The following is a 464,589-nucleotide window of genomic DNA, read 5'->3' as shown; positions in this document are numbered from 1 at the left end:
AATAATTATCAATATACTGCCAATCTTGTTTGATCACACACCCTATGCCTTGCTGATTACTATTATTGTTAGTTATAGAGCTTTCTTGAGGTATAATTCACATAAAATTTATCTGTTGAAAGTGTGCAATTCAATTATTTTCATAAATTTAAAGAGTTGTGCCACCATCACCACAAACTAGTGTTAGAATGTTTCCGTCACCCAAAAATGTTGCCTCATGCTTTGTTTGCAGTCAATCGTCTCTTCTACTCCCAAACCCGGGTATCCACTGATCTACCTATCTATTTAGTTACTCAAGAGCTGTTAATTTTCTGCTGCTACCCAGCTGAAAGTCTTGGGATTTCTCTTAACAGTTATTCTGAGTATTCTTTTTACATTTTTCTTTGTGTTGAATATCTCATTTCTCAGATCCCATGTCTTCCTTTTCCTGGGTTTATACCCTCATAAAGATGGGCACCTCTTTCAACAGATTCCTTAGAAAGGGTGTTTGGGAAGGAAAAATAATATTCTCTCTACCTTTCTAAGTTCTTGGCTGAGATCTCTGTAATAAAAGACTGATTAACAAGAGAAAAACACACAAGTTTATTAACATGTATCCTTCATATACACATGGGAGATAACCTGGGAAAAAATGAGTAACTTCCCAAGTGTGGGTCACTTTTCATCCATTGTGCTATGCCCTCAGGGAACCCTCTCAATCTTCTTGGAAATTAAAAAAATATTATTTGGAAATGTTTTCTGCTCCATTTTCACAGTTTACTCGTTCTGGAAGTTCTGCACTTGAGTTAGAGTTTCTCTAGAAACAAACACTCAAACTCTAGGAAAAAATTCAAATTCAAATACAGTTTAAAAAGATTGAATTATAGTAACATTGCCTGTTAGAGATCTGCCCACGTCAGTACAGAAACTTATTTTGGAACACTTATTTCCAATACTTATGTTAAGAAGGTTGCAAGTGGTGTGCTAGTCACACTCGTATGCGAATTTCCATAGGCTAGGAGAATTGCTGGGTCTGAGGAGGCGAATCTACTTTTTTTAGATATACGATCTTTTTGCGTGTTGCGGAGGAGGGAGGCATGATGGGCTGAAGATCACACGCCCCTTGGGGCTCCCTCGCTTCTCCAGCCTAGTGGAATCCTCTGTCTCTCTGTCCCGCCATGCGTCGTCTCCGGGACCTTCCATCACGGCACGCCTTGGACCCGGAACGCAATAGCTATCTCTGCCTCGCTTCCCCTCCCGGAATTGGAGCGGTAGAGACACTCGGCGTTTCCGCTGCCGAGGGGGTGGGGCTGCGGCCGTCCTGCCGTCGCCGTCGCGGGCTGATGACGCATTGCGCCGCGTGCTCCCCCACGTGTGTCGCAGCTTCCCCGGTGTCTGTGGAGCAGCGGCGGCCAGTTTTCCTGGGGGCGTAGTTGGTGGCAGGTCCGGCGTGGGGTCCTCAGCGGCTCGGCGGCTCTGGTTGAGGCAGGGAGCGCTGGTGGGCGCCCCGGGCGGAGGACCCGCGGTCATGGAGCATCTCTTGCTGGAGGTGGCGGCTGCGCCGCTGCGGTTAATCGCTGCGAAGGACGAGAAGAGCCGCAGCGAGCTAGGCAGGTTCTTGGACAAGCAGGTAAGACGAGGAGGGAGAGAGAGAGCGCCCGGCCCGCCTCCGCACGCACGCTGCGGCTCTGTGCGGAGACGCGCTGCTTTAAGGTGGGAGAAAAGCGGCGACTTGTCACTCTCGCCCCCTCCTCAGGGCTGGCCACTGGCGGAGGCGTCCGCGCGTGTTTGAGGAGATTGGAAGGAGCCTTTTGTTTTTACCTGGGGGTCGCTTCCCTCTTCCTCTCCACCAACTTACCTCCACGCAGCGCTCTGGACTGCGTGTGGCAGACGCGGCCTTCGGAAAGAAATGTAGTTTGTTTTACTGTAATTGAGGTTGCATGTCGGCCCTTTTGACATGTGTATTACCCAAGTGTGCCGAGTCCGGCCACCCCTGATAGTTTGGGTGAATGTTTTCTTTTCTGTCCTGTCCCTTCTTTTTCGGCCCATTGACGAGTACTGATTGCGTTTTTGCTGTGAGTAAGGCACAGGGTGGCACTGTGAGGAGACAGATCCGCTACGGTCTCTGCCTCCAGGGAATTTAGCGTCTATTTTTGGAGACAGTTCATAAACACAGGAAAAACCTGAAGAGCAGGGCAAGACAGCTAGTGCTAACTGTATGATATTAACCATAGGAATTATGAGATGAATTAGAGTTTTCTGGGAGATGGGTCTTTGGCCTTTTAAGAGTCTTCTCTCGTTGACTTCCTATTCCCCATCTGAGTTGAGGACCCTTATCAGGCACTTTTCACTTTGCATTTTAATTTCCTACTTTATGCTTCCCCACTCCCAATATCTATGAGCTTCTTTCTTTTTTTTTTAAAGATTTTTTTTTTTATTTTTTCCTTTTTCTCCCCAAAGCCCCCCAGTACATAGTTGTATATTCGTTGTGGGTCCTTCTAGTTGTGGCATGTGGGACGCTGCCTCAGCGTGGTTTGATGAGCAGTGCCATGTCTGCACCCAGGATTCGAACCAATGAAACACTGGGCCGCCTACAGCAGAGCGCTGGAACTTAACCACTCGGCCACGGGGCCAGCCCCTCTATGAGCTTCTTGAGAGTAGAAATTTTTTTTCCCCCTAACTCCAATATCTAGAACTTATTCAGTCACGAATGGATTGTCTACATATATATCCCATTGCTTAGGAAGCAGCGGCAGTATTTTGGGTCTGGAGCAGCAGGGCACTAACATAAGAGGCAGTTCTTTTTGGTAATAACAAATTGAACGTGTGAAGCAAAGCACAGGGAGAAGTCGAAGACATCCCCTGGGGCTTCTGGCCTGTGAGCCTCCGGTAAAGGGAGTCACTAACACAAACGGGGAGGTCTAGAAAGAAAACTGATTTTTGGTGGGCTGGACTAAGGAAAGAGATAATCAGTTTATATGAGCTGAGCTTGTAGTGACAGCCTCCTGAATTATGTATTGTTACTAGAGATATTTTTCTATAAGTGAGCTTTAGAATTTAGAACAGGGTTCTGAATCTAGGGATCATGAACCCGCAACAAGGGATTTATGATTCCCCACCACTGTAATTGGATGCAAAATTGGTGTTTATGTTTTGGGAGTAGGGTGGGGAAATGGTTCGTAGTCCTTATTAGATAAGATTTTAGGAATGTGACACTAAAGTGTGAGAACCCCTCATGGATTCTCAGACTGTCTAGGAATGCTGCTGGACTCAAAAGCTATTAAAAAGTTCAGTTGAATTAAGGAGATTAGGATGCCTTTGCTTCTCTCTTGCCTTCGCCTCCCATTGTCTGTCCAATTCTATCCAGTGTCAGAGATGTCTTTCAGGTTTGTTTCTTTCCATTTTCAGTAATAATTTCAAACTTTTTGCTCAGAGAAGAGTTGATTGTGTTGTCTGTCTATTTTTCTCCTTTATTTGGAAACAACATTATTTTTATTCGACACCAAAGACTTATAAAACGTTGATTCTCATTGGAGCTTGGGATCTGAAATAAGAATTTTTTAGAATTGTCTTTCCTTCTGTGTTCTTTATCTCTGGTGGCACCACCCTCTCTCTAGTCAGTCATTTAGAGAGAACTGAGTGTCCTCAACTCTTCACTCCTTTTCCTTCACATATAGCCAAGTCCTCCTGATTTTACTTCCTTAGTATTGAATCTCTTCCTTCCTCTTCATCTCTACTACCACTGCCATCCTACATTTCTGTCTCCCAATTCCAGTGCACGGATTTTCCAGCACCACCAAGCAATTCTCGGACACCAGGTGGGTGTTCTACAGTTTAACTCAATTCTGCCCCTATCTCCCTGCACATAGCGTCAGATCCCACTGGTTAAGGGCTCAGTTCTGCAATATTGCCCTATCCCACAACTTCAGACACCAATCACAAATCCAGGTTGTTACTTGTGTTTCTGACCAAATGGCTGTAGATGGAGGTTCAAACAAGCCCCTCCATGGGTTCGATAATTTGCTAGAGTCACTCACAGAACCCAGAGAAACATTTTACTTATTAGATCACTGGTTTATTATTCAGGAACTGCCAGATGGAAGAGAAACATAGGGCAAGGTATGTGGGAAGAGGTGCAGTGCTTCCATGCCCTCTCCAGGGACCCTACTGTCACCACCCTGGAAGCTCTCAGAACCATGTCCTTTGGGTTTTTATGGAGGCTTCGTTACATAGGCATGATTGATTAAATCTTGGGCCATTGGTGATTGAACTCAATCTCCAGCCTCTCTCCCCTCCCCAGAGGTCAGGGAGTTAGGACTGAAAGTTCCAACTCTCTAATCAGATGGTTGGTTCTCCTGGCAACCAGCCCCCATCCTTTGGTGCTTTCCAAAATTCACTTCATTAACATAACAGAAGGCACCTTTATCACTTGCATCACAGGAAATTCCAAGGGTTTTAGGAACTCTGCTACAAATGGGGTTGAAGACCAAATATGTGTTATTATAAGCCATAATATCACACATCTTTACCTCCTTGATGACTCTATTTTCAGGAAGAGCAGAGTGCTTAAGAGCATGCTTGGGTACTGGAACTGAAGTATGGCTGAAGATCAGATCCATTCTCTTTTACTTAATTGCTTTTGGGGCCTTGGACAAGTTACTTAACTCCCCCTAAGTCTCACTTTCTTGATATATTGCCTATGGTAGCTGCTAAATAGTTACAGGGAGTAGTTAAAAGCAGGGACTCTGGAGCCAGACTCTGTGACATGGATTCCCAGTTCTGCTGCTGGCCTTGTGACTTTAACTCTTTTTTTACTTTTCAGTTTCCTTATCTGTAAAATGGGGATAATGTTACCTACTTTATGGGTTGCTGTGAGGATTAGATGCCTAGAATATAGTAAGTGCTGTATACAAGAGTCGTTGCTATTGTTATTGCTGTAAATAAGATTGTTGTGAGACCTAGAAAATGCATATGAGGAGCTTACCACAGTGCTTGGCACATAGTAAATATAAATAATCAATGTGAGCTGTGTCAATCTACAGAAGTAGAAACCAGTTCAAGAGGCAAAACATGTATTTGGGATCAAAGAATTGCAGTTTGGGGAGCTCAGATTCGGATAGAAACCCAATAGTGTCCTTATTGTGGCAGAGAGGTCAAAGGCTTTTATGGGGAAAAGGGCGGAGGATGAGGTAAGTTGTGTTAAAAAAGAGTTCCTTGGTACTAGAGGAGGTAAGGCTAGGTTTGTACTTCATAGATTGAATTGAGATTCAGTCATTAGGCAAGAGGCTAGACTTGTACTTCATTGATTGGTTAGCGATTCAGTCATGAGTAAAGCCCAGTTTCTTTAGTCCTTGCAAACAGCATATTCTTGTGCTTACTGACTTCTTGGAGTGTTGGTTTGGTCCAGTTTGGAAGATAAAGAAAACAAGACATGCAAGGCAGTTCTTCTGAAATAGCTGTTCCAGCTCTGTTTTAATGTGGCTCCACTCATGTCATCTTTCATTGTCCCCTTTTGATCAAGATCTTTCTCTGAAAGCATCACTGATCAGACACTGGAAAGCCTTGCCGAGCAGCTGTCAAAGCATTGTCAGTCCCTCGTCACCAGGAAGTCTCATTCTTGGTATGTCATGTCCCATGTAGGAGGGAAAGCAGTTTCCTGTGGAGCTTTTAGGCCGCATTTGAGGAACAAGAGTGCCAGAGCAGAGGAAGGCTCTGTTGTCAAGTTCTTTTAAGGGTAAACATCTTCTGCAGTTCCTTGAAGTTTCTCACGTGAAGTTTCATAAACCGTAGTAATCATTTCAGTGTGCTGAGTGACCATTATCTGAGTGGTGTTTTTGTAACATTGAGCTATGCAGAGGAGACAAAGTTTTACAGCAACAAGAATTCCTGTAATAACAAGCAAAATGCTAAGTTCAAAATGGAGAATAGGGGCCGGCCTGGTGGCGCAGGGGTTAAGTTCACACATTCCGCTTCTGCGGCCTGGGGTTTGCTGGTTTGGATCCTGGGTGTGGACATGGCACTGCTTGGCAAGCCATGCTGTGGTAGGCATCCTACATAAAATAGAGGAAGATGGGCACGGATGTTAGCGCAGGGCCAGTCTTCTTCAGCAAAAAGGGGAGGATTGGCGGCAGATGTTACCTCAGGGCTAATCTTCCTCAAAAAAAAAAAATTGAAAATGGAGCTTAGAGCTGAACTAGGAGGCAGTGCCTGAGGGCACCCAGCTAAAGAGATCAAAGAACCACAGGATGTTACTGCATTTAACCGTTCAGCTTGTGCCTGATTTCTGTCTTGTTCTATGTTGCTAGAGGTGTTTACCCAAGTAAAACAAGAGATATTTACAGCAGTTATAAATGTTACCTCTTAAATCTCTGGAAGTTCAATTGGTTAGGTGAGAAGTTCTAGACAGCACAAGGAATTAGGGGAGGAATAGCAGAGAGATTGATAATTAAATGTACCAAAGGATTCTCTAGATTTCTGTACAAGATGAGGCTTGTGATGACAAACCCAATAGTCAGAAAGTTTTCTCCCTTTTGTAATAGATTGGGAGATGCAGATCAGAGTATTCTTTTTGCAAGAAAGAGGAAGAAGATAAGGTAGAATTTTGTCATTTCTTACCCAGTTCAGTTTTTTTTTTTTAAAGATTGACCCTGAGCTAACATCTGTCGCCAATCTTTTTTTTCTTCTTCTTGCCAAAGCTCCCCAGTACATAGTTGTATATTCTAGCTGTAGGTGCCTCTGATTGTGCTATGTGAGACGATGCCTCAGCCTGGCTTGATGAGCAGTGCTAGGTCTGCGCCTAGGATCCAAATTGATGAAACCCTGGGCTTCTGGAGTGGAGCGTGGGAACTTAACCACTTGACCACAGGGCCAGGCCCCCCAAGTTCAGTTTTATAATGTGAAAGTTTATCAGAAACCTGTATTCTAAAGTAAGTGTCAGAATCCTTTCTGTGAATCTCTCTGAAGATGAGACATTTTTACAAAAGCATCAGAGTAAAAGAATTACTGTCTGTGGACAAGAAAAGACTTAACGTTATAATGCAATTGGCAAAGAAACTTGGTTATCTTTATGACATGCATTTTAAGATAGTGATTATAATTATGACTGACTGATAGTTATACCAAGACATATCAGAATTCTAGGAATGTTATATAATTTTTAGAACACTTATGTGTGTTTTTTTTGAGGAAGATTAGCCCTGAGCTAACTGCTGCCAGTCGTCCTCTTTTTGCTGAGGAAGACTGGCCCTGAGCTAACATCGTGCTTATCTTCCTCTACTTTATATGTGGGATGCCTATCACAGCATGGCGTGCCAGACAATGCCATGTCCACACCCGGGATCAGAACTGGCGAACCCCAGGCCACCAAAGCAGAACGTGCACACTCAACTGCTGCACCACTAGGCCGGTCCCAGAACACTTATGTTAATAACATTCACCCACGCAATATAACGTAAGAAGGTTTATCATCCTTTATTTGACAATGCTTCCCGTGTGATTTAATATTCCAAATAAGCCTACTTAGTTTAATATCTCCCTTTCTATAGGAAAAGAAAACAAATTCTTTTGAGATAAGGTGTTGGCAGGGACCCCCTGGAAAACCTCAGAGTTATTTCCGGGTCAGCAAGACTTCATTTAGAATTTGATTTTGGGAAGTTTGTCAAAAATAGCAAAGTGTTTTACTTACTTACTTACTTATTTATTTATTTTTTGAGGAAGATTAGCCCTGAGCTATCTGCTGCCAATCCTCCTCTTTTTGCTGAGGAAGACTGGCCCTGAGCTAACATCTGTGCCCATCTTCCTCTACCTTTTTTTATATATGGGACACCTACCACAGCATGGCTTTTGCTAAGCAGTGCCATGTCCGCACCCAGGATCTGAACTGGCAAACCCCAGGCTGCCAAGAAGTGGAACGTGTGAACGTAACCGCTGCGCTACCAGGCCAGTCCCATTAAATGATCTTATCTAATTCGAACGTTCCTTCTAATGGCCAATGTAATTTCCCTGAGGCTGGCAGCAGTTTGGTAAGACCCTAGCTGCAAAAGAGTTTCAACCCACGTTTCTATCCAGCCATATCTTGGGCCCCCCACCCTGATGGTCACCAAGCCAAGCTCTCAGGACTTGAAACAAGCGTAATAAGATTGCTGTTATTTGTAAACATTTATAGCTTCTGAGACCGTAGTTTTTAAGTAGGTGTGCTGGTAGGTGGCTTGCTTGATTTTTTAGAAATTAACTATTACATTCAAATTGTCTGGTACAAGATTCTCAAAACTAGTGCACAAAAACGTTTGGGAAACTCAAAGGAGCCCCAAAATGGCCACTGTAATTTTAAATCATTTTTGGTATTTTTGGTCCATCTGGACAAAAATTTATAAGAGGAAGGATTGTAGTTCTTAAACATGAAACTAGCTGGAATTCTCCGGGGAGGAACTTCTCAGGAACTTTTAGAAGACAAAATTCCCATGTTAAAGCATGGGCAGACAAAGAGACACCAGTTGCAAGCCTTAGGTTGTTACCTGTGCTTCTGAGCCACTGGCTACAGCTGTTTGGACAAACAACACAAAAGACAGAAATTGAGCACTGACCAGACAGTGAATAAACCCTCAGACAGCAGTAGTCGTTGCTGGCTTAGACAGAGAAACCCTTCCAGAAAGCAATAGCTGTGAGCCACACAGTGAGGTGGCTCAAACAAGGAAACTCTTCCAAACAGCAAAAGCTTTGAGAAGACCTGGAGAAAATGTTTCCTGGTTCCAGATTGAGCTTTTGCCCCCAGAATCCCGAAGAGAAGCAATGACCTCGCCAAAAGGAATGGAAGTCAGAACCTTGGCAGGCTCATGATTGGAGGAGCTGGTGGTCCGTGGAAGCAGTGAGCACACAACGGGCCTTGTGTTGGTACTGAGTATGTTTTCAGGAGATGCTGATCCGAGAAAGTGAGAAGGTGAGATTGTTTCAGGTCCTACTTTCTGATGCCGTATATCAGCCTACAAAAACAAACCAGTTTAAGAGACAAAACTATTTGAGATCAAAGAATTGCAGTTTGGGGTGCACAGATTCAGGTAGAAAGCCAAATAGTGTCCTTATTGCAGGAGAAGGGCTCAAGGTTTTTTTGAGAAAAAGGGAGGAAGATGAGCTAAGTTAAATTAAAGAAGAGTTTATTTGTGCCAGATGAGGTAAGGCAAGATTTGTAGTTCACAGATGGGCTTGAGATTCAGTCACCAGGCAAAAGGCTAGACTTGTACTTCATTGATTGGTTAGCGATTCAGTCATAGCTGAGTTCAGTTTCATCAGTCCTTACAAACAGCATATTCTTGTCCTTACTGACTTCTTGGAATGTTAGAGGTTTAGTCCTGTTTGGAAGATAAAGAAAATAAGACATGCAAGGCAATTCCTCTGAAATGGCTGCTCCAGCTATATTTTAATGTTGCTTCACTCATGTCATCTTTCACAGCTATAGTAATAATTTTTTTGATGCTATTTTTTTATTTTATCGAGGTCATAATAGTTTATAACATTGTGAAATTTCAGTTATACGTTATTATTTGTCAGTCGCCATATATGTGTAACCCTTTACCCCTTATGCCTACCCCCCAACCGTTTTCCCCTCTGATAACCATTAATCAGTTCTCTTTGTCCATGTATTTATCTTCCACATAGAGTGAAATCCTGTGGTGTTTGTCTTTGTCTGTCTGGCTTATTTCGCTTAACATAATACCCTCAAGTTCCATCCATGTTGTTGCAAGTGGGACAATTTTGTCTTTTTTTTCTGGCTGAGTAGTATTCCACTGTGGGGTGTGTGTGTGTGTGTGTGTGTGTACACACCCCACATCTTCTTTATCCATTCATCAGTCAGTGGGCACTTGGGTTGCTTCCATGTTATCATAATAATTTTTAAAAGCAGCTTTATTGAGATATAATTTACATACTGTATAATTCATCTATTTAAGTGTACAGTTCAGTGGTTTTTGCTGTGGTCACACATCTGTGCAAATGTCACCACAGTCTGTTTTGGAACGTTTTCATTACTTCAGAAGAAGCCCTCATACCTTTAGCTATTACTCCCAGGCACAGTGCTCCCTCCCCTCCCCTATGCAACCACTACCTTACTTTTCTTCTTTATAGATTCTCCATTCTGGTCATTTAATATAATTAACATTAATAAGACAGATCTGAGTCTATCTTCTGCTTTTATACATCAAAATTCAAGCTTTCTAAAATGGTATATGAAGTGTTGTTGTTTTATTTTTTAATTAATTCTTTTTCTTCCTCAAATCCCCAGTACATAGTTGTATATTCTAGTTGTAAGTCCTTACGGTTCTTCTATGTGAGCCGCTGCCACAGCATGGCTACCAGCAGATGAGTGGTGTGGTTTCATGCCTGGAAACCAAACCCAGGCAGCCGAAGCAGGGTCTGCCGGACTTTAACCACCTGGCCATCAGGGCTGGGTCTATTTTTTAATTCCTAAGAAACTTTATTTTATGTCAACCTTGTTTTCTTTTTTTGTTTGAAGTATTCTTTTATCCAGCTCGGTGGTTCTCAGTTGGGGGCAAATCTGGAAACGTTTTTGGTTGTCACACTTGGTAGTGGGGGAGCTACTGGCAGCTAACGTGCAGAGGCCAGGGATGCTGCTAAACACTTATAATGCACAGGAGAGCCCCCACAACAAGGAATTATCCAGCCCCAAATGTCAGTAGTGGAAATTAAGAAAGAAACTCTATAAATATTTGTGGACCTAATAACAGAATATCAAAATGCATGAATCAAAAAGTGACGGAAAAGGAAAAATAGACGAATTCATAATTGTAATTGGAGATTTTAATACCTTATCCTTAGTAATTGATAGAACAAATGCAGAAAATCAGTAAGGATGCAGAAGACTTGAATACCACTATCAACAAACCTGACCTAATTGACATTTATAGAGTGCTGTGCCCAGTAACTGAAGAATACATGTTCTGCACACCTGGAGCATTCACCAGGATAGATCATATGCTAGGCCATTAAATAAGTCTCAATAAATTTAGGAGAATTAAAATCATACAAGGTATATTCAGTGACCCCAGTGGGATTAAATTAGGGGGAAAAAACTCCCAAAAGATAGCAGGAAAAATCTCTAATGTTAGAAATTAAAGAACAAAATTAAAAGAAACTGATGATTAAAGAATAAATCATTGGGAGAATCAGACAATATTTTGAGCTGACTGATAATTTAAACAATTTGTGGAATGCAGCTAAAGCAGTATTTAGAGGGAAATTTGTAACATTAAATTCTTGTATTAGGAAAGAAAGGTTTGAAATTAATGATATTTCTTAAGCTTTAACTTTGGGAAATTAGAAAAAGAAGAGGAAATTAAACCCAAAATAAGCAGCAGAAGAAAATAATAAAGGTAAGAGTAGAAATTAACTAAATAGAAAATAGGCAAACAATAGAGCAATCCATTGAAACCAGAAGCTAATTCTTTGAAAGGACTGGATTAAGAAGAAAAGGGAAAAATCCAAACTACTGGGAATAAAAGAGGGCCACCGTTACAGATTCTAAAAAGAGTAAAAAGTTAAATGACTCGTCCGAACAATTTTATGCCAATAAATTAGACAGAGGAAAAGAACGTTTGAAGAATACAGACTACCAAAGCCCGCTCAAGAAATAGACAAAAACAAGCCAAGAATAGGACGAAAACAAGCTAGAAATAGAACAGAATTCCTCAAGCTGCTACGGGGCATCTACAGAAACCTATAGCTAGCATCAAAGCTAATACAGGAACAACCCAATTTAAAAATGGATAAAAGACTTGAATAAACACATCACAAAAGATAAATCAATGGCCATTAAACACTTGAAAAAAATTCTCCATATCTTTGGTCATCAGGGAAATGCAAATAAAAGCACCTGATACCACCAATCTCCACTAGAATGGCTAAAATTAAGACTGACAATAGGGTCACCCTGGTGGCACAGCAGTTAAGTGCTCACGTTCTGGCAAACCCAACCTCCGGTTCCGATCCCAGGTGCGGATTTGGTACCGCTTGGTAGGCCATGCTCTGGTAGGTGTCCCACATAAACTAGAGGAAGATGGGCACGGATGTTAGCTGAGGGCCAGTCTTCCTCAGCAAAAAGAGGAGGATTGGCAGCAGTTAGCTAAGGGCTAATCTTCCTTAAAAAAAAAAAAAAGACTGACAATAGCATGTGTTGGTGAAGTTATGTAGCACCTAGAGCTCTGCAACATTGCTGGTAGGGAGGTAAAATGGTACAACTACTTTGGAAAAAAGTTTCTTTTGAAGTTAAACATTGAAAATTTCTTTAAAAAATTTTCAAGTTAACATTAAAATTTATTATCCAGTTAACCGTGCAGTTATCATATGACCCAGCAGTCTTATTCTTAGGTAATGAAAAAGATTAAAAGTAATGAAAATACGTCCATAAGTCTTGTGTACATGTATGTTCATAGGAGCTTTGTTGATTATAGCTGGAAACAGTGAAAATATCTATCAACATGTGAATGGATAAACAAGTTGTGGTATATTCATACAGTGAAAAACTGGTCAGTAATAAAATGCAATAAATATTAAAACATACAACTATATGGATGATTGCTATAAGCATAATACTGAGCAAAAGAAGCTAGACAGAAAAGAGTACATACTGTATAATTCTATTTACATAAAGTTCTAGAATAGGTAAATCTAATCTGTGGTCATAAAATGAGATCATTGGTTGCCTAGGGTGAGGCTGTTGACTGCAGAGGAACATGAGGGAACTTTGGGTTGGATGCTTAAATTGGGCTGGTGGTATACATGGATGTATACATATGTCAAAACTCATCAGACTATACTTTAAATGGGTGCATTTTATTGTATGTAAATTATATCTCAATAAAGTTGATTTTTAAAAAGTTAAATATTGAGACCAGCCCTGTGGCCAGGTGGTTAAGTTCATGCGCTCTGCTTCGGTGGCCCAGAGTTTCGCTGGTTCGGATCCTGGGCCTGGACATGGCACAAGCAGAGGCAGCATCCCACATAGCACAACCAAGGGCACTCACAACTAGAATATACAACTGTGTACTGGGGTCTTTGGGGAGAAGAAGGAAAAAAAAAAAGATTGGCAACAATTGTTAGGTCAGGTGCCAATCTTTAAAAAATAAAATAAAATGAAAAGTTAAATATCTGTTTTCTCTAATACAGTTTTCCAGATTACCTTTTGAAGTAAAAGTTCATTAAATGATATTCTTGCTGGAGATTTTTTTCCCACCCCAAGAGTATCCATTTTTATAACATGTCTAGGACAATTGTGCTTTTTAAAATTCATTTGGTAGATGATGTGTTTCTTTTTCTTTACAATGTAAACCCTTACTACATTACTTTTTTTTTATTGGCACCTGAGCTAACCACTGTTGCCAATATTTTTTTTTACTCCCCAGATCCCTCCAGTATATAGTTGTACATTTTAATTGTGAGTCCTTCCAGTTGTGTATATTACTTTTTAAATCATATCTTTAGAGGGCTTGTTTATAACGACATTCAGGAGTTGAAAATTTGAGGTCATGCCCCTGTGAATCATGACCAAATCTGTTAAATTTCCTTGCTTCCATTCTTATGAAATCCTTCAGGTGGCCTCCTAAAAAAAAAGCAGAACTAATAGTGATAGAAATCGTTGCAAGATAATATTTTTCTCCAATCAGTGCTTTATTCAGAACTAGGTGTTTTTATGAGAGAATGCCCTGTAATTTGGAAGACTTTGTAAGAGCTCAATTGAAGGGTGACCTTTTCTCTTCCGAGAGATAACTTTGGAGAAAATTGTTACTCTTTTGCATATAGTATTTAGGTTGTGTTCAAGCTGTACTCCTATAGGATAACTATTTAGAGTAAAACTCCTTTGGAAAAATAGCATTGGACTTGCGAGGTCAGAGGCTGTCTCTTAGGTAGTTTAAACCTGCTGTCACATTGGTGGGCAGCACGGGTTATGCAGACCTGCATGCATACTAGCAATTTGAGACTTTTCACACACTTCAGTTTTCCCGTTTGTGCTTATAGACATTCTGAGCCCAGGCACTAGAATTTTTTGGTCTGTTTCATCTTTCTTATCAAAGTGTGGCTGTCTACTTTGGATCTATCATGTTTATTTATAAGAGGCTGAAACTTAAGAGGGATGTGTCCTCGCTCGTTTGTGGGAATTGATTTCTTATCTTGATCCTTTCCTCAAGAGAGTTGGCACTTTTGCATACTAACTGCATTTTTCTTTTCATTTAATTTCTACGTTTTCCTTCAAGAGCAAAGAAGGTGGTAGAAACGCTGGATTCCCTCGAGAGTGTTGAGATTCTGAAACATTATTTTTTAGGGCAGCTGCCTAGCATTTTACATGGAATCCTGGTGTCAGTTCTTTTATCTCAAACCCCAGTGGACTGAACTTTTAATAGACTTTACATTAAATTAACTCTAGTCCTCTATTGAAAAATAAATCCCACTGTATTTTTTAAGATAAGGTCACTTACGAAGTCTGGAAATTGGATATTTTGACTCTAAGCCAGGGCTCTTTGCGCTTCTGTAGCAGTGCAAACATTGTTGACCTAGATCTTTTGTTTTGCCCTTCTCTCAGGTATGGACACCTCAAGATCGCCAGTGTATCCTGAGTACCTTAGCACAGTTACTTCTGGATAAGGACTGTACTCTGCTGATTGGTCGCCAGCTGCGCCCTCTCCTTTTGGATTTGCTGGAAAGGAATGCTGAAGCCATTAAAGCCGGAGGCCAAGTCAACCATGATCTACATGAACGGCTCTGTGTGTCAATGAGCAAACTCATCGGTAACCATCCTGACGTCCTCCCGTGAGTAATAGTTTCTTTTTTTTTTTATTGAGTTATTGATAGGTTACAATCTTGTGAAATTTCAGTTGTACATTAATGTTTGTCAGTCATGTTGTAGGTGCACCATTTCACCCTTTGTGCCCACCCCCCACCCCACCTTTCCCCTGGTATCCACTAAACTGTTCTTAGTCCATAATTTTAAATTCCTCATATGAGTGGAGTCATATACAGATTATCTTTCTCTCGCTGGCTTATTTCACTTAGCATAATTCTCTCAAGGTCCATCCATGTTATTGCAAATGGAATGATTTTGTTCTGTTTTACAGCTGAGTAGTATTCCATTGTATATATGTACCACATCTTCTTTATCCATTCGTCTGTTGCTGGGCACTTAGGTTGCCTCTATGTCTTGGCTATTGTAAACAGTGCTGCAATGAACACTGGGGTGCACAGGACTTTTGGGATTGCTGACTTCAAGCTCTTTGGATAAATACCCAGTAGTGAGATGGCTGGATCGTATGGTAGTTCTATTTTTAATTTTTTGAGGAATCTCCATACTGTTTTCCATAGTGGCTGCACCAGTTTGCATTCCCACCAGCAGTGTATGAAGGTTCCTTTTTCTCCGCAACCTCTCCAATATTTGTTGCTATTAGTTTTAGATATTTTTGTCATTCTAACGGGTGTAAGGTGATATCTTAGTGTAGTTTTGATTTGCATTTCCCTGATGATCAGCGATGATGAGCATCTTTTCATGTGCCTATTGGCCATCAGTATATCTTCTTTGGAGAAATGTCTGTTCATGTCTCCAGCCCATTTTTTGATTGGGTTGTTTGATGTTTTGTTGTTGAGTTGTGAGAGTTCTTTCTATATTATGGATATTAAGCCTTTCTCAGATATATGACTTGCAAATATTTTTTCCCAGTTAGTGGGTTGTTTTTTTGTTTAATCCTGTTTTCATTTGCCTAAAAGAAGCTCTTTAATCTGATGAAGTCCCATTTGTTTATTCTTTCTATTGTTTCCCTTCTCTGAGAAGGCATGGTGTCCGAAAAGATCCTTTTAATACTGATGTCAAAGAGTGTACTGCCTACGTTTTCTTCCAGAAGCCTTATGGTTTCAGGTCTCCCCTTTAGGTCTTTGATCCATTTTGAGTTTATTTTGGTGAATGGTGAAAAAGAATAGTCAATTTTCATTCTTTTACATGTGGCTTTCCAGTTTTCCCAGCACCATTTGTTGAAAACTCTTTCTTATCTCCATTGTATGCCCTCAGCTCCTCTGTCAAAAATAAGCTGTCCATAGATGTGTGGTTTTATTTCTGGGCTTTCAATTCTGTTCCATTGATCTGTGCACCTGTTTTTGTACCAGTACCATGCTGTTTTGATTACTGTAGCTTTGTAGTAAGTTTTGAAGTCAGGGAGTGTGATGCCTCCCGTTTTGTTCTTTTTTCTCAGGATTGCTTTAGAAATTCGGGGTCTTTTGTTGCCCCATATGAATTTTAGGATTCTTTGTTCTAATTCTGTAAAGAATGTCATTGGGAATCTGATGGGGATGGCTTTGAATCTGTAGATTGCTTTAGGTAGAATGGACATTTTAACTATGTTTATTCTTCCAATCCATGTACATGGAATGTCTTTCCATCTCCTTATGTCGTCATCCAATTCTTTCAGAAAAGCCTTGTAATTTTCATTATATAGGTCCTTCACTTCCTTAGTTAAATTTACCCCAAGGTATTTTATTCTTTTTGTTGCGATTGTGAATGGTATTGTATTCTTGAGTTCTTTTTCTGTTGGTTCATTACTGGAGTATAGAAATGCTATCGTGAGTAATAGTTTTATTCTTCTTCATGTTTCTCCTTGAGTTGGTAGAACCTGCTCTCCCCTGGGAAGTAAAGATGAGTCTCAGCTGAGAAGTAAGGAAGGGGGGAAATACAGAAAGGAGAGAGATAAGTGGTACTATTTTATAAAAAAAATTACCGTAGAATCCGTTTATCCAGCTCAGTTCAGTGACCATTTACTAGTTTTCTTTTAAGGCTTGGCCATCAAGACAGATCTGGAAAAATGGCCAAGATTGGTTCCTTGCCCTCAAGGATTGTTCCATCTGGTAAGACATACATGTAAGGCAGATCTAAATGAGTTTTAGCTGAGGCTCTTATAGCATCTACTTTAGATGGATGAGATTTCTTGCTTGCTGAAGAAGCTGAAGGGGATGGGTTAGAAGAGCTCTAGTGTCCTTTCCAACTTTCTATAAATCTGTCCAAACCAGTGTGGTAAGAAGGTATGTTAGAACTGGATTCTAGGGGCTGGCCCCGTGGCCGAGTGCTTGGGTTCGTGCGCCCCGCTTCAGTGGCCCAGGGTTTCGCTGGTTCAGATCCTGGACGCGGACATGGCACCACTCATCGGGCCATGTTGAAGCGGCGTCCCACATAGCACAACCAGAGGCACTCACAACTAAAATATACAACTGTGTACTAGGAGGCTTTGGGGAGAAGACAAAGGAAAAAAAAAAGATTGGCAACAGTTGTTGGCTCAGGTGCCAATCTTTGAAAAAAAAAACAAAACTGGATTCTAATAATTTCTCTGTTGACCTGCTCCATTTCCAGTTTGGGCCGGTTCACACCTCCTTAGGTAACCTGGTGGTCCCCTGCTCCCAGGAGGCAACTGCATAGATGCTGAACTTAGTGTGGACACCCGATCAGCATAGCACACTACAGCTCAGGACCTGGGCTCAAAGCAGTCCTGCCTCAGCCTCCCGGGTAGCTGGAACTACAGGCACGTGCCACCACACCCGGCTTTCTCTTTTAAATTGAAAGTAAAATATGGTTTATGTGGAATAGTCAGAAGAGGCAGCAAAATGAGTGTCAGGGGTTTTGAGCTTGAGAAGATAAAGAACTTTCCCTCTAAACATGAATAATGTTCTGTGTACTAGTAGGAGCATCTCTTATATCCATCTCTTCTTTATCTAGTTTTCATCAATACAGTAAGTACCCTCTGGCTGTGTTTTTTTTTTTCAAGATTTTGTTTTTCCTTTTTCTCCCCAAAACCCCCCAGTACATAGTTGTATATTTTTAGTTGTGGGTCCATCTAGTTGTGGCACGTGGGATGCCACCTCAGCATGGCCTGATGAGCGGTGCCATGTCCGCGCCCAGGGTCCGAACTGGCGAAACCCTGGGCCGCCAAAGCGGAACATGTGAACTTAACCACTTAGCTATGAGGCCAGCCCCATGGCTTTCTTGAAAGCATAATCTCTAGTCTAGTCCTTGAATGAGGGCATTAGAAATGGAGGTGTAGGGAAAAACCATACTTTGTATGAGCTTTTCTAAAAGGGGAGGAAAAAAATGGGCCCAGTTTAATGGAACTATAAAATAGATAGCAAAGTGAAGATCACCATCATACATGGTAATCAGGAACATATGCTGTGGGTTGATGGAAAATTGGGATGTGGCTTCATGCGGTGCTTTAATCATTTAGATATATTTGATTGTGGTACTGTTTCACAGGATGTGCTGACTATCTATACTTACCCTGTAGGATTGACATGTGGGTAACTTGAACACCCACTTCTCTTAAGTCTTTACGGTAGAGTGCTCCTGGATTGTGTTTGAGAATCATTAAAATGATGGATTAGCTATATCTGGTTTCCCATCAGCTTCAGATTTTATGTCCTTATTAAAGGAATGTGAGGCACACACTTTTTCTTCTTTTCATTTTGCCAAGGCGGTATATTTTATTTTGTATTTTATTTATGTTCCAGAAATGGTATAATGCAGCTTACAAAAGTGCCTGCGATAGAGTAACTTAAAAACAAGCCAAAAAAAACCCCCCAAAAGCATATGTAAATGATGAATCAGTGCACAATGTAAAATGAACTTTTAGTAATGATTTGGAATGGGATTTTGATTTTTAGTTTTAAGAAATACACCTGCTTGGGGCCAGCCCGGTAGCGCAGCAGTTAAGTTCGCATGTTCCGCTTCTCAGCAGCCGAGGGTTCGCCGGTTTGGATCCCGAATGTGGACGTGGCATCGCTTGGCAAAAGCCTTGTTGTGGTAGGCGTCCCATATATAAAGTAGAGGAAGACGGGCCTGGATGTTAGCTCAGGGCCAGTCTTCCTCAGCAAAAAGAGGAAGATTGACAGCAGTTAGCTCAGGGCTAATCTTCCTCAAAAAAAAAAAAAAAGAATAAAAAAAGAAATATAGCTGATTGATTAGGCACATGCCCCAAATTTCTTCTCTAGAGGAAATATGCCTAATGTATTTAGATAGAGTGCAGTCATTCATTCAATAGATAAATATAGAAATCCTTTCTTTTAAGCTCTGGGCCACATCATGGTGGTAAGAACGTTAAATGTAATGGGTTCCTGTACTTGCAAACAATTGAATACAATATGTTAGTAGAGGTGTGAGCCAAATACTTAAGAGGAGCAAGGAAATCATTAAAGTTAGAAAAATGAGTGCATTATCCTCTTGGAAATTAGAGAAGGTTTTGTACTGTGACAGATTGTGGAGGGGGAGCCAGGAGAGGAAGAATGAAGAGAAGAGAAATGGGATGGGGATGAAAATCTAGAAAAAAACGAGAGGCTGGAAGGGAGGAGCCCAGTCAGTCTCCCTCGGGTCCTAGTGCCATTCATTTCTGGGTTCACACCTCTTTCGGAGGCCAAGCTGTCTACCTGTTCCAGACTTCCATGAGGTACCTCAGTAGTCTTAACAAGACAGTTCTTTTTTTCTTTTTTTTGCCTTGCTCATGCTAGTTGTTCATTACTGGTTTTCCCCCCTTGGCTTTATTGAGATATTGACATATAACGTGTAAGGTTAAGGTATACAGATGGTTTGTCACACAAGTATATTGTGAAATGTTTACCACAGTAAGGTTAGTTAACACATCCTTCACCTCACAAGCATACCATTTTGTTGTTGTTGTTTGTTCCTTACTGTTTTTGCATCTAGAGTCCTTGAACACATTTTTCACTCTGGCAGATTTTTTTTGTGAGGACTCTGAGAACACTCCTGGTCTGTTGATGCTTTCTTTATTCTGATATGTTAGGTTTCAAAGTTGTCTTCTAAAAAAAATCATCTCGTTCACTTCTAACTTTCCATTCTTCGCCTTGGTTAAACTCATGTTCCCAAGTTTCTTCAGCAGTAGCTTTGTAGACAGTTTCAGATGGTTAATAAACTACATTATGTGTTGATCTTTTTTCCTCTGATGTTCTTTCCAGAGAATTTTAATTTCTGATTGTACTTTACTTTTAGATTTTGCATCTTTTAGTTCTTTGCTTTTTCTTTTAGTTTGTTTCTCCTTTCTCTTATGTCTCCCCTCTCCCTGGTCCTTGCAAGTCCCTTCAGCACACTCTTCTCTCAATCATGGCATGCAAATTTTGTGGAAGCTGCCTTTCGTTAGTAAAACAGCACTACTACAAGTACTCTTGTCTTTTATAGATAATGGCTCCAACCCTCAGAGGTTAGGTGTTATTCTCATTTTACAGATGAAGAGACTGAGGCTCAGAGATGTTAAATAACTTGCCCAAAGTCCCCTTGCTAGAAAGTGGCAGGGCTGGAATTCAGTCCTACATTGGCGATTCCAAAGTCCATGCTTTTTTCCTACTTTGTGGTGCTGTCTACTCATCCTCTGTGAACCATTCAAGTTTTTTTGGTTTTTCTTTTTGGTGTGGAAGATTCACCCTGAGCTAACATCTGTGCCAGTCTTCCTCTAGTTTGTATGTGGGTCACTGCCACAGCATGGCTGACGAGTGGTGTAGGTCTACGCATGGGATCTGAGCCTAGGAACCCTGGGCTGCTGAAGCAGAGTGCACCAAACTTAACCACTACACCATGGGGCTGGCCCTGCCATTCAAGTATTTGTTGACTGACTTATACAGAACTTGATCTTAACAGCATGTTATAGCTAATGATTATAATCCCAGGAGGGAAAGAATAATCATGCAAGCTCATTTGGATTGTATTGGGTTTAATTTCTTGGATTCAGTTTTGCGTTTGCTGCCAGTTTGTCCTGGGCATGTGGATCCACATCAGTGCTGTCTGTCTTTAATTGGAAAGAGCAAAAATGGGTGGGCCCAGTTATGGTCTTCTAATCCCTGAACTTGGGATGTGTTTCCATTTATTTATGTCTTTAATTTCTTTCAGCAGTGTTTTGTAGTTGTCAGTGTACAAGTCTGTCACCTCCTTGGTTAGGTTTATTCCTAAGTATTTTATTATTTTTGACACTATTGTAGATGGAACTGTTTTCTTAATTTACTTTTCTAATTGTTCATCATTAGAATATAGAAACCTGGCATATTTTTGTGTGTTGATGTTGTATCCTGCACCTTTGCTGATTTTGTTAGTTCTAACAGGTTTGTTTTTTTGTGGAATATTTGTGGATTTCTACATCTAAGATTATGTCATCTGTGACCAGAGATAATTTTGCTTCTTCCTTTACATTTTGGATGCCTCTTATTTCTTTTCCTTGTCTAATTGCTTTGACTAGGATTTCCAGTACTATGTTGAATAGAGGTGATGAGAGTGGGCCTGCTTGTCTTGTTCCTGATCTTAGAGAAAAAGCATTCAGTCTGTCAGCATAGATTATGACGTTAGCTGTGGGCTTTTCATATATGACCTTTGTTACATTGAGATAGTTTCCTTGTGTTACTGGTTTGGTGAGTGTTTTTATCATGAAAGAGTATTGAATCTTGTGAAATGCTTTTTCTACATCAGTTGAGATCATCATGTGTTTTTTCTTTTATTCTGTTAATATGTGTTAAGTGATTTTTGTATGTTGATTTATCATTGTGTTCCAGGAATGAATCCCACTTGGGTATGGTGTATAATCTTTTTGATATGCTGTTGAATTTGGTTTGCTACTCTTTCGTTGAAGACTTTTGCATCAATATTCATCAGGAATATTGGTCTGTAGTTGTAGTCTCTTTGTCTGGCTTTCGTATCAGGTTAATGCTGACTTCATAAAATGGACTTGGAAGTATTCCTCCCTCTTCAAGCTTTTGGAAGAGTTTGAGGATTGGTGTGAATTCTTTAAATGTTTGGTAGAATTCTCCTGTGAAGCCATCTGATCCTGGGCTGTCCCTTGTTGGGAAGTTTTTGATTATTGATTGAATTCCTTAGTAGTTATCAGTCCCTTCATATTTTCTATTTCTTCATGATTCAATCTTGGAAGATGGTGTGTTTCTAGGAATTTATTTATTTCTGCTAGGTTATCCAATTGGTTGATGTGTAATTGTTCACAGTATTTTCTTATAATCTGTTTTATTTATGTGGCATGGATGGTGATGTCCTTTCTTTCACTTCTGACTTTATTTGAGTCTTCTTTTTTTCGTAGTTAACCTAAGAGTTTCTCACTTTTCTTGATCTTTTCAAAAACCAGCACTTAGTTTTGTTGATTTTTTTTCCTATTGTTTTTCTGTTTTCTGTCTCTACTCTAATCTTTGGTATTTCCTTCCTTCTGTTAGCTTTGGATTCAGTTTGTTCTTCTTCTAGTTCCTTGAGGTGTTAGGTTGTTAACTTCAGATCTTTTTTAATATACATGTTTATAGCTATAAACTTCCTTCTTAGCAAAGCTTTTGCTGTACCCCATAGGTTTTGGCATGTTGTGCTTTGGTTTTATTTGTGTCAAGGTACTTTCTAATTTCTCTTGTGATTTCTTATTTGATCCATTGGTTGTTTAAGACTGTGTTGTTTAATTTCTGTATATTTGAGGGTTTTCCAGTTTTCTTTCTGCTGTGGATTTCCAGTTTCATTCCCTTGTGACAGGAAAAGCTATTTTGTGTAATTTTAGTATTTTAAAATTTGGTGAGACTTGTTTCTTGTCCTAACATGTGGTCTATCTATCCTGTAGAATGATCCATGTGCATGTAAGAAGAATGTATATTTTGCTTTTGTTGGATGGAATCTTCTGTCTGTGTGTGTTAGGTTCACTTCATCTATAGTGTTGTTCAAGTCCTCTATTTCCTTATTCATCTTCTGTCTTGTTCTATCCATTGTTGAAAGTTGGGTATTGAGGTCTACTATTGTTGTCTTGCTATTTTTCCTGTCAATTCTGTCAAAGTTTGCTTCATATCTTTAGGAGCTCTGCTGTTTAGTCCATAAATGTTTAGAATTGTAGTATCTTCTTGGTGAATTGATCTTTTTATCATTATATAATGTCTTTGTCTCTTTTAACAGTTTTTGACTTAAAGTCTGTTTTGTCTGATACTAATATAGCCAATCCTACTCCTCTTTAGTTACCATTTGCATGGATTTTTTTTTTTAATCTCTTAACTTTTAGCCTGTGTGTGTCCTTAGATCCAAAGTAGATAGCATGTAGTTTAATCTTGTTATTTTATCCATTCAACCAGTCTGTCCTTTTCTTTAGATTGGCACCTGAGCTGACATCTGTTGCCGATCTTTTTTTTTTCCTTTTTCTTCTTCTTCTCCCCAAAGTCCCTCAATACATAGTTGTATATTCTAGTTGTGAGTGCCTCTGGTTGTGCTATGTGGGATGCCGACCTAGCATGGCTTGATGAGCGATGCCATGTCCATGATCAGGATCTGAACCAGCGAAACCCTGGGCAGCCGAAGCGGAGCATACAAACTTAACCACCCGGCCATGGGACTGGCCCCCAATCTGAGTCTTTTGATTGGCGGTTTAAACCATTTATTTACATTTAAAGTAATTACTGATATGGAAGGACTTCTGCCATTTTTGCTAATTGTTTTCTGTATGTCTTGTAGCTTTTTGTCCCTCCTTTTCTCTCTTATTGCCTTTCTTTGTATTTCATGAGGATCTCCTCTTCATCTTTTAAGATGCAGCTAAAGCATCTCTTCTTGACTCCCCCAGGTTCAATTGAATCTTTTTTCTTTGTGCCTCTCATTGTTTTTGTAAGTGACTGTCTTCCTTCCTAGATGGCAAACTCCTGTGCTACATTTTCTACCTTAAGAACATTAAATTTATATGAAAGTTTTTTGTTTTTTGTATTTTTTTTGAGGAAGATTAGCCCTGAGCTAACTACTGCCAATCCTCCTCTTTTTGCGGAGGAAAGCTGGCCCTGAGCTAACGTCCGTGCCCGTCTTCCTCTACTTTATACATGGGATGTCTACCACAGCATGGTGTGCCATGTGGTGCCGTGTCCGCACCCGGGATCCGAACCGGTGAACCTCAGGCCGCCGAGAAGCAGAACGTGCAAACTTAACCGCTGTGCCACCAGGCCAGCCCCTGCATGAAAGTTTTCAAGAAACTAGAAAGGAAAATATCTCCTTGGTTTTGTACGCCAAGTATGTAACACAGTGTCTGGCTCACAGTGAGAAGTCAATAAGTGTTTGTTGAAAATTAGTGCATTTTCAGTAGTAAACACTTGTGATAGTACTGTGGGTTTTGTATCCTCTTAGTCAGCTATCTTATGCTGTGATCTTGGTTCCTGACCTTGAACAGGATAGAATCTTAGGACTAGCTGGCTTTAACATTCGTCTTTCTTTATTCTCAGACCTTTGGGATTTCCTGTTATGTTGTGCTGTCCTGTGTCATAAGTGGAGATGTATACTTTGATATCCTCACTAGCAAATGAAAATACTCTCTCTTTTGAAGGTTTGCCCTGAGGTATTTCAAGGACTCTTCTCCAGTCTTTCAGAGACTCTTCCTAGAGAGTTCAGATGCTAATCCAGTCCGCTATGGGCGCAGGCGGATGAAGCTCCGTGACCTAATGGAAGCAGCCTACAAGTTTCTACAGCAAGAACAGTGTGTGTTCCGGGAGCTCTGGGATTGGAGTGTATGTGTCCCCCTCCTCAGAAGCCATGACACCTTGGTCCGCTGGTGAGTACCTTTGGACTTTTCCTGTGATACAATGTGGGGATGGTAGAGGGAGTATAGAGTTGTGTGCATGAGGAAGCAAAGGAAAGCATTTAAAATTTGTTACTTTTATTCTGGTGACAGAACAAAAAAATCCCCCAAATTTGGATTCTTATTTCCTTTCCTTAATCATGTGTCACTTCAGAGGAAAATGAGATGATATGAGTGGAGTTCTGCCTTTTTCGTGTTCTGTCAAGTGAATTCATCGTGCCTGATTTGCATTTTCTATGCTTAAATGTGTTATATTACTTCTATAAGATTTCCTTTTCTAGTATTTTCTTGCCTAGCAAATTTTCTTTATTCTGTAGTGTCACCTGCAGGTCCTGAATTTATAATCTGTGGTTTTCTCCAGGTACACAGCCAATTGTCTTGCTTTGGTCACCTGTATGAATGAAGAGCACAAGTTGTCATTCCTTAAGAAGATTTTTAATAGTGAGGAACTGATCCATTTCAGGTTGAGGTAAGCAGGAGCATTCCTGGAGATCTTGATGTGGCTTTTCTGTGCATTAATGTAATTGATGAGATCCTGATTTCCCTCAGGTTGCTGGAAGAGGCCCAACTGCAGGATTTGGAGAAGGCCTTGGTTTTGGCCAATCCAGAAACCTCCCTTTGGCGTAAGGAAAAGGACCTGCAGTACTTACAGGGGCACCTTGTTTCAGCTGACCTCTCCTCCAGGGTGACTGCTGTCTGTGGTGTGGTGCTGCCTGGGCAGCCACCAACCTTTGGAGATCAGGTGTGTTGGCATCAGTAGGGTGTGTGCCCCCTTCCCTCTTCTAAACACTGAGTGTGCTTTTTCCCTTGGTTGGGCTCTGTGTCATAGGTGTGAGCCAAATCGAGTTTGCCAAGTTGCTGTTCTATTTACAAAAACGTTCAGGGATGGGCTGGCCCAGTGGCGCAGTGGTTAAATTTGCACATTCCGCTTCTCAGCAGCCTGGGGTTTGCCAGTTCGGATCATGGGTGCGTACATGGCACCACAGGCACACCATGCTGTGGTAGGAGTCCCACATATAAAGTAGAGGAAGCTGGGCACGGATGTTAGCTCAGGGCCAGGCTTCTACAGCAAAAAGAGGAGGATTGGCAGTAGTTAGCTCAGGGCTAACCTTCCTCAAAAAAAAAAAAAAAAAAGTTCAGGGAGAGATTAAGAGAAGTTTACCCTGGGCTCTCCTCTCTGATATTCCCTTTGTCCCTATTCAGTGTTAAATTAGAAACTGTAATGATGCCTGTGTGATGCTCTTAACTTTAGTGAAGCTCTTCCATATATCCTCTCATATACTTGCTGTGACAACCGTGTGAAGTTGGGTGGCACATGTTTTACCATATTCATGTAAAACAAAGGCAGAATGACTTGCCTGGAGACCCTTGGGCTGCCCTTTGGCGGAGCAGGGCTAGGCCCACGTGTAACTCCCAGCAGCCTCTTTCTATCAGAATGCTCTCTTTCCCTATTGTGTGGGAGGCTAGTATCTGTAGTAAACTTAACCCCTGCCATATGGAATGACCTTCTTTCCAAGAGTGTGGCTCCAGACAACACTTTTGAAAGGCTTATAGATCATTATCTGGTGCCATAATCTGGAACATTGGGAGTCAGTCTGTTTTTCCCTACTAGTCTTTAGTCAGTTGTCATTTTCTTTGATGATCAGATCAACCCAGTTTTCTTCTCAAAACAAATGCGTGGTTGTTCCTTGAAACATTAGTTAGTTACTGGGCAGTACAATTAAAAAAAAATTAAAGTATTGTATACATATAACAAAGTGCACATCTTCAGTGTACAGCTCCATGATTACTTATAAACTGAATATATCTGTGTAACCAGCACTAAGAAACCAGCATTTGCAAAGCCCCTGTGTTTTCCTCTAGGCACTAAGACCCCTTCCCCCTACCCTTAACCACTCTTATAACATAGAATAGGTTTGGAGCATTCGAGTTTTAACATGGGGAAGGATTCTGGTTGGCCTGGGCTTGGTGTTGGGTAGCAGGGGCAGGGCACTGGGGCAGAAGCGCAGAATGGTGCTGTGGCCCAGCCTGCCTGCTAAATTGCTGAGAGTAACAGCCCTGCAGAACATTCAGGAACTTCCAGCCCTGAATCTCATTTTGTTTAACACAAATCTTTAGGAGACTAGCCATATTTGAGAAGTTACTGTTTCTTAAAAGTTAATAATCATTCTAGTTTTTCAAGAGATCCTTTTCTCCTGTTATATTAGATGTATTATTATTTAAACAATTTTTAGTTGTGGTAAAACACACATAACATTTACCATTTAAACATTTTTAAGCGTACACTTCAGTGATGTTAAGTATATTTACATTGTTATGCAAATAAACTCCAGAACTTTTCCATCTTACAGAAGTGAAACTCTATACCCGTTAAAATTTTTTTTTTTAACCTTTCGTTATGGAAAATGTCAAACATATTCCAAAGTAGAAAGAATGGTTTGATGAACCCTCATGTACCTATTACCCAGCTTCAGTAATTTTAGATTTGTGATCAGTTACGTTTCATTTATGTTCCTGCACACTTTCCCCATATCATGTTATTTTGAAGCAACTTCCAGAAATCACATCATTTCATCCCTAAACATTGCAGTATGTATATATCTAAAAAAAAAGGACTTAAAGAGAATCAGGGCTATTTTTTTTATTATACCTGAAAAAATATTTAACAATTTTATAGTGTAAAATATCCTTATAGTGTCCGTATTTCCCTTATTGTCTAGTAAATGTATTATGTGCATTCTTGATCTTAGATATCCAAGAATATGGTGAGATAGAGAAAAACAAAAACCCAGTTATGACAGATGAGGTTTGCCCCCATCCCTCATGCATCCACTTTTTGGCTTCTTAAATGTTGGGAGACCTTTTATTAAATTTGTTAGCAAATTCTGCTGCCCTGCTCCTTCTGGGGGAGTGGTGGGAAAGGAAAGGGAAAAAGCCAGATCCTTACTTGGATAATATACCTATTATTATATACTAATTTATTGGCAGAGGGTTATGTAAAGAGCAATGAAAACATTGTCGTGAAAATTAACTTGTGCCATTTAGAGGAGAGACTTTTTTTTGGAAAGACTCCTTTTGACATGCCTTTGTTTTTCACTTGCCTCCTTAGGCTGGTAATAGGAATTCTTCTCGTGAACAGGAGCTGGCCTTTAGGTCTTATGTGCTGGTTGAGTCCGTCTGCAAAAATCTTCAGACTCTGGCTATGGCAGTGGCTTCTCAGAATGCTGTGTTGTTGGAAGGACCAATAGGATGTGGCAAAACTTCTTTAGTTGAACATCTAGCTGCAATGACGGGTAGAAGGAAGCCCCCTCAACTTCTCAAAGTCCAGCTTGGAGATCAGACTGACAGTAAGGTAATTAAGAAATTGCAGATTTTGATGGGTTAGTATGCTTGTAAATATTTGCATTAACATATTGTTTTTGCTAAGGGAATATGACAATAGTTATTGGTCTTCCTCGTAACTAATGGGACTATAGCTGTGAAAACCTCAAGTGCCTGTCTATATCCCTATAGAGGTTTAATGGGATTAATCAAAGGATGTGGTATTGACAACTCAGGTGTGTGGTTTTAGTACTTTATCTTCTTTCTGCAGATGCTGCTGGGAATGTATCGCTGCACAGATGTCCCAGGAGAGTTTGTGTGGCAGCCTGGCACCCTGACACAGGCAGCCACAAAGGGACACTGGATCCTTCTGGAGGATATTGACTATGCCCCCTTAGACGTGGTATGTCATCTCACTAATCACTGGCTAATTTCCTGTCTTTGAGGAGCATTTTGTAAATAGTGATTCTGGGGGATGATTTAAACAACATAGGTGTTTGATTAGAGACGATATGTTGTGGGAAGCTCGTTCATGTTTACCTATCTAATCTGATTTGAGGTCTTGGGTTACTTGGTTGATGTCTTGTTTGATAAAATAATTAATAAAATTCGGCTTGAACTGTTCCTGTAGTAGTCGAATATGTGACCAGTTTCACAGCCTTTCTAAGAATAAACGCTGTGGGAAACAGCTTACCCATGTTACAGATAACGTTGAGAACTTTGAGACTTTGCTTCCCAGCTCCAGCGTCTGTAGAGCAGTGACCTGAGGACCGATGAAGGGGGAGATGATGTAATACGAGCGTGCTTGTCTTTGTTCCTTAAAGAAGATATCTGGATGTATATTTTGGTTTTAAAAAAGATCATTTCTAGTGTGTATAAAATTTAGTTATGGAGGCAGTCCTTGTTTCCTCTGTATTCTGTAAACTATGACAACAAACTATATTGAAGAATGAGAAATTCTTCCTTTGGGCAGGTTTTCCTGAGATTGGTTTTAATTTTCTTTTAATGTGAACGCTAAAGTTAACTGCATATGCGCTTTTCCCTTCTTGGATATGAGAATAATTGTGTGTGTGTGTGTGTCTAGGTTTAGGGAGATATGAGAGGGAAGGAGTGGTTATATATACTGTGTATTGTGATGATTTTAGAGTGTGATGAGGTAAAAATGTAATGGGGTTATGGACGAGACAGGGCCTCACAGTTAGATGACCATGTTCTAGAATCTTAATGCTCTGTTTTGAAGGGCTGGAAATAGTTTTTTTTAAAAGATTTTATTTTCCCTTTTTCTCCCCAAAACCCCCCAGAACACAGTTGTATATATTTTTAGTTGTGGGTCCTTCTAGTTGTGGCATGTGGGATGCCACCTCAGCATGGCTTAATGAGCGGTGCCATGTCCGCACCCAGGATCCAAACCAGCAAAACCCTGGGCTGCTGCAGTGGAGTGCATGAACTTAACTACTCGGCCACAGGGCCGGCCCCTGGAAATAGTTTTCTTAATAAGCCCAGAGCCAAGACTGACTCCTACCAATGAGACTTAAAAATAAAACAAATATAAACCACAAGGCCAATTTAAAAGTATTTGAGTCTTTTCTCCTTTTAGTGTTCTCTTTCCTGGACAGTTTTTTTTAGATATCAGGGTACCTGTAAAGTCATTAGGATCATGGATCATGGAATTAGAGCCAAAGAAGATAGATGAACATAAGGGATATTCCATCTAGGCCATGATGGAACCTAGGGATATCCCTTCCCATGGCTAAGTACATTCTTTGATGACCAAGTCCAGATTCAAGACCAAACTGACAGTTTCTATCTTGGTCTCACTTTTTCAGTGTCTGATAAACATCAGAAAATTCCTGTGCTTTGAGTTCCATTTTGTGTGTACCATTCCCTTTCTGTTAATATGTTTATTTCCAGAGGGTATGTGATTCAATTGATTATATTTAAACTTAATTATCATTGTAGTGAAGTTGTGATTACTTAAAAAATGAATCCCTTGATTGTGATTTTGTTGTTTCCAGAACTTCTCAACTAATAGTTAATCCACTACCATTTAAAGATAGCTTTTACAGATCTCATCAAGGATGATTTTCTTCAGTTTCAAGTGTGGAGTTATCTTGGAGTTGCCCCTATGTTATTTGGAGCTTTCCTTTCATCTCTTAGACATGTACAAAAAGGTGGTGCTTAATAAAATTATGTCTGGTATTTTAGAACTCTCTTCCTTGGCTCTTTGTTCTTCTTACTTTGTTTTTTCTTTTCAAACTTCCTGTATAAACTCACGTGACATAGATCCATATGTCTAGTCCACACTTTTGTCGAGAAATCTTTACTTGGATGTCCCATGGGAAGTGCAAGTTCAGGATGTCCAAAATGGAACATGTCTGCTCTTTCTCAGAACCACCTTTGTCTGCCACCCAGTACCAAGTCAGAACTTTCATGTCTCCTGCTTCTAGCCTCTCAGTTAGTCTTATATTGCTTAGTAATCTTTTCTTATGTCTCTATTCTATTCTCTCCTATCCCACTGCCTTAGCACAGGGCTTCTTGTTTATTTATTTTTGGGGGGGGGGGAATGTTGGCTCTGAGCTAACATCTGTTGCCAATCGTCCTCTTTTTGCTTGAGGAAGATTGTCACTGAGCTGACATCTGTGCCAATCTTCCTCTGTTTTGTACATGGGATGCCTGCACAACATGGCTTGATGAGTGATGTGTAGGTCTGCGCCCGGGTTCCAGACCCACAAACCCTGGGCTGTCAAAGTGGAGCATGTGAACTTAATCACCGTGCCACTGGGCTGGCCCCACCAGTCTTCCTCTTTGTACTTGAGGAAGAGTGCCCCTGAGCTAACATCTATTTTTTATGTGAGTCACTGCCACAGCATGGCTTGATGAGTGGTGTAGGTCCGTGCCTGGGATCCAAACCTGCAAACCCCAGGCTGCTGAAGTGGAGCATGTGAACTTAACCACTATTCCACCAGGCTGGCCCAAGGGCTTCTTATTTTTTCCTATCTCTGTCTGTCTGTCTGTCTATCTACATACCTATTTATGTTGCCATCTTGCCTTTGTTACCTGATTAGTGTCTTTTTCCACTTCTTTCCCTTTGGGCTATCTCCCTTTCAGTTTATCTTCTTAATTGTTGCACTACTGGTTTTCTCTCTCTCTCTCTTTTTTTTTTAAAGATTTTATTTTTCCTTTTTCTCCCCAAAGCCTCCTGGTACATAGTTGTCTATTTTTAGTTGTGGGTTCTTCTAATTGTGGCCTGTGGGATGACGCCTTAGCATGGCTTGATGAGCAGTGCCATGTCCGTGCCCAGGATCCGAACCAGTGAAACCCTGGGCCGCCAAAGCAGAGCACGCGAACTTAACCACTTGGCCATGGGGCCGGCCCCAGCACAGTTGGTTTTCTAAAATAAAAAATATAATTTTTCCCTCTGGCCCAAAATTCTTTTAAAAACTTTGATGAGAAAATTCAAACTCCTTGGCTTAGCATAGGAGACCTTTATCATCTATCTCTAAGCCTTGTATTTTTCTACTGCTTCATATGCCCATTCTGCCCTAACCATAGCAGAATCCTCTTATGCCATACTCTTAGGCATATAGGTTTGTATCCACTTGAATATTTTTGCCTGGAGTATATGTGCTATTTTTCTCCCACCACACCTGGCTAATTCCTGCTTGTGCTTTAAGACTCAGTGAATGGCATTACCTCTGGGATGGCTTCACTGCCGTGCTTCTAAACCACTCCATTGTGATTTACAGTCACCCACTATCTTCACATATCATTCTGTACACCTCTGGGCGTATACTGATCGTGATCACACTGATCATGCTGGATGGTGGTTTGCATGGCTCTCTCCCATCAGACGCCAGGCTCTAACGCCTCAGTCATGTCTGGATTGTTAGTGTCCTGCTTGGTTCTGGTCTGTAGTAGACACTCAGTGACCGCTGAATGAATAAGATTGTAGGTGGCTCAGACATTCCCACCTGCCTTTTGACCCCAGTTCATGCTGTGAGAACTGGGGTTTCCTTCAAGGATATGTGCTTATCATTTGGAGAGAGAGTTCTTTTGTTTCTTTGTTATGTCTGTGTTAGTAGCTTTATCAGTGACGTTTTGTGATTTAGGTTTCCGTGCTGATCCCTCTTTTGGAGAATGGAGAGCTCTTGATTCCGGGCCAAGGTGACTGTCTGAAAGTGGCTTCTGGATTTCAGTTCTTTGCCACCAGAAGGTATGTCCTATTAACTTTTTTATTCCCACTGTGGAGCCTTTTCCTCATAAGTTTCTACACTATAGTGCTGAGTTCAGAATTACTGGCATAGAGTTCTGTGGGCCCTCTTTAAGTAAAGTTAGTTGGAACAGATGACAGACACAACCTTCTCATTCCTACTTTTAATGAAGATAATTAATTTAGAAAATAAAAGTTGGAGTTGTTTTCACTTAGAAATAAGTAACTGCTTTTAAAAACCTTTATCTTGTTTTCATTTTTCATGTTTTCAGAAATAATCAGAGGTGAAACTTGTCAGATTGCCCTGGATTTTTTTTTTTTTTGATGAAGATTAGCCCTGAGCTAACATCTGGTGCCAATCCTCCTCATTTTTTGCTGAGGAGGACTGGCCCTGAGCTAACATCCATGCCCATCTTCCTCTACTTTGTATGTGGGATGCCTGCCACAGCATGGCTTGCCAAGCGGTGCCATGTCCGCACCCGGGATCCGAACTGGCGAACCCCAGGCTGCTGACGTGGAACATGCGAACTTAACCACTGCACCACCAGGCCAGCCCCTGCCCTGGATTTGAGTTCTGACACTGACACTTTGTACCTCTACCTTTTCTGAGTATGGTGGGGCTAACAATACCTACTTTACAACTTTGTGTAAGTTGTAATGATTAAATGAAATGACTTGCATTAAAGACTTGTCACATAGTAAGTGCCCAACTAATGGCTATCCATGATTATGGTGATGATAGGTAGATATCAAGCAGTCAAAAAAATTACTTGAATGTAAGTATCAACAAAGGAATAAAAGCTAAGCAAGCTTAGTTTATGACCCTGTCTACGTTTTATAGCAACATGAAGGTAGTAGTTTATTTCCTACTGCTAGTCAATGCCTGTACAGCTTCTCTAAGGTCTTAAAGTGCCCAAGAACTAATGTCACATGATCTTTAATGATCATATTAATGTTTACTGTACCTCACTGAACATTCACCCCCAGATAGGGTGTGGAGCTAACTGAACAGTTCTCAAGAAATACCTTGCTAGGCCTGTTGATTTTAATAGACCTTGATTTTATTCACAGAGATAGTGAAGTTCTTTTCTGCTAGGTACATTTCCCAGCAAGTGCTGGGACATCATAGAAAAGATGTCAGATAAACTTGAATGCAGTTCTTGGCTCTGCCATCTGCAGTCATTGTTGAGTGAGCAGGGAGCGTTGTCTCCTTCTCTTCCTTATGTGTTAGAAGAAAAAGACACCATCCCCTCAGGACAGTTGTTTTGAAGATTAAATTAAATGGCTTATTTGTGTGTGGCTTACCCTGAGTATGTTTAATGAATATTCCTTCTGGAAATTTTTATTTTTTTTAATTTTTTTATTTTTTAGACTTTATTTTTCCTTTTTCTCCCCAAAGCCCCATGGTACATAGCTGTGTATTAATTGTGGGTCCTTCTAGTTGTGGTATGTGGGATGCGGCCTCAGCATGGCCTGATGAGCAGTGCCATGTCCACGCCCAGAACCAGTGAAACCCTGGGCTGCCAAAGTAGAGTGTGCGAACTTAACCACTTGGCCCCTGGGCCAGCCCCTGGAAATTTTTTGGTTTTGTTTTTGTTTTTGAGGAAGGTTAGCCCTGAGTTAACTGCTGTCAGTCCTCCTCTTTTTACTGAGGAAGACTGGCCCTGAGCTAACATCCGTGCCCATCTTCCTCTGGTTTATATGTGGGATGCCTACCACAGCATGGCTTGCCAAGTGGTGTCATGTCCACACCCGGGACCAAACAGGCGAACCCCAGTCCGCCAAAGCGGAATGTGTGAATTTAACTGCTGTGCCACTGGGCCAGCCCCAAGGAAATTTTTTAGTAATACCGTAGTTTTTGATAATAAGCACTGAACTTATTTTTAATGCTGTGGGCCTTGAATTATGTTTTCTGTTTCCTGAAATTAATACCTTAAGAAACAGAAAGATGTTGTTGAGATCAAAATGCCTAATAGAATCATTTGCAGTGATCTGAAAATAACTCGGTTAAAACTCTGTTACTCTCCCTTATGAAAGGAGTCAAACTTGGGTCAGCTGGTAGCCTTTCATTTGTCATCTGCCCTCTAAGCCCAACAGAGTGGTATCTGGCACCAGAAGGGGTTGTGAGTGCTATTCATATATGAGATAATATTGAGCAAGGGATAACCAGGGGCATAATTGAAGATTAAAATTGGGAATTTTGTGTGACTCTGATTTTTATTTTGAAATATAGACTCTTGAGCTGTGGAGGAAATTGGTATCGACCACTAAATAGTTATGCTACTCTGCTAGACAAATATTGGACCAAAATTCATCTAGATAACATGGATAAGACAGAACTGAATGAGGTATGTGATTATCAGAAAGAAAGTATCAATTTTTTTTTACTTATTTTTTTTATTTTTGAGGAAGATTAGCCCTGAGCTAACATCTGCTGCCACACCCCCTCCTTTTTGCTGAGGAAGACTGGCCCTGAGCTAACATCCATGCCCATCTTCCTCTACTTTATATGTGGGATGCCTACCACAGCATGGCTTGCCAAGCGGTACCGTGTCCACACCTGGGATCCGAACCGGCAAACCCCAGGCTTCCAAAGCAGAACGTGCACACTTAACTGCTGTGCCACCAGGCTGGCCCCTGGATGCTTTTATTTTTCACTTTTATTATTAAAAGTTCTAGACTTACATGTAAATAGAGGAAATAGTATAATGAATCACCAAAATACTCATTAACCTAAATTTAATAGTTAATATATTAACATTTTGCTCATTATACTTGAAGATAAACCTTATAACGTTTCATCCCTAAATACTTTCATGCATCTCTAAAAATTTTAGGGCATTTTCATATGTAACCATAATAATGTTGTTATAGCCAATAAAATGAACCCTGAATTCTTCAGTACTGTTTAGTTCTCAGACCCTATTTAAGTTTCCCCACTTGTCTTCAAAGGATCTTTTTACTAAGTTGATTTGTAACTAGTATCTTTCACACTTACCAGCTTCATGCATATTTTGACATGGGTGTTAATGAAAATTGAGATGCATTATTGTATAGATTTTATACTTTGATTCACTTTGTAGTATCGCTGGTCATCCTCGATCATCAAGAGGTATATCTCACTTTACGCTGCTAACCTCTACCTCCCCCGGGTCTGCTTCCTCACTTGGAAAGCTTCCCATTCCCTAATGCTTCATTTTGGAGAGTAGCTAACGAAGCATTGTCAGTTGACTATTCAGGCCTGGGAGGGACGCTGTGCTCTTTCTTGGTGTAAGCTTTTAGATAAATAAGTGACATTGGACAGCCTTTTCAAATAGTTTACTCCGCAGTCTAGGTGTTGATTAGCAGAGGGTTTTTCAGGGTATCTGGCTCATCGTATTCCTGGAAAAGGCTTGCTCATGTAATCCCTTGGAAGCCCGCCTTGCCAGTGTGATTTTACAGCCCTACAGCCCATTTTGCACTTGCAAGTTTCTTATCTCACTCTAGTTTCCAGTTGTGTATTTCTGTGTCTGATGTTTTTTTCTTCTCCCATCTTGTCGCCCTCACCTGTAAGCTCTCCAGTAACTCATTCCCCTTTCTGTCCCCAGCATCCACTCAGTGCCTGCGCTTTCTAAACATTTGTGGTATTGCTCTGTCCTCATGTAGCACTTTCTTTTGCAGTTGTGGACGTGTGAATGTTTAGTTTTCAGACTTAAATTGCCAGTGTGCTGAACCCAGCTTGCAAGTAGATGTTTAGAAACATCTTCGTATTAGTCTTTACGAACATTACACTACAGGCGTTACAGAATGGCTATCACTTTCATTCACTGAAAGAACACTGTGCTGAACTCTGCGGGGGTTCTTGTTAAAGGAGATGACTGAAGCTCACATTTAGGTGTGATTTATTGGGGATTGAGAGGATGAGAAGAAGATTTGACAGCTGCTCTTCTCCCACTTCTTGTGTTCTCTACTTGAAGTAAAAGCCAAAGCTCATCTTTACATTGCTGCCCTGAACAGCAGTGAGTCATTCTGCTCACAGGAAGAGCAGCAGGAGCACTCACCCCCTCATTCCAGTGACGCATGTCATATTTAGATAGTTGACTCTGAGAAGCTCACTTGTTATTTGTAAGCTTCTGGGCATATGAGTCCTAATAACACTCTCCTGAATAAATGATAAGTGGCTAAAACTCTTGTGTGTATTACTTAGGAAATAAAATAATCTCCTATGCTGACCTCATGGGGAACTCAAGGAATCGCATTTCTGTTACTGCCAACCCTAGTCGTCTAATGCTTAGAAAGATTGTCTTTGAATTCTTGCTGAAATATCAAATTATAGTTTAAAAAATGAGCTATTTCCATAGTGCTAGTCTCATACCTGGTCAGTGCCAGGAACTTACCTGTGGCAGTTTCTCAAACCTTGTCTCCCCCGTACAGCTTGAATGTGTTTCTGATGTCTTAAGGCTGGTGCCTTCAATGGCCTACTTTCTCTGCTGGCAGTGCCCACTCACTGCCACTAGTGACCTCCTCCTGCTCAGTGACACCTTCCTGGGTCTCTCAAGCAGGACTAACCACTTATTGTTTGTACTGCAAGCTTGATTTGCTTGCATAATCTGCTGCTTGTACCAGACAGAACTTCTTGAGGGTGAGCTCCATTCCTTACTTCTTTTGTTCCCTTATCCCTGGAACAGTGCCTGATATAAAGTAGGTACTTAATAAATGCTTATTAAAGGAATGAATCTCCAAAATACGTATCAAGTTGATAATAGAGCCATATCATGTCAGATTAGTTTATTAAGTAATACTGTGTTTAAATTTTTACATTTATGGTAATAACAAAAGACAATTTTTGGGTAGGTAGAAAATGACTAGTTGATGGGTGTATATAAATCTTTTCTATTCAGAACTCTTTTTTTCCAAATAGCTGAGAGTTTACTAGAGTATTAAACTTGACAGAGTTTTTTTCCCCAGTAAAAATAGCTCTTTTTCTCTCTGATCATAAATATACATGCTCATATAATGGAATCACTACTCAAAAGTGAAAAGGAATGAACTGCTAATGTTTGCAGTAATATCTGGATGAATCTCTGAATCATTTTGCTGAATAAGAGAAATCAAACTGCATACTACATCCTATATGATACCATGTGTGAGACAGACTTGAAAGCAAAACTATAGGGATCAGAATCAGATTCGTGATTCTCAGGGGCAAGGGTACAGGGGAAGAGATTGATTACAAAAGGGGCATGAAGGAACTTTTTGTTTTAGTGGTGATGGAAATAGTCTGTATTTTGTTTGTGGTTACCAAGGTCATAAATATATGACCAATTTTGTAGAGATTCCTTCTATACACAAAAATGTATATTCTGTATTTGAGAGATCCACGTATATCTGTTAAATTGAAATTGTTGATTTTATTATTCTCTTCTTTTGTCCTTAATTTTTAAGATGGTAATTTTATGTTTTTTTTTTAATTGAGGTCATAACAGTTTATAACATTGTGAAATTTCAGTTGTACGTTATTATTTGTCAATCACCATATAAATGTGCCCCTTTACCCTGTGTACCCACCCCCTAACCCCCTTTCCTCTGGTAACCACTAAACTGTTTTCTTTGTCTGTGTGTTAGTTTATCTTCGACGTTTGAGTGAAATCATATGGTGTTTGTCTTTCTCTGTCTGGCTTATTTTAATTAGCATAATACCTTCAAGGTCCATTCATGTTTCGAATGGGACAATGTTGCCCTTTATTTACGGCTGAGTAGTATTCTGTACACACACACACACACACACACTACATCTTCTTCATCCAATCATCAGTTGATGGGCAGTTGGGTTGCTTCCACTTCTTGGCTATAGTGAATAATGCCATAATGAACTTACGGGTGCGTAAGTCTCTTTGAATTGCTGATTTCAAGTTCTTTGGATAGATACCCAGTAGTGGGATAGCTGGGTCATACGGTATTTCTATTTTTAATGTTTTGAGACGTCTCCATACTGTTTTCATTAATGGCTGCACCAGTTTGCATTCTGACCAGCAGCTTATGAGCGTTCCCTTTTCTCCATATCTTCTCCAACATTTGTTCTTTTTTGTTGTGGTGATTATAGCCATTCTAACGGGTGTAAGAGATATCTTAGTGTAGTTTTGATTTGCATTTCCCTGATGAATAGTGATGTTGAACATCTTTTCATGTGCCTATTGGCCATCTTTATATGTTCTTTGGAAAAATGTTTATATCCTATGCCCATTTTTTGATCGGGTTGTTTGTTTTTTTGTTGTTCACTTGTATGAGTTCTTTATATATTTTGGAGATTAACCCATGGTTAGATATATAATTTGTAAATATTTTCTCCTAGTTAGTGGGTTGTCTTTTTGTTTTGTTCCTGATTTCCTTTGCCTTGCAGAAGCTCTTGAGTCTGATGAAGTCCCACATGTTAGTTTTTTCTTTTGTTTCCCTTGACATGGTATTCGAAAAGATCCTTCTAAACCAATGTCAAAGAGTGCACTGCCTATATAGTTTTCTTCTAGGAGTTTATGGTTTTGGGTCTTACCTTCAAGTCTTTGATCCATTTTGAGTAAATTTTTGTGTATGGCAAAAGGTAACGATCTACTTTCATTCCTTTGCATGTGGCTGTCTAGTTTTCCCAAGACCATTTATTGAAGAGACTTCCCTTACTCCTTTGTATGTTCTTAGCTCCTTTGTCGAAGATTAGCTGTCTGTAGATGTGTGGTTCTATTTCTGGGCTTTCAATTTTGTTCCATTGATCTGTGTGTCTGTTTTTGTACTAGTACCATGCTGTTTTGATTACCATAGCTTTGTAATATATTTTGAAGTCAGGGTTGCGATGCCTCCAGCTTTGTTCTTTTTTCTCAGGATTGCTTTAGCAATTTGGGGTCTTTTGTTGCCCCATATGAATTTTAAGATTCTTTGTTCAATTTCTATAAAGAATGTCATTGGGATTCTGATTGGGATTGCATTAAATCTGTAGGTTGTTTTAGGTAGTATGGACGTTTTAACTATGTTTATTCTTCCAATCCATGTGCATGGAATTTCTTTCCATTTCTTTCTGTCATCATCAGTTTCTTTCAATATTGTCATATAGTTTTCATTATATAGGTCTTTCACCTCCTTGGTTAAATTTATTCCTAGATATTTTATTCTTTTTGTTGCGATTGTAATTGGAATTGTATTCTTGAGTTCTTCTGTTAGTTTGTTATTAGAGTATAGAAGTGCAACTGATTTTTTTAAGTTGACTTTGTACCCTGCAACTTTGCTGTAGTTGTTGATTATTTCTAATAGTTTTCTGATGGATTCTTTAGGGTTTTCTATATACAAAATGATGATGTCTGCAAACAGCAAGTTTCACTTCTTCGTTGCCTGTTTGAACTCCTTTTATTTCTTTTTCTTGCCTAATTGCTCTGGCCAAAACCTCCAGTATAAGGTTGAGTAAGAGTGGTTAGAGTGGGCACCCTTGTCTTGTTCCTGTTCTGAGAGGGATGGCTTTCAGTTTTTCACCGTTGAGTATAATCTCAGCTGTGGGTTTGTCGTATATGGCCTTTATTATGTTGAGGCACTTTCCTTTTATACCTTTTTATGGAGAGTTTTTATCCTAAATGGATATTAGGTCCTGTCAAATACTTTCTCTGCCTCTATTGAGATGACCATGTGGTTTTTATTCCTGAGTTTGTTAATGTGGTGTATCACATTGGTTTGTGGATGTTGAACCATCCCCTGCGTCCCTGGTATAAATCCCTCTCGGTCGTGGTGTGTAATCCTTTTAATGTATTGCTGTATTTGGTTTGCTGACATTTTGTTGAGGATTTTTGCATCTATGTTCATCAGCGATATTGGCCTGTTCTTTTCCTTCTTTGTGTTGTAGTTGTCTGGCTTTGGGATCAGTGTGATGTTGGCCTCGTTGAATGTTATTGGGAAGTGTTCCATCTTCCTCAATTTTTTGGAATAGTTTGACAAGGATAGTTGTTAAATCTTCTTTGAATGTTTGGTAGAATTCTCCAGAGAAGCCATATGGTCCTGGACTTTTATTTTTTGGGGAGATTTTTGATTTCTGTTTCAATCTCTTTACTTGTGATTGGTCTGTTCACATTCTCTAGTTCTTATTGATCCAGTTTTTGGAGGTTGTATGAGTCTAAGAATTTATCCATTTCTTCTAGATTGTCCAATTTATTGGCTTATAATTTTTCATAGTATTCTCTTATAGTGTTTTGTATTTCTGTGGTATCACTTGTAATTTCTCCTCTTTCTAATTTCATTTATTTGTGCCTTCTCTTTTTTTTTCTTAGTCTGGCTAACGGTTTGCCAATTTTGTTTATCTTCTCAAAGAACCAGGTCTTTGTTTCATTGGTCCTCTCTACTGTTTCTTATTGTTGTTTCAGTTTCATTTATTTCTTATCTAATTTGTATTGTTTCCCTCCTTCTGCTGACTTTGGCCTTTGATGTTCTTTTTCTAATTATGTTAGGTGTAGTTTAAGATTGTTTGAGATTTTTCTTGTTTGTCAAAGTGGACTTGGATTGCTATGAATTTCCCTCTTAGGACTGCTTTTGCTGCATCCCATATGAGTTGGTATGGTGTATTTTCATTCTCGTTTTGTCTCCAGATATTTTTTGACTTCTTCTTTGATTTATTCAATGATCCATTGGTTCCTCTGTAGCGTTTGTTTAGTCTCCACATATTTGTCGCTTTGCCAGCTTTTTTCTTGTAGTTGATTTCCAGTTTCAAAACATTGTTGGAAAAGGGCTTGATAGCATTTCAGTCTTAAATTTATTGAGGCTTGTCTTGTTTCCCAATATATGGTCTATTCTTGAGAATGTTCCATGTGCACTTCAGAAGAATGTGTATTCTGCTGTTGTTGGATGGAGTGTTCTATATATATCTATTAAGTCCATCTGGTCTAGTTTTTCATTTAAGTCAACTATTTCCATGTTGACGTTTTGTCTGGATGATCTGTCCATTGATGTAAGTGGGGTGTTGAGGTCCCCTACTCTTATTGTGTTACTGTTAATATCTCCTTTTATGTTTGTTAGTAGTTGCTTTATGTACTTTGGTGCTCCTGTGTTGGGTGCATATGTATTTATAAGTGTTATGTGTTCTTGGTGGAGTGTCCCTTTTATCATTATATATTGCCCCTCTTTGTCTCTCATTACCTGTTTTGTCTTGAAGTCTACTTTGTCTGATGTAAGTATGGCAACACCTGCTTTCTTTTGTTTGCCATTGGCTTGGAGTATCATCTTCCATCCCTTCACCCTCAGCCTGTGTTTGTCTGTAGAGCTGAGATGTGTTTCCTGGTGGCAGCATATTTTTGGGTCTTGTTTTTTAATCCATCCAGCCGCTCTGTGTCTTTTGATTGGAGAATTCAATCTGTTTACATTTAGAGTGGTTATTGATATATGAGGGCTTAATGCTGCCATTTTATCGCTTATTTTCTGGTTCTTTTGCCTTTCCCTTGTTTCTCATCCCAGTGTTTTGGACTGCCAATTTAGTTTGGTAGTTCTCTATGATGGTTTTCTTAGTTTTCTCTTTATTTATCATTTGTATCTGTGTTCTGTTTATGTTTTTAGTGGTTACTATGAGGTTTGTATAAAAAATTTCATAGACGTGATAGTCCATTTTCTCATAGCCTCTTATTTCCTTAACCTAAGCCAATCCCATCCCTTTCCTCTTTCCTTCTAAGTTATTATTGTCATAACTTATTCCAATTTGTGTTGTGAGTTTGTGGTTAAGATGATGATATTACTTTTTTTTTATGATAGCTATTTTGAATTCTCTGTCATTTAGATTATAAAGTTCTGTGCCTTGAGGATTGGTTTCTGGGTGCTTGTCATTTTCCTTCTGCTCTGGAGTATTAAAATATTTTTTCCTATTGTTTACTGGTGTGGATTTGTGCCTCTGCATTGTGATAGTATTTGGTTGCAGCTTCCACCTGCCACTATTGGATAGGGGTCAGGATTTGTGTATTATGAACCCTCTGTGGTCTGTGGCTTGCTCACTCACAGCTACTGCTTTTCTATCATATGTGAGGGTGCTCTGGTCAACTGGCCAAGCTGGAGTGCTGGGTGCAAGGAGGGGCACTTTTTTTCACCTGCAGGATCATAGAGACTTCTCACTCTGCCCTTACTATCTGTTCTCCTAGGATGCTGGCTTGATGAAGACCCCCCCTGTAATAGCTTAGCCTTCTCTCTGTGGGGCTTTCCCTCGGGCTATGAGGGAACTTGGAGAGAGAATCTGTTCCCGCAGAGGGCCACCCCTCCTCCCTCCTCTTAGAGCTGTGCTTGGTCCCGGGGTTGTTGCCATTTGGAAAGGAGAGGGGATCCCCTTGCCTCCTTCCACTTCCTCTGGGCGTCCAGTACCTCCACCTCAGGTGCATGGCTGTGTGGGTCTCTGAGACATCTTTTGTGTTGTGTGGATGTCCTCTGTTGGTGTATGAATGTCCTTGTTGTATATCAGAGGTGAGAATCTAAGGGAAGCGCTCACTCCACTATGATGCTGACATCACTCCTGTCCTCCACTTAATTTTTTATCCATCTGAATTTTGTAAAAACGTAGGAAGAAATAAGATCTATGAGATTTACGACTTTGATGTGACTGCTAAAAGTTTTGTTTCTGTATCTTTGTAAATATGTGGACATTACATACTTAACATGTGCAAAATATGTGGACGTTTCGTATACAAATTGGAATCACAATATACTTTTAAAGCTACTTTAAGTTATTGGGTGGTAATATTTCTAATATATTCATGATATTTCCCTTCCTTCTCAAATAGATTTGATTGAAAAAATCCATATCATAAAACCTTAGAACCGGTATCATGAGCGCCAAGTACTATGCTCCAAAAAATTCTCACTAGTTATCAAAGTGAAGAGGACCAGATCTTTTGCTTTTTAAATTCTGTTCTCTGCTTTTTATCAGTACTTACCACTAGGCCCTTTTACTGTGGTCTGCTTTTGAAAACTCTTTTCCTTTTCTCATTAACTGCTTCTAATTTGCTTTTGGCTGAGAAACGCTGTAATCAACCTTAGTAGAATTGTGTTTAAAATGAGAGTCCATAGCACTCATGGGATTCTTCAGCGAGTTAATTTCTGGGACTTGGATGCATATGTTGCTTGGAGATCTTTTCCCGTCTGGCCTGTACACCCTAAGCTGTGTTGTAGATGGTGAAATTACCAGATAGCTGAGTTCTAGGCAGGAAGAAAAGTCATGGCCTTTGAAGAGGAAGGGGGTGGGGTTAAGGGCAGAAGTTCTTATACTTGGTAAAGATGACAAATTTCATAGAGAAATCCATTTTTGGGTTGATTAGTGTCAGCAGCAGTTTACATGTGACTTTTAAAAATCACTGTGTGTGCGACTGACTTTTCTTTGCTTTTTCTCCCTCTGTCAGGTTCTTCAGAACAGATATCCTAGCCTATTGACGGCAACTGATCACCTGCTTGACATTTACCTCCAACTTACTGGCGAGAAACATCGCTCGCAGAGTGATAGTTCTGCTGCATCTGAACAGGCACCTGAAGAGGTTTCAGAAGCCAGGAGAGAAAACAAAAGACTAAGCCTTGAGGGAAGAGAATTGTCTCTCAGGTATTGGCCTAAACACTTTTTTGAGTTGATATTTTAAAAACTGCTTCCTTCAAAAGTTCTTACCAGCTAGAACTGAATAGTTATGAGAGGTCAGGTGTTGAAATTAGACGTCTGAGGGGCTGGCCCCGTGGCCGAGTGGTTAAGTTCGCGCGCTCGGCTGCAGGCGGCCCAGTGTTTCCTTGGTTCTAATCCTGGGCATGGACATGGCACCGCTCATCAAACCATGCTGAGGCAGCGTCCCACATGCCACAACTAGAAGAACCCAGAACGAAGAATATACAACTATGTACTGGGGGCTTTGGGAAGAAAAAGGAAAAAAGTAAAAATCTTTAAAAAAATAAATAAATAAAAAATAAAATAAAACTAGACGTCTGGAGTGCTTCATGGAGTCAGATCCCTTCTTTAGATCTGTGGTTACTGATTGGGGTGGCTTTTAAAGGTAATGCTATTTTAGCTTTAAAAAATAACTTTTAAAGCCAAAGTTGGGAACAGTTGCTGACATAATTCTTTCACTGGATATCCTTCTGTAACCCTTGGGGTCTTAAATAAGACTCTCGGATTTTGCTGTGTGTAGTGAGTTCTGTGCCTTTGCTCTCCATTCTCGATGGTTGACTTGCCCTTGTAGACGTGAAAATTAGGAATGGGCAGCTCCCCTCAGTTTGCTCTGGGAGTTAGTTGCTCCCCCTCCTCCGCTGCCTTGTCATGCATGGATCAGGGAGAAATGAGTGATAGGTCACTTCCTGATAGGAGTAGAGACTGGGACCACTAACCTATTCTTTCCCCTGACACTATTTATCTTCACATTGCCAGAAAAAAACAGAGACTTTGTTGTCAGAGACTTTGTTAAGTGGACCAAGTAAACTCTGATGCCTTTCATGTCTTTGGCGTGTGGCCTTTTATTTCTTGACTTTTTTTTGTTTTGTCTTTTTAAGGGATTTACTGAACTGGTGTAATCGGATTGCCCATAGCTTTGACAGTCTGTCTTCATCAGCATCGTTAAGTATTTTTCAAGAGGTGAGATACAGTCTTCCCGCTTGTTTTCTCTGTGCTGTCTAATGCTGTTGGTGTCCATAATTATCTTCTATCTCTTGAACTGCTAGCAGAGTTTTTCTTTTGTGTTAGATATGTTTATTATCCTTAGCTAGTTACAACTGAACTAATGTTGCCTTAAAACTAATTGGATGTAGTAAATGCTTTTTGGTTTTTGAAACAGGTTACTACTAATTTCAAATAAGTACAGTTTGAGATAGAGTAAAACATGTACTGAAATTAAAGGTAAAATGAAGATCTCCCAGGTGATAAATACTGTTGTAAAATATAAAGTGTTTCTAAGATGTTTAATGTTTATTCATTTATATAATTTCTTAGTCTATTTGATAGATTTGTATTTGTCTGATCCCTCCGCTTGTCTCAGTAGGGCTTTTTAACTTCAGTCTAGAGAAATTTATGTGAGGGTTACAAAGTATAACCTGGTATGCTGGGCTTGGGAAAAAATGTGTTGTGTGGGAGGGAAGCCCTATTGAATTTCAGCTCTGCCGTATTCAATAAGAACCAAGAGTTTTATTCCTGTCTCCTTAAGAATGTAAGTATACTGCCTGAAGACCTATGGGCTCTTAAAACATTGACCAATTTGAGTACAGTGTGTTCTGGTTTCTGTCAGCTTGGATTGAGGAGAGGATAGTCACCCACTTTGGTTTGCAGGATCTTTTTGTGTTTGGTAAACTTACTTTGAGTAGAAAGAAATGTCATTTGGAGCACACACTTAAACTCAGCTGAACCCTGAAATGCGTGTGCCAGTCTTTTAATCTCTTTCCTCTCCAACGAACTCTCCTTCCCATTCTTCTACATTTCTCTTCTTCCTTACAGATAACCTTGTTTTGTACTTTTAAAATAAAACTGTGGCATTGGTGGGATTCCTCTTATCTTCTTTAGTCTCTATTTTAGCATGTCATTGTATGTTTGTGTGAGAAACTACTTTATTGAGATATAATTCACATACTGTAAAATTCACTCTTTTAATGTGTCCCATTTGGAGTTTTTTAGTGTATTCAGAGAATTATGCAACCATGACCACTGTCTAATTCTAGGACATTTCATATAAATGAAATCATACAATATGTGACCTTTTGTAGCTGACTTCTTCTTTTTTTTTTTTTTTTGAGAAAGATTAGCCCTGTGCTAACATCTGCCAATCCTCCTCTTTTTGCTGAGGAAGACTGGCCCTGAGCTAACATCCATGGCCATCTTCCTCTACTTTATATGTGGGACACCTCCCATAGCATGACTTGCCAAGCTGTGCCATGTCTGCACCCGATATCCAAACTGGTGAACACTGGGCCACCGAAGCGGAATGTACGAACTTAACCGCTGCGCCACTGGGCCGGCCCCTGTAGTTGGCTTCTTTAACTCAGCATATTTTCTCAGTTTATGTGTGTTGTAGAATGAGTTGGTACTTCTTTTTATGACTAACTTTTCATTGTATTGATATACCACATTTTGTTTTTCTATTCATTCGTTGATGGATATTGAGGTTGTTTTCACTTTTGGCTATTGTGAATAATACTGCTGTGAACATTTGTGTACAAGTATTTTATTAATATAGAAGTAATATATATGTATTGTTGTTAATGGGAAAATACAGGAAAGCAAAATGATTAAATAAAACTATTCCCCGAATCAGAGATTCCCCAGCACTGTTGACACCTTGGTGTACCTCCTTCCAGATCTTTTTCTATGCCTATAGGCTTAAGAACTCTTCTACTATATGAGAGTCTCCTTTCAAGACACTACCTTGTTGAAGAGATCGGGCTGGTTGTTTTACAGAATGTTCCACCTTATGGGTATAACTGGTTGCTTTTTTTTTTTTGAGGAAGATCAGCCCTGTGCTAACATCTGCCAATCCTCCTCTTTTTGCTGAGGAAGACTGGCCCTGAGCTAACATCCATGCCCATCTTCCTCTACTTTATATGTGGGATGCCTACCACAGCATGGCATGCCAATCAGTGCCATGTCTGCACCCAGGATCCGAACCGGAGAACCCTTGGCCGCCGAGAAGCGGAACATGCAAACTTAACTGCTGCACCACCAGGCCGGCCCCTGGTTGCTTCTTCATTGCTGTGACAACTGGTGTCCTGCAATTCAATCCAATTCTGATACTGACTACCTGGAGTTAGTGTAGACCCCACAGGTTCAAGGGCTCAGTCCTCCACAAAACTGACCCCACTCTAGATTCCAGCCGCAAGTCTGAGGGGCCACCCACACTTGTGACCTATTAGCTATAAATTTAGGGGTTCCCACAAGCTCCTCAGGTTCAATAATCGACTCACAGAATTCATTGAAAGCACTATACTTACAGTTCAGGTTACAGTTTTAGTACAAAAGATATAACTCAGGAACAGTAAAATGGAAGAGACTTATCAGATAAGGCCAGGTCCTGAGCACAGGAGCTTTTGTCTTCCTGTGGAGTCAGGATGTGCCACTTTCCTGGTACATCAATATGTCCACCAACTGGAAGCTCTCCAAGCTATGGATGTCCAGCATTTTATCGGAGTCTTATTATGTAATTGTCCATATGATTGAGCTCGGTCTCTGGTCCCTCTCTTCTCCCCAGAGGTTGGGGATGGAGCTGAAAGTTTCAACTTTCCAATCAGTGCTTGGTCTTTCTGACCTGGCTCGCTCCTTCCTTAAACTGTCTAAGGGCCCATCTAAGAGTCCCCTTGCTTAGCCTAATAGACTCAGCTATGGTCCAGAGGGGCTCTACTGCATAACAGAAGACACTCCTTACTCCTGGTAATTCAAGGATTTTTGAAGCTCCGTGCCAGGAATTAGAGACAAAGACCAGATAAATCCTCTCTCTCTCTCTTTTTTAAATGCTTGCAGGAAGTTTATTCAAATATTACACTTGATGATGGCAGAACCAGCTATGTTCTTTGTTCTGCCATGCGCATAGTGTTCTTTTCCTTGTCATTTTATCTTTTGTAGTTCCTATAAATAGAAGTGTAACAAAATGTTTGATGTATTCAAATTCCACTTTTTTGTTGTAGAATCCATTTTTGGTGGTGATAGGTACTTTATATTTCCTTACATCAGGAGATATGTATCTGGTTGGCCTCTCTCTCGATGCTAAGACTGAGTAGTGGATTAGGTGATGACAGTGTGATCCCTTTATAGCACACCAGGAGTTTCCCTTTACAGCTAGGAAGTAATCTTCTGGTGTTACTGACCCTGTGTGAGAGTCACTTCCCACTAGAAACATATACCTAATCATTGACACTAATTGCTATTTTTGCCTGAATTTAGGATTTGCAAAATGAGGTTTTTTTGGTTTATTTTCCTAATTAACCAGTATTTTGATAGGAAAGCCTTCACAGGTTTTTGTTTCCTGTCTCTCTTATGGTAAGGTCCTTGAGTCTAGGGTTGGTACTTTATTTGTACTCTCTTGAGTCTTAGAGAAATGTTCCTGCTGGATTTTGTGTTCCTACCTTTTGTGGCCAAGATAGTGATGCTCTGTCATTAACATATTATTTTAAAAATCAGCTGGCATTTACCTTGGTTATTTTAATAGGCTCTGGACTGTTTCACAGCAATGCTTTCTAAGCATACAAGCAAACTGAAAATGGCAGAAGTAATTGGAAGCAGACTGAACATTTCCAAGAAAAAGGTATGTAGTGCTATGTTTACTTCTCTATTGAAAGGAAGCTGAGATGTTTACCTTACTTTCTGGTCTCTGGCCCTTACCTGGAACAGCTTTTGCAATAAGTGCCTGCTTTATCAAAGTTGGTAGTTTCATTGCTGTCTCTCATAGACATACAGCTGTCACTCTCTTCTAGATAAGTAATTGTCCATGTGTTCTACGTTTTTAAAATGAGTTTCCTCGTGTCCTTTACTATATGCCTGCCTTACTCTCCAGTGTTTTAATGAGCATGTTATTCTGTAGGTTGTGGACTTAGGACTGAAATTATATTTTAGTAACACCGTTGTCTGTAGTTTTATGCACAATTAAGTTTTCCCCAACTTTTTATTATTAATATCTTCAAACATCAGAAAAGTTGAAAAGAATAGTACTGATGAACATCTGTATACTCACTTCTTAGGTTCATTGCTGACATTGTTAATATTTTGCCATTCTTGTTTTATATCAAAATATGTATTTTTGGTGGAGAGAGCCTTTTAGCAGTGGTGTTGGTAGCTAGAGAAATGTCTGGGGCCCATTTGAGGCAGATATCTGCCATTCCCAAATGAGCGATGACTCAGAAAAGCCTTATGTCAGGAACTGAAATAGAGATATTCTTTAGGCTTCTGAAGCTGTTGGGATGGTTTTGGCTGCAGGTGGCAGAACACCAACTAAAAGGGCCTTAAACAGTAAATATATTAATTATAGTAGGCTCTCACAATGAAAGTACCATGATTGGCTTAGATTGATAATATTCTTGGTTGAAGAGGAGTTCCCCTTCCCTGAGCATTTTGCTTCTTTCATGCCTGCCACAAACCTGAGCAAAATCTGGGTTCTTTGGGTTAGTGACAAGGATAAGAGAGGAATGTTGGTTAGGTGTCCTGGAGCGTGTGACAGCTTCTCTTCCTCCTTTGACTGCAGTCGGATGTACCAAGGCTTATTCAAGTCCCTGTTTCCTGCATTATGTTAGAAATTTAAAGCAGAGCAAAACTTAGGTGAAGAAAAATTGCTTTAATTTTTTTCATATCTTCTAGGAATAGAGCTTTCTATTCATTCTCTATGGGGGTGTGTCAGTGTGTTCACTTTAGATATAGGCTTATTTGAATGAATAAAAAGAACTATTACAGGGAACTGTTCAGGGTCAATGTTTTAAAAAACATATTAGAGATTTGGAAAATTAAAAAAGTAATTAAAAGCTGACTTTCCTGTGTTGGAAGTAGAAAGTGCTTCTTAGTAAAGGGCTATTTAGAAGGGCACAGTAAGCCTTATGATTGAGAAATGTTTGAAAAGTATACAGAATTTCACTCAGGTAAAATCTTTGCCCTCCCATAGGCTGAGTTCTTCTGTCAACTTTATAAACCAGAAATTGTGATCAATGAGCTAGACGTGCAAGTGGGTCGAGTGCGGCTTCTGCGGAAACAAAGTGATGCCATCCACATACAGCGGTAAATGTGGTTCTGAACTAATCTGAGAACAGTGGGGTTGTTAGAACCTTAATAGAAGGTCTAGTCCAGCCCCTTATCTTTGAGCAAGAGATGTGTCTGAACCATTATCTCTCCAGTGTGCTGGAGGGTTCCCAAAGTATGTTCTGAGAAACTAGATGTTAATAGGTGAAGGAGATGATGAGAATTGTTAGAGATTTGAGACTAGCAAAACTGTGTCTTTGATTTTATTCGCTGTAGTGTATTTAGTGAAGTAAGCCTCACTTGGAAGTCACGTCAGGTCCTAACATTAGTCTGTTAATGCCTTGTAGGCTGGAATTATATAAGACTCTGAGATCTAGGTACCATTTATTAAATACTTACCATATGCCTAACATTGTGCTAAGTGCTTTGATTTGTTTTCTTGTGTAGTGGTTATAATAATCCTGTGAATAAGGTTGCCCTTACAAATTACCAGAAACTTGGCCCAGAACAACAGATATTTATTCTCTCACAGACATCTCAACGGACATTTATTCCCTCCAGTTCTGGAGGCTAGAAGTCTGAAATCAAGGTGTTGGCAGGGCCATCCTTCCTCTGAAGTCTTCTGCCTCTTCCTGGCTGTGGCTCCCAGCAGTTTTTGGTGTTCCTCGCTATATACCTAAGCTGCATGACCCTGACCCCTGTCTCCGTTGTCATATGGTCTTCTTCCCTGTGTATGTTTCTTTGTGTCTGTAAGTCTCTCTCTTTAAAAGGATGCCAGTCATTGGATTTAGGATATATCCTTAAATCCACTAGCATATGATTTTAATTTTATTACATCTGCAAAGACCCTGTTTTCAAATAGGGTCGCATTCACAGATTCTGCATGGACATGAATTTTTAGGGAAGACTATTTAACCCACTACAACTGGGAACTGTTATTATCCAAATTTTGCAGTTGAGGAAATGAGACTAAGAGAGGTTAAGTAATTTGCCCAAGATGACACAGCTAGTACAGATACTGTCTTCTCTTCATGATGTTTTGAATCTTCAGAGCCTAGTAAAGTATGAGGTGTGTAAATACTCAGTATTTGTAGAATATTTGTTGTAGTGACATCTTTTATAGCATTAAGACAGTCACTCTGAGTTTTCTTCTCATTCTTGTTTGTTGAGTCTGGAAAATCTGGCTCCTCAAAGCCACCCTAAGAGAAGACAAAGAGAGGGCTTCTCTTTGCAGCCTGCTTCTCTAACTGCTTGCCTACTTTCCCCTTTCTCCCAGGGAGAGGCTTACTTTTGCTGCTACGAGGCCATCTTCTGTTCTTATTGAGCAGCTTGCGGTGTGCGTTAGCAAAGGGGAGCCCGTGTTGCTGGTGGGAGAGACTGGGACTGGCAAAACGTCTACTGTCCAGTACTTGGCTCACATTACAGGTAACTCCTAGAGGGGGAGCACTCTGCCCCCAGGCAGTAAATGTTTCACACTGACTGCCGCTTCTTTTGAAAATAAAAAAGTCCAAAGAATACTAGAGTTTAAAAAGTGCAGTCACTACACTTTTCCTGGAAATAACCAATGAAAATTTTTTCCTTGGAAATAATGTAATCTTTTCCCCTAGAAATGACCACTGCTAACAGATTGGTATTAACTTTTTTCAGTTGTATTCTTTGGTCTGCAAATATATGTACATATAGACTTGGTTTTGTTTTGGAACAAATAGGATCATCCATTATGTATTGCGTTTAATTAAGCAAATTGGACATCTTTTAAAAACAGAACTGACTCATGCCCATTCTAATGGCTAAATAGTGTTCCATACTGGATATTTATTTAGTTCTAATTTATAGACATTGACTGAAGGATTTTTTTGTTGTTTACGGTTATCTGATGTTAAAGCAATAATACACAGTGAATCTTCTTATACATATCTCTCTGGGTTAGGTGAAAATTTTGAATGCTTGAGATTCCTGAAAGTAAAATGAGAGGATCAGAGGAAATGCACATCTAAAGATTTTGCCCTTTGCCCGCATCCGCATGTCCTTAAGGATCACACTAGATATTAATTGGTCTTTAAATTTTCAGAATGATCCTTTTGCTCTTTCTTTTTTAAAGGCCACCGTTTGAGAGTTGTCAATATGAATCAACAAAGTGACACTGCAGACTTGCTTGGAGGGTAAGTGTGGTTAAAAAAACTTTTTTGTTATTATTTTGTATTTACTGTTTGAGATAAGCAGCACTATTTTCTTACAGATCTCAAAACTAGCCTTAGGGGGCCAGCCCTGTGGCTGAGTGGTTAAGTTTGTGCACTTTGCTTTGGCAGACCAGGGTCTTGCTGGTTCGAATCCTGGGTGTGGACATGGCACCGATTATCAAGCCATGGGTGGCATCCCACATAGCACAACCAGAGGCACTCATAACTAGAATATACAACTATGTACTGGGGGGCTTTGGGGAGAAGAAGAAGAAGAAGAAGGAAAAAAAGAAGATTGGCAGCAGTTGTTAGCTCAGGTGCCACTGTGAAGAAGAAAAAAAAAAACAAGGGGCTGGTCCAGTGGTGCAGCGGTAAAGTTCACACCTTCCGCTTTGGTGGCCCTGGCTTTGCCAGTTCGGATCCTGGGTGCAGACCTACGCACCGCCTGTCAAGCCGTGCTGTGGTGGGCGTCCCCCCACATATAAAGTAGAGGAAGATGGGCACGGATGTTAGCTCAGGGCCAGTCTTCCTAGCAAAAAAAGAGGATTGGTGGCAGATGTTAGCTCAGGGCTAATCTTCCTCAAAAAAAAAAAAAAAGAAAATTCCCAAAACTAGCCTTGGAAAAATATCCAAATACCTGCATCCCTATCCCTACACCAGCAGGGTATTTATTGGAATTTATTGAGCAGCTCTTGGGTATGTAGATGTTTCTCTTCATTTTAAAGAACACTTGAAGTTCTTGCTCTCAAAGATCGTGCTGAAAGGGAGAGGGAAAAAAAAGAAGTATGTAATCAACAAGTATTTGTTTGTACAGGTGTTTAAAGTGTACATTCTGTGGTCACACTGCCTTTGAGCTATACTCTACTGCAATTCGATTATCTTTGAAACATAAAGTAGCTCTATTCTTGGTTAAATGTTGCTCATAGGACTCCACAGTGGTCATTAAAATGCCCTTTTTCCCTGTTGGTGTTTTTGAATGTTAGTTTCATGATCAGTTGTGCTGAAGGCTGTAAAACTGATGGATGCTTTTGGCATGCCTCATGTTTAGCAATATTGGAATCTGTCTCATTAATTCTAAACAATTGCTTTAAAAAAACCTTAAAGGAGTAAAATAATAGAATTTATTGTTCATTTTGCTCTGTTTTCTGTCTGCTGGAAAGATCTTCTTTTATCTCTTTTCTTAGGGCCACATTATTCTGTAGCAGTATTTTTATTTTCACTCTTTCCTTGTCTCTTATCTCTCCCTGCTCTTGCTAGCGTGCTACTTTGGAGTCTGCTTCCTTTGGTGCTTTTCCTTTTCTTACCTTCCCAATCCATTACGTATATTCTGCTCTATGCATATCATTAATTATGTACCTGATTAAAGCCTTTAAATTTATAGTTTGTGGGTTGTTTTGTTTTGTTTTGTTTTTTTGCTGGGGAAGATTCTCCCTGAGCTAACAACTATTCCCAATCTTCCTCTCTTGTTTTTTTTCTTTGGTTGAGGAAGATCAGCCCTGGCTAACATCTGTGCCAGTCTTCCTCTGCTTTGTATGTGGGTTGCTGCCACAGTGTGGCTGACAAGTGTTGTAGGTCCACTCCCGGGGTCTGAACCTGTGAACCTGGGCCACTGAAGGGGAGCATGCTGAACTTAACTTCTACATCACAGGGCCGACCGCTGTATTCTGTCTTAAAATCAATTAGGTAATGCTTAGCTCTCTTACTCTAATTCTGTGTTCACTTTATTTTTCCCCAGTGATCTTTCTACCTTGTTTTTACTTCTGTTCAGTTAATTGATGCTTAATCTCCCCATTCCCTCATTGAGGTATTTGGCAATGTGTTCTTACTAATATATGGAATTTTTTATTTAACTAGGCATGTCTGTACTGCTGTGTATTTCTCTCTGTTCTGTATGTATCTATGTCTTCAGTAATATCCTACTGTTAAGTATTCCTAACACAAATGGTATTAATCTTGTACTAATTCAACATGGACTGAGTCTATCTCTTCTACGAATTTGTGTGCTATATCAGCCATTGCAAGTTTTAAATGCAGCGAGTACACAGGAGCTCATTTTTGGCCTGATGCAATGGATAATACAAGAAGGTTGGAATCAGAATGTGATAACTGGAATTTTGTTTTGGTGCCAACTTGGTAAAAAGAATTCATATCATTTTTTCTTGTTAGTGGTTTAGGATCGGTTATCAAAAGAAAACTTATGTATGCTTCACTTTTTGTATGATTGAAAGTAGGCCTTGTTTTCTATACTTTTCTTTTACAAGAAGGTGATGTAAATCACATCTTTTAATGTATAACATATGGTAGATGCATGGGTGATTTCCTTGCTTAAGAATTCTTGTTTATAAGATTGGAAGACCAAGAATGATTTTAACTAGCCAAGGGAGTGAAAACCAAAATTCAGGAGTAGGCAGGGAGATGAGATAGAGAAGGAGTAATATTTCTATTCTTGGAATGTGTAGTTAATTTCATCTATTTTATAATGTTTTATAACTTTTGTTAAACATATTTTGCCTGTGTCAAATACTATGATAAAAAATAATAAAATTTATAGAACTAATTAGTCTGGTTTGGAAATCTGGTTCCTTTAGACTAGTTTTTAAGTTAGTGTTGTTATTATTAAGGATAAAGAGTTTGTTGAAGTATGGCCTTAAGACCGTCAAACTCTTAGACCACACTACTACAGTTTGCCTTCTGATCTTTGTTAGTTTATGGACCCTCTTGTTTTTTGATTAGTGTTATTGTGGTATATCTTTTTCCTTTGTTTAATTTTTAGTTTATTTTTGTTATTCTATTTAAAGTAGGTTTCTGATAGGCAACAAAGAGACCTTTAAGTTACCTGTGAGTAGAGAGCTGATCCAAATTCCAACAGAGTTGGTGATGGAGAAAGCTTATGAGACTCTATTAGAAAGAGTAGAGAACACAGAAGACTTAGATGAAGCAGGTAAAATCACTGTAGGAAGAGAACGTCTTGCATTAAATGGCAAAGTATAGAGCACAGGTTCCTAGCACTGACTATAAGGAAGGGGATTGGTAGGGGCAGCCTCTGAGGGAGAACCAGATGTATAGAGGAGAGGTACCCTTGGAGAAGTTGACAGTGAAGGAAAGGAAAAACTTGGAGAATTAAAGATGTCATAGAAATAAAATGGCAATCCATGTCCTCCTCCTCGCCACCCATAGAAACATACATAAAGGAAACTGCACAGAAGACAGCAGGGCATAAGTGCATGCTCACAAGCTTGGAATCTTGACCCCAAAACAGAGAGAAGTGTTTATTATTTCACTTACTCAGCATGTTCTATTGTATGTCTCTTTTACACTCAGTGTTTTTTGATGTTTTTATAGTTTGGGAGTCATTTTGTTTTGTTTTAGCCATTTTCAAATGAACTCTTTTTACATATAGTCTCAGTGTATGCAATAGGTAGAACTTGAGTTCCTCTCCATGGGGGCGAGATGTTCTAGACCCTTACCTCTTGGCCTATAGGTGGCTCCCAAGGCATCTTTTCCCTGTTGAAGACACTGGAAAAGCCTGCTCTAAAATGGTTCACGGTTTGATTCACTGTTTCTCCTAGGTGTCAGATTAGTTCGCATTGACTACTTGTGTCACTGTGTTCTTTTCCAAAATGTATGTATGTTTGTTCACTTTTTCATCCCTTGAACCATATATTGACTTAACTGTTGTAGCCACTATGCTCAGTTTTAAATGAATGAACTTTTCTCTTAGGGAACTCAGTCTGATTTGAAATATTAAGCCACTTCTTTCATGAATTGGTGAGACTGAGCCAGTTAATAATGGTAATAATTATAACAGCTAACTTACATGGCATTCATGTGCCAGGTACTGTTTTGAGTCCTTAATCTGTGTTTTAACTCATTTGGCTTTCTTAACAGCCAGGAGGCACCGACAAGCACAGTCAGTTAGTTATCCCCATTGTACACATGAGAGAATTGAGGCACACAGGCGTTAAGTACCTTGTTCAAGGTAGTGACAAGTCCATGATTTGAACCCACGCAGTCTGTCTTGAGTGCCTGTGTTCTTATCATTACTTTGCTGCCTCAGTCAGTTTTGGATTCCATTTATACTATCATTTTTAAGACTAGAATTTTATTTAAATAACATGTATTTTGTTAATTTCTCACCACTTCTACTGTTGTCATTTAGTTCATCATCTTTTGCCTGGTCCAGTGCTTCGGTCTCTCATCTTTGCTTCTTGTAACCTCCCTACAGTCTCTCTTCTGCTTCGTAGTTACAAGGATCCTTTTAAAGTGTAATTAGACCACATCACTCTTTTCCTCAAATTCCCCGACTGACTTCTCAGTCCACTTAGAATATAATCCAAAGGCTTTATTTTGGTCTATAAAGCCCCACATAATCTGGCACTGGCACTTTTCTGAATAATCCCCTTTGTTGACCTCTGCTGCTGAGCTCCAGCCTCATTCTCCCCCATGTTGCACCTAGATGCTTGCTCGTCCCTCTGTGTGTGGCATCCCCTACCACCCGCAAGTATTTACTTAGCTTTCTTCACTGTTTGATGTAAGCCTCCTTCAAATTCCTGTCTTTAACAAAGCCTTTTCTGACTGTCATAGCGATATGACCAATACCTCCTTCACTCAGTCTGCTTTTACTTTATTAATCATAGCATTTACTACTTGGTATTTTATAGTAGATGTATTTCTTTATTGTCTCTTTCATTAGACTGTAAGCTACAGAGGGGCAGGACCGTGTGGGTTTTGTTTACTCAAGGCCTAACCTAACACCCAGCAGGCGCTCAGTAAATTTTTGTTGAATAAGTGGAATAAGAAATATATCTACTAATGTGTTAGTGTTTACTGGCAAGTGAAAATGGATTTAAAGTTCTCATGCATTTTCTCTCTGGAATCAAGACTCTTCGATATAGATGCTCAGTATCAGGGCATTAAGTTTTACTCATCTCATGTTCCTTCCTCACAGCCCAATGAGTAAATAGTATCCATGAGTACTCTAATTGTGCTTGACTGTTTTTTGGTGTCGTTTCATTTCTCAACTGATTTTTCTTGGAAATAAAATTGAAGTCATCGTCCTTGAATTTTGGTGTTTTCATGTCTTAGGCTACGGAAAATTGTATACTTAAGATTTTCCAGGAACAGTTAGTTCCTGGCAACTTATCTTTTAGGTAGAGCAATGTTTCTCGACTCTTTTTGTTATCAACCTCTCATATTAAGTTAAATTAAAATTTAATTTAAATGAATTAACTTCCTAACTCCCCAACCAGAGAAATTAAATGCTAAGGAATAAGAGAGTCTAAATACTAAGGAATAAAAAGTAGAGCTTTGGAGGGTCACAAACCATTGAAATATCTAAGATTTTCTTGCTGTCTCCTCTCCACCAATTTTTTTTCTCTTTGGGAGCAATAGCACTCCGACCCCTGACCCCAATTAAGACATGAGCTGAGTTCACTTAGCTTAAGTAAATCTATCTCATATGTTGTACTTTTCTTCTAAAATATTCTGAAAAATTTTTGGTTAATCTTAAAAAATAAGGTTTATCATTAAATTGTATACATGATATTTCTTGTTTGTTTATCTATTTACTTACTTATTTTGCTTAGGAAGATTTGCACAGAGTTAACACCTGTGCCAGTCTTCCTCTCTTTTGTGTGTAGGTCACCACCACAGTGTGGCTACTGATGAGTGGTGTAGGTCTGTGCCTCAGAACGGAACCCCGGCCACTGCAGCAGACCTCACTGAACTTAACCACTAGGCCATGGGGCCGGCCCCCATGATGTTTATTTAAACACGTTGGTGGAATAAATGACAGCCTTTAACTACCCAACTGGGAATTTCAGATTTTTTCCTAATATTGTTTATCCTAATACTGGTTTTTACCTTTAGTATACCTTCAAACACTTGGAGTGGAGAAAATAGATTATAATTTAAAACTTTACCGTAGATTTTAAGTCTTTTGGTGTTTCTGATTTTTCTTAGACCTGTTCCTGTTTTCCGAGGCATGCTTTCTCATTTCTTTTAGCTTCAGAAGTTTGTGAATCGCATTTGCCTTTTGTTTCAGTTACAAGCCAGTGGACCCTAAGCTTATTTGGCTACCCCTCCGGGAGGCATTTGAGGAACTCTTTGCCCAGACGTTTTCTAAGAAGCAAAACTTTACATTCCTGGGGCACATTCAGACCTGTTACCGGCAGAAACGGTGGCATGATCTCCTCAGATTAATGCAGCATGTGCACAAGTCAGCCGTCAACAAGGATGGAAAAGAGAGTGAAGCTGGTAAGAATGCGACCTAGACTGCTAGTGGGGGGTGCATGAGGCTGAGGCTCAGCAGAATTAGGAGAAGAGTTTAGGGGAAGAATCAAGCAATACAAGTTGGAGCTTTCCAGGACTTAGGGCAAAAATGACTAATTTTGAAGCATTGCTGCTCCCATGATTCTAGGCATGATTTCCGTAAAAACACATGATGTTAATGTTGTTGTACAAGTACCACTTAGTGGTCAGTAAATCACATTCCTTAGAAAAAGAGGTTATTTCCAAAAAGCTGGGTTCCACAGCCTAGGGGCTTTTGGTAACTTAGTTGCCTTCTCTGTGTTTCCTCATCTAAATGGGAACACAAGTACCTACTTCAGAGATTTTTATAAGGGACAAATGAGTTAACTAATACATATACGTATGCATATGAATGGACTGATTAGCGTAGTGCCTGGCACATAGTTAGCATTACTTAAGTGTTTGGACTTAGTTTTTTACACTTCTGTCTAAGATGTTTTATTTTTGTATGAGTTTTGTTAATTATGTTTTTTTTATGTTTTTAACATATATCTTACAACTCAAAATGTGTATTAAATTCTTGACTTTATTCTTTTCTAGGGTTACTCCTAAAAGAGAAATGGGAAGCATTTGGTCTTAGACTTGACCATGCCCAACAACAGATGAAAATGACTGAAAATGCTCTATTGTTTGCATTTGTAGAGGTATTTTGCTTTAATTATTTACGTTAAGGGAATTTTGATTTGATGCAAAATGCAAATATTAGGCAGGCTACTATTTTGTATTCTCTTCATTTGATATTTTTAGTGCTTGCTGTTTAAGACTTAATGAACACTTAATGAAATAATACTTTGGGGAGAAGATTTTAAAGAATGTCCTTTATGGAAGTTATAAGGTTTCAGTGAACACCATTACTACATTATTATTGTTTTTAAATAAGATGTGGTTGAAGACAATTAGTGAACTCTTTATTGTTTCCTAGCTCTGTGTGTATGTGTGTGTGAGAGAGGGATGGAGGGAGGGATTTGGGTCCATTCACTTTAGTCCCCATTTTTGATTCCAGTGCGTGAGTAGCTTTACTGTGTTCTGTCCTGCAACCCTGTAGGAAGGATCAGCTTAATTACATGCTCATGACTTAAGCTTTTTTAGTTCTTATTTTTAAAAATTGTTTTTGTGACACTCTTCAGACCACACCCTAAAGGAGATAGGAATCTTACTTTAGATGGTGTTTGGTAAGAGAAAGGATCCCTCAGTCATATCGCCCCTGGTGTAGGAAATTTGCTCATCACTGCTTAATCTTAATATGATTATTTCTAAAATAACCAACTAAAATGTCAGGTGCTCTCAAAATAGGGTTTGTACCTATTTCATGACTTGGCATTACAGTGGAGTTAATACATTTGTTCGTTTTATTTTTTTCAGTTAAATTTGTAGAAGATTCTTTGTTAGGATCACCATGAAAACAAAATTATAGAGCAATTTAAGAATAAAACAGTTCAGTTTTTCATGTTATGTCAACTGAGTGGATTGGAAGATTTACTTTTCATTGCTCTTGGAAATAGAACTTGGGGAGATAAAATTAGTAGAGTAGAGATGAGAAAAGATTTGTTTTGATATTCTTTAGCAACTGTGAAAGGCTCTGTATTACAGCCACTGCACACTCTTGATTTAGTCATTTATCTGATCTGGGTACACTCATGGCCTGACCCTATACTTATTTTGGGTGCTTTTAATAACCATTTGGGTACCTTTAAACATCTGAATACATTGTAAGTTATTATTTACCTCACTGTCCGTATAATGAGATGATCTAGTTTATTACATCTTGCTGTTAGGTTCAAAGATATTCCCTTGACCCTTTTGGACATTTTAAAAAAGTTAACTTGGCCTTAACTCTGGCAACCAACTGGCAGCCATTTGGCTTTTAAAGCGTAAGCTCATCAAGTAGGAGAGGTTTGCCCTTGCCTCTGTTTCAAATCCTGCTACATAACTGCTCTTCGTGAGTGTGTCCCTCCTTGAAATGGATTCTTAACGTTTTACTTTCTCTTCTAGGGTACATTAGCTCAGGCCGTAAAGCAAGGAGAGTGGATCTTGTTGGATGAGATTAATCTGGCTGCTCCAGAAACATTAGAATGTCTGAGTGGTTTACTTGAAGGATCTTCTGGCTCCCTGGTGTTGCTGGATCGAGGAGACACAGGTAGCACTTGATCTCCTTGGAGTTTGACTCAGTGCCAGGCCTTTAGGCCTGTTTATAGTAAGATTCTTTTTTGGGTGGATTACAGGTGCCTCCTGCTGAGATTTATTCATTCTTTACATACTAATTTTCTGAAAATTCCTATTGTTAGGTGTTATGGGGAATGCAAAGAAGACTAAAATAATTTGTCAAGGCATTTGGGTACTAGGTAATAGGTATGCACACCCACTGACAAAGTATACGCTGGTGATAAATGATAACAGTGAACAACCACACCATAAAAGACAGTGGAACAGCAGCATAAGATTATGTTGTATACATAGGTCTGGAAACTGATTTCAGTGACGTTTTAGAAAAGGCAAGCATGGATTGAGAGGCAAGGTTACTTGGCTTGGGGTTCTGTGGAGTTAGATAGTCTTCCCCTGGGGACCTGTGGCTGATCACGTGATTATTACAAGTTGTTGAGAATTTATATTTTCTTTTCACAGAACCACTGGTTCGTCATCCTGACTTCCGTTTATTTGCCTGTATGAATCCAGCAACTGATGTGGGCAAAAGGAATCTCCCAGCAGGAATAAGAAACAGGTAAGGGGGCATAGCCTGGAGGCTTTTTTTTTTTTAAGTTCTCTTTATTTATTGGTAACATTAACAAAATTTCATCATAATGTTTGAAATTTCTGGACCTCTGATAGAGGGATCATCGTTTTCTTATTTGTTTTTTTCCTCCACTTTGTATAGGTGATAGGAATACAGAAAACTCCAGAATACTGGAGAATTTTTTCTTTTGTGTTGTTAGTATGACATTTAATGAGTCATGGACATTGTTGAAAGCAAATAACTTTCCTCCTTCAAATAGCCTTGTAACTATTAGGAAAACTTCACATAATGATATAACACTATAGCATACAACAGTGTAAGTGCATTTTAGGAACAGAGTCCTCATGAATGAGGCTAATGATTTGTAAAAGGGCTTTTAAGTTTCAGTTTTCATCTTTAAGCACTGAGTGACATGAGTAAAGTACTTAGTTGCTGGTGTTTTATGTATGTAGCATTGGGGAAAAGATAAATGACCTTATATATTGTTGGTAACCTTCTGTTGAATGTTGTTTTTTTTTTAAGATTTTATTTATTTCCTTTTTCTCCCCAAAGCCCCCCAGTACATAGCTGTATATTCTTACTTGTGGGTCCTTCTAGTTGTGGCATGTGGGACACTGCCTCAGCATGGCCTGATGAGCTGTGCCATTTCTGCACCCAGGATCCGAACCAGTGAAACCCTGGGCCGCTGCAGCGGAGTGCGTAAACTTAACCACTCAGCCATGGGGCCGGCCCCTGTTGAATTTTGAGTTTTAAAATAGTGTTAAGATTTTCTTAAATCCCTTCCCTCATTATAAATGTAATAGAAGCTTCTTAGGAAAATTTTATAAACTACATTGCATATTTTCCTTTGCTCCAGCTATTGTATTTTTGATGGGGGGGATTTTTTGTTGCATGTATTTTTTGTTACATGTAATTATGATCAAAAACAACTTCTGAAAATAAAGACAAATAAGTCTTATTTTTGTAACTGTTTCTTGCAAGGACTATACCTAGAAGAGTTCATTGCATAGAAGTAATAATAGATTTTTGGTAATAGTTACATTTTCTTTTATGTCACTGTGGTCAATCTGTATCTCAAGTTGAAAGGCTTTTATATTTTATACTATAAGCAGTTAAAGTGAGTTTACATACCCTCATCTATTTTGTATTTTTCTATTGTCAGAATAGCTGTATTAATTTCCTAAAATGTGTTAATTATGTAAAAATTGTCTTACAGGTTCACAGAACTTTATGTAGAAGAATTGGAAAGTAAAGAAGACTTACAGATTCTTATTGTGGATTATCTGAAAGGGTTGAGTGTGAACAAGAGCACAGTGCAAGGAATCATAAAGTAGGTTCTCTTGGGGGTCTCATTTTTATAAACTTTTCCTCTGAACATAAAAATGTGTGCTCTTGTGTATGTATTTTTCTTTCTTTTCTTTTTTGCTTCTAAGTGGAGAAGACTGATGGAAGGATTATTATTTAGATTTCTGTTTTAAAGCTGAAACCTTATGAACTCACTTGTGTTTTCCTAAGGAAACTGCATAGAAAGCTTATGAATCCCTACCCATGAGAATATGTAAACAATAAGACAGTGCTCTCCTACTTGCTTCTGTATTCATAGCTAAGTGTTTGAATCCCTGGAGGAGATGTAAATGGCTTGTGTTTTGATCTTTCTTGATGAAATCTTACTTTTTGCAGTTTGTATACTAGCTTTGTGGGATGTGGGGGAAGGAAAGCTTGACATAATTGACCAAGTCAGGTGTGGAATTAATAGTGGCTTAGCCAAATAAAGAACAGAGTGGGTATGTGGCTTGGTGCATTAGTTTGAGTACATTCCCTCAGTTTTTTGTATGCCATATGGAAAGGCTGCGGTCTTTTGTATCAGATAACCTGAATTCTAGTACTGGTTCTGTTGGAAATGAATTCTGTCGTCTTGGGCATGTCACTTAATTTTCTGTGTCCTCCAGAAAGAAATATACAATACATAAAGGTTTTGAAATAGGATCATCTTAGTGTTCTACTTTGCATTTTGTGGTTTGTTCCTTATTTTTTATACAAATAATTATGAATTGCCGAGGTGCCAGGGATATAGATGTAAATAAGACAGACAATATCCGGGTTCTCCTCATGGAGCTTTAATTCTAGAGGTGAAGATAATCAGTAAACAGGGGGATTCATACTATAATTTTAGGTTGTGATAAGTGAAGAAAAATAACACGTAAAGCAAACTGGGCATTAGAAAATAAAGACAGAGCCCTGTTTTAAATAGATTAGTTAAGGAAGCATTTGTCAGAACGATTTGGAATGGTTTATCACACCACAACCTAAAATTGGAACACTGTTTGTTAGCAAAGAATATTTGGATAAAAGTATAAATATGTGTAGTTAAAATTCAAAAAGCTGGGGATGAAACAGTGTGGCTATAAAGCAGAGGCTCTTGCAAAGTGCTGATAATACTAGTAGTGATGTTCCGTATATAGCAGCTGACTTCTGGAGTGTAGATTCATTCTACAAAAGAAAGAACACATAGCCAGATTACAAAGAGGCAAGCCAAATTCCACTGGGGCAAGAACTGAAACTCCATCTATGACACGTTTTTGGTTGTTCATGATCTTGTGGTACCTGATCATGAATTTCATGAATTTTTGAATTTCTTGCACTTCATGTTTCAGTCTGAAACTTCTTCCATCTAGTCATCTTCTGGACTTCTGAAGTGTGTGGTGATGACAATAGTATTGGTCTTGATGTCTTCGTGCTTTTTAACATTTTCTCACTGTTGATTGTAGCCATATCCATAGCCTTTCAAAACACCATGACTTTTGCTTTCTGTGTGCTCATCCGTCACCATTGTAGATTACACGTGTCCTCCATTTGCCCCTCATCACAGAGCCGACTCTGGAACTCTGAGTTTGCACTCAAATATTCTTCTTCTTCTTCTTCTTTTTTTTTTTGAGGAAGATTAGCCCTGAGCTAACTGCTGCCAATACTCCTCTTTTTCCTGAGGAAGACTGGCTCTGAGCTAACATTTATGTCCATCTTCCTCTACTTCATATATGGGAAGCCTACCACAGCATGGTGTGCCAAGTGGTGCCATGTCCGCACTGGGGATCCGAACCAGCAAACCCCACGCCGCCAAAGCGGAACGTGCGAACTTAACTGTTGCAGTACCGGGCCGGCTCCTGCCCTCAAATATTCTTGCTAAGGGCCTCTCATATCTCACTATCTCTTCACTAAGAATCACGGTCTCCTCTTTCCATCTTAAAGGAAATTGATCTTCATTTTATTATTTTGAAGGATAGCCTCCAAGTGTGTAAAAGTAGATTTCAAAAAGTGTCTGGGAGGTTTTAATGCATGCTTTTGGAAGTTGTATGTAAGCTTGGCCATCTAATCTATAAAAATGGCTATTGGGACCTTTTGTAGGGAAATGGGAACAATAGCAAATAGTGAATACCTACTAGTTGATAAAATCACGTGAACTGCATCCTCTTTGTAGCTTCTACACAGCTGTGCGGAAAGACTCTGGGACCAAACTGGTGGACGGGACGGGCCATAAACCTCACTACAGCCTCCGAACTCTGTGCAGGGCCCTGCGATTTGCAGCCTCCAATCCGTGTAGCAACATCCAGCGCTCGCTCTATGAGGTCTTTGTAACGTCTATCTTGGCTTACCATGGGAAGAGGGAGTGGGGAATGCACCGGCCGGATTTTCCTGTCCTTTCCATTTAGTCAGATTAGCCCAGAACATCTCATACCAGAGCTGCCCTGCCCTTTTTCTACCATCGTACCAAATTTAAAAGTTGTTCTGGGAACCAGCACCACCAAAGAGGTTGAATTTTGTTCCTGAAATAAGTTGGCTTCTTATTCCAGAAGAGTAATTATTATTATGCAAATTTGTGTTTTTTCCAGGGCTTTTGTTTGGGTTTCTTAACACAGCTTGACAGGGCATCACACCCAATAGTTCAGAAGCTCATTTGTCAACACATTGTACCTGGCAATGTTAAAAGTCTGCTGAAGCAGGTATGTTCTTTTTTGATTTTTGACTTGTTTCACGTAAGTGAAAGGCTGAATTGTCAGATTTTCAGCTGTTTGGTTTTTTCTCCGAAACTTTTTCTAATTATCAAAGTATAATGTGTTTATTCCAGAAAATTTAAACATTAGATGGTGAAAATTCCCAGAATCCTACTCTTTAGAGATTTGAACCCTATAGTCTTTTCCGTCTAAATTATGTGTGTGTATTTTATTTTCTTATATATTCAATCCTGACGTGTGTGTGTGTGTGTGTGTGTGTGTATGTAGATTTATCAAGGTAAATTCTAATATATATCTGATATAAATGATATCAATAAGACTACCTCATGAATGTTCTGTAGCTTCCTTTCTTAGCTTAACTGTGTCACGGATATATTTTTATATCTACACCAGAGATCACTGTGACGTGCTTTCCAATGGTCACAGCGTTTCGTTGTCTGCTTGCATCATAGTTTATGTACTCATTTCCCTTCTGATTGATGGTTGGGCATTTTTTTTTCTTTTCTATTACATACAACAATCATTTCGATTTGACAGGAAATTGCAGAATAGCATGGGACTGAAAGAGGCTGAGAGAAACTGGCTCATCAGCTGGCTTGTTTATATGTTGATTGCTTGCTCTTTAGGAAGAATGAGCCATTGGGACTTATGGTTACTTTGGAGTGAATATTTTTTCCTTTTAAAACATTATGCAAGTAACACATTGTATTCATTACTTTTGATGACCTGCATAAATGTTGAGAAAAGACTCCAGCTTGCTTTGATTATTGTTCCAATACCATTCTCCTCCACTTGCTCGTTTTTTGTGTGTATTGCTTATGGTTACACATGATGAAGGCTTAGTGATCCTTTTTCCCCACTGCTCCCTAGGTCAACTGGAGAGCCCTTAAAAGTGGTGCCTATAATTGTAGCTTCAAGTCAGGGGACTAAATATTCTAGAAGAGCACTTTTCTCTAGCTATAGATCTGACTACTATTTGACCATTTTTAGTTTTGATCTATAAAAATGACAATTTTGTATAAATCAACTTAATAACTTCCAGTATATCTTCAAAAAGATTATGCCGTCATCCACAATATTATCCTTAATAGATTAGTTTCTCTGGAGGATTGCTGTTATTGTTAATGTCTTCTAGGGGATCCAGAATATAATAATGCAAAGCTCCCTTCTGTCAGTACACACTGGCCCTCTTTTTGGGGAACATGGTTTATATGAAATACATGTTTTTTTGACTAAAATACTTAAATCAGGGTGACAGTTTTGGTAGGTGAAATAAGAGAACTAAATCATAAACTGTCTGAAAAATTATTTTGATTCAAATTTTTCCCCAACGCCACCTACCCCCACCTGAATTTTAAAACCAATATATGTATCATTTTGTTCTCATTCCTCAAAGTAATTTTATTTTCATATTTCATCCATGGATTTTAATGTTGGAAGCATCCAGAACAAGGCAGCATTCTTGGTGACAGCTTCTTTTCCTGTTTTATGCCCCTATCTGAAAGAATGCCATAGTTGTCATGGGACTGTAGGTTATTTCTCTTAACTTCTGTGTCTTTCAGCCTATTCCAGAACCAAAAGGAGGTCGGCTTATCCAGGTCGAAGGCTACTGGATCTCGGTGGGAGACAAGGAACCTACAATAGATGAGACATACGTTCTTACGTCTTCTGTCAAGCTGAACCTGAGAGATATAGTCCGAGTGGTCTCTGCAGGGTGTGTAGACCTTTTCTCTTGCTGCTCTGAAGTTTTACCAGCATAGGCGTTGATGACATTCTAGTCTTAAGTTCCTTAACTTTTAAAGTGCTTTATTGTTATTCCTTGACTCAGTGAATAATTACTTCCTAAAGTCAGTGCTGTCACTTTTCTCTTGACACAAATCATGGTTGCTAGTTGCATCTTTGGTGGGAGCCATATGGCTGCAGATTATTTTGGCCATCTTTAAGGCTGGATTTCAGTATTTTGCTGATGAATACTCATCACTCATTATTTGTTAAGTGAGCAACAGCTAGTCCCACTTACTGTTTCTCACAAGTAGTGCAAGAGAGGTTAGAATTTTTTTCCTCAATATTTTCTAAGGAAGCATTTTACATAGAAACTTTTCAGGGCTTAAGAAACATCCCATTAGTGCATAGGTATATAAGAAAAATGATATAGTCTTTTTTTTTTTGATACCACTTGAATTAATTCTGGTTTCTATCTTTTTTCTTAAATTGCGTTGTTGGCTGACATTTTAAAGAACCTATCCAGTGCTGATTCAGGGAGAGACATCAGTTGGTAAAACAAGCCTGATCCGGTGGCTGGCTGCAGCTACTGGTAATGACTGTGTGCGTATTAACAATCACGAACACACGGATATTCAGGAGTATATTGGTTGTTACACGTCCGACTCCTCAGGGAAGCTTGTGTTTAAAGAAGGTAGGTTATTATTCTGTTCTGTGGGTGTACGTGTTCATTTTTTCAGACCCATTTCCCCGAGCACTCTTCATTCTTTCCAGTTGAGGCACATGGACCTCTGCCCGAACAGCTAGTTTTTCTTTCTTCCTGAGCTATATGATAGTTAAGGGGTGTTGGCTGAAGGTCCAGCTTCCTTTGGGGCCCCGCTAATGTTGTCAGCTGTACATAGGACTAGGGCCAAGTTTTTTTTTTTTTTTAAAGATTTTATTTTTTCCTCTTTCTCCCCAAAGCGCCCCCCGTACATAGTTGTATAGTCTTCGTTGTGGGTCCTTCCAGTTGTGGCATGTGGGACGCTGCCTCAGCGTGGTTTGATGAGCAGTGCCGTGTCCGCGCCCAGGATTCAAACCAACGAAACACTGGGCTGCCTGCAGCGGAGCACACAAGCTTAACCACTCGGCCACGGGGCCAGCCCCGTAGGGCCAAGTTTTGAAGAGTGCAGTTGAACTTTTGCTTTATTTCCTAGAGACTCAAGAATATTCAGCCGTCTTGAATAGAGGGAACCTGAGAATAGATATGAGAATGTGGTGATTTAAATGAAATTAGACCATAGGGAGAAAAAATAAGTTGGAGATGTGATATTTGTCCCCATTGGCTCTGCCTCTGTGTGAAATAAGGAAAATTTCAATTGAAAATTATGCTTCCTTCATATTCAGCATCGTAAATTATTTTGGGGCATGACTAGCTGCAGAGAGTAATTTGCTTTGAAATTTAATGATAATCTAGGATTTGTTGATTTGTACATAACGTTTTTTAAAACTTTGGACTGATTTATGCACTAATTCTTAATGTTTATTTGCAACAAGGTGTTCTTATTGATGCTATGAGAAGGGGCTACTGGATTATCTTAGATGAATTAAATTTGGCCCCTACTGACGTGTTAGAGGCACTGAACAGACTGTTGGATGACAACCGTGAATTGCTCATAACAGAAACACAAGAAGTTGTTAAAGCACACCCTCGGTTCATGCTTTTTGCTACCCAGAATCCACCAGGACTTTATGGAGGCAGAAAGGTGTGTTGCATTTACCCCCATTACTCCCATTTGTTACTGCATCAAGTAGTAAATCTTTCTTAGTAAGACTGAGATGTTTCTACCTTTTTTGAAGGATTTTTTTTTGTGGTGAATAACAAAGCCTCCATTTAGGAAATTAGATGAAAAGGCTCTTTTTATCATGTTTTTTCTGTGTGTTTCCTAGATGCTTTCTAGAGCCTTCAGGAATCGGTTTGTGGAATTGCACTTTGATGAACTGCCTAGTTCTGAATTGGAAACGATCTTGCACAAGCGGTGTAGTTTGCCACCTTCCTATTGCAGCAGGTTGGTTAAGGTCATGCTGGATCTTCAGGTATTTCATCTCTCTGTCACTTAAGTTCAAGTGGAATGTGTTGATTGTATCAAAATTTGACAGTTTCGTCAGATAGAAACAGCAGTTCGTCCTTTATTTTTTTCAGAGTATGAATCTTTAGCATGCATTCCATTAATATCCATTTTTTGGTTTTGTTTTGTAAATCCACAATTTAGTATCAGTTTTTTTGCTAGGTATACAGTTATATGTTGCCTAGTGACGGGATACGTTCTGAGAAATGCATTGTTAGGCTTACTACACACCTAGGCTATATGGTACGAATCTTATGGGACCACTGTCGTGTATGTGGTCCATCGTTGGCTGAAAGGTCGTTATGCAGTGCATGACTGAATATGACGACAGTTCCCTATTTGTGGATAATATTGAAACATTTTGTTTAGGTTGGAATTTGGCATTGACAGACTGCAGGCTTTGTTTTTTAAATGGCTGTAGTCCTGGAATGGACATAACTAAAGAGAGACTTTTTTTGTGCTCTCCCTTATCAGCTGCAAAGCTACAGTGTGTTTTCTTTATTTGAATATCCTATTTATTTTATTTTATGGGATTAAATGTGTTCTTTATCAGAATTGTTCACTGTCACATTATTTTCTAGAAAACTAAGAATAATTAACATTCTTAGTTCTATGGTCCCACACTATGGGATTGATTTTCTTCCCTGTTTGCTACCATTTGTATTATTTTCATAATCTTGTTCTGTATGGCATATGAGATGGAATTCCATTTTTTTTTCTTTTGAGGAAGATTAGGCCTGAGCTAACATCTGTTGCCAATCCTCCTCTTTTTGCTGAGGAAGGCTGGCCCTGAGCTAACATCCGTGTGCATCCTTCTCTACTGTTTTATATGTGGGATGCTTGCCACAGCATGGCTTGACCAGCGGTGCATACGTCCATGCCCAGGATCTGAACTGGTGAACCTCAGGCTGCTGAAGCAGAACGTGTGAACTTAACCGGTGTGCCACTGGGCTGGCCTGCCATTGTTTATTTATATTCTTTATCCATGAGTTTGAAATTTTTCTTCAAATGATTATAGTCCATTTACATTTAAAAAAATTAATCTTAATTCAGTGGAATGAATCAATTTTTTGGGAGCTTAAATTTGTTAGCAATTTTATATAAGTTGTGCTATATGCTTGCCATTGCCTTTTTTCATTTGTTTTGGTACTTTAACAGTCCTATCGCAGAAGTTCTTCCGTGTTTGCTGGAAAGCAGGGCTTTATCACCCTTCGGGATCTGTTTCGATGGGCTGAAAGGTACAGATTGGCTGAACAGACTGAGAAGGAATATGACTGGCTACAGCATTTAGCCAATGATGGTATGCTCCCAATCAAATGTTGTCAAACTGTGAAGTTATGTTAGATATCTAACTTTTTTGTTAAAACACAGCTTGCCCAGATTGTGGTCAATATATGCATTTTACTAGGTGTTCAGAAACAGAGCCTTTCTCTCTCAAATCTAAACTGCTTTTTAAGTGCTTCTGTTCCTGCAGGCCTACGTGCTAATGTTTTGGTTGCTAAGGTTTTCTCATTCTTTGCTTCAGGTGGCCACATGTGAGAGTTGGGATGTGGGCACCGTGCTTTTAGGAGTTTAGGCAGGTGGTTGGTGGTGTCTTTGTGGACCTTCTGTGAAGTGGTGACCATGGATAGTCGTACCTGTGCCTTAAAGACATACAGAAAACTGATGGTTCGGATAATGTCCGAGTTCTGAGAGAAGGCAGAGACTCAGGATTGTTTGTTTTGGTTTAATCCTTGGGGAGAATTTATTTAGTCCTCTTCATGATGGGATAGAAAGCATTTCAGAATCTTCTGATGTGAAAGGTGGTGATGAGTCATTGATGGAGTGGTTAATAAGCAAGGAGAGTAAATAAAACTAACCCATGAGAGTTCTATTTTCTCTTCTTTACTGGTAAAGAGTAGAGAGAGGGAGGAACACATCTTTAAAAAACTCTTTTATTAAGGTATAACATAAAGTGGGTGAAGTGCTCTGTCATTTCAGGTACAGCTCAATGTATTTTTACATATGTATGTACCCATGTAAATCACCACCTGGGCCAAGATTTAGGATATTTCCAGTACCGAAGTAGATTCCTTCATGGCTTTTGACAGTCTTACCTCCCCTAGAGGCAACCAGTGCTCTGTCACCACTGATTGATTTTGCCTGTGCTTGAGCTTCATCTAAAGAGTGTCTTGTGGCATGCACTCTTTGGCTCTGGCTTCTTTTCACGCAACCTAATGTGAGATTCAGTTATGCTGTTATGTATATCAGAACTTCATTCTGTTTTTATTATTATTATGTTATAATCCATTCTATGGCGATACCATAATATGTTTATCCATTCTCTTGTTGATGGACGTTTGGGTCATCTCCACTTTCTAGGTACTATGAATAAAGCTGGTCTAAACATTGCTGTACGTGTCTTTTAGTGCACACATGTGTTTGTGTTTGGGTCTACCTAGTAGTCACGTTCCTGGGGCATAGGGCAGGCATATGGTTAGTTGTAATAACTTCTCCCAGTTTTCCAAAGTAATTCTTCAGATTTCGTCTCCAGCAGCAGCTACTGAGACTTGCTGTTGCCTCGTATTTTCAGCATCCTTGGTATTGCCGCTTGACAGTTCCTCATTTTTCTTTTTCCTTTAAGGTTTTATGCTTCTGGCGGGCCGAGTCAGGAAGCAGGAGGAGGTTGATGTGATTCGAGAAGTCCTTCAGAAACATTTCAAGAAAAAGTTGTGTCCTCAATCCCTCTTCTCCAAAGAAAATGTCCTAAAATCGCTGAGTGAGTAGGCCAAAATATTTAGAGTGGAATGAATTGAGTTGTACTCATGTTAGAACGTAAATATTTATTCTGCCTTTGATAGGTAAATTGTCTACTCAGACATCCACATTGGAGTCTAAGTTTAACCACATCGTGTGGACTGAGGGCATGCGGAGACTGGCGATGCTGGTGGGAAGGGCATTGGAATTTGGTGAACCAGTGCTGCTCGTTGGAGATACCGGGTAAAGTTTGTGACAATAGCTTGTTACGAGGGTTCAGTTCAATTCCTTAGGATTACTTGAGTTATCTTGGAAGGACACATCAGGAAAGCAATCTTTGTTTTTCTTTGCATTTCCTTTTCTCATTTTTCCTTTCTTCCTTTCTTTTTTTTTTTTTAAAGCAGCAAGCAAGAGATCTGTTTACTTTCCTCTACCTTCAGACCTTTGTGGTGGAAAAGAATGATTTCTTGCACCATTATCATTGGGACTGTTTTTTATTGTTTGTTTGTTTGTTTTGAGGAAGATGAGCCTTGAGCTAACTGCTGCCAATCCTCCTCTTTTTGCTGAGGAAGACTGGCCCTGAGCCAACGTCTGTACCCATCTTCCTCTGCTTTATATGTGGGACGCCTGCCACAGCATGGCTTGCCAAGCAGTGCCATTTCCACACCCAGGATCCAAACTGGCAAACCCCAGGCCACCAAAGCAGAACGTGTGAACTTAACTGCTGCACCACCCGGCTGGCCCGGGGACTGTATTTTTCTATTTACTTCTTTCAAACAGTGACATGCATTCTATAGATGTGTAGAGGATAACAGCAGATGAGCTAGATTCGCTTGAAAGTCTGTCAGGATTGAATTTCTTTCCAATCCCTTGATCGTTGTTGGTAGAAGTAGGAAAGGATGGAATTCCTGCAGTATGTGCCATGCTGGATAGGGAACATGGGAGGGAGGGCACCCTGAGCCAGGGCTGCAGAGTCCTGTGTTGGCCGGCAGTGTCTGCCGCCACAGTGAGGCTCTCACTAGGGCTCCCCATTTTTGCTGACTGAGGTGTTTGTGGGTGTGTATTTGGAGTTCATCCTCATTGTTGATCTGGTGTGTATCTCTGACAGGTGTGGGAAAACTACTATCTGCCAGGTGTTTGCAGCCTTGGCAAATCAGAAATTATACTCAGTCAACTGCCACTTACACATGGAGACATCGGACTTCCTGGGGGGGCTGCGACCGGTGAGACAGAAGCCAAAGGACAAGGTTTGTTCATTTGCAAATGATGATGTGTTTATTCATTTAAAGAACTGTAGTTGACTCTCTGCATGAGTCACCTCCGGGATTTTGTTCATGGTGGGGTGTTTGATTCCAGGTTTGATATGTATCTTATCTTCAGGCTTTTACTGGTCTGCGAGGGGCCTTCGCAAGCACCCTGTTGTACAGGTTCTGTCCCTTGTTCTCAGATCCTTACTTTCTGCAGAATGACCACTTTATTCCAGCACATACCAACTAGCTACATGTGTATGGTCTTGTGGAGCCACCTGCCCTTTAATTTCACCCCCTTGTCCAAATTGTAGGAAGAAATTGACACCTCAAGACTCTTTGAGTGGCATGATGGGCCTCTAGTTCTGGCCATGAAGGAGGATGGCTTTTTCCTCTTGGATGAGATTTCACTGGCTGATGACTCTGTCTTGGAAAGACTTAACAGGTACATGCCTGAGAGGTTTGCCCTCTGTTTAATGGTTTTGCTGGTCTGGTTTTTATAGATATTACTTCTTATGCACAGTAAGGATCTTCATAGGTGCATAGTAAATATCTGAAAATGATAATGAGTTACTGCTTTTTTTGGCTTTACCATTCAGGCTCTCCTTTAAGAGACCTAGTTTTTCTGTTTTGCTGTCACTAATCGGCAAGATGGGACTAGGGGATGGCAGGGCTAAAACTAATGAGCTGAAGTTAAAATTCTTTTGTAAGGTAAATTGTGTGGACACTATCTTAATTTTTTTTTTTTTTTGGAAAGACTAGAATCAGAATTCTAGGTGTTATTGCTGTAAAGCCTCTCAAAACCTCAGACTAGAGGCCGTCCCCATGGCCAAGTGGTTAAGTTCGTGCACTCTGCTTCGGAGGTCTGGGGTTTCGCCGGTTTGAATCCTGGGTGCTGACATGGCACCATTCATCTAAGCCATGCTGAGGTGGCATCCCGCATGCCACAACTAGAAGGACCCACAACTAGAAATGCACAACTATCTACCGGGGGGCTTTGGGAGAAAAAGGAAAAATAAAATCATTAAAAACAAAAAAGGCCTCAGACCAATATGGATCTTGATGTATATAGTGGTTTTTCTCTGTTTATTCAGTTACAATTTTCATATCATAAAATGTACCCATTTTAAATATGTAATTCAACCAATTTTAGTAAATTTACTGAGTTTTGTGACCACCACAATCCAGTTTTAGAACATTTCCTTTATCCCAGTAGGAGTACTCCTACCAATTTACAGTTGATCTCTGATGCCACCTCCTGCTCCAGGCAGCTTCTAATCTACTTTGTCTCTCTAGATTTGTCTTTTCAGGGCGTTTCATATAAATAGTTCTTCTTCACTTTGCATTAATGTTTTGAGGTTCCTCCCTGTTGGAGTCTATATCAGTTTTTGGTTCCTTTTTATTCCTAATAGTATTCCATTGTGTAGATATACCATATTTTCTTATCCATTCACCACTTGATGGTATTTGGGTTGTTTCTACTTTTATGAATAATGCTGCCCTAAACATTTGCATGCAGGACACCCATTTTTAAAACAAATGCCTTAATAGGGCATAAGTGGAAAAAAGCATTTTTTTTAATCAGAAATATTGTTCCATAACACAGGAATTGAGATAATGAGTCATTTTAAAGTTTGTGGTAGCAAGCAGCTGAAGAGAAAGGTCAGCAGAGGAGATAACTGTTTTTTCTTTTTAAAGAACATTGAAGACCACAAAATGGAATACGTAAGCCTTTTCTAGTCTTATATTCTCCAGTTTTTCTGTCTTTCAGTGTCCTTGAAGTGGAAAAGTCTCTGGTATTAGCTGAGAAAGGAAGCCTAGAGGACAAGGAGAATGAGGTAGAACTGTTGACTGCTGGGAAGAAGTTCCGTATCCTAGCAACCATGAACCCTGGGGGCGACTTTGGAAAAAAAGAGGTAAAACTACATTCTTGAAGCATAATTTTTTTCTGCTTCTTGACCTCAGCTCACTGGCACTCATGAATACAGTATGTAAAAATGAATTTGGAATTTTATGTTGGCTATAAGCTGGGTAAAGGATAAAACTCCAGCAAGATATTCTAGAATCATTATAAGGTTAAAAAGTAATCCTGACAGATGAAACATTTCCTTATTGGATGCCTCACTTTGTATATGTGCCTGAAATCTTTTTCAGTCACTTTGCCCAGATTTTTATGTATGTTACCGTAAGAAATTCTCACAAGAGCTCTGAGTGAGAGCTATCTTCCTAGTTTCGTGGATGAGAAAAGTTGAAAGTGAAATGTAATCTCAAGCTCTGCTTCTAAGGTCTACTCTCTTAAATACGGCTGTGGCTGTATGAGTGATTTTAAAGTGACAAAAAAGAAGTTGCAGCCAGGAACCTCTTTGGTTTTGCAGATGGTGCATGTCTGTTCTCTCAGGGGTTATGTGGGTCACTTTCAGACTGTTGGTAAAGGAAACGGCAGAGGCACTTCGTTCTGTTCAGAGGGTGGTGTTAGGATCCAGCCAGAAGCCAACACCCCAGACCCCATGGGCTTTCGGGTTCGAGAAGCCTCTCTGTGGACAAGTCTGCATTGTGTGTGGAATCCTGGTCTGTTAAAGTTAAGAAAAGGGTAGTGTGGTAAGAAACGGGCTTCGATTGGAATTGAAAGCAATTAGATCCTTATTAACTTAGTGGGTGCCTGAAATTTGAATATGATGTTTTGGGCTTAATTTTCCTCAGTAGCTTAAGAAGAAAGATTATCACTGTGCTTCCAGAAATATTCTAAAGAGAAGAAATAAAATACGTCAGAAAAATCCAGGAAAACTAGTTCCTAGGCAAGTGGAAATAGCACTGAAAGATTTGATTTCAAGGTTGTGTGCGTTAACTTGCCTGTCAGGTTAGCTTAAGTGTTTCTTAGACAAAGATTGCCAACTTTTACCCAAGGGAAAGCTATGTTTTGGTTTTGCATGCCTAGCAAGCAGAGCAAGGTGGGATCCCAAAGATCAGAGGCTCTGTTTGTTGGAGGGTGATGAGGAACATCATATGTTCATTGGGTCTCTATCGAGCTGCTCCTGAGTACAGGCATTCTTCCTGGTCCTGCTCTGGCCGGCCAGGTGGACGATGGATGGAGATTATCATCAAGTGAAAGGAAAGTGGTGATGAACTAATAATTACGTGTATGTGGCATGGCAGACATTTGTGAATGGAGGTAACTGACCTGGGGAAGGGTTAGAGGAATCCAGACTGAGGGACCGGCCCTAAGACTGCAGGGACTAAACAATTCTTTGTTATACAAGAGGTAAAATATATCCCTCCTTAAAATTTCACTCCCTTTGAGCTACATAAAAGTTTTCTTCAGACAGCTCTCCTCTATGGGAAGATAGCATTTATTTTCTCTCAGCCACTGGTTATGTAACTGAAGGTAAAGTAAAGGGAAGGGCCTTTGCTCAGTGAGAGTGTTCAGGTTTGGGAGTTGCCACTGGGGCTGGACTCCTACTTGCCCGACTTACTCTATAAGACCTTGAGGTTCTGTACCATGATTATAAAGATAAAGTGATGGTGATGCTGACGCAGGGAGTGTGGTGGAGATTAGGGAGCTAACGTATGGAAGGAACCAGGACAAATAGGTCTTTAATAAATTGTATCTAGTAGTAGAGCTACTAAAAGAAGCGTCTGGTACTTGCCAGACTCACTGCTAACATTCTTTCAAAGAGTTTGTCTTCCAGCTTTCCTCAGAGGCATTAAATTCACACTGGAATTTGTGTTCCTTGTAGCTATCTCCTGCCTTAAGAAACCGGTTTACAGAAATATGGTGCCCTCAAAGCACAAGCCGTGAAGATCTAATTCAGATTATCAGCCGTAATCTTCGTCCAGGCTTGTCTCTGGGCAGAACAGATCATAAGGGTGAGTTTTCAGGTGGTGGTAGTAATGGGGCAGAAGAGTTGGGTGTTGGAGTGAGGGGTGTGGTATAGGACATTGGCGGTATGTATATATGGTGTGTTGTAAGGAGAAGGGAGAAGATAAGGAAATGGGAACAAAATAGATGTAAGGAAAATGGGATACTAGCCTGTTACCTTCTATTAAAGTGTCCATTCTTCACAAATTCTAGCTTTCTTACTGTTTTACTTGTTGGCCATCTTTATATAAGGTGCATTTTTTGGCTAAGATGAGGAAAATGTGGTTTACATTTTAATCACTACCACCTTTAGAAAATGTTTATAGAATTTTAAACTGTATTTCTTTAGTAGTAATCAACTAATTTATCATTTCACTTTGTATTATTTAAAAATTTTATTTTTATTGTGAAAATTTTCAAATAAGGAAAGTAGAAGAATAGATTTTAAAAACTCCCATATACTTACAACCTAGATTTAATAATTCTTAAGATATCCAGTAAGCGTCAAAACATTTACTGTATAGTTTTTTTTAATTGAGCCTAGATTGCTTTCATGTATACATATTTATCCTAGACATTGAATGGGCTAAATTTAGAATCTAGATCTGGCTCCAAGCCAGATACCTGGATTTTTGGATCATTTCGCCTGTCTTTCTTAAAGAATATAAAAGGATGTCTGCTTCTTTGAGATTGGGCTTCATGGATATGCTCAGCTTTTTAAAGGTACCCTGAAGTACAGCTTTAAAATAGCTAGGACAGCTGTGGAGCACAGCTGCATGGATCCAAGCCCCTATGGTGTGTTAGGAAAGATTGGCTCTTTAGTTGTCTGAGCAAAGAAGGCCCATGCTGAACTTGGACATTCACAGGTAAATACAGTGTTGCCTGAACAGCTGGGGTCCCCCAGGCCTCACCAGTGTTGAAATACAGCATACTGGGCTCCACACTCAGTGTTTTTGAATCAGTCTGTCTGAGGTGGGGCAGGAGAACTTAGCTTTCTAACAAGTTCTCAGGTGATCCAACAATGTTGGTCCGTGGCTCACACTCAGAACCCCTGACTTACCTTGGTTGTGTGCCATTTGCAACGTGCGTTTATGGTGAAAATTCAAGTGAAAGACAGGGAAGAAGACAGAAATTGCTAAGTAGGCATGGTTTGTCTTTCGGCTCTGTCTTGGGATCCCCCAAGGAAGTAACCTCCAATCTCCTATGGGCTGCTTATCCGTCTGTTAAGTTATTTGGGTTGTGATAAGAATGGCGGAGGATGTGGCTGCCATTACACTGCCATGTTTGCTCCATCATCAGTGGGCTTCATGCTTACTTGAGGGAACAGTTTCTCCCTTGGGCAGTGAGCATTGGGGCACCTAGCACTCACCCCTGAGCCTCCTGCTTGTCCTTAGGGAGCTTGTTTACTCCATGCTTTCCAGGCTGTGTGTCAGCAGACTTCCCTGGGGAGGCATTAGAGACTCCAAGGGAGCATGGAGTAAGGGAGAAGTCGCTTAATAATTTTTATCAGTTTTGTCATCTGGAAATGGATCACATTGGCACAGCATAAAAACATTTTTTAAATTGTGCAATGTAAGCAGGAAACTAGACACAGCTTTTTTTCCAGATTTTCTTTAAAGTTTTATAAGATTTCATGAATTTAATTTTTCAAATATTATGAATTCTAAATTGAATTCTCATCTTATTTGTGGTACTTAAAATATCTTTATTGCGTTATCTTAATCAAAATATGAGTGCCACTATGGGTACAACTTATTTTATTATTTTTGGTTGCAAATCTCTGTAGTCGTATTATCCATGTTTATAGTATGAATGAAACAGAAAAGATATCATGAAATTCATGTATTTAAAAAAAAATTGACTTCTGAAGGGTATGTGGGCTGCTTTTTCCAATCTTTCACTCTCATGATCAATACTTCTCAAAGCATTCTCTTTTCATTAAAGTGACATATTGTTTAGACTTATTTCCTTCAGTTGTATTTCTAAAAGTGGAAAAAAGGAATTTCATAGCTCCCATTGGTTATGTTCAGATTGCTCTCCAGAAACATAGTCTCATTCACAGTGCTCCCAGCAACTTAGTAAATGTGCCTGCTTGCCAGTCCTTCCAACATGGGAGTTTTCATTGTTTGTAATACCATGAAAACCATTATTTTATCCTTATTAATTTAATGGGTATTTTAAAATTTCATTTTCTTTAATTATGGGTGACATGAAGCATTCTATGTGGTCTATTTTAAAATTTGTATTTTTATTTTCATATTTATGTATTAGTATTATATATTTTTGGATAATATTCTCTATTACATTTATCACCTAGGTTTCTGTATTGTTACTTTTTTTCCTTTTTTGCTGAGGAAGATTTGCTTTGAATAAATATGTTGCCAATCTTACTCTTTTTTATGCTTGAGGAAGATTAGCCCTGAGCTAACATCTGTGCCAGTCTTCCTCTACTTTGTATATGGGTTGCCACCACAGCATGGCTAACAAGTGTTGTAGGTCCACGCTTGGGATCTGAACCCATGAACCTGGGCCACTGAAGTGGAGCATTCGAACCTAACCACCACGCCACAGGGTTGTCCCCTGTTACTTTTAATATTTGTTATAAGAAAATACTTAAACGGGGGCTGGCCCCATGTTCGAGTGGTTAAGTTCGCACACTCTGCTCCAGGCGGCCCAGTGTTTTGTTGATTCAAATCCTGGGTGCGGACATGGCACTGCTCATCAAACCACACTGAGGCAGCATCCCCCATGCCACAACTAGAAGGATCCACAATGAAGAATATACAACTATGTACCAGGGGGCTTTAGGGAGAAAAAGGAAATAAAATAAAATCTTTAAAAAAAAAAATACTTAAATGAATCCATCCACTTTATCTCTCATGATCTTCAGTTTCTTCAATACTTATGATTTAATTCCCCTCTATAATGGCTAAATTACTCATTTTCATTAAGTCCTTGATTTACCTCAAATTTATTCCGCTTTGAAAGGTGGATCCAATTACTGGTATTTAATATCTAGTTGTTGGAACAGCATGTCATTTCTTTCATTATTGTAGTAGACTTTTTCCCTTGAGTTGTCGTTTTAAGTTCTTCCTAAAGGTTTTTGGGTTTTTCTATAATTTGTCTTTTTCTTCTAACCACTTCTCATATAGCTTGAAGGTGTTGCTGTGTGGTCTGCTTTAGTTACAGCAATGCTGACTCCTCGTCACATTTTCCTGTTTGAAAACATTCTTTGGTATTTGTACTTTTCAGCTGAATGTTTACTGTTGACTTCAGAAGTTATATAGAGTGCTATACCAAATTTAATTGGCATTGCTTTAATCTATATATACTGCTTAAGAAGTATTTTCTTTGTTTCCAGACAAATATTTTACACTATGAAATTGTGATAATTAGGATAGTCATTTAACTTGTCATGAAACAAAGTTTGTGAATTCTCTAATTCGCTGCCTTCTAACTGATGAGTAGATGAAAGAAACAAGCAAAAAAAACTGGACTAAATGCTACTGAAAATGTGGCATTCATCAATCCAGTGAATCAGTTTAAAGTATAATAAAATTTGTGTATTTTTTAAAATCTTGTGTCTTACCTTCAAAATTGTATCTGAACATGAGCCAAATGAACACTTTATTTCTTTGAGCAGTTTTCTGGGCAGTTTCTTAGGCTGTAATTCTCAAGTTCTCTCTCTGTGTCTTTTTGGTAGGGGCAGAATGCTACTTGTGAACCCCTTTGGAATATGATAAAAGCTGTGGAGCTCTCCTTAGAAGAAGCGTTAATTACATTCACAAAAATTTGCATATAATCTCATGGAGCATAGACCCCTTTTAGGCCATCTGTGGGCACTAGGTTACAAACCTCCATTGTGACTCTTCTGTGAACAGCAAATGCTTTTGCTTCCTTGTGTTTTAGGGGCTGACATAGCTGAGGTGATGCTGGATTTCATTGACTGGCTCACCCACCAGGAGTTTGGCCGAAGGTGTGTGGTCAGTATCAGAGATATCCTGTCCTGGGTTAACTTCATGAACACAATGGAGGAGGAAGCTGCTTTGAAAAGGCCAGAGACTATCTCCACTGTGACATCTTTTGTCCATGCCGCGTGCCTGGTGTACATAGATGGAATAGGTTCAGGTATGTTGTCTGTTAGCTGATGGGAACAGGGGTTGGGATAGATGGGAGTATGAAATGGAGTAAGCCCAGACCTCTGACCCGGATTCCTTATAGAATCACTTAGACATTTCCAAGACTCAGAAGAGTTTTCCTTTTCTTTGTAGTCTTTGATAGGTGGTTGGTATAAAAGATGCGCCAAAACTTCATCACTTATAGACAAGGGACTTAATAAATGTGAAGTGGTGATTATGAATAGGAAGAAGACCACTGGAAATGTCCTTGCTCCTGAAGGACTAGATAATTCTTAACATGAATGGTCATTTGTAGTTAATGGGCCTGAATCCTTTAGTTTGTTTTAAGTTTACTATAATTTCAGAAAATTCAATATTTAAGTTCTGTTTTTCAGCCATGAGTATTAGAAATATAAACCCAAATAACCAATAGATAACATTGGTTATCTTTCTCCAGACTGGTTTATCATGGAGTGACTAGAGTCCTTTACTGAATAAGCTGCTGCTGAATTGATGATGTGAAAATTGTGGGGCGAGGGGAGTCAGGCTTTTCCTTAGGACTGCTTGCCCTAGCAATCAGACTTTGGCTGTAATAGAGCTAGGGCCTCGTTTCCCCAGGAGCCTGCCCTAGAGTTCCTGCTGAATGGTTGGGAAGCTTGGTGTCATGCTGTCGTTTGATGATCTCATCCTCTATCTTTTAGGGGTGACTTCCTCTGGGTTTGGTACTGCCCTCTTGGCTCGCAAAGAATGTCTGAAGTTCCTAATCAAGAAGCTTTCCAAGATAGTCCGGCTTACAGAATGTCAGAAAAGTGAATTGAAGATTTATGACAGACTCAAAGCCAAAGAATTCACTGGGATAGATAACCTTTGGGGAATTTATCCATTTTTTATACCAAGGGGTAAGAATGATTTTAAATAAATGAAGATTCTCTTTCTGTGGATTGTAGATACTTGACTTTTATACTCATGGTTGTTTTTGAACTAGTTATCTGAGTTGGAATCTGACTTGGCATAACCATAATTGTGTGAATGGTTGAAAATATATAACTAACATGTAAAAACAGGGGAAGATATAGTCTTTAATCTATGAATAAGTTGTCTTGTAAAAATGCATTTGTTTATTATTTGGTGCTCAAAATGAGCTTTCATGTAGTGATAATTCAGCATACAGTGTGTCAACTATAGAACCTCATTTCCACCTACAAAAACAGTTTTGTGAATCCTTGAGGGCAAGGATATTTCCTGTCCCTTGCATCTGCCATGTAGCCTGGCAGTCATAGGCATTCAGAAAACATTTTGTTGATTGAGTGAATGGATGAATGAATGAATGATTAGATGGGAAAGACAGGGGGGTTTGAGTTCTAATCCTTGCTGTCATTCATACTAGGTTGCCTCTACTAAATATTTTAAATGAGTCAGTTAAAGTAAATACATATCTTTCCAAGGCACTGAATTTTTCTGATTGCTGCTTCCCTCTCTGGGTCATTTCCTATCCCTTCCTTCCTCCGTACATTAATCGTTGCTGAGTGCCTGAAATGTGTAGAGGTGCACTGGCAGTTAATGGGGATTCAGTGGTGAACAGAACCAGCCCAGGTTCCTGGCCGAATGGAACATTCCCCCCCTTCCTTCTCCCTCTTCAGCAGTATTCATCCCTGATGGCGTCCCCACGATCTCACCGTTAGATCCCTTCCCTGAGCTGTATGCAAGTGGCCTGGGACTGGGGTGTCCTTGCTTTTCCTTCCATAGCTGAGGAAACAGATGTTTTCCCAGCCCGACTCCTTCCAAACTGGTGTACGCAAAACTTCTTCCAGGAGACATGGTGGCACAAATGTTAAGCCCTGTAGGACTGTTATTAGTCCTGCACTTCAGCAGGACCTATGGTTTAAAGATGCATCTTGAATTGTGTTGGTGGCCTACAAACCTTGGATGAAATTGTTTATATGGAGCTATCTGGCCTGTACACCTAGCTTCCAGCTGACTTTTAGGAAAATATAAGTACAAGGTAAACGGTCCATGTGGTATTTCCAGGTGTAGGCTGTGTAAGGAAAGCTGCATGCTTGCAGTTCATCCTATATGTAGATCTCTGTACATATAGATTTGAGTATGGGGGATGGAGAGATGTGTGTAGTAGGCACAGTTGAAGAAAGTATGCTGCTGGCTGTTCCTGTAAAGCATTTTATGGACCCAAAAGTAGGGGAATGTTGAACTAGAGCTAAGGATTTTCACCACAGATGGTGCTTCACTGACTGACAATCTGCTTGGAATTTTATAATCTTGAGTTGACGTATATATATGATTTGGTGATGTCCAGCTTATATGTGGCTTTTCTTTTCTCCAATTAAGGACCTGTCTTACACAGGAATAATATTGCCGACTATGCGCTCAGCGCAGGTACCACAGCTATGAATGCCCAGAGGCTCTTAAGAGCTACAAAGCTGAACAAGCCTATTCTCCTGGAGGGCTCCCCTGGTGTGGGCAAGACGAGTTTGGTGGGAGCGTTAGCAAAGGCTTCAGGCAATATTCTTGTTCGAATCAACTTGTCGGAGCAGACGGTAAGCTTATTCATGCTATAGCTGCTGGGGCTAGGTATAGGCAGTAATGTTTGTATCTATTTATAGTTTCCTAATCAGAAATAGTTATAACATTGTCAGTACCCCAAATATTTAATGGTGATAAAGACCACAGCAACTAATTCTCCTTCTGGATTCATTAATAGCTGAAATTTGTAGTATTATTCACTCTGGATATTTATTCTGATACTCTTTTGAGAGAGACTTACCCACTTCAGTAGTTATTGTAATATAGGCCCTCTTTATTTTTATCCTTTCTAAAAGAACTAGTAGAGATAAAGTGACCTTTAAACAATATTGTGGAATTATGGGACAGAGATGACAAATTAAATGAGAATTTCTTGGAATGGAGTCTGGGAGCAGTGCCTGGGCATTGTTACTTTTTTCTGTTTTAAAGCTCACGTATTAATTTCCAAGTACAGCCAAAGTTGAGAACTATTGATCTAGAGCTCCAACTCCAAACAATTGATACTGGAGTTTATGATGAGAAGATTCTTGGCATGTCTGGGCTCCTGGTAAAGATTAGTCCTTTCTTGGATGTAAGAATAAAAAGTGGCCCAGGGCCCAAATTCTTATCATTTTAGATTTAGCGTCTTGGGATCTAGTTAATTTTTTATGTAATATTGACTTTTCCCCATTTCTACCCCCTCTTGAAGGACATCACAGACCTGTTTGGAGCAGATTTACCTGTAGAAGGTGGCAAGGGAGGAGAATTTGCCTGGCGTGATGGCCCCTTGCTGGCAGCTCTGAAGGCAGGCCATTGGGTTGTGTTGGATGAGGTGAGAGGACCGTCCATCGTACCAATGATGGGATCACAAGTGTGACGAGCAGTCATAATTTTCATAGCTCTAGGGCTTTTTTCAATGGTTGATCATACTATTGGCTGGTAAAGGCAAATTCTCTAATGAAAAGAATCCTCGGTGGTTTTCTTTTTTAAGAATAAGAAAAGTCACTTGTCAGATGGCACAAGGAAGTCCCTCTATATATAACCTACAAACACTCCTACTTTGTAAGCTAGCCTCCAGAGAAAAACTACCTCTTCACTAGTTTATTCTCTAGTCTCTGGCAGGCTTTCTGTGTTTGTATTTATTTCAGAGATATAAATAGTTAACTACCTCATGTCAACAGAGAGGCTGGGGAAAGTTATAATAAGTGACATAAAAAATGGTGAGAAAATTATTAGTGTTATATGTGCGTATTGGATACATTCATGACTAGAAGAACAGAACACATGATGAGACGTGATAAGTGCTGAATCTCTGTGACTGACAGGCAGCTAGAGAGATGGAAAAGTGATGCACAAAATTAAAAAATTTAAAGTTGTGGCCAAAGGAGTTTGTTTGGGATGTGTAATGTTAATTCAGGAAAAGGCTAGAAGTAGCTGTGGAGCTTAAATTATTAGAGTGATAAAAATACCACAGATGAAACTTCTGACACAGTCCCTAATAGGTTCCCTAGATTCAGAGCCTTTTGGGTCTGAAGTCGGGGAGTGCTGGGGGATTCCTTTTCTTCTGAGTTGCTTCCTACTTATCTTGGGGAGATGCTAAGGAGAGAGAGGTTTGTTTGTTTGTTTTAAAGATTGGCACCTGAGCTAACATCTGTTGCCAATCTTTTTTTAATCTTTCTTTCTTTTTCTCCCCAAAGCCCCCCAGTACATAGTTGTAGGTCCTTCTGGTTCTGCTATGTGGGGCACCACACTATGGCTTGATGAGCAGTACTAGGTCCGCACCCAGGACCGGAACAGGAGAAGCCCTGGGCTGCTGAAGCAGAGTGTGCGAACTTAACCACTCAGCCACGGGCCAGCCCCTGTTTGTTTTTTGATTTTTGTTTTTTTCAGATTTTTTGGAAAAAGATGTCTGATAGAATGATCATTAGCCAGGAAGAAAGAGTGCCTAGTTTTAAAGCTTAAAGCTACTGACCATACTCATAATGGTGGACTGCACCCAGGGACTGCAAGGCATTCTGGATTTGCAATTGCACTTAAGAGCAGCCTTTAGAACTTGACCTGTTTGGGAATATACAGCAGAGTTTGTGCTTTTGTAAATTTGACACTTGAAATTCTGATACAATATGGTCTTTTTTTGCCTATTTGCATTTTACTGATTCACAGTTTCCCAATCAAACTTTTCCAAGTTACTTGAAAACCATCCATACTTCACATCCCTAGACTCTGAACTCGTCATCTGAGGATGTCTGTGTGGCTTTTTCATGTCTGGCACAAAAACTTCTTGTATACGTACTGCTTGTTCACAAAACTGTTGGTGAATTAGCTATGTAGATCTACTTTATGTAGTTTATATCATGACTTTGAAGCCCATTTGGAGATTACATTCAGTATTTAAACTGAGAAAGATACTTTCTTTTTTAAGTATGTAAAGAGCTATCTTACCTCATCTTGAAAGTCCCAGAGTGTGAAAACGAGGTATCTGTGTATTGGCAAGTTTTTTTGGTAAGTTGTGATTTATAAAGTAAGTCAATATAAGTGCATATAGTGGATACAGTTTAATTTTAGAGAATATTTTAACTGCTTTTAAAACATTTAATCTGAGTATTCATCCTACTTAAAAATTATTGCTGTTTTATATATCTCTCTAACATACATATGAAATAATGATAAACACATAGCAGCCCATCACTCAGCTTAAGAAACAGAATATTACCAGTATTGTTTAAGCTTCCTCCTCCTGAAGATAACACTATCTTTTATGCGTATTAGTCCCTTGCTTTTTTAAATAGTTATATGGGATATATAATTAATATATGCACTTTCTTCTCCCAATAGCTTAACCTGGCTTCTCAGTCTGTATTGGAAGGACTCAATGCTTGTTTTGACCACCGAGGAGAAATCTATGTTCCTGAGTTAGGAATGAGTTTCCAAGTGCAGCATGAAAAGACAAAGATTTTTGGATGTCAAAATCCTTTTAGACAAGGCGGTGGGAGGAAAGGCTTGCCCAGGTCTTTCCTTAATAGATTCACTCAGGTAAGATTTGCTGTTACCCAGAGACCAAGGTGAGGTGTCAGGGTGATAAAACTGCTGGCGTGTAGCTATTGGGATTCTCACTGTGAGAGTGAGAGGATCAGTTCAGTGATCTGCTTTTCGCTTTTGTGTCTTTGATGATGAATGTTAATATGACTGATGCCCATCATCACTTCTCTTCTGGTGGGAATCCTTTGTCTTATGTCGCAGAGGATCTGGTGTGTTGCCAGTTGGAGGAGAGTAAGGTCCTCTTCAGGATTCTATTACTGTGCTCGGGGATAAAGCCCAGTCTTTTCAGGTGTCTACATGATTTATTAAAACATTAAAAAATTTTTTTTGTTTTTTTTTTTTGGCTGGGGGAGAAGATTAGCCCTGAGCTAACATCTGCCAATCCTCCTCTTTTTGCTGAGGAAGATTGGCCCTGACCTAACATCCGTGCCCATCTTCCTCTACTTTATATGTGGGACGCCTACCACAGCATGGCTTGCCAAGCAGTGCCATGTCTGCACCTGGGATCTGAACCAGTGAACCCTGGGCCACCGAAGCTGAATGTGCACACTTAACTGCTGTGCCACCAGGCCGGCCCCTAAAAAATTTTTATAATGAAAGCAATGCACTTTAATTAAAAGTGAGAAAGAAAAGAAAATGACCATGGTGAATAAAAAAGTCCAGCATTCGTTGATCATTATTACCATCTGGTATCTTCGCTTACTCCCTTTATTCTCATTTGCAGGGGGCTGGGTGAGAGAGAGAGAGAGAGAAAGAGTGTGTGTGTGTGTATGTATATACATGCATGCACTTGTTTTGACGTCTGTTTTTCAAAGTTTGCCTAATCTAGTGGTTTGGAAATGCCTCTGGATGTTAGTTTTCTTTAATGTCTCTGTCACTTGATAATTAAGAATTTACTGAGTATCTTTTAAGAACAATTTATTATGAAAAATTTCAAACATATTGAAAAGTTGATCAGATTTTATGGTGAACTCATATGCCTAGCATCCAGAATTTTGAGAGCATTTTATCTAATACATAGGAAATTAAAGAAAACAAATGTACTTTAAAAAATTAATTGCATTTATCTTTTTTTCTCTAATTCACTGGACTGGAGCTAACCAAAAAACCCTGTTACTCTCTATTTCAAAGATTTTATATGATTTTGTATCCTAAAAATGCAAGAAAAGAAGTTTCTATAACTGAAAATTTTATATCACTGAGGTATTGTTACTTCCGTGTGAAATAAAAATTTTGTTTAAGTTGTGGTAGTCAGTTCTGGTGTTTGGTAAAGAGAAACGATGGCATATCTTCGTAATATTTTTGGATTTTATAGGTCTTTGTGGATCCCCTTACAGTAATTGACATGGAGTTCATTGCCAGTACTCTGTTTCCAGCCATTGACAAAAATGTTGTTAAAAAAATGGTTGCTTTCAACAACCAAGTGAGTACCTACTTGTATGAATTATTCTTTGTTTTCCTGGCTGTATTTGAACCAGCATTTTCTCAACACTGGACACTACTAAATTGCCAGTCTCTGTAACTAAGATAAAGTACATAGAATTCCACAAGTTTCTGCTGGAAGGCAAGCTACTTGTTTGAGGCTTATAGTAATTCACTTCCATTGTGTGTATCAATGTTAATCCTTATAGGGTACTCCTGGCATTTAGAAGTCTGCGTTAGGAGGAGGAGAATCTGAATCAAGCCCATTAATTTCTGTTTCAGATTATGTATGTAGTTGTAGCATGTTGATAGTACTCAGTACAGTGCCTAGCTGTGGGGCTTGCTCCCCAGTAAAAGTATTTTCTTTTTAGATTGATCATGAGGTGACTGTTGAGAAGAAATGGGGTCAAAAAGGAGGACCCTGGGAATTCAACCTTCGAGACCTTTTCCGCTGGTGTCAGTTGATGCTGGTTGACCAGTCCCCTGGGTGTTATGATCCTGGTCAGCATGTGTTTTTGGTCTATGGTGAAAGAATGAGAACCAGAGAAGACAAGGAAAAGGTGAGTTTCACGCTTGCTCTTTGTGTTTCTTTCCATCTGAAAGTTGATTTGTTCCTGAGGGAGAGAAGGGGCATATTCACTAATAATACCAAACTCAGTAAAGCTGTTGGAAATTTGGAAGTTAATGGAAGAGACTAAACATTCACCTATCTCTGGTCTCGTGGTGTAGGGTAGTTTGCTTTGGAGGACAGTTTGCTTATCCACCTAAACCTCGTGATCGCAGACCTTCCTAAAAGAGTATTGCCCTCCAATAATAAAGAACTAGGTCGTCATGGTCTTTCCAGGCACAAAGGTGAGAAGCAGGAGGAGACAGGTGATACCTAGTAGAAGAGGAGGGTTTTCAAATAAATGCCAAATTACAGAGTATTTTATCTAGAAAGTATAAATAGATTTAAAGAGAGGATGTTCTGTGTCTAAATGGAAGTAAAAATATCCTTTCGTAAATCGAAAATAACACCAGAATTCCCAGCTTAATAAACTGTAGTGGTGGGTGCATTTTGCTTTGTGGTATTTAAAGTCCACTCACTGAAAGCTCACATGGCTTCAGGTGGGAGGTGCTGTCATGACTTCTTACAGATGAGGAGCCAGGGCTCAGAGTCATGGAGTTCACAGGTAGCAAGTGGCAGAGCCAGCTCTCCAGTCCAGACCTTGCACTTTATCTGCTGTTCCTTCTACTATATCACAGTCATTTAAAACAAATTAATCAATATAGAGATGCATGCGTTGGAAGCAGTAACCTCTTTACTGAAATGTGATGTGCCTGGTCCATAGCGCATGTGGTTTACATACTTCCATTCTTCTGCCGAGTGCACAGATCCCTTTTTATGTGGCATTCAGAATTTAGCCAGATGTTAACAACTCGTTTATTATCTGCAAGTGGCTTTTAGTCTTTATATTTGGACAAAATGTTCAGCTAGTAATTTTTTTACAACTTTATTCATATATAATTCACATACCATCAACTAGTATTTTAATTTCTTCATCCACGTACTAGTTATGTAGTGTATTAATTATGACCAGACACTGGCCATTTGCTGAGTAATTGTTGTTAGTCAGATGGTGGTTCACTGTAGGGTGTGGAAGGTTCCATTACTCCTGCAATTCAGAGTTACCGTAATTGACCAAGTAGATGTTTTATGAGGAAAAAAAATTAAGAAAAATAATAATAGAAGGAGAAAGGCTGTGAAAGCTGGAAGGACTTGGGTAAATTGAATCTGACTTTATAAGCTAAATAAGCCAGCTAGATTGTGAAAGTATTTGTACTTTTAACCCGGATGGAATATCAGGGAGAGGAGATGGTATGCTTTAGAGTGGAATGCGAGGTCAGAGATCGTTTGGACCCAGGAGTAGGTGATGGGAGCACTTTCTCCTGTGCTGCTTTTAGACTCATGCTCAGTTTGGCACTCGTTATGACTTTATCTTTGTTATTTTTATTTTCTGACTTCAGTCCAGCGTCCAGTGATTAATATGAGCATTGTTGCTTTGGTAAAACGCGAAACATGGTGTAACTATTTTGGGTGGCTGGAATTTTTCCTGCTGGTATGGGTTAAATGAGTGTTTTTTGTTCATGTGTATCTTTCCCCCACCCCAACTCCTCTTAGAGTCTTAAAAGAAATCCAAGAAGGAAATAGGGGTAACAGAAGTAACAGTATTTTTGCTAAGGAAGAGATAACTAAATGTAAATAATCAGAGAAATAACTTTGGTTGTCATCTCTACATAAATATTTAGAAGGATAACATAGTGTTTTTGAGTCAGACTGGCTTAGATTTAAAATCAGTTACGAACTATGAGCAAATCATGTAACTATCGTGAATCCTATCAGCCTGTCTGTAAAATGGAAATACCTATTTTCCAAGGCTATAAGTATCAGAAATAATCTGTTAAAACACATAATACAATGTTTGGTACGTAGTAGGTACTCGAGAAATGGTCATTGTTCTCCATAATCTTCATGTTACTATTCTCTTCTCTCTTCTTTTAGGTGATTTCTTGAATGATGAAAGCAAATTCATTTTTCATCTCTAGATTTGCCGTAGTATTCATGGCTTTGTTCTCACTGGAATCTCAGACAGTTTGAGATTATGTGACTACTCTTTTCTTGAGCTTCAGTTTGCTTTCATTCTGAAAAATTAAGTAACTGTACTCTATCTTTTTTATAAGAGAAAATTCACAAGGATAAGAAATTTGTGATTAGTGTTCTCTGAATATTGTGACTCATATTGCTGTACGTGTTTTCTAGAAGTATTCATTCTAGAAGGTTTGGCTCAGATTTTGGTGGAGTGATTTGTGTTTTGATTGTATCATCCTCTTCTTTTAGGTCATTGCTATATTCAAGGATGTGTTTGGTTCAAATTCCAATCCGTACATGGGAACCAGACTATTTCACATCACTCCCTATAATGTTCAGGTGAGGAGGGTAGGATAATCTTCTTTTACGACCTCTGTGGCTGCTTCTGCTTCCACTACCAGGCACACTTGTGAAATCTCATTGGCATGTCTTTTTCAGCTAGGCTACTCAGTCCTTTCCCGTGGCAGCTACGTTCCTCCCCCATCCCGCCGTCCTCTGTTGCTCCTGCACCAGTCTTTACAGTCTCTGGAGTCAATTATGAAGTGTGTACAGATGAGCTGGATGGTCATCCTTGTGGGGCCAGCCTCTGTGGGCAAAACTAGCCTGGTCCAGCTCCTGGCACACCTTACTGGTCACCCGTTAAAGATCATGGCTATGAACAGTGCAATGGACACTACGGAGCTTCTGGGTGGATTTGAGCAGGTAACTGATCTGCCGTCATGTTTTCAGGCAGAACACAATAAGCCTCGTAATCTGATTGATAATCTTGTGTGTTGGGGGTAGCTATAGGTAGCGGTATTTTTTGACTCTGGCCAATGGCTATGATGAGTTCATGTGCTCTGGAAATTGCAGGTTGATCTTATACGGCCTTGGAGGCAGCTCCTTGAGAAGGTGGAGGGCACTGTAAGGGCACTGTTAAGAGACAGCCTCCTGATCAGTGCTGACGATGCAGAAGTAGTACTGCGAGCCTGGAGTCATTTCCTTCTGACGTATAAGCCCAGGTGTCTTGGAGAAGGGGGTAAAGGTGTCACGATGGAGATTGTCAACAAACTGGAAGCAGTATTATTGCTTATGCAACGACTCAACAATAAAATCAACTCATACTCCAAGGCAGGTATGTGTATTTGGATATATGTATCAAGACACTTAACTTTGCCTGTATAGTGTCCATTTACAGGTAATATATTTGTAAATACGATGCCCATAATTTTTTATTAATTTGATGATTATTAACAATCAAAACTTGAAACTCTTTGTCTTAGAAAGTAAAATGAAACTGATTGAAGTATTCAGAATTGGTGATAACAAGCGAACAGGAAAGAAATTGGTTACTGAGTTTGATGGTTTATTTTGTGTGTAATCAGCTGTAATGATAAATCAGTTGCACGTAAAACTGGTTTTATCTTTTTGTTGGACCATTTTGTAAACTTAGTAATAAATTTCTCAAGAAATTGAGCATTTTAAACTTTGAAGAATAGAAGTCAGTATTGATAGTTGGGATGTGTTTATTCATTTTATATAGAAACTGGAAGGAATTCCTCAGTTAACCTGGAAACGTAGATTTCTCATTTTGTGGTACAACTTTCTGGGTGGTGGTGAGCCTGCCTTTAGGGAGGACTAAAGGTGAAGGCCCAGGGGTTGTGTCTTGTCATTATGATTGTCATTCTTTCCAAAGCCTGCTCATAACTGGTTATAAAGAGTTGATTTCTTAGGGATGAAGAAATGAGACTCCCCTCTTTTAGCTGTGTAAACATTGTATCCATGGCTGTGGGTCAGATAGGCAAGAGAATAATTTCTTTGTTGATTTGCTCTGTTATTTCCCAATTCACTCTCACCATGTGAATTCGAAATCCTTTACTCATTCACTCAAATTAATTATTAGAGATATTTAATGGAGTCATACATCACTTTATATATGTTTTTTTAAAATGGGTATTGTAAAACTCACCATTGAGATATGAATCCTATTGAGTAATAGACACCATATTAAATATATTTACTTTTAATCCTCACAACAACATTGCATTACAAGGAAAGTTTATTCTCATTTTATACGTGAGGACAATGGATGCTCACAGAGATTGTCACCAACCCAATGTCTTACAGTTACCAGGTGGTTAGACTAAGTTTGGGATCCAATCCTCTATGAACTGTAAAGTCTTGAATTCAGTGTTTGTATATTTCTTTCATAAGTCAGTTAAAATTTAAATATCTAGGATAAGTTTTCACAGCCCATTCTCACTACTGCTTTTTATTTAAGAATTGCTTTGATATTGAGTAATTAATTTCCTAGGGACATTAATAGAATGAAAAAAGCTGAGTCTAAGATAATTTGTCTACTACTATGTTATTTTTGGTTAAAGAATATTTTTTCTTTTTATTTACTATTTGTACCTTTTATTGTTTCTATCTTGAACATGTATGACTTTTAAAATATTTTCTAGTTGTCTCATCGTGTTATATTTCATCTGCATATTGCACATATTTATAATAGCTCTATTAACATTTAGATTTGTTTGTTAATTTCATCATCTCTGTCATTTCTTGGTCTGTTCTATTGACTTTTTTTCCTCCTAGTTATGTCTCATGTTTTCTTGCTTCTTTATAAATGTCTAGTAATTTTGATGGGATGCTGGACATTTTAAATTTAAGTTGCTGAGTGCTGTGTTTTGTTATTTTTTTTAAAAGATGCAGTTTTATTGGTAGGCAGTTAAGCTGCTTGTGGATCGTTTTGATTTTTTCAAGCTCGCTAATAAACTGTTTAAGGTCAGGTCCAGAGTAACCTTTATTCTAGGGCTAAATTAGCCCTACTGTTGAGGCATGGCCCTTAAGGCATCTCTACTGACTGTCCTGTGTATTCAGTGCAGTCTCTTTATTTTGGCTGCTGAGAACTGGAGTGATACTCAGCACTCTGTATATAAATATCATATAATTATAGTAACAACTGATATTTATTTGTCTAGTTTATAGTTTATATAGCCCTTCCCTAGGAATTTTTCTTTTTTTTTTTTTAAGATTGGCACCTGACCTAACAACTGTTGTCAATCTTCTTTTTGTTTTCATGCTTTTTCTCCCCAAATCCCCCCAGTACATAGTTGTATATTTTAGTTGTGGGTCCTTCTAGTTGTGTCATGTGGGATGCCGCCTCAGCATGGCCTAGTGAGCAGTGTCATGTCCACACCCAGGATCTGACCGGTGAAACCCTGGACCGCTGAAGTGGAGCGTGCGAACTTAACCACTTGGCCTTGGGGCCGGCCCCTGTAGGAATTTTTCAATTGATCTTTCTAGTTAGAAATTACTTCATGACACTCTTTCATATCACACGGTAATATACATTGGATTCCTGCCCCTAGCCATGAAGGAATAACAAGATTTAGACTTAACCTTCCAGTGTTAACAGAAAACTGGCAAAATATATGAAGCAACTGCTTTCAGACACTGGACAACAGACAGCACAGGACTGTGATACCTGAGGGAAGCCCTATAATTGCCCTGGCTTTTATAGGGCAATTATAACATTGATTGCATTGTGCCAAACTTACAGCACTCTCATATAGAATAAATGCAATAATAGGTGGGAGACATTATACTCCTTCTGCCGTTTGAGAAATTATGTTACATAAAGATTATTTATCTTCTCCATCACCCTTGAGTCAGCTCTGTCCAGCCATTCGTTCAGAAAGCCATCAAGAAATATTTTCTGCCACCAAACCCAATTTTCTTATCTAGTGTGTTTAAACAAACACAAAAAAATCCCGTTTACCCTGTTATGAAACTTTTAAAAATTGGGCCAGAAGTTTCCAGCTTTCTTTTAGTAAACTCTTAGTTGTTTATTTGATTGCCCTTGGTTTGAAATTAAGTGCTGTGGCTGTGACATTTCAGAGTTTGCCAAACTCGTGGAAGAGTTCCGAAGCTTTGGGGTAAAGCTTATGCAGACAACCAGTGGCCGCAGTCATGGCACGTTTGAATGGATTGATAGCATGTTGGTTCGGGCCCTGAAGTCTGGAGATTGGCTTTTGATGGACAACGTTAACTTCTGCAAGTAAGTTACCTTATTAAGAGTAGGCCCTATTGAAGTTTGAGATATGCTTGTCAAAGTAGAAACCCAGATGGAAGCTCTGGTATTTTTATCTACTATTTTCTTAACTGGAAACACATCCTTAACCATATTCTGTAGACTTCTCCCTGTGGTAAACAGTGGTAGCTGGTCATTAGACAGCTGCAAGATTTTAGTTGTGTATGATGGTTTTGAGCTGGATCGAAGGCCAGCAAGATTGGATTACTTTTCCAGCCAACATCCTTTGAGTTAAACCTTTTTATTTGACATCAGAAATCTTCCCTTTTTTGGGGCTGGTCCCGTGGCCGAGTGGTAAAGTTTGCGTGCTCCGCTGCAGGCAGCCCAGTGTTTCATTGGTTTGAATCCTGGGCGCGGACCTGGCACTGCTTATCAAACCACACTGAGGCAGCGTCCCACATGCCACAACTAGAAGGACCCACAACGAAGAATGTACCGGGGGCTTTGGGGAGAAAAAGGAAAAAAATAAAATTTTTAACAAACAAACAAAAAAGAAATCTTCCTTTTGTTAAGGTCATTCGTGACTGCAGATTTTTTAAATGGAGGATCTGACACAGGGCAGACATTTAGTGAATATGCATCAGTTTGTATCACTTTTGATTCCAAAGTAAAGAAAGGAGCAGGCATAAAACTACTGTACTCATACAGTTAGCGTAATAGAAGCTACTGCGGGTCACATGGTGGGTTTCTCTGCTGGGAGCATTTTTCAAAATGTTTCGATTTAAAATCCATTTAAAGGTAAAGTTTACCTTTAAATGGATTTGATAATGTTGGGAAGCTGGGAGAGGGAAGGGGAAAAAGAAAAGAGTTATAATTCAGGAAACTTTCTATCATTTTCCTTAATCTGTTTATTGAACAGGTATTTTGCATATTTACTGTGTATGAATCTCTGGGTTATGCGCCTTGGGGAGTTAAAAGGGGAATTGGTGGGGAAAGAGATCCCAGTTCTATATGGGGAAGTGATCTGCGCTGAAAGGAAGACATGGGTCAGGGGCAGTGGGAGGCCTGTGAAAGGAGAGTCAACACAGTGTGTCAGCCTGTCCACCATTTGAATTCCCTCTGTGCAGCCCATCAGTGCTGGATCGTTTGAATGCTTTGCTCGAACCTGGAGGCGTCCTCACTGTTAGCGAGAGAGGAATGATAGATGGATGCACACCCACTGTAACTCCAAATCCCAATTTCAGGTATTTGTGCCTCTTAAGTTTCTGCCTAAGACTCTGACAGCCTCGATATCAGAGGTGGAAGTTGCAGTAGGGCCTTTTTACATATTATATTCGGATTCCCAGCCCTGATCGTGTTCATCCTTTATTGATTCCTGTAACAAATATTTATTGAGGCTCTGCTATTTGCTGGGCACTGGTAGACTCTGGGGGCACAGCAGTAAACAGGAGAGGAAAGTGCCCTGCCTCGGGTTGGTGATGAAGAGCGGAAGCAGGAAACCAGGTGTAAGTCCTTTGTAGTAGTTCAGGGAAGAGCTAATGATAGCTTAGACTAGAGTGGTAATCAGTGGGATTTGCCAGTGGACATGTGGGCTGAGAAAAAGAAGGAAGCAAGGATGACACCAAGTTTTTGGCTTGAGTCATTGGGTAAGTGGGACTGCCATTCGTTGAGAAAAGGAAGACTGGCAAAGAAGCAGGTTTGGTGTGGGGAGAGTCAGCAGGGAATCAGCTGTTTAGTTTTGGAGTTAAGTGTGACATGTCAGACAGCTAGTTGGAGAGATTGATGGACACCAACTGTATGAAGCTAAGTGTTTCGGCGGAATACACTCCTCCCTTTTCTGCTCTCTGTAGGTGAGTTAGAATGATGAATTAGCCCAACGTGATTTGGGGAATATCTGAAAGTAAGAATTTTACAGTTCTCACATAGCACTGAAGGTGCACTGGATATGCAATACTTAGTTCCTTATGAAGCTAGTTTTAGAGAAAGTGCTTTGTTGTGTTGATGCATTTTGGGACTAGAGGAAAGGATACAGATGAAAGTAGCAGACTTTGAGTTAGTGATGTCTCCTTTGAAAAGCTCCCTGAAGATGAGCCGCATATGATTGGCCCTCACTAGTTGTTGCTGAGCTGCACCATTGGTTGCACTGAGGTTTTAATTTTTTTTCCTTTGACTTGCTATACTACTAGACTTTTTCTCTCAATGGATCCTATTCATGGAGAAATATCCCGAGCTATGAGGAATCGTGGACTTGAAATCTGCATTTCCGGAGAAGGGGATGGCAGCATCCCAGATGACCTGGATCTGAAAGTTTTACTGCACAGCCTTGGGTTGGTGGGGGATGGTGTGTGTGACACCCTCTTGGCTCTACACACACAGACCCAAAGCGCTATTGTAGGTAAGGTGCTTGACTTCTAGGCATCTGTAGAGTTTTACTCTTATAGAAATTCATGTCACTAGACTGCTAGTCCAGGAGTTGTTGTATTTAGTATACATAGAAATAGAAATTACTAAGAAAACCTTTTAAAAATGTATATGGAGGCCGGCCCCATGGCCAAGTGGTTGAAGTTCTGTGTGCTCCACTTTGGCAACCCGGGTTTGTGGGTTCAGATCCTGGGTGTGGACCTACTCCACTCATCAGCCATGCTGTAGAGGTATGCCACGTACAAAATAGAGCAAGATTGGCATGGACGTTAGTTCAGGCAAATCTTCCTCACCAAAAATAAATATAGATGTACTGGTACCTTCTTCCCCCCAAGAGATTGGGTTCAGCAGATCTGGTTGAGGCACAGGAATCAGTATTTTAAAGAAGCTTCCCAGGTGATTTTGATGCAGAGTCAGAGGCTGCCCACAGCTTTGAGGAATACTGCTTTCAGCACTGAGATTCATGAAGTTTGTCTTTCATATCTTCAAGGTCATCACTGGGTTTCTTAAAAGTGAAATAAAGAGGGATCTTTAAATAAATTGTTTAAAACAGACAGGTCTTACTTCTTCTAAATGTCCAAATATACAAGAAAGAGCAATAATAATAACAGTAGTAGTATTAATAATAATAACAGCAACAATAATAAATGAAATGCTATTTATTAAGTAACTACTATGTGCTAGGTGCAATGTTGGGTGCTTATTTAGTCCTCACGTTAGTTCTGCAAGGCATATACTTCCGTTTTAAAGATAAGGCTCAGAGAGGTTGAGTACTCATCAAAGCCAAACAGTTAATAATGAGAGGTGGGATTTGGAAGTAGGTCTGTTGGATTTCAAAGTACCTGCTTCTTTATGAGGCCATGCTCATTTTGCCACCTTCAGTGTGTGTCAATTTGAGAATAAGGATGTATGGGTCCAGGCTTTATCGCATTTGTAAATGAGTCATCTGGTCACTTCCCTGCAATATACTGCTGACCACCAGAGAGAAGAGAGGGAGATAGGATAGCAGGGAAGGAATATGAATGTTCCCATAAGTTCATTGTGTGCTAGTGAGACCATAGAGTCCACTTAAAAAGGTTTGTAAAATAAGAATCTAGGTCGATTTGAGTGGAAGGAAGTTTGATGTGAGGGTGGAATTTATCCATTTTCATTGGAGATTTTGCAGAATCTATTGCTCATAGATGGCAATATTTTTCTCTTCATAGGTTCTATAGCATCTTCTGTTTCAACTCTAATTCAGACAGCTATACTCATTGTCCAGTACCTACAGCGAGGGCTGAGTTTGGACAGAGCCTTTTATGAAGCATGCTTGGAAACATATGTCCACTCCCAGCATTCACCAGCAAACCGGAAGGTACTGTAAAGTGTTTCATACAGCTTTCTGAGTTGTTAACAGTCTACGTTGTTGAGTAGGAGGAAATTCTGTTGATGGCAACTTTAATGACCCACGAGAGTCGACCATTGCAATTATGCCCTAACAGAGATTGAGTATCCAAGTACTTTTTTTGAAAATAGCTTAAATGTAAATATTACTTCCTTGAAACTTATCTATCATCAGGAAAAGTGAAATTTAGCTTATAATGTTGTACATTGAAGAATGTGTATGAGAGTTGTAAGATGATCACATGGGGACTAGAAAACTGTTACTTCTCTGCTAGTCTTTTGGTAATAGCACTTATATGTTGGTACTTGTACACCATGTGTTTTTGTCTCCTACCAGCTTGTGCAGGCTTTACTGGAGAAATGTGTTTCTTCTCTGCGAGCACATGAAACCTGGGGTAACTCCATTCTTGCCATGGGGCTGTGGCCAGATTCTCTGCCCTCAGCTCTCTTTGCTGCGGAAGATTCTCACCTCTCTATGGTCCGAAGTGATGGACAGATCTTAGCCTATTGCCTCAACAGGATGAGCATGAAAACGAGCAGCTGGGCAAGGTTAGTGGAGTCCTGAGCTTACAGGTCTCTGGCATCTTGACTTTTTTTTTTTTTTCCATGATAATAGTCATGACCCAACATATTTGACTAGAATGTTATGTAACTATTATCCACATAGTTGCATTGTGATATTGCTCCCTAATTCTTATTCGTTAGGTATATGTTTTAATTGTCCCCTTTTGGAGGGGACTCATTTTTTCCCATTATCTCTTTGATTTTTTCATTTGTAAAGTTATTTTCTTGGTTCTTTGAAATATGAAATGAAAGTTTGTTCTAGTACTACCTTTGCTTATCCCTATGAATTTCAGGGTTCAGCCTCTTACCTTGCCAGACTTAGAGAAAATTATTCAGTCCTCCAACCCTGAGAGCTTGAAATTCAGTTCAGTCGAAGTAGATACTTACTGGATCGATGAACCAGATGTTCTGGCCATGGCCGTTAAATTGCTCATAGAAAGAGCAACTAATCAAGATTGGATGCTCAGAGTTAAATGGCTGTATCATTTAGCCAAGAATATACCACAGGGGCTTGGTGAGTAGAAAAGCTTAATTTGTTTAATGAGGGAATTTATGTACACTTACCCTGTTTTAGTGCCTCAGCAGCTGTGTTATTCTGTGGCTGCACTGTTAAAATTACATCTGGGAGAGCTCCTAAGCAAGAAATTTATGACTTAGTGTTACGGTTTGTGTAGCTGTTAAAAATTAAGGAACATGCCTGCCCATAGATGTGCCCCAAGAGAAACTTTTTTCCCATGTAATTCTTAGCATTTCAGGATCCGTCCGTCTTTCTATCAAATCCAAAAGGAGAATGTACTATATTATGTTATTTTTAATTTTTTTTAACATCCTGCTTTTTTGCTATGCTGATGCTTCTGTACAACTGTTCCATCTGGGAAAGGTGTTGCTTTTGGTAAATTCATTTCCCATAAAAGTGCATAAGATTGTAATCTTATTTTAGTTCCAGTGCCGTAAGTGGTCATGCTCAATTTCTCTGTACTTATTTCATTCTAAGAGAGGGAAAAGCAGCAGTAGCAAACTCATATGGGTTGGAAAGTACAGGACATGGAATTTATTGGTAGAACTTTTTGACTAAAGTAATTGAGTTTATGTGAGCCTTTCTACTCCAGGAGAACTTGTAGATAAGCCAATGATTATGTACATTATTGTGTGTACACAATATATACTCTCTAAATATATAGAGGGAATTTGTATAAATATTCTAATCTGCATTGTTCTATATGATAGCTACTAGCCACTGGTCGCTACTAAAATATAAATTCGTTAATTAAAATTAAATAAAAGCTAAAATCTAGTCCTTTTGTTGCACTGGCCACATTTCAAGTGTGTATTACTGTGAGACTAGTGGCTACTCTGACAGCACAGCTATAGAATGTGTTTATCACTGCAGAAAGTTCAATTTGACGGCACTGCTTTAGATACTAACATGTTTCTCCTTCCTTCACAGAGTCAATACAGATTCATTTGGAAGCTAGTGCTGCATCTCTTAGGAATTTTTACTCAAATTCTCTCTCAGCTGGGATCAGTAATGTCATCAAAGTTTTACAACCAAATATAACAGGTACTGCACCTGATTGATTTCTAGCTCTCAGTACTGTTCAGGACACTTGTCCATTGAGTTCATGAAAAAGACCTGTCAGAGCTCCTACTGTAACAAACAGTACTTTCTAGAAGACTCAGATTATCCAGGTGCAAATTCTACTTCTTTGTTCCAAATTATCCCTTTATCTTTCAAGTTTCTGATAGAGGAGGATGATACACAGTATAGTGAGGACACAGGAGTTGCAAGACTGGGCTCTGGTCCCAACTCCACAAACCGGCTTGTTAATTTTGGGCCCATCCTTCATACTCGCTGCCTGTGTTTGAAAAATATGGGAATTAAATTAATTTCTCTGGGGTCCCTTCCACTTACATTCTGTGATTTATTAGTACTGTTAACTGAAAGGGTTTTAAACTATAACCTATTTGACTTGAAGGGAAAACAATACAGGATCAGTTTCTTCAGAATATATAAAATCTTAATGATGAAGTTATAAAGCCTTAAAGACAAAGTTATAAACTCATAATGATAAAAGAGAGTCATTCAAGCTATCTCATCAGATGAAGTATTTGAAATTTCTTTTTAATTAAGGAGTGAGAGAGCAAACTTATTTATCAGGACAGAACAATATGAAGTTGATGGAACATAAGCATTAGTGAGGGCATTCACAGGACCAGATTTTTAATTTCCTATCCCCATCTTCATCTGATATGGATCAAAACATACCGTTAGCTGTTTAGTTTAGAAAAACTATGCATGATGCTTTTGTGCTAAACCGGTTACCTCATGTGCACTAAAGGTAATGGGGTGAGTGGTTGGGAAGAAGTCACACTATGGAGAAAACTACTGAAGTAGTCAGATTTTGGCTGAACTAAGTTATGGCTTTCCAACCATGAAAAAATTTTGGTTTTGGGGAACACAGTTCTAAAGTAGATTAGCAGGTGCCCTTTGGCAGACACCGCATGCTCACTGTTGGAATATATTAGGTCCACCTTCATTGTCCTTTTTTTTTTTCTCTTTTTTTTTTTCTGCTTTTTCTCCCAAAATCCCCCACAGTATATAGTTGTATATTTTAGTTGTGGGTCCCTCTAGTGGTACGCGGGACGCCGCCTCAACGTGGCCTGATGAGTCGTGCCATGTCTGCGCCCGGGATCTGAACCGGCGAAACCCTGGGCTGCCACAGCGGAGCGCGTGAACTTAACCACTCGGCCACAGGGCCGGCCCCTGTTGTCCTTTTTAATGGTGTGGGCTCTGGATTGTGTAGTTTTCCTGGACTTTGGAATATGGGTTCCCTCCTGTGTACCTGCTGTTCACAGGAGGCGTTTGTTAGTCTACTGTATGGTGGATGTCCTTAAAACTTGAAGTCCCCCACTGACCCATCCTACCCAGCCACCTTCAAATTAGTATTACCGTTCTTCTCTCTTACCTCCCTCCCTTGGGTTCTCACAGCTTCTGGAGAGTGTCAGAGTCTGATCACTGCTGCTTTATGGAAGAGGTAACAAGTTTGAGCCAAAGGAGTGAGAAGTGGCAGCAGCAGCCACATCCGCTGATTTTAAAGAAATGGCTTTTAGGTGAAATAATCTTGAGTTGTTTTTCTTATTGAAAGTAAATGATGAGATGTAGTCATTCATTTTCTGCCATGTAGGTTAGTTTTTTTGTGGTTAATGGTGAACAATTGGGTAATTAAGTCCATGGATTCTTTTCTGACCAGTCATGGGACCTGGGGAAATGAATGCATTGGTTGCAATGTTGATGTTCTAGCAGGGATCACCTGTATGTCCTGTAGTGGAATGAATTTTCATAGTAGAAATTTTGCATTGAGAAAGAAAATAGCATAAAAACTATTGAACCCTGCTTTTCTAATATTACGGGCTGAGACCAGTGTTTCTCTGTTTGACCTCTTTCCCATCAGGACTCATCTTGATCAAAGTAAAACAATGAAAATCCTCAACTGAAATTTGCCAGCAAGGAATTTAACTCAAAAATTTTTATTTTTTGTTTTATTTTTTAAACCAGATGAATTTGTGATCCCTCTGGACCCCCGATGGAATGTGCAGGCTTTGGACATCATCAGAAATTCAGTGGACTTTGACCCACAAACGGACCAGCCTGAGCAGCTCTTTCCCCTTTTAGAGTCTATTGCAAACAAGTAGGTGAAGCCTGCTGTTGTGGGCACTGTTTGCCTCCCTATGCACTATGGATCACAGATTATACCTTTCCCATGACTGAAATACAGTTAACATGTGTTTAGTTTTCTGAATCCAAGAAGGGAGGGGGTGTTGTGTTAGACACAATTGCCTCCATTACCTCCTCTCCTTCCTGCTCTATGCTCAGTGAAGTAATTCTGACTGTAATGTCAAAATGTTTGTGAATGTTGCAGGTTCTTAAGAATTTAATAGATACACTAGGTTACAATTACTGGTGGGATTTATTTTACGATTAATCCTTTATCATAGTTTAATTGTTGTCATAGGCTACTCATGTTTCTACTGTTTGCTTTTGATTCCTGGAAGCCCCTCCCATTTTCACCTACTCGTTCTCTCACATGTCCTTTCCTGAGCATAGTTACGTAGGCATATAAATTTACATATTTGTTATATAATCTGGTCTTTCCTCACTTTTTAATTTAATGACCAGTAGTATTTTTTTAATTGGCCATCAATGTAATAAATTTTTTAAATAATTTTGTAGTTGAGGTGTAATGTGTGTTACAGAAAAGTACACTAATAATGAGTGTATATTGTTTGGATAAATTTTCACAAAGTGAACTCACACATGTGATATGTACTAGCTGCCAGGGGCTCTCTTGTCCCCATTCCCAGTAACTCGCCCTTCCTCCTCCTCAGGTAACTTCCAACACCACAGATAAATTTTATGATGGCCAATTTTAAAAGTTCACAGAGTAGTTTGTCAGATCATGGCAGAACAAGAGAGTGAGGACTGGCAGTCTACCAGACGCAGCTGTTTCCAGCCGTCTGTCTTCTCTCCCGACAACTTAGTGCTCATCACTTTCACTTTCATCTCTCTAGTCTGGAATTTGCAGAGGCAGGAGAGGAATGGCAGAGTGAAGGAGATTGATGTTCCACATGTCAGGGTTCAGCAGGTAGAAGATATGATTGATGAGTATTATTAATCAATAACTATTTGTTGTGTTATTGAATCTCACTTCAGGACAATCATATATCTTGACCGGGAAAAACGGATTTATACTGAAACAAATTTGGTTTCTGTTGGTGGCAAAAAGTTAAGAAATAGTGTTTTGAGAATGTCCTTTGAATTCCATAAAGGTAAGAACATTTCCTTTAATATTCTTCAGTTGTGCATCTGATTGCATAATGTTGCTGAAGATGAGAGACAGCAGAGCCAGAGCTTGAAACCTAGGTCTTTTGGCTCAAAAAGTACAAGCTCATAAGCATTTGGTTATAGTCTTCATTTTTTTAAATTGAAAATTTAACCATATTTCTTTGAAAAAATTCAAACTATATAGAAGTATAAAAATTGAAGAAGTCTACTGTTGCAGCATCTACTGTTAGTAGTAGATTCCTTTGTATCTTCTCATAATTATCTGGGTTATCTAGCCATCCAAACATATATGCACTTAGTTTTCATTATGTATTTAAACAAATGCTTTTTTTCATTAAGACATTATGAACATCTATAGGCATACCTGCCTGATTTGCTAAGCTTATTAATAGTAGGCTGAGAATTTGCTTTTGGTTTCGACCTTTCGGAATCGACTTTTTTCCTGGGGATGACATTAAGTTCCAGATTGCTGTTGACTTTGAAGATGTCCAGAGGTTAATTTAAATCTGATGAATGTTCTTATTTATATCAACTCTAAGATCCAGAGAGCTATCACAGCTTGCCCCATGAAATTGTGGTCAATCTTGCTGCTTTTTTCGAACTTTGTGATGCGCTAATCCTGCTCTGGGTACAGTCCTCCCAGGGGATGGTGTCTGATGCCTCTGTCCATGAGGTGAGCAAATTTACCTGTTTTTATTTTAAACAACATTTGTCTTGGCACAAAGATTCTTAGGGGCAAGACTCACTTCAGTGTTTTTATTATATGTCCAGTATTATTTGAGAAATGTAATTGTTCTTAATAGTTTTAAATATATACACATATTTTAAAGCTTTATGGGGTATAATTGATATATAATAAATGGCATATATTTAAAGTGTACAGTTTTATATGTTTCGACATGTATATACCTGTCAGACCTTTAGCACAATTCGAGATAGTGAAACATACCGATCATCCTCAAACCTTTCTGCATGTTCTTTTGCATTCTGTTCCTCTCCCCTGCCCTACTCCCAATGAGGGATACATTGATCTGATTTCTGTTACTATAGATGAGTTGCATTTTCTATAAATGGAGTTATAAGTATATGTATATATTTTTGTCTGGCTTCTTTCACTCAAAATAGTTATTTTGAATACATCCATTATTGTTTTGTGTATCAAGAGTTCATTCCTTTTTATTGTCAAGTAATATTCCATTGAATGTATCTACTATGACTTATTTATCCATCTACCTGTTGATGGACATTGAAATTTTAACAATTATATTTTACTTCCCCTTAAGCCGTCTTAGACACCATTGTCACATATGGATTAAATTGAGTTTTGAATCCAGATTATTCTAGTAATTCTAGTAAACTAGAGTAGCACGTCTTAAACTTTTTGATCTCAAGACCTCTTTATGGTCTTGAAAGTTACCAAAATGCCAAAGAACTTGTGTTTATGTGGTTGCATCTATCAGTATTTACTATATTAGGAAATAAATGTGAGAAATATAAAAAATATTTATTAATCTGTTTAAAAATATAGTAGCAAATCCATTTCATGTTAACATGAATGACATTTTTAATGAAAAGCTACTCTTTTCCAAAACAAAAATTAATGACAAGAGTGGAACTGTTGTACATTTTTGCAAGCCTCTTTAATGTCTTGCTTAGCAGAAGAAGGCTGGATTCTCGCACGTGCTTCTGCAGTCAGTCTCTTACTCTATGTTGTTTGGGTTGAAGTTTGAAGAAAAACTGGCCTCTGTTCATACAGTTATGAGGTTGGAAAAGGGAAGAGTATTTTAATAGCCATTTCACAAAATTGTGAATATTCTTTGGTACTATACCACAACTTGACAAGTGGTAGTTCTGGACTTGTATGGGGAGTCTAAACAAGTATCACTGAGCTTGTTGTGCATGAAGATCCACTGGTCTGGCTTGCACTTTGGATGGACTTTTACCCTTGCATGCGTTTGTAGCTCATGCATTGGCAATTTGGAAAATATTGTCCACTGAGCTATCAGGTCTTTCAAATGTTGACACATTTCATTCTTCAATATAAACAAATTTAAAAAGTGACACTCATGGAAAATTATCATAAATCTTATCAAAATATCTTGAAGTATTAAGAAGTTGTCAAGCTCTTGGTTTTTCAAAGTTCAAGGTTTTGCATGAAAGTTTGTATTTTATCACCGGAAACAAATACTTGCAATTTTTTTTAAGTGACAGATTCACTTCATTCATTTTCAATACACTGTTTGCCAGATACTCAATCACAGTTTGTCTGTCCATCCTTTTTTTTTGGGGGGGGTACCATCACTGCAAATGTCATCATAATGAAAAAGACAAATAACGTGATATTATTATGAAAATAGCTTAGACCCCATGGAACCTCTGAAAGGAATCTTAAGACCACTTTGCTCTAAAAATATATTATTAGAAGAACAGTGTTGGAGACTCACATTACCTGATTTGCGTAACAAAGCTTCGTTAGTTAAAACAGTAGTTATTATCATAAGGACAGACATAGACCAATTAAACAAAAAGAGAATTCAGAAATAGACCCTCACATATATAGTCAATTGTTTTGTGGGGTTTTTTTGTTTGTTTGTTTTTGCCAAACGTGCAAAAGTAGTTTAATGGGGGAAAACAGTCCATTCAACAAATAATGATGAAGCAACTAGATGTCCATATAATAAAGTAAAAATGAGTCTTTACCCCTACCTTACATTTTATAGAAAAGTTACCTGAAAATGGATCGTAGACCTAAATATAAAAGCTTAAACTATGAACCGTCTGAAAGAAAACAGAGGAGAAAATCTTCACAGCCTGAGGATAGGCAAGATTTCAGAGGATTTTTCATACAAGAAAAAAATTGATAAATTTTGTCAAAATTAAAAACTTCTGTTTTTAGTAGACAGCTTTAAGAAAATGAAAGCACTGGGAGAAACTGTTTACAAATCATATATAAATTATATAAACAAACTAATAAGGCAGCCTAATTTTAAAATTGAGCAAGAGAATTTGAATAGATGCTTCTCAGAAGATATATAAAAGTCCATTAAGAACTTAAAAAATTGCAACATCATTAGTTATCAAGGAAATGTAACTTGAAACCACAGTGAGGTGCCACCCACCAGAATGGCTAAAACTAAAATCTCATTAACAGTAGCAGGTATTGGCAAGGAAATGGGAACTCGCCGACACTGCTGGTTAGAATACAAAATAGTGCGGCTGCTTTGTAAAACGAGTTGACGGTCTTTTATGAAATTACACGTACGCTTACCATATGACCCAATACAATTTATCCTCTGTTTGCATGGGTTCCACACCCCTGATTTCAACCCACTGCAGACTGTAAACATACTGTACATGATACATAGTGGCCTGAATTCATAGATGCGGAACCCACAGAACCTGAGGATACGGAGAGCTGACTGAGGGACTTGAGCATGCTCAGATTTTGGTATCTACAGGAGTCCTGCAACCAATCCCCTCCAGCTACCCAGAGATGACTGTAATTCCATTTTTTCTAATGTAGTAGCTCTGAACTTCAAGTAATAGTAGGAAAGATCTTTGTCTTCTCTGACTGCTTTAATGACCTTGAAAATACTCCAGTCAAATGTTAGAGCTTTCATGCATGTATGCTGAGTGTTGATTAATAATCGAAGTATCTATTTTGTGTCTTTAATGGGAGATGTTTGTGAGCCGTTTTGGTTTACTTTGTTTTTAGATCTTGGATTCTCTGTGGTGGCGGGACCGATTTTGGACTGTGGCCGACACAGTAAAAGTGGATGCTCCAGGCCTCGCCCTGCTTGCCCTTCACTGGCACTGGGTTTTAAAACATTTGGTCCGTCAGATCCCCCAACTCCTGAAGAGCCATGAAGACAAGTAAGACTCAACATTTAGAGTAATAATGTCAATATCTACAGTACTGATAATGTTAAAGAGAAGAGGGTTTGGAATTGAAACTTTTCTAATTTCTTTAATTTGGTTTATTCCCTTGGCCTATTGGTGAATGTAAATCAAATATAAAATGTAAATGATGTTTCTTACTATCCAGCATTTCCCCCTTTCCTTACTTCCCTTCTGCCATTTATCTCTTTCTTTAAAGATATTACAAAGAGATTCAGACAGTCTCAGAACATATTCAGAATTGCCTCGGGAGCCCGACTGGTGGCTTCATTGGGATAAAGAAGTTGCAGAAGTTCCTGGGACGACCGTTTCCTTTTAAGGTATGTCTTGGAAGCATGTAGTAAACATAAAGATTGACCCTTTCTGGGATCGGCCCTGTGGCCGAATGGTTGGGTTCACACACCATGCTTCGGTGGCCCGGGGTTTCCCTGGTTCGGGTCCTGAGTGCAGACATGGCACCGCTTGTCAGTTCATGTTGAAGTGGTGTCCCATATGGCACAACCAGAGGCACTCACAGCTAGAATATACAACTATGTGCTGGGGGGCTTTGGGGAGGAGAAGAAGAAGAAGAAGAAGAAGAAAAGATTGGCACCAGATGTTAGCCCAGGTGCCAATCTTTAAAATAAAATAAAAAGATTGACCCAGTCTTCTGAAGTTTTCCTGGAATGGGGGAACTGCCGTTTAACGAGATTTCATCCTTGTCTGCAAAGCTTAACTCTTAAATGTTCAATGAATACTATTAACTGACTTGTTAAATGTTATTTTACTTATTCTTGAGATTAACTTTGTTGCTATAACATCTCCTGAGAGCAACAGGAGTAAACAAATGCCATATTTTCTGGAAGCATTAAGGAAACCCTTTAAGTTTTTTCTCAGACATGAATAGGCTGCTAAACAGACCCACATTTCTCCTCTATAGTAGGCTCTCTTGGATTTTGTTGTTTCAGCACAAGCTGGTGGTGGAGTGTTTTTCACAATTAAAAGTGGTTAACCGAGCCCTTGCCATCAGGGAGCGGATGCCTGCTCTTGGGGAGAGTGGATGGCGGGAAGACGTTAGTCGGCTTGAAATGGTGGCTTCTAAGTGGACATTAAAGAGAAGTCTCCTACAGGCCTGGGGATTGGTCCTCAGAGCTAATATTCTGGAAGATGTCAACCCAGGTAATATACTGTGGTGTTTGGCCAGCTGACAGATGTTCTAAAATTTTTCCCTTAGATTTTCTTTTTTTTTCTTGGTTTTTTTTTTTTTTTTTTTTTTTGTATGCTGTAACTACCATTAAATAAGTGTCAGGCATAGGGCTAAACCTTACATATATTGTTTAATTCTGTCATTAGAATTGTGCAGGTATTAATTGCATCATTTAACAGATGAGAAACTCAAGCTCAGGTTAAGTTAAATGCAGGTTAAGCTCACAGTGGCCTGACTGGCTCTGGGGAATCTGAGCCTGCATACTGCCCACTATGGTATAATAACACATATGTCTTTCTGTCCAGATGAATTGAAGAATCTTGTGAATGGTCTTTGTTTAGAACTAAAGGCCAAAGGAATTTCACTTGGCTTTCTGGAGAAAAAGCACAATGAAGCTTCCTCCCTGTCTCAGCCAGACTTTACCTCCTTAATCCGGTTTACCAGGAGCGTGCAGTTGTGGCCTGCAATGGAGTACCTGGCTATGCTTTGGCAGTACAAAGTGACAGCTGATTTTATGACACAGGCTTGTCTGAGAGGGTAAGCCATCTGTTTAGTTTTTTCTTCAGAGGAACTTATTTTCTTGTTAGGTTATTCCATGTATCCTACATGTCAGACAAAGCACAGCCTTGTCTTGAGGGGGAATAGTTGCTGAAACAGGGAGGTCGGTTGCCACTTTGGAAAACCAAAACTTCTTGATTGTTTGCCTGTTTTGACTGCATCCCTAAATATTATTAGGTGTTTTTCCAGTAGAATAGCTTGCGCATTTTTAAATAAATGTACTCCTGAGTTCTGTGTTCCATCTTTCCATATGTAGCAGTTTTCTAGCAGTTCACTGATAGCCCACAGCCCACCCTTTCTCCTTCTCTATTTTTGGAACAGGTCCAGCAAAACTCAGCAACCCCAGATAGATGAAGAGATAAGTCATCTCATCACATTTTGTCTTAAGCACACATCAGTTGCTCCTCAAGAGCTGCGAGACCTTTGGGCCATATTGCACCATCAGAAGGTAAAAACCAAAATCAAAAACCTCCTTTATACTATGAGCTGGTTAAATTTTCTATGGCAGACTGGTTGCAGGATGTTTTATTTATTTAATCTTAAAATTATATGTTGTAAACTCCAGTCATATCTGAATTAACTTTCAAAGGGGAGAACTTTGAATGTTCTTTTGTACTAATTACCTGGGTATTTCTCAACTCTTATCACAGAATCATTCTATTCAGTTTCATTTATCTGTTTTGCTGACATTATAATTGTGTGATGTATTTTACTTATATTTTCTCATGCAACCTTAAAAAGCAGATCTCATTTTAGTCTTATAAAATTGTGAACAGGTTGAGTGACTTGACTGAGATGACCAGGCAGCAGAAAATCAGGAACATTAGGAGTAATATCTTTAAATCTATGTTAGTTTTAGATGAGTCTTAGAAGACAGAGAGAACTTATAACTTGATTTATGGAATATTTCTCAAATATTCTGTCTAATTATTCCTTTATCTCTAGGTGTCTACTGAGGAAATTCTTTCTTTGTGGTCTGAGTTGTTTAATTCCACGTTGATGTCTTTCTGGAGCAGTACTGTGACCACAAATCCAGAGTACTGGCTAACGTGGAGCCCTCTGCCTGATGTGCAGCAGAGGGAGGTGCCCAAGTCCCTTTTGGACTCCACACTGAAGGTTTGTTGGCATAAAATCATAAAAATGTTTGATGACAGTGGAAAAATTTCTCACTGGGTCTAGGAATAAACATTTATTTCTAGGATAGAGCAGTGACTAAATGTGTGATTGCAATACTTTATTTTCTGCAGGATGTTAATAAATGTACCTTCAAAAAAGGTATTCCATTTAAATGTTTTGGGAAATTCTGAGTTAATGTAAAAAAGGTTTTCTTTATTAAGTCTTTAATTTCTTGTCTAATTAAAATATTTTTTCTAATTATAAAATATGTAAACAGTACAGAAATGTGTATGCGTGTGTGTGTAAATGTAGAATTCACTAGGATTAGCCACTCTTTTCTCTGTATCCATCTTACATCTTATCTATCTTTTTTTATAATTCTTTTGTTTTTTTTTTCTGGGAAAGATTCGCCTTGAGCTAACATCTGTTGCCAGTCTTCCTCTTTTTTTTTTTTTCCCCTCCCCAAAGCTCCGGTACATAGTTGTATATTCTAGTTGTAAGTCCTTCTTGAAGTTCTTCTATGTGAGCCACTGCCACAGCGTGGCTACTGACAGACAAGTGGTGTGGTTCCGCTCCCGGGAACCAAACCAAGGCCGCTGAAGTGGGATGTGCTGAACTTTAACCACTAGGCCATCAGGGCTGGCCCAGTCAACATATATTTTTATATTAAATATATATGTAAATAAAAATAAGACCACTTTCTTTGTTCACATAATATGTCATGGAAATCTGTACCTGTCATTTCAGCTTATTCTTTTTAAGGTATTTCATTACACTAATATGCTAGAATTTATTTGATCCCTTGCTTATTGATAACTCTTAAGGTTTCTTGCCTTTCTTTCCCCCATAACAACCATAGCTGCATCAATTACCCTTGTATAAGTCTTTGTTCATTCTATGTATATGTTACAAGAATTGGAATTTAACTCTTGCTCAAAGTGTCTGCACATTTAAGGAAATTGATAAATACTATCAGAATGTCTAGGAAAGTGTTTTTGATTTTTAATTTTTTAAATATGCTAGGAGATGGTGAAGAGGGAGGTCACAAAGTCTGGATGACCGCAGGAGGACCTAAGGCTAGAGCACAGTTTCACTTATCGTATATTCAAGGACCTCTTTTTCCATATCTTTGCCATACTAAGTGTTACTAGCGTTTTTAAATATTGCCAACCATACAATTTTTAAAATCTCATTTTAATTCGTATTCTTTTGATTATTGTGATTGAACATCTTTATATATGTCTTTTTATTTCTTTGAATTTTCTAGTCATGTTTATTGTCTATTGGTAAAAAAAAAAAAGAAAAAGCGTTGTTCATTTTATTGTTGAAGATCTCTTCATATATTGTGGATATTAAACCTTTACCCAACATACGGTTGGAAATATATTTCTGGTGTTCTGTTGTCTCAAGTTTGATGATGTTTTCTTAGGTCACACAAGTTTTATAGTATTTTCTTTTCAAATATGCCAGCCCCTTCCTACTTTTTGGCTTAGGTGTCAGGCTTTTTTTTTTTTAAAGATTGGCACCTGAGCTGACATCTGTTGCTAATCTTATTTCTTTTTCTTCTCCCCAAAGCCCCCCAGTACACAGTTGTATATTGTAGTTGTGAGTGCTTCTCATTGTGCTATGTGGGACACTGTCTCAGTATGACCTGACGAGCAGTGCCATGTCTGTGCCCAGGATCTGAACCACTGAAACCCTGGGGACCGCCAAAGCAGGGCGTGCGAAGTTAACCACTTGGCCAGGGGGCCGGCCCCGGGTGTCGTGCTTTTTAAAAGTCTTTGTTCACTACCCATAGAGTTAAAAACCATTTGCCCATATTTTCTTCTATGTTTCTGTTTTATATTTATATTACTTTCATCTGGATATCATATTTTGTGAGGTAAGGATGCACATTTTTTTATTTTATACAAGCATTCTAAAGCATTACCACCACCAGTTTTGACTAATTCATGCTTTCCACTCTCATTTGAAATGTGACCTGTGTTATATACCTTATTCCCACAAATTTTCATGAATTTATTTTTGGACTCTTTTCTGTCCCATTGCTCTTTCAAAATTGATTCCTTTATTGTAAAAGATCTCTCAAAGCCTTAAGTGTTAAACCTGTGAACCCCCAAAAGTTGCACAGACTCAGTGTTTCCTGTCATGTGTATTTGACCACCTAACCCTTTGCTGTGGACAGCTATTGCTGTGTCCTAGGTGCAGAGTCCACAGAGCACAGATTTAGCAAACGTCGTCTCTGGCTCTTAGGTTTGTCTTCTAACTTTCTCCCTGCCTCCAAGGCTCACCTTCCTGCATTGTGCCCCCAGCTCTACTGTGAGAATGGTCTTCCTGATGCCCAGGTTTGAGAGGTTTTTCTTCTGCATTACTAAACATCGACCACTCCTCATTAATAGAGAATGGAATCCATGTTCCTTTAAGGCCTGCTACACCTGACCCCATTCTTTCTTTCTGATCCTGTCTCAGGCTGATGTTTAGCTGCTCCTAGCAACCTGAACATCCTTATATTACTCTCTTTCTTCCCCTAGGGTGCCCAGTGCTGCTTGTTGAAACCCTTTTAGTTAATTTCTAAAAGTTTCTTGACTCCTCTCCATCCATCAGGGCCCTGGCAGTCTCAGTAAAGCTGTGTTCTCCAAGTGCTGCTTTGAAGTCTTGACCAGTAGCTGTAGAGCAAGTCCCTGGGATGTGAATGGCCTCCCCATCCTGTCCTCCTCACACGTCACCCTGGGGGAGTGGGTTGAGAGAGCCCAGCAGCTTCGGGACGTCAGCTCGGTGCTCTGGACTAACATGGCCGTCCCTTCAGTAGCAGAGTTCAGGTATTCCCTCCCCCTGGGAAGACTGTAACGTGCCTATCTTTTCTCCAGAATATGCAGCAGGCACCTCCGTGAGAATTTGCTTCTGTGGTGGCTAGTTCTGGTGGGTGAAGGCAAGGGTGCTTTCTGCCTGGATCAGCAGGTTTTCAGCCCAGGACAGAGGCTACCAAGAGTTGGCTAGTTCTTCTGTCAATTGCAAGCATAGTGTGATCAAGAGGGTGGTGTTTAAAAAAACCATATGATCATGTGAGAATAGACATTCACCTCCAAGTTTTGGCAGCACAGTCTGCTGTATCATTTTCTGAAGGGACGATAGTGTGAGAAAGGAATGCTGTTTGCTGTGGTACAAGCCCTTAAGTGCTTCCTTGTTCCCACAGATGCATGGATTCTCAGCTTCAGGGGCTGGTGCTGTGCCGGCACCTGGCAGGCCTGGCAGAGCTACTCCCCGAGCCCCGGCGGCAGGAATATATGCAGAACTGCGAGCAGCTGCTCCTTGGGGACAGCCAGGCCTTCCAGCATGTGGGCCAGACTCTTGGGGACATGGCCGGGCAGGAGGCACTGCCCAAAGAGCTGCTGTGCCTCTTGCTCACCTCCCTGCGCCACTTGTTTGGGGAAGGGGATGGTAAGCGGAACCTGCCCGAGCCAGCCCGGCGTGGGAGCCTCTGGGTGAGCCTTGGCTTGCTCCAGATTCAGACATGGCTTCCCCAGGCACGCTTCGACCCCGCAGTGAAGAGGGAATACAAGCTCAAGTACGCTAAGGAAGAGGTATGGAGGCGAGAGTTTGGAGCCTGGGCTCCATCCCTGACTGGCTGGGTTTGTTGAGTATATTACTCCTTTTACTCCCTTTCGGGTTTTCAGAGCATCAAAGGGTTGATTTTGCATAAGCTGCCTCTGACTTCCCAGGAGTGCGTTCCTCTTTGAGAGTTCCCTGAGTAGGCTCAGGCACTAGGAGGGGCCCTTCCTAAGGTTCTGATGTATCTGACAATAGGCTGCAGTCGCAGAGGGCATGGCAGTAGAACACTGGTGGTGTCCCTCACTCTTCAGCCTCCCTCTACTGAGCTAAGTTTTGGATATCTGGATTTGGAAAACTTCTCTGGACAGGGTATAGTATTCCTCAGATTTTGAACTTTTGGTGTTTGTTATCTAAAACTCAGCAATCAAGTAGATTCAGATAATGTGGTATCCCTTGCTATTTGAATTTCCAACCAAACTCAGGAACTGAATGTATTAAGTTAGTGATATACTATTTCTATGTTTTAAAGAAGGAAAATTATATTAGTTGGGGTGAAGGCTAAGCTTTTATAGGAGAGCCTTAGCAGTTTAGTGGCATAAATAAGATAGTTTCACCCAGCAACTCTGAGGTGAGTGGTGCAGGTTAGTGGAGCAGAACCCTCTGCCCTTCGGTCATTCAGGAACCCAGCTTCCTTCCTTCCACTGCTCTACCCTGCCTGGGGCATTGTCTTCTCAGGCATGCTCCTAGCTGGGCACAGCAGACCGGTTTCTCCTCTTTCTGTTAGTTACACCGGCTGCAGTGCGAGTGGAAGACCCGAAACCTCTCATCACAGCTACAAACTGGAAGAGACCTGGAAGATGAAGTCAGTATCAATTACTCTCATCCTCACGTCAGGTAACACAGTAGAGTGATTATTTGGGTTGGGAGTTATTGACTCAAATCTCCTTAAAAAAAAAAGAAATTTTTACGGGCCGGCCCCATGGCTGAGTGGTTAAGTTCGCACGCTCTGCTATGGCGGGCCAGGGTTTTCCTGGTTCGGATCCTGGGCGCGGACATGGCACCACTCATCAGGCCATGTTGAGGCGGCGTCCCACGTGCCACAACTAGAAGAACCCACAACTAAAATATACAACTATGTGCTTGGGGGATTTGGGGAGAAAAAGCAGAAAGAAAAAAAAAGAGAAAAAAGAAGATTGGCAACAGTTGTAAGCTTAGGTGCCAATCTTTAAAAAAAAAAGACATTTTGAGGTTGACCTTTGCAGTGTAATTACAGTGTTAGCAAAGGTGATGATCTCCATCTCAGAACTACATTGGCAGTTAGATCCCAAAGCCATGCTTATAGTTAGGAAAGATACGTACTTTGTGGAAGTAGGGGAAGGATTCACGTGGGGTCAAGGAAGGGGGCTGAAACCGGAACTTACTCTCAGCATGGAAGAAGTTGGGTGCAGCAATGTGCGCTGTGTGTCTGTTGGCATTAGGAAGTACCATGTAGTATATTGGGTGCTGAGTCTCAGTCCTGTCCCTGTCCTTTGACTTTAGACCTTGGGTGGACCACTTAATGCCTTGAAATCTCAGTGTCCACATTTGTAAAACGAGAATAATAGTACCTGCTTCAGTGTGTTCTGATTAGGCTTTTATGATTTATGTATCTAAAGTACTTAACAGCATATGTTGCACCTGGTAAATGCTGTATATATATTATCCGTTTTCATTATAGTTGTCAATATCATCATTGTATTATTCCTCAGTAGTTGAAATGTCTTCATTCTATTTCCTGAGGGCTCAGTCTAGATTTTCTGCTCTTCCTCTGACAGAATAGGCATATTGTGTTAATTTGCCTTTAGGTTGCTTCGCCAAAGAATTGACCAGCTGGAGAATTTAATCTGCAGCCTCTCGAAGAAGCAGGCCTTCAGACCCCAGCTGCCTGCGTATGAGTCCCTAGTGCAGGAGATTCACCACTACGTCAGCAGCATTGCCAAGGCCTCTGCCATTCAGGATCTGCTCACGCGGCTCCTGGAGGCCCTCCACATGGATGGGCCTCGATCCTCCCAGGTGGCCCAGAACCTTCTGAAGGAGGAGGCGTCTTGGCAGCAGTCGCACCACCAGTTCAGAAAACGGCTGGCCGAAGAGTTTGCCCTGTATCCAGACTCTGTGGCCCCTCTGCAGGCATCCATCTTGCAGCTGCAGCATGGCATGAGGCTGGTGGCCTCCGAGGTCCATGCCTCATTCCACAATAGTGTGGTCTCTGCGGACAGGCTGGGTGCCTTGGCCACATCCCTGTTGGCTTTCCCGTCGGTGGGCCCCACCTTCCCTACCTACTATGCTCATGCGGATGCTTTGTGCTCAGTGAAGTCAGAGGAGGTTCTGCGAGGCCTTGGGAAGTTGATCCTCAGGCGCTCAGGAGGAAAGGAGCTGGAAGGCAAGGGCCAGAGCTCCTGCCCCACCCGAGAGCAGCTGCTGATGAACGCCCTCCTGTACCTGCGCTCCCATGTGCTGTGCAAGGGAGAGCTGGACCAGAGGGCCCTGCAGCTCTTCAGACACGTGTGTCAGGTAAGCCCGTCTCGGGGGGCCTGCCCTGACCCCTCTTGTAGGGAGCTGGCTCTTGTACAAGCAGGGCGCCTGTAGGACATTAGCAGTGCCCAGTGTAGATTGAGTGGGGTTATGGACGGGGAGGAGCTAGTGTCTGTACCTTTTTCCCATTTAACTATCTGGTTTTGGGGTCTTTAGTCCCTCGATTTTTAAGAGATTTTAAAAAAACAGTGATGTTAGCTCTTCATCTGTGATACACACTGCAAATACTTTTTTCTAGTTTCTTGGTTCTGTTTTGATTTTGTTTATGCTGATTTTCCCTTGTAAATGTATCAACTTTTAATATTAAGAAAATAACTTGTTTTTTCCTTACTAAAACCAATTTGTTCTCGTTGTAGACAATTAAAAGAATAAATATAAGCAAAAATTTCTAATAATTCTCTTATTGCTATATAACATGTTAGCTAACTCCGTTAGCATATTGGTGTATCCCATTCTAGGCTTGCTTATTTGTGTATATATGTAATGGTTAGTGTATGTCTATGACACTCTAAATGTTTTTAAGTCATTTGTCCCACTGGGTTACAAATCTTTTTTGGTAGTAGAACCCTTTTAAAAATAAAAATCTTAGCATAGCGGTCCAATGTTTAGCAGATAAAAAAGATACTCTGGTAGAGGACAATTCCATCTCCTGCATGGTCCCTGAGACAGGTCCTTAAATTGCCAGAGCTGTACAAACTACTAAAAAGTTGATTCTGTTTTATAGATTGCTTTTAAAAACCTGACAGCATTTAGTGATTATTTTTCTCCATAATTAGGTATTCTTCACCTGTATCATATTTGGTGACTGTCCAGTTTTCTATTCTATGGGTATGCCATAAGTCATTTAACTAATTTCCTGTCATTCAACATTTACATTTGTATGTAATCTTTTTTGCTATTTGGGAAAAAAAACACTGCCACCATAAATAGTCTTATATAGCTGGATCTTTGGGTTCAAATTCTAGAAAGCAGAATTGCGAGGACAAAGGTTAACTGTTTTTAGGCTTTTATTACAGATTATCTTCCTGAATGGTGGATGCTCATTTCCTCAGTCCTCATCAGTATGGGATGGTTTCTTTAAATTATAGTTTTTGCCAGTTGAAGGACCTAAAATCTTAGAGATAGTAGAGGATTTAAGAAGTATCTGGTGAGGCGTTGTTCATTTTTGCCTGATTGGTGTCCCTAGACCACCCTGTCTGTCTCCAGCCCAGGGTTTCCTTTCCTCAACCTCTGGGCCAGCTCCTTGAGGTGCCAGCCAAGTGCAGTCTGATTCAGAGCTCCTGCGATGTCGACCCTGACCCTGTCCTTAGGATAAAGCACCCTTAACTCCTAACAGGAAGTTCCCATCAGTTCTATTGTAGCAAGTTTTTCACCTGCGAAATTATAATAGTATAGCAAGAGGGATTTTAGGAAACTGAGGTTGCTGCAGATACACAGTTTGAAGAAAAGCCCGCTTGCTCTCTGTTACATGGTATTTAGTTTCTTGGGTGTGGACATTTATTGTTTTTGAACTATGGTGCTTCTGTTTTTATGGGACATTAAGAAGTAGCAAGTCTTGCCTTTGTTCCTTGTAAGTGCCTCAGTAAAGGCAAATAAGCTTCCTTCCAAATGTGTGACTTTTCAGGAAATCATCAATGAGTGGGATGAACAGGAACGCATAGCTCAAGAGAAGGCCGAGCAGGAAAGCAGCCTGTACAGATACAGGAGCAGGAAGTCCAGGACAGCCCTGAGTGAGGAGGAGGAGGAAGAACGGGAGTTCAGAAAACAGTTCCCGCTGCATGAAAAGGTTGGGTGGTGGTGGCAGGGTTTGTTTTGGAATGAATTCCCTTTGTACCACACACATTCCCTTCGAGTGGTTTTGTATCTTTTTACTCTTTGGTAATGCACGTAAGTTGCTACTTCATTTTCTTGACTGTTCACACTCTGTCGTTCCCTTTCCTTTTACTCTGTTTTGAACTGGATTTTGAGCTGGATTTTTATTTTTAAAAGTTCAATTGCTAATGTTATTTACAGGACTTCGCAGATGTTTTGGTAGAACCAACGCTAGAAGAGAAGGGAACTTCAGATGGGCAAGGAGAAGCAGCAGCCTCAGACCCCACCCTCCTGTCCCAGAGCTCAATGCAGGCTGTGATGCTGATCCACCAGCAGCTGTGCCTCAGCTTTGCTCGGTCCCTGTGGTACCAACAGACTGTACCGCCACATGAGGCAGAGCATTACCTCAGCCTGTTTCTGTCCTGCTACCAGACTGGGGCATCCCTCGTGACACACTTTTACCCCCTGATGGGTATGGCAGTTAACTTTTGTTATACTCTTGGGAAATCAAAATGAGTAGATGTGCTTGCTACTTTGGAACAATTAAATGAAAGGCTTAAGCTAATTCAAAAGAATTGATTTAAAATTCTGTAATAAAGATGGATTTTCATCATTTGAATACTATGGAAAGAAGAGATTAAGAAAATAAGGACATGGACTTAGTTTAAATGGTCTTGTTCCTGGGCATTATTTCCAATTTATCTCTCGTAGCTTTAGTGTTTTTCAAATGAAATTATGTATTCCTGGGAGCAACCTGGGAACTCAGAAATTAATCTCTCAGAATATGGTTTGATATAGTATCCTACATGACCTTATGAGTTATTCCGTGCAAGTAGGAAGGAGGCTTTAAATTTTATCTCTACCTACCAAAAACAGCTACAGAAACCAGGAATTTCAATTCATCAAACCAAAATTCCACCCACTCGATTACAGCCAGGCAGGGCCGTGAGTTCCTCTGTATATACCAGAAACTTGGCAGATTTTGGTGACTGACTACTGGTGTATTAGGGTCATAGTCCTCTAGGCCTGTGTTGCTTTGGGGCTAATGGCATTAGTTCTGATAGTTCATTATTTCTGTGTGTGTTTCTGATATCTTCATAGCTTGATAGATCAACTTACTGAGTTCACTGAGTTCACTGACTTTACTATGATGTTAACTTCACAGGAGTTGAGCTGAATGACCAACTTTTGGGCAGCCAGCTTTTGGCCTGCACTGTCTCTCATAACACTCTCTTTGGGGAGGCAGCCTCAGACCTGAAGGTGAAGCCTGATGGGCCCTATGACTTCTACCAGCATCCCAACATCCCAGAAGCACGGCATTGTCAACCTGTGCTTCAAGGTTTCTCTGAGGCTGTCAGTCAGCTGCTGCAGGATTGGCCGGAACACCCGGCACTTGAGCAGGTAGGGCAGCCGCTAAGCAGAGGCCACTGAGGATGTGGCCTCTCGCCATCCCCAGGGGCATTCACTTACACATTTGAATATATAAAAATATGTAAACTGGGGTTTACAGGACCCCAGTTCAGTGAGATGCTACTCTCTGCAGGATAAACATACCATATGCTGTTATATAAATGATGTTTGGGATTCCACTGATTTTGTTGATCAGGGTTTCCTGTCCACATGTTAAAATGTTGCTATCTTGCTCTGTTTATTCAGACACATATTCATACTAGCAAGGCCTGACATTTTCAAAATTGAAAATGTCGAAGTTTTAACTCAGACCTTGCTCTGCGATCTGCACCCAATTGTATAATAACTCTTATAACAGAGAGTAATAAGAATAATTGTTGAACTCATCTTCTTTCCAGAGTAACACAGCAGATAAAGTGTTTGTCCCAGTCAGGGTCTGCAGTCCTGGCAGTTTTGTCCACAGCTTTCCCAGGTGCTCTTGAAGCAGGGCCTTTGCATGAACTTCCGGTCAAGCCTCTCTTCAGTACTTGCTAACTTTGGGTGATTGATATTCTGTGGAGACACCCAAATCTTTTTTTTTTTCTTTCTCCTGCAGCTGCTGGTTGTAATGGACAGAATTCGTAGTTTCCCGCTTTCCAGCCCTATCTCAAAATTCCTGAATGGCTTAGAGATCCTTCTGGCAAAGGCACAGGTAAGGTGATTCTCTCTCCTCCTCATTTTAGTTTGTGGTCAATTGAAAAAAGATTATCTTGTGGCACCTTTATTGTGAGAGGGACAGAAAGTTATAGTTTTGGTTGAGAGGGATAAATCTCCTTGGTTTTTCTTGCATGGGGTCAGATCACTGCAAGTGAAGCTGTTGCCTCCGTGACGCCTGTGAGGGGCCTGCCTCACCTGTTCTTAAGGGTGGGTCGCAGTTTCTACTGGTACTGAGAGCTCACCCTGCCAGGACTTCCAGGTGGCCTGCAGGCTGGCTAAGTGCCTCACACGTCACCCCCTCAGTCCTCTCACAGCCTCTGAAGTAGCTGGTGCTTCCCTGGTTATCAGATTAGGGTTCTGCACCTTGGAGGGGTCACGTGACTAATAAGAATTTAGGCTCAGGGCTCTAAATCACGTGCTTTTTGCCTGCTTCTAAATTTGGCTCTGCTGGAGTTCCCTTGCGTGACCAGGAAGAACTTGAAGCTGGATACACTGGATGTAAACTCATTGCTGCTGTTGCTAAATCAGCATCAAAGTTGTTTAAGGGTCCAGTGGGCTTCACACAAGAAAAGTCCAGGATGTTCCTGAGGAAGCTCGTGAATAAGGGGTTGCATAATGGCTATAGAAAATTCTATCTTTGTTTCTTTAGGATTGGGAGGAGAATGCAAGTCGAGCTCTGTCTCTGCGGAAACATCTCGATTTGGTCAGTCAGATGATCATTCGTTGGCGCAAACTGGAACTGAAGTAAGTGATAGATTTGTCACTCCCCTCACCCTCCTGAACTTCTGTAGGGCTCTAATGCTAGTTTGTTTCTTCAGGGTTTATGTGGTATGGGAGAATCAGAGAATGTGCTCTTCAGTCATTAATCACAGAGTTGAAAGCAGGGCATTAAAATGACCTTAATAGAGAGCAGACAACAGTATACATTCTTGAGGCAGCAAACTGCGTAGCTTCTCTCTCTCTGTTTGGAAGGAGAGAATAGTGAACATTTAGCTTCTGCTTCTGTGGTTTCAGATATTTCAAATGGGTTTCCTTAAATGCCTCCTTGGCCTCTTCCTTCTCCCATGTTTCAGCTGCTGGTCTATGAGTTTGGATAATACCATGAAGCGCCACACTGAGAAATCCACCAAGCACTGGTTCTCTATCTATCAAATGCTTGAGAAGCACATGCAAGAACAAACAGAAGAGCAGGAAGGTAACACCTATCAGTAAATTCCCTGCTTACTTAGAGGTGCAGCTAAACGTGGAGTGCTGCAAAGTGGGATTTACTGCTCCCATGTCTCTTCCCCACACTGCTTCCACATGGGACGCGTCATTTGACATCATGGCATCCTGAGAGGTCAGCCAAGAGAGCTGTGTAGTTCTTTTCTTTTTTATTAAGGTAACATTGGTTTATAACATTATATAAATTTCAGATGTCCATCCTTGTATTTCGATTTCTCTGTAGTGTGTAGTTCTTTTTTTACCGAGAGAATAACAACAGAAGTGAGGGGCTTAAGTGACTTGTCCAAAGTCTAGAGAGTTAGTCCCAAGATAAGATTTCCTTACTCTATATATCCACAAGACAAGTCAAAATGAAAGTCTCTGTCTTGGTAGATAGTAGTTAACATGCTTAAGTTCAAAGTGTTTCATTTCATGCTTACAACAAGCACCTCATGGTTCAGTTTCATAATTTGCTGTGGGTGATACCCTCAGTACTGGTGTTGTTTTTATATCAGGTCTGAATTTAGCAGTGGTCCCTGCTTCAAAGTTTCACTTTAATTGTAGTCTCTACTGGACTGTGATTCCTCAATATATCCCATAGTAGATGGCATGCACGTTATGAAGAGGGGGTGATGGTTGCAGGCACATACATGTTTCCTCTTTGAATCTCTAAAGATGACAAACAGATGACCCTGATGTTGCTGGTCAGCACGTTACAAGCATTTATTGAAGGATCCTCACTGGGAGAATTCCATGTACGACTTCAGATGTTACTGGTTTTCCATTGCCATGTCTTGCTGATGCCACAAGTTGAAGGAAAGGGTAAGGAGAGAGAGATACATATATTTATATAATTTTTTTCCTTTACTTTTACACTGCATTGTTAAAATGGGTTAAGTTTTGAGTTCTCCATGAGACAAGTATCTTGTTGCATACTAGGTTTTAAACAAGATACTTTAGTCGTATTTTACTTTAAGTGATTCATGTTAGATGTAGAGGAGAACATTAAAGTGAAGTACAGGCTGGTTTTGGATGAAGCCCTGACTGGTGAACTCTGGCTGAGGCAGGTTGCTGCAGATCCTGGGAGCTGGCATGTCAAGGCAGCACAGCTTTCTGTCTAGACAGTGTATATGTCCTGCTAAGCTTCTGTTTGATCCAGGCCATTATCAGGTTCTTTGATCTAGTGAGAGCACTGCCACATGACCAAGTAACTGCACCTAAAACTCCTTCTGTCACTCTGCTGACCATAGCAATTTGGATGAAATTGTTGCTATAAAATGAGGATGGATTATACGTGAATGAGCAGTCAAGATGAGCCTCTTAATATGCCATCTTTTAAAACAGGCTCAGTTTATGCCGACTTTACAATAAAATCGGAGGAGGTCTTTGAAATTGTGAGTTTAGCAGAACATCTGAGTAAACCATCTTTAAGAACAAAAGCGCAGCAAACAAATTCTCTAGAAGCTGAAATGATAAAATTGGGGTAGTGTTGACAGCATGCATCTCTGGGATCTGGTAAACTCAGACAGGCTTCTCGAGCTGTTAAATAACCTGCCTGTGAAATGTGGTGCTGTATCTCATGGCCTAAAGAGTAATGAGGAAGCATCCTCGCTGAAATGTGAAGCCCACAGGTGGAGCCAATAGCACATGCAGCAAGTGTGGTGTTTTTGTCTCCTTTTCATTTCTTCCAGATTCACTTTGCAGTGTTCTGTGGAATTTGTACCATTATTACAAGCAATTCTTTGACCAAGTCCAGGCCAAAATTGTGGAACTTCGTTCCCCGCTAGAAAAAGAACTTAAGGTAAGATGAACAGCTGTCATCTTGGGAGAACAAAGTCAGCAAGTTCTTTGTATTTAGTTCTATTCTTTTGTCCATTTAACAATGAGGCTAGGGGCTCTGGGGAATGGAGAAGAGCATTGCAACTGCCAAGTAGGATGGCAAGATTTACATTTTGTGGCATTGGCTCCATTGCCGACATGGCCAGTTGTATGAGGCATTAGTGGAGTGGCCCCTGTCAAAGGCTCCTCCAGAGGATTGCCACAGACAGCTCCTAGTGCTCATTCCCCTGGTCTTGCCCAGGCTCATCGTCCTCCTCAGAGGAGTGCCGTCTAGTGTTGGTCTAGTGCGTTGAGGTGCCATGGGTTAAGGAGGACCCTCTCTTTGATACTTTCACTGGTTGTGGAACCAACCCTGTTGTATAAACCAGAGTACATATCAAGTGACCTGTTGATTGTTGGAGGTCAGCACTCTTTTTTTCACTATTTTGAGACAAACACGTGGTTCCTTTTTTAGACTTGTTTTACTTGTTCGTTGATACACGGTCCTATGCTTGGGATGGAATGGGCTCTGGTCTTTGGCAAATGGATGATCTAGAAAGAAACAAAATAACAGCAGCTTTATAAAACCATTCCTTGAGCTTCATTTATCTTACAGGAATTTGTTAAGATATCCAAGTGGAATGATGTCAGCTTCTGGTCCATTAAACAATCTGTGGAAAAGACACACAGGTAATTCATCTTTTGAAACTGGGGGTGACCAAAGCTCAGAATTTTCCTCTGATAGGCAGCAAGACTACATTAGCATGGTGGCCTGACTTAGTGCTGCCTTGAACCAATCATAAACACTAGATTGTTTTGGTGCGGCGTTTCGGTACAACCGCCTACCACTCAAAGCAAAGTCCACGAGCAGGAGGAAGTGCTGGGCCTGAAGACACGGCAGACCATGTGCTGAAGCTTGAGTTTTCTGCCACCTGCTAGCTGTTTTATCTTGAATAAAGCGATCCCACCATTCCTGGCTTCGGTTTTTTCTTCTGGAAAAGGGAGATGACATACCTGCCATAGTTTTTCTTTAAAAGTAGTAAGGGGCCGGCTGGGTGGCACAGCGGTTAAGTGCACACGTTCTGCTTTGGCGGCCAGGGGTTTGCCAGTTCAGATCTCGGGAGCGGACACGGCACCGCTTGACAGGTAGGCGTCCCATATATAAAGTAGAGGAAGATGGGCACGGATGTTAGCTCAGGGCCAGTCTTCGTCAGCAAAAAGAGGAGAATTGGCAGCATTTAGCTCAGGGCTAATCTTCCTCAAAAAAAAGTAGTAGTAAAATGTAAGTATTTAAGGAGCTCATCGTATACGATAGTACCCGGTCATTAGGTTATGTGTGTATGCATTATGATGTCATTTTTACATTTCCTCACTTTAAATCCCATGTTTTTTCCTCATCTCTGTCATTACCTGGAACCAGAACCCTCTTTAAATTCATGAAGAAATTTGAGGCTGTCCTGAGTGAACCCTGCCGGTCATCCCTGGTGGAGAATGACAAGGAGGAACAGCCCGACTTTTTGTCGCAGCCAACAGATGCAGCCTTGAGTGAGGCATCCCCCATTCAGAGTCTGAACAGGGCACTGAGGGAGACCCTGTTAGCCCGGCCAGCAGCTGTGCAGGTACTAGCTCGGGGGATAGTGTTCCTGGGTCATCGGGTGAATCTGTGCTTTCTGTGTAAGGAATGTCCTTAGAACAAGGCAAGGAAATGCCTTTGAAATCTTACTCTTTGGACATATGTAGCATTTGTGTGTCTGCCTAATCCCACTGCAAAATAAGGCAAAAAGCATTGATCGTGGTGCTGAAAGTTTAATGTTATCCTATGGGAAATAAGTTTTATGCTTACCTGTGAACACCTACCTATGACAGAAGATTTGAAGCATCAGTTTAGGACTATGCCATCAAAGCTGCCTTTGGGCTACCGCATGATGAAGCCGCTGCACAGGGAATGAATGTGTGCCGTGAGGTACTGGTTTGTAGTGGTTGCTGGTGACTGGTATAAATACTCTCCTCATGGCCAATTCCAAGAACCAACAGTTAAGAGCTGGTTTACAAAATTCTTGAAAATTTAACAGTCATAAAGACCTTGGATGAGTGGATCTATAACAGGATGGGTGTTCCTGCTTCATATCCTTGGGTGTAGGGCACTCTGGGATTGGGGAGCGCACCTCAAGAGAGTAATCACTTTGCCTTCTTATTGGGTCCATAGAGCTAGCAATGGAGTTCCTTAAGCTATTTTTAATATTTTAATAGTACAGAAAGCATAACACAAATTGAGCATATAGCCATAACAGGGGTCTACAGATATGATAATGGCTGCCAAGTTTATTTTCTTTTGATGATACTCGTCAGCTCACTGCTTCTGTCATGCTGATCAAAAATTTTGATTTGCTTTTGATGGCAGCATAGGAATTTGGGGGTTCTTTAGGGAAAAAAAATAATGAAAATATGCCCCTGATGGATGAATGCTTTTCCCTTCATCTAATATCTGGGTTCCTGATTTTTGAGCTGTTAATCAGGAAGTGGAGGGTGGGGAGAGATGCTAGTAGAAGCAGGGTTTGGTGGATCGGTTTAGGCTTATGTGTGTGTCTGAGAAACGCAGTGCAGCACAGCCCCTCAGAGTAGCAGTTGTATTATTCATTCTGCTGCGTTCATAGATCAGAACTGGAGTCTCCTTGTGGCTGGCACAGAAAGCAGTGCCCGAGGTAGGTCCAGGGGACCTTCTGCTGTGGTTATCTCACCTGGAGCAGCAAGACAGTTTTCTAAATACCCATGGTGCACATGCCTATTTTCATTTTGGTGATGCTACATTTGTTCTTGTGAGACTTCAGAGGCGGTGAGAAGAGCATTTAATATTTGCTGAGCTAGGGGTGTGGAGGGGTACAGCATTTAAATCTAGTGCCATGCAGGTTAGTACTATTACTATTTTCTTGGCAGGGAGACTAACCAGTGCTCTATCTCATAGCCCACTGTTCCAGAACAGTGTCAGGGTGCTCCTTTCTCCTTGGAGGGGGAGCTTCTGCGTCGCTTGCCGAAGCTCATGAGACGAATGAGGAAGTTGTGCCTGACGCTCATGAAGGAAAGCTGCCTGCCTCACCTGGTGGAGGGCCTCGATCAGTTCACCGGTGGGTGCTGGCAGCCAGGGGCAAGGGTGGGGTTTGCTCTCTCTATTGTCCCCAGTAGCCTGGGAGGGCTGGGAATTAGTACATCCTTTTTTGACATCTTGAATAGTGTTGAACAGTTAGTTGAATAAACAAGTGGGCTAAAAACCAGCAGAGCCCGGAGACAGGAGCCAATTGAGACCACACAGACTGTCACAATTTTCATCTTGTCCTCCTGTCATGTTAACTAATGCTAAGTTAGGCCATTTTCTACAACAGCCTTGTCTGTATTGGCCTTTATTGGCTCGGGGCATGAGTAAAGGGGCATGGAGATGGATTTCCCAGAGTCTCTAAGCTGTCCACACCTCTCAAAATGTTGTCTCTCTTGAGTTAAAGGAAAATGATTGATCCAGTCCTTTTCTTGCTTTCTTCGCTTCGAAGAGGTGTAACAGTCTCATCTTCCTGGCTGTCCTTGCTCAGGGGAGTTGAGAGCCAAGATTTGCTCTTGGTATAACAGCAGTGTCTGGGGAAGGCAATCCAGAACTTCATAGATTGTTTGGGCCCTTGGCAGCCTTTTACCACTTCCCCCACCCTTACCTCCAGTGAGCATGGTATCAGAGTGAAGCTCGTCCTTCTTTAATGAGACTGCAGTCCGATCTCAAAGAGCTCTTTGTTTTTAAAACTTGTCAGATTAATAGTCTATTATCCATTGGTCAAGATGACCTGCTGGCCTAAGCCTGATGATGAGGGTGAATGGAATACAGGTCCCGTGTGCATCTTCTGGAAAGGGCACACGCTCTGTCCAATGCAGAACCTTCTCCCCTCTCTAAACTCTCCTGTGTTGTCAGTAATGTCTGCAGTGCGCTTGCTCTCATCTGGAAGACTAGACTGCTTAGGTTAGTTTGCTAGGGCTGCCTTAACAACAGAGTACCACGTATTTGGGTGGCTTAAACAACAGAAATTAATTTTCTCACAGTTCTGGAGGCTAAAAGTCCAGGATCAAAGTGTCAGCAGGGTTGGTTTCTTCTGAGGCCTCTCTTCTTGGCTTGTAGATGGCTGTCTTCTGTCTGTGTCTTCACATGGTCTTCCCCCACTCTGAGTATCTGTGTCCTAATCTCCTCTTTTTGTAAGGATACCAGTCAGGTTGGATTAGGGCCCACCCGTATGGCCTCATTTTACCGTAATCATTTCTTTAAAGGCCCTCTCTCCAAATACAGTCACGTTCTGAGGTTCTGGGGAGTAGAACTTGAACGTGAATGTGGAGGGACGCAGTCAGCCCGTAGTGCAGCCTGTGGCAGGAAGGCAGCATGGTGCTGAAGAAAGAACTTGGGCTTTGGGGTCGGTTAGGCCAGCGTTCAAGTCCTGTTTTCAAGTTCACTCTTTAGCTGAATGGCCTTTAGAAAGTGACTAGACCTCTTGGAGTAGCCACTCGCTTCTGGAGTTGTGCAGATTAAAAGAACATCTACCAAGTATCAGGTACAGGGTAGAAACTCAATATGTATTGTTATTGGAAATTTGCCTCAGAGGATTTAAGTTCAAGTAAATCACTGCACATAGTTGGTGCTCATTGAGTGCTTTTTGCTTGATTGATTATAAAACTCCTAAAAACAAAGATGATCTACTTTTATTTGGGTTTTTTGTTGTCAAGAAATATGAAATTCTATGTTTTTATTTTTGTATTTCCATGCATCTTGACCTCATGGTATTTGAGAGTTTACCAAATAGTAGGGACTATGCTAGTTATCCTGGATATGAAGATGAATGACATGTGGTCCTCTTTTCCCAGAATGTCCTTGGTCCTAGCTAATTTTAACGCATTACAAGCCCTTGGGATTTCTGAATTTCCTCCTTGTTTTCCTCAGGTGAAGTCATTTCCTCTGTGAGTGAGCTGCAGAGCCTAAAGGTGGAGCCCTCTGCAGAGAAGGAGAAGCAGCGGTCCGAAGCCAAGCACATTCTCATGCGGAAGCAGCGAGCTTTAGCAGACCTCTTTAAACACCTTGCAAAAACTGGTAAGGTTCTCGCTCGAAACCCTATGAAGTGTAATCACCAGCTTTTAGGGAGAGAAACAACGTTGAAAATGGGGGAAATTTCTAGAGACTGTTGAGATGGTGGGAAACAGAAGGTGGCAGGCAGGGTTTTGAAATGCCATCCTGAGAGTTCCAGTCACACATACGACAGTCCTACGGTGAACCATTTGTGATCTCCAGATATTTTCACAGTCTTGTAATGAAGTTTTTCAGAAACCATGTTTTTTATTTTCATCACTGTATGTTGCACAGCACCCACCCTTCCAACATAGCTTAGAGAGCAAGGCTTCTCAAACTAGAATGTGTGTGCAAATCACTTGGGGAATCTTGTTAAAGTGCAGAAGTGGATTCTGGTTCAGTGGGTGTGGGGCAGGGGCTGAGAGTCTGCTCTCTGACAGGCTTCTGGGTGATGCTGTTCTGGGGGCTGGACTTTGAGTAGCAGTGGCATTGAGCAGGGGCCAGGGGGCATGTCACACCCATTCGCTCTCGAGTTGCTTCACCTAAGTGCATACTCTCTATTTCCTAGGTTTGTCATATCGCAAAGGTCTTGCCTGGGCCCGTTCGAAAAACCCTCAAGAGGTGCTTCGCCTTCGCCCGTTAGATCTCCGGAGCGCCCTGTCTGTAGTCAGCAGCACTCAGGAGGCTGACTCCAGGTTTGTTCTTTTAGTTGTAAATGGAGCAAGTCGTTGAAGCCTCAAGTCCTCCTTTGCCAAAATGGGGATAGCAATACCTCTCCCACCGTTGCTCTAAAGAGAACATCAAGATAGGAAAGTGCCTGGCTCAGGGTCTGGCACATGGTGAGCAGTCAGGAAGTATTGGTTTCCTTCTTTCCTTTTCCTTTCTCTTTCCTCCTCATATTCGCCACTCCCATTATTTTTAGTCCTTTTGATTTTTCTGAGATCTCCTCACTTGAGTCGAGTGTACAGTGAAAATCTGTGAGAGGGTGGCCGCATTTTTAGCTGTTTCATATACATAAACCTCTTAGAAGTTCTAACATCTTCTTGAGAGCCTGTAAGCGTTGGAGATGGAGCTCCCTCTGTCCGTAGCTGTGGCACAGGTGGTTGTGCGTGACGATCTGCTTGGGGCCGGCATACATTTGTGTTTTGGTTGCTCAGTGGCCCTCTCAGTGCTTTAACCTTGAATTCAGTACAACGTTGTAAAAAACAGAAATTGTACACAACCATTCTGGATTTTCATTTTTTCATTTTCATTTTTGCCCATGTGGTCAGAAGTTGACTGTAGCTCCTTCCTTTTAACAGGGCACATGCTCTCCACTTCACTGTGGTTCCCAACAACCCTGTTGCTTCTCCCACATTGGGGTCAGCTGTCATTGCCATGTATCATTTGGTGCCTGGCCGCCCTTAATCATTTATGTTATCTGCTTGGCCCCTGTAGGCATCAGAATTTATGACCGCTATCCTCCCTTGCCAAGATAGTTATAAAGTTTTCATTGAGGAAACCATACTGTCATCATAATTTATTTCACCCTTATGCTTCCAGGTGAAGGTATATAATATGTCCTTTGCTTAAACGACTGGTGAGCGCTGAGTGAATGAGTCCTCAAAGGAATAAATCTGTTTAGACTCTTGGCTTTTGGTTGTGGCTAAATATACTGGTCTTGGAGTCTTCAGGATCTGAGGTGGGAGATAGTGGTTTTAATGAAGTAAATCATGTTGATTTCTTTTCCAGGCTGCTTAGAGAAATCTTGTCTTCGTGGGATGGGTGCCAGAAGTATTTTTATCGCTCTCTTGCACGGCACGCGAGGCTTAGTGCAACTCTGGCAGCTCCTGCCAAGGTAAAGTGGCAGAACTCAGAGCTGCGGGGCCAGGGGAGCTGCCCTGTTCATCCCTGGGCAGCGTTCTCAGACCTTGTTAAGTGATAACGCCCATTCAGGAAGTGACTGAGCATTTGCAGACCATCATTAAACTTATGGTATAAATCAATGTAATTTTGCTCTGCTTAGATAGCATTTATAATAAATGCTGTTAGTCTCATTTGCCAGTAGGATCAAATGCATAAGAAAGATTATGGAAGTAAAACATCAAATTGAGAATGCCATGTTCAGATCTTTTTCCCCTGTGAATTGGGAAAAGACCACTAATATCCAATTTTGGTGTTAAACCTAGTTCCTGTTCATGGAGTATCAATGATCTGTGGAAGTGTGATTTGAGAAGCACTGCTCAAAGAGATGAATGTGTCTCCTGTAGAGTGCAGCACGTCCAAAGCTTATTTAAGTGGGACTCTTCCCCAGAGGGTATTCGGTGCAGCAGCTTTCCCGTGGCGCCCACATGGGTGGTGGTGTTTGCCAGCAACACTTTCAGCATGCTTTCTTCCTCCTCCTGCCAGGAAATGGGCATTGGCAATGTGGAGCGGTGTAAAGGGTTCTCGGCACATTTGATGAAGATGCTTATCCGACAGCGGCACTCCCTGACAACACTGACTGAGCAATGGATCCTCCTCAGGTATCCGCTGACTAGTTGGTTGTGGCGTGAATTAGGAAGAATCGTGTGAGTCAGCTCAGAGTTGCTGCACATGTTGCTCTCAGTTGTGAAAAGAAATTTGAGTCCCAAAGAAGCTGGCTGAGTTTCTCTTGGCTCTGCCCCGTGCTTTTTGTGATATGCCTCTGCCCCCTGGTTCTGGCAACACCTCTTGGGAGAATGGGGCCTGGGGGATGAGTTCGGGGCTGAGTCAGTAAAAATTCCCATGGCTGAACTACTCCTGGGTCTGGAATGAGGGCATTCGTGGTTGATAGTCCATATGGGCTGAGAGACAGGGTTGTGTTCATGGTGCGTGGGCATCCCAGGCTCTGGGCATAGATCAGATTTGAGTCAGCTTCAGTTTGTTAGGCTGTTTGGATCACTGAGTTGCAAAGCTGAACCATACATGGACGCTCCTCAACAGAAATAGGTTTTTAAAAAGGTGAGGACAGTTAGGAAGCCTCTTGTCATCTGTTGAGCAGATTCTTGGCTGAGAGAGAGTATTTCCAGAATGTAATCACTTCGACTTCAGCTGTTTTCTGCTCCACTCATAAGGGTTTATCTAGCAAAGTATACTGCAGTTACTGGATTTTTTGTTCTTTAAATAATGGTTGAAATTACTGCAGTGATATGACTGTGTTGGATGTAAGTGGGCTGTAAGGGGGCAGGTGATAAACAGTGAGTTTTGATACTTCTCCTGAAAGACTGAAGGTTATGTTTACGTACTTTAAAGGTATTTCAACAGACTTCTTAGCTATCTGGTGGATCCTCTCTTGATAATGTGAAAAAGCCCATATTAGTTCAGAAAAAATGGAATTTACTGTTAAAAAACAACATGGTGACACAGTTTAAGGTGCCGTCTGTTTTCTTCGTGTGTTTCTCTGCATAGGAACCTCCTCAGCTGTGTGCAGGAAATTCATGGCAGGCTGACGGGGCCACTGGTATACCCCGTGGCCTTCCCCCCTCAGGACGGTGTGCAGCAGTGGACGGAGAGGCTGCAGCACCTGGCCATGCAGAGCCAGATCCTGCTTGAGCAGCTCTCCTGGCTCCTCCAGTGCTGCCCCAGTGCAGGGCTGGCTCCAGACCAAGGTGATGCCCACGCACAGGGTCAGCCTTTTGCTCCCTACCCGGAAGGACCAGAGGTCAGCACAGGACAGCTTTCTGGAGCAGTGCCAGACCTTATCCCATCAGATCTGAGGTACCCATCCCCAGTACCCGGAAATCAGCTGCCCTCTGGTTGCCGAATGCGGAAACAGGACCAGCTTTGGCAACAGTCAACTGCGAGATTAACAGAGATGCTGAAAACCATTAAAACAGTGAAAGCTGACATTGACAAAATTAGGCAGCAGTCTTGTGAGACCCTTTTTCATTCTTGGTGAGTGAGCCTATGTCTTTACTCTTTCTCTGTGTGCTTGGGTGCTTCAGAGTTTAGTAATGGGATAAAATTATGAAAGGGATTATGCTGCAGTCCTCCGTTTTTCAGTGGACCTGCATAGTACTTTGTGGCGTATGTCTAGCTATAAATCTTCAGATTCAGTGACTTTTGCCCTGCCTACATTCTAGTGGTTGGAGGGAGGGGTGTGTGTGTGGTAGCTCCTTCCTTTCAACATTGTGGCATTTCTGTTGTTGCAGGAAAGATTTTGAAGTTTGCTCTTCTGGGCTGAGTTGCCTGTCCCAGGTGTCAGCTCATTTGCAAGGCCTAGAGTCCTTGTTCATTCTTCCAGGGATGGAGGTTGAGCAAACGGATCAACAAATGGCATTAGTTGAGAGCCTGGAATATGTAAGAGGAGAGATCAATAAAGCTACAGATGACTTTACCACCTGGAAGACACATTTACTTGCTTCAGGCAGCCAAGGAGGTAAGGACTGTTGTTCACTAAGGAAATAAAAGCCCAGCATAAGAATGATGTCTTGTAGATTTAAGTCTAGATTATCCTAAGGACACATTATGTTTTGTTCTGGACATATCTGGGCAGGGTTCTAAGGCACACAGGTGTGGTTGTCACCCACAGCTCAACTTTCTGTGCCCCATTGTTTGAGAGCCTTACTTCTGGATGGTCGTCATGTCACTTACGTTGTAGCACAGGTGTAGGGAGGCAGCACAGGCTCACCAGGCTGTTACAGACAGTTCTCCCTTAGACTGGAAAGCTGAAGGCTAATGTTTGGATTAAGCTGGTGTTCATACACACCAACCTAACTATTATTTTTGGCATTCTTAGAGCAAAATTGTTTCAATACAAGGCAATAAACTTGTAGATTTATCTAAACAAGGAATGTGTCTCATTTATCTTTGTATCCAGCACAGCTTGACACAGGGGCTCACCCATAGTAGGTGCTTAACGGGTGGCTGTTTGTTAAAATAACAAATGAAGATTGCAAATGATTTCCAAAGGCACTGAAGCAAAGGATTTTTTGTTTGTTTCTTTTGCACCATATCACTTACTAGGAAACCAAATATTGGATGAAGGGTTTGTGGAAGATTTTTCAGAGCAAATGGAAACTGCCATCCGGGCCATCCTTTATGCCATCCAGAACTTAGCAGAAAGAAGCAGTAAAAAGATAGATGAGGACACTGACCAAACAAAACCACAAGAAGAGGATGGTATGTCTGAAATCAGGCAAAAAACTAGTTTTATACTTGATTTAATTTTTTATTTGATGATTTAGTTTTCTGGCTAAATATTTAAGAACAGATGTTAGAAATGATGATTGTGGGTGAATGGAGATGAAAAGGGTTTCTTTTCTGTTATTCATCATGGTGTTCTTTTCTGTGAATTTTGAAAGAGGCAGCAGACTTTGAGAGACTACAATCAGGACATCTAACAAAACTCTTAGAGGATGACTTCTGGGCTGATGTGAGCACTTTGCATGTGCAGAAAATAATTTCCGCTGTCTCTGAGCTGTTGGAGAGGCTGAAATCATATGGTGAGGATGGCACAGCATCAAAGCACATGGTAATCAATGGTTCTTTACAAGCTTCTTGCTGTCCAGAGTGGGCCGGGCAAAGGGAGAATGGGTTTCACCTCACTCCACGTGGGTGGTCCCAGAGCAGGCCTCCCTGGCAAAATCACTGAGGATTTGATCTCTTTATATGTGTAAATGTCATTGACAAACTTGAAAAGCTTAGAGCTTGCTAGCTGAGGGTTACAAGTGGAAGATGTATAGGTGCAAAAATGCTAGCAGTCCAGAATATCCGTTATCTTGGGATTCTTTCATATCCTACTCACATCATCCTGGCTGTTTGACGTTAATGGTGGATGTTGCTGCCATCAACTAAGGGTTAATGGCCATATTCTGCAGACACCATTCCCTTCACAGTAAGTCAGCAGAGGAAGAAGTTGTTGTCGCTATAGTAAGTCCAGAGAAGCAACTAATTTTGTAGGACATTATATGTTATTCTGTAGCATTGCCTCTAGTGCCAGCTTTGATTCCCCATAGAATTTGTTTATATACATTTTATTTAAACTCAAAACAAAACAAAAAACCCTTGTTAACTAAATGAGCCTTAAGTGACTAATAATTTAAAGTGTACTTTAGTGAGGGTTTGTGTGAACAAGGAAGACATCTCAAAGAGCAAGTGTGTGTGTATGTATGTGTGTTAAAATACATGTAAAACTTGGGGTCAGCCTGGTGGTGTAGTGGTTAAGTTCGCACATTCTGTTTTAGGGGCCTGGTGTTCGCCGGTTCGGATCCTGGGTGCACACCTATGCACTGCTTGTCAAGCCATGCTGTGGCAGGTGTCCCACATATAAAGTAGAGGAAGATGGGCAAGGATGTTAGCTCAGGGCCAGTCTTCCTCAGCAAAAAGAGGAGGATTGGTGGCAGATGTTAGCTCAGGGCTAATCTTCCTCCAGAAAAAAAAAATACACAAAACTTAGCACTAGTGACATCTGGTACATTCACAATGTTGTACAACCATTGTTGCTATCTAGTTCCAGAATGCTTTTTATCATCCCAAAAGGAAACCTGGTACCCATTAAGCAGTGTGAGCAGGCCTTCTGATGTGTTTTGCTCCTAGTTCTTCAGCCAGTCCTGCTGCTTGTTGGTGCGCCTGCTGCCCATGCTCTCCAGGTACTCAGACCTCGTCCTCTTCTTCCTGACCAATGCTTTGGCAACTCACCGTAGCACTGCGAAGCTGCTCTCTGTGCTTGCCCAGGTCTTTACAGAGCTCGCCCAGAAGGTAAGGACTGTTCATGTGGAGCACCACGGGGCAGCTGGTACCCACATATTCTGAAGCCATTAGTGTGTGGTTTGACGGGCTTTTATTTTGGACCTTCACAAATAGCAGGAGGTGATTTGCTCTCCCCGTGGATTTTTTAGGGCTTTATCTGGCACCCTGTTACTAAGCGTGTTTCTAGTAAAGTCTTAGAACCTGCAGGGCCCCCATTGATGAACTCCCTAGACTCCAGAGGCTGTCTAAGGCTGTTGCTTTGTGTTCACACCCTTCTGTCTGACAACTCTGAGCTAGACTTGTGGGATAGATGAATCCTTAAGCCTATTATGTTTTCTTTTAATCATTTATATTTAATTATGATGAAATGATAGTGGGGCTTTTAGGAGGAGCATCTTTCTTTAATAGGGAAGTCATCCATTCATTCAGCCATGTAGCCAGAACTGTTGAAAGCACTGATGTTGTAGAGACTGTAGACCCTACCCTTGAAATTCAAGAGCAAGAGACAGTCAAATCTAACAGACCCAACATGGTGTGGTAAGTGCCGTTTGGGGATATCCAGTTCTCGGACTCTAAGTTAGTCACTTAATCTCTCTGAGCCTCAGTTTCCTCGTTTATAAAATGAGATCTGCTTATGTTCGTTACCATTTTTGTGAGACCCACCTTCAATTGAATATATGGTTGTTTGTTTTGTTTCCTTAGTATTCCATGATTTTCTCCAAATCTAAGCACATTACAGATGAGATTTACCTGAGGAAGGCAGGAATTTACAAACTGAAGTTGGGGTCTAGGCTTCTTGTAAACAGTCAAGAGTTCTTAGTTCTGAGTCTTTGGGTTACTGGAATGGGTTAAAAAGTGAGAGGCAAGCCCATGCCTTGTATCTAGATGATAAATACGTGTATTTGTTGAGTAGTAAATAAATGAATGAGTCTCACATTTACCCCCTCTATCTGATGGGCACGGAGCTGACCTTACATTCCACTGCTTCTTGGAGGAAACACTGCACAGGACAGTGGCAGGACAGTGTATGGTGAGGGTGCCCTGAGACTCGGGTCAGCTGTGTTTGTCCATGTGCACTATTGCTCGTCTGACAAGTTCTAGAATGACTGGCTTGTTCAACTTCCCTGTGTTTTGGAGGTGTTTGTGTGTGTTCTCAATCATTTAGCTTAATCAGCTGTGACTTGGGTTGGGAGTGGGGTGGAAGTCATTCTGATAGAAACAGAGTGTTGGGAGCCCAGTGGCTGTCCCAGCTGTAGCTACTGCGGTAGGACATCTGAATCGCCTTCCTGTTTGGTCTTATTCTGCCTGCATTTAAGCATATTTCTTTTAGAATAAGGTAGCTCGATGGAAAAATTAGGTAAGTTAATCAAAATGTATTTTTCAATCAACTTTACAGGAATACATGTCCTGAAAGTCAGTTTGCCTTTCCTTAAATTTGTGTCCAAACTGTATTCGTATCCTTTCTGAGCTTTGAGGGAAACTGAAAGTAGATTGGACACAGTGCTAAGACCATAGATGTAGGTTGTAAAGCATTTAATCCATACAAAGCTGTTTCTGTGTAACTAAGTCACAGGCAGTGTTTGCTAGTCTTGGATCTTAATTCCTTATTAGTCGACAGCTTGTTTTTAGTGCATTTTCACCCTCAGATTGACAAATAACTTGGTAGCTTGTATTTTCTCTGAGAAAATTAAAATTTCTGATTGACAACCACTGTTTTGTTCTGCATTAAAATTAACATGTTATTTGGGGAGTATCACACAAAATTTTCTTCGATTTTTAAAGTAAAAATGAAATCTCCCACTTGTAGCATCTGCTTCAAGTTGCTGGACCTCCTGGGTTAAATGTCTTTCTCAATCCTCTCAGGCTTACTAATTTGAGAAGTAAAGGACAAAACCCCTTTGGGATTTAGACACTGAGAGGTGCCACCTTCCCTCAATGACTTGCTCATAAATACCATCTAGTATACTTCATTCAGATTTTTGTCTTGGCAAAATGGCATGTTACCACACACCAGACACCTCTACAAAGTCAAAAGCCTCATATATTAAATCTGTTGTCAAGCTTTGAAACTGTGTAATAACTTATCACCAAGGAAGAAAAGAATATCGGAGGCCTACTGTACTTCCATCAGATTTAAAATATTGAGCTAGAGAAAGAATTGTTTGTTTAAATTTTTTTTTTCTGTGACAGGACTGGAAATCCCCCTTTTTTTGCTTTTTGCCCAACTGTTCACTCTTTTATTTTCAAGGGATTTTGCCTGCCCAAAGAATTTATGGAAGACTCAGCAGGAGAGGGAGCAACTGAGTTTCATGACTATGAGGGGGGTGGAATTGGAGAAGGCGAGGGCATGAAAGATGTGAGTGACCGGATAGAAAATGAAGAACAGGTACGTTTTCATGTGAAATACGAATACAGTTTACAGAAGCTCTCTCCCTTTTCCCCTTCTTCTCAATATTTAAATTCACACATAAATGTTTTTTTCTAGCTTAATGGTTTCAAACTGATCTGTGGAGCCCTAAGAATACTAGAGCTTTGAGAGTGAGTGTTATTAAAAAGCTCAAAGACCACAGAAAGGAACTTTGCAACTCAGTCATTGGTTATGGCTATAAATTTGAGAAGGAAATGATTTTAAAAAATTTTAATTTTGAACGGGGAGATTTTTACTGATCATTTTCTAGAGAATATTTTTATTAGTGGTTCATTTAAGGGTAGAAAACTTGGCTATTTTAAGTGATAATTGCATTAAACAATAATGCCCCTTGGGGGGGCTGGCCCCGTGGCCGAGTGGTTAAGTTTGCGCGCTCCGCTGCAGGCGGCCCAGTGTTTCGTTGGTTCGAATCCTGGGCGCGGACATGGCACTGCTCATCAGACCACGCTGAGGCAGCGTCCCACATGCCACAACTAGAAGAACCCACAACGAAGAATACACAACTATGTACCGGGGGGCTTTGGGGAGAAAAAAGGAAAAAATAAAATAAAAAAAAAAAAAATAATGCCCCTTGGGGCTGGCCCGGTGGCGTAGTAGTTAAATTCTCACACTCCACTTTGGCAGCCTGGGGTTTGCCAGTTCGGATCCTGGGCATGGACCTACACACTACTCATCAAGCCATGCTGTGGCAGCATCCCACATAGAAGAACTAGAAGGACTTACAACTAGGATATACAACTATGTACTGGGGCTTTGGGGAGGGAAAAAAAACCCAAAAGAATAATGCCGCATGTTTGCTATTAATAGGTTTGGTTGCTGTATGTCTTTAAGATATGTTGAAAACTTTTTTTTTTTAAAGATTGGCACCTGGGCTAACAACTATTGCCAGTCCTTTTTTTTTTTTTCTGCTTTATCTCCCCAAAACCCCCCTGTACACAGTTGTATATCTTAGTTGCAGGTCCTTCTAGTTGTGGGATGTGGGACGCCGCCTCAATGTGGCCTGATGAGCGGTGCCATGTCCATGCCCAGGATCCGAACCCTGGGCCGCCGCAGCGGAGCACGCGAACTTAACCACTTGGCCATGGAGACAGCCCCTGAAAACTTTTAATCTATGCCCTTTTTTTTGTTGGAATCAAGAATGTGTTTGAAATATTCAAATACTTTGGACTAAGATTGTTGTGTTGCTTTTTTAAATGCCTATCTCATTTGGGAGTGATTTTTTTTTTTTTTTGGTGTACATGCTACTGTCAGTCATTTAGATTAATCAACTCCAACTTGAAGAAATAAGAGGTAGTGACATTTCTTTTTATTTAAGGTATGATTATAGCTATTAAAAATAAAGGAGCAATCCACTTCAAACTTCCTGTCTTCCTTTGAAGGAAACACTGGAAAGAAAATAAAGAACCAAAGGAGTAATCCTAGTGTTTCTTTGTTGGAGCTCTGTCTAATATATACATTTTGTCTCTCTGTATTTCTCAAATTTAGCTTAATCAACACACAGTACTTTTCTAATGGAAAAAAATTTTATGTAAAGCTAATAGGAAAGTACAGTCCAATGCAAAAAAAGCTTAAGTGGAGATAAAAAGCTATCAGAACAATTTGGCTATCTAATAGATTTTAAATCATGTGTATTCTTTGACCTACAAATTCCATGTTTTCTTATAGAAATGCTAATAAGGGTCAAAGATAAATGTGTGTGAGGGGGTGTGTTTATACAAGGATGTTCACTACAGCATTGTTTATAATGGTGAAAATTGTGAAAGAATCCAAATACTCATCAGGAGGGAATTATTTAAATTATGACAACATCTATGCAGAGCAATACTATAAATTAGTTAAACAGAATGAGATAGATTTATGTGTATCAGCATGGAAATATATCTAGGAGACTTTTTTTTAAAGTTGAAAAGCACATTGCGAAACAGTTTGTAAAGCATGGTCCCTTTTTAAAAGACGTTGGGAGGCAAGTATCGATACATACCACCTATATTACTGTGTGTGTGTTGCTGTATTCATGGATGAAAAGATGCACCAGGTGTCACTGCTGGGAGTTTCTCTGGGAATTTCACAGGATGGTGGTGCCATGGGAACCTTACTCTTTCTGTTTTGTTTAGAATTCTTTTAATGAGATTTTATTACTTTTGTATTTTTAAAAAGGACTTTTGAAATTTAACCATAATGAAAGAGAGAACAGTTGTGAATCTTTTGCCCCAAATATCACATGGATTATTTAGGAATATATAGTTTAAAGAAAAGTGAACAAAATCACATTCACAGTGGGATACTGTCCTAAGAGATCAAAGTGACATTAAAGATATAGACAATATAATAAGGTTGAATTTTTTATCTTACAGAGAGAGAATGCATGTTCTTTTTAAATATGTCTGGATTTTTAAAAAATTCTCATGAAGAAAACCTCAACAAAATTCTATATTCTCTAATCACAAATGCAATAAAACTGGAAGTTAACTACAGAAATATTAAAGTAGGGGCTGGCCCCGTGGCCAAGTTGGCTTGCTCCACTTTGGTGGCCCAGGGTTTCACTGGTTCAGATCCTGGGCACGGACATGGCACTGCTTGTGAGGCCATGTTGAGGCCGTGTCCCACACAGCACAACTAGAAGGACCCACAACTAAAAATACACAACTATGTACCAGGGGTCCTAAGCCTTTTTGGGGAGAAAAAGGAAAAATAAAAAATCTTTAAAAAAAAATATATTAAAGCAAACCAGAAATTATTGTGTGTGGTTCTCTCTGTAGGTTCTCCTTTTTCCTCTATCTGGAGACAATGTTACACCATTAACATTTGTATGTATTTATATTCTATTTAGAGCTGAGTAAACATTAGTGAAGTTAGAATGTTTGTTTGTTTTCTATAATGTTTACTGATACAGGCAGAAGATACATTTCAGAAGGGTCAAGAAAAGGATAAAGAGGATCCTGACTCAAAATCGGACATTAAAGGCGAGGATAATGCCATTGAGATGTCAGAAGACTTTGATGGGAAAATGCATGATGGCGAGCTTGAAGAACAAGGTTTGAGATTATCTGTCACTTCGTTCTTGTTTTTGAAAAGTAAATATTTTATTCAAGAAGTTACATGTTTCCAGTAGGGAGCCTATTATAATCTTTTGGAAGAAGTTCATTACTTTGCATAACTGCAAATGAAAGCATCAGGGGGCCGGCCCCGTGGCCAAGTGGTTAAGTTCGCGAGCTCCACTGTGGCAGCCCCCTCGGTGTGGACATGGCACAGCTCATTAGGCCACGTTGAGGCGGCATCCCACATGCCACAACTAGAAGGACTCACAACTAAAATATACAACTATGTACTGGGGGGATTTGGGAAGAAAAAGAAGGTTGGCAACAGTTGTTAGCTCAGATGCCAATCTTTAAAAAATAAAATAAAATAAAGAAAACATGAGCATGTGCTTGCGCCATCGCCATCTCCACCGAGACAGAAGTCTGTAGTCAGTTTTGGAGATTTTCTCTGAGTAACTGACACCTTTACTGATGTGCCGGCTGCCTCTAGGTGTGCTAGATGCAGTGCTCTTCAGGGAAGAAAGAACAAGGAGCTTGGCTCTCAGCTCAAAAGTAAATTGTTCAGGGTAAATTTTAAAAAATACGGGGCCAGCCCGGTGGCACAGCAGTTAAGTTTGTGTGCTCCGCTTTGGTGGCCCAGGATTCGCCAGTTTGGATCCCAGGTGTGGACATGGCACCGCTTGGCAAGCCATGCTGTGGCAGACATCCCACATGTAAAGTAGAGGAAGATGGGCATGGATGTTAGCTTAGGGCCAGTCTTCCTCAGCAAAGAGAGGAGGATTGACAGTGGATGTTAGCGCAGGGCTAATCTTCCTCAAAAAAGAAAAAAATATATATTTTTTCCTAGTTGCAAAAATAGTAGATGTTTGTGGTAGGTGATTCAGAGCAAAAATATAGGAATGAAATAGATACCCCTTAGTCCTACCACCCAAACAACTTGATAAATTTTGGTTTATTACTTTCCATTTATTGCATGTATTTACACACAGACCGTAAACAGTTCTAGAGTCTGCTTTTTTTCATTTAACACATTATGAACATTCCCCTTGTCATTAAAAATTGAGAATGTGATTTCTTACAGCACATCATCTGTCATATGTTTGTACCATAATTCAGCTATGGCCCTGAATTTCTGTCCAAAGCTAATTTGAGATAGAACATCTTATTCTAAGTGAAGATCTTGCAAACGTGAAAGCTGACCTCAGAGTAGAAGAGTGTACACGTCCCTAAGCAGCGTAAGGATATAACTTTTGGCACAGGAGTCCTTGAGCAAAGACAGTGGCAAGAAAATTCTGATTAATTGAGCCACACACATGATTTTCGATGTTAGATAAAATCATAGAAGTATAGTATGTTGGAGCTGGGGGGGAACCTTAGAAAATACATACTCCAACTCTGTCATTTCACAAATAAGAAACCAGAACCCAGTGAGTTTGCTGAGTCCCGTGATGAATATCGCCCCCGTACTAGAACTGGACGTCCTGACAGCTATTCCACTACCCTTCTACCTGTCTGTTAACATAATGTATCACAGACTTCATTGTTCCTTCTAACAGTTTGCGAAACATAGTCGGACTGCTTCAGCAGATCTAAAGGCATCAGCCCTTGAGTGTTCTAGAGAGGCAGGCAATAAATCCCAGGCGGAGCCCTTGCCAGGGAGTGGGGCCATGCCTCTCCAGCATGCACAGGACCAGGTCAGTTCGGGGATCTGCTTAACTAAGCTCAGTGCCTTCCCTTTCAGAAGAGGAGGATGAGAAATCAGACAGTGAGGGTGGAGACCTGGATAAACAGATGGGTGATCTGAATGGTGAGGAAGCTGACAAACTAGATGAGAGGCTTTGGGGTGATGACGATGATGAGGAAGATGAGGAGGAAGAAGACGGTAAAACTGAAGAAACAGGACCAGGAATGGATGAGGTAACTAGAAGATTCCCCCCATTCTACAGTCCCCAGGTTGAGGGAGGCAGTCTTCCCACCAGCTACCACTCCCTGTCATTACTGTTCTTCCTTTTCTTTATTTTTCTTCTTCTCCTTCTTCCATCTCTCTTTTTTTTCCCCCTCTCTCTTTTGTCTTACTGATTATATTCAGAGCTAGAGGAGTAGCCTGACCCGAACCATCCCATGTGTTATGGGGAGGGAAGTTAAGAAGACTCAGGGCAGATGCTCTGGTTCTGCTAGTGGCCACTGCCCTTCTCTAGCTCCCTGCTTCGGAGAACTCCAGGGCTGGCTGTGACACTGCAGCAGCACAGCCTGCCCCACTCCGCTGTTCACACACCTGCTATTACTGCTGCTTTTCTGGGCAGAGCCACACTGTTTTCTCCAGGTCATGGATGACGCCCTGTCAGCTGGATATTTCCGTGAGATAGGCCCAATGGGCAGAAATTAAACATGTCTGAGAGCTACTTTAGGTAGAGTCAACCTATGAAAGCAGCTTGTTAGATTGAGAGTAATGATTTTGTCTTTTTCTCTTCCTCTGACATTTAGGAAGATTGTGAACTTGTTGCTAAAGATGACAACTTGGATGCTGGGAAGTCAAACAGAGATAAAAAACAGCAAGATAAGAAGGAAGAAAAGGAAGAAGCAGAAGCTGCTGATGATGGACAAGGCCAAGACAAAATTAATGAACAAATAGATGAGGTAATATGGATTTGAAACTGATCCACTCTCCTGAATCAAGGCCAGGGCTGCTGCACTGCACAGCTCTTGGGGTGTTTCAAGACATTTTTTCCCTATTCATCAATGTTTTTCCCATTTCCTCGTAAAAGAATGTGCAATGGAGCCTCTTATCAGGACATAAAATGTCTAACTATTGGTTACCAGTGAGGTAGTCTTCGTGCTATTTGGGCTCATGCTGTAGTTTGGAAGCTAAAACCTGTGGTCCCTTTCTATATTTCTCCTCATAAACTTCAGTTTCTTCTTGAGATTAAGTAATAAAGTACCTCTTATCAGAGGAGAACCTGCACAGAAAGTGAAGTTTGAAGTTCCATCATGAAAATTCTAAAAATGCTAGTAAAACTCTTACGTGTGCTGGTAACTTCAGGGACGAGACATTGTATTCTCTCAGCATCACTACTTAGAACTAATTATATGTGAATGCTACTTTAAAGAAAAAATTTTTATTTCTATTTTTTTTCTCTCCATTGTCCCAAGAGAGAATATGATGAGAATGAGGTGGACCCTTATCATGGCAATCAGGAAATGCTGCCAGAACCTGAGGCCTTGGACCTTCCAGATGACTTAAACCTAGACAGCGAAAACAAGAACAGTGATGAGGACACAGACCACGAAGAAGGGGAAGGTATGTCTTTTGAAACCTAAAGAGACCAGTTGGAACTCCTTGAAAATGAGCAGTAACCGAGTTTAGTGTCACGGTCAGGTCATAAGTCATGTCTGGTCAGCTCAATTCCAGTTTGAGAAAATGGTTTGCTTTTCCTTTGTAGTGTTTGTTGTCTCATTAGACCTAAAGCTTGTAAGCCAGCAGGTCTCAGTTAGCACTGTCATCTCCTATCCTGTGTTCAGGGCTGCTGGGCCTGGGTGGTGCTTCATCACACACAGCCCCATCTCCCCACAGCCGTCACCATGTGCCCATCTCTTGGGTTGATGTGCGGTCTGGGTGTACCCAGGCCTGGCCCCTGGAGCCCAGTCACAGCTTTCTTAGGGAAATGATTGTTTCAGTTATTGATTGTTGTGCTTATGTTGTGCGTTTAGTCTAAAATAGGAAGACATTAAAATGCAGAATGGAATTGAATAATCCCGAGAGAAATCACATGGCACATGACAGTAATCTAGGGCTTCTGTCACCCATTGTTCAACCCAACTGACTTGTCTAGGAAGTGCCGTCTGGTATTGGAAGTGTTGGGTAGGAGGTGCTCCTATAATAGAGGGCCCCCCCATCGTGGTGGGTAACCAGACAGACAAATGTAAGCCAGCCACGCTCTGCTTCATAATGAATCAGTTACGTATTTGGAAAAGCTATTTTTAAAAAAAGTGTTTTTTAAACACATCATACTGGAACAAAAATAGCAAGTTAGAAAAGAATAAGAGGTATTACTTATATACAAATTTAATATAAGAAACATACTATATATTATTTATGGATACATCAAATGTATGAAAACAGAGATAGGAATAATATAACTTGAGGTTATGGTGAACTCTGAGGAAGCATGAATGGCAAAGGCATCCAGAATCTAGATAGTTGTATCCAGAACCATTTATTTTTTTTAAAAAACAAGTGACAGAAGTTTGATACAGTATGTCAGGATGTTAACATCTCTTAAATCTAGGAGATGAGTATATGGCTCTCATAGTTTTAAAGTGCATTTTCCATGTTTAAATAAATCTGTGAACTTATTAACCAGAACCGTTTGATTAAGAGTTTGATATGGGCTTTCCTCATGCTTGGAACATTCTTCACTCTGAATCTCTAGTTTGCTTTTAAACGTAGTGTAAGTTGTTGCTTCTGAGGCCATGTCATTACCTTATAATTTTGCAATCTGACTTCACTGTTAAATTCAGTAACCAAGCAAACATAAAGGTAAGAAAATTAAAATTCACTGACAGTGTAGAAACTGACAGTTTCTATTTGCTCTAGAAAAACATCCAGACTGACTTTAAGATATTGTGCATATAAACTATTAAAGAATTATTTGCTAACAAAGTAACTGATTTCTGAAGTGTCCAAAGTACAGTCATGTGTTGCATAACGATGTTTCAGTTAGTGACAGACTGCATATGTAACGGTGGTCCCATGAGATTAGTACCATACAGCCTAGGTGTGTGGTAGGCTATACCATCTAGGTTTGTGTAAGTACACTCTGTGGTGTTCACACAATGACAGAATCACCTGACAACACATTTTTCAGAACATATCTTTGTCATTAAGAGACGTATAACTGTATAGAAAAGCTCTTTTAATAAACAAACTTTTTCAAATAGGATTGTTTCTTTTCAAATGTATGTTGTATTTTCTGTGATGATAAAGAATGATGTCCACCAATTATTCCCAATGATAACTGAAAATTAGACTGTCATTTGCTGTCTTTGGTGTAAAACATTCCTACTGTCGCAGTGGCTTTTAGGACTTTTTAGTGGATTAGAACTTTTTAATGAAATGCACCATCTAAACAGTTGCATGCAATGTATAGGTATGGCTTAAAGCAGGGGTAGGCAGACTTTTTTTGTAAAGGGTCAGATAATAAATATATCAGGCTTTGCAGGCCATAAGCTGCAATAGAGGTTGCAAATACTGAGTTCTGCTGTTGTAGTGTGAAAGCAGCCACGGGCTACGCAGAATGGATGGGGTAAACACATAGGTAAGCAAATTGATGTGGCTGTGTTCCAATAAAATTTTCTACACAGAAACGTGTCGGCCAGATTTGGCCCATGGGCCATAGTTTGCCAACTCCTGGTTTGAGAGTCATAATAAAAGAAAACACTTGCATAACTTCATCCTATGTTAAGAAATCACATTGTTGATTTTTTAAAATTCTGTGTTCCTTCTTCCAGAAGAGAATCCTTTGGAAATTAAAGAAAAACCAGTGGATACTGAAGAAGGAGGTCATGAAGCTGAGGAAATAAATGAGGAGACTGAGGCTGACCAGAATGAAGGTCAGGGTCAACATGAGCCTGAGGAAGGCCCCAGTGAAGATGACAGTGACGAGGGGGAGGAAGAGATGGACACAGGAGCTAATGACCAAGACAAAGATACTGCTGAACATCCCGAAGAAAACTCAGAGGAAGAGCAGCAGTCCTTGGAGGACAAGGACAAGGAAGCCAGTGAGGAAAGTGCAGAGAATGGTGTCTCTGTGGACCGAGGTCTCCAGCCCCAGGTATTGTGGGGTGTCTGGCTTGGCTTATTTTAGAAGTAATAATAATGAGGAGGAGAAATTACCTTATTCCCGTTAGAATCTCTTTGAGGAAACTTCTCCATTGCCGGGTGGTACTGCCAAACAGATTTAAGTTTCTGTGTAAGACCCTCTTTGGCTGATCCCCTTCCTGCAGACTCCCCTTGGTGAGGAGTGAGCGCCTGCTTGCTCTAGAGCCCCCCACCCCGGCTCAAGTCCTTCCCCCCAAGCACTTAGTATGGTGTTTGATTTCCCTGCAGGAGCAGGAAAAAGAAGAAGGGGAGAACTCTGATGCAGAGGAGCAGGTACCAGAGGCTACGGAGAGGAAGGAGCATGCCTCCTGTGGGCAGACTGGGCTGGAGAGTGTGCAGAGTGCGCAGGCTGTGGAGCTGGCTGGGGCCGCGCCGGAGAAGGAGCAGGGCAACGAGGTAATGAGCCCTCGCAGCCTCTGCCAGCTGCGTCTAGGAGGGCCTCTTCTCCCTGTCTGAAACCACATTGTATTTAGTAGTAGCTGGTTTATGTGTGCTGTTTTTCGTTGTTGACATCTGGAAGATCATCTCCCATTCTTTGAGAAATGATCGTATACCTATTTTCATATGCCTCCCAGAACAAACCTCCGAATATTTGCTACACACACTATTTTAGTGATGTGCTTAGTGAGAAAAAGTTATTAGACTATAGTTCTCCATGGGAGAATCAGGTTCATGTTATTTTTTAGAAAGCTCCCAAGGAAGGAAAGGTTGAATTTAGACTTCAGGCAGTAATATGCCTCTCATAGTGCTTCCCTTTGCTTTGCTGTTCACCAGGCTTCTAAATGTTTTAATTTAAAAAGCAAAGCGCACATCTTTATTTCTTGACCTGGGGTGATGTGTTCTGTGTATGGCCACAGTTTGAGCTGCTGGCATGCTGTGTAAAGAGCACGCAAAGTCAGAGGACCTGCTGCCCATAGTGGTGACTGGACAACTCCTATAGTCTGTTTGAGCCCCAGTTTTCTCACCAGTGATAACAACTGTTTATATTTCTCATAGTCCCTTCACCCCATTCATTGAGTACCTGCTATGTGCTTAGCATTTTCATACTTCAGCAAGTCCTCAGAGTGGCCCTATAAGATGGCTGATATTATTGTTCTTATTTTCTCCATTTTACATTTGAGTTAAATAAGCCTATGTAAAGCTAAATGACAATCTCAAAGGTACACAGCTGGTTGATGATGAAGCCTGGTTTGTAATCAAGTTCTGTCCTGTCTTCAGAGTAAGCCTTACACTCTTGTAAACAAGCAGCTGATCAGCCTTGCACAGCGAAGTCACCCAGGAGGGTAACAGATCTGGGTCTCAAGGCTCCTGTTTCTGCTCACAGGCCAGGCCTTAAGTCATGGATGAGTTCCAGAGCAGGCAGGCAGGCAGGTCTGACTGAGATAAGAGTAATGGTGAGAGAAGTTGTGTGCAACGCAGCACAATAACTAGGTGCTTGGATAGCTTGCTCCACCCTCCCTCATTCTTTTATGGCTTGGATTTCATAGGAACACGGGAGTGGAGCTGCAGACGCAAACCAGGCAGAAGGCCATGAGTCCAACTTCATTGCCCGGCTGGCTTCCCAGAAACAGACCCGGAAAAACACACAGGTCTCTGTTGCTCTTCAACTAAACTTAGGTGAAGGCTGCATGTAAAAAAGATGCTCTGAACATAGTGGCTAAATAAAAAAGCCACATTCTCAGCCTTTGCTGCCCCACCAAATGTGATGGCAGCCTTGGGCTGAGCAACCAGGACTGTGGGGCTGTCCCAGTGGAACCTGGGGCTTCTTCCGTGTGGGTGGATGCGTGAGTGGGTAGGTGGAGGGTGCACGCATGCACACCACACACTCACACACACACCCTGTTCCTGGTGTGCATACATGTGCACGCACATGCACACACACATATCCTGTTCCTGTTTTGGAACCTAAGAGCCAGGTGTTGGGTGCTGCTGCCCAGCACCAACTGGTGTTATTATTTTCACTGTCCATACTCCTGCATTTTAAAAGTAGTTTCTTTTATTGGAGAGTAATTCATGTACATAATACAAAATTAGTATATAAAAACCAATCCCCTAGGGGCCGAGTGGTTAAGTTCGTGTGCTCCACTGCGGCGGCCCAGGGTTCGGATCCTGGGTGCGGACATGGCACCGCTCGTCAGGCCATGTTGAGGCGGCATCCCACATCCCACAACTCGAAGGACATGCAACTAAGATATACAACTGTGTACGGGGGCGTTTGGGGAAAAAAAACAAAAACCAATCCCCTAAAAAGTTTCCGTCCTATTCCTGTCTTCAAGCCCCGCAAGGGACCATGCCCAGAGCAAATTGGTACTCCCAGTTTTGTCATCTTTCAGAGATATTTTCTGCATATGTAACATACTTATGGATGGATGGATGGATGGATGGATGTGCGTGAGAGTGTTTCTTTGCTTCCTTGCCTTTATTTCAGATATAAGAGTATATCATAGAGGTGGTTCTGTATGTGTGTATAGAGATCTGCCCATTCTTTTTAACAGCTACATTGAATTCCATTCTTGTATGGCTTTCTCTCATTTACTTAACTCGCCCCTATGGATGGACATTATGGTTATTTTTCGTCTTTTTGCCAGTACAGACAAGGCTCTAATGAATTTCCTCATATTTCCCCCAGAGTTTTAAGAGGAAACCTGGACAGGCTGACAATGAACGCTCAATGGGTGATCACAATGAGCATGTGCATAAGCGCCTGAGGACTGTGGATACAGACAGCCACACCGAGCAGGGGCCATACCAGCCCCAGGCCCAGGTGGAGGACGCAGATGCATTTGAGCACATTAAACAAGGCAACGACCCTTATGATGCCCAGACTTATGGTACGGAGCACGGAAGCCTTCTCCTTTGCTCACAGGCACTCTATGAGAGCTTATGCTGTATGACTGTCTGCCCGCCAGTTGTTATTGCAAATTCATCTTAGGAGGGAGGGGAAATGGCTTTTTAAAAAGTATTCTCTCTCTAATAAGAACTGTGCAGAAATACAATTTTGTTTTGGTATAAAGGTGTCCATAGCCAAGTGCAAATGCTTGGGGTTTCTGGGTCTAGTGTAAGCTGTTTAAATATCCTTGATAACGGTTATCCACATCCAAACCTAACCCTGATCTCAGGGTTTCTTAATACTGGACGTTTCTTCACCATCACTTTGAGGTTGCTCCTCGCAGCTGCAGGAGTTGTGAACTTGAAATAGATGTTTTCCCCATAAGCGAAAAGAGGAAAAAAAAATCTCAGCATAAGAAGGGAGTAGTCAGTCTCCCCTTCTAGTTCTCTTGGTGAGTTTTTAGTATTTTATTCCTAATAGGTAAACTAGTGTTGATAATATCTGTGAAGACAGTATAAAAATGATTGCCCTGCCATGGATTACCTTTTTCTCTCCCTGCCCCTACTTTTTAGAAAAATAAAGCAGTAATAATAATAGCTACCCTGTATTTATGCCAGACACTGTTCTGAGCCTCTGCTGCATGATCATGGAATTCCTCCAGTAATCTTAGGAGCTGGGATTTCTCCATTTTAAAGTTGAGCACACTGAGGCCAAAGAAGTTTAAGAATTTGTCCAAGATCATGATGCTGGGCTTCCCATGCCCCATGTTATACTCCTAATCACTATAGTTTCTCCACCCATAACGTAGTAATGGGAGATAATTCCATTAGCTGCTCTGAGTCAGGTGTCCAGTCTGTTTATTCCGGTTCAGTGTCTGTCATAGCAGTAAAAACCCAGCTAAATATCCTACTTCTGTGGTCACATGAATAGTTACACTGTGTGTTTGTAGTTTCTGTTGGGGGTAGAGAATAGGCAGTTACACCAGCAGGTCAGTAGGACATCTCGGGCACAGACAAGCCAAGCACTATGTTCAAGCCACACAGCTGGTCAGTGGCAGAACCAGCAGTAGCAGAATCTTGGAAGCTAGAACTGACAGAAACCACACCCACACGTGATTACCTTGTTATCTAAAGATCTAGGCTTTCTATGTGTGTGTGCTTGTTGGCAGATGTGGCCACCAAGGAGCAGCAACAGTCTGCAAAAGACTCCAGCAAGGACCAGGAAGAGGAGGAGATAGAGGATGCCTTCATGGACATGGAAGAGCAAGAGGAGCTCACAGCAGTAGACCCGGAGCAGCTGAAGCCAGAGGAGTTCAAGTCGGGGACCATGGCAAGCCCCAGTGAGTCCTACCGAGAACCAGTCCCGGCTAAGCTCTCTGACTTAGAGAAGTCTCTTCTCTTATACTGTAGTCTGGTGTGATCTGTTCTTCCACGTCCTAACCCATGGCTGAAATATCCATTTGCCTGTAATAATTTCACAATGAAGGATTGAGGAGTGGTGTTACAGGACACTATCCCTCAAGACTTCATTTTTGTTTCTTTTAAAGACATAGCACTTTTTTTTATTTTTAAAGATTGGCCCTTAGCTAACGTCTGTTGCCAATCATCTTTTTTTCTTTCTTCTTCTTCTTTTTCTTCTCCCTAAAGCCCCCCAGTACGTAGTTGTATATTGTAGTTGTAGGTCCTTCTAGTTTTTCTGTGTGGGATGCTGCCACAGCATGGCTTAAAGAGTGGTGCTAGGTCTGTGGTCAGGATCCAAACTGGCAAACCTGAGGCCACCAAAGTGGAGTGCGAGCTTAACCACTCTACCATGAGGCCGGTCCCGCAAGGAGACTTCTGAAACTTGAGTTTCAGACAAAATCCCATCAGTCTTTTTTAAATATGTGGAAGAAAACAGAATAGTACATTTATTCCAGTTGTGACAAGAAGACATTCTTGATTATTAGAGAAATGTTTTCATTGTATGAAAATAAACAAAAATAGCGTAAAACATGTAAATAACAGAATGGGTAAATGCATGTGAGAAAGTAATAAAACTTCTATATAGTTCCATTTCATAGTTGACCAAGTGCTACTACTAGGCAGTTTATATATATATATAAATATAAAAGACATGTATTTAACACATTAAAAAATAACTTCATGGGGCTGGCCTGGTGGCACAGTGGTTAAGTTCGCATGTTCCACTTCTGCAGCCAAAGGTTCATTGGTTCGGATCCCGGGTGCGGACATGGCACTGCTTATCAAGCCATGCTGTGGCAGGCGTCCCACATATAATGTACACGAAGATGGGCACAGATGTTAGCTCAGGGCCAGTCTTCCTCAAAAAACAAAAACAAAAACTTCATCAGCAGTGGAATACTTGCAAATTCGAAAGAACTTGGCAAATTCAAAAGGTTTTTCTTCTGCTTCCTTCCTGTACTCTCAGGGGTGTTCGAACTCTTGACTGTGCAGCCGTTACATGACTGTGAGGAAGGCACAGCCCTGTGATTAGATTTTCCCAGATTCAGATCCAGATTCAAATCCAGAGTACTCACTTCACAGGTTGAGGCAAAGTAGTCATCTTTTCTTTGCGTCAGTTTCCTCATCTATAAAATGGAACTGTGATTTAATTTACTTTAGTTTTTATTTTTATCAAAGTCCTACAGGCATATAGTTTAAAGAATCACACGGTTCTCCAAGGCTTGTCAGGGTAAACTAGAGTCTCCCCTACTGCCCCCTCCCTGGGACCGCCGCCGTCAACAGTAGAGTGAGGAGGGAGACTGAGGGGAGCAGGAATTGGCAGTGACTGTCTCAGAGAGAAAGAACAAGTGGAACCCGTTTGTGGAAATGTGCTGGGGAATGAATGAGTGAAGTCTGAGTACTTCTTAGGATCAACAGGCAACCGAGAAGGCTGTCTTTATGTTAGTATTATGGTAAGTAAAACTATGTCCTTGTATGAAATAGGCTTTGATGAGATGGAGATGGAGACCCAAACTGTTAAAACAGAGGAAGGCCAAGACCCCAGGACAGACAGATCCCACAAGGAGACGGAGAATGAGAAACCAGAGAGAAGCCGCGATTCCACCATTCATACAGCCCCTCAGTTCCTCGTGGACACGATTTTCCAGGTACTAAATGTTCAGAAATTACTGCTTTAATACGTTGATAAAATGTAATTATAAATTGCTTTTAAATTTTTGTCTTTAGAACTTGATGGAGCAATTGGTTGTTTTGGGGTATAGTATCCTTAAACAAAGTTTTAAGGAATACTGCCGGTATGACAGGTGTTCTCTAAGCAGGTAACACTGTTCCAGCTGTTGATCCCAGGGTCACAGTGTCCTGACCTGGTGTGATGATGGGTCTGGTCCTCAGGCCTCTGACTCTCACAGCTGCTCCTCTCAACATCCACAATGTTTGTGTGAGGAGCCTGTAGGACATGTAATAGTTTATGGTGGTTAATGCCACCATATTTGGTTTAATGTCTGCATTGAGGAAGAGCTGATTAACTGAGTTGTTTCCCTAATCATTTAATGGCAGCCTAGATTAATCAAAAAAAATTTCATTATTGATATCCTCATGGGTGTTTTATTTTTGTTTTGCTGGGATGGATTTATAAATGTTAAAATTTCCTTTACCCATCTTGTCTCTACAAAACGGGAAGCTGAAGAATGATTGTCTTTATTGTGCCATTAAATTTGCTGAAGGTTTGCATCTCAGGGGTATGTACTTGCAGTTCATACTCAGGGAAGAAGGCAGCCAGTGATAATGATTTGGCAATTCCAACCTGGGCTGCCTCTCATCTGTGGCTTTTTCTTCTTAGCCCCTTTTAAAAGATGTCAGCGAGCTAAGACAGGAGCTGGAAAGACAGCTGGAAACGTGGCAGCCACATGAATCCGGACACCCTGAAGACGTAAGTCTTGAGTCTTTCCGTAAAATATCTTGACTCTTGTTTTTTTTAAGATAACAGCAAACTTAATACATTCTTAGCTCTAAATGCCTTTGTAAAAGGAACTGAGTATATGGAGAATACAACAATCACAGTCCTGAGGACTAAATGTATCCATTGCTGTCTGCCTACTTTGCCACTAGATCTGTAGCTTAATTAAAGCAGAGAGAAACTGATGTGTTTAGTTTCTTTAACTTCTGTTGCTCGCTCTGTAATGGATGACAGTTGTTGAGGAATGGGGCAAAAGTCTATACCGTGTCATCCTCAGAATAGGCCACCTAGAATTTTGCTGGCTGACTTAACGTGGCAGCAAAAATTAACCAGAAGTTTCATTTTTAATGACTTTGCATCCTGAATTTTCTATATATATATATATATATATATATATACACACACATATATATATATATATTTTTTTTTAAATTTTACATCTATCATCATCATTCCCACCACATATGTGTATGGAGTGCTCTGCTGTAGTTGGCGGAAAAATCATGGAGTTTGTGTCCAGGAAATAAGAACACTCTTGAGGGTGTTACTTGAGAGATGTGCACTCACTTGTCACTTTTGCTTTTGAAACATGACCCTGAGGGCCCATTATTAGGTGGCTGGATCCAAGTGGCACCAAGATTACTCACTGACAGCTCCCTCCCCACGTGAAGGGTACAGGCTATAGTCTTTTAGCCAATGTGAATACGGCATTGATTTGGTCATGAATTCCAAGATTTTACTGTCTTGTTTCACTCTTTCTCACTTGGAACTATGAGTTGTGGTTTTGATGGAAAGGGGACATTTTTGATCAAGTGAATTAGATGGCAGCTTGCTGAGAGAAGCTTTAAAGAGCATCTGTTGAGAAAGTTCACGCGAGTCATTTCTACTACTTGGTTTCATGCCTTCATCCAGCTGTAATGACTTTGGTTGTCTCTGACATCCTAAGGGTAACTTACATGTTGTTGTCACAGGAGAGGGCTGCAGCTGAGATGTGGCAGAGTTACCTGGTCTTAACTGCGCCTCTTTCACAACAGTTGTGTGAACAGCTTCGCCTTATCTTAGAGCCTACCCAGGCAGCCAAGTTGAAGTAAGTCTTCTCCATGGACGCGCACACAGTGCCCTAAAAAGATGGCAGTGTCGCCTTTTCTGTTGAGCTCAGCACCTAACCAATTATGGTGCTGGCTCCTAGATGGCCATTTCTGCTCCACAGGCACCACTATGGTGTTCCTTATCCTTTTTCATGTTGTTGTCTCTGATAACTAAGTTATCAATAAGTATGCAGTTTCTGTTAAGTTTGGTGTGAGTGCAGATTTTTTGATTCATTAATATCTGATGGGAAAATTGGCTGTGCCTTTGGGTGTCTGTGTTGCTCACCTTATTGTGTTGGGTTACTCACTTGCTGCGTTAGCTAGATCTTTTCAAAGATCTGTCCAAAATCATAGTTTTAGAACAGAAGAGACTCCAAAAGTTAATATTCTGTGCAAACATTTTTTTCTAATTTTTAAAATGTGTCTTAGCTTTTCTGGAAGGACCTAATTATTATTGCCACATACATACCCACTTTTTCCGGCTGCAGGTCAAGATGATCCTGGCCCTTAATTAACAGTAACACCTTATTGTGGCAGATTACTGCTTATTTGGTATTGTTGGTTATAAGCTATTATTAATGTGATTTTATCCTTTAAAAATAGTCTCCTTTATAAAAAAGGGATGAGCAGTTTTCAACTAATCTTTGCCCATTTGGGTAAATTTAATAGAGGAGACTATCGAACTGGAAAGCGGCTGAACATGCGGAAGGTCATCCCATACATTGCTAGTCAGTTTCGGAAAGACAAGATTTGGCTTCGAAGGACCAAGCCCAGTAAACGCCATTATCAGATTTGTTTGGCTATTGATGACTCTTCCAGCATGGTCGACAACCACACCAAACAGGTAAGGAAGAGAAGTGTAGTGGTCGTCTGATGAGAAATTAACACCAAACCATGTCCCACAGGCCACGTAAATGTTTTAAATATGATCTGGCAAAAAGTACTGTGAAATACCAATCTCTCTGTTCTCAGAATGTGATACCATATTTGAGAAGACCTAAAATTTAAAGAGTTCAAAAGGGCAATTTCAGGATTTCTCAGCTATTTTGGTCTCTTACTGTTGCCAGTCTTTTAAATTATTTTGCTTCTTAGACTTGCTATGCTGTTGTCTAGCTGCAGGTTAAGTAGCTCCAACAATGTTTATTTGCCACAGAAATGCAATGTACTATTTATTAAACCATTCTTTAAGACCATGCACAACATAATATCTGAATATCTTTGATTTTTCTTTGTCTGAAATTATCTAGAATTAGTGTTCTCTCAGTATTAATAAGGCTTATGAGCCTGAATAGAACTGCTTGTGATGCCCCCATTGTGGACCCTGAGGCTGTGTGTTGTTTTTTGCAGTGATGCTATTACCCAGCGCAAGCCAGTGAGCAACCTAAAGTCTACACATGTGCTGGGTTCCGATCCCAGCTCCCCACTTACTACCACATGACTTTGGCAATTTATTTACTACTACTACTACTACTTTTTTTTTAAAGATTGGCACCTGAGCTAACAACTCTTGCCCATCTTCTTTTTTTTTTTTTACTGCTTTTTTCTCCCTAAATCCCCCCAATTTATTTACTTCTTAAGTGTCAGTTTCATCTTCTGAAATTGAGGATTGTAACAGTACTTACCTCATATGCAGAGTTGTTGCAAAACTTGAATGAAATAATATATGTTGAGCACTCACTTTCATGGCCAGCACTGGGTATGTGTTTAATAGATGTTAGTTGCTACAAGTTTCATCATCTTTTTAGTTGAATTTAACTTCTAAAACTATCTATGTTGTCATTTATGCATAGATTCGAATTGGTTTTTAAAAATCTTGTACCCATAAGAGATTACTTTTTATCTAGTCAAAAAAAAAAGAGAAAGAAAATGTTTAAAAATTTATGGACCGAATTTCTCAAGATGACCTTGGTTAGGTGCTGTCTAGAGCAGGCCTTTCCCGCCAGTGTAATGGATTCTAGGTTTCAGGATTAGCGGTTTGAGCCAAGACCTAAGGCCCACAGCCTCTGAGTGGTTGTGAACAGTCATACTGATGATGTTCTTTGTGTGCCGTACAAAAATAGCCTGTTCTGCGGGAATCTTGGTATAAAAAAGGTTGAGAGGCACTGGTCTAGAGGGTATTCTGATTCCTTCAACCCTTAACTTTCTATTTCACAGCTCGCGTTTGAATCTTTGGCTGTGATTGGAAATGCTCTAACCCTCCTGGAAGTGGGTCGGATCGCGGTGTGCAGGTATGGGTGCCTTTTAATCCCACTGTGAAAACCAACCTCCCTTTGTTATTTTGATCACACAACAAAAAATAACTCCCACTGTATTTGGTTTTTCTCCCCCAAGTTTTGGAGAGTCTGTAAAGCTATTACACCCCTTCCATGAACAGTTCGGCGATTACTCGGGGTCCCAGATTCTGCGGCTCTGCAAATTTCAACAAAAGAAAACCAAGATTGCTCAGGTATGCTGATGACATCAGGTATCTTCTGCACAGTTATTAAGGTGGTGTAGGAGAGAGAATTTTTAAAACTCCCTCCTCTCCAATATTGTATTAGGACAGGTAAAATTTACAATATAGAATAGTCCTAAACCTCAGCCTGTGTGCCACTGGAGTAGAAACTTCCTTGGCATCCCTTAGTAAATAGGGTATGACCTCTTTTTCTTAGTTCCTCAAAGATCATTTAACTTTACATCATTGATTTTCTGGCTCCCTATTTTTCTGAGAGGTTTGGAACATTTTGCAAAAACAAGCCATCTCCAGTACCCTTATCAGGTGGGTCAAGGGCAATTTCTCTCCCCCCTTTTGCCTAGAGAAGAAATGATGTAAAATAAAGCCAATGACTTGCTCATGATGACATAAGTTCAAAACACAGCATGGGATAATAATTCCTGTCCGCTTGATTCCTGCGCTAATTTAGCCTCTTTATGTTGCACTGGACATTTTGTGGTTTTTTGCTTTCTTTTTTTGCTCAATTATTTTCTTATCTTGAAAGATGGCTGCTTGGTTCATTTGAGGGAGTTACTGACTTCTTATCCCCTAGGGGAAGTACTTCTTTTCCTTTGGGGTGTCTTGCAGAATGCTAGTGGTGTGTATGCCAGAGACACATGTCTTGTCTGTCTTGAGAATGCCAGCACTCTAGGGTAAACGCCACGCAGTGCGAGGATCCGTGGTCCTTCACCTACAGGTGTCTGGAAGGGAGGCTTTGATTGCCTACAGATCTGAGATGGTTATCTTATCACTCAAATGTCAGAAGTAATTTCAGCCTCGATGGCAATGAGAATGGAGGTTAATAAATAGTTTTCTAATTGTCTCGCTCTGGTTCTGGTTTAGTTTCTAGAGTCTGCAGCAAACATGTTTGCAGCCGCTCAGCAACTCTCACACAACATCACTCCAGGTGAGCTGCATTCTCATCTTTATCAACAAAACGCTTTTCTCTTCTCTACACTCGCAAGCTGCTTGTTTCATCTCACTGTTCCCATGACCACATTTTATAGTGTGTGCTATACAGGAAAAGACAGACAGGAGATGGAGAGCTATTGAGCATTTATGGAATTTTTTAATCAACCATTTATAAATTCATTCAAAAATTTTTAGTGAACCCATACTCCTGAGGCTTTATAAATCAATGGAGGAATTAGACACTAATGAACTAGTTTGTAATTAACTAGTAGATACTTGATAGATTGAGTTCAGAGTTGTGAAAGAAAGGAGCAAAGTGTGTGGAATTAAGTATAAAGAACATTCTGTAATATTTCAATGACAGAGGAAAGCAGAGGACAACGTAATTCAGAAACCAGCTAATACAACCAGGACTGATTTGGGGCTTGAAACACAGTACTTCTTTTCTAGCTCTTTCCAAAGTCTCTCAATCCTGATTGTGTCATGGAGAAACTTCCTGTTTGAAGCAAGTCACTCGCACCTCTCAACGCTGCTAATCTTGCTTGACAGAGACGGCCCGCCCTCAAGCACTGCAGTCTTTCACTAGAAACGTTTGATAGCTAAAATTTAAAGATTTTTTATTCACTTTATTTTAATGGTCTCTTCTCTTTTAGTTTTTGCTTAAATGAGTCAATTTCAAGAAAGAAACCCAGAAATTAGGTATAAGCAATTGGCAGAAATCTGAAGGAGCTAGACGATGACTGACATTTGGAAGACAGTCCCAGGTTTCTGACTTGGGCTCTTCCTTCTAAAGGCCTACTCGGTGCTGCCGTTTTTATACTTTGTAGCCATCAGCATGTTTTAATTCTCCTATGTTGCTCTACAACGCAGTTGATCTAGATGTGACATTCCCTGGAGCACTGGAGGGAAATTATTTTACTGACAGAAGGAAGCTACGTATGTCTTCGTGCAGCCTTGTCTCTGACTCGGGCATCGGAAATCAGATCTGACTAGAGACCACTTTTGCTTGTGCCTTGAATTCATCACTTTCAGAGATGTTTGGTTTAGAAAGCCTGAAGTAATTTGTCTTATATAGTTTCGAGTTGTTGTTAAAAATGGATTTTTGTTGTTCCTTCCTTCCTCTCTTGTTGTATGTTCTACTGCAGAAACTGCACAGCTCCTCCTGGTGGTCTCTGATGGACGTGGCCTTTTCCTCGAGGGCAAAGACAGAGTCCTAGCAGCAGTCCAGGCTGCCCGGAATGCTAACATCTTTGTCATTTTTGTTGTGTTGGACAATCCCAGTTCACGGGTGAGCGACTACTAAAAGCCACTTTTCTGGGGATAAAGTAGGGATTACCTTCAGCCTTTTCTATCTGAAATATGGCCTGGCTCACACCATCATACCCAGACCTCTGAACATTCACGGTTTTCAGTCCAGACAGTGTTCTAGGCACTCCCTAAGTATTTCCACATTTAACCTTGCGGTAATCGAGTGAGGTAGGGATCGCTATTCTCACTTCACGGTGAAGGACAGAAACCCAGAGAGGTTGTTGGTAGTGAGCGCGAAGGCCAGGACTCAGACTGACTGCAGAGATCATCTCTTAACCACTCTTCTGCCAGCTCTCACACTGGGGGGTCATTGCTTCCCTCTGCACAGTGTCAGTGCAGGTCCTGTGGCCGTGACACGGGCCTTGTCCACCTGGAAACATAGACCAGCCCTTTCCAGTTGTATCTCCACAGTGCCCTCCTCAGAGCAGGAAGTGTCTGTCGCTAAGGGAAAGATGCTCACCGGGCAGTTCTTGGCAGGGGAAGCACTGTCTCCACAGGTGACACTAAGGCCTGGATAGCCAGTTGAAGATTTAATGTGAATTACTGCAAGTAGAGAATGGGAGACAGTATTGTGGGGAAATCAGGTTTTCCTGTCTAGCCCTTTCTGTGTCCATTCTCCTGGAAGGGGTGCTCAGAGAACTGCCTCTTCCTTAAGGAGACTTCTGAAAATTCTCTTTTACTTACTAATAAAAGGTAGTTTTATATGCAGGAATTAAGACACAGGAGACCTAAAAATTGTCAGCAAAAGAAATCAGCATGAGGGACTAGCCCAGTGGTATATGGTTAAGTTCGCCCGCTCTACTTCAGTGGCTCAGGGTTCACAGGTTTGGATCCCAGGCACGGACGTACACACTGCTTATCAAGCCATGCTGTGGCAGTGTCCCACATACAAAGATAGAGGAAGACTGGCACAGATCTTAGCTCAGTGCCAATCTTCCTCACCAAAAAAAGAGAGAGATCATGGAAGAGTGAGCCAAGGACACTGATTTAGTTTTACTTTCTGTTACAAAATGTCTTCTGTTAACAGGATTCTATCTTGGACATTAAAGTACCAATATTTAAAGGACCTGGAGAGATGCCGGAAATCCGATCCTACATGGAAGAGTTCCCATTCCCATTCTATATAATTCTTCGCGATGTGAATGCGCTTCCTGAGACGCTCAGCGATGCCCTCAGGCAGTGGTTTGAGTTGGTGACGGCCTCTGACCACCCATAGAACAGAAAGAACACAGTCCAAAGCGAGAGACTTTAAACCACAGTCAGGATGTCATGCTTCCTGCCCAGGTGCTCTCTTTTGGACAACTGTTTCTGAACTTGCAGCTCTGAAATATATCCTTTTATCTTAGATCTGATTTATAAAAATCAGCTACAAGAAATTTTATTGCAATGTATATTTTATTTTACAATATGATTTCAGAGCCTGGAGAAAGCTCTCAGGCTCCTGCTTTGCCTGGGCTGCAGTTCTTGTAGCAAACCTGGGGCAGCGAAGGAGCAGCGGGTGAATGGTCTCATCCCTGGGTGAGAGCTGCCCGTCCACCCTGTCTTGAAAGCCCAGCCCTGGGAAGAGGCCACACCTCCCCCTTGGGGCCACGCCGCCTGCTTCCCCTCACAGGGACCCTGGACGCCTGCCTCGAGGAGAGGCTGCCAGGCGCACGCCAGTTCTGTGGACAAAGGAGTAAAGGGAGCTGCCCTTTGAACCTGCTCTAAGGCTCTGCCTTGCCAAGCCCCCAGTGTGTATGCAAAAGCTGTCAAGTGCCTGAGACAGCTGCCGTTTTCTAAAATGTCTGAGTGTGTGTTTTCTTAATGTGCTTCATGTGAAAGGAACCACATTCTCTTCAAGGGCAGGAAGCTTGTGGTGTGTGTGTTCTCACAAAGCAACCTGACACCAGACATTGGGGGAGCCCAGGTAATGAGAACAGTGATCCTTGTGCTGTATAAAAATGAAGTGGCTTTCAGTGTCCTTCTTCACATTTGCTGCTTCGGGAGACTATGCAATGATGGAAAGATGATTTCCCCTGTTTATTTCATTCTCTCAGTGCCACAGTCCTTGTTATTGTAGTAATTTATTTCTTTAGTTCATTTTTTTTCTTAACAGTTAAGAGGAAGAATCATTCTTCACACTGCTTTCAAGCTGGACTGAGCCAGTCTTACTCTGGGAAAGAAATGCTGTGTCCAAAAGAACTAAGTAGCTACATCTGTTTTATTTTTCGTCCAGTCAAAATACATCAATGGTTTTTAGGTAGTTTTTACTTTCCCAGAAAGCAGTGCTTGAATACTTGAAACCGTGTGCTGTGTTCTCTTTAAGTTCTGTCAGAATGTTCTTTTGTAGACCACAGGCCATGATGTAATTGTCTGTCTCCACATCTGTTATCAAGTTACACTGTGAAGTTTGCCACCCTTTTGAGGTGGTCATCAAAGACACAGACTGCTTGTTACTTAACCAAGTGTCCTAAAGCATGTACCTGAGGTTCTGTCACGTCATCCTTTTTTATTCTAAAAAGCTATGCAGCTTATATTCTAAGAACTATTAAAAAAAATTTCCCACCATTGATGTAATTTTTGACCATTCTTGATGGAATGCAACAGAGGAATGTAAAAGGTGTGCTAGGAGGGTGATCTTATGTGCTGGATCAGCCAGCCGTCACTAGTGCATACTATGCCAACGGCCCCAAGATTCAAGTGGCTTACTACAGTGAGGGTTTATTTCTCACTGTGTTCATGTCCATGGAGGGTGAGCTGCAACATACTGGCCTATTGGCAGAGAAAAACAAGCAAGTCGGTAGAAACAAACAATGGCTCATAAAGATTTTGCTCCAAAATGACATGTCTGTTCCACTCACATTTCATTGGCCAAAACGCTGTATGGAGAGCAGGCAGTTAAATCTTCCAGCAGCGTTGGGTCTGGTAGGGAAAGACACCAACATGAGAACAGTGATGCAGTCTATCATATCGACCTTTAATTGACAGGACCATCTAAACTGGAGCTTCCTAACCAGAGTGCCAAGATGGTGATTCCCTTGGCCCTAGGACAGTTCATAGGGTCTGGGACACTAGCAATACCAGTAAGCAGGTACCCAAGAGTGCCAGTCTCAGCTTGTGCTAGGATGGGAAAAGGGTTGGGAAGCATGGGACCAGTTACAGGAGACCTACCAGGAACTGATGGGGTGGGGGGTCAGGTGGACCATGACCTGAGGCAAGAAGCATAACACAGGGGGCCGGCCCTGTGGCCGAGTGGTTAAATTCGCACGCTCCCCTTTGGCGGCCCAGGGTTTTGCTGGTTCGGACCCTGGACACGGACATGACACCGCTCATCAAGCCATGCTGAGGTGGCATCCCACAGGCCACAACTAGAAGGACCCACAACTAAAAATATACAACTATGTACTGGGGGATTTGGGGACAAGAAAGAGGAAAAAAAAGATTGGCAACACATGTTAGCTCAGATGCCAATCTTTAAAAACAAGAAAAGCAGCACGACACACCTGAGTCACTGAGAGGAAGTTACTGAGGATATGCTTGCTCTCTCACTCGGATCTCAACCTTTGTCTCTGCCTTACTTTCCTCTCTGTCTCCAGCTAAACCGCAGTCTTGTCTGGCCTCACTTCTGAACTTTCACCTCATCCTGTCTTCCCCTCTGCTGTCCTCTGGCTGCACTGCAGCTCTTTACTCTGTAGCCCGGACGACTTCTGCAGGATCCCAGACACATCATTTTGCTGGCTTCACTTCATCCTACTCAGAATATCCAAGGACATCTTTCTAAAACTCCTTCAGATGTCCCTGTAGTCAAGACGGTGTTATTCATGCTTCTTAGCATGACCTGACTCCGGTCCCTTCTCTCCCAGCATCCCTGCCACACTATTTGATCAGGTCACAGCAAAGCACAGAGGTCGTGGAATGTGCCAGCGTTCCATTCGTACTTTGTCTGGAATTCTCTCATCTACTTTGCTTTTCTGACAAGCAGCTACTTCAGATACGCCCTCCAGGAAGAAGGCGCTCCCACGATATAACCCTGGACATCATCTGTAATACATGTTAGACTTAGATGTCTTCCTGCCCAAAGTGTGAGTCTGGGGACACGGAGTATATATGACTCATGACGGTATTACCAGTGTCTAGAGTGAGTGACTGTTTCTGGATGGGAAGAAGAAATAGTGTAAAAATCTGTTCACACATATTAATTTATAAATTAAACACCATCAAAATTTTAATAAAGACCCTAAGATGATTTGGAGGGAAATGATACAGAGCATTAATAGAAGATTCTTACAAGAAAGCACAGGGGAACAGTTCTGCCAGATAATAAAACATGACAGACGGCAAAATTAAAAACATGATACTAGTCCCAGATGAAATAATTCTGAACAGATTATTCAGACCCTAAAAGAATTTACCATATGGGCATCAGAAAGCCCAGGAAGAGTAATGAATTATTTAATAAATGACGTTGAAATTAGCAGCTGGAAAAGAACTTACATCCACAACATGCCATATACCAAAGTAAATTCTAGATGGAGTAAATATTTTAAAAATTAACAATAAAAAAGTTTTTAAAAAAATTCCAAAGCTCTGAAGGGAAGAAAATGAAAAGCCTCAAAAGAAAAAGAAAAATATGCCTGATGTGCAGGACTTAAAGCTATTCTTATGGGAAAAAGTAAGCAAGCAAACAGCCCATATAAAATGAGAATAAAAGCTTTGATCATCATAAGTGGACCAAAGTCATGACAATTCACAAAATAAATAAGTGGTAAGGGATATTTAACTTTACTATTTAACAAAAAGATCAGAAATGAATTGCTATTGCTAATTAGTAGACAAAACTCGAAGGAAGTCATGGGGTTAGTATCACTTGTACAAGGCCTGGTAATGTTCCAAAACAGCTCATGGTTAGAACGCTTAGATGTGCCAGGTCCTGTTCTCAGTGCATTACACCCAGCAGCAGCAACTGAGGCAGATGCTGTCATCTCACTTCACAGATGAGAAAACAGGCCGCGAGAGAGTAGGGAGCCAGGACACATGCAGGAAAACGGAACAGCAAGGGCTCCAACAAGGGGGCAATCAAGTAAATGTTCAGTAAACAGGAAATTGAAGGACCATTTTTGGCTGTATTTTAATTCGGGACAATCCTATTTGGAAAAGTAATACAGCAAAGATACACTAACCCCACTTACAGTCACAGAACCCAAGGGCATGTGGTGTGTGGTTGGGGAGGGTAAAACAATTACGAGGCAATAAACGCTTAAGGCGTGGGGATGTTCAGTTCCTTGTTCTATTAGTATTTTGTATTAGATACAAAATTCCTAAAACCGCAATGAGGCAGCTATTTAAAACCTTGTAACTAATGACAATCATGAAGACCACCATGCTGGGAAAATGCTTGCGACAGAAAAGAAGATGAACATGAGGAAAAAAAGACAGAGCAGGACGTAAACTTTAAAAGAAACTAACATTTAAGTTTTTAGTATTTTTAACTGTACACATTAAAAAAGCTTATAAGGAATATACTAACTTTGCTCTCACCCCCAAAAAACTTTATTTAATGAAACTTCCAATTAATGAGACCAGGAGCCAGAATTGTGCTGCCTTACCACTGCTATTTGATCATCACAACCGCCCATGCCGCAAGAACTGGTATCCCGTTTCACAGATAGGAAAACAGGCTGAGACACGGGAAACCGCTAAGCCGGGGAGGTCACACCTGCATCCCAGCCCTTGGGCTTCAGTTCCGACTGGCTGCCTAGCTCCCCGGGCCAGAACTCCTCAGGCCGTCTCCCAGGAAACCGAGCTCGCCCCGCCCCCTGGTTACCGCCCACTTCCGCTCCTGCGCACTGGGGCCCTATAGAGGCCGCGCCGTGTGCAGGACATGGCGACTTCCCGCTTACCCCCAGCGACGCTGACGCTAAAGCAGGTACCAGCTGTTCCCGCCGGCCTTCTAGGGCAGCTTCTCGGGGTTTAAACTGAATTGTCCACCTGTCCCTCCACCCAGTCTACGGAGTCGGTCTCGCCGTGACCGGGCCAGGCACAGGGGAGACAGAGCCCTCCCCTGCGCGCACTCCCTTTGTGATTGGCTCGGGCGGGGGGCGGGGCTTCCCGCCGCAGGGGCTGACGGGGGGCGCGGCCTAGGGGGCGGCGGCTGCCGTGCAGGCGTGGGTTTGTGCGGCGGGCGGGCTCTGGATCTCTCAAATCCCTGATGCCGCAGCGGCCCCAGCGCCACGGTGGAGACCGCTCTGGCTGGGTACTGAGCGACGGCAAGGAACGAATGCGACTACCGAAGGATTTTAACCGCGGTCCTTTAGAGAAAGCGCCTTCCCGTGGTTACGGCTTCTAGGAGCCGGTGGCCCTTTTCTGCCCGCTAGTCAGCTGATTTTCAGGCTTCTTAGGTTTGACAAGGGTGTAAGCAAACAGCCCAGATAAACTTCTTGCCCTTTGCTTAAAAAAAAAAGTGGAGTTTTTTGCCCTTTTCAAAACTGAGGACCCAAGGGAAGTCATCTGTTGACAGTGTGGTTTGCTGAAGCAGAGCCCTCGGGCAGTGAGCTGTGCAGTTACAACTGCCATTTCTCCCCGTGCGCAGTTCATGAGAAGGCAGCAAGTTCTCCTGCTCTACAGAAGGATTCTGCAAGCAATTCGGCAGGTGCCGAATGATTCTGATCGCCAGTACTTGAAGGACTGGGCAAGGGAAGAATTCAAAAGAAACAAAAGTGCCACCGAAGAGGTGAGGACAGGTCCTGGCCCTTTTGTACTGATTGATGAATTTTTTAGAAAGTTTGGTAGACCTCTTGGAATATAAATGTCACTGAGATGGTATATCTCCATCATTGCTCTTAAGTTACCGATTTTCCACTCGTGATGTTTTACGTTTTACAGTCTTTGCTGTTTCTGCCCTCTAGGTAGCATCAGGTGAGTCTTCTGTTAAACCACACATAGACACACACACAGGAGAAGATTATAAATATTACATCATGATGGTTCGGGAAGTTCTATGCTGGGGGTGTACGAAAGCATGCCAGACGTTGCGTACCCCTATCTGTCAGCTTGTGGCTTTCCTAATATGTGGCAGTTCCAATTCTCAGTACTGGTTTCCCCGGCTATGTGAAAGCAGAGGGTTCCTATGAAACTCTTCATAAGCCGAAATGGCATAAAGCGAAGAAGCAAATTACCATTAATTTACATAGGAAAAACTTTTGAGCATTCCTAGACCCAAAAAAATCCATCAAATCATACCAAATAACACAGAAAACCTAAAATAACACTAACATATAGTAAAAGCAGGAATGATATGATAAATACACAGCCTATATAAAATAGAAATAATGTAGGCACAGCGTGGTTTCACTTACCAGAATTTGGAAGACAGCCAGGACACTGGGAGGCTGAGAGGTGGTGGTGATGATGATGGGGTGTCAGGCGGAGTGGTCAGAGACTGGGTGTAGGAGAGAGAGGAACAGGGTCATTTATTAACATCTCATCATCATCTGAATCCATCAGGGCAGGCAGGTCACTAACGTCTACACCTTCTTCTGCCTGCCTCGGTGTCAAAGGTCTGCTGTGGCTGATGTGACAGGCTTGCAATACACAGTGGGCTTGAGTGCTGAGCCTCTGGAATGGCTCACTGCAAAACAAGTGCTGACCGCTGTTTTTGCTTTTCGCCTTTTTCATAAAAGCTGAAATCCTCTTTAGATTTCTTTCAGTTAGTGAAAACAGGTACTAATGTAGGTCTTTCGTAAAAGTGAGGTGGCACAAAGAGAAATTTCAGGGGGCAAAGCAGGGGGAACCTGTATTGGTTCTTGCCTAACAAATAAAATGATAGAGCTGTACCTCGTTTAACCAGGTAAAACAGTGACCAGAGTTCACTTTCTCCTACAGGACGCAATCCGGATGATGATTACTCAAGGCAATATGCAGCTCAAGGAGTTAGAAAAAACACTTGCCTTAGCCAAATCTTAACTATAGCATTATTTGACAGATTTTCAAAGCCTCCATGTGTTTTGTTGAACTAGAGCTCAACCAAGGGCAGCCCAAAGCCAAGTCAGACTGTTTGTATGTACAGTACTTGGCACAGTATCAGGACGTGGAGCATGGCGTGTCAGAGAGAGCGAAGAAATGAGCACCAGAACAACTGCTTAGCACTGAAAACCACACCCCGTATTTTTGAAGACGTTTCTGGATGTTTCAGCAGTTCTTTTAAGAAGCGAAAACCAGTACAACAAATGGTCAATTAACACGTAAACAGATGCTCAACACCATTACCATCAGGGACATGGAAATGAAAACCACCATGAGATACTGCTTCTCGTCACGAGAATGGCTGCCTTTAAAAAGAGAGATAATAACAAATGTTGGGGAAGAGACAGAGAAACTGGAACCCTCATACACTGCCGGTGGGAATATAAAATGGTGCAGCCATCTTAGAAAACAGACTGTCAGTTGTTCAAAAGGTTAAACATAGTTACCATATGATTCAGCAATTCTGGCCCTAGGTTTATAACCACGAGAGCTGCAAGCATGTCTGTAAAAAACTTGTACACGAATGTTCACAGCAGCATTATGCATAATAGCCAAAAAGTAGAAACAATCCAGCTGCCCATTGTCTGATAATGGTTAAATTAAATGTGGTATATCCATACAATAAAGTATTAATGAAAAGTAACGAAATACTAATACATGCTACACATGGGTGAACCTTGAAACCAGTCACAAAAGATCATATATTGTATGATTCCGTTTACATGAAATGTCTAAAATAGGCAGAAAGATCAGTGGTTGTGTAGGATTGTGGATGGCATGGAGACTAATTGCTAATGGATATGGGGTTTCTTTTCTGAGTGATGAAAATATTCTAAAGTTAGATTGTGGTGTTGGTTGCACAACTCTGTGACTATACTAACATCCACGGAATCGTACATTTTACATGTACAGCATGTGAATTATATCTCAATAAAGCTGGGTTTCTTCTTAGTTGTTTTTGACATATAACATTGTGTAAGCCAATAAAGCTATTTTTAAAAACTGTATGAGATATGTACAGATGGCCAATAGACACATGAAAAGATGCTCATCATCACTAATCATCAGGGAAATGCAAATCAAAACTACACTAAGATATCACCTTACACCTGTTAGAATGGCAAAAATATCCAAAACCAAGAGTGACAAATGTTGGAGAGGCTGTGGAGAAAAAGGAACCCTCATACACTGTTGGGAATGCAAACTGGTGCAGCCACTATGGAAAACAGTATGGAGATTTCTCAAAAAGTTAAAAATAGAAATACCTTATGACCCAGCCATCCCACTACTGGGTATCTATCCTAAGAACCTGAAATCAGCAACTGCAAAAGTCCCATGCACCCCTATGTTCATCACAGCATTATTCACAATAGCCAAGTCATGGAACCAACCTAAGTGCCCAGCAACTGATGATTGGATAAAGAAGATATGGTGTATATATATACAATGGAATACTACTCAGCCATAAAAAGGGACAAAGTCGTCCCATTCACGACAACATGGATAGACCTTGAGGGTATTATGTTGAGTGAAATAAGCCAGACAGAGAAAGACGAACTCTGTATGACTGCACTCATAGGTGGTAGTTAACATAGAGACAAAGAGAACTGATCGGTGGTTACCAGGGGAAGGGGGGGGGGGTGGGGGGAGAGCACTAAGGGTGAAGCGGTGTACCTACAACATGACTAATAATAATGTACAACTGTAATTTCACAAGGTTGTAAGCTATCATAATCAATAAAAAAATTTTTAAAAAAACTGTATGAGATGTAGGATTGGAGGCATACTGTCCTCAGGAGATACCCTGGAACTTTCTTGAAAAATCCTTCTGCATTACCCCTCATTGTTGAAGTATGTTCTTCAGGTGTATCAGGATCTGATACTCAGGACTCTCCGAAAACATCACCATGGGGAATGTAGATCTGTTGGAAAGAAAGGAGAAAGAGAAGCGTAATGACCACATTGAAGCACTTACCAAAAAGAAGAGGCAACTTCTGGATAAAACTAATGCAATTACCTTAACATCCACATAGAAAGAAGTAAAGTACATCAATAGGGATGATCTTCAGTGCATTAGGTTCTCCTCCAGGGACAGGAAAAAACAAAGAGTTTGAAGAATACATCGGAGACAGAAGTTGACTTCAGGACACATTTGCAAGAGACCAGATGTATGACGCTGTTAATTTAGTGAAAGTGACAGCCTGTGGAAGAGGCTGGGGCTGGCCGTCCTACAGACAGAAGGCCTCTTGTCTATTTACGGAACGGATCTAAAAAGCTACCAAGAATCTGAGCAGCACCTGAAAGATGTAGGGAAAAATTTGCAGAATGATAAATGGGAGGTAGTACTGGACTGGGTGCCAGAGGAGAGGCGTAAGCTGATGGTGGCGTGTGTCAATGATCTGCATCGCCAGGGTCCACCCCCACCCCACAGCCTCAGAGCCCACAGGACAAAATAATTCCGAATACTCTTCCACAGGGTAATATACTAATTCAAAATGCTTGCATGAGCCAATTTCCTGATTTTTATATAGATGTACATTAGTCAACCTGATGCAAAGCCATCTGATAAACAGAAGCAGCATTTGTGAAGTTTCTAAACACAGAATACTTTTGTGTAGCATGATTGACATACATATTCAAGTATAGGCCGTCTCCATTAAATCGAAAATCTTGAAGCTAAAAGTCATCCTTTTATGAGGTGTGGAAGTCAGTGACTTGGTGACGTTCTTCCTAGCAGTGATGTACGTGGAAAGCATAAGACCATTTGCGGTTTTAATTTGCAAGGTCAGTTTGGTTTGAGATGCAAAAACCAGACTCCAGGAAAACCTAACTTGGGGTTTGTTTTTGTTATTCTGTTTTTTAAAGTGGGTAAAACCCTGAAAATTGAACTTTCATCTTCCAGAGGTTAACATTATTCTAACAGGCAAGCTTTTCCCTTCATCTCTAGAGAACGGTTTACTTGTTCACTTATCACAAGTCACTGCTTTGAGGAGCCCTTCAGAATACAGGCCAAGGCTGTTTAGCTTGAGATTTACTTAGCAGTTCTTCTCACACATGGAACCACGGTCATTAAGATGGAGGCCAGGATAGAACTCCTGGTGAAACATTTTACTCATCGTCTTTATGAGTATTCTGGACTAGACAACAAATTACCCTTCTGTGTGTTCCCTGTAAACGATCCTATACTCTCGTTTGAATATTCAAGCTTTGTTCCTAAAGTTTAAGATGTTGGAATGTTCAGTTTATATATTTGAACTACAATAAATCAGTCTTGTTTTATTAAAAAGTATTTTTAATACAAAAGCTTACTAGCAGGGGCCGGCCCTGTCACCGAGTGGTTAAGTTCATGCACTCTGCTTCTCGGCCCAGGGTTTCACTGGTTCGAATCCTGGGCGCAGACATGGCACTGCTCGTCAGGCCATGCTGAGGTGGTATCTCACATGTCACAACCAGAGGCGCTTACAACTAGAATATACAACTATGTACTGGGGAGCTTTGGGGAGAAGAAGAAGGGAAAAAAAGAAGATTGGCAACAGATGTTAGCTCAAGTGCCAATGTTAAAAAAAAAAAAGTTAAAAAAAGCTTACTAGGGACCAGCCAGGTGGTGCAGTGGTTAAGTGCACGCATTCCACTTTGGTGGCCCGGGTTTCACTGGTTCGGATCCAGGGTGTGGACATGGCACCGCTTGGCAAGCCATGCTGTGGTAGGCATCCCACATACAAAGTAGAGGAAGATGGGCACGGATGTTAGCTCAGGGCCAGTCTTCCTCAGCAAAAAGAGGAGGATTAGCTCAGGGCCTAATCTTCCTCAAAAAAAAAAAAAAAAAGCTTACTATTATATGAGAAGTGACTATTATTTAACATGTTGACTGCCCCTATGTCATTTCCTCTTAAATGTTCCATCGGGTTGGAAGTTTTAAATTCATGGCACAGGCATTGCTGTGGCTGTGCCTGCAGAGATGGAACAGATGACTTCCTATTATTTGAGGAAAGCAGAACCTCTTTCCTATTTGTGTTATTGTATTCACATCAGCAGACGCTCAGGAGAGGCTGAGAGGCAAACCCATGCTTACGGAAATTCACTCTGTCTTTTGTGGAATAGTAAGGAAAATGCTAGAAAAAACAAATGGAAACAGTCACATCTACCTTGAAAAAAATTGGGATTATGTAGAATAAGGTCCAAACAGGATCAAAAGCAAATTGTCACTCTTTACCAAACCACCACAGGCTATTTCCTTCCTTAAGTCAGACATCTGAGAAATTATATTAGGATTAAATTAAATTTACTATTTTTGTTACTAAGAAGAGTAAATCACTTTTTGCCCACTCTTTTGTATTAAAAAAGTGCTTTACTATGTCGTGGATTTATCTTATGGACTAAATTTTATAGATTTAAATTAATACTTAAATCTTATGGATTTAAATTAATTACATTTATAGTTATATTTGATTTAATATTACAGGAAAAGAATATTTCCCCTTAAAATTACAACTGAAAAAATATTTTTAATACTATTCTCTTATTCATAAGAGGTATTCCAAAAAGGTCACTTTTTAAAATTGGTTTGTCTTAAGTCTTATTTAATTGATTGACTTTTATATCACAAGAAGAAATGTATGTAGCTTTTAGGAGCAATTTGTTAGTCAAAAAATGTTATCTTGGCTTGCATACAATTATAAGTGATGTTTTGTCTGTTGCCTTTGCACAGTGTTTTCCAAAAGGTCAACAGTTTAAACAAAACACTTGTTTAAGCTTGCAATGAGAAATATTTCATTACAGTTAAAACATTTTTTTTATGCCGGCACCTGATCTCTACTTCAAAGCAGATGTATTTACTCTAGGTTATACTTCTAGAGGAACAAGGTGGAGTGTGGCTGGGTGAAGGCACTCTTTCAGGAACCATAAAATTTGGTCAACTACACACATGAAAATGTAGGCTAAACAAAGTATTCACACTCATTTTTTAAATAAGAAATTTAATATCCATAGTGTTGAGAACCATGTTTAATGCTTGGAAGAGACAAATTCAAAGTGATAAAATACTAAATAAAAGAGAACATACCTCTCAAGAATCAGTGCTTGACTGAAATGAAAAGGTATAAACACAAAAACATCACTTCCTTTATTTGGGCTCCCAAAGTCAAAGGTAAGATTAGAAGTGATACTCAGTCTATCACAGATATTGACTATATTCAATGCACTAACAATTTTTTTAAAAAGACACTGCAATATTGTACAACTTTTCTGTTTCACATCATTTTTCCCACAGCTCAAGTTCCAATCTCATTTCAAATATGACCTACATGACAGCCTACAAATTGTTAATAGTTCTGCTTCTTTGGAAAAGTACTATTGTGGCATTTGCTCATTTTAGTAGACAGCAAAGGGAAAAATACACGTGGAATCCATAGCTGAGTTTTTGACAATGCTAAGGAACAAAAACAGACCAAATACAGTTGTTGAAAATACAAAGCTATTGCATTGGTCTTGCCGATGCGGCCATCTCTTTGGGTTGGGAGGCTGGCTGACCCTGCTCTATTTCCTTGCCTCTATGGTTTTCCCTGCTATAAGAGAGAGAAGATCCATGGAATCTGTCAGACTAGGTGCACTGACCTTTCTCCTTCCTCCCCAAGTCTCTCCCCTACCTGTCACTTTGACCAGAATATCCAGGTCACAGTGATAACCTGCCTGCTTCTGATGGGTAGGAGTTACACCATCAAAATACTTCCTACCAAAGCACTCTATGGTCTAGATAAATTAAAATTTAATTTGTTTTCGGGATTTCTCAACAAGGATATCCCTTGAGGTAACAGGAAGTATTCTGATAAGTGAAAATAAATCCTGCTTGGAACACAACTTCCTGGACATCTTAGGAATTCATCTCTTCTTTGAGTACGACGCAGCTCTCAAGAACTCAGTGTATATTGTGGAACGATTCTAAAGCGGTCAGTAATACCGTGTGTGAAATAGATTTAGAAAACTGATAACTCTGCAATTCTGTGATTCTGCATCAGGAACAAGGAGAGAAATGAGAGAGGAAGGTGCCTCTACATGTAGCAATCCAATGGGGGTCTCTGGGGAAGAACCGTCTACCTACTCAGCAGTTGAGAACAGGACAGGCTTACAAAACTGAAAACTTGAGAGAACATCAGATTAATTCCCTGCCCAGGTTCTGTAATGGTGACATACATCCACATTTACTAGGAATGCCTATCTCCATGGACTGTCACTATTAAAATCACAAAACAAAAACAACTATGAACTTGACAGGCAAAAAACAAAGGGCCTACAGCATACTCTGTTTTGCTGGGTGTTTCTATGTCAAGAAGTCAAGATTCTCTCTTTGGCTCAATGAGCAACATTTTATTCCAAATTATAGACAATAGTTACTCAGTTCCTGTGTTTATAGAAATAGAACTGAGGTTTCTATGCAGACATGGAATTTTGAGATGACTATAATCCCACATTCCAAGGGCCAAGAAGCTTAGAAAATAATTAAATCCAAAGTTTCAACACACCCAAGCTACCTGTAAAACTGTGTATGCTCCACAAGGCAGAGTAAAATCCTGAGGGCTCCACGCGGCTGGGGAATTGTGGGGTCTAAATCAAATTACTGAGTTATTTACCTTGACATAGGCACTGCAAAGCAGTGGAAAGCTTTTGAGGCTCTTCAATGACAGAATTCAATTAAAAATAAAATACTTTCATTTCTTTATAAAATGTAGACCAATAAGCTCAAATTCAGAAAGGTACTCTAAGATAATTGGGTTTGAATACAAATAGGTTATAGAAGTTTCCGGTAATTGCTATGTGAATGTTTTTCCATTGATCTTTTTAAAATCACTAGGATTAATCAACTGTAATATTTCTATACTTTGGCTAAAAATACAGAAACCATGGTCAAATGATGTGACCCTTTCTCATTTGAGTTCATTACTAACAAACATTCCCGGTGCTGTTGGCCAGTTACTCATTACTTAAATACACTCTGACGTTGCAAAACATTTTAAGATATAAAGGATCCTGGGATATCATGAAAATCTCTTTCTCCTCAAAATCTGTTTGATAAGTTTCCACCTGGTTGAAATGTTGGCTTTTGAGAGTCATGAATTTGAGAGAGGGCTGAGCGTGCATCTCAGTGACGGCTCTCCGGCAGAGGCCACTTGTCTAGGCACAGCAGGTGTGTTTATACGAACGAATACTTGATTGGAGTTCACGAGGGGTTAACCTTTCTCTTGCTTTTGATTTATATTACTTCGCACATCCTGAATTTTAGGGTCCCGGCTTACATATCACTCAGTTTCTTAGCGTGGCTCGCTTCATCTGAGCTGTTGCACTTCAGATGAACCTGGACTGAGGTTTTGAGTTTGTCGTGCAACCTGAAACTAAGCAAGCCAACCCTGGTTTCAGTTTAATTGTTGAAGTCTTCATAACTTCAGAGCATAGGAAGTGTGTGTCTGGCACATTTTAGAAATTAGTGATTTTTTTTTAAAGGCAAGTCTGCTATGTGCACAATAATTGACACCCTGGGCATAGCTACTCCGCGGTTGCAAAACTGGAAATCCCCAAGGATGCCTTCAGGTGCCCTTTCCTGGCCCTAATTTTCCTTCTGCACCTTCGTCCTCAGTTTAGCAAGTTCCTCTTCTAAACTTTTAATATGTTCCTTCAGCGTGGCCTTGTCTTGCTGGGCTTTCTGACTGGCTTGGCTTCGTGCTTCTTCAATCTTCCTCTCATACCACTTTTCCATCTGGGTGGAAACAGCCTCAAAAAAATACTGGGTAATCTCGAGAGCTTGGGAGGTGTCTCGAAGGTGCGGGGCAGTCTGCTCACTGCCTGCTGCTGGTGGCGGCCCACAGCTGGCGGCGGGTGCTGGCTGCTGGGCTCGATGCCTTGTCTGCCCACTCTTCCCAGATTTCTTGGTTTGGGTGCCTCTGTCGACGCAGGGCCCAGCCTGCTGATCACATTTGGCTGCCTCTTTCAAGGGTAGCAAGGCTGTCTGCACCTTGACATTCCTCAGTCGGGAGCCTGTACAGTCCGAGGAAGACAGCTCTTGCTGGAGTCTGTGGGTAGCAGTGGCGTTGAGGGCCTTCTCCTTGGGCCTAACCACCTGGGGGGAAGTGTCAGAAGCTGCTACTGGACCTGCAGTCACCACTGATTGGTCCACACCTGCTTTCAGAAGAAAAACTCAAGTCAGAGCAAATCCACATTCACACAGTCATGTGCCTGTGGGTCAGCATTTGAGAGTCCTGGGAATCCTGTAAACCACCAACCACCACGTGCAACTCCTCCTCTGCCCTTCCCTTCCAGTTCTCCCCTGATTATCATTTTGGCTTGTCAGGGCTTTCATGGATACTGTATTAACCATACTGGTAGCATCTAAGCCAAAAACGTGCTGGCCTTTCCTTTAGCCCATCTCAATCTACCCTAGAAGGCTCTGGGTACCATTTTCTGGTTGCTCAGGATGACACAGCTCACCAAGAGTCTCAAAACAGAATTGGGCATTTTGTCAATGAGAATGAATATCCCCAATCTCTTAATTTCTGGGCCCTTCCACACCATAGCTGCAGTTCCTAGTTCTTTGACCCAGCCTCCACTTTGGAGAGGTGGTCCTGTTCCCCATACCCAGAGCTCCAGCCAAGCTCCATACCTAGTCCTAGCATGAAAAATTTGCCTAGGATTTTCCCCAATGTTATGGGCACAAAGAAAATAAAACCACAGTGCCGGAGATGGTCTGTAGTAACATGAAACACTTGACATAACAAATCCCCAAGGAGGCCTAATTACTAAGGTTCTACATGTCCTCAACATTATCATCATCAAGTGTAATCACTGTGGCTAATGTAAAGATGCTTTTCTGGAAGCATCTCTTACCTAGCACCCGGGGCAGCTTAAATATACAAATGCTCTTTAATGAGGTTTTACAGAGTTGGACCAAGGTAAAAGGCTGATCAAGGAAGAGAAAGGGGAAGGAAGGAGGTGCAAGGTCAAGGGTGAGAGCCCTGCTCAGGAGACAGATGTCCATCCATCACCCTCATCTTTGGGGTCCACTCTGACACCATCAACAAGTCTTTTATTCCTGCATTCAAATACTTTGAAGACTTAAATAGGAATGCTTCATTGCTGTACAGGAACTGAGTGTTCAGTAGTGAGCATAGCATGGTCCTTGCCCCTACAACCCAGTGCCTTCCACAGCCCTATCATACTGGCTCCCTCCGGTACAGGAGAGAGCAAGATCTGGGGGTCTCATCACCTTGGGGTGGAATGGCCCTCTCTGCACAGGGGTTACCTGTGGAGGATTCACAAGTGGATGGTGTGGATTTAGTCCTAGAGGCCCTGGAATCTCCAGAAAGCTTCAGCTCCAGATTCTGAATCTTTAACATGCACCAGGTTTTTAATTCATCCACCAAGGACATCTAAAAAACACACAAAGTAATCAGGTGAATTTCATGTATGGTTTATGAATGAAAGCATCCAGAATGGACTTTTCAATCATGATCGTTGAGGAGATCACACCCAACAGTTGTGATTACCCACCTCCCACAGCCTACACGACCTTCTCTGCTTGCCCTCCACACACCAGATGGACCCAGCACCCAAGGTGACAGCTATCTATAACCTTCATTAAGTGACCTAGAGCCACGTAAAACTCAAACTCCAAAGCTTCCCAAGTCTTCCAAACCAAGGATTTCTGCTGCCTTAGGAGCATGAACACTGACACACTCACTAGGACCCATTTTACATCCGTTGTTTAGACCATAAACTCCCTGAGGGCAGGAACCAATCTTGTTCAACAACAGATCAGTGGCCCAGCAAACGCACAATACGTAGACCTGACTAAGGGTGGAGAGCACGCCCGCCCCAGCACGTTCTATAAACTGTTCAGTCTCCACCGACTGCCAGCATATTCAGCAACAAACATGAACTGAACTACAGGTTCTTTTCTATTAACTGCACTTCAGAGTCATAAAAATGACATGCTATGTACTGCAAACACTGTTAGGGGATCTCGGCCTGAGTTTTCAGTGATGGGGCTGAGTCTTTTCCCCAGTGGAGACGGGTGGTAAGTCACAGTAAGGAAGGACAGATACTGATCGTCACCTGTCGTTTCTCTCCCTCCTGCTTCTCCGTGTCTGAGTGCAGCTGCAGGCGGTTCAGGCACTCCGTCCTCTCTGCCGAGAGTCGCTCAACCATCAGCTTGTCCAGAACACGCATCTAGGATGCAACGGGCACAGAGCGCATGGCTGAGATGATCTAAAGATGGGCCCTGGTCTCTCAACTCCTGAGGAGAGGTTCAGGGGGGCCACGCAGGGACCAGAGAGAAGACAGGCAAACCTCCACTCCTCTTTCTGTTCCCATACAGTATTCATGGAACTCTAGGTTTTCAGAATTCCAGAGCATGTTGCTACGTAGGCCCATGTTTCTTTCTTTTTCTCACTTGTTAAAGTCCTAAGGGGTTTAAGAGACTATGAATATGCCTGAGCCAATGCAGACCTTGTAGGTAAAAGAATTTTTATAGATCTCAGAACATTATTTCCAAGACTATTATTGAAAGGAAAAACTACTTCTAAAAGTATGGAGCTCTTCTTCCCCTTTCCAATGAATGGTTTATCCCTCCTCCCCCCGATGTTAGAGGCTGTGGAAGAGGCGGCGAAAGGAGCTGATACTCGGGTATTTCACGCAGCTCTCCCAGCGACCAGCCCTCAGTGCTGCACGGAAAGCGGGCAGAGCGAGAGTGAGGACGGCAGTGGGAGGAGGTCACGGGGAGCGCTGCATCCAGAGCACAAATGACTGTCCCCTCTTAGTCACAGCCCTCCCGGGACCCCCTTCATCTGGACATTTCCTGTAGGGCCCAACACCCAGCAGGGCTGAACTTCCACTGCTTTGACAAGGCCCACAGAAGAAAAGGGACTGTTGTTCGTGGGAATCAGCCCACGAGGGCTCACTGGTGAGCTCCTCTCCTGTCAGGGACATTCATGATGTCCCACACTCAGATGTTCAAAAGTTTTTTAAAGCAGCATCCATCCTGAGACGTGGTGAGCACCTCTGCTTTGTCTCTTCAGCCGCCATGTTCTCCTGAGAGCTGCTCTCCCGCTGTTTGCTGGGACTGGCCTGCTCTCCCACCTCCTTATCCATGATAGAGATGCTCTGCCAAGAGCCACCGCGTTGATGCACAGCTTTGTTCCCGGGGCACGCTGACTGGTCCGGGCATGAGCACCTGACTTATGCTGGGCCAGAGTCCTTTCCCTGTGATCTGGAATTAGGACTAAGACTCTACACCCCAGTCTGTCACCTTCCTTGAACCCAAGTGAGGTCTGTGAGTCACCCCAGCATTCATCTACCATCCCTCTTTGGGCTTAGGCTAGCTGAAGCGGGTTTTTATTCACAAAACAGTCTTAACTAATATATTATGGCTCTAAGAAGGGATTTCTTAAATGGGCTTTCCACAAAATACAAATAGCAAATAAACCTTAAAAATGTTCAACCTAGGGGCCGGCCCAGTGGCACAGCAGTTAAGTGCGCACGTTCTGCTGTGGTGGCCCAGGGTTCACCAGTTCAAATCCCAGGTGCGGACATGGCACTGCTTGGCAAGCCATGCTGTGGCAGGCGTCCCACATATAAAGTAAAGGACGATGGGCATGGATGTTAGCTCAGGGCCAGTCTTCCTCAGCAAAAAGAGGAGGATTGGCAGCAGATGTTAGCTCAGGGCCAATCTTCCTCAAAAAAAAAAAAATTTAAAAAAAATGTTCAGCCTCACCAACAAGCAAGGAAAATTAATTAAATGTCCTTAATCAATTTGGCAAAAACTTAAAAAATTACAACATTAATGATGTCAAAGGCTTGAGACAAACTCAGACACTGCTGGTACGATATAACTTGGTACAACCTTTCTATTTATCAAGAGACTTAAACATAGTCTTAACTTTGGACCCAATTATCCTAATTCTGAGCAAATAATCTGTGAAGCAATCATAAGTTTATGCACACAAATGTTCATCATAGCATTACTTATAAGAGTGAAAAACTATAAGCAGGGGCCGGCCCTGTGGCGCAGCGGTTAAGGGCGCATGTTCTGCTTCCGTGGCCCCAGGTTCGCCGGTTCAGATCCCGGGTGCGGACATGGCACCTTTTGGCAAAAGCCATGCTGTGGTAGGCGTCCCACGTATACAGTAGAGGAAGATGGGCACGGATGTTAGCTCAGGGCCAGTCTTCCTCAGCAAAAAGAGGAGGATTGGCAGCAGTTAGCTCAGGGCTAATCTTCCTCAAAAAAAAAAAAAAACCAAAAAAAACTGTAAGCAACTTTAAAGTTTAACAGAAAGGAATGGTTAAATAAACTATGCTGTATTAATATGCTGGAATATTGTGAAGCCAAGGACATGGGAAAATGCTCGATATAAAATTAAATTAAAAAAAAGCAAAATTGTATACCCCCATATACAGGAATAGTACACCACTATTAAAAAACACACCATAGCTTCATATGTCTAAGACATATTACTAAATGTAAAAGTAAGCTAAAAAAGAGCACAGCATGGTTCCATTTTTGTTTAAAGGTGATAATTATGTAGGTTACTATCTATAAAAGGAAAAACCTATGGGAAAATACACCAAACCGCGAATGGAAGGCCATTCTCTGGGAGGTATCACTATGATACAGATTTCTGTAACGTGGAATGTTTTTCCAATGAACATGTGTTATTTTGTAAGCTTTTTAAAAGTATTTTTTGTATTTAAAAGTCTATATTCATCATATATTTTTTATTAGTTAAAAAGGGAAAATGTCCCTTTACAATGGAGAGAGATGGTGGTTACCAGCTTAGCCAAATGATCAACCTCAGCATCATTAATGAGACATCCTGACATATGTGCCTCCTGATGTGATGTAATTTGAAGTTGACACCATTAACTATGAAGTGTTCTTACCAAAAATATTTAACCTGAAGCTAAATAAGCATCTACGCCAACGGTTCTCACACTTTAGTTGCACCAGCAGCCCCTGGAGGTCTTGTTAAAGTGCAGGCTACGACACCCCACCCAGAGTTTCATTCACAGGTAAGTTAAATTCAGTCCAGCTGGAATGAGACCCAAGAATTTGCACTTTTTCCCCCACAAGTCCCCAGATGATGCTGACGCTACTGGTCCAGAGATGACGCTTTGAGAACCACTGCTCGAGAGCTAACTTTCAGTTTACAGAAATACAGGGATAGAAGAACAAGTTAAATAACACCATGAGGAAACTATCAGAACACCCAGGATACGGAACGTGCTATAACACAACTAGCCTGGACTCTTTAAAAAGTTAATATCATAGGAGAAAAAAAGTTGGAAGGAATCAAGGACTGTTCTAGATTAAAAGAGACCACAGAGACATAATACAAATGCACAAAAGACACACTGGACATCGATTTGGGATTAAAAACAGAAACTGCTACAAACAACCTTTTGGGAGAACTGAGAAAATCTGAATATGGACTGAATACTATGCAATTATAGTTAATTTCCTCATATGTGATAATGGCACTGTGTCATGAAGGAGAGAATCCTCATTCTTAGTCAATGCGCTCTGACGTGTTAAGGCGTGAGGAGTCAGGACAGTCTGCAACTAAATCTCACGCAGGTCAGCAAGAGGAAAAAAGTGTCTGCGAGAGCCTCACAGAGCGACTGTGGCAGCTATTAACAACTGGAGTGTGTCCAAGCATTCATTATACTATTCTTTCAACTTTTCTCTGTACGTGAAAATTTCCAAAATTAAAAGTTGGGAAAAGAAAAACTACAGACACGATTCCTCTAATTTTGTGTGCAATGGGGGAGGGGTATAGAGCACAGAGACATTTAATAAGACAGGGAGAAAATAAGCCCAAATATTAATAGTGCTTTTTCATCACGGTGGGCTTACAGGTGACTTATTTCCCTTTCTAATTTTCAGATTTTTAAAAATGCTCTGTAATGAGTAGATATTACTTTTATAATGTGAAGCAATTTAAACATGTTCTTAAAAAATTCAAACAGATGGGCTTTAAAGAAATTGCATGAGCAGGCCTCCCCGATGTGCTCAGGGCAGTGTACAAGCGGAAGTGGGTGCCGAGGTCTCCCTCTGAGCTCATTTTCTGCAGAGCACCTGGAAATTAGGAGGCTGGGCGACTGGCTTACTTGGTGCTGCGTCTTACTCTCCATATGTCCCAGCTTTGTATTCATTTTATCCTGAACCGACCCCAGCTCTGCTCTGATCTCCTCCACAGTTGCCTCCAACTGGTTCTCCAGCTTGTTGATCAGGGGTTCACATCGACAACCATCTATTGGTGCCTGACAGGGAAACAAAAGGAATCAGTCCATCTCATTCGCTCCTTCAGCAAAGCACTTGTGAGTACCCATCATAAACCCGTCAGCACACCAGGGGGACAGAGACGATGGAGGAGACAGACTCGTCCTTGTTGGAACTTTGGAACGCCTGGTAGGCCAAGCTTTGGGTCCAGTCCTCACTAAGAAGACTCAGAGAGGGCAAGATATGGCCCCAATCCTCAAGCTGCTTTTGTCGACGCTGGGGCCTCCACGTGATCTAGTCCCCTAAGGATAGTGCAGAAAGCTTGGTACCTACCCCCACGCCTGGGCGTAAGTGACAGGAGGGTATCTGTACTGTTTAGGTGAGGAGGGCCATCTGGTTGATCTTCAAGGCTCATACCTCCTTAAGTCAATGCCTAAAGTGGATCTTAGCCCCCAGGAAAAGTGTTCAACAGACAACCTTGCTTAAGGCCTGTGGCCCCGTGTCCTGACAGGCTGGGCGGGTACCTGCATCACTTTCCCGTCCTTGCCACGGTACAGCGTGTAGAGCTGGTATGCTCTAAACTCATGCGGAGGGGGTGGGGGAGAGCATCGATGCCTGGCCTTCTTTTTAGGGTGATTATGAGTGTGCAAGTTCTTCTGGTGTCCAGGCTGTTGGTCCGCTGGTGGGGTGGGGTCAGAAAATGCTGACGCCTGTGGGAGAGGAAGAGACAACACCCCTGAGCACTGTGACATCTGTAAAATGGACACTCAGACAATGGCTCCCATCTCACCTCCTTTTTGGGCAAAGAACCCCACCTCCCTCTGCCTCCTGGCGTTCCACTCCAAGCACCACGTCCAAAGAAATCCATCCGCACGCTAACCTTGTGCCCGAAGTTGGCCAGACCTAATTCCTGGGCTCTGGTCCAGACCAGCAAGCCAAGCGAAGTGGCCTTTGAGTTGCTGAGCATGACGCTATCCCTGGGCCCCGCGCCACCCTGCTCCCAGCCCTCGCCCGCTGCCTTCACGTGCCTCCTGACCTTGGGCCTTGACTTTCTCTGCCTGTTGTCCTTTGCTCTGGGCTCCGGCGAGGCTGACAGGAAATCTTCTCTGGGCTCTTCTTTCCTGGGCGCAGCCTGTTCACTGCTGGGGGTGTCTCCTGCCGAGACACTTCCCTGCAGGGAAAGCAAGCCCAGAGACTCGTTCTACTGCCCCCTTGGGCTTTCTCAATAGTGGCGTAAAATTCTGTTTGCCAGACGCCAGCCACTAACGGACCCACGGGAACCTGCCAACGACAGGCTTGGTCGTCCTGACTAACATGGATGTTTCTCCCACTCAGCTGAATGCCTGGCTTTTATTTTATCTATTAGGTGCCAAACCAAATCCAGTCTTGGGTCTCATTCTATATTCTAGAACATCAGGAACCTACACCCACAAAACACCTCAGCATTGGAGATTTTGGTCTTTTGCATTCAACACAAAACAACCCCACTCATTCTTTGAACTTGGACCCTCACAATTCATAGCAGAGTGAGAACCCTCTGAAACGACAAACCACCACATTTCTGGTCCTTGTGAGAACATCTACAAATTACTATGTACAATTCACACACAGGAACTTAATCAGAGTTACAATGCCTTAACCCTGGAAGTTGATAAGCAGACAGAAGAACAAGTGCTTGGTATAAAACTTTATGTGTCAGAAGTTGTCTCTATATCCTAGTCGTCTTCCTCCTGTGCAAGCTGAAAGGCATGGTTCATTCCAGGGCTGCTGCATATAGCTGTGCAAGCTGTTCACTGCACGAGGGCACCTGGCGGAGGGGGCTGAGTGCAGCAGAGGGAGCTGAAATCCAGTCCGGGCTCTATTCACCATATGTGCCCTGTGCCGGGGCTGCTCTGCCTGGGGGCATCTTTTTCTAATCTGCACAAAGGAGTCGGATGGGCTAGGACAGCCTCAGTCCATTCCCTAAGTGGAAAGAGAGGAAGCAACCCATGCCAGTGGTTCTCAAACTTGAGTCCCCATGAGCATCACCTAGAGAGCTCGTTCAGACTGCTGAGCCCCACCTCAGAGTTTCTGATCCAGTGGGTCTGAGGTGAGGCCCCCAAATTTGCATTTCTAACAAGATCCCAGATGACACAGTGGATATCACACTTTGAAAACCACTGCTCTACACAATTAAGGGCACGATGTCAGAGAGGCAGGGCTGTCCACGTGGTAGTGACAAGGCCACAGATACATGGGGCTAGTGAATATACCCACACCAGGGTGCTGGAAAGATGGTAACACACGGGCACATGATCTGAAATCCTGGAGGCAAGGAGGATAGGAGGCCAAAGGGAAAAGACTGACAAGAGTCTGAAGACCCCAGAGGAAAGGAGAGACAGGAGGGCATGGTGGCCACCAGATGAACCCAGAGGAAGGAGGGAGATAGTTTCCCACCCTCTGTAAGTGAGCGGAGTTGGGGAGGGGCGGGAGGGCTACCCCCCACCTTGCTTTGTGCCACCTCATCTCTTGGCACAGACTGAGCTCTCCTCTCTTCCTTGAGCCTTTCTCTCTTTTTCCTCAGGCTTCGCCCACGACTGAAGCGCAAGACCTGAAGGAGGCAAGAGGCATCGTTACAAACCACTGGGGTGCAGCATCAGCGTGAGAGACTTCTTGGACCTGGCGCTCTGCCCTAACGGGACTTCCAGCCTAGTGGGAGAGACCAAGCATTTACATCAAAGAAGCACCTCTGGACCACCTCCTATGCCTCATAGGTCTCGTGCTGGGCACTACAGGGACCCAGAGGTGGGTAGGACGTTGTCTCTGACCTCAAGGAGATTAGACAATAATAATAACAGGCATTTATGTGCTGGGCCGGGGCTGCCACCTAGGCGTGTGTAAGCTGTGCGCTGCTTAATTTCAGGGAGCACCACTCACATAGACTAGGATATGAATGGCGTCCCCTGGAGCTGTGCAGTGCGGCGGCCCTACGCTAGGCACAGTCTCACTCACTATCTTGGTACACTGGACACAAACTAGCCCATCAGATTTTCTTTTGGCCAAACTGGATCCAAGTCATATTCAATTTGATTCAAACATTATTGAGGTGCATCTGTGAGCCATGGTACCAACCATGAGGCAGGAATCTCCTCCCCAAAAGGAAGCATTTGGTCTGCCCTGTAGAGTGCAGAGAGGTGGACGGGACAGAGGCAAGTACATGTGGGGGCCAGTGGACCCAGACCGGAACCCAGCAGCAGCTAACTGTAGGATCTTGGGGCAACTTCTGTGACCTCTCTGTGCTCCATATTCTCAAATGTAAAAATGGGGTGTTGTTGGGATTACCCGAGACAAAGCAGGTGGCTGGCACACCTTGGAGCGTCAGTCACTGTCAGGTGCCTTACAGTTGCTTAACCGGCAGAGGATGTTTAAGCACAGAGTATAGATCTTTGAGCTGGTGGAAACCTTCATTCTCTGGCCCAGCTCCACACCCTTCCCCTAGCCCCCTACCCCGAGTTTCAGGGTTCGCCCCCTTTAACCAGAGGTCCAGAGGGTGAAAACACTTTTTCAAGGTCACACTATCTTTCTGCAATAAAACAACATCTTAGCGTCTTCCTATATAGATAGGCAGGTGCTCTCTGAAGTTCGGCATAGTGTTTTTCATCTCGTGTCAGACTGTCGTCTTGGGTTCATTAGATTCAAGAGGCACCATTATATGACAAAAAGAACCTCCACAGGCAGTGGGTACCACCTAAATGGAAAATCCCCGACAATATCTGCCTGTCACTGAACCTGATTTTTAAACCGCATTCTCATCCTGTGAGCCAGTAGTTCTGAAAGTGTCCAGGTACCCTTGGGCCCAGGAGGTTAAAATCATTTTCGTATTATTAAGACAGCATTGGCCTTTTCACTCTCCTCTCCTGAGTGTACAGATGTGTTTACCAGAAGCTGCGTGAGTGATATTGCAATAGACCACACACGGAAATCAACGAGAATCCTAATTCTAAGTAAGACAGTTCAGATTTGCAAAACTGCAAAATGATGCTACTCTTCTCACTCAATTTTTTTTTTGAAAAATTATTCTTTTTCATAAAATTATGCTACTTAACACAAATGAACTTATTTTTAGATGGATAAACATCTTGAACATTTCTCAACTTTAATTTCAAATATGGGAACTGTTGATAGATATAACTCAGAGAAACAAAGCTCTTTCTAGGCCTCTGCCATATTTAAGAAGGTAAAAAGGTCCTTAGACCAAAAAGTCTGAGAACCACTGTCCTAAGCCATTTCTAAAACTAAATTCAGACTCACCAGGAAGTCGAGTCTGATGAAAGGAAGTGACTAAAGCCTGTGGCCCATTTGGTTTATGGACTCTTAGAACAGGATCAACTGCCAGGATCAACTCGAAATTCACTTTCAGAAGCATTTGTGAACCATGTCAATTAAAAATGAGAACTGACACTCAGAGGTCACCCAAACCCAAAATAATCATCAGAAAAATTTCCTCCATGGAGCACATTATTAGCTAGTGAAAATAGCTTTGCATGGCTTACAGCCTTTCTCGGAGAACCACACTATCTACCAAATGGAATGTCATCAATCTTTTCCAGTTCACAGACATCAGGGAATATTGATCTTAAGGGCTCAGAAGGAAGTATCCTCTTAGTACTGTGTGAGCTGTGGTCAGTTAAGGTGCCAAGGAGAGGGAATTTCTCATTTCAGACAAACGAACAGTAAGGCTATTTCTCTAACTACAGAACAACAGAACAGCATGCGTATAATTTAATGCATATTCCAAAGTTCCTTCTTTGTGTTGAGCAAATAGGGTTTAGCGTGTACAATTATGTAAAATAAACTTTCAGAAAATGTCATCCTATTTATTTGCTATTCAAAATGGGTGTGGAAAAACTTGCTTAAATCATTTGTTTAATTATTATTATTTTTGGTGAGGAAGATTGGCCCTGAGCTAACATCTGTGCCAATCTTCCTCTACTTTGTATGTGGGACACTGCCATAGCACGGCTTGATGAGCAGTGCATAAGTCCATGCTGGGGATCCAAACCTGTGAACCCTGGGCGACCAAAGCGGAGCACACAAACTTAACCATTATACCACCAGGCTGGCCCTGCTTAAGTCATTTTTTAATGGAAACACTAAAGGAGAAGCACACAGTAAAATGGTGCACAATAAAGCTTTTTCCCTATGAATTCAGATCCGTGGGCTCTGGAAGACAAACGACAGGTTGGTTAAAGGCTCATCAGTCTTTGCGTGCCAGGCAGACACTCCACCCACAAGACTTGATGATCTTCATATGGCTGAGGACAGGGCTGGCTGTCCACCAAACTGCCAAACCCTGAAATGCCAGACAACTTGACGGATTCTGACATTTATACGGCACCCTATACTTTCTGATCTATGAGAGACCAGCATTTTTCTATCAGGATATGAGTCCACTGATTGGTCTGCAAATACGTGGAGGGAGGTGGAGCCTTTTCTGAAGGAGCGCCTGACTCGTGCCTGTCGGGGGCTCTGTGGGCTTCCAGAGGCCACCAAGAAGGACCAACCCCACAGGCAGGAGAGTCATCAATTCTGCAAAAGACAAAAATCTTAACCCTTTCCAGAAACTGCTAGTTATATCAGGCATGTTTTCTTAAAATTTAAATGAAATAAAGGCCATGTAGAACCCCAGGCTGGCGGGGACCAGGCTATGATGTGGCAGGCTGGTGTCCAGAACATTCCTCTGGCTCCATGAGACTGTCTTCTCACCACATTAGCCAGAATAAGGTGGAAAACCAATCAGTGTTTGCTGTAATGTAACACAGAATAGCTCCAACTGGGAAATAACCTAAATGTCCAACATTAAGGAAATGGTTTAACCAAATATTGGACGGCAACAAAAAAGAATACTATCCTCCCATTATGAAGAATAACTGCGAAGAGTGTAGAACATTTTCCTATTATAATTAGGATAAAGGGCAGAATACAAAAGGGTATATACATTGTAGGCACAACTATATACAAATTATGTGTCTGTGGAAGGTAATATGAACAAAAACTGTTATTTCAGGGCACTGAAATTATGAATAACCTGTAAATTATCATTATTAAACCTCTTTATTCTTACTTGGATAATTTCAACCTCAACTCAAATGATATCAGTCATCTTTTAAAAATTAAACGACGGCCAAAATGCCATTATTCAATGAAAAAGGAAAGAAAACTATACTATACTTAACTGCCTCTAGTGGAAATTTACTGCTTTGTCGGCCCAGAATGGACCCCTCCCTCCCACTTTCTCTAGGAAATGCCCCTTCTAACCACATGGTCAAATGGATGCAGCTATCTTCTTAAAGCCCCTGTCCTACTTGTTCAGGGCATTTGCCCCAAGCTCACCAATCATGGTCCTCACCTGTGATGTATTCAAGTGGAACTTCTTCCCTAGCTGAGTACCGGGGTAGTATGACACAGGAAGCTGGTACTGACAATGATCTAGCCACAGGGAGGAAATGATGCCCATGTATGAAGAGCAGCCTGCTGGACCTGAAGTCTCTGGTTCTGGTTACCCTGAATGGAGGCCCACGTGAATTCCTACATTGTCCACTGCCTGGTCAGTAAGCCCATCAGTTCCCTATTTAAGTCAGTTTGCATTGGCTTCAGAAGGTTGCAACCAGAGTCTCAATGACTTTGCTGCCTCACATAATCAATACAATGGAAAGTGCAATAAATCCTACCTGGGGAGCTTTAGTGAGGAGAAGAGCAACTTCCGGATTATTGTGGTAGCGGGCAGTCTCCAGCGGAGTCTGGCCTGCCTGAGGAAAGGCACAGGGGAGGACAAGTGAGTAAGGGACACCAACTCTGCACAAACGCTGCCCAACTGGGACACCAACTCTGCACTCAGTGACACCAACACCTACACATGCTCAACAATACACAACCATGTGGATGAGCAGGGCCCCCTCAAGTCTCCCCATCCAGTGAGGGAGCCAAGTCACCCCTGAGGACACGGTGATTAACAACATACAGCCACAGAGGGCAGGTGCTGACTGAGTGAACAATAAGCACTCTAGGAGGCAAAGGTCTGTGGCACCGCCCACCAAGGAAGGCTTCCTGGAAAAAGAGATGGGGGATGGTGCAAATCAGACAGGGTCAAGGAGGAAGATTTCATTTGAGGAGACAAGCCAAAAAAGGGTCATAAAATCCAGCCAAGCAAAGAATTTTCCCTGGAGAACAGTGAAGGTACCTGGAAGGGCAGACCAGGGCCCAGCCACTGAGTCTCAGGAACCGGACTGTGAAAAACAATTAGGAAGCTGTGGCCACAACAGAGGCTCTAGGGAGATGTAGCCAAAAACCAGGAGTTGGTAACATTGGGAAAGGAAGGGGAAGGTGGGTTCAAGGCATCATGGGAGAGGTACCATGATGTACCACACAATCCAGGTACTAGAGGTGTGAGGAGGAACCAGATACGGGAGCCTTTCCCAGCTTCAACACCCCCACACAACTGTTCCGCCCCCAGTCCTGAGTCTGCGCTATTTCAGGAGGGCAGAGACCACAGGTCAGCCTCGAGCAAGAAAGGGTACCTGAGTAGGTACCTGCTATGGGATCTGGGAGAGAGGGAGGGGAGGGGATACTGAGAGAGAAGGAAGGAGTAAAATAAGGTGACTCTGGAGAGGAAGGAGTTAGAGTTTTGAGCATGATTAATCTGATGGCCCTGGGGCCATTTTTCTGAGGACCACATCTGTTTACAGGCCTGGAACTCACTCGCAGTAACATCCACTTGTCAGTTTACTTAGACACCCCTGATCTTCCTTTTCACGCCAGGATGTGCTCACTTCAGCTAGAAGTCTAAAGATGAGCCCTCAGGGCTTGTCAACGCAAGGGGCTGCTAAGAGCAAGGGTTGCCTCAAGTCCGCCTGAGGGCCCGAGGACTGGAGCTTTAGCAACTACACCCCTACAGAGCGAGGCTGGTGAGGCTATGTGCCCTCAGAGCCCGCAGGAGGTGAGGTAGGAACAACACCCCCCTTCTGGAAAGGGGTGGGAAGAGCTTCAGAATCCATTGTTGCAACTCAACTTACATTATTAACAATGGTCCCATCTGCTCCAGCTTCCAGTAAGATTTTGACCACCTTCTTGTGATTCAGGGCAGCGGCAACATGCAGTGCTGTGTCTCCAGCCTGAAATCAGTCAGAAGAAAGCCTGCTAAACCCCATCTGATCATGGCCCCCAGCCCTCCAGCTCTCAACCCACGGCCTGGTGGTGGCTTTTCAAACAATCTAAGATTTGCCTTAGACGGATAGGGGGCCCTTTGCTCAAGTGTTATGTGGTTCTTTTTAAAGAGATCTTGAAACTAAATGACCCAGGCACAAACATCACATTCCTTTCCAACTGGGGATACTAGAAATCACAGGATTAAGAGCAGGGAGCAAAGTAATGCTGGGCTGGGTTGTTGAGAATGGTGAGACCTGAAGCCTGACACCGAGGCAGGAAGACGGGCAGGGAGCCAGGGGCGGCAGGCTATCCATCCCGGAGCTCTGGACCATGCCCCTCTGTGGCAGGGGAGAGGGCAGAGACCCCTTGGTTTCTGAGTGCTAGAATGAGCAGAAGCTGCAGAAGATGGCTACTCCTAGATGCACGGGAGGATAACATCCCGGCCTCGCAGCACCTTTGGGGACTCGAAGGGGCTGATGGGACTCATTCCGCAGGTCTAGGTGTTCTCTGTCTGGGTGGAGTCACTGAGAATCCGTGTTCACTTAAGACCAGCTGTTTTCAACCTCTTACCAAACAGCCTAAGTTTTCATATCTTCTTTACACAAAAATGTTTTCAGACAATCAGCTATGAAAGGAGGATATAGACAAGAGTAGCCTGATGGGCCAATTCCAAATGCAAATACTGGGCTTTTTCCCCCAAACAGAATGATATATATAAAGCAGGCAAATATAGGAGAAGTAAAATAATCCATTCTCTCCCATCAGGTGATCAGGTAAGGCACCCTGCTCCCTTGTTTTCTGGCAAGCATGAAAATCCAGCCATCCCCGTGGCCCTCTTCCCCCAGAGAATAGCCGGGGAAAAGTGTATTTCATTGCTGAGTCACTTAGCTGTGTACGTTGGGGACCTTTAAAAACTACCGATGCCCAGGCCCCACCCCCAGACATGCTGATTTAATTGTCTGAGTGTGGGTTGGGCAAGGTGGGTTTTCAAAGCTCCCAGGTGACTGAAACATGCCCCAAGGTTGAGAAGCACTGGTTAGTGGGGGCTGTGGGGTACTCTGACGAACTAGAATCCACTGGGAGGCTGCAGAATGACCAAATTTAGCTATTTAGCTAGGTCAGCGGGTCTCAATCCGGTCTGCACACCAGCCCAGGAGCTTTTTGAAACTCCCATTGCCTGGATGTTCTGGTCACTTAAACGGGGGTGGGATTCAGAATTGGTATTTTTAATTCCCCTGTTGATTCTCATATGCAGCCAGGATCAGAAACCATTGTTATAGGGTATATTTAATCTGAACGACAATCTTTTTTAAGTTTCGGATATATGCAGCCAAACTCAGAAAAGTCAAACAACGCATCACTTAGGTATCAATAAATATGAAGACTTTTTAAAATCGAAGTGACTACTGAAAATCATGTACTTTTCCATGGAACACATAATCATAACTTTATTCAAAACCCCCGCTATATGGCACAGATATAGATCATGTACCCAATTTTACAGAAACAGAAACTCCATCAGCTCAAATAAAGTGGCAATGCAAGGAACAGAACAGAGTCATGAGACACATAATTTCCTTGCTTCTTTACTAAGCCACACTCTTGCTTGTGGGTTTCCCTTTGTAAAATCATATTAAAAACCAAACCTGCCGCAGGACCTCCAGAGAATGTTCAGTACGCAAATGTGGTGAGATGCACTGGAATGATAAGGTCAGGCTTTCTCTAGGAGGCCAGATAGACCAGGGCCACAGGAACTCGGTGGAACACCCATGGAAAGGCCTGCACTGGCCAAGTCCCAGACCCGGAGAGGCTCCCAGCAGCCTCTGCTCCCGTTTGTGCCCACACACCTGTCAGTTAGCCTTGTGGGGAGGGGGCCTGGTGGCCATGGGGAGGACACATGCACTGACCTGGTTCTTTTCATGGACAGAACAGAAAGCACTGAGGAGGAGCTTAATGATGGACAAGTGATTATAGCGTGCAGCAACGTGCAAACAGGTGTCGCCTGCCTGCGGACAGAAATCAAACTCTAAGCACAGTCTGAGCGGTTACAAAACAAAACAGAGTAAAAAAGAAACATCACTTAAAAGCTGGCAGACTAGCACACGTTCTTCAGAGGATATCAGCCTGAATTCTAAGCATCTCCCCTACTGCAGATGCTCCACTCCAAGACTCACAGCCCTCTGCCGCTGTCTGCAGCCCTGCTCACTTTCAGCCGCGCAGTCTCTGCTTTCAGGTTCACACGCTGGATGCCTGCTCCGCGAGACCTTCACAAGAGCCAGGCAGGCTCTGCTCACCCAGCACTTGATCAGAATCCGCTGCCCCCAGCCTCTCCTGCAACCCACAGGCTCTGGAGTACACTGAACTACGACCAACAGCACTGCTGTGGAAACGAGCCTTCCCATCACAGAGCCGTCGTGACCTGTCGGATTTTAAGATCTTGTGTGTTCTAAAAAAACTCACGTTGCGTCCTATTTTAGCAGGACCCCAATATCCCATATGGAACAAAGTAGCCTGGGGAGATGATGAAGAAGCAATCACTGGGAGTGAAAAAGGGCATTCAGAAACCCTCAGGAGCAGGGCCTTCCTTAGTGGACACAGGCCAAACTGCTCCCAGAGAGACAACGAAACCGGAGACAGAAAGTCGTGACATTCTGCAGCGTTCTCCTGACGTCTTCATTCTAGCTCTGTCTAGAGATGGTGACCACTCAGCATAACCTCTCCCCCGGAATGAGGGGGGCCAAGCTCAAAGCTGAGGCTCAGGGCATTCTGAGAACCCCCTCAGATGAGTCCGCCCCCAAATCGAGAAGATCCCAGCTGAGGCTATTTTGTTGCAAGAAGCCTCAGTCAGACTCTCTTGTCAGGTGGCTGAGGCTGGGGGCTTATAAAGGAAACGCAGCTTGTGGTGGAGGGAGGGGGGAGACCCACATGACCGCTCAGGTCGGGCATCCACTAAGAACCACTGACACATCAGCTCATCCCAAGGACGCCTCAGTAAGCAGTTTGTGGGTGCTGGGCACGGAGCATCAGAAGACCCCCCGGCACGGCATCAGCCAATTTTGCCATAGTACAACACTCCATGTGGGTGGAGACTTTCTTAAAACATTTAGACGTTTCTTAGACTCATTTGCCAGACACATGCCCTAAGAAATGACAAAGAAACTGAGACGGAGGAGTGAGGGGAAAAGGACGGGAGAAGAGCAGTGTTTCCGAGTCTTGATTCCTTTTCTCGTGCCCCTTAGGAACGACCCCTTAGGAAATTAGCAAAAAAGGAATAGAAATAGTCCCCAAACACTTTACATTTTTATTTTCTAGATGTTAATACTCAAGCATGCTGAGGGTTATTTTCTGAGGTGACACAAGAGAGCGCGAGAGAAGCCGGTTTTGTTCACCCACGTTATTTTTGAGGTCAGCGCGGGACCCGCCCAGCAGGAGGATGCGCGTGCTCTGGGAGTGGCTGTTCTGGCAGGCCAGGTGCAGAGCGGTGTTCCCCGCCTTGGAGAGAGGCAAGAGAAGGGAGGACACGTTAGCAACACGCTTCTGTGCAGACCTGCACCGGGCAGGCCATGCAGAGGGGCGATACTTAGAGAAAAACAGTCAATGCTCACATTCTCTGCTTCCTGACCAGAGGTCCCAGCAAAGGACATGTTCTTCCATGGCAAGAACATTTAATTTGGAATCCAAACAGGCAGAAGAGCCACATCTGTCAGAAAACCTGGGTTCCAAGTCCTGGCTATACCACTTACTAGTTGAAAGCCACTGGGCAAGGCTCTTAATTAGCTTCTCAGCCTTGAATTCCTTACCTGTAAAAGGGAGCGAGACTCCTACATCCTGAGGCTGTCAGGAGTGGTTCAGAGTGCCGAGGAGGGCACTTCCTAGTGGTAAAATGCTGTGCACATGCACAGCGCTCTGTGCCCTAGCGAGGACCGCATCCCTCCTGCCCAACACGCACAATACCTGTGGCTACAAAACTCTACCGTGGAGCAGAGACGGCAGAAACAGGCCACTTCCTGCATGTGCAGGCTAAAGGGACCTAGGATTTAACTTGGAAGACTTTCTCAAATCTTGTATTTTTCTTGAAACATCAAAAGCTGAACTACAGACAAGGTCCCCACAGAAGAGGCAAGACATTTGCACCTGTCACTTACTATGCAGATAGAGACCCTCCTGCTTCTCGGGTTCTACCTTGAACACACCACGTGAAAATGATAACCAAGGGTCGGAACAGAGTCCACAGCAATCTTGACACGACACAGACAGAACTTTTTGAAACTGTGGGCACAGGACCTGCAAGACTCCTGATAACCCCTAGACAAGGAAGGGGAGCAGCAGGCAGCAGGGGAGGAGACCTGGCATCAAGTCTGACAGGCCGCGAGCTCTCAGAAGGTTAATGCCCAAGCTCAGTGTTTGTTCTGCTGAGTTGGAGAGCTGGGTCAGGACTGCACTGGCGTGGGCTCAGAGCTATGACACTGCCTGTTTATGGCTCTTTGCTCGCCTCGTTTACTCCTGCTGGATCACGCAGCACTGTCTGCCCATGCTCGACGATGTTCTATTCCTCATCGTTTGAAAGGAGGAATGAGGTTTTTTTTAAAAGAGGAAAACTATATGTCGCCGGTTCACTTAGCTAAGTCATAACTTAGCTCTAAGCAGCCTGGTAGAGTAGTTTTTCCTCCCTGGCACAGGGGGTGGGGTCCGGGCTGTTCTAGTTTTAGCCCTGAGAGTCAGCATTCCAGGAAACCCCTCAGCCCAGGGCAAAGCAGGACAGCTGGTCACTCAAGGCCTAGTTGGGGTTTGCTTCTCCTCTTTTTCTGTTTAAAGTTTCCCAGGAGATTTTAAAGTGCAGCCAGTAGAGAACCATGGCTGGCTTAGTTCTCAGAAATGAAAGATCTGCCCACACTCTAAATTCTTCGTTTCTCGTGAAAGGCGCAGGGCTTGGTGGTGGAATGCTCACTGCACACAGAGTTGGCTGTCTCAAAGTTATTGGCCTTGTGGGAATCCTTAAAAAGGTGTTGAATAAATGAGTGAAATAAAAGAGATATGATGGTTCTAGAAATACATGCTATCAACATTTACTTTGGCAGTAAGAAAATACCAATTATGCTGAAAAGCATTTAGATCAAGAAAATGAGAAACCATGGGTGTGAATAGACAAATTATGGTGCATCCATACAATAAAAAGGAATGAAAGGATGCAATAAAAAGGAATGAACTCATCATACACATAACAACATGGAGGAATCTCAAAAACATTATGCTAAATGAAAGAAGTCAGACACAAAAGGCTACATACTGTATGATTCCATTTAGATGACATTCTGGGAAAGGCTACCATTCCGTGGTGGTCAGGGGCCGGGAGTGGATGGGCGTAGGATTGCCACCAAAGGGCACAGAGGAACTTTTTGGGGTGATGGAAACATTTTATATCTTGATTGTGGTGGTGGTGGTTACACAACTGTATACATTTATCAAAACTCCTAGAACAGTAGAGCTAAGAAGGACGAACTTTACTGTATATGAATTATGCCTCAAAACCTGACGTTACAAAGATGTGACCTGGGTAGATATATGTAGCAGGCACTTCTCCCCTCCTAAGTAATGAGTACTGATGTCCCAGACAGGGGCTCCAGGACCTTGCTTATACAGTGGAATATTATTCAGCTTTAAAAAAAGAGAGAAATTCTGTCATTTGCGACAACATGGATGAACCCAGAGGGCATTAAGCCAAGTGAAATAAGCCAGACGAGAAAGACAAACATTGTATGGTATCACTTACATGTGGAAACTTGAAAAAAAAAAATAGTCAAACTCATAGGACAGAGTAGAAAGTGGCTGCCAGGGGCTAGGATGTGGGGAAATAGGGAGAGGTTGGTAAAAGGACAGACACTTTCAGTTATATGAATAAGGTCTAAGGATCTAATGTACAACATGGGGACTATAGTTGATAACACTGCATAGTATCATTGAAATTTGCTGAGAGTAGAACTTAAACGTTCTCACAAAAAAAGGAAATACGTGAGATGATGGTATTAATTAACCAATGGGGGAGATCCTTTCACAATATATGCATACATCAAATTATCCCACTGTATAGTTTATATATCTTACAATTTTATTTGTCAATTATACCTCAATACAGCTGAAAAAAAAAAAGACAGACCTTTCTAGAGGCTTCCCAGAGGCTGCAGCTGGAGCAGAGCACAGAAGCCCTCTTCTGGGATGGCACCTCACTGTGCTTCCCCAGCCTCTGCTGCTGCATCTGCAGGGAGGACCTGTGGCCCGCCACAGCACCCCTGGGGCCTGCATGGGACAGGCGGCAGTGTGGCAGAGCAGACAGACCCAGGCTAGTTTACGGCCCTAAGTGTGTCACAAACGCATCATGCGTCTTGGTCAAGACTCTCCTGGTTCCCAGCTTAGGCCTCCCTCTCATTAAGTGGGAGCCACCTACTTCTCAGCTGGTATAAACTCACCACTCATGTTCCAGACATGTGCCACTGAGGAAATGGAGCAGCCACCAGCCTGCCAGGCATTACTGGAGATGTTACGATGCATGGATGCTTCTTTCCCTCAAGCTTTTGACCCGTGAGGGAACCGTGAGAAACATTTAGCCATTAAATGACAGCGGGTGCCAACAGAGCGCCGCAGGAACCAGCCCAACAGCCTTTGGGGAGGGAGAGGCCCTGCCCTGGGGCTGGGTTGGAGGTCCACAGGCAGAACCGAGGAGCAGGCTACCTCTAAGGCAGTGGGCAAGCGGAGGCAACAGTGAGCCCACCCGGATGGCGCAGGAGGCACATGCCGGGAAAGGCACAGGGCAGAGGCTCCAGACGCAGGCTGAGGCCCCAGACAGCTTCAGCGGCAGGTTTCTGAGCAGAGGAGGAGCAGGATGGAGAAGGGACTAGGCACGCCCGTCCATAGCCTGTGAGGCTTCTGAAATTCTCCAGGGACGCATTAATAATGAGCACGGCAGGAGAGGGACACGTGCGAGAGAGAAGACGTGATGAGTGACCCGGAGGGGAGAAGAAATGCTACTGGCCTATGAGGACAGGGCTGGCTTGCTAACTACGCTCTAATTAACCAGTGGAAAGCAGTGAGAGCCAGGGAGTTCAAAGGGAGTCCCAGCCACTCCAGGAGGTGCTCTCGCTCGCCACAGAGCTGATGTTCCCTAAGGAGTTTCAAGCTTTCTTTTCCCTTGAGCTCTGCTCTGCTCAGTGAGAAGAGGCTCCTGCAGGGAAGGAAGCACAGCCACCCTCACCTGTGAAGGAGGAGCTCTAGCACCTTCTGGGCCTCACCTTGTTCTTGGCAAGCACGTTGGCCCCTGCCTTAACAAGCAGCTTGGCTGACTGGCTGAAACCGTGCCAGGACGCTTCGTGCAGGGCCGTATTCCCATCCTGAGGAGTGCACACAGGGAGAGAAAGCTATTACCAAGACCTAACATCCCACTGTAACCCAAGCATCAGTGTGTATTCTTAGGCCACACTGCAGCGCCTTTCTCAACTGGGGTTTCCTTTCTCAACTGGGGTTTCTCGTCTGAACCACAGAACCCAGAATATGACTTGAGTAGCCAGTTTCTCCATTCTCCCAGATACGGTACAACCAGTACTGTTCTAGATTCAAGATGTACAACGGGTACCTTACAGTGTTAGAGCTAAGGCTTTCAGCGAATCCCAGTTGAGAAAAGCTCCAGGGCCATGCACAGCTCACATTTAACAGAAAGCACCATGAGACATCATGATGTCCATTCCTTCCCACCTCCACCGTGCCCTGGGGCCTGCTCTTCTCTGCTCCCAGACCGAGAGAGAACCCTGCAAAGGTCGGGCAAAAGAAGAGCCCATCTCACAAGTTCCAGGGCCCAAGGGCCAGACAGTAGATCCCCTCCTCCTTTTTCTTCCCCAAATTTAATCTCACTCAGCTTCATCCAAAAGCCTCAGGCCCCAAACAAATGAGCAGACGCTGAAAAAACAGTGATTTGTAAATAAAGTAAACAGGTGTCCTCAATATATTGGTGACTTTTAAATAAAAATCAACCATTAACAAACATAGCTTGTATTTGCTTAACTTACTATAAAAAAAGAGATATTAAGTGCAATGAATTGAGTGTGGTGGGGCCGGGAGGGCCGGGGTTATGGGAGGGAGAAGCACGGAGAGGAGAGGTGGAGATACCCCCATGCTGCTCCAGGCCAGGGCACAGGGCCGTCAGCTGGGGCCGTGCAGGGGCATTCTCCAGTCATGTCCAGGCTCGGGCTCAGACTTTTATTCAGCCACACCAAGAGACAGGCCTCATGCTGCTGACCCACAAGGGGAAGTCTAGGTCTCAAAGGTCATGGGACCAAAGGCCAGGGAGTGGGGTGCACTGGGAAGGGTGGTGGTGACATGTGGCCCGGCCAGTGGGACTGACTGCACGAAGCAGGAAGCAAAAGGAAAAGTGACGGGAAGGAGGCGCAGGGTGAGGGGGCATCGGGGTGCTGGTAATGATCTGATTCCTGATCTGGGTGCTCACACAGATGCGCTCAGGTAGTGAAAACTCACTGAGCCGCATGCTTGCTGTTCGTGCCCTTTTCTGCAGGTATATGACACTTTAATGAAAAGTTGTTTAAAAAAGTAAAGAGACTGAATGTACTTAATTGCAAACTTCCATGTTTTGAGATTGACAATTTAAAAACAATGGATTAATGTATATCATTGGGATTTCTTAAAGAACGATTGTGCTTTTTTTTTTTCCAATATAGTTTAAATAAGTTAATACACTCACTTATCTAAAAAAAAAGGGAGAGAGAGAGTCTGGGGCACATGCCTTCCCCATCCAGGCCTCCACAGGTCATTACTTCCACAGGTTTTTTTCTTTACCATTGATATTTAGGCAGTTGGCCACTGCTGCCACAGAACAGGGAAAGGATTTAAAAAAATACAGTTTGCTGGGATCTCAGATACTTTCAAAGGAAATACGGGCTGATTTCATCGTGTTAAATCATGAGCTATAAGACTCAGGAATGACAGCATCTTAAACGCTCAACAGTTCCCAGAGCGGGTCCTCAGGCTGAAACGCCCACTTCACCTTGTCCTGTCGGTCCAGGGCACAGCCCTCCTGGATGAGCGCCGCGATGACCTCCGTGTTCCCCACCACCGTGGCCCGGTGCAAGGCGGTCTGATCCCCCTGCAGAGTGAGGTAGAGGCAGGAACAGCAGTCAGATCTCCCTACCTGCCCCATTCACTCACTCCACTCTGAAACAAGGACACCTCCTGACCCACAGGGAGCAGACTGGTCACCAGGGGCGAGGCGGGCATTTTGGTCTAGTTAGTAGACAGTGCATGCTGAGCAGAGCAACTGTGTTCACCAACTCACTGGGAACCTTAAGCCAACCTCAGAAGCACCCTTGGCTGCAAAGCTGACCTCAGAATCAGGGTCAGGCCCTCACCCGCCACCCCAGGGGATGGCAGTGTTCAGCGGGACTGGGACTGTCACATCTGTGAAGAGCATGTCTGAAAGCTGGACTGTGTGTGCTGTGCAATTAAACCAGCAATGCCCGGAATCTTTACTCCCCATTGCGTCGTCCAGCCCCTGCTTTCAGAGGATCGCTCTCCAGCTGTGTCAGTCAGCAGCGCTCATGATTCGATGACGGGTGTATAATTTGCTGATTGACTTGTACTGGCCAAGAGCAGTGTAGGGTTCACACTGTGTCTCCAGGGACTGCCAGCTATCACTGCATATCTCTAAGAAGCCCCTTCTGATATTTCATGACAACATCCTCACTGATTTATGCTGCATTTGACCCTTTCTCTGTGATCAGACTCCTGGGATTGCTGACCTCTTTTCCCATCAGGGCGCCAAGGGGAACTTGACTCTTTCCCCTAATTGTAGCTGTGAGGAGGACTAAAGGCTCCTAGAGGTCAGATGGTCAAGACTGTGACGAGGGTTCTGAAGTCTCTAAGAGCACACCTTATCTCTGACACGTGCTCTGGAAGTCAAGTTGAGACAAATCAAGTCCAGCCTGTGGTCCACGCTCGATGGGGAGATGGGTGAACAGTGTGGGACATGGGGGTCAGGAGATTCGAGTCGTGCACAGCCTTTGGGGACACCTGTCACCTCGCTGGGCCTCAGGGTCTCCGCCTGTGAAAGGAAGGGTGCATGATCCGCAAGCTCTCCCTTCCCTTCTTGGGCTCTATGATTTGGTTGGTAAGAGTTTTGCATAAACAAAGTTTCCTGGCGGAACACCAGAGGGGCCAAGGACACTCTGGGGTACCCCTGGACCTCAGTCCAAGAGAGAAAAGAGAGATTATTATGAGAGAGAAAACCTGGAGCCTTTTCAAAGAGGGAGGTGCCGCTATCTATAAATACCCTTAATGGAATGCTGAGTCTACTTACTAAACTCCCTGGAATCCATAACAAACAACAATGCACATTAAAGGCAGTTAGTCGAAAACACAGTTCTGGGGATGGATGGTGGTGATGGCTGCAGAACAATGTAAATGTACTTAATGCCACTGAACTGTACGGTTAAAATGGCAAATTTCATGTTTTATGCATTTTATCGCAATAAAAAAAGCACTTAACATTATTGAAAACTCTAATTCACTTTCTTAAAATTAAAAATCTTCCCTTAAAAATCCACGAGGGGAAGTGATTTTTATTTGCCTCCTTATATTTTTTAATACTTTCCGATTTTTTATGTTTAATACATAATTTTTAGCATCAGGAAAAACTGCTATTTCTTAAAAGTCTAAGCTGTAACACTCTACCAGTAATGGAACCGTCCATGTCTCAGAATCTTTTCTCACTGTTCATTAGTAGAATTTAAGGGATTTCTGCAGTGATAGCTCAGGACGTCCTGGCCCGTGACCATGATTTCATCCACTGTCTGCAGCATTTCTAGCACCAGCCCTCCTCTCGGCATCCTGGGCTATTATTCTCAGTAAAAAATTACGTTTAGACTTGGTTTCCTTCTCATCCACCTTCCCAGACCCTTTATTCAAAGAAGACCCTCAGGTGCCATGCAGTCAAAAGAAGAACGTGGCCACTGGATCAGTGGCTGCAGGAGGTGTGCTGAGCGCCACACGTCCATTTCAAACATCTTAGGAAGTATTTCCAGATTAGTACACTTAATGCCCAAACAAGCAATCATATGAGAAACTGTCCAAGTCTTAACTTCTCAAAACTTCTGTAAGAATTTCTACGACTGTCCATTTCCCTATCAGAATGATGATGGGTTTTCCCAAAATGGACCTCAAATGCAATTCATTACTACTGACCTGATGAGAAAGATGGCGCTCTGTTCTCAGCACGAAGGGCGAGACAGCAGCTCACTCCTTCAGGGTAAACCCTGACTTGGTCAGATTGCTAACGGTTCAAAGCCTTTTAATGTTCCCACACACTGCCTGCACTCCAACTAGCACTCCATGGACCAATCAGAACAAGCTTTCTACATAACGAAACTTAACCGTCCCATCCATGCTGTGCACAGAGTGAGCAACAAGCCCGAACACACGGGTCACGTCAGCCGCTCCCATGTCCAAGCCATCGCACAGACGGCCTCTGCTGGTTAGGGCCCAGTCCAACCCAGACTCGCTTTAGGTCAAACGCTTTATCGTGTTTCACAAGCTGCCACTAAATCATGCTTTAAGGCAGCTTGGGAGACAGAATGTCACGATTATTTAGTACGTGCTTTCGGCATGAATCTACTGTATTTATGCCCCTTGAGACAACTCTCCCTTGTGAAACTCGAGCTGGATGAAGAAGCTAAATCTAACATCTACTTCAGCCCTGAGGAGTCCATTTCCAGATGGATCATCAAGACTCACTGAGTTCTAAGGACCTGCCTGATGCTGGTGAGAATACAAACTGTCCCCCGCCAACGGGCACAGGTGTCTCCTGCAGTTCCCCTTTCCCTGCAGAGACCTTGCAGCTGCACTGTGTGTTTCCAGGCCACAGCTCCCCGTCCATCTTTCCTCCCCTCGCTCAGGGCCTGGGTCCTTGCCTCATCAGTAGGATAAACACTGCTGGGAAGGCCCAAGTCAGCCTTCCCCCGCCATACGCTGCCGTTTGGCTGGGCCACGAGCTTCACTGACACTAGATGGGTGGTTCTGGAGACTGAATGGGACACTTTACCTGGTGTATAAGAACCAGCCACCCTCAAGTTACCAAGATGAGAACTGAAGGCTCTGAGAGACATGAAATACTTAAGCAAAGGGCGCCTCGGGCTGTCTGCCTCAGAGCCACTCTTCCCCAGAAGATGGCACAAATAATGGGACACCTGAGACCCTCGAATGACACGTGGTCAATTACCTGTGAATCAACTTTGCCTCCTATAAAACTAAAATTTACTGTTAAAATATGACACAGAAAAACAAAATGTGTCCTCAATACATACTTATTAACAGACCCAAGAAGCAACTTTGACATAATCCTTATTTCTATATGATCTAAATTAACCATGAAATTCTCAACTTTGGGGGGAAAAAAGCACTGGGAAAAGTAAAGTACTCTCAACAGCATTTACTCAGTGAATATTTGCTGACCGTCTACTATGCTCCAAGTGCCATGGCATCTAATTCTCTCATTTTATTGATAAAAAACCCCAAGGCCCAGCACAGTTCAGTGCCCACTCTAGGATAACCAGCTAGTTCAGGGGAGCGTGGTTGGGCCAGAATTCAAATTGTCAAGGCTCTTTGCACTCAATCCAAGCTGTTTCCAACCTGTGACATCAATTCACCTTAGGACAGGCCTCATAAAAGATCAGGTGCCTCTGTGGGGTCGGGGCAGCCTCTTTATGGCATCATCAAGCTAAGAGCTTTAGCACGGTGCCTTGGCCACTATAGGTACCCAAGAAGTATTTGTTGAATGATTTACTACAAAGAAGCAGAAGGAAAAATGCTGCCGCTGGAAACTTGAAGAGCCAGCAACCTCGCCGTTTGGCACTTTGATGTGGAACATGCTGACCGTCTGCAAAGTGCATAAACCGCCAGCTCTCAATTTTTCTAAGAGAGCAGTGTTTCTCACTTTGGGATTTTAAGAAGTCTGAAATTTCTGAGGTATAATTCTTTGTTCTGAAATACTTGTAGTTTTCTCTCCTACATGATGAAAAAGAGCGAGCACATGTGGGCAGATTCCAAAGCTAAGCTCACGGAAGAAACCCCAGGCATGCAAAGGTGGAATGTGCTCCTCTTCAGGAGGGCTCCCTCCCAGGTGGCACAGGCAGACACGCTGCAAGGAAGCTCAAGACAGGGTGGGTGTGCAAAGCAAGCTGCTGACCTCTTTTTCTCTCTCTGATCTTCTGGGGCTCTTCCTAGCCTTTCTTCTCGGGTGTTTCTGATCTTTCTCCTCCTTCATGCCTTTTTCTGTGGCCACAGGGTCCTGGACTATTTCAGAGGTGAGGGCTGTATGATTGCTCACTGACCAATCAGAGATGGCATTGGAGCTCCAATGGTTGTTGACAGGACTGGCAGGAAGCAAGAAGGAATTTGCTCCTGGAGTTGCATATTCTAAAGAACTGGTTTCCACAGGTTCAAATTCATAATAATCCCACTCCAGGCCACTGGAGGTCATTCTTCACCTAATCCTCAGTCTTTACCATGACATAACAAACAATATCTGCAGAATATGAAGTCAGGAGTAAATTCTTCATCACATTAACATTCTCTATTTTTATCCATCATCCAAGACAGGTAACTTCTGAAATGGGTTTTTCCAGTAATTAATCTCCCAGCTTCTTCAAAGAACACCCATAAAGAGTTTTCTCCTCAAATTCTTGCATAAGTTTCAAGGCCGATCGTCAACAAGCATGGTAAATACACAGAAGACAGATACGAACTATATTCTGGCAGGTGCATTACTTCAGAACTAGCGAAGGTCAATTCCACCTTCTCCATTCCCAACTGTTTTTACACTGTTTTGGCACTGTGTTTTTATTTTGTGTTGTTTTGAATTAACTTATCTGGGAGAAGCAATGTACACATTGCCTGTTTAGGGCAGAGAAGATGCAAGAAAATAAAGAACTCCAATAAATGAAAGAGGGTGTTCCTGCCTAAAAGTGGAGCTGGCTTTCCTTCTGCTGCCATGTTTCACCCTGGCGACCTATGAGAACTTCTGCCTATTTTACTCCCAACCTTGTCTGATAAAACGGCAGCAGGTCTAGGAAGTTCGCACGGCCTTTGCTGCATGAAAACACTGTGATACTCGGAGCTCAGGGCCTGAGGCAGGAGTACTGGGTTGGGATGGGGTAGCAGGCCTGCCATCGCAGCCTTGCCACTGTGGCAAGCAAGGGCTTTAATTATGCAAAGAGAAGACCAGATGCATCCCAACATGTTTGCACCAGCAACTCAATGCCCCACCTTTTCTGTGGTCAGACTCTCTTCTCTCTCCCTGTATTTTTGCTCCTGTCATCTAAGAATATGATATAATCATGAATGTTATGATGGCTACAATGCAGGAAAACAAAAAAGTATTATGACCCAAGGTAGAAATCAGCAGCTTAAAGCTAAATCAGCATCTTTTCAAAATAACATCCTTGATGGCCCAACAGCTTCCAAATATAACCAGAGGTTTATGAGTGACACTGGACAGCCTTCTGCCCACGCATAAAACAATGACATTTTTAGTTATTTCTTTGCAAATGCCGTCCTTCTCACTTGTGTGTTTGCCAAGTTTTAGGACATTACACAGAGACCCAAAGAAACTAAAGCACTTCGGTAACCCAAAGCCTACACACCCGAGGGTCTGAAATTTGACAACGCTCTGTAACTAGTTATTAAAGGTAAATCTGGAAGAGGTTATGATAAGTGCAAATGCTCCAAGATTCCGTGTTCCTCACAAAAGTTCTTATTTCTTAGAGTCCTACCACACAAATTAGAATTAGAAACAGCTTCTGAAAATAGTTTCCAATTATGGGACTGTTTCCTAATAGCTCGTTGGAGGACAACTGACATAATCCTGTCTACATCCCCTTCTTAGAGAATCCACCTTTTCCCAAGACCCAATGGGGCCGCCCTGTGCACGATGGGACCCACCCAGCCACTGCCAATTGACTCAGGAATGGATTCTCGACCCCAGAGGAGCCAGTCGGAGTCTCTCTCTAGATAATTTGAAGGAAGAGAGTCAGAGACTGAATAATGAGTCTGAATAATGGCGTGGTACCAGAGTGAACTCTGTCTGGATGTCTCCTTTTTCTTGGATTCCATGAGATCAGTGTCCTTTTTCTCCTATGAATAGGTCCTTTTTAACTAAATGTACATTGGCTAAGAAAAATCAAGACAAGAAAAGGAAAAAATTAAGCTTTTTAGCCCCACCTTTTCTCCAATGGTAAGCTTGGTCCCTGACACACATTTCCAGCAGGACTTGCCCACACTCACTTGTGTGTGTGGTGTGTGCATGATGTACTCCTTGATACTGAGACAGGACACAGGAAAAATGCCCTTCAAGATTCTGCACTTGAATAACATTAGAATAGGAAATGAACCATGATGGGAAAACTACCCCCTACTCCCAAATTCTAACTTACTACAGAGAATGGGTCCCAGAGGAGGTGTTCAGGAGTAAGCGCTTCCTACGACGGCTACTACCCTCGCACCTGATAGTGGGTTACATGTTATACTGTGGATTTCCAGGCAGACAAGCTCCCCTCCCATAGAATGATGGATTCTACTCACATCATCCTGGACATCGAGGTCACAACCAGCCTTCAGCAAGATCTGGACCACAGAGAGATGGCCCTTATTGGCAGCAAGATGCAGGGGGGTCCGGCCATGCTGTTAATACAAAGCAAACACTGATTTTAGAACAAGACATCAAAACCACTCCCCTGGACGGGGGAGGGGGCCTAGACCAAGTTTTGCACAGTGGCGCTCGCCGCTCCCCTTTGGTTTGGCAAGAAATTCTCATGGATTTACCCAAATTCAAGTTTGTCTCAATTAACCTTGGCTATTGACATTGTAAAAAATGAACAAGATATGCTTAAAATGTGAAGATTTCCTTTAATGCATAATTTCTACTCCCCACTCATCAAACTAGCAAGTAGAAAAAAGAGGGGTTTCATGTCATCTCATTTTCCCACTGGTGCTAATACTCAGGGATGACGAAGTGGCCACAGTGAATCCGATGGGGCAAGACATGGGAGAACAGCAAAAGGTCAAGCTAATCCACCCTAGAAGAATCTGGTTAGCAATTACTGAAAATTAAAAGTGCTGGCCAAACTGATCAGAAAAGGTTCTCCCTCTTCTTAAAAACAAATGTTATGGGGCTGGCCCGGTGACGCAGTGGTTAAGTTTGCGTGCTCCACTTTGGCAGTCCGGGATTCACAGGTTTGGATCCCAGGTGTGGACCTAGCACCGCTCGTCAAGCCATGCTGTAGTGGCATCCCACATAAAAAAACAGAGGAAGATTGCACAGATCTTAGCTCAGCAACAATCTTCCTCACACACATAAAACAAACCAAATTTTATAATTAAAAAATATTTCAGCCATTCAAAAATATAAATAATATTTTAAAATGTACATACCCACCAATCATTTTAAGAAAACAGTAGAGAAATCACAGCCGTTCCTGGTGAACCCCTCCCAGATCTCATTTCCTCTCCGACCCCAGAGGTCACCACTCTTAAATTTGGTATTCAGCATTTCTTTGCCTTTTTATTATACTTTACTATGTTCGTAGCCATAAACAATATATAAACATTGTTTTGCTTGTTTTCAAAGCTTACATAAATGGTATCAAACTGTACAATATAGTTTGGCAATGTTTTTGGTCCAATATTATATTTTTGAGATTTTTTTCATATTGTCGCATGTAGTTTCAGTTCATTTATTCATTACTGGCCCATTCCCCTACTGCTGGGCATCCAGGCTGTTCCCAGTGGTTTGCAGAACACATTTGTGTGCACATCTCCTTGTGCACCTGAGAAGGCGTCTTAGCCCTGTTGTCGGGTCAGAGACAACCTTCCTCTCAAATGCCCCTAAGCCTGTGGGCTCCTAAGGTATGACACTGAGGGTGACACCCAGAATAATTCTCTTCAGAGTAAATCAGCTTCTATCCAGAGAACTGACCTTGCAAAACTCTGAATTTCCCAAATTCTAAAGGAGACATGATGTTTCCTTTGCTTTTTCAACCTCAAGTTCACTGTGGAGAAACATTTCCACCCTCTGCTCCACCATCATTTCACCAGGGGCCCCCAATGCTGAAACCCACCCCCGAGGAATAGGGATGTGTTTCTTAGCATCTAGATAAAACTTCCCAAAGACCTTTACTGATATTCTAGCAGGAGAAACCAGTTTGGGATCTCAATAAAGTGCCAGTGCGCCATGGGCAACTAATCGTGGAGGAAAACAGAGATAGCAGACGATAAAGGATCTCAATTTCTATCCATGAAATGCAATCAAAGCACTAGAACGAATCTGGAAAGAAAGAGGTCAGAGCTCACTTTAAAATTAGAATTCTTAATTAAGAAAAAAGCTACTCCCAAGAAAGCGGGCTATAAAAAGCCTTCATAAAAAGGCGAGCTCTGAGATGAGATGAAGGAGTGACCTTGCCTGGCTGACAATTGTGATCGGGACATGCTACTTAACCTTGATTCTTTAAATGAAACGTCCGCAGTTGATCAGACGGAGCAAAATAACCGGGTTCCACTCACTGGGCCTGATCCCAGGCTCCATCTGTCATCAGGCGTCCTTGTCAAGGACAAAGGATAAGTGCTTCTCAAAGTCGCTGAGGTATTCTGAAACACGGGGAAGTTTGTCATGCTTGTGAGGAGAAGGATGTGTGTGCTGTGAGCAAGGCTGACAGGACGGTGGGACACACGTGTTTCTGAGCAACTGGAAAATACAGACCATGATGGGGAGACGTTGCCCGGAGACAGAGAGTCTGGAAAGAGGCCACAGGCCAAGAAGTCACCGAGCGTGCCAGGTCAGGGGAGCCCCGAGGAACATCCTTGTCAGCAACCAGATATTGCTGGTTGGAAGCTGAGGCCCAAGGGTACAAAAGAGTTTGCCCAAGGGAACAAATAATTAGCAGGTAGGAGAAGGAAGTCCACAGAGACGTCCCTGTGTGCCTGCTGCGGTGCTGCTGTGGTTCCTGCCAGGTCACGTCTGCGAGGGCGCTTTAGAAACTAGACATTACCAACAAGAGGGCCCTGGACTGGAGGCACCTGCCCATCCGAAGTTAGCAGAGAAGCCCCTCTGTGGAGAAAGGAGAGGCCAGAGGCGCTGGACTCAGACAAGCCCACTCCAAATCCCAGCTCTGACTATAACACCCATGTGATTTCGTGCCCCACACACCTCAGTGTTGTCTCAACTGTAAAACAGGAAGAGCTGCCTCTACTTACCCCACGGGCTTGAAATAGGATTGACGAGCTAACATCTGCCACCTAACACGGGTCTCCTTTCCCTCCAACTGTCCTCAGCCCTCCCCCCTGAAGACACCCCAACCGCTCGCTCTCCTTGACACCCCGCACCTTTGTCTGAGCAAAGGCCAGTGAGTTGTCTTCAATGGCAAACAGACCTGGGCGAAGAGCTGGATCTCGGACCAGGCGGGTGGCCAGATGAGCCCGAGCTGGAGGGCTGCGGTTCCCACCAGCCAGTCCCGGCCCGCTCGCCCACTTCAATGTTTGTAATACAGTCCAAGGTTCTCTATCTGCATGGCTCTGCTGGAAGGGCCTTCTTTACCGGAAACATCCTTCCCCAAACTGTGCCTTCTCCGCATCTCCAGGCAGCAGCGTTGCCAGCCTCGTGTTCTCCACTCCCACAGCACTTCGTCCCCAGCTCAGGAAATCACTAAAGTCTGTTTTGAGTGTCACCCTGGGTGCTGGCTTCTCCTTCCAACTAGGCGGTGACCTCCCTGAGGGCAGGACTATGCCTCCGTGAATGATGAACGAGTTGACTCTGGGGTGGTGTGGGGGCCACGTCAGAGACGTCGCCGTGTGCCTCAAACACAGGGCAGGCTGGGGATACCAGAGACGTGGGAGCAAATTCCACAGTTCCAGCCTTGACCTCAGAGAAACGAAGAGCCTGGGATGGTGCAGACTGCAGACTCTGGGACGTCTCCGCTCCTCAGAGGACGTGCAGACATCCTGAGGGCTTCACGAGCATTTGCGCAGCTGCAACAGTGACACCGGGGCTTCTCTGAGGGGGTCAGTGTCCCCCTCAGACGTCTGGCTCCTCTTCTGGCTCTGGTAAAACTACAGCAGTAGCAAAGGCAGTAGTAGCCAGTTTCCCAGTGAACCTGAAGCTGTCGACTCCTACCCCCTGGGCTTTCCTAACATAAGACCGACCCTCTTACATACACACACACACACACCACTCACCAAAGAAGCAGAAATGTACTTGGTTTTCCAGAACATTCTGTAGTGAAAAGCAACAAAAGTAGAGCCATTCAAGGGAGTAGCTACTCCCGCCCCGCACACAGGGAAACCCCAAAGTCATGCCTGACAAGCAGAGAAGGCTGCAACCCCCCTAAGTGTGAGGGGGCAAACAGAATGAGCTCTTTGAATGACTTAGTCTCAAGGATGCAACTGCTCTCATCTCCATGCCCCTAGAATTGGCCAGTGCAAGAAATGGAAACAGGAGAAAAACTGTGTACTATGAATGATAAGAGGAAGAAGTTGTTTTTTTGGTTTTGTTTTTTTCTGAGGAAGATTAGCCCTGAGCTAACTACTGCCAATCCTCCTCTTTTTTTGCTGAGGATGACTGGCCCTGAGCTAACATCCATGCCCATCTTCCTCTACTGTATACGTGGGACGCCTACCACAGCATGGCTTTTGCCAAAAGGTGCCATGTCCACACCTGGGATCTGAACCGGCGAAATTAACCACTGCGCCACGGGGCCGGCCCCCAAGGAAGAAGAAGTTTTTGAAGCAATAATTTATCCTGGGCTCTTCTGAAGGCAAAGACCAATTCAACCCAACTCAACCCAGGCCCTGGTGAGCCCAGGGGGACCAATATTAATGAGGACAAGAGCAAGAGATGGCAGCAGCTAACATTTACAGGGACTTATTACATAGCAGGCACGATCTTAAGAATTTTCCACGTATTAGCTCATTCAGGCCTCCGATGAGATAGGTCCTATTATCAAGCCATTTTACAGATGAGGAACCTGAGGCATGGAGAGACTCTGTCACTTGTTCCACGTCATACAGCAGGAAATTTGAGTCTGGATTCACCCCGACACCGTCCGACCCCAGCCCCCGTACTGACACAACTCTACCTGCGGCCCGCTCGCTGAGGGGCGAGGCTGCCCCTGGCAGAGGGGGCTCCATATCTCTCTCTCAGGAAGCTCCCAAGACTCCCAGAGGCTGACCTTTAGGGCTGCTTGGAAAGAACCCGGTTTCCTCAGAATCTCAAGGACAAGGAGAGAGGTTTCCCATTCTCACTGCACATCTGAATCAGCTGGGGAGGCGGTTCAGTTTGTTTATCCCCCTACACTGACACTGGGACCCTCCTCCAGAGTTTTTCACTCAGCTCTTCCTGGTGGGGCCAAGGCATCAGTTGCTGGACACCCTCCCCAGGTGGGCTGAGAACCACAGGGTGAAGATGACGGGGGGCCAGGAGGATCCTCTGCAGAGCAGCTAGAGGCCCACAGGCAAAACCCGCTGCGTTGGGCCAGTCCCAGCAAGTCCTTCCTTTGCTACATTCTTCATGATGCTCTCGTCCCCACCTGTTGGTTCAAAACACTAAAATACTGCATCATCACAACCCAGAGCTTCCCGTAACTTAGGAGTATACAAGCAATATAATGGCATTACTAGAACTTTGGAAAATAAAAGCAAATCACCTATAATTCCACCACCCAACAACATTATCATTTTTTTTTTAAAGATTTTATTTTTCCTTTTTATCCCCAAAGCCCCCCCGGTACATAGTTGTGTATTTTTAGTTGTGGGTCCTTCTAGTTGTGGCATGTGGGATGCCGCCTCAGCATGGCCTGATGAGCGGTGCCATGTCCACACCCAGGATCCGAACTGCTGAAATCCTGGGCCGCCACAGTGGAGCGCACGTACTCAAACACTCTGCCACGGGGCCGGTCCCGGACATTATCACTTTTATCCAACCTTTGTCAGTGCATCTTTTCCACTGATGCTTTTGCACAGTTATAGTCACAGGTCACATAAAACTATCTTACTTTTTGCAATAATGTTATGCCTTAAACCAGTGGTTCTGAAACTTTAATGGGCAACAGAATCTCCTGGAAGGCTTGTTAAAAGACAGATATCTGGGCCCCCTTCCCGAGTTTCTGGTTTTGTGGGTTTGGGGTGGAGACTGAGAATGTGCATTTCCAACAAGTTCCCAGGAGAAGCAGGTGCTGCTGGTAGGGAACCAGGCTTTGAAAGCTGTTGACATAAACCGCTGGTTTTCAACACTGTTACACATTAGTCACCTGAAAATTTACAAAACAAAAAACAGAAAACTTTACCCCCAAAAGGTTGGATTCCATCAGGCTAGGGTAGGGTCTGATGTGGGTGTTCCTTAAGTTCCCGGTGACTCTAATGTGCAGCCAGAGGTTATGAGCCCTTGCCTTGGACCCTTTAAAGATGCCGGTTCCTCCAGGGTGACCTGGTATCAGGCTGGGCCATCTGAGACCAGCAGGGGCGAGAGGATGCAAGACCCCACAGGGTGTGCACATTTCCCTTGAACCAACCAGGGAGAGGCAGAGACTCAGAGCCCATTCACTTCCAGGGTACTGAACAGCAAAGGGCCTTGAGTTGTTGCCTGGCAACAATCAGAAAAGTGGCCTTGCTGTCAACAACTCTGGGGCTCTGGTCTGGGGTAGTGCTTTGTTCCGGCAGGTTGAGCCCTGTGGGTCCCGACTTCCAGGAGCAGTGCTGCATGGGAACATCAGAGGGAGTCTCCTTCCGCAGGCGACCCATAAATTACGCTCACAGGTGATCATAAGGGTGCACAGAACAAACGGTCCCTGCGACTCCTTTTGGAGAGGCCAACTCCCAGCTGGAAGGGGCGGGGCTCCGTCAGGAAACATTCCAGAGGAAGGATTCCTGTTCAGATAAAGATCTCCTCCCAGTGAGGATGGCAAGGGAGCCCAGCCACAGGTAACCAGCTTAAAATACACCTGGAGAGGAAGTGGAGGTGTTTTGTTCCTGGCACAGGTCAGATGCGGTGCGTAACCCTTCTCACCACACAATGCGGGCAGCCAGAGGTGTTTACATTGGAGAGACGTCCCTAGGAAGGGGCAGAGCCCCAGGGAGGGGCAGCGGGGGTCATTTGAGAACCACGGCCCACAGAAACAAGCCTGGAAGGACTCCCCTCCCACAGACTCCATGGGGCCACAGCCCTGGTCACTCATTACTCCAGCCAGGGCCCAGACACTGGGTCACAGCTCTTCCCTCCTGCTTAGGGATCTTGGATCCTCCTTAGTAAAGGGCAGGGCTTTCAGACCAACAATGTCTGCCCCGTGGGTACCTGTCTCATGAATGACGAGCTTGAGACGCCTCAGTGGGCCTGAGAAGTGAGAAGGCAATACCTAAAAATATGGAACCATTACGCTCACACCCTAAACTACTACAGTGTTATATGGCAGTTACATCTCAATGCTGAAAAGGGAGGAAGAAGGGTGCAGGTGCTTAGCCATCCCGGGAACATCTTTGTTCATCAATACTTTTCCGGCCAGAGTCACACAGACACTTGGGGGCAGAAGACAAAGGAACAAAAAGGCGAGAAACTCTGAAGTGGGGGTGGGGAGGATATAGGAACTGAGACTGTTGGCTCAGAAATAACACAATGCAGCCATCTTAACTCGGGGCTGTTACAAGGAGGGCAGATGCATTCTGTGACCCACACAAGGGGAGCAGTTTGTCGGGAAGATCTTAGGTTAGATTAGTGTAATCATTTCAAAAGGACAACGCCTCCTTTCCTCGGGAGATCATGAGGAACACAACAGATCAGGGTCATGCCACCTTTCTTGAGGCAACTACTATCTGTCTATACTAGCCGTAGAGTTAAGAGGCAGCAGGCAAGAAAGAAGTAACAGTAGTAAAATAGGAGTGACACGTATTTTAGAAACAATATAATATTCAGATTGAAAAGGGTCTTTGAGAGTTTAATTTGGATGAGAATAGTGAGGCTAAAAGGCTCAATGATTTCTCAAATGTTATTTGCGGCAGGACTGCGTATCACTGGAATCCTGGCCACTCAGCCCCTCATTGAGGTTTTAAGTGGTAGAAGACCCCCGCCAAGGTTCTTAGGTGCCCCAGGGTCCTCTTATCATGATAGACAGTATTCCCTGAGAGCCTCAACTATCTGGAATGGTATAGATTTGGGTCAAAAACTTTAAAGTCCTTCTCAAGCTTATGATTCAATGAAGACAAAGTTATGAAGATATTCAGAAGAAAATGGGCAAAGAAAAAGGAGAGTAAGAAAATAAAACTTTACATTTAAAAACCGTTTATAGGGCCAGCCCCATGGCCGAGTGGTTAAGTTCTCGTGCTCTGCTTCAGCAGCCCAGGGTTTCGCCAGTGTGAACCCTGGCTGTGGACATGGCACCACTCATCAAACCATGGAGAGGCGGCATCCCACATGCCACAACTAGAAAGGCCCACAACTAAAAGATACACAACTATGTACCAGGGGGCTTTGGGAAGAAAAAGGAAAAATAAAATCTTTAAAAAAAAAAGAATAAAGGGTTTTTTAAAAAAACCATTTATAGTTTTAAAAGCCTTCAGAGTTTTCTTTTCTTGTTGGAAATGTGTTCTTGTTACTACCCAAGGGGAGTCATCTGCTCCCCTCAAGACATGGCAATAGTCAGGAAACAAGGTGGTAGGAGAGAAAGGAGTTTATTACAGCTTGCTAGCGAAAAGGAAGATAGCCAACTCATGTCGGAAAGAACCATCTCCCAGAACAAAGACTACAGGCCAGTTATATATGGAGCTATTCTCCAGGTGGGGGAGGCAGCTGGTCTCTGGGTGGGGCAGACATCCAGTCCCAGTTCCCGATAGTCCTTTGTTTTACTGGATCTGCATCAGAAAATGGAGCAAAACCCTATACCTTGATCTTTCAGTTGTCATTGATGATGGCTATCAGCATAGGCTCCCTGCCTGGGGGTCATCACATTCCAAAGGAAGTCAAAAGAACAAAGCTTTCATCTTTAAGCAGCTGTGAGGGGCCACAAAATCTACAGAGTATGTCTGGGCTAGTCATTCAGAGGTCATTCAAAGTTACAATATGGTTTCCTTTCTACAATATGGCTTCCCTTATGTCAACCTCGTGTTGAGCTGGTATCATTCTGACCACTTGGATGAGTGACATATCACATCTTAATTAGACTATAGGTGACAATAAGCAGTGAGGGAGTAAATTCCTTGGATGACAAAAATCAGAATCCAAGACAATCTCAGATTGGAAGAATAGGCTAATTTTAACCAGACAAAATGTAACAGGGTAGATATAAAATTCCTGCACTGAGGGTCAACAATCCAATCATACACAGAGAGGCAGGGTACTGGTATCGTTCTGCACAGTAACAATCCCCTCTTTTAAAAGGGTGAGTTTCCTGTGCCAAAAAGCTTTGACAAATATAAATGGCAAACAATAGGATACATTGGAGTATATGAGGAAGCCATTTGGTGTATACCTAATTCGGCCTGACTTTGTTTTTCCAAAAGGGCCTGACATGGCCACTGAGCATGCATTGTATATCTGCTTTAAACATTTACTGTGGCAAGAACAAATGCCCTTAAGATAAAGGTGCAACTTCCCCTGACACTGGCATTTCCTTAAGGATAAGCATCTTTCCTTAGGCTAGGAACTGATTGCTGTGCTCACCTTTGACCACCCAGCTCACCTGTGACCACCCAGCTCAAGACAACAGACCTGCAACCCTGCTGTGTTCACCGAGACAGCAGGCCTACCTGCTGTGTCCATCAATCACCGTGCCGACAGAGCAGTCTCTCGACTATTGTAAAAGGACATTTCAATCATATGTGAAACATCCTCTTTTGGGGTATATAACCACTCTGTACACCCCACTTCTTTGGTGCCCTTTCTTCCTTCCGGAAGAAAGGCCCCGGGCCATGGTCCTCACATTTTAGCTCAGAATAAATTCACCCCAAATTTTCACTTATAGATTGGTTATGGATTATTTTTGTCGACAGCTTCATAATGTGTCTCTGAGTCTTACTTTGGGGAGGGCCTAATGATCATACATAATTTGGAGACGTGATTTGAAATGTGTATTGTTAGGAATCAATTATTCAAATATAATGGCTTAATTAATAAGAGAATTCCTTTTGAGGTGATTCAGAAACTGCCTAGGTTGGGCTTGCTTCTAGAAAGGATAACCAGCAACAACCAGAATACTTTAAGTAACTTAGTTGGCTGTTAAGGATTCCATTGGTCCCTACAGTACAGCTGTTCCTAAGTGAGACGGCATAAGTTAATGGTACCCATGTTCCTCACAGGAAGCTGCTTAGACTACATTTTCACTGGGTTAATACATGGACAGAGCAAAGCATGGTAGTCCAATGCATGATGAACTATGGTTCAGAGATAAGAACTGTCCTCTCTTATTTTCTGGTTTTTATTAAGAATCACTGCCTTTTCAGCAACTGTTAATATAATCACGTATTTTTTTCCTTTAATTTGTTGGTGTAAAGAATTATGGAACCATCCTTGCATTCCTGGAACAAACTCCACTTGGTCACATTGCATTGTTCTTCTGGTAAGTGCTGTATTCTATTAAGTAATGTTATTAAGATTTTTCATATCTATACTCATAGATCTAATGTTCTATAGTCCTACAGTTCTTGTTCTATCTTTCTATCTCTCTCTCTCATTTATAATTACCTGGTTTGGGTATTAAGGTTGTGCTAGTTGCACAAAACAAATCCAGCTTTACATTTTGTTCTGTGCTTTACAACAGTTTAATAACATTGGAATTATTTTTTTTGTTAAAATATGGAACAGAGCTGTGAAACTGTTTGGCCCTAATGCTTTTTTTTTTTTTTTGGTGAGGAAGATTCGCTCTGAGTTAACATCTATTGCCAATCCTCCTCTTTTTTTTTTTTGCCTGAACAAGATTAGCCCTAAACTCACATTTGTGCCAATCTCCCGCCACTTTATATGTGAGTAGCCACCACAGCATGGCTCAATGAGTGGTGTAGGTCCGTGCCCAGCATCCAAAACTTTGAACCCAGGCCACCAAAGCGGAGTGTGACGGACCTAACCACTGCACCACAGGGCCAGCCCCACTAGTGCTTTTTTAAATGTTGCATCCTTAATCACATTTCCAATCTTTTCTATGGTAATTAAACTATTTAAGTTTTCTGCTGCTTCTTCACAATTTTTTTTGTGATTTTCTTTTATTGTGGTAAAGTATACAAAAGAGAAAAATTACCATTTTAGCCATTTTTTAAGCACATAATTCAGTGGCATTAAGTACATTCACGATTCCAGCACCACTACCCAATTCCAGAACTTCTTCATGATCCCAAACAGAAACTCTGTATCCATTAAACAGTAACTCCCATCCCCTTCTTCCCAGCCTCTGCTAACCTCTATTCTACTTTTTGTCTCTATGAATTTGCCTTTTCTAGGTACCTCAGATAAGTGGAATCATAGAATATTCATCCTTTTGTGTCTGGCTTATTTCACTCAGCATAATGTTTTCAAGGTTCATCCATGTTGTAGCTTGTGTCAGAATTTCCTTTCCTATCAAGGCTGAATAATATTCCATTTTATGTATATACCACGTATTGTTTATCCCTTCATCTGCTGATGGACTTGTGCTGTGCTTCCACCTTTTGGTTATTGTGAAGAATGCTGTATGAACACGAGTGTACAAATACCTGTTCAGGTCCCTGCTTTCACTTCTTTTGGAGTGCAATTGCTGAGTCATACAGTAGTTGCATATTTAGTTTTAAGAGAAACCACCAAGCTGTTTTCTAGAGTGGCTATAATGCTTTACATTCCCACCAGCAATGTACGAGAGATGCACTTTCTCCAAATCCCTGCCAGCATTTGGTGTTGTCACTGTTTATTTTAGCCACTCTGATAGACGCAGTGATATCTGCTTGTGGTTTTAATTTGCATTTACCTAATGGCTAACGATACTGACTATCTTTTCATTTTCTTATTTGCCGTCTATATATCCTTTGTGGTGAAATGTCTCTTCACATCTTTCACCCATTTTCTAATAAGATTATTGTTGATTATTTTACTGTTGAATTTTGATAACTCTTCATACATTCTAGATATGAATCCTTTGTCAAATATTGGTCTGTAAATATTTTCTCCCAGACTGTTGGTTGTCTTTTCATCTTGTTAACAGAGTTGTTCACAGAACAAAAGTTTTTAATTTTGGTGAGATTCAAATTATCAATTTTTCCTTTTACGTATCGTGTTTTAGATGGCAAGTCTAAGAACTCTGCCTAGTTTTACATCCTGAAGATTTTCTCTTATGATTTTTTCCTACAAGTTTTATCATCTTATATTTAAGGCCATGACCCAGTTTGGGTTAATTTTTGTACGCGGCGTAGGTCTAGGTCCAGGTTCATTTTTCTATCCTGTGGACGTCCAACGGCTTCAGCGTCATTTGCTGAGAGTCCCTCTACTGAACTGCTCCGGCACCTCTGTCAACGTCAGTTGGATGTATTGGTGAGGGTCCGTTTCTGGGCTCTCTATTCTGTTCTACTGGTCTGTTTATCCCTCCAGCAACACCACAGTCTCTTGATTCCTGGAACTATATAGGTGCCTTAATATCAAGTAGACTCACTCCTCCTGCCTTATTTTATTTTAGCTATTCTAGGGTCTGTGCCTTTCCACAAGATTTTATTTATTTATTATTATTTTTTTAAAGATTTTATTTTTCCTTTTTCTCCCAAAGCCCCCCGTACATAGCTGTGTATTTTTAGTTCTGAGTCCTTCTTGTTATGACATGTGGGATGCCACCTCAGCATGGCTTGACGAGCAGTGCCGTGTCCGCACCCAGGATTCGAACTGGCGAAACCCTGGGCCGCCGAAGCAGAGCGCACGAACTTAACCACTCAGCCACGGGGCCGGCCCTCCACAACATTTTAAAATAAGCTTGTGAATATGTGCAAAAGACTTTGCTGGGATTTTAATGGAAACTGCATGCAACATAAAGATCAATTTGGGGGCTGGACCCATGGCCAAGTGGTTAAGTTCATGCGCACTACTTTGGCAGCCCGGGGTTTCACCAGTTCAGATCCTGGGCGCAGACCTAGCACCACTCATCAGGCCATGCTGAGGCCGGAGCCCAGAGAAGAACTAGAATAACCTACAACTAGGATATACAACCATGTACTGGGGCTTTGGGGAGAAAAAGAAAAAGGAGATTGGCAACAGATGTTAGCTCAGGGCCAACCTTCCTCACCAAAAAAAAAAAGCACTTTTATTATGTTGAGTCTGCTAACTGTGAACATGGTATGCATCACCAGTTGTTTAGGTCTCCTTTGACATCCTTCATCAGCATTTTGTAATTTTTCAGATCTTGTACATGTTTTATCAAATTTATACCCAAGTATTTAATTTCCTTTGGGATGACTATAAAGGGTATTTTGTTTTAATTTCCATTTCCACATGTTCATAGTAAATAGCAATGCAACTGATTTTTGTGTGTTGATCCTGCAAGTTTGCTGAACTCTTTTATTAGTTTTAGAAATTTTTTTGTAGATTCCTTAGTATTTTCTACGTAGACAATCATGTCATCTGCAAATAGGGATAGTGTTATCTCTTCTTTCCCAATCTGTAGGCTTTTTCTTTCTCCCTCTTGCCTTGTTGCAGTGGCTAGACTTTGCAGCACTTTATTAAGTAAGTGTGGAAGGACAGACATCCTTCCCTCGTTCCTTATCTTAGAGGAAGTGTTCAGTGTTCCACCACTAAGTGTGGTGTTAGCTGCAGGTTTTTTGCAGATGCTCTTTATCATGTTGAGAAAGTTCTCTTCAATTTCTAGTTTGCTGAGAGGTGTTTTTTTTAACCATGAATGGATGCTGACTTTTGTCAAATGCTTTTTCTGCATCTGTTTGATATGATCACATAATTTTTCTTGTTTAGCTTGTTATGGACTAAATGTTTGTATCCCCCAAAATTCATATGTTGAAGCTCCAACCCCTAATGCGATAGTATTTGGAGATAGGGCCTTTGGGAGGTAATTAGGGTTAAATAAGGTCGTGAATATGGGGCCTCCAAGATGGGGTTAGTCCTTATAAATAGAGGATGAGAGACCAGAGCTCGCTCTCTGCATCAAGCGAGCACACAGTGAGAAGGTGACTGTAAGCCAGGAAGCCGGTCCTCACGGGAACTGAATCTGCAGGCAGCTTGATCCCGGACTTCCAATCTACAGAACTGTGGGCAACAAACGTCTGCTGCTAAGCCGCCCAGTCTAGGTACTACGTTACAGCAGCCTGGGCACACGAAGATATCTGTTGATACGGGGATTACAGTGATAGATGTGGAACCAGCTCTGGGATAAACTTCACTTGCTCATGGTGTATAATTCTTTATATACGGTTCGATTTGATGGAAACATGGGCTAAACGAAGACCAGGCACGGCCGCCACCTACTCACCCACCTACCCTAGGTCCTTGGTTTACAACAACCTAAACATACAACAGCCAATTCTCATAGGAAACAAACCAACAGGCCTGCTGCAAAAGAATTTTCAGTCTCCAAATAAGTTTCCGGCTTACTTTATTTTCAGAAACCTAAGTCTTAGGAGCTTAAGAGACAGAAAAGAGAAAGAAGAGAATAAGGGACTCAGAGAATTCACCAACAGACCACCTGCACTGCCATCCAAGCAGAGGCCCGGGGGGCACCTCAGCAGCCTCTAAAGCCCCTTTCCTCCTTGGCTCCCTCATTTTCTAGCAGTCCCAGGACGTGGACTAGGTGATGACTTACAACAGGTCAATTATGGCCTGGAAACCAGTAATCCTCCAGTGCACTTCATGCAGGAAAAACACAGGTATTTAGGGAGGATTTTAAAATGCTGACACCCAGCTGTGCCATGACATTACAATGTCTCCTGCGGAGCGGTGAGGACCTATTAAATATATGACTGTACAGGGTTTTACGGGCACATTAATCTGGGTTATAAAATACTCAGTTGTGCAGTCAGAGGCTTCAATCTTAGGTGCAGCCTGCTGGGGCGACGGGGTGCAGACTGCACAAACAGACCACACGGACGGGGAACGGTGGACGACTTGCACACTGAACACCCAGGTGCTCGATGGGCCTCTGGACTAACACACCCACCGGGCCTGCCCAGAGCTGGGGAAAGAGGTGGAGGGCAAACAGGGCCTGCCTTCACCCCACTCAACACCACTGTAAACAAGCCAAGGGGGAAAGAGAAGGGCCCTGCAGAGCATGGCACCACTCCAGAGAATTCCTCAGAGGCAGCGAGGAGAGGAGAGAGCGGCTAAGAGACTCAGGGCCAACTCCGGCACTCCCGTTCCTGCAGCAGCCTCAACAGCCTCTCCTAAGATGCTTGAGCCAGTGTTGAGGGTCCATGCCAAGTTTTAAGGCTCGCTCCCCTCAATTACAGCACGTCTCCCCACAGGACCAAGCAGGGGCTCATGTGTGACCCACCATACCAGTTCTCACATTGTCCCTCTCCATCTGAGAGCCACCTTTCCTTCCTCCAAAGAGCGTCTCCTGGAGGCGCCTCCCTGCCTTTGCTGGAAACACAAGTCACTGTGCTGCCTGCCTAATTAACACCCTCATCGTTATACGTCAACACCACTGAGGCGCTCCTCGTATTGACCCAATAACTTTCCATGCATTGTTTCACAGGCAAGCCACACAATTCACAGCATGCATTTGCCTTCCTGTACTCGAGACGTATTTCCTGCTAGGAAACGTGTTTCTAGTTTGACTTATGGCATTGAGAATATCAATATTTCATTGTGTTCTACAAAGAGAACCGTGACTTCGAGGTGTGTAACCACAACCCGGCCCAGTGCTCACAGAGAGTGTTGTTCCACCCCACACGCACGGCTCTGGGACCTCAGGGAGAAATACCCGGAGCAGGGAATGCTTCTCCACCGGGCTGCTCTGCTCGTTAGAGTCACCTGGAGCTCTGAAAGACCCCAAGCCCAAGCCACACCCGAGACCAACAAAACCAGAACCTCTGGGTGTGGGAGCTGCGCATCAGCGTTTTCCAAGGCTCTCCAGGGGATCACAGGTGCAGTCAACTCTGAGAACCACTGACCTAAAAGAACTTCTGTGCCTCTGAGGACTCAAGTGAGAAAACAGTAATTATGATGATAGTAACTACCACCCATGGAGCTCTTTCTACATCCTGATTACACTGCACTCCGCACTCCGCATGGATCACCTGTCTAATCCTCACAACTCCCTGGGGAAGGCGTTACGCCGATTTTACAGACAGGAAACCAAGGCTCAAGGTGCCTCACAAGCTGGCCGTGGGCACAGACGGGGTAAACGTGATCCACCGCCTCAACTCCTGCTAAGGAAAACGTGGGACAGACTTTTAAATGGGGGACAGATTCTCACAGAGGGAAAGTTGAACGGTGGTTGCCAGGGACCAGGGGGAGGAGGAAATGGCAAGAGAGTGTTTGATGGCTACAGAGTTTCAGTTTTGGAAGACGGAAAGAGTTCTGGAGATGGATGGGGCTGCTGGTTACACAAAAATGAGAATGTACACTGTACACTTAAACATGGTTAAATGGTAAATTTTGTGTTACATATTTTTACCATAATTTTAAAAAGCAGAAACAAAAGAAATTTTAAAATAAAACAAAATGAGTGAGAGAGAGAGAGATGACTAGCTGCTCTGTCTCGTGTACAGTGCACTTCCGGGTTATCTTCTGTTTACCTTCCTTTCTTTGAGCTGCTTTCCAGCTCCAAGTCGTAGAACACTGCAGGTGATGCAAATAAGTTGTGTCCAGCAGAGATTCCGTGTATACTGGCCAGTTTTACATCTAATAAGCAAATTTATTTCCGCTTTCCTGATGGCCTACATATTTGTAATTCTCTGAATTCTCCTTGAAACCAGTTGTAACATACTACTGGTTCCCTCATTAATTAATTAGTTAAATACGTGTTCATTTTGTCAGAATCACCACCATATGTCAAGTTTCCTCGATGATTTCCGATGGTAAACTACAAATGCCTAAGTTTTCCCAGTAGAGGTTTCTTCCCACAGGGCGATGCTTCCAGCTATCGTAGAACAAAGCAGACTTTCTGTCTGCCCTGACATCTGACTGTACGCACCCTCGGGGCCCCTCGGAGCGTGTGGAGAGGACAGGAGAGGTGTGGACACCCTGCCACTTCTCTCCCATGCTTTTCTCCCTCACTCCCAGGCGGCTGGCCCGAGACACAATCAAGAGCAGTTGAAGAAGAGAAAATTCTACGGAAGGCATGCTGAAGTAGAGAGGAACAAAGGCTAAACATAGGCCAAATTAACCACAGCACAGAGCTCCTGGAGAGAATGCTAGAAAAACAGGATGAGTTCAGAAGGTGAGGGGCCAGAAGAGGGAGGCAGGACCTGTCAGGAAGGGAGAGCCCAGCTGACCACTGGTCACAGCGTGCTTCAGGGTCAGTCCTCAGAGCCTCTCTCACTCTGCTGGTGGCGTGCACATTGGCACAACCTCTGTGCAGAGCGATTCGGCTCTAGCTTTCAAAATTACAAGGGCACTCATGCCCTGGCCCAGCAGTGCCACTTGGAGAACTCTGTCCCACAGATATAACCACCCTGCGCAATAAGATCTCAGAAGAAGATTAGTCACTGCAGAATAATTTGTAAGAGCAGAAGATTAACATAATCTAAATGTCCATCAACAGGGGACTCGTTAAGCCAATTATGGTTCATTGAATAAAGCAAAGTGAAGAAGGATATGCACAGTATCCTACAATTTTTACAAAAGCAATGTGTAGGGAAACACAGAGACACATCTATTTGTACATATATGCATGAAATATCTCAGGAAAAAATGCAAGGAGCAAGGTAACACAGGCTGCCTTCAGGGAGGGAGATGATGAGTAGCTGGGAGACTGGGAGGAGGACTGACCAACCTTTTGTACTTTCTTAGAACTGTGTGAATGGATTACCTGCTCAAAAATTTGACCTTTTTTTATATCTTTTTAAACAAGCGCATGGAACCTTCTGGAAGAAGCATGCTACATACAACACATTCTCTCAAGTGAACATTTTCACCTGACCAGCAATCTCCCAAGTACCTATTTCTCCCATCGCCCACCTAAAGGATACAAACCAACAGGCTGGCAAACACGAGTTCAGACCACCACCATTCCAGTAAGTTCTAATATTAAACACACACCCACAGAATCAAAAACAAAGCCAATGAACAACAACCAAAAAGATCCTTGGTTTCCACTGCTCCCCTCTGCCCTGGGAAGCCAGCCTCGCAGACCCCTCCGGGAGGTTTTGCCCAAAGGGGACACACATTTAAGAGCAAGAGGCCCAGGCAGCAGCAGCAGGAGGGAGCCACTGCAGAGCTGCTCCTGCTGCCTTTCGTGACACTGTGAATGCACATCACCTGCCCATCCCCGGCCTTCTCTGGGGAGCGGCTGCCATTAAACACCTACCAGCCCCTCCTGCTCTTTATTTCCGCAAATGCTATCAAAAGTCAGGCCTGGGAAAGTTACTTTACTACAATAAAACCCTTTGCGTTTCTTTTTAAAAGTTATACTTATTGGTGCATAGTCATTCACTAGTATGGGGAGACAACAGGAAGAGAAAGTTCCACAGGAGCGACAACCAACCTATAAATGACCATGGAACCACAGGACCCGTTCAAACTGACCCCATCGTAGCAACAACAGAATGTTAAAGTGGTTTTCAGGGTCAGAGAGCCAACTGCAAGTCATGTAGCTGGAGCACGCACAGAGGAGAAAATTTTGACCTGAAATAACACCCGGAACCAAAGATTCTCTCCCCACAGAAACAAAGGACTGGAACACGACTGGAACTCAAAGACTGGACTGTCTCCAGCAGCGAGGGGTCCACTGTCTAGGGAGATGTGGTGGGAAAGCCGCTTTCCACACCTTACCACAACTGTTCAACCTGCCCGGCCAGCGTTTCCGCGTACCAGCCTGTTCCCCTAACCTCTTAAATTTCGCCCCAAACCCTGGATCAGAGAGACAGATTGGAGAGCCTTGCCTCCTGTCTCCTCACTGGTTGACCTCACAATAAAGCTATTTCTTTTTTAAAAAGCCAGTGCCACAGTATTAGCTTTTTACGTGCACTGGGCATCAGGCTCTCTTGCTCGGTAAAAATTAGAACAAAGTTACTGAGCCTCCTTAAGCTTGCTCCTCATCTATAACAATTATTATATTTAGAACAGCTATTTTTAAAAATCAAGTTTCTGAAAGTGTAATTTACATTTAATAAAACTCACCCCTTTAAAGTAGTTGGTTTGATGTGTTTGGATAAATGTATAAAATCATATAGCCACCACCACAAGCGAGATATAGATTTTCATTGTGCCCCCACCCCAAATTCCCTCTTGCTTCTTTTTGGTCAATCCCTTTCCATCCCTGACCCCAAGCAATCACTTATCAATGTTCTGTTCCTATAGTTTTGACTCTTCTAGAATGTCACATAAATAGAATCGTATTGTATGTGGTCGTTTGCGTCTGGCTTCAAATGCTTAATGCTTTTGAGATTAATCCATGTTGTTTCCTCTATCGGTAGCTCATTCCTTTCAATTGCTGAATGGCATTCCCCAATCTGTTTATCAATGCAGCGGTTGGAGGGGTTACTTTAAGGAACTGACTCAGGCCAATTATGGAGGCTTGGCAAATCTAAACCCTGCAGGTGGGCTGGCAGGCTGGAGACCTAGGGAAGGGCTGATGTTTCTGCTGGAGCCAGAAGGCCGCCTGGAGGCAGAATGCTCTCTTCCTCAGAAGAGGTTAGTTTTTTTTCTCTTAAGGCCTTCAGCGGATTGGATGAGGCCCATCCACATTAAGGAGGATAACCTGCCTGACTCGAAGTCTACTGATTTAAATGTTAATTCCACTGGGGCTGGCCCCTGGCAGAGTGGTTAAGTTCCAGCACTCTGCTTTGGTGGCCCAGGGTTTCCCTGGTTCAAATCCTGGGCACAGACATGGCACTGCTCATCAGGCCACGCTGAGGCAGCGTCCCACATGCCACAACTAGAAGGACACACAACTAAAAATACACAACTATGTACCAGGGGGCTTTGGGGAGAAAAAGGAAAAATAAAATCTTAAAAAAAAATGTTAATCTCACATAAAAAACACCTTCACAGAAGCATCTAGAATAATGTTTGACCAAATATCTGGGTATTGTGGTGTAGCCAAGTTAAAATGTAAAATTAACCGTCACACAAGATCCCAAAGATTTTATCCTATTTTCTTCCAGAATTTTTATAGTTTTAGTTCCTACATTTAGGTCTATGATTCACTTTGAGTCAATATCTATATGTGGTACGATACATTCACTTTTTTTGCATACAGATATCCAACTGTTCCAGCACCATTTGTTGAAAAGGCTATTCTTTCCCTACTGAATTGCCTTGGCACCATTGTCAAAAATCACACCTGACCGGGGGCTGGCCCCATGGCCGGTTAAGTTCGCACGCTCCGCTTCAGCGGCCCAGGGTTTCGCCAGTTCTGATCCTGGGTGAGGACATGGTACCCCTCATCAAGCCACGCTGAGGTGGCATCCCACATCCCACAACTAGAAGGACCCCCAACTAAAATATACAGCTATATACTGGGGGGTTTCGGGGAGAAAAACGAAAAAAAATCACACCTGACCGCAGGTGTGTAGGTCTATTTCTGGACTCCCTATTCAGTTCTCTTGATCTGATTGCCTAACTTAACACCAATACCACCCTGTCTTGATCACCGTAGTTGTATAGTAAGTCTGGAAATCAAGTAGCAAGAGTCCTCCAACTTTGTTTTTCAAAATTGCTTTAGCTATGCTAGATTCATTGCATTTTCATATAAATTTAGAATTAGCTTCTCAACTTCTACCAAGAAAGCCTATAGTGGGCACTGATTAAATGCTGGACACTGTGCTAAATACTCATCATCTCATTTAATCTTCAAGGCAATCCCACAAGTTGAGACTATCCTTGTTTTTCAGATAAGGACACTGAATGGCCTGTGCCCTCTGCTCAGGACTCCCTGCCTAGTACTCAGACTACAGCTCTGAGACCATAAGAAGATCACTGGTGCATTGTCAAGTTCTCCTCATAAGGCTACCACATCCGACACTTCTGATGTGCTGAGCACTGTTTAAAGTACTTTGCATATACTGATTTCATTAGTCCTTAAACAACCTAATGAGGTAGTACTATTATTTAATCTTCATTTTAGAGGTGACAATACGAGGCACAGAAAGATTAAGTAACTTCCCCAAGATCACTGAGCTAGTAAATTCGGTGGCATTTGAACCCAGGGCAATCTGGCTCCTGCATCCATGTTCACACCCTACACTACACTGTCTTAGTCAGAATTTCTAAAGTTGCCACAAAACTGTGGGAATGGTGTGCTTGTGGTAAGGGAGGAAGGGAAGGGAGAAAAGCCCCTTTGGCTTAAGCCCCTCCCACAGGACAGCCTCTTTCTCTGTGTGCACTGGGGAGGGTGGGGGGGGCCCTGGAAGGGGTGGCGGGATTGCGCTGGAAGGAGCAGGGACTGCTTAGACGCTGTGCTAAGTGTGGGCCTCAGAGCCAGGCAGGGCTGGCTCCCGCCCAGGTCTACTACCTACCATTTCATTAGCCTTGGTCAAGTCACTTCCTGCTGAGCACCTCGCTGTCCTAACTGGTATCACAGAGGAAGAGCACAGGCATCCCAGAGCTGTGAGAGGATTTCCACGAGGTGGTACATGCGGAGCGCTGGCCCAGTGCTGGTGCAGGCACTCCACACATATTTTTAAACTTGATTTTATGTTTGGCAAATTACTAAAGTAACATACGCTCATTTTAATAAGTGGAACAGTAATGGGAAGATCTATAAAAGCAAAGCTAATCGCATTCCCCACCAGGTAACCAATTCAGTGGTCTCATGTGTCCCAGGGTTCTCCTTACTCACACAAACACAAGCATATGTTTGCAGAGAGCAGATTTGTTTTTTAGCCAAAATACATCATATTGCACCTGTCACTAGCTACTTGCCTTTTTCATTTATCAATGGCTGTAACTGGTCAATATAAGTTCTAACTCACCCAATTTCTTTGTGCATAAATATGTGCAAAAATGTAAATTTACATAAATTAGATATCCATGATACTGTGTAAGTTTGTATATGGTCTTAGTTCTCCTTTTCTTTCTTGCCTCCCTCCCCTCCTTCCTACCTCCACAATGTACCCACCATGTTGCCACCTCCTGAGTTTTCTGCCTGCCCACTCTTCAGTGAACTCTAGGGGGCTCACTCTCCATGAACAAGCTCCTTGAGGCCATGTTCTTAACTTCTTGATCATCTAAATCCCTATGTCAATGCTCAAGGGTAGGGGTTTCATGCTAGATATTTGACAAACATCAATTTTACGAATGAAACTACACTTTTTTATTTTTATTTTTTTGCTGAGGAAGATTCACTCTGAGGTAACATCTATTGCCAATCTTCCTCTTTTTTTTTTTTCTTTTTGCTTGGGGAAGATTCACCCTGAGCTAACTTCTGTGCCAATCTTCCTTTATTTTGTATTTGGGTTGCCACCACAGCATGGCCGCAGACAAGTGGTATAGGTCCAACGCCCAGGAAATGAACCCGGGCCACCAAAGCAGAGTATGCCAAACTTAACCACTAAGCCACAGGGCCAGCCCCAAAACTATATTTTTCTCCTTAACTAAAGTTGCATCAAATAACTTTTGTCTGGTTACCTTTGGGGAAAACAAGACCTGTGGTGGAACATCCCAAGGACCAACTCCCTAAAACTTCTATGCAAAGACACTCTGTCTGCAGATTTCTAGACGCTCTCAGTACTAGCTATATGGTCAACGCTTGGCATTAAGGAGCAGTGCAGAGGTTTATCCAGATGACAAAACACCTACTGGTACTGAGCTAACAAAATTAAGGTATATGTGAAGATATTTAACTAAAATGGGAGGTTACTGTAGAAAGAATATGTTCATATGGAACCAAGGCTTGATTCTTATAAAATCAAGGCTTTCTTGCAAAGCAAAATGCCATTTTTCTGTGTTAGTATCAAATGTCCATGGGGGTAACTAAAAAGGCAAGGAGCAGAGAAAAAATTAGGAGGCAGGTTGAGCTGCACTGCGTCACTGAGAGGATGTGCAAATGGAGGGAAGTGAAGGAACCAAAAGAATGAAGGATGGCTTTGGGCTTCTGCTTGAGGGACTGTGCAAACGGGGGTGCATTTATTACTAAAGAGACCACGGGAAGAGGACTACATTTCAAGGGGGAGCATGCAGGGTCCATCTCGGGCATTTAGATTAGAAGTACCTGTGAAGTAGCCCGTGGATCATTCAGATAAAGATGCCCATGAAGGCAGCTCACCATGTGCATCAGGAAACAGAGGTGAGCCAGACAGGGAGACGTGGTGAGCAGCCAGAGCTAGTAAAGTCAAGGTAGGCGTCGAGAGTGAGAGCAGATGAGGGCTGAGTGCCCTGAGGAAAGCCGGCTTTAGAGGCGGAAAGAGAAAAGGAGATGGAGGAGGCACCGGTGGAGAGGAAAACCAGGAGAAAGAGCACTGGGGAGCCAAGGGGAGCTTCAGGGAGGGGAGGGCGAGCAACACGCAAACTCTAGTCAGTCCCCCCAACAGAACACAGGCTCCATGAGGGCCAAGACGTTTTTTCTGTCTTGTTCAGTAGCATAAAGCAGGTGATCAATCAATATTTGCTGGACAAGTGAAATAATGAGTGACTTTGGTGAGAGCAATAGCAGAGAAGTGAGGGAGTCAGGAGCCAAGCCACTGGGAGATCCTGAGTGACTGTCTCAGACAACTTCCTCCACAGATATGTCGGACTTCTCAGGATACCCAGTATCCCTGTCAGATTACATGTTCTCACTGAAAATGTGCTGGTCAATACAACATGAAAAATAATTGGTCTAAATATGAAATTTATGCAAACGGAAAATCAGAGTTCTCAGTGAGCCCCTCTCTGAAAATATTAATTTCAAATTCTTACGTGTAGTTTCTACACCCATGCCCAGCTCCCAACCCCACTGCCTCTGATGACTCGTCCTGTGTAACTTCCCCCCTGCTTGGTGGCTAAGGTATCCTAACCTATTAGCTACTAAGTAAAACCCCATAAGGACAGAAGAGGCTGCCTCACCCGAGGCCCCTGGTATGACAGAGGACATCTGCATGGGGGCCAGAGATCCTGGTCTGGTCCCAGCTCTGGGGCTCCCTAGCTACTACCAGTCACTTCTCTGTGGGGGTCTCTATGTCTTCGCAACTCTAAAAGGAAAATCTGTTTATATATACCTATATCACACAGGGTTCTGGGATGAGAAACACATGTGTGACAATAATTTGAAGAGTGTAAAATGTTACACACATGTACAGTACCATCATTGGGATATTGCTTTATTAAAGTCCCTGGGCATTGGAGTCCCAGGCAGGAAAACACTTGCAGATTATGTCTACTACGTCTAAGATGCCAAGGAAGATGCTCTAATAAGAAGCAGCTTGGGAAGTTCATCGTTCAAAGTTCTGAATCACAAAGCTGATGGGGCCAGCCCCGGGCCGAGTGATTAAGTTCACGCTCCGCTTCGGCAGCCCAGGGTTTCACCGGTTTGGATCCTGGGAGCAGACATGGCACCACTCGTCAGGCCATGCCGAGGAGGCATCCCACACGCCACAACTAGAAGGACCCACAACTAAAAATACACAACCATGTACCGGGGGTGCTTTGGGGAGAAAAAGGAAAAATAAAATCTTTTTAAAAACAGCTGAAACATGGTGGTTAAAAGCAAGGACTCTGGGACCAGAGAGCCAGGGGTTGACTCCCAGCTCCGACATTTAACTGAAGCTTTGGGTGGGTTACCTAACCTCTCCTGGCCTTGGCTTCCCCATTTGTGTAATGAGGATAGCAGAGTTGTGGTGAGGTTTACGAGGTCTACTCATTGCAGAGCTCTTACAAGAGCACCTGACACCTAGTAAGCACTATCTAAATGTAAGCTATTTACACTCAACAACATCAGTCCCCATGGGACTTTACATAATATTTACATAATACATGTATTATCACACTTAGTCCTTATGGAAGCCCTCTAAGTTTTGTGAGGCAATTGAGGCTCATGAAGTGAAAAAATTTGCCTACCTAGTGGTTTTCAGCCAGGGGCGATTTTGCCCACCCCCATCTCCATCCATGGAGGATGTTTGGCAGTGTCTGGGAACATTTTCGGTTGTCAGAACTACGGATGAGGGAGTATTACTGGCATCGAATGGGTAGAGGTCAGAGATGCTGCTAAACATTTGTAGGGGACTGGAATTGGCCACCCCAAGATATGTCTCTTTGGCATGAGGATTATTTTGGATTGATTACTTTTAAAAACTGCAGACAGGAAAGAAACTCTGAAAAGTAGAATTTACTTACCCTTTGTAAGAGACATTTACATTTGTAAAGGCAATCTCCATCTGTAAAGGTGTCTCCCTCTCTGTACGAGGAAGAAAGGGGGAATGACCTTATCTCTAGAAACTCTTACCAATGCAGAAAGCAAGGACTTAAATCTGCATAATAACCTTACCCTTGTTTACGGTGCTTTTCTGGTAATCTCCCATAACTGACTCCCCCCACCCCCAACATCCTCCTGTGTCTTTAGCTGAGGGTGGTATTTAAGGGGAGAGCTTCTGCCATTTTGGCGAGTTGCTCAGTTTTCCTGAGCCTCTCCCATGTATACATGTTATAAAGCTTTGTTTAATTTTCTCCTGTTATTCTGTCTCATGTCAATTTAATTCGTTTTCCAGCCAGAAGAACCCAGAGCAGGTAGAGGAAATGTCTTCCTCCCCTACAGTTTGGCGACTTGGATGGGATAAAATTTCACTGGCTGGACACTGCTCACTCCTGGACTGCTGCAGCCAAGAGATCCTGGACCCGTGACGAAAGCCGGCAAGAGGTGAGAGTTCTTACCACGTCAGTCTCCCGGATCTCTGCCTGTGGGGTCCAATGGAAGCAAGAGTGGTGAGGGGTTTTTTTTTTGCTTTTCTAAATTTAGATTAGCAGGAGAAAATTTGGGTGAGGCTAGCTTCTTGGATTCAGCAACTCTAGGATTTGGTTGAGTACTCATTGGTTGTAGATCTTCTTCCTCCCAGAGATAGTACTTTTCCTTGTCTCTGTCTTTTTTTGTTGTTTGTCATGAGACACTGGCATCTCTATAAGCCTGTTGTCTGGGCCTTTTGTCTTGTTCTGTGTCTTGAGAGCTTGGTTTTGTGACCTCTCTTGTCTCTGCCATCAGAGGATGCATGTACCGGCACGCATCTTGGCGGCCAGTCAAGTAGACTGGGGTTCTGGGACACTCTCTTTATCCGGCTGTGTCAAATCTCAGGGGAGTTTGCCATAAGGGGATCCAATGGATTTCATAAGGGGCCTTTGTCGTCTCAACCTTTGTTGCTTGCTGTGCAATGAAGGCCTTTACTTTCTTAAACTATTTCTGCGAGTGAACTTTCTGGATAAGCTTATTGGTTGAGTCACTGTTAAGATCCTACTCTTCAATGTGGCGAGACGATGGACCATTTAAATCGGGAAAATTTCTAAATTGGGGGGAAAAAATTGTGAGAGCTCTCATCATAATTTTTATTGGTACCCATGAAAAGGCCAAATTAAAAAAGGAGACATATGCAAAAAAATGACTATCCTTAAGGCCCTGACTCAGGTTACGGCTGAATTGATGCAAATATAAAATTATAAGTGTTGATAAGATTATAAAGGTTAGAATGCTTGAGCTGATTTTATATAAAAAGGTTATATCAACTTTGCCTGAGTATGTTTCAAAATGTCTGGCTAGGCATACTTCCCTACCCAATATTATAAGACCAAGACCTATTGATAAAGTCCTGCCCACGAGTCCTGTCTCCATGTTTGCAGCTCTTCACTGCCCATGGGCCCTGATCCCACGTTATTCTCTGAAGAAAGGAGCACTACTACCAGACCTTGAGAGTCCAAGAAAAGTCTTTCTTCCACCTCCTCGGCTTGTTGAGCCCGCTTGCTTCACTGGCTTGTGAGCTGAAGTCCTAGTCTTCCCTGTGCCTTCCTCTTTTTCAAGGATGGATCTAAATTCACTTTTCCATCGGGAACCTTCTTGGACAGCTCTATGAATCCACGTTTGCTGCCCATGGCTACTCTATGGGGCAAACGACGGCATTCAGCCTGAAGAGAATCAGTACCTTAAGCATGAGGGTGATGAAGAACGAATTACTCCATTCCTTCCTATCTCTATCTCTAATATATAAATCTTACATGGGCACGGGTCAACCACTTAAGTCATTAGGACGGTTGCCAATCTCCAAGACTCCCATGGCAGGTTTCTTTTCCTAAGGCTGGATTGGGATCCCACCCTATGGCTCTTGACCACACTCTGAACTGTGGCAAAGTCCCAACCGGGACTCCGGTTCAAGGAAAGTACCAAACTCCAACCTTTGGTTGAGTATGGGAACCCCTTCTTGGGAGAACGGCTCCAGGAGGCAATTGGGTTGAATGTCCCCCAACCGGCAGAAAATTCTTAACTGTTTTTCTCTATTCTTTTATCTTTAGGACAATTCACCAGGCACCTGTTACTGCCAGGCATAATAGGAAAGATATACAAAGGACGCAAGGCAGGAAGACGCCCCCATCACCCCTTGCTATCGGACCTGAGCAGAACCTGGACCTTCTGTACTTAACTCTCAATCCCGGGCACTGGGAGCCCCAGCCCTCAGCCAGCGCCCCCGGCCAGCTCCAGGTGTTTGCCTCCTGCTTCCCTGGCTCGCCTTGTGCTGGCTCAGGGACTAAGTGCATGGGCTGAATGGGACTTGACTAAATATTTTTTTTTTGAGGAAGATTAGCCCTGAGCTAACATCTGCTGCCAATCTTCCTCTTTTTGCTGAGGAAGACTGGCCCTGAGCTAACATCCATGCCCATCTTCCTCTACTTTATATGTGGGATGCCTACCACAGCATGGCTTGCCAAGGGGTGCTATGTCTGCACCCAGGATCCAAACCAGCTAACCTCGGGTCGCCAAAGCGGAACGTGCAAACTTAAGTGATGCGCCACTGGGCTGGCCCTGGACTAAATCTTCTAAGTATGTTGATGCCTACAGTCAGGCTCTGAACCCCTTCTCTGGCCACAGTCAGTTGGATACCGCCTTTGCTGCCGTGGGGAATGCCCCAAGCATCCCCAGAGACTCACTCCTCGGGTGCATTTTAACTAGTTGGAAACGCTTTCAATTGGATGGTTTCTGCCCCAGAAAGTCCATTTGGGAGAAAACTTGAGTGGTTTCTCTGCTGTTATGATGTAGTTAACTCCCAGGACTGACAGGAAAAAAAAAGGGGAAAAGGAAAAATGGTCATAAGAGCACCCTCGCCAAAATCTAGCATCTTGAGTGTCTTCTCCACAAATATTGGTAAAAAGGCTTAAAACATTTGGATTCATAACTGGTGAGCTTTGTATTAATGTACCTGATTCACGGCAGTAATTTTTAAAACAATAGCTGTGGAAACTCTGTGTCTGTGTGTCTATATGTGTTATATATGTGTGATTTTACCTCCAGATGGTATGGCCAAAATTAAGAGCTCTGTTTAATTGGTTTAAAGTAAGAGCTTACATAGATTCTAAATGTAATAGAAATCAACCCAATGTCTTTTAAGAGTGAACGCAAAAGGCCTTTCAGGAGGCAGTTGCGGGAAGAATCTATAAGCTGAGTTTCCCAACAGTGACCCTGTAAGCTCAAAGACAATAAAATATTGCCTTCAAAGTTCTGAGGCAAAATAATTCTCACATTAGGTTTCTACACCAAATTGTCAATTAAGTGAGAAGGTAGAATAAAGACTCTTCAGACATGCAGACTCTCAAAACATTTCTCTCCCATCTCCCCTTTCTTAGGAAGCTACCAGAGACCATGTACCACCAAAGTGAGGGTGGCATGGGTCAGGCAAAGAGAGGATCTAACATGGGGCAGAGGTGACAGGAATTCTCAGGATGACTCCACATAGCAGAACTAGACAGCAACCCAGATAAAACTGAAACTGGGGCTGGGCCGGCGGCATAGTGGTTAAGTTCGCAGGCTCTGCTTTGGGGTCTGGGGTTCACAGGCTCGGATCCTGGGCGTGGACCTACATCACTCATTAAGCCATGCTGTGGCGGCATCCTACATACAGAATAGAGGAAGACTGGCACAGACGTTAGCTCAGCGACAATCTTCCTCAAGCAAAAACAGGAAGATTGGCAACAGATGTCAGCTCAGGACCAATCTTCCCCACCAAAAAAAACTGAAACCAAAGGATGGATGATTCCAGAAGGGATATCTCCAGGAAAAGAAGAAAACTGATAAATACACAATAGGTTTAATTATGGAAAACTGTGCTAAGAACTGTTTTACACAGTGGTTGAAGGGTAGAGGAAACATTCAACAGTAAGTTTGAATCAAACTAAAGAAATGAAAAATCAAGGCAATTATCAACTCTAGGAAAAAGAGCAAGTTATACAAAAAAATGGAAATGTAATTAAAGTACAATTCTTGGCTCACCAATGAACAGCATTTACATAATCACACTAATTACGGATCTGCTCAAAAGTTGTGCCATAACTAGATTGGGAGAATGCGGGGGAGAGAGAGGAGCAATAGATTATGTCTAAAATTGATCAATCTCTCCCATGCACTTATTCTCAGGAAGACATCTGAGCTGTGCTATCTAATATGCTAGCCAACAACTACATGAGGCATTTAAATTTTAATTAAAATTAAATTTAAAATTCAGTTTCTCAGTCTCATTAGCCACATTTCAAGTACTCAATTGCCATGTGCTGCTACCCTGTTAGCATGGATACAGAACATTTCACCATCACAGAAAGTTCTGTTGGACAGTGCTGTACTAGAAAGTGTACAACATCAAAACAAGGGAGTGAACCAAGAAAGAGAAAGACACTGGGTCTAGAAAATGAAAAATCAACATATATTAAAGTGGTAAGAGGAATCTCTAGGACGAGTAATGAGAGACCCCCAGAGAGCTGTCATAAGGCTCTGAGAGCCACCAGTCCAGACTGAAGCAGGGGCGGGGCTCCAGGGTACCTCTTCAAGGGGAATCAATGGAGAGACTACATAACATTCTGACCAGCCAGGAAGACTACACAGCTGGGGATGATTGGTGATAGGTAGAGACAAAACCAAAGAAACAAACACAAGACAATTATTAAACCAGGGTAAACAAATTATTACAAAAAAGGAAACATAATGATAGTACATACTACACGGCTCAGCTAGGAATGGCATAAATTGGTTAAAATATGGAAAGAGTGAATCTGATGTCATCCAAGTTACGACATAACTGGACTGCAGGAGGTAGAAATGCACGTGTGAGAGAGCAGGAGACAGAAAGAATGCAAATCTTAAATCATCAGTTTTCACATAGTTAAGTCAACAGATAATGCATACCATGGAAAAATCAAGATTTAGCAATATCAAGATGTCTTTTAAGGATGTAAACACTAAAAGAATATACCAACAGAGTTGAAAGTAGCTGCCTGTGGAGAATCAGAAATGGAAAGCAAACAGTAAAAATACTGATGCTTTAACTTACGTGTATATGCAACACAAAAATTAAAATAATATCTACATTGTTTTTAAATTAAAAACTAAACTGATTAATCAGATTAGTAGTATATGCATACTCATTAGAAATATGGAGATAAATGAGTATTTTCTCCAGGGGAGCAAATTGGGGGTGGTCCAGGGGGCAGCTGCTTTTGTTAAAATCCTTCTAGCAGGGGCCGGCCCCGTGGCCGAGTGGTTAAGTTTGGCAGCCCAGGGCTTTGCAGGTTCGGATCCTGGGCATGGACATGGCACTGCTTGTCAGGTCATGCTGAGGCGGCGTTCCACATGTCACAACTAGAAGGATCCACAACTAAAATATACAACTATGTACTGGGGGGATTTGGGGAGAAAAGGCAGGAAAAATAAAGCAGATTGACAACAGTTGTTAGCTCAAGTGCCAATCTAAAAAAAAAAAAAATCCCTCTAGCAGTATTTGAACCTACACTTTTAAAGCTCCTACGTGCATGCATCACTTTGATAAACATGACTAACCAAAAGCAAATGATGTAAACAAAACCTTGGCAGTTCCTTAAAATATTAAACATGGATTTACTGTGTGACCCAGCAATTCCACTCCTAGGTATCTACCCGAGAGAAATGAAAACGTATGTCCACACAAAAACTGTATACAAATGTTTACAGCAGCATTATTCATGATGGTTCCAAATGGAAACAACCCAAAATATCCATCAAGTGATGACTGGATAAACAAAATGTGGTCTATCCATACAGTGGGATACTATTCCGCAATAAAAGAGAAGGAAGTATGGATGCGTGCTACAACAGAGAGGAAGCTTGACAAGATTAGGCTACGCAAAAAAGCCAGGCACAAAAGACCACGTAACGTATGATTCCATTTATATGAAATGTCCAGAGAGGAGAAATAGATAGAGACAGAAAGTAGATTAATGGTTGCCAGGAACTGGGGGTGGGAATGGGGAATGACAGCTAACAAATATGATGTTTCTTACCGGGGCAATGGAAATGTTCTAAAATTAGAACATGGTGATGGTTGCACAACTCTGTAAATACATTAAAAATCATGGAATTGAACACTTAAAATAGCTGACTTTCTTGGCATGTAAGTTATACCTCAATAAAGCTGTTTTCAAAAAAGCAAATGATGAAGTCTGTTTACAAAAGAGAACTTGCAGACTATAAGCTAATTGCTTTAATAAGTTATTATTATAACAATCAAGAAAGGTTGGTGTTATTACCCCCCTTTGACAGAAAAGGAAACTGAGGCACAACGAAGGTAAGCAACTTGCACAATTAGGAAACAGCAGAGTTAAGAAGAGTGAGCAAGCGCCCTAACTAGAGTTCACACACCTTCTCCCATCTGTGAAGAGCTGTGGGTAGATCACAGGAGGCCTGAATTCAAGCTCCTTTAACCCCAGCTTCCGTACAACCTGCTCACCACGGATGTGTAGAGTGCTCTTAGGTCAGTGGATGACCTCTGAGTAGCCCAAGATTTTCTGTCTCTCTAGAGACCAGCACTGTGATATTGCGCTTTATAAGAAGAAACACATATTTGCTCTTAAGTCTCCATTCCTGGCTTACAGCTCCCAAAACCCTTGGAATTTACTAAGTGATAAAAGCAATGGGAGCACCTTTTGTTATAACAGTTGGGCTTTTGTCATCACTTCCTGAAGTAGCAGCAGAGCCATAATGGCAAAAGGAGTATTCATAACAAACCCCTTCCAACCACACCTGAGTTTATGTTAATGAGGTAACTTTTGGAAAGCCACTAAGGATGGGGGCTGTTGCCAGGGAAACCAACCATGATTAGAGGGTTGGAATTTTCAGTCTACTCCCCTGACCTCCAGGGAGGGGAGAGAGGCTGAAGGTTGAATCAATCATCAATGGTCAATGATTTGGTCAATCAAGTCCTTGTAAGTAAGCTTCCATAAAAACCCAAAGGACAGGGTTTAGAGAACTCTGGGTTGGTGACCACACGGAGGTGCTGGGAGGCTGGCACCTCCCAGCTCTGTGCCCCTTCCCCCATACCTTGCCCTATGTATCTCTTCCATCTGGCTGTTCCCGAGTTACATACTTTTATAATAAACCAGTAATCTAGTAAGTAAAATGTTTTCCTGAGTTCTGTGAGCTGCTCTAGCAAATTAATCAAGCCCAAGAAGCGGGTCGTGAGAATCTCCGATTTATAGTCAGTTGGTCAGAAGCACAGGTGACAACTGGATTGGCGTTTGGGGTCTGAAGGAGGAGCGGAGGGCAGTCTTGTGGGACTGAGCCCTTAACCTGTGAAGACAGTGTCAGGATCAAGTTAACTGCCGGGTGGTGCTGGAAAAAGGACGATACATCAGAAGCATGACATATAGAGACTCCATACGAGCAAGTGAAATGGGAGCTGGCCAATCTTTGCCTTAGGAGGTCAGAGGTAAACAGATGTTACCTATTTGAAAATTAAACTGGCTCTCTCTGGGGTGGCTGGGAGGGTGGGCTTTGGAGCTAGTCTCCCTGAGTACCAGTTGCAGTTCTGCCACTCAGCAACTAAGGGACTTTAGTGAGGCAAGTTACTTAAATCTCTCTGTGCCTCAGTTTCTTGTCTCTAAACTGGGGATGAAAAGAGAACCTCTTCTAGAGGCCTGTGAGGCACTTAGAGCAATACTAAGTGCTCAAAAGTGTTTGTCATCAGCATTATTTCGTCTCTGTATTTAAACTTGTCACCGAACTGTGCAGAGCCTGCCTTTCCTCGGCTTTGCCACATAACCGCCCTTTGGCCAGCAAATTCTCTCGTCTACCATGGTGTTACCTGTTGGTGACGGGTAAGCAAAGTCCTTACCACACACCTTCACTGACCCAGAGAAAATCAAAGCCCAAAGAGGTCCTGGCAGTCATCTGGTCCAAGTCCATCACTGTACAGATGGAGACAATGAGGTTCTGCACAGCGGAGGGGCTGCCCCATCCACAAGCTGGTCTGCCTCCCCCGGAGGCCTGTGTAATGTGATTATCACACAACACTCTACCCAACAAGTTTTTGTGCCCCATCATCTCCAGAGAGATCTCTTGTCCATCTGGCTAAAGAAGTAGATGAAAAAGGGCACAACGTGGTTTTTAAAGACTGTCCAATGCTAATTACAAATTACTCTATTTGAAAGACAGCAAGGAAAGCATTTTGAATCCTCCTTCCTTCTCCCCAAACTTCTATCAATAGAAAAAAAGCCAGTTCTTTGAAAGCTGCGAACCAAACACAACAGTTCTGTGGACAATGGTTAAGAGTTAGGCTTTTTCCCAGGGAACGGCTAGAGTGTTTTTGCCTCTTGTTACCTTGGTAACCGCTACCTTGGCGCCCTTGTTGATGAGCTGAACCACATTCTCCACTTGGCCTTTGTACGCGGCTATGAGAAGGCGTTCTGAAAGCGCGGCAACCGCATCCTGCTGGCTCATGAATTAGGAGAGAGAGAGGTTTTCGGGAAAGCAGTAGACAAATTCCTTCAGCTCAACAAGACGCCACTGGCCCGGGCAGGCACCCCCGGGGAAAGATGCTCCCGATCATTGGAAGGTGCCTTTGTTACCAAGCCATCTTCGGGACCTAGGGAGTGCAAAACAAAGCTGCCATCAGCACCACTCAGCACACAGGACAGTCCCCACCTCTTCTCTCTGGTTTTAGGGCATTCTGCTGATTGCTCATTGCAGGGGAGGGGCGCTGGGGGAGACAGGACGAGCGGGAAGCACACTCTGCACAGCAAAGCCCCTGAAAGCCCAGTGGAAAGCAGCAGAATGTGCCAACCTCCCTTCTTTCTTCCCCTCACGGTCATTCTCCAGAGGACGGAGCCAGAACTACGAGGTCTGCGCTGCATTTCCGATCTGAGTAGCAGAGGCCTGATATAGCTAATCCCGTAAATATCACCTGGTTTCCAGACCCGCCTTCAGCAGGTAACTACTGTGTACAATCACAAAGCGCCTACTGGATCATGTTTTGTGGGCCCACCACAGCTAACATGCCAATTCCCCTGGCGGGTTAGGAGCCCATGGAGCACACCCCACAGAGACCCAGAGGAGTGGGTTAAACCCTTGGGGTTTTCTCCCAGCATTTACTTCAGTTTTCTTCCTTCATCCTTTTCTCACTGTAAACAGTGCAGTTTTCTGAGTCTGGAACAGATGGAGAGCTCGGTGCAGGCCTGAGCCACTTCCCGGTTTCAATTACTCCTGGAACAACCCACCTTGGAACAAGATGGATGCTGGAGAAACACTGACAGTGTGCACTGCCAACTGTACTAGGAGGGGCTAGTCCCGTGGCTTTCTTGCTTAACAGGAGGGAAATAAATGGCCTATTAAAACCACCTACAGGGACACTAAGCCCCGACTCAGAGCAGTGGTCTGAGATAGTAACTAGTAGTAAACTTAAGCTCTCCTTTCCACCAAATGGCCAAATGAACAGAATTTTAAAGACTGACTCCTTCCTGGGCCACCATTAGAGCAACTAAAGCCACTGGTAATTATGTCAAAGGTGAAGGGTTCTTTGGGCAGAAGGAGGAATGCTCAAGGATCTAATCCACTCCTGCCAGGCCAAAAGGAAGTGAGGGCTTCTCTGCTTTTTGAACGCACTTACTAAAAATACCAACACATGCAAATGGAAAGAAAACGCTGTGCGAAAGGAACCCTATTCTTCATCTCTGACCCTACCACATATTCTAATTCTGAAGGCCCGAAAGATATGTGTTTTTCAGTTGCTTCCAGGCAAACCCAATGCTCCTTTCAATCTCCAAAGATTAAGGAATTGGCCATGATATGACTGGGACAGGTCTGGACTGGACCCCACTCTTAACTCTCATTCACCATGACTTCCAGGCAGGCCACTTCACCACCTGCTCTGGGAGGCTAGGGTTAAATGCTCAGACGTAAAACAATAGGACTGTGGTGAGGATTAAAGATGGTATTTTATTCTGTGAAACTATTGGCCAAACGTGAATATTATAACTTCAGAAAGATAATTCTTATTCCCCACAAATTGTGAATTATCAAATTCTCACACTGTTGTCCATCTCTTGCCCAAAATGTGGGTAAAGAATAGCAGGGGAAGAGAGAAGGAACCCTCACAAACTCATCCTGCTCTGATTACCAGGCTCATCAGAAGCACAACAAACCTGGAGAAGGGATGCTGTTGCAAAGCCGAGCACTCCTCCGTTAGCCGCGGTCAGAGATCTACGGGATGCACCAGAAATCTTTGCTGAATGAATGAGCCAATGAAAAAATGAAGTTGAAACAAAAAAGAGAGACAGAGTCGGAAACGCCTTTGGAAATTTCCAGGGTCACGGTGAAAGTCTAATTTGGGCTCTGTTTTCCAGACTGTTCCACAGTTTGGAAGTGGTTTGTTTTTGTAAACAGAGGACACCTTGTCTCTCTTTATTCAGGTAATCATAGTACCTCCAAACCAACAAACTGAGCTTCTGCTCTATTTGCCCCGTTCTGCAAAAGCACTCCAGACTCAGATGGCAGGAAATACAGACTATTGGCCACCGCTTCCTGAATGCTCTCCCTCCCACAACCACATTCTTCTCTTTCATTTACTCATTTGTTACCTCTGTGCACTCTGTGCACCGAACCCGCCACCCTCCCATGCCCAAGCTTTCCTGCAACGGGCATTTGACTGTTTCAAGTACAATGGCCCAGTTCATACAAATATTATTATGGCTAAAATTTCACTCATTTCACTCCACAGCTTAGCTCCTGGGGACAGAAATCTCCTTGCTGCAACCTCAGCGCAGCCCATCAGCTGAGGTCACGAGCTCCAGACCAGCAGTGCTGTCTGGTCTCCCTAGCAACAGATGCACGGTCTGCCAGCCTGTAGTAACTGACAGCCCCTCCCCTCCCTCCCTCCTGTCCCACGCAATAAATGCAGCCTCTCAGACACCCAGAGGAAAGCCACTTATTGCCATGGCTTCAAGCTACTGAGATAGCCTCGTTTACATAATTACCTTTGGTAAACAGCCCTTTACAAGTCCAGCACATTACTATTCCTTGTTTTTTTAAAGACAGAAAAACTGTACAGTTGTGAGAAAATGTTGGCCAAGCAGAAATGTTGTTTTTGTTTTTGTCCTGTTTTGTTTTTGCTTTTCATTTACAGCTACATAAGAATGAAATGCTCTCCACTCCCCATCCCACCCCACCCCCGCAACCACGGCTAGCACACAGCCCACCGGAGGCATGGGGCCGCTTCCAGGATAGGTTGCCCCTGGGATTCTGGATACTCCCCCTACCTGCGTGGCACAGAAAACTGCCTGCAAAATCAGGAACAGAATCCCAGGTTACCAGTTCCTAGTCTGCTGCTAGCGCCATCTCTTTTGTTCTGGGGTCTCTCAAGTTCATTCTCAATTTAAATCCAGTAACAGCCTCGTTGCTAGGACTTCCCGTTGCATTTACACACAGGGTGGGTGGGAAGAAATCAAAGTGGCTGAGCCTCCTGTTCTGCTTCCTTTCTGCACCTCCAGCCTTGGGTGGGGGTGCAGGCCCAGCTCAGCTTCCTCTCCACCTTCCTCATGATGACTCCCCTAAATCCTTGGTATCCTTACCTCCCACCTACAACAACAATCCCCATCCTTCTGGAGTGAGGGATACTCAGCTTCTCATCTAACACCTCTGAGCTGACAAATCAGGCCAGGTGGAGGTAGGCTAGGAGGAGAGGTTTACGATAAAGAGGCATAGAGGACCCCCAACAATGAGTGGGGAGGGGAGAGGAATAGAATGGGAGGGGAAAGTCTACAATCCACGAGTTAAACTGCACTGCCAACCTGTTGGCTACCCAAGTTTAGCAGCCCCATTCCTTCATTAAATCTGAGCCTTCTCTTCCAAGTAGCTCAGCTGCCATTCAAGACACTTCCCATGGCTGGCGGAGAGGAATTTCTTCTGCCCTAAGTCTATTAATCACATCACTCTTTGTCACGATGCTCACTTTCACAACAATCTGGAGAAAAACCTTAAATGCAAACACGCTGCCAGTTCTTTAAGCAGAAATGAAATAAATGCATGATCATAAATATGCAGTGAGCATCCAGAAAGGGATTTACCTTCCTGAGAAAGATTTCTCGGCTTCCGCCCAGCCCACTGCCCCATTTCCATTGCGCTCCAATTTGCCAACGCTTTTGTCTCTCATCACTGATGCCAGAGGGCCACACAGCTGCTTGGTCTGTGATGCGATCGGTTTTCTTTTTATAGAAAAAGGTCTAAGAGGTTTGCTTTTGCTGATTTCTTGAGGCTTTACAACAAAGTCTCCTGATACCAATATCCCAAAGCCACTGCATTCAGTCTCAAAATAGGTAAAATATTCTGGAAGAGACATGCAAACAAAAGTCCCAGCCAGGCATTATGCACAACCCACCCAGAGATGGTCCACAGGCACCCAGGACTGGTGGTTAGGGAGCACCTTCAGTTACAACAATTAGCTTTGCTCCTACTGCTCCAAACCCTGTGTTGAAGAGAGACTGTACTCACATCCGGGGGTCTGTCCTCCCCGTTCTACACATCGTGTTCTGTTGCAGTCAATTCTTCCCTGGAGAGATCATTAGCTTCCTAGGGCTGTCACGCCCAGTGGGTCTGCAGTGATTTACGTTACAATGCTTCCTGCCTTTTTCCCTTGAGCTTCCTCTGCCAACACTGGCCAAATCACATCTAAAAGCTTATTAAGACATCCTTCCAGCTCGCAATGTTTTGTGTCTTCCTAGTCTGATCGTCACAGCTTCTGAAAGTCTCAGGTCTTCAGATTTTGTTGGACTGCTCCCTCCTGCCGGCAGAGGACCTGTAACACTGCCCTCATTGAAGAGTCAGGGAATAATTCACAGATGGGCGGAATGCTTTTGAAAGATGCTCAGATGACAGAGAAACCAAGTTTGCATTCTCTCAGCAGTCATGCACAGAGAAGAGATGAATGTGCTGGTTCTAAGGGAGGTAGGATGCAGCAACAGTCAAAATCTGTAACGAACTGCCTTTATCATACCAGTTAGGGAAATGCTCACTTTGTGGGAGCTCACAGAGGAGACGCAGACACTCCACCCTCCTTGGCAGAGAGTTACAGCACAGTGACTGCAGCAGCGCAGGAGACAAGGGGCTGGCTGAGCAGCTGTTCTCGACGTTTGTAAACCCATAGTTTATCTCACAAATCCTCCTCTGAACAGAGTCTCTGCAGGGAAGGGGGAAGGGAGCAAACAGGGAGCAAAGCAGCTTCAAGTGCTGTCCACAGCACTAAACATCATAGGTGTCTCCTCGGACCACTTGTTGAGGAAACAGAAAACCAACTTGCCAAGTGGAGCGATCATAGAAAGGAAGAGGGTTTTCATTTTGACCCAAGACAATATCACCACTTTTTCCTCATTTCTAAAGCCAGAATTGTTGGTCCTGGAGATGGGAAAATAACTCTACTCTGTCAGTGCAAACGCCCTGAGCATCCCCCCTGCCCAAGGCCTCGCCCCCACTTTCCTGAGGGTGTGGGCTGGGACTCCACTTTGACCACTATGTGGCTCACACCAAGGCCAGGAAAAGAGCCAGGGACTCAGGCAGTGTGCTGCAGAGATGGAACTCCACTGGGAAGACGAGTGTCAGCAGAAGGACACTCTTATTTTCACTACACCACACTCATACTAGTTCACGCCAAAATGGTCCCTCCTGGGACACTGCAGTCATCATGGGAGGACAAGTGAGGTTAGAAAAGAGATGAATGTGACTCACTCCCTACTTTGAAGAATCTCATCATCTGGCCCTGAAAAGCCTTGATCAGGGCCCAAAAGGCCAGATGCCAGAGAAGGAATGCAAACCAAATGCGACAGAAGTATAAAGCAAGAGGTGGTTCATTTCCCAAAGCCTCTGGGACATTTCCTCCTTCTGAGAATACACAGTCCACAGGGAGGGACCCTCAACACAATACTATCCATGACAGGACAGCACTCATTGCTCACAGAGCCTGCTGTCCACCAGGGCTATCTGCAAGACAGAAACCATAGAGGTAGAGATGCGCCTTTTGGGCAAGCCCACGACTCATTCTACACACCCCACTGCTGCAGAGGAACATGTATGCTTATTTCCTGAGCCACGTCAAGTACAGTAACTATTCTCTTCTGAATTTGACAGGTAATGAATCTTCGAAATAATCACCTTTACAAGAGGCATATAAAGGCTGTGGCAGTGAGACCTGAATGACATCAGAAACCTATGGCATACCCTACCATCAAGAAAAGCTGCTAACAAATGTAAAAATGATATCAGAGGCATAAGGACATATCACTGAATAAAACTGTGGCTGACAGGAAGCTGTGATGTAGAGACCTCCCCTTTTCACATAGGACAATCATCTCTTGTTGGCTGCTGGGCACTGCTGGGTCACCAGAGCCCCCAAGTTGGAGCTGGACACAGATTACATAGCAAACGACCCACACGCTCAAAATCCAGACCAAGAGTCATTGCTGAGCCTCCTGCTGCCCCATCTTTCCCCAGACAAGATGAGCACACCCTCACCTGTGTCGCTACAGTTTTCTTCAAGTTCCTCCTATGGACTGAACTCTGCCCCCAAACTTCATACGTTGAAGCCCTAACCCTCAGTGTGACCGTATTTGGAAACAGGGCCTTCAGGAGTGTACCCAGTGTGGTGTAATTAAGGTAAAATGAGGTCATAAGGGTGGGGCGCTCAACTGATAAGGATCAGTGTCCACCATGGAGTCTCTTCTCTCTCTCTCTTTACCCCGCAACCCCACCTGCTCAGAGGAAAGGTCATGTGTGGACACAGAAAGAAAGTGGCCATCTGCAAGCCAGGAAGCGTCCTCACCCAAAACTGAACCCTGCTGGACCTTGATCTGGGACTTCCAGTCTCCAGAACTGTGAGAAAATAAATTCCAGTTGTTTAAGCCCTCCAGTCTAAGGCATCTTGTCATGGCAACCCAAGCTGACCAAGACAGCTCTCCCACAGTAACTGCTGGCATGGGCTCAAGGTTGGTCTTCCTGGTTAGACTGGACTCCTTGAGGGCGGGAACCCTGTTTTGGTTATCTGGCACATAGTTAGGCTTTAATGTCCATTAAGTGGATGATAGAAAAACTAATAATCAATCGCTTTTTCTAATCATTAACTGGTCTTCAGGAGCCTGTGGATCTCATAAGAAACAGAGGAGGTGCCAACCAAGTGAGCGAACTTTATTCCTTTCCCCACAGACGAAGCAGGCTATGGCTCCAGAAGCTCCAAGAGATAACAAACAGGGCATGCAGTCATTCTCCTCTCTCACTTCCTCCCAAAATTGAGAACCACAGGTCCCAGGGCCAGAAGAATTGCTGATCTCAAGACAGCCCCTACACAGTGACACAGATCTGTCAGCACCCAAGCGTTGGACAGCACCACAGCCACCCCAGGAATTTTCTTCTCACTACACTCAATCTCTGCCGGGTAAAACCACAAATGCTAAAGACAAAACAAAACAAACAAAACCAAATTACAATAAAACCAATCCTCAGAAGGTAGTCATGATCCATGTATTCATATCTCGACTCCTACCCACTCCTGAAATCTGCTTTGATCTGGCTTCTTTCTGCCCCCAATTTTCCTACTAAACCGTTTGTTGTTGATTTTGTGGTATATTAAGCATTTATTGAAGAGATGGGCACAAAGAACTATGGAAACTGGGAGAGAGATCTTTCTTGCTTGATGTGCTGGGGCGAAAAGAGGGTTTTGTGAGGTGAGAAGTGGGGGAGGACACAACAGAGGAAACAGCAAGAGCACAGGCAGAGTGGTCTGCAAGTGCGTGTCATGAGCAGGAAAGAGACTTTCGCAGCTGGAGCTTATAACACATAGGCAATGACTGGAGATGAGGGTGCAAAGTCAGGCTGTGGAAAAATTTTCACATCATGCCAAAGACACTGGACTGTACCTTGTCCTTGTGATGGGGCGCCCTAGAAGTTGGTAAGCAGAAGAGAGACTAGTCAGGTTTTTTCCCTACTTGGAGGTCAAGCACACAGGATTGGATTAATTATAATGATGGGTTCATGCTACACTTTCAAGATTGAATGTCCGTGGCTTGGTTTCTCTTCTTTCCTTCATTTCTTCTTTTATTCCTTCCTTTCTTCTTTCCTTCTTTCTTTTTATTTTAATTAATAGACTTTATTTTTTAGAGGAGTTTTAGGTTTACAGAAGAACCGAGCAGAAAGTACAACTTCCATATAGCCCCTCACCCATATCCCTTCCCCTGACGCCCCCCTAGTTTCCCCCTTTGTTAACATCTTGCATTAGTGAGGTACATTTGTTACTATTGATGAGTCAATATTGATAAATTATTATTAACTAAAGTCCATGATTTACATTAGGGTTCACTCTTCCCGTCATTCAGGTCCACGAGTCTGCACAAATATATGACATGTATCCACCATTACAGTATCACACAGAATGGTTTCACTGGCCTGATGTTCCATCTATTCACTTCTCCCTCCCTGTCAACCCCTGACAAGCACTGATCTTTTTACTGTCTCCATAGGTTTGCCTTTTTCAGACTGTCATATAGTTGGAATCATACAGTATATAGCCTTTCCAGACGCACTTCCTTCACTTAGCAATATGCATCTAAGGTTCCTCCATGTCTTTTCATGGCTAGATAGCTCACTTCCTTTTAGCGCCGAATAACATTGTCTGGATGCACCACAGTATGTCTATCCACTCACCTACTGAAGGACATCTTGGTTACTTTCAAGTTTTGGCAACTATGAATAAAGCTGCCATAAACATCCATGTGCAGGTTTTTGCAGGAACATAAGTTTTTGTCTCATTTGGGTAAATACCAACGAATACAACTGCTGAATCACACGGTAGGACAATTATCAGCTTTGTAAGAAACTGCTATCCTGTCTTCCAAAGCGGCTCTAACATTTTGCATCCTCACCAGCTGGTTCTACATTGACCTAATTGCCAAATGCAATGGTACCTTTCAGTTCTTACCTGTATGATTTCTTTGTTGCATTAGGCCCTGCTACCACCCCACTCTTTCATCACACTTCCTACTCCTTTGGTTTCTGTGACCCACTCTCTCCTCATTCTCTCACCATCCCTTGGCCTATTTCTTTCTCTCATTCAAGGGCTCTTCTTTCACTGGTCCCTTAAATGTTGCAGGTCCCTGAGATTCTATCCTTCGTCTTCTCTGCTCATTTTCTTCTCCAGAAGATCTCAATACACACACACCCCCCCTGCCCAACACTGGCTGCCCACATGCTCCTCTGTTGCCTAGATACAAACTGCTTCAAATCTTCTTTAGCTTTAATCGCTTTCTCTGAAGCTCCGTATTTTAAACACCCAACCAATTTAACAAACGTCTTACTTGGATGTCCGCTATCAACATGTGTATGACCAAATCATCATCCTTCTTTCTAACCCCATCCCTTTTCCTGTGTTCCCATCTTGGTGAGGGGCTCCATCTTTCATCTATCTGCCTGTTTCCCTAATCTGGAACACTCCCCTCATTCCTCTTATTCTCCTTTCCCCACCCCCACAGTCAATAAATTACCAAATTCTCCTGATTTGAGACAGCAAGACACAGAGATTAAAAATGCAAGCTCGGAAGTCAGATCACCTGGGCTCAAACCCCGGCTCAGCCACTTACTTTGGGCAAATTTCTTAATGATTCTAAGCCTGTTTCCTCATGTGTAAAATAGAAAGAATAACAACTACTACTTCACTAGGTTGTATCAAAGATTAAATGAGATAATACAGGCGCTGTAGAATGCCTGGCTCCTGGGAAGTGCTCAGTAAACATAAGCATGGTTGTCTGGCTACTACTTAAAGGTTCCTCCATCTATTCTCTCTTCTCCAGTTGCACTGCCACTGCCTTGATTCAGGCTGTCATCCTTTCTTACCTCAACTATCAGTGGTCTCCAACTGGACAGTGAAGATGTTTCTTGGAATTCTGTTTGTGATTGTCTAACCTTAGAAATTGGGATGAGAGAGGTGAAGTAGGTTTCAGCTTTTGTAATGGAATCTGCTTCTGTAGCTCAGTCTTTACCTAGAGGAAAAGTAGAAGCCAAGGCCAGGATTCAGACAGTGAGTGTACTTTGGCTCAAAATGTATCCTCAATAAAAGACAACTTTATAAAAGTCAACACAATCTGGCCAGATTTTTGTTGGTGTTTCTTAAACTTGACCGTCAGGAAAGACAGAGCCACTGAGCCAACAGTGGTTAAATTCTCTCTCCTCTATCTGGGCCTCAGAGATCACTGGTCCAATGAGAGATGAGCTCCCCCTTCTGATGTGTCAGTGTTAGAAGAAAGGGACCAACGAGAAACTAACCCTTCTCCTCCAGCTGGTTTCAAGACGGCAAAGATGGAGAAGAGCAGCTGAGCTGCAATGCAGGAAGAGTCATTAACACCGTGTTTATCTGCCAGGCAGTGGTTTGCTGGGTGGTAGCGCCTAGGTGTTTGGTGCCAATTATTTTATCTTTGTCTATGGACCTCTCTTCCTCTGGGCCTCTTGTCAAAGAGCATTTTATGTGAACAGAGGGTTAGGGGTGACTAATTATAGGACTGAAGTTTACATGTGGAAGCTGTTCTGCCATGTTGGTCTCTCTGCTTCATATCCTGCCCACCCCCTCCCCAGACTCAGTGTTGTGATCACTGATGTCAGAATGTTCTTTTTACAACAGAAATGCCATAGAGTTCCTCTTCTGCTTATAACCCTCAGTGGCTCACATTCCCTAGATCAAAGTCCAGTGATACACAAACCATGCATGGTCTGCTCTCAGCCTCAGACTCCAACCACCTCTTTTTCCAACACCTCACCCACCCTGCACCCTGGCTTGGCCACAAGGGTACACAGCACACCTTAAAAGCACCATCCTGTCATTTTTGCTTAGAATGCTTTTTAGATCTTTCCCAAACTCCTTCTTATCCTTCAAACCTGATTCAAGGTATCCTCTCAGAAGATTCTTCCAATGCTACTCCGCCCTCCAGGTCCCCGGTGACCAAGATCTCAGGTATCCTGAGCCCAAACCCCAGCCAGGCCACTTACTTTGGGCAGCTTACTTAACGAGTCCAAAGTCATTTCCTCACGTATAACACAGGATGAATAACAGTTTTTACTCACTGGATTGTTGCTAGAAAGACTGAATGAGGCCAGTACAAAATAATGTATGTTTTTCTCCCACTGTGGTACTTACAAACTGAACTGCAATTGAGTGATGTCCATATTCTTGGCCTCTCTTCCTACCTTCTGATTAAAAAGTCTTCTCCGTTTACCTCCCCTTCTAAGCAGACTACCCTAGCCAGAGAAGTTCCTGGGCTTTAGGATGCAGAACTAGAGGAGAGGCTGGAGAGATCGGAAAGGAGAAGGCTGAAGGCTGACTTGTCAAGAGAGGCTGAGCTAATCTATATAACAGAGAGAGAGAAACAGACAGAGAGAGGGAGAGAGAGAGAGAGAGAGAGAGGAGTGCCACGAGGGATGGAGGATGGAACAAGAGTTTCCCAAGGGTGGCGGTAAACAGGCTTCTGAACATTATGAATGTGAGAGAATTGGGGAAAGAAAATGGGATGCGAAAATTGTTTCTAGGGGTCTATGAAGCAGGTTGCCTTTAATTTTTGAGAACAAGTAAATGATTACTGTTTTTTTTCAAATTATTTTTGGTCTTTGGATTGTGCTTCTTTGAAAACCTCCATAAAAGCACTAGACCATATGAGCCTGAAATTCTTTAGGAGGAGCCTAGTTTACAAAGCCTTTCCGCTAAGACTCAGCTTCTGCAGCACAGGGGCAGTGCCTCATTCCTCTGTGCAAATCCAGTGCAAGCACGCAGCCTGGCATGTGAACAATAAGTGCTTGTGAACAAAAAGTATACCTACGCTCATCCAACTGGATCAGGAACTCCTACAGAGCAAGGACCTGCTCTTATTTTTTCACGTGTCCAAATAAATTAATGAATGCTGCAGTGAGTTGAATGGTGGCACCCAGAAACAGATGTCCATACCCTAATCCCCAGAACCTGTGAGGATTAACTTGTGTGACAAAAGACGTGATTATGTTAAGGACCCTGAGAGGAGAAGCTTATCCTGGACTATCTGGGTAGGTCCTAAATGCCATCACATGTATCCTCAGAAGAGAGACAGAGTTTCAAAGCAGAAGAGGAGGGGCCATGTGACCCCAGAGGCAGAGACTGGAGGGATGTGGCCACATGCCAGGGAACACCCAGAGAAATCAGAGGACGGAAGAGACAAGGAAGGACTGTGTCCTAGAGCCTCCAGAGGGAGTACAGACCAGCTGACACCTTGATTTCAGACTTCTGGCCTACAGAAGATGAGAGAATAAATTTCTGTTATTTTAAGACACCTAGTTTGTGGTAATTTGCTACAGTAGTCACAGGAAACTAATGCAAATGCATTATACATAATGGATGCTCAATAACTCTTCATCAATTACCTGTCTGGGTCACTTACAATCACAGGCTGTGCTTCCTCTTTTAAGTCACTCACACACGCCCACGCCTTCATGGCTGAGAGCCAGGACTCCACTCCGTCACTTCAACACTTGCAAATGCTGTTGTAACCAAGCGGTCCCTCACTACTGTCTGAGGGACATTCAGGTTCCAGGGGCTACGAGCATTCTACTGGCTACATAGTCCTCTAAAATGTCCTTCGCTCATTCCTTCAGGAATGAGATAGTACAGTAGGGAAGCACTTGGTAACAGTATGATGCCAGCAAGAGAACCTGGCTTATGCCTTTGAGGGTGGAGAGCCACCGTCACTGGGGTCTCTCCAACTGGCAGCCAACTCAGGCTGAGTACTCTGTAGTCTACCCACAGGAAACACCACTAAACTGAAAGAAAGCCACGTCAGGCTGTCAGTTCCCAACTCTGCAGACAAAAAACCAAAACATGTACTTGCCCTCCTAGCCAGGAATTAAGTGTCTGAATGCAACCCTGCAAACACAATCCAAATACGGCAAAGGGAAGCCTGTGATTAACATGAGTGTCATCTGCTCAGAAGTAAACATCAACTGTGACGTGCCACTAGAATTTGTTTTGCCGCGTCATTTCTTCCTCTATATTCCTGAGAGGACAGAGGCCCTCTCTCAAGTCTAAGACCCTTCAGGGAGACCACTCAAACTCCCCCAGCCACACACAGATTGATTCTGCTTATCAATGTCTGCCATGAGACCCTCCGGAAATGGCACCTTTGCTGGACCTGGTTTTCGTTGCACGGGTCCCATTTTATTCAATCGCTCTGTCAACAAAGTATTCCTTAACATAACAGCCATTGGACACTAGAAATTCCAGATACTATGCTGCACGCCACCCCGCCTTCCCAACCCCCATTTCCCCGAACCCACATGACTTTCTGCAAGAACTCTTTTTAAAATCCGCGACTCTCAGCAAGCATGTCTAGGTTAGATGTGATTTGCTGGTAATACCGTCCATCACCTACAAGAAGAGACCAACGGTCTGGAAACACCAGTACCACTGTTCGCAGTAGACGACATACTTGGATCCCTCATCTCAATTCCCTTCCGAGGGTATCTGAGGCAGGACTAGGGAGAAGCAAGGGGACAAGAGGGTCTTTTTAAATACTCCACCCAGAGTGTGTTTCATGACCCTGGGCAGGTTATATAACTTTCTTGGGCCTTAATGTCCTCATCTGTAAAATGGGGATACAGTGGTAGCTATGATGTCACAGGGTAGCTAAAATGATTACTCGTGGGAGTGGATGACAAGCACTGACCAAGCATTTGGCACAGAGGAAGCACTCAGGAAATACCAGGTGAGCATGTGTGCACCAATAAAGTCAACAGGAGGCTCAATACTCTAATTAGATTTCCAAATCCTTCCCAACATTTAATCCTTCCTACTTCTCCTACCTTCACCTCTTCTTTATATTCCTAGGGGCTGCCCCAGGGAGAGTCTGGTCCCTTGGCCTTACTCAGCGCACAGCATGACACAGCGTTTGGCTTGAGCGCACAGCTTTGCTGGGATCAAGTGCCCCTGCAGAGGAGAGGAATTAGGACTTCAGTAGAGCCAGCCGTCCAGGAGGCTCTGTGGTTCTCTCCCCATCACACACCAACCACCAGACGTGCACACACAATATGGCGCTCAGGAAGATGGACTCTGACATAGCAAACTTCGACCCCCAGGAAGGTGAGGACCTACTAGGGGGAGGGCAGCCTTCACAGGAATGCCCTTCCTGAAGTCAGCTTCCCTCATATTCAGCGTCTCCCTATCCCTGGTTATTTCCCAGCCAAGACTTTCCCTAAAGCTGGCTATTGTCCATATTTTAAGTTTCTGTCATAGATTAACCATGAGCAAGTTTGGTCCACTAAATTCTTTCGCCAATAATTATATCACGTGACAAACATCCAACTGTCATCATCATCAGTTATTGTGCATTATTTGAAATTAAAATTCTGCCACATCTTGACAAGGAGAAGAGGTTCCGACGGTGAAGGCAGCAGGAACAGAAATGACATTGACCTTGAATTGCTTATTACACGCCCAGAATTAGCCCCAGAGATATTCATTCCCGAGAGTTTTAAATAATCTTAAAATAGTTATCTCCCTCAGGATTTTCTCATTATTTTCACAGTCAAATTATTTCCACAATGAAAATGTACTTAATTAGCTGAGCTTCTGCAGTCTTCAGGAGAGAGGTCAACCTGAGAAGTCACAAAGCACAAGACCCCTGCGTGTGCGAGCCCCCGTGAAGATGTGCCCTCCCTCCCCGCTCATTTCGCAGAGCAGGAGGCTGCCTTTCCTCTTCAGCAAACGGGGAATCTGGATTCGTTCTAGTAGGTGATGGAGCTTTCGCTCTCGGGCTTAGCTCTTCCCTGGGACCCAGTCCTTGGGGAGAATCCACAGACCCTCTCCTAGGTGGATATTCCTGTCCTGACGGCCCTTCTGGAAGGTTCTCCCAAAACGCTGGGCGAGGACAGAATCGTGCATTCTCCAACTTCAGGCAGATCACCTCTCTGATGATCATTCATCTGTGGCCCAGTGTCCAAACAAAGAGCATAGTAGGAAGAGGGTGGCAGAGGAAAAAAGAAGGGGGGAGGTGGGGAGGTGGGAGGGAGGACAGAGGAGGAAGGACAACACGAGGAGGCAGGGAGCACAGCAGTGTGAGGCGCAGCTACTGACGGGGTCGGGGGGCCACTCAAGCTCAACCCCTCCCAATTCCCACCCCTTCCCAAACCAGAAGTGTTCCACGCAGCCCAGTCTCTGCTCATCAGATACTTGAATTAACGCAGGGACTCCTTTTGACAGAACATACTTATTACGTTTCCACAGTCTGTATCAGTTTAACAACATTTAATTTTAGAAGTAAAGCCAGAGGTGGAGAAAACTTGAAAATAATTATGCATCTGTATATATTATGTAAGTGTGTATATATTCATTCTTCCTTTTTAAAATTTACAATATACAGAAAAGTGTGCAAATCATAAGTGTATCGCGTGTTGAACTTTCAAAAACAGAACAGACCTGTGTAATGAGTGCCTGATCGAGAGGAGAAAGGACCAGTGTCCCAGAAGCCCCCTCAGGTCCTTCTGATCACCGCCCACTAGGAGCAGCCCTGCCCTGATTTAAAATCTCGGATTAGTTTTGCCTGTTTTTGAACTTTACATGAATGGAATCAAATAGGATGTGTCCTTTGCTGCCTGGCTTCTTCCCCTCCACATTTTACTTGTGAGATTCATCCATACTGTTCTCTTAGTCATACTCCTTTCATTCTCACTGCTGTACAGTGTTGTAGCATGTGAATATTCCACAATTCACCTGTCCATTCTTCTGTTGATGGGCTTCTGGGTAGCCTTACATTCTGTATATTGACAACAGTGCTGCTATGAACATTCTTATCTGCATGTCTTTTGGTGAATACACATACATGCATGTGTACCTAGGAGTGGAATTCTTGGGTCATAGGTATGCATATATATCTATGTTCAACTTTAGTAGATGTCTCAATGCAGATTTCTTACATCCAGATGTATCCCGTCCGTCTGTGTGAATCACACAGGACCTGTGAGAGTCCCAGAGGCAGGAGTGGTGGGCTCTGGGTTTCTGTCTATGACTCATCACTGAGACGCTATACCTCAAAAAGCCACAGAAGAAGAATGAACCTTTAATTCTAGTTTGCTTTCGTTATTTTTCATAAGTATTTTAGAGCAAAAGAATATTGCCTGAATATTGTTAACTGAAAAATTACCAGCAGAGGAGGCTGCTGAAGCTAGCACAGCCCTCCGCTCCAGGTCACCAGCAGCCCTGCCCTCCACCACAGAAACAAATCGCACCACCCACTGGGCCTGCATCACCGGCCCAACTGATGGAAAAGAGAAGACACCAAGAACAGCATTTCATTTGGGCCATGACTTGTTTTTATCAAATTAGACTTAACAAGCACTTGAATGTATTCCAATGATGGGAGATGGAAATGGAAACATCACTTTTGCTATGTAAAGCCTGTGTTCTCTGGGCCACACCTTGAGACTTGGTATCACCCTCCTTGACAACAACACTGCTGGCCACTGGACAATTTTATCAACATAATACAAAAGCTACAGAGGAAAAAACCCTTCAGGAGCCTATCTTCTAAAACACTGCCTTAGAAACTACTTTATTTTTATGATTTGAGAAGAAGACAAGAGTTTTCAAGTAAAAGTCCAGTTAAGTCATACCATAAGAGTCAGCAATTCCCCTCTGAGGTATATACATACTCAAGCAAACTGAATACTCATGACCAGACAAAAACTTGTATACAAATGTTCCCAGCAGCATTATTCATAATAGCCAAAAAGTGGAAACAACTCGAATGTCCATAAACTGATGAATGGACAAACAAAATGTGGTATGTTCATACAGTGGAATATTATTCAGCCAAAAAAATGAAGGAACTACTGACACGCTATAACTTGGATGGGTCTTGAAAACATTAAGCTAAATAAACGATGCCAGACACAAAAGATCACATATTGTGTGTTTGCATTTACACAAAATGTCCAGAATAGGCAAATCCATAGAGACAGAAAGTAGATTAGTGATTGGCAGGAAGGGGGAGAGGAGAATGGGGAATGGCTGCTAAATAGGTATGGGGTTTCTTTTGGGGTGATGAAAACGTTCTGGAATTAGATAGTGGTGACGGTTGCACACCTTTGTGAATACAGTAAAAATCGCTAAACTATAGTTTAAAAGGGCAAATTTTATGGTATGTGAAATATAGCTCAATTAAAAATAAAAGTCAGGTTAAGTGCCAGGGCACTGAAATCAGACAGACATGGACTTGACTCCAATCTGCTGCAGGCATTATGCTGTGGGCAAGTCATTTAAGCATGCTAAGCCTGTCTCCTCCTCTGTAAAATGGAGATAATAAAAGAATTGTCTTGCCCGGTGGCGCAGCAGTTAAGTTCGCACATTCTGCTTCTCAGCGGCCAGGGGTTCACTGGTTCGGATCCCAGGTGTGGACATGGCACCACTTGGCAAAAGCCATGCTGTGGTAGGCATCCCACATATAAAGTAGAGGAAGATGGGCATGGATATTAGCTCAGGGCCAGTCTTCCTCAGCAAAAAGAGGAGGATTGGCAGTAGTTAGCTCAGGGCTAATCTTCCTCAAAAAAAAAAAAAAGAATTATCTCACATGGCTATTGTGAGACTCAAACAAGGTACTAAAGTGTTTGGCACAGTGATAACACATGTAAAGTGCCCAATGGACTACTGCTGATGTTAAAGTGACAGAAATAGTGGAAACTGGCTCTTAGCAAGTGTCCCTTTGACATTCCTGGGATATACTCACCAATGATTTCTATCAGGCTCATTAAGGGACATAATTTTCTGGGGCCCGCCCCGTAGCCACGCGGTTAAGCTTGCACGCTTCACTTCGACAGCCCAGGGTTTTGCCTATTCGGATCCTGGGCATGGACATGGCACCGTTCATCAGGCCACGCTGAGGCAGCATCCCACATTCCACAACTAGAGGGACCCACAAGTAAAAAAATAAATATACAACTAAATATACAACTAAATATACAACTGGGGGGATTTGGGGAGAAAAAGCAGGAAAAAAAGGATATAATTTTCTATATAATATTATATAAGGAGTTAAACTGGTGAAGTTTGCTGTTCAGTCAAAAGGGGGAAATCCTGCCATAAAGGAAGAAATATCAACAAGCAGAGAAACAGAGACGGCACGAGTTGTTTCCAGAGTCCTTGGGGATGAGCTGTCAAGCAGCTGCTACCAGGGAGCCCTTGCTGGCTGAGAACCAGCTGGGCAGGGTGCCACCCCTCCAATACCCCCAGAGGCCTGGGAACAAGACACCATGCTTGATGGCTTCCCACTCTACCCCTTCGTTCTCAAGTATGAGCAAGGTCATTAACACCACGGGCTGCAGGCAAAGAAAAGGCAGGTCCCATGGGCCTACCTCTGAATGCTGCCTCCTGCTGGAGGTGGCATGAGAAAGGTGTGATAATGGGAGTTTCCCATCTCCAAGATCCAATCTTGCCATATCAACCATTGCCCCCTACACCTGCCTCAATCTGTTGTGGAACACATTACATGTAATCCCCCAAATGACAAGTTGTAACAAGATCCTTCTAGTTATCACTCTGAGCAATGCTAGCAGTACCCCATAAATCGAAGTTTCCTGAAAATTAATGTTTCAGGGATGGCAGTTCAAACTTTATCCTCTAATCACCGAGGACTGAAGGTTGACTGCACGGGGTGTTCCCCTTCAGGGTCCTCGGGGCTGCTTGTCTTGGTGAATGCCAATCACAGCGAGAAGATCCTATGCAACATGGGCTTCCCGCTATTGTTTCCTTGTTTTCTTGTCTTTTTTCCTAAATATCCTTTGATGCAATTAAAAAAAAAGTCATCACATCACTTTCAGCTTTTTTTTTTCAACTTTTGGAAGATCACTGGCATGTTGTACTGTTCCTTTTTCAGAAATTATCTACATACACGTGAAAAATTCTGACTGTGCAAACATTTCTTCCCTTAAATTTTCATGGCTTTGTTGGGGAGTCGACATAGCTGCTAAAATCAGTTAGCTAACATTTTAGAGAAAGATTAATTTAGGATCCACTCCTCACTGGTTATTTTACTGAGGAGAAGCTACTTCACTTCTCTGAGTCTCAGCTGCTTCCTTTGTAAACTGGGCATATTATCTACTTGATAGAATGGTTATGAAAATTAAGCAAGATAATGTATAAGAAATTATCTTAGAGAAATAAGATAACTTATATAGAACGTATATAACGCCAGCTCTTAGTGATGGTCAGTAAATGGTAACCACTATGATTATTGCTATTATTGTTATTAGCTAAGAAAACCATGTTTGACTCGAGTTCACTGCTGCTTCCCTTAAGATTTAATCCATCTTTTGGGGTTTGAGATACTGTGAAGAAACACCTGGCCTCTTAGGAACCCTGTGAATATATCTGTCACACAGGAAGTTCTCGGTTTAAAGGAAGTATTTCTCTGACCTCCTCCTGCAAACAAAGTCTCACGGAGAAGCTTGTTTTGGACGCCTCTTGTGTACCACTTCAGAATTCTCTTGACTCCACCTTGCTAGCCACTTCTGCTACCACCAGAACTTCTGACCGTAGAACTCCACAGCACCTCGCCTGGGATGGAGTTTCCCTGACACTACGGAGTGGGGCTCCCTCAGGAAACGCCTTGCACAACCCATAGGTGTGGGGAGTTTACACAGACAGAGCACCCTGAGACTTGCCATAGGGAGAGATGGTGGGCGAGTCCCAGAATCGTGAACTCGCCAACTCCCCTGAACTTTGTGGGCCCGCAGAAGCAGCTCCCTCCCGCTAGAGGGGAACTCCTCTTCTTGCCCGGAGACCCACAAAGACCTCACTTGAGGCAGCTGCCTCTAAGGTGATGCTTCCTTTCCTCAAAACCCTTCCACCCCAGCTGACAATTAGGGTCAGGTTTCAGGACAGCCTGCAGAGAAACAGTCTCTGCTCTTGCAGGAAACAGCTTCAAACTGAAGGACTTTCCGGTTCCACTGTTATGTACAGATGCAACCAGGGAGACACGTGGGTAAGGGAGGGTGGATGGGTGAATGTCAGGCTAGATCGATGAGAACTGATCCACACAGGAGCCCTCCCCTTTAACTTGTGGTTTAGAATCCTGGCACAGACACCTGAAGCTGGTCTTCATATATTGGGATGGCTCCTTGAAGCCTGGGCACAACAATGGCCTACAGTAAATTAAATGGAGATGCTGCAACCACCTTGGCAGAATACTGAGGAAGGAGTCAAAAGGCTCATGGGTGGTACAGTAAATTTACTAAGAGAGTGCAGAAGATCCCACTGTCTGACCATAATCTAGGAGGGCCAAGAGGTCACTTCCTTCACTAAAGGTTAGGTGTGCCAGCGAGGGGCATGGCATCATTGAGAAGTCCAATGGTTCTCTTCTCTGTTGGCTGGAGTTGACAGTAGGCAATGCTGCCATGGCAGTGGGCTCTTTTGAATTAATTGGGGATGGTAGGATTCCAAAACAGCAGAGGCCAGGCGGTGACAGTTAACTATCAGAGGCTAGATGACTATAAATACCCTAACTGACAGCAAAGGCCAGAGTGGTAGACAGGGTGCTTTGACCACTGGGGATCTGTGGCAGTGGCTGATCGGCCATGGGCAAGATGGGTGCAGGTCTGATTAGGGTGTTACCTGACTTGGATAAAAAGGAGAGCGAGCGAGCTGGAGAACAGAAGGCTCCCGTCAGCTGCTGTGATGCACGGGCTCCCAGGCTACCAGCTGACAAGAGACTAGGGCTCCCGGGGAAGAACCCTGGAACACCACCACACAGTTCACACGCGGAAGACTTCACTGAGCAAGAGGACCTGCAGCCACTGACTAGGAACATTGGCACAGGGGAAACGGAAGTGCTAGATCTTTCAAAGACCGTTGGATATGGATCTGAGCTGACCCTGACCCCACGGGACCTAAAATGCTGGTTCTCCAGTTGGAATGGAGGTACGTGGAGTCCGGGTGACAAGTGGAGTTGTGGCCACGGCTGTTTCACAGTGGGTCTAGTAGGCCCACAGGGGCATGTCACGTTCTTTTCCAGCCTCCAAGCGGATAATTCAGACAGACATACTTAGACGCCAGCAGAACCTCACAGTGGTTCCCAGAGGAAGAGTCAGGGCAGCCCCCCCGTAGAAAAGGAACACGTTATAGATGTTATTTTTCTTACGCCTGTAGAGCAAAACATACTATCTCATCCTTGGAATAATAGTTGGCAGTCTAAAAACGTAAAATAAAAAGTAGCACATTTTCCTTTACAAGCTGCTGTGAAGGAACATTCGCACCACTTCTGCATTTCGTCATGTCTGACATTCCTTGCATTTCCATATTTAGTGACCTAAATTCTGTCCAGTATAGGCAGGCTCAACATAAAACACCATAAAAACCTCAAGAACAAAGAGACGTTTGGCAATTTGATATGGAGCGATTAAAAGTTATTCATTGGGGCAAATGAAATCCCCCCTCCCCACAAAGTTACCTTCTTTTTAAGGACCAGAAATGGAAATCTGTAGACAAATAGAAAAAAAAGACACCAGTTTCTAAAATTGAAATTAAAAGGCTAAAACTAGGAATTTGCTGTGATGCTGAAAGCCGTGCCAGCAGCATTTCAAATACCAGCCAGGTCCACCCATGGGGTCAAGCTTCAGTGGAGCTTCCAGACTAAGACAGACTGGGAAGAAAGACCTGGCCACTCACTTCCAATAAACCGGCTGTGAAAACCCTATGAGTAGCAGTGGAGTATCGTCTGATACAGCGCCGGAAGGAGAGAGGATGGCGCAAAAAGAGCGCTCTGCTGCACACAGGGTCACTAGGAGTTGGAATCAACTTGACAGCACTAACATCAATAATTAGGAATACCTTCAACCTAACTTTCGCCTTTCCAAGAGTAGGTTGCGAAGAGATTTAGCACTAAATTACTATACTGATGGTCTTAAATAATTTCAGACGTCAGAACCGATCCAAACAGTGACACAAAAGATTCCTGAGGATCAAGAACCACATCCTACTTTTATTTATCCCTTATTTGCCTTCACAGTGCTTTGCACAGAGTACTCATTAAATACTTGGTGAGAGCCATGTCTCTACGACAAGAGAGCCCTAGAAAAGTGGTGCCAGGTACGAGGACTTCTAATGTCAAAAAAATGTAGATTTGGTATCCTCTACTATCTCTGCCTTCTATTCCTCGGGGTGATCAAACAGTTGATGAGGTGAAGCTTCTCTTCCTAGAAGTATCTCATAGCCCCAAAGCACAGAGATAAATGAAGGAAGAATGGCAGAAGATCACCACTGTGCATGGTTTAATGATTTAGTGGATCTTGGCAATGATCATCAACAGGTAATGACAGCACAGAAAGGGACAGCAGCAACTAGACATATCCCTTTTGCTGGAAGGACATAATACAAATAATCCTTCCCACCCAAAAAAGAGCCTGACTGACTAAGCCTCTAGGAGATCTAACTATCAATTTATAGGAAATATAAGGAACAGAGGAACGTTAAATGACACCACAGATGTTTCCCTCTAACTTGATTTTTTATTTCTAACCTGTCTCAGTTTTTAAAATTATATTTGTAAATATAATAAAAATGCATTACTGGGACTGAGCCAGAGGTGCAGCGGTTAAGTTTGCACATTCCGCTTCAGTGGGCTGGGGTCCGCTGTTTCAGATGCCAGGTGCGGACCATGCACCACTCATCAAGCCATGCTGTGGCAGGCATCCCACATATAAAGTAGAGGAAGATGGGCATGGGTGTTAGCTCAGGGCCAGTCTTCCTCAGCAAAAAGACAAAAAAGAGGAGGATTGGCAGTAGTTAGCTCAGGGCTAATCTTCCTGGGGGGGGGGGGTGGAAAAGAAGAACACTACTTGTTGGGGATATTTATATAAATTGTTTTAATGTTGATTTTAATAACAATCATAGTAGCAAAAACAGTCTCACAGAGTATGGTTTAACTTTTATCCAAAATAAGACAAGTGGGGCCAGCCCAGTGGCATAGTGGTTAAGTTCATGAGCTCTACTTTGGTGGCCCAGGGTTCACAGGTTCGGATCCCAAGCATGAACCTACACACTACTCATCAAGCCATGCTGTGGCGGCGTCCCACATACAAAATAGAGGAAGACTGGCACAGAGGTTAGCTCAGGGACAATCTTCCTCACCAAAAAATAAATAAATAAAATTTAAAAATAAATAAAATGATGTAGAAATATATATTTTTTAAAAAACCAAACAAAATAAGACAACTGATGCTGCATTTTCAAAATTCATCTTCAATCTATAGTAGCGAATTCTAGTAATTTATTTTGTAAAGTTAAATTTACCTTTCAATGAAAGAAATGGATTTCTAGATTCAGGAATTTCCTATACATGGATCTTCCTTAGACGGTCAATTAAATTCAAAATGTTTGATAAAATTCAAGAAGTGTTTGGGGGCTGGGCCCATGGCATATTGGTTAAGTTCAATGTGTTTCACTTCTGTGGCCTGGGTTCACAGGTTCAGATGCCAGGTGCAGACCTACACCACCCATCAGCCACACTGTGGTGGCAATCCACATATAAAGTAGAGGAAGACTGGTAGAGATGTTAGCTCAGGGCTAATCTTCCTCAGGAAAAAAAACCAAAAAACAAAAAAGGCGTTTGGTGATCATTTGTTATAGATGTACAATATCACACATGGACATTCTTCATTGATATTGGTTATAGATTATGGAATATGTCATAACAATCAGTTGAAACTCTATTCTTCCAAGCATTATTTTTTCCCTTCTGATCTTATCTACCATTGAAAAACATGTTGCTTTTCTTGACATGAAAGTATTAAGATCATTAAAATACCAAAGATATCAGATAAATCCACATTTTTAAAAAGTTGGGGCCAAACAGGCTTCTTATCTCGTGGAACATTGGGAGTTCCCACATTTGACAAGACTTTTTCCCTGATAATCATCATACTTCAGTATGCCATAACTATTGCTTATGATCAACTTCTACTTATCACACAATAAACAGAAAAATCTCAAATTTAACAGATTAGCCTTCATGTAAATTCATAACTTTTCATATATCACTAACCCTACTGTTTAATTCTTCTGACTTTTTTTTTTGGTGAGGAAAATTGGCCCTGAGCTAACATCTGTTGCCAATCTTCCTCTTTTTGCTTGAGGAAGACTGTCACTGAGCTAACATCTGTGCCAATATTTCTCTATTTTGTATGTGGGATGCCACCACAGCATGACTTGATGAGCAAGCTGTAGGTCCACACCCAGGATCCAAACCTGCAAACCCCAGGCCACCAAAGTGGAGCGCACAAACTTAACCACTAGACGACCAGGCCAGCCCTGTGCTGACATTTTTTTTCAAAGCAAGACATTCTTGATGAAGGAAGCAAAATGTTTACATTCTTATCCAAGCTTCTTCATCTTGTGTAAATTAATAAGAGAAACCTTAACTAAATTGGAATTGGGAAGGCCTCTGGGAGGAGCTCTCATGCCCCGCCACACATCATCAATTACACCCAACAGGAAAGGACAGAGGCTTCCACCTTCAACAGGAGGCAAAACTACCATACTACTGAAGGAAGATTTCTCTCCCCACTTGGCAAAGGCCAGCCAATGAAAATGCCACAGGGCAGGGGCTGGCTCGGTGGCGCAGCAGTTAAGTTCACACATTCTGCTTCTCGGCGGCCCCGGGATTGCTGGTTCGGATCCCGGTGCGGACATGGCACCGCTTGGCAAAAGCCATGCTGTGGTAGGCGTCCCACATATAAAGTAGAGGAAGATGGGCACGGATGTTAGTTCAGGGCCAGGCTTCCTCACCAAAAAGAGGATTGGCAGTAGTTAGCTCAGGGCTAATCTTCCTAAAAAAGAAAAGAAAAGAAAATGCCGCAGAGCAGCCAATGAGAAGCCATTGCTGACCTGAAGTGTTGTTTCCCCCCAGTGGACTTCCATTTAGAACAGCCCCTTCATACTTCCCCTTTTTCTCTATAAAAGCAGCTTCACTCCTTTCTTTTCCCAAATTGCCTATGGTTTGCCATAGCACGCACAACGTGAATTGCAATTTTGGCTCTTCCAGAATAAACTCATTTTGAGTTTAAAATAATAGGCGAATTTGCTTTTTAAGTTGACAATCTTCATGATCACTCTAGAATGCTTTCCTGTCAATGTACCCACACCATTAGAACATGCTCAAACAGAAAATTTAAATAACCAAACCACATTTGCTGTTAATGTGCCTGGATGCTACTTGCTGGCGTCATCGAGTCCATTCCAACTCCTAGTGACCCTGTGTACAGCAGAGTGGAACTCTGCCCAGTTTTTGCGCCATCCCTCACCTTCCAGCGCTGTATCAGACAATGCTCCACTGCAAGTCACAGGATTTTCACTGACAATTTTTTCAGAAGTGGGTGGCCTGGTCCTTCTTCCTAGTCTGTCTTAGTCTGGAAGCTCTGCTGGAACCTGCCCACCATGGGTGACCCTGCTGGTGTTTGAAATACTGGTGGCACAGCTTTCAGCATCACAGCAACACACAGCTGCCACAGTATGACAACCACCAGACAGGTGGCGTGGTTCCCTGACTGGGAAACAAACCTGGGCCATGGTGGTGAGAGTGCTGAATCTTAACCAACTAGACCACCAAGGCTGGCTCTGGAGGTTACAGCAATGTCTAATTGCTATAAGAGTTTCTAAATGTTTACTCTGTACTTGTCACAAACCAACACTACGCTACCCTTTGAGAAGTACTGCTCTAGAAGACAATGATGTGATTTCTTCAACAAAAAAAATCTGCAGGAAAAAAAGAGATGGAAGAGAAACCTAGAAATTAAGAAAGACTTAAGTGACTTATCAGGCAACTGCTCTTCCTTGGATTCCAATTAAAATGAACTTAAAACTTTTATGTGACTATCAGAAAAATGTGAATAATTACTGAAGATTTTGTGATATTAAGAAGTGATTGTTAATTTTTGAAAGTGTGATAAAAACATTGTGGATATGTTTTTTAGAAGAGTGCTTTTCGAGATATCAACTGCAATATTCACAGATGAAAGGAATGACATGCTGTCTGGGACTTACCACTAAGTAGCCTGGGACCGGGGGAGAGAGGTACGGATGCCTAGCCATATTGTGAAAATTGCTGAAGCTGAGGGGACCGGTACAGAAGGTCCAGTGTGCTATTCTTTCTACTTTTGTATGTGTTTGAAATGTTTTATAATAAAGTTTTTAAACGATTGAGAAAATACTGAGTGATAAAACCTACCATGAATAACTGGTATTTGATTATTGATCTAAAGACATTCAAAAAATAGGACATATACTATGTACAAATATCCAGGTCATGGATAATGGTTAGTGAAGTGGTGGATTCACTGAAGACCCACAACAACTCTGAGACACCCGTGGTCCTTGACCTCAAGCTTGTTTTAGGGTCATTCTCAATTTTTTTAAACCCAAGTCCCTTACGGTGTTTTCTAAGTATTATAAGTAGTCTGGAAGACGTTTGTTGAGACTTTTTTACTTTGCGTTACAAATATAGGTACCTAGAATATGCATCAACTCTACAGTCTGCCCCCCTTCACGCACACATGCGCGCACACACATTCATACACATCCCCTTTCTCTATTGAACATCACCATTTCAGGAGATCCGTCAGGTTCTAAGTGCCCACAGTTCAAGCCATCTTCAGAAACAGGCTCTCTGAGCTTGAGCTGAAGGAGCAGACTCCCCCTCCACACAGCTCCACCTCAGTGTTAACAGCACCAGCTTGTCCTGCTTCCTCCCTCTTCACTGCCTCTCTGCGCTCAGTTCTTGCTTCCCAAGAAGCTGGTTTCCTCCTTTCAATGCCCAAACCCAACATTTATTCCCTTAAAAGCAGAACTTTAGATTTGAGGCCTAATAAATTCAGCTCACAGATCACGTGTCCTCATAGCTGGATCACACCTTTTCACTAACCCACATTTAAGTTGTTTGACAAAGATATCTAGCTTTTTGTGGTCCAGTCAGCCCCTTAGAGAGGATTAAATTCCTTTGCAGACCAAGGTCTAACTACAGGCATACTGTTCATTTTGTTTAGTCGTCTAAACACTTAACATCTGAATTGACCATGGATTTTGGTTAAAGAATCACTGGCTACTATCTGAAAAATACCAGTGTCCAAACTCTAAAACCTTGTGTGTGTTGTGTGTGTGTGTGTTAGAGGCTGGGGGTGGGGGAGGGTGGAGGTCGGGGGGGATTTGTCTTGGAGCAAGAATGTAAAGTGATATCTTCACAAGTATACAGCCTTACACTCCTCAATGGGGCTTTTCAAAAACCTTGGACAATGTTTGTATGCTCTCCCCACCCCGTCCCCCCAGCCATCCCAACTCGTGTTGAAGTCTTAATCCCCAGTGTGGTGGTATCAGGAGGTGGGGCCTGTGGATACTTAGGTTTAGATGACGTCATGAAGGTGGAGCCCCCATAATTGGATTAGTGCCCTTATAAGAAGAGGAAGAGACCAGAGTCCCGCCCCCACCACCACAATGTGGGCACACAGCAAGAAGGTGGCAGTCGACAAGCCAGGAAAGAGTCCTCACCAAAAAGAGAATCTACTGGCACCATGATCTTGGACTTCCCAGACAACAGAATGGTGGAAAATAAATGTTTGCTGTTTAAGCCACCCTGTCTATGATATTTTGTTATGGTAGCCCAAACCAATGAAGACAGTTGGCTTCAACCCTATTTCAGAAACTATTTAAATTTAACTGCACAAGTAATACATGCATAAATTCTCATAGTAAAATAAAATTCAAATGTGATAGATAAAGCAAAATTCCTCTTGACCACGACCTCCCTTTCACCTCATGTAGGAAACCACATTGCCAGCGTGATGCCATCCCTCCCAGATTATTCCTATGGGCACACACACAAACACACACACTGAAGCACAAAGACACACACTCTTTCTTTTGTGTGTGTGTGTGCATTTTAAAACAAATATATGTATTATTTGCAACTTGCTTTTGAAAAAAACTACTATATTCTCTGGAATACCATAATTTATTTAGGCACACCTTTATTGATAGTCATTTAGGTTGTTTCCAATTCTTTTTTTTTTTTTTAAGATTGGTAACTGATGATAGCTCAGGGCCAATGTTCTTTTTTTCCTCTTCTTCTCCTCCCCAAAGCCCCCAGTACATGGTTGTACATTATATTTGTAGGTCCCTCTAGTTCTGCTCTGTGGAATGCTGCCTCAGCATGGCCTGATGAGCGGCGCTAGGTCCGCCCCCAGGATCCAAACTGGCAAAACCCCAAGCCGCCGAAGCGGAGCACGAACTTAACCACTCGGCCACAGGCCAGCCCTGATTCTTTTTTTTGCCACAAATGATGTTGCAATGAACAAACGTCTCTTTGTGTGCATCACACTCATTTTCAGATGGGTAAATGAAAGTAAAAGAAGCTAACTGCCTTGCCTAGTTTTTCAGCGTGGCCTAGAGCAGGACAGAGGAGACTCATCAGCTGGCTGGATTGCTTTCCAAGCTTCTCCCTACATAACATCAGAGCACTCATTTTGCTTAATCAGTTCTAATGTCTTAAAAAATATATTTAAAAAACTTAGAAATATAATACAATTTATACACACACACGCTTGCACACACACATACATACATACATTCAAGTCAACCTCACGGAGAAGCCTTTGGAGGCAACTCCTACTGGATCAGCTACATTCCTTGAAAAATCCCAGACAAGTCTTTTTCTGCACACCAGGGCCACAGGGAGGACAGCCCCAGCAGCACTTCACCAAGAGCACATTCCTCGGCTCCGAGGCTGGGAGCAGCGCCGCCTCGAGACTCAGGTTCACAGCAGAACACACTCTCCTCCCAGCAGTACCTCCAGCTCTAAGGATACAACTTTCATGTGGCTTTGCAGAGAAGGGGCAGCTGGGAAAACACAAAAGGGCAAAAGCAGCCCCACTGGATGCCAGGTGGACCCCAGTAACAACGACGGCAGGAATGATAAGAGAGCTAACGCTGACTGAGCTTTTTACCCTAGTCACGTATCATAGGGATGTCTTCCCTTAATCCTCTTGACAACACAAGGGTTTGGCCCTATGATTACCCACATTTCATAGATGAGGAAATAGACTACAGAGAGGTCAGCCACTTAATCGGGATTGCACACGGCTAAGCCGGGGTCAGGGTGCGAACCTGGGCTGTCAAGTTCCAGGGCAACGCTCTGAACCACGGAGGGAAGCTGCTCCCTGGCTCCAGGGAGGCGTCCCACTCTCCATGTTAGGCCAAGTATAGGACAACTTCCGTGGCGTTCTTTCAGAAGAAATGCATGTTTGACTTAAATGTGCCCTGCATACAGTCTGTGGGGCAAGGCCCTAAATTACTGGTCACTGCTGCCAGGTCACAGCTCTGCAGAGCTGTCCGCCGAACGGGGGCGTATCCCACGGACTTTACCGCCAGGCCCAGGGCAGGAGGGCAGTCAAACAACCACACATGCATCACGTTCCATACTTATCAGGGAAACCCAAAGCACAAATTCCTGTCTTTGCACTGATCTTTCTATGTATGCGTATGTTTTAAACTCTCATTTATTTTAATCTTATTGTCTCAGTTGTCAAAATACAGTGGCTGGGGAAACACACAGTCTGAAGTAGTAGAGGTTTTCCAAACCAAGCATTTTTTCCCAGAGTGGTTAATTCTGAGAAATTTTACCCTGTTTATACTGCAGGCATTCGGGGTTTACTACTTACGGACTCCTAACGAAAGCCAAAGATTTACATTAGGGGGCACACTTCTCCCCATTTCCTAAATCAAGATGTCCTGAGACATCACGGAGGAATTCAAATATTATTACTTACATTAAAATCAAGCTAATCATAAGGAAGTTTTAAATATACATTCAGTTTTAATGAACTTGATTAAGGCAGCGATTGGGGAACCTTACTCTTGTTTAAGATTTTCAATGCCTCCTTCTCTTTTCCCTAAAGAAGCTATGTGCTCTACTTAGCTGAACTGGGAGTCCAAAGAGAGTCCTGCTAACGGTTTGTCAGGTGCTTGTAAAGGCTTCCATTTCCACCTGCCAAGTGCACTCGCAAAGCCAGGTAGGCGGGGCGGGGACGGGGAGTTCTCAGGCATTAGCTCCCTAAGTCTACAGTGTCTTCAGTGATCCAAACACACTAGCTGCCTCCCTCTCCCAAGGTCACACGCTTCATCTCATTACTGACTCCTATTTTCTGCACAACAGTCAACACCATGTGATATGATCTTCTTCATTAATTAATTACTTGCGTGTTGTCTCCAGTCACCCCATTCTGTGGGAGCTCTAAGAGAGCAGCTGCCTTTTCCATGTTCACCACTTTACCCCCAAGCCTGTAACAGTCCCCGGGCACAGCAACACTTATAAATATTTGTTGAATGAATGAATGAATCAGTTGGATGTGAGATGTGTAGTCAAGAATGTAAAAATAGGATCTAAAGATTGTTCTAAACAATAGCTCTATTCACCAATAAGTACTTGACAAGCTCACTGGTTAGGAGAAAGAATAGGCCAGAAATCTTCATTCCTCCCCACTCCCCACTCTGGAGTGGGAGGCACACAAGCTTTCTCTTTTAACCTACGCTATCTTTCATGTTCAGAAAAAACTTTTCCATAAAACAGGTTTTCAACTTTTCTCTTTTTTTTGGCAAAGGCAACAACCACAAAGTAATTACAGGCTTTACACCTAACAGGATCATAAATTAATTGAAAAGCTTTGTACTTCGCACAACTCATCTCTCCTCCGACTGTCAGCAAGAATCTGTTAGGGAGGCAACACGATATCAGCTCTGTGGTTACGGACAAATGCTTCAAGTCAGCCATAAAATCGTCTGATTGTCTTGAAAAATTAAACTCTTTTACAGCAGAGCCAAATTTGGCTGCATTATGAATACTGTGACTTGGTATAGGAAAAAAAAGACCCGCTCCCTCATCTGGGGAATTAATTCCTCCAGGGCATCAGTTCGTAATTTAACACGATGAAACAGACATTTAGCTAACAACGCCCCCATACCCTGGGAAAGCAGATGTTATTTCCAAGTCATCCTGGGAAGACACACAGCCTCAAAACATACACGTATATACTGGATTTCAGAAAACCAAATCTTACTATTTATTGGCACCAGGGACTATCTGACTCCTCCTCCACACCTCCCCAGGTCACTGAGATGCCAGCTCGGAGAATCTGGCTGACCCCACACACCCCCACTAGGTCGAGCTAAGTGGAAGACAGGGAGAGATGGCTGCTTTTTGGAGAGTACAGTGCTCACAGAGAAGCATCTCTCCACACACGCTCACTCGTGGTGGCTGGAGGCAAGGGGTTCTTGTACCGACTAGGGTAACTTCAAGGAGGAGAGAGCAGCATTCTGTTCCTCAATTGGACATCTACTTGGCCAGCAGACTTGCTAACTTGCCCCTATTTACTGGGGCAGAGGAACAGAGAACTGAAGGTGGTCCAGAGAAGACCACAGGGTGAAGAGGGGACCAGCCCAAGTCCCAGAGACAGATGCAAGTGGATCCTCCAGAGTAAATACCGGGAGGCAGGGAACACCGTGGGGCAGGGCAGTTAAGGGCTACCGACCTCATCAGGTTGCTGTAAGCTGCCAAAAGAACAAAATAGTGCCTGACCCTTATTAAGCGCCGCAAGTGCTTGTGGTTATGTTTCTTATTATTTTATTTGAAGCCCTGATTCTATAGGACTAGTGACGTGACTTTGGGCAAGTCCCTAACCTCCGTGGGCCTCAGTCTGTAAAAGTGAAGATGACGACAGTATTTACTTCACAGGGTTGTATCTGTGTATGTTAAGAGCCTGTACCTTGTAAGCTTGTAATACAGTGTAAACTTTCAACACATTCATTCATTCATTCATTCACTGGATGATCGGCTGGTAAATGCCAGGCCTATAACAAACCAGATATGCTCCCTGTCCTTGTGGAGCTTAAAGTCTAGTGGGGAAGGCCAACACTGAACAAGTAACTCCAAGTGTGATACTAAAGGGAAGTTCAGTGTGCTCTGGCAACATATTCTGAAGAAATGAACCTAGCCCAGGAGAAGAGGGAAGTTCCCCTAAAGGAAGTGTAATTTCAGCTGACACATCATGGATGAATAAGAACAGGCCAGACGAAAAGCACTCCAGGCGGCATAAACAGCATGTGCAAAGGCCCAGAGTCCAGCATTAGCAAAGCACATTAGAAAAGTAGGAAGAAGTCCAGTGTGGGCAAATGACAAAAAGCAAAGGGGGAGTGCAATGGTTAATTTTATGTGTCAACTTGACTGGGCCATATAGGGTGTAGAGATATTCCATCAAACATTATTCTGGATGTTTCTGTGAGGTTCTTTTTGGATGAGGTCAACATTTTAATCAGTGGTCTTTGAGTAATTTGAGTGGTCTTTGAGATTGCCCTCCATCATGTGGGTGGGTCTCACCCAATCAGTTGAAGGCCTGAATAGAACGAAAAGACCAGCCTCCCCCAAGCAAGAGAGAATCCTCCAGCAGACTGCCTTTGGACATCATGTGCAACATCTGCTCTTTCTGGTTCTCCAGCAGATGGCCTTGGGACTGAAACTGAAACAGCCTCTCTCCTGGGTCTCCAGCCTGCTGGCCCAACCTGCACATTTTGGACTTGCCAGCCTCCATAATCACATGAGCCAATTCCTTGTACTAAATCTCCTTCCACATATATATCCAGCCCATCAGTCTGTCTCTCTGGAGAACCTGACTTATACAGGGAGTAAGGAGAGACGAGGTAGTGTTGAGGGTAGAGACCACCCAAAGGTCCAGTGATCCCAGTGGATAAAGCACAGGATGTGAGGGCAAGGAAGGGGTATGGGGCAATGGTGAGCCCTGGGAGAGGAAGTCCCATGACCAGATCTGTGATTTTTAAATGGTCTGCCGTGCTGCAGCATGAAGAGTGAAGGCTTGGATTGGGAAGGATGGGGAGACGCCGAAAAAGAAGGATCCACGAAATATCGAGAAGTTTTGACCACATGGTTGGATAGCAAAGTGTTTTTTTCCATGCAAAAAGGAGATAAAGCATCCTGCAATTCTCCTTCAAGGAAAGTAGCTGCTAGCACATGGATTCATTCATCTTCCAACTTGAACATATTTATTTGCCCGTACCTTCCATTCTGTTGATTCCTCTATCTCCCTTTCTCAGCCCAACAGTGACACTACTGTGAAAACAGGAGCCAAGAGGAGGAACAGATCAGGAAAGTTTGGCTGAATTCCCAGACAGGAGTGCACCTTCCCGCCCACCGGGGAGGTGGATGCGAGGTCACAGGCCCACAAGGCGGCCTCTCATTCCCACAGACGCAGCTCCTGGGGCGTGCCACGATCCTGATGGACCAGGTATCCTTCCCTTGCAACTCCTAGAGCAAACTGAGGACAACGAGGCCTCCCACGAGTCCCATGATTGCATTCTGTGTATGCTGCACGGGTGTGTGGTGAAAACAAACCCAACCATCTTTTGGGCTTGTCGTTTAGTGTAGAATTGACATTCAGATGTAGAAATTTAAGAAACAGATTTGTTCCTCAAAGCAAACCTCTGTGATTTTTAAATGGCCTGTGGCTGTGCAGAATGAGGACGGAGGGATGGGACAATGGTGGAGCCAGGAAATACTGATGTGGGCTGTTTCCAGAACTTCTCCACAACCCACAAGGTAAGACTTTCAGAGTCAGGTTACACATTCATGTTGGGAACATTTTCAAAGCAAGCCCTCCTGGCCAAGTGTGCCACATTCTTCATTTCTTGCTCCCACTGGGGCCCTTCCTGCTGGCCTTGCCAGGCCCCGAGCTGGAGCACTGTGAGTGGCTGGCCTGATGCTGTCCAGGCACAGCACAAAGTGAAGACCACTGATGGTCTGTCTCTCAGGAAGTAAACTGGGCTACTTAACTTCCTGCTGCCACTCAAAGAGCGTTTCTCACCTAAAGTCACCACAGAATCAAAACCAAAAGTGGATTCCCAAACAGCGCTTCCCGTATAATATTAAGATAGCCTAGGAGCCCTCGCCCCATGCTCAATTCGGGAAATGGTAACGGGGTCAGTTTCCCTGCAGAATCTGAACTGCTGAGAAATGGACAGGCTCCCAGCAGGCCCTCTCTAGCTGGGGCCACGGCTGCAGTTTGAGGAGCGACGTTTCAGAGGCTGCAGATGAGACTACCCGGGCTGGCAGCTGCCACCGCTCTCTCCTCCTGAGGTTCACAGTGAAACGGTGTTGGGGCAAAGCTCAAAGGAAGAACAGAAAGCTCAGAACTCCCACTTCCTCAGTTCATGGATGTTTAACTGACTTGGCCCTCCAGACGTCAGCACCAGGGCTTATGGGAAACAGGACGGGGCAGACCCTCCAATCACTCAACACCCTCCAAAACCTGTCGTAACCAGAGGGTACGCATGCACCTGCACACACACATACGCAATTATCACCGCAGAAGCAAACCAGCAGCTCATGGCAGCAAGAGGTTGCTGCAGGAAATATTAAAAGTACATAAAAACTACAGGATGGAAATGCTGGTTTCCCAGTGAGACATGACAGGAGGAAGTACAACCTACCGCCCTTTGAGCGCCCTCAGGCTAAGGGTGCAAGTCTCTAGGGAGGCAGCCTGGGCACAGGTGCTCATTTTTAATTTTCTTAAAACAGAGCAGAAAGAGCTGCTGTGGGTGCATCAGCTGAGCTGAGGGCATTTACCCCCCCTGCTGAAGGTTGTAATGCCACTCCTGCTATTCTGGCTCCTCTTACAGAGGGTGAAAATCACATGAACTGGCATCACTCACCTTTCAACCAACGGCATATGAGCTAATTTCATTACAGAAACATGTTTTGTAGCCAAACGGACGGCACCATGACCAGACACCAGAGCTAAAAGAACATAGTTATTAGCATTCCTCTTTGATATCAGACTATCAACTCAGCCAAAAAAGGTTCATTCATGCTGTAAATTCCTTAGGGTAGTGACGTCAACATATTCACGACTGCACGCTCAGCACTAACACAGTAGTGTCCTAAGTGACTGTAGAACGAATAAATGAAACTGTATTCTCCAGCTGCTATGGAAACAGCACAGAGAAGTGTGGGGCTGGCAGCCTGGCCACGCCACAAACCCTGCTACAGCAAACCTTTCACAGGATCACTTCCGTCACTTGCAGCGAAGAACAGAGGTGACGCTGGACTTACAGTGAAAATGGAGGACTCCAGATCCAGAAGGACTTATAGCTCTTCTCTGGGCAGGATAAGAATGAGTTATTAAGATGATAAACATAAAAAGAATTGTCCCCCTGTGGCCACAGATCAGAAACTCTGAGCTCTTCTTATAAAAAGTTCAGAGCTTGGTTTTGTCACTTTTTGTGATGTATCTAAGTAGACATACCCCTCAAAAGAACCTGAAGGTCTTCCAACCACAAGCTGGTCCAATAACAGGAAATGCCTTCTTGAAACATCTTCTCTTTAGATCCCCTGCATGAGACTTTGAAGGCAAATTCCCTCTCTATCTTTACCAAGAGCCCCCCTTCCCCTGGCCCCTCCCACGAAGACAGCTGCTCTCCAATGCAAAGAAGCAAACAGCCTCTCAGAGAGAAAAGGGAAGATGCGAATCTTGTCCAACACAAAACTGACAGCCTGAGAGTGCCACACCCCTTACACGCCCTCTGCTGAGGCCACAATCCAGTCCTTCGGCACATGTTAACACACTGGGAGTTTACTAAGTGAGGTAAGACAACAGCCTGAAGAGGCTGCTCCAGCTCTCGGGGGAAATTTGCTGCCTTCATCTCACCTAGGTGGACCCACGGATGCAGGTCATCCTTGCGTCGCTGATAGGATCGCCCGTGACCTGGAGCAATCCTGAGTCCCTGCACCTTGGACTCCCTGACATGCCGAAGGCTGGATCTCAGGAGGGTTGTGGCAGGGCTTTGGGCCACTAGAATTCATCCCTTCCTCCCCTTAGGCAGTGCCTTTCAGGGCCAGACACCAAAGACCAGGAAGACTGCAAGTCTAAATGGGTAAAGCTCAGGTCAGGAGACCCTCCCCGCTAATCTCTTCCGGAAGAAAAGAAAAAAAAATTCTATGAGAAATTTCTCGAACCAAGAGATGTTACTCCCTAATCTTCTGGGGCTGCCCTAGAAAAACTTCCCAGGCCACTGGTGTGTACTGCTGACCCAGGAAGCTAGAATCCCTTCCCCGGATTTTGCAAAGCATAAGAGTAAGCCCTGTTAAAATGAGAGAGACGCGCCCAACAGGGCTGACAAACAACTCCCAACGCAGAAGGGTGTTGGTTTGTTTTATGACCTGTCAGGAAGGGTCATCACAAAAGAAAACAGTTCAGTATTTACCAGGGGAAGGGGGGTGGGGAGTGGGCACAGGGGGTGAAGGGGGGCACTTATGTGGTGACAGACAAGAAATAATGTACCACTGAAATCTCACATTGATGTAAACTATTATGAACTCAATTTAAAAAAAAAAGTTCTCTGGTGCCCTTGGTGGCCAATTACCCTGGCCAGCTGCAACTAGTGATCTACTTTAATCATTATAGAGTAGCCTGTTGTGTAATTTGTTATTAATGGAATTATACAGAACGTACTCTTTTGTGTCTGGTTTCTTTTGCTCAGGACAACATTTCTGAGATTCATCCATATTTTTGTTCATTTTTAGTGCCACGTGATATTCTACTGTATGGATAAACTACAATGTGTTTATCCATTCTCCTGTTCATGACATTCGGTCTGCTTCTAGTTTTAGGCTATTGTGAATAAAGCTGCTATGAACATTCCTGTAAAAAAAAAAAAAAAAAGATGGGTCATCGCAGTTTCAAGATGACACCCCCAACAGTATTTCATTTCTTTTTTTTATTGAGATATAACTGACATTATATTATTTTCAGCATTTCACTTCTTAGTCTTCCCTTCAGCAGGTCTTGAGGGAAGACCTCTCAAGGCTCTGCCGGAAGCCATTTGGCGGTTGATTCTTATTCTATGAAGCCCTTTTCCTTTGACCATTCGGAGATGGAATTGAGCTCCTCAAGCTTCACACCAGCCCCAGCAACAGCCTGGAGTAGGCCTATGGTGGCTGCCTGCCCTACAGCAGAGCTCTGCTGACTGGAGCTTCTCCAAAGCATCTCCCAGGGAGCCCCCTCCCGTGGCTTAGACGCTAACACATCACGTAGACATTCTTCTAGGCCAGAAGTGAACTAGATTCAGGACCATGAACGGCAGGCTCTGAAAACAGGCCCTAGGTTTTTCTGTCTACACTGATAGGGAATTCTTTCTGGGGAAATGCACAAACTGATACCAAGGCATTTCAATTGTCAACACAGGCCAAAGAGCTTACACTGGAGCCTCAAAGGATATTATTAAAAGCACAGGATATAAGACAACGTACATATAATATGCAAATTTTGTTTTGAAAAATCAATATGTATTATAAATGCACAGAAGAGATACTGAAAGGGTTTACATCAAATAAATAATGCTACTCCCTCGGAGATCAGATTGGGTGACTTCTTTTTGTATGTGTGCTTATATATTTTCTCAAGATTTTCTACAATAAAAATACTTATGTAATGAGAAAAAACACATTACTTTTACAAAGAAAAATAGATCTGATTTATCCAATTCCTTCCAGCCCCAAGGCAACCACCCTAGTCCAAGCCCTGCTCATTTCTGCCTTAAACCAAAAATTCCTCTCGGCTCTCACTTGGCTCAACACCACTGCCTGCCAACCAGACTTGTTTTACTTTCTCTGGCTTCTTCTCACTGAGGCCAGAGTGCTCTCCTAAAACATAAATCTGATTATGTCACTTCCATTCTTAAAACCTTTCACAGCATACTGGTTGTGCTCAGGATAAAATTCACAATTCTTAACAGGTTGGAGGCCAGCTGGCCCCTTCGCACCAGCCTCACCTCTTCGGACTCAGTGTGCCCTCAAGTCCTGCCTTGTCAACATGCCATTTCCTCCATCTGGAACCCTCCCTCCTCTTAGTTTAATTCTCACTCACCTCTGAAGCCTGAATCTAGATGTTGCTTCCCCAGGGAGACCTACCCTGACCAGCTAGGCCAGGTTTCTTGCGGGTTTCTTCTCATGACTCTGATCAGACTTGTAATTACTTGTTTAACATCTGTCTCCTGGCTGGACTGTGAGTTCCACAAGAAAAAGGACCTTTGGAGCCCCAGCTTGGCACAGAGTAGGGGCTCGATAAACAGTGAATTTGAATACTTCTTCAAAAATAAACTTCTGAAAACCAGGGCAACATTAAATAAAATCTCTGTATTTGTCAGCATATCTCCTGTGATATTTCAAGAATTACATTTTAAAAGAAGAGAATGTGGGAGGACAAACATTTATTGTGCCCATTTTTCCTGTATCTACATATCTACTGTTCTCCTCTAAGACAAAACACACAAGCGCTATCATAAGGAAAGCTAAAATCATTGGCTGCCTTTTAAAAACATGCAGCATTCTTGTTCGCACAAAACAAGAAGGGGCTGGGCTCCCTCACCCTTCACTCTGCCGCCTAGAACTCAAAGTCCAAAGGAGGACTTCCAAGCTCATCTGGCCATCTGGACACCAGGTCCCGCCTGGCTCAGTAAACCACTAATAATCCAGGAAATAGTGATGCGAACTGTCGACAGAAGACCATTTTGATATGACCTTGGGTCCTTATCTTCCTCATCCTTTGTGGTTGAGCTGTGGTTATTGCTAAGATATTTTATGAGTGTTTGCTATTTGTTGGGATGCTGACAGATTTGCAGCGGAGCATATGCAGCATGTCCCTCTTCCTGCATATGTGGAGGGACCTGCCTGATGATACTGTGGGCCGTGCAACAGACTAGACGGCTGTAGGCTGCAGGGCTTTCAAGAAAATGAAAAGAGGTACCCAATTTCCTCTTACACTTACAGCTTGAGTTCATTTTCCAACCCTTCCCCCAAATTCTTACTAGGAAAGTCAATTACCCACATGCAAAATATCACACGATCCAAGAATCATTTCTGTTTGGATGGAGGTGCATTCTATTATTTTCTCATTTAACAGATAGCCTTTCTAAGGAGATGATTATGCACTTTCCTTAAACCCTGCTCCAGTTCATGGTACAGAAACAGTTTACACCACAATCTATTTATTTTTCATTCAAAAGATATTCATCAAGAATTTAAAATATGCCAGGCAGTGTACTAGGAACTAGTACCATCTGAAGGCCCAAGACGCTCAAATTCATCTCTCTATTCCAAATCTCTCCTCCAAACTCCTGAGCCATGTATCCAACTTCCTACTAATCATTTCCACACGGATGTCGCAAAGGAACCTCAACTCTGCAAGTCTAAGACCAAACTCATCTTTCTCCATCCTAGTCTCCTTCACTGTTCCTTTTGCAGCAGCTCTGCAAGTCTTAAAAATCTGAACTCAGCCTTGAAGTTTCCCTTTTCCCCTTCCCTCTGCTGAATGCTTCAATCCGTCACCACTGCATCCTGATGCCCTTGCTTTTGACATCTCTCTCACATCCCTCTCTACTACCACACCAGAATCCCAACTGGCACTGTGTCTGGCCTGGGTTTCTGCCATAGTTTCCTAATTAACCAGCTTGAATCTACTGGTGCTCCTTCTGATCTTTTCTCCACAGTACAACCAGAGTGATATTCATTCTGTGAATCAAAGCCAGTCTCATCATTGCTTAAAAGCCTTCAATAGCATTATGCTAAGTGAGATAAGTGAGAAAGAGAAAGATAAATATTGCATGATCTCACTTACATGTGGAATCTAAAAAAGCCAAACCCATAGAAATAGAGACTAGAACGGTGGTTGCCAGGGGCAATCAGTCTAAACATAGGTATGATGTAGAGTATCTCTACTGCAACAAAATATCTAACGACAGGCTACTGAGGATGTCTCATGTACACCGTAATGCCATTTATGATCTGATTACTTACGTAACTGAAATATGACAGAGTCTGATGATCCTTCTTGTCACAAATTGGAACATCAAATTTTCCATCTTATAATTTTTTAAACGTATCTGTAGAAGTAACAAGGGCACCCCGAATCCCTCTTCCATTCCATAAATAGGAAGACATTTAATCATAATGAAGTGCAAACTTCTCTGTCTCATCTGCAAAGCCCACTGCCACCCAAGACCAATGTTAATGCCTTTCTAGTCCAGAAAGAAATTAACCAAAATATTTGGGTTATATTCTGAAGCAGTTTATTGCTTAGTAACTACTTAGTGCTTTACGAGCACATAAAGTAGAAAATAAAATCTGAAATATATATAATTTTTAAAAATCTGTAAAATGGCCAAAATGTCCATCAATAGCAGAAGGGAAAAATAAATATATAGCAATGCAAATCAATAAGCTGTGACTCCCTATAACCACACGGATGAATCACAAACATCCTTCTTAGCAGGAGCAGCCAGACACAGAAAGGACGCACTGTATGATTCTCCTGATAGAAAATTCAGAAACAGGCAAAACCAACCTGTTGTATTAGATGTCAAGAGAGCGATTTAGGGAGAAAGGCAGGCAGGGATCAGGAGGGACGTCACGCAGCCTCCTGGCTGCTGGCAGCATCCAATTTCCTGATCTGGACGGTAGTTACGTGAATATATTCACTTTGTCAAAATGTATCCATCTGTATGTTCATGATTTGTGCACTTTCAGTTTGTATATTATATTTAAGTGAAAAAATTTTAAAAGGCTTTACACCTATGGATCTGGATTTTCTGAGGGAAACCACTCACTTTTCTAAGAAAATAAAGAAAACAAGAATTATTACTCTCCGCAGATTAGCTGAGAAATCTCCCCCAATCAGTATCTTTGATTAAAATTGACATTGATGATTCAACATAGTAGTGGAGGTGTTGGCCAGAGCAATTCGGCAGGAAAAAGAAATAAAAGGAATCCAAATAGGTAATGAAGAAGTAAAACTCTTGCTCTTTGCAGATGACATGATCTTATATACAGAAAACCCCAAAGAATCCATAGAAAAACTATTAGAAATAATCAACAACTACAGCAAAGTAGCAGGGTATAAAATTAATGTGCATAAATCAGTAGCATTTCTACACACTAACAATGAACTAACAGAAAAAGAACTCAAGAACTCAATCCCATTCACAATCGCAATGAAAAGAATAAAATACCTTGGGATAAACTTAACCAAGGAAGTGAAGGATCTATACAATGAAAACTACAAGACTTTCTTGAAAGAAATTGACGACGGCATAAAGAGATGGAAAGACATTCCATGCACATGGATTAGAAGAATAAACATAGTTAAAATGTCCATACTACCTAAAGCAATCTACAGATTCAATGCTATCCCAATCAGAATCCCAAGAACATTCTTCACAGAAATTGAACAAAGAATCCTAAAATTCATATGGGGCAACAAAAGACCGCGAATTGCTAAAGCAATCCTGAGCAAGAAAAACAAAGCCAGTGGAATCACAATCCCCTATTTCAAAACATACTACAAAGCTACAGTGATCAAAACAGCATGGTACTGGTACAAAAACAGGTGCACAGATCAATGGAACAGAATTGAAAGCCCAGAGATAAAACCACACATCTATGGACAGCTAATCTTCGACAAAGGAGCAGAGGGCCTACAATGGAGAAAAGAAAATCTCTTCAACAAATGGTGCTGGGAAAACTGGACAGCCACATGCAAAAGATTGAAAATTGACCATTCTTTTTCACCACACACCAAAATAAACTCAAAATGGATCAAAGACCTAAAGATTAGGCCTGAAACAATAAGTCTTCTGGAAGAGACTATAGGCAGTACACTCTTTGACATCAGTTTCAAAAGAATCTTTTCGGACACTATAACTCCTCAGTTGAGAGAAACAATAGAAAGAATAAACAAATGGGACTTCATCAGACTAAAGAGCTTCTTTAAGGCAAGGGAAAACAGGATAGAAACAAAAAAACAGCTCACTAATTGGGAAAAAATATTTACAAACCACTTATCCGACAAAGGGTTAATCTCCATAATATACAAAGAACTCACACGGCTTAACAACAAAAAAACAAACAACCTGATCAAAAAATGGGCAGAAGACATGAACAGACATTTCTCAAAAGAAGATATGAATATGGCCAATAGACACATGAAAAGATGTTCATCATCGCTAATCATCAGGGAAATGCAAATCAAAACTACACTAAGATATCACCTTACACCCGTTAGATTGGCAAAAACATCCAAAACCAAGAACGACAAATGTTGGAGAGGTTGTGGAGAAAAAGGAACCCTCATACACTGTTGGTGGGAATGCAAACTGGTACAGCCACTATGGAAAACAGTATGGAGATTTCTCAAAAAGTTAAAAATAGAAATACCCTATGACCCAGCCATCCCATTACTGGGTATCTATCCTAAGAACCTGAAATCAGAAATCCCAAGAGTCCCTTGCACCCCTATGTTCATCGCAGCATTATTTACAATAGCCAAGACGTGGAACCAACCTACATGCCCAGAAACTGATGATTGGATAAAGAAGATATGGTATATATACACAATGGAATACTACTCAGCCATAAAAAAAGACAAAATTGGCCCATTCGCAGCAACGTGGATGGACCTCGAGGGTATTACGTTAAGCGAAATAAGCCAGTCAGAGAAAGACGAACTCTATATGACACCATTCATAGGTGGAAGTTAATATATTGACAAGGAGGTTACCAGGGAAAAGGGGGGGTGGGGGGAGGGCACAAAAGGGGAAGTGGTGTACCCACAACATGACTAACAATAATGTACAACTGAAATCTCACAAGGTTGTAATCTATCATAACATTAATAAAAAAAAAATTGACATTGATGTGTGAAGTGCTGTAGCAGCCATCTGCTAAGCTGAGTGACATTTCTGATGCTGCCAAGAAATCAGTTTACAGGCTTCACCAACACTGGTAAACCACAGAAAATACCTGCCTCCAGTCAAACTCCAAGCGCCGGCTAACAGAGAAACCCAGATGCCGCTCCCTGTCCCAACCCTGGCCCGCAGCCCTGCCCTCCAAACTGAGCTGAGCTCCCAGGAAAAGGCAAACAAGCTCCCCGGCTTGGTCTGCAGGTGTGGGTAGGAATTCCACAGGCCAGCAAGCCAGCAGCGCTGCTGCCCTCTTCACAGCAGCAGGGACCTCCCAAAGCCTCAGGGTGTGACTCTGAGAAAGGGGTACAATCCATGGCTTCAGATCTCATCTCTGGCCAGGCATCCAGGGAAGGGGAGCCGGGGACTGGAAGTTTCCCGGGAGGGGAGGGAATCCAGCGAGGTGCTGAGAAAAGCGTGGACTGGGGAAGAGTCTACAAAGGAAGAGAAATCTGGGGTGTGGTGGGCCCGCACCTACCCCTCAATGACCTCAGCCCTGCAAGGGGGCATTTTACTTAGGCCCCACCCCACATCAACGGCGTGGCCTTCACCTCACTTTTCATCTTCATAATAAGCCCTGAGACAGAAGTTTTTGGATGGGCAAGAGACAGAGATTGTCAGCAGGTCAGTCTACCGCCTCCTTCATTCTCCATCCAGGGCAATGCTGGGCAATACCCAGTCATCACCGCCCTGCCCTCGGGCCCTGCCCTTGGCAGCCATTCACTCATCCGACAGATACACCCTGAGCACCACCACGCACCAGGCCCTGTCCCAGGCACCAGTTACACCACAGGACAAAGCAGACCAAGATCCCTCCCTCAGGGAACTCACATTCTGTATGATTCCACTTGCATGAAATGTCCAGAAAAGGCAAATCCATAGAGACGGAAAGTAGATTACTAGTTGCCTAGGGCTGGGGGATTTGGGGGAAAAATAGGAGTGACTGCTAATAGGTAAGGGGGTTTCTTTTCCGAGTGATGAAAATGGTCCCAAGTTGATTGTAGTGATGGTTGCAGAACTCTGTGAATATATTAAAAACCACTGCAGGGGCTGGCCCCGTGGCCGAGTGGTTAAGTTCACGCGCTCCGCTGCAGGCGGCCCAGTGTTTCGTTAGTTCGAATCCTGGGCGCGGACATGGCACTGCTCATCAAACCACGCTGAGGCAGCGTCCCACATGCCACAACTAGAAGAACCCACAACGAAGAATACACAACTATGTACCGGGGGGCTTTGGGGAGAAAAAGGAAAAAAATAAAATCTTTAAAAAAAAAAATAACCACTGCATTGTACACTTTAAATAGGTGAACTATATGGTATATTAATTATATTTCAATACCGCTATTGTATTAAAAAAATAATAAGTACCAAAACCCAGAACTTTCAGCCTCAAGCTCCATGCTGTTTCCACAGTACCAGGCTGCCTTCCATCTATAAGGAAGAAAGTGAATGCTACCGAGGAAGGCTAAAAAACTAATTATTTGGAAAGACTGTTAAGCGTCCAACATATTTGCTAATGTTCCCCATAAAATATTAAGCACATCAGAGATCGCATCAGTCAGGATGGGCCAGGTTATGCTTTGGTAACAAACCAACCCAAAATGTCACGACTAAACAAGAGATGTTTATTTCACACTCAAGCTCTGTGCACCTAGGGTTGGCTGGGGCTCTGCTTCCTCTCCGACTTGCCCAGGCTGACGGAGAAACCATCTGGAGCTTTCCCAGTGTCCACGGCCCAGCGAAAGAGAGATCTGGAGGGTCACAGACTAGCGATCACACGATCCAGCCCAGAAGTGACACGACACACTTCTTATGACTCATTAGCGGAGCAGTCACATGGTCCCAGGAAGGGCAAGCCCATCACACGCCCGAAAAACACAAAGCTGTGACTATTCAGTAAACAGCACTAATGTGTGCACAGGGAATCAGGGCATAGAGCAGTTAAGAGCGTGCATGGTGACGTCAGCACACTTGGCTTTGAATCCCAATGCAGACACTCACCATCACCTTGGAGAAGTTAACTTGACCTCTTCATGCATCAGTTTCCTCATCCATAAAGTAGAGGCAGTAAAAGCATTTACCTCACAGGTTTGTTAGAAGATTAAGTGAGTATTTCTATCTGTAAGGAACTGAGTACCTGGCAGGTGCTAATGACCTAAGAACTACATAACTTGTATTATTTTGGAAAAAAATTGTAAAGGCAATGTTTTTTATTTTTGTAATATAATTAATGGATGGGCATTGTGAGAAGCGTCAGCACAGAAGCCAACACATACAAAGCAGATTCAAATAAAAGGCAGCCTCTGTGAACAGAGAGCCAGGAGGCCCACGCCCTCCGAGGCCAGGCCTCCAACCAGCTGGCCAGTATCTCAGCTTCTGTGTTTCTTTTTCATCTTTAAACAAGAGCCTGTATGAGGTGACTTCCAAGGTTCTCCCGCACGAAAAGCTTGGAGTTCTTGATTCCCAGGTCACTGCTTGGCCTGATAAGGTATTTTTCATTGTCTACTCTTTGTTTTTGACCACAAAGGGGGATCCTCCCTTCCAGTCAAGAGGGCACGAATACAATCCCCACTGGCTCAGAAAGGTGGCTCTCCCCTGGATCCTGCCCTCTGCGCAGCCCCACCCTAACCCTGCTGATCTGGAAAAGCACCTACCTGCTGCCAGCCGACCCCCAGGAAGCTGCCAGGCGAGAGGCAGGTCCCCGGGTGCCTCTGAAGGAGAGAGCGGAGAGAGGGGTAAAGAGTCAGCCAGAGGGCAGCCGGCCTCCACCCAGAGTGGCAGGGAGCTCGCCTCCTCCCACCCCTGGGTGAGGACTTCAAACCCCGCACGAGCGCTCCACACCCCCTCAGAAGCACCCTCCCGCCTTCACCTTCCCACCGAGGTCCTGGTTGGAGAGCGCGCCTGTGTGTTGGAGGGGCAGGACCTGTCACTCTCATGGTTTAAGAGGAGCCTAACATTCCCCGAGACATTCCTGTGGTCCAGCTTCTGGGGTCAGGAACTGGAATACAAATTTAAAAATTAGGAAGATGTGCTATGAGAAAAAGAAAAAGCTCTCAATAGAACAGAGCTTAAGAAACTAGGGAGCCACCCACAATATTTTAACCTCAGCTGAACACATGAATGTGTGAATAAAAATGTGTGGGGCTGTCCCAGTGGCCTGGTGGTTAAGTTTGGCATGCTCTGCTTTGGTGTCCCAGGTTTGGTTCCGGGCATGCACCTACGGCACTTGGCAGTGGCCATGCTGTGGTGGCAACCCACATACCAAATAGAGGAAGATTGGCACAGATGTTAGCTCAGAGCAAATCTTCCTCAGCAAAAAGAAAAATAAAAGTGTGTGAGCCTAGGAAAATAAATCTCTCAGTGCTGCTGATTTTCCAATGTGAATGACCATGTCTAACAATTTCAGTCTCAGTAACTGAGGCCCCTCCTTTTAGAAGCCATTAAAGCCACCTTCACCAATATAATCTATCACCTTAAGCCCTTTCTACCCCTCAGCATGTGTCTCTGAGCATGCTCTCATTCTGCTTTACACTCCATGTGAATTTCTTTCTCTCCCCCCTGTGTAATCATCTCCCCTGGCTCAAATGCTGTGCCCATAGGCATAGACTCCACGCAAATCCCCCCTTCAGAGTAAAGCCTTTCTGAATCCCCCAGCCTCCTCACCATTTCTGGGTCACTTACTGTCAACAGCACTGTTGGACACTGCTTGGTGCTATCTTTGAGTTCAAGCCAAAAGCCACGTGAGTGAGCCCTCTTGAACTGGAGTGTCCAGCCCAGTCAGGTCATAGATGCAGCCCTGGCTAGTGTCTTGACTGCAGTCTCACAAGGGACCCCAAACTACAGCCACCCAGAGAAGCCACTCCCAAATTCCTGACTCATAGTAACTGTATGAGATAACAGATGCTTACTGTTTTACATAAGCCACTAAGTTTGGAAAAATTCATTACACAGCAATAACTAACTGACTGCAGGTGATAAAGCACCTGTAACTACAGGTGATAACGCAATTTTAATAAAATATTGATGGTAGAATTTAAGTGGTGAGTATATAGGTGTTCACTGTAAAATTCTTTCAACTTTGCTGTATGTAGGAAAATTTTCATAGTCAAAGGTTGGAGCGGAGGAGCAGAGGCTGTACAACATAAAACCGGCAGCTGGACCAGTCCATAACAGCAATGCAGTGATGTTTCCTGAACGACAGAAGAGAATGATTTAAAAGGGTTACCAGGGAATACATCTGTTCTGGAAGGAGATGTCTTCAGAACATTTTTTACCATATACATTTTAAGCATGTATTTGTGTGAATCAAGTAGTAGTAGAAATGTATGTATTATTTTACTCGTTTTTTATCCCAATCTCCCACTTTCAAAAACAGTGATCTGCCAATTTTGGTTTTATCAGCCAGGACCCTTTCAGGAACCCCATGATGTTAAGAATCATTATCACAGCAAACGTAACCTGTTTCTTCCGGTGAGGCCACCTGCATCCACTGGTCCTCCTCTGTGCTCTGCTCGAGGTTCGTTCTGTCTCATTTAGTCACCCAAGTAATCAGACGAGCTGAATTCTCTGACGCTTTATCAGGCAATGGTTAGAGAAATTGGATTAACTTTTACAAAATAATGCTCAACACAAAGCTGCAAGAAACGGATACTTCCGCGCTCCAGAGAAATCAGACTGTCAGACCAGGGCTGAGGCCAGTTCACGTTTTCCTCAGTATTTACCTGGACTGGATACCCACTCCCGAATATTTTTATAGCGAAAACAGTGTGCTAAAATTGCTGTTCATACCAAACGTTGACAATGTGTTTTTAGACAAATAGTGCGACCCACCTAGTCTTTTTGTGTAATAACATGAACTATAAAAACATTTTGCAATAAACAGAAATCCAGACTCATTATTTTCTCCAAATATAAATAAACCAAAATCTGCCTGTCAGTGATGGCGCCCACTTTGTTTATTTTACAGACATCAGAAGGGGCCATCACAGTATAATTGATAACAACAGCTCCTTTATTACAAAGTACACAGTACTGTGCTAAAGATAAGCTTGGGAAACACTGACAGGTGGATTCGGTGTTTAACGAAGGGCTGTGCGTGGGGTCTTCTCAACACTGGCCACGGCAGCACGTCCAGAAGGACAGATCCTCACGGTATTCACTGCAGACACGCGCGCGTGGTAGGGACTGGAGACTGGCTTTTGGTTTCACCTCGCCTCATCCTCCTCCTAGTTGGAGGACAGAAAGCTAAAAACTAAATTCTGCAGACCCCACACCCTGCAGGTGGAGACTGGGATATGATCCAACCAGAGGCACTTGTGCAAAATTAGGAAGATGGACGTGAAGCGGAGGCCTTCTCTGTATAGCTTTCGGCTGACAAGCAAGATGTGGCAATGGGACACCTTTCTGTAGCCACATTCTAGGACCATTCTCCTGGGTGCCGAGAGGCATCATGGTGGCAGCCGCCTCTTGATTCAGGCTTCCTGATCCCTGGAAGCCAGGCAGGCAGGGCTCTTGAACCCACAGCCCTGGCTAATGTCCTCTGAGTGGGGAGCCCCCCTGGTGGGTCATTTCTTCACTATCCTGGGAATCGCCCACCTGGACCTCCTCGGGCCTCCAGCCCTTCTAGAAGTTCTGTGAGCACTCTATCTCGTCTCTTCCCACTTAAAAGTGGTCTCTGTTTCCTGCACTGAACCCTTACTTATTCACAAAAGAAATTCTGTATCTTTTGAAACTATTTAAAAATGCAAATGCAGTTATCCTCCTGTACTTATTTTCCAACCACTCAATCTCTGAACACTTTGGGATGGGGAGCAAGTGCTGAAATTGCCCAGCTGAGGCACGTGGGTGAAGGACAGCACAAGCCCCGGTAGTAAACAGAAACAGAGACCTGGTAAGGAATAGAGAACTAGCACAGCGCCAGGGTCCGGGTAGGCCATCCCTGCTGCAGGGAAGGGAAGAAAGGAGAGGCGAGGACACACAGGAAAAGCAAAACCAAAAGGTGAAATGTTGGCAGATGCGACAGCCCTTCTGCCACGCCCCTGCCTGTGGGCACACTGGACTCATGGAGACCAGGCTTGCTGCTGCTCTGAGTCAAAGCCCATACTGCACGAGGTGAGGCTGAAACAGGCGTGATGGCAGCTCCTCCACAAGTGTGCAATTTACCCACGCACTTCCAGGCTGTGGTGTCAGAGCAACTTAGATTTTCAGGTAAAGGGAAAGGCCAGAAGGAAGCATTCTATTTGGTTCAAAAGCCAGCAATTCTGAGTTCCATTCCCAATGCTGCTGCTGCTGCTGCTGCTGCTGCTGCTGCTGCTGCTGCTGCTGCTATCGACCGGATGGCAAATCCTGAGCTGTTTCCTGTGCGTCTGTCATGACTGTCCTACAGGACCCCAAGCCCCTCATTAACAACAGTAGCAGCCACCTTATACTCAGGACCTACTACACGCCAGCACACTATACACATCTCATCTGACCACACAACCAGTGCATCAGAAGATCCAGAATCCAACCACATCCCCTCGTTCCACTGCTACCGTCTTGGTCTGAGCCTCCATCCTGTCTCACTGGAGGCTGCAGAGCTTCTTGCCTGGTCTTTCTGTTCCTGCCCTCCCCTGGCCCCCTCAGACTATTCCTCATCACAACTGCCACGGTGATTACTGTCAAACCTTAAGTCAGATCACATCACACTTCTACTCAAGGCCCCTGCCCCACGACTGAGCACGACTTCTCATGCTACCCAGAATAAAAGCCCAGGTCTGTACGACGGTCTACAAAATCCTCTGGGATGTGCCACCCCTTCCCTCTCTGATCACATCTCCTATTAGTCCCCTGGCTCACTCTACTCCAGCCACACTGGTCTCCTTGCTTCTCTTCCAACACACGAGGTACACCCATCTCAGGACCTCTGCACTGTTGTCCGTCTACACTGAATTTTCTTCTTCACCCAGATATCTATGCCCTCCCCTTTAGCCCCTACAGGTGTTTGCACAAATGGTACCTTATCGGTGATGCCTTCTCTGACTACCTTATTTAAAACTGCAGTCTTAGCACTTATTGCTATCTATATACTTATTTATTTTGTTTACTGTTTCTCACCCTCCTCTAGCTCCATGAGGGTAAGAATTGTGTTGTTCAAGGCTACATCAGCCATGTAGCAGGCACTGAATAAATATGTGTTGAACTGAACGAGTAGATGAGGAATCGAAGGGATTCTGTGGCTTGCCCACATCTGCACAGGGAGTAAGGAGCAGTGCTGGGTTCCCTGGGACTCGGAGGACCCCACACTCTGTCCAGCACACCCGAAACCCTCCTTCCACATCCCAGGGGCTGTTAGAGACGCAGCAGGCACAAGATAAACATTTGAACTGATGTGAGGCTCTCTGTCCTCTTCTCCACTCAGGAGAGGTAAGTGCTAACCTTAGATGCAATGGGCCCAGAGAGCAGTGGGACCCACTTTCTAAGGACTTGCCTTGTCGTTCTTCCAATCCTTCCTAGAGAACCCAAGCAGCAAAAAGCATCAGCTCCACCCACTGGTCTAACACAAAGATCTGGGCACAGCCTGACGGGCTCTGCAGTTTTAGTTCAATCTACTAACCTCAGTGGGATGGCTACTGCAAATTGTCTCCGATTCAGGTCGCAAGGATTATGCGGGTCCAAGGCAAGTACTCAGCTGCCTGTGGGATGGATGAGTGGGTGGAAGGGCTCCTGCAGCACTAGGAGCAGGCTGGACAGGGAGCGATGGAGGGCTTACAGCCCAGGGTTATACATAAATAGGAGCAGCAGCAGCAAAGGATGAGTAAAATCCTGTTACAACCACCACACTCCCACCCCTCCGCATGTTGAATGAAATATGCCTTTGAGGAGGCGGACCATTAGCTAGAGATCGGCAATCTTTCTTGTAATACCCTATGTTGAGATCTGGTTTTTTAATTAAGCGAATTAATATAAACAACAGACTTAGAATAGTACCTGCCACACTAATTTCTACATTTCTGTAAATATTATCATAATGGGACTTAATTGCTCTATTTTCTTGACAACAGCCAAAAGCTCAAAAACAGTCCTATCAAGTAGGGAATGTAAGGATCGAATCCGAATATGCTTTAAAAACTGACTTGAAAAATATTTATTTTTTGGCCCAGACTGTCCTAAAAAATAAATAAGACTAGGCTATAAGCTTGGTAGACAAGGATCTGGACTTATGTCTTTTCATATTTCTACTGAGATGTTGAAATGGTTTATTCTGCATGAGAAAATTACAGTTAGGTTATTTTTGTTATGGTTATGTTAATAAAATTATGGGAATTTTATATTATTTAAAATAACTATATATATAAAACCAAAAAAGCTTTTTAAAAGTAAATACGCAGGGGCTGGCCCCATGGCCGAGTGGTTAAGTTCGCACGCTCCGCTTTGGCGGCCCAGAGCTCCACTGGTTCGGATCCTGGGCACAGACATGGCACCACTCATCAGGCCATGCTGAGGCAGCGTCCCACATGCCACAACTAGGACTCACAACTAAAATATACAACTAGGAACTGGGGGGATTTGGGAAGAAAAAGCAGAAAAAAAATTTAAAAAGATTGGCAACAGTTGTCAGCTCAGGTGCCAATCTTCAAAAAGGAAAAAAGTAAACACGCAGTGTAAATCCCAGATCTGATTACTATCGTAATGATTACCATTACTGCGGTGAAGAAATGTGGCGGACCTCAGAAGAAAAGTTACAAACATCTAATAACCAGTGAGAGAAATGTAATAAAAAGAAATTTTAGGGCAAGTGTAATTTGATGTTAACAAGAATGCCGGGCTAGGAGACTGGGCTAATTGTGTACAGTGGCTGCCAACCAGAACTTTCAGCTGGAAACCAATGAAGACGAGCAACTGAGACTCTGTCCCGAAAACCAGATCCATTAAAGCAGAGAGAAATGCTGGGGTCATCGGTGGGATGGGGAACAATGTTATCTGCACCACTCAATTCAAGTCTGGGCTTCGTTTGTTTTTTAAAGACAACTTTCACATATTAAAGACCCAGCACCAAGATGCCTTTTTAACAAGAAGGTAATGAAAAAGAACTTTGGGTACAGCACTAAATATCAGGCAGTGCACAAACGCCTATTCACTCCAGTGTGAGAAACGGATTATCTCCAAAGGGATGTCACGCAAAAAGCTCCCCCCTAAGTCAATGAAGTAAGTACTTTTCTTTAATGCAAAGATTCTGCAGGATCCACAGTTGACAGGCATTTTGTTATGTTTTGTTTCCTTCTAGAGAGATGCCTTGCGGGTTAGTGACAAGGGTGTGTAAATGCCCATGCTGTGAATAAACTGAGCATTCCCGTGTCCGGGAGTCTTGTCAAGCTCTGCAAAGAAATGTGTTTCTAAAGAATGTTTAAGTAAGCTTAAGGAGTTCCAAGCGACCCGATATTGACAGTGTGGTGTGCTGCATTTGCCAAGAAGGCATTTCCCTTCTGAATGCAAATGTAGACAGAGCCCCACTGACTGGAGCTTAAGCAGTGGAGGGGAGACAAGAGACTTTTTGCTGAAAGAAATTTGTCTGTTTTTATAAGCATGTGCTCCTTAAAGGGCAAAACACTGGAAATACTTATAAACAAGCCTGGTGCTTCTATAAGAGAAAATGATTAGACAAGTCTAAGTCTTGATCTTGTAGGTAGAATTTATGTACCATGTAAAGAGAAATCAACCTCCAAAGGAAGCATTCCAGTGATGCTGCATTCTGCAATTATGATGCAAAAAAGCCATTCCTAAAAAATAGCCTCAACTGCAAGCCCCATCTTGACGCACATTCCCACCAAAGAGTCTTTCAGATACAGTAAAATCTGTGCTTTTCTGTGCTGGAAAAAAAAATATGCCTACGCTGGGTAGAGCCCTCTTCTGACTTCGCTAAGTGTATCCCTATTATCTTTATTACTTACTAATCCCATTGCCTTGTCCTGAAATAAATTCAGTTGGAGCTAATAAATCAAAATAAAACAAGAATCAATAGAAACTTAAACTATGACCCACAGTCCTGCTACACGACCTTGTCTATTACTAAGGCCCAAAGCCCTTAAAAGCATCATTGCTCTAATGAGAATAGTGATCAACTTTGGTATAGCCATTTGGCATTTCCAAAGTGCTTTCCCATCCCATATCCCCTTTAATCTCCACTTGGGATCTGTGAGATGCTTATTCTGTTATTACCCCTATTACTGGTGAGAATGCCTGGCGAGAACTTTGCAGATTGATGCATTTTTCTAACCATGGTATATCCCATTTCTACTTTTTGGTGCCAAGAACCTCAGCGTAGCATTTCTATGTTGGATACTGCAGGGCACACAGCCTCTGGCCTCCTTCCTTGGAATCCCACCTCCAGGCAGGAGGAAGAAGAAAAAGAGAGTAGACCTGACTGTCTCCTGGGAGGCAGGGCTGGGAGCTCCAGAGCTCAGCGCCTAGGCTGCTCAAGGGACCAAAACCCGTCTAGATGACAGGAGCCTCTGCTTCTTACCTCTGGAAGCATCAAGGCCATCCACTGGGGCAAGACTAAAGAGTCATGAGGGGCAGAAAAGGTGACTGACAACCTCTCTCACCATCACAACCATCAACGTCCCCCCAAGCCCACACCTCATAAAACTGGGAGCTGATGGAATCTGGGAGACAGCCGACAAACTCTAAGCCCAGACGCCTCAGGACTTTTCAGAGTGTGGTTCTGCAAGGCTTTAGAGATTTCGACGGGCACCTCGTGCTTCCCCCTTACTCTGCAGTTTGCAGTACATTTGTCTTCTGCTTGGAATGCAGCCTTGATGCTGGAGGCTTGAGGAGGGCACCATGCTGTAACAGAGGTGAAAGGGAAGCCAGGCTACACTGAGGAGAGGCGTGGGACGGGACCTTGGGGATTCCCTCTAGGTTGTTCAAACCAGTGTAGCTGGGTCTCAAGAGCCCTGGGTGGCGGCTTGCTCCCTGTCTAGCATTAAATCACTGTCTCTTACATCAGACTACATGAGACTTCACTGGACCACGTCAGTGTTTCTTATTGTGCACTACTGGCATTTTAAACAGGAATACCTGTGCTGTGGGACCACCCCCCCCCCCCACCCCTACCCCATATAATACAGGTGGCTATTCCCGGCCTCTAGCTGCTAAATACCAGTTGCAACCACTCCCCCAACCCCCCACCAGACACTATGACCTCCACCCCCTGGTTGAGAACCGCTGGACTAGATAATTTCTAGGACTTTCCATGCTTAAAATTTCCCAAGTCTGTGATTAGACCACAATGGCATTAGGTACGAAAGTGCTGTGAGGTAGCAAAAAAGCTACAAACAGGGGCCAGCCCCGTGGCCGAGTGGTTAAGTTTGTGCGCTCTGCTGTGGCAGCCCAGGGCTTCGCCGGTTTGGATCCTGGGCACAGACATGGCACCGCTCGTCAAGCCATGCTGAGGCGGCATCCCACAGGCCACGATTAGAAGGACCCACAACTATGTACCAGGGGGCTTTGGGGAGAAAAAGGAAAAATAAAATCTTTAAAAAAATAAATAAGTAAAACTTGGTTTTTAGGATAAAAGCAAAACACATACAACATAAAAATATTAGAAAGGAAATCTACTATCCGCACAGATGGATGTCTTAATTAAGTTGTAACTAGGTACTGCAGACCTAGTAGACATACAAGATTTATACATCATTGCATCGTAGACTGCCACATGTAGCACCTTCAACATTGCAGGAGTGTTCTATCCTAGTTAAACTGAGTTTTAGCTCTCTTATCTACCCTTTTACTCAAGTACCCACATTTTCTAAAAGTATTTTGCTCCTTAGCTATAGAAAAGCAGCAGGAAATACAAATGCACATCTTACATTATTTACAAATTAAGTCATATAACATCTGAGATTAGCTTTAAAATAGTCCAAGGGGAAAGGACAAAAGGATATAAGAAGCAAATATGACAATATCTTGGTAATTGTTGAATCTGGGTGATGGGTGTATGGGAATTCATTTTACTCTTCTCTTTACTTTCTGTATGTTTTTAAATGTTCATAAAGAAAAAGATCTTAAAAAAAAAAAAATAGTCGAAGGGGTTGGGGAGAGAAAAGCCGAGGGGAGTGGTAGATGAAGCAAGACTGACCACGAGTTCACAGTTAGCGAATCCGGTAGGGAGGCACACGTGGGTGACCCACACTAGTCTCTCTAATTCTGAAATCTGCCACAACAGAAAGGTTTATTGTTTTTTTGTAATAGCTCTGGAAATAATACTGATACATACCACCTGGATAAACCTCAAAAACATGCTAATCAAAGTAACCAAACACAAAATAACATATACTTTATGATTCTATTTATAAGAAATGTTTAGAAAAGGCAGATTTATAGAGGCGGAAGGACGACCAGTGGTTGCCTGGAGCTGGGGTGGGAGCAGGGATTGACTGCTAACAGCACAAGCAAACTTTTAGGAGGGACGAAAATGTTCTAAAGCTGGGTTGTAGTGATGGTTGTACAACTGCATAAATTTACTAAAAAATCAGTGAACTGCACACTTACAATGGAGAAATCTTACGGTATGTAAAGTAAACCTCAATAAAGCTATCTGAAGACAGAGAGAGAGAGAAATACCTCCACTGTGACTTGTCAGTACTACCCTTAGCAAGACAAGACTTATAGGAGTGTTAAAAAAAAAAAAGATAATTTTGACAAAAGGACGCTTTCCAAGTATTTCAATGGTTCTGACTTACACCATAGAAAAGCAGAATCCAGTCATATACACCATTTCTTGTAATATTTCTACAAATTTGAAAATGAGAAATAGAAAAAGAAAAAAAAGCAAAGAAAGGTCTGTGCTTGGCTGAGTTGAAGGCGTGAGTCCACGGCTTCTGCAGAGCGAGAGCTCGCCAGACACAGGATCTTCAGAGCCCTGTGTTTACAAAAGTCACAAAGCAAGAGATGGAGGAGAACAAAGTATGCCAAGGAAACAAACAAACAAACAAATGTCATTTAGTTTCTAATTCAATTTCAAATATCCTAAATTATCCACTTGTGCCAGCAACAAAGTAATTTTTATTTTTTAATTTTTTATACTTTTAGGAGAATCTAATCCATTCAAAATCACCTCAAATTAAACCTACCTAGTAAGGAACATTAATGTGAAACTTCATTTTCTTTTGTAAAAGGAAGCATCTCTGACAAGTTAGAATTCTCACCCAAACAGAATAAAGGAAGCTGCAAAGTCACGGAGAGGAGGGGGCCTTATGTTGGGGGTAGAAGCTTTGCTCCAAAGTAAAAAGCAAAGCAACTCTAACTTTTCATCCATATTGTCTCTCAAACAATAACTGCTAGCGTTCACACTTAGATGCGGCAACAAACCTCTTATCAAACCTCTTATTAAACGATTCATATGCTTCCCAAATTCTGAGACTTCATACAAGTTTGTTCACTGTCACTTGAGACAGACAGTAGGATTTAAATTCTAAATTCCACCAGGGCATATCCCTGAGAGGGGAAGGGAGGAAGAGAGATCTCCTGGGCCTGGGCGGATGGCTCCCGCTGCCTGTCTCTGCTGGCATCTCCCAGGTGACATGCTGACCTCAATTAGTGTCCTGCAGGCTTGTTACAAACAGGATCCTGGCCGGTGATTTACCCTGCCCTCTGACAGCCCTTAATCACGTGAACAGAACCTCGCCCTCCCTGTACCCCAGATGACCCCACAGCGCTTCATACACAGACTTCTGTGCTGTTATTCATTCAAATGCTGTCTTCCCAAAGGAAACTCCTAAGTACTTACAAAAAAAACCCACTAATAACCCCCTTCCTTCAGTGTTCCTGAGACGTGGATAAGTACAATTCCAGAGTTTTCATTGTCAACAGGCTTAGTAAAACGTCCTAAAGACCTAAAGTAGCCACCAGTTAGCTCTAGGATTCCTTCCGTTCTTTACTGGGGAACCTTGGGGCCGTAGCTGAGCACACAATGGCCTGGAGTCGGCAGCCTAGATTTCAATCCTGACTCCACAATCACTAGATGTGAGAACCCGGGCAAGTCAGGAACTTTCTGAGCCTCAGTTTCCTCACTTAAAAATATGGAAATAATACCTCTAACTCACAGGTGATGGTAAAGGTTAAACGAGATAAAGAAAAGGCGTCCTAGACGGCACACAGCACAGGGTGGCGTTCAATACATGTGAGCCAAATGCAGTATAAGCAGAGCACCGAATTCCTGCGAAGCTCTACGAGAGAGCTCCAGCTTGACAAGTAAAACGCACTATTTTTTTCTAAATTTTTTTTTCTTAAGATTGGCACCTGAGCTAACAACTGTTGCCAATCTTTTTTTTTTTCCTGCTTTTTCTCCCCAAATCTCCCTGGTACACAGTTGTATATTTTTGTTGTGGGTCCTTCTAGTTGTGGCATGTGGGACACCACCTCAGCAAGGCCTCACGAGCAGTGCCATGTCCACGCCCAGCATCCGAACCAGCGAAACCCTGGGCCATCAAGGCAGAGCGAGCAAACTTAACCACTCGGCCACAGGTCGGCCTCTAGAAAGCACTATTGTCTCATCCAGTAGTAGAAAAAGGAGCCTGCAGAAGAGTACTGGAAAAAACTAGGAAAGCAGGGCCTCCCGCTCCCTGAAGCACCAGCAGAGACACTGGCAGAGTTGTCGGGCTGATCCCATTTATTTACACCTGCCGGAGTCCGGACAGGATACAGGCGGGCTCTACCTGCTCAGAGGTGAGTCCAGCAACAAACCTGGACCTGGTTTAGCCCTGGTCCCACCTGGAGGGATGAGGTCAATTCAGGGTCTGCAGGCAGATCCCTCCTCCCCCGCTGTACACCCTCCTCCCTCAGACACCCAGTCTTGAAGTTGGACCAGCTCTGCCCCACGCCCCAAGCCACGGGGTTCGAGCCAAATCAGGTCCTTAGAAGGGCAGTGGGGCTTCTTATCAGTTGCCAACTGTTCCCAGTCTGGGCCCAAAATCAGCAATCAATTTCCTCTTCCCACATAGTGATTTATCTAAAATCCTCTCTGATGTTGCAATGGATTTCCTAACGTTAGCCCGAGTGGGCGTTTTACTTTCCTGTAGGTTGAATCCAAACAAAAACATTCAGGCAGAGGCAGGTGCTGTTTTCTAACTGAGGGGCTGGGGGCCGAGTGCTCTGTAAACTGACCCTCCTAAGGAAGCAGCACGTCCACAGCTAGGACGGTTTGGTGAGCAAGACAGAGTGACGGCAGGAGCGAAGAGAACCCTGCATGGAGCCATTTTTCCAATCAGACAGCTGCTGCCTGGAGCCCCGGAAGTTCCCTCATAGGCACAAGCTTGGTTGTTGATAACCTGGGTTCATTTTTATGGTCTTTGTGAGTCTGGAAAACACTATTCAGGGAATTATGACAAAGACTCTCTCCATGACCAAATTTACCTTGGCCTCCATCCTTGCCGGCTCCGCACAGCTCAGTGTCAGCAAGAATCCTGCCAAGTCAATTTAGATAGAATCCTCCCACCATTGATGTCTGATCATCCTCAATATCTGATCAAATTCCTCACCCCCCACCACTCCCTGGGTGATACCTGATCACCCTGACCTGGCTTCAGCAAGAATCCTACTAGTTTAACAAGAATTCCCCCTACCCTTGCTATCTCTTCTTAGTAATTTTCCACCCACCAGCCCCTCCAACCTGCTCCCAGGCCATATATCCCCACTTCTTTTTGTTGTATTCAGAGTTGAGCCCCATCTCTCTCTCCTCTCACACCTACAGCAACAGTCCTGAATAGTCTTCTTCACCATTTTAACACGTGTCAGAATAATTTGTTCTTTAACACTGGCAGTGGGTTGAATGGTGACCCCCAAAAAGTGATGTCCACCTACTAATGCCTGGAACCTGTGAGTATTACCTTATGTGGCAAAAGAGTGGATGCTACCTTATCGGGCCCTAAATGCAATCATAAGAGAGGAGAGGAAGTCCGGGGACACAAACACACAGAAGAGGAAACAGCAAAGTGAAGACAGAGGCGAAGATTGGAGTGATGTGACCTCAAGCCAGGAAACACCACAACCACCAGAAGCTGAAAGAGTCAAGGACCGGAATCTCCCCCAGAGCCTCCGGAGGGAGCTGGGCCCTGCTGACTCCTCGATCTGGACTTAAGGCCACCAGAACTGTGAGAAAATAAATTTCTATCATTTTCTGCCACCCAGTTTATGGCAATTTGTTACAACAGCCAGAGGAGACTAATATAGGGATAGAAGGATGTCTCACTCCATCTGAGATGCTATAACAAAACACCACAGACCGGGTAGCTTTCAAACAACAGAAATTTATTCTCACAGGTCTGGAGGCTGGAAGTCCAAGATCAAGGTGCTGGCAGAGTCGTTGCCTGTTGACAGGCAGCTTCCTGGCTTACAGATGGTGCCTTTTCACAGTGTCCCCACATGGTGGAAGAAGGGACAAGGGAGCTCTGTTGGGCCACTTTTATAAGGGCACCAGTCCTACTCATGAGGGCTCCACTCTCATGTAATCAACTGCCCAAAGCCCACCTCCTAATACCATCATATTGGACATTAGGTTTCACCATATGAATTTTGGGGGGACACACATTCAGACCACAGCAAAGTGAGAAGTGGGTTTGCATCCACCTATAGTATTAAGGAACAATATATTCAAACCTACCATTTGACATTTTTACAATAAATTTGCATTATTTTTGTAATAAAAACTAATCATTAAAACCCATAAAACATGAGTATATGTGAAATTTGGGGGATGGGGACAATCGAAGATAGAAGAAGATATCATCCAGGTTAGAAAGACAGCTGAGGAGACATAAGACCTCCAGCTGCTATTTCTCAACCCAAAGAAATAAAATTTAATTTCACCCCAAAATGTACTCACTCCTAAACTCTATCTCATTAAAAAAAACAAAAAGGTATCACATGGTCCAGTCCTTCTAGAAAAAAGCATGATGTGGGGAGGGTCTGTTATAGAATCTCCAAAAGGCATGGGCTAGTTTCACGTTGAGAAACACATGAGTTTCTTCATCTGGTTTAAAGGTGTTTACTATACGTCACAGAAATGATTATACATTAATTGATAACTTCAAGAAATAAAATGCCACAAAAATATACCTTTTTTAGGAAAATGCAGCTAGGAATACAAGTTCAAAAACCAGATGTGTGGAGTAATTAAATCAACCCTCCGGTAGGGTGTGGGGTCAATAATCAGGCTCTCCACGCAGACACACAAGAGTGTATCCACCTGGGTAACAACAAAACTCATCCTGTGCTTTTGGCCTGGCCACCGATGTTTGGAGCCGTTACCTAAGAGGCACTACAGTGGACGATCAAACGGTCCTTCATAAATGAGGCATTACTCAAACTCCACAAAGGCAAGGAGGAAGATCCAGGCTTTCCAGCCCTGTCTCCTGTTACTTCCTTTCACAGCCAGCCAGTTAGACCACTCACGTCTCTCCTCCCAAACGCGGCTTTGCCTCCCGCCCTCCCTTCTGCAGATCCTGCCTGGGGAAACCCAGGCTGTAAGAGTTTGCTACGGCTGCTATAACAAAACACCACAAACTTGGTGGCTTAAAATAACAGAAATTTATTCCCTCACAGCTCTGGAGGGGAGAAGTCCAAAATCAAGAGGTTGGACGGCCTGCGCTCCCTCTGGAAGCTTGAGGAGAATCACTTCCTTGCTTCTGCCAGCTTCCGGTGGCTGCGGCATTCCTTGACGTGTGGCCTCATCGCTCCAATCTCCGTCTCCCTGGTCACAGAGCCAGCCTCCTTTTTTTCCCTCTGTGTCAAGCCTCCCCCTGCCTCACTCTTCAAGGATTCTTGCCATTGGATTTAAGATAATCACTCAGATAATCCAGGATGATCTCCTCATTGCAAAATCCTTCATTTAATCACATCTGCAAAAATTCTTTTTCCAAATAAGGGAACATTCCCAGGCTCCAGGGATTGGGACCTGGACGCATCCTTTGGGGGCAGGCACTTAATCCACCGCACAGGCCAAGCTGAGGTGTCACCGTTCAACAGAAGCCTTCCCTGGTCTCGTTTTCTGAAACTCACAGGATGGTTTTCTGTCCCCTCATAGACATGCCCTACAGCTTCTCATTGGCTGTGCTGGGTCCAGCGCAATCAGCTGGATCACGTCCACCTGCTTTTCAAAAGTGGGGTTTCCCGGGGCAGGAGCCTACCAGGGTAAGAAGATAATTACATATCCGCATCACTGCAGCCACCACACTGTGTCACAATGACATTCCGTGCCTGTCTCCTCCACGATCATTTGAGGGCAGGGTCCATGTCTTACTCACCTTTGTTCCCCCTGCCTCGCACCACAGGACCTATAAACAACAGGCACTTAATTGACAACTGATATTTGTGAAATAAAAGAATGAGCACATCCGTATCACACAATTGTTGTGTTGTGTATATTCCTCCTCATTAGGAGGTGTCCCACATCTGTATACTGCAGGATGCTTGGTGGGGAAGATAAATATTTACAACGCTCTCACCCATTCAACCAACAGTCCCTGTCAGCAACATCCATGAAGCTGATTTAATGACCCAGTAATGGGCTGATAACCAGCTTGAAAAACACTGACCCAGGTGATCGCTAAGGTCTTTTCCAGCTCTAAATTCTATAATAATCAACAACTGGAAAAACTGACTGGCATGCAACCAAATTATGGTGATCTGACCAATCAGAAAAGCTAAGGTTAAGGAAAAATGCCTAAATAAGTACAAGATGCTCAGAAGGCACTGCACAAAATAAAATGTGAACCTTGCGTAGCATAATTTAGCCGTGTTGTCTGCAGGGAATACATTTGTTAAACAAAAACAAACCCACCGGAAATACAGGCCACGTAATCCCTGAATAGCAAGTGGTCCTAAGGGTTCTGGTCACCTTTGGTGGGTGTCACTTCCCCCATGTCTAAGCCCCACTCAAGTCCACCCCAAGCCACCAGGTCTTCATAAAATACCCATAAATATATTTAAAGAGCTCTACAATTTCAAATAGCTTTTAAATTGCTGTTAGACACAGAACTTCTGCAGGCCTGCAGCCCCCTCTGTTCCCGTGCACAGTCCTCTAGGCTCCCCATGCTCCCTCTTGCACCCCCATCTCTTGCTCTCAGTGGCTGTCCAAATCCCCATTAAATGTTATCTGATACAACCTTAAAGTATTCTCTTCCCTAAGGGTATTTTTATATTGATATGGAATTCTGGGAGAAGAAAAAACTTGCCAGAGTTAAAAGAAGGAACTTCTAATCATAAAATTTTAGGCACAAGGGAATGAGTAGATATTTTAAGGAACTTCACAACACACCAACTGGGGAGCCAGCTCTCTACCTACTTGAAAGGGAGCCAGCCCTGCCTACAGATACATCAATCCATGGGCAGCTGGCATCCTTAATAACGAACAACTTCCTTCTGTTCCGTCAAGAGCAGAGACAAAGACATGATTCACGGGCCCTCAAATTGAATTACTGTCTTTGTTTAAACCTTCCCTCTCAGACAGAGCTGTCAGCTGCCGCAGCCAGTCCCGGGAAGGATGGAAGTTCTCAAAAGCAAAGCTGTTCAAGTGCCCAGGCAGCCAGCACGAGGGGCTCTGCTTCCGCTTCCTGCCCAGCCCCATGGCACTGAGGCCCCCCCCAGAGGCGATGCTCTGGGCATGGACGGCCTGCCCTGGACCCGGCACCAAGAGGAAGGTGACAGGCTTCCACCGTGAAAAGGGCTGCGAGTCCCCACCCAGGTTACCAGTCCGCTCATGCTCAACTGCAAACCACCTCTGGAAGAGAATTTCCAGACTGCAGGGCCCGGCCCATCTGCGGGTCATGAAAATAATTAGTGGGCCACAAGCAGTAGATTAAGGAATGGAACAGAACAGAAAATACCAAAGTGTGCTGCATATGTTTTGGGAAACAACTGTTTCCACTTGTGTGTGAATTTATATGTGCACGTGTCCATACTGGGTCACTAGGTAAAATGCATTTCCTATAATGGGTCACAGTCAAAAGTTTGACAGCCACTATTCTTGAGCAAAAATGAATCAAGTACTCAATCCAAAGAAATAATAAAAACATAGCCTACATTTCTTTTTGGAATGCCAATTAATTATCAAAAGTACCTTGGACAGTGTCTGCAAACTGAGTCAGCGTTTCCCAACCAACCATAGTCCTGCGATCCTAGGATGTATTTTCAGAGATCTGAGAATTTTTACTTTTTGTGTTCTTAATGAGAATCTAAACTGGACGTATTCAGAATCATCTGGATGTCTCCCTTTAACTGTGCTAGGTCACGCGGTTTAAATGTTCATGTTTGCATTCGTGGTTATAATCAGATGCAGGTGGGTGGTTCGCTGGGAACAAAACAGAAGCAGACCTCATCCAGCAACGCCGCACGGCAGGACATGAAGGCCAGGCTGGGCCATGGCATGCTGTACAGAGGCATCTCAGTCATCCAAACAGAGACGATGGGTGGGAGAACTGAGTTGTCACCCAGCAACTGGCAGCATAGGCATGCTGAACAAGGAGCCTGGGCCACAGCACTCAGTACCGGGTCAAGTAGCAAAGAGTACACTATGGATCCCACCTTTGTATGTACCAGCTTACAACAAGTACTTCATGGGAAATGTAAAAGTAAATGCAATGAACTAAGTAATTTTTACATATCACAGAATAAAGGGACTGACAATGTTTTACAAATTGTATAGCTAATTTCATGTACATTTCCTATCATGCTGCTAAAGACAATTTCTTTTTCTTCCAGTATGTCTAGAAGTTAAATTGCACTGGGGGAAGAGAGCACAAGGACTACACCTATGGATTACACATTCACATCCGCTCACACACACACAGTTCTTGATCAAAGGAGAGAAGTTGGAGCATAGAAAATACCGAGTGGCAGGTGATCTACCTTGTTTTATTTGACTATGGGATGCTTTACTGAATTTGTTTTGTAGCTAATTCATTTCCTTAATTATGCTTGCCCCTGAGCAATATTAAATGAGTTTATATTCTCAATTATTAGAAAGAGGAGGTGCCAGAGCACGTGGCATGTCAGAAGGAAGCCAAGCTGACTTTTTTAATTCAGCTGAGAAAAATTGATAGGAGTGAATATTGAAACAAGCTTCCTAGAAGGAAATTCAGCAATACGTATCCAAAGCCTCAAACTGTTGTTTGCCTTTGACCCACAAATTCTACTTTTAGGAACTGATCTGAAAGTAATAACTCTGCATGTCAGAAAGGATTTAATTGCAAGAATGTCTAATACCAGGAGAATGATTAGCAGAGATGGTATAGTCATATGATGATGCTGATGCTGACAATATGATATCTCACAGATATCGAGTGCTTACTTTATGCAAGGCCCTATTCTAAGCACTAACATCTATCATCTCATTTAGTTCTTAAAACACACCAACACAGTGGGTATTATTCTTCTTCCAATTTTACAGCAGAGTAAACCAAGGCACAAAGATGTTAAACAATTTGCTTAGCTAATAAGACACAGGGCTAGGGTATGAACCCAGAGCCTGACTCTAGGGTATGTGCTCTTTGGCACTGTCCTCTTACCGGATCACCAGGAGTCATGTAGAATTATGTAATATTATGTTATAGAAAGATGGTCATGAGATATTGTGATGTAAAGAAAGCAGAGTATAAAATATCATGCACTATAACCCCATTTTTGTAAAATTTTTGACTGGCAGGATGTATATCAAAATGTAGTCATTACTGGTATTGTTTTCTTATTTATTGGAATTTTCTTTAATTAAGTAAATCATTTTTGTAATTGAAAACAACACACCAATTGAAATATATATATATTCTACACTTCAGTTATTAAGAGTTGCATATACGTACATCACAGCGAATTTCTGGCGAGGATTAGTAACTGACCTCTCTGTTACTTTCTACAATAAGACAACCCTGAAAGAAGCTTTTCCATGGGACTTCTATGTAAAGCACCTCACTGTCAAATAAAAAGTACTTTAATAACTCCAAACTATCTAAGAATTCTGACTCCCCAGGAATCTTTATTCCAGCTCAAATCTCTTTTTGCCTCATCAAGGCCTCTGGTCTGACCTGTGACAATAGGCAGGCAGATCCGCAGGACGGCATCTGCCTCCACAATAGCCCTTTTCCCAACAGACATGACAGTGCCTGGCGGCAGGGCAGTGCGATGAGACACCTGCCCTTTGTCTGCAGCAGCAAAGTCCAGGCCCTGGAGGCCAGGCCTGTGGCCACAATAAACCCACTTCTTCCCTTTGAGGAAAGGAGGACATGAAGGAAAACCCAAAGCAACCAAAACACCCAGGCCTGACTCTGCACCTGCTTTTGAACAGTACCTGCATTTTTCTGGGCTTGGAGCAGGAAACTCCCCCAGCAATAAAGCTTTGAATCTGAGTTGCCATGGCATGAGTGTCCAGAACCGGCATTACCAGGTCTAACTAACTCCCAACACAGCGTTTAATGCTAAATGTGAGATACAGACACTAAGTGTAATAGTTCAATATTGTTTTAGATGCTTTCAATGCTTTGCTTGTGAACTTGAGAGAAACACAGCTGGAAGAACCTTAGTGATCATCTGGTCCAGGGTTTCCCAGTGGGGCTGCCAGTGGCATTTAGGGTGGGTCAAGCCTTCACTGGGCTGGGTGGCATTTCAAGATTTCTAGTTTCTGGGGTCTTCAACCATCAGTACCCCCATACACTGTGACCATTGACAATGTTCCCCCTCAACATCTCCAAGTGCCCCTGGAAGGACACTGCCACCCTTAGTTGAGAGCACTGATCTAGTCCAAAGAAGTCAGTCATTTGTCCAAGACCACGTAGGCAGCTGGAGACAGATCCCCACGTCCCACAACACTTAGTTCTGTGTTCTTTACACTGCACCAAACTCCCTCACCTATGTTCATCAGAGCATGAGACACTTAAAAATTCAGAACAGACTGCACGCATAATGACAGGAGTTACGGCTTCTGGATATAAGATTGATTGCAAGAACTTTTTTTCAATCTCATTATGGGTATTCTGGTATGAAAGCATAACTTTATTAGTATAATTACTTAAAAGATCAAAAAAGTGTTTGAACTAACAACCACCAATCAATAATCAAAGCTTCAGGGTGCATTGTGTACTGAACTCATACTGTGCAGAGTATCTATACCAGAGACAGAGAGAAATCTGGAAATACTGTATTTTCTTAAGAAAAGGTTTTCCTAAAAGCATCATCTCTGCAAGAAGTCAGGGAAGTGAGTTCTATATGGGATACCGTTTAACAAATAAAACCTTTTACTTCAAGATTTTTAAAAATCTTTTAAAAAGATTCTCCCCTGACTCAATCTAGTACATATTCTGCATGTGAAATCTAAACTTACATTTTAAACAATTTCTTGCTAGTTCTTAAAGGACTTGTAAGAAATCAGCTCAAAGGATGGTATATACCTTCCACCAGGTAAGAGCACCACACATGTTACAATTCACATGTTAAATTTTGGACACTAGTACGACATAAACTCTTCTGCTGAAGTTTCAGGGGGGAAAAACAGAACTTCATCATATCCATTCTTTATTCATATTCATATTAATTCATTCATTCATATTAATTTTCACGTTCACATTAATTCTTCCAATGGTGTGTAATTTTTCCTTCGCTTCTCTAACTTGTGAAGCACATAGTGACACTTCTTTTATGAGTTATACAACTTACCATCACTACAAGTAAAAGGAAGGAGGAGGGAAGGTAAGGACGGTTAGAGACAGAGAGAGGAGGGAGAGGAGAGAGAAAGAAAGAGAGCCAGCAAGCAAGTGCAGGATTCCAGAAAACAATGTGAAAAATAAAATTATCCCAAAGAAATTTCATGTAAAATTCAAAAAGTACTTTGAACCTAGCATCAAATCTTATACACGCACACACATGTGGGCAAACGTGATTCTATTTCTTTCCTTACATCAAATCAAATTAATAATCACTTAGCAGTATTCTTTTTCATTTCAAAAACCTTTAAAGGGCCAATGTCTACATCCAGGGAAGAGTGCATTCCATGGAGGCCACTCGCACTCCATGTGTCTGGGAGAACTTTCCAGTCCACAAGTCCACAATCACAGTCCAAAACGGAAGTTTTACAACAGAGCTGATCTGGGGACTTACCTCTGCAGGCGGGACGCCAGGGGCCTCAGAGAGGCGAAGCCTGCAGCCCGGGGCCAGGGCTTTGTGTGGTCAGGGGCTGGCGGGAGGGTCGGCCGAGGATCAGCCTCAGGCCCCTCTGACTATTTACATGTCAATGGTCAAACTCAGGTTCCTCCAACCCCAGCAGCAGGGCCCCTTCGGGCAGCCAGGCCCTGGGTTTTGTCCTTCTCACTTCCCCACGGAGCCTTGAATGCGCAGGCTGCCAGCAGGCATTTGGCAAACTCATTATGAGGGATTTGTCACCCTCTTCAAGCCCTGGGCCTGGGTAAACACATCAGCAGCCGGCAGCAGGCTTCCCACATTATCCGAGGGCGACACCACGCTGGGAGAGATGAATGCTTCAGATAAGACCCACACAAGCAGAATTCCAAAAGAGGTCTCCGTTGGAACAATGAGCCGAGAGCAAACGAGATTTCAAGAAAATGGATGTTCCATCTTTCACTTAGGCTCAAAAAGCAACTGCTCTGGGGTTTTAGTTTGTTTACCAGTCAACATGAGACAACGGTGTGATGTGGGTGCCAAAAACAAGCAAACAAACTCAATTTTAGGATTCATTATCAGAAAGACAGCTATAAACAAGGGGGGTGGGGGGAATTGATGGTCTGTGTCCTGTTCTACTAGAAGAGAGGGTAACCAGGAGGGCAAAAATTCTAGGAATCCCGTCTCATGAGGAAGAAATGATCTGAGCAGGGCAGAGGTGGGAATGGTCATCCTTAATTCGTGAAGAGTACAAAGAGGGGGTACAAAGAGTAGATTTATTCTGGGGGCTCCAGACAGCAGGACAAAGGTTGGCAGTTGGATGGAGGTAGCATCTGCATAAGCTCAGGAGAATTTTCTAACAATGAAAAACTCGGGCCCCTGGGAGTCAGCAGGCAAAGGGAGCTTTCCTGCAGGAGAGGTGCTGGCGGGGGCTCCTTTCAACTCTCGCCCGGATGCCAGCTGCGCTCCAATGACTCCCTCAGCACCTGATATGAGACAACCACCTTGAGTACGGGTTCTCAGGATTTTTAGAGCTGCAATCAAAATGATATGAAATAAAAACATGGATTTAAAAAGTGACATAATCCACGTAACACAGAAAGACTGATTTTTATTGGGATGAGGCCACTCTCATAATGCTCAAAAACAGTCCAAGCATTAGTCATTTCTGAAATTACTGAATGCAGATTCATGACCTATTTATTACGGTTTGAAATGGCAAGGTCGGCTCCCTGGATTCCATTCCCTTAAATTCCTTTTCCTTTCTCTGCTCATTTCTCAAAAAGCTGCTGATATAATTTGGGTCACTTACAGCACTTCCATTTACAAAGTGCTTTACGGTCAATTGAATTTTATGAATATTTCATTGGGCTGAATCTCACTGCTGGTCTAGGACTTAGAAGTGGAGGAAAGGAGGGTGTTCCTAGGAAGTGCCTTTCAAAGGTGTCTGCCCGGGCCTGAGTGGACCTCCCACTGTTTCCACCTTCTGAAGGGCATCGGCAAAAACCTTTCCTCCCCAGGGAAGCCCATCTTTCTTCCGAAATTGTGAAAGAATCATGAGAACTGCTTTGACCCACACTGCCCCCTGGCACTACTCTGAGTACAAAGCCAACTGGGATGTGACTTCATGAAGCCCCCTCATATAGTAGAAGACACCACCAACAACAACAGTACCACCAGTACCACCAGTACCAACAACAACATGAGACGTATCCACATTCTTATTTTTCTAAAGTCAGCACAGGAAATGCACAAGAAACGAGTATTTAAAATTTTGGTAATTATTGACAAATTACCCTGCAAATAGATTTTACCAATTTATATGCTACCAACATTGTATGGGAGTGCCCTTTTTCCCACCTGTCCATCAACATGGGCATAATCAGTTTTTTCCTTTTTGCTTTATCTTTGAGAACTTGACAAGGAAAAAAAAACCTAATTTTTGTTTACTTTGTATTTTATTTATAGTTAGTAAGGTTAAGCATTATTATATTTTAAAAATGCCAGAAAAAAAATTTGGAGAAATATGTCCTAAACTGCAGACCACAGTTGCTTATCTTTGTGGGGTAGAAATTTAGAAAACTTACACTTTCCAGCTTGCGTGCCTCCATAACATTTAAAATATGTAAAACTTCGCATTTTTTTCCTGATTTCAAAAGTAACTTACAACTAGTGTATACAACTATGTACTCCGGCTTTGCGGAGAAAATAAAAAGAGGAAGATTGGCAACAGATGTTAGTTAGCTCAGGGCCAACCTTCCTCGTGGGGGTGGGGGGATAGTTTTTTTTAAAGTAATTAGCAAGTGGGGCATTTTTTAAAAACGACGTTGAGGGGCTGGCCCCGTGGCCGAGTGGTTAAGTTCGCGCGATTCGCTGCAGGCAGCCCAGTGTTTCGTTGGTTCGAATCCTGGGCGCCGACATGGCACTGCTCATCAAACCACGCTGAGGCAGCGTCCCACATACCACAACTAGAAGAACCCACAACGAGAAATATACAGCTATGTACTGGGAGGCTTTGGGGAGAAAAAGGAAAAAATAAAATCTTTAAAAAAAAAAACAAAAACGACGTTGATTACTATTCCATGTCAATTAATCAATTATGTAAGGCAACCTACCAGAGAATACAAAACTGATTAAGGTCTATGTAGTCCTTGTTCCTTGATGCTTGTTAATGTACTCACACTTAAAATGAAGGAAACAATACAATGCTTGCTAGCAAACCTGTGTCTCAATAGACAGAACATCGCACTCCTGACCTGGCTTCTTCATGCACCCAAAGTCTCAGCGTGGCACCACAATTGTGGTTCTTTTTGTTACTCTATTACAGTAGATACGCTGCGAACATTAAATGGGATTCAGAGTCCAGCAGAGTGGAGAGGACAGGAGTCATTTTGAAAGAAGCTCGGGATAGAATAGAAATAGCTCACCTGGAAGGATGATCTTTTGGGACAGTCACTTTTCAGGCAGATGGTGACCTGAGAGAGTATAAACAGAGACCAATGCACATGTCTACCGTTAGAAACAGAAATCGTGTGGGCAGGTTCGATGGGACAATGCCCTTCAAGCTGGTTTCTTCAGTTGGAGGAATGAACCTAAGGAGGAGGTGTTTTTCCATCCCAAGTGATACAAATCTCACTTTACTTCCTAGGAAAGGTTCAGTCTTAAAAGGAGGGAAATACTGAACTGCTTTAACAAACCCCAAAGGATATTTTAAGACTATTATTAAACCAAATTGATTTGTTAATAAATCTTAATTGATTATTAACGGGAATGTAAATCAGCATTTCTGAGAAACAAATTGACCTTTTTGATACTGTAATTCTATTTCTAGGACTCTATCACTAAGGAAATAATTCTAATTATGGCAAAAGCTTTATGCAAAAAGAGGTACACTACAGCATTATTTATAAGAGCAAAACAGTAGAAACAGACCAGCAAGGAGACTTCTACCCAATAAAAGAGGATGATTCGATAGACCAGGAAACCTCCCTCTGGCAGAATATTACACTGCCCTAAAAATGATGTTTCAAGGTTCACATTCTTGTCTCAGTAATGCATTACTGGGAATCTATCCTAAAAAAATAATCTAAAAACACAGGAAATTGAAAATACTCCAATGTTCAAGAATAGGATAGTTAAGTAGGATCCTAGTGGTTTTTCAAAACTCAGCTCAAGTGGTACAGCTGGGAAGTCTGCCCTCATCCCTGTGCATGGGCCATCATAGCACGACCACAGGATTCTATACATGTGTGCCAATCTAAGCACCTTAAAGACAGGGAACTTGACTCAGTCAACTCAGTATTCCCAACACCCAGCACAGTGCCTGACACAAAGTCTATATTCATCCATGTGTCTATATCACATAAGATTATATAATCAGTGTATTCATTCACTAGGGCTGCCATACCAAGTACCACAAAGTGAGTGACTTAAATAACAAAAATCTATTTTTTTGTTGTTTAAGGGGAATGTTAAACAATCCCTCACAACTCTGGAGGCTAGAAGTTGAAATAAAGGTGTCAGCATGGTTGGCTCCTTCGGAGAGCTATGGGGAAAGGATCCATTCCAGGCCTCTCTTCTTGACTTGCAGACGGCCGTCTTCTCTACATCTCTTCCCAGCATCTTCCCTCTATGCGTGTCTGTCTCCAAATTTCCTCTTTTTATAAGGCTACCTGTCATATGGATTAGGGTCCACTCTAATGACTTCATTTTAACTTGATTTTCTCTATGGAGACCTTATCTCCACATAAGATCACAATCTGAGGTAACGGGAATTAAGACTGCCAAATAGGAATTTTGAGAGGATACAATTCAACACATAACAATCAGCAAATTTAGAGATTTAAGAGAGTTTACAATGATAAGGAAATGCCTATTTTATAATGTTTAGTAGGAAAAAAGAGTTAGGTACATTTATGTATACAGTAAGAGTCAATTTGGATTTTTAAAGGTTTTTAAAAGGGTCAATGACCACCCCCATATTAAGGACCACTGACAGTACAATATCTCAAATATTTTTTAAAGAAAAAAATGTGAGGGGGCTGGCCCCATGGCTGAGTGGTTGGGTTTGTGCTCTCCACTTCACCAGCCCAGGGTTTTGCTGGTTGGGATCTTGGGCACAGACCTAGCTCGTCAGGCCATGCTGAGGCGGTGTTCCCCATGGCACAACCAGAAGGACCTACAACTAGAATATACAACTATGTACTAGGAGCCTTTGGGGAGAAGAAGAGAAAAAAAAAGTGAAGGTAATAAATCAGAATGTTAATGGTATTTGTCTCTGGCTGGTTGGACTATGGACCTTTGGGATTATTTCCCAGTTTTCTATAACAATTTCGAATTATTTTTACAGTCAGAAAAAAAACCTTTCACTTTTTTTAAAAAAGGAAAAGTGATATTTTAGAAGAGTTTAGAAACATGGAAAAATGAATATGTCTATGCAAATAGTTTAGTTACAAACAGTAAAACAAAAATATTACAAAAAGACGGGAAGGAAATATATAATGCTCACAGAATTCATTAACAGAGATTATAGAAAAAGTTGTATGTGCATTTTCCTATTTTTTTGGTGCTTCCCCAATTTTTTTTATAACGCACTGTATCACTCTTAGAACAAAGCAATACATCTTATTAGTTAAGATGATACAGTTTAAGTATTTGGTAGCTATTAACCTTCAATATTAAGGACTGAATTAGCAAATTATCATACAATAACTAAATGTAGCAATGTGTAGCTTTTAAATGAACATTATGAAAGATATGTAGAAACAGAAATCCACTTCTGAGACAGTTCCACGAAAAAAGTAAAACACGAAAATGCATACACCCTAACTATAAACTGGTAAAATACATACATATGTAGACGGTAATCTGCAAAAATGAAAATCTTTTAAGAGTAGGATTATGTATTATTTTAAAAGATTCTTTAACAGAATTCTATTTTCATTTTAAAAATCTTTACGAAAATGTTCTTTCCCAAGAAAATCTGTAAACTGTTTCACACTGTCTAAAACAGCTCAGAACCATTCCAAGAACCAACTTCTCAACTAGAAAATGGCTGGCAAAACTTGAGGCGTGTCTGGGTCTCCACAAACAGCTCGACGCTACTTCATAAGGACTGGGTGGCTGCTTTCACTTTCACCGTTAGTGGAGGTGCACCCGGGTACAACCTTTCTAGCGGACAATTTGGCAGTATCTGTTACATCCATAAATGTTCCCTCCCTTTGCCTGAGCATTTCCACATCTGGGAATCTGTCCTATGAAAACAAGCCTACACATGCACCAATGCAAAGGTAACAGGAATGGACCACTAGTCTACTGGGATTGCCCTTTCTAGCAGGGACCGTGGGACGGACAGTTTCATTTAGAAAAGCTGTGGAGAGAGAGAGACCCAGAATAACAATTAAATGAAAAACCCATGTATCTTTGATTCGTTGCCCAGAGTACTATTTCCTTTGATGTCTTTATTTCTGGCAACTGCCCAGAAACAAGGGTGCTGATTCCACTCTCCTTGTTCCACTCATATGCAAGCCAGTACAGATGCTAACACACAGACTCAATTGAAATAAGCAAGTTTCCGAGTTTCCTTTTTCAGCTCTCAGCTTCACAAATAAAATTTAGAGTCTAGCAACTCTTAATTTAAAATAATCATGGAATGAGAGCCATATGTGTCCTCATCTTTTCCTATTTTTGCTTAAATAGGAAATGTCCAGATCTTAGGTTCGGGCTCCTAGGATTTGCTTCCTAAATAAGTTGTGTTTTCATGCATCTATTCATGTTTACATACAGGGTCTTGGGATTGTTGCTTTCTGACAATTTATAAATGAGATAAATTTCTATTTTTACATTGAGTCTGTGTATGGTTGACCCAAAGTACAAAAATTTTGATCAGGTCAAGAATATAGGTTAAGTTAGACCCCTCCGTGTAGGCTGTAATGGAGCCAGAGTAAAAGCACAAATAATTTCAAGCCAAAATGAAATTAACACCAGGTTTGTTTCTAGACCAAATTCAGTGTAATGCTTTAGTGGGCAAATTTTCAGATTTAAAAAGAAGATAAAAAATTCTACAACTTACTGATATTAGAGTCCCTCAAATGAAAATATCCTTATGAACTCTGATGATATCTATTTGTGGACCACTGAACATGTGGACACAACCACTGTGTACATTCTGAACATTTTTTCTCTACCTCAAGCTAATGACAGCTTTAGATATGTGAAGAAAAAAGATGAAAAAAGTTGGGTGAGTTGTGTGTATCACAATGTGGGCCACTTGGAGAAGTCTGACACATAGGGCTTCATCACAGCATTATAAGCTGTCAACTTTCAAGCCGCGAGTCTCACCATTGACTGAACTAACAGTTGTTTAGAAAATAAAATTTTTAAAAACCATTCACACTGGTAACATGAGATATTACTTTACAAAGTAACAACATCATGACATGATTAATAAACACTATATACTTGGTACATAGGAGTTTTCTGGTGAGACTTAAAATTAAGCAACCCTAGAAGAATAAGAATAAAGATGAGATTTTAGGGGTCTTTTTTCGTGAGGAAGCTTGGCCCTGAGCTGACATCTGATGCCAATCTTCCCCTTTTTGCTTGAGGAAGGTTGTCCCTGAGCCAACAGCTGTGCCAATCTTCCTCTGTTCTGTATGTGGGATGTTGCCACAGCACAGCTGATGAGCAGTGTGTAGGTCTGCGCCTGGGATCTGAACCCATGAACCTTGGGCCACCAAAGCAGATGCCAAGAGGCGGGGAGACCTGCTGAGACCCTGAGCCAGAGGCAGTGATATGGCCTCTACTTCCTAAGCTGCAGCCAGCTGATGCCAGCACTCATGACTCCCAGGTGTTCTGGAAGAATCCATAGGCTGTGCATTCACACTCCTGGCACAGGCCAGCCTGAGAAGGGTTGACAGTAAAGGACTCAGCAAGTTTTTGACAGGTACAGTGAAGCAGAACTAGTCCCCAAAACAAAGGAAGACCTGGGAAGCGCAGTGACCTCTGGGGAACCCTGGCTCCTGCTCCTCCGGGGTCTCCTTCAGCCCTTGGGCATGTACAATGAATTCACTAACTCTGCACAGAATCACACTTACCTAGAATTTGACCATATGGGGCTATTCTGGAACTTTAAGTAATAATATGTACATACGTATGTAATCATTTATACTTATGTGTGTGGAGATGGAAGGGAGGAAGGAAGCAGGGGAAGAAGGTTATTCCTCATTTAGAAAAAACAGGTGGGACTACATGACCTCTTAGCTAATCCATTATCTACAGGATCTTGTGCAAATCTCTACACATTTACTTGAAAGAAAGATATTCCAAGAGGCTATTCCAACATGCACTGTGCTCTGTGCAACAGACTCTCTTGGAGTAAACTACTTTTACTATAAGAAAGTTCCCATAAAAACTAGCTGATGGGGCTGGCCCCGTGGCCCAGTGGTTAAGTTTGCGCGCTCCGCTTCGGCGGCACAGGGTTTCGGGGTGCAGATCCTGGGCATGGCCATGGTGCCGCTCATCGGGCCATGATGAGGTAGCATTCCACATGCCACAGCTAGAAGGACCCACAACTAAAATATACAACTATGTACTGGGGGGGATTTGGGGAGAAAAAGCAATAAAAAAAACAAAACTAATTGATAAAGGAAAGAATTAAGATGTATCCTGCCTGTCCTATTACAAACTGTACCACTAGTAACCAAACAGTACATGAGATAAAGTTTCTCTTTATATTTCAGCTGGTAAATAAAGAAGGAATGATGCAATCAGAATATCCACTTAGCGATACCCAGTGAATTAATGCATCTGGATATTAAGCTTCAATGGCTGGAAAAAAGACAAACCACCAGACAGCGTGTGCCTCCTGATAAAAGAACACACCACACCTAGGAAGCAGTCTTGTCAAAATAAACTGAACTGGACTGTGACCCAGCTTCAGGACCCAACCGCCAATTTACAGAAGTACTGGGGACAGAAAAACACATTAAATGACACCACAAGGCTACAATCAGCAAAATCCAAATACGGCTCCACAGGATAAAGACCTGGTCTCACCGAGATATAGCTCACAGGGAAAGAGAGAGGAAGAAGGAACAGGCAGTAACAAAAAAGAGAGTCGTAAGAATCACACTCACCAGTCCTATATGTGGACCTTATTTGGATCCTTATTCAAAAAGCCATTTAAAATTTTTATATTTTGGACAACTGGAAATCTGAACACTGACAGTATTTGACATTATTAAAGAAAACTTGTTATTTTTTAGGTGCGATAAAGGTAGTGTGGTTATTTTTATTAAGTCCTTATCTTTTAGAGCTACACACTGAATTATTCACAGGTAAAATAATTCCATGCCTGGGATTTACTTCAAAATAATATGAGGGAAGGGAGCGTTTGGAGATGTGGATGAAATACAATTGACCGTTAGTTGATAATTATTGAAATTGGGACACAGGTACATGAGGGTTCATTATACTATTTTCTCTATTTTTGCTTCTGTTTAAAAGGTTTTTTTACAATACTGAGAAAAAAGAACAAAGCTGGAGGCATCACAATCCCTGACTTCAAAATGTACTACAAAGCCATAGTGATCAAAACAGCATGGTACCAGTACAAAAACAGGCACACAGATCAATGAAGCAGAACTGAAAGCCCAGAAATAAAAACGCACATCTATGGACAGCTAATTTTCGATAAAGGTGCCAAGAACACACAATGGAGAAATGATAGTCTCTTCAATAAATGGTGTTGGGAAAACTGGACAGCCACATGCAAAAGAATGAAAGTTGACCATTATCTCACACCACACACAAAAATAAACTCGAAATGGATCAAAGAGTTGAAGATAAGTCCTGAAACCATAAAACTCCTGGAAGGTAGTACTCTCTTTGACATCAAACTAAAAAGGATCTTTTCAGTACCATGTCTTCACTGACAAGAGAAACAAAAGAAAAAATAAACAAGAGGAACTTTATCAGACTAAAGAGCTTCTGCAAGGCAAAAGAAACTAGGATCAAAACAAAAAGACAACCCACCAATTGTGAGCAAATATTTGCAAACCATATATCCGATAAGGGGTTAATCTCCATAATATATAAGGAATTCACACAACTGAACAACAAAAAAAGAAACAGCCCGACCAAAAAAATGGGCAGAGGAGATGAACAGACATTTTTCTAAAGAAGATCTCCAGATGGCCAATAAACACATGAAAAGATGTTCAACATCACTGATCATCGGGGAAACGCAAATCAAAACTACACTAAGGTACCACCTTATGCCTGTTAAAATGGCTATAATCACTAAGACTAAAAATAACAAATGTTGGAGAGGGTGTGGAGAAAGGGGAACCCTCACACACGGCTGGTGGGAATGCAAACTGGTACGACACTATGGAAAACAGTATGGAGATTCCTCAAAAAATTAAAAATAGAACTACCATATCACCCAGCTATCCCACTACTGGGTATCTACCCAAACAACTTGAAATCAACAATCCAAAGTAACATATGCACCCCTATGTTCACTGCAGCACTATTCACAATAGGCAAGACATGGAAGCTATCCAAGCACCCATCAACTGATGATTGGATAAAGAAGATGTGGTGTATATATATATATATATATATATATATATACACAGTGAAATACTACTCAGTCATTAAAAAGACAAAATCATCCCATTTGCAACAACATGGATGGATCTGGAGGGAATTATGCTAAGCAAAATAAGCCAGAGTGAGAAAGACAAACACCAGATGATTTCCCTCATATGTGGAATATAAACAAACACATGGATAAAGAGAACAGTTCAATGGTTACCAGGGGATGGGGGGTGGGGGTGGGCACAGGGGGTGAAGGGGAGCACTTATGTGGTGACAGACAAGAAATAATGTACAACTGAAATTTCAGAATGATGTAAACTATTACGAACGCAAATCAAAAAAATATGGAAAAAAAGGTTATTTTTAAAAAGTTCTGGGAGGCTACTGAAGGCTTATTGAAAAAAGACAATGATCTCTGGTCATTCAACTGACATTTATGAGATTTCTTCAAAAGATCAATTAACTCTAAATTTCATGATTTCTTCTCTTACCTTTTTAATCTAATTCCCTACATGTAAGATAAGGTGATTATTCAGATTAGGTTAGAAGTTCTGGGGCCGGCCCCGTGGCCAGAGCAGTTAAGTTTGCGCGCTCCGCTTTGGCAGCCCAGGGTTTCGCGGGTTCGGATCCTGGGCGCGGACATGGCACCACTTGTCAAGCCATGCTGAGGCGGCATCCCACATGCCACAACTAGAAGAACCCACAACTAAAAATACACAACTATGTACCAGGGGGCTTTGGGGAGAAAAAGGAAAAATAAAATCTTAAAAAAAAAAAAAGAAGTTCTGCCAAGAGCTTCTGTAAGCATACCACACCCCAGGCCCAGGATGAGCAGCCCGGGCAGAGTGGTTTCAGCAGATGGGAAAGACCCAGGAGACAGGACACCCAGGAGACGAGAAACAGAAACAGTGAAAGTGTCACACCTTTCAAGGACATTAAAGCAAAATGAAACTGGACAAGAGAGAAAAATTCAAATTATGGATTTTACAAAGGAGGAAAATAACCTATCACTATTAGCATTGATACATTGTGCAGTCATGCGCTGCATAACGACGTTTTGGTCAACGATGGACCACATACACAACGGTGCTCCCATAAGATCAGTCCCACACAGCCCGGGTGTGTAGCAGGCTATATCACCTAGGTTTGTGTAAGTGCCCTCTATGATGTTCACACAATGACGAAAGCACCTAACCGTCGACACATTTCTCAGAACACATCCCTGCTGTTAAGCGACGCATGACTTATATACCTCCAAGACCCAAGAAAGTCAAATCACAAACTATTTGAAACGATTAGGGAGCTTAAAAGGTTGCTGTTAAGTGTTGAATTGCATCCGCCCACCAAAATGTTGAAGTCCTAAGCCCCAGGACCACAGAATGTGACCTTATTTGGGAAAAGGGTCTTCACAGATATAGTCAAATTAAGATGAGGTCACATTAGGGTGGGCTGACCCAATATGACCGGTGTCCTTATAAGAAGGGGAAATTTGGACACACACACACACACACAGAGGCACACAGGGAGAATGCCTCTGAAGATGAAGGCAGAGATCTGGCCGATGCCTCTATCAGCCAGCAAACCACCCGAAGGCAGCAGAGAGGCATGGACAAGATTTTCCCTCACAACCCTCAGAAGGAACCGATCCTGTTGACGCCTTGATCTTAGACTTCTGGCCTCCAGAACTGTGAGACAATAAATTTCTGTCTTTAAGCCACCCAGTTTGTGGTACTTGGTTACAGCAACCCTAGCAAGCTAACACAGGGGCCATTTACAAAATTAATACTAAAGTGAATGAATACACCATCAAAAGTCAGTCAGAAAATATAATGATATACAATGCTACTCACAATAACAACTTCTAAAAAGTACCATATATGAAGGAATAAATTAAATAAGAAACGAGCAGGTCCTGTATAAAGAAAACTGTGAAATCTGCTGAGGAGCGTATGTGAAAGAAGACTTCACAGAAGACAAATCTTGTTCTAAGACAGGAAATCTCCTTAAAGGCTTTGTCTACACCTGTGGCTCCAATTTCTCTCCTCTTCCCTCTTGAATCCATTCCAACCAGGCTTTCACTCTGTCACTCCACTGCAGTTGCTCCTAGTGAGGTCACAGGTGACCTTCACTTTGCTAAACCCCAACGTCAGTTCTCAGTTCTCCACTCACTTGACCCATTAGCAGCATTTGAGGAAGTGGATCTTTTCTCCCTGATTTCGCTTGGCTTCCAGGAAAACACATACATACACACACACACACACACTCACTTAGTTTTCTTCCTGTCTGGCTACTCCTGCCCACACTCTTTGGCTCGCTCCTCCCCATCTCCCCACCTGTAACGTCAGGCAGTCCCAGGACTCAGTCTGAGGCCTCGGGTCTATCTATGCTCATTCTCTAGGTGTCTCATGCAGTCTCACAGCTTCGATTGCTTTCACGTGCTGATACTCCAGCATTTGACTTTCCAGCCTGCATGGCTCCTCTGAACTCCAGACCTCTCTGACCTTATCTCCTACTCTTCTCTGAACCACTCCAAACACAATGGCCTCTTCTCCGCTTGCTCTTCGGATACACTAGCATGTGCTTACCTCAGGACCTTTGCACTTGCTGTTCTCTCTGCCTGGAATGCTCCTTCCCCAGATATTCACAGGGCTCACTTCCTCCCTTCCTTTAGGACTTTACCCAACAGATTCCTTGAGGTCTTCCTGACCATCTTACATAAAACACACACAAACATTTATATTCTCTTTTTCCTCCTTAGCCTTCCTCTTTAGCACTTTTGGCTATCTAGTATTTTATATTACTTATTTATTTTATTCATAGTCAGCCTCTCTAATACACATCTCCCTAAAACCACTTTAGATCAGAGTTGTCCAATAGAAATATAATGTGAGGGGCCAGCCCAGTGGTACAGCAGTTAAGTGCACATGTTCGGCTTCTTGGTGGCCTGGGGTTCGCCAGTTTGGATCCCGGGTGAAGACATGGCACGACTTGGCAAAAGCCATGCTGTGGTAGGCATCCCACATATAAAGTAGAGGAAGATGGGCACAGATATTAGCTCAGGGCCAGGCTTCCTCAGCAAAAAGAGGAGGGTTGGCAGTAGTTAGCTCAGGGCTAATCTTCCTCAAAAAAAAAAAAGAAATATAATGTGAGCCACATACATAACAAAATTTTTCAGTGAACACATAAAAAGCAACAAGTGAAACTAATTTTAATTATATATTTTATTTTACCCAATATATACAAAATATTATCATTTCAACATGCAGTACTAGTGACATTTAATTGCTCAGTAACCATGTGTGGCCAGTGGCCACTGTACCAGATGGTGCAGCTCTAGAACGCAGGCTTCCTCGATGGCAGGGATTTGTAGGGGTCTTGTAACTAGAAAATGCTTGGCAAACAGCAAGCACTTCATAAATTTCTTTGAAAGAATGAATGATTCAGTATTATATTGGTTCTCGATCCAATAATCCATACATTCAATATAATCCCAAACAACGAGATTTTAACTTAAAAAAAAAAAGATTGTAAAGATTATCTGCAAAGCAAGCATGGGAAAATAGAAAAACTCTAAAAGTAATAAAAATAAAGGGGTTAGTACTTATTAGAAATTATAAAAATAAAGATAAAAATAAACTATATAGATGTTATAGTATATATTACATAAAAATATAAAAACAGAAGATAATTATAAAAATAAAACCATAAAAATAGCATTAGAAAATACAGATTAATATTTTTACAATTTTAGGAGCAGAAAGCCTTTTCAACTTAATCAGAAAAGCCAAAAATTTAAAAGAAAAATTGTGATAGATATTTGTAACAAGCACAAATTTTTCTTTTTTTCTTTTTTTTTTTTGAGGAAGATTGGCCCTGAGCCAACATCTACCACCAATCCTCCTCTGTTTTGCTCAGGAAGACTGGCCCTGAGCTAACATCCGTGCCCATCTTCCTCTACTTTATATGTGGGATGCCTGCCACAGCATGGCTTGACAAGCGGTGCATAGGTCTGCACCTGGGATCCGAACCAGCGAACCCCAGGCCACTGAAGCAGAATGTGCGAACTTAACCGATGCACCACTGGGCCAGCCCCAATAACAAGCATACCTTTTTTTAAAAAGTTCTTACAAATGAATAAAGACAAAACACTCCAAAAGTAAATGGGAAAGGATCTGATTAGGCAGTTCCACACACACGCTCAATTGTAAGCTCCATTCCAGGACTGGAATTATTTGAACTCAGAACTTAGAAGAGTGAAGTAAACAGGAATCAGTCTAGTTGAAGAAAAACATATGCACACGTGTGTGCACACGGACATTAACTTAAAAAATGATATTCAATCTCTCAGTCTTAAAAGAAATACAAGAAAAGATATTTTTACACCATAAAATGCCAAAGATTAGCATGATTTGACAATATCCGTGTTGGCGAGGATAGTGAAAAAGCTACTCACAATCTGACTTGGGTACAACTTCACCTTTCTGAGGGGAACCGTGTAATAACATCACCTAGAATGCACAGACATTGGACCCAGCAATTTCGCATGCAGGAATTTCTCCCGAAGAGATAATGGGGAGAGGGGAGAGTTTAAGGCTAGCCATATAAAGACGTTCACTACTGCGATGGTTAATTTTGTGTGCCAACTTAACCGGACCATGGGGTACCCAGATATGTGGTTAAACATTATTCCGGGTGCGTCTGTGACGGTGTTTCTGGGTAAGATTAACATTTGAATCGGGCGACTGAGTAAAGCAGATGCTCTCCCTAACGTAGGCAGGCCTCCTCCAGCCAATCGTTTGACAGCCTGCAGAGAACAAGACACTGAGCAAGAGAGGATCTGCTCTGTCTGCCAGTCTTTAAGCTGGGGCATCAGTCCTCTCCCGCCTGCAGATTCAGACCGGAACTTGCGCCATTGGCTCTCCTGGTCCTCAGGCCTTTGGCTGCAGATCCTGAGACTTCTCAGCCTCTAGAATCATGGGAGCCAATTCCTTACAATAAATTTCTGTGTGTGTGTGTGTGTGTGTGTGTGTGTGTGTGTGTGTCTCCTTTTGGTTCTGTTTCTTTGGAGAACTCTAACTAATACAACTACAGTGTAAGCTATCCAAGCAAAACACCAGGAAAGAATGGGTATGCTCATCAAAACGTGCAGAAGACATAGTTTTTGATTCAGTGGAATACTTTATACCCATTTACAGTAATGTTGAGGATTAACATGAACTGACTTGGAAAGAGGTCCCCAATATATTGTTGAATTTTTTTAAAGCTATTACAGAACAGTAAGTATAGTGTGATTTCACTGATATAAAATTGTATCATGCACAAGAGTGTGTGTGGATGTGTGTAAAATGGAACAGGATGTTTAGTGAAAGGCAATTTTTCTCTGGGTGATGGCATTTTGGATGTTTTTTTACCGTCTTCAAATTCTGTATTATTTGCATTTTTCTCCAAAAAATTTGTTTATCAGGAAAATCAGTAAAGCTATTCTCTTTCATTTAAAAAGAAAAAGCTCATCAAGGGAAGAAGAGAAGTATGGCTGTAGCAGGAAGGGACTCTGGATACGGAGAGTCTGGAGTAGCTGTCGTTTTACAACAGGAGAAGTGAGAATGTTAATGAGGAGAAGAAGCCGAAGGGAACCAAAGACTGAACAGGACTGCAGGCCAGCCATTTGCATGTGCTAAGGGGAGCCAGAAATGGATGAGTCGGTTCCCACCCTCAGGCAAAAGAGATGAGGTCTACAAATGTAGAAATAATTCCAGGTGAGTGACACAGGAGCTACAGAATGCAGAGGAACACTGCCAACGGGAGGGATCCAGAAAGGAATGCCAGAGGAGACGCTGTCACTTCCAAGGTGGGTTGGATTCCTCTGCACAGAGATGAGCAGTAAGAAAAGGGCTGCCTGCTCAGAAACTGGCAGGCTGCTCAGATCAGCAGGCCATAATTTTAGGGTCAAGGGGCAGCAAATGGCAAGACTAGAAAATTAATGTGGAGCCTATGGTGAAGAGGCTTGAAGAGGGGGCCGGCCCCACTGCATACTGATTAAGTTCAGCACACTCTGCTTCAGCAGCCTGGGTTCATGGGGTCAGATCATGGGTGTGGATCCACACCACTTGTCAGCCATGCTGTGGCAGCGACCCACATACAAAATAGAGGAAGATGAGCACAGATGTTAGCTCAGGGCAAAACTTCCTCAGCAAAAAAACAAAAAAAGAGAAAGACTTGAAGAGGATAAGGACTTTGATCATAACTCAGTAGGAATTTTAGCTGAAAAGTACAGTGACACACGCCAAACAGCGCTCCAGACATATTAATCCAGTGGCTGCCAGTGGACTTGCAGATTGAAGGAACTTGACCATGGAGGCAGGGAAAGTCCCGTGAAAAAGCTAATGTGACAGAGATATGAGCTGAAGCTGTGAATTAAAATGGTGGCAACAGAAGTAGAGAGTGACACAAAAAGCAGCGTGGTATGAGTCTATATATAGCACGAACGTTTAACATCTCCAACCTTAGGAAACTTAGTCAAGATAAGGCTGAGCTGATTATATGAGGCTACGCTGTCAATCATTTTGCATTAAGAATTTTACTCAAGGGGCTGGCACCGTGGCCGAGTGGTTAAGTTAGCGCGCTCCGCTGCAGGCGGCCCAGTGTTTCGTTGGTTCGAATCCTGGGCACGGACATGGCACTGCTCATCAAACCACGCTGAGGCAGTGTCCCACATGACACAACTAGAAGGACCCACAACGAAGAATATACAAGTATGTACCAGGGGGCTCTGGGGAGAAAAAGGAAAAAAATAAAATCTTAAAAAAAAAAAAAGACTTTTACTCAAAAACCACATTTTATAAACAGGTGTTTCCTTTTCTCCTTCTGCAACTTACTGTTTTTGGGGGGTTTTTTTAAAGATTTTATTTTTCCTTTTTCTCCCCAAAGCCCCCAGGTACATAGCTGTATATTTTTAGTTGTGGGTCCTTCCAGTTGTGGCATGTGGGACCCACCTCAGCATGGCCTAGATGAGCCCTGGTGCCTGTCTGTGTCCAGGATCGGAACCGGCGAAACCCTGGGCCGCCGAAGCGGAGCACGCAAACTTAACCGCTCGGCCACCGGGCCGGCCCCAGCAACTTACTTTTGTGCCGGGTATAAGAAACTGAGGAGGTAACAGTCAACGGTTCTCCTAAAGAAAATCCAAAACCAGAGAGACAGCTTTAGTGCCTTGTTAGAAAGAGCTGAATTTGTAAGACAAGTCTCAGACAACAGTCACTATTCATGAAGCAAAAATAAACAGACCCAGAACTGGGGGGTGGGGAAGCCAAGGGGGAAGGATCAACAGGAAACAAGCATGTAACACACACTTTTACAAAATGATACTCCTTGGAAAATTCCCAAAAACACTACTGAGAGCCCTAAATACGGATTACGTGGCCAGAGAATTATTACAAAACCACTTAGGTTAGCTAGAAAAACTCACAGCCACTCAGAAAAATTCAAATAAATTAAGTCTAAGCAAATCTCCACATTCAACCATCAAAAAAGAACATCTTTACCATACCATGGTAAATAAAATCCAAATATTTATATATAATATTGGTAAGAACTCAATGTTTGCTCTGCTGATTTATAGATTTTACGTATTTCCCCATTGTCTGTTCTCACTTTCAAATAAAAAGAGTATAGGTCATACAGAATATTTCACTAAACTTTGAGTAAAAAAAACCCAGACAGGTAAGATAAGCACCCTCATTATCATCTAATAGGTAAAATGTGAATTTTTAGACTCCCTGACCAGAACTTCAGAAATCTCCTTAGAGAGAGAGAGAGGGTAAACTCGGACAAAATCCTCTGTAAGACCCAAAGCCATACATGCTTGGTGTGAGTCACCTAATGGTGTTTTTGGATGGCTTTTCTGCTCATCAGCAATGTCTACTTAGACATCTTGGGGCACTTGAAGTGGGGGAAGGGGCTTGGGAAGTAAAGAAGGTGGAATGAGAGACACACAGCCATAGGACTCCTGCCATCAGAGTAACAGGAATTTTTATAGCTGCTTTAAATTCCAAAATGCGTTTGAAGGTACGAGTAAAGCTTCAAAACACTCTAAGGGAATCCACTTCAACTCCAGGTTTCACAAAAATATATGCTTCAGGCTCAAGCCTCAAACACTACACGGACAAGTAAGGCCCCCAACATCAGATGCTTTCAGGAGTGAAAGGTGCAGGACGCCTGAGCAGCAACCATCTGCTCCACCCAGGGTGAGCTCTTGTGAGCTCTTCAAAGACCACCAGTGACGTGGTTCCAGTCTCTCTAATTATCCAACCTTTCAGGTCATTTGGATACTAAGTATTATGCAGTTCCAGTCTCTATAATTATCCCACCTTTCAGGTTGTTTGGATACTACGTATTATGAACTCAGCTGTAGAGTCAGAAAAATCTGTGGGCTCCCTCTTGACTTCTGATCTATCTACACAGGGAGTCCTTGATAAATACAGGGCATGAACACTGTTGCTGACGTAAGAGTTTACATACTAAGACAGCGTCCAGCAAATACTTGAGGAATCCATCAAGCTATCATAGTATACTGCACGAAATAGGATTCATGATATCAAATCAGCATGAATGAAGTACATTCCACTCACAAAGCAAACTCCAGACCAGAAATCGACTCGCCAAGTACCTGGTACACTCAGAAGGAGAAAAAAGCCTTCCCTCTTATGTCTATAAATCATACACCTTGTATACTATAATATTACAAATATCGACTGATTTGTAGTTTTTCTCTTCACGACCTCATGGATGAAGCTTAACTGACCAGCCTCAGAGTATTAGATTCATTAACTAAGTCATTGAAACCTTACTTTCTGAGGAAAATAATATTAATGAAGCCATTCAGCAGCTTTTCTATATAAAGATCTCTATGTAAATTGATAGTTTACAAGAAGGTGAATACTTCAAAAAAAAAAAAAAAGGACAAGAAATTCACAGGTATTTCACACACAGGGAGAAGAAAAAATACAAGAGCTAAAAATATATACAAATGTTCAGCCTTCTTCATAATCAAATGATAAAAACAATGAAGATACAATTTTCTACCTAAAAAATTGAATGTAAAAAAGTTAGAATAATCAATACGGACAAGAGAGCAAGAAAACAAACTCTAATGCTAGCAAAAATTTCTAGGGGGGTAATTTGGCAATATGTGTCAAAACCCCTAAAAATATAAATAAATACCTTTTGATTCTGCAGTTCCATTTTCCTTCAAGGAAAGTAATTTCAAGAGTGAGATTAACATAGAAAAATATTTACTGAAGCATTACATGTAAAAGTGAAAAACTGGAAGCCACCTGAAGTTTCAACAATATAGGAACAGTTTAATTAACTGAAATATATCCATCCACTCAATGTAGTAGTTCTGTCTTTTAGAAATAATGATGTTGAGGGGCCGGCCCAGTGGTGCAGTGGTTAAGTTCGCACGTTCCGCTTCTTGGTGGCCCGGGGTTCGCTGGTTCGGATCCCAGGTGCGGACATGGCACCACTTGGCAAGCCATGCTGTGGTAGGCGTCCCATGTATAAAGTAGAGGAAGATGGGCACGGATGTTAGCTCAGGGCCAGTCTTCCTCAGCAAAAAAAGAGGAGGACTGGCAGTAGTTAGCTCAGGGCTAATCTTCCTCAAAAAAAAAAAAGAAATAATGATGTTGAAATTGAGTAATATGGGAAAATGCTTGTGATATATTATTAAGGAGAAAAAGTTACAAAATAGCATGAAGAGTATGAGCTCAGCGTTATATACAAAAAAATATATAAGGATATATACCCGTATAATAAGAATGGTTACCTATAGGTGGAAGGACTGGAGATGTTTATCTTCTTTTCTGCTAATTTCTATATTATCTACTTCACTTCGATGAATATGTATTAATTTTTCTGGCTAAGTACTTTACCCATGTGGGGGATCAGAATTGGCCACCCCAAAATGTGTCTCTTTGGCTTGATTATTTTCAAAGGCAAAAGACTCTGAAAGAAACCTTGACCTTCCCCCTAACTGCCTAAAAGAATTTAAGATAGAAGCCCTTGGGGCCGGCCGGATGGTGCAGCGGTTAAGTTCACATGTTCCGCTTCAGCATCCCGGGGGTGTGCCGGTTCGGATCCCAGGTGAGGACATGGCACTGCTTGGCAAGCCATGTGGTGGTAGGCGTCCCACATATAGAGTAGAGGAAGATGGCACAGATGATAGCTCAGGGCCAGTCTTCCTCAGAAAAAAGATTAGGACTGGCAGCAGTTATCTCAGGGCTAATCTTCCTAAAAAATAAAAATAAAAATAAATAAAAGATAGAAGGCCTGGTCCAGGAAGGTGCTAATACCCCAAAATAATTACAGTATAATGTAAAATAGGTGTGGTAGGCAGGAAGGCACCAGCAAGCCCATTTTTATCAAAGTTCTGTCTCTCTGGTCACATTGTCCATAGATGGCCCAGCAAACCCTTGTTTATCAAACATTTGCTGTTCTATCTCCATGTAAATTGCCTTCCTCCCCTTTGAAGTCCCAAACCACTACCCTCAACATCCTCCTTTGCTTTAGCTGAAGATGGTATTTAAGGTGGTGGCTTCAGCCATTCTGGCGAGTTACTCAGTTTTTCTGGGTTTCTCCCATGTACACATGTTATAAAGCTTTCTTTGATTTTCTCCTGTTATTCTGTCTCATCTCAATTTAATTTATAGCCCAGCCAGAAGGCCTTAGAGTGGGCAGAGGAATTTTCTTCCTCCCCTACACCACGTTGTGGTGGCGGCTCACACAGAAGAACTAGAAGGACTTACAATTAGGACATACAATCATGTACTGGGGCTTTGGGGAGGAAACAAAAAAAGAGAAAGATTGGAAACAGAGTTTAGCTCAGAGCGAATCTTTCTCTGCTAAAAAAAAAAAAAAAATTTTAACTCACAATCCAGTATAAAATATTTTCCATTTCTCTTACAAACAGAAATGTATACTATTTTTCACATAAGGAAGTTACAAAATAGTTTGGATGGAAGCGGTGTAAGTTCTTGGAAAGGTATTACTAAAATACAAACGACTCTTGACAAACCATGGTGTGTCACATATGAATCTGCAAGATCACGGGACGTTTGCCTGTGTATCATGTGACATTCCCGCTCCTCCTAACAAAAGCCCGACAAATGTCAGTGCTTGTAGGGCACACCCTGACCACCTAGGTGCACTGAGATCTCTGTAAGGGGGCACAGACGATCAGGTTGCAAGGGACTAAAGAAATGTTTTCTGTATCTTAGAGGAGAAAATATTTCTAATCAGTATAAAGTAAGCTCCAGCCATCTGTTATTCTAAAATCAGACCCTTGATCAGGTTAAAAAGAAGAGAAGTTCCTGCCAGTGGAAGTAGGAATTTAGACTACTAGATAAGATATCACCACAGTGATGAAATTATCTTATTAAAGAACAATGACAGCTTTTTAACTTCAGGGACCAATGACAATAGTTCTCCTCAGTTACAGTTCATAAAGGAGTATTTTATTCTGTTATCCCAGAGCTTACTAGAGACAAGCTGCTATTACTGAATGGCTGTGGTTTTACACATAACTGATACATTAGATTTATCCATATCTCCAGTAAACAGATATACATTATCATACCTTTGTTTTGCAAAAGTGAACCTAATAAAATATTGCCTTACCAAGGAATGAGACTAGTTAGTATGAGCTCCTTTGGTGATTAAGATTTATTGAAAAACAATCTTAAAATTCAAATGAAACCCCAAAAGACCTCAAACAGCCAAAGCAATCGTGGGCAAAAATAACAAAGCTGAAAGCATCATACTATGCAATTTCAAAATGTACTACAAAGCCACAGCAATTAAAACACCATGGTACTGGCATAAAAACAGACACGTGGAGCAATGGAACAGAACAGAGAGCCCAGGAATAAATCCACGTGTTTACAGTCAATTGATCTTTGACAAAAGTGCCAAGAACACACAATGGGGAAGGACAGTCTCTTCAATAAATGGTGTTGGGAAAACTGATTATTCACATGCAAAAGAATAAAATTGGACACTTATCTCACCCCATATGCAAAAATTAACTCAAAATGGATTAAAGACCTAAATGTAAGAAATGAAACTGTAAAATTCTTAGACGAAAACATGGAGGAAAACCTTCTTGACATTGATTTGGGCAATGATTTTTTGGATATGATCCCAAAAGCACAGACAACAAAAACAAAAATAGATAAATGGGATTGCATCAAACTAAAAAGCTTCTACACAGTAAAGGAAACAATCAACAGAGGGAAGAGAAAACATATGGAATGGGAGAAAATATTTGCAAATCATTCAAAATAGATAAGGTACTCAAACAACTCACTCGCAAGAAAACAAATAACCCAATTTAAAAACAGCAAAGGACTGAACAGACTTTTTTCAAAAGAAGACATACAAAGGGACAAGAGATCCAGAAAAAGGTGCTCAGCATCACTAATCATCAGGGCAATGCAAACCAAAACCACAATGAGCTATCACCTCACACCAGTTAGAACGGCTGCTATCAAAAAGACAAGAAATAACAAGTGTTGGCGAGGATGTGGAGAAAACAGAACATTTGTGCTCTCTTGGCAGGAATATAAATTGGTACAGCCATTAGCGAAAACAGTAGGCAGGTTCTTCAAAAAATTAAAAATAGAACTACCATTGGATCCAGCAATCCCACTTCTGGGTACACAGTCATGCATCACTTAATGACGGGAAAACATTCTGAGAAATGTGTCATTAGGCAATTTCATGGTGGGGTGGACATCAGAGTGGACTTACATAAACCTAGATGGTACATAGCCTGTTGCTCCTAGGCTACAAACCTGTGCAGCATGTTACTGAATTGTAAGCAACTGTAACACAACGGGATTTGTGCATCTAACCGTAGAAAACATGCAGTAAAAATGTGGTATAAAAGATAAAAAATGATCCACCTGTATAGGACACTTGCCATGAATGGAGCTTGCAGGGCTGGCAGTTGCTCTGGGTGAGTCAGCGAGTGAGTGGTGAGTGAATGCGAAGGCCTCGGACATCACTGTGCACTACCAAAGACTTGAGAAACACTGCACACTTAGGCTACACTAAATTTATAAAAGCATATTCTTCTTTCCTCAATAATAAATTAACCTTAGCTTATTGCAATAGTTTACAAACTTTCTAATTTTTAACTTTTTGACTCTTTTGTAGTAACACTTAGCTTAGAACAGAAATACCTTGTAGAGCTGTACAAAAATATTTTCTTTCTTTCTATCCTTATTCTATAAGCTTTTTTCTAGTTTTAGAATTTTAAAATTTTTGCTTACTTTTTGAACTTTTTTGTTAAAAACTAAAACAGAGACACGCACATTAGCCTAGGCCTACACAGAGTCAGGATCATCAACATCATGGTCTTCCACATCCACATTTTGTCCCACTGGAAGGTCTTCAGGGACAATAACACGCATGGAGCTGTCATTTCCTATGATAACAACGCCTTCTTCTGAATCACCTACCTGAGGCTCTTCTTGAAGAGGTGTTGCTCTTTCCAGAAACAGTTCCATGGTGGTTTGTTTAGTTTATTTTTTTCATCATAGATTTGCTTGTAAGTAGATAATGCACCATGAACATTCCTCTCTATTAAAGAAAACCTATGAAGTTATGATGTTAGGATGGCTACAATGTCACTAGGCAATATGAATTTTTCAGCTCCACTATAATCTTATGGGACTACCATCACATATGCGGTCTTTCGTTGACCAAAACGTCATTATGCAGCTCACAACTTTATATCCAAAGGAAACGAAATCAGTGTCTTGAGAGACATCTGCACTCCTATGTTCATAGCAGACTTATTCACAAAAGCCAAGGTGTGGAAACAATCTAAGAGTCCACTGATGGATGAATGGATAAAGAAAATGTGGTGTATTTTATATATATATATATATATATATATATATATATAGTGAAAATATTTCAGCCTTAAAAAAGCAGGAAATCCCGTCATTTGCAACAACGTGAATGAACCTGGAGGGCATTAAGATAAGTATTTCACTTATTTCAAGCCAGATAGAGAAAGACAAATGCTACATGATCTCACTCATATACGGAATCTTTAAAAAAAAGAAACAAAACCCAAACTGATGGAAACAGAGTAGAAAACTGTTTACCAGAGGCTGCGGGGGTGGGGAAAACAGGGAGCGGTTGGTAAAAGGGTAGAAAGTTTCAATAATAAGATGAATAAGGTCTGAGGATCTACTGTACACCATGGTGACTATAGCTGATAACACTATATTAAAAAAATGGAAATTTACTAAGAGTAGAACTTAAATGTCCTTTAAAAGAAAGTGGGGGTAAATATGTGAAGTGATGGGTGTGTTCATTAACTCGATGGGTGGAACTCTTTCACAACGTATACATATATCAAATCATGTTGTACACTTTAAATATCTTACCAAAAACAAAATCTTACAATTTTATTTGTCAATTAAGCTGGGGGGAAAAAAGATGAGAGAAGAAATGACAGAATGCCTCATAGTGTTACCAATGGTCTCTGATTAAAGAAAGCTTATTAAACACCTCCTCTATCTCCTCTCCCACCGAAGATTCCTCTGTTGGAAGAGAAAAAGAACTAAGATAAGCCACATAAGGAATAGAACACGGGAGCGGCCAAAAGCGGAGGAAAGATTTCACCAGTTACGGAGGATGGAAAGCCAGTGGAGAAGTGGTAACTGCTGTATCAGGAGTAGGAGAAGAAGCTCCAGCTTGGTGTTAACAGAGGGAGACACTTGCAGAAAGGGGTAGTTTTGCTCTACAAAACTCTGCTGAGGTTTGCGACTTAGAACCACTTGGTGCTGGGGTGGACACAGACATAAACTGGGGAAAAACTGAAAGTCTATGGTTGTACTTGGTTATCAGTGTCCCAGGCACATTGATTCATCATGACGCTCTGTCTTAAACATTTTAATGTTAAAAACGATGTACACACACCCGCATGTGCACACATATGAATCATTCCAGTACTGAAGAGCGAGTGGAGGGAAGATGCACGTCTCCTGGCCATACCCCTCCCGAGAGCTCTCAGCCAATGAGCACTAACTGCAATACCATGCTTTCTTGCCAAGTTGCCTCTTTACTCCACTGAGTTTCTCTTTCAGCCTTTATTTCATGTGCAGCTGAACAGTTTTTTTTTTTAAACTTCTGGGGGTTTTTTTCTGCTTTTTCTCCCCAAATTCCCCCAGTACATAGTTGCCTATTTTAGTTGTGGGTCCTACTAGTTGTGGCTTGTGGGGGACAGCCCCAGCGTGGCCTGACAAGCAGTGCCATGTCCGCGCCCAGGATTCGAACTGGCGAAACACTGGGCCGCAAAGCAGAGTATGCGAATTTAACCACTTGGCCATGGAGCCACCCCTTGCAGCTGAACAGTTTTGACCCATAACGACTTACAGAGATATGTCAGTGATAGCAGCAAAAGTGGTACAAAGTGCTTGAGGCCCCCTGCAGAAGGCAAAGGATGAAACTTAAAGATCAGCAGGTAATAGGTAATCAGAGACGGGTGGAAGTCTCTCTCACACACCACTGGGAAGACCAAATGGCATCTGGAAAAATCTATGGCCAGAGTACACCAGGACTCCAGGAACAAAATGCCAAGAACATCTCCAAAGGAATTATGTGTAACCCAGCCTGTTCATGCTGCTCCATTGAGCCCCATCATTTCTCAAATCGCATACTGAGCTGAAAGGGCGGGTCTTGATTGTGAACAGTCAAACCCACTCCCCCAACTCCAGGCACAGAACACTCTTAGTCAAACATCTACTCTCACAAGACGGGATGCAAGGAGTTTTGTTCAAAATTTCTCATTTTTATTACAAAATATCTGACACATATAAAAGACTATCTGTAATATATTACATATCTGCAAAGAATGAAGATGATAATAAAAACTCACTTCCTAATTTAAAAAATAGAATGTAACCGATAACAGTGAAACTCTTAATGCTCCACCCCAGTCATATCTCCAAAGTGTAAGTAGGATTTGAATTTCGTGTTTAGTTTCCTTTGATTTTATGATGTTTTTGTCATATATGTATATATCCACAAGCCATATATCATTGAGTTTTCTTTTTCAATTTGCAAAATTGATATCACATTGTATTAATTTATCTGTGGCTTGCTTTTTTCTTTTGCACAACATTATAAGTTTCCTCTCTAGAGAATGTGAACAGTTCCTACGACAAGACCTTCACATACACTACAATTTTACACACAGAGCTCCAACTGCCTTTTAGTCATAGATAGGAACACAAAACCAAGGATCACCAGACATTCAAGGAAAGATTCCAAAATGAAAAGGAGAGACCAGAGTGAACAAAAAGAAACAATCCTGGAGCAAAGTGACTTAACACTGGGAACTGACAGGAACTTTAAAAAAACTCTGACATAGGGGCTGGCCCCGTGGCCGAGTGGTTAAGTCCGCGCGCTCCGCTGCAGGCGGCCCAGTGTTTCGTTGGTTCGAATCCTGGGCACGGACACGACACTGCTCATCAAACCACACTGAGGCAGCGTCCCACATACCACAACTAGAAGGACCCACAACGAAGAATATACAACTATGTACCGGGGGGATTTGGGGAGAAAAAGGAAAAAATAAAATCTTTAAAAAAAAAAAAAAACAACTCTGACATAGTATCCTCAGAGAGGTTAAAGAAAGCATTACAGAACAAGCTATAATGAAAAAGGAATGATGAGAGAACAAAAAAGAGCTCTTGGAAATAAAAACGTGATTGACAACATTTTAAAAAATTCAATAGAAGTTTTGGAAGTAAGTGTAAGAAAATCTCCCAGGTGGTAGAACCAAAAGATAGAGACAGAAAAGTTACGCAAAAAACAGGCTCCATCCAATAGGTCCAATATCTGCATATCAGAAATTTTAAAGAGAAAATAGAGAAAGAGGACTGGAGAATTACCAAAGAAATGATAGAAGAAACTTTCCCAGAAGTGAAGGGCATGAGTCTCCATGGGCCAAGCCCCCAGCACAATGAATGAAAAAAATCAACCACATCAAGTGGTTGACATTATAGAATTATCCAAACTCTCTAGATAGAGAAGACAAGATCATTCTTAAAAAGAGTACAAGGATCCATTTCTTTTTTCCCTTCTTCCTCAGTGCTCTGGAAGAGTTTGACAGTACATAACTTATTACCATTTGAAGATGTGCAAAGGAGGGCATCCAAACAATTACACCAGCAGCCCCAGATCATCCCAGAAGTAAACAAGTCAACAGTTTATTGCTAATGTTAAGTAGTGAGATCTAGTGACTTTACAAAACACTATAATAAAGTTAGAGGCTATGGCTATAAATAAAAGCTAGCCTTGGAAGGGATCGATGTTCTCTACTTTTCTTGTCCCACTTCCCACAAGTTGGAAGACCTTATGCTGAGCATAATACTTTGTGAAGCAGGAAATCAAGTTCCCATCATGAAGATGTTAAAAACTAAAAACTCATCATGGTAGTCAATATATAAGGATACCTGTGTACTTTTCTGTAGTTAAAAATGTCTCTAAAAATAAATAAAAGGACTCAAATAACAAGAGATCTGTTAAAATGGAAAGTCTGTTATTGGCATGATCAAAGACAATCTTTTGTCATCTTACCCAACAGACCTGATTCTGTCTCTAAAACAAAATGCTATATATGAAATATGAAAGACAGAACAAAGACTCGTGAAGCCCACTCCAATCAGGACTTGAGAGTACTGGTATTTCATAAGTAATCTAGTCATCATCCTAAGTCCCTGTGATTCTATGCCCTATGCATGCTCTTTAGTCTTCACAGGCAGTCACTTCACCCCAGGTCTCCACCCTGCAGCACAGACACATCTTTGTTCCTAACGCAGAAAGACAGAAGCCAACAGGGAGCTTGTATTATGTGTTTGGAATGAAATGTTTATTATTCACCCATCTCTCACATAAATAAATTTCAATAACCTTGACTGAAAAACAACCTGCAAAATTTCCCTCACTACGTTTTTGAAACTGGCAACCAGTGACCTCTAAGGAGCCTATGGAGTGAGGAAGACTATAAATATATTAATTCTTAGTTATATTTTTATGATACAAATTGTATGAAACTCAGCATGACAACTGCTCAATTTATTGGACAAACTTCCAAGGATGTAAAGATTCAATAACATCATTTCTTTTTTTCTTTTTTTTTTTTGAGGAAGATTAGCCCTGAGCTAACTACTGCCAGTCCTCCTCTTTTTTGCTGAGGAAGCCTGGCCCTGAGCTAACATCTGTGCCCATCTTCCTCTACTTTATACATGGGACGCCTACCACAGCATGGCATGCCAAGCGGTGCCATGTCTGCACCCGGGATCCAAACCAGTGAACCCCTGGCCGCCGAGAAGCAGAACGTATAAACTTAACCACTGCACCACCGGGCCAGCCCCATCAATAACATCATTTCTAATATTCTATTCACAAGAGTTTGGACTGAACATTGTATTCATTGCTGCAGCCATGTGAAATCCAATCAAACTACAACACATTGGGGGGCTCATATAATACTCTCACTGTATTTTAATTATGCTCCTAATTTTCCTTTATGAATGAACCCAAATCATCTTTATTTAACGGATGATACTGAGCTGTTATGAGTGAATGTGGACGGCTAAAAAAATTCAAATCCTAACATATTAGCATTAGCTTTGCAATGGACATAAGCTGATTTAACATAAAGCCATGAACCTCATACTTCTTCACAGCTATATCACGTGGGTGACTATATATCTTCCTAGAAACAGCACGTAATTCTGCAGCACAAGTTTATAGTCCATCACAAGAAATCTCATCTCACACCAATTCTGTTCTCTCCCATCAACTAATATACTCTCCCTACTACTCACCTTCACCTCTGTTCCACTTGCTTCCCCTCCTTTATCTGTTCCTACTGCTCTTTAGCACATGCTCTTCTGTCATTTCTAGTGAAGTCTCCTACTTCACACAAACGCATATGTGATATCTGACACTGTTGATCCCAATTTCAAGAAACTCAGTAACTTCCAAGGTATATACAAATCTTCTGGAACTAACACTGCACTTTACAAATTCCAGAACACTGATATGGCATTAGTACAATCCAGCAAGGGTGGGTAGTTTGACTCTGAGATAATTAATTCATTTTTTTCTCTGCTCCTCCACGGTCTCTCTTTCTGAAATGATCCTACAAAAAAAATGTAACAGAAAACTCAAGAGAAAAATAATTTTTAAAAATCTATACTTCCTAAATCTTGTTAATCTATAAGGCTTTTTTTTTTTTGAGGAAGATTAGCTCTGAGGTAACATTCACCACCAGCGCTCCTCTTTTTGCTGAGGAAGATTGGACCCTGAGCTAACATTCAGGCCCATCTTCCTCTATTTTATATGTGGGATGCCTGCCACAGCATGGCTTGATAAGCGGTGCACAGGTCTGCACCTGGGATCCGAACCGGCAAACCCCAGGTCCCTGAAAGAGAGTGCGTGAACTTAACTGGTACCCCCCAGGGCCAGCTCCCTATAAGGCATTTTTGAAGCTTCTCTGATTTTAATACAATCATACGTCACCTTACAACCAGGATATGTTCTGAGAAATGTGTTGTTAGGTGATTTCATCAGTGTGCAAACATCACAGAGTATAGTTACACAAATCTGGATGGTATACCCAAACTACACACCTAGGCTATAAGGTACTAATCTTATGAGACCACCACTGTATACACAGTCCGCCATTGACGGAAACATCATTACGCAACTGTAGTTGTTTATCTACACTGGTTTGGCTTATAAATATTGCCCATATTCTCTCCCCCTAAAAAAAAAAAAGGAAAAAAATAATTTGTTATTCATTGATGATAACCACATTATTATCCAAATGGACCTATTTAGGCAAGTTTCCTGTCTCTGTGATCAGGATCTTTCAGGTCCCATTATTCCCATATTGGTGTGCTCTAGGAAAAGGCCGTCTGGAGCGTCAATTTGAAAACATGAGGAAGAGCCCCAATAAGACAATTTTCAAAAGACCGCCACAAAACAAAGTGAATTATCTGAATCAAAAGTAAAATGCTGGGGCCGGCCTGGTGGTGCAGTGGTTAAGTTTGCAGGTTCTGCTTTGGTGGCCCGGGGTTCACCGGTTCCAATCCCGGGTGCGAACAGGGCACCGCTTGGCAACCCATACTGTGGTAGGCATCCCACATATAAAGTAGAGGAAGACGGGCATGGATGTTAGCTCAGGGCCAGTCTTCCTCAGCAAAAAGAGGAGGATTGGCAGCAGATGTTAGCTCAGGGCTAATCTTCCTCCAAAGAAAAACGAGTAAAATGCTTTATTTCCTATAATGTATGCTCTCTAGGGCCAAGGATAATATTTAACCAATTTTATACAGTAGCAGCCTAGTTCTGGAAACATTAGAAATACTTATATATTCTCTGCTTTGCTTGTCCATAATAATTAAGCAGACAAATATTTATGGAAAGAAGTAAAGATGGGGCCTGATACATCTGCTTATAATTGTCATCATGTTTAAATAAAAACAACCCTAACTCTTACAAGGCTGTTCAGATAGATAAACGATCCTTAGACAGCAGTGGAAACAGAGGACGGAGGACTGGACCAGGAATGGAAATTGCAGAGTCCAAATTTCTGGCACAGAAGCTTTTTTTTTCCCCCTGCTTTTTTCTCCCCAAACCCCCCAAGTACATAGTTGTATATTGTAGTTGTAGGTCTTTCTAGTTGTGGCATGTGGGACGCTGCCTCAACATAGCCTAATGCCATGTCTGCGCCCAGGATCCGAACCCTGGGCTGCCGAAGCAGAGTACGTGGACTTAACCACTCGGCCATGGGGCCAGTCCCTGGCACAGAAGCTTTTAATTAACTTGAGACTCATCTGAGTTATTGCTGGATTTATGGAAATTGAGGTGATGGTAATTTGGAAGAACAGAGACTATCAGAAAAAGAAAAGACAAATGAGGATGAAATCTGTGAACCAACAGGACAGCAGGCACCTACATCCACAGGAATGCGCATCCTCCCAGATTGCCCTAGGTTGCTCTGCCATCACTCTTTGCAAGTCAAATGGTGGATGCAAGGTGGGCAGCAGGAGTAGCTGCCCGTGGTGCTGAACCCCAGGGCACACCACAGGCCAAGAACCAGGCAAAACGATCTCTCATTGGAATTTCAACCACATTCTACTCCTCCATAAAGTTATAGCTCAAAATCATCACCAGTTTTTCCTCATATTATTAGTTTCATTTATTAATTTCACCATTAAAATAGATTAGTTAGAAATCATCTTTTCAAACAGACTAAAAAACTGATAAAGAAAAGTTCAAATAATTTATTAGGGTTCACTCAGAAAACTTTAGAGTTACAACTTTAGCCTGTGAGTCACTGTTTCCTAGTTAACATAAGCCAAAATTCCTACTGGCACATTTTAGAGTCCAGGATGCACCATTTAAGACCAATATCTCAGATAAATGAGAAAGCTGAAGAGAAATCTATTAATAGATAAATGTATGTATTTGGATCAGTATAATGCTTTTAGTCAAACATAGAGACTGAGCATAAAATGTTATCTTGAAAACTCTTAAAAATATTAATTCACTAAGAATGAAGTAGGAAATTAGCATTTAGTAATGTTTAATTTTGACGACACGCTTGTAAGGTAAGCAAGCATTTGAAGGTGGAGACTTGCAAACACGTTCCCAAAAGTAAGACACTTTTTACCCATCCAATTTATGGCAGCTAGTTTCCAAGATGGCTCCCAATAATCCATCCCTCCTAGTATACATGTCCTTGTGGAGTTCTCTTCTACAGTGAATCAAGACTGGATCCGTGCGACCAATAGAACACAGTGAAAATGACAATGCATTACAGTTTCTGTCTTGGCCGCTTGGATTGCTCACTCAGGGGAAATCAGCTGTCATGCAAAGAAGACATTCAAGCAGCCACAGACAAAGGAACTGAGGCCTCTCACCAGCAGCCATCACCAACACGCCAGCCATGTGAGTGAGCCATCTTAGAAGTGGATCCTCCTGCCCCACCCCAGCCAAGCTTTCAGATGACGGTAGCCCCAGCCAGCATCTGAAGGCGATCTTACTGAGAGGCCAGAGTCAGAACCTCTTAGCTGGGTCACTCTAATTCCTGACTGACAGACTGTGGGAAATAATAAACAGTTATTGCTGTTTTAAGCTGTCAAGCATTGGTGTGATTTGTTATACAGCCATAGAAACTGGGACATAATTTTACCTGACATAATCCGGGCCTAATTTTTTCTTTTTTTTTAAAGATTTTATTTTTCCTTTTTCTCCCCAAAGCCCCCCAGTACATAGTTATGTATTTTTAAGTTGTGGGTCCTTCTAGTTGTGGCATGTGGGATGCCGCTTCAGCATGGCCTGATGAGCGGTGCCATGTCCTTGCCCAGGATTCAAACCGGTGAAACCCTGGGCTGCCAAAGCGGAGTGCGAGAACTTAACCACGGGGCCGGCCCCTGGGCCTAATTTTTAATGATGTCCTTCATGAATGATCCTGACTCTTGAATGAAAAATGTATGTGACTGTTGTTTATGTTTTATGTGACTAGTGGTCAAACAGCCCAACTGTTTTGACAGATAAGTGGTAAAGAAAAGAAAGGGACAGACGGTTTTATGGGCTGAATTGTGCCCCTCCGCCAAATTTATAGGCTGAAACGCTAACTCCCAGTATCTAGGAATGTGACAGCATTCAGAGACAAAGCCTGTAAAGAAGTAATTAAGTTAAAATTAGGCCATTAAGATGGGCCCTAATCCAACAGGACAAGTATCCTTATACAAATAGAAAGAGACACCAGGAGAGCACACACACAGAGGACAGAGCATGTGAAGACACAGCAAGAAGGCGGCCATCTGCAAGCCAAAGAGAGAGGCCTCAGGAGAAACCAAACCTGCAAATACCCTGATCTTGGACTTCCAGCCTCCAGAAATATGAGAAAATAAATTTGTTGTTTAAGCCACCCAGTCCATGGTACTTCGTTATGGCAGCCCTGGCTGACATACAGAAGGGAAACCCATAGATTAAAAAAAAAAAGAAAAAGACTTAGAAGACAACAAAAACATTTTAAGGAACAACACTAAACCATAGTGTCTAAAGATGCACACTTAAGAAATAGAACTATAAAAAAAAATACAAGGAAGTGATTGCTATAAACATTAGAATAATACAGGCAGCCTTCACTTTACATGATTCTAACATGCACAATTTCAGTTCTCAGTTTAGTTAAATTACACCAATCCTCCAAAAACACAGTTCACATTTCACTTACCATGGTGTATTAACTTTGAGAAACTGCGTAAAGTACAAACTTCAATAATAGCTCTTCAGTCTACAAATTATTATTTTTTTTTTGAGGAAGATTAACCCTGAGCTAACATCTGCCGCCAATCCTCCTCTTTTTGCTGAGGAAGACTGGCCCTGAGCTAACAACTGTGCCCATCTTCCTCTACTTTATATGTGGGACGCCTACCACAGCATGGCTTGCCAAGCGGTGCCATGTACGCACCGGGGATCCAAACCTGCAAACCCCAGGCCGCCAAAGCGGAACATGCGCACACAACCACTGCGCCACCGGCCCGGCCCCTACAAATTATTACGTAATTAATAGACATGCATCACGATCAGTGACAGATCACATCACTTCTTTCAAAGTCTGTCAGTGATCGGTCACTCTGCACTTGTTATTCGGTTCACACACACACAGTACACCACGGACTGGTGTTGTCTCCTTATCTCCCAGTGATAAACCCACATAGCATTTTACCAAAATGAACAAGTGACAGAAGAAACTGGCCAAGAAAGAAGAACGTGCAGCAAAGAAACGAAAAGTGATAGCATTGGAAGTGAAATCTGAACGGAACGGAATGGAATGGAGTTACAGAGAAATAGCTGACCATGGGAATGTTGACACTGCTACCACTTAAAGACTCAAGACGTGCAGCTGGAGGAACCTAACGGAGGAAACTTACTGACATAAAGGAGGAATGTGGTTGAGATGAGAAGGATGAAGAAATGACACCAGCAAGAACTTCACACTGAAGGAATTCCTAGAGACACTTCACAGCACTGAAGGCATGAAGGATGAAATGCTGGAAACTGATCCAAACTCCAAAAGGAGAATGAAAATTCCTCCAGACAGAAGAGGTGTTTGTTCTGTATCATAAGGTATAGGATGGGGAGAAGATGGCAAACACGGGCCAAACTACTCTTGGGAAGTTTTTAGAAAGAAATAAAAGTTTAATTATCAATTTTGCTAATGTTTGAAATTACAGTGCACTAAACTTCACTCCTTTTTCATTTCACTATACAATTGTAACAGACAGTAAGAGAGTTTTTAATGTCTTGGCCAAATGTTTAAAGGTCCCGGAACACTCGCAATCTCCCTGATTGATTATTAAGACGGCTTATCAGGATCTCAGCGTGCACTGCTATCTTCTTGGTACCACAGCACCATGCAAAGTGAGTTCTGCCTGTAGTTACCCCAGAGGGAGGGAAGGAGTTATGAATGAGATGCAACACAAGGAGGGGCTTCTGGGGTGACTGGCAAAGTTCTATTTCCTGACCAGCATGGTAGTTATAAGGGTATTTGCCTTACAACAATTTCTTAAACTGAAAAAATGCTTCTGTGACTGAAATCCATGGGAGCAGGGGACTAGTCAATGAGGACCCGTCTGAAACACTGAGCCAGTGGTCACCTTTCTAAGAGAAAAGAAAGGAAAAGCCACAGAAGTAGGTAAGGGACTTGGCAGAGGGCACAAAGGCGGCTGTCAGACATGAAATCAGAACCAGGCCTTGCTGGCAGCCGGGTCTGCACTCCTCTCGAAAGCCTGCCAGTCTCCCGTGAAACAGACTTCCCCTCAAGGGCATCTTTATTGTCCACTTCCAAGGGAGGTGACTCAGCCAGGTTTGAATGGGAGGCCTGGGGTTTAAGATCTGTTACTTAATGCTAATCAGAAAGAAAAAAATAAATAGGAAGGCCAGAAGAGACTCAGCGATCTTAAATTTTTTTCCTTAAATTATTTTTCAAGTGAAAGGATTAGGCTTTGCAAAAAACAGTCAAACAGTCTGCCTCCCTGATCCTGGGGCAAAAATACAACACAAACAGTACAATCTTATTATAAACCTAAAGCTTATTACAAACTTAAAAATACAATACAAACTTACTGAAAGCCGCTTATTCTGTGGGGCCGAGGCAGTGCTGTGGATTTATGATATCTGGTTAGGTTATAATCAATACTCAGTCTTTCCTTCTAGATTGAGTACACCAATATAACATTTTTCCTCTCATTTAAATACCCTAATAGCCTCTGATGTTGCTTTTCCCATACAAAGTCCATCAAGTATGACATAGCTTCTATTTGCTTACTGATTTGGGGAATATGTTTTTCCCTCCACTTTATACACAGCTTATAACTGGGATATTAAGTTCCATCCAATTTACTTAGCTGGTAAATTCAGAGCAAATACTAAAAGTCTCTTAAGATTTATTCTTACTCTCAAAGTTAACATCCCTGACATTAAGGGAATTTCAAAGGCTGAGGAGACAGGGATGTTATAAGAAACTGCACGGAAGTCCTGGGGCAAGGTCTCATACAACATTTTATGATTTATTTTTAGACGCACAGAAACATAGTCATTTTAACACAACCAGTCAATTATAAGCCCAGTCTTAAAGCTTTTGAGTTTTTTAATAACAAAGGAAGACTACAGATTAGTGAAGTTAGGATTTAAAAGGACAGAGATGCACTGAGCATCGAGTCAACTAGTTTTTGGTTCTGTATCAAATTAACAATCAGGGGCCAGCCCGGTGGCGCAGCAGTTAAGTTCCCATATTCCGCTTCTGCGGCCTTGGGTTGCCTGGTTTGGATCCTGGATGTGGACCTACATACCACTTGGTAAGCCATGCTGTGGCAGGCATCCCACATATAAAGTAGAGCAAGATGGGTACGGATGTTAGCTCAGGGCCAGTCTTCCTCAGCAAAAAGAGGAGGATTGGCAGCAGATGTTAGCTCAGGGCTGATCTTCCTCAAAAAAAGTAAATAACAATCAGTTTTAGATATAAGTTTTATTTTCTCCAAAATGTCCTTTTCTCGACCAGTTAGGAAGAGAAAGAAAAGAAATTCTAGTATCCAGAGATAAACTAGACCTGTTACATATTTTGGGGGCGGAATGATCTACATCCAGTAACAATAGAATATATAGCTGTTTATTTTGCGACCTTTTGAGAATGTGTTCCACAATGGTATTCCTGACTTCCTGGCAACGAGGGGCTCCTGAAAAGACGGTATACTCTGAATTTTAGTGATTTTATCATATATTAAATATCCTGGGTCTAAGGGAACTCACTATTTAAAGAAATCCTTTGGTAATCTTATATAGGATTTTCTAAATCCCTATTAGCACATGTTTTTGAAATCAATTTCCCTAAATGTCTCCCAACAGGAAGATATTAATTAGCTGTAAGTCCTTCACTGAATGATAAAGTGTCTCCTTATATTTCAAAGTACAGAATACCCTGGCTTACATCTCATCACACATCCAGACTTCAACTCAGCAGGGCAGCGAAGGTGGGAAATGTCTAAAGGCGCCTGATTCTCGGTTTTCAAGCAGTGCTCTGAACGGCAGCAACACAGCTCCACTCTCATTAAGTACGGAAGGTGTGAGCTTCTTTGATGCTTTCTTCAAATTTTGATTTTTCTGTTTTTTGGTTTTGGGGTTTTTTGGGAGCAGGTCTTACTTTTTTCCACGTGTATAAAAACCATCCATATAAATACCCAGGTGCCAGGGGATTCTGCTGTTATTTATTACTGGTTTTGCAGTTCCTTACTAAGTTTCTGAAGAGCAAATGGAGAAAAACAAAGGCTTCAGTGAGCAAGCCTTTCATTAGGTATCACGTAACCCAGGATAATACATTCTGGAGATTTAGGAAATTATAAACAATTAAGTAAGCATCCGTTCCGAAAGCGCCTATCAAACACCAGGACTTAGGGTCTTCCCCTCATGCTAACTCCTTCTGTTAGTAAGTTTTACCTTGATGTTAAAGAGACAGCGGGGGCCGGCCTGTGGCGCAGTGGTTAAGTGTGCACGTTCCGCTTCGGGGCCCGAGGTTCACCAGTTCGGATCCCGGGTGTGGACATGGCACCGCTTGTCAGGCCATGCTGTGGTAGGTGTCCCACGTATAAAGTAAAGGAAGATGGGCACAGGTGTTGGCTCAGGGCCAGTCTTCCTCAGCAAAAAAGAGGAGGACTGGCAGCAGATGTTAGCTCAGGGCTAATCTTCCTCAAAAAAAAAAAAAAAGAGAGAGAAAGACAGCTAACCCAGAGCCATCATGCTGCCTTGAGTTTTAATTTGTTCTCTCTGAGCATCATGAGGCACACTGAGCCCCGGGGTAAACCAGTCACACTCGCTACAGCCCAGCGCCAACGTTCCTGTCATTATTCCTATTTGTAAGCAAGGCAGCAGATGGCTCCATAGGTGAGGCCAGGCACTGAATGATCTGATTCATCCGATAAGCCCAGTGCCTGGGTCTCTCTGCACATGTACAGAACGCTGACGACGAATGCCCTCTGGGCCTCCGCCTCTCAGTTCCAAGCTCTCCTATCACGTAGGCAAGGCTTGGCGAGACAAGAGGCATACCTAGAGCTGCCAGAGAAGCTATTTCTAGGGACCGAAAGACAAGCTGCCACAGAGTCTGAGTTACTTAAAGCGTAGGCCGCCTGCATCAGAATCTGGGGGGCTTGCTGAATGTGCACCTCCCTGGACCCACGGACCCAGAATCTAAGGAGTGAGAGTGGGAATCTGAATTTTAATCGATTCCCCAAATGATTCTTACGCATGATAAGTTTGAAGAGTATTGTTCTAAGGAAGCTAACTGGAAGGTAGACAGCTAACTAGAAGATAAATTCAGTAACTTGCCCAAGATGATTTAATTTAAAATCTATTTGATTTTAATTACTTCATTAGGTAAGTTTTATAATCCCTACCATGACAGTGAAGTAACTGGCCCAGACAGATTAAGTCCTAACTTGGAGCAGAGTTATTCTCAAACTAAGTTATACTAATTTTAAGTCTACTGAAGGGGTTAGCAAACTCTCCTGTGAGGGAATAGATGGTAAACATATTAGGTGTTGTGGGCCATATGGTCTCTGTTACAACGCCTCAACTCTGCCAGCACAGTGTGAAAGCAGCCAGACAGCATGTAAATGAATGAGTATGGCCGTGTTCCAATACAATTTTACAAAGAGGCAGTGGGCTTGATTTGGCCGATGGCTATAATCTGCCGACCTTTTGTCTAGCGCATCTTTAATTCCAACGTGGGCACCATGAAACAGAACTTTTTTAAAAATCAGGACTTAAAAGATAGTACATATTAATTATTTGGATCTTTTCCTTAAGCAGAACAGCCCAAACTCAACTAGTAATGGATAAACAAAGCACTGCTATAGTCAGTGCACACGACTAAAGTTGTGGACCATTTTCTCCATAACTCCAGCTGGGTACCGGGATTTTTCACATGAGCTTTCATTAATTCTTCAACGTGTTCCATTTGTAGTTGTTGGATGCTGGATACAGCCGAATGGCAGAAATGTACTTCAAGTACATATGATAAATAGGTCCAAGTCTTGCAACTGTAGTTTCCCTTAAGAGCAAATAAGTGAAAGTGACACACACACTTGTGATTGTGTAATACATTCCATGGCAAACATTGCTTTTTTTTTGAAGAGGAAAGAAGTTTCACAGTTGCCTATTCCCAGAAGCTTAAAGTAATTTTAAACTATTATGATAACATTCATGAAGCCAATAAGACATGCATATTCTTGTTCTTTGCTAATCTTCTTCTGTTTCGTCTTTCTCAAATGTACAATTCTCTAGATGGTTAGATGATTCTGAGGAAATCAACTATGCTTCGTTCCCTAATAAACGTATGAACCCAGATGGCTTAACCACATTTTTATTTGCTCGCATGGCAAATGATGATACAATTGTTTCCTATGGAGGTCTCATCCACACCATACCCTATGAAGATATAACATTTTATATATAGATGTTTAGAAAGTGAAAAATAGGGGGCCGGCCCAGTGGCATACCAGTTAAGTTTGCACACTCTGCTTCAGGGGCCTGGGTTCCCTGGTTCGGACCCTGGGCACGGACCTTCTCGTGCTGTGGCAGGCGTCCCACATATAAAAAAGAGAGGAAGATGGGTACAGATGTTAGCTCAGGGCCAATCTTCCTCAGCAAAAAGGGGAGGATTGGAGGCAGATGTTAGCTCAGGGCTAATCTTCCTAAAGAAAAAAAAAAGCGAAAAATAAATTATATGAAGGCAGTTAGCCTTAACTGACCATAAAAAGACCAGCATATAAAAGATGGCTACTTACCCACCAAAGAGTTCTGTTCCCCTTCCAAAGTAAATGATGGTTGCTCAGGAGCAGCGGTCCAGCCTGGGACCATATTTCCCAGCCTCCTTAAATCTAGGTGGGGCTATGAACTGGTTCTGGCCAATGGAATGTGAGCAGAAGGGATGTTTTCACATGTTAGCAGAGGTAGTTAATCTGGTATGCCTTTAACGTACTCTCTTCCCCTTGTAGTGACACTGAGACCACATGCTGAAGATGATGGCATAACGAGATGAAAGGAACCTTTATCCCCGAGTCACCCGAAGGAGAGCTAACCAGGAGAGCTGCCCGACCAGGAATAACCGATTTGGACTTTGTGTGAGTTAGAAATAACCCATTACCGCATTAAGCCACTGAAATTTGGAGATGTTTGTTATAGGAGTTAGCTTACCTTAACAGAAGATATTTGAGTTGGATGAAAAGAGTCAAATCATGCTTTACTGAAGAGTTTCTAAGATGAATGCAAATACTGAGGAGTCATATATACAAGAAAAGCCTGCAAGTTACAATTTTTTACCATTTATACAATCCACTCATGTGAATTAAAAACCAGTCTGAGGCCAGCGCCGGTGGTGTAGTGGTTAAGTTAGGTGTGCTCCACTTCAGCGGCCCAGGTTCGGGTCCTGGGAGCAGACCTACACCACTCATTTGTCAGTGGCCATGCTGTGGCAGCAGCTCACAAACAAAAAGAGGAAGATTGGCAACACATATTAGCTCAGGGCCAATCTTCTCAGGGGAAAAAAAAGTCTGAACGACTGGAGAGCTCTATTTCTTAAATAAATTCTGATCCTTAACATCCTTTTATAACAATGTCAATGCAATAACTCACCTAAATCACTGGATGCTACACGAGGTAAAACATATTGCACCATATATTTACAATACATTTAAAACATAAAGTATAAACCAGAAGATCTTAAAATTAAATCTGCATTCCCCAAGGCAGAATTTATTGAACTCTGGTCATTCGGTACCACTTCATGAGTCTGTTCCATAGCTGTGTGCCTCAAGTATTATTTCCTTCCCCTTTTCCTGGAGCCTAAAAAGGGCGGGGGGAGACGTGGCCGTCGTGGGGCTGAGTCCAGGACAGAGACTTTGCTTCCACATCTGCACCACTGGGGACTCCAAGGCGGTTCTCTCCGGGGCTCCTCTGGCCCTTGAGCAATGGGTTCCAGAGTCTGTGGGATGCAGGGGGATGGCTGGAGGCTCTGAGGGAAGAGAACTGCTCAGGCTTATCCCAGGTTTGTGCAGAAAGCAAGCCTCTGAAGGCTGGTGAGGAGAAAGATAGAGCAGAGAACTGAAAAGGGCTAAGATACCCGAGTGAAGGAGCTTGCTGTGGGGTGGGTAGAGCTCTGCAAACAACATTTTCTTGTAGTGCTTACCAACCACGTTTGGGTTAGTGAACCACTCGAGAATCTGATGAAAGCTATGAAATGTCTTCCCTCTCAAATATACATATGAGCATCCACTTAAAAACTTATACCTAAATTCTGGGAGCTCTTAGAGCATCTGTAGCCAACCAGTGAACCCCAGGTGAAGACTTTCTATTTTAGCGGGAGATTTAATAGCTGCTCCTCAGGTTGGTATAGGAACCTTCTAGTAAGTAATGCAGTCACTTCCCCATGCAAGAGAGAACACAGTTATTTCTTGCATCTCCTCTCCTATGACTGGGGATGAGGGAGAGGAGGGAAAGAGAGGTAATGTCACTCCTCAGCTTTTCTGGCCACCCCACACTGTCCCTAACCTCTGTGCCTCGGTGCAGTCCAGCAGTGGGGCACTATCAATGGATTTGGGTTTTTTTTACTTTTCTAAAACTTATTTTGAAATAATATGAGTCTCACATAGAAGCTGCAAAAATAGTACACCAGCCTCAAAGATATCATGCTAAGTGAAATAAGCCAGTCACAAAATAACAAATATAGTGTGATTCTCCTTATGGGAGTCATCTAGAGCAGTCAAACTGATAGACTAAGAAAGCAGAACAGTGTTAGCAGGGGCTGGGGGAGGGGATTGGGGAGTTACTCTTTAGCGGGTTCAGAGCTTCAGTTCAGGGTAATGAAGAGTTCTGGAGACAGATGGTGGTGACAACTGCACAACAATGTGAGCGTAATAATGCCACTGAAGTGCATACTTAAAAATTATTAAAGTGGTAAATTTTAGGTTATGTATATTTTATCACAATAAAAAAGCAGTACAGAGAGCTCCCGTGTAACCTATCTCCCAATGATAATATCTTACATAACCACAGTACAATGATCAAAACAAGGAAACTGGGACTGGTATGATACTATTAACTAAGCCATAGACTTTATTTGGATTTCACTTTTTCCATGTGCTCACTGTGTGCACGTGCATGTGTGTGTGTGTATGTTTGTAGTTCCATGAATTTTATCACATAGATTGATTTGTGTAACCACCACCACAATCAGGGTACAGAACTGTTTCAAATCCCCGTTTTACAGATTAGGAAACTGAGGCATAAAGAGGTTAAGTAAATAGACAAAACTTTTACAATCAATAGGTGGCAGAGCCAGGGGTCAAACCCCGTCAGACCAGCTTTGAAGCCCACACCTTTTTTTTTTTTTTGAGGAAGATTAGCCCTGAGCTAAATCTGCTGCCAATCCTCTTTTTTGCTGAGGAAGGCTGGCCCTGAGCTAACATCTGTGCCCACCTTCCTCTACTTTACATGTGGGACGCCTGCCACAGCATGGCTTGCCAAGCGGTGCCATATCCACACCCGGGATCCCAAGTGGCGAACCCCGGGCCACCAAAGCAGAACATGCAAACTTAACCGCTGCGCCACCAGGCCAGCCCCAGAAGCCCACACCTCTTAACCAAACCCAGTACTCACAGGGCATGCCTGGGACACCCAAACGCATCCATACACACACACTCAAGAAGTGTGCTCTCCGGTACTTGGATACTGTACACTACATTTGGCACAATATAACATAGTCTACAGGGCACCTCAGCATTCTAACTAAACTGGATCAACTGCAGAATTTCATGCTGGGGCTTGTAGTCCACTTGGCATTTTCTAGCTAAAAAATAAGCTTAAAAACTGGCATGAGACACGTTATCCCTGCCAAAAAAGAGAGAAGCAACTTTCAGTTTTGTGAAAAATCTGAACTGTAATTTTCCAAGTTGATTGTTCACGATTTGGTTTATTTTTTACCCCTGAGAATAAATTCAAACCACTATCATATAAGCATGATAAAATAGGTCCATTTCATATCATTACATTTTTACCTCTCATTAAGCAGATATTTTAGTAACTAGAACATCTAAATAGTTCCACTATGGGAACAAAGTATTTTTTTTAAAAATATATTTGACCAATATTGAATTTTCTTGTATAATTCACAAAGTTTTTACCTGATTTATTTTTCTGATTACAAACTTAATTTACGTTCACTGCAAGAAGTCTTTAAAATTCCCATAAAGATGCAGAGGGGAAAAACCCCCAATACTCCTAAAACTCACCACCGAGAGGCAATTTCTGTCTATATCAGATTCCCAGGGGACTTTGCTAGAGTCAGAGTAAAATGCAGACATTTTAAAAAAACTGAAAACGCTAATTCTGAAATAAGAATACAAATTTTCTGACCTTGGAATCCAGTTCTAGAATAAAACAGTACTTTTGTTTATACTCTAGAATGTGAATACACGCATACAGAGTCTTAACACCACGCAGTAGGCTACTGATGTTCATAATAAAAGGAAATCATCAGTTACATCAGGTTAACAATCTCATTAGTTCTCTTTGGTCCACAGACCATCAGGTTGATTCAAGGGCACCTATCTCCAAAAGTGTGGAAGAACAAGAGTGTTTTTACACTGTGAATATGTATAATTTTACAGAACTACATTTTTTTTTTAAATTTTATTTTTTCCTTTTTCTCCCCAAAGCCCCCCAGAGCATAGTTGTATATTCTGCGTTGTGAGTCCTTCTAGTTGTGGTATGTGGGACGCTGCCTCAGCGTGGTTTGATGAGCAGTGCCATGTCCGCGCCCAGGATTCGAACCAACGAAACACTGGGCCGCCTGCAGCGGAGCGCGCAAACTTAACCACTCGGCCACGGGGCCAGCCCCCAGAACTACATATTTTGAAAATAAATATTTTGGTCTGGTCCCCTTATTCGCTAAAGAGAAAACTGAGGCTCTGAGAAATTGTCTAAAGCTCCAAAGCGAATTGGTGGCCAGGACTACCCCAAGTTTCGCGTTGTCCATCTGGCATCCTTCCACCCTCCCCAGGGCCCCCGGAGGTGCTCCTCCATCTCCCGCTCGTCATCCAATCCGACAAGATGATGCAGAGCAGGGTTCCTAATGCTCATGTGCGAAAGGTCACAACCTCAAGAGAACTAAGTTCTATATTCACCTTTTATCTACTTAATATCAGTAAGGCAAATCAACCTTATTTCTTTTGTATCTATTCATTTTAGAAACAATTCTCAAAGCATATGTCCCTTACACAAACAAAAAATAGCCTTGCTGTTCCTGTTTAACTATTAAGATTAGTCTACTTTGGGCTACTTCTCCATCCGTGGTTACTATTTGCTGATATCTCCATTAAATTTACTATTTTTCTTTTAAGAATGTTTTTTACTATCATGGACAGAAATATTTCCCATAATCTCCATTCTTGAACTAAGGACAAATGAGTGATGTAGAAATTAAGTTCATTCCGCTACCAATAAACTCTCAAATTTAAATTACATGTTTTAATCCTGGGGCCAGCCCCGTGGCCAAGCAGTTAAGTTCGAACACTCTGCTTCGGTGGCCCAGGGTTTCGCTGGTTTGGATCCTGGGTGCGACATGGCACCGCTCATCAGGCCATGATGAGGCAGCGTCCCACATGCCACAACTAGAAGGATCCACAACTAAAAATACACAACTATGTACCGAAGGGCTTTGGGGAGAAAAAGGAAAAATAAAATCTTTAAAAAAACAAAATGTTTTAATCCTTACACACACTTCCCTAGTTTTATATGAAAATACTGAAAGTCAAGCATTTCCCAAAGTGCTTTGTGCCTAGAATATCAGATACTAAAGGTTAAATGAATGCTCAAACTCTCTGACTCTCAGTTTTCTTTTAAGTAAAAGAGTTGCAGACAAAAAGAGGAAACTAATTCATTCTAATCCACGTTTTATCATCTACAATGTAGTTTTCTATTTTATACCCTAAAACCAAGAAATGTCGAGTATTAAATACACTCAGTCTAACCCAGGGAAATATTTGAAATTCTTATTTTTTTAAAAAGGAGCAATAAGTTAAATAAAAATAATGCTGATAATTTACAGACAGGCATCAAAGGGAAAAAAGGGAACAATTAGTTAAGAAGAATCAAATAGTTTCTCCCATTCACACAAATGTTCTAATTTTATGGAGGGAAAAAACCCCTCAATATAAGGAACCAAATAAGATAAAAATTGTATCCATCGTTATTTACGTGAACTTGGAAGCATCACCTACGGTTCTGTATAGACTTCCCAACGATAAGTGACTGAAGAAAGGAGCAATAAAAATCAACCACTACATCAGGGAAATATCACTATTGAGTGTATTCTGAGAAACTGTTAAAATATCACCAGGACGTAGCTTAGGCTTGGGGTCTGGACAATGAACAGGACAAGGGGAGAAAGGGAGGCACCACAATCGCCACATGTGACGTCATTACTCAAGTCAGCCTTTCACTGGAGGGTTAACAAGTACCATTTATTGATAGGAATAATCATCTGACCCTCTGCAGTTTAATAAGACTGTTTCATCTGGGAAGATTACCTGCCTCTGGGCTGCAAGTATATGCATAAATTACATCCTATTTGAAACATTTTCAGGCCTGTAACCCATGCCCAAACTTCCCAAGACAAAAGACAAAGTACCTTCCTCCTGAAATCAAAAGTCCACTGGTCCAGACTCAGGGCTTCTCCCTCCCATCAGTAATGACCTCCTCCGCAAACCAGGACTCACGCTGTCAAATGAAAAGATGCATTCCAAAAATGGTCTAAAAAACCATAAAGTGCCACAATAGTACACTAGAGTTTGCTATTTGAAAAATGATAAATCATTCAGCAGCTGGACACTGCTGAACCTACAAAGTGGGGTAGTCCACAGCTTCAACATTAGATCCCACGACATTCCTACCAATGACATCATATCTTTGAAAACACATAGGTTTTCAGCAGTTGCTGTGATAAAAAGCAAGTGCTACAGAAAATTACCACAGAACAGGAAATGAGAGTGGTATATCCAATCCGATCCCAAGATGTGAGAAGTGGTAAAGGCACACATATCCCGTTTGTAACTGTGATTATTTAAGAATGATACAAAAATACATTTTCTCTCAGTTTATGTGTACTAATTTTTTCAAACACCTTTTATGTTGTTAGGACGTAAATTCTAATTACCTTGTTTTAACCTAGCTACTACTAACTCCTTAAATTACTGAAGACACTAAGGGTGCCATGAACCATGTTCAGGAATCTTTGCCATAACCAAGGAGTGATAACATTGTGCAACGTTTACTGAGGAGAGCTGTGTGACCCTGAAGAAATAACTTAAAACATCATAACATCACGTTCATAACACAAACACCATAACCAGGAAAAGAAGAATTTGGGTTAAAACTGTTTTTAAGGGTCACTCTCAGTTGGCTTAATCCTTCAAACCCCATACAATGTCCCCAGGGTAATTTGTATTAAAAAAAAAAAAAAAACTTCTAAAATACAAGCAGGCTAATTACTGTTTTCCCAGTTCTTAGGGACTCAAGCAAAGCTTTTAAAATTATAGCCTCCAAGCTACATTGGAAGAGACTGGGCCTCCCCTACACAGACAGAACACACCCGCCGAGCTGGTGCCAAAGGAAACAGGGCCAGGGGGGTCGGGGGGGAGCTTGAGAGAGAGACTCCCCCATCCCAGCACTTTGATTTTTTTGGCTTTTTTGTGGTTTGCATCTTACTCCCAATACCCTGCTTTTAAGTTGAAATAAGAACGCTCCAGGTTATTGTGGAAATGCTTGTTTGGAAACTTCCCTTCCACAGAGTTTTTCATCTAAGATATTAAGTGTGAAAAGTGAGGGGAAAACTAACACAAAATCCAGACTATTGATTGCTTGGAGGAAGAAGGAGAAGTGAGTGGAATGCCAAAGGGAGGAGTACTGGGGGCTCCAAGGCCCTGGGGACGCTCTAGCTCTTCAGCAGAGGGATGGACTTGGGTTTGGGTTCTTTCTTATTCTTTCAACGGTGGCTCTAAGGTTTTTACTTTCTGAACGTGTATTTCACAGCAGCAGCACCAGAATTTCTACAAGGGAGGGCCTTGGGAGTTGGAAGTGTGCCTTGTCTCTAAGCTGAGTTGGATCACAATCTGGCAGCTTTTATGTGCTTAGCTGGAGGGGCTCTGGAGAGGCTGATGGGTTTAAGTGGGAAGATAAGGTTAATTTTTAGTACTACCACTGACAACCAAGGAGTTAACAAATTAGCATTTCTTTATCACACTTGGTTTATACCTCCCAACAATGTGCAACTACTATCTGTTTTCTGGTCTCTTTTATTCCTCTTCTCCCTTCTCTCCTCCCCACTTATGACCTAGAGAGCAGAAAACTCTTCCAATTTTAATTTGTATCCCTAATTCTTAAAAAATCATTTGTTTACCATATGCTAAGCACCTGCTTGAGCTGTTAGAAGTAAGGTAAACATGTAGTCACACCTATTATGTGCAAGAACAACAGGTTGCTATCGCTATTTTAAGGATGGGAAACCCTCTCAGAGACAATCAGTACAACGTTGGATCATCGTGGACCAGATGTGTGTGTCTTTGTTGCCCAAGTTCTTCCCACTTACGCTGGCCTGACAGACATTACCTAAACATGAATGAATACAATCATCCAACAGGTTCACAGAGAGGATGCCTAACGTTCAAGAGCACTGTGCCAAGCACTTTACTTGCATCATTTCCACAACAATGCCACCAGGTTATGTATATACACCAAGTTTACAGTTCTAAAAACTAAAGTTTAAAGAAGGTTTTCCGAAGTCACACACCTAACAAGTGGTGGCATCAAACGGATGCCATGACCCCAAACGGGTCTTTAACCACCACTTGAACCATCTCACTACGCTTCAGGGAGAACAAAATGACCAGCTTTAGGAAACTTAAGCCCCTCTCGGGTCACAAGTAATAGTCCACTTCCCCTCCCGCCCCTCAATTCTACCGGAAGCACCACACTGAAATTCCCAAGACAAGTGTCGGTAAGACGATGCCTGAACTCAAACCCAACAACGTGCTCGCTTCCTCGGGCCCGGGAGATGCCACTGGCTGACTCTTTCCCGAGCTTAATTCCAGCCTGAGCGATCTCCCCGGGGCAGGAGCATGAGCACGGCCCCCGCCCCCCGCGCCTGCACCCCTGCAGTGCTCGCGGGGTCGAGGGGAGGGGGGCGGACCGCTGGCGCGCCTGAGCCCAGCCCGGTCACTCTGAGGCCGGCCTGCAGGCCCGGGGACGGCGGGCAACGCTGGGCGACCAGAGGGGACCCTCCTTTACGCCCGAAGACCAACAGCCACTGCGTCCCGGAGAAATACCGGCGGACCCCCGCCCCCCAAACACCACTTTCCTCAAACTCTTTGAGCTCACTGGAGAAAGAGGAGGAGGGCAAGCAAAGATGAGAAAGTTCTCTGCCCCCCGCCCAAAGTGCTATATCCTAGGAGGCAACAGAGGCAAAGCGCTAAGGCAGCTGCCCCAGGAATTCGCCCCTCCCGCCCCGGCTCTCCCGGAGGCCGCAGGAAAGGGGGCAACGCGCTCGGTGTGGGACTCCTCTCCACGCAGACAGCGATCTGGGGGCGCCAGGGCGCAGCGCCCCACCCCCGACATCGTGCTCCCCGGATCAGTGCCTCCCGCCCTGGGAGTGGAGGGCGCCCGCCCTCGGATGAAGAGGGGTCGCGAAGGGACCCGGCGAGGGCGCACGGTACCTTTCTCTCCCGCGCCGGACGTCCGCGCCGCAGGGACCGATGCCGGCGACAGGGTGGGGGGCGAGGGGAGATGATGGGCACGCGCTCCCGCTGGCTCCGGCGGCCCCAGGGCCTCGGCGCCGCGCAGCGCCGCCGCCTCCAGCCGCCCCTCGCAGGCTGCGCGCCCCGCTCCCGCAGGTTACCTGTGGCCGCGCCGCCGCGCCCGCCGCCCGCAGGGCCTCCGCCCCGCCCCGCCCGCGCCTCCGAACCTGGGGCCGCAGCGCCCCGCAGCGGCCGGCCGGGGTACGGCGGGGGCCGGGGGGAGACGCGGCCCCCGAGGCCCGGGGGCGGTCCTTAGTCGCCCAGCTGGGGCCGCTGCCGGTTCTGCGGCCACCGGAGAGGCCTCCTTCTGAACAGTGGGAGGAAAGCGGGTGCAGTGGGGTGAGGTTTTCCGCACGGGAGTTGCCACGAGGTTTATTGAAAGGAGAGGGGAATTAGGAGAAGAAACCATCCCTCAACCTGTGGCCAAGTGGATATTTCAATATATTCCTAGTTCACTTAACTGTTGGCTCAGTGGAAGCTGAACAACAATGATGAATGATCCGGATTCATTAAGAGCTGGAGAAGGGCAAGGAAGCCTTTATTCTGAACACCTTGTCTGTTAGCATGTCGGAACTATCTCATATAAAACAGGCAAAAAAAGCATTGAGCTTTCTTAACTCCTATATTCAAATCACACTTTACCTACCATTACCTCAGTCTGTTTTTGTCTGTTTTTCACAGTTACTTTTTCAGTATCTAGAAGAGCTGCCTAAACGTAGCAAACCCTGAATAAATTGTGGTTGAATGAATGTGTGAATGAATGGGACCCCTTCAACCTTTTGAAGAAGCATGACAGGTATTTGCTTTCCAAACACGGGGAGCTGGAGAGGGAGGCAGAACCCTAGAATGGAATTACAGTCTTGTCTGAGGTATGGGACAAGCCTATTTTTTTTTTTTTTTTTTTTTTTTTTTTATTTTATTAAAAGATTTTATTTTTTCCTTTTTCTCCCCAAAGCTCCCCGGTACATAGTTGTGTATTCTTCGTTGTGGGTTCTTCTAGTTGTGGCATGTGGGACGCTGCCTCAGCGTGGTGTGATGAGCAGTGCCATGTCCGCGCCCAGGATTCGATCTAACGAAACACTGGGCCGCCTGCAGCGGAGCGCGCGAACTTAACCACTCGGCCACGGGGCCAGCCCCTGGGACAAGCCTATTTTGAACCTGATTCTTCTTATCCCCTCTGAAATAGGCCTGCTTTCCGGGGGAAAACAAACATGATGATTTCCTCCATTTTCTTAAGATATTTGTCTCCCTCTGTCCTTCAGGGAGCGTGAGGCAGGAGAAATCCACACAACTCCTACCCACCAGGGAGGGGTAAGTATTTTCCTCTACTACTTCGGAACTTCCCCCAACCCCGTAGTCATAGCAGCAGCTTTACTTGGCAGCGTGTGAAACCTCTCTTCTGAGTGTCCTTGGACCTTCTTTAGATGTGTTCTCTGTCCCTGTCACTCCCCAACTAGAGCTGTTAGGAGAGCACATTTCCTTTCCCTGCCCATCAGTAGCTCTGAATTTCTCTCCAGGCTGGTCACCATTGAGTTCTAGCGGAACCCCTGAAGTCAAGGTATGTACACGTGACCTTTCAACCTGGTCATTTCTTTCTTTTTCTTTTCCGGATTAGGGAGTTTTCCTAGCTAGTCCCTTGGACAAACTGTCTACAAAAATACAGAGCACTCCATTCCTTTGGGAAGCTTTTGTAACATCACCATAAAGTCATAATGAGATGGAGTTTTAGGTTACATTTGTGGGCAGTCAGAGTCATCCCATTAATTCTGCTGAAAGGAACAGAAAGCCCAAGCCAGCCAGTAAGACATGTGACTGCTCCTGGGAGCTGCCTGGTCTGCAGTTGTTCCCAGACCTTGATTAATGGGAATTCCTGGCAGGGGGCCTCATGAGAGCCAAAGCAGGCAGTGGGTGATCCGCCTGGAGATCTTGCTTGCTCATCTCCAAGTGAGCACACAGTCTTTGGGCAACTAATGAAAGGAGATTTCTAAACCTCCCTCTGTATGAGGACGGCTCCCAGCCTGCAGTTCTTTTTTTTTCTTTTGAGGAAGATTAGCCCTGAGCTAACATCTGCTGGCAGTCCTCTTTTTGCTGAGGAAGGTTGGCCCTGAGCTAACATCCGTGCCCATCTTCCTCTACTTTATATGTGGGACGCTGACCACAGCATGGCTTGCGAAGCAGTGCTATGTCCACACCCAGGATCTGAACCGGCGAAGCCCCCGCCGATGAAGCAGAATGTGCGAACTTAACCACTGCACCACTGGGCCGGCCCCCCAGCCTGCAGTTCTGTTCTTGCCCCTCTGCTCGGCTCCATCGCAGCCAGCCTCATCTATCTACCCCACTACCTGCTCCTTCTGTCTCATGAGAAAGAAGTCTGCTCTGCCAATAATTTTCATTGCTTTGTGAGAATATAATCCTCTTCTATTTGCAGCAACATTTCTTTAATGAGTTGACTGCACTAGCTATCTTTCATGTCCTTAACTTCGATTCATCCTTCAGCCCACCACTCTGGCTTCTAGCCCTGCCACTCCCTGAAACTGCCCTTGCTAAGGCCTCTATTCAAGAAATCTTCCATGTGTCCCTCCGTGATCATATCTTCCTCCTCCAGAGGAAGCCACCATCCTGAATTTTCTGTTAGTAATTTTCTTATCACAAATATATATACGTCTCTCGAAATACTACATTATTCCGCTTTGCCTGTTTTTGAACTTTTTGTAAATGGAATCATTCTGCGTGATTCCTGTGCCCCTTGCTTTTTTCGCTCAGCATTCTGTTTCTGAATCAGCTAGTCAATTTCTCTGTTAGGTAGTGTTTCACTGTAAAAAGATACCACGATTTATTTACCTGGTTTACTTTAGGACATTGAGCTGGCTCTAGTTTTTGCTGTTGCAAACAATGTTGCTATGAACATTCTTAAGTATTTCTCCTAATGCATGTGTGCAAGAATTTTTAGAATACGTAGTAGACTTGGAAGTGGACTTGTTGGGTCTGAAGTATGAGTCTGTTCGAATTTACTAGGTAATGCCAAATTGTTTTCTAAACCAGTCATACCAGTTTTTATTCTCATCAGCAGTGTATGAAAGTCCCCTTGGTCCACATCTTGCCACTACTTGTTTTTTTTGGAGGTGTGAATTTTCTTATGATCGTGATCTGTAGTTCCCCAATTACCAGTACAATTGAGCATCTTTTATGTTTAGTAACTATTCTTGTTTTCTCTTTTCTTTTTTTTTTTAAAGATTTTATTTTTTCCCTTTTTCTCCCCAAAGCCCCCCCGGCACATAGCTGTATATTCTTCATTGTGGGTCTTTCTAGTTGTGGCATGTGGGACGCTGCCTCAGCGTGGCTTGATGAGCAGTGCCATGTCCGCGCCCAGGATTCGAACCAACGAAACACTGGGCCGCCTGCAGCGGAGCGTGCGAACTTAACCACTCGGTCACGGGGCCAGCCCCGTTTTCTCTTTTCTTAATTGGTCATATCTTTTGCCCTGTTTCATGTGTTTTGAGAAATCCTTCCTGACCCTGAGGATATAAAAATATTCTCCCATATTTTCTTCTAAAAGTTTTAAAGTTTTGCCTTTCACATTTAAGTCCACATTCCATCTGAAATTCACTTCTGTCATTTACAATACCAGAGCTATCTTATAATGGTTTCCATGTATGTATGGGTCTGTTATAGGTTCTCCATTTTGTTCCATTTGCCTATCCCTGTGCTAGTACCATACAGCCTGGAAATTTGTGGTTTTATATTAAATCTTGGCTTCTGATCATGCGAAGTCCTACCCTGACTTACTTCTTTTTCTTCTTCATAAGGATGTCAAGTTGCAGCTTGACAGGCTTCATGAAAAATTTGGGGTTTTGATTTGGAATTGTGGCAGATTGTATTATTCATTCACAATTATTTGTTCCCGTCCCACCTTTGCCATGCTTTCCTATAGTGGTTGTAGACTCCTCTGCCCCGCTGGTTTGGGGTTTGTGTGACTTGCCTTGACCAAGGCATGTTGGAGCAGAAGCTTTAAATGTGTTGCGTGCTTTAGTGCTCACTGCTTGAGCTTTTACTCTTCTCCATGAGACTGTCATGCCCCAGAGAGTGGCTGCTGCTTCAGCTGGGATCCCAGGATGAGAAGACACATGGAATCATGTAGAGCCCAGTATGGCTACAGGCAGTCTGCAGCCCTCATGTGATGGGGGCAAGAAATAAATGGTTTGCTGCTACTGCAGTTTGGAGAGAACTGACATCTTTATACCGTTGAGTCTTCTTATCTATGAACATGTTTGACACATCTGTCCATTTATTTAGAATTTTAGTGACTTCAAAAGTTTTACAACTTTTTATTTTCTGACATTTATTCTTAATTATCTTTTTTGTTACTATTGCAAATGATATCTTCTCTAAAAATGTGTTTTCTATCCCATTTTGTTGTCAATAAGAAAAATGCAAATGTCTTTGTTTATTGAGCTTATATCTGGCAACATTGCTAAATTCTTTTATTAATTTTTAGATTCTTCAGTTTTCTTTTTTCTTTTTCTTTTTGAGGAAGATCAGCCCTGAGCTAACAGTTGCTGCTAATCCTCCTCTTTTTTGCTGAGGAAGCCTGGCCCTGAGCTAACATCCGTGCCCATCTTCCTCTACTTGTTATATGTGGGACGCCTGCCACAGCATGGCTTGACAAGCAGTACATAGGTCTTCACCTGGGATCCAAACCGGTGTACCCTGGGCCACCAAAGCAGAACAAGTGAACTTAACTGCTCCACCACTGGGCCGGCCCCTCTTTAGTTTTCTATGTACCTGCAAGTAATGATATTTTATTTCTTCCTTTCCAATCCTTATATCTTTTTAAAAAATTTATTTTGAGATAATTACAGATTCACAAGAAATTGCAGAGCCAGCCCTGATGGTCTAGCAGTTAAGGTTCAGCACTCTCACTGCTTCAGCTGCCCAGGTTCACTTCTGGTCGTGAAACCACACCACCCATCTATCAATTGCCATGCTGTGGTGGCAGCTTATCTGGAAGAACTAGAAGATGGGGCTGGCCCTGTGGCGTAGTGGTTAGGTTCAGCATGCTCCACTTTGGTGGCCTGGGTTCACGGGTTTAGAGCCCAGGTGCCGACCTTCACCACTCATCAGCCATGCTGTTGTGGTGACCCACATATAACGTGGAAGAAGACTGGCACAGATGTTAGCTCAGGGCTAATCTTCCTCAAGCCAAAAAAAAAAGGAAGATTGGCAACAGATATCAGCTCAGGGAAATACTTGCCTGCAAAAAAAAAAAAAAAAGAAATTGCAAAAATAGTATAGGATGTCCTTTGTACTCTTCACCCAGTTTCCCCCAATAGTTATATCTTATGTAACTATTTGATAATATCAAAACCAGGACATTGACATCAGTACAATGTGTGTATATAGCTCTATGCAATTTTATCACGTGTGTAGCTTTACGTAACCACCACCACGATTAAGATACAGAACTATGCCATCACCACAAAGAAGCTTCCTCATGCTACTGCATTACGGCCACACCCAACACCCTCCCCTACAGCATCCCTAACCCCCAACAACCACTCATCTGTTTCCATCTCTGTAATTTTGTCATTTCTAGAATGTTATATAGGGGGCCGGCCCTGTGGCCGAGGGGTTAAGTTTGCGCGCTCTACTTCGCGGCCCAGGGTTTTGCTGGTTTGGATCCTGGGCGCCGGCATGACACCACTCGTCAGGCCACGCTGAGGTGGCATCCCACATAGCAGAGCCAGAAGGACCTGCAACTAGAATATACAACTATGTATTGGGGGGCTTTGGAGAGAAGAAAAACAAGAAGATTGGCAACAGATGTTAGCTCAGGTGCCAATTTATAAAAAAAAAAAGAATGTTATATAAATGGAATCATACATAATGTGAACTTTTGAGACTGGCTTTTTTTCACTCAGCATAAATGCCCTTGAGATCCATCCAAGTTGTTACATGTATCATTAGTTCACTGTTTTTATTGCTGAGTAGTATCCCATGGTATGGATGTACTACAGTTTGTTTAGCCATTCATCTGTTGAAAGGCATCTGGGTCAATTACAGTTTTTGGTTGTTATGAATAAAGCTGCTAGGAACAATTCTGTACAGGTTTTTATATGAACATAAGTTTTAATTTCTCCAAGATGTGTCCATAAGGGCAATTGCTGGATTGAACAATAGTTGCATGTTTAATTTTATAAGAACCTGCCAGGGGCTGGCCCGGTGGCACAGTGGTTAAGTTTGCATGTTCTACTTTGGCGGCCCAGGGTTCACCAGTTCCAGTCCTGGGTGTGGAACTACACACCACATGTCAAGCCATGCTGTGGTAGGCGTCCCACATATAAAGTAGAGGAAGATGGTCACGGATGTTAGCTCAGGGCCAGTCTTCTTCAGCAAAAAGAGGAGGATTGGCAGCAGATGTTAGTTCAGGGCTAATCTTCCTCAAAGGAACAAAAAAGAAACTACCAAAGCATTTTCCAGAATGGCTATATCACTTTACATTCCCATCACTGATATATGAGAGATCCACTTTCTCTCCATCCTTGCCAGCATCCAGTATTGTCACTATTTTTTATTTTAGCCATTTTGATAGCCACGTAGTGGTATCTCGTTGTAGTCCTGAAGTCTTAGTATTTGCATTTTTTAATGGCTAGTGGTGACAAACATTTTTCTTTTCTTTTCTTTTTTTTACAGTCCAGAGGTCTTTTATTTTTTTTAAAAACCTATTATGCCATGAATTTATAGAGAATGCGTTCCAGCAGCGCAGGCTCCTTTCCACTGGTTCTCACAAGGCGTGCTTCTCTGTGTGGAGCAGGCTGGAACTTCAGTTGAATCCAAATACCTTTGTCTTTGGCTTCCTTCTTTTTCTGATCATTTTCCTTCACATATTTCAGGAAGCTATCTCAGCTCTTAGAGTGATTAATATGCTCAATATGCAAGAATCTGGCCCTTACCTTGTTTGTTTGCAACAATGCCAACAGCATGCTGGGTGACACTGTCCACTCCTCCAGTTTTGCAGGGTAACGTTTGTGGGGCATTCCTTTTTAAACAGTGCCCATTCCCCTAATGTCTACAATGTTACCTTTCTTGTAGATGCACATGCGTGTGGCCAAAGGAACAACTCCATGTTTTCTGAAAGGCCTAGAGAACATACAGCTGGTGCTTCAGCTTTTTCCCTTTGGGTGGGTCATTTTGGCGAATACTGGAAGATGCTGGTTCTGCCTGGAAGGATGAACATCTTTTCATGTGCTTATTTAACATCCCTATAGCCTCTTCAGTAAAATGTCTCTTCATGTCTTTTGCCTATTTTCTAATTGGATTTTTTTTTTTTTTTACTGTTGAGTTTTGAAAACTCTTTATAGATTCTAGATATGAGTCCTGTGTCAGACATACAGTTAATGAATATTTTACTCCAGTCTGTAGCTTGCCTTTTCATTCTCTTAACATGGTCTTTGCAATGAAAGAGTTTTTAATTTTGGTGAAGTTCAACTTATTGATTTTTTTCTAAGTAGTACATGCCTTCAGTGTCACAAGCCTTTTGTTTCTTGTTCCTATCTTATGATGCAATCAAGCATTTACAGTACACTGTGGAACAGAGTGGAGTTAGTGGACATCCTTCTCTGTTCCTGATTTTTTTTTTTTTTTTTGAGGAAGATTAGCCCTGAGCTAACATCTGCTGCCAATCCTCCTCTTTTTGCTGAGGAAGACTGGCCCTGAGCCAACATCCATGCCCATCTTCCTCTACTTTATATGTGGGACGCCTACCACAGCATGGGTTCCCAAGCAGTGCCATGTCCGCACCCAGGAGCTGAAGTGGCGAACCCTGGGACGCTGAGGTGCAACATGCACACTTAACCGCTGCGCCACTGGGCTGGCCCCCCTCTCCCTGATTTTAAGCTACTGATTATCGGTCTCTCTCACTGACTTCCAGTTTTCAAGAAAAAGAGACCATGTTTGTCAGTTAGAATGATTTGACTGCAAGAGAGAGCATGCCTGACTAGAGTAGGTTAAATAATAAAAACACATAATAGCTTACATAATAAAAATAGCCGGGCGAGGCTCTTTTCGTCGTTCTACTGTCCCACCAGCAGTACTGGCTTTTGTCTTTCTCTTGATTTTGAGGCAGGAGAAAGTGGCAGGGTTTCTCACTGTATTTATTTTGATTTGGGAACAAATTCTGCTCAGCTACCCCTTGAATATCTTTCTCCTTACACGTCATTGATCACAACTGTGTCACAAAGGTGAGGGGCTGGTTACCATACCTAGCATAGACCATTCACGATTCGACCTCTGCGTCTGGGGTTCCTTCCCTGAGTGTGTTGATACCCAAGACATTTAGCAGAGTCGGGGTGTGGGTTATGCCACCAACAAAGTCTACCTGACATTTGTTTGACTCTGTGTTTCCTGTGCCTGGCCATGTGAGGCACATGGTGGATACATTTGGAGGTTTCTTTTCAGCTTATCCCCCTTTGTTAAGAGCTGTCTCCCCACTCATGAGAGTAGACCTCTGCACCCCCACAATTGCACCCCCAGCCACAGTGGATTGGACCATTAATTCAGCATATTTATTGGGACTTGATCACCATCAAATTACCGTGTTGTACATAGAATACAGTGTAAATGGTGTGCCCTAGAATTGTACTTCCTGGAGATTCTGACCACTGTGCTGGGCCCTGAGGACAGAATGGAGAACAAAGGCAGATGGTCCTGGAGTCTATTGGTGAATAGAGACTGCAACCAAATATTGAATCATTGCTGAGAGAAATGCTCTGAAGGAGTACACGGTGCTATGTAAAGTATGACCGGGGGACTAGGCCAGGAGCAGACCATTGGGCCAAACTCAACCAATCAAATTTCCTTGCCTGGGAATCAAAGATAATAAAAGCTAACACTCATACAGTGCTCACCTTTGCAAATGATTTTACATAGTTTAATGGATTTAATTCTTCCCATGACCCTATTGAGGTATATAACATCATCACTAGTTTAGAGATGAGGAAATTGAGCCACAGAGAGGTTAAGTAACTTGGTGCAGGTCACACAGCTAGATAATGGTGGAGCTAGGATTTGAGCCCAGGTAGCCTGGTTCCAGAACCTGGGCCCGCTATCACTGGGACTGGAGGGTGGGGCAGCCGTCTCCTGCCATCTGGTGGGAAAAGCACAGAAAGCCGGTATTCACGCAGAGAGAGGAGAATGAAGTGAGAAGTACAGAGAAAAGCAAAAACAAGTTCCCTTTCTAATGAAGCCTCAATTATCTCCTGTAATGTCCTGAGACACCTTTACCAGCATTCTCTGAATGTGACATAACTTCTGAACTTCACCACCAGGTATATGATCAGGTTTCATCCATCCGTCCATCCCTTCACTCATAAAGGGCATGTACTGTGTCAGTTAGGATCAGCTCTACTGCAAAGTTCAGAGCACCTTACCTTCAGTGGCTTAAGCAGGACTTCCCAACTGGTTTGCCGCTACCACCTGTGTACCATAAGTGGGTTACAGATATGGCCAACTTATTGATCCCTCAGCCTTTGGGGCAGCTGGGCAGGGCCTGAGGTGGCCAAAGTCTCTGGGGCAGTCACCTCTGGCTGCAAGCAGCCTATCCATTTAGGTCAACGTGCCATACAAATAGTACCAATTTCTATGTGCGCCACGAATTGGCAAGATGGGGAAGCACTGGCTTAAGGAATGGATTGCTAATTTTCTCATGAAATATGAAGTTTGGGGGCAGGCGTTTCCAGATTTGAGTACAGCAGTTCAGCAAAATCATCTAGGCTCTTTCTCTCTTTATATTCTGCCATTCCCACTACAGGCTTTTGGTCTTCACCGCGTTACCCTGCGGTTGCAGATGGCTTCCCTCCCTCCAAGTACAGTGTTCTTCCACAGCTGTGTTCTAAGCAGGAAAGGGTGGTGTCAGGGGCTCTTCTGGTTCATTGCCTCTTTTATTAGGAAGCAAACTCTTTCCTAGAAGTTCCCCAGCAGGATTCCACCTTACTGACCAGATATGAAGGAGTCTCTGAGTTTGAGGCTCTGACTTCTTCCATCTCTGGTCTGGGAAGCAGGCAAAGGAGAAGGGGCTGGGAATGGCTGGTAAGTAGCTGACCCACAGTCTCTGCCACTTTCGTAGGTAACATTAAGTGATGTGTGTAAGTGATAGTTCCTGGATTTCATGCTAGTGGATTTTTAATAAGGTTGTTTGCCTTGGAGAATCTGCTTTCTTCTTTTTTTTTTGACAAAGATTAGCCCTGAGCTAACTGCTGCCAATCCTCCTCTTTTTGCTGAAGAAGACTGGCCCTGAGCTAACATCCGTGCCCATCTTCCTCGACTTTATATGTGGGACTCCTACCACAGCATGGCGTGCCAAGCAGTACCATGTCCACACCTGGGATCCAAATCGGTGAACCCCGGGCAATGGAAGTGGAACGTGCGCACTTTGCTGCGCCACCAGGCCGGCCCCATGAATCTGCTTTCTTGTATCGTTGGATGTACAAATTTGAGTAACTCTCCCAGCCAAAGCAGGGGTTACCAAGTCCAAACTGATCTACAGACATGTGGAGCTGTTAATAACTCTGTTGGGCTGGTTCTATTGTCAAGAGCTTTCTACTCTTGTGTTATGGCACCATTCGCGTCAGAAGCTTGTTAAAACTCCATATGAATAGGGGCCAACCCAGTGCTGTAGTGGTTAAGTTTGCACACTCTGCCTTGGCAGCCTGGGGTTCATGGGTTCGGATACTGGGCACAGACCTACACATCACTCATCAAGCCATGCTGTGGCGGTGTCCCAAGTACAAAGTAGATGAAGATGGGCACAGATGTTAGCTTAGGGCCAATCTTCCTCACCAAAAAAAAAAAAAAAAAAATCTGTATGAATAAAAAGTTAATTTTTTATAGAAGTCCATATTGTAGGAATTCCATCTCACTAGTTTGGGACTTTTCTTGGATAATTACAAATGTCTTTAGTTCATCCATGACTTGTAGTTGGAAAAATTTATTATTTATTCAAAAGACAACATGATAGACATCTAAGAAATGGCCAAAATTACAGGATTAAGGGAGATTGCCTTGTGGCAATATACAGTAACTGGAATGTTAAAAAATCGAGGACCTTGGTTCACCTCCTGCTCCCCAGTCCTGTTCCTATCTCAGTTTTACTTATTTTAATAAATGCCCAATTCATCAACTGGGAGGAAATATTTAGAAATTAGATATCTGACAAGGAGTTAATTTCCAAAATATACGAAGAACTTATTCAACTCAACAACAAAAAGATAAACAATCCAATCAAAAAATGGGCAGAGGATATGAACAGACGTTTTTCCAAAGAAGATATACAGATGGCCAATAGGCACATGAAGGGATGTTCAACATCACTAATCATTAGGGAAATGCAAATCAAAACTACAATAAGACATCACCTCATACCCATCAGACTGGCTATAATTAAGAAGATGAGAAATAATCGGTGTTGGAGAGGATGTAGAGAAAAGGGAACCCTCATACACTGCTGGTGGGAATGCACACTGGTGCAACCACTGTGGAAAACAGTATTGAGATTTCTCAAAAAATTAAAAATAGAAATACCATACAATCTACCTATGCCACTACTTGATATCTATCCAAAGAACTTGAAATCAACAATACAGGGGCTGGCCCCGTGGCCGAGTGGTTAAGTTCCCATGCTCCACTGCAGACAGCCCAGTGTTTCATTGGTTAGAATCCTGGGTGCGGACATGGTACTGCTCGTCAAACCACGCTGAGGCAGCATCCCACATGCCACACTAGAAGGACCCACAACGAAGAATATACAACTATGTACCGGGGGGCTTTGAGGAGAAAAAGGAAAAAAGATAAAATCTTAAAAAAAAAATATATATATATATAAAGAGACCTATGCACCCCTATGTTCATTGCAGCATTATTCACAATAACCAAGAGTTGGAAGCAACCCTCGTGCCCATCAACCGATGAATGGATAAAGAAAATGTGGTATATATATATAGTGGAATACTACTCAGCCATAAAAAAGATGAAATCTTGCCATTTGCAACAAGATGGGTGGACCTTGAGGGTATTATGTTAAGCAAAATAAGCCAGACCGAGAAAGATACATACCATATGATTTCACTCATATGTGGAAGATAAATAAACACATGAATAAAGAGAAAAGATTAGTGGCTACTAGAGGGAAAGGGGGAGGTGGACAAAAGGGGTAAAGGGGCACATATGTATGGTGGCAGGTAAAAACTGGACTACTGGAGGTCAGCACTATGCAGTTTATACAGAAAATGAAATATAATAATGTACTCCTGAAATTACACAATGTAATAAACCAATATGACCTTAATTAAATTAAAAAAATAAATAAATAAATGCAATTACCATACATCTAGTTGCTCAAACCAAATGCCTGGGAGGAGTCCTTGTTCTGACCACTCACATTAAATAAGCTATCAATAAGTCTTATCTATTCTACCTCTGAAATTTATGTCAAGTCTATCCACTGCTCTCTATTTCTGCTGTCTCCACTCCTTTCTCTTACGGACTACTACAGTGACCTCCTAACTGTTACTTCTGCTTCCACTCTTAAATCTGTGATCCATTTTCCCCACATCAGCCAGAATATGTGCATCAGTTATCTACTGCTGTGTAACAAAACACCCCAAATCTTAATGGCTTTAAAAAACAACCATTTTAATTTGCTCATGATTCTGTGGGCTTGCTGAAAACCAGCAAAACAGCAAGTCTGTGTTCCATGTGGCGTGGGCTGGACTTGCTCATGTGGCTGCAACTTGGGCTGGAGAATCCAAGATGATGTCACTCACATCTGGCCCCTCAGCTGGGACAGCAAGAATGCCAGGGGCTCTCTCCTCTTGTGCTCTGGCATCCTCAGGGCCTCGCTGTCTGTGGGGCCTCTCCAGCCAGCTAGCCCAGACTTCTTCTCATGGTGGCTCAAGGCCTCCCAGAAAGTGAAAAAAGGAAGCAGCAAGGGCTTGTAGGGCCCAATCTAGGAAGTTGCACAGTATCACTGTCACTTCCACCACACTCTGTTGGTTAAAGCAAGTCACAGAGCCTGCCCACATGCAAGAGGAGGGAAAATAGGTAGGAGGAGTGGCAAAGTCTTATTTGCAAAAGGGCATGTGGGTGGCATGGATGGTTGTGGCTGGCTTTGGAAACAATCTACCAGCATGTGCTTTTAGAAAAGTAAAGCACACATTTCACCTCTCTGCTTAAAACTCTTCAATGCTTCCAGTGATGCTTAGAATAAAACCCAAACTGCTTATCCTGGCTGAAAAGACTACTTGTCCCTCATGCCTACCGCCCTGCCCCTCTCTCATCACACCAACATTTCGGACATTTCGTTCCTCCAACACCAAGCCCGTTCCCTTCTCCTTGGCTTTTCCAACTGCTGAGACAGCTCCAGGGGAACACGCTCCATCTGACTTTCACTTTGCTATCTCCTTCTCATGGTCAACTCAAATGTCACCTTTTTAGAGAGGTCTTCTCTGGTTACCCCATCTGAATCAGGCTCCCAGTACTCTTTCATCTCCCTCTGTGTATTTCCTGCAAAACACAGCCCTAAAAATCTAGTTGTCTTCATGTTCATTTGAAAAAAAAAATTGTTGACTATTTAAGAGATGAAGTTATCAAATATAAATCTCTATAATGGCTGCAAATATTTTTTGCACATTTAAAAGCAGACTGTTTCTAGGGCTGGCCTGGTGGCAGAGCGGTTAAGTTCGTGTGCTCCACTTTGGTGGCATGGGGTTCATAAGTTCGGATCCCAGGTGTGAACCTAGCACCACTTGTCAAGCCACTTTGTGGTTCCTCTATTTCATCCAAGGAAGATTGACACAGATGTTAGCTCAGCAACAATCTTCCTCAAGCAAAAAGAGGAAGATTGGCAACAGATGGTAGCTCAGGGCCAATCTTCCTCACCAAAAAAAAAAAAAAAAAAAAAAGCAGCACAGACTGTTTCCTTCTGTTGAGGGGAGCAAATAGACTGTAGGTCAGGAGTGGGAGAAACTAACATTTCATTGGATGTTCTTTTATGCTGTTTGACTATTTTACCATATGCATGTTTTTAAAATGTCAAAACATTATTTTAATAAAATCTCTTTAATGATGGATTGCCTCTGTGGAAACAATTTAATGATTTCATCAGGTTATCAGCTGTCTTAGGAGAACTGGAGACTGTGAGCTGCTGTCTTGAAAAATTTGATTGACTTCCCTGGTTTAGCAGGAGTCCAGCAAGATTCTGTAGAAGGCTCTTTCCTTTGTTTGCTTCAAGAGAGAATTAATGGCTTTAAATACATATTTAAAAAGAAAGCCTGAAAGGCTTTCAACATGTGAATCCCAGGAATCAGGCACAATGCCATCAGATACCTCAAAATACCCTAAGATGCAGGATGTTGGCTGTATTTAATGGCTTGCCCTATTCAGGACTGCAATTATTCCGCCTAAACTGCACAGGTCTCTTTTAAATAGCTCTCGAGTTCTTTGTTACAAGACATCTAATTGGTAACAGCAAAGTAATTCACCATAATAAGGGCACAAAACTTCTGGCCTTTAAAATTCAAAATTTAAACAAAAATACAGATATTATACTTTAGCTTAGCATATAGTACAATATAGCCATATGAACCAGAAAGGGCACTAATCACTTGATATTTGTGTTCCTAATAAAAGGAGTGATATGATCAACAATCTTATTATAAGTAGTTTTCTGACATTTGTTGGTTAGGAAGTTGTTCAGGTTTTTTTTTTCTTCCTTTTAGTGAATCCTTTAAGCTAAATGGCCTGAGACACCAGGTGCATATTTTTTTTTTAAGATTTTATTATTTTTTATTTTTTTATTTTTCCTTCTTCTTCCCAAAGCCCCCCAGTACATGGTTGTATATTTTAGTTGTGGGTCCTTCTAGTTGTGGCATGTGGGACACCGCCTCAGCGTGGCCTGATGAGTGGTGCTAGGTCTGCGCCTGGGATGGGAACTGGAGAAACCCTGGGCTGCTGAAGCAGAGCGCGTGAACTTAACCGCTTGGCCACAGGACTGGCCCCAACCATTTTTGAGTGTCTTTTTTTTTTTTTGAGGAAGGTTAGCCCTGAGCTAACTGCTGCCAATCCTCCTCTTTTTGCTGAGAAAGACTGGTCCTGAGCTAACATCTGTTCCCATCTTCCTCTACTTTATACGTGGGATGCCTACCACAGCATGGCGTGCCAAGCGGTGCCATGTCCGCACCCAGGATCCAAACCAGCGAACCCCAGGCAGCTGAAGTGGAATGTGCACACTTAACTGCTGCGCCATCTGGCCAGCCCCGAGTGTCTTTGTGTGTTTTGCTTCTTTACCTATGAGCTTAGGAGCCAGCTCTTCACTTCCCCTCCCCCCTTTCAGTTTAGGACTATAAATTGACTTTAGCCTCAGGCCATTAAATAGGAACAAAGTCTAATGTTTGGCTGAGCACCAAAGTAGTTCCCACCATCCCCTCCATGTGGTACCTTGGGCGGATTGTTTAACCTCAGTTTTCTTATCTGTAGAGTAAGGACAATACTATGACTGACTTCATGGGAATATTTTGAAAGTCATGTTACCTTGGAACAGTGCCTCATTCACGGAAAATTTCAGTAAATATTAGTTGGTTAAATTTTAATGGGCAATAGACAATGCTCATCTTTCATGATGCTACAAAACATCTCTAAAATTTAAGTTTTTTTAGAAGGAAAGGTTAATAAAAATAAAATAAGCATTTAAGAGTCATTAGATTGTAATTCCTTCAAATCTTCAGGTCGTCCTGAATGGATGATGGCTCAAAAGTCATTGTCTCTCCCATGTCAGCTCATTCCTGGTTGTGCTCTTGTAGCTCATGGTTCATACTTATCTCACTGTGGCATGTCCCAGGGTTTAAAGGAAGTAGAAAACTTGGCTTCTCTCTCTTCGTGAAGTTCCTCTCAAAAATATGCCAGGTCTGTGTAGAGACCTGGCCACGTACTATCTAGTTCCCTTCTTTTCTTTCATTCTCTCCATAAACATTTATGAAGCACCTACTATGTATATGGCAACCTGCCATGGTTACATACAGCAGCAAAAATCATGGGTAGCCCAGAGACAAATGCTCACAATCTTGAGAATGCTTTCCCAGGGAGACATCACAGACAGCCTGAGCTCCAGGCCCGAGTGGCCCAGGGGGTCACCAAGTCACTAAGCAGCTCCCACACCAAATTTCTCAAAAAGTTTCAATTTTTTTAATTTTTATTCAAATTCTGAAAGAATCCACACACATGACTTTTTACATTTATGAAGTTCTATTTCTAAGATATTTTTCAACATATCATTTATTTGAAAGCTGACAGTATCGAAATGATAACAGCAAAAAGTGAAAAGCAATACAATTTTTCCTGTTTTGTTTGTTCACACTTTATCAATACTGTACATTTCTGAAATGACAGTTAATTTGGAATCTCTTAAACCTATATATGACTCTTTTATCTACTTTGGGGTGGAGCATAATTGAGGGTTTGGTTTTTACTGATTTTTTGTGGATTTGTCCAATTCTCAAATATCTTAGGGTGTGCTCCAATCCACTGCTGGTGTTCCCCCTAACATCTTGCTTTCTGGGACAGGCAGAGGATCATCAGATAGCTCCAGCCTCTCTGGGTCTCAGGCATAGTGGGGTTTTTAGCTTAGGAATTCTCCTGTCCTGAATCCCTGGCTCCCTGGGACACACACACTCAGCCAGCAGCCCAGGGATGCCCTGACCGTCTGGGCTGACCTTAGACTGGCTTCTAGGGCCCCGTAAGTAGCCCTCTGCAGTTTGAATCAGGCCACCTCAACAGCCTTGCCAGTTGATGGGTTTGCTCTGGGATAGCTGAAAGTCTTTACACCTCCTCTAGGAGAGACCTTCCTCCTGGGGACTTTCTCAAGTGGATGAAAATGGACTAGGAAAACTACCCCCAGTGTAACTTCCTCTTCTAAGAGCAGGTAGAGCCTGCTTGTGCTGGTTATGCTGTTTGTCCCCCACCCCACCTCACCCTGGGACCTACCCTGCCCTCCCTACTCTGCGTCCTGGACTAGGTTCCAGACTCCCTTGCCCTCTGGCTTCCAGTTGGGTTTGGCCAATGGGAGGCACTTCCAGGAGAATGGAAGGTGGGAGGAGAGAGAGGTCTGAGTATCTCTTCCCCCTGCTGTCTCCACAAGAGGTGCTTCTAGCAGAGGCTGTGTCCTCACCAGCTATAGCTGCTGTTTTGTGTCCCGTCTCCAGGACTCTAGCTCCCTTCCTTTACTCCTACCAGTTTTGGGGTGATAATCTCTTCCCACTGTTGCTAATCCCTGTGTTGATTCCCTAACCTCTGCCCACACCCCTGTAAATTGTCCCTTCACTTAAAGCCTTTGAAGTTAAAATCTTTGCATGTGCCATCTGTTTTCCACCTGAGAAGGACCTTGATTGATATAGTCACACCAAGTTATACTGTCGCCACCTGGAAAATCTGAAGACTTTTCCAATTAGAAGCAGCCACCTCCCAGGCTGGCCGCTGGCAGAGTGGTTAAGTTTGTGCATTCTGCTTCAGCAGCCCAGGGTTTGACCAGTTCGAATCCTGAGTATGGACATGGCACCGCTCATCAAGCCATGCTGAGGCTGCATCCCACATGCCACAACTAGAAGGACTCACAACTAAAAATACACAACTATGTACGGGGGGCTTTGGGGAGAAAAAGGAAAAATAAAAAAAAAAATCTTTTAAAAAAAAAAGCAGCAGCCACCTCCCAAAAGGTATCTGCATCCACCTTCAACATCCACACTTACTACAAAAACCAGGACAAGAATTGCGATTTGCTATACTGAGAGCTCCTCAGGACAGGAACACTGTTCTAAGCGTATGTGGATTCTCCCTTTCCCCCACTTAGTCCAGCCCCTGGCATACAGTAGGTGCTCAATAAATGTTCCCTACAGAGGCAGCACCCTTGGGCCCCAAGAGCCTCCAGCTTCAGCTCCCTTCTTCTTTTCCTCCCCCACACCAACTGCTGAGCTGCTGGCACCTGTAGGAACTGGCTCACCATGCTGGCCAGCTGGTTTATTTCTTGTTGCGCTTGACAGAAGGAAGTTCATCCACGTGACTTTTGCAGTATCCAGAAAGGGTGAGTACAGTATGTCCTGTGGTGAAAAGCTTGTGGAGGAATGCAGGTTTTAGTCTCACCCCCACATTGCTGCTATTCCTATGTGAGAATTGTCCCCCCTCTCGCCCCCCCCCAAAAGCCTGGAAACATTTTATTTTGAGATGTAGGATTACAGCCTACGCAACAAGGAGACAGGAGGAGGTGGCCATGAATAGCCTCTGAGTGTGTTATACACCTGAGACCTTTCCCACAACGCTGCAGAAGCATTTTATTCAGTCTAGGCAGCCACGAGGCATGTTACAGAAACATTTACATCTGGGTAGGCCTGATTTTTGAATATTCTTGCTGAGAAGCACCTTGAACCATAAAGGCACACTAAAAGGCAATTGCTATGGAGACTGCGCCTCCGCCGTGCATTTCCCTGAGTTTTCTTCTTGGGGCGCTTCAGCACCCACAGAGGGTTCTAGGCACGCTGATCTGGGGAGAAGCCTGGGCGCAGCAGTGTTGCGGGGGGGGGGGGGGGGCCGGGGGGGCTGCAACCTACTTAGGACTGGAACCCTCGCCCGGGACTGAAATCTGCAAAAGGTCGCCCGAGGTAGGGTGTGTGTGTCGGGGAGGTTCTCAGGGTGTGCAAGCCCCTAGCTCACCCGCCTGTGTGGGGACCACGTGCAATAGGGGCGCGTGGGGGCCCCTGGCGCGCAGCCGCGGTGGGTGACTGCGCCGCATCCGGGGGCCCCAGGTCCGGGGCGTGTGTCTGTGTGCCCCTCTGAGACGGTGGGGGGCTCCGCGCCCCCCTGCGCCCTCGAGTGTGTGTGCGCGGCCTCGACCCAGCGCCCGCCGAGCGGTGCCTGCGCCCGGGACAGCGCGCGCGCGCCCGTGCGGAGTGTGTGTGTGTGTGAGTGTGTGACAGTGTGTGTCAGGTGACTTGGGTCACGCAGTCTCTCTCTCCCTCCTCGGGGAGGAACTGCCGCGCTCCGGCTGACTCCTCCGCGGGCGGGCGGGCAGGCGGGCGGGGCGGGGCAGGGGGCTCCGGGCGCGCTGGGAACCGCGGGCCCCAGACCTGGACGCCGCCTGCCGCGGGGGACGCGCGGCCCCCGCCTCCGCCGGCTCCCACGAACCTCCAGACAAAACCCCAATTCAGAAATCGTTGGCGAGCGGCAGGCGAGGAGGTTTGGCCCCCACCAGGAACCCCCGCCGCCCCCGGGACGGCCGGCCGTGGGCGCGATGAGCCAGGTGCTGGGGAAGCTGCAGCCGGAGGACGAGGACGACGACGAGGAGGAGGATGAGCTGGTGGGACTAGCGGACTACGGGGACGGGCCCGACTCCTCGGACGCCGACCCGGACAGCGGGGCGGAGGAGGGAGGTGAGCGCGGGGTCCCCTGCCCGGCCCCCAGCCCCGCGCGTCCTCAGCTTGCAGCCGGTCCCTTCCCGCCCCGAGCCGGGGCGGGCGCGCGGGCCGCGGACCTGGAGGGGATCCGGGAGAGCGGAGTTGCGGGGTGGGGGTGGGGAGGGGCTCTAGGCGCGACCGCGAGCCGCGAAATGGGGGCGCCGGGTGCAGGCGGCGGAAGGGGGACCCGGGTCAGTGAGAGGGCAGAGAGGAAGCGTCTGAGCAGGAGGGACAGGCACTCTCTGGTCCCTTCCAGGGCCAGTACCTCCCCCCCCGCCCCACCCCGAGCTCTCCGCGGGGTCTGCGGGTTGGGAAGAGGAGGGGAGCGGCGCGCCCTGGGACCTCTCCCTGAATGCTGCTGTCGAAGCCGGGGTCAGATGTCGAGGCTAAAAAAGGCAGCCGGCGGCAGCGTGACTGGCAGGGTCGTCGGCAGCTGCGGGTGTCAGTCTCGCGCTGTGTCGCCGGGGGAGGGGTCCTGGGGCCACCCAGGTCTGCGGCGTGGGGGCACCGGTGGAGCGGCCGGGGGATGCGCCCAGGATGGGAGTCCCGGAGTGGCCGCGGGTTTCCCGGGATCCAGGCAAATATGGTTGTTAGGACACCTTATCTCTGCTCAGTGTCACCACCTGGGCATGGCAGCGCCTGCCCTGGAGTGAGCGCGGGGCGGGGGAATGCGTTGCCGCTCCGAAGCAAACTCTGTTTCCTGTTCAAGAAGCGGCATTTAGCAATTGTTTAGCCTGTGGGGGCTTCCTACACTGTTAAGGCCTAAGGAAGTTGAGAGCTTTTTAGGATTCCAGAAAGGTTCTTTTTTTTTTCCCCTCCAAAGCAAGGGGAAAAACTGCTTTATTGAAAGGTCACTTGAAAAGGTCAGTAGAATGAGGCTGTTAAACCTAATGTCCAGGTGAAGCCGTATGCATCCTAGAGAAGGAACTAACTTTTAAAATTTTCACTTTGAGGAAATTGTATGAGAGATAAAACTTTGTGACTATTGATTTGAAGAACTTGTGTTGGAAAATTCATTGAACTTATTTTAAATTCTCTATTCAAAGCCTTTCTCCAGAGGACACTTTTCATTATTTTACATGTGGTGGGTGCTGCTTTCAAATACTCAGAAAAGGAAGGGAGTTAACTAAAACTTGAGCCTGAGAGCTGAGAAAGAAGCTTTCCAAGTCATCCTTTTTCATAGTGTCCTGTCTCCAGCGAGGATTTTTGCTAATTCCCCATTTGCTTAAACTGGTCTGTGCACCTGTGCGCTTGTCTCTTCTGCACGCCCCATAATTGGTCCCACAGTTGAGCACGCGGCCACATTTTTGTAGAAAAAGGCTTTCAACCCTTCTGTTGGAGCCTCAAGGGCTACCTTTGGTAATTAAATTGTTCAGTCATTTCATTATTATTCAAATTGCGTTTGTTGGCTCCTCCTAGATTCTTAGGAGACTCCAGAGATGGAGAATGGGGATGTATTTGCAAAGTATTTGAAATGGAAGACACACAATAGGGTGCACGGGTGATAATCTTTAAAAAAGGAAAAGAAAGAAAAGAGTCTATATCCGCGAAGAAAAGCCCTGTAATTTGATATTGTCCTGGGAGCCAGAGGTTCCAGGAAAAGCACAGGACCTGTTTGTTTATTCTGCGGTTCTTTAAGGGGGCGCTATTAAAATTTGATTTGGGGACTTGAAATTGAAGCGAAAGTGAAGCTTTGCCTGAGGGGTGGGATTTCCTGTGGGGAGGGCTTCCCCGGAGCCTGCTCTTAGATGCTGCCCCCGCTCCTAACCTCAAGGCAAACCCGTCTGTAACCATGCTTTTGATTACTTCAGTAATAAAACCCTCCCTCGTGAGTTCTTGGGATTAACCTGGAATCTTGCTATAAAAGCCTTGAGTATAGTTATGTGGTATGAGGAGTATCAAATGAATATTTGCTCCTGCAAACATTACTGAAGCCGGGCCTTTCCACCTGGGCTCGCTGTGGATAGGTGGTCTGTCCCCAGAAGACTTCCTCTGTTGTCTCTGCTCCTGTTCTTTCCACGTGTCCCGGGCTTTGGTTTTGGGGTTTAGGCCTGAACACAGAACCCCTCTCAGGACATTCGCTTTCTAGAGTAGCAGATAGGCTCCTCAGTCAGCAGTTCTAGCAAGGACTGACCCTGACAACTGTCATGACCCCCTGATACCGTCCCAGGAGCTGGGATGGGGGTGGAGGTTGGGAGTTGTGCCTCCGAGGTGCCACCAAAGGGCCATCCTAATTTCTGATAGGCCCTGGGCATGGGTTGCATTATAATCCTGTATTATTTTTGGTTCAGTTTACATTTACCTACTCCCAAACTTAAGAAGTGGAATGTGGGGAGAAAAGGACTTATCTACTGTGAGAAAAGATGGATGTGGTGCACTTTGAACCATGAACAAAGCATTTTTCTAATAAACCCTCCTCCCCCTTCACCTTCCTAAGGAACTTGGTTTGGTGCCTGTGCTTAGTGGAGACCTGGGGCTTTTTCCATGAGGTTCAGAAGTCTACCCTGGTGGGTGGGATGCAGGACTACCTAGCATTACCAGGTCAGCTGCAAAGCAATTTATCAGGAGCTCTGCAAAAGAATGTGGACTGAGGGTGGATAGTATGGCTTTCATTTCCCTTAGTCTTATAAGGAACCTCTGACCTTATTTGTACACTGGGTGACTCGTAAGTTTTACTACACTGTGCTAAGTTTGAAAGCATAGTGCCGCTAAGGTGAGACTTCAGTTGCTCTTCTCTGGCTTGCACTCCCAATTTTATTCATGAATAGCAGGAGTGTCTTTGGGCTCTTGAGGTCTGTGAAGGACAGATTTGGGCACGTCTCAACACCCCTTTCAGGGCAGTTAATCGGAGAGCAGGTGCATCTCACCCTCAGCCTCCACGCTCCAGATAAAACTCCAGAGAGCGGAGGCAATAAATAATTAAGCCATTAGAAACAATTGCACCAAAAATAATGATTGTTTTTAGACACATGGACTTTAAATCTTTAGTAAATTACTGTGCTTGAAAAACTATAATAACAAGAAAAGCAGTTAAAAGATTATATTTAATCAGAAAGTGAAATTGTTTTTTCAAAGTCCCTCCCAGTTTTTAGGGGAAACTTGGCTGAGCTGCTCCCCCACAGTCCAGCTAAGTGCGGTCTTGTTTCCATAGCAGCCGTGCCTTCTCTTAGGGTCTGAGGAAGTGACAGTCTAGGTGGTGAGTGGAGGCATGAAAAATCCAGGGTCAGCAGGTGATACTTCCCTGGTGGGTGTAAATTCAGTGAATCCAGCAGTTTGTATTTGTTCATCGTTATTGTCAGTTTTTTGTTTTCATAAAATAATTTTAGAATTATTAGTGAATTCATTTTCTCACTGTTCCTTGAGAGTAAGTAGAGATGATTGTTCTCCTGATACTGAAACTGTGGCTTGGAGATGCCAGGGGACTTTTCTGCAGCCACAACATGAGCTAAAACTGAGCAAGGTTTAGGAGAGGGTCAAGTTTGTGGAAATGTGAGTCCCTTTCTTTGTCATCCTGCCTTGTCCCAAAAGAGTTGGGTTGACTACAGTCCTGGCTATAGCTAATCTCTTGAGTTTTCTTCTGGCCCTGGAAGTACAGAGATAGAAAAGAGTTGAATAGCTGGAAATACGGAAGAGTTAAAAATGATGTGACCAAGGTCACACCTTAGGCACAGTGCTCATCAGATGTTTTGTAAACCTGTTTCAGTGATTGAGGGTATCGTAGAATCTTGATTCTCTACTTTTGTCAGAAATCTCTCCCATTTTAATATTAGAACAGACATAAGGTAGTCTTTTGGAAAAATGAGGCAGAAATAGCAAGTTCTGGAGTTCCTTATATTATAAGGGTGTGGCTCTGAGTTTGAGAGATCATCTTTTTCAGTCGCCAGCTGCCTGAGAGTCTCTGTCTGAGTTCACTCTCCTTTGTTCAGCCCCCCCACCCCGTGGGTATTGTTGATGACAGGATTGCACTTCCTACCACAGCCACTTCTTCCTGCTCATTTTTGCGTCTTTCTTCTCTACCTCCTCTATTCTTCCGTACCTTTTTTGTAAAACTTTTTTTATTCTCCCCCTTCTGGTAAAGCCTCAAAGCGCTCTTGTGACAGTGGCTTTTCCTGGTTCCGCTGTGTCCTGGGAGCTGGTCGACCTTCTCCTCTTGAGGCCCTCTGGGGAAGACTCCAGCCCAGTTTCTTGGTGTGTAAAATGGAGGACTACGTAAAACCAACCTCGATCACTCTCAAAGTGATCGTTAAAACAAGGGTTCAGAAGAACGCTTTTCCCTTCTTGCGGGAGCAAGTAAAATTCTGATTGGTAATCAAAACCCATTAGAAACGTTACTGAATACATATGTTAAGGAAATATTCGTCTATAAAATCATGTTTTTTAGTTACCTGCCAGTGTGAAGTGGGAGGATTTCATAGAGAAAGATTTGGTCTTCACGTATAAATAAAATCACCTTCAAAAATCTTTATGCCTTTGAAAATATACGTTCTGTTTGCATTTAATTCTCCATACTAAGTAGTTAATCAAATGGACAGTGAATCTTCATGATTTTTGCATATTCTCTTATTTTCTTGTTTTTTATTGTGGTAGCATTGGTTTATATTATTAAATAAATTTGAGGTGTACATCATTATATTTCGACGTCTGTATAGACTGCATCATGTTCAGCACCAAAAGCCTAGTTGCCATCCATCCCCTACACATGTGCCCCTTTACCCCTTTTGCCCTCCTTACACCCTCTTTCCCTTCTGGTAACCACTAATCTGTTCTCCTTATCTATGTGTTTGTTTATCTCCCACATATAAGTGAAATCATACAGTAGTTGTCTTTCTCCATCTGACTTATTTGCTTAGCATAATACCCTCAAGGTCCATCCATATTGTTGCATATGGCAAGATTTCATCTTTTTTATGGCTGAGTAGTATTTCACTGTATATATATATACACCACATCTTATTTATCCATTCATCTGTTGATGGACACTTAGGTTGTCTCCAGGTCTTGGCTATTGTGAATAATGCTGCAGTGAACATAACAGTGCATATATCTTTTTGAATTAGTGTTTTCACGTTCTTTGGATAAATACCTATAAGTGAAATTGCTGGATCATGTGATAGTTCTTTTTTAAATTTTTTGAGAAATTTCCGTCTTGTTTTCCATAGTGGCTGTACCAATTTACATTCCCATCAGCAGTGTACTAGGGTTCCCTTTTCCCCACATCCTCTCCAACAGTTGTTATTTCTTATCTTTTTAATAGCCATTCTGATGGGCATGAGGTGATAATCTCATTGTGGTTTCGATTTGCATTTCCCTAATAGTGATGTTGAACATCTTTTCATGTGTTTGTTGGCCGTCTGTATATCTTTTTTGGAAAAATGTCTATTCAGATCCTCTGGCCATTTTTTTTTTTTTTAAATATTCTTTTTTTTTTTTTTTTAAAGATTTTATTTTTTCCTTTTTCTCCCCAAAGCCCCCCGGTACATAGTTGTGTATTCTTCGTTGTGGGTTCTTCTAGTTGTGGCATGTGGGATGCTGCCTCAGCGTGGTCTGATGAGCAGTGCCATGTCCGCGCCCAGGATTCGAACTAACGAAGCACTGGGCCGCCTGCAGCGGAGCGCGAGAACTTAACCACTCGGCCACGGGGCCAGCCCCACTCTGGCCATTTTTTAATCAGGCTTTTTTCGTTGTTGTTGAGTTGAATGAGTTCTTTATATATTTTAGATATTAACCTTTATTGGATATATGATTTGCAAATATGTTCTCCCAATTTGTCAGTTATCTTTTCATTTTGATGATGGTTTCCTTTGCTGTGCAGATGCTTTTTAGTTTGATGTAGTCCCGTATGTTTCTTTTCTCTTTTGTTTCCCTTGCTTGAGGAGATAGATTTAAAAAGATATTGCTCAGACCAATGTCAGAGAGCATACTGCCTATGTTTTCTTTTCTTTTTTTAAAAGATTTTATTTTTTTCCTTTTTCTCCCCAAAGCTGATACATAGTTGTGTATTCTTAGTTGTGGGTCCTTCTAGTTGTGGCATGTGGGATGCCTCCTCAGCATGACTTGATGAGCGGTGTCATGTCCGCACCCAGGATTTGAACCAGCGACACCCTGGGCCGCCGAAGCAGAGCACATGAACTTAACCACTCGGCCAAGGGGCTGGCCCCTGCCTATGTTTTCTTTTAGGAGTTTTATGGTTTCAGCTCTTACATTCAAGTCTTTAATCCATTTTGAGTAAATTTTTGTGCATGGTGTAAAAGACAGGGGTCTATTTTCATTCCTTTGCATGTGGCTGTCCAGTTTTCCCAACATCATTATTGAAGAGACTTTCCTTTCTCCGTTGTATGTTCTCACAAAATCTCTGATTAAGGGTACTGTTATTATTCATATAATAACTCCCACTTGTGTTGAAATTTCATATTGAACCCTGGGGTCTTGAGTGTATAAGTAGTTCATTGGTCAGAAATATAAAGGACCACAGATAATGTTGCAAATAAAAACAAACCAGAGGCCTCTTCCTAAAACCATAAGTTTATAGAACCTTAAGACTTTGTTGACTCTACAGAATACTAATAAGCAAAGAAATTCTAACTTTCCCTTAGGACTGAGTGAGCCTCTCACTGTAGTCACATTCCACAAAAGACCCTCTCGTTACCCAGGCTTGGGCTGGGAAAAAAAGAGAAAAAAAGAAGGTGCATGTGTATGTGTGTGTCCTTGATAGAGACTGATAGAGGAGGAAATAAATACTGATGGAGGGCTGGAGACATAGAGGACATGTATGGGGTCACACAGCTGGTAAATGGCGTAGCTGGGACTTGAACCCCAGCCTGGCACTAACGAGTACTTTTTAAACTGTTCCACTTGCCATCACTTTGGCACCATGCTATTCTAATTCTTTCATTAAATCTTTGTTTTATTTTCCCGTTTTGGACCTGTTCAAAAGTGTCACCTCTTGGAGAACTGTCCTTAATTATAATAGCTCTCAATTGTAAAATACATCAGAATTTATGAAGTGCATTTCATATGAGGTCTCGTTCTCCCCAGAGAGACCCCTTGAGCTCAGGAAGGCAGGGCCAACCCGTTAGAACTGTGGAAGGAGGTGCACATTGCCCTTCAATTCCCATTTTCCTGATTTCGGGTTCTTTCTTTGTTGTGGACATTCCCAACCCACAGATCAGCCAGGCATGCCGGCCGCCTTGTGCTCAAGGTGCCAGCCGTCTTTCTCTCCCTTCCTTCTGTATTTACAAGGCCTATTGCTTTTTGACAGGGCTCTGCCAGTTACTGATTAAGTCATTAGCCTGCAGGTGTTAAAGCCTGAAAATGGCCCAGTTAGATGACCACTCCCCATGATGCTATTCCTTGGGTCACTGAGTTTCCCTGGGATCTCCAGCCGACTAGTTGCAAAGCTGGGCTGTTTGGGAAATGGTACTGCAGGACCCACTGCAAGATAGGTAAGGTGTGTTCAGTACTCTGACCACAGTAGATAAACTTTACCCAGCATCGAGTTCATCCTCTTAATACCGAGTCCTGGTCTGGGCAAAAGTCATATGAAGTTTCATTTTAAAGCTTCAGTCAGTTTGGCTTCAGATTCAACTCAGTCACGTTCATTCAATCGTCCTAACCAACAAACATCTATTGAGTGTTTATTGTGGTAAGCACAGAGGCCTCAGGTTTTACATCTGTAAAGGATAAACGCTGTCACTTGAGGATTACGTGGGACACAGGTGGTCAGTAAATGGTAACTGCTGAGTGATAAGAGGTTGGAGCAGGTTGATTTGAGCTGTTCCGTGGTGGCCAAGGCTAAAACCTCTGAAATGTGCCCTCGTCTTCAGCCAACAAGATCAGGGAAAAAAAGGACCATCAAGGCATGGACACCCTCAGCAATCTGCATTTCCGCTTCAAACCTGTCTGCAACACCCTTCTGAGGCCCCAAATGCTTTCCTCACTGAGCTGCAGGCCGACAGGCACCCCAGAGTCAACAACTTCAGGTATCTGTTCAGCGTCTTCCGCTTCACCATCTTGCTGAACGGGCCCTTGCTCACTTGGTCTTCCAGGTCAGGGACCTGGGCCTTCTTTCTCCCTTATCCTCTGTGTCCAGTGGGTCACCAAGTACCATTCAGTCGATTTGAACTTCTCACAAATCTGTTCCTTTTGACCATTTCCACAGCCTGTGGCTTAGTTCTTCCATTTCTTATTTTTCTAGAACAACCTCCTAACTGCTGTCAGCGGGGGGGGGAAAAACTTTTCCTCTAGTCTTAGCTTCTGAATGGGAGCCTGCAAATTAAACTGACAAAAGACAGATCAAGAAGAGAAAAACAGATTTAATTACATGCTAATGCATGAGAGTTCATCAAAAATGCAATTCAAGGAGGTGTTTAGGATTTGGGGCTTATATACCATCTTAGAGGATGGGGAGGGGCAGAGGGGCACTTCTGGAGAACAAATGACTTCTTAGAAGAGGGTTGGGGAAGGGGCACTTATGGAAAAACAAATGACTTTTTGGAAAGAGAAATGGGCCCCTGGGAGAAAAGGTGGGAGATGGGATAGTTTCGGGACAGCGTCTGTTTGGATGTGGTGCCAACTTCTCTTCTCATTTCAGTCTGTCTCCAACAATAGAAGATCATAGTTGCTCCTTTTGGGAGGCTCTGCTTTAGGCAAATAGGGATATCAGGAACTCAAATGCCTTTAGCTGAAAATAATTTCTACACCACAGAGGCTTATTCTAGGGCCCTTCATCGTCTCCACACTGACCCCCCGCCCTTAGGGAGTCTATTTCTAGAGTGAACTTCCTAAAGCGTAAATCTGATCATGTTAGTCTCCCCTTAAAATCCTTGTGGGGGCCGGCCCCATGGCCGAGTAGTTAAGTTTGTGTGCTCCGCTACGGCGGCCCAGGGTTTCGCTGGTTCGGATCCTGGGCGCGGACATGGCACTGCTCATCAGGCCACGTTGAGGCGGCGTTCCATGCGCCACAACTAGAAGGACCCACAACTAAAATATACAACTATGTACTGGGGGGGGTTTGGGGAGAAAAAGCAGAAATTAAAAAAAAAGAAAAAAAGATTGGCAACAGTTGTTAGCTCAGGTGCCAATCTTTGGGAAAAAAAAATCCTTGTGATTTCCTCATGTTTTTCTGGGTGAAATCCGAACTTCCCAGCATCTTATTTGTGAGCTAGCCTGTTCCCTCTCTCTGAACTCATTTATTCCAGGATATTTATTGGATTCACATCACATGCTACATTGTATTCTGCCTGTGTATATGTGAGAGGGGCAGATATTAAACAAGTAAACAGACAAGAAGACAAACTTATAAACTAAAGAGAGAATTTTGTATAGTGATAAGTACTATTAAGAAGACACAGGGGTATTAGGAAGTGATGGGGCCCAGCTGAGATGAGAGGACGTAAAATTCCCTCTGGGCCGAGTAGCAAGAAGGCGAGGTGAATCCTGGGGAGAGCTTAGCAGGTGGAGGCAGGGGCAGGTCCAGACCCTGAGGTGAGGAAGCGGAGGCCAGTGTGGCCGCAGGATAGAAGCCGGTGGGGAGGATGGATTAGGCACGGGATGAGAGGGTAGCCCACACAGGGCCTTTTGGGGGAAGAAGGCGTTTCGGTTTTATTCTAAATGCTGTGGGAACCTACTGGGCAGTGTGCAGCCTTTTCTTGCCTTTTAAACTACAGACCCTAAACTCTGGGAAGGTCAAAATCTCTTGCTGGACGGACCTTTCCCTTATTCATCTCTTTCGTGCCTCCTCTTCTTTAAGACTCGGATGTTATTTCTGCCGGGAGCCCTCTCTGAGCCGGTAGCACCTAGGTAGCAGTGCGTTGTAATGGTCAGTTTCTCTTGTCGATTTCCCCCTCTAATCGCTAAGGGATCAATCTTGTCTTTGTGATGGCAGCCCCTGGCTCAGCCCTGTCTAGACTTGGCAGATGGTCAGGGAACTTTTATGAAAGGAGAACAAACTGCCCTCTTGTAAGTTTCACCTCACGCCAACAACTTCCTCCAAACCCCGCTGACACTTTTTTTTTTAAAGATTTTATTTTTTTCCTTTTTCTCCCCAAAGCCCCCCGGTACATAGTTGTATATTCTTCGTTGTGAGTCCTTCTAGTTGTGGCATCTGGGATGCTGCCTCAGCGTGGTTTGATGAGCAGTGCCATGTCCGCGCCCAGGATTCGAACCAACGAAACACTGGGCCGCCTGCAGCGGAGCGTGTGAACATAACCACTCAGCCACGGGGCCAGCCCCCCGCTGACACTTTTAAAGAGCCCTCTCTGGGTTCCATCTCTAGTCCCCAATCCTCCTGTAGTTCCTTTCTGATTTCCTTCTTTGTTTTTCTTTTTTTTTTTTTTTAAAGTACTAGCCCTTTTATTGCCCCTTTCAAAGCAACTAACATCCTTCATTCTCTTTCACACTTTAAGCTTTTTCAGGTTGTTCTTACCAAACTTGCGTGAGCATTTCCTGACCACTCCCAGAGTGGACTGAGACCCTCTGAGAAACCCCGTCCGGTTTCAGAAGCAGAGATGCTTGGGGGAAGGGTGGGAGGGGAGGTTTTGTCAGCAGTCACCTTTATGTAAGAAACCTCTCCTGATCAACAGCAGTGACTATGGTCCACAATAAAAAATACATTCATATTGTGAACCAGCACTCATATATGGACAGGTAAACCTAGAAGAGTTTCACCAGCAGTATTTACTCTTATTCTGCATGATGTACTCTGACGTTTTCTAGTCTCTTCTCTTTGTTGCAGTTTTTGTTTAATGCCCTCTGCTTGGTGGCCAAGGCCCTGGATGAGAACGCCACCACATACCAGCCCTGTGACCTGGGGCAGGTTCTTTCCTCCAGATTCCTCAGGTGGAAAGCAGACTCGTATCTCCTCATTGGGCAGAAATGTCACACAGTTTATTTCCATACAGACAGGCTAAATCTGATATGATGCATCTGCGTGGGTCTAAGGGTTCTCCACAGAGTCGATGGGACTCTTGCTGTTCTGGCTCATCATTTCCCAGCTGTTTACAGTTTGCGGCCCACGCTTGAATTTGGCAGGACAAGGAAATACTTCCAGCTGTATGTGTATTTTGCTTCCCCGCCACTCTATGTATGTAAACATGCATATACACTCCCTCCGCTCCTCACAGGGGTCTGCATTACCTCCTCACTCTCCCGGAAGGAGGAGGTCCGACCCCAGGGCACCAGCATGGATGACCGTGCCACACAGAGACTTGCAGACCCTGCTGAAGATAGGTTTAAAATCTACACCGACATCCAGCAGTATAAATTGGGAAGAAAGAAAGACTTTTATAAGCACTTAAGTATTTTTGTACTTGTACATAATTTAATGTGGAATTTTGCTTTCGTTGACTGGAGGCAGTGTTGCACAGCAGAAAGAGAGTGCGTAGACTTTGGATGAGCCAGTCCTCAGTTTGAATGTTACTTGATCTTCCAGAGCCTGAATTTCTCCACCTGTGAAAGGGAGGTAATAATATCTATTCCTGAAGGAGTGTGAAAGGGATAAAGTGTATACCGTGCCTAGGGCAGTACTTGGTGTGTGGAAGGCACCTTCCCACTTGGTTGCTGTGTTTTCATTGCATGCGTATTTTCCTGTTCCGTGCAAGATGTTGTGCCCTTGCTTACATTTGGGCCCCCCTCAACGTCATCCAAATCCTGCACTGCTCTACATCTGCTTTCATAGCCTTTGTAATCCACTGGGTTCCTCCCCACAGCCCAAGGGCATTTCTCCCCTACTTTGCATTGATCTAACCTTGCTGTTTGGGAGGTGATAATGGATCAACTACAGCTCTTTAGGTTTCCATTCTTGTCTTTGAGAGTACATTTTTTTTCGAACAGCTGTATTGAGGTATAATTGACATAAAGTGCACCAATTTGATAGGTTTTGACGTGTGTGCATCTGTGAAACCATCACTACAATCAAGATGAACGTACCCATCACCTCTCAAAGTTCCTTTGTGCCCCTTAGTGGTCCCTCCGACCCCTCCTCACTCCCTCTTCCATTTCTCAGGCAACCACTGATCTGCTGTTTATCACTAGAGATTTGTTTACAGTTTTTAGAACTTTATGTAAGTGAATCATAGATTATGTCCTTTTTCAACTGGCTTCTTTCACTCAGCATCATCCTTTTGAGATTCATCCGTGTTGTGGGTATCAATGGTTTATTTCTTTGTATTGCTGAGATGCACCACAATTTGTCCATTCATCTGTTGATGGACATTTGGTTTTTCCCCAGTTTTTGACTATTACGAATAAAATTGTTATGAGCCTTTGCGTACAAGTTTTTGCATGGACATATGCTTTCATTTCTTTTGGGTAAATACCTAGCAGTGGAATGGTTGGGATGTAACATATAGATAATATAATAGATGTATGTTTAACTTCTTAAGAAACTACCAAACTGTTTTCCAGAATGGTAGTACCATTTTACATTGCCATCAGCAGTGTATGAGACTTTTGGTACCTCCACATCCTCCTCAACGTGTGTTACTGTCTGTCTTCCTCAGTGTTAGCCATCTTAGTGTGTATGCAATAGCATCTCATTGTGGTTTTGAGTTACATTTTCCTAATGATTAGTGACATGTTGAGCATCTTTTCATGTGCTTATTTACCTTCCATAAAAATCTTATCTGAAGAATTATCTGTTCAAATCTCCTGCCACCTTCCCTTTGTTAAATTGGGTTTTATTTTCTTATTAATGAGTTTTTAGAGTTCTTTACATATTCTGGATACAAATCCTTTATCAGATATATGATTTGCAAATACTTTCTCCCAATCTTTGGCTTGTTTTTTTTATTATTTTAACAATGTCATTTGAAGAGCAGAAGTTTTTTTGTTTTGTTCTTCCTGTACAAATCCCCCCAGTACATAGTTGTATATTTTAGTTGTGGGTCCTTCTGGCTCTGCTATGTGGGACGCTGCCTCTGAGTGGCCTGATGAGTGGTACCATGTCCGCACCCAGGATCCAAACCAGCAAAACCCTGGGCTGCTGAAGCGGAGTGCGCGAACTTAACTACTAGGCCACGGGGCCGGCCCCAAGAAGATTTGTTTTAATAAAGACCAATTTATCAGTTTTGGGGGAAGGTGTCATATCTGAGAAATCTTTGCCTGCCCCAAGATCACAAATATTTTCTCCTAGAAATTACACAGTTTTAGGCTTTACAATTAGGCCTATGATCTGTTTTGAGTTAATTTTTGTATATGGTGTGAGATGTAGATTGAAATTAACTTTTTGGCATATGAATGTCCAGGAGTCACTGTTTGGTGAAAATGACTATCCTTTCCTTAGGGAGTTACTTTTGCATCTTTGTCAAAAATCAGTTGTAGGTTTATTTCTGGACTCCCTGTTCTGTTCCAATAACCTATTTGTCTATCTTTATGCCAATACCATACCCTCTAGACTATTTTTTTTTTTTTTTAAGGAAGATTAGCCCTGAGCTAACTGCTGCCAATCCTCTTCTTTTTGCTGAGGAAGACTGGCCCTGAGCCAACATCCGTGCCCATCTTCCTCTACTTTTTTATATGTGGGACGCCTACCACAGCATGGCGTGCCAAGCCTTGCCATGTCCGCACTCAGGATCCGAACGGGCAAACCCCAGGCTGCTGAAGCAGAACATGTGCACTTAACCGCTGCGCCACTTGGCTGGCCCCTCTAGACTAGATTTTAAGTTTCTTCAAGATAGGAACCATGTTTTACATATCTTTTGTCCAATCCACGTTTACCGATCAACTACTCTGAGTACATTAACCAATATATTTATTGTATTGAAAAAGCAAAATTCTTTTCTTTTTTTTTTAAGATTTATTTTTCCTTCTTCTCTCCAAATCCCCCTGGTACATAGTTGTATATATTTTTAGTTGTGGGTCCTTCTAGTTGTGGCATGTGGGACGCCACCTCAGCATGGCCTGATGAGTGGTGCTATGTCCGCGTCCAGGATTCAAACTGGTGAAACCCCGGGCCGCCGCAGCGTAGCACACGAACTTAACCACTCGGCCACAAGGCCGGCCTCTGAAAAAGCAAAATTCTTAAGACACTATTTAAAGAGAAAATGTGGAGTTGAAATCACAATTTAAGGAGTACTTAATATTTTGAAATGTTTGTGTTGGCATATAAAGTAAAAAAAAATCAAAGGTTTTCAGTGAGCTTATCTTTGAAATTTAACTTAAAAGTCTGAGCTTTGTAAATTAAAACATAAAACAGTATGTCAGTTGTTGTCTCTTAATTCTCCCATTTCCGTGTCCTTGACTCCCATACATTAAACATTTTTTTCATTCTTTTTCAAAACTAATTTTATATATATGTATGTGCATGTGTTTCCTTTTTAAAATTAAACCCCAAATCCCTTTAATGATTCCCCTAAATCCTTCCTGCCCCCACGCTTTGCTGTTTGCTATGCATCCTTCTGGACACTTTTCTAATGCATTTTTGCATATATTCATATTTTCTACTAGTTTGAGATGATTATTCTTAAATTTAAAAAAATTGATATGTAATTATGCTTTTCTAACAAGAACCATAGCATCCTTTTACTTACCTTTTGCCTACCTCTCCCTTACCAGTTTTCCATGTCTATGTTGTCTGGAATTTTAGTTTCTGATTTTTATTCAAAAATTTAAAACCAATACTTATTTAAAATGAATAGGTTTCAGGAACATGTCTTTGTTTTCTGTTGCTTATTGCATTGCTCTACATTTTGGGTGTATTTTTCTTTCAGGAGTACATCCTTGAGTAATTCTTTCAAAGAGATTAAGTGGACAGTAAACTTTCTGAGTCCTTGAATGTCTGAAAACATCTTTATTTTGCTCCTACATTTGAAAAGTAGTATGACTGGGTATATAAATCTGATTTCAAAGATATTTCCTTGAGTCCTTTGAAGATACTGTTCTATTTTCTTCTTGCATCCTGAGTTGTTAAGAAGTCTCATATCTTTCTCTTCTTTTTCCTCCCTAAAGCCCCAGTACATAGTTGTGTATAGTTGTAAGTTCTGGTTCTTCTATGTGAGCTGCCACCACAGCATGGCTACTGACAGACAAGTGGTGTGGTTCCACGCCTGGGACCTGAACCTGGGCCACCAAAGCAGAGTGAGGTGAACTCTAACCACTAGGCAATTAAGGCTGGCTCTCTTTCTGATTTCTTTGTAGGTAACTGTTTTCCTTTTCTGATAGTTTTAAGGAGTTTGTTATTATCCTTGATATTTTAAAGTTTGACTGTGATTATTCTAGGTGTGGGCTTGTTTTTGTTTGAATTTCTCCTTTTTACTTTGTAGGCCTGTTCATTTTGAGTTTTATCATTTCTTGGTTTGGGAAAGGCTTATCTACTATTAGTTAAATATTCTTTTCCCTTATAATCTCTATTTTCTCCTTTTGGAACTTCTTTGAAGGATAATAGGACTTCTGAATCTTATTCCTGATGTCACTTTAACCTTTATTTCATATTTTCCAGTGCTCTATTCTTTTATACTGCATTCTGAGGGAATTTGACTTTCCAGGTCACTATTGCTCTTTTCATCTGTATTGATTCTGCTTTTCAATTCATATGCCCCCTCCCATTATATTTTTATTTCTAATATCTCTAACGCCCTTTTTCATGTCTGTGCTGATTCTGAAACTGTCTGTTCTTGTTTCATGAATACCATATTTTCTCTTATCTCTGAGTAGTTTCGTTGTACTTAACTTGGAAGTTTACTCTGACTCCTTGATGAACTCTCCTTCTTCATGTGTACGTTCTTCCATTTGTTGAGTCTGTAATTCTCTTCTATTTGAGGAAATGTCTGGAGGGAAGATGGTGCTGCTTCCGCCCCTTGAACTCCACATGCTGTAGTGAGAGTTAGGGAAAGTCACAGTACTCGGAGGGTGGTAGTGTGGGTGATCCCTGTTCCTTCTGGGCATCACTGACCCCTTGGGCGCTGCCTTCCCTCTCACTCCCAGGCTCCAGCAGTCACTGCTCCCACCTGGAAGATGATCTAGGGTATGTGTAGGTGGGGTTGGGTAGGTGGGCAGTGGTACACAGGGCTTATCTGCTTGGCTCGTCTCATTTGATTCTCCAAATAACAACCCCGTTGGTTGTCTTCATGCCCCTTCCTGTTTGGGCTTCCACCAGTTTTACCCTCTGCAGCCAAACTCTGCTGTTTATAGGCAGATAGGCAAGGGCTACAGAGTCCCTCTTCAATCTGATCTTCATGTTTCTTAGGGATTTCTGAGCAACGTGTCAACTTTGAGTTCTCTTTTTTGTTTCAAGCTTGGCTATTCATGTTTATTTGTTCATCTACTTATTTAAAGATTGGCACCTGAGCTAACATCTGTTGCCAACTTTTTTTTTTTTTCCTTCTTCTCTCCAAAGCCGCCCAGTACATAGTTGTATGTTCTAGTTGAAGGTCCTTCTAGTTCTAGTATGTGGGATGCACCTCATCCTGGCTTGATGAGCAGTGCTAGGTCAATGCCCAGGCTCCAAACTGGTGAAACTCTGGGCTGCCAAAGCGGAGAGCACGAACTTAACCACTCGGCTGTGGGGCCGGCCTCAAGACTCTGACATGTTATCAGTCTGATATATATATATATATTTTATATATATATATATATATATATATATAATTTTTTTTGGTAAGGAAGATTGGCCCTGAGCTAACATCTGTTGCCAATCTTCCTCTTTTTGCTGAGGAAAGTTGTTGCTAACATCCGTGTGACTCTTCCCCTATTTTGTATGTCGGACACCTCTGCAGCATGGCTTGATGAGTGCTGTGTAGGTCTGCACCCAGGATTTGAACCTGTGAACCTGGGGCCGCCGAAGCGGAGCATGTGAACTTAACCACTATGCCACTGGGGCAGCCCAGTCCTATATTTTTGAAGCTGAAAGTCCTGTTATCTTTTTCAGTTCATGCCCTGCTTTTGCTAAGATTGCCTTTTGATGGCAATACTGCAAGTGAATAGCATATAATCACTGATGAAGAAAAAGAAAGCTGGTGACCTTTTGGACAGTTTACTTCCACATCACTGCTTCTAGAGTATGTCATCAGCAATTTGTTGAATTGGGTTAAGTTGAACTGGAAAAGTGTGTGTGGATAGTATGGGGTGAGATGTTGCTTATAGTAGTGTCTGTGCACAAAAGGACCTGCTTACTTTTTTTTAAATTCAGTTATTATTCTACCTGAAATTTGTGTGTTTATCTACACTTATTGCAGATTCAAACATCAAAATATTATATATAATAAATGAAATGTACTGAAATATTATCAGGTATTACTGTGTTTTGGAAAAAGTTGTTATTTACAATAGGGAAATAAAGAGTTACTTTACAGTCTGTATTAGATTAGACTTAGACTGGCATCAGGGACTGAGAAGAACATAGAAGTGTAGTTCAGAAGGAAGCAAAAAAGAAATTTAGAGGGGCTGACCCTGTGTCCTAATGGTTAAGTTCATGTGCTCCGCTTTGGCAGCCCAGGTTTGGATCCCAGGTGTGGACCCATACCACTTGTCAGTAGCCATGCTGTGGCAGCAACCCACATAGAAAATAGAGGAAGATTGGCACAGGTCTTAGCTCAGGGTGAATCTTCCTCAGCAAAAAATAAAAAAATATAGAAAAATAAGTTAGCGTACATATATCTCTATATTTGCCTATAGTCTGCCTTTTTTCTTTTTTTTCTTTTAAAGATTTTATTTTTCCTTTTTTTCCCCAAAGTCTCCCAGTACATTGTTGTGCATTTTTAGTTGTGGGTCCTTCTAGTTGTGGCATGTGGGATGCCACCTCAGCATGGCCTGATGAGTGGTGCCATGTCTGTGCCCAGGATTCAAACTGGTGAAACACTGGGCCGCTGAAGTGGAGCATGCAAACTTAACCACTCGGCCACGGGGCCGGCCTGCCTTTTTTCTTAAAATGTTGGTTTCTTTTCTTGATCTTTCTCTAAGTTTCATACTGGGTCTTTTATTTTTATTTATTTATTTATTTGGTCAGTCATTAAGCTTTTTATTTTTAAAAATTGAGGTATATTTCACATACCATGATATTTTCCCTTTTAAGTATACAAATCGGTGGTTTTAGTATATTCACAAGGATGTGTAATCATCACCACTGTTTAATTCCCGAACATTTTCACCACTCCAAAGAAGCCATGTGCCCATTAACAGTCACTCCCCATTTTCCCTTCCCTCTAGCCCCTGGCAACCACAAAGTACCTTTTGTCTCTATGGATTTGTCTATTCTGGACATTTCATATAAATGGAATCAAACAATATCTGACCTTTTGAGTCTGGCTTCTTTCACTTCCAGTGTTCATCCATGCTGTGGTGTGAATCAATACTTCATTCTTTTTTTTAAAGCTGAGTAATATTCCATTGTATGGGTATATCACATTTTGTTAATCTGTTCATCAGTTGATGGCCATTGGATTTTTTTCTACTTTTTGGCTATTATGAATAATGCTCCTGTGAACATTCGTGTACAAGTTTTGCTTGGACATATGTTTTCCTTTCTTTGAATATATTCCTAGGAGCGGAATTGCTGGGTCACATGGTGACTCAATGTTTAACCTTTTGGGGAACTGCCAAACTTTTTTTCAAAGCACACCCTTTTACGTTCTAGCAGTGGATAAGGGTTCCAATTTCTCCACATCCTCACCAACATTTATTATTGTCTTTTTAATTATAGCCATCCTAGTAGTGGGTGGAAGTGACATCTCGTTGTGGTTTTGTTTAGTACCTCTCTGATAGGTAATGATGTGGAGCATCTTTCCATGTGCTTATTTGCCGTTTGTGTATCTTCTTTGGAGAAATGTGTGATCCTTTGCCCATTTTTTAAATTGGTTTTTCTTTTTACTGTTGAATTGTAAACATTGTTTATATATTCTGGTTATTAGACCTTTATCACATATATGATTTGCAAATGTTTTTTTCCCATTCTGTGACTTGTTTTCACTTTCTTGATAGTGTCCTTTGAAACACTAAAATTTTTCATTTTGATGAGGTTCAGTTTATTTTTTTCTGTGGTTCCTTGTGCTTTTGGCGTCATAGCTAAGAAACCATCGTCTAATCTGAGACCATCAAGATTTACGCCTATGTTTCCTTCTAAGAGTTTTAGCTCTTAAATTTAGATGTTTCATCCGTTTTGAGATAATTTTTGTATTTGCTGTACGGTAAGGGTCCAACTGCATTCTTTCGCTTGTGGATATCCAGTTTGTCCCAGCATCATTTGCTGAATGAGTCCTATATGTAATAGTCATCTTAGGTCCGTAATCCCATTTAACTATCATAACAGCCCTATGAGATTTTTATTGTCACTATCAAACTTCATTTTATGGATTTTTGAAACAGTCTCAAAAGCTAAGTTTCCTGTCCAAGGTCTCAGGGCTCAAACCGGTTGGATCTTGTTGACTTCAGAGCCCTGACACTTAAGCACTAGGTGACACTTCCTTTGCTTCTGTGAAATGTACACACTCTTGGTCACGGAGGAACACTGCTCGGAAATTAAGTGGTTGTCTAGGACTGAAGAACATTTTGGAACTAACGCTCTATACTTCAAGAACAAAGACAAGAGAGAGCCCTACAGAGTTTTAAGCGTTTACACCAATTCCCACTTATATCAAGTAATGCCCAATCCCTTTAGGACCCTTGGCAAAGGATTTTAGGATCGAATTTTTGTTACCAGGGACTAGAGTAATGCTGGCCTTTAGAAGTCTATGATGATGACAGTGTTCTGTGTCTGCACTGTCCAGTGCATTAGCCACTTGCCAGATGGGGCTCTTAAACCCATGCAATGTGGCTAATGCAACTAAGGAACTGAGTTTTTTTTTATTGCGGTAAAACATACATAACATGCAATTTATCATTATAACCATTTTTACGTGTACAGTTCAGTGACATTAAGTGCATTCACATTCATATTGTACAACCATCACCACCATCCACTTCTAGAACTTTACCTTCCCCAGCTGAAATCCCATACCCATTAAACACTAACTTCCCATTCCCGCGGCCCCTGGAAACCACTATTCTACTCTCCGTGTCTATGAATTGGACTACTCTAGGAACCTCACTAACTCCCCGTCCTCCTCAGCTCCTGAAAACCACCGTCCCACCCTCTGTGTCTGTAAATTTGACTCCTCTAGGAACCTGATATAAGGTGAAATGAATTTTTAATTTTAATAAAGTTTAATTTAGACAGTCACATGAGGCTAGTGGCTACCTTACTGGACAGTGCAGGCCTGGAGCCAGGGCGGGCCTTGGGGAGGTGCGCCTCTCACAAGGTGTACACCTGCTTTCTGGCCACTCTGGTCTGAGGGATCTAGTGTCTGCCCATTTTCCAGGCCTTTGTGCATGTGAGGCACCGGCCAGGAGAGGTAACTCAAGTAAACACGCCTCTCTTTAGGGCATGGAGACACTGAGGATCTAGGCAAAGAAAGATGTTGCTCTGGAACGCTAAGACTGGAGTCTTTCCCCCGACTCTGCTCCAGGAAGTCTGTGCTCTTCACCCTCCAGATGCCCCTGCTCGCGAGGTGGGCTCCAACAGGTTTTCTGGCCCCCCGGGATGGTGTGAGAGGTGGTGAGACAGCATTGTTCAGTGTTTCGCACTTACTATAAGCCGGCCCCTCAGTGAGTGGGGTGATGTCGTTAGCACTGTCCGTATTTGGAAAAGTAGCACAGGCTGTGAATCATAAATCTCGTCTGAGGTGGAAGTGAAACTCCTCTGATTAACCGCCGTGACGGCATCTCACCCTCATTCTCGTTTTGTGGTTTCTCCAGTGCTGGACTTCAGCGATCCCTTCAGCACCGAGGTGAAGCCCAGGATCCTGCTCATGGGCCTGAGGAGAAGCGGCAAGTCGTCCATTCAGAAAGTCGTCTTTCACAAGATGTCCCCCAACGAAACCCTGTTCCTGGAGAGCACGAACAAGATCTGCCGGGAAGACGTCTCCAACAGCTCCTTTGTTAATTTTCAGATTTGGGACTTCCCAGGACAGATTGACTTTTTTGACCCCACGTTTGACTATGAGATGATCTTCCGGGGAACAGGAGCACTGATATTTGTCATTGACTCCCAGGTAAATCACAGTCTCGGGGTGCGACGGACCTGTGGTGCCCGTGTCGGCAGCCCCTCCTCCCCCGTGTTCAAGCAAGTTCCTTTGTGATGCTTTTGGTTCGGTTTTTAGAAGCGAGAATAGGCCTTTCTACCAAACAAGCGTTTCTCAGTTGGGGCTCCAGGCCTTGCGATGGAGAGAAGGCTCCCGGCAGCCTTGACAACAGCGACATTAGGGAGCTGTGTGCGTCTCAGCAAACGGTAGGCCTAGGAAACCTCACACTTGGCGGGAACCACCAGACAGGCCAAGGACAGCAATATGTGTCCGCCTTCTGGTACTCCTGGCAGACATCTGTAAAGGATCACAGGTTCTCTGCAGCAAAAAGATGTATATAAATTTACATTTTATTTATTTATTTATTTGTTTATTTGTTTATTTTTCCTTCTTTGCCCCAAAGGCCCCCAGTACATAGTTGTATATTTTAGCTGTGGGTCCTTCTAGTTGTGGCGTGTGGGATGCTGCCTCAGCGTGGCTCCTTGAGCGGTGCCAGGTCAGCATCCAGGATCTGAACTGGTGAAACTCTGAAGCGGAGCGTAATATCCCAACCACGTGGCCACAGGGCCGGCCCCTACACTTTAAAATGTTTACTATTTCCTATGAAGATAAAGTTCTAAGTGTGAACATTTTTCTTATGAACCAAACAATTGTAATTATTACTAGTACGTAGTTGATTGGCAGCATAACTATAATATATGTTATAGGTAATTAAACATAAAAAATAAAATTTGAGATAAATATATCTCTTAAGAAGATGGATATTTTCTGCTTAATTCATGGATCTGTGCTTGAATAAGACAGGATTTGACATCAGTTCTATTTTTGTCTTTTGTTTATAGAGGTGTAAGCACTGAGAAACCTTGTTCACATAAAAAGTAGGTAGATATGGGGTTAGTTTTTTTATAGCGTTCACTCAATCATTTAAACTTGTCCTAAGTTATAGTTCCTAAAGTACTCAATTTTCTATCACAAAATATTATTTTTATTCCTTTATCAATAGACATCCGGATTATGTCCTCTTCTTGCTGAAAGCAGAGAACTGGGGACCCCTTGACCGGTGAAGAGCCTTACTACCCAGGCATTAGAGTCATTCACTTTATCAGGATTCAGAACCAGTCATCTGAACTGTCTCTTTGGCACCTGGTTTTGTGTGCCCAGGGCCTTTCTCCTGTGAAGGGGGAGCAGAACTGGTGGTTAGAGGAGCGGGGGAGGGAAGCAGTGGGCCACAGGTGCATCTCAGACAGGTCAGTGTTAGGACAGAGTTCAGGCAGTAGGACTGGGCCACCGATGCTTTCTGCTCCCCTGTCCAGGTCTCAATGTTTCCCTGAAACTGTGGCCCTATAATCCGGTGACTGGGCTCTCCTGGCCCTTCCAGGAGCCCCAGTGATGTTAGGGAGGAAGGGCTATGAAGACTGTTAAAATAATGGTTCTGAGCCCACGCTTGGAAAATCATTCTCTGAGAAGACTGCTCATGCCTGAGAACATCATAAATTCATTCACAGAGCTAGGTGCCTGTTTGATACAATAATGAAATTTTCAACTAAGCCTTTTAGTTCCAAACGACTGCACCGGGTACTTCTGGTGTAGCTGTGGGCGTGTGGCCATGTGGTTAGGAGGGTTTCCTCTTTCTTTTTTGGTGGGGTGTGGAGGGGAAGACTTGAAATTCCAGTGCCTGGTCCACAGACAGCAGCATCTCTCCTCACATGGGCCCTTCCAGAAATGCGTGCTTGTTGACATCTGTATCAGGTTCAGGGCCTGCTGTCAGTCGCTGCTCTCCTGGCTGTCCCACTTGTACTGACCTGTTTTCTGGCCCATCTGTGGCCTTGGCAGTACCCCCTGCCTTCCTGCCTCAGATCTGCCAGCACCATAACTTAGGGAGCTTGGAGCCCAGGAGGAGCAGTTGGGCTGTGTGCACGCTGCTGCAGGGGAGGCGAGCCTCCAGGGATGTCATGCTTGTCTGTGTCTTCTGAGCTCCACTTTCTCCCTAAGTCCCACGGCTACTGTTTCTGTAGTTGAAGTGGGTACAGCAGTCGTAGCCCGACCCATGGGTAAGTGGCTTCCAACCGGATGACTCATCACTTCAAGACCCTGGCTTAGAAGGTCCTTCCTTCAAGACCATGTTGTGCTACATGGCAGTTTGCATTTATGGAATTCAAATTCCCAGTGTACCTCCACCTCAGGTGTTTGTAAGATTGTTATAAAGTGTCTAAAATAAGCACACTTGCCTCTTTTTAAATTGTGATCGTAATTTGGTCTTTTTTTTTCTTAAAGATTTTATTTTTCCTTCTTTTGCCAGAGCCCCCCAGTACATAGTTGTGTATTTTTAGTTGTGGGTCCTTCTAGTTGTGGCATGTGGGATGCCCCCTTAGCATGGCTTGATGAGTGGTGCTAGGTCCATGCCCAGGATCCAAACCAGCGAAACCTTGGGCCGGCGAAACCCTGGGCAGCTGAAGCAGAGCTCGCAAACTTAACCACTCCGCCACAGGGCCGGCCCCTGTAATTTGGTTTTAATTTTACCTGAACATAAAAAGTGAACCTTCAATTTGGATTGATAAATGTGCTTTTTGTTTTATTTTGTTTCTTTGTTCGTTGAGTTGCTTTTAACTATGGGGCAGAGAAAGGTATCAGAATATTAGAGAAATTCGTCTTTTCAAGTTAAATCTTTTTTTGTGTGTGTGTGTTTTTTTTTTTTAATTGAGTTAATGATAGGTTACAATCTTGTGAAATTTCAGTTGTACATTAATGTTTGTCATTCGTGTTGTGGGTGCGCCACTTCACCCTTTGTGCCCACCCCCCACGGCACCTTTCCCCTGGTAGCCACTAATCTGTTCTCTTTGTCCACATTTCAAGTTAAATCTTTTACAAAGGTAGGAAAAACATTGTTGAGAGCTGTCATTTACTAAAAATGAGGAGTGATTAAATACAGTTTCAGAGTCTGTCTGATATGCTTTTCTGTTGGAAGCAGACTGTAAAAATCATCTTTGTGGGAATCTTTACATGATGTGATTACAAGCTCTGAAGCGAAAACCAAACTTCAGGGGCCAGCCCGGTGGCGTAGGAGTTAAGTTGATGTGCTCCAGTTCAGCAGCCCGGGGTTTGCAGGTTCAGATTCAGGGTGCAGACCTGCACACTGCTCATCAAGCCATGCTGTGGCGGTGTCCCACATACAAAATAGAGGATTGGCACAGATAGTAGCTCAGGGACCATCTTTCTCAAGAAAAAAAAAGAGAGAGGAAGATTGGCAACAAATGTTAGCTCAGGGCCAGTCTTCCTCACCAAAAAAACCAAAAAAACTGAAAAACAAACTTTAGAGAAGTGTTTCAGCGGTGTCATTGCCTTTATTTCTAAGCAGTGCTCTGCAGGTCTGACACCTAATATTTTTATTTTTTGCTTGTGAATTCCTTACAATCACAGGATTGCCAGATAAATATATCACCAAGGAGAAAATGTGTCCTCACAGAATGTTGTAAAATAGAATAGAATGAAAGCATGAAGAGTGATTTCCCGTGAGCTAAACGAGGGCTACCACCTGCCCACCCCCGCAGAGCCCACAGAATGGACCACATCCCCAGGGCCGCCCTCAGCCCCCGAAGCCATTTCACATGTGCCTGGGGATCCAAAATAGAGTGTCTGTAGGCTTGACCCACATTGGTGATTGTGACCTGCCTGTAATTCCTGGATCTAATTTTGGAATAGGAACTAGGCAGCGTATTTTTCCTTTATTTTTATTTGTTGTAGAAGATAATAGCAAACACAGTAGAAAAAAATCATTCACAACCCCTCTGCTCTAATAAACCAAGTATTTTCTTCTTTTTGATGTCATTGTTGGTCCTTGTAGCTATATACCACTTCATCAGTTTGTTGGTATCAGACCATTTGATATGCCTGGCAGGGTGGTCAGAGTAGCAATTTCTAGTCTTTGGAAATTGTGAGGCTCTTGATGTTGGCTGGTTTTGCTCACAGACATGTCCCCTTAACTCTCCTCTTCAGTTAAAGACATAAGCAATAACACTTTTTTTTAAGGTGTAACTTACATACAGTAAAATGCACTCATTCTAAGTGCACAATTCAGTGAGTTTGACAAATGTGCACACCTTGTAACCACCTCACAATCAAGGTAGAGACTATTTCCACCACCCTAGAGGGTTCCTCTGTCCTTTCTCAGATGGCCCCACACTCCAGCCCCAGACAACTGCTGATGTGCTTTCTGTCGCTGCAGATGAGTTGGCCTTTTCTAGAATTTCATATATGTGGAAGTGTACAGTAATAACTTTAGTTTTTATGTGATACATTTTAAGGTATTAGAAAAGTGCTGCAAATCATTAATCTGGAATTTTTCCAGAATGCTAGCCCAGTGTCCAATATTTGTCTTTCATGTTAAAGTCTTTAGAGTGTGAAGGATGAGAAAGATTCCATTTGCCATTTTTCTCTCTTCATAGTTTCCTATTAGTTTCTTTTTTTTAAAGATTTTTATTTTTCCTTCTTCTCACCAAAGCCCCCCAGTACATAGTTGTATATATTTTTAGTTGTGGGTCCTTCTAGTTGTGGCACGCGGGACGCCACCTCAGCATGGCTTGATGAGTGGCGTTAGGTCCGTGCCCAGGATCCAAACCGGTGAAACCCTGGGCCACCGCAGCAGAGCATGCAAACTTAACCACTGGGCCACAGGGCCAGCCCCTCCTATTAGTTTCTTGAATATTTTGATTTATCTAAAGACCAGGGATACATTTTTGTTAATTTAGTTTGGGGAATAGACGAATGCCGAAAACATCCCCTGTTTTATTGGCTTTCTGTATTTATCCAGGTTTGGAGTCCGAATGGGGGTGAAATGTCCTTTAAATTCTGTCCTGCAGATCTCTTCCCCGTTTTTCCTATAAAAACAAGACCCGTTCACATCTTGTAAATTGGCGATAATTAAGAGACCCGACAACACTGAGTGTTGGTGAGGGTCTGTAGCATCGGGTGCTCTCACACGTGCAGTCAAGTTCAAGGTGCTTGTTCCTGGGACCTGACAAGTCCACCTTCTGGGTAAGCCCTAAAAACTCGCAAACAGACAAAAGATGTGTACACGAGGCTGTCCACCTTATCAGATAGTTAGTGTCTGAACTAGCACATGACTGGAAACATTCTGAATGTCCATCAGCAGGCAAATGCATGGTAAATTATAGACCATCCATACAATGAAATTTTATAGAGCCATTGAGAGGAGTTATGCACTAGAGTTATGTGCCTCAGCGTAGGTGAATCTCACTAACATAATGTTGACTGAAAAAGGCAAACTGTAATATACATGTGCCTGGATATTCCTGTAAATTCCAAACCAATGTAAATGAATTCTGTATGTTGTTTAGGGAGACATATGTATGGAGTAATGTGTAAGGAAATGAGTGAGAATAAACACTAAACTTGGGATAGTGGTTGCCTCTGGAGGGTGGGGGTAGAGACAGGGGTGGGCTGGGAGGATGGGGAGAAACACACAGGGCTTCAGTGTCTAATGTTTGATTCCTTAAACAGAAAGAGTGCACACGGGTGTTCATTATGTTGTTATATGAATATCATCTGTAGGAAGGAGAAAAAAATAGCATTATGTTATTTGGGGCAATTACTCTAGACCAGGGGTCAGGAAACCTTTTCTGTAAGGGCCAGATGGTAAATATTTTAGACTTTGCAGGCTGTACTGTCTCTGAGGAGTTTCCCCAGAGGAAAACCGCTCAGCTCTGCCACGGTACCACATAAGCAGCCATAGACAGTGTGCAAACCAATGAGTGTGGCTGCGTTTCCATAAAACTTTACTTACAAACAACAGGGAGTGGGCTCAATTTGGCCCAAGGGCCAGGGTTTGCTGACCTCTGCTCTAGACCAGTGGTTCTTAAAATTTTTCCTCCTGGCTCCTTCCCCAGCTTCCCAGTGACCCAGGTCATGTTTTCATCTCTAATTGTTCATCACAGTTCACCAAGACACTCGAAATCTGGGAGGACTGGTATCCCAGGGAAGGTCCTAAGTGGCGGGGGGTCATTTTCAGTCCGTAAAACTGCAGCTCTGATCTTTAGACGGTCTTCAAGCTAAATCAGAACTGCCTACAGCTGCATTTTCCTGACTTTTCTTTTTCTCTCTTTGTTAACAAAACTTAAGTTTTCAATCTTGAATTCTATGAAACTGGCTTTTATTTGGGCTTTTGCAAAATATTTTTGGAGGTTGCCCCCACACGATTTTCATATTGAGTGTATGTGGAAGGAAGAAAATGATAACTGTGAGGTGAGGTGATGTTTCGGTTCACTAGCTTGATTGGGGGATCATTTCACAACATGTATGTGGATGAAAACATTACCTGTACACCTTAAACATATGCAGTGTTTTTTGTCAGTCATACCTCAGTAAAGCTTGGAAACAAGAAGAGTGTGCGTGGAAGGCAGCATGGAAGGGTTTCAGGAAACAAAGCAGCCTCTGCTGACAGGAGCGTGCCTTTGTTCCTAGGACGATTACATGGAGGCCTTGGCCAGGCTCCACCTCACAGTGACCCGGGCCTACAAGGTGAACACTGACATCAACTTCGAGGTGTTTATTCATAAAGTGGACGGTCTGTCAGATGACCACAAAATTGAAACCCAAAGAGATATTCACCAGAGGGCAAATGATGACCTTGCAGATGCTGGATTAGAAAAAATTCACCTCAGGTGAGAACAGAAACCCTTCAGGGGTCACAGTACTAGAGGGGAAAAAAGGAGGTTCGGGGTCCAAAGTCACCGTGAGTGGTTTGGCATGGGCTGTAATTTACCTTTGTTTTGTGCTGTAGACAATGGGATAGTATTTGGAAAGAGCAAGCTTTGCGTGTTGTAATTCTAACATTTGGGAAAGGCAGTGGGGTTTAAAAAGAATTTTTTTTAACAAATGGTCAAAGCTAAGGTTCTTCCCCCATATGAAAAACCGTAACATAAAACCCATGAACCTAATCCAGGAAGTTAGTCAATGCTGCAGTTTATAGTTCTTGTTAAATATGATAGTATCTATAATCGTAAGTAAAGGAGTACTCTGGAAATAATCCAAATAGAAATAAATACAGGAGAAGTCGACTGCTCTGTAAGTTTTTTGTGGGGTATATGCATCATTCATTTTGCAAATTAGAAAATAAAAAAATTAGACACTTCCGTATCAGTAATATGTCTGTCACTCTGAAGGCACGTGTAAAGATGATCTGGTGTGGACTCTTTTGCAGAATGTAAGGCAGCTGATATGGGCACATTTTGCTGCATTTTTTTTTTTTTTTTTTTGGAGTAAGATCAGCCCTGAGCTAACATCTGCTGCTAATCCTCCTCTTTTTGCTGAGGAAAACTGGCCCTGAGCTAACATCCCTGCCCATCTTCCTCTACTTTATATGTGGGATGCCTGCCACAGCATGGCTTGCCAAGCAGTGCCATATGCGCACCCAGGATCCGAACCGGCGAACCCCCGGCTGCTGAAGCAGAACATGCGCACTTAACCGCTGCACCACCCGACAGGCCCCCCTTTGGCTGCATTTTTAAATTTTCCAGTCCAGCTAGTCAGCAAAGAATGGGCACAGTTCTTGCTTTTTGGGAGTTGGGCAGGAATGGCTTGTTAAGACATGCTCATTTTGTACCGAGGTGGTTTCGAATTCTGAAGGAGGCTAGAATGTGTGTGTGAGAACTGGCGTAGCTGCAGAAGGCAGGGTACTGGTGTTAGGACGTAGCCTAAGCGACCTCTTCCTCAGTTAAAGGGAAAACATGCTGACATATTGTTTCCTCTTTCAGCTTTTATCTGACAAGCATATATGATCATTCAATATTTGAAGCTTTTAGTAAAGTGGTTCAGAAACTGATTCCGCAACTCCCCACCCTGGAGAATTTGCTAAACATCTTTATCTCAGTAAGTAAATAACACCGTCCTGTTAGAGTCACTGCAGACTTTAAGAATGACGTTGATCTTGTTTCTGCTTGCTCTTACAGCATTTCAAGGTCACTGAAGTATTACTTTTGAAGATTGCTCCTACATATTGTTTTAGGTCCTTTAAAATTTAACTCCTTAATGGATTTCTGTATTTCACTGGTATAATTGGAGGGTTTATTCAAGTTGTAGGCAATTGTGGGGACCTGGATTTGGCCACCCCAAGATATGTCTCTTTGGCATGAGGACTATTTGAGGCTGGTTTCTTTGCAGACAGGAAAGCAACTAAAAAGTAGAACTAAATCTCTATCTGTAAAGATATCCCCCTCTCTGTACCAGGAAGAAGAAAGGAGATGACCTTGTCTCTAGAAACTCTTAATCAATGGGGAAGGCAAGGACTTAAATCTGCATTTGTTTATTGTGCTTGTCTGGTAACCTCCTGTAACTGACTTCCCTCCCCCTCCCAACCTTGGCATTTCTGTAGGGATTAAGCATCTTTCCTTATGCTAGGAACTAATTGCTGCACTCACCTGTGACCACCCAGCTCAAGACAATAGATTTGCCTCCTGCTACGCCCTCTGCCCTCCGAGATAGCAGACCACTATCTGCTGTGTCCATCAAGCGCCATGCCCACAGGGCAATCTTGTGACTATTGTGGGAGGGACATTTCAGTCATATGTGAAATATCCTGTTTGGGGGTATATAACCACTCTGTGCACCCCACTTCTTCAGTGTCCTTTCTTCCTTTGGAAAGAAAGGCCCCGGGCCATGGTCCTCATAAAGCTTTGTTTAATTTTCTCTTGCTATTCTGTCTCATGTGAATTTAATTAGTTCTCTGGCCAGACGAACCCACTTTGGATAGAGGAAATGTCCTCCTCCCCATCACAATCATTCAATGTTAATAGAGTCCTACCAGAGGTAGGGAGCATAAAAGTTGGTTTTAGCTATGAGATATATACTGTTGAATATTTTTTTATGTGTTTATCCCTATGAATGATGTGCTGACAGAATGACTCCTAAAACGCGCCAGCTCTAGGCAGGCTCCACAAAGTAGAATTGGGGCAGACCTTGACGGTTTTATTCACATTTATCCTCACTGCACAATTTTGAGTTTGTTTAGATTTTTAAAATTTAGTTTTAATTTAAAATCAGTGAAATTAGTGTTTTTACTTGACCTTTTTCCTAACATTTCGAAGAGTCAGGAAACACTGCCCAATTTGTTTACCTAAAGTAAATAATTTATGATAATTGATTCTACTTTTCATTTCTCATGCAAGTCCGTTATAAAGAAGTTTCTGACAATGAGGCTTAAATTGTAATAAAATGGAACATCCTAAATTTTTATTAACTTAATTCTTGCTTGTTCATATTTTCCATTGATGATAGTGTATAATTTTATGTAACCATGACATGGTCTGAAATCAGCTGTCACTTTAAAGCAGCATCTTTTTGTTTCAGAATTCTGGAATTGAAAAGGCGTTTCTATTTGATGTGGTCAGTAAAATTTACATTGCGACTGATAGTACCCCAGTGGATATGCAGACCTATGAACTCTGCTGTGATATGATCGATGTGGTCATCGACATCTCTTGCATCTATGGGTAAGTAAAACTTTTGAAAGGCTACAATTGAGCCATACTTCTCTTTCATAACCTTTAAGACATTTTGCGTTTACTTATTGATTTTAATACTTTTGTTTTAAATGACTGAGATCTATAGATAAATATACCATTTAGCATGCAATAATGATAACAAAAATATTGAGTAAATGCCTGGCATTATGCTAATAATTTCATTGCATACATTATATCATTTAATTCTCCACACTATTTATTGAGGTGGGAATTACCAATCCCATTTTACAGATGGGGAAGCTGAGGTTGACTGGTTAAGCTTGAAACCCGGCTCAGACTGTCAATAAAACATGGAACTAGAATTTGAACTCAAGTCTAACTGGTTCCTGGTTCCTCTACTGAAAAATCTGTCATCATAACATCATAGACACTTGGGAGAGACTAATAGGATCCTTGAATTCTACATAAATATCTCATGTTAACAACAGTTCTATTATCTTCTTCATTACAGGAAATAACTGCTAGGTTGTTGGTTTTTTTTTTTAATATACTTCTGATTGTCTTCTATTGTGGCCAGCAGAGAATTAAAAAACTAAGCGAACGTTACCTATTTATTACTTTGGTCTTACATTCTTAGAAAACAGAACTTCCTGTACCCTTAAAATAATATAAAGTAAACAAGGAGTGGGAAAAATCGATTGTCATCAGACATAGAAACAACCCCACATAATTATAAATTTGCTGAATGGGTGTTGTACAGAGTGAATGGGTGTGAACTAGTTTGTCTGTCTTCTTCAGACCTCAGGTTGTTGCTGTCTGTTTGTACGGGATCTTACTTCCTCATCCAATCATTGATGAGGTAAAGTTTTTGTTCATCTTCCTCTTTACTCGCTGACCTGCCTTACACAGCCTCCCTTCAGCTTCTGTGAGAGTCTCAGTCTTGCCATTTCTCTCTTCCACTGGCTGAGAATCCTTTGCCCACTGGGTCAGATTCTCTCTGTTAACTGTTATACACACAGGTATGCACACGGTCCCTTCCATTATGAAATAGGAAAAGTGATACTTACTCACAGGAATGTAGTGAGGATGAAATATCACTAGGCTTGCCCTGGTAGACCCTGGATAAGTGAAGCTGCCATTCTTATTCTTATTATTATAAACACTGCTATCTGGCTTTAGAACTAGAGCTTATTTCCCAAGATTACTGCCCTGCAGTATTCTCTTGTTTTCAAACTGTGAGTGGATGACCTTGAAAGAGTCATGGCAGCTGAATGTACCCTGATTACGGTTTAGATTGCTCTCGCAATCAATGAACAGCACAATTAATCTGGCATATATTTCATGATATGCGTAATCATTATTTTGCCATATGGTAATTAGACATAAGTGGTAAGTTGTTCATGTGAATTATGTTAATCAGAGTTACTTTTACCCAGCTAAAACAAACACGGGGAGGGAGGGGCTGGGAGGAGGAGGAGGGAGCTGGGCCTTGCCGTCAGGTTGTTTTTTTGTGGCGGAGTGCAGTGTTCCCGGGAACCCACCCGGTTCAGTAAGAACCAGTCTGGGTCACAAGTGGGGCACGGTTCCTGGGTTTCATCAGCCTGTTTGCTGGAGCGGCAGTGCGCCAGCCCAGTTACCGGCAGGGGGCGGCCGGGGAAGCGCGCAGCGCCCGGGATGCAGGCGGCCCTGTGATTGGAGGTCTCGCTGCCAGTCGCAGCTGCCCGGTGCAGACCGGCAGCCCTAGAGTCGGTGACCTGGGTCTCAGTCGGTCTGCTCGGCAATCTCAGGTGGAGTCCTGCGACGGCCGGTCCGCTCTACGCATAGAAGCACATGCACGCTTTAAAATACGTTTCATCTTCTTGTGTTTCATTGCTTTGTAGGTGAAAACTGGAGGAGTAGAACATAGTTGTTGCAGTTGTAAAACCCAACCACTTTCTATCATTTTTTTGTTCTTGTTTGTGTTTCTACTCTGTTTATTGTTTACTTTTTTTCTGATTATGAAAGTAATACGTGCTCATTGCGGAAAATACATAAAAGTGTAAAGAATAAAATTAAAATAGGCCATAATATCATCACCTAGAGACAGTCACTATTAACATTTTTATGTATTTTATTCTTATTTCTGTGTGTAATTTTTAGGATCATGTGATCACTTTGTATATATAATTTTATATCCTGCTTTTTTCATTTAACATTATCACCTAAGATTTTTCCTTTGTTATTAAATGCTGTTAATAAACAACATTTAGTATCTATATATAGTATTATATTTACTTGGAAATTTTAAATGCAACTTTCTTCATTGGGTAAAAAATTTAAAATGTTTCAGTTTATTGTTCTCAGAACGTTACTTATAAGCAAGAGAAATTCAGTCTAAAAAACAGTAGCTAAAAATACTGCAAAGAAAGCTAAGAATTTTGCTAAAGCATCTTTAACATCTGAGATCCAACACTTCATATAGAGTTTTTCTTTAATGTTTTCACTGATTATAGTGAGTTGAATCCTTTTTTTAAAAAACTAACTTCCACAATTTACTTTTAAGTAGCCATGTACGTGCCAGTTTAAAATATTCTCAAAACTAAAAACCTACATTTCCTTAAATATACTCTGCAATTCAGACTTTTCATTTAATCTGGTTTGTCACCCTATCCTTGTGATATTTACAAGATTAAAAGCCTTAACACTGGGGCTGGCCTCGTGGCCGAGTGGTTGAGTTCGCGTGCTCTGCTGCAGGTGGCCCAGTGTTTCGTTGGTTCGAATCCTGGGCGCGGACATGGCACTGCTCATCGGGCCACACTGAGGCGGCGTCCCACATGCCACAACTAGAAGGACCCACAATGAAGAATATACAACTATGTACTGGGGGGCTTTGGGGAGAAAAAGGAAAATTTAAAAAAAAAAATCTTAAAAAAAAAAAAAAGCATTAACACTAGTGTGAGGTCCTGGCTCTACCCCCTCATCTTCTTTAACCAAGTTATGTTATTTTCTCCCAGCCATAGTTCCTCAATACTAGCTTGGAGGAATCTTGTGCCAGACAATGGCTAACGCATGCTAAGAACTAAGAATGGTGCCCGTCACATGGTAAATGTTTAGTAAATGCTGGCTCTTATTATATAAAAGTTATAAGGTTTAATACCTGCTGAATTATTATGCTGTATTAATACAATTTAGCACAATTCCAGTTAAGTCAAATTTCTGATCAATTATTCATAAATTTGGGAAGGAAAAATAAATCAAATGTATAAACAGTTTCAGATAAGGGAAAAAGGTACAGGGACGTGCTCTTTGCCTGTGAGGAAAGGATACATAACTCTTTGATTACATCAGTGTCTTCAGAGGGTTCAGTTTTCGTCATAATTGTAATAATAATAATAATGGTTAACATTCATTGTGCATTTTATGTGTTCTCAGTACTCTGCTCAGTGCTATATATGGATTATGTCATTGCATTAGGAAACTTTGAACTAATTACTGTTCGTGTATACAGAGGAGGAAATTGAGGCTCAAAGAATTTACTCAACTCACCCAAGCTCCCACAGTAAGTGAGAGCTGGGATTCAAACGTGAGTCATTGGTGTCTCACACCTTTGCTTAAATAGACCAATATGTCTATTTATCTTTTTATTTTGAAAACATTTCAAACCTATAGAAAATGTGCAAGCATAGTACAATGAATTCCTATATACTTTTCACTGGGATTCATCAATTTTTATCAATTTGTCATATTTGTCCTTCTTCCCTTTTTCTTTTTTTTTTTTTTTTCCCCTTTTTCTCCCCAAAGCCCCCCAGGTATATAGTTGTATATTCTTCGTCGTGGCATGTGGGACGCTGCCTCAGCATGGTTTGATGAGCAGTGCCATGTCCGCGCCCAGGATTCGAACCAACGAAACACTGGGCCGCCTGCAGCGGAGCGCAGGAACTTAACCACTCGGCCACGGGGCCAGCCCCTCTTTTTCTAATACATGTGTGTACTTGTTTTTGCTGAACCATTTGGGAGTCAGTTGCAGACATCATGATTCTTTGATCCTAGCTGCTTGAGCATCTATTTATTAAGAACAAGGACATTGTCTTACAGGACCATGGTTTAATGATCAGATTACGCACGTTTAACTTGGCTACTCTGTTTTCTCAAATATAGTCCATACTGAAATTTTACCGATGGTCCCAGTTCTGTCTTTTATAGCGGTTCTGTCCCCTGATCTGGAGTCTAGTCCAGCCTTTGGCTGTCAGGTTTCTTGAGGCTTCTTTCGTTTGGAACAGTTCTTCAGCCCATCTGGGGCTTTCATCAGAGCGTGCTTTTGACAGCCTGGCTATTCTGTCGTGAGAACACAAGAAGCCCTTGTGGGCTGCGGAGGGGAGAGAGCAGACTCCATCCCTCACCGGTTTTCCTCCGGCACCGGAGGGTTGCCTAGCTGCCGCAACAGCCACTCGTTGTGTCAGTGGGAAAGTGACTGCCATACACTGTGTGTATTCTTGTGATTGTGTGTTTCTGAGGTCTTTTGCTGAAGGCACTGTAAGTGTTAACTACTTATCGTTATGATTGTCATCCTGTGTGTTAAAGCTGCTCTCTGTCGCTGGGTTACATCGTTCTTTCTCGATGGTCAAATATGTTTTGGTTTCTGTCCCCATTTAGTCTCAAAGAAGATGGAGCAGGAACCCCCTATGACAAGGAATCAACAGCCATTATAAAGCTGAATAATACAACAGTTCTTTATTTAAAAGAGGTGACAAAGTTCCTGGCTCTTGTTTGCTTTGTCAGAGAGGAAAGCTTTGAAAGAAAAGGTAATTTTTTTGTGTGATTTAAATGAAGCGTTTCAATTCAGACAAATACTGCCTTTCCTGCTTGTTGAAGGTGGTGGGGACAGCAGTATCCTCCTGCGGTTTCCAGACTTCGGTCACAGGCCCCCTTGGCTGCTGCCCACATCAGTCGAGCTTTTGGAATCCGTGAAGCAGCCTGCCCCCTAGTGATGCAGCCTTGAGGTGGCCACAGAAGCAGGGGCTTGAGCTTTTCTGGGCGTGGAGCTGGCTGGGGCCTTATTGCCAGGCTGTAAAGTCTCCTACCAAGGGGAGGGCCCCCCAGCCGACAGTGAGGGCCGAGGACCTCCCTCTTGGTCCACACCTCTAGAAGGTCTTAGGGACTGGGTGACCTGTTACTTCCCCCCAACTAAAGGAGGGGATGACAGGACTCATACAACATTAAAGCTGGACAATATTAACTTCTGTTCAGCTTTCATACATTAAGTCCTCAAAACACAGGATGGCATCATGATTCCAAAGAGGGAAGACATGAATATACTTAACAAGGTCACCACATATCCTTTTAGGACCAAATTTGGTTTTATTTTAAAACAAAAGCAATTAACCTCATAAAGACACTCGTTTTTCCCCTACTATGTAAACTGGGAAATACCAGTTTACTGACAAGACTAGGGATTTTTTCTAGTAACTAGGGTATGATTTGCCAATTTTTTGGGTAAAAAAATTCCCAAGAAAGTGGCAATAGTAACATTTACTGAAAAAGTCTTTTTTTCCTTATAAGCAATACATGTTCGTTATAAAAATACTTTGAAAATTTAGGAAAGTATAAAGAACAAAATAAAACCACTCCATTTCACCATCTAGAGCTAACCCCATGTTAAATTTCTGGGCTTTTCTTTCTTCCTCCTTTCCTTCCTTCCTCCCTCCCATCTGCTCTTTCTCCCTTCCAACAAAAGTGGGGTCATATTGTCTCTATAGTTTTAAATCTTGCTGTTTTCACTTATTTATATCATGAAAATTTTCCTGATTCATTGACCATGAAAACATAATTTAGATTTTTAGAATTTTATTGTTTTTATCACAAAAGTAATAGATGCATTTAGAAGATTTAGCAATATATAAGCAGAAAAGAAATAGTTATTAAGGGGCTGGCCCGGTGGCTCAGGGGTTAGGTTCACACGTTCCACTTTGGCGACCCAGGGGTCCACCGGTTCCGATCCCGGGTGCACACATGGCACCACGTGGCAAGCCATGCTGTGGCAGGCATCCCACATATAAAGTAGAGGAAGATGGGCACTGATGTTAGCTCAGGGCCAGTCTTCCTCAGCAAAAAGAGGAGGATTGGCAGCAGGTGTTAGCTTAGGCCTGATCTTCCTCAAAAAAAAAAAGAAAGAAATAGTTATTGGTAAGCTTTCCACTCGGATAATCACTCTTAACATTTTCTGCATAACTTTCCAGCCTTTCTTTTATATATATAAAATATATATATATATACACATATAAACTATGGGATTGTATGATAAATACTACTTTATAACCTTCCCTTAAATTATTGCAAACATCTTTCCACTTCACTAAATCGTTTTTTACTACATCATTTTAATGATTGTGTTCAATTCTTCTATTTCTAGGAATTTACTTTGTTTCTAGATTTTGATGTTTATTGAATAATCTATGATGACATTCTTTGCTCTAAATATTTGTGTACATTTTTAGTTATTTCCTCAGGAAAAACCTCAACAAATGGAATTCCTTACATCAAAGGGTAGGCACATTTTGGTGGCTTCTAATGCATTTTACCAAAATGTCCTTCAGAAAGATGTTATGGGTTTATGCTACTAAGAGAATGAGTGTGTCCATTTTGCTGTATTCTTATGAATATTGGGTATTAACATTAAAAATTGATCATTGAAAACTGGTATATCATGTAAATTTACATTTCCTTGCTTCTTAATGAAGTTGTGTATTTTTCCTGTATTTACTATTACCAACCAAATTGCCTTATGTGTCCTTGGCCCTCAAAACTTTTAGTTAAATAGTGTTAATATCTTTTATTCCTTATTTTCATCTTGTTGAAAGTAAGAACAGATTATGTAATAGATTCATGGAATTTTGGAGATAGACAGGACGATTCCTTTTTTCACCCTCAATTACAGATGATTTTACCCAGGGACGGGAAATGTAAGTGACTTTCTCCCAAGGTCACACCACCAGTGTAGGACAGTCAGGGCTAAAGATTCTGAGGTCTCTCCCCATATGGAATAAGTTGTGTGTAATGTGTTTTAAACCATTATACATGTATTTCCTTGGTTAAAAATATTTCCAGAATTTATATTTGGTATTGGTTTAATATTTCATGTTCATTTTGGAAACTTGGGAAAATAAAATTATGGGGCCGGCTCGGTGGCGCAGCAGTTAAGTGCGCACGTTCCGCTTCTTGGGGGCCCAGGGTTGGCCGGTTTGGATCCCGGGTGCGGACATGGCACTGCTTGGCACGCCATGCTGTGGTAGGCGTCCCACATATAAAATAGAGGAAGATGGGCACGATGTTAGCTCAGGGTCAGGCTTCCTCAGCAAAAAGAGGAGGACTGGCAGTAGTTAGCTCAGGGCTAATCTTCCTCAAAAAAAAAAAAAAAGGAAAATAAAATTAATGCAAATAGTACAACTACAGTCCCAGTACCATCTAGGGTGGCAGCAGGTCCTAAAATTTAGGATACATTAGAATCAACCTAGAGAGCTTGTAATTTGAACTGATTTTAGACTTAACAGAAAAGTTGCAAAACTAGTACATAGTTTACAAATGTTCCTCATCTAGCTTCCCCAAATGTTAACATCTTATGTACTGCAGTACAGTTATCAAAACTAGGGAATGAACGTTGCTACAATGCTATCAACATAACTACAGACCTTATTCAAATTTCACCAGTTTTTCAAAAAACGTCCTTTTTCTGTTCCAGGATCCCAAATTGATTTAATTGTCATTTCTCCTAGTCTCCTCCAATCCGGGATAGTTCCTTGTCTTTCATGACCCTGACCCTTTTGAAGAGTGCTGATCAATTATTTTGCAGAATATCCCTCAAATTGGTTTGTCTGATGTTTTCACACAGTTAGAATGAGATTATGTACTTTGGCAACAATACCACCCAGAAATGGCATCATGTCCCTCTCAGAGCATTGTCTCAAGTGGTTCATGAGGTTTGACGTCTTATTACTGGTGATGCTGACTTTGATTTAGTTAACGTAGCATCTGCCAGGTTTTTCCACTGGAAAGTTCCTGTCTTTCCTTTTGTAGTTAATACTTTCAAACTGTGCAAATCCTGTTTCTCCTCACTCTTTTGCCCACTCATTTTAACATCCATCTATGGTTGTGGATGTAAATGTAAGCAGGAGTTTATCATGTGGATCTTGGGTAAGTTATTGCTAAACTACCTAGGTGGGATCACCTCTGAGGATAGGCAGATTTTGTAGAATTTATTAAACTAGAAACCTAGGTATTAGTTTTAATGTTATGTTATAATTAAGAAATGTAAATAAATAGGCAGACTTAATGTTTAACCCCATCGTGTTAAACTTGTGTGCTTTTTAGGGTGACCACCCATCTCCGTTTGCCTGGGACAGAGGGGGTCCTGGGGCAGGAGACCCGCAGTGCTGAAACTGGGGAAGTCCCAGGCAAATGGGATGAGTGGGTCACCCCAGCTATCAGGAAGTTATCTTTAAAAAAGAACTTAATGCTTAGAAATGTGTGGAGTAGCTTAATTTGTTTTTGTTGCTTTAATCTCAAGTGTAGTTGAGTCCTGTTGGTGCTGATAATCACTTGTTGATTAGCTTTTCCTCCTGTTGTTTTCCTTCTGAGTTTTGGTTAGTGATCCCCGTCACTGCTTTGGCAGAATGCAGAGGGCTGAAAGCAGGTATGTGGTTCTTAGCCTTGGCTGCACATTACAGGCACCTTGGGAAAGGAGGCGGTTAAAAAAATAATGGACTTTTGGGTCCTCCTCCAAATAATTAGAATAGAATTCCTGGGAGAGGCGCCCAGGGTTAGTTAATTTTTTAAAGTTCCCTGGGTGTTTTTTATGTGCAGCTAGGGTTGAGAACCACTGAACTAGAGAAGGATGTTGTGGGACGTGTATGGGAGTGAAGACAGTGCTTATTCTGTTCATGTCTCTGTTCCTGTATTTTCAACTGCCTTTAATAAAAGGGTTGAAAATAAACAGCGAAGTCTTTATATGAATGCTTACTTCCTTTAAAAACCTCAGTTGTGAATTTTCACTTTTAAAGCTCAAAATGCAGCAAGATTGCTGTTACATTTAAAAATATGCAAAGATGAATAAGTTAAGATTTGTCAGGAAGTATCAGTAGGATATGTCTGAAATTTCCCTAGTTGAGTATTTGATTGCACCCTCTTCATGGACCCGAAGTCAAGCTAAGCTTTCTTCCTAAGGCAAATAGGATAGGTAGAGAATTGTGAGGTTGTTCTCACATCTCATATCCAAATTCCCACTAAATAAGGTCATTTCTTTGTTCCTTGTTTATTTCTGGTTACGTTCCCCCTTAGTGTCCAATTGGTCTTTTCTGGAGGAAATGATTTCCTAGTCTTAGGGCACCTGTGGTCACTAGCGATGCAAAAGCAGCAGAGGGCGCCGCTCAGAGGGTTTCCTGCTCCTGGAAGCGGAGGCTGTGTTTCCTTTCCGCACTTCACCTGCAGTTAGTTGTGACTCCTTTGAAGAATTTCACTCCTTGGCTGGAATCTCGATTCTTTCTTTGGTTGGGGCTTTGGAAGCATCACCTGAGTGGATGGAAACAATTGTTGGGCTAGTTATTTTAATAAGTTTAAAGATAGTAAATAGAACCAACTGACTTATCCTAATAAAGTATGCATGACACTTTTATGAATTAGTGGTGATGATGAAAAATACACTCAAGACTTTGGATTATCTTTTATTCTATTTTTGTACTGCTAATTAATTCCTGAAAACACAAGAAGATTCTCTCCTAGTATTTCTCCGTTTAAAATTTACTTAATATGGAAAAACCGAGTGTGTCATTGGTTGTTGGATTCCTGAGCTCCGAGTTAACCTGAGGTGGCTGTTACCACTCTGAAATCAAGGGCTTTGCTTTCCCGGGGGCTTTACAACAATGGCTTAAAGAAAGTGATATTCAGTAAATATTGATTGATCGATTACTTGGTTGATACTATGGCTTTGAGGTCTCAGCCACACTCCAAGTCAGGGTCTGCCTCCACTCAGTCACTTTAATAATGCCTTTTGGGGAAAAATAATAATAAATATTTCATTGAAGATATTTCCTAATTGTAAGACATCTTTAATTCTGAAAGGTTAAAAAAAAAAGTGCAGTTCAGATGGTTCTTCAGATCTTTTGGGTCATAGACACCTTGAAAATGTGGTATATACTCGGGAACCTTTCTTTAGTGAAAAATACACATTCAGGAGACTGCCTCCCAGCTGCAGACCTCCCGGGGAAATCTATGGACCTCATGCTAAGGCCGCTCCTCTACTGCCCCCTACTGGCTTGTTTTCGCCATGGCGGACATGGAAAGAGGGAGATTATTTCTATTGGACAATTCTAAATGTTTTTGTTTTCTTCTCCAGGGCTTATTGACTATAATTTTCATTGCTTCCGGAAGGCCATCCATGAAGTTTTTGAGGTGAGGATGAAAGTGGTGAAATCGCGAAAGGTTCAGAATCGGCTGCAGAAGAAAAAAGGAGCCACTCCCAACGGGACCCCTAGGGTGCTGCTGTAGGTGAGGTCTCAGGAGCATCTTTTGAAATCAGACTTTTCAGTGAGGCTGCTGCGCTGTGTTGCACTAGAGGAAGAAGGAGATTGGGACACATGACATATATTTGTTGTAAAAAAAAAAAATTCCTGCAACCCTCTTGATCTTCTCTTTTTTAAATAAAGTAAGCACTTTGAAGCAAAAACTTGTATATTAACAATGAAGTGAAATCCACTGTAATTTCATTACCTAAATGTAAACTTTTATGGTCTGTAGTAGGAAAAATCCTGTGTGAGACCTGCCAGGAACTGTATATATTTTGCACTTTTTCATGTTTTTTTCTCATTGGACTAAACTTTGATAAAACAACTTTTCTAAGCTTTTTTCTGTACTTGGTGTCAAGGACATGTGTACTGTCTCTATATGGCAATCAGAACATCAAAAAGCGATGCATTGGCAATGACTTTTTATAAATTTGGGGATCTTTGCTACCAATTGTTGAGCAAAATCCTTTTTCAGTGGAGCTGGAACAGGTTGGGGCAGCAAGCTCCAGGAGCAATAAGAACTGGCCCCTGCTTATAGCTGGCATAAACAGGAGTTTTGTAGAATAATAGCACCAAATTTATCTAGAAATTTCTATAGCCTTGGCCGTGCTTCCCTACTCAGCAGTTATTACCGAGCTCTTTACCTCAACACACATCTCTATAATCACTTTCTACAGAGAGCTTATTTCTTTTTGCTGCGTTACTGTTCTATATAACCTTTGGGACCACATTTCCAAAACGGTGCCGATCACTGGAAAGAAATAAGAATGTTGCTGAATTGCAGGGTTTCTGATGGCTTGTCTGTACCTGCCACCCAAGCTAAAGTCACATCAGAGGCCACATGGTTTCCCAAATGTAGGTGATTGACAACTGCAGATTTAAAAATATATATATATATACAGTTCCATGTGTTTGGCCCCTGTGAAGTGGGCCTGTTATTGTGCAACATTTGAAGTACTTATTTAGGACCGGTTTTTTATTGCTCCATGACCACAAGGAATGTCTCAGATCTCTGCCACAGGGCCTAATCCTGGTGGGCACATTTGTCACCTCTGAGTCTCCTCATCTGTGACAGTGGGCCTTGTGGACTCTGCCTGTTGCCACCATATGGTTGAACTAGAGCTCAGCTTGCCAGCAGCTTGCTCTGCCCGGCTGAAAAGCCATCCTGAAAACCCCTGAAGGTCAGCGGACAGAGAGTGGCCACTACATTCAGCATGGTTAGTTATGTATTTGTTTCTGTGAAGTTCTTCCACTCATGTTTACCGTAGACTAACAGCAAGTTAGGACACTCCTAAATCGACCCCCATCCCAAACCATTCCCGGTAGATAATTCTAGGTCCATCCTCAGGGTCACTGCCCTGAGGCATGCTTGTAGGTATTAGATTTTTATTTTCTATTTTTTTAGCAGAGCCTCATAGGGATATCACAGCTGTTCCTAGCAAAATGTATCAAGTTTCTAAAGCAACTTGTCCTTGAAACTATCCCACTTCTTTCTGTGGCTTCTTTCCATCCTCTCTCCTTCTCCCCGAGTCCTAGTCCTCTGAGGCTGGTAACTGCAGTTTAAGAAGGTAGCCGATTGGGGTTTGAAGTTTGAGCCCTCCCAAGGGTCTGTGCATTTTGGAAGGAAATTTCTTAAAAATCGTGAAGGTGCCCTAACTCCCTTCCTTGTGATTCTTACGCAGAAACCTGGGTGGGTAGGATCCCAGGGCTCCAGGGAAGCCTTTTCCCTAATTTCCAGACCTACACCCTGTTGGACCTTTGCCAGTAGGCCTGGTACATGTGGGTTATTCTTATAAATCTAATTCTCTAATATTTTTTACACGATGTTTCTTTTTGAATAAGCAAGTAAAGGATCGCTTTTCTAATGTGACTTTATCCTCCAGATAGCGACACTCGCCTGTCTGGTAAATCACACATTACTTAGGTATGTATGTTATTGTAACCAGGAGGAGCTTCCATTTATAAGCTTGGGTGTATGATGGGTTTTTGTTAAAATGTGCCTTAAAAGCCTATTACTTCAAGAGCAAATGATTCTTTGGGGGAAAGGCAAATTTAATGCTATGGCATAGGACCCAAGTTCATGGTAGTAAGTGCACTCTGATTAATCACACACTAACATATGGATTACTGCCTCAAACCTGTAAGCATGACAATGACCTCTTAGTTAAAGACAGATGTAGGAGTTACGTGTAAGCGTTCAGTTTTGAAGTCTGTGCTATTGGAATTACAAAATCTCTTCAATTACTTTTGCATTTTATTTTTGATATGAGACTTAGCTTACTGTGACATGTATGGCCATGTTTAGATCTCAAATCTAGTGCTATGAATACAAAGTCCACATACATGGCTACTGTGACTGCTCTGGAACATTTTTGCTCCTTTTCAAAGGTTGAGAACTTCACGTACAGGTTTCTAGAGCAATTAGAACTTCTCTGTGGAGGGGAGACTGTAAATTATCTTCTTTGCTTATTTTCAGTGATGTAGATCAGTGTGTATGACCAGGGTAAGGGTGTGTTTGAAGGAATATAAGTAAAAAACTGGTTGCTATTCACAGTGTTATTTTGTGAACATAATATATTTTGACCCTTAGATATAAAATGACTAAAAACACAGCAATATTGTCATATACGGGTTATATGCTAACTCTGTTTGAAACATACTCCAGAAAAACAGCTGAACTGTTTTGATTATTAATATACGGTTTGTAGTCAACGTACACGGGCTATATGTGATTTGTAATCAGGTATGGCATTGTGTTTTACTTTAAGCTGTATGTCATGTGTGACCGTTGTTAAACCATTGCTTTTGAGAATGTTAACTGCCAATTTAAAAGCGTGCGTCATGCACTCAGGAGTTGATAAGGCTCTCATTTTATTTCAGGCATATTCATAACTAATCTTTCTGGGAGCAGAACGGTCTCTTTGGTGAAAAGGAAGTAAGGTTCTCATATTTATGAGGTTGTTTACCATACACGCATGTCACTGCTTCGTTGGCCCTGTTGGGTCCCTTTAGTAAAATGTGTTTATCCTGATCTTATGGAAATGAGGATAAATTGCTCTATTTAAATTGGATTCACACTTTTACTTTTTTTTAAATCCTCTTATCTCTCCATATTTTTGATGGGGACATGCCTCTTTTGATTATAGAACTGTAGAACTAGACATCTGTTATTTCAGTAAACTTTAGATATTAATTCTTGCTGCTCTGGCCCTAATCCCTAGCCATCTGGAAATTCTTCTCCAAGAGTTCACCTTACTGTTCCTTACTCGCTTAGTAAGACTGCACTCCATAATGACTTTTACAGATCCCCTAAGAGTGCTCAGAGAAGGCTAGCATTAGATACATGAAATCCTGTTTCTGATCGGAAAACCTCATCTGAAATAATTATTTCCAAGATTCTTAATCAGTGGTGATGTTGAGTTTAGGAGAAAGAAAATGCTACTTTTAACAGAATCGTTTAAGAATGATAAATATCGATTGAGTGCACACAATATGCCACACCACTCTTAAACGCTTTTACATGACTTATCGTCATAAACCCAGGGGGTAGGTACTATTATCACTCCTCTTTTACAGATGAGGCAACCAAGGCCAAAGAGATGAAATAACTTGGTCAAGATCGTATTACTAGTAAGACACAAGGCCTGGAGTCTGACTCGAGTCCACCCTCTCAACCCTAAGCAGCCTCACCCAACATCCCCTTAAATGCCCTCTTTCACAAACCTGAAGAGAGTGACTTGAAGTTTGGGATTCACTCCTGCGTGGGCTTATGAAGGCTGAAATGCTGGGCTATTTAAAATGCCTTTTCTTATGCAACAATCAATAGGAGCAGTCTTATAAATGTTCTTTACTCAGCGAAGAAAGTCAACAAAGATTATGTTTTTTTTTCCTAATCCGTTAAGTAACTCTAGTGCCAAAAATAATATTAACAGAGAGTGTTTAAATATCAGAAGAAAATTTAAATACCTTTTACAGCCATTTGGTTTTTTAAGAAGCCATAGTATATCAAACAGAAAATCGAGAGAGAATAAGCCTTCGATCTTAGCTATATTCAGCCTTTTACCTTGAATTTTTAATATATATAATCATAACTTATAGAAAACAAAATACTGATCTGGATTGAAATTCAAAAAGATACATTTCAATCTTAATCTTTTCTTGAGCTTTAGACCTATATTTAAAATTGCCATTAGCATGCCTTTACTGGAATCTTCTGTAAGAGGGCCCTCAAATCTAACGTGTCTAAAATTGAACTGGTTTCCTTCCTGCTAAGTCTTCTCCTCTTCCTTCTGTGATGGCATGACTGTCCTCGCTGGCATCCTTTCCAGAAATGTGGGCCTCATCTTGACTTTTCTTTCCTGCACACCTCCTCCATTAATCACCCAGTTCTTTCAGCTCAGCCTTACAAACATCTGTTGAATCTATTCTCTCTGTCTCTTCTGCCACCATCCTGGTTTGGACTGCCATCTCCTCGTTTGGATCTCAATTGCCTCTTAACCATATCTCTGCCTCATCCATCCATCCACTCCATTCTCCGCACAAGACCCTGTGTGACCTTTGTAAACAACCGTTCTGACCACATCACTCCCTTGCTTAACACCCTTCATAGCTCTCCATTCTGGATATCAAACTCCTTAACAAAGTCTGCAAGAACCTGCCTCCCGACCTCCCGCTCCAGCTGTAGCTCATCCTCCCTCAGCAGAGCTGAACCAGCGTGCCTGTACAGTGTGTGGTAAATAAGAGGAATGTGAATTTTGACTCACTTGTCAGTCGTTTTCTGAGGGACATTATAATATTCGTTCATTCAATGATGATTAATAGGACACCTATTATATGCCAGATATTGTGTAAAATCGCTAAAAGACAGCTACTGGAGATGGAAGGATTTTAATATCTAAAAATAACAGAAAAGAAACTACTTTAATTTTAGATAGGCCCTTATAGGTGTCAGTTTTTACAACGACAGTTATATAGGACTTCACCACTCCAGCAAAGACCACGGATAGCCATAACTATCATCTGAGAGGTTGAGTTGTTCAGCCAATAGCAGATCAATAGCTACATTTAATGTTAATTTACTATAAGACTAAATATACTATAAGAAGTAGGCTGTGAAAGTGGAAATGTTTATTGAAGTAGTGCCTTTCCTTATAATTAAGAAAAGAGGTGAATTATCTTACAAGTCAGTTTTAAATGTTAGTTATTTTAATGTTCATACTTTTCTAACTTAATATATATATGAAATCAATATCATTTCCAGAATTAGGCTTAATAAAAAGTTTATTTTACTTTTACTCCTCTTTTCAATCTGTTTCTCCCAGGGACCTATGAGGGCTGCCTAAGGTCGATGTTTATGTTCTCTTAATATGTGGACATGAGGACAGTAGAAGATGTGAGAAGAATCTGATGGTAGAATATAGGCTAACGTAGAGCTTTTTTAGATCATCTAGAATTTTGAAAGGTTGGATGATACTTTAAAATGTGCCAAATTTGGCCCAGCATGTCCTCAAGAACATCTACTTTTATCATAAATTCAACTTAAGTTCAGGCAGTGATCCTGATTTGGTTGTACCATTAGTATCTTTGCAGATTTTTCTAATAGTCATGGTAAAGAGAAAAACAGGCTTTAATAGTCCTTATTATAATTTTAAAGATACTTCAAATTGTATCATGTTATTCCAAGGAACAATTCAGTTCCACCAAAACAAACAAATAAATTTAAATTTATTTTCTGTATAAAACATGTTATTAAAAATAAGTAAATAAATAAAAACAAACAAATGAGAAACAAAATCCAAAATGAGATCTTTAAGACTCGTCCAGTAAACACCAGTCAATAGTTTTTCCTTGTAGAATTTTGCATTTTTAGTTTCAGTAAATGATTTAGCAGTTAAAGCTGAGATGGAGTCCGGTCCTCAGTATTCAATCTTGAAAAAATAAATTATCTTAAAAAGCAGAACTGGGCAGCCCTGGAGGCCTCATGGTTAAGTGCAGTGTGTTCTGCTTTGGTAGCCAGGGTTCGGTTCCCAGGCACGGACCCACACTGCCCTGTCAGTGGCCATGCTGTGCTGGTGGCCCACATACACAAAACAGAGGAAGATTGGCACAGATGTTCGCTCAGGGCAAATCTTCCTCAGAGGGAAAAAAAAAAAAAGAACCACCATGTGAACTCAGGCCCAAAGCAATGTTTGAATGGTATGCTTAAAACTGCCCTGAAACAGAACTATAGAAGTTAACCCTTTATGAAATCCATTTGAATCTTTTTATTGTTTCGAGCCACAATAAATACAATTCACGTTTCAGCCTATCACACACTCATACTTACAAATATTACTTTTAAAAAATCCTGTGAAGTACTATTCTTTCTACATGCAATGCATTCTAGTATTTTTCTCTTTCATTTCCTTTTTTAAAAAGATCTCACAATCCCCTAATGGGTCTTGACCTACAATTTGTAAAGCATTGCTAGGGAACCCATTAGCCAGATCAAAGAAATCTGAGGATTTTCTTTCTAGCCTAAAATATTTTCCTTCTCTCTGTGAATTTTAAGATCTTAACAAACATAGGGGAAATTCTGAGGAAGTTCTTGAGTTTTTCTTTCTTTGGATCAGGGCTTTCTGCTGTGTTTACCAGAGCCGTTTTCCTTGCCTTTGCCCTCCCTCGGATGTTTTTGTATGCTGGGTTGTACTAGCAGTGGGGGTCCCAGGGGCTGGAGTCCTGAGAGATCCTGTTTTACTATAGACCCTGTCTTTGAATATAATAAGTGATTAACTTGACTTGGAGTTTGGTGACTCATGAGTTCATATCTAACTTCTGTGGGGTCCTTTGTTAAATCAGATGACGTTGGTCTTATCCGGTATCAAAAATCTGTGTGAGTTTTGCCCTTTCGCGCTATTTTGAGACTCCCAAGAACCAGGTGGACAAGGCCCTTCCCCAGGAAAGGGATCTGATCTGCCTCCCAGGGTGGAGGGAGAGATGGAGGAGGACGTGCACTAGCGTCCAGCTGCCCGAGGCCTTGACCGCCTGCTTCCTCAAACTGTACTAAGAAGCTGCTGGGACAAGGGGATCTTTCTAGTCCCCCAGAAGTGAGAGTCAAAAACCTAAGGCCCTTTCCTTGAATGGCCAACTACAGTAGAGCAATTAACATCTCTGTTTCTTCCATGCTAACCCTCACCAGCACTGGAGAATTCCATTACTACGAGCTGTTTGTGTTTGCTTCTGGCTTCCATGATTGCCCAAGTCCCTCTGGCTGCTGCCCAATTCTCCCTGCCTCTGGCCTAGCGGGGAGCTCACCCCTGTGGTGCCCTGCTTTCATCACCTGGACAGTCAGTTACCGGCAACGAACTCCAGACTTCCAGCCCTCTGTAAGGTGGTCTTGGTAACGAGGCTCTCACTTCCCCTCCATGGGAAGCAGCCAGTAAAGGGGGCGGAGTGGGAGAGACCAGTCCTGTATGTCTTTCCATCTCAGTAGGAGATGAAGGAACTCAAGTTTATAATGGGCAAGAAACGGTGCCACCAATTCCTGTCATACTGTTTCATTTAATGCTCTAGGCCAGTGTTTCCCAAAGTTACCTGATCTTAAGAGTCATCTAGGGTGCTTAAAAATGCAAATTCCCTCTCTGCCCAAGTCTTCTTGAATCAGAATCTCTTGGCAGAGTTCTGGGAATCTGTATTTAAATACTCACTCTTGACAATTCTTATAATTTGGGAGACATTGATTGGCCTGTAGTTATTAAAAGGGATGGGGAAGGGACATGGTGGAGGCCAGGATTGGAATCGCCTGGAGAAGCTCTTGTGACTCGTCCACTCCGTAAACACACAGACACACACACACACACACACACACGCCACAAGTGTTAGTGTCTTTTTCCAACTTGATTATGTAGCTTTAAAGTCTACATTACTTAATTACAGTTTCAGTCTAAATTTTTATGGATGTAAATTAAAAACTCAAAACCATTTATTAATTTAGATATTTAAATACTTATTTACATTTAATGCCACAAGTTATACAAAATCATATTAATTTAGAAAAATTGCTTTTTGCTCAATCAAATCATTTTATTCAAATTCTTCACAGGCGTCTTCTACGGCACGGTCTTTATCATCATTGGAACAACATCTTTCGTCATCTCACAGTTCCCTTGTAGTTATTTAAGATAGAACATGTTTTAAATTGAGTAGGTTAGTTCTCAATGATTCCAAATGAAAAGGACAGGAAAAAAAATTGAGTAGGATGCCGTCAGTGGAGATTTTACTGAGTCTCGAGAACCATTTGTTAAACATTAGGTTAGGGGTTTTTCCCCTTGCAAATTCGCAGTCTCCACAAATAGTTACTTCTTGTATTCTTCTTTTCAATGACTTTTAAAAAAGCCTACTACTAATGATCTCCAATGCTTGTTCTCCAAGGTCATATCCTCAGGAATAATTAATAAATATGTCTTCACCTTTTCCCCCTGCTTTTGTTAGGTGACTCTTAGAAAACTGCCATTGCTTGAGTCCTTTCAAGACATATTGTCTTCCTGAATTCTGGCATATATGATATATATATATATATTTAAGAATATCTGCACCTAAACCCAACTTCAACTTCTGGGAAAGTCAGACTGGCCCAGCTATTTTCTCACAAGATGCTAGAAGGCAGACGGAGTGTGGCAGACCTGCACCTTTTGGTTATTTTGTGCTAAAAGAATACATTGTAGGGAAGTCCAAGACTGTTTTTAGAAGTTGATGACTTGGTTATTGTTCAGTTCGTCTATCATTGTAAAGTGGATTTTAACAGGAAGCGGTGTAGGGCTGTTTGTTCTAAAGACTTTAATAATATTGCTGAAATGCCCTGTGGCTGCAGAGTTACTCTAAGAAGTTCCATAATTCACGTGTGCACTGAGCATTGTCTGTAGACTGAAGAATGTTTCACATATCAATAACTGTTATTTTTTCTGGAAGTTTGTGGATGCTATAGTGGTGAATAAAATACAAATTTGTTTAAAAGTATTGAATTCATAGTACTTTTTTGTCATTTTGCATTTTCCCATGAAACTGTTCTGAAGGTGGGGAGCAGAATTCTAAGCTCCTCAGGCTAGTTTGTAGGTGACCAAGTTTCATCGATCAGCAAGTGGCTAAAGGGGTCCAGAGAATGACAAATTGGGGTAACAGGATATGGGGACACAAAAGAAAAGGTATAGAGAGAGTGGCAGAGGGACAGTGCTTGGAAGAGCTATTAGGAGAGGACTCAGGAGGGAGGCAGAAGACACACCTGTGCCAGAGCGATCTGCTGGCACACCATGACGTACCTGCTCTTTCACCCGGGACCAGTAGTTTTATCTTAGTTGCAGGTGTTTCCTCTAGAGCTAAACTTAGCAAATGAAAGATGTCTTGTCAAACTCATCAGTTCGTCAGAACTAAGGAGTAAGGAATATGAGTATTGTAATTTCTGTTGCTAATTTTAAGAGCACTTTTATTATGAAAAAAAATGAAGACATGAAATCCATACAAACAAAGCAAAAGGTTTCTTTTTCCTCATCCCTAACACCAAGAGCTGCAATTTTGGGGGAGACGCCAGATAATTCAAAGCTATACTAGCAAACTGGGTCTCCAAGAAAAGACATAATTTTTAAGAAAGCCACAGTAAAATGATTTTTATAAGGTTGTCAACACCTATTTGCTACTGTATTTAGAAAATGCTTCTCTGCTTACTAATGGGAAAAAAACTGTTTGTTTAAAGATTTTATTTTTCCTTTTTCTCCCCAAAGGCCCCCGGTACATAGTTGTGTATTTTCAGTTGTGGGTCCCTCCAGTTGTGGCATGTGGGACGCCACCCCAGCATGGCCTGCTGAGCGGTGCCATGTCCACGCCCAGGATTCGAACTGGCAAAACTCCCGGCCGCTGAAGCAGAGCATACGAACACAACCACTCGGCCAGGGGGCTGGCCCGGGGAAAAACCTTTTAAATGAGGTACCTGTGCTGATGCAGTACAAGTCATCTGGTAGACAGAACCTACTAAACTAGTATTGTGAGCACTCCCCTGGGTTTCGAACATACACACTTGATATCTCTCCATGATCCTTTTTTCTGGTGTACAGTATTACAAAGCACGAAAATAGAATGATCAGGTAAGACATATCTTGAACATAGCAGAAACTGAGAAGGAAATATGAAGAGGCAGTTTCTCTCCCGGATCTCTCAGCCGGCCACCAGATTGTAGGCCAAAGCAGAGCCATGAGAGCTGCTGTGCAGTAAGGTTGGGCGTGTGAAAACCAAACTCCTTCCTGGCTGAGATTTTTGTTCAGGTGACCAGAGTTTAATTTTGTGTCCCTGATAATGGCCATCACCTCCTTACAGTAATACGAGCTATATCCCCAGGGGAAACTTAGTCCCGTTTTTCTTATTGACTATTCCAAAGGGGAAACTGTGGGAGAAAAACAATAGGGAAAACTATTGCAGGTGAATTCTTTTAAATAAAAAAGCTCTATTATAAAATACTTAAAGTAATTAATAAAATGTTTACCATAAAGTCCATATATGGCTTTCTGAATTATTTTTCATTTTTATTTCTCCTCTAGGAACACATTAAGGTAAAATTAGTCAATTCATACTATCAGTCTAAGTGGTAAGAGCACTGCTACTTGCAAAACAAGTAATCCAGTTAGCTGATGACATATTTTTAGTATAAAAAGGTATATACAATGGAATTTCAACTCTGTTAAAATAGCTATGCTTTATAAACAAAGGCTCAAGGTAAATGATGTGGATTAAGGCTGCCCCAGCCAGAGAAGCCCAAGGTGACCTGGCCTACATGCCAAACTATGTGACCCAGTGGACTTTTTTTTTATGGTATGAATTAGGACTGCCCCAGGGAGAGAAGCCTGGGGCATCCTCACCTGCATGCCGATCTATATGGCCAGATTCGTATCTAAAGTTATATGACCGCACAATAACCAGACCCCATCTGCACTGAAATCATTTAATGACTTTTTACATCATCTTTTCTTTTTTTCCAGTAAAAATAAGTCACGTACCCATGCCTTATAAAATTAGCCCTAACCCTCAACTCAGGGCAGCAGCAGGAGCTCTGACTGCCCGTGGGTCCTGTCCTCACGCACCAGCTCTGCCTGCCCATGGGTCCTGTCCCCATGCCAGCAGGGGCAGCAGCAGCTGCTCTGCCTGCCCATGGGCCCTGTCCCCATGCCAGCGGGGGCAGCAGAAGCAGCGGCAGCAGAAGCTCTGACTGCCCATGGGTCCTGTCCCCATGCTGTTCCACACTATTCTCTAAATAAAAGAGCACTACTGCCAGATCTTGAGAGTCTAAGAAATCTTTCTTTTGACTCCTCGGCTCACCGACCTGGCATCATTTCTGGTGGCCCGTACGGGGAATTGCTTCATCGGCTTGTGAGCTCGAGTTCTGGTAAGTGCCCTTTTCTTCCTTGTGCCTTTCTCTTTTTCAAGGATGGATCTAAATTCACTTCTCCATCGGGAACTTTCTTGGATGGCTGTATGAATCCACGTTTGCTGCCCATGGCTACTCTATGGGGCAAATTGTGGCATTCAGCCTGAAGAGAATCAGTACCTTAAGCCTGAGGGTGATGGAAAATGAATTAATCCATTCCTTCCTGCTCTTTTTCAAGGATGGATCTAGATTCACGGCTCCATCGGGAACTTTCTCGGACAGCTGTATGAATCCACGTTTGCTGACCATGGCTACTCTATGGGGCAAATTGTGGCATTCAGCTTGAAGAGAATCAGTACCTTAAGCCTCAGGGTGATGGAGAATGAATTAATCCATTCCTTCCTGACTCTATCTCTAATAGACAAATTTTACGTGGGCGCAGTTCGGCCACTTAAGTCATTAGGACGGCCGCCAATCTCCAAGACTCCCGTGGAAGGTTTCTTTTCCTAAGGCTGGATTGGGATCCCTCCCTCTGGCACCTGACCACGCTCTGAACTGAGAGGAAAGTCCCACTCGGGACTCCAGTTCAAGGAAAGTACCAAACTCTAACCTTTGGTGGAGTATGGGAACCCCTTCCTGGGAGAATGGCTCCAGGATGCAATTGGGTAGAATGTCCCCTAGACTGGCGGAAAATTCCTCACTGTCTTTCTCTTTCTCACTGTCTTTGCCCTTTTATCCTGGGGACCATTCACCAGGCACCTATTCCTGCCAGGCAGAATAGGGAAGATGTTCAAGGGATGCCCCCATCATCCCTTGCTACAGGAACCCCAATGGGGGGATTTTCAAGGTAATGGCTCCTTTTCTTTCTCCTTTTCTCTCGGGGACCATTCACCAGGCCTATGCTGTCAGGCAGAATAGGCACCAGGCACCTGTTACTGCCAGGCATAACAGGGAAGGTATACAAGGGATGCAATGCCGGGGGATGCCCCCATCACCTCTTGCTATAGGAACCCCACAGTAGGAACAACGGGTAGGACGCTGCCCTAGGTTCAGGGGGGATTTTTCACAGTAATGGACCCGTTTCTTTTGTCTCTCTTGGAGTTACAATGGCCATTTTCGTCTCCGTTTGAGCTTTGCAACCGGGAAACAAAGAAATCTTTAAAGAGTAAAAGGCTCCACCCCTGGGAGCCCCAACTTTGGGTTTCTGGGCCTGATCACCCCAGCAACCCTAAGTGGGGGTGCCCTTTCTTCCTTCGGGAAGAAAGGCCCCGGGCCATGGTTCCTCATAAAGCTTTGTTTAATTTTCTCTTGCTATTCTGTCTCATGTGAATTTAATTCGTTCTCCAGCCAGACGAACCCCCATATGGGGAGAGGAAATGTCCTTCTCCCCTACAGTTTTGGCATAGTCAGCAGGATGAAATTTCACTGGCTGGACACTGCTTGCTCCTGGACTGCTGCGGCCGAGAGATCCCGGACCCCTGATGAGAGCCGGCAAGAGGTAAGAGTTCTTACCACGTCAGTCTCCTGGATCTCTGCCGGCAGAGTCCAATGGAAGCAAGAGTGGTGAGTTTTTTGCTCTTCTAAACTTAGATTAGCAGGAGAAAATGTTGGTGAGGCTAGCTTCTTGGATTCAGTGACTCTAGGATTTGAGTACTCACTGGTCGTAGATCCTTTTCCTCCCAGAGATAGACTTTTCCTTATCTCTGTCTTTTTGTTTGTCATAAGACACAGGCATCTCTATAAGCCTTTTGTCTGGGCCTTTTGTCTTGTTCTGTGTCTTGAGAGCTTGGCTTTGTGACCTTTCTGGTCTCCGCCATCGGAGGATGCATGTACCGGCATGCATCTTGGCGGCCAGTCACATAGACTGGGGCTCCGGGAAACTTGACACTCTTTGTCCGGCTGTGTAAGCTCTCGGGGAAGTTTGTCATAAGAGGTCCCAACTGATTTCATAAGGGGCCTTTGTCGTCTCTTGCCTTTACTTTCTTAGGCTATTTTTGGGAGTGAATTTTCTGGATCTCTTTTGGGGACGCCTCTTTGTCCTTGGTTAAGCTTTGGTTGAGTCGCTGTTAAGATCCTACTCGTCAATTCGGCCTGATCACCCCAGCAACCCTAAGTGGGGGTGCCCTCTCTTGACAATTGACTCATTGAGTATTTTACTCACCTACTGAGTCGGTTATGAGGGTAGGACACCTGTGATTTATTTTGTGAACTGTCGTGCTAGCGTAGTGTGCCCCAGCACGGGAACTGTTGTGTGACTCTTATCTTGATAACCCTCTGGAAGAGGCCATGAGGGTGAGGTCTGATCTCTTCTTTTCCTTTCTTTGTCTGTTTTGCTCATCATCTCTTCTGTTGTCACCAAGTCGAGGTTAAGTTCAGGCTAGACCTGAGCAGAACCTTGACCTTCTGTAAAATTGGAAAAATAAGCCTTTTGCCAGGGATTTAACTCTCAAACCTGACTCTGGGAGCCCCAGCCTCCAGCCAGTTCCAGGCCTTTGCCTCCTGCTTCCCTACCTCAACTTTGCTGGCTCAGAGACAAAGTGCCCAGGCTGAGCGGGACTTGACTAAATCTTATAACTATGTCAACACCCGCAATCGGCCTCTGCACACCCGCAATCGGCCTCTGCACCCTTTCTCCAGCTGCTGTCAGTCAGACACTGGCTTTACCGCCATGGGGAAGGCTCCTAAGCATCCCCAGAGACCCACCCCGTGGATGCGTTCTAACTCCATCTGGGAGAAAATCTGAGGGGTTTCTCTGTGCCTTTGTGATGCAGTTGGACAGGTAGATCAACCTGGAATGTAATTTGAGTTACAATCCAGTTTCTGGGAATTCAAGAGCAACTGTCCTTAGAAAATCCTTGCAAGACTGGAAATACAGCTCTAGAGGCAGTTCAGATTCCACCTAGTTCCTTTATCACGAAAAGGATTATCATCTCCCCTCTCCAGGAACTACTATCTAAGTCCATCACTAATTCCTAAGACTGAAGAAAAAAAAAAGAAAGAAAGAAAGAAAGAGGAGGGGAGAGGAAAAACAGCCATAAGCGTGCCCTTGCCAAAAATCTAGCATCTTGAGTGTCTCCTCCACAAATATTGGTTAAAAAAAATCAATAGCTGTGCAGTCTCTGTGTACGTATGTCTTATGTATGTTATATGTGTGACATTTTTACCTCCGATGGTATGGCCAAATTAAGAGCTCGGTTTAATTGGCTTAAAGTAAGCGCTTACATAAATTCTAAATGTAGTAGAAATTAATCCAATGTCTTTCAAGTTAACTTGATGTGAATTAACCTTTGGTAAATGAAAGCTTGTTTAAGTTTGTTGGTTTGATTGAAAATAGTCTTGTTGTCAGAGTTGTCCATATTTGCATATGATGCAGGCATGCAGCCTGGGTTTACTAGTCAAATAAGTTCACGTTGTCTGTTAAATTCGTCAGCAAAATAATAGCTTTAAATGATGACCAGTTTTGTCTAATGTCTCATGGAGTTTTTGTGGGTACAATAACTGTTTTATGGTCTGTAACTTGGAAAAAAAAAAAAACAAAACAGCTTCCAAATTGTTTTGATAACAATCTTGAGTTTTGCCAAGTTAAGTTAAATGATAAAAATCTGAGCATCTGGGTCATTTTTGGATTGGATAGCACACAAGCATTACAGCTAAACTTATCTAAGTTATCTACTTTTGGCTTCTTATTGCAGAGAGGCTAAAAGTCTTTGGGTCTGTTATTGTAAGGCGGTGTGTTTCTAGAAATTATGAAGTATTTAGAATGCTGATATAAAAGACAATTTGTGATTGCTTACCTTTTAGTGTTTACCAGGGTCTGTTAATGGTTAAAAGTTCTAATTAACATATATAATTAAAGCTACTGGGAATTAATAAGGAAAATAGCTCTGTATTCAAGGAAAGTTAAAATGTATGTTTTCAGTAAAGAGGGTATAAAGAATGGAAGTATTTTTGTTTGATGGGTTAAGAAAGATAAGTTTGTCCTAAAGTACTAGAAAGGAAAAAAGACAGACTTTGGGACAAATTCTGAAGGCAAAAAGAAAGTTGTAGAAGGTTTGTGAAGGAGAAATTCTGAAAGGAGTTTTATGCCTGGTCAAGTAGACTAAGATTAGAGTAAATCCAATTAAGTGAATGAGTTTTAATGTTAAAAATAAGCTGGTACAGAAATTAAAATTTGGTTTTCTCTCAAAGCATAATTTTCTTGAACTTTTGGCCTGCTCTAACTCTACCTAAAAGACAGAAAATCTATGTTTTGTTAAAATAATTTCCTATATTCAGAAAGAAAGAGGTCTCTTCTAAAATTTTTTGACGGTGTTGTTTGCTCTTGACTGTCTCTGTTGTCACTTTGAATGGATGCCTGAGCATTGTTTAACAGTGAGCGTTGTTTCCTATTTGAACAAGCATTTTAAAAACTTTTGATATTTTTGACAAGCTTCTCCCTCAAAAATATTCAAATCCTGAATGAAGGCTTTCTTTTGACCTGGTAGATGGAAGAAGAATTTCTCTGAGGATTTTCAGAGGACCCCTGAGACTTCTCAAAGAAATTTGCTCTCTTCCTATAAGGAGGAAAATACTAAATTACATGGGAAGCATTGTCAAATAAGTGATGATAAACTTTCTTATGTGGTATTACGTGGGTGAATGTTATTAATATACGTGTCTTAACATTATATAGCATTCCTAAAATTCTAATCTGTTCTGGTTATCAGTCATAATTCCAGTTATTATCTTAAAGTGTTATATGTCACAGAAATAGCCAAGTTTCTTTGTCAATTGCCCTTTTGAGTCTTTTGTCCATTTGCAGATAGTTGCTGTTTTACTGTGATGCTTTTTGCTTTTGCAAATATGTTTCATCTCCAGAGAAATTCCTGGAAAGGATTCTGACACAAGGGTTCTAAACTACAGGTTTCTGATAAACTTTCAGATTGTAAAACTGAACTGGGTAAGAAATTACAGAATTCTAACAGAAATTAAGCTCATAGATCTGCTAACAGAAGATTAAGCTCAAGAACTGATTATACAGGACTGTGTGAACTGATGAGGATGATTATAATTTTTTATGACTTCTGTTTGAAATATTGCTGAGTTTTGATGTTTTGTTTTGTTTTCTCATATTTAAGGAAATCTTTCTCTCTTTTCTGTTATGCTAACTATGACTTACAGCAATTTGGTGAAATTATACATTTATGAGCAAAACTGAAACATTTATCTTTTTCTCCCTACCTGATCCCTCCAGAATTTAGAAACTCTTTGTGAGTGAGCATGGTTATTTCGTGGCAATATAGTTATTTGCATGAGTTCAATAAGAACCTATTCTCCTTATAACAGGACACATTGGTTATCTTACCAAGGCTTTGACTGGAATGTCATATTTGAGAGAAACATACAGGCTCAGATATGACAACACAGCTTTTCAGGAACAAAGATTGGACATTCTGGAATACAGCCACTTGGAAATATGGGCCTGGTACCTTGTTTACAGAGATTCTGGCAATCTTACCCGGTAAGTAAGGAAGCTTGCTTATCTGGCAGGTGCAAGGAACCTCAGAATATCTTGGAGGACCTCGAGAAGAGAGGAGTCCACCCAAACCTGTAGGTACTGCAGGCGAAATCTGATGGCAAGTCCTTGGCTTGGCTTTTCTGGCCTCGAGAGGCCTTTACATTTCAATCTGAGATTCCTCATAAAAAATAATTCCAGCAAAGCAGATTTAAAAAAGCCTGTATAATCAATTGGTATTCTTGCTGCACTTATGTAAATAATTGGCAAACCAGTTAATCTTAATTTGGCTATCTTTTGTAAAAATGAGGGTGATTTTAGAGAGAAAAATTATGTTTCAGTAGAAGCTATAGTACACATTCATGGATATTAGATTCTAGCTCTTTTCTTCCACAAGATTCATCTATTACTAATCATAATGTCTCCTCGTGGCCATCTGTCTCTGATACCTGGGAGTTCCCTGGCCACAATCAAACCTTTTCCTTCAATACTACTGCCCAAACACTAACTAGATTTGCCTTGTCACAGGTGGATCATAAACGACAAGTTCCAAAGGTAAAGTCCCCAACTTATTGATACACACAGGATGGACTATATCAAATTTGGGATGAATATATTTGGCTCACTCCTACTAGTGGTCAACTCAGTCAAAAGGCCACTGTATGTTGGGAACAAACCAATCACACCTGTGATATGTGGCCTAATAGCACCCGACCTATGGGACAAATTCCCCGTCATATGTGTTCTCATATCATAAGCTTAAAAAACACTGATTGTTTTGGGACTGACTGGGATAGACGGCCCAGAGTATATTGGTTAGCCCCTAATGGCACTCAGTGGCTCCAACTTATGGCCTTGGCTGCCACCTGGATGGATTGGACGATGCACTCTAGGCTTCATGTGGATGCAAGGTAGAACTACATTTACTATATCTCCTCCTGCTAACCTACCCAAACTGCAATAGCGCTGGACCCGCTCTGTCTTCCACTGGTATGACCATCTTTCCTCAATTTTCCTTCCCCAATTAGGAATCGAAAGTGTCATCTTGCACATGGAAGTCCTAAACAAATTTACTATGAAGGCATTAAATGATACACAACATAGCCTTTCGCTGCTTGATTTAGAAGTGTCCCAAATGCGTAAGGCAGTCCTCCAAAACCGAATGGCACTGGATGTCTTGACAGCAGCACAGGGGGGCACCTGTGCCATTATAAAAACTGAATGTTGTGTCTATATTCCTGACTACCATCAAAATATCTCCGGCTTCCTGTCTGATATGAGCCACCAAATTAAGTCCATGTCTGACCCTCCCCTATCTCTAAATGACTGGTTGAACTCCTGGTCAGGACCAGGTTTCTGGACTGCTATCAAAACCTTATTCATTGGGTTAATCATACTGCTTATATCTCTTATTATAATTTGTTGTCTGTTTCGTTGTTTGTCTTCTGCATGTCAACAAAGTTTCACCTCCTGGACCACCTCTCGTCAACTGATTCTCTCATCCCCAGAGGCTCTGGATGCCTTGTCAGCCTTGGACTCCACGGGTGCAGTCTTCCGGTCCGCTGAACCTCCTACCTATACCTATGGCCCCATTTAGGGACAGCTCTACGACCTTGTACAGCTGGAAGCAGTTACAGAAGACTGACCGTCGTCCATATCCCCAAAAGATTTCGGGGCCAAATGGGTTCAGGGGGGGTTTGTGATGTGGATTAAGGCTGCCCCAGCCAGAGAAGCCCAAGGTGACCTGGCCTACATGCCAAACTATGTGACCCAGTGGACTTTTTTTTTATGGTATGAATTAGGACTGCCCCAGGGAGAGAAGCCTGGGGCATCCTCACCTGCATGCCGATCTATATGGCCAGATTCGTATCTAAAGTTATATGACCGCACAATAACCAGACCCCATCTGCACTGAAATCATTTAATGACTTTTTACATCATCTTTTCTTTTTTTCCAGTAAAAATAAGTCACGTACCCATGCCTTATAAAATTAGCCCTAACCCTCAACTCAGGGCAGCAGCAGGAGCTCTGACTGCCCGTGGGTCCTGTCCTCACGCACCAGCTCTGCCTGCCCATGGGTCCTGTCCCCATGCCAGCAGGGGCAGCAGCAGCGGCGGCAGCAGAAGCTCTGACTGCCCATGGGTCCTGTCCCCATGCTATTCCACACTATTCTCTAAATAAAAGAGCACTACTGCCAGATCTTAAGAGTCTAAGAAATCTTTCTTTCGACTCCTTGGCTCACCGACCCCGCATCAATTTGATCTTTAAACTTACTCAGTTGAATTTTGTCTTTTAATATTATCTAATTTTATTTTATATATCCTTCACTTCCTCCCCAACCCCTACTCCCCACCAAGTTCATGCTTTAAAAAGGGTCGCTGGTACAATTTAGATACCAAGAACTCAGTTCACTTTAGATTTAGATTCTCAACTTTAACAGTAAAAAATGTAGCAGAGGAAAAAGAATTTTTCTTCCACCCTTCTGAGTTCTTGGTTGAGACTCCCTGTAATAAAAGACAGACAAACAAGAGAAAACCAAGTAGTTTATTAACCTCAGGTATAGATGGGAGATGCCCCGGGGAAACTGAGTATCTCCTGGAGACATCTCATCCACCACCTTAAACACTATCTTCAGCTAAAGACAGAAGAAAGATGTCAGGGGAGATGAGATATGGGAGGTAACCAGGAAAAGCACAGCAAACGATGGTAAGCTTTGTTTTGTAGATTTAAGTCGCAGCCTTCTCCACTGATAAGACTCCCTTGTGATTTAGAGTCAACCTTCTCTTCCAGGCACAGAGAGGGAGACACCCTTACAAATGGAGATTTCCTTTATAAATTTCCCTTAAAAAGGGTAACCTATTCTGTTTTCAGAGCTTCTCCTATGCCTGCTGTTTCTCAAAATAATTCTTATGCCAAAGATGTATATTTGGGGGTAGCATATTCTGCAAATCAAATAGTTTTTTATCTGTGTATACCAAAATATGACTTGCCCAACCTGATTAACCCTCTTCATCCCACCTGGAATTCCTTCCTTCCCTCTTCATCCTCCCCACCGTCCCAATCCTTCCCTTTTTTACTAAATCATTGCTCCTCCTTTAAGCCTTCAGAACCCATAGTCCTCTCTCTCTCAATCCCACTCTTTTGACAAACAAGTGTCTTTTGAGGTTAACTTTCCTGTTTGTATGCTTTCCTCCAAATTCACTGTAATTCCCTTAGTTTTATTTGACAAGTTTTAATTCTTTTTAAAAATCTCCCACAATGCTTAAAAGTGTCTTGCACCTTGTAGGGGAGGAAGACATTTCCTCTTCCCAAATGTGGGTTCGTCTGGCCGGAGAACGAATTAAATTCACACGAGACAGAATAGCAAGAGAAAATTAAACAAAGCTTTATGAGCAACCATGGCCCGGGTCCTTTCGGGAAGAAAGGACACTGAAGAAGTGGGGTGTACAGAGTGGTTATATACCCCCACACAGGGTGTTTCACATATGATTGAAATGTCCCTCCCACAATAGTCACAAGATTGCCCTGTCGGCACAGCACTTGATGGACACAGCAGGTAGTGGTCTGCTAACTCCGAGGGCGTAGCAGGAGGCAAGTCTATTGTCTTGAGCTGTGTGGTCACAGGTGAGCGCAGCAATCAGTTTCTAGCCTAAGGAAAGATGCTTAATCCTTAAAGAAATGCCAAGTTGGGAGGGGGAGGGAAGTCAGTTACAGGAGGTTACCAGACAAGCACAATAAAATGCAGATTTAAGTCCTTGCCTTTGGCATTGATTAAGAGTTTCTAGAAAGAAGGTCATCTCCTTTCTTCTTCCTGGTACAGAGAGGGAGGCACCTTTTACAGATAGAGATTTACCTTACAAATGTAAACGTGTCCTAACAAAGGGCAAGCTCCATTCCTCAGAGCCTCCTTCCCTGTCCCAGTTTATCAAAAGCAATCAGCCTCAAATAATCCTGATGCCAAAGAGACATATCTTGGGGTGGCCAATTCCAGACCCCTACACACCTCATCACATTATCTGAAAAAAGAAATATCAAAATCCTACTCCATTTCCTCATCATTGGATTTCCCCTTCCTCATTTAACTGTTTGCACCCCAAACAGCTAGGGGAGCTAAAAGCGGAGCCCTCCGTAGACCCCGCGGGGCTGCGGGCAGCTCGGCAGCCGGAGCCCAGAATCGCGAGGGCTGGGGTCCCGGACCGGCGGCGAGGAGCACCGGGCTGCTTCCGGCCACGCCGGGCCTCGGCCCGGGCCGCGAGCGCTGGGACCCCGCTGGGACCCCGCTGGGCCCGGGGGCGGGGCAGGGCGGCCGCCCTAGCAGATCCCGGCGCGGGCTGCGCGGGCCAGCGGCGGCCGCGGGATGACCGGCGGCCCGCCACGAAGCGACTGCCACGTCAGGGCAACTTCACAAACCCCGGGCGACAGCAGCTGACGCGGCCGAGCCTGCGGCCAGGCTAGGAGGCGGCCCCTCAGCCCCGCGGCCGCTGCAGCTCCGCCCCGGCCCGCGCCGGCGCCCGCCCTCCGCCCGGCCCTCAGGGAGGCGGGGGAGCAGCGCGGAGGCGGCGCCAGCACGGAGCGCGCGCCTCGCCGGCCCCTCTGCCCCCGCCCGCACTCGGGCCCGCTGGGCGGCGTCGGCGGAGGCTACTGGGCCAGGCGGCGCGGAGAGCGGCCATGGAGACCCGCTACAACCTGAAGAGTCCGGGTGAGCGGGCTGGAGGCGGGGCGGCGCCGGCGGGCGGACCGGGGGGCCGGGGGGCCGGGGGCCCTGAACGCTGTGGTGCCCCGCGTCCGCCGCTCCTCGCGGCTCCGTTCCGGGTGTCGCGCTCTACGCGAGGCCGCCGCCTGCCGGGTTGGCGCAGGCCGCGGGGCACGGGCGGCCAGTCCTGGGCGCTGGGCAGCCCCGCGGCCCCCGGCCTCTCCCTGTGCCCGTCCTCGGCGCGTAGGCCTGGGTCGTAAACTCCGCCCCGGGAACAGCTGGACCGGTGCTGTCCAGGGGCGATGGCTGCAGCCTCCTGCCGTGCCTGCGCTCCGGTTACCCCTCCTCCGGCGCTGCCGCCGGACTGTCATTAGCTGTTTGGTCCACTCGCATTTGAGGATTTGGTTGTTTAAATATCTATTTGCAGCATTTAGGGCGAATAGAATTACAGACATAAAGGAAATATTCTGTACTAAACCAATTAACCAAAGAGCTAAGAAAACTAGTTAGTTGAGCCGTGCACTTTAGAGCTAACCATGATGTTTGCCGTACTGAGTAATACGGTGTATGTCTATATTCACTCATAGAGGCTTCTTTTCCTGTGTTTACTGCCCCTGCTTCATTCCCAGAAGCAGCCCAAACCATCCTGGCCTCACATTCTTACTGGTGCATTAGAAAGATGCGAGGAGAGTCGCCGGCTCTCTTATATTAAGACAGGCTTGAAATGAATCGCTGGCTTCTATACATGGTATTAGTTCCAGGTGTACCTTGAGAAATTTGTCAGGAGGGAGAAACTCCACAGTTCAGCTCTAAGGATGTTAGGGGTGGTTTGACCAAATCTTGCTGCTGCTTATTTTTTCCTTCAAAAAAAGCAGCTTCTCAGGAGGAATGAGTAAGATTGTCATCCTTATGGAAAGAGTTGACATTGTGAATCTTTGACTTTTTTAATATGGAAGAATATGCAAAGACTCCAGAAAACCCTGAGGATATTGACTGAACAGAGCTTTGTTAACTTGAGTGCTGTCCAGCGAAGAAATTTCTTAGGTGACCAAGTGTGTCGAACGAGTCATACTATTTGGGGGCCATGGACTCCTGTAAAGATCTGGTGAAGGCTATGAACCCTCCAAGAAATATATTTATACAGTTCAATTGCAGTGGGTTCCTGATCCCCCCCTCAAGCCCATCTCTTAAGAACTCCAGGAAAAAGAAAAGGAAGATCAAAGAGAAGGAAGGCAAGACAAGCTTAATTTTAAGGTTAGATGGTAGAATGATTAAATTATTTACATTGTCATAGGTATAAAGAAAACTATGTGGGGGCTGGCCCCGTGGCTGAGTGGTTAAGTTCGCTCGCTCCACTTCCGCGGCCCAGGGTTTCGCCTGTTCTGATCCTGGTCACCGACGTGGCACTGCTCATCAGGCCATGTTGAGGCAGCGTCCCACATGTCACAACTAGAAGGATCCACAACTAAAATAATACAACTATGTACTGGGGGGTTTGGGGAGAAAAAGCAAAAAAAAAAAAAGGAAGACTATGTGGGTAAAATCGTATAGTGACTCCTTGGTCACATGGTACCGAGTTCCTTAGGATCGCTGAGGTACTTAGTGGAATATCCAAAGAAGTAATGGAAATATGAGTATAATGCAATTTGGAATGGAGAACCGGTGAGTCCCAAGAGATTGTTATCAGAGGACATTGCTCAGTTTTGATAGGTTATCGTACCTGAGATTATGATAAGTGTTTAAAATTCTCTGGAATTTTGTGCATTTCCAAAGTATGTGACTTATTGTCAGTTGGCTGAGCTTTGGACGACATGCTTCTAGCTGTGTAATAAATTGCTTCCTTTTTTTGTTGTTTCGTTTGCTCAAAGGTGGTGTTGCTGTTCTAAAAAGATAATTTTTTAACCTTTTTTTGGTTGTGTGGATCATTTGGAGTTCATGGAGAAGGTGAATTAGATGAGATATGGGACTTAGTAGAAATGCTAGGAGGCATAGTGAAAATGCTTTCTTCCTTTGTTTTATTCTCAGTCTCGTGATATTTTTAGAGTAATGCATATGTGAAAGGGAGTGATTAAAAACCCTGCACAATGTTGGAGATATCTTTTTCTGTCTGATGTGGATGGATAGGATAGTTAAGACAACACAGACAACTGGGTAAGGGCCAGTTTGCTAGCATGTGGATATTAAATTTGTTCATTCAGTAAGATAGGAAAACTTACTTCCTTGTGATTTTTCTGGATTGGACTTGTGGTTGTGGGCAGAGCTCTGGGTGGGGCCACTTCATACGCCTCTGACTAGCTAGCAGTAGTTGCCTCTGGATCAAGCTCCCTGGTCTCTTTTTGGGGTCTGCTTTGGCCAAGGCAGGATGGTCTCATAGTACAAAGTAGGGAGACCTACATGTAAAGAACTTCCTGTGGCAGCTGTCCTCACAGGAGGCCTGTGGGCGTGTTCAGCAGGTGATTGGTGTGTAAGAGACCAGAAACCTAGGAGTTACCCTATCCATGCCCGTGGTGTCAACTGCAGCTTCTGCCAGTCATTCTCAAGCTTTAATGTCCAATTCAGACCCTTCTCCTAGGCTGTAGATACATAGAACTTACTGGTCATTTAACATCTTTACCCAGATTTCCCACAGACCGAAAAAAATCTCTACAAGGTATAAAAACCAAACTCATCAGTTTTCTCTCCTCCCCTAAACTTGCACCCCACCCTAATATTTCTTATCCCAGGCATTAACAGCAACTAGGCACCCATGGGAGTCATCTTTTTTTTTTTTTTTAAAAGATTGGCACTTGAGCTAACAACTTTTGCCAGTCTTTTTTTTTTTTTCTGCTTTTTCTCCCCAAAACCCCCCAGTACATAGTTGTATTTTTTGTTGTGGGTCCTTCTAGTTGTGGCACGTGGGACACCGCCTCAACGTGGCCTGTCAAGTGGTGCCATGTCTGTGCCCAGGATCCAAACCAGTGAAACCCTGGGCCACCGAGGCAGAACGAGCAAACTTAACCACTAGGCCACGGGGCCAGCCCCAGGAGTCATCTTTGATCTCTTGGTCTACTCCTCTACTCCATCTCCTACCCTGAAACAAACACACACGCACGCTCAGGCATTTGTGCATGGGCACTAGTACACACAGACACATCTATCTAATCAGTCACTGTTGTCATCAGATCAAGTAAAACAAAACAAAACAAAATGATTAGCTCACTCCTCAAATTGAAAAATGTTCAGTGGCTTCCTGATAGCTGTGGATGAAGTTCCAAGTCAACTGTTCAGCTTGGCCTGCAGGGCTGCTCATGATTTGATCTTTGCCCTCCTCACCAGCCTCATCTCCTACCTTTGCATTTTCAGCATCTATTCATTTTGTATTTTCAGCATCTATTCATTTTGCCCAAATGACTCTCCAGATGGAGCAACTCTTCTCACCTGTATGCCTTGGTCCCTGTTGGAACCTCTGCTTTAAATGCATCTGAAATTCCTATTAATTCTTCAAGCTTAAAGTTCAGCCTTGTCCAGCTCTCCTAGGCAGACAAAGGTAGTCCCTAAATTTATGCATACTAGATCAGTGTTTGTGTTGTGATTGTTTTTATGTCTTTCTCACTGTGAACATTTTTTGTGCGTGTGTGTAAGGAAGATTGTCCCTGAGCTAACATCCGTGGCAGTCTTCCTCTATTTTGTATGTGGGACACTGCCACAGCATGGCTTGATGAGCAGTGTGTACGTCTGTGCCCAGGATCCAAACCTGCAAACCCTGGGCTGCTGAAGCGGAGTGTGTGAAATTAACACTTACACCACCAGGCCAGCCCCTCACTGAACTTTTTGAAGGCAAGAAGCAGGTCTTGGTCATTCTTTTTTTTTTTTTAATTGTGATATAATTGACATATAACATTATGTTAGTTTCTGGTGTTGGTCATTCGTTTCTCTCCATCACTCAGACATTCTTTAAATGTTTGTTGAATGAATACTTTTACAGAGTCTTACTGGGCAGACACATTAATCCTGAAACATTTGCTCAAGTGCCTTCACCATGGGATTAGGAAGAGGCAGTTGGGGAACATGACATTGGGTTCACATCCTCAATATACCTGCCTCCTGCATTTTACCCATGCTTTGGAGATTGATGATATCAAGATACTTGCTTTCCAGGAGAAATAGATGTGTGAGAGAGAGTAACCTGTAAAAGATCTCTTTAGTTGGAGCTTTGTCTCTAAACCCCAATGTCAGCCCAGTGAGCTAGCCTGGGCTTGTGAAGAATGCTAGTGCCTAGGCCCATGGCGCTTAGAGCTTGCATCCAGAGTGATCTTGAGGCCTCCATAAAAGGGAAGAACAAAAACAGGCAGGTAGGTGCTCCTCACTCCCATTCCCTTCCCTGGCACATTTATCTCACCATGGTAGGAGAGTTCCCTTGAATAACCTTGCAAAGAGATAAGAGAGGAGCTGATTGGAAAAAGTTTTTTCTCTAACCATGAGATGCAAGAGATGGAGAATCAGGAGTGGTGGACTGTGTTCTAGCCCGAGTTGCTAGGCAGTACTTTGAAACTTGACTATTCTGTAGCAGTGATATTTCTCCGTGGGAGCCAGAGAGCCATGCTATGAGGCCAGCTACGGAAGCTCAAGGCCTGGTTTTGAACGAGGGAGAGTCATTGAGAGGGCCTTATAGCCAGCCCATTTCTGACCTTCCTAACTTGTGACGTGGGGAGCAGGGAGGGGTGAAAGGGAACGGAGGATTATGTGAAGAAAGTATTGACTCTCATTTGACGAGTGTAAACATTAAGGCAGAATAAGATGAAGTGACTTGTTCAGAGATTTAGAGCTACAAAACGTCAGAGCCAGAAATTTAATGCAGCTCTAATTCAGAGTCCACATTCTTTTTCACTAAGGTGTTCATAATAGATCTTATTTCAGAAAAAAATAGGGGCCGGCCCGGTGGCCGAGTGGTTAAGTTTGCGCGCTCCGCTGCAGCGGCCCAGGGTTCGGATCCTGGGCGCGGACATGGCACCGCTCGTCAGGGCACGTTGAGGCGGCATCCCATGTGCCACAGCTAGAAGGACCTGCAACTAAGGTGTACAACTATGTACCGGGGGGGTTTGGGGAGATAAAGCAGAAAAAAAAAAAGATTGGCCACAGTTGTTAGGTGCCAATCTTAAAAAAAAAAAAAAGAAAAAAGAAAAAATAGATTATGAAAACACTAACTGATCTCCCTTTCTGTTTGGCTCCGTGCTTTAGCTCTCACGTAGTATGTGCCTCTGTGGCCTATGAACTAATGAAATCAACATGTTTAGTTGTTGAACCAATGATTGTTCCTTTAAATACATTCTTATAGCAATTCTGACGCTTTTATACATCTCTCATAATATCCAGGTACTATTGGGTGTTTATTTTCTTCTTTCCTATTGGACTGAGCTCAATGGGGAAAAGGGAGAGAAAATGTGATAAGGGTATGGAATGACATAAAATCTGACCTCTTAAGCTTCATCACTGGTCAGGCAGCTGATGTGGAATGAAGGAAAAACAATCTCTTTGGCATCTTTGCTGACAGCAGTTAAGCTAATGAACTTCATACCAGTTTTTTTTTTTTTTTTTTTTTGAGGAAGACTGGCCCTGAGCTAACATCCGTGCCCATCTTCCTCTACTTTATATGTGGGACACCTACCACAGCATGGCCTGACAAGCGGTGTGTGGGTTCGCACCCGGGATCAGAACTGGTGAACCCTGGGCCGCCAAAGTGGAATGTGTGAACTTAACTGCTGTACCACCTGGCCCGCTCCCTAAAAGAATGATATTTTTATGTGGCTTTAAATCGGGTTTTCAATCCTTGTTCCATGGGCCCCTTACTAGGTAGAATAGGTGGAAAGGGGGAAATAGCCTGAAGGCCCTTCCAGGCTGGCCTCTTCAACCAAAATGCTCTGTTATCTGTTGTACATATTGAGGTTCTCATTAAGCTTTTCTTTGAACAAAGACTTTTATCTTATTGTCAAATAAGTTTGAAAAACATTGCTTTTAATCAGATCCTTGGAAAGAGATTTCTTGGGGGAAGATAGTAAAATTCAATTCAAGTAATATTTGTGCTTACTTTGTGCTAAGCCCTGAGGAGACTGCAGTGAAGTTGATTGTTTAGCAGGAAAGATAGGTATTAAGTAGTTACAAATGAGATGAACTTTATAAAAATAAAATATAGAGTGCTGCGAGGGCTTATAGCATGGGGACTCCACCTGGGCTCTAGGGCAGTGGCTTCCAAACCTGACTGACTATTAGAATAACTTGGAGAGCGTTTCTGGTTTCCACTGTCCTCCCGGGACTCCTCAGGAATTTTTATCTGTCCAGATGGGAATCTAGAGTCACTCCTCTGGAGATGGACAAGGGACAGCATCAGGGAGACCTCCCTGAGGAAGTTACTTAAAGGTCTAGTGGGAGCCAGTCTAGATGGTGAGGTGGGGTGGGGCAGCAGCAGCAGTGTGAGCTGAGGAACATGGCGTATGCTGGGTTAGAAACATGTACATATTGAGACACTCTCCACACAAGTTCTAGACACTAGGCCTTGTTCAATTCTTGACCCCCCACCCCAAGACTATAAGTTCCTTGATAACTGAAACTAGATTTTATTTTGGTTGTAGCTATAGCATCTAGTATGACCTCAATAAATTTTTTGTGTGTGAGGAAGATTGGCCCTGAGCTAATATCTGTGCCAATCTTCTTCTTTTTGCTTGAGGAAGATTGTCACTGAGCTATGTCTGCCAGTCCTCCTCTGTTTTATGTGGGATGCCACCACAGCGTGGCTTGACAAGCGGTGCTAGGTCTGTACCCGGGATCTGAACATGCGAACCCCAGGCCACCAAAGCCGAGCCCATGAACTTAACCACTACACCACTGGGCCAGCCCTGAGCTCAATAAATTTTTGACGGTCAAGTGAACAAAGTCTCTGCCAACAGGGGCCTAGTTCAGGGTAGGAGATGGAAAAGAATATTAATAATGATGGAGTAGGATAGTGACTTAACTTTTTTCAGCTTAAGAACCCTTGTTTAAGTGAAATTTTATGCGAAGGTCCTGATACATACAGAACCATTTGGTTGTATAGATGTGGGAGTTGCTTCTCAGTTAACCTCTCTCCCCATAACATTCCAACCTGTGCCTCCACTCATTTTACTTTTATTGTTTCCTCTCCCTATTCATATCCACCTTCGGAATTCCTACTGTTCTTCTCTAAGATGTCAGTGCCTGACCCCTTGTCTGTCTGCTCTCAGGTTAGGTGTCCACCTAGTGCGTACCTCTTTTATAGCATGTATCAAACTATGTCAGTTGGTTTTCAAGCAGAGTTTCGGCATCCTGGGGCTACCTGTCTTTTCTCTGGCTTTGCTCTCCCATGCCAGTATTCTGACATTTTTTTAGGACCTAAAGCTTGAGGTGAGAGGGGCTGGGATGGAAGGATTGCCTTTGAGAGCCAATAAGGAAAGAAGGAGGGTACAGATACAGATAGGGTTGTATATTGTGATAGGCTGCTGACAGCCATTTATCAGGGGAATAAAAGGCTGTGCCATTAACTGAAAGAGGTGGAAGAGAAAAGAGATGAGAAGCGAGTAAATAGGTGTCAAATAGTCTTGGGGTGCTAGTTGGAGAGAGTGGGCTGGTGGGCTTACTAGAAAAATGTAGGAACATTGGGTGGCATTATGTCCCAGTGGAGGTTGTTGATAACAGCTCTGTAAGGGCATCAATGTGCTTGCTTCTGTGACTTTTTTACTCCCACTTCAGTAATGCTCAGCTGTTTGGGTATAGACACCAAATGAGAAGATGGTTGGATTGGATCAGTTGGAGTTGAATTTTATTAGGAGAGTGTGAAGAGGAACTCCTGAGAGCCAAGAGTGTGGATAAAGAGGGAAGTGAATATATGTATAGATGGGGTAAAGAAAGTTGTGGGATCCGTGGATTGAAGGTTTTAATTAAGCTGAAGAATCATTTCAAAAAGGAATTCAATTAGGGCCATGGAGATGCAGTGACCTCTGGGGACAGTCCGTTAAATTAATGCGAGCTAGTGGATGGAAAGTCCCAAGAGGTTGAGGATATAGGGGGGTTTACGTTTATGAGCATGAATTCCAGAGGGCACGTTTTGTTAACATAGGTGTTTGAACAAGGTAGACTTGGACTGCCTGTGTTAGAATCGCAGCTCTGTCATTTACTAGCTGTGTGATCTTGGATAATTATGTAATCTCTCCATGTCTCAGTTTCTTTGCCTGGAAAATGGGGTAAAAATAGTACCTACGTCATAGCGTTGTTTGTTTTGAGGATTACATGAGTTAATGTTGGAGTGCTACCACATAGGAAGTATATATAAGTACTTATTAAATAAAAATAGTGTCTTTATGAGACTTGCCTATATATTTGAATTAATGTGTAATTCTTCTAATGCCTAACTGTCATTTCCTTCCCCCTTCCTCCCATTATTACTGTTAGCTCATAATTAAACCCGTACTGTATACTCGGTTGAATTAGTCCTCTACACATTTTTTGTCGAAGGAGCAACTTCTTCATTGGGTTTCTAAATCTGTGCTAATCACTTGGAAAAGTGTATTTTAAATGCGTCTATCTTGTGAATTTTCTTTTAGCTGTTAAACGTTTGATGAAAGAAGCGGCAGAATTGAAAGATCCAACAGATCATTACCACGCGCAGCCTTTGGAGGTTAGTTTCTACCTCCATCTTCCATGTGTGAATTTTAATACTTTCGTATTTTAAATTGCTTAAAATTGTTTTTCATTGCTTTGAGTCATAACAGACGTGTTTGATGTGGTTTATTGATATGTTTTACTCCCTATGTTTCCTATTTTATTAACCATTCGGAATCAGGTATTTTACAAGAAGCAGATTACCAGTCTCTATAAAAGGGGTCTCAGATGCCAAATTGGTTTTAGGTCATGAGTGTGAGGGAGGGAGGAGAAGTGGGAAGAACCCCAGACTCTGCAGTTTGGAAGACCTAGCCCTTTTTGGCTAGTCTGGCCTTTTGGCACAAACATCTCCACCTCTCTTCAGTCTTCTCATCTGTAAAAGGAGGGTATTTAAATGTGCTCAGTCTGGCTTCCAAGATAATAGTGAGACTAAAATGTAATAATGTGTGTGCGAGCATTTTGCAAATGTAAACTCTAAAGTACTTGGTAATTGTAAGATAATGGTGATAGCATATATATTAATATTATTGACCACTTATAAATAAGCTCTTAGGCATCTATGAGGGGTAATTTTTAAAAGTTTGTTAAAATAATCCAAAGATACAGTAATTATTTGGTTATATAATAATTATCACTTACTTGTATTCAAGGATTAATTTCCAGCTTAATTACATCTATAATCTTATTTATGAATATATAGCAATGCTCAGACGTTTTTAAATGCATTTGTTTAAAAAAGATTTTAGCTCTTATGGGACATGAAAGCTAGATTAAATAGCTTTTATTTGTAACTTTACTCTTGGGAAATTTTGTGCATTTTATACTTGAGAAGCTATTCTAGCAATAATGTAAAATATTAATTTTTCTCACCCTGGAATATTTCTAATACTCATTGGTAAAAACGATCAAACTTTTTACTGTCATTGATTCCTTGCTTGTTATTATTTTTGTTCAGGATAACCTTTTTGAATGGCACTTCACAGTTAGAGGACCCCCAGATTCTGATTTTGATGGAGGAGTTTATCATGGACGAATAGTGCTGCCGCCAGAGTACCCCATGAAACCACCAAGCATCATTCTCCTGACGGTAGGATTGGCTTTTGGATGCTTGTGGTCTAACTCTTCATGGTGGCTGCAAAGTATATTCAGCATATTCATTTTCATTAAGAAATAAAGTGGGACATTATTATAATTTTGCCTTTGGGGACCAGGCCTTGGTACCACAATTTTTCCCCCCAAAAATAATTCCTAGGAATTACCGATGATAATAGAATGCATAATTGCCATGGTGTGGTTGTTAGGCTTCAATGAATTAATGTATGCAGAGTGCTAGGCACAGTGTCTGGCACATGGTGAGTACTAGTAAAGGGTAGTTAATGTTACTGTACCTCTTAATCACATCCTGTCCCTCAGTTTCTCCCCTTTCTTACACTCTGGTCTTCAGTTCCCTCATTTATATGTGTAGCTCTTAGAATAAGAGCTGACACAGAGTCCTCAATAAATGTTAGCTGTGTTATTACTATTTATATCTTAGGATTTCCATCTTCGCATATTTTATCCCCATGTGAAGGAAAACTATTGATCTAATTTTCTTTTATCTTTCCTGAGACTTTGTTCCATCAGTGAATTCCTCTCTTAATTGTTAAGCTTTCCTTCCCTCATTTCGTTTAATTGATATGTGTTTAATTATCCCCTCTTCTTGAAAAAAGCAGACGTAAAACCTTTCTGTATCTCTGCTACCACTTGAAGCTATTGTGCTGTTTTCTCTTTGATAACCTTCGAGGCCTCCGTCCACTGGGTTAGCCTGGTGCCATCTGGTTTCCACATCCAGCACCCTGTTGAAACGAGCTTACTCCACCAACCTCAGAAACGAGGTTGAGAAATCCTACTGCTTCTTCTCAGTCTTCATTCTGTTCCATGGCACACATTGTGTTGCAAATGGTGACACAAAAGATGTTCATCAATAAATACCAAATTAGTGCTGCTTTTACCTATATTTGGTGTAGTGGAAAGAGCATTAGTTTTAGAGCTGATAGACCTGGATTCTGACCAGTGCTTTTTCCATTATACCATCGGCAGTTTACATAAGCTCTTTAAAATTCAGTTTTCTCATTTGTCAAAAGCGTTTTGTAGTGTAAATATAGTCATACTATAAATTTCCTGGCATATAGAAGCTGCTTAACAAATATTAGGTGATGCTAAGAATTGTTAGTATTGGCAGTAGGGCCGGAGCAGGATCCTGGAGGGGCCCTACTATGTTGAGTCACTTTAGTTGCTAGATCATGGGGAGAGCCACGTGGTCTAGGGACAGGGGCTGGTGCCTGGGGAACCTGGTGGAGGTGTTTGGGGCAGAGCTGTTCACTGACATATACAGAAATATTTCAGTAGTTAGCGAACGGTCTGGTCATATTTAGCACGCTGGCCGAGAATCAGCCCTGCCCTTCTGATTTTCAATATTTGCTCTTTCTGGTTCACTTCTTCTCTTTTGAAAAGTCTTCTCTAACCTTCATTCAACAAATATTTATTAAACACTCGTCATGCACTCTGTGCATCAGAGAATAAGTCAAATTCTCTGCCCATGTGGAGCTTATGTTCTAACTTCATGCCTCTTCTTCTCCTAAGTATGGATATGCTACAAGTTCAGACTTCAACTGTTTTCTCTTATTTCTGTGAGATGGCTTCAACGATCACCTCTGTGAAGTCAGGTACCAAAAATGTTTTCTTCAGATGTCAGCGTGTCTGTATTTCTGCCTGCCTGCTGGACATCATCAATAGCTCTTCTACCAAGACAGTAGATCCAAGTCCAGAAATGAAATCATTCTCTCTGATCTTCCTCTTCTGTGCTCCTGTCTTATGAAATTGTATCATCCTCCTGAAAATCACTCCCCTCAGAGCCTTCCTCACCAATATCTAGTTGGGTGGTACTAAGTCCTGAGGTTTTATCCCAACCTCTACCTGTCTTCTCTTGTAGATCCTTCATAGAGCCTGGCGCCGCACTAGGCACAGAGGAGGACGTCAGGACCTCTTTATGTGTAAATTATTTAGATTTCAGTTGTGCAACTCAGTTTCAGAAAGCTGCTACAGCTTCTAAAAACAGCTTTTATTATTTGTTCAGAATCCAACGAATATTTGTGGAGTGTCTATAAGAGAACAAAAATCTGTGTGCCCTTAAAGATTACATTCTTTTAAAGTTATCTTTAAAAATTATTTACATATAAAATGGATTTATACTTATAAAGTATAAAACATTAAACACACACATATATAATTTTTTAAATGCCTTATTTATTCCTAAGGCTAATGGACGATTTGAAGTAGGCAAGAAAATCTGTTTGAGCATCTCAGGACATCATCCTGAAACTTGGCAGCCTTCGTGGAGTAGTGAGTATTAATTTAAAGTGAATAAATCTTATATAACTTTAGTCAATTCATAACTATATATTATAATACACTCTTGAGATTGAAGCTGTTTAGGACAAATAATTTGATATTATTGAATAAATAATAAAGATGCTTTTCCTTGTCTAGATTTTTGCTATCATTTTAATACAGCTCTCCTTCCTGTACCTGTTCAGTGAGAGCTTATGAGTCTTTTTCTTCTCTTTCTGGGGTAAACTCAGTTCCTTTTACGAAGCAAGTTAAATTGGTGTTTACTTTTTATTTCAGTAAGAACAGCATTATTAGCCATCATTGGGTTTATGCCAACAAAAGGAGAGGGAGCCATAGGTTCTCTAGATTACACACCTGAGGAAAGAAGAGCACTTGCCAAAAAGTAAGTTTTGCGTTTCATTCTTCATTAAGATCCAAATACTATTCTGGCTAATGGCTATTAGGAGATAGGCTCTGTCTCTTACTTTGTAAGTTACCTTGGCTGCAGGGTCTACTCTTAGTTTTGCTATTTTAGAAATTCAGTTGTACCAGTTTATCCAGGGGTGACCAGAGTCTAAGGAATTGATTTCATGCTATCTTGTTTTAGAAAGTAGTTGATAATAATCATTCTACAATGGGAGATATCTTCTCCTAGAACATGGTACTGGTCATTTGTCTCCACTTGGGGAGTATTGCAGATGGAAAAGAACCAGAGCAGTTATTTATATGTTTATGTGTAGCTTTCTACAAGATTAAAAATTCCTTGATGGTGGGGAGGGAATCCACTTTACACATCTTCGCATCTGGCTCATAGCAAGTGTTCAATAAATGATAGTGAATAAAGCAAAGATTTTCTTTATCAAGGTGAGGTTTCCCAGTGGTATTGCCTTCTCAGTTTTTTCCAGGGACATTCTGTCTATATAACCCAGATTAGTCTTTAGATTCAGAGTTTCCTCTCCTTTGAGTGGTGCTAAGACTAATTCTTGATTTTGATCATTTTCCTCTTCTGGACTCTGCTGTCTACCACCCTTCAGACATATTATGTTAATTAAATGATAGTATATCTTACCTTACACAGCCTAGAATCGGCCCTTCACAGATGTTTGTTAAATCGAATAGATTTTGGTGTCTGGAAGATTTGGTAGACTCCCTGGTCTCATCATCAGCGTTTCTTTTTAAACCTCTTTCCCAGGTTCTAGGGAAATACCTTACTTGTGGCTCCTATTCAGCGATTATAACATGTACTGTGAATGTATAGCATTTGTTTTTTTATGATTTTCTATCTTGATACTTATATCCATTTCATGTACAAGGTGATAAAAAAGAAAAGAACTTGGTTTTTTTGTTCTAGACTTCTCAGTATATCTATTTATTCTAGATGCTCAGTCTATAATAGAGGCTTTTTAAACATGATTTTGCATTCAACTGTGGGAGCATACCACCCTTGGGGATAGACTGATATATTCAAAATAAACATTCTCCTTTAAGTTTCATCTGACTTCTCAGTTAAAAGTGGACACATTTTAAGGCAAATAATTTGGATACAGCTGATTCTCAAGAGGATCTAGACAGTAGTGCTGCTTCTAGTGAAACAAAATTTTCATCAATAAATGCTAAATGAATGCTTCTTTTACATGTATTTTGTTTACAGGAAATTATTTAATAATTTAAATAACATGTTCTTCAAGACCTAAGGCTTTTATCATGTTGAACTAGAGGAGCAATAAAACAATTTTTTAAAAGGAAGTTCAGCAATGTAACTATATATTTCTACGTATTATACATATTTACTTCCAGTCATACAAATCCTCAGCACTCTTGTGAGCTTCAGAGCACTTTTGGCTATATCTGGAATACAAAGGAGAATATGAAAACATAGAAAAATAAATTGTAGGAAAGACTAGTTAACAGATTATCTTGAGTATCTGCTTAATATGAGTGATAAATTTCAGAGTCTTTGGATTTTCCATGAGTTCTCCATCTTTCAAATGTACTGCTATGTAGATGAATAGGATTTGTGAGTTTTTTTCCTGGAAATATGTGTAAATTCTATTTTTAATTGGCTTCTTTACTGTTTTATATATGTTTCTGCTAAAGACAATTCAAGCTTTATAGTGGACTTTTTTCACAAGTTTAACATATGGTTGTTAGTGTGATTTTGAGAATGTGTATTTAGACAGTTTATATATTTTGTTGTATTAATCTAAAACTTATTTTTCTTTAGATAGTATGTTGCGAAAAAATGGAATCTAAGCCTTGGATTTTATTTTTAATTTTAGATTTTTTTTAATTGAGATATAATTGACATAGATTTTTTTATACCAATCTAACTTGTGTATTTGTCTCAGAACTATAATTATTGCTAGCATAGTCTAATTTACATGTAGATGAATGTAATATGGAATTATCCAGTGTTCTTGTCTTTTAAATTTAATCATTCAGTATTTGAGTAAATTGGATTAACATTCAAGTATTTGATTTATACCCATCAAAAAAATTATTTCCTACCAGATCACAAGATTTCTGTTGTGAGGGATGTGGTTCTGCCATGAAGGATGTCCTGTTGCCTTTAAAATCTGGAAGTGATTCAAGCCAGGCTGACCAAGAAGCCAAGGAACTGGCTAGACAAATCAGTTTTAAGGTACTCTAAATTCCTAAATAAATTCTAGTTATGGAGCTCTTTTGTTTACTTTCAAATTCTGCATAGAAAGTAAAGCAATATGGTTCTATTGCAATGAAGTTTTTAGAAATAATTTTTTTTATTGTAAAACTGATAATATACATTCACAAAGGCAGTAAAAGGTGGTAGTTAAAAGCTTAGACTCTGGTGTACATGCTGGGGTTCAAACCCCAGCTCTGCTGTTATTGGTAGTAGGACGTCAAACATGTTACTTAACTTTACTTTGTGCCTTCTTCTAATCTGTAAATAATAATGGTGCAGTCGTGTGTCACTGGACGATGGGGACACATTCTGAGAAACACGTCCTTAGGTGTTTTTGTCATTGTGCAGACATCATAGAGTATACTGAAGGGGAGCGAAATTTGCCACCCCAAACTGTGTCTCTCTAACATGAAGGTTATTTTAGGCTGATTATTTTTAAGAAACAAAAGACTCAGAAAGTTTTTCTTGTTGGCTCCCCCTTAAGTGCCTAAAAGAATTCAGATGAAAGAAGTTGTCTTGGGAAGCAAGCTATCACCTCAGCCTTACATGAACGAGGTGGGAGACAGGCGGGAACCTAGTGCTTTTGCCTGTTTGCTGGGCTCCCCTCTGTGTCTTCTGGTTCTGTGTGGCCAAACAAACACTTGTTTTCCAAACGTTTGCTCCTTTTCACTACCTGTGAATTGCCTTCCTTCCCTTTGACGTCCCTGACTCTCTCCACCTTCAACATCTTTTGTCTTTAGCTGAGATGGTATTTAAGGTGAGGGCTTCAGCCATTGTGGCGAGTTACTTGGTTTTCCTGGGTTTCTGTCATGTATACATGTTATTAAACTTTTGTTTGTTTTTCTCCTGTTAATCTGTCTCATGTCAATTTAATTCTTAGATCAGCCAGAAGAACCTAAAAGGGTAGAGGAAAATTTCTCCCTCCCGTACAGTGCTTACACAAACCTAGATCATATCACCTATTACACAGCTAGGCTGTATGGTACTAATCTTTTGGGACCTCTGTCAAATATGTGGTGCATCATTGACCTAAACATTGTTATGCAGTGCATGACTGTAGAACTGTCACTGGTGCTCAATAAATTTTAGCTATGATTATAGAAAATATAGATAAACAATAAGAAAATAACAGTCATGCATAATCCCATCCCCAAGAAATAACTGCTGTTAATATTTTGGTTCATCTCACTTATATCCTTTTTTTCATCTAATTGCTTCTGGATTTAATTAGCTCCACCTGCATTAAGCAATATACTACCTCCTTTTTCTTCTCCACTTCTGTACATCCTGTCTGTCTTTCCAGGTCCAGTTCTTAGGAGAAATTTTTCCTTTATTTCATTGTGGTGCCTGAAAGAGGAGGTGCTTAATAAATGTTGGTTATTCTCTTCCTTCTAAGGATTCCTATTTTACTTAAAATTGCTTGTCTGAAAATATCAGGGCCAGGTGTGTTTTGTACATCAGAATTTCAGATTTTAGAAACTATCAAACATATACCATATGTTAACACCTGTAGTGGGATCTGGGGCAGCACCCGATAATCAAACCCATTACTATTTCCTTACAAACCTGGGAATATTTATGCTAATATGGGATAAAGACTGCTAATAGCCTCACATGTCAAAGTTTGCCTGAAAATTACAAGAACTTAGTTTTTAGAGCTTTTTGGAACTGTGGATTATGAACCATGAGTGTTAGTTTCGTCCCTCACCAAGTAACATCTCCTTGAGAACAGGGGCTGTCTGTGCTTCTTCCTATAATACTTCAGAGTGTTGTACATGTGAGTGCCCCGTAGTTAACTGATTGATAGTTTATATTAAGGTAGCAATTAATGTAAATCCAAGGGAGGGAATTTAGTAGGTTGTGGGTTATTCTGTACATTTCCTCTTGTAATACTGCTCTTGGCTGTATCTTTTTTATAGGCAGAAGTCAATTCATCCGGAAAGTCTATTGCTGAGTCGGACTTAAACCACTCTTTTTCACTAAATGATTTACAAGATGATATACCTACAACATTCCAGGGTGCTACGGCTAGTTCATCGGTATGGCTCTTGTCTTTTACGTATGTGTGTATCTATATCATTATCTTTATTTACAATAGGAGGAGGAGATCCCTAGATGAGGTATCTGAATATTTTGGTTCTCCCTAACAGTTAGATTCTAGCGTAGCTCTCCCACTAATGAATTATCTTATCTTAAGCAAGTGATTTATATGTTTTGGACCTTCTTTTCTGTTAATTGGGGCTGGACTAATAATTTTTAGGTCCCATCATCCTTCTAGAATTCTATGATTTCTTTGAAAAGTTAGTTTCTATATAGTGCTACACTCTGAATATAACAAAATGTACATAAATAAGCCACTTTCTAAGTAGACAACTGTGTCTCTGGCAGTTTTGTTAAGCTACATGAAGGCACTGATTTAATAAAGGCCTCGAGCTAAAGATTTGCCTTCGACTGGCTTTGTCCAGTGTAGTAGCCACTGGCCACATGTGGCTATCTAAGTTTATATTTAAATTATTCAGAATTAAATTAAATTAAAATTTCAGTTCCTCAGTTGCACAAATGATCCATAGCCACATGTGCATAGTGGCTACCATATTGGACAGCATAGATATAGAACATTACCATCATCATAAAAAGTTCTGTTGGACAGCACTGCCTTACCCATAGTAATTGTCCGATAAATAATTATTGAATAAAAAATAAATGATGCTATGGATGTTGCTGGTTGTGCCCTGATCTGTTGTCAAAGTATTGGTGGGCCTAGGTCGTCAGAGAGACCCTAGGTCACCAGAGAGAAAATGTGACTGGATTGTTGCTAAATAATTAGGATTATGGGGAAAAACATTGACTTTCCTTTTTATGTAAAAAAGATGAACCGTCTTTTGGGGTCTTTTTGGTAACAGATTGTTTGGTTGAGTGGCTGCATTTTTCCCCCCTCTCCAGTTTATAAGAGATTTTAAAGAGTCAGGAAAGTTGAAATAGGAAACTACATATCTGCCCCTTACTCAGGAATAACTTACTGTAAAGTGGGACTGAATGGTCTTGAGTGGCTCTGTCCTGTTCAGAGAGCGAGATGGGCAGAGAGAAGTGAGTTGGAGACAGCAGGGGAGAGGGTGCTCTGGAGGGAGCACTGGGAGGGCTGGAGACGGAGGGCAAGAAGAGAGGGCGTGCTGAGAGGCAAGTCACTTTATGTGTAAGTTTATGCATTGCAGAGGAATATATGAATCCATTTTAGTCCGTATATGTGTTAGCTTTTCGCCTTCAGAACTTTGTTTTTTATTTCTTAAATAGCTTTTTTCTTTTTAGAAATGGTGCCATCCTATATAGAGAGGAGCTGGTACTCTTTTTTTCCAGCTGTAAGGACAATCTCCTAAAATTTGTGATGTATTTAAATCTGTCTTTAGTCTATTTTAAATCTATCTCAAGTCACCCTGTTACATATTCCAGTTACACTTATGCCAGGTGTAATTTACTTTACAATTAATTATTTATTGTCTATCTCACGTCCCAGAATGTAAGTTCCTTGAGGATCAGGGCTCTCTCTCTACTGCACTGGATCCCCAGTGCCTGGCATGGTGCCTTGTATACAGTAGGTGGTCAGTACATGTTTGTTGATTGACGAAATGATCTTAGGATTAGTACTTTTAAAAAATACTGGGAATACAGGTAAAGAAATCAAGACGTTTGAGTAAATTAGATTGCACAAACAATATTGTTATTAGTACAGTAGTATTTCAAAATAGTCCTTTGATTTTAAAGTACATAAAACTTAGAATTTTTTTTTTAAAGATTTTATTTTTTCCTTTTTCTCCCAAAGCCCCCCGTACATAGTTGTATATTCTTCATTGTGGGTCCTTCTAGTTGTGGCATGTGGGACGCTGCCTCAGTGTGGTTTGATGAGCAGTGCCATGTCTGCACCCAGGATTCGAACCAACGAAACACTGGGCTGCCTGCAGCGGAGTGTGTGAACTTAACCACTTGGTCACGGGGCCAGCTCCATAAAACTTAGAATTCTTTCATAGATATGGGTAACTAATTGATAGTAGTTCTGGTTAAAACACTGACATGTAGTAAGTTGTCTACAACTGCAAGTTAAGCTTTTTATTACATTTATGTACAGATTATCTCAGAGTGTGATTATACAATTTTATCACTGTGGAAGTCACTGAGACTTGGTTTTGGCTAGAGATGGCTGCCTTACCTGCAAGTGTAATGTAAATTTGCTGAGATGTTGTACATCAAATCCCAGATAAGCTATGTTTTTTTAGCTTTGAGGGGGCGAGAGATTGCCCAAAGTCTAAATACAGCAGATAACATCAGGCCATCTGTTGCTTTCTGATGCAGATTTTTTAGCTGTGTAGAAATGGGGAAAATACTGATGGTAGTTTTGTGTTCTTTCAGTCTGTCGGATTTTTTCCCCCGCTTCTCAGGGGTTGAGCTTCTGAATAAGCCATTCCGTTTTGTATTAAAAAGCAAACGCAAAACTCCCTCACAGATGCTGGTTATTCTAGGTTATTATAGAAAAATTTATATGTATACAAGGGACTTATCTGTGATTTTTTTCCAATATTTAAGTTGAATTTAATTAAGTGCAAACATCACATACTTCTACCTTCCCAGACATGGTCACTTCATTTTAATTAAGGAAATGGAAGCTGTTATGACTTGTTTTCATGCTGTGATATGTGTGTTTGAACAAGTTTAGGCAAACAGCAAAGATTTGGAAGTCCTGCCACAAAGCTTACCGTATTTTGAAAATGCGGAAGCCGACAGTTCTCCATCTGGCAGTTCAATAGGAACTTCCGAAACTGAGTCCAGTCCGTCCCTCAACTCCAGATAATCTAGGTTCCCGGGGCCCGTAACCTTGGGGTCGGTACAGTTTTCCCTTGATGTGATTGTTTTAAATTAGGAAAAATTTTAGCATTTTATAATATTGTAGCACTAGGTTTTAGTCAGTAATGTATCATCCAAAGGCATCTGAAATATAGGAACCTAGATTAAGCAGTATATCTATAAAAATATTTCCATTAAATGCATGACTAATGTATTATCTAAAGCCAACATTTTAAGGGATTGTTGTTCTAAGTATATTAATTATACTAATAAAGGTCTGAAAAGCTGTCCTAAGTAAAGTCATGACTTTTTTTTAACCTAAATTTAGTGCCTCCAAAGGAATATATTAATAACAATATTAATAATAGCTAACATTTAATAAGCAATTGTGTATCCTAAGCATTTTATTTCATTATCCTGTTTAATCCTCACAGTACTGAGTTGGATAGTATCCTCGTTATACAGATGAGGGAGCTGAGTCTTATGTTAAATAATTTGCTTGGGGTTACACATCTACAAAGTGGCAAAGCCAGCCTAGTAATGGGAAGGCTTCTGGTTTTGGTCAGGTATGTGGGCAGGATAGTGTTCTGCCCTCAGACTAATGGAAAAAGATAACATGTATAAAATAAAAGCTTGAAGCTGAGTCAATCTCTTGTGTTAGTTTCTGGATTGGTAGCACCATCGTGTTTTTTATTTTCCTTTAGAACCCTTTTCCCTCGAAGCCTTGAGTGCATTTGCTTTCTCAGACACTTTCATCCTCTTGGCTGAGCAATTGAAGGAATGGGAGATTTCGAATGGAATGTTGCTGTGTTGGCTGCCATGACTCAGTTCAACTCAATGAGTATTAAGTCACGAGTGACTCCTGCGCCCCTGTAAGACCCCATAAAGTGCTGTGGCTTTGCGTATCTGCTCTCTTGGATGAGCACACTGCTCTTGGGAGTCCTGGAGAATGGAAGTCCAAGTTCATGCAACTCTCATTCAGTATCAGCCCTGACTTTGACTTGTAACTTTTCAAAGTCAGAGCTCCTTTCTTAGCTCTGTGTTATAGGTCACTACATTTGAGTGCTTCCAAAAGATAGTTTTAAGAAATTCAGATTATTTAAGCATCTTGAGGTGAACGTCAAATTTAAAATGTAATGTCTGAGTCTGGCCCGGTGGCATAGTGTTTTGCATTTGCACGCCCCACTTCGGTGGCCTGGGGTTCCCAGGTCTGAATCCTGGACGTGGAGCTACACACCACTCTTCAAGCCATGCTGTGGCGGCGTCCCACACAGAACTGGAAGGACTTACAACTAGGATATACGGCTATGCGCTGGGGCTTTGGGGAGGGGGAACAAAAAGAGGAAGATTGGCCTGTAATTTCTTCTTCAGGTAACTTAGATCAGCAGTTTTTTCCCTAATGGTTATGGCTGTTGCCAGCACAAAGCCCATCCTCTTGCCTTTTAAAAAAAGTATTTAAATTACATTATTTGATTCTTTTTTTTCTTCTAAATATTACAATTTTCTCTAATGGAAGGTATTTTAGATGTTTTATATTTACTCAGTTTTTAAAGTTTTTCGGAATAAAACATGCATTCTTATTTTTTATTTGAAAGAATGTGTATTGGCACTAATTTAATCAGTATAAAGTTGTTTTCAGTAAAAGAATTAAGGTCATTGGATTATTAGGGGTAGAGTTAAGGTATCTTTATGAATAAAGTAGAATTCCTATTTTATAGAGCTTTTCTTATCTATAACCATGTTTAAGACTTTGAATCACTTGGTACCACATTGTGGTTATACTTTGACCAAGCAGTCGTTGAAAGGATAGAAAGCAGTCAACATCTAGTGCTTTGTGCGGCAACTAGTGTGCCAGAGGAGAGGATGATGCATCGAGCCTCCCACAACTGCCTTCAGATTTTTCTCGGCACACACCCAGGGAACTCTTGACCACAGAAAGTAACACAGTTCATACTTTATATGCATAAAGTAACACAGTTCAAACACATGGGAAGAGGTTCTTCTAGACTTGTGTTCAATTCAGCTGACAGGAATTGTGAGAAAGAATAAGCCTGATTTGAAAACCACTTCTAATTCTTTCAACAGTATTGCTGTGAAGAACATACGGTTTGAAATTATTTCCTATGTTCTATGATTATTGGTGAAAGCATGTTGATGTAGTAAGATAATACTGGAAAAAATCTGTTTCATGAAGGGCACACAGTTAAGAGTTGCTTTTTTTTGCCATTTAGCATGGCAAATTTTCAAGCAGAAAGTAGAAACCAAATTGCTTCCCTTCTTGGCTCTCCTGAAAGAAGGGAGGTGCCCAGATGCCTAGCAGATACTGCTGGAGTTGCAGCTGAGGGAGAGTAGAAAGGCGTCTATGGAGAATCTGGGTCAACTCGGTCCTTGTCGTATTTGTTGCTGGTAAATTCCTCCTCCACTTGGTGAGTACTCAGAGAAAGTTGTGTTGCTGGCTTATTCACGAGGGTGAGTTGCTAGTCTCAGCATTCGGATACTTCTTAGTAGTTTTGCTCTTGGTTGTATTTAGTACTCTGAGACTCTCTGTACTCTTGAATAGATGACAGGTATATATACAAGTTTTCTTTGCCAATTACAAGCACAACTTCTTACAATTTCCTAGTATGGAGTCCCGACCCCCTCGGCAGCGTCGCTTCAGCAGCCTGCCCAGCCTGTAGCCAAGAATACCTCCATGAGTCCTCGCCAGCGCCGGGCCCAGCAGCAGAGTCAGAGGAGGTCGTCTGCTTCACCAGACGTGGTCCAGGGCCCGCAGCTGAGAGACAACCACACTGGTCATGGCGGATCCGCCGTACTGATTGTCGTCTTGACTTTGGCCTTGGCAGCTCTTATATTCCGACGAATATATCTGGCCAATGAGTACATTTTTGACTTTGAGTTATAATGTTGTTTTGTGTCTTAAGAGCTGTGACTCAACTGCTTCATTAAACATTCTGCATTGGGTATAATCTAAGAATTGTTTACAACAAGTTTATTTTGTATTTACCCCTCATTCCTTTTTTGATCCTTAAGAAATTCAGTATAAATCTAGCTAGACATTCGGACTGTCCTGCTTAGTTTAAGGGACTGGGAGTGGAAGCCCCTCGTCTCCCTATGTGACCTGCTTTACAGGGAAATGACATCGTTGTTTCTCATGCCTCAGCTTCTTTTTATGTAAATTTGTGATACTTTTCTGTATAACCCTTTGACGTTTTTGGATAAAAAATGGTGTTTTAAGTTCCATTATGTATTAATAGTTACTCAATACCATTCATTGAGTATTCTGTTTCTACTTATGTAGAATGATATAGGGATAAGAGTTGAAAAGGGAAAGTAAAACCCCTCAAATAGCTTACTTAAAATATTGTTCATAAGAACCATACTGGGAATGCCCATTCTGTGACTTACTTTGTGTCCTAAACATTCTTCAGTGAAAATAACTATTTCAGTCAAACGTTTGTGAGAAAATGAGATGACATCTGTGTTGTTGATGTTACTTGAAGAGGGAATAATGCTTTGTAACCACTTTGATATGCTGTTATCCCCTTCTCTTCAGTATGCACACAAGATTTAAAAAGGAAAGAAAACAATCCTCTGTAGATCTTTGTTTTGAGGAAGGGTCCAAGCCAGAAAATCCCTTGATTTTCATCCAGAAGTTAAGTGGGAGGATCTTAAGATTTGAATATTTGCTTTGCTTTGAATTGTATATCTTTTAAGATGTGTTATATGCCTACCTTTGTAATCATTATAAATTTAATTATTCCAGGAATATGCATAATGTTGAAATATTTCATGTACCATTTTAATAGAAAAGCTCAGGGCCCAAATAACAGTGGTAGAAATTAGAAAAGTCTTTACTTAGAATTGTCCACCTAATCAAAGCCCAAGAAATAATTTTCAGTGCAAAATCATAGTGCTAGCTAGCTCCACAGACTCAAGTAGATAATTTTATCATCCTAATGCCTGATGAGAACATAGAATCATAGAACAACATTGCCTTTAGCATGTTCAGTAACAGCATTGAGGGCACTCTTGAGAGTATTGTTAATGAAGATTTAATTTTTAAATACAGGCAGTCCCTCCCTAGCTTTCAAACAGGTTATTCTCTACAAGTGCACTTGTAAGTTAATTTGTTTTACAACTCAATGTTGTAAATGGTGTTTAGATCCTAGACGAGTCCACAAAAGTTAGTCCGTAATGTCTATTGAATACTTTGGGCGATGGTATTCATAAAGTCCTTTTATTTCTTTTAACTAACTGAAGTTATAGGCAAGATAGAAAATTTGTGAAATTATTTTAAAGGCAAATTTAATTTTTACTCCTACTATGGGACTTTGATTCCATTAACCATCAGGCACAATTTCTGCGTTCATCTGATAGCCAGTTTTCCTTTATATCTGCATCTAAAATAAGAACATATTATATACTATTATATAATAATAGTTGTCTTAAACTTTAATAAATTAGTGTTTTAAAAGTGTTTATAGATTGTTTCTGTTATAGCTATAGCTTGATAAAGTCTAAAAAACCCAAGGACTTTATGAAGACCTCATATGTCAGGAAAATTATAGGTTACCATTTGATAACTTTATTGCCATGAGAAAATATTTTCTGAAGTCTTGATTTGGAACACAAGATATTAGAAGTACTGGTTCAGTGGTCAGTGGTCTCCTAGTGAGAGGTCACTGACCCACCGGGGAAGGCCAGGTCCTGTTCTCCCAAGAAGAAGGAAACCCCGTGCTCTCAGCCTGTGCTGAGACGAATCGTGTGCTCGAATGGTCTTCCCGCCATTTCCTCTCAGTCAGACTGGAGCCAGCCTCTACACCTCTGTGATCTTGTTGCCTGTTCCATGGGGTGGACCTCTACTTTAAAATTGATGAAGCCGAGAAGATTTGCACTGTGCAGATCCTTCTCTCTCTGATTTGCATCTCTTCCCTCACCCGTCAGCTGACAGGCCACCTTCTTGTTTGTGTTGGCTTTTTTTTTGCACCTGCTACGTGTATCTGAAAGTGGCACATTTTTTGCTCCTTCCCTTTCAGCTCCCGTATGCTACCTAAAATTCTTCAAGTTGTCGATCTGACATCCATTGTGGAGTTAATGAGCAAAATTGATCTTTGGGGCCATTGTTACTCGGGCCATTCTTACTCAAAGGCCATCTGAAGGACCTCTTCAGAAAACTATTATTTTTAAAGCCCCAGTGTAACCCCTAATTATAGGATAAGGGCAAAACTGAATGTTTGGTGGGTGAGGGCTTAGGACTCCTTCTCCCAATCCTTGGATTTGGGGCACGCATGGCTCTTTCTTTGACCAACATAGCACTTGACTACATATCAAGGTCGTTAAAATAGCATGCTTGAAAAAATGTATAATGACTGTTTCACCTGTAATTAAGCCAATGAAACTTTTCAAATTTTATGTGTTGTGGGGCTTTTATGTAGCACTTTACATTTTCATGCTGCTTATTGTTTTATTCTACTGAAATAAATGAATTTCATCAAAATTCTCAACTAATTTTTTAAAAAAACCTCTAAAAACTTTATTATTTTGACAGTGGAAATATAAAATTTCCTATTTCAGGAGAATAAGAAACTTTTTTGTTATTTTTGGCTCTGAATAAACTTTCTGGTATCTTGAAACCCCCCGTTTGTATAGACCCGAATCAGTAAACAAGCAAACCTCACACATTTCGACTTAATTTGAGCAGAAACCTAGGCTGAAGTACTGAAAAGCCTATACTGTTTTATTGCTTGCAAGTAAGTATATGAAAGGTGAATGCATTTAGTGAACATGACTTTTAACGAAGAATAATGTATACATTAACATGGGTACTAGTAAAGCCTTTGTGGGAGGCTGTACCTTGCTCAAAAGCTGTTTGGAACACCTCTTTAACAAGCTGCCTTCAGAACTTGTTTGAGCTGCTCAATAAAACCAGTGACTTTATTCATACCTTGTTTTGACCAAAGGTTGTATTCTTTATGTCATCTGGTCTTATCTCCTGTCCTTTCTGCCTCCTTGAATATTCTCTCACATCTTTCCCCTTCTTTTCATGCTCATGGCCACTACCCAAATGAGCCATCATCTCCTCTGAATTAGTGCAGTAACCTCTTAACAGGTCTCCAGTCTTGCCCCATTCCTCACCCTGCAGCCAGTCTTCTCCCATGCACAGATCTGATCCCGTCTCTCCCATTGCTTTTAAGATAGACCCAAACGCTTAATGTATGACACAAGGCTGTGCCAGACCAGAGTCCCATCTAGCTCTCTGGCCTAATCTGACCTCAGCGAATGCTACTGGACCTTCCCACAGTTCTGAGCTTGAGCCACTGGGGCCAATTCTCTGTCCTGAGAGAAATGAACAAATGTTAAGGTTATACATCCACTGCCTCACACCACGTACAAAAATTAACTCAAAATGGATCTAAAACTTTAAGAGAACACAAACTATAAAACCATTAGAAGACAGCACAGAAAATCTTTGTGATTTGTTGCCTAATTGGTGAGGCAGTAATTTCTTAGATATGAGATCAAAAGCACAAGCAATCAAAGAAAAAGTAGGTAAATTATATTTCATCAAAATAAAAAAATCTTTTCTGTTTCACCATTCAGAAAGTGAAAATACAACACAGAATGGGAGAAAATATTTGCAGATTATATGTCTCATTGGGGACTTGTATCCAGAATATCTAAAGAATTTTTATAATAGTTTGATTTAAAAATGACAAAGGATTTGAATAAACATTTGTACAAAGAAGATACACACATGGCCAATAAACACACAAAAAGGTACTCTACATTAATCATTAGGGAAATGCATGTCAAAACCACAGTGAGATACCACTTCACACCCACTATGATGGCTAGCATAGAAAATGTGTTGGTGAGAACATGGAAAAATTGGAACCCTCGTCCTTTGTTGGTGGGAATGTAAAATGGTGCAGCCACTTTGAAAAACTGTTTGGCAGTTCCTCAAAAAGTTAAACAGAGTTCCCATATGACCCAGCAATTCCACTTCTAGGTGTATATCCACGAGAAATGAAAACATGTTCACACAAACTTGTATGCGAATCTTCAGAGCAGCATTATAGTCCAAACAGGAAACTCAAATGCCCATCAACTGATGAATGGATAAACAAAATGTGTTATATCTATACAATGGAATATTATTTGACAATAAAAATGAATAAAGTTATGATGCATGCTACAACATGGATGAATCTTGAAAACATGCTAAGTGAGTGACGTCAGACAAAAAAGGCTACATTGTATGATTCCATTTATGTGAAATGTCCAAAATAGGCAAAGCCATAGAAACAGAAAGTAGATTGGTGATTGCCAGGGACTGAAGGGAAGGGAGAATGGGGAGTGACTGCCAGTGGGTATGAGGTTTCTTTTGAGGGAGATGAAAATGTCCTAAAATTAGATAGTGATGATAGTTGCACAACTCTGAATATACTAAAAACCATACTTTAATAAAGGGGTGTATTTATGGTATGTGAATGATATTTCAGTAAAGCTGTTATGAAAAAAAGTTACACCATCTCCAAGTGTGGTTTTCTCCCTACCGTAATTACAATAATTGAACCACTAAAAATAAGAGAGATTTAGAGAAAAAGTTGGTAAGACCTAGTTGGATCTGGAATGGAACAAAACAAATATTTCTTGAAAAAAAAAACCATCTGGCACAGTTCTAGGGTTCTAGCTAGTCCTCGGTAGGCTTGTTCCATATGGAAGAGAGGAAAAGAGAGATCTTTTGATCAAAATCTATGGAAAAGAACTTTAATAGGTCTCTCCCCTTCCCCAGTAAGTCTTCGCCAGGAATGGGACTTTTAAACAAATTGCCTGGATAATTCTGAAGAATGGCCAGATTTGGGAACCACTGAATTAGTCTCCATACTGAATTATTCCCACTCCCAAGTTCCTATTTAACCCATCGTAGTGTGTCTTCCTGCGCATCTCGCAACTGAAACTACGGTTACCTGAAGTTAGGAACGATGTTCTGGTTGCCAGATCCAGTAACCTGTTTTCTGCCCTCACTTCTTCACAGCACCTCCCTCCTTCCTGAAACTCACCTTTGGTTTTCATAGTCAACCTCTTTGCTACGTCTATGCTTTTGTTCTGGCTGCCCATCCATCCTTTAAGAGTATGGATTCTCCAGGATTCTGCGCTTGGACTTGAACTTCTATTTCCCTAGAAGATCTCACCCTTTCCTGTGGTTAAACTACCATGATGCACTGATGGACCCAAACCCATTTCTCCAATCCAGCCGTTTCTCCTGAGCTCAGGCTCATACTCCAGCTGCCTGTTGAGCATCTGCAGCTCCCATGGCACCTCACACTCCACAAGTCAGAATTTGTCTCCTCTCTCACAAACTTGTCCACCTCTAATGTATATAAATTAACGGTGGTACCATGCACCAGACCTACCTCCAGACCGGAATCCTAGGTATCACTGTTGACATCTCTTACGTCCTCTATTTAGTCGCCATATGTATTCTACTTCAGTAATAACTTGACTGTCTCATTCTTCTATCTTCCCTCCTTCCCTTCCCTTAGGGCAGGACCTCATCCTCTTTTGTTGTTACAACTTCCCTCATCTAACTGATCCCAGTTAGGAATTCCTTAAAAAATAAAGCAGATCATGTCATTCCAGTTTGCTTAAAAGAAATTCTTCTGATTCCTTCTTACATAATAAAATGCCAATTCCGTTTCACTTCTGGCTATTGCTCTTCTCGCCCTCTATCCTCATCTCCCTACGTCTCTACCACACTAAACTCCATTCTCAGGACGCAGCAGTCAAGCAATAAGTAGTTTTAAAACATTTTATTCTGTGCAGTACATTAAATCTAACCACATATGTCTTTACAGTTCTAATGTTCATAATTGCATATCCCAGGATAGGAATCCAGTCTAATTTATGATGTGTGACATTAGACATCTTAGGATGAAAGACCAAAATTAATCTAATGCTCGTAATAGGAAGAAGAGCTTATATGATCATGAGTTCTCCTTTGGTTTTATGTTTTCCTTCAAAATCAAAATGTCTTTTATGCTTTGATAAGATATGTTTTCATTGAAAACAAGGCGTATATTTGGGGGAAAAGCAAGCATCCTTGGCCAGAGGTTAAGCACAATCTCTTAGACAGGAAACACAGCAACCCTGTGAAAACAGGTCATTTGTGTGCTTCTTAGCATTTCCTGAACACATTCGTGTGCTCATCTCCAGGGTCCACTGAGTCTTCCCTGCAAATCCACTCAGGAT

At 42.5% G+C, this 464,589-nt stretch overlaps 5 protein-coding genes, 3 long non-coding RNA genes and 1 pseudogene across 63 annotated transcripts; 4 read left to right on the top strand and 5 right to left on the bottom strand.

Moving 5' to 3' along the window:
* Nucleotides 1-1,303: 1,303 nt before the first annotated feature.
* Nucleotides 1,304-161,615, top strand: MDN1 (midasin AAA ATPase 1). 2 transcript variants are annotated; one of them, XM_008538002.2, is made up of 102 exons: nt 1,304-1,609; nt 14,564-14,790; nt 24,330-24,554; nt 24,943-25,050; nt 25,131-25,323; nt 27,691-27,933; nt 28,174-28,305; nt 32,012-32,115; nt 34,346-34,460; nt 43,485-43,678; nt 44,611-44,692; nt 48,243-48,338; nt 49,683-49,795; nt 51,033-51,181; nt 51,858-51,918; nt 57,980-58,191; nt 58,786-58,889; nt 60,238-60,382; nt 60,868-60,964; nt 62,193-62,306; nt 64,452-64,599; nt 64,864-64,974; nt 66,549-66,700; nt 67,224-67,402; nt 68,245-68,453; nt 68,638-68,784; nt 69,975-70,116; nt 71,440-71,574; nt 71,657-71,795; nt 72,661-72,799; nt 73,114-73,244; nt 74,571-74,715; nt 76,534-76,663; nt 80,565-80,783; nt 81,475-81,672; nt 83,117-83,325; nt 84,000-84,122; nt 86,126-86,323; nt 87,645-87,752; nt 88,123-88,311; nt 90,630-90,719; nt 90,819-91,082; nt 91,233-91,494; nt 94,263-94,422; nt 95,523-95,639; nt 96,582-96,790; nt 98,022-98,170; nt 98,537-98,748; nt 99,057-99,277; nt 100,211-100,324; nt 102,320-102,452; nt 103,475-103,590; nt 104,146-104,279; nt 107,322-107,479; nt 107,703-107,823; nt 108,451-108,661; nt 108,995-109,226; nt 109,569-109,695; nt 110,193-110,363; nt 112,968-113,182; nt 113,557-113,944; nt 114,697-114,806; nt 115,757-116,462; nt 118,108-118,269; nt 118,497-118,767; nt 119,461-119,696; nt 120,301-120,396; nt 121,051-121,145; nt 121,475-121,596; nt 122,280-122,426; nt 123,296-123,405; nt 124,039-124,112; nt 124,843-125,041; nt 126,385-126,544; nt 128,383-128,529; nt 129,074-129,200; nt 130,237-130,342; nt 130,894-131,009; nt 131,914-132,399; nt 132,657-132,883; nt 133,471-133,626; nt 133,809-133,978; nt 135,043-135,204; nt 137,444-137,581; nt 140,517-140,658; nt 142,406-142,578; nt 143,146-143,298; nt 143,812-143,959; nt 146,170-146,492; nt 146,768-146,935; nt 148,027-148,128; nt 149,169-149,370; nt 150,538-150,708; nt 152,315-152,478; nt 153,171-153,260; nt 154,259-154,374; nt 155,045-155,219; nt 156,530-156,603; nt 156,707-156,821; nt 157,692-157,755; nt 158,906-159,048; nt 160,096-161,615. In XM_008538002.2, exons 1-102 carry the CDS (start codon nt 1,508-1,510, stop codon nt 160,282-160,284), a joined length of 16,806 nt encoding a protein of 5,601 aa, XP_008536224.2. In that variant the 5' UTR covers nt 1,304-1,507; the 3' UTR covers nt 160,285-161,615. The 2 variants fall into 2 exon arrangements, with proteins under 2 accessions (XP_008536224.2, XP_008536223.2); XM_008538001.2 differs by having other exon boundaries at nt 142,403-142,578.
* On the bottom strand, nt 9,108-36,591 carry LOC139073346 (uncharacterized). The gene is made up of 2 exons (XR_011521971.1): nt 36,489-36,591; nt 9,108-9,323 (listed from the first exon to the last, which is right to left on the bottom strand). It is a non-coding gene; the product is annotated as an uncharacterized lncRNA (long non-coding RNA).
* Nucleotides 121,758-124,627, bottom strand: LOC139073345 (uncharacterized). The gene is made up of 2 exons (XR_011521970.1): nt 124,437-124,627; nt 121,758-123,974 (listed from the first exon to the last, which is right to left on the bottom strand). It is a non-coding gene; the product is annotated as an uncharacterized lncRNA (long non-coding RNA).
* On the bottom strand, nt 151,820-165,132 carry LOC103562854 (uncharacterized). The gene is made up of 3 exons (XR_011521969.1): nt 164,948-165,132; nt 161,909-161,969; nt 151,820-151,956 (listed from the first exon to the last, which is right to left on the bottom strand). It is a non-coding gene; the product is annotated as an uncharacterized lncRNA (long non-coding RNA).
* LYRM2 (LYR motif containing 2) lies at nt 164,877-195,307 on the top strand. 3 transcript variants are annotated; one of them, XR_011521967.1, is made up of 4 exons: nt 164,877-164,973; nt 165,637-165,777; nt 183,893-184,113; nt 191,441-195,307. XR_011521967.1 is itself a non-coding variant. In XM_008538000.2 (3 exons), the coding sequence occupies exons 1-3, from the start codon at nt 164,929-164,931 to the stop codon at nt 167,007-167,009; spliced, it is 267 nt and encodes an 88-aa protein (XP_008536222.1). In that variant the 5' UTR covers nt 164,877-164,928; the 3' UTR covers nt 167,010-170,355. The 3 variants fall into 3 exon arrangements, 1 of the variants encoding a protein (XP_008536222.1); XR_011521968.1 differs by having other exon boundaries at nt 191,446-195,179; XM_008538000.2 differs by lacking the exons at nt 183,893-184,113; nt 191,441-195,307 and adding an exon at nt 166,929-170,355.
* On the bottom strand, nt 172,169-353,846 carry ANKRD6 (ankyrin repeat domain 6). 50 transcript variants are annotated; one of them, XM_070633601.1, is made up of 18 exons: nt 353,631-353,803; nt 350,552-350,640; nt 240,254-240,311; nt 238,434-238,698; nt 205,144-205,242; nt 198,560-198,658; nt 196,797-196,895; nt 192,907-193,005; nt 191,421-191,519; nt 189,381-189,479; nt 188,040-188,117; nt 183,815-183,919; nt 182,366-182,500; nt 181,854-182,039; nt 181,218-181,370; nt 177,168-177,281; nt 176,356-176,482; nt 172,169-175,238 (listed from the first exon to the last, which is right to left on the bottom strand). In XM_070633601.1, the coding sequence occupies exons 4-18, from the start codon at nt 238,551-238,553 to the stop codon at nt 174,667-174,669; spliced, it is 2,184 nt and encodes a 727-aa protein (XP_070489702.1). In that variant the 5' UTR covers nt 238,554-238,698; nt 240,254-240,311; nt 350,552-350,640; nt 353,631-353,803; the 3' UTR covers nt 172,169-174,666. The 50 variants fall into 50 exon arrangements, with proteins under 50 accessions (XP_070489702.1, XP_070489708.1, XP_070489703.1 ...); XM_070633607.1 differs by having other exon boundaries at nt 172,169-175,235; XM_070633602.1 differs by lacking the exon at nt 240,254-240,311 and having other exon boundaries at nt 353,631-353,843.
* Nucleotides 353,847-360,433: 6,587 nt separating this feature from the next.
* On the bottom strand, nt 360,434-360,901 carry LOC103563741 (large ribosomal subunit protein eL21-like; annotated as a pseudogene).
* An 11,861-nt stretch (nt 360,902-372,762) lies between these two features.
* RRAGD (Ras related GTP binding D) lies at nt 372,763-423,247 on the top strand. The gene is made up of 7 exons (XM_070633599.1): nt 372,763-373,174; nt 393,920-394,215; nt 400,723-400,922; nt 402,015-402,129; nt 403,606-403,748; nt 408,354-408,502; nt 414,085-423,247. Exons 1-7 carry the CDS (start codon nt 373,036-373,038, stop codon nt 414,234-414,236), a joined length of 1,194 nt encoding a protein of 397 aa, XP_070489700.1. The 5' UTR covers nt 372,763-373,035; the 3' UTR covers nt 414,237-423,247.
* Nucleotides 423,248-435,566: 12,319 nt separating this feature from the next.
* UBE2J1 (ubiquitin conjugating enzyme E2 J1) lies at nt 435,567-461,280 on the top strand. 4 transcript variants are annotated; one of them, XM_070633596.1, is made up of 9 exons: nt 435,671-435,833; nt 441,409-441,492; nt 444,416-444,489; nt 445,429-445,560; nt 447,770-447,854; nt 448,140-448,245; nt 450,354-450,483; nt 452,424-452,543; nt 457,961-461,280. In XM_070633596.1, exons 3-9 carry the CDS (start codon nt 444,430-444,432, stop codon nt 458,237-458,239), a joined length of 912 nt encoding a protein of 303 aa, XP_070489697.1. In that variant the 5' UTR covers nt 435,671-435,833; nt 441,409-441,492; nt 444,416-444,429; the 3' UTR covers nt 458,240-461,280. The 4 variants fall into 4 exon arrangements, with proteins under 4 accessions (XP_070489696.1, XP_070489697.1, XP_070489698.1 ...); XM_070633597.1 differs by lacking the exon at nt 435,671-435,833 and adding an exon at nt 439,194-439,353; XM_070633595.1 differs by lacking the exon at nt 441,409-441,492 and having other exon boundaries at nt 435,567-435,833.
* The last annotated feature ends 3,309 nt before the right edge of the window (nt 461,281-464,589 follow it).

This window comes from Equus przewalskii, chromosome 9, assembly GCF_037783145.1.
Source record: "Equus przewalskii isolate Varuska chromosome 9, EquPr2, whole genome shotgun sequence".
NCBI classification, from domain to species: Eukaryota; Metazoa; Chordata; class Mammalia; order Perissodactyla; family Equidae; genus Equus; species Equus przewalskii.
The sequence above is the reverse complement of the archived record's forward strand: the minus strand, read 5'-3'. Positions and strand labels throughout refer to the sequence as shown.

Coding starts and splice junctions, on each gene's coding strand:
- LYRM2 (XM_008538000.2), top strand. CDS start 164,929: ATGGCGACTTCCCGCTTACCCCCAGCGACGCTGACGCTAAAGCAG. Junction 164,974..165,636: donor CGACGCTGACGCTAAAGCAG/GTACCAGCTGTT, acceptor CCCCGTGCGCAG/TTCATGAGAAGGCAGCAAGT. Junction 165,778..166,928: donor ACAAAAGTGCCACCGAAGAG/GTGAGGACAGGT, acceptor TTTCTCCTACAG/GACGCAATCCGGATGATGAT.
- UBE2J1 (XM_070633595.1), top strand. CDS start 435,803: ATGGAGACCCGCTACAACCTGAAGAGTCCGG. Junction 447,855..448,139: donor TTGGCAGCCTTCGTGGAGTA/GTGAGTATTAAT, acceptor TTTTTATTTCAG/TAAGAACAGCATTATTAGCC. Junction 448,246..450,353: donor AGAAGAGCACTTGCCAAAAA/GTAAGTTTTGCG, acceptor ATTTCCTACCAG/ATCACAAGATTTCTGTTGTG.
- RRAGD (XM_070633599.1), top strand. CDS start 373,036: ATGAGCCAGGTGCTGGGGAAGCTGCAGCCGGAGGACGAGGACGACGAC. Junction 403,749..408,353: donor GACATCTCTTGCATCTATGG/GTAAGTAAAACT, acceptor GTCCCCATTTAG/TCTCAAAGAAGATGGAGCAG. Junction 408,503..414,084: donor GGAAAGCTTTGAAAGAAAAG/GTAATTTTTTTG, acceptor TTTCTTCTCCAG/GGCTTATTGACTATAATTTT.
- MDN1 (XM_008538001.2), top strand. CDS start 1,508: ATGGAGCATCTCTTGCTGGAGGTGGCGGCTGCGCCGCTGCGGTTAATC. Junction 137,582..140,516: donor GGATAGAAAATGAAGAACAG/GTACGTTTTCAT, acceptor TTACTGATACAG/GCAGAAGATACATTTCAGAA. Junction 156,822..157,691: donor AGAAAACCAAGATTGCTCAG/GTATGCTGATGA, acceptor GTTCTGGTTTAG/TTTCTAGAGTCTGCAGCAAA.
- ANKRD6 (XM_070633602.1), bottom strand. CDS start 238,553: ATGAGCCAGCAGGATGCGGTTGCCGCGCTTTCAGAACGCCTTCTCATA. Junction 196,896..198,559: donor CCCTGGACCGACAGGACAAG/GTGAAGTGGGCG, acceptor TGCACTCCTCAG/GATGGGAATACGGCCCTGCA. Junction 176,483..177,167: donor AGGAGGGAGAGAAACGACAG/GTGACGATCAGT, acceptor TGTGTTTTTTAG/ATGTCCTTGGTGGATGAATT.